At 40.6% G+C, this 576716-nt stretch overlaps 6 protein-coding genes across 16 annotated transcripts in view; 1 reads left to right on the top strand and 5 right to left on the bottom strand.

The window, feature by feature from the left end:
• The window catches only part of LOC311249615 (CBY1-interacting BAR domain-containing protein 2-like), a 10911-nt gene extending 7339 nt beyond the window's left edge, over window positions 1–3572 (bottom strand). For 2 of the 4 annotated variants that reach the window (XM_084340801.1, XM_084340802.1), the window contains exons 1-3: window positions 3228–3572; window positions 2817–3054; window positions 2622–2690 (exon numbers count right to left, since the gene is read on the bottom strand). In XM_084340801.1, coding sequence (XP_084196927.1) covers window positions 2622–2690; window positions 2817–3054; window positions 3228–3247 — 327 coding nt within the window. In that variant the 5' untranslated portion in view covers window positions 3248–3572. The remainder of the gene's footprint in view (window positions 1–2621; window positions 2691–2816; window positions 3055–3227) is intronic. The other 2 variants (XM_084340803.1, XM_084340804.1) reach the window with 2 other exon arrangements.
• Window positions 3573–31494: 27922 nt separating this feature from the next.
• LOC311249471 (E3 SUMO-protein ligase ZBED1-like) lies at window positions 31495–43496 on the bottom strand. 3 transcript variants are annotated; one of them, XM_084340535.1, is made up of 6 exons: window positions 43389–43496; window positions 42916–43000; window positions 42569–42647; window positions 38389–39215; window positions 32195–32818; window positions 31495–32106 (listed from the first exon to the last, which is right to left on the bottom strand). In XM_084340535.1, exons 4-6 carry the CDS (start codon window positions 38389–38391, stop codon window positions 31717–31719), a joined length of 1017 nt encoding a protein of 338 aa, XP_084196661.1. In that variant the 5' UTR covers window positions 38392–39215; window positions 42569–42647; window positions 42916–43000; window positions 43389–43496; the 3' UTR covers window positions 31495–31716. The 3 variants fall into 3 exon arrangements, with proteins under 3 accessions (XP_084196661.1, XP_084196662.1, XP_084196663.1); XM_084340536.1 differs by lacking the exon at window positions 42569–42647; XM_084340537.1 differs by lacking the exons at window positions 38389–39215; window positions 42569–42647; window positions 42916–43000; window positions 43389–43496 and adding an exon at window positions 33261–33517.
• Window positions 43497–56350: 12854 nt separating this feature from the next.
• Window positions 56351–123390, bottom strand: palmdb (palmdelphin b). Of its 3 annotated transcripts, none has more exons than XM_084341201.1 (8): window positions 123203–123349; window positions 112129–112179; window positions 109053–109133; window positions 108169–108299; window positions 99033–99147; window positions 60213–62475; window positions 60014–60105; window positions 56351–59680 (listed from the first exon to the last, which is right to left on the bottom strand). In XM_084341201.1, exons 2-8 carry the CDS (start codon window positions 112171–112173, stop codon window positions 59597–59599), a joined length of 2811 nt encoding a protein of 936 aa, XP_084197327.1. In that variant the 5' UTR covers window positions 112174–112179; window positions 123203–123349; the 3' UTR covers window positions 56351–59596. The 3 variants fall into 3 exon arrangements, with proteins under 3 accessions (XP_084197327.1, XP_084197328.1, XP_084197329.1); XM_084341203.1 differs by lacking the exons at window positions 56351–59680; window positions 60014–60105; window positions 60213–62475 and adding exons at window positions 87600–91193; window positions 91963–92073; window positions 94581–94605 and having other exon boundaries at window positions 123203–123390; XM_084341202.1 differs by lacking the exons at window positions 99033–99147; window positions 108169–108299; window positions 109053–109133; window positions 112129–112179; window positions 123203–123349 and adding an exon at window positions 83414–83475.
• An 83650-nt stretch (window positions 123391–207040) lies between these two features.
• Window positions 207041–266056, bottom strand: plppr4b (phospholipid phosphatase related 4b). The gene is made up of 7 exons (XM_084340366.1): window positions 265693–266056; window positions 241246–241431; window positions 226051–226180; window positions 221917–222112; window positions 217844–217901; window positions 214759–214932; window positions 207041–214486 (listed from the first exon to the last, which is right to left on the bottom strand). Exons 1-7 carry the CDS (start codon window positions 265762–265764, stop codon window positions 212792–212794), a joined length of 2511 nt encoding a protein of 836 aa, XP_084196492.1. The 5' UTR covers window positions 265765–266056; the 3' UTR covers window positions 207041–212791.
• A 4168-nt stretch (window positions 266057–270224) lies between these two features.
• plppr5b (phospholipid phosphatase related 5b) lies at window positions 270225–431782 on the top strand. 4 transcript variants are annotated; one of them, XR_014621183.1, is made up of 9 exons: window positions 270225–270537; window positions 280067–280157; window positions 328877–329065; window positions 361227–361359; window positions 403874–404124; window positions 413257–413433; window positions 418399–418533; window positions 427138–427275; window positions 427425–431782. XR_014621183.1 is itself a non-coding variant. In XM_084340504.1 (8 exons), the coding sequence occupies exons 2-8, from the start codon at window positions 280095–280097 to the stop codon at window positions 427165–427167; spliced, it is 978 nt and encodes a 325-aa protein (XP_084196630.1). In that variant the 5' UTR covers window positions 270225–270537; window positions 280067–280094; the 3' UTR covers window positions 427168–431782. The 4 variants fall into 4 exon arrangements, 3 of the variants coding, with proteins under 3 accessions (XP_084196630.1, XP_084196632.1, XP_084196631.1); XM_084340504.1 differs by having other exon boundaries at window positions 427138–431782; XM_084340506.1 differs by lacking the exon at window positions 328877–329065 and having other exon boundaries at window positions 427138–431782.
• Window positions 431783–490707: 58925 nt separating this feature from the next.
• Window positions 490708–551846, bottom strand: snx7 (sorting nexin 7). Its single transcript, XM_084340963.1, has 9 exons — window positions 551664–551846; window positions 541326–541514; window positions 539628–539738; window positions 537631–537789; window positions 536664–536862; window positions 536272–536471; window positions 533157–533243; window positions 524041–524193; window positions 490708–492501 (listed from the first exon to the last, which is right to left on the bottom strand). The coding sequence occupies exons 1-9, from the start codon at window positions 551745–551747 to the stop codon at window positions 492421–492423; spliced, it is 1263 nt and encodes a 420-aa protein (XP_084197089.1). The 5' UTR covers window positions 551748–551846; the 3' UTR covers window positions 490708–492420.
• Between the last annotated feature and the right edge of the window lie 24870 nt (window positions 551847–576716).

Below are 576716 nucleotides of genomic sequence, written 5' to 3'. Positions count from 1 at the left end.
ATACTTCTATTTTGCATTTGTTTTGAATGTAATCCTATTTATTTTTTTCATCACAAATGATATTATCTTGACAAAGCTTCTTTTGATATGACAGAATGTTTGGTTTTCCCAGTCTTCAATTCTCCCCCATAAATGTTGCATGTTGAGGTCAGGTGACTGTGGAAGAGGGTCCACACCAGTCAGGACTTCTTGGTCAACTTTGGTCTTCAAGTAGTTCTTGCAAAGCTTTGAGGTTTGTTTGTGGAACACGGTCAAATCATACTGTGATAACATGAGTCATCAGGTTTTGCACAAACTTGTGGAGTCCATGCCAGTTCAAGTGCCTGCTGTGATTAAGGCAAATGGAGGGACATACCAAATACTAAGATATTCTGACATTCATGGACATATTTTAAAGATTCAACTTTTCGTTGAAATTGTTAAAGTGATGTTATCAAATGTAATGAAAAAATAAATTATAACACATTAGAAAAAAATGCAAATTAGAATTATTTTGACTAGCGGTCTCAGATTTTTGGACCCTAATGTACATGTGCAATATGTTTGTGAATGCTTTTTTTTATACACTTTATTTCATATGTACTGACGTACTTTTTAAAGAAACATAAACTTACCTGTTTAACCTGGCTTTTATGTAGTGTTTTTATTTTGATTTGCATTTTTACCATTAATTATTATTTTATGATTAGTTTTATTTTATATAACTTATTTCATTATTTTAAATGTTTTTAATTAAACTCATGTTTAACTTTTTATGTGTAGCACTTGATGTATGACTTGTGCTATATGATTGAGGGAACTGACTGACAGACTGAATCTGAACCTTCTTCCCGAAACATATGTCCTGAAGAGGAGTCATACTGTAGTTCCCACCCACTCCAACCTAGTCCTGGGACACTAAGGATCACAAAGGACACATCTGCTGTGTCTTCCAAATTTGTGAAAAGAAGACTTTATTTGGAAATCTTTGAAGTAGGACAGCAGTGTTGACCTGTAGTGATATATTCAGTCTTAAAATGTGGACTTTGGAGGAAGCAGCAGCTGGGAGATAGCTGTGTTATTTATTGCAGTCCTTGTCCTCCCTCAGGTCTTATCTAATTACTCTCTCATTTCTGCATTCAGACAGACTGGAGTCCAGACACAGCATGTCATACACGTACTCCCCATATTCTGACTGGATACTTTTACTTTTAGTTTGGAAGGCTTAGCTTTGAGGTTTTGGCTCCTGAACTTGGAACTCACTTCCATTAGATTTAAGATTATGTGCACTTTGTGGGATAACTGTGTCTACAATGACCTTGTCCACAAATCTCAGTGATTGAATCAATGACTCAAATCTAAAAAATAGATACTTTTATATATGCTGACACAGGTTTGTGGAATGTAAAGTACATGCACTGTAGTTATGTACTGTGATTAAATGCAGTTTTGAGGTACCTGAACTTTTTTTCTGACCGCGATAGTGAGTAGTTACTCTTCAGCTTAACATCTTACCCTTACGTGGCTATAGGTTTGGAAAAACAATCATATACCATGCTGCCTGACAGTATCAATACCAAAAAAAAATTGTGTTCCAGCTCCAGGAAATATTCAGGATGTCTCGTGCATCATTTGGTATCTTTGGAAATGTAAGCATCTCTTCTAGAATTTAGAGTTCCCTTGGTTTGAGCTTGTACTGACGACCCATTGGTGGCTTGTAAAGGTTTAATAATTTAGTAAAACATATTTCTCATGAATGTGTAGTGATATCAGTAGGTGAAGGATACAATGCTCTGTCGATCTGCTGGGTTCCTCAGCCGAATTTTCTCCACTTTCTGCAACTCCTTCAGCTCTCTGTTCAGATCAGTGTTAAACTTCTTTAGATCTGCCTGAAGGGTAGATACAAAGGGTATCACCATTTTGATTCTACATGGAAAATCATAATTAGCATTCAGTTTCAATTATTGAAATCAAAAACAGGATTGGCAAGTCTCCCAGTATTTTTTTCCCCTCCACTCTTGCCTACTTATGCACGTTCACCACATGTCCAAGAAAAACACTTGTGTTAAGTGAGTCTGGAAAAAGTAGGTTTTGCAGGTAAGGAAAGTCATGCTGTTGTTTTAAGGTACCCTTCTGCCATCTAGTGACTATTCTTTTATTTTGTGTTTTTGTTGTATACATATTTTGTTTTGGCTATAGTGTGATTCATTCCAAAAACATGGCAGTTATCACACTTGATACCATGTGACCTATTTTTTAAAAAGTGTTTGAAAAGGGAAATGACAGTTGTAGCCTAACAGTGCCACAACTGTCAGTGCTGGGAAAAAAATCATGAATGAATCATAAATGTAATCAAACTGTGACCATACAATCACATCAAAATTGGATTTGGAGAATTGTGACACCACTTTTAGATACTCTGTCAACTCACACATCACAAAAAAGTTCAGTCAGTCTCCTGTAGTGTATCTGCGACACTGTCCTCAAAAGATAAAAGACAGCACTGGTTGCAGAAACAGATGGAATTGTGGAGTGTGTCATCTTAAAGTCAGGGTCATCTTCAGGCCAATATGGTAATCAGCTGTTATTAGCTTCTTGCAGATATATCAGTATCAGAAGCACACATCTGTATCTGAACTCACCCTTTTACTTTTGACTATATCTCCATAGGCTTTTAGAGGAGAAACAACTCTTGTCTCCAGTCTCTCTACCTGCAACAATAAAGCGTTCATCATGACAACTACTATATGTTTGAGAATTTGATGCAGGAAATGGAGCACATTGATGTATGAAAACCATTTTATACAGTCCATGATGATAACTACAATATCCCTGACCTGAGCCTGTCTGTAGTCCTGCACCATCGCCAGGTCTTCAGCTAGGTTTCTAAGGCCGATCTGAACCTCAGGGTCCTCAGTCCTGGAGAAGTCAAAGAGCTGAACCACCAGCAGGTCTGCCTTGTCTCTGAGCTTGGCTGTCTTCCTGGTGTAGGAGGCCAGCAGGGAGCAGATCTCACCCAGGTACTTCTCAGCATGTTTCACCGTCTGCTCCATGCTCTTCACCTGGACATCCCTGCTGGGACAAATCAAGAGAAACAATTTGCAAAAGGATATGTTTTATTGTAAAACACCGGCACTAAGAAAGCTTGTTAACATTATGGCCAAAAGCTCCTACAGAGGAGCTGATCAAACTGCCTCCATGTTAACGTCTTTCTGGATAATGTGAAACATGAAAGCAGTAACTCCTACCTGGACAAGAAGCTGTTCATGTTTGTTCTGTTGTCCTGCCCACAGCTCCTCTGCTCTGTTGTTTGCCTCGGCAGGTTCTCACCTGCACCACGTAACAGAAGACTGTTGCCATAGAAACACCAACAACAGATGGAGTGTATTAGCTGTGGTGGGTGTGTAAGGGATGCTCTTTGTCACATGATGGCAGCAGAGTATTACTATGGCCATCTACTGGACCTTCAGCGTGATGAGTCCCTCTCTCTCTCCCCTTAAGGATAATGAAAAATGCCTTCAGAATGCTTTGGAAAAAGTCAGTTGATCCTCTGCAGTGTAATTTTACAGCATCTTTCTATATCCTTACCACTGGGTAGTGATGTCATGAAACCTGATTATAAGCGACCCGTACGTACCCCACAGTTTGGCATGCATGTGAAACATGGATCAGGCTTCGTAAAACAATGCGGAGTTGGGGTGAAAAGAAAAGACAGATGCATGCTCTGTTTTTCTCTGCAGGTCAATGGCTTAGAAAGGAAGAAGGACTGATTTATGTCACAGTGAAGCATGGAAGGTGGACCAAAATGCATAAGACGAAAGCAGACAAGTAACTGAACGAAAGGCGAGCTTTAATAAAATAAAGTCCAAACCCATGATATTCAAAATCCAATACCTAATAGAAGAAACAAAGGCAGATAGCAAGAAATCCAAGAACAAAATAAAAAAACAAGTACAAACCAAAATGCAAAGTACAAAATAAAGGTGAAAAAAAAACCAAGAGAACACGAGGAATCAAAAACCAGAGAAACCAGAGGGAGACAGAACAGGGAGACACAGGAACAGACTCAACTGTAGGATAACAGACACACACAGATGACTCAACAATGACTGAACAAAAGACTGGAACTAAATACAAACTAAACTAATGAGGTGCAGGGAGAGTGGGGCAGAGAAACACAGGTGAGGGAGATTAATGGAAAAACAGTGTCTGGCAGGATTGATATGGGGAGCTGATATTGTTTTGTTGATATATATATATATTGATCAGGTCAGGATTAGACTGTGGTAGTATGGTAGGCCTATATGGACAGCCAAGACTATATCGTCAGAATTGGATGTTATCCATTCCAGAGCTTTGGGGATCTGCTTAGGGGCAGTGAGTAGTACTCTTCAAGTTGAGGCAGGAGAAATGCCACTTTGGATCTGTGGGAAACACCTAATGGCCAATAGCTGGGTTAACCTAAAGGGTCATAAAGAAAGTCACCCAACTAAGAGGGTCTTGAAAGAAAATTGGGAAAAAGGAATAGCACAGAAATCAAGCTTTGGAAGGTACAGTAGGAAAGAACATAGCAGAACAAATGAAAGTTGACAAAATAAACTCTGGACTGTGTTTTGGCCCATTAAACCAGTCTGGACTCTGCAAAAGACATACATGAATATGGAAATACTGAATAGTAAACACAAAAACAAATCAGCAGATCTAGTTCAGGAATATAATATATGTAGGAATATACATATATACATATATATATATATATATATATATATATATATATATATATATATATATATATATATATCAAAAGCAATAACAGGAATTATGTACAGATTTTCACAGATGGATCAAAGGACGTTTTTGACGACTAATAAAGAGAATATAGAACAACTGAAGATCCAGGGATAAATTGACCCAGAGGGAGGTGGTAATGCTACTCAGATGATGCCAATTGTCATAAAACACCAAAGAAGAAGAATGGAAAAACACTAGAAACAAGCTGTCTCAATTCAGGGGCTGCATCCTTCGAAAGCCGCGTCCACCGTTACAAGGCACGTTCGAGATGAACTGCGCCTCGCCTGGAAGGCGGACGAGACCAGGCGGCAGCAGCAGGGGGCAGTGGCAAAAAGCTGCAGTCAAGTCGGACAGTTTCCAGCCGCCGTCAAAGAATATACAGGAAGTCACAGAAATATTTACATCCTGTTAGAGTCATCTGTAGGCTATCTGTAGTTTGCACAACACGTTCGGATAGCTATGGCTGAAGAAACTGCGCATGCGTTCTTGATCGCTGATGAAATTGAAGCAGAGGAGATCCCCCTACTTTTCCACTTTGCACATAAATTACACTGTGTTAATCCTCTTAATGGGCAGATGGGATGTGGTGTGATTTTTAATATTTAATCTCACAAATGTAACAAATAGAAATACAAACTTTGAGGTCTTACAAAGTGGATTTTTCTAAAATGATAACTACTTTTCACTGTGGTCTAAATTTGTCAATCATAACTTTTTATTTGTTTAAGGATGCCACTGTTATGACTGAGGTGAGAGTCAGAACGACTGGGCAGATTTCAGTCCTTGGAAGTCATTTATTGAACAAGAATTGCCTACAAAGTAGATTTATATAAAGACACTGTCATTTATAAATCATACAATCCCTAAATTTAAGAAATTGAACTGCTGAATTAACAGTCCAAACGTTCTCACAGCTACTGTACATATATAGGCTACACATGGGGAGGACAAGCAGCAAAGGTTTCTTATAATCTTTATTCATTGATGTATTTATATTTGTAATTATATACAGTATATCAACCACACAAAATATGTCTGTTAACAGATTAAACCTTCATTGCACATGAGATTCATATAATCTAACATTAAATATAACCAATACACAGAAAATAAGAATTGTCGACTGAACGTAGTCCTAACTAAGAGCCAATCAGCTCTTTGATCAGGCGACAGCCAGGCGTTTCCCATCATGCCCTGAGGTCTTGCAGTCGGTGGAGAGCAACTGCGGCGCCTGGCTCTAAAGACTGCGGCCGCCTTGATCTCGCGAGGTTTTCGTTGCAGGCGCGTCAATGACGTCAGAGCAAGTCGGGATCAAGTCGGACACAAATTTAACCGGCATGCATTGTACGGTGGTCGTCGGTGATCGATTCTGCGCAGGCCTGGCTCATCTCGAACGAGCCTACAGCCATAGAGACGGGGCTGACAGGTTGGAAAAAGCTGGAAAAACACTGGACAGAGGGAAGGGCTAATGAGGGAGATGAAGTGCAGGTGTGGAACAGAACACTGGAAAAAGGGCAAAAGACACCACAAAACCCAGAAAACACATAAAACACACATACAACAAAACTAAAATGACAGAACCATGACATTTTAAAAGCCGTCACATTGTCCTCCAATGAGTGAAATTCCGTAGGCTTTGACTAAGGACATTTTCAGTGGTGTAACTGAGAAAGTGGCCATGCTTGTCAGAATTAGATCATAAGTTTGATGTTTATTAGCAGCACATATAGCAATATATAGCAAAATTATAGATACTAGTCAGTGTTAAAATCCCCCTGATGTAAATTAAATACTTCATCCTACATCTGTTTTGACAGTATCACACACTTGTCAAGTGTAGGCTAGAAAGAGGCTGGCTGTGCTTTGTTTGGATTTTTACAAATGAGGATTAGGGGCACTGTGATAAACTCATTTGAGTTCTAAATTTTCTCAGAATTATGACTTTATGTATAACCATGCCTCCAATTTATTTTTTGAGGAGGACAGTGGCGTGACACGAGGTGTCTATGTACATTTTCTTTTGGGACATGAGGGGGGCATATGTGGACAGCAGAAAAGTTGATTATGGTGCAACAGTGGTTAAAGTGGTTTTATTAGCCATTTTTTCCATATTGTAAATGGGTCACCATTGCAATTCATCTCACCAGACAGTCAAAAAGGCTGCAGGCTCCATCTTGTAGGAAACTAAAGCTTTAGATACAGTATATTCCTATAGGTCAGGTTTCCTAAAAGCCAGCTAACATAATACTATAATGTTATTGTACACAAGTATCCTGCTTTTCTGCCAAGCAGCCTTTAACAGCATATACATTTATCTGAAACTGTAGTCTAGCTTAGTGTTCTTCACATTAACCATAGATTTCTCTCAGTACAGGCATGTCAGAAAGGATCAGAATAGCAATACTTCCACCTGCTGGAACTTTACTAGTACTACTAAACAGGAAAATCTAATAAAGAATGAACACTCTTTTCTTTCTTATACATCATATGTGAAAAACAATGTGATGTTTTTTTAACATTTAGAATAGACTGTAAAGTTCAGTCCATTATAATCTCTTAGTCAGTCTGTATATGATATCAGTTGAGATAGGCCTGATGGCAGATACTGATTCCACTTCATCTGTGACCATGGATTATATGCTCTGGAAACAGTTGAACAATTCATCATAAAGTAAAAATAAACAGTACTCGGCTGTGGCTCAGGAGTGGGTCATCAAGTAATTGGAAGATCACTGGTTCGATTCACCGGCTCCCCCGGCTGTGTGTTGGAAGTATCCTTGAGCAAGATACTGAACCCCAAATTGCTCCTGATGAGCAGCTGGGCACCTTGCACGGATGCTTCTGCCATCAGTGTATGTGTGTGTGTGAATGGGTGAATGTGACAAGAGTTGTAAGCGCTTTGAGTGGTCATTTACCATTACTCCTGTAGGACTTAAAGCAAGAGATATTAAAATATGTATGATGAAATATTTGGCTGTTTTCTTCTGAGCCACAAAGATGACACAAAATCAAAGATAAGAAAAAAAAAGATAATGTATTTATTGGGACGAATCTGGTTAAACAAGATAACATTAATAATTTGCAAATCAGTGAAAAACAGGCAGTTCTTGTGTAGCTCCTTGATTCAGCTAAATCTAAATCTTCTACAAGAGAAACAAAAACAAGTTTCAAACTAGCACACCTGATGCAGAAAAGCATTACTTCTAATGCTGAACATAGACCAAAAATGGAGTACTTGTAACACAGGCAGGAACACGAAGGACGCATGAGACATGGGACTAAACAGACAAACTGAGTAAAAGAGTAAAGAGAAACACAGGCTTAAATAGACAGGACTGATTGACAAAAGATACACAGGTGAAGTGGAAAATGGCGGGAAAAGGACAGAAGCCCTATTCACACGGGACTAGTATTACCTGGGGACCTCATGTGATTTAGAAATTACTCCACCATGTCTGTGTTTCATGCGGCGCATTCGCACGGAATAAGCCAAGTCTGTGTTTTAACTCGAATTTACTGACACTTTTCCCCGGATATGATGTCAAGGCTCTGCGTAATCAACAACAACAGTAACCGTTTTCAACACAGAAAAATGGATAAATAATCAAAGGACAAGGCTGGGTCACAAAGCCTTTGAAAGGGATACGATCGCACCTGAGCCCTTGTTGGAGCAGCACAACCGTTAGATATGGATATTTTTAATATAATAATAACTGGTGAGCCTGTTGAAAGATAGAAAAATGTTCCTTACTGCATGCTGCCATGCATGTAATCCATCTAATCATCTTTCGAGATTTCGCTCTTCTGATGGATTTGAGCTTGCTCTTTCTGCGAATGGGTCTCCATGCCGTGTACCTAGATGAGCCTCCTGAGTTTGCACCCAAAATGCTGTCAAAACTTTCATTTATAATTGCCAACGCAGCATCCATAATTCTCGACCGGGAAATAGACAGAAAAAAGGTGCGGAAAACAAAAAACCGAATAGGGCTTGGAAGGAAATGAAAAGCAACACATGACACATGAGGACAGAACTGCAAAATAAAACAAACAAAACAAAACCAAAAGAAAATTAAATAATAAAAAATGAATTTATCACTCCCTAAACTTATTTCAAATATTACAGACTGGAGATATTTGAATTGAGTTGATCACTACACGCAAGTACTGGGAAGCTGAGGGACGATGTATTTCCTAGAACAGAACTCATATATATAATTTTCTACAAGGAAATACAAGACTGCAGACGCCCTGCCATCTGATCGCTAACATAACTTTCTGCATGTGAAAACAGAGACTTCAGCACTATGTGGGGGTAAGCCTGAATATTTTCATTTAGATGATTAGAACTTCTTAATGTCTCTTGCCGCTGTTTGACAACATAAATGTCACGTGTTAGAAGGTTTTTTATAGTACATGTAGTTTCACATGACAAAAGAGCCAAACTTGCTATATTCTACTATAACATTAACTTTTACCCAGGAGACAACCTCCTTTAAACTTCAACGACTCCAGTAACAGCACAGCCTTTAGTTGATAAGATACATTTCCCTCCAGCTCGACTGGGAATAATATCAGCATAGTGAAAAAGAGCCATCAAAAAATAAAGGATAATACGGTGATGCTGAACTAAATATCTGTTTTCTTCTTACACAGTAGAAAAGATATAGCCATATTGAGAATATCTTATTTGACAAAAAGAAGTCAGAACGACAAAAGTCAACAATTGTTATTAGTATTAACAACAACAACAACAACAATAACAACAACAACAATAATAATAATAATAATAATAATAATAATAATGATGATGATGATGATGATGATGATGATGATGATAATAGGAGCCAAGCAGGACCGCAACAGCAGGGCAAACAATGATCGAACCTGCGAGACGAGAGAGCACAGAGACTCAGGGGAATAAGTCAAATCAGTAACATGCATTAATGAGACATGAATATGTACAGATAAAGAGAGAGGAGCTCAGTGCATCATGGGAAATCCCCTGCCAGTCTATACTTATGGCAGCATAACTTAAAGCCTGTGCAGGCCCTAACTATGAGCTTTATCAGAAAGGAACGTTTTAAGTCTAGTACTTGATAGCTGACAGCTCTGCCTCCCATTCTACTATTGGAGACTCTAGGAAACACAAGTAACCCCTTCAGCCTGGGAGCGCAGTGTTCTAGTGGGGCAATATGGTAGGCTACTATGAGGTCCTTGAGATATGATAGTGCCTGGCCATTAAGGTCTGCCGATGAGGATTTCAAATTTAATTTTGAAGGAAGCACTTCCAGAGAGGCTCATATGAGAGAAATATGTTCTCTAATATTAGTTCTTGTCAGTTCACGTGCAGCAGATTTCTGGATCAGCTGGAGAGTCTAAAGAGACTTATTAGGGCAGCCTGATAAAAGGTAATTACAATAATCCAGCCTTGAAGTAACAAAAACATAGACTCATTTTTCTGTATCTTTTTGAGACAGGATGTTCCTGATGTTTGCAATGTTCCGTTGGTGGAAGAAGGCAGTCCTTGAAATGTAATTTTTGTGGGAGTTAAAGGACAAATCCTGATCAAAAATAACTACCAGATTCCTTATTGTGGTGCTGGAAGCCAGAGTAATGCTGTCAACAGTACAGTAGCTATATCATTAAAGGGTAACGCTGCCAATTCTCAACTTTGATCTCCATCTATTGGAATTAAGTTCATGCTGAAAGACACACTAGTGAGCCCCCCTCAATGCTGTGTCGCTAGGGGGTGCCGTGTGGGGGGCGTGAAAGATCAAAATAATACATACATGGGGGGCGTGTCAGCTTGCGCTCAAACTCCAAACATCCTGTCTCGCTTGTATGCAAATTAGCCATGTTTTCAAAAGCAAAAGTGTCCAGTAATAGAAATTAAAGTTATTAAGTAATGGACTGATGAAAGAGGGTTCTGTGGGAAACTATTAAAAGTTACATTTCAATGTCATACAGCATACCAGAACGAGTTCGAGGGTGTAGTTAAAACAGTGAGTGGGGTTATATACTGTACACACTGACTGAAGCCAATCAAATCTAATAATGAGGTAAATGTAGTACCAAGGCTATCATTATCAGTCTCCATATGGATATTATCTGTTTTAAGGACTAAACTTCCTAAAAAAACTAAAAAAAACTGAGAATTCAGATAAAATTCAGAATATGGACCAGGAGCGCAGTACACTATGACAAAAATGATTTGCTTTGTTGTTTTCCAGGACGGACGTGAAACACTAAGAATAAGACTTTCAAACTCATAGTTGAGTTTAGGTTTAGGATTGATTAATAGGCTTGAGTCAAATATTCGCTCCACCTCCTGGAGGAATGTGAGTATTACATATTCTTCATTACGCAGCCAGGTTTCAGTAAGGCAGAATAAATCAATATTAACATCTAATATTAAATAATTTCAACAGTTGTAGTGTTGAGTTTTATTTATTTATTCATTTATTTTAAATTCATTTATGTGGTCGTGGGACAGTCACAGTGTCTATTGGGTTTTTGAGCGGGTAACTGCTCCAATAGTGGGACTGCAACTGTGTCTCTTGGTCTCAACTCTGGTTTTTAATGGCTTAAGTCTATTAAATATGGTGCCCCTTAAGGGTCATGGTGAGATTTTTTGAGGACTACTTTTGCATTCCCACACAATACTTTTGCATTCCCTTGTAATATTTGTTTCTTTCAGTACTTTCTGAGCTGCATTATTATGGCTCAAGGACACCAACCTCTTTGGCCTTTCCCCTGATCTTCTGCTGCTCCTGTCAGGGTCACTCATCCTCTGGAGCTGCTCTTAACCCAACCTGTCTGCTTTATCTCAGGTACAGCTGCTGAGAGGAGATATGAGTTACTATCATAACCACCACAACTAGAACACACAAGCTGGAGTGATTTTGCAAATCTGTGTTTTCTTTTTTTGGCCTTTGTATGGCTTCATTGATAGGACAGCTTCAGAGATGACAGGAAACAGGGTGAGAGAAGGGGGGTGACATGCAGCAAAGGGCCTCAGGTCAGACTTGAACCCGGAGCCGCTGCAGCGAGGACGAAGCCTCTGCACATGGGACGCCCACTCTACCAACTGAGCTAATGGACACCCCACAAACCTGTATTTTCATTGTAATAGCAATTGCTCTGCTTGCAACATTACAATATTTTTCATATTGCTTTTTGATATCATGGCATATCATGGTGTTGTGTGTAGCCTTCTTCTTCGCTCTCTCTCCTCATGCGTGTATGGAGCGAAACACTTAACAGTAAATTGGCATAATGTCAAGGCTTGTTGCAGTTTATCAGGTCAGATAAAACCTATTATTGTCCATTTATTTTGAAGGCAGGGGGCAGAAATGGAAAATAGTTTTCTAATTGCATTGTATACTATAGCCTTGTGTTCTCGAGCACCTGTGAAATTATTGAAAATATCCCATGAACCACAATACTGTTATTAGTATTGCTACTGTTTATGAATTCATCTGAGTTGAGTTGTTATATATTACTGTTTGTTTTATTTTTTAAATAAATTTTTTTGAGCAATTTTTGGCCTCAAAATCCAATCTGGCAAAACTGGGGACCGGCCTGCTTAACAGTGTATGATACTATGAATGGTACTATAATGGCGAGCCGTTTTACAGTGATGTTAGAGCACAGAAAGAGGGATCAGTGTCCTCAGACCACCCAGGCTTTGTCATAGGTCCAGTGTGTCTGGAGACAAAACATTTGCAATACGCTGTAAATTAGTTTGTAAATATGGTGAATAAAGCTCTTGTTTGACACAAATTCCTTGATTATTAGCTCTTTTTATTCCATGGCATTTTCTTATCTGGAACAGCAACTGCCATTTATTCTGCTAACACTGTTCAAATGTTGTTCAAATGTTTTGCTGGGTCTGCATCAAATGGGAACAACGTCATGCAAAAGTTACAACAATAGTCATAATGGCGTTTGAGATACCAGCAACTATTGTTTTGACTTGTCAAAACTAAATTAGAGATATCTGTAATTGTATATTGAGATATCTTTATTTGTAAATTGACCCAGCAGATTTGGTCACATTTTCAGAAGACCTATAATAAATTCATTACTGAACCAAAGTGACAAAGTAGTATGTGTTCCACTCATTCCATCACAGAAAAATGAGAATTGTAGAAATCATTGGAACTCATGACTGCCATGATATACATGTTCTTTTCAGGTGTATGTAAACTTTTGACCACGACTGTACATGTAGCTCTAGCGAAAGTTCAAACAGGAAGACTACTCTTCAGGCTTCAGTTTAGTTCTCATTCATTCTGTCAAGCACTACTCATCACTAATCTCTCATTATTGAATGGGGCTGTTAATTCAGCTGTCAGCTGTTCTCACTAGCTGAACATCTCCTAGCCAATAGCAAAGCAACATACCTAAATCATTAGCCTATCATCCTGCTGCTACCCCTTTTAAATACACTCCATTCTCTGCCCTAGTTTCTCTCATGCAACTGCCATGCACACCCATCAACGCCCCATCACCACCCAGTCTTTGCAGATTCCTCAACTCATCATACCAGTAGCCTAACCAGTCATCAGCCTGAGCATTCATCAGCCAACACTACCACCAGTGTCTGGACTCCATGCAGGATTTTTTGCTGCTGCTCAGGACAGACATCCCTCAATTTCATAAATCTAAAGTGTATTCGCCAAAGATCTTCTGTCAAGACTAACCATGTCATATCATCTGTCATAATAAACACTGTTTGCTTCAATCACTTGTCTCCTCTGATTGAAATATATTTGGTCATATCTGCAATATCAACAAAAGAGTGGAAGGTAATACACAAGCATGCAGAAAAGCGTTTTGGATCTGTGTCCAACAGCAGCCTGAGTGGGCCGTATAGAGGTGCCGGAAACCAAGTTGGGAAATATTCTCGGCAGATGTTTTGCAGAACTTGACTGACAATGAGCAGTTTAAATGCCATTTTCCCAAGTCCTGTTGTACGTTTGAGTATGTGTTACAGCTGACTTAACCAGAACTAGCACCTGATTAGACGTCATCGGCACACCCACTCATATGCTGTAATTCTCTCTGGACAATTGCTTTATTCACATGTGTGGCTCACTCGGACTGAGGGCTAGGGAACTGGCAGGGTAGAGTCTGGGGCAAATAATAACGACATTTGTGTTCACATATATAGCTCCTTTGGGTAAACTCTGGATAAATCCAGAGTTACAGTGCATGTGTGAAAGGGGTTTATGAGTGTGCGTATAAATGGTTCGTGCTGATAAGAAGGTTGGCAAAATTAGAAAAGTACTGTATAATAGTGCCCATGACCGAAAGGCACTGGCTAAGATCTCCAGTTGGTCCCCAGACGCGAGGGTTAACCCACGCCCACTGCTCCCTCTGAATGGGTTAAATGCAGAGTACCAGTTTCACTATGTTGTACAAAGATTCTTTTTCTTCTTCTTCTATAAATGCAGCCTGTAGAGTAAGTCACAAACAAATTCCTTATTTTCTTCTCTCTACCTCTGATGGATATAACACAATCGTGATCCAGTCTTCATCAAGTATAAATAGTCCACCTCCCCCTCTCTCCTCTCTATTGCTACATTGAAGCATGATGTCGCGGCTGTGGTCCTAGTGGGGCCTTCATCCTGCCTTTCATATACAGGAGGGGATGGACCAAGGTACGTGTGTGTGTGTGTGTGTGTGTGTGTGTGTGTGTGTGTGTGCGCGCGCACGCTCGTACCCCCTCCACACTTGTCCACCTGTCCCTCCATCTGTCTAACTGGCTCTTGGCATCTACATCTTTTTCTGTGTGTTTCCATGACAGTCCCATACACACACATCTCCACAACAACGTATTGTGTCATCATGGCTGGTTGCTAGTTGGTGGATCTCAGACTGTATTGGGCGGCTGTTGCTGAGGAGGTAGAGGGGGTCATCCACTAATTGTAAGGTCACTGTAGTTCTGATTGGTTATTTAATATATTTATATAACATCAATTGGCTGGACAAGAAAAGTAAACAAAAATTGAAAACAATCATGTACAGCTTTCAACAAATAGTCAACTCACCCACAAAAATAACTAGAAATAGTAAAACCTTGATTGATCTCGTTTTCACTAATAGAGAGGAACGGATAACAAAAATATATAATTTAATAACGGGATTATCTGACCATAACATGACCTTGGCTGTAAGGAAACTATCAAAAAAATGCCTCCAGATATATCCCTGTAAAGTTTCAGAAAAAACAAAAATGGGAATCCCCAAGACTAAAATCATACAGATGGAGAAGGATATTAAAAACATTTACTAGGATAATACTCTGCAAATGGATGATTTAACCAGGGTGGTAGAGAAATACACTGTGAAAATGACACATTCACAGAGGAAGACTCGCCTACCCTGGTTAAACAGTGAGATCTTCCTACTTATGAAAAAAAGAGATCTCGCTCTCAAAACAGCTCTGTCAAGTGGATTGTCCACTGATCTGCTTACTTACAAAGGACTTAGAAATAAAGTGACAATGGTTTAAAGAAAGGCAAAAGCTTCCTATTTTTCTCAGTTAATAGAGGAGGCCAAAGGCAACTCTGCATCCCTTTGGAAGCATTTAAACAAACTAACAAATAAAGAACCCAAGCATAATAAGATAAGAGAGCCGAAGATCGGTGGACAACCCACAACAGATAGTACGCTTATTGCAGCCGAGTTTAATCGTTTTTTTTATTCAGTCAGTAGAGGAACTTGCTCAAAGTTTTGATCCTCTATTACTAAATAACATTGTAAGGGAAGACTTACCCAATTCATTTGACATCAGAGAGGTCAACGAAACTAAAATCAGCAAAATATTAGACAAATTAACTAGCTCAAAATCCCAAGATGTGTCTAACTTGGACACAGCTTTTATTAAGCAGCATAGTTCCTCTATCATAAAACCATTAACTCATCTAATAAATCTTTCTATAACGTCAGGTAGGTTTCCAGATCAAAAAAAAAAGTTGTGACAGAACAACTATTTGATTATTTAGAGTCAAACCAACTTTTATATCCTGAGCCGTTTGGGTTTAGACATAAACACTCCACAGAAACAGCATTTTGCTCTTTTGTCGAAAATCTGAAGTGTTTTATGGATGGGGGTAATGTCGTGGGTGCAGTGTTTCTTGACCTAAAGAAGGCGTTTGACACCGTCAACCATGACATCCTGCTATCAAAGTTGTCAAAATTAAAATTTTCCAAACAAGCTCTTAGTTGGTTTGCTTCCTATTTACATTTGTCACACGGCAGTTGGGACTGGGTTTATTGATTATTTATTAGTTTTATGCATGGTTTTATTCACCAGCGTGTTTTTAGTTTTTACTGCATGTTTAAGAAATGTCCCACTGCCTGTGAACGCACCATAAAATGACAAATGCACTGCACCTGGAAGTTCTGCCCTTGTCCCCAACAGGAACCGATCGACGGCGGAGGAACGGGGTTTGAACCGGAAAAGAGAAATGGACAAAAGCATAGAGTAAGAGTGGCAACGGGAGCATGTCCAGAGAAGACGGAGGGACCGGGAAGAGACAAGGCAGAGAGAGGAAGAGTTCGAGACGGCGACGGAAAATCCAGAGTGTTACAACGCGTCACAATCGCAGCGGCAGAGTTTAATGCTCTGCCTGGCGTGTGAGTATCCCTTCGGGCCATTAGTAACACTCTGGTGTATGCATCCTTATGTTAGGGCATTGTGCTTTACTGGACGTTTGTACTGGCAGTGATTTTGTGTCTCCAGGTGGCTTCCAGGACGCTGGAACAGCCGAGGCACCGGAGAAACCTGACGCCGCAGCAAGTCTCCTCTTCTGGACCTCCATGTGACGCAACTGTCCCGGTCTGACGATCTTTTAAGTCTTTTTCTTTTAAGACTTTTTCTTTTAAGGAACAAAGACTTCTCTTTTAATGGACATTAACGTAGTTATCTTTTTAACCCTCATTTAGAGAGTTTTTATCATTGTGTTGTTTACTCTTGTAAAAAACAACTTTGAATAAATCATTGTATGATCCGGCATCTGTCGCTTTGTCCTCTGTTTGTAAACGTCACCGACAGCGTGCTCTCCCCCGATATTACTCAGAACCTGCACCTATTCAATAATTACCTCCTTTCATTACTGTTTACACTCCCCACTCCTTACACATTCAAGAAAGCAATGTGTGAGAATTGAACAATAAAAGTCTGCTCCTCAACGAAATAAAATTGGCATTCCTCAAGGCTCAATCCTGGGGCCGTTGCTCTTTAGTCTCTACATTAACGACCTGCCTGAAAGCTGTCCAGGGGCTGGTTGTCTGCTTTATGCAGACGACACAGTCATATACGCGTCAGCTTAGACATCTAGTGAGGCAGCTGAGATATTATCTTCATTTTTGAGCAGGGAATGTCATTAGCTTTATGATAACAAGCTCACCCTAAATAAGAAAAAGACAGTTTCCATGTGGTTCTCCATCAAAAACATACCTCAATCAGAACATTTTTGCATAACATTGCAGGGAGAGGAAATTAAGATGGTAAAGGATTTTAAATATTTGGGTGTAGTTTCGGATTCCAGACTCAAATTTGACAAACAAGTCAAAAATATATCAAAAACAATCAAAAACAATTTAAATTGCTTCAAACTAATTAGACATCATATACCAATCAAAGCGGCACAGCTTTATATGCATGCCATGATTTTTTCTCATATGTCGTATTGTGTTACAGTGTGGAGTCAGGCCTCTCCGACTACAATTAAGTTAATTGCATCTCTGTATAATCAAACCTTAAAGGAGACATATTATGCTCATTTCTGCTTGTTGACATGGGTCCTTGATGTCTAAATGGACTGATAGTAACATGCTTTGGTCGAAAAAACCGAAGGATTGAGCACAGCAGGGTTGTTTACACACCAGTTTCACAGCCCTGCTCTCAGCGGCCGGATTCTGATTTTTTTCCATTATGTTAATGAGCTACTGCGTGCGCCGCCCACTTCTTCCTGCCGACCGGAAGACGTGAGGACGGCATCGCGGGACCATGGCAACGAGCGACACACAGCAACTTTCAATAAAGTTGAGAGAAAAAAAAACGAAAAAAAAAAAACAACAACAACAACAACGAGCAATACACAGGCCAGTTCCGGCAAGATGGCGGATCGGGTGCATCATAACTTCTGAGCGCTGTCTGCTTGTCCCACTTTTTCAATAACTTCACCGTCCAACTGCCTTTACCAGACCTTTTAAGCTTTGCACTTTCTTGACATTCATTGTTGACAAAGAACTGAGCCATGAAACAGTCTTCAACCCACCAAAATACGGCTGCTATCCACCACAACTACGCAGCAAAGATGGAAACATCGACCGAGAGCCTCAAAAGAAAAGACCCATTCTCTCCGGTAAAAAACCAACCAACTGCCAAAATGAGAGACTCGACCACTGACGAAGGTACGAAGGTCGTCCTAGACGCGATAAAAAAGCTCACTGATAAAGTGGATAGTCTCGGCACCCAAATAAAACAGAATTCAGTTATGCTAGCTAGCATGGCTAAAGCGGTCGAGTTCAACGTGGCGGAGATCAAGGACTGTAAAACTCAGCTACAAACCACGGAGCGGGAGATGTCGGTGATTAAAAAAGACAACGCCGAGTTAATGGAAAGAGTCTTGCAGATTGAACGGTACAAGCGCCGTTGGAACCTCAGAATCCGAGGGATAAAAGGAAACTGAAGGGGAAAATACACGAGAAGCGGTTGCTAACTTGCTAATGAAAATCTCCCCTCCATGGGCTCCGAACATCAACCACATCGTGGACTCAGCTCACCGTCTGGGGAGACGAGAGGAAAACAAGACCAGGCAGGTCATCGTCCAATTCACACAGAGAATACACCGGGACGCGCTATGGAAGATGACCAAGGATTCCTCCATCTGCAAAGAACTGGGGATCGGATTCATCGAAGACCTCTGCAAGGCGGACAGGGAGGCTCGAGCAGCGCTGTGGCCGAAGATACAACAAGCACGGGCGGCTGGAAAACGAGCTTACTACAGAGGAGGAGACGGATACATCGATGGACACAGAATTACTTAAATAAAAACACTTGAGGTATACTGGTAGTTTAAACCTATACAAACATAAGCATTAAACAGGGTCTTAATTTCCCCTGTGATAAAAGATTGGATGGTTAAGTTAATTTCTTTTTCTGATATTGAAGGGACACTGCCCACACTTATCTTTGCGGGCCTTTTCTCATTTTTGACTTCTCTTCACTCAGTTGGACTTCTCACTGTTCACTAGCGGTTGCTAGTTGTGGTTTAAAATGAATGTTGAACTTTCTTGTATTTCCTTGAATGCTAGGGGCTTAAGAGACATCACTAAGAGAAAATCTATTTTTTTATTTTGTAAGGGCGAGAAAGCAAACTTTATTTTATTACAAGAAACACACTCAAAACCGGATGATGAAAAATTCTGGATTAATCAATGGGGGGATAAAATCATTTTTGACCATGGCTCCACAAAATCAGCTGGGCTGGCCATTCTTTTCTGTAACTCTCCTGGTAAATTGGTGGCCTCTAAATCTAGTAATAATGGTCACTGGCTAATCTGTGTTTTGAATATTGATGAACAGTATAGTATTCTCGCTAATATCTATGGCTTTAACAACCCAGCTCAAAATATATTATTACTTACAGAGCTTTCTGATAATATCAAAAATCTAAAACTCACCTACCCACTTGCAAATGTAATTGTGGGAGGAGATTACAACATGGTTTATGATGAATATCTGGATAGATGCCCTTCTAAATGTCAACACAGCTCTCAGAACCCTGCCTTATCTCATTTCTGTGGCAATCATAACATAGTAGACCCCTGGCGCCATGTGTACCCTAACACTAAACAATACTCCTGGTTCAAACCTAATAATACATTAAAATCCAGAATCGACTTCTGGTTAATTTCTTCTTCAATGATGCATTCTGTCTCAGACTGCTGTATGTCAGCAGCTCCTCTATCTGATCACTCGGTTATTAAGTTGAGTTTTAAACCCCCTGGTGGCTGCTGCAGAAACAAGGGCTACTGGAAATTCAATTCATCCTTATTAAATTGTCAAGCGTATTGTGATGGTATAAAATCTCTAATTGCTGAAGTGATGGCTGACGACACTATAATATCCTATGTTTCAAGGTGGGAGTTTTTAAAATTCAAATTTCGAGAATTTTCCATTCATTTTGGGAAATCATTTCACAAAAATAACAAACTAGCAGAACTTAATTTAATTAAAGAAATAAACATTGTAGCCTACAGCTAACGCTACGGCTAACTCTACACACGTATTACATGTATACCAACACACAGAAACACGGTCAGAGGACAGTCTCCCAGAGCCATGACATCTGCCAAACTACAGCAGCTCCTCGTGCTGTCTCACAGTCAGCAGTGCATTCAGACAAGACCCGCTGCTAGAAGTTTGCTTACACACTGTCCTTTAGCACAACATGCTAATGAATTAACGTAGCTTACTGGCTGTGAATAACAGACCAGTTCATACCGTTTCCTCTGCGTGTTCACCGCGGAACAGCAGCTAAACGTCCGCGAACAACTGACACACACAACTGAGACGATGTCACACCGTCTCCTCTGTTTGTTCACCGCAGAGCAGCAGCTCACTGTCCGCGAACAACTGAGACATTTCACCCCGTCTCCTCCCCATGTTCATGGCCGAGCAGTGGTTCACCGGCTGGTTAGAAGCGATAAAATCTCAATATCCTAATTCATTTTCTCAATTCACTGTCATGTTTTACAAGAGTGCCGATATGACAAATTAACGCTTCGTATCATTAACATTATCATGAATCATACGGTCAGTAAGCCCAACGTTGATAACTTCACATGTAATGTTAGCTCAGCCTCATATTTACATCCACGGTTAGCGTTAGCTCATGTGCTAAATGGCCAAAGTAACACAAACTATACTGTTTTTTAAATACTTACAGTTCCATCACTGACAGCGGGTATGGATCCATCTTTTAAGGGACAATCTCGTTGCCAGTCCAGCGTTGTACTGACCCTGGTTGCTGAAACAGTCCGGCGTGAAGTGACTGGCACAGACCGTAACGCTTCTGCTCACTGAAGCTGGACCCTGATAAATAAAAAGTAGCCTCTTCGCTCTGATATCCTCTTTGGTAGGAGCGATGTAGCGAAACAGGAGGATCCGTGCATCCGACGACAGAGCAGCCGTGCTCGGCTTTCGGGTTGTACATGGTAGCGGTCAGGCTGTCGGTACAAGTTAGCGAGGGGAAAAAAATGGCGGATCCTCGTTCAGGTAGCTGGCGTAATGTGGGAGGAGATACGCAAAGAGTATGCAAATCACGCGGACTGTTACGTCACAATCCGGGTGAAATCCAAACGGCTCATTTAGAGACTCAATTCCTGACTCTGCCAGGTACAAAATATTGACTTAGTTGTCAAAACTCATGCTTAGGGGGTGGGGAGGCACTCCGGATACGCAAATATACATACTAAAGCAAGGAAAAAGTCAGTTTTGCATAATATGTCCCCTTTAAAAATAATGGCCAAGAAACAAATAAGGTGGCATCACTGTCACATTTGGAAGCAGTATAATTTGCTTAGTTTTGATAATTTCCTAAAATTTTCCTCTGTTAAACTGGTTTTTAAGTGTTTGCAGAACTTGGCACCAGATGTTTTGTGCAGTCTTTTTAGCAGACAAAATAGTGATAGGATCACCAGGGGTACAGCAAGTGGTAACTGTAAAATCTTGTGCCGTAAGACATCCTTTGGGCAATCAGCCTTTTCTATAAAGGGTTCCCAGATGTGGAACTCACTACCGACCGAAATAAAACTAACCCGAGACATTAGGATTTTTAATAAAAATGTTAAAGTCTGGCTGAAACAAAATCAGAGCTGTATGCATTTTTAATGGGTCATGACTTGGTATGATTTTAGATGTATTGTACATTTTATTGTATTGGTATGTAATTTTGATGTCTTTTTTCTTACCTTCTTTCTTTTACTAAAAGCCTAACTAGGGACGGGAGTTGGAAACTAGCATTAGCTATAATCTCTGTATGCAGAACATCAGTCACATTGACTTGTTTGTAACGAGTGGAAGTGTTACTATGTTAACCTGCATTGACCCTATCAAATAAATTAAATTAAATTAATTCAATCCCATTGCCACTATACTGGCAGTATAGTGAATGTAATCAAACAAAAAAGAATAGTACTTCCAGTAAACCCTGGTTTACCCCTAGTCTTCGGAAATCTCTGCTAGCTAAGAATAGGTTGTATAAAAAATGTATTAGTAATCCTTCTCCACTGAATACTGCTAATTATAAAACCTATCGAAACAAATACAATCATCTTATTAGAAATGCAAAGAAAAAATACTTTTCTGACAAATTTAATGAGGCCTCAAATAACACCAAATGTACATGGAGGGTCATCAATCAGCTCCTAAACAGGAAAAAGGTCTCAGCTACTCTTCCTTCTCAGTTTGTTGATGAAAATAGAAAATACTCTGACCCCTCTGATATTGCATGTGCTTTTAATAATTATTTTGGAAATATTGGCACAGTCCTATCTCAGAGGATTAATCATATTGCCGGGTCTCCATCAGAGTTCTTGAAAGGTTGCTATCCTTCTATTCTGAACTTTAAACCTCCTACTGAGAAAGAAATTATGGACATAATTATCGGTTTGAAAGATTCAGCTGCGGGTCATGATGAGATCAGGTCCAGCCTAATTATTAAAACTAGTTCCACCATTATCAAGCCATTGACTTATATCTTTGCTAAATCCCTTGAAACAGGAATAATTCCTAACCACCTCAAGATTGCTAAAGTAGTCCCTGTGTACAAATCTGGAGACCATTGTCTTTTTACTAATTATCGCCCAATTTCTGTCCTTCCATGTTTCTCGAAGATTTTAGAGAAATTGGTTTATAACAGAATGATGGAACATCTCCAGGAGTGCAATATTCTCTATGAACATCAATATGGGTTTAGGGAAAAGTATTCTACTGATATGGCTATGCTTGAACTGGTTGATAGAATTCATACTGCAATTGACAATAATGAATACAGTTTGGGGATTTTTCTTGACTTATCCAAAGCCTTTGATACTGTTAATTATGACATTCTACTCCAAAAGTTGTCTCATTATGGTTTTTCTGGAACAACTCTTATATGGTTTTATAATTATGTTTATAATCGACAACAGTTTGTTTCCATTAATGGCTTTGTATCAGAGCGAGTTAATTTAACCTGCGGTGTCCCACAGGGATCTATTTTAGGACCACTACTATTTCTTATTTATATTAATGACTTGGCAGCAGCGTGATCTTTTATGTTTCCTTTGATTTTTGCTGACGATACTAATTTATTTCTCTCACATACTGATTTATCTGTACTTATGGACAAAGCAAATAATGATCTAGATAATATTTCCAAATGGTTTAAATTAAATAAATTATCTCTCAATGTTAAAAAATAAAATTTTATTATATTTACTTCAAAAAATAAGAAATACTGTATTTCTAACACTTGTCTGTCCATAGGAAATAATCCAATTACTCAGGTTTCTTCAACAAACTTCCTTGGAGTTTTTATTGATGAACATTTAAGTTGGAAGAGTCATATTCACTTTGTCTGTAATAAAATATCGAAATCTATTGGAATCATTTGTAAATTTCGAAGTTTGGTTCATCAAAAATGTCTCCTAACTCTATATTATAGTTTAATCTATCCATATCTAACATATTGTAACATAATCTGGGGAGCTATATACCCTACCTATCTCCATAAACTTTATATATTACAAAAACGATTCTGCAGAATTGCTACTTGCAGTGACTGGTCTGCTCACTCAGCCCCCTTGTTCAAACAACTGAATATCTTATCAGTTTTTAACTTAAACAAATATCTAATTTGTGTATTTATTTTCAAAAATATATTTCAGCCTCAACAGTTTTCTTTGCCCTGTAAAGCATTTTTTAAGTTAAACAGTGACATACACAAACTCAATACAAGACAGGCTAATTGGTTACACCTCCCCAAGTTCCGTACTGAACTCTGTTGATTTTCTATAAGATACAGAGGGGCAGAACTATGGAACAGATATATTCATATTTCATCCCAGTCTACCTCTATAAATCAATTCAAATATAGGCTTAGGACATTCTTGATGAACCTGACTTGATTTACTGTACTTATGCTGAAGTTCACATGTTCTCATACATACACACATTTTTTTATTTTTTTTATTATCTTTTTTGTATATTGATTTTATGCTCTAAATTACTTTGGGGCTACTGGTTATTTTGTGGATTCATTATCATTGTTATTGTTTTATCATTATTTTTGTTATTATTATTATTACTATTGTTGTTGTTGTTATTATGGTTATTATTTCTATCATTATTATTTATGAGTTGACGTGGATTATTATTTTTAAGAAGGTGAGATTCATTTTATAAACCTCACCGGGTTTTCTGATCTCACCTGCACAATCTGCTTATTTGAGATGTTAATTATATTTGTTGTTTAGTGCAAATAAAATAAAAAAATAAATTAAAAAAATTAAATTAAATTAAAAAATAAAAAATAAAAAAAATGTTGGGGTACAAAGGTATGGCAGGTTTGGTTATTAGTAATCGATAATTACTAATAGTAATTACTAATTAATAATACAATTATTAATATAAATTAATCATTTCAGAGCACCACCCTGGAATCAGGGACCAATAACCAGACCGGAAAACAGTCTCAAAGGGCTGTCAATCGATTAAAATATTTCATAGTGATTAATCGCATGACTGTCCATAGTTAACTCCTGAATAATCACAAATTAATTGCACATTATTTATCTGTTCTAAATGTACCTTAAAGGGATATTTTTCAATATTCTTATCAACATGGGAGTTGACAAATATGCTTGCTTTACGCAAATGTATGTTTGTTATTGCAACAATCTAAAACAACAAATACTGTTCAGAATATTCTACAGGATAACCTCAAAGGTACTGCATGCTCAAAAAATATGCTGGAGTCAAGGCAAGTTTATTTGTATAGCACAATTCAGACACAAGGCGACTCAAAGTGCTTTACAGGGGCATAAAAGTGACATTAAAAGAAATTAAAAATTGCATTTAAAATACATTAAAAACAAGTAGGAAGACATCAAGAAACGACACATTAAAACAAGTTAAGAAAGTAGGCTAAAATAGAATAGGTTTAACAGAAAGGTCTTCAGCCTTGATTTAAAAGAGGTGAGAGTTGGAGCAGACCTGCAGTTTTCTGGGAGTTTGTTCCAGATATGTGGAGCATAATAACTGAACGCTGCTTCTCCATGTTTAGTTTTGACTCTAGGGACTGAAAGCAGACCTGTACCTGATGACCTCAGAGGTCTGGATGGTTCGTAACATGGCAGCAGATCAGAAATGCATTTTGGCCTGAAACCATTCAGTGCTTTATAAACCAGGTGTGCAGGTATGAGTAGTGTGAATCTGCCAGAGAGGAGGAGGTGGTGAGAGCGCTCATGGTGGAGCTCAGGGGAACTCAGGGCAAGGCTGTTGGCTGCAGAGGCGCTGAAGGCTGGGTAACTGGAAACACAGATGGTAGATGAAACAAGATGGAACACTGAAGGCAAAAGGGCAAAACCAAAGTTTTTCTAAAAACTGGAAGCTTAGGCTTAAGCTAGCTTAAGTTTACCTTCCATACAATAGCCTCATGCTCCTGTTTTGAGCTATCCTAACATCAGCATGCTAACATATTCTCACTGATAATGCTAACAAGCTGATGATTAGCGAGTACAATGTTTAATGTATTTTAGTGAATTAGGAACATCTTATATATAATATTCTGGGGCTTACTGCCTTTCTGTTTTCAAATATCATCCTCAGTTTATCCCAAAAGACAAAAAAATTTGTGTCCGCCTGACAAACTGTCATCAAAGGTGATCATTTTCAAGCATTTTACTATACATATCACTGCCTTACATGGATATGAAAAACTTCCCACATTTGTAAGCTTCAATTTAAGTTCAAGATGACCTTGAAAAAAACGGAACTTTCAGCATTACCCTTCCAAATGGGATTATGCATGTTTTCTTGCATATAAACAATATCTTAAACAAGAGTTGAGACTTGAGTTACGTACTGCTATACTTTCTGAAGTTAAATACATGAAAAGTGAATAATGTTACACCCCCAGGTGGACCAGGGTATCAGGGTGCAATATAAAAAAAATGCTAACCGATTTACACATACCAACACGTTAACCAACCGACACACTAACCAACCGACGCACTAACTAATCGACACACTAACCAACCAACCCTAACCCTGTTTCATGTCACATCCCACCTGAAGTTATTAAGCAAGGACTGTTTGGAGGTAAGTTGATCTAGTTTTCTGGCTATAGAAGGTGATTGAGTCTATTGAGAGATTGGTGTCTTGTACTTTTTGTATTTTTCTTCATGAAAGGTGGCAATACTACTTCTAGAGTGATAACATTAGCTATCAGCAGTTAGCTTGTAGATTGTGAGCTAGCATAGCCAGCCCAATGTTGCTAGCTAGTGAGAGCGGAAGTGGGAGACTAGGTAGTGAGAGCAGAAGTGGGAGAGAAATTATGATGCAAGTGCATGTGTGTGTGTGTGTGTGTGTGTGTGAGTGCGTGCGTGCGTGCGTGCGCTTACAATATTTCACTGTTGTAATGAATAATGATTTTCTGATGCTTGCAATGCTAAGGTATTGTAGTGAATGACCTTGTGGGGAGATTGAGGGAGTGAGTGCACGGGGATAATTGAAGAGTGACTGCACCTGTGGACGGGAGTGTTTTGGAGGAATAGGAGGATTGAAAAGGAAGAGAGTGAGCGGATGCTGGTGTCTCTGGGGAGCGGGGCTTGTTGAGCGTTACCGGGTGGAAGCCCAGCCGAGCATTTGTTGTGCACTCAGTGTCGGGGGGGTGGCCGTTCGCATTCTGTTTAGGGCTGCTGGCGGCGAAGAGAGGCAGCGGGTTTAGGGCGAGGTTCCGGGGTGAGGCAGGGCTGAGGTAGTGTCAGCGGGGAAATTTAGGAGTGCCTTTGTCCGTGTCATATGAGTGTGGTATCCAGGGGACTGTTTTGTGTATGCGCGCACTGACTGAGTTCATGTGTACCTATAACGGGAGCGAAAGTAGTTTCGGCTCGATTTTAAGTTACTGCTGGTGTGTGACACGAGAGCGAGTAATAAAGAGCGTCAACAAGAAGCAACATTGCCCGTTATTCTTTGTAAATAACTTACACATGGTGTCAGAAGTAAAGCGACTTGGATGTGGATCATGGCAAAGTTTAATCCTCCCGAGAAACTGGACTTTACTCGACCGGAGCAGTGGCCGGAGTGGCGGCAGCAGTTTCAAAGGTACCATATGGCTACAAAGCTAAACCTGGAAGATGGGGACGTGCAGGTTAGCACGCTGCTCTATGCACTTGGCAAAGAGGCTGAACAAGTGTTCAACACTTTTGTGTTCGCGGAGGATGAAGATGCTGACGAATATGAGACTGTGTTGGAAAAATTAAACACCTACTTTATACCTAAAGTGAGCGTTATCCACGAAAGTGCTCGTTTTTATCTCAGAGCGCAGAAGCACGGTGAATCGGCGGAGGAATATATCCACACCCTCTATGAGCTAGCTGAGACCTGCCAGTTCGGTCTGGCGAAAATAGAGAATATTCGGGATAGGCTGGTCATCGGGATTGTGGACAAGGAGTTATCGGAAAAACTACAGCTGACAGCGGACCTAACACTGGAAAGAGCAGTGGAGATTGTGAGAAAGTCGGAGCAGATAAAAGGGCAAATAAGCCAGCAGGCTAGAGCCAGCTCGACCGACGCTAGCTACCTCAGCGAAGTGGCGCGAACACATGCACGCGCAGCTCCTATCCCACAGCACAGAGGAAGGGAAAAAAAGCATGGCAGTTTCCACACCGCGAGCCCAGGACACCGCGGCGACAGGGGCAAGTGCTTCAGGTGCGGCAAGGATCACCCCAAACATGCAGCCTGTGCAGCCAGAAATGCTCAGTGCAGAAACTGCCATAAGACTGGACACTTCGTTGTTGTGTGTCGCTCTGCCAGAGTGAACGAGGTAACCACAGTGGGGCAGGAGGCTGACCACAGTGGCAGACATTTTCTAGGTGAGATCAAAACAAAGTAAACCTACATTGTAGACACTAACACACCATGGACTGTTAAACTAGCCATTAGAGACACTCCTGTGACTTTCAAGATTGATACGGGCGCTGATACCAGTGTGATATCAGATGAAACTTACCACAAGCTTAAACACCTGCCCCAGTTAACAAGCAATGACATGGACTTTGACAGCCCAGGGGGAAAACTTGATGGTCTAGGACAGTTCACAGCTTTAACAAGGTACAAAGGCCGGCAATACAAGTTCATCATACATGTGGTCAAAACAAACAGCTGCAGCAACCTCTTAGGCCGAGCTGTCGCAGTGGCCATGGGACTGGTGAAAAGAGTGGACGAAGTCCAAAGCACATTTGATACAGATGTGGGCCTCTTGAAGATAAAGCCTGTTAAAATATGCCTGCGAGACGATGCTGTACCGTACAGCGTGAACACTGCGAGGAGAGTATCTGCACCCAAGACGTACGTCTTACCTACTATAGATGACATACTGCCACGGCTGGCAGAGTCCCGAGTGTTCTCCCTGCTCGATGCGGCTAGTGGCTTCTGGCAAATCCCGCTGGAGAAGGAAACAGCCAAGCTGACCACGTTCATCACTCCAATGGGGAGGTACTTCTTCAAGCAGCTCCCGTTTGGGATCTCCAGTGCACCGGAGATTTTTCAGAGGGAGATGTCGATGCTGTTCAGAGGCCAGGAAGGGGTTGAGGTTTACCGCCCTCACCCCTCAAAAGTAAGTGCCATCACAGAGCTACAGCCACCAGATGACATGCCAGGCCTCCGGAGGTTCCTGGGTATGGTTCATTATTTGGGTAGATACCTGCCCAACCTGTCAGAAGTGATAAAACCCCTCAACGACCTGCTGAAAACTGACACGGTATGGACCTGGGACGCAGCACAAGTCGACGCTTTCAACAAGGTGAAACAACTCATTTCCACAGCACCCACACTCGCATTCTATGATGTAAACAAACCCACAATAGTGAGCGCAGATGCAAGTAGCTTCGGGCTGGGTGGCGTGCTGCTACAGCGCCATGTCGAGGGACTGAAACCAGTAGCTTTTTGCTCCAGAACATTGACTGATGCAGAACAGCGGTACACGCAGATAGAGAAAGAGTGTTTGGCGGTCGTTTGGGCCTGTGAGAGATTCTCCACCTACCTGTACGGATTAGACAGCTTCACAGTGCACACAGACCACAAACCACTAGCCCCACTGATCAATAACAAAGACCTTGACATGGTTCCCCTGAGGTGCCAACGCCTGCTCATGCGTCTGATGAGATACAACCCCACTGCAGAGTACGTGCCGGGAAAAACGCTGACAGTAGCTGACACACTGTCCAGACAGCCACTATCTGTAATACAGAGTGAAATATCAGAACTGACCTGTGATGTTTCAGTGTTCGAGGATGCAGCTCACGCAGCATGGCCAGTGTCGCCCTCCAAGCTGGAGCGGATCAAGCAAGAGACGAGCACTGACCGTGACCTGCAGATGGTGAGTAAACTGGTGACACATGGGTGGCCAAAGCATGTGGGCAGCGTAACAGTACAGGCCAAAGCATACCACCAATGGGGTAACAGCCTGTCAACCTCAAAGGGACTTCTGTTGTATGGAGATCGAATTGTTATCCCACACAGTATGAGAGGTGACATACTCCACCGTTTGCATGATGGGCACCAGGGCATCACTAAGTGTTGCGAGAGGGCACGAATGAGTGTGTGGTGGCCCGGACTAGAGAAGGAGATCCAAGAAATGGTGACAAAGTGCCCTGAATGCATGCAAATCAGACCGACACAGAGGAAGGAGCCTCTGATGACAACACTGCTACCTCAAAGGCCATGGCAGAAGGTCGGAGCCGACATCTGTGAGTATGAAAAGAGAAACTACCTGATTGTCATTGACTATTTCTCTCGCTATTTGGAAATAGCACACTTACCCGACATTACCAGTGGGACCACCTGTGCGCGACTGAAGAACATCTTCGCCAGGTGGGGGTGTCCAGATGAGCTACACACAGACAACGTACAACAGTTTTCTAGTAAGGAGTTTCAAAGCTTTTCTGCGGCCTATGACTTTAGACACATCACATCCGGCCCTTACTACCCTCAGTCCAACGGTGAGGCTGAGAGGGCAGTTCAGACGGCGAAAAAGATTCTTCGACAGGCCGACCCGTTCCTGGCTCTTATGAGCTACAGAGCCACACCGCTACAAGCCACGGGTGCCAGCCCTGCACAGCTCATGTTGGGCCGTCAGATTAAGACAACTGTGCCCACAGTTGACAAAGTCCTCGCTCCAAAGTGGCCTGACTTCACAAAGGTGCGTAAAGCTGACGCCAAGGCGAAGGAGAACTACAGACACACTTACAACAGGTGCCACGGTGTCAGAGCACTCCCACCTCTCAGAAAAGGGGAGAGAGTAGTGGTGAAACCCGACGGAGAGTCAAAATGGGGGACAGCAGGGACAGTCCAACAACCACACACAACACCAAGGTCCTACCTGATCCAGATGGACAGTGGAACACTGCGGAGGAACAGGCGCCACCTGCGCTCAACCTTCCTTCCTGTTCAACAGTCAGACGAGACAGAGAGCACGCAGGCGAGTGAACAACCAGCATCACCCCTGTGCTCACATCCAGATTCACCTGTCAGAGAGACTGTTCCAGCGGAGCAGAGGAAGAGTCATCCGTACACCTGACAAATTTAAAGACTTTGTATGTACTTAACACATAGCTTGCCAACAATGGAGCAGAATAATCTCCGGCAGCTATGGAGGTGAATGGGCAGTCTACACCATGACCTCAGGAAAATAATAGAGGAAGAATGAAAGAAGGGACTGAAAGCAGATGTACATTGTTAATGTTATTCTTCCTGTTGTGTTACAGCACTTTCTTGCCTTGTTATAAGTGGCTGACAAGTGAAACATGTTATTAAGTTACAGAGTGTTCCACTAACCCACACTGTAGGTTAATCATACTTAGGTTAATTGTTATTCTCTCTTATCATTACCTGCCTCGGTTGTATAATTCTTAGGAGAAGAGACTGCAGGTTTTCTTGGTTATTGTTTGCATACGTTTATGTCTATGACTCAAAAGAGGGGAGATGTCGTATGAGTGTGGTATCGAGGGGACTGTTTTGTGAATGCGCGCACTGATCTGAGTTCATGTGTACCTATAACGGGAGCGAAAGTCGTTCCGGCTCGAGTTGTAAGTTACTGCTGGTGTGTGACACGAGAGCGAGTAATAAAGGGCGTCAACAAGAAGCAACATTGCAAGTTATTCTTTGTAAATAACTTACACAGTCCGCTCTCCAGCTTGGTGGCGAGGCTCTCCTGCTGCACGTGGAGACGCCTCACTGCGCTGGACCGGCGGTCACCCCACAGCAGACTCTGACCGAAGCCGGCCGGCGCTAAAGCTCAGACCCTGGGGCAGGGTCTCGGATAGGGCTGAACGATTCGGGAAACTAATCTAATTGCGACTTTTTCCCCAAATATTGCAATTGAGATTTAATATGTGATTTTTTATTTATTTTTTATTTTATCCTCTTTTTTTCCCAACAAAACATAATGAATGATTTAAATATGAGCAACACAATATTAGATACATTTACTAAATGTCATTTAGTGTAAAATGTTCTTTCTCATAGGCTTTCTCATCGGCATAATATAGATCAACCTCACTTATCTAAAGTACACAACAATAACACACCACACAGACTAAAGTTCACTATGAGTATGGCACTGCCAGGCATAATGATCCAACAGTTTTGTTCTCAGTGGCTCACAGGTTTTTTGCTAAGAAAACCAGCATATTGACTTTTGCTGGCTTCAAGGATGAGCGAGTGCAAGTCACAATATTCCCTCCTGTGCTAAAAAGACGCTCTGAGGGAGCGCTTGTGGCAGGTACACAAAGATACTTGCGGGCCATGGTGCACAACTGTGGGTAGCTGATCTTGTACACCCTCCACCAAGCCAAGGGATCATCTTCTCCATCAATGGCAGGAGTCATCAGGTAATTGTTTACCTCTGCCTCTGCGACATCTTCAAGTTTTACGGGCAAAGAAGGAGAGGCTGCACTCTTGAAAAAACTGCCAAGAGACCTCTTCGCCTTTTCCCCCAAGGGCTGTGCACTTTGAGGCATCTGAACAGTTTCAGTGTGAGACCTCTTCTCCTATTAGATGAAAAAAAACAGCCATTAGTTTTCCAGTTAGATTTTACAGAAAAATTGTGTTTTTGTGAAATACATAATTATCATTTACCCAATGATATGTACGTTGTGCTAAGTCTACCATCTCTGTCTTCAGTCGGGCCTTGATAGCAGGGATGTTGTCAGTACTGATGTACTGTATTTTGAACCTAGGGTCCAGGAAACAGGCAATATCCAAAAGCTCCTGGATGTTTGGGTCTCCATATTTGTTATTGAGGTATGCTAGGACTTCGGTTTTTATTGATTTAGTCAGGTCAGTGTCCTCAGCATCTTTAGCCAGGACTGATGTGGCAAAAAGGTGGAGAACTGGCTTGAGGTAGGAGATGCTCACATACTCCTCTCCAGAAAGAGCATCAGTAAATTCCAGTAGAGGATGCAGTGCCTTGTGAATTGACTCCAACACGTCAATATCCTGCCAGGTTGGGATGAGGGAGCGTGCATATCGATCACCAGACAATACCTGAGAAATGGCTTTGGCCTGTTCAAGCACTCTGGAAATCATAATTTCTTTAGATCCCCATCTTGTTGGGCACTCAGTTATGAGGTTGTGCTCAGGGAGTTTGAGCTCCCTCTGTGCCTCCGTCAGTGCTGCCTTCTTCTTCCAACTGTCGGAAAGTGCCCCACCGGCTTCCTGCACAGTGCTGTTGCCCTTGACACACATCTTTGAGTGCATTTTCTGAAAGAAACAAAAAGTAGTGTATTACACACAATTTGAGTTTTGTGATACATGGCTATCACTATTACACACTCACATTCTCTGTAATTCTGAAATACAATAATCCCTCTCTCTCGCTCACACACAAACACACACACACACAACACATAAACAGTTTGTGTTTATTTCGAACATGTAAAAAACAAAAACAAACAAAAAAAGAAAATAAATGCAGGTGGGCATTCCACCACAGACAGACATATAAGCACATAAAATCAAAACATAATATTTCAATTTACATATTAGAAAAGGAGTGGGAGGAAGTATGAATTTATTTAATCCCATCCGCTTTCCACAACTCAACATAATTTATGTATTTGTATATTCAGCTTCCTGATTACTAATCAACGCATTTCTCTCTCTTTTGCACACACACACGCACACACACACCATGATAATTTACCAATGGCAAGATGTAATCTGTGCCCAAAACACTGGAGCCTCATCCATTCTTTAAGCCGTGCAGCCAGCACCATATTTGACGCGTTGTCCGTCGTGATGCAGACGTGTTTTTCCTCGTGGAGATCCCAGCTGGCAAGCCCCTCTTTTAGGCCGGCTGCAATATTTTCCCCTGTGTGGTCGTCTGGGAAGTAGGTAGTTTGTAGGCAGCGAGCTCTGAAGTTGAAATCTTCATCAATAAAATGGACTGTAAGACTCTGGTAAGGCTCAGCTGTGCGGCTTGACCACATATCAGTAGTGGTAGCAAAAAACTCCACCGTTTTAAGCTCCGCGGTGACTTTCTCTCTGCACTTTTTGTACAGGTCTGTTATGGCAGTCTGACTGAAGTATGTATGGGAGGGTATACTGTACCGTTTATCAAGCATATTTATCAATGCCATGAACCCAGGCTTGGTCACTGTGCTGAGAGGCATCATATCTTTAGCTATGAACTCGGCTATTGCCTGAGTGATTTCCCCGTGCCGTTTTGAATTACGTTCATATGGAGTGACACTTAAAAACATTTCGGTCAGTGATCCCTGTCTTGAGGTATTTGGCTTGTCTGGCGCACTGGTGCTCGGCATTTTGGCCATACAACTGTCATACATTGATTTGTGGTATTTTTTTAAGTGCTGGAACAAGTTTGTAGTGTTACCCTGTGAAATAGCAATCGGAGCACGGCATGCTCCCATTGCCTGTAAAGCACCTTGAGTTGCCTTGTGTCTGAATTGTGCTATACAAATAAACTTGCCTTGCCTTGCCCAAAGGTGGTGTAATTCCCTTGTGGTGCGGTCTATGTTGGCAGCGGCCATACACCTGTGTCTGGCCCATGAGTGGCACCAAGGGGAGTAGGCTATATGACTCACACTGTGTCCCATACTTGTGTAACAGTTGTCTGCGTTGTGTTGTTTATTTGATAGAAGGACCGACACTCTCTTAGCTTCAGGACCGGACTTTTATTGCCTGGACAATGATACGGAAATGACTGGTCAGCTCGCGGTCAAGCACAGCACTCGTTCGGCACAGCTTCATGGAGGAAAATTAGCAAGTTAGCTTAGCCTTCGAGCTAAGGTCGCTAGTTATAAACATTAAACAAAATAAACCCTCTGTAACACATTTAGTTACATGTAAAACTGTCACCAGCTTCCTGAACATAATATCATGATAACTGCATTATTACATGACATTGTTTACACAGTTTCAGTAGGCTATAACGCTGTGCTTCGTGTAACAAACCTACCATGGGCTCAATCCTCGCATACTGGCACTGTGTTTACGTCACAGCCCATATTTATGTGCTGAGGAGAGCCCTGCTAACCAGTGAGCGTCCGTGATACATGAATAAAGTTATATGTGATTGGCTGTCACTGTGTAAATGGAATCAACAGCAAAACTCTGTTACACTTGCGTGCTAAGCTATTTGCTGTAATTTATAAATTTGTGTTAATAAAGATCACTACTATCTGTACCTTTTGGGTTTCCTCCTCCTCAAATGTGTACACAGTAGAAATATTCTGTGTACGCGCTCTCTACATTTCTCACGTCAGAAAAAAGGTTTATTACAGTATAGTCAAGGTGCCAAACAGACGCCAGAGTGCTACAAAGAAGAAGAATCAGCCACTGCCCAAAGTCAATGAGAAAATTAGTCCGTTTCTGAGGTTAGACGTCAATTAAATGTGAAAAATTGTATCTCAATTAAGGGCTCAGTAGGCAGTAGAGGTGGAGCCGAACCCGAATACGGTATTCGGAAAAGCACAAATAACGTGTTTTTAACAAATACTTATTTCGAACAAATACTTTAAAAAATATTTGTATTCGGGAACAAGAAAAACATCATATCAAAAAGCTACGTTTCCTCATGAGACCGCAGTACATGCCCGGATGAGTGAGTGAGTGACGTTCAGGAGTCGGGGTGGGGGCGTCAAAACACCGCTGTTCCGACCCCCCCGCCCCCGCAGCTGTCCATGGTGCTGCTGAACCAGGTGACGTTGTTTACTCTCTGCGTTGTGGCTTGTCTGTGAAACGCGCGCTGCTCAGGGACTGGGCAGATCTGTCCCACTTGCTTTGTCCCTCACTCCGTTGGGAGATCTTCCACAGAGTAAAAGAAATACACATTGTTTCTCTCCCCCGCTCCGCTCGAGCGCGGCTGAACGCGGCTTGAGCCCACTTCACGGGCGCGAGGCTGCTGCAGCCGGCGACCCTGCTGACAGCAGACCGGGGGAGAGAAAAAATTCTTTGCTCGGTGCTTTGGTTGGGTTTTAGGCAATGAAGAGAGGAGTTGGTTAAGTTTAGTAAAAAGACCAGGTAGAGGCCAGAAGCATAATGACCGTTAGCTATAGGCTACTATGTCATATTATTTACAGATCAAGTTTAGTTCTTGGAGCTCTGTGCATTAGAAAGAACAGTTCTTTTAAGTATTATTTGTTTTTATTCTGTCTGTTCAACGTCCTCCAACAAGGACGGGTGGTGGTGGGGTTCATAATGTTCACAATCATATTTTATTAGTTGTTGGTTTAACCATGGATAAGGTAATGGCTGTTATGTTATTTTCTTTTCAATGACATTCCTTGTTACATGTTCATTGCTGGATTTATGGAAAAACATCAACCAATATTGCATATCCATAATTATTATAATGGATAATTAAAGAATACTTACACTATAATGAAAATTAGAAGTGTAACTAACTGTAAATATCGGCTGCTCTGCACACCCCTAGTAGGCAGGAATCCAAGAAAAAAGGTGATCGTTGCGTCTACACGGGTCTCATCTCCTCAGCTCTGACCCTATCGGCTAAAGTAACGTTAGCCGATAGGTCTGACATCAGGAGTTATTCAGTTATAACTTTGAGCAAATGAAGCCGTTCTTTATTTTTAAGACTAATGACAGGCTAATGTTTTGAAGCAATGTAGCACATTTTATTCAAACTATAGCATCGTTAGCTGCCTTGGCCAACAGCTCAAACTTTGTAGTAACGTTAGTCACTCAGTGTAAATAAAAATAGCCTCTTGCTAATGTTAGCGTCTAAGTTTTAGTGTCCGTTTGATCGGCATAGATAATCTGAAAACACATCAGGCTGAGTCTTGTTTGTCATAATGCAAAATTGTGTTACTTTACACTTGTTACATATATATATTCAGAGCAGCCCGGACCCGGACCCAGGTGACAAATATGTCCCAGAACAGCGGCCAGTGGCTCGATAGTTAAAATTATAGAAGGGAATTTACTGCCATTCTTAGCAAACTTGTAGGTATGTGAAGACGTTTGAGGTGGTATAGTTTGATTCGGGACTCTAACGTATCAACATAAACTTGATTTTGTATTAGCAGCAGTCGTATGTCTTTGGCTATGGTTAGCAGAAGGCTAATGTATTAGCAACTTCCGACAATGCGTTATCGGTAGCCGCTGTCACCTGGCTGTTTACATGGTAAATCAGCCCACACAACCTAACCACCATCACAGCAACTGTAGTTGTTAGAGGAAAAATAATTTAGCAGTTTACCTGTCCAAGAGAAGAACAGCGAGCTCCGAGTCCAACTTCAAACTGTGAGGGACCCAGCAGTCAACACAGGGACGCAGACTCAAAATGATCACAAATAAATTAAATGTATTTTCTTTTGTTGAACATAAGTCAAAAACTCAAACGGTTAACAAAAGATTTAGGGCCCTTTAAAGGTTAACTTAACAAAACCAAAAAGACACACCACAACCCAAACATACCCTCCACCTCTCTTCTGCCAAATGAAACAAAAAGAACTGCTTAAATACTACTTGACTAAACCAAAATAAATGACAGGGTAATTATCAAATCAATTAAGCTTACAAAAGAACCAACATTATGGAAAAGACAAGCTAAAGATTTCTACAGAAATAACCTATTTAAACTAATATTTACATATATACACAAAATTATCTAACCCAAATTAACCATAACAAAATCCCAACAAAATCTTAAATCCCCCCCCCCATGACTGGACAGCAGTTGGATCATGCTGAGCGGGTCTTAAACTGGCGGAAAAAGACTGCCCGTCTTTTGGCTGGTTTCCGCCCGGACCCCAATCGTTGCAGCACGCCCCACCACGACGCCGGAGTTGGCCAGACTCGGGACCCCCGCGGCGGGCATGGTAAATAAAACAGAACAGGACAGAAAGAATTAACAAATAAATAACAGCAAAACCATAGTCAACACAAATGTGTGCACTTGCAAATGTGTGACCATGACGTGCTTAAAGTAAATAAAGTCTGTATGATGTATGAAATCAAAAGACTATGTGTCCTGCATTTATTTGTTTACTCGCACTGCCCGTGTTGTGTTGTGTTGTTGTGCAATACTAATAATGATGATAATAATAATAATAATAATAATAATAATGTGCAGAAATAAACTTAAGTGTTTAAATGATCAAAACAGAAATGTGAGTGCGAGGGGTTACCGACAGTGTGCTCATGGTGTGGCTGCGTCTGCGGACATCACACAAACCAATGTTATCCCGAACTTCTCTCCATCTTTGAAACGCAACGCCGATATTGATATGCGTTTTATTGCGTTTGTTGTCAGACTGTTTTTTATACTCCCTTTTTGACAAATCCGTCTTCCTCTTCTTAGATTGTTTTGCACTGAAAGCGGGTGTTTCCAACCGTGGAATCGCAATCTTTCCTGTCCGGTCATCCGCCATTGCTGCAGACTGGGTTTCCACCGAAGAGACGTGAACGCGCATCTGCTTTAGTAGAACAGCCGATCACAGGGCTCGCTCTCTCAGCTGCTCTGTGAATGGTCAAAGTCTTCCGTCACGGGGCAGATTCTTTGCAGGCTGAAAACAGAGCCTGGAGGAGGCACAGAGGTCTGTTCTTCTCTCACATCACTTCATTTACATTATTCCCAAGGTTATTATGGAAGTTTTTGCCCAATATTGCCAAAAAATAAGCTGCCTACCGAGCCTTTAATGTCTATTGGCACATTGAATACATTATTTCATTGTATTAATAAATACATTCATTTTCAGATGGGTGCAATGCAACAGCATATCTGACAAGTTATCCTGTGGTTTACTCTGCTCAGCTTCTGCCCAAACTTGAAAAATGACCTGGCCAACCATAAAGGATTCAATGGGACAACTCCTTTCCTCTTCTCAATTTTATTTTCTTATTGGAGGAAATATTAGGTTGAAAACCTTCAAACAGAAACAGAAATGTACAACTATCATTACTTTCAAACAAACAAATGTCTTAAAGGTTTTAGTCATTTTTTAAAGTAATTTATTATTCAAATTATAATTATTATTAACTTTAACTTAACTGTTTTAATCTCTACAATATTTGATTACCATGTACATCCAATTTCTCAATCATCAAATATTATTTCTCAATTATCATTGACATTGAAGCATGAAATCAATTTGCAACAGCAAAGAGACAAACAAAACCCAGCAGGCTGCTTCACTGCTGCTCAACATGAATAGGCCTGCTGCTGTCTATCCCAATCATGCAAGAAACCAAACTACACCTTTTCTGTTTTCAGCAACAAAACAAACATTTTCTATCAATATCATTTTGGTTCATCCATACCAGTAGCTCCTTCATGGTTTGACCCAAGCTGAACAGCAGTCTCTCCTCTGTTGTTTGAATCCACACTGGAGTGCAGAGTGATCCTGCTGAAAGACTGCAGGAAGGTGCTCTCAGTCAGCTAATCAACTGGTGTTAGTTTGGGGATTTTCCTCTCCTCAACAGGGAGGCAATACACTGCTCCACTTGTCCTACAGGTGTCATGGTTTCTTTGACTTTTGACCCAACAATATCTAGAACAGTCAACATGTCAAAGGAACGACAAGATGATGAAGACTGGACAGCTTGCCAAAGTTCTTCAAAGAAGAATAGGAAGAGGAATCAGCCACCACCTCAGCCATCTCTGGAAAACTGCATCCTGCATGGTTGCAAGGGGACAGTAAATGATAAGTTCATACCTTTGTCTTCTAAGGCTGATCCACTGAGTGCATTTACTGCTATCCATGGTATGAAAAAGAAACTTCAGACACAAACGTTTGATTGAGGTGGTATGCAAGATGTTTGTGAATCAATTCCTGATTAATTGTCTTCTGATTGTGGGTATCATGAACACTGTCAACACATGTTTTTCCGCAATGCTAAACGTGCTTTAAGCAAGTGTCAAGCAGAAACTAGCTCCACTAGACTGAAATGTGAGCATATGGATTCTTCAGTTTTGTTTTGCAGTTATTGCATATTCTGCAGAAGCAGCACAGTGAAGAAAGTGTCCAGGAACAGATATAGCTTGCAGAAATTCCAATCAAATGCATAGAAAAATATAGAGAAAAAAGCAATGGAACTTGGTGGTGAAGACTTGTGCAAAATCAGAGGAGTTGATCTTTTTGCCAAGGAGGCACAGTTTCATAATTTGCTGTCGCAAGCAGTACTTAGTAAAGAGAGCACCCCAGCCTAACACTTAAGCTGCAGCGTCTGAAATAGCTACAAAGAAGGCACTGATCAGTAAAGCTTTGTCTCGGGTGCATGACCATATAAAAACGGAAGTTATCCAAAAGGGCCAGGCCATCAAACTTGCTCATCTCACAATCTTGTACAATGACACCTTGACAGAATTTGGAGAAGCAGCTGTTGCTGAGATCACAAGCCATAACCTGAGACAAAAAATAGAATGCTGCCCTGATCTCAAAGATTGTATTGACTTCTTATCTTGCCCATTCAAAGACACATTTTTGTTAAGTAAATCCCTAGAGTCCATGAAGGTGACAGTGCGTTCAGCTTAGGAGTTGGGAATTACTGATTGGAGAAAACAGCCTTCAAAAGCTCTGAACCACTACCTTGGCCTCCAAGGGCTCATGATCTCCACGATCCAAATGAGGAGATTCCTTCTGAGGTTTTACAATTTGTTTTAAACCTCATCTGTGGAGATAAAAAGCCCTCATGTCGGGAGGAATGTCTGGCATCATCCATTTCTCAAGACATCTGCAGAGCAGTTATGTCGGGTCAATGGAAGATGAAAAAACACATCTTGCTATGTATGTATGTATGTTGACCACCTGGGGGTGTAACATTATTCACTTTTCATGTATTTAACTTCAGAAAGTATAGCAGTACGTAACTCAAGTCTCAACTCTTGTTTAAGATATTGTTTATATGCAAGAAAACATGCTTAATCCCATTTGGAAGGGTAATGCTGAAGGTTCTGTTTTCTCCGATTTGAGGTACACTGGAGAACTTTGGTCATAGCAGGTGTAATCTTCTAAATAGAAAGGTCATCTTGGACTTAAATTGAAGCCTACAAATGTGGGAATTCTTTTTATATCCATGTAAGGCAGTGATATGTATAGTAAAATGCTTGAGAATGATCACCTTTGATGACAATTTGTCAGGCGGACACGCATTTTTTTGTCTTTTGGGATAAACTGAGGGTGATATTTGAAAATAGAAAGAGAGTAAGCCCCAGAATATTATTCTGACAGTTTCCCCTATGTGTCAGGATACACCATGCAAAATTTCAGACTTATCTGAACATTTATGCAGTTGTAGTATCCTAATATATGCAATTACATCATTTCGCCGGAAGCTTTTCCCAAAAAGGGATTTTTTTTTGGCCCCTGAGGCCAAATGGCCCTGAGTTGGGGGTGGAGGTTATCAACTTGTGATGGCCGAATGTATGGCATAACAGGAAATAATAGTGAAAAAAAGGTAGCAAAAAACATCCTGAGGGATGGACCTGGCTCCCAGCCTATTAGAGCAACTGTGGGCAAGGAAGGAACATAAAGTTATATTTTAGTGAGAGGCATGGTTGACCCCTGCCTGCCCTCTCTGTTTACATGGAGTTTGCCTTTGATAATTATCGATAAATATGATGTGATTTTCCTTTACCCCCGCTGAAAGAGTGAGAATGCAAGACGGGGAAAGAAGGGGGAGGGAAGGAGATTAAGAAAAAGAGTGCACAGGAAAAAACTGCCCTTCACCTGTTGTGTATTATCTCCATGTCTGTGACATAATCTACAGATACAGACATTACAACTGTCGTGAAACACTGGTAGGAAGTCAATATGACTGTCTACAGGTTGTTTTCAGGTTTATCTTTGCTGAGAATGACATACGTTTTGCGAGAAAAAAAAGGCAAGAATCTCTAGATGACGCACTGTTGCAACACATGTGAGAAGTGACAGTACATCAGAGGGAGTACTCTGCATTTAAATGATCAGTCCCCAGTGTTTTTAATGGCAACGTGCTATCTTCAACTCATAGGGCCCTAAATAGTTGACTCCCGCTCCAGGTTCTGCTCTAGAGGTCTCACTTACATCATGGATTGTCACAGTTGGCTGGCTCCTTGGCTTCTGTACATTAGAGGGTTTGCCCCCTTTAACTTTCAGGGACTTAGCTGGTATGTTCTGTTGACCCATTTTGGATGACAGCCTTTGCACATCAGCCTTTACACTTCCACGATCCTGGAGGTTGTAAGGGTTAAGAGTGTATCACTGCAGCCTTCCGTGTGAGGGTGGTGATGACGAGCCTGAGCAATAGCCTGCGCTTCTGAAGGATTCAATATTTATAGTGTTCAGACAGTTCAGTATGTCGAGTCAACAAATTGTCCGGTGCGATCTTCAGATCTGTGAATTCTTTCACACTATCATGCACCAACTTGGGAATTGTTGGCACCAGGACTAGCTGAGCAGTGAGTGGAGGCACAGCTGAGAACGGCTGAGGGACTGTTTAAACTGAAACAGCTGGCGGGAAAGCTAAGGAATATACAGTATGTAGCATACAGTGACTGGTAGGCTGATGGATCATATGTAGGATACAGTGGATGGTTTGAAATAGTTGGGGCTGAGAGTGCAGGGAAACTGAGCGCTGGTAGAAAGGGGGCTGAGCTGCAGTCATTTTAGCCTCATTTACTCATATGCTGCTAAATCACTGACAGTTCAGATCAGAGTGAAAAAACTACAGCAAAGCACATGTATAGGACCCCCAGTAGGCCCTCTTCCACTGTGGTTTTCCCTGGCTCTAGCGCCCCCCCCCCCCCCATAAAAAAAAAGAACACCATCATACAATAGAATGACAACATCTGAACTATCTGAACACTCACAACAGTTTTATTTGAATGACAACAATGAACTTTCAAGTCACTCTTTACAGCATGTGTTTCAACTAATTTACAAATAACAGCACATCAGGCAATAAACACATCTGAAGCATAAATTATGAATAACCATAGTATTGTTCAGTAATGTGACTGCAGCTGTAACATGCAATTACATAACTCACCTGCTTCAAGCTAACTTTCAGAGGTGGGTGGTGTGGTTGATGTGGTAGCGCGCTGCTGCATGACGCCTGATTTGTAGCTCTATTCAAACATAGAGTACATCCATACTGTTAAATTTGTTGTGTCATTCTACTTCATTTAATAAATTAATTAATAAGGTTCGATATAAAGTAGGTACTGTACAAATAAACTATATTTTATTTGCCTAAAACCTAAATTTACTGTAATTGCTAACAAGCTTGTACCATTCAGTCACAACAACAACAACAATAATGATAATAATAATCATAACAACAACAACAACAACATAGCAGTGCGTAAGAGACCACAAACAATTGGCTAAACTTACATGCTTCAGAGAGTGGTGTGGATGTTGCATCAGAAGGCCCCTCTCCAGCAGCTGTTAGGGGCGTCTGGAAATATTTTGAGCGCATCTAGACAGATAGAGTAGATCCACTTATTACTGTACAAACAAAACAAAACAAAAACTACAGCAGACAGAATAGGACAAACAACTGTTGCAGCTTGCAGCAGTTATTTGCATAAGTGGTGTGTTCAACATAACATGTATGATTACCTTATAATAAAAGATTCACTACTATTTCACAATAAACAACACAGAGTACAACCTGCACTGGTGGCGCATCTGGACGTGTTGGCCTCTACTGTGACTCATGAGTCATTTATCCTTCGTAGTAGCTATCAGTGTCATTGTCTAGCGTGTTAAGCCAGCGTTGCTTTATTTCAACCTAGCTAACAAGCTAATATAAATGAAACGTCTTCACACAAAACGGCATTTAAAAAAAGATGACATAATGTTACCTTTATATCGGTACTTCCCCTCTTTTCTTCTCTTTCGGTATCGCGCACCCGAGGGATTTGACGGCCGTTTCATCTCGCAAAATAAAAAAACAGAACCTGTCTGTCACTTGACGTGACACCTATCTGACCCTATGAGGTGCGCAGCCAATGACTACATGTCACGTGACTCAGCACCACAAGTGAGAAACATGTAATTGTTTATCTGTTTATTTATTTTGTTAATATTTATTGTTTTCAAGACAGAACACGAAGGGAGGGCGCCAATGGGCATTGAAAATTATTATTGTTTTTTTTTCTCCCTCGAGGGTGACTGGCAGTGCCCCTCCAGCAGATGGTGCTCTAGGCGACCGCCTATATCGCCTATCCCTGTACCCTGGGACTGAACACAGAAGAGAAGCACTGCTGTAAACAGGGCATCTTCTGTTTTTAGGCTACCCGAATGTTGTGACTTTAATTTCTGCTGTTATTGCGTTGGATCAGAGATGTGAGCACATCTCTAATGAGAACAACAAAATGCCAAGTGAATAATTTTTTTTCCTCACTAGGATCCAGTGTTCATTTTAAGGAAAAAATCTTAAATCATAGAAAATATTGGATGTGTTTTGCAGGTATTTGGTCATAAATTAAAGTATTGGACAACTAAAAAAAACAAAAAAAAAAAAAACTGATGGTGATGGTGCAAGATGACCACCACAGTTGTTACAATTATTCCTGAGGGGAACATTACTGTTTGTATCAAATTACATGGCAGTCTATACAACAGTTGTTGAGACATTTCATGCTAGAAAAAAAATCCTGATCAGATATTTTTATCCCATGACTGCAGTTTAGCTACTGTCCTCAGTTGATGCATTCCTGCTAAGTCGTCTGGCCTTCAGAATGTTTATTTCGTAGTCTTTAATGGTATTGTGGCAAGCACTTTTGTTTTTACGACTAATATCCTTGACTAGTTAGTCAGTAAATCAAACTTTATTTCTAAAGTGTTCCTGTAAATCAGCTTGAGCTTCACTTTGGTGTGTATGTGTGTGAATGACTCAGCTCTGTCAGTCAAATGCTGTTCAGTGGTGTGAGTAACACTGTGTTGAATCCATCCAAGAATTTGTTCATCCTGACTCAGCACAGAGGCTGTGCTTTTAGGACAGACACCAACAAAATCTGCAGTTTTTTACACAGGCTGACCTGTTTCATCCTAAAGATGACTAAAGTGTATTATTATGTACAGTACAGACCAAAAGTTTGGACACACCTTCTCATTCAATGAGTTCCCTTTCTTTTCATGACTATTGACATTGTAGATTCACACTGAAGGCATCAAAACTATGAATTAACACATGTGGAAATATGTACTTAACAAAAAAGTGTAAAACAACTGAAAATACGCCTTATATTCTAGTTTCTTCAAAGTAGCCACCTTTTGCTCTGATAACTGCTTTGCACACACTCTGCATTCTCTTGATGAGCTTCAAGAGGTAGTCACCTGAAATGGTTTTCACTTCACAGGTGTGCCCTGTCAGGTTTAATAAGTGGGATTTCTTGCCTTATAAATGGGGTTGGGACCATCAGTTGTGTTGTGCAGAAGTCAGGTGGATACACAGCTGATAGTCCTACTGAATAGACTGTTAGAATTTGTATTATGGCAAGAAAAAAGCAGCTAAGTAAAGAAAAACGAGTGGCCATCATCACTTTAAGAAATGAAGGTCAGTCAGTCCGAAAAATTGGGAAAACTTTGAAAGTGTCCCCAAGTGCAGTCGCAAAAACCATCAAGCGCTACAAAGAAACTGGCTCACATGAGGACCGCCCCAGGAAAGGAAGACCAAGAGTCACCTGTGCTGCGGAGGATAAGTTCATCCGAGTCACCAGCCTCAGAAATCGCAGGTTAACAGCAGCTCAGATTAGAGACCAGGTCAATGCCACACAGAGTTCTAGCAGCAGACACATCTCTAGAACAACTGTTAAGAGGAGACTGTGTGAATCAGGCCTTCATGGTAGAATAGCTGCTAGGAAACCACTGCTAAGGACAGGCAACAAGCAGAAGAGACTTGTTTGGGCTAAAGAACACAAGGAATGGACATTAGACCAGTGGAAATCTGTGCTTTGGTCTGATGAGTCCAAATTGGAGATCTTTGGTTCCAACCACCGTGTCTTTGTGCGACGCAGAAAAGGTGAACGGATGGACTCTACATGCCTGGTTCCCACCGTGAAGCATGGAGGAGGAGGTGTGATGGTGTGGGGGTGCTTTGCTGGTGACACTGTTGGGGATTTATTCAAAATTGAAGGCATACTGAACCAGCATGGCTACCACAGCATCTTGCAGCGGCATGCTATTCCATCCGGTTTGCGTTTAGTTGGACCATCATTTATTTTTCAACAGGACAAGACCATTTCAGGTGACTACCTCTTGAAGCTCATCAAAAGAATGCCAAGAGTGTGCGAAGCAGTAATCAAAGCAAAAGGTGGCTACTTTGAAGAACCTAGAATATAAGACATATTTTCAGTTGTTTCACACTTTTTTGTTAAGTATATAATTCCACATGTGTTAATTCATAGTTTTGATGCCTTCAGTGTGAATCTACAATTTTCATAGTCATGAAAATAAAGAAAACTCTTTGAATGAGAAGGTGTGTCCAAACTTTTGGTCTGTACTGTATATGTGGTGCTTCCTGTAATTGTGCTGGCTGGACTGAAGGCGGACATAGAAACAGAAAAGCAGCATGAATACAGACTTTCAAGACTCATAGTTAAAAAGGCATTTACAAAGCAGGGCAGCATCAAGTTGAATTCATGTTGGAGCTTTAAATATAGATTTCTGTGGGTGTAGTTTTGAGATATAAATGACATACATTATCTGACTGATTTGCACATTTTCTATGTTAAGAAATAGCAAGAAAGTACGGAGCAGGCAGAGGGTCGTAATGTGCGTGTGTGAATCGCATGTCAAAAAAATTGACGGCATTAAGAGGAATTTGCATTAAATGATAACTACCGTTTTTTACAACCTGGACCTTTTTTCTAGCAAAAGATATGGTCATTTACTCACCCAGATAACTTTGGTGTCATTTGGCGTCGTTCGGACGAAATTAGATCCAGTGTAGCGCCGATATATCCATATAATGCGAGTGACGGGGCATCGACACACAGCCTCTATATAACGCATTATCTGCCACGAAACTAGTTCATTTCACTAATATTTTGTTACGATATGCTAGTGCTATTCCCCTCTGAGTCCGGGCTCGTCCGTTATCAACATCCGGGGTCAAACTAGCAGTAGCAGCTACAGGTAAACAAGCCGGGCTGTCGCGGGTGCGAGCGCAGCTCAGAGGCGACATCTTCCAGGTCAGAGGTAGTAGATCAACCTACAGACCCCGGATGTTGACAATAGACGAGCCCGGACTCAGAGGGGAATAGCACTAGCATATTGTGACAAAATATTGGTGAAATGAACTAGTTTCGTGGCAGATAATGCTCATAGAGGCTGCGCTTCGGTGCCCCGTCACTCGATTTTTATATGGATATATCGGCGGTACACTGGATCTAATTTCGTCCGAACAACTTCAAATGACACCAAAGTTATCTGGGTGAGTAAATGACCATATATTTTGCTAGAAATAAGGTCCAGGTTGTAAAAACGGTAGTTATCCTTTAACGCGTTATTATCGCCTTAACTTTGACAGCCCTAGTTTGAACATGTAACACAAGTACTTTTTAGTCCAAACAGTTTAAGGGTCTGCAAATGTGCAGCTAGTGTCAAATTTGATGTATTTAAAGGAGCATTGCATCATAATTTGAATTGCACTAACTGGGGGAAGAGTTTTTGGACCAGTGATATAATGTGAGTAAAGGTGATTTATTTACTAATGTCAATCGAACATCAGGTCAGTGTGAATATGTTTATTACAGCAGTAACTGACTAGAGGGAAACTGTGTGTCTTACTGAAACTGTAAATGTTGCAAGCAATGGACTGTTGTTACCCTAATACGAACCGGAATGTCACATGGAGGACTAAAATGCATTGATAAATTTTTTTTTTTAATATGATTTGGGGCTGTTAAATAAAACCGCCAGAGAGGCAATTTGGAGTTTTCATTCAAATGAAAAAATTCAAAAAAATGTATTTGTCCCCGGGGGGCAATTCAAGGTAAGGCACGTGGAGCATTTGTACACAACACAACATTTAACAGATATACAGCACAACACAGAACAGTCAGCTAGTTAAAATAAAAAATAAAAAATAAATATACAAATGTAAAAAGGTATAAAATATAAAAGGTTATAAATAGAATAAGGAATATAAGCAGTATCTACATAAGTTGCAAGTTGGTACTGAGTAGATTGAATGTCCGTATAAATACTATAAATATGCAAAGATAAAGTGGGGATGTGTGTAGATTATTGTCCGTTAGCAGGATGGGGAAGGGGGGATGGGGGGATGGGGTCCAGGGTCCAGAGCAGGGAGGCAGCGGGGCAGGGTTGGTTGGGAGTTGAGGAGTTGAACAGCTCTGGGAACAAAGCTTGTTCTCCTCCTCTGTGTCCTGCAGCCCGGGCAGCGGAGCCGGCGTCCTGAGGGGAGCCACTCAAACACTGGGAACAGAGCGTGTGAGGGGTCCTGTAGGATCCTGAGCGCCGTCTCAGTGTTTGCTGCTCACACACGGTTGAGAGTGTTCTGACCGGAAGTCCGATGATTTTAGAGCAGACTTTGACAGTGCTCTGCAGGCGGGTCCTGTTTTGCAGGCTGGTGGAGTGAAACCAGCAGGTTATTGAGAATATGATTACACTCTCAATGAATGAGTAATATAATGTCCGGAGGATGTTTGTGTTGACCCCAAACGTGTTGAGTTTCCTCAGGAGATACTGCTGCTGCTGGCAGTCGAAGATTGTGCCCAGGTATTTGTACTCGTCCACCACCTCTACAGTCTTCCCATGTACTGTGCTGACAGCTGCTGCTGCCAGCTCCCTCTGCTTGCTGGAAAAGGTCACCACCATCTCTTTGGTCTTCTCCACATTTAACTCCAGGCAGGAGTTATCACACCACTCCACAAACTCATGAAGCGCTGAGCTGTGGTGATGTCAGGGGCCTGAGAGCAGCGACAGGAGAACTGTGTCATCCGCATACTTGACCAGATGACAGTCTGGATGGGTGGACCTGCAGGCATCGGTGTAGAGGATGAAGAGCAGAGGAGAGAGGACGCAGCCCTGAGGGGAGCCAGTAGAGGTGAAGGCGAGGTCAAAGAAGGTGTTGTTGACCAGAACCCTCTGTGACCTGTTGGTCAGGAAGTTTGTAATCCACAGGATCAGCTGGTCATCCAGGTGGAAGCGGGTGAAGAGTTTCTTTGCCAGGATGTGTGGCTGTAGGGTGTTGAATGCAGAGGAGAAGTCTGCAAACAGGAGTCTGGCTGTGGTGTTGGGGTGTTCTAGATGCTTATGTATAGTGTCCATGATGTATATTTTAGCATCATCAACCCCTCTGCCTGCGCAATAAGCGAACTGGAGAGGGTCCATCAGTGGGTCAGTGACCTTGATGATGTGGTTCTTGATGACCCTCTCCATAGCCTTCATCACGAGTGAGGTGAGAGCCACAGGCCTCAGGTCGTTCAGAGCCTTGACAGAGCTCTTCTTGGGGATGGGGACCACTGTGGAGTGCTTCCATAACTGGGGAACAGTGCCGCTGTCCATAGATCTTTGAAACAGTAGCTGAAACACGCCCCCCAGCTGCTCTGCACAGCACCGCAGGACCCGGCCACTGATGTTGTCTGGGCCAGGTGCTGTGCTCTCCTTGGTCCTCCTGAGGGCTCTCACCACCTCCTCCGTGTTGAAGGAGAGTTCAGCTTCTGCAGGTGTGAGGGAGGAGATAATGTCTTCTATCTGGGTGATGTTGTCCGTCTCGAATCTTGAAAAAAAGGAGTTAAGGTCGTTGGGGAGCAGAGTTCACAGCAGCCATGTTTTTGATTCCCTGCCAAGCTGAGCGGAGGCTCCCTTGTGTGAATTTTTCCTCCATTTTGTCCTTGTATTTCAGCTTGGCATTTTTTATGGCACGCTTCACCTCTCTGTTAACCTCCTTTTTTTCAGATTCGGTGCCAGTAAAGAATATTCTTTTCTTTTTGTTGAGGATTTCCTTTAGTTCTTTGGTTATCCAGGGTTTATTGTTTGGGTAGATGTCACGGTTATATGTGTGATGATGTTTGTATAAATAGGCTATAAAAGATGTATTAAAAATGACTGTATAGTTTAAAATCAGGTGAGAGAGCAAATTGCTAAAACCAAGAAACACCACAAAACTGGAGGAACACAAACACTGATATTTATTCACAGAATAAAATCAGGTTAAAACCACAGATAAAAGTCCATAAAAAGGGTAAGGCAGGGGAGCTGGTAAAAAGACGCTAAAAGGCTAAAAAGAGGGAAGCTAAAACTAAGGGGGGAGCGAAGGTCCAATAAAAACAGTTCAGAGTCTTATCTGTGGGGGGAGAGCTGTAGCACACGTGTCAATGCCGGCGGGGAGAGGCTCTTTACCCATGTGACATAGACAGTAACCTTTTTGGTGGGAATGACAAAAAGAGATGTATGAGGACACCGCGTCCACTTGCTCATTGATGTTGCTGGAGGGGCGAGAAGGTTATCCCAGTCTGTGGATTCGAAGCATCCCTGCAGAGTTGCAATGCTGTTGTTGGTCCACTGCTTGATGTTTTTGATAACCTTCTCTGTCCTCCTTATGACCGGGGTGTAGGCTGGTGCCAGCAGGATGGTGTTGTGGTCAGCAAAGCCAAGAGAGGGAAGAGAAATGGATCTGTATGCATCTGGAACAGATCCATAACATTTATCCAGAGTCTTTCCCTGGCGGGTGGTGCAGGTGACATATTGCTGATATCCTTTCAGTGACTTGTCAGCTTCACAGTGGTTGACGTCTCCCAGGATGAATTTGGATGAGTCTGGGGATATGAGTTCAAGTCTGTGTATGGTTTCCTTAATGTGCTCTATTGCTGTAGATGCATTTGCTCTGGGGTGAATGTAAACCAGGATGAGAAAGAGCTGTGGGAATTCTCTGGGAAGATAGAAAAGGTGGAGGGAGACAGCCAGAAGCTTGAATTTCGGTGTTGCACAGCTCCTCTCTGACGATTACCGTTGAGCACCAGCGTGTGTTTACGTAGAGACACACGCCGCCGCCATGTTTCTTACTGGAAAGCTCAGTGTCTCGGTCAAGTCTTAAAGGGGACCCAAAGCCATCTATGTGCAGCATGTCATCACTGTCTGTGTTTTTTAACCACGTTTCCATGAATGCAAGAATTGAGGCATTCCTGTATTCATGCATGTGGTTAACGTTAGCTTGCAGCTCGTCTGTTTTTTTGCGCAAAGAGCGCACGTTAGCCAGGATGACTGAGGGGAGCGCCCGGTGTTTACATTTCTCCCTCTTCAGTCTGGCCCTAAGTCCACCCTTTTTCTTACCTCTCCTGGTTACCTTCTTTTTATTGTAGGTCGAGTCTTCTTTATTTGAAGAATTGTCCCGTCGAATTTCCTCAGGTAATGAGTCCGTAGTAACGGCTTGATGGGGGTGGGGGGCGAGCTGCAGCAGAAAGGCTCTGGTGTAGGTGACTCGCTGCCCGTCGGGAAGATTGAGTTTGTTGTAATACGGCAAGATAAACTCCACAGACAGCCAGAAAAGCAGAGAAACCAGAGCCCAGAAAAGTCCCCTGGTCTCCATGCTGAGGTCGATGTAGTTTCCCTGGCAGCGGGAAGTAATCCAGCAGTAGTGTAAGTACTGGACTGGGAGCTGGCCGGCAGTGTAAACAAACAAAGAAAAACAGCTGAGCCGACGAAGACGTCACGCGAGGGAGAAAAGTTTTAAATAAAGTTAGAAAAAAAGCAGCCAGACGCCAATGACACGGACGGTTGGTGTCTAGCCAAAAGAGACAACATATATGTCCACGAGACTATGAAAAACGCACAAACAGAACATTAAATAAAGGAAATAGTGCAAAAATAACCGCTCCATGAACTAACCGGTCGACCACGAGCAGCCACCTGGAAACGAAAAAAAGTGAAACAGAACTCACCTCCTCCTCATTGTTCCTGCTTTTTTTTATTTGCCTTTGTATGGCTTCATTGATAGGACAGCTTCAGCTTTAGAGAGATGACAGGATACAGGGTGAGATGCCCCTGGGCCCCTGTGACATGCAGCAAGGGGCCTAGGCTGGACTTGAGCCCCGGGCCGCTGCAGCAAGCGCAGAGCCTCTGCACATGGGATGCCCGCTATACCAACTGAGCTAATGGGCGCCCTATTGTTCCCGCTTTTACCTGCTTTATACAGGTCAGATATTTGTTACTGTGGTCATTCCTGAGGCGTGTAACACATGCACACCCTGTACACCTGAATTGGGACAATAGTATTAAGCTCTTCTGACGTCGTATAGTGATTGAAAGGCACATGGTAGGTTGGCAGGCACGGTTTGAGCAGCATTTTCCAGAAACAGCTTATTGTAAAAGTTTGGGTCGTCATTATTTGGTCCATACAGATTAACCAGAATTAAATCTTGGGTCAGTAGCGAACCTTGTATAATGACAGCTTTTTGTATGCGAAGAGGAATGGATTTATGCACAAGCACGGTGACGCCCCTGGCATGCGATGAACAAGAACACGCTATTACTTATTTTCCTTAATCAAGCAGTTTCACTTGAGAGTAAATACATTTCTTGTATAAAGATGATTTTTGATTGGTACTGTTTTAGTCTGGTCGTTACTTGTTTGGTAAATTTCCTAAGGCCTCTAACATTCCATGAGACCAACTCCAGATTGAAATTCCTACTCATTTAACTCGCAACATCATCCTCTCTTAACCTGTCTATGTTAGTAGCAGATGTTTGTGAACATGCTGTCTGTTTCAACTTAGCATTGAACTAGAAGCCGCAATTCCCTAAAGGTTGTGCAATTTTACAAGTTGTTGCGTGAGGAGAAACTTAACAAACTCTGCAAAACAGCTTTGGCAAATTATAAAGTATCGGAGCCTTCCAGTAAATTTGGCCTTAAACGCAATACATCAAGTTGTTTCTGTGCTTATAACATCCCAACAGCTGTTGGAAAACTTGTTTAACTAATTTAATCACTTCCATTAAATATACTAGGGAAGACAACATTTCATTAACGGTAAAAATGTCACATTTTTACAAATTCAGAAAATGGTAACCAATAAAGGCTACATCTTTGACTCCCCAGAGTCCCTTAAAGAGTCACTCACTTATTATAATGTTGAGTTATGAGAAACTTGAGAAACTTTGTGAAACTAGCGTGACTCAGACACAGTTCAGGGTTTTTCTTAAAATCAAGGTTCACTTGCCAAACAGGGTCAGTACACAGGAAAGCCAAAAGATCAAGGGCTAGGCAAAAGGCAGAGTATCCAAAAATGGGGTCAAAAACACAAGAAGGCAAAAACACATGACAAAGAATGCTGGAACGCTTGCTACTAGAGACAAAGACAAACTAGCAATAACACAGGGGAGCATGCACAAAATATACACAAGGGAGGAAGGGATAAATGGACACAAGTGCAACACATCAGGTAGGGGAGGACAATCACAGTGGCAGGAAACACACAAGGACAGGAAGGGGATCTGAAACGAGAGGAGAGTTGGACACCACAATAAAACAGAGAAAAGACTGAAGAGAAAACACAAGAAAATGTGACCTTAACTTGACAAGACATTACAATGAAATACTGTCTTTTTAAGTATTTGGACTTTCTTGTTATTTCACCAAACATGCATGAAGATAGTTATTTCTTTGTGTAAATTAGCCTACATTGTATTTATTTATTCCGGTGATTTGCATGTTTACTTGCATATTGAGCGGGGACATGAGATTGGGTCACAGGTGGTCACACGAGATGCATGTGAATGCCAGGTGTTAACTAACAGACCTCAAGCTGTCCACTGGATCATTGATTGGATCAGTCAGAGCGCATGTTGATACCAAATATGAACAGACTCTCAGTGAAGTTTAACCAGACTTTAGAGCCCATTGTCACTAGAGCATGTCTCTGTGTGTGTGTGCAGGCTGAGAGAGCTGGTCCACACCTTGCACAGTGCACAGAAGACAGCCTCATGAGGAAGAGAGATCTTTCTTGTGGATTGACAGTAGTGAAAAAAACAGCAAATCGAGCATCGGCAGCAAAAACATTGAATCAATGTTTCCTAATCTGAGGTGGTGCACCGCTCCCTACTGTACATGCACAATGTTTCTGACCTGCAGTTCATAAACACTGTTACCCGTTTACATTTATTAAACGTAATAAATAACTTGTTGCAGATGCAAAATCACAGGACAAAGGGCTGAAAGTGGCTGGCAAATGTTGGGACCCACAGATCAAGTTGTTCATTGTGGATTTCAAAATGGACTCTGAACTGAACTCAGTTCCCCAGAATTCCCCGGTCTTCACACCTAGGGGCAAAGACTCCCAAGAGACCCAGCTTTGAGCTACTATTGGTCAGGGTGACAGACCCCCAACTCCTTCCTTTGTTCTGGCTCTTCTCCACATCTTTCCCCATGGGGCTGCCTGACCCAAAGTTCTCTTCTCCTGGATTCTTCTGGGCCCAACAGCTGCTGAAAGTTGCCAGCTGCACTTCCAGCAGGGCCAAAGAACTTCTCCTCACAGCAGCGACACAAAGTCCTGCTAGTATTCCAGCTGAGTTAGCACCAGCAGCTGCGAAGCTAGCCAGCTAACTCCACAATTCGAGGAACACAAAAGCAAATTAGCACCGAGCTGCTATCCCTGCAAAGGAAAGGAGCGACCAGTTTCCTCCATCCACTGTCTTTCATCAGCCAAAGAACCACCAGCACCTTTTCTTCAAAGACTGGTAATGTTGAACTGGGCCTAGATAGCACACAGCATAGCATAGCATGGCTAAGCACAGGACTTTTAACTCTGGTTGATGTAATGCACATGTGTTCAATCTATGTGTTTGTTCAATTTTTGGTTGTTATTGTGATCTCAGGTCAGGTAATTGGTAGTTTGCTTTGCTACACGGGTCTTTGCATCCAGCTAACTATCTTCTCTAACCTGGCACCATGTCACAGACACACACACACACACACACACACACACACACACACACACTTCACTTCGGCCTGGACCATATCAGTCCAACCCTTCGATCAGCCATCTTGTAGTCCCCTTTGATCGGCCATTTTGTTTATAGTCTTCGGTTTTCCATGCCAGGCAGCGTGTCACTTTGAACCTTAGCCACCATTTTGTTTTTGTTCTTCCAGACACACGCACACACACACACACACACACACACACACACACACACACACACACCTGTATATAGTACATGTTAGTTAGATTGTGTGTTTTTATTTTCTGTTAAATAAAAGACTTTTGAACCTTCATGCTGTCTATTTAATATTGTACAAGAGTGCATAGCCCATCCAAAATTTTAATTGAACCTTCTGAACACTTAAATCATAATTCATAGTTTCATTTTTTTTTTTTTTTTAAAAAAGGTTTAGTTATTTCCCAAAACAGCTGGCCACCGTAGTTTTTAGTGGAGTATTTTCAGTGGTGGATTAATCCACATTTTGTACTGTAGTGAGTTTTTTGGCCAGTGTGAAAGTGAAAGCAGGATTGATTCAAATCAAACTACAGCATGTGTGTTAATGTTAATGAAGGAACATGTCATCCAGTGCAACAGTGTGGCTCACTGATGTGTTATATAATAGTTTTTGCTCAACAATGGAGCTCTTTTGCACAAAGAAAGAAAAAATATCAGGCTTTGGATACATACACAATACTTGTTAGTATGACACTTTCATTGATGTTTTTGATCTGCACATGGGATGTTGACACTCTAATAGCAGTGTGTGTCTTCGTGGGTGCTACTCAGCACGTGCAGTTTTAACCCACCCCCTAATCTCCTGCAGTGCTGAATGGACCCCGACCTGTTGCTATTAATCAACTGCTGCAGACTCAGGAGAAGAGTACAATGTAACACTAAAAATTCTATAGCCTATAATATATCCTTTAATTTCCTCTCTGGTAAGCTGTGGGTTCATTCCTAATGCCCAGAGTAAATAGTTGGTATAATCTTGTGTTTTAATTAGCGATGAGTGCTGCTGCTGCCTGCAGTGACAAAATCAATAGTTCTCTTCCAACGCATTATGACTAAAGCCAAAAATGATTATGATGTGTGTGTGTATGTGTGTGTGTGTGTGTGTGTGTGCATGCGTGTTTTTTGTGTGTCAGAGATGGATGTATTCATGTGGGTGTGTGTGTGAGAATGCTAAATAGCTTGAAAATGTCAACTCTCTGTACTAGTCTTTAAATGACACACCTCATCTGAACTCCATCATTTCAGAGGACAGAGGAAGACTGTGTTCCTCTAGTATACAGTCATTTATAGGTCCTGAAATAGATTTATCTGAACTACCTTAAACCTCATGTGTTTTGTATATATCTATTCCCCACTCAACAAACATATCTGATGCATATGTATCCACAGGAAACAGCACCAGTGACTACAAAGAGAACATTTTCTTTGCTCCCTTACGCACATATAACACAAATCCTGCGTGTGAAGTGCATGACGGCTGTGTTGCTTAACAACTGCAGTTCAAATGTGAGTCTGTCCACGCAGGCAGCCTGCCCTATCTGTTTTCATGTAGTTTGCCTTTGATAATTATCAATAAAAATGATGACATGATTTTCCTTTACCCCCATTGAAGGAGCGAGATAATGTAAGGGGAAAAGGAGAGGGAGGGAGAGAAAAAAACAGCGTGCACAGAAACAAAACTGCCCTTCTGTTGTGTGTATTGTCTGTGACATAATCTACAGAAACAGACATTAAAACTGTAGTGAAACACTGGTATGATGTTGATATGACTACAGTAGATGTCAAACCTCAGGCTTAAATGTCATCTTTGAATACTCATCACTTTTAGAGCAAGTTCATGTATCCAAACAAATAAAGCTAGGAGACATTCTTCGTATACATCTTTTATTGTTGCACACACTAATCTCTTCAATACTTGCATGAAGAATACAAAGTGAAAAGCCCCCTCATATTCAGTCATAAAGAGCCAAATAAGCACCGGAACATCATGGCAGACAGGGCTTTTCACAGATGTTTAAACACAGGCAAGCAATCCTTGAGATTTGTAAGCTATACTTTAACATTGAAGCATACGAACATGAAATGTAAAACAATGCTGTTTAAGGTCAGTTGAATCTAAGATCAAGAAAGTACCAAGCTCTTAGAGGCTGCTTTTCAGAGAAGCTGGAAATGTCAAGGCTTTGTAGATAACGATAACATTTCTTTATTAAAATCTGCAGATACCAGTGTTAAAATTTAAGAAAATGTTTTGTATGTGGTCATGAAATTCACAATAAAGGGAACCACAAAGAAAAAAAAGCTTTAAAATAAAAACCAGCCTACAAATGTCCTGTTACCTAAAAATTGAAAGAATTGCTAAATGTCTGGGAGAGAAATCAGAATTTGATTGAACATCAACAGGACGTTTATGTTTGTACACTGTAGCTTCACTTGAAGTGAACATTCATTTATAGTATTGTATAAAGAATAAAATACTTTTTACACTACACTATTTTATTATTTGGAATTTCCACGGCACTGATGTGAGATTTCAGACATCCATGTCCACTTTCCACATAGTGTTATTGGTCCTGAAGTTTGGGCACTCTTCACAAATACCTGTTTTTATTGGATTGTCTTACTGTAGCTCATACAGAATAATGAGGATGAAGTTATGTGTCCTGAAGTTTCCCTCAGCGAGTGACAAAATGAAAGCCATCCATCAGCAATATAAGCTGAAGGATGCACCTAGAGAAAACCCACCAGGCACCAGGAGCACATGCAATCTCCACACAGAAAGGCCCCAGCCAGCCGGCAGGTTCCAATCCGCAACTGTTCTTGCTGTTAGGTGACAGTGCTGACAGCTTCACCACCGTGCAAAAAATGAAGTATTTATATTTATTCTCAGTAAAATCTTGACATTCACTGTGTGAGTTGTCTGAGTGAACTATATTTTTCAAGTGAAAGGTATGGGCATAATATATTTTGTATATTGTGCTGTTTTATCCCCATCCAGCTCACCCTGAAATTTCATTTGCAGCAAGAAAGCATAGTATGAAAATACAATTAATATACACTGAGCAATGTACCATTTGCTTTATCAAGACATACAATAACATCAAAATATGTTTTCAAATCTGATTTAGAGTTATAATGTCAAGAAAAGTGTAGCAAAGAGTGGAGTCAACAATACATGTGTCTAACGTTCAGGCATCTCAGCAAAAAGACCTGTCTCACAAATACTTTCAGTTTACTGTCAGTACATTATCAGTTTTTATATAATATAGATTTGTTCAAGTCTATCCACATGTCATAATTATGTTGAAAGATTATTGATCACTCTCTCTTCCAATCTGAAGAACCTTCTTGCTACACTGCAAGGATGAGATGCAAAACAACCCATTCCTTCTGTGTAAAGATGCATTGTAATGTTCAGCTGAAGCAAATATGAGGTTAGCTTCCTCCAGTCAGTGATCCTTGCTGAGCCATAGCAGGGGGGCATTTCTGATGTTCATTGTTGCGGACAGATTTGTTGTTGGTGTCTGTTTCCCCATCAATTTGTGGTTCCCCTGCACAAATCATTATTTTAATAATTACAAGTAATCAAGTGACTTTGAGTAATGTGAAAGTGACTCACTCAGTGATAAATCAACCCAACAGCCAGAATAAATGTTGGAAAAGTATGTTTCTGCAAAACCACAGATAAGTTTAAACTTTAAATTTCTTTATCTTGCAACTTTACATTACTGTACGTTGGTTCAAACATTTTTTTCTAGGGTTTCAAAAACATCACAACATCACGACTGCAGATTGCCTGACTTCCCATCAAAAATATCCAGTCGTGTTTGTGGCAACGGCGACTGTATACGCGGTCTCCTTACAAATATCGAGTATTTTTACACTTACAAATGTTGAAACGCAGACATGTGCTATGGTCACTGGCTTGGCAGCCTTGTTGCCTGTAACTCCACCACATTCACATCTCGATATGAAAGTCAAGTAATAAACTTGTACTATGAGCGTATTGTAGACATGTCAATATGTGTCATAGCCTATGACATGTACAAATTAAAACACATCTGTGGCTTTCAGAAACGTTAACTGCCTATATTTTATCCCGGCAGCTTCCATCAGCTGTATATGACATTTGAGGATCTATAAGCTCATGTTTTGTTTTATTCGGCCGGCAGCTTTACTGTTACTGTTAAGTTTCACTTTATGGCTTGTTTCTGCTGTCCCCAAGTGACCAAAAAAACCCCTTATATTAATGCATCGTTATTCTCAACCCAACCTTACCTTAACCCTAACCCAACAAGTCAGTACCCTCAACGCCCACTCGACTCACATTAGTTTCAGCTGAACTGAACTTTTTCAATCTACATACAGCATATGAGTAGTGTATTATGATACAGTGTTACTTCTGTCCTTATAAATAAGGCCAAAACAGTAATCAGAGAGTAATACTTTTAAAAATCATTATTCCTCCACTGGCAGTTTTTTGAGCTTCTGTGCTTCTGGATTGGACCTTTTTAAATAGTTCTTCAGTAGGCAAGGGATAATCCAGAAGGAGGCATGCAGTTATAGAAAATTATTGCATGACACATAAACTAATAACCTGGGTTTGCTTCTGTAAAGTGCATTATTTGTGATACCTGCAACAATCAGAAAGGATTTTTCCATTTATACCACCACTACTTGCCATATTTCAAAATACTAGTATTGTTTATTCATAATTTGGTTTAAATAGAAAGTGAGTGTTGGCACTGTCTTTGTCAATCTTGACATTATGAGAGCTGAAACCAGCAGCATTCCAACTATTAGTCTCGTTTCAGAAGTGAAAGGCCATTTCAGAGTTGGTATTTGAAAATAATGCCATCTAGCCAGAATCAAGTGTTATCTATGTTTATGGTACAGTATAATACTGTGTGTATTAGTTCTTTATGGATTTTGTCCAAACTACTGTGGCAACAAACATTCTCATCGTCTTGCTGGTTTCGCCAAAAGCATCACAGAAGCAGAGAGTTTAGGTTATTTCACAACATGAAACGAACAATTGCAACACTGCATCTAACTTGAATGAGTATAACATTGACAACTGATGCCCATATATGGCAAACCGTAGACTGGTTTCTTTTCATTCATTTTTTGTGAACTCGCCCGCCTCCCAGCGCAGAGCCATGGCACTCTTGCGTCTTCCTCCTGTGTAGACCTCTGGAAACTGAGAAAGACAGCTGATTGTTTACCTGCTTTCAAAGCTCTTCCTCCACCTCCTCATCCACCTCCACCTCTTTCACTTTCACCTTCTTTTACAGGTTATTAGACTGAAGGTGGGACAAGCAAAGATTTGCATTGAATATTGGTGTTCAGAGTTAGCAAGCTACATTTTGCAACAATCCTTAAAATCGAATAGATGCATAGAAATTTAAATGATAAATAAATGTGATGGTCATAGTTTTCATCAAGTATAATAAAAAATATATGCAACATTTTTTTTTGTTGATAACTGTTTCTGTAAAATAGGATTTTTAAAAATGCTTGAGCTGTAGCTTACTCTGTGATCACAGGATAAAGCAGAGCGATCCATCCTGTAGGCTGTTTTCATTGGGGATGATGGAGAGGACTTGCACTTCACTGGGACATCAACTAATAGCAAAGACCAAAGATCAACATTAGATTAAAGCTATACACACAAAGTGAACATAGTGTTATAAATAATGTATTGTTCTCTGGTCAGTATTTTGCTGACATACCTGAATTGTCAAATGCCAAAGTGTCCATGTGATTCGACAGCATCCTTTCTGCATTGAACCTGTCTTTGCCATACAGATTTGCCCTCTCTTTCCTCAACTCTTCCTCCCTCTGCTTAACCATCTTGATCTCTTCATCCACCAGTGATATTGAGCTTCTGGAACGCAACTTGAAAAAGGGGTTGTTCAGGAACATTTTTTCCTGGGGCTGCTCACAGGATTTGTTGAGGGAAAACTCTGAGGCACTGCGAATAATCAGATTGGATGTCTCTAAGATGATGACATTGGAGCTGTTGTCCTCAGAGTGCCAGTCACCAGCCAGAGCTGCAACGTTGTCCTTGCCATGTCGGGGGCTGGAGCTGAAATCAGTGCTGGGGTCGAGAATGATAACGTTGTTTGCTGACACTTCATGTTTCAGTGGTTCCTTAGTGGGTGAGGAGGTGATGATGAATGATGGCGTGAGTGGAGTGCTTATGGACCTGGGGATACTTCGTGACGGAGCACAATCAGTTGATTTGCCCATTCTGGAGAAGCCCCTCTCTCTCCTAAAGTTTTCCTCCCTCTCCATTGATAAGCGAATCTCCCTTTCAACTGGTGTTTCTGGGTCATCGTAAGGGGACCTGTAACTGGAATCATCCAGGCCGGAATCCTCTGAGCAAGGGCTGAATTGGGTTTGAGGATAATCCCCAACTAGATTCAAGTTCTCCAAAACATGGGCCTTTTTCTGGGGTCTTTCAATATTCCTGACTGGTGTGTACATGAAGCTGTGGCTGCCATGGAAGCTGGGCTGCTTGGTTGTAGGTAAAACAATCTTATTCATGGTTTGCTCCTCCATTTCCTTCCACTGTTTACGAGCCAGTTTGAAGTCAACATGCTCTGTGCTAACATTCTCGCTCCTGGTTTCCTGTATCACACAGAAGTCTTTAGGTAGCTTCTTGTTTTGATCTGCATTGATGTTCTGTTGGTGGGTGGTATGGTTGTGATTGGAATCTTTGCTATTTTCACCCTCATCTTCAGAGATTTTGGACAAACCTTGAAGGCCTAAAGGGTTATATTTAACCTCTTGTGGAGGTGTAGGAAAGGAAATTATATCCTCCGGTTGCTCCAGAACTTCTTCCACTTGTGGAACCTCAAAACAGACCTCTTCTAAATTGTTGTCTGGTTCTTCAAAGTCTGTCACCTCAACTTTCTGCACAAAGAGCTCCTGGGCACTCAGTTGAAGACTGTCTAAATATGAGTCATCATCTTCTTTATTTATAGACGAGGAGAATATTGTTCGCCATTTTTCGTCTGCCTCACTATCTGAAGAACCCGCTCCAATCTCAACTCTCAAGCACTCTTCTATTTCGTCAGGGTCGAGATCATGGTAGGACTCATTGGACACATCTGACATTGCCTCTTCTCTAATACGCTGCTCTAATATCGTCTCCTCTGTAATGGGTGGTTCAAATAGGATGTCATGGGCCTCTGGTTCTTCCTCTGTGTCTATTACAAGATTTTGATAGCCATCATTTTCAAGATTTAGTTCATTATCCTCAGCATTGGGCTCTGGCTCAGGGTATAACTCTAGCTCAGGGTTGTGGTCCAGTTCAGGGTACAGATCTGCTTCAGGGTCTTGTTCTGGCTCAGGGTAGTTATCCAGCTGAGGGTCTCCTTCTGGCTCAGGGTATTGATCTGGTTCACCATCTTGATCTGGCTCAAGGTATTTCTCTGGTTCAGGGTCCCGCTCTGGCTCAGGATACAGCTCTGGCTCAGGGACTTGCTCTTGCTCAGGATCTTGTTCTGGCGTGTCCTGCCTCTTACGATGGGCCTCATTCTCATAAACACTGTCAGCACTGGAGAGTGTGTCAGACACAGATGAGGTGATTGACTCATTCCTGTTGAGCTCTTCATGCCCTTGTTCTAATATCAAAGCTTCCTTCTGATCCTGACAAGGCATTTCAGTGCTAGAACTGGTCTCAGCGCAATCAGGCTTGTCAGTCTCAATTGTGTCAGTTGGCTGGTCGGTTAATAATTTGTCAAGCACTGTGTTTTCCCCTGGGGATTCTGATGTGTATGTTTCTGTACAAACTTGCTCATCATCTGCACTGAAATCCTTCCCCTGCTCAGGTGAATCAGCCACAGCTACCTCCACTTCATAGTCCATTGGCAGCTCTGATTGTTCAGTGGTTTCCATGGTGACAGAGAAAGAGTTGTGATTCTCAGTTGCAATGCAGCCTTCGTTCAGTTCTTTTCCATCTGCCTCTCCATCCACTGAGGTAGCTTTCTGAGAAAAGACAGAATAAGAAAAAGAGGGGGTTAGTTTGGGCCTTTGCTGAACGTATAGCTGAGCTGAGCACTACTGTGCATAGGAACAGCATTTTCACAGTGTCCTTACTTCACCCTGGAATTTTTTGCAGCATTTAATCTTGTTTTTTTCCAGTGTCTCCCTGCATTGAAAATGTCTTTTCATTTGCCTAATAACAAGTGTATTCTTTGAATCAGCCTGTGTGACACCTCCAAACCTGCCCGAAAAAAAAAACAAAAAGAAAGAAAAAAACAACATATAAGCCGATACAACTGTTAATGGTTAGACTGAGGATTTTATCTGTTGAGATAATTTTCTTCAATACAGAACTCATCACACTAATTCTTTCACACTGGACTAGCTCAATAACACTTCATGATGTTATTGTGAATGTAATCACACAAATGTGACAAATCCTCCTGTACAAGCCTTGAAGTGCAAAAAGCACACTGAAGTCGTCCATTGACAGCACTTAAATGTTGTGTGCCAGGCGAAAAAACACTTTCAGATGTAACAGATCCATGGAAGGACTAGGGTGATGACGAAGATCGTTGTGGCGTGTGTGTGTGTGTGTTTAGTTGGGGGGGTTGTCTGTTCTTGACGTTGCCGTGATGAGTGAATGTTTCTCTAAGTGGGTTATGTGCAGAACGAGAGGAAGCATCTAAAAGCAGCTGAATTAGATGGCATTATATCTGTACTTATGTAAGATTGCAGGGCTGGGTCTGCCTCCCACACACTGCTTGAGTGTCCCTGCACGATGAATAGCTGAACCCCACAATTGCTGTGTTCACACATGCACACACATACGCACTGACATCTCAATTACTATTACAAGTCACTGCAGGATCCATCACTAACTGCATAAATTCCTTGACTTTTTAAGACACAATCCTTAATGCCACTAACTGTTGCCAGTTCTCTGTGGGTAACTGTGGCTACAAAAAATGCTTCATCAATATCTATTTTAGTTAAACATTTTATCTAAGCCCACCTTCAGTTGTACTCCCCACTTAGCCCTATAAACCACCTGCAAATCATCAACAGTGAGATGGGTTGAAATTTGCAGCTTTGGAGGTGCTGCTACTATAATAGCATCAGAAAATGTGTCTTTAATAAAGGAGAATGTATTTGTATGTATTTGTAATTTGTCACGGCTCCAACAAAACAGTGTCACAGTTCCACTGAATTTACGGTGTCTGAAGGCAGTTTTGACAGTTTTGAGTGATACTTATCCCACAATAACCATGGAGGTCCGGAGGTATGGAGTAACACAAGTAAGAAAAAAAAAAAACAGAGGTAAAGTTGACATCTGCTGCTCTGTCATTCAAATCAAACTTGGGAAAAATAAATTAACATGCAAACGAGCAAACAGGCATTTTGTGAAATTGGTTATCGTTGATATTTTTTATATAATTTTGTGGATGTGGATTTTGGGTCTTACTGAAGATGAAACCTTTTTTCTTTCCTTTTCTCATTTTTTACGCAAATTTTCTAAAACACCTTGCCATTGTCGCATTACTCAAATTAGAGAAAGGCTTGCATTTGGGAGTAATTTCAGCAGTGGGGTTATCCACATTTGGTGCTCTAGTGAGTATTTCTGATAGCATTATGTGTATGTGGGATTGAGTCAAATAATCTACAGTATGTGTGTTCGTGGTAGTGATGGAACATGTCACTAGGTTGCCCCAGTGATGACATTTTCCCACTGTCTCATAAGCTTGTGACACTGTAAACCTTTTTTGTTTTACAAGAAAGGCAATCACTATCTGTAGAGCACTGTCTTAATTTACTGCTAATGAAAACTGGACATTACCTACAGCTGCCGCTGGCATTTAATTGTTGAAACACAAGTGGACTTTTAGTTTAAAGAAGGCTAATCACAGGAAATGCAATATGTTCAGTTAGCATCACTATCATTCATCAAAAATGTGTCAATAGAGTGAAACAACGCTTTTGTAAATATGTCAGGGAGTAGTTTTATTCATCCCGTGGGGGTAATGAAACAAGAAGGAGCTGTTAGATGAAGAGCTGCAGGTGGCAGGCGCACATCTATATCTTCTCAGTGAGGCGACCAACTACCGTCCCCTCATTAACATTACCAGGCTTTGTGTAACAACTGAGTTTAAATCCCAAATATTGCCAAATAGGCGCTTTTGCTTTATGCTGTGACAAGAAATCCTCTGCCATCGTCTTGTTGAACAACTGTCCTTATTCTTGTCACATTACAAGTGAGATGTTACAGCTGTTCCCAGTGCTGTGACTCTGCTGCTGGCCCCCAACACCGGGAATACGGACTACCCCGACAAGCTTACATATCAGCCAATGCAACATGTAGGCTGCATTGGCTCCATGTTAGTGTTATTGATTTGTTTTTAATTGTTTTTGGACAACAATGAAGTACTTTGACACAAAGTAATGAGCTATATCAGGCTGTGAATACGCACACAAGACTTGTGAGCATCAATGTTGGTTTCAGTCTTTCTATAGGTTTTTATTACAAGAAGAAAAAAAAGGTGTTTTTTTATTACCAAATTTTTCTGCGCTGACCAGTGAACTTCCCATAAAATCCCACATCTCCATTTTAACTCAGAGATTATTCATGCAATCAACTAACCACATTATAAAAATATTCAAGAAAGTAAAGAAGCAAGACTGCAAGGGAATTTTGAATGCATCAATCAGGTGCGCCACAAAGGCCACAGACAAGTACCTTCATTAAAAAAGGTTAAATACTGTGATTGCAGCATTGATATTTTGTATGTGATCATGAAGTAGTCAGTGTAGAAAGTTTATTCAAGATGGGTAAAAGAGGCTGTATTCTAACACATATTGTCCTGGACGGATACGAAGTGGACATGAATCTTTTGATGTGCAGCATGTGATGCCACCTTTACCAAAGGATAAGTGAAGTTCCTTTGTCCCTGATCAGAACACACTGTGATTTGGTGTCAAACACACTTTGGAGAAATAGAAAATGACATATATTAATAAAAAAAAAACATAATTCAAGGCGATACTTTGATTTCAATAAAACGACAGGAGGGGGTCTTCCTATAAAGTACACCTATCATGATCCAAGCACTGAGGTCCATGGCATCCTCTGTGAATGATAATGCCATTTTCCAGAGAATCTATTGGTCTCTAAGGCAGTGCTTTTAAATGTGTTGATTTGTTATCCTGAATGTTAGCTGCTGTGGAGCAGGTTAAGTGTGCAGCATAAGCAACCATGGCGATTTACCCCAGTAAGAAGTGAACCACCGTCGTAGTACTGAAACTCAAGGTTAACCCCGAAGCTTCCTTGTTAAGCACAAATCCTGCTTTTTAGTACAGGCCAAGGAGTGTGTAGGACTGTGTCTGATACTTTCTGTATGTCCAAGTTTGTAGATCAATGTGTGTTTACAACATCTTAACTTAAACATAGAAAATGTATCTAAATGTAGCCTATTCATCCAACCCCTCAGCTTCCTACAAATCAGGTTTGTATATGACTTAGAAACATTACAAGAGACTAAAAGGTCTTAAAATTTCCCCATTTACGTTGTGTTTTGTTTGAGGAAACAGGTTTTTGAGTGACTATTTTACTAAAAAAACAGCCTCAAAATCATTTTAATGTTACAGTGACTTGTAAATGAGTTTATGATGTCTGAGCCCCTCTGCCCCCCTATTGCTTCTCTCTTCACTATGTAACTTCGGTGAGCTGGTAGGATCACATTGTGTAACACTTTACAGCAGTGCATAACACACAGCACCAACTGTCAGTGATTCTGGTGAACATGGATCATATTTGACGGAAAATGGTTTCTGGTTTTCTCTCCAATGTCCTCCGGCTGCTCCGCCTCAACTCTCTGTGATTTACAGAGGTTCCTGAAAGCAACCTGTAGCTGTTGCGTACTGATGCTACAAGTTAGCTTTGCTAGCTGTCTCTGCTCGGAGCTCCGCCGGGGAGTGTTGGTGTTTACCAATTCAATCACAGCAGCTTTGGACCACAGGGAAGGAGGTTTTCAGGTCCAATGAGCCCCAGGTGCCAGAATGGGCACCAGAACCAGCTGGGCGAGCGGGTATGAAACTGGTCTCAGTAGCCTCAATGGACACCATAACCGAGGTCAAAAGACCAAAGAGGACGTCGACAGAGGAAAGAGAAGAGAAAAAGAACCAGTGACCAAGCGAGAGGCAAGAGACAAAGATTAATCTCAAATCTCAGCTTCTCTAAATAAAACGCTGCAATCAGAGAAGAGCTGGACTTGTTCTTGAATAGTTAGTGACATTAGCTGCTTGGTAAGTTAGATGTCTTGTGTTGTTGCACTTGCTTGATGTTTGGCTATTAGCAAAGCTGTAAACTTGCTACTTTTTTATTATTATAAGCCAAGTCAGAGCCCATTTAGACATAATTTTAGCTGGTTGCATGTTATAGCGAGGTGTTATTGTCTCTGGTTCAGGTTACGTTAGCTTGGCGTGATGTTATGTTCTGAGTTGTGTGCAGCACTTGTGTAAACTTTGGCTGCCACATAACAAAAATACTTGAGAATGCATGTTTAAGATGTACTATTTCCAGACATAATGTAATTTTGACTTTCTGGGTTTTGTTTGTAGTTAGCGCGTAGCATTATATTACATTTGACAAATTGTAGCCATTTGTGTAGCCATAGCCACAGAAATGTTTAATAATGCTATAGTCACTACGAGTGCATATTATATTATGAGATCTTAATATTTTGGCAGAAAACAGAAGAACATTTTAAGTATCATTATTTTTGAGGGACGTGTTGTTAACATTTCCCACAAAAAATTAAGCCAGCATTATGTTTCCTTCAAAAAGTATCTGCAGTCAAAAATTAGATGTATGTGATCATAATTTCTAGGAAACAGGGTAACTCAAAGTAGGTCAGTGAGAAGATGACAGTAAAAGTGTAAGAAATTGTCCTCCAGGTCCGCTTACATCACTGCTCATTATGAAAGTGAAATCCATATGTATCTGCTCAAATCTGTTTCTACACAAGTATCATCTTCTTAATATGAATATGTCGAATATGTTTTATAGAGTCCATATTGTTTTTTTGTTGTTTTTTTAATTTAAAAACAAGGAAATGTTATGTAATGTAATGTCTCTGATGTCAAAGTCCTGAGTTACCCACTGACTTAATTCAGTATGCGGAGATAGATAGTTAGAGAAAATACACCAAAGTTTGCATATTGTTAGGGTTATTTTATTTATATCATTTTGGTGACATTTGAGTACTGACTGACTGCACACTGAAGAGCCTGGTAAGTCCTGAAGGTTGGCACTAATTGCTTGGTCAAAGACTCAGACTTGAGCCTATACATACCAACCTGTGTTTTCTGCAGTCCTTCGAAGCATTGGTGCAAAGCCTCATAAATGGTTGCTATCCATGCACTGAAACATAGGTGCAGATTATGTGGGAGGTTGAAGGCTCAGACACCCATGGCTACCAATTGGGAAATCATGCTGAAGGCTGACCATATTTGGAGAGGTGTTACATCATGCAATGAATAGGATGATGGTCACAGTCTTAATGCAGTGAGCTTTAAACATGTACTCTTACTATTTCTATATCTAAATGTAAATATATAATATTTTGAACATTAATATAGCCACTCTTCGCAATGTTGAGACATAGTGATATAGCTGCCCATTCTCACACCAAAGACTGTAATAGATCTGCCAATCCACTGGAAGTCAGCGTGTGAGTGTCAAGGTTTGCGTTGCCTTAGTAGGAAAAGTACACACAACTATGAAGGTGCAGTACCAGCAGGGGGCGATAATGACAAGAGCAGAGGATGAATGTAGTAGCCCCAACAACATGAGGTTGGGGATGGTCAGGTAAGATGTTTATGGCCCTTTTCCACAGTAAAACCGAACTGCACTGATTTGCATTTCAATTGCCAGTTTCATCGTGCAGAGTTGAGCCAAGCCAAGGCCCAGGACAGGAAGGCCCTACAGCGGGTGATTAAAACCACCCAGAATATCAGTGGTACCAGCTATAGATCATGCATCAGTGACATCAGTGAAGTGAGGTGTCTGCACAGAGCCCAAAGGATACTAAACGAGGACACGAACCCCCTTGCTGCCATCTGACAACAGATACAGTATCTGCTGCTGTACCACCAGACTACAGAGCAGCTTCATTCGCCAGGCTGTGAGACTCCTGAACTCATCCTCAACACTGCATTGTCTAAAAAAGATGTAGCAGGACAAGGTTGTTTTTTTTTTTAACCCTTGTTTAAAAAATGACAATATATTTACCTTGTAAAAGTGTTGAAATGTTATAGTTTTGTAGCTTTTAATGAATCTTTGTGTGTTATCCTTTTCCTGCTCTGTGTCCAGAACAGGGGAACAGGGCAGATGTGTGTTTTCCTCCAGGGCCGGAGGTGTTTGTGCTTAAACCACTTTATTTTTACCAGCAGTAATGAGACAGCTCATGGGAGACTTCAGCTTGGTCTTGAGAGGCTGCAGCCTTTATTTATTGACAACTGTGGCCTTCACTGTACATTTATGTTACTGCTAAACTGCAAACTGCCCTCTTTCTCCAGCTGCTCTGCTGCAAACTCTCACACACTCACTGCTTGTTTACTCGCCTTACTCTACCACTTAAACCTTACATGTCGTGTTGTGCTACTGTTGGTGAAAATCCAACATTTCCTGATTTTGCTGCTTTATAATAAAAGTTAAAGTGGTTTCAGCCGCTCCTTTGACAACAATAGAACACAAGCGACATCAGTTGAAGACATACCTTCAAGCATGTAGCCCTGTTGTAATGCAATATCCCTGCTGTGCTGGTCTGGCGTGCTGAATCAAAGCGAGTAGAGCCAGACCCGGCAGATGTAATGGAAAAACACCAAGAGAACCTCAAACCCAGGCAACTAGAGTTTGAGTCATATGTGAAACCAACAGTCAACAGTGACTGTTTTATGACAGCAGTTAGCTTAAGCCAAACTACAATGTTTTTTCCAAACCAAACGAAGTAGTTCTAGTGACTTTACTTTGAAAGTGTAACTGGACAACTGCATATTTGCTATTGACCACTTGAATGAGACTATTGTTTTCACGGTTATGTGAGGACAAGCACATCAGTAACACTGTGAAAGGCTTGGTTTATTACGCATGCTTTGGAGTGAATCTGGTCAGCTATAGAGTAATGGCTTTCTGAACAATGGTGTCACACTTCCTGTGTGTGTGTTAAGATCCAGCACATGCATGTTGTTGCATGTTGGTGCATGTTGATGCATACAATGTTTCTGAAAACATTTTAAGTGAGATAAAGGGTATATCATATTTGATCAGCACTGCCTAATTCTTCAGTTGGATCTGTGAAATGTTAGCCTCTATTTCAAAGCATCACACAAAATGGCAGCAACGTTAGATGATCTTGTTTAAGAGCTTAAGAGTAAACTAACATATGGTTCTGAAAACATTTTAAGTGAAAATTAGGAAAATTAGGTCAATCAGCACTGCCTCAGACTTTTGTGAGCAGTGTGTTCAGATGCCACTTTTCTTTTTGAGTGAACTTAGTGCACATTTGTTTTGGTGGGAGATGCTGGTGGCAGAGAATGTCATATATTTCACTTTTAACTTTCTTGGTGTCATCTCACTGACCATCACTTAGGGGGATAGATGCTGATTATGGACTATACCTTTCCTGGTTCACATTGTGAACCAGCTGTGTGGCCTCCTTGTTTCTGGGAAAGACATGTAAAACACATGCTCAGTAACTTTCAAACCTAGGCTATTGCGTGATTTTTTTGTATTTATCATTTTCTTGGACTGTGGGAGATGGTATAGTTTGGTTATCCTTTCTTATTTGGTAAAGAGGGGATTGTTTTGGCTGATACACTGATCAACCTAATATTACATGGTGATGTGTGTGGGATTTTTTATATTGATACATGCTTTGGCACCCCAGGGAAAACGGCAACAGCCCCTGTGGTCAAAAACAAAAAACACTTGTTCACAGAGCCCATCATGTGCAAAACTGACTCTAGAGGGGTAGGTAGATTGTCATAGTTTGAACCTTAAGGCCACTGACCAAGCTGCTGTATTTGATGAGTTGGGAGTGAGAATGTGTTGGTATACCTTGTTCAATCAAGTATCAAAACACTTTAATGGAGAAAGAGCTAAGATATGTCCATTCTGATGATTTGCATTGTGAATACTACAGTGCACTCTGCAAATTGTATGGCAGATTCTGGATGAACTAGACAGATGTCTATATCCAGAATTGGGTACTGGTATTTTGTTCCCATGTTACTGCCCCATAGTTAGGGGAAAGCAGTTCTTTTCAGTGTACTGTATCATTAGAATGTACACATCATTAGAATGCCCCCTGTATCATTAGAATGTACATAATCGTCACATGTTTGTGACGATTATTTAAAGCTATGGTCTACGATTTGAAAGATTTATCATTATTATTATCATCATTTAGATGATGGTTATGGTCCAATAGTACGACCTGCACAATGTGAAGAGTAAAAGGAACCAAACAAATCCATTCTCTCTAGCGCCTGTAAAACTGAAAAGAAATTGACCAATAGGAGCCATCCGGTCCGCATGGCTCCTATTGGATCAATTTTCCGATCCAATCCTCGCTCACTCTCCTGCTCCTGCTCACGTCTGGTCCCGACCCACTTCCGCATTTGAAACTACAAGCGGACAAGAGGTTTGTTTTGCCCTGAGCAGTTCAGCTGCCTCTGCTCGCCCCACCGACAAAGAGTCAAAGAAAGAAAGTCTGTCACTGAAAAGACACAAAGCGGAGATGTGAAACAAAGAGGGCTCAAACCGAATAAACATCGGGTCATCATTTGAACGAGTGCAAAAGGTCCATGAAGATATGGACCCGGTGCTGATACAGCGGAGTTTCTGTTGAGCAGGTAATCTTTCTCTTTATTGTGGATGTTGTGACACAGATAACTTTCATGCCGATGCTGCTTATGACTGTGAAAGCTGCCGTTAGTTTGTTTCTGTGTTATTAGACGGTCGAGACAATTTCTGTCTCTGCAGTATTGTCAACACTTGTTTACTTGTTCGACGGAGACATTAGCCTCTATGCTAGCATTGTAAGCTAACAACAAGCTAACAATGCTATCATGTTTACACCAAATCAGCCTATGTATTTGCTCGTGGCAGCTAAATGAAGCAGCAAGTAATGCAAGTAAGATGAATTAATGATTCGCGTTGGGGTTTCGGATTTATTTCCGGATTTTAATTTTATTTGTCTGGATTTATTTCTCTATAACAACCTCTCGCCTGGTCACTACTCGGCTGTTTTGCTAACCCTCCTCCCGGTCTTGTCCGTTTGTTTTCAATGAAGCCTTTGCTAAATCAATATGATGGATTATCATATAGGCGTTACGATGTGTGTATTTGTGTCTTATCTGTCATTAACAAGAGATTGCGGTTTACGGACACGTTTGTGTCGCGGTCTGAGCTGGTCCGAGGCTCATGAAGGTTTATTTTTCAGCCACAATGTGGAAGCGATCGTTGTGATTAAAGCTGACGGCAGCATCTGTTAGTCTCTTGGCCCTCAATTACTTTTAGAAGTGGCTAACTTAGCTGTTGATAAATAGTAACTTATAACGTAGCTGTAACGTAACTTGGCTGTAGCATGCTAATGACGTTATGCTAGCTTGGCTGTGGAGCTTAGCTGTGGACATTGTAATGACTTACAAGATTTACGTTAGTTTCAACGTGCATTGTAATAACTTTACCTGTGAATCCGACATCGTTACTCCACATTCAAAGCTGGGCTGTATTTGGTTTCTGCCGGCCGGCTTGTTGCTCTTGGTGCTTGTTGCGGGAGGGGGTGTGTCGCGGGAGGCTCCGAGGGGAGAGCGATACGAGCTCGGAGGGGAGGGGTTAAGGAGCACAGAGGGGAGGGGTGTGTGTGGGGGGGGGGATGCTTTTTTCAAATCTTTCTCAGATCGTAGACCAGAGCTTTAATAAAATATTTGGTACTACTTCTGGGAGAAGGAGCGATGTGGGCTTGGGCGACTCAGTGACTGTCTCACTTAGGGCTCACTGTGTCAACATTCGGTGAACATACTGAACATGCAGTGTTCTCACAGTGAACTGAGAGAGGTACATTTGATCACAACTGACTGAGAGCTCAAATGAACTGACAGATGAATGGATTGTTTCCGGAGGTGATTCAGTTCAGTTCATTCACCCAGAAGTTTCTTTTTTCTTTTAAACAAAATGTTCACAGACACAACACGACATTGGTGCCCAACTCTGTGGAAGGCTCTGGTTTAATCCCCCTCACCCTGCATCTGATGTCATGTGCTCCTGCTGCCAAGTGTCAGGCCAGCAGCTCACCAGGGCCTGTGGGCTCTTTTCACTCCAAAGCTCAGAGTATTTAACAGGAAACCCACGGCTGCTGACTCCAAACATCAAATACTGGCAGTGCCCATCCACAGACAGACCAAGTTTCTAATCCTCTTTCTCCTCATCTCTCTTTGGAACAGTCACAGTAGGCACATTCCTTTCAGGAAGTCCGCTCCTGCATAATGTGACCAAGCAGAGTTTCACCAGAGACTGGCATCAGTGTTTTAGCTGCAGTGTCTGTTGTGACAATGGTTTAATCACCTGCAAATCAATATAGTCATCTTAGTATGTGAATTATTACAGCAGGATGAAACAGTACAGAATGTACTGCTCTTTGAACAGACTGAAACTTCACTGTTACCTAATTACATTGACTGGCAACCTCTCGTGTGTGCACAGTACACATAGAAGTTGCAGGGCGGTATTTCAAGAATTAAACTAATCAAAATGTTCTTTTTCACATCAGCCATTTGTCAAAAACAGGACTTGAACCAGTGGTTCCTAAACAAAGGGGCACATAACCAGAGGGCAATATCAAGGAACATATTAAAGAAGGAAGGGACATGATGTGACCAAATTCTGCATTGGTGATTTCAGTCTTGATATATTTTCAGCCCAACTTGATAACTGAACAACAAATTAGTGAATGCTTTTATCATAATAGGTCTAGCTGCCTCAGCGTCTCCATGGCCCTTACTTTCACCTCAAGTGTATCCAGAAACTGATTTTGGTTGATAAATGAACATGGCATTCATTCTGTACTGTAAACACATTCATCCAGCTTAGTTTTAATGATGACCACAGTATGGTGTGTTTATTGCTCACATTAAAGAAAGAGTTAAATTCATTTGTCCACCTCATTTTATCCACAACTGGGCACATGCACCTTTTTTGCCAGTGGAAGTTTTCAATACACACACCCACACACAAGAACATGTGCATGTGGCAGACTGTGCCATGGTAACCATCAACAGTCCTGGCACTTACTGCACTGCTCAGCTGTCACCTCCTCCACCTCCCCCTTGCCACCTCATCAGCAGACTGTTAAATGTGATGGGGAGCAGTGCTGTGTCCATGCTGCGTGGGGAAAATGCTGAATACAAACTTCCAACCAAAAAGACTTCACCTTGTCATTTTGAAAAAATCTCTTTGTGACACATGTTTAACACAGTGGAATGACCATATTTACTTTGCAAGCAGATGCGACTGTGAAAATAAAGATCATATCATAAGATTCTGTAAGGAGAGATTATTCCCACGTGTCCTTTTTGGTATTATCACAAGGACGCTGACAACAACTTTTCCACAAAAAAAAAACAGTGACTTCAAGTAATAATGACATGATATAATAACAATAATTACATCTACATTTTCCATTTAATTCTGTTACATAAGTTTAATATAAAGGGTCACATTTAATGCAACGTTTGATGTGGAGTCACTGTGTATAAATTAAAGCTGGAGTGTGTCAGTTATTTCTGGCGTCATTTGGTCAAAAATCAATAATAACCTTTCAGCATATTGTAATTCATAGTGTTATGACAGAACACTGCACATCTGTGTCTCCTCTTGGCTCTGTATTCAGGCTTTAAAAAATCAGTGCCGTGACGGCAGTGTTCAGCCAATGATAGTTCATTTTACAGAGCAAGCTGTTTTGGGCGTTGGTTGCTCGACCAAAGTCGATGCGCGTTCACCTTCCATCGGTGGTGAAGATGCAATGGCGGACGTCCCGGCAGGAAAAGCCGCTATCCCGGCATTATTAACAAAGACATACACGGCTAAGCAAGCCAACAAAAGGAAGACAGATGTAGAGAAACGAGAGTCTAAGAGGGAGCGTGACAATATACGGAATAAATCGCGTGTAAACACTGGACAAGCATATCCGAGGTGGAGAGAGCTGAGCGATAGCATCGGGCTGAAGTTGGATACTGAGCTTGCTGTTCTTCTCCTGGACAGGTGAGCCTCCAATACAAGTTTTACGTAGCTGATAATCTAAATGTGTGGTAGTAATTGGCTGTGTAGTTGAAATGACCGTGAATCTAATAAAGCAGGCGGTTTGTGGTCACAATTGATGAGTGATGTTGAGTTGATTAGCTTTATGCTAACCGTAGCCAAAGGCTCACCACAGCTACAAGCAAGTCAGAGCCAAAGTCAACGTCAAATGTATTGTCAGTAGCGTTATATATACACGACATACAGAGGACGTGCGTCATGTAGATATGGATGTGACAGTTATTATTTATTTTCAGGTTGCGGTCTGAATAAAGTGGTTGTCTCCGATAGTCCGTGCATGTGGGGGTAATTGTTGACTTTAGCGTTATATGTTTTATTATTATTAGCATTCACACCTCTTTCCCGTGATATATAAGTGTTGCTGTTGTCATTAGATTATGCTACATAAGTTTCACGTCAGTATGACAAACATCGTAGCTTTATCAGTGCCAGACATGTAGGCTATGTCATGCTGAGACGTTAGCAAGAAGTAATTGTCGTCGGTCTCTAAACAATGCAAAAGTAATGTTTGTTCGTTTGTGTTCAATTTGTTCACGAGAGAAAGGTAAAGTACTTTCTTACCTGTAATTCGGCCACGGCAAGTGTATGACAAAAAAGCTCCGACATGAATATTCCTAGTGCTAGCGCGTGTCCACGAGAGTGGAAAGTGAAAGCTACGGAGTCGAAACAGGGAGGGGAGGGGGGAGCGCAGTTGTTTCCATCCCAGTCTCGTGCGTTTTTCACATATTCTACAAACTCCAGCTTTAAATGACTAGTCGTGTGAATTATTACAGAAGACAGAATAACCAATTATACTTTCTATAAAATTTGAATAATAAACACTGAAAGAACACATTATGTATTTATGTATTAGTAATGATTTCAAAGATTTTCATGTAATTAAATATCTGTTACTATCTATCACCAAATGAGGTAACACCATGATTGAGCCTATGGCCCACTGATAAAAGATGTACACTAGGTGTCGGTGGCGACTTTCCCAGAAAATATCACAAGCGGTGCACACTTAGGGACGCATTCACCCAGCAGTGGTTGGTCGGCCAGAGAGAGTAGGTGATGTAATCAAATCACAACCATTTCACAACATTAATGACAATCCAAAAGTCTAATATGTCATAGCATGAACAAGCTGCCGTATTTGACAAGTTGGCAGTGAGGACGTGTTGTTTTAATCTTTTGCGTGGGTAACATACAATTTCAATATTTTTTTTGCCAAACACACAATAGTCCTGTAAGGTTTGATAGCCTCAGACTAATGAATATTATCAATAATTTATCTGCATTAAGACTTTCTGATGGCTAACGGAGCCAGGATTTTTTTTATATATATGTATATATATATATATATATATATATATTTTTTTTTTTTTTGCTTAAACTGAAGATAGTATGTGGCGGTATAGTAATAGAATCAACAATATATATGTACTGCACACAAACACACACACACACACACACACACACACACACACACACACACGCTCTCTCTCTCTCTCACACACACACACACACACCTGTACAAACTAGTACAGCTTTAACATCTCTTTGTGTACACATGCTTCACTGCAGCATTGAGTCATGGCTTTGTATAATTTTAAAATGTTTAAATATTAGAGAGAATGTTACATTAGTCTGAGTGATCTTGATCACCATTCTCTTTTTTGATGTCTATTTCATGCTACTCTAGAGGTTGATGAAAGAAAAAATGCTTAAAACGCATCACATGGAGCATCCTCTACAGACCACAGCCTCATCTCTTTAGAAAATGCATGTATATATACATTGATCAGCCACAACATTAAAACCACTGACAGGTGACGTGAATAACATTGATCATCTCATCACAATGCAATGTTCTGCTGGGTAACCTTGGGTGCTGGCATTCATGTGAATGCCACTTGACACGCACCACCCATCCAAACACTGTTGTGGACCAAGTACACCCCCTCATCACAACAACACTACCCGATGGCAGTGGCCCCCCAGCAGGACAGTGTGCCCTGACACACCGCAAACACTGCTCAGGAACAGCTCGAGGAACACAATAAAGGGCCCAAGGTGTTGACCGGGCCTCCAAATTCCCCAGATCCCAATCTGATCGAGCATCTGTAAGACGTGCTGGAGCAGGTCTGATCCATGGAGGCCCCACCCCCCAACATACAGGACCCAGAGGATCCACTATAAAACGCCCTGGTGCCAGACACCACAGGACACCCTCAGAGGTCTTAAGTCCATGTCTTGACAGGTCAGAGCTGTTTTGGCTGCACAAGGGGGACCTTTACAATATTAGGCAGGTGGTTATAATGTTATGCTTGATTGGTGTCTACCAGTGTTCTGATAGCACCCGACTGTAGCTGCCAGCATTAAATCTTTGAACAAGTGATTTGATAGCCTCAACCAACATCAGAGCAAATCCCCAAATTTTCCAAACTCAAAAAAAAAATTCATTACTATTTAAAAAGTGACATCACAGTTAAAGTTTCAAATGTTATTAAATAACCAGGACTTCTGGGTTCACTGGTAAATGACAGGAGTTTTTAATAGTATGTTCACTAAAAGATACATACTCAACGGTATATGTATGATTTCTCCTTCACTAAAAACATTTGGACTGCATGGACATTCAATAAGATATCTGTGTCATGAACATCTGTAGTTTCAAACCCTTCTATTCCATTTAATATTTAGTCTCAAATTCTTGATTTTAAAGGACAAGTGTCTGGTGATATTCTATATTTTTCTTTTTTTTTTATCAATAATTTAATCAAAGGACGCAACTCAACAATGATTCTATCCTACTAACAGGTATTGTGTGTGTATTCAAAGGCTGATAAGACCCATATTTACGTTTCTAGCAGCTGAAGTTATTATTACGGAAGCAAAGGAGGAAGTCAGATAAAGTAGTATAAGAAGCGAAAAGTCCCCACAGGGAAGAAGTCAGGAATGAATGGTCAGGTTAAACAAAACACAGGACTTACGTTCAGGAGACCGCTGTTTGTACCCAGTGTGAAAACACAACTCAACGGTGAGTTATCTGAACTTACTAACGTAGTTGAATTATGTTAAGTACATTGCATGACATAAGTTACTCAGGTAACGTAAGTACGTTTATAACGAAAGTTACATAAGCAACTTACTTATTTTTCCCCTTTGTTTTTCTAAACCAAACCAAGTAGTTTTAGTGCCTGAACCTAAACAAACTGCGACCATAAGACGAAGGTACAAGTGTTGCTGTTACCCTGCAACAGTCATGTTGTTTGACAACTGACGATCAACCTATTCAGTCATATAGGTATGAGGATGTGTTGTTCCATCATCGGGGAGAGTTAGGGTGCCCTGTAGTCACTAGCTACAATTTTCTGCCAATTATTTGACAACATAATAATACTATTTATCATACAGGTAAAAAACAAAAACAAAAAAAACCCTACCCTCTGGTATTTGTACTCAAATGTCAAATATGGTTAGAATAACCTAAATAGTCCTGACATTTGTGTCTGGAACAGTATGGAATTTTGTCATGGAAAATGTGTAGGAACCCTGAGTATTTAGAGACAGACGAGCACATCATTGGTTTTGGTGTTTTCTTGGCATTTGCTGAAAATAAGAAAAACATAAAATAACTACAGCCTATGATTAAATGTGTCCTTTTGACTTTTTTTAAACCTGATTTCAGTAGCCTGAAATCATATACAACATGCACCCCAGACATGATGAAGCTCCAGAGGAACCAAACTGGAGAAACAGCAATGAACTGGTTGATGCCCAGAACAATGAAACAGCTCAGAAATAATTTGTATTTGCTTTCCATATATTTATTTTTTAAACTATACCTTTCAAAGTTATAAGATTAGTCAGAGACCGTTTATTAATCTTAATTTTATAGCTGTAGATAAATTCCAAAGCCAAACTGATCTATCCCTTTCTCTCCTACCAAAAAGAGCTGAGCTATACCTACCGTCAACGTGTAGATCATCCACGCAGAAATCATATCAAGACAGCATCCAAATAAAACAGACAGATGGAACAAACTTCATAAACACGGCTACACAGTCCATACAGTGATGCTTTGTTAGAGTGGTAACTCAGTGAAACCAAACTCTGATGGTGTCGTGTGTGAACGGTGTTAAACTGACACAAACACACACACACTGAGTATTGGCAGAGCTGTCACTGAGATGAGGCTGAGAGTGGAGATGAAGCCTCCTCAGGCCATTTGCTAATGACAGACACAGTATGTGTCAGTGCCCATCAAAAGTGTGTGTCCCATCTATGCAGTGAAAACCATAACTAAACCTGAAAAAAATCACGCTACTGTTTAGACACAATCTAGTTAATGTCTGCACATGTAATGATTTTCAAAAGTAAGGGCTTACATGTCGTTTGTCTTGAGAAATGTTCATATGTAGCGTTTTCTCATCTGCCACCTGTAAACGTAGCTCTAGTTAGGTTTAGGAAGTGAAATGACTTGGTTAAGGTTACGGGAAGAGATTGCGAACAATTGAAATTGTTATAGATTTTCAAAAAATCTATTCAATGTTTTTATAGGGTGCTGCTGTCAATATTGGAATATATTTTTGCTACATCCAGTCCAGAGGACACCTCTCGTCCTCATGAGGCTGTCATCTGTGCAACAGGCAAAGAGCAGGGCAGCTGTTTCAGCCAGCGCACAGACACAGAGACCCTGCTCTGATGACAGTGACCTTAAAAGTCTGGTTAAACTTCACTTCAACTTCACTCTACTTCACACAGTAGATGTGGACAATGCTCGTTGCCACAAGTGCAAACAGTCTTTTGCATTTGAGGGCAAAAACACAAGCAATCCTTCCAAACATCTAGTGAGACTGCACCACATACAGACTGCCAAGCTCAGAGTTTGACTCTTGCTTCCCCATCCACCTCAGGTGTGTTGACTACACAAACATGGGTAAATGAATAAAAGTAATCATTGACCTGCCTTATCTATAAATATGGGTGCATTCAAGCCAGGCAGATCAAGCAAGACAGCAAGTCAGGCAGTGGAATGACTTGCAATGCTTTGGAATTTTCAAAATAAAGCACCCCACGCTGACTCAGGATTTACAGCACAACAAAGTTGTTAATATTAACAATAAACACACTTAAAACAGACAAATAACCAAACAATTTAACTACAAAGCCTACTTTACCCCAGTTGAAGCACAAAAATCAAGGAGAAACATAAAACGTAAACAATCTGCGCAAGTCCACTACATCAGGCGAGCACGACACTCCGTATGTAACAAAGGCGTGCCCAGTGGAACCAAGGGGTAAGTCAGCTAATAAGACTGCTAACATTAGCTGCAAGACTAAACAAGCAAGGAGTAACTACCTAATAGCAGCTAAACTCTTGCCAGACTTTGTGTTTGCAGTCATTGAATAAAGTTATGAACTCTGGTTTGTTCAAGCTTACGTAAGCGCATTTGACATTTAGTTTTACAGTGAGGAGACATCAGATACGAATAAATAGCATATGTTTGGCCCATATATTTCAACAGGTGCACACAGTGACCGTGGATGTGATCTAAAAAGGTTCATATGGAATAATGGAAGTTATGATTCCATCTGCATTGTTATGTTGGCCTAGTGACTGGCTGTCACAGGCCTGGTTACCTTAAATTTTAAGGTAGCAGTTTAGCAGTTTTTTGTTGATTTAAAACTGAGAGTGATACAGGGGTATCAAGTTGGATATTAGATTAGGCTTGATTGAATTCAAGGGGACTGCTGGGCCTGGGCAGAGCTTTCCATGGAGCTTTCTGGTGAATTAACACTTGGATTGAGTGTCCACTTCTCTGGAAATGATGAATCTGTGAGTTCAGTGAGGAGCAGTCGAGACGTTTAGCTCTTTATAAAATGTCACGTTGAGGTTGTGGGGTTGGACACGTGCCTGTATCATCGGTTTTTGTCTTCCACATGCAAGGTCTGATATCTTTATGAAAAGGGGAATAATTAGTTGAAATCCCGGAGAAAGAGGGACATTGAAATGAAGTGCCTCTTGAATCAGTGGTATGGAGTTTATGTAACAGCAGTGGAAGCTTGAAATGTGGAAAGGTTTCTTTCAGCCTTTGTGAAAGTCTTTCTCTAGTGATGTACAGGGAAAAACACTGTCCAGTCTGTGATCAATGTTATGCAAAAGGAATCAGAACAGCACTAATTTCTGCTCTGAATTTATTCCTTCGAGATTTAGGTGAGGCTATAGAAGGTAAAGGTAAATTGTATATAGCACCATTAAAAATTACGAATTGTGTTTGTGTTTACCCTCCATCAACCTGACAACATTAAACGAAAAGATAAGGGCTGTCAGGGTTTTCTTTTCTTTAAAGCAGCAGAAATACACACACACACACACACACACACACACACACACACACACACACACACACACACACTTCAATTTGAATTCACTTGTATGCAAAGCTTCAGTCTAACAGATGAGACAAATATGAAAGAGATATCAGTGGCAGTTGACTAGGAGGGATACAAATCTATCAAAGGGATACAGATGCTTTCTGTGTTTGTGTGTGTGTGTATGTTTGTTTGTGTGTGTGTGTGTGTGTGCACATTTAAGCTTTTGCTGAAGCTGCACACGGGCACCGACATGTGTTAGAGTTTTCATTTTCTGGCTGTGAAAGCCTTGACAACGCTGGCTCCATCTCTACACTAAGAATTAACATGCAATCATTGCAGCAGCCTGTGCAAGACAGTTACAGGCTAAACAGCAAATAATACCATCACTGTATACTGTCTATCAAGAAAAAGGGACTGTTGAAACAAGTAGAAAGCATTAATTTTTCTTCCATCGTTGTCCAAAAACTGTGAGAGACACTGTTGCATGGGGTTTCTTTACCATGAAAAAACACACTGTACTTTATTATGACTCAATCCAAAATACACTGACCTGCTGCCAAAAAAAATTAAAATGTAGATTTACCCGACATAGAAAATAGTTCCAACAAATACACTATTTTGCAGTCAGCTGTTTTAATGATTTACTATTCAACAAGAGCCAATGGGCTTGGTTCTTTGAGCCACAGCTAGAGAGTAGTGCCTTGATTCCAGTCGGTAGGTCTCCGTGAGCTTGTGTATGTCGTGGCTTGTTGAACCACAAGCATTGTCTAAAAGGGTCGTGACCAGCTTTAGTGTCCATGTCGGGGCCATAACGACACAGATGTGCCCAGTGGAATCTAGTGGTGATGGGAAACAGACCAGCACATTGTTGGTTTGGGCTCTTCCAATATGATTTACTGACATAAATCCTATTGATGCTTTTAATAATAAAAAATGATATTACATTAGCCTTTATAACTGGATAAAATTGATTGATTGACATGTTGTGGTGTCGATTATCAGGGTCGTCATTATCATGGACCACATGGAGGCCTCCACAGTGTCTATTAATTCCTGATTATGGACACCCCAAAGGGCATTATCCTGCTTATACCATGGTCACTTGCCAAAGAAAAAAAAATAGACTATTCATTTATTATTGTGTTTCCCTGACAACACCTGAGGGTTTGACTAACATCTGGAACTAACATTATAATCCCATAAGGTTTGGAGACATTATAGGGTGTACCTTAGATACGACTTGATGTCTAGTCCGCTCAGCTCATAAAAACCTTTGGCTCAACTACAGTATGAACCTGAAAGCTAACGTTATGCTAGCATGATTCCTGTCAAAAACTTTGGGTATAGTTGGCAAACAGTGAATCTGTTGTGACTGTAATCGTGAATCTTCAACTAATCCGGATTCTTTAACTTGTCTTTTTTCACATAGTGGAAGCCTTCAGTCACTGAACATTATCAACATTAGTGGTCATAAAACACATATATGCTGCTCTTCCTGAAATCTTTTGAATCTGGAAACCTCAATTGTTGAACTAAATGGAATATACTGGAAATATACTGGAGATGGAGTTTTGTTGGGTGCATAATACTGTATACATGCATAATCAAAATGTAACAAACCCAAAAGGCTCATTTCACAAATTCCAAAAAAATACATATTTTCCCAGAGACAGATATCTCCTGACCTGGACAAATCCAGCTATAGCTATCTGTATGGCTAGATACTCATAGGGAGATAAAATGTTCAAATTCAGATCAGCCGACCCTTTTTAAATATTACTGAATTAGCAAATTATATCTTGATTAAAAATTGAAGATATTTCTTCAAAATGTAAGCGTCTATCTACTCCATACAAGGACAGTTTAACCTCACCGCTTGTTCACACACTGTAAGCCCACACACACACACGCACACACACACACATACAGACGGACTACTGCAGCTAGTCTATACACAGCATATTATCAACCCAATAACTGTGCTCTGCTGGGAGGCTTGCAGCATCCCTCCATCCACATCAATACCAACACATGACGTGATTTCCATTTTAGCAGCCGCAGTAGATAATGCAGTGTGGATCTATACCCTGAAACAAAGGAAAATCTTTGTAAACTTTTGTTTGCGTGTGTGTGTGTGTGTACAGTATGTGTGTGTGTGTGTGTGTGTGTGTGTGTGTGTGTGTGTTTTAATAGACCTACCTGAGACAGTGTGGCGGGCTAATGCAGAGGGCTCTGCTCTGTTTCTGTGTGCAGCCTCACACTGGCAGCTCTGCTAGCTGCTGCTGCTTCTGATTGGACGGCTGGTGGAAGGGGGGTGTACTGAGGACAGCCAATACTTGAGCTTTCTCTGATGAACAGACACTCAGGCAGAGAGGAGCTCATCTCGTGCTCATGCAGGGATTCTATCCCACAGCGGGATTGATTTGAACCACCTGCTTATTTCTCTGCTTGCAGGAGGAACTTAAAAAGCCTGAATGTTCCTTTTTTTAAGTAAAACCTACTTTCACATATTTCATCAAAGATTTGGGGTTATAGATTAAATCAGTTTGTGTTTTTTCCTGCTGCTTGGAACAGAAAAAAATAGATTTTCTGTCTCATAAAAGAACCTGTATGAAACACCTGTTAATTTGGCAATGACTTTATTTTCCTGTAATGTGTTTTGAATTATCAACACACACTTTTTATACTGACTTCTCTTTATCGACATTGAGGCTCAGCACAACAGCTAATCTCACAACCAAAACACTTGATACACATCTAAAAATTTGGCTGTGTGGCTTTGTCACTCATTTTACAATGACCTAAAACAACACTAAAAAGAGGTAGAATTACAACACGTATCACTGTTAATAACAGAGTTTTAGTGGTGGTTGAGTTTGAGGTAGATTAATGCATTTTACATCAAAACAAAGAAAAGTGATCAACAGATCAGTCCACGTTGACTTCTGCTGCACTGACCTGGTTGACTGTACTGAAAAAGCGAACTCACTAGCGAGAAATGGGTTTGAAAAATTGTAAATGTTTAAATGCTTTTACTGGGAGACTTTTTAAAACTTAACATTTTTGTTCACTTGGGGGCAGTAACATCAACATATTTTGAAGCAGAAATATAAAAACTTTTCAACTTCCCCTCCTAGTGTTTCATTGTGGTATTACTGGTGGTGCGGCTGTCACAAACACAGCATTAGCAACATGGCTACCGCTAGCAGCCAGCTATTGACCTAAGCAAAAAACAACTGTAAAATCACCGATTTGACCTAGAAACCCTGATCTCAGGACTATGAAAAGGCAGAGGCATGGCAAGTTTTTCCTCACTTGAATCGAGGGTCACTGTACAGATTGTAAAGCCCACTAAGGCAATGTGATTGCAATTTTGGGCCATATAAATAAAATTGATTTGATTTTAATCAGGTCTTGTTATTTGCTGATATAGTGGAAAGAATGTCCTTTTTTAACCGTCTCGACTCCCACTGGTCAGGGGAAACACATAACAATGAGGGAACAGACTTTGACACAACACCAGAGCACTCTCCACTGACTGAATGTTTCTGTCACTCTCCCTCCTCTCCTTGCTTTCTCCATCAGTGGGGTTCTTTTGCTTTTGCAGTGTAGAGTTTCCAGTTATTCTGGTTGTTCCACTATTACCTGAGGATAGTGATAGTGACCAGGGAAAACAATGCCTCTTCCCGGTCTGATTGCGCAATGGCAGACACTTTTCCTTTGTGCTTTATAGATGAGAGCAAACTATCCAGGGACTCTGCCCTTGTGTCATGCCCCCATCACATTTTGGGTGAAAACAGCCCCTCTATTTTGACTGCTGCTAAATGCAAATTCCAACAGCTTTGCCAATATAATAGCATAAAATAGCTATTAGGAGCCCAAATGTTGTGGCCAGACAGGCAAGCAATCATGTTATGTTGTTGTCGATCTATGATCAGCATTATTAAAGAATAGGGGTTGATGAGCATCCAGGCAGGTCCAGTCTCCATCAAAGTGTACTAACCTGACACACACAACTGCCTTTTTAAATGTCAAGGTCATCTTTATGTCAATAATTTAGCAGTTTGATAATCCGTCCAATGTGATCTGTTTAGCCATTTGTGCTTATTATGCAACTGTTTACTACAAGCAGAGCCGAGTAGAAAATAGTTTTTCATGATAAAACTGTAGTTACAACTTTTAAATGGCTCTTTTTTGATTCACTTTGATCTACGGTAACATCATTAACTAACCTGTGATGAAGTGTTCCACACAGACGGACACGTAGTGACCATTTTCATCCTCTCTGTGGACGGCCTGAAGCCACAGATCTCTCCTTTCACTGTCCTTCGTTCTTTGGCAAAGTAAATCAAATCATAACCTTTAGGATTTTTTATTGTTTCACGTTAAAAAATGCTACAAAGCAGCTTTAAGGCATCCTGCTACTAGCTTTTTTCTGTTTGGCTCCGGCACTTTCACAGCATTTGTCTTCACCCGAAGGGGGGCTGGGTTGTTCTGGCGACAGTAAAGTGATGTATCGCTGCTTTCATCTATGCTGCCTTCATTTTTGCAGGATACATCTGTACAGATGAATCCATTTTAACTTCTACAACCACTAGAAAAAGCAGATGCACCATGTACAAGTTTCTAGCAACACGTCAGAGTGAGATCAGCCCGAGCCAAGTGTGTGGTCTTACTGTGTACAAAGCCCTATAGTTACTTCACTATTACAGAATGGGCACATCAGGCCATTTATACAGCAGTGTTGACACTGGCATAGAATGCACAGTCGTACCCCTTCTTCGGGCCTAGGTTGGTTCACAGGTTAAACAGTGCAAAAAAATTTACAAAACTGCAATAACATACGATGACGTTATGGGTTGTGGTTTTAGCAATGAAACAAACTTAGCATACACATACATAAATACCTTTTGCATCTACCTCAATTGCATTTAACCACTAATTTAATGCACTTCTGGGCAAGAAAACTGAGTACTGTATTTCAGATGAAACCTGTTGGTCAAAACAACAACATGTGAAGTGTGACCAACAGGTGGATGCTGGGTTTGGATAAAAGGCTAGTGGTCGTCCTTCTGCCTTCACCTTTCTGCTCTTTTTGACAATCCGTGTCACAGTTTTGACTGCTAATCCCAGCATAGAATAATTAAGCAAAAAAAGTCTGAACCTCGGGCAGATTCTTGCAGAATACCCTTCAACTAGGTAAGTATAGCAATACTATCGCATTAAACTTTACCTGTACCTGTTCCTTACTGACAGTCAACGTGAGTTTCTTTTTACTGTGACCACCTTAACCTAAACCAAGTAGTGATTTTAACCCAAACCAATTTCGATTGTCTGCCATGGTAATCCTTTCACTTGTTGTCAATTTTAAGTGTCAGTCTGTTTGACTTGCTGTATGTAGCCTATTAATGCATGTTGTGCGCAGACCTTTATATTTATTCTTAGCCATATTTGTGAATAGCATAAGTTCTGTCCTCTGTTTCCTATTACTGTTAGTAAGGCAATACTGTGGAAGACAGATGTGAGGACTGGACTAATCAGGCAGCAGAGCCAAAGCTCAGTGTTCCATTTCATTATTCTCTACAATTTATATATTATACAATTACTCAGTTATGTTCATCTTATTTATGAGATAGCCTCTTTACTTTGCTCTAAAAGTGTGCCAAATTGATGCATTTACCTTTGAAAAAATTCTTTCACCAATGAATTGTGTTATTTCTCAGTTAACAATGCATGTGCATTCCTGTCACAGGAGAAAAGTATTTTCACACAGTGGTTATGTACTCTCTTCGGGAAAATGGAAAGACAGACACACTGTGAATTGAACTTCAGTGACAGTAATAACAATGGATGGCCCTGAGTTTTCACTTTTCAGGTTTTTGTCTTGCATAAGAAATTGCTGTTATATAACTGTATCCTTTAAGCATGACGTCTAAGGTGCCACCATGTTTTTTTCCACCCTCCTCCATGTTTTCATAATGCCACAGAGAGAAGCAGAGAGGGAGAGAAAGCAACCAAGGACAACTGTTTTACATGAGGAACAGAACAACACTCAGTTCAGTCAGCTGTCAGTCCTTGTGTCCAGCTGATAAAAAGATTCAAAGCAAATCCTGCTGTCCTGGCTTTATACAGAACAGCTTAGCCATACTCACATACACCTCTTTATAAGCATATTCATCTGCCCTAGAAGTGTGATTAAATAATTCATTATTTTAACAAGACATACATTAAACACAATTAAAGTCATTTTTATGCTTATATTTAATGACTATCAAATTGACCTCAGTTTAAATGACAGTCAGCATTTAGTTATAGTCTTTACATGTACAAAAACAACACACCATTTGCTGATGAGAAAATCTTTTTAATGAGAGGGGAGGTAACATCACACAGGTCGGTTAGTTTACACTGTCACAGCAGAAATTCAAACAAACACCAAGTCTTCACTGCAGCATGATTTAAAAACCTTTATTTGAAATTAAAGGCACAACTTTAAAAACGCCATTCTTCAAGAATGTTTCTCAGTTGTAACAAATGACTATTAATGGTAAATAAATCATTTACTTACTATGTGGGCAGTGGGCACCTGAACATTCCTCTAACTGAGGAATGTTCATTCTGACAAGAAGATGTACATTCTGTACCAGAGTGCGGCTCGGGCTGTATGTTTTTCATCTGAACCTGACTGAGACTGAGAGAGTAGAAACTGAGCCCGCCTTAAACCTGGTATGTTTTCTGTTTCTATGTCCAAATTTGACTTGAGCCTCACAGTTAATGTAAGCTGCAGCGCTTTGTGTTACCCTGTCACACAGTTGTTACCATGGTTACAACTTGCCTGTGTACCCTGAGTAGAGACATGTACGGTTTTGATGACCATGAAAAGGCATTGTTCTACACACAGATATACAATAGAAAATACATAGATGTATTTCATATTTATGATTATGCATGCATTCATACGGAACTGGAGTTACATCCATAATAAGATGACTGAACCTGGATATCATTTCTAAATTTAATTTTAGCCCCGTTGCGACCTGGTATCCATGCTCTAATTCTTATATCAGTGTGGTAGTGGTTTCAGGCTTTCCACCATACTGGCTAGTGGGATTTTCCCCCCATTTAGCCACAAAAGCACTGGTGAGGCCAAACACTGATATTGGGTGAAAAGAACTGGCTCACAGTTGGCGCTCCAGTTCAACCCACAGGTTTTGGATGGTCTTGACTATGCACAGAGGCCATTGTCACGTTGAAACAGGAAAGAACAAAAACTGTCAACACAAAGTTAGAAGAACACTAGGTTACTATAATCATCATTTATCATTGGTAAATGTACGGTTAATTACATTTTAGTTAATAGTTAATTCATTGTTAATAAAGAATGAAATGCTTCAGTTGCAACTTTATAATGGCCACCAAATAATGTTTATAGATGAACTAACACAGTTTTATTAAACATTTACAGCGGATTATTAACATCAGTTGCAACTTTACAATAAACGTTTGCTTAATAAATGGTTTCTAAAACATGTCATTGTTTGTTAACATTAAAATAACTATTTACTCGATTAATTGACTATAAACTTAACATTTATTTATTGTGGTTATTATTAGTATAAACATACTGTATATATTATTATTACAAGTGTGACTGAACACTGTTTTATAAAATATTTAAAAAAATGCTCAGGTGATACCATTTTTTTTCTTTCTTTGACTAAACCAGGAAAAGCAGACCCAGACCAAAAAAAAAAGTAGGCCCACATCGGCCATACTATAAAGTTCAGTGATGAGGAATTAATAAAGATGTTTGGTTTGCCAGGTCAGTTGATTTACAGTATATCACCTTACAGCGTAACTATCTCTGTGCTGCAGTTGCACCAAAATCAATTTATTAACATTGACAGTGTCAGACTTGATGACCAGGTAGAAAGTGAGTCATTATTGATTGTGAGTTTAGCTACAAGGTTTGCAGTTGAAAGGTCCTGAGTCACTCACTTTATAATGAGCCATCAGGCATGTTATGTACTTCAAAAAGGCATTGATAAAGGCTTTGTCAACCACAATCATCCATTAATGTATGTGGTCTAGCTATTTTTTCGAGGGGTCTTCCTGATGTATTACAGAAATAAAGCAATTATACTGGAGGAGGTTAAATGGCAGCAACAAGGGACTCGATTTCTGGCAACCTTCAAGGTGTTCAAAATGGCTTAATACTAGCCTATAAAACATAATAGAGGCTTTATTTACCATTAATACATCTATTTTGTATTACATTTTACAGGGGTTTTAGAACTTCAAAACTGCACTGGTCAGGTTCTGACCATCTCAGTGTCCATGTTAATATGTGTGTAATGAAACTAATTTGCCAGGAGGTGGCATTAAAGCTTTCTGAATCACCAAGGCCATCACCAATGTTTGTGGCTGGGACCTGTTTCCATCAATCAGGGCAAGGCACAGAAATGTCTTTTTGCAACAAAAGGGGAGAAGTTGTTGCCTTTTTTTTGCATAAGAATTGCATCTGGAGCAAGCCTGAGAAGCACTATAGATTGGATTGTCAGCAGGTTAGGCATTCACACACAAGATATGTTCAAACCTATGAACCATGGAAATACAAGATGAAAGGACTCGGAAGAAAGAAAGCAGAAAGACAGAATCAGCTAATTAATTACCTAAATTCTATTCAAACATCTATTCAAACAACTTCTTCAATGACCCAGTTTCTCAGCAACAGGTGAGGTTCTCTCTTATCTTCCTGTTGAGCAGAGCTTCATCTCTTCCAAATTGATGCTGCCTGTGTTTTCAGACTCATCCGCCCCCTGTCCCTGGAGGCAGGGACTGTGCTTTCCAGGCTTGTGGATGAACGTTGGCTTGTGGAGCCCTAACTCATCCCAGTTTGTGTAGGCGTCTTCAATAATGTCTCTGCATCCTGTTACCTTGGCGATACTCACTTTTGGTTGAAAGACTTTGCTCTTGTATCCCTCAGGGTGGTATGAGAGACACTCCCCCACGTCACTTTCATTTTTAACATACAGGGCCTCATCGTCATCATTATCATCGCTGTTGCCTATGATCACCAGCTCAGCCTGGATGTCTTCTTCCTCCTCATCCTCAGCGTTTTCATAGCCCATGAAGATCATGGTGACGGGTTCTGATTGTAGCTCCTCTGGCAGAGTGTTGACAAGATTCAGAGTCTCTATTAAGGCATCAGGATCAACTTCAGACTTATGGCTAGCTAGTGAAGGACTCCGGCTTTCTACAGCTCTGTAGATCGGTTGTATGGGTGCTGGCATTCCTTCTGACCGAGCTTTGACTGAGACAAGAGCTGCTGGTTTTGGAGTGTTCACATCAGTCTTGCTGTTGGTGAGTCCATGTGGAGTTTTGGTACCAAAATGAGGCTGTGGAATTAGATGCCTGTCACTGTTGAATTGTCCTGGAATGTGGGAGTAAGGCAGCTTGGTTTCTTCTCCAGGTGTTTGGACTCTTGACATGGAGTCTTGTTGGTTAAAGTTAGGACTGGGTGTTTTGCTTGGGTTTTTCCATACCTCCAGATCTTGGCTTCCTTGGTTTTCCTCTCTGCAAGTTTGATTTCTGAGTGAGATATCTACCAGGAAGGGGCTGGGGCCTGGTGTTGGGGTTTGCCGTGGTGTTTTATTTGGTGTCCTGGGTGTTGAAGGCCTGCTGCTCCCTGCGTAGGATATAGAGTAGACAGGCTGATGGTACTGCACCTCAGTGGGAACATTCTTATCTGTGGCCTGAAGCAGCAGCTCCTCTACCTCTGTGGGTGTCATCTCACCAACTGCCCCATTGAGCATTTTGCCTCCGCCAGGGTTCAGTGCATATACAGACTTATGCCCATCATCATACACCTTCAGCCCCTTATCCTGGATGGTTTCTGGGGTGATGGTTGCTGTAGAGACCACCTGACTTTTGCCTGTTCTCTTATCATGCTCAACGCTAATCTCCATTGCAAACGTAGCTGGAATGAAGAAAAGACTTAAATGAAGGCCTTTGTACAGTACAAAGATGAGGAAATAAATACGGTTCAATGATGTTTCTTTTCAATTAAAATTTCTTGATGTTAGATTCTCATTTTATAAAAGGTAGAAATATGGCCTGCTTGGAAAACTGTCATAAGGCTGTCTTACTTAATACTTTGCTTATAAGTTATGTTTTAATTAATATCCTGGACATACTTTAGGTTGCGCTTTTAAGACAAATGCACACCTATTCTAGGTTGTGTAAATGTGTACGTATCTGCCTCGTCTTTTTTGCTTTGACTCAGATGAAGATAGTAGTGTCAAAATGGAAATCTGTTTGCACTATTGAAGGCTAGAAATCTCTCCAGTGCTCTAGCTTTTTTTCTCTCTGATGCAAACTTTGCTTTCTCTGAACAAAGTTCCAAAATGGCAGGCAGGCAAATGTTCTGTTCTCACAGTGAAATCTAATTGCTACATAATTTGCATCCTGGTGAAATCTGAAATTACAGCTTTTTAACTAGCATAATGGAACCGTTAGTCTTAAACAGACAGCTATGCCTCAGGAACACAAAATGGAAGTCTGCATAACCATGGAGCAGAGAGTCTGAGCTGTGAAATTGCTGGGGAGCATCCAAAATCTCCCCCCATTTTGAAATATCATTTTTTTTCTATCCTGTTGTCTTTCATATTTTCAACAGATTGTCCTGACAGTTCTATGATCAGTCAGCAAAGCAGGCACTGTTTATATGCTCTAGTTATGTGATGTACCTTTCTTTGGTTCTTCACTACCAGGCTCACATATAGGAGGGGTTTTTGCTGGTGACAGTGGGATGAATGACAGCATATCTGGGAAAGGCAGGGTCACATGATGTGTCAAATCTGAGGAGAAAATACACCATTCACTGTTTAAGGATCTTGTTATACCATGAGGTCAAATCATCATTATGGTATGGCTTATGATCCAGTTATAGTTTAATAACAAGATAACAAATTGTGCTTATGTTGTGTTTTTTAAGCCCACTATTCCAAGACAATATTTTCAAGGGAAAATTTAAGATTTTATTAGAAATAAGGCTTTTTGCTCTCTTTCTGAGCTTGAGATGATAAGATTAATATTGCTCCCATAACTAGCCCGTCCTCATCAGAAAAACCACCATATAGGTTAACAATGAAAGCAGGTTATTACCAACCATAATAACTTTTCTAATGTGCTCAGGCAGGAGGACAGAGACAGAGTTAAACAAGCACAGGACTTTCATCCACAAGACCACTGTTCATGTCCCATGTGAAACCAAAAGTTCATGGTGAGTGATGTGACGTGACGTGACATACACAATGTAAGTGAAGTTACGTACATATTGCAGGTTTGTTCGCAACTGAAATTATATTACATTTATTACGAGTAACATTTATTAACAACAATTATTTAAACCCAAACCCCAATTTTTTTCCAAACCTAACCAAGCTGTAAGCGTACAAGAATGCTGCAACAGTCATGTTGTTTTGGGAATGGTGATATATGTTGTTTTGGGAGTCATTAGCAATTGACCTCTTCAGTCATATAGGTATGAGGATGTGTTATCTTTACTGTGTTTAGGAAAGAGCTGGAGACAGGATGTGGTTAGCCTAGCTTAGCATAAATACTAGAAGCAGAGGGAACCAGCTGGGGTGGCTCTTTGAAAAGTTCACTTACAAACCCTCTAAAGCTCACTGAGGTACACGTATTTTGTCCATGAATACAGATTAAAACTGACAGTTTGTGCTGACAAATGTAATTACATTTTGGTTTGTATATAAATTAAACAAACATGATGCAACATGTGAATTAGTGAGCTGTAGAGATGTTGGATGTATTGTTAACTTTATACAGAACCAGGCTAGCCGTCTTCCCCTGCTTCCAGACTTTAGCTAGGCTAACCAAATCCTGACTCCAGCTACTTAACACACAGATATGAGATTTGATATCAGAGCTAAAGAAATATGGTTCCGAAATAAAACAGATGCTTGATGTTGAAATTGGCAGTCTATAATCACAAATGCAAATTTTGGAGGACAGGATCAATGCAAGCTCAGAGGGCGCAGCTGTAAGGCCTAATAATTGTGGCTGGAATGCCAGTGGAAGATGGCAAAAATATTCTTGCTAAAACTGAGCAGCTGCTTAAGGAAGGCCTAGGTAACAGGGCTCACATTGCAGATGCAGTATGACTAACCGGGAGAGGAGGTCAACCAGGGCAGGTGAAGATCGAGTGTGCATCCACAGAGGAAAAAAAATGTATTCTTTGCCAAAAGCATTAATTAAAAGAGCACTCTAGTTACCAAAAGGTATACAGTACCTAGGTTCAGCCAAATCACACAATGATTGGCTGATCGAGTTAAACTTTAAAACCCTGCTAAGAGAAGTCCCCACCTGTAAAGATTGCTTTGTCACAGGAAGTGGTTGGCTTACAAGATGGGGGAATATGGAAAAATGGACTGAAAGGAGAAATGATTGAGGCAACTGTGAAAGACAGGAGAGATGATCGCGACAGCCAGGAGAGACGAAAAGGACGGACCAAGAGAGAGGACCAAGGCAGGTGCGAGAGCCAAGACGAGTGCCCTGGGAATGCGAGATAAATGACGATGGGACAATGGGAGAGAGACTCAGGAGAGCTGTAACAGGAGAAATGAGAGACCTGGGAGAGATGACTATGAGGGGGAGACACATGAATAACCCCCACAGCCTACAGTTAAGATCTCAGCCTTTTCAGTCTTTCCAAATCAATCTTGGATCTGTGGGCTTCCGGAGACTTGGCTTATGTTGGATGAGCTTTTTTTAAAACAAAGGGGGTAGATAATGACTTGAATTTTTGAGCAAACTTATTTTTTATATTGCAATCATAACATATTGGGTCTGAATTATATTAAGACATTTACATTTATTTTGGCGTAACAGGCTGAAAAAACTATTTTTAACCACCAGATACTCATAATTTGATATTTCTTCTTTTTTTTTTTTATATACACACATATATACATTTATGCATGTACACATACACGTACATACACACATATGCCGACATAATAATTAATAATTTGATATTTCAAGAAATCTGGATTCTAGTAGGGACAATGGCCGGCAGAAAATACATTGCTAACATACGTTACATCATGATATCAAAAATAATGGGCCTATAAAACCAAGTTTTAATTTCAGCAATAAGGGTTAGAAAGGTTATTATAGCAACAATAGATTAAACTGACTATTTAAATTAGTAACAATTCTGTTTTTAGTCAATAAATCTTAAATAATATCAGATCTTTCAGTATGTTAATACAGTCTGGTTTAAAATATTGTATTAGTTTTCGTTAAAGAAAAAAAACAAACAAAATGCTACAAAAGTGATTACCTGCCTGGAACTCCGCGTTTAGCTCCTACATGTGAAGACAGAGTAGTCCAAGGTCAAAGTGGTGGGAGAGGCAGGAAGGCAACATCACAGCTGTGCTAATGTTGTTAACATCCGCAGTCACGGTTATTTCATTGTGTCTTTAAGTTTTAATACAGAAAGCAACCAGAGAGCATATGCATGCGTATTAGTCCTTGTACACTGCACACCCACCATGTGAGCAATCCATTTACCTGCCACCTTATTCACTCAACGCAGCCCATTGTGAACCAAAGCACACCCACACAGTCCTCACTGAGTGAATCTTGTTAGAAACAAGCAGAGATTAAAGGAAGAGCCACAGGCAGCATGAAGTGAGTAGAAAACAATGATATTTGAATTCAATATAGTATATTCATAGAAAGTGCTTCAACCTATCCACTAAGTTAAAATTCTACCTCTTATAACCTACACAATCCGACAATGATAACTTTCTGTAACCTTGAAGAACATTGAGAAACTGAAGCTACAATGTGCAGTAAGCAGTGCTGTGGCTATACATTAAGATGGTTATGGCTTAAGGTTATACACATGTACCTGAAGTGCCCAAAGAGAATTTTTCTATTTAAAAGACAGAATCAAAAGCGAGAGCTTTTACACCAACTACTCGTACACATCGATTTAAAGTTCACTTTTAGACTGATATTTGCAGTACTGGCTTTAAACTGAGAAAGCACAATGTCTTATTTTTCATTAATGTATAAAACTTCCCATTCAATGCTCTGGAAGCATCTTGTTGGCAGCTCACAGTCTATATGGTTGCATATCTAGACAATTATATATGAAACATTAAATGCGTTGAAAATAAGTCTTCATGTAGACCACACTCATCTACGAGTGCAATATGACTTTGGAGAAATTCACATCATTCACACTAATCACTATCTACTCTCCTTCAACCTACAGATGAACAAATGATCAAAATGATGACACAAGGTTGTGTTAGGTGCATGTTGACGTTGTAACCACATATTAACTGTTGAAAAGAGGGAAAAATGTTAAAAACTATCACCAGTTTTTTAAACTAGAAATCAGTGTTTAAATCCCGGTTGGCGCTCATGGGGTCATATCATACTGGGGTATAAACCACTAAAATTGTTGCAAACTACTAGTATTCATCATTTCCAGAATGAGTTTATTCTTATATGTGTGATTTAGTTGTGTGATATTCTTTGCAATTAGCTGTTGGTGGTAGGGTATAGGGTTTAGGGACTTCAGGAGGCGTCTGTCTTCAACTTTCTCATCACCGGAACCAGAGCATCACTTCTTGAAGTGTCCCTCTAGTGCTGTACTGTAGTCTAGAGAGCGTGAACATTTTCTGGACTTTTCCTCTGGAAACTGGCATTCGGATCTAATATGTGGCCAAGAGACAACGTTAATAACAGTCCAACAAGTGACCTTTTTGTCATCTTTATTTTGAAAGTGTCACCGGATGTGCATATTACATATTATTGCTAACTTGATCACAGAGCTATTCAAGTGCAAAACTGACACTAGAAGGGCAGGTAGAGTGCCATAGTTTGAAGCTTAATGCCACTGACCAAGCTGCTGTATTTGATGAGTTGGGAGTGAGAACATGTCTGTTCAACCTTCATCCTCTGTTAACCAAACTGACAGCCGTAGATTAGATTGTATTTCATAGTCTTTCAGTGTCTTGAAACAGCAACTGTACAGAAAGCCAACCATTCACTCACACATTCACACCTCCAAGCCTTTAAGTTGCCAGTTCACCTAACCCGCAAGCGGTGACTAGTAATGATAAAGAGTTAGTACTGCATCCCATTTACATGCACACTAGGGGTGGAGCCGAACCCGAATACGGTATTCAGAAAGGCACAAATAACGTGTTTTTTACAAATACTTATTTCGAACAAATACTTTAAAAAATATTTGTATTCGGGAACAAGAAAAACATCATATCAAAAAGCTACGTTTCCTCATGAGACCGCAGTACATGCCCGGATGACTGAGTGAGTGACGTTCAGGAGTCGGGGGGGGGGGTCGAAACACCGCTGTTCCGACCGCCCCCCCGCAGCTGTCCATGGTGCTGCTGAACCAGGTGACGTTGTTTACACTCTGCGTTGTGGCTTGTCTGTGAAACGCGCGCTGCTCAGGGACTGGGCAGATCTGTCCCACTTGCTTTGTCCCTCACTCCGTTGGGAGATCTTCCACAGAGTAAAAGAAATACACATTGTTTCTCTCCCCCGCTCCGCTCGAGCGCGGCTGAACGCGGCTTGAGCCCACTTCAGGGGCGCGAGACCGGGGGAGAAAAAAAATCTTTGCTCGGTGCTTTGGTTGGGTTTTAGGCAATGAAGAGAGGAGTTGGATAAGTTTAGTAAAAAGACCAGGTAGAGGCCAGAAGCATAATGACCGTTAGCTATAGGCTACTATGTCATATTATTTTCAGATCAAGTTTAGTTCTTGGAGCTCTGTGCATTAGAAAGAACATTTCTTTTAAGTATTATTTGTTTTTATTCTGTCTGTTCAACGTCCTCCAACAAGGACGGGTGGTGGTGGGGTTCATAATGTTCACAATGATATTTTATTAGTTGTTGTTTTAACCATGGATGAGGTAATGGCTGTTATGTTATTTTCTTTTCAATGACATTCCTTGTTACATGTTCATTGCTGGATTTATGGAAAAACATCAACCAATATTGCATATCCATAATTATTATAATGGATAATTAAAGAATACTTACACTATAACGAAAATTAGAAGTGTAACTCAAAAAAATAAATAAAAATTACGCCTATTTTGAATTTTACTCGAATACAAATACAAATACAAATACTTTTCCCCCCTCAACAAATACAAATACAGATAGAAATATCGGCTGCTCTGCACACCCCTAATGCACACTAATAAACCGATCATTATCTGATGGAGTTACCAGATTATTCAAGTGGTCATGTAAACAGCATTAAGGGATATGCTTTATCAGATAAAAGCTGTTATCAGATCATGAAAAATCCAATAAACACACCTAGTTTTATGCCCAATATTATGTTTTATTTGGCGCATGTACACAGTTAATCTGGTTTCTTTCATTCTTATACATCTGCACATGTGTAAAAACATAAAAGAAACCGGATGTTGTTAAAACGCAAGCGGACGCAGATGTGATCTGCCTATACTCTCAACAGCTACCGAGCTTGTACAATGCTATTGCTACTCGCATTTCTCTAGCAGCATGCACTGTCATCGTGCCATCCTTCATCAGGTCATACAGTTTGACAAATGCTGCTCCTAACACGCATCCAGCCAGTGAAAAAACACAGTTTTACGTCATGTACTTGGAAAGAAATCCAACTAATTGACTGAATCATGTAAACCTGTTTTTTTCCATTATTGCATTACTAAAGTGCATGTAAACAGATCAAATCAGATTATCATCACCTGATTATTCCTTGTTATCAGATTATTGTGATCATGTAAATGGGCTCAATGCAAAGTGGAAAGTTAAATCACACGAGGTCAACGAAAATGAGATTTTCAGAAGCTGCTAAAAGTTAAATACTAATGAGATTTAGAACATTAATGTAGCAGCAAACAAGTATTTGATATGTAAAGATATAATGGAGTAATGGAGTACTGAACAGAGAATGAGGTCACACTCTCTCTGTTTGTGTTGTACTCTCAGCTTCTCTTATTTTGGTCATGCTCGCATGTTAGTGCATGTGAGTCCCTCTCTGTCCTACCTGCATCCATTTTCATCATGGCAGCCTGAAGAAACTTTCTCATATTAAGCCGAACAATACACCAAAATATGATTCTAAAAACATTTGAAATGAGAAATAGTCAACAGTAATCTTGATTCATATTTGATCAGAACTGCCTTATTGTGCAGTTTAGTGTAAGTTTTGTGAGCAGTGTGGGTTCAGATGCCTTCTTCTTTTTTGAGTTTAATGACACGCATATTTATTTTTTCGTATGCTGGTTCCTTTTTTGCAATATCTCATGTCAAGGTTGTAAATTTCATGATAAAGTTACCATCAGATTTTATGTTTTGGTGATAAAATCAGCTTTTATAGAGAAATGTGCTCTACAGAGCAGGAGTGAGGCTGCACATTAAACTTAAAATTCTATTGTAAAAATGGATAATTATGAGATTTTTTTTTTTTCCATATGACTTAGGAACAAATAGTTGAAAGAGGGCAGCTTCAGTGCTTCATCAACACAGCTGTCAGGAGTAATATTTCAAATATACAGACCCATGTCTTGTTGGGCATTATTCTCACATCAGGAATCAGCTGATGATGTTTGTTAAAAGATAAGGATTATTAGATCTCATCATGCTTCATTGGCTTGAGGTGAAAAGCTGCATGTTGTATCAGAATTAATCAGTTTGCAACAAAGTGAAAGAGCCAGCAAAGCAAACACCATTTACAAGTAGCCAGTTTACTGGAGCCTACCTTGATAATGTCCTCAGCCGTCCTCTCCACCTCTTTTAACCGCTTCAGAACTACTTCTTCATTGGCAGAGATGTTGAGCTCTTCTGTTTCCAAGGCCTCAATCTCCTTCTCTATTCTGTACAAGACAGTAATGAACAGTGCTAATTAGTGGGATAAGCACTTAGCTGCAGTAGTTTCAGCATAACTTACTCTGCCTGTCTTGACTGTTTCTGTCATTGTCTTTTATTTTTATCATGTAAAGTGCCTTTGAGTACCTTTAAAGGCAGTACAATTAAAATTATAATTAGTATTATTATTTGCAGCAGCACCTAGAGACTCCTTGAATGGCTTTTTAATAAAGCAAGCACAACACATTTGCTTCAGGGTTTTTTTTTTTTTTCAAACAGCACAACAGTAGTACTGCCGTGTTTGCTTATATGGTATTCCCAATTTCCGGACGAGTTGAGGAGTCTCAAAGTGATAGTTCGGGTCTTTTGATGTGCTGTTTTATGAGTTACTTTTCCCTTGTCAGTGTGTTACGTGCAGTAGATGACATCATCTCACCAATGGTGTGGAGAATCTGTGTAAGCATATGCTATATTTGGCACTTAACGTTGCTGTTAAACAGCCTTTTCCTTTGGCACTACATTCCACCTGTGCATAGGAATACGACGTTGTACGTTTGAGGGAATGTAGTGCCAAAGGAAAAGGCTGTTTAACAGCAACGTTAAGTCCCAAAAATTTTAAAATATAATGACACTTAAACGGCTCCATGTATTTTAGGTAGGACTTAATTTAGATGGCTAAAATAAATCTTGCTGCTGGTAGGGTTTCAGCAATACCAAGCCCTACTTCCTGCCGGCGCTGCTTCTCCACCGGAGAGCTCAGGGTCATCTACTGCAGGTAACACACTGACTAGCGAGTAAGTACCTCATAAAACCCCTCATCAAAAGGCCTCTATGATGATTATTTATGATCATCTGGTAAATTGACATTGCTAAGTTTGTCATTCAAACTCGCAACTTCAAGGGTCAATGTGATTTATTTGACATCATACAACACAACGATGCATTGCAAAATGAAAGTTTGTAAACTCCTTTTTGCTGCACCAACATAAGAGAAATATACAGTTATTTACATATATACATAATCATGTTGTGCATTTATGACAAGTTATGACATTATGTGACAAGTTATGTCAGGATGAATGTAAACAGCAGCAACAAGATGTTGATGATAATATGGTCAGCATCTTCATATCAAAAGCTCAAAATCAGGGACTGTCCATCCACTGTGGCTGCATGTGAGCACCACACACCAATGATGAAAACACAGAGTCCACCTCTGTCGTACCGCCTGTCGAGTGCAACAGCTTGATCCGGGATGCTGTGGTGGAGACAGGTCTCTAATGATGTGGACACAACAGTCTCTAATTGTTTGACCATCCTGGGTCCCATTTGCCCATTTAATTTTCCTGTGACTGCACATTAGCCAGGAGCAGCATGAAATCCAGGCTGGATTAGCATGACTCTTAGTCTAACACTCTTCCCCCCTGTGGCTGATCAGGTTGAGTGGTTGAAAGATACCATGGGCAGTGATTGTCTAAAAGTCCACTGTTCTTAATTCAAAACCCGCCCTTACATCTTCACTGCTGATTAATGTATTAATTTCATTAGTAAATACTTTGTAGCAAACCTACCTCAGCAGGATTGCATTCCGCGACCAGGTCATTTTAGGTACATTCAAACAAACCTTTTCTTCCCCACTTGGCAGCCATAAAACTATCATTAATAATGCAATCCAGAAGGGAGAGGTTTTCCCACTTCCAAGGAAAAAACGTTTTTAACATTTATAAGCTAATTTACCATAGGGGTCTGGTAGGATTACCGAGGTCAAAAGGACAATTGACACCCCATTGTGAATTTCTATCTGCAACAGCCCTGACAAGGCAAATCATAGTTTGAGTTATCCACTCAAGGTTTTCATTGCATTTCTAACATGTTACCGTTTCAAACAATGAAACGAGTAGACTCCTGGTTGACCGACCGTAGCCACGTCCGTCTCCTATTTTCATAAAACCACCAGTAAACAACTCTTTCTTTGCTTCTTTAGCCGTAGGCTTTCAAGTTTCTATTTTAATTTGACAACCAAGTTTCGGCGCCAACTGAGTTTATGACTTTGCTACCAGTTTTATACAACCTTGCGTTTCTTCTCGAATGAAGCCAATAGAACTGAAGTAATATTTTGCCATCAACCAGCTCAGATCCAAATAGACAGCCCGTCTGTACTATAATCAATGGGCTGCTTCCAGTGAGACATCTGCTGTCGGACTTTCACCGCTGAACCACATTTGAGAAGAGACTTGGCAGAGCACTTAGACTGAACCACACTTCGTCTCTGGGACCACAACCCCCAGAGTTCGCCGTGAGGGGGTTCTGTCCATTGCATTCAGTGCTTTGGTTCTGACTGAGTTCTCAGCTCCGAACTGGCCTTTACATCCAAAAGTAGGCTAAACCACCCTCTCAACTGCTCATGACTTGGTTGATGTCAAAATAATATAATAATAATAAAAAATATTATTATTACTTATTTTCCTTCAGTATTAGTTACTAGAATCCATAGTAAACAGATTATTATTATTATCCTCCTATTATCCTCCACCATTCCCCATTTCCTCATTCAATTCACTATCATCACTTTGACTGCTTTTATATGGTTAATATTCATTCTGATCATCATTTCATTTTACTCATTTGTGTTAATATTTAGTTGATAAACAATTGTATTTAGACCCAGTCATTGTTCTGTGTATTCCTTTGAAGTGGAGAATGGAGATCTATTTAATCGAGAAGTCACACTTTGGATATTTGACTGATAACTTGAGAAATTATTGTATTGATTTCAATTTTCCTCTTTGGAGGTGGTGCCCCTAAAATGAGTGCAAAAGTATTGAGATTCTGCTACATGTTTCAGCAATAAAGTAAAAAAAAACAGCATCAATTAAAAAACAAAAATGGAGTCAAATTTGAAGCATTTACTGCCTGACATTATCCTTTTGGTAACAAGGAGCTTCCCATCCTGCATGACATCAGAGAAAATGGCCACTGTGTTGATACAGTCAATAGCTGCGGGATGGACAAAGGTCTCTCTAAAGATGTGGGCACAACAGTCTCTGATTTCCAGTTGCAGAGTTAGCATCCATTTTATTATTCTGTGACCGGACAGCCAGGAGTAGGCTGGGTAGTGAGATAGCTTTAGGTCCAAACCTATCCCGGCTCTCCTCCTGGGGCTGGGCAGGTGTTGTGGACAGTGATCGTCTCAAGATGTGCTTCAATTTCAAACAAAAATGTTACTGTAAAAATGTAAAAGATTGAGGTTTTAGGGAGTGATTAAGGAGATACTGACCGCCACATCTGCTGTCGGTACCATAGTAACAGATTTGGTAGTTTTGTCCCCAGTAACGCAATTCTTTCAAATTTAAATTGCATATTTAGTTATATTTTACTCTGTTTACATGTGTTTAAAACCTGTTATGAAACAAATAGGATTTTAAAAATTCATCTGTGGTTCATCTTCCCATTTCTGCCTGAGGCTATAGGTAGTTTTGCTGTCAGTCACAGAGGGGTCAGGGTTCTTTCAGAGTCCATCCTGTGTGATTATGGGTTGTTTGAGGCAGGGATTTTGTCCACAGATTGCCTGTGTGACTTGAGTCAGACAGCTTTGATCCAGCTAGACAGAGACAGAGCTCCCAGAAGCAACACTAAAGGGATGGCCAAACAGGGTCAGTTTAGTTCAATCCTGCTCATCAACACATATTAGTAAACCATTTGCTCCCCCTCAGAGAGCAGGTCGATTCAGACTGGGGAGTAGTTCTCGGCAGATGAGTAGCCTAAATATTTATCTGATATACTGTATGTGCTCCATATGAGCCAACTTAGATTGTGTCTATTTTAGTGACTGTTTATTCAAGCTTCACAAAGCCTGACAAAAAAATTAAATATAAAATCTAAATTCAGTGTCATCAGTACATAGAATTGTCATCAGTGATCAAAGCATGGAACTCCTGTTATATGATGACGTGGACATTTACGGGTTATATATGGGATATTGGAAACATTCCACACCTTGATGACAAAGAGAGCTCACCAGGCAAAGCTAAATGGACTTTAAAGAGGTCGTATTATGCCAATTTTCAGGGTTCATACTTTTATTTGGGGGTCCTAGTAGAATAGGTTTACATATTTTAATTTTCTAAAAACACATTGTTTTTCTCATATGGTGCATTGCTGCAGCACCCATTTACACACTCTGTCTTAAATGCTCCGTTTTAGCTACAGAGTGAGACATCTTGCTTCTATTCAATCTTGATGAGAGTTGCACATGCGCATTACTTAACAGGCAGGATGTAGCCAATCAGAGGCAGAATAGGGTGGGTCATGCCGAGCAAGGTAGTGTGAAGTACAGCTGGTAACCATAGCTGCAGTACAGCTGTATATATATATATATATATATATATATACCAGTGGCGAGCGGTGACCTTTTACTGTGGTCATGCTGAAGTGTCAATACCATGCGCGCCCGTAAGGGGGGTATTTATTTACTAATAAAAAATATAATATGGGTTTTAACTACTACAGTGGAAACCACTTATAGTGATCACGTTGGTCCAGAGTACATTTGATCACTATAAGCGGTTGATTACTAAAACCGAATTGTTATTATTTCACTTGTTTTTTTATGCAGAACATCATCTAAATGCCAGTTGTATAGTTTTTCAATGAGAAAAATGTAACGAAACGGTCGTCAGCGCGATCCTCTCGTCAGCTCCAAACTCACCCGTCTGCACCTCAATCACAGACCACAGCTGGTTTTCCACACAGCATTTACAGTAACTCACGTGACAATATGTCACTGTCAGACCGGATCGTTTGATGGGAGGGGGGGTCGGGCAGTTTTTGTGATATTTACTTCAGGAGTAGGCCGTCCACTTGAAATTATAGTTTTCTTTTCCTCAAAAGTTTGCGAAAACGGCACTGAACACAAAGACTGAATAGAATTAATATTTTCACTCATTTTGACCAGGCTTCCACGATGAAATGAACCACTGACATTTTCCCGCTGAACAATTCAAACAAGTCAGTTTTGCGCATGCGCGTTGGCAGATAAGCTGCTTCACTGACAGCTTTTTTGCCATTCAAAATGCTCATCTACAGTAAACACAGCCTCTAGCAGTAACTGTACTACTCGGTGTCACAGTGCGCATGCGCGAAACAAGCTGTCAGCTTTCCAGCTTTTCGCAAGCAAAACGGGACAGATTAGGCACGGATTTAAGACCAAAACAGTAGAACTAAGGTATTGTATAATTGAACACACTGCCAGATTAATATTTTCAATTATTTTTATTGAAGGGCTTGGGCATGCACTGCATTTATAGCTTATTATGACAGCTCGCCCATGATATATACCATACATATACAGTATATATACACTTCCAGTCAAAAGTTTGGACACACCTTCTCATTCAATTTTTTTTCTTTATCTGTATTATTTTCTACATTGTAGATCAATACTGAAGACATCCAAACTATAAAGGAACACATATGGAATTATGTAGTAAAGAAAAAAGTGTTAAACAAACCAGAATATGATTTGTATTTTATATTCTTCAAAGTAGCCACCTTTTGCTTTGATGACAGCTTTGGACGCTTCTGGTATTCTCTCAATCAGATTCATGAGGTAGTCACCTGGAATGGTTTTCAATTCCAGGTTGTCAAGAGTTAATTTGTGGAATTTCTTGCCTTCTTAATGTGTTTGAGACCATCAGTTGTGTTGTGCAGAGCTAGGGTTAGTACACAGTTCAATACAGTGAATAGCCCTATTGGACCACTGTTCTAATCCATATTATGGCAAGAACCACTCAGCTAAGTAAAGAGAAATAACAGTCCATCATTACTTTATACATGATGGTCAGTCAATCCGGAAAATATCAAGAACTTTGAATGTATCCTCAAGTGCAGTCGCTAAAACCATCAAACACATGATGAAACTGGCTCTCATGAGGACCACCCCAGGAAAAGAAGACCAAGAGTTACCTCTGCTGCAGAGGATAAGTTCAGTAGCAGACACATCTCAACATCAACTGTTCAGAGGAGACTGTGTGAATCAGGCCTTCATGGTCGAATTGCACACAGAAAAGGTGAGCGGATGGTTTCTACATGTGTGGTTCCCACCATGAAGCATGGCGGAGGAGGAGTGATGGTGTGGGGGTGCTTTGCTGATGACACTGTTGGTGATTTATTCAAAATTCAAGGCACACTTAACCAGCATGGCTACCACAGCATTTTGCAGCGACATGCCATCCCATCTTGTTTGTGCTTAGTGGGACCATCATTTGTTTTTCTACAGGACAATGACCCCAAACACACCTCCAGGCTTTGTAATGGCTATCTGACCAAGAAGGAGAGCGATGGAGGGCTGCGTCAGATGACCTGGCCTCCACAATCACCTAACCTAAACCCAATTGAGGTGGTTTGGGATGAGTTGGACCGCAGAATGAAGGCAAAGCAACCAACAAGTGCTCAGCACCTCTGGGAACTCCTTCAAGACTGTTGGAAAACCACTCCAGGTGACTACCTCATGAATCTGACTGAGAGAATGCCAAGAGTGTGCAAAGCTGTCATCAAAGCAAAAGGTGGCTACTTTGAAGAATATCAAATATAAATCATCATATATATCATCATAAATATCAAATATAAATCATATTCTAGTATATGCATATTCAAGTTTGTTTAACACTTTTTCTGTTTACTACATAATTCCATATGTGTTCCTTCATAGTTGTAGTAGTTCATAGATGTCTTCAGTATTGATCTACAATGTAGAAAATAATAAAAATAAAGAAAAACCATTGAATGAGAGGGTGTGTCCAAACTTTTGACTGGTAGTGTGTGTGTATATATGTATATATCTATCTATCTATCTATATATATATATATATATATATATATAGAGGGTATAAAATTAGATTTTTGACCAGGTAGGGTTTGAAATTTTACCGACCAAAATATGCTGTTCACAATCACGACCTTAACTAACAGATTTCCTGTAGGAAACACTGAACAGCATAAAGATAATTGTTAATTGCCCACTTATTGTTTTTTAGTAGGGAACTATATAAATGAAGGTTTCAGATACTGTTAAAAGAATCCTAACTTTAATTTCCAATATCTCATACATAAATCAGCATACATAAACAACACACATGCACTTGCCTACCTCAAACCATTGGTGGGTGCACCATTTAAATGTTAACTATATCATAACATACACAATCACCAAACAACATGTGAACTAAACAACACATTTTTTCCTGTCTCTCTGCCCATGTAGGAGGCACAACCATATGAGACCGTTACCGTTGACAGATGTTGCACTTCATGGTATTAGCACTGCCGTTGTACACCAACCACTCTCTCCTCACCCCCATATCATTGAACCGCCACTTTTCATTAAATTTTCTTTTTGGTTGTATTCCTCCACAGCTCTCCTCCTGCCGTCTCTTTTCGGGTGGTTTTACACCCGCAATGTGTTGCCACATCTTTAACCTTATCTCTAATCTCTTCGGTTTTAACCTCTTCTTCTTCCTCTACTTCTTCTTCTTCGTCGTCTTCTTTTTTTTCTCTTCTTCTTGTTCTTTTGACTGAGCATGGATGTATCCATATCCAAGACAACTTGATACATTTTCAAATGTTGAATGACGGTGGAGAGCGAGGGACAAATTTGAAATTCGAAACGCAATCAGTAGATCTGCTGTAGCTGTAAACTGTGTCTGTTTTACTGTTTGGCATTTATGTTGAAAGTTATATAGCAAAGTAAGCATATTTCAGCAGCCTGCCAATGGCGTGTGACCTATTTATTTTACTCGCCAAAACATATTTTTACACGCATTTGGCGAGTGGTTGGGGGCCAATTTTAAACCCTGTATATATATATATATATACTGTATATATACACATATACATATATATGTGTGTATACATACATATATATATGTATATATATTCAATTATATATATTCAATTTATACAACGTTTGTTACGGAAGTAAAGGCTCGACTCCGAACCAGCCGTTTCAGGCAGTGCTGGAGCAGTGTTGTCTGTGGGAGAGAGTCACTCCCTTTGGGGTGGACTTTGAGCTTTTTCACTTTGCACACCTAACAAAAGGCAAAACCCCAAAAAGCATAAAATGAAGTCTTTAAGATTTTTGGTAATTGTTTTTTCTTTTCCTGTTGCAGTATTGTGTGAAACTGGGACAACCCAAAGTATGAGTTTGAAAGTCTGTTGAATATTAGGTATTATACCTAAAGGGGTAGGTAGAGACAACGACACCCCTGCACTCTGAAACCTATTATTTCCACTAGCTTGCACAGCGCCACAGTGGTTTATTGCTGCACTGAACCCCCAACCCTGACCCTTCCTATATTAATGTCTGTGTAGAGAATGATCCCCACCAAACAAACAAAAACACATGCAAACAATAAACCCTGTCCTCCTGCTGATATAATAAAGCTTCTGATTGTAAAAGAACAGGCATTAACTATAAAATGAATGACAGTTGCACAGAAAAACTAATTCTAAGAGAAATACAGTCACGAATACACCAAGCAAAGAGAGACTATGAAGCTAAAGTGGGAGGTGTGGTACAGAATAAAGAACATTGGCCTAAAGTCACAGCAGGCCAACCCTGCACAAATGGTAGATTTTTCATGTTTTTCAAGGGGACGGGAGAGAGAGTGGCACACCACCATACAATATTAGAGGCAGTGCAGCGCACCCTTTCCAAAGTGAATTTTAGAAAATCCTTCACAATGCAGTCTGTGGCAGAGGAGCATACTGTTTATGTAGTTCATTCTCCACATCTGAGTTAAACCCGAGTGTCTTCAAAGTCTGTTACTATTTGCTTTTGCAGCAACCTATTTTCTCCACTGGGATGACTAGTTTCCCTTTTTTCACTCTGTCTTCACATGCCTCAATGCACATGAACTATACCTTCACCCACATGCTCCTGTAGTTCTGTCAGCTCTCTGTTGTCAGCCTGTTGTGTCCAGTGTGGGATGTACTGTGGAATTTATTGCAGTTTCCAGGTGCTTTCAGGTTACCTGACAATGTTGCTCTGCAGCTGATCACTCTGCTGCTGTTCGTCATGAGCCTGAAGCCTTAAGGCCTCCTGTTCCTCCTCCGACTGCTGACTCAGACCATCCATCAGCCACTGCTCCCTCAGGGATTTCTTCTGTCAATAAAACACACCAACACACAGCAACCACAGTTTCAGCTTTCAATAGTATTTAGAGTTCTATACATGTATCTTGAATCATGTTTATGCTGTGTCTTTCCTGTCATCCCTCAGCCTCAATATACAATGCAATATACACCTCCAGTAACTGCCACAGCAGTTACACATGCAGAAACACACGCTTGTTGGATCAACACCTCCTTGCTGTGAGTTAATATTGGATTCTTCCTGCTCCCTGCTGGTCATTTAACTGCTTAATGCAGCTTTAAAGACTTAGTTTGAAACATTTTAGTTCCTGTGGCCAATTTGGAGCATTTTACTGTCCCCTTTGTTCTTCTACTAAAAATATTCAGTTCAAATGTCTGTTTGTACTCAGAAACAAGGATTGCGGGCCAGAAGAAATTGCTTCAGAGTGAATAAAGCTGTTGGTAGAATTAGAAAAATATTAGATGTTATGTAACAATCCTGCAGGGGGATTCAAGTTATTATTTGTGATATTGAGATCTGATATTGTTCATAGATCGTGTTTGAGTTTGAAATACAGAAATGAAACAGAGATTGCTGTAGTGTTATTAGTTTTGTGAGAGTAAATTAAATCGCAAAACTCTCATCCCAGAGTTCTACCTGGGAGTCTTTCCTCACACATGTCTACTCTATAATGTTCTTCATCAGATGGAACAAGAATTTACCACTGCGCTTTGACACATCTTCTCCTGGATGTTAGTTTCCTGTTATTACAGTAAAAATTACCTTCATGTACTGGAGTTTTAGTTTCTCCTCTTCAATCTGTCTCCTTTTCATGGCAATGTTCTCCTGGATTCTTCTTTTGTCCTGAGGGGGGAAATCAAACACACATATGCATCATGTGCACATTTGACAGCATGGAAACTATTCCATCTGTTGTCTCCTTGTGCTGACACTTCAACCTTGAGCTGACAGCTGGACACCAACAGCCTCACATAGCTAAAAAGCAAGTCAACCTTCATGACCTCACCCAACCTACCTGTTGTTTGTGTGTGTGTGTGTGTGTGTGTGTGTGTGTGTGTGTGTGTGTTTGTGTGTGTGTGTGTGTGTGTGTGTGTGTGTGTGTGTGTGTGTGTGTGTGTGTGACCACCTGTTCACTACAACTATCCCTGCTTATAAGCACTTCCTGTAGAAAATATCATTTATCTTAAATGAAATTAGACAATGGGACATTTCAAGTAATTTCCTAATGAACACATACTGTGTGTATGTCCTGCCACAGACAAACACACTGCTCAGCTTTAATCTCAGCATCAAAACACAAGCATGTTGGTTCCTGGATTTCTCACTGACAGGGGTCACTATGAGCTAAAATTAGCCACTGGATCTTGGATTAGTGTGCACTAAGTCCCAGTGAAAGGGGATCGCCCTGGTGACGTCTGCTGGTATTTATAGTCCTGTCTCTGTCTGCGTCTGACTTAAACTCAGTGATATCACTGGCCTGAAATGTTTGAACCATGAAAACCATTTCACAGAGACAACTGGCGCCATGATAATTAGAGGCTTACCAATTAAATGACAATGTTACTCATCATCTTTTCTTTTCCACCCAATTATCAGATGGGTGTGATTTCATTTCATAAAATCATCAGTAATATTGCTCCCAGCCTCCTAGTGGTGGATGTGCATGCTTGACTTACAGCTGAGCTGGCACAGGCTGGTGGGATATATGAACAAACTTGCAAGGCTAACTGTATAACAAGCCAAGAGCAGACAATGGTTTGAAGAGCTGTTGAAAAACAAGGGCAATTTAGCATGCATACTGTCAAATGATGAAATTGGGAGGCAAGTTTTTAAGCAGTGCTTTAACGCTGACTCGCTAATTAGCTAGCCTGCACTTTTCCCTCAATGGATTCTTATCTGGTTTCTCATTCAGCATTAAGGTGACATCGTACATTATCCTTAAACGCCTATCCCAGTCTGAAAGGAAATTCAAAATTGTTGTTGAACCATTTGTACAGGTACAGGGATGGTTTTTGGCTCTTTTGAAAGGTTACAGTCTGAATATATTTCCCAAACAGCCAGAAACTGTGTAAGTGCTTCTGTCATTGATCTCTAGGAGTTTTGGACACGCTGAAAATTTTATTTTTTTACTCGCCTGAATTTTTTAATGCAAAAATAAGCCTGCAGATGAGCTGTAACTGCCCCTTTTAGCTGGAAAACACAATTGGTCCACAATATATAGTCTTTCATGGTCCAAGTTCAATTTTAATAATAATATCACTGAAAATGGACACTTAACACATGTTTCTTCTAATCAAATATTCTGAAATGCTTTTTTCTCAGCTGTTGATTGTACCTGGCTACCTGTTTCTGCATTACCTATTTCTCTCCTAAAATGTTTTTGGTGACATTTTGGTAAGTACTGAAGTACTTACCAAAATGTAAGTAGAAGGAAAAAACAATCAATTCAAAACAACATTTCATGGAGAATAGTACGGCATGGAATGTACTCAGTTTTCAGAAATATATACAAAATATTTTAGTGTACTGTTTAGATGTAATACTGTGAAAATACTGTTTCCTGTTTTAAAATGGACAGCCAAAACCAAGCCTAATTTATAGTACATCACATCAACTGGAGTGTTTATGGGTCCAGTGCTGCACAGTGATTGTTGCAGATTCTACCCCTTGAGCAAAAGTGCATACCACAGCCCCCTCTGGTCAATTTCAACATGTTTTGCGTCTTTCTACTGCATAGACAGTCCAGTTTTATGAAAAGTGGTCAAATACTTGGTCAAATGACCACCATTTTTCTTTATGTTCTTTTTTATCATTATATTATCGATAACAGCTGTGCTGCCTCCCTGCACTCTGAGGGGAACTGACCTGCTCATCTACTGCCAGAACTCTGAAGGTTTTCTTCCACAGCTCTGTCATCCTGCAACTACTCACCCACACTCTTTATTTTCAGACTCTGCTTGGAAATGACTCCTGTTTCAGTGCTGCATCATGCCATGTTGCTCAAACTTAATATTATAATACTGTGAAAGACATCCTCTGCAGAAGAGATTGCATGTTTCTCTGTGTCATTCTGCACAGGAACCACATTTGAGTTGGCTGTGTTCACTGCTGTTTGAAGGGTTTTCTAATGGTTCATACAGTTTTGTTTGTTTTTTTGTTTGTTTTTTTACAATTGATAACTCAGATTTCACTACACCAAGTTCATTATTAAAAACCCTTCACACAGCTCTCTTTATCGACATGCAGCGCAGCACATTCAGCATACACTGATTTGACCAAAACACTTGATACACATCCCAGATTGACATGACATTGTCCTGATGAGCTGTAAACCTCTCTGACTGGAAGGGAACTATGAACAAATTGTCCCATACAATTACAAAACAGTGTCAGAATTTCATGTAAGGTTTTGAATGTTTTGAACACCGTCAGATGCTCTGGGATGCCTCTCTCATTGGTTGTTGTGATTCGGCTCAGAAAGTATGGATGTAATCATCCAGATTTTACATTGTAAATATCAAACATGTTTGATATTATCGGGGCAGCCCTGAGTCTGTGAGCAGTTCAGGAGGCTTAAGGCTGGATCTGTAAGCCCCTCACATTACCAGATAATCTGTGCTGAACAGCATATTTTGAGCAGGCACTGCACTCGTTGAATGTTGATTTGAAAATGTTTAAGTGAAGTACACCCTCCCCCTAATAAGAGATACAATAATAAGATTAACAAATGACAAAGAGTAGTTCAAGTCGGAAAAGCAGCTCTCAACATGTGACACAGAAATGATTTGTATTCTAGCTTTCTCCATTTTACTCCTAAAAGCACCGGAATGGTCCTTACCGTGATGGCCTGGAGCCTCTCCTTCAGCAGGTCAGCCTCCTCCATGATGGCCTACAAGACAGACAGAGTGCATGACAGTGAATCAATAGATAGAGCAGGAAGTGAGAGGCAAAGACAAAATCCGAATATTATTTCAATAAAGCTCAAATCTCCAACCTCAGTAACAGAAGTCTATATTTTTTAAGACCTTTCATGCATAGCTGTGTAAATACAGAGACAAGTGAAAAACAATGATGTACGAATAAAGGAGCTGAGAGAGCACCATAATACATTAACAATACTAATAATCAAATCAAATCAAATCAAATTTTATTTGTATAGCCCAAATTCACAAATCACAGTTTGCCTCAGAGGGCTTTACAATCTGTACAGAGACGACACCCTCTGTCCTTCGACCCTCGATTCGAGTGAGGAAAAACTTGCCCCCCCAAAAAAAGGCCCTTTTAACAGGGAAAAAAAAATGCTGAAGAAACCTCAGGAAGAGCCACAGAGGAGGGATCCCTCTCCCAGGACGGACAGACGTGCAATAGATGTCGCATGTACAGAGCAGATCAACGAGATCACAATGTATACAATTATAATGGATGGTTGACAGGAATGAAAGTACATAAAGAGGTATTAAAATATTATATATATGTATATATGTATATATAATACACTATTCTTATTTGTCATTGTCAATAATTATCAAAATAATTTAAGTGTCTTTTTTTTGTAAGTAAACCAAGGACACTTTACATAAATGTAGGGGGTCTAGAAAAAAACATTATATTGTAGTATGTTGAGGAAATGTATTGCATCAGTGGTATCAGCTTGTTCCATTTTTTGTGTTTCATGTATATCTGTGTATATATGTGTGTGTGTGTGTGTGTGTGTGTTATTATTATTATTATTATTATTTTATAAATAAGTAGGAAAATATTCTTAAATTCAGATAATGCTAGTGCCATTGTCTTGAAATAAGGCTACATGTTTAGGAAGTATATCTGAAATTATACAGCTTCATTAAAAACAAGTACATTTGTCTAGATACAAAGTAAATATTTTAGAATGTCTTCATACCTTTATGCTAGTACATCCTGGATTAAGTTACTCAGAACATGTAATAAGATCTGACTAAAATGTTAAAATAGCTTAAAGACAATTCCTCTAACATAAAAACTGCCTCTGAAGAAGAAATACCTTATCATACAAAAAACAAGCACATATATTGCTTTGATTTAGGATAATTAGATTTAGCTGTAGAATATGCTTTAAGGATGTACGCCTAATGACTGATAAATTGTATCTGGGAACTTTGTTTTATAGAAAGTTTTAGAAACTTAATGTGAATATCTTCAATCTTTAGAATGACACAGTGTTTGACTGTAAAGTGACATTCTCTAATGTGACTGGAAACATACATCATGTCATGTACTGTAAAGGGTCAACTGCATAATGGGTGGAAGTTGAACTTGTGAACAGTGTCTGCCAACAATGATTTACTGCAGTACATTTTAACACACAACATGGAATTACATATATTAGCCTTGATAGGGAGAGAACAGGACAGAATAAGAAATAGCATGTCTGTGTTAGATATCAGATGGATGATTGAGCCAGGCTTGAGGAATGGCACAGTGACTGTAGGGAATGTACCATGGCTATGTTGGGGCTGCAGTATTTGTCACATATATTGCACAGCAGTAAATCAGAAGAGAACAGAATGATCACTGAAGGTTAAGATGCACCTGGCCCTCCACAGAGAAAGGACAGCAATATCTCACAGTGTTATTTGAAAAGAGTCCACGTGGTTCACGTCCACAGCAACGTGAGGGAGGACTCAGCAGGACTCATTCTGCACTAATGTTCTGTACAACTGAAGAAGGTAGAGTGAATGGGAGAGATAGCAAACAAAACATTCTGACTTGCAATAAACTTTTAAACATGTTTAAAGAACAGAAAAATGTAATGTGACACTGAAGAGAGTTCTATTATTTCCTGTGACCTTCTCCTGCAGCCAGTCTGCCATGAATTCATAGCTTGTTAATTAAGATGTGATTTAATGTTTCTGAGTTATTAATATTCTCCAGAGGGCTGACCATTTTCACTGGCCTGTTAACACATCAACAGCTAGCATACAGTTCAGCTCTAGTGCAACTAGTAGGGTACATGGGTACACTTCTTCAGTTTCAAGGCTGGTCAAATAAGAAACTGGTGTGTGGAGCCAGAACAGTGACACTGAGCCATGGCATCAAAAATAAAAACTGTCATTGAAAACAAAACCTGAACTCAACTAAGAGAAACATTACATTGAAAAAAAACAGACATTAAAAGTAAGTTATTTTGTAATATTTTGATATCTTAGGGGTAAATAGTGACAAACTAAAATAAACATGGGAGATTGAGTCTAAACACAATCACATGTACTTGAGTTTATTTATATGACTTGAATACTTAATTTGACAAACCATTTACACTCCTATATAACCACTTTTGTTTCAATAACCACATATCTTACATGGTCCTCATTCATGTGTTGGGAGGTTTAAAGGAGGCTAACCTTCAGCCCAGTCCCCCGGATAAAATGTTGGCAGTCAACGTTTCTACAACCACAGTCACACACAATAACTTATCTTTTAGACAATAACTTATATTTTATGTTAATCACCAGAACGTCAAGTTGGAAAGTGGGGGGAATGGTAGTAGCATTACATGCATGATGTACACAGGCAAGAAGACTGCCAAACCAGTTCAAAATGTGTAACAATATTTTTAAGTGCCAAACCATTGGATCTGAGACATGAGGACATTTTCCAGTCATGTTTGTGTCATGTTGTTTTTCACTAGAAGTCAAGATATTTCCATCATTTTCCCAGCCCTAATCTCTGCCTACAGCTAACCAGACAGTGTTGTCACAACATAAAACTGAGCCTAAAGAAACGTGAAACGCAAAATAAGAATCTGTGTCCGTCTGCAGAAAAGTTTATTGCCAACATTTATTCTGGCGATTACGCCGTAAAAATCACCTCCTTTGTTCACTGTTTGACCAAAATCATTGATTTTAATTTGTCACTATTTGTGGCATCATTTTTTATTTATTATTATTCACACTTGACAAAAAAACTTTCAATAAGGTCCTATCTATAGACCCTAAACAATATGTATGTATGACGTTTATATGACATTTTGTTTATATATTCCTTATATTAAGTAAATAATATTATATATATTCCTTATTCAATTAGATTAGATTTGAATGTGCTACCTGTTTTAATTAGAATTGAATTATGCTATTTGATGAGCAGATGCCAACAGATGTTGCAGGGAGGAACAGAGGCAGAGACAGCCACACAGAACTGTTAGATGGTAAATGATGGTAAAGCATGTATGGGCAGTTTAAAAAATATACATTGGTCATATTGGATAAGGCTTCACTGAATTAAAGAGGACTGGTGGGCCATTCTAGTTTGGTATGCATTAATAAGCACACCATCATCAAGACAAACAACTCCTGTACCTTGCCATGCCATCGTATGGAAAAACTTCTGTGCCTTGTCTGTAAGGCCTGAGTGGTTTCTCAGAGTTTCCCCACTTTTGTCATTTAAAGGCCTGTATACCCCTTACAACAAAGTCCAAACTGAGGAAGCTAGAGGAAAGGTTTTACTCCAAATAGCGAGGGAAACTCCAGACAGGCTACATGCTGTGGAGTGGAAAAGCTAGGATTAATATCACCTTAACTGCTGCTCTCACAATGAGTGTCTGTCCTTTACAATCCCTCCATCCATCCCTCCCTCCATTGGTCCATACTGTAATCTGTTTCAACAGTGTCATCCTGTGTAATTCTGCTGTCTTTCATTGGATCCACTACACATAACTCCACTTTAATACATTCTGCTATAAAAAGGTCATCGCTTATAGGAACTTTAGCTCAGTATAGCCTGAAGACTGGATCAGCTGACTCTGGCAGGCATACTGTAGGAGGTAAAATGATCCTCATTGATAAATAAGTGAGGACATGTTTATTTGTGTAGTGCTTGTGTTCACACTGCTAGTAGCACCTGAGCTGGCCAAATGTCATCTTGTCCATGTTCACTACTGCTTGCTCCCTCATTATATCAGAGGGGATACATGGGTTCATTTCCAGTACAACCAAAAGGCAATGGGGTTCATACTTGCTCCATCAAATGTGCTATGTATGGTCTTTTCAACATATCCCTGTCAAGGTAGTTGGATGGTTGGAAAATGGCAGCCTCTGTCCACAGCTGTGGTGTAGTTGGTGGGGATGTATACACAGAGAATAGATTTGTTTTTGGACAAAACGAGATGTGGGAAGTTGTTGTTGTATCAACTATTAAAATATCGACACATATCATTATAGTAAAATTAACTGATGAACCAAAGCTTTTACTGTTTTTACCTTTGCGTTTTTTTGGGTTTTGATTGATTTTGATTTTGAAACTTGTACAGTACAACAGCCTATAAACAAAATACAAAACCTGGATCCAACTGAACTTACATACAAACTAACTTCTTTCTATGCTCTTGGATCATCATAAGAATTTAGTAAGCATGCAGGATAAAGGCATTTGCGCACCCAGTCTGTTTCTTTGTGTGTGTTTCTTGAATCCATCATTTGATTCAGTTAAATTACGCACAGAAACCTCACACACTGAGTCCGATGACTTTATTATTGTGTTCGTCGTGAAAAATCACAATATTAGACAAAATGGAGTCGCCAAGCAGTAAACGTGATTTTGTGGTCCCCTCAAAAAGAAAATACTGGGTCCATCCAATCCCGAGAACCAGGAATGTTTCACCTGCTGCAGCACGATGGTCCACGGTTGTAAGAGCCTTTCTGTGAGGGGTTTGCATGTTCTCCCTCTGCTGGCGTGGATTTGCTCCACCATCAAGACTGACACTGGCTGAGATCTGGAGCTGGTCCTGGGGCACTGTGTTGCCCAGGCTCCTCGGGGAAGGGTTAAATGCAGAGAATTGTTCATTGCATGGTTGTATGTAATAAAATAACGATTCTTCTGATTTTTCTACAAGAGCTGTGGAACTAATTATCTGTGGAGGGAAAGTCCACTATATGACCCATCCAAGCACCCTAACCACTCCCTGACTTAGACTTGTCTCTGTCTTTAAAATACTGCTCTACATGGGCAATTCAAGAACTGAGGCTAGAGGAGTAACTAAAGCATCACACCCAGAAGCGCTTGACCCGTTAGGAGTGAGAACGGGTTGCACCAACAATGCTTTCTTGTTTCAATGTCACATACTTTGTTCATCCATTCACCACAGACTTTTGGAACTGCTAAATTAAAAATACATGCAGTTCCCCAAATGCAAAGTATATACAAAACATTAACTACGCACACTGTCGGACAAGGTCAATGCAAATGTTCCTGACATTTCACACTGTCCTTACTGTTGTGAGCTGAGAGGGAAGAGATCACATGACAACTGTCATGTCAGTACAATTCTGTTATAAATACCATATTGTATGTGAGTAGGCGCTTATAGCTCTACACATTCATGCTCAGCCCTCTTAGACACCCACACACATACTGACTAAAATCAGCTTTTCATCCAAACATGGCTAACCCAGCACAGCATTCATGTCACACAGCGAAGACAGGAGATATTCATTGCTCAGCTCGTAGATACTTCTCAGGTACAACTGTAGGGAATTATGTAGTTAGTACTTTTAATGAATCATTAAATAAAATAACAAAGTCATTTTTGGTCACAGCTGCTAAAACACTAGTACCATTGATGTTCATAACTGTGAGATTCATCACTGTGACATACTTTGCTGAACCAACAATTCACCCTGACCTCCTTCATGAGAAGTTTACAGTGTAAAGTGAGGAGCCATAAAAACCACTCAGGACAGAGTGTCTGCCTTCACTCCTGACAGAAAAGACTCATCATCCAAAGGCCATTAAAAAAACATCACCAGCCATTTGAACAATCAATGCAGTTTAAACCTATATACCTGCTCTTGTACTGCAACTTGCAAACTGCAAGCTTTTTTCATGCTCATCTTCTATGAAGAAACAATTATATCATTATTAAAGTATACCATTCTATTTATAACATGCAAATATGGTGCCCTGAGGAAAGCTCCAGTTTTAAATTAAAAATATCAAGTCAGTTTCCCACAGAAATGTGCAATAAACTCCAGCATGTACAGGTCTACAGTAAACACAGTCCTATTGATTGTGACAAAAATGATTCCCACTTGTAGTTCAGTTGCACCAGGCTCAAACAGTATGTGTTGCTTGTGTTACAGTGTTGAATAAATTAGCTCTGCTGTTTGGAAAATACAGTGTGGGAGGGGGGTGGGAACTGGAGGAATGCTGAGATTAAAAGAGAACACCAACAACTGTCAACTGTCTATGTCACAGAGCAGAACTTATCAACCAGCCAGAATTCATAACCGCATCAAACAAGATTGCTGTTATTTATTTCGAATACATCAACACAACCTGTGTGTGTGTTTAAAAAAGGTGCAATAGGCAATTATGGAGAGAGATAGTTGATTGTTGAGTTTTATTTCCAGGTTGTCAACTACTGGACTCTGACTCACCAGAAACTGTGGTTCTATCTGTTTTTATTCCAATTAGTCTCTCTTCTTTTCCTCTGCTGAGATTCATATAGCCCTCAGAAATGCACACATTTTTCACTCATGTTTAATTAACATCCTTGCTGTTCTGACTGGTAAACTGGCAAACATGCTTCAGTGTATGTTAGTGTATGCTCCCACACACTTCCACAAGCCTTCATTCCTCAATGTATTTTTAAGGAAAGGGTTTGTGTTATATGATCTTTTTAATATCAACATTGAGACTAACCACAATAAAGGGGTGTCTAAAATAAATATAATATTGCTTATGCTACTGAATTCCACTACCATCCTAAAAATATTAGAAACAGCTGAATGAGTCTAACCATTGCACTGACATGTTCTTTTGCAATTGACATGCCAAGTGAAGTAATTTTGCTTGTGTGTGTGTACGTTTTGGGCTGAACAATGACATAATTTGAGTGTAGCACTTGTGTTGGCAAAACCCAGTTCTGGGATTTAATAAAGGTTGAAATTTGAGTGACAAGGAACAAGGAAGGAGAAGGGGCTTCTAAATGTCAAGCTGCTGCCTTGCTCGTCCACCTGTTGACACTATGAAGGCCTGATCCAGCACTGCTGAAAATAGAGACAGTGTCTGGCTCACAGCTGGACCAACCTGACACTGTGTGCATGAAAGAGTCTGTCTGTGTGTATACAGCATTACATGAGAACTGATGGTGGGAAGAAAACCCTCAACACCTGTCAGTCACGTTGGATAAACACTCCGTCACACATGCACAATTTGAATATGGCTAAATAATGCCTGGTGTCAAGTTGAGTCAAACACAGCTGGATTTAGGCAATCTGGATGTGTTTGGTGGTTTGTTCTAAGCCAAAGCCAACTGACAGGGGCGAAAGAAAGGTGCGTATTCAAATGTATCTAATAGCAGTAAAAGTGAGAAACTTCCTCTGGACAAATGCAATGACTGGAGTCAGCAGGAATATCAGGGCGATGAGGATCAATAATGAATGCCATGGGCATGTCAATGCAGGACAAAGCAAAGGGAGCCAAACAGTCTGTTGGTGCCATTACAGAAGGTAGTTAAAGTAATTTTATTACACGGCCCTATTGAATGCTGCTCTCTGATTGGTCCATCGCTGCGTTCTACGGTCTGTTATTTCTGTGTAATGACCGTCGTCAAGTATAACAGACCGTTGCTAGGGACGGCGCTCTGATCCGCCCTGGCAACATATAGCAACATAAGCAAGACAGCTTATGTGAACACCTTTCTCCATAACAACCTCCGAACTATACATTATCCCTTACACAATGCTCTAGTTAGCCAAATATATTATTTGTGTATTTCAGACCTGTGTGTGTAACTGAAAAGAAAGAAGACAACAGAGTGAAAAAAAAATGCCTGAGAGTATTAATAAGTAGTTGTTTATCATGTGGTTTGTTCAAGTATGCTTTTGATGGGAAGTCAGGACATCTCCATCTGTGTTTGCGGTGACAAAACCAGGTGTTTTCTGTTTATTCTCACCTAGGAGACTTGAATGTTCCAATTGGGAATTGGAACATTTGTTATACTTTTAACTTTTATTATATATTTTTACTTGGTTAATTTATTATTTACCAGTTTTTCTAGTATTCTGTCAAGTTTGGTTACGTTTAGGCAACAAAAACACATATATGTTCTGGGTAAAAAGATGGTTTTGCTTCAAATAGAAACTTTCACAATGTTAAAAACATGTTAGAAAGGATAACTTTTCCCATGTGTATATATTACCAGGCTTTTTCCCAAGTCACAAAGCTATGACATTATAAAAACGTGATTGGTCAGTAGCAATGATGGCCCTGGAGCAACATTAATGATAATGTTCAAGGAACAACACCAACACAGTGATGTCAGATTGTGTTGCCTGTTGAAGCCAAAGAATTCTTCCAGTCTGCTCAGAATCAGATCCAAATCACAGTCTGTGACCTCATAGTTTCACACACTAAGTCAGCTTATTTTTTCCTACAAAAAGAGGTTGTAAGGACCCTCCATAAAGAGCTAGACTTGTTGACATCTGTCTCTTCATACCTTGTGTTTGATTACAGGTAGTTGGTGTGGTTGACATCTCCCCCCACCTCTGTGTTGTTTAGAGAAACGCTGAGATCGGCTTTTCAGGTGTCTTGTGTTAATGCTATTCAAAGGTCAATTGTCAGGTCTTTCCAAGTCTCTCTCACCATGAACCAAACAAAAACAGGAAAGGGCTTACGAGTTCTAATAAACAGCTCTTAAGATGAACCCACAGTAATACCCAACAGTGGGGATTCATGGCTTTTTCACATTTGAAGTCTTCCCCATTCATAGTGCTACTAACATATTCTTTTGCTTATAAAGTTTAGAGGGTAAAATCCCTTCAGGTCTCTCTTTCTTAGCTCTAACCATGATCCATGCCAGACTCTAGTCCCAGTGACATGACCCTGATACCTTCCTGTCTGTCTGGCCATTCAGCCAAGGTCCTCCTGATTTCTAATCCCTGCGTCTCCATCCTTAATCTGATCCCCGATGGATTAACAGCACATAGGCTAACAGCACATGCCTTTACCAGTCTACAGCATGGTCTGCTAAACACCAATTTATCAAGGTGATATTGGCCTTTAATTAACACTGATGTGGTTATCGGTTTCGGAGGGATAAGATACAGGTTGTTCCTTCATTCCATCCTGGAAAGACTTAATAATTCAGTAACTTTAACATATTACTACCTCTCACATGTCTTCTCCCATACCACAGGTGTCTTGAATTCAGCAATTTCAGGGTCATTAAAAAACAGTTGACTCTGGGAACCACAATGGATTGTTTCAATTATATCTGAATGTACTTTTTTTATTTGCTCAAGAATTTAAAGACATTTTTTGACATACGCATATTCACTTTCTTAAAGGGGGAAATTACAGCCCAGTCGCCAAGAAAAAATGTTAGCAGTTTACATTTCTGCAAACCACAGATATGCTGAAATGTGTCACAGGCTATACTACACTATACTATACTGTATTGACATTTCCACAAAACATGTCGTATCATGTTCACATTACATGTTTACAACCTGACTTTCATGTTGGGAGGCAGAGGGGACACTTGTGGATTTAAAGGCTGCCAACTGGTGACCGCAGTTTTAGACTGCGTTTAATCATTTGTAAACATGACCCCACTTGATATTTATAAGGAGACCTTGAGACCATTTCCAGATGAGTTTGTGGCAACAAAATATATATTTTTGATGGGAAGTGGGGCTAAACAAAGAGCAACATTGTCATTTATTTGAAATTTTGTTTGTTGCCACCTGCTGAAGTCCAATAGTCACTCTACTTTTGGCTCTGATTTGGTCCTGATCTATCCAACACCTCAGAATATTAGCTGGGCTTCTTGTCTGTTTGTGAGTACTGAGTAGTGAGGACAGGATTAGCTTATATTTTAGCATATAAACTGAAGGCACAGGGAAACACCTTGCCTGGCTCTGTAAGGGTTGATGCCAAGATTTGACCTTTCCCCAAAACCATAGAGTGCTATTTTTGTATTTGTTTGTGTACGGATTAAACAAACACATAAACCTCATTAGTGACATTAAGAGATGTTGGTAGGTGTACATTTTAACTTTGGACAGAGCCAAGAGATGGAATTGATATTCATCTGAACATCTAACCCATAGAAAAAACAGCCAACAAGCATATTTCCCCCAAAAAATCCTAGCTTATGATTCTGAAACTCTGATGCAAATTTGAACCTCTTTCTCTGTTAAAGAATAAGACAGTAGAGCATGTCTATGCTGGATGCACTTTATATGAAGATACTGTAAGTGCAGTGTGATTTCAAGTCCTGATAGGTGTGAAAATAAGCTCCCTTCTTCATTAGCGTCTTCCCTCCCCTGCTCTGCCACATGTGCTGAAATATTGTTCTCACTGGGATGAGTGGGAAGGAGAGGGCGCAGGTTGACTGGTTTCCTGTAGGCAGCCCAGAATTACATGCATGTATGTGGGAGTGCTTGTATGTGTGTGCATACATTTAATAGATGCAAATACATGCAGTTTTCAGCTGATAAGATGTTCATCTTTACATTTTAAATGTAATTTCTGAGTGGTATGACTCTATGGTGAGATATCATGTAGTGATTTCATAGGCTTCTCAGCTGATGTTTGTGTGCGTGTCCATCTGTGAGTAAAAGTATTTGTTAGTTGAAGCCAGACCCCTGCTGGAAGGCTGCAAGCAGCCAACAGCTTAAAGGAATTAAAAGATTATAGAATCAAAAGACCCCCGTGGCTCATTTGAGATTATGTAACAACAAGTTTACACTGGGTAACTGACTTATGGTAGAAACTACGTAGAGTAGTTGACAACTCTGTGATAATCTCACCATTGTAATCTCTAAGATTTGATGAGAGTATTTTCCCCATGAAAGCCCCCAGCTTCACGCAGATGCTCCACATTTGTGTGGCAGAGGAAAACAGTAACAGTGATACAGAGGTCTACTCACCAGGTGTGTGCTGTGTGTGTCCTCGAGCAGGTGATAGCGGAGCGCGTGTGGAAGGTAGAGCTCACTCTTGCAGTGTATCCAACATTACTGAGCCCGAGGTTGAGTCGGTAGATTGTGTAGGCTGAGAGAGATTCAGACTGACTGGGAAGACTCCCTCCCTCCCTCCTTCACTCTCTCTCTCTCTCTCTCTCTCTCTCTCTCTCTGTCTTTATCTGTTCCCTGTGAGTCTGTCAGAGAGCCCAACCATGTGCCCAAAATACCTCTGTCAAACAAATGCTTCACAAATGTGCGTGCACACACACACACACACACACACACACACACACACACACACACACACACACACACACACACAGGTACATGCTGCATGAATGCTGCAATACACAGCAATACAATGTCCTACTTTTTGCATCCATTTCTCATTCAGAGATAATTAATATTTTACTCACTCATCACCTTCAAGGAGCAACTTGTAAGATAGACCAGCATTTTAGTTTAAATCATTCAAAAAATGAACATTATCAGCAGTGTGAAGAAACAACAATGTTGTATGTCATGGTTTGGTTTGTGGTTTAGTTATTGTTTTCTCTTTTATTTTGTAAGGTTCATCCTCATGTGTGTTGGTACACTGGTAGGCTCAGGTTTGGTTAATATCAATGAATAATTACTAATAGTAATTCTTAAAAATAATAATTGTAATTAATATAAAATAATTTGAGCATCACCATGGAATCAGGGACAGGAAGAGGCAAGATGGATCATTTCATGCAAGAGTTCAAGATGGCGCACGTGGACATGTCATTGGGTACATCACACCAGGGGCTGGCCAGTGAGGGTGACCGCGAGACTTGAACAAGACAATGGTTGAAGAGTGCCCGCCGACCTAATGCATGCCTTTCATCCTGATGTGGTTTTGGACACAGCTTATGGAATACATGCTAACAATATCTAGCATCTGCCCAGAGACTATAGCCTCTTACTTGGGATTGCACTGGTGGTGACTAGCCAGTGTCCGTCAACCTCATTAAACCAGCTCATTGCGTCAGTGTGGATGAATGGCGTTGGCCGCTCCATGCAGCTATCCTCATGGTGCTAATGGTGGGTACCAAATTGAAGGCCAGCTAATACTGGTAAGCCGGGCTAACCCTTGTGGTCCAGAAACTGTTGACCAAGTCAACAATTGAAGAGAAACAGGTCCCTCTCACGCTGGCCAGTTCTTGATCCAAGTGGATCAGCGACAGGGAAAATGGGACCTGTGTGTTCAAGGAGGTGGCAGATGCCTAGTTGTCACCATTGGTTAAAGATTGGGGCAGCTCTACAGTGACAGGCACTCTCACTTCAAAATCAAGGAGGAAACGGTTGACCAGTGTCTCTAGCTATTGCCACGCCGTCATCTGAGTTGTGACGTGTGTCATGGTCTGGACAAGCAAATAGACTGAATGAGTGTTCAGCTCAAGAAAAGGGCAAAGGAAAGACCTGTGAGTTCTTGCTTGCCAGCCTGTGAGGGCTTTGTGCACACAGGTAGCACAGAAGGGTCAGACCTGGAATTAGTCTCTGAGCGTTAGCTTTGGTAGGGGTCCTATGGGCTCCTGGAAGAAAGCAACTTGTCCATCTGGGACTGGCAGACTGACATCAAGACTCAGGGTGCTGACATACTTCCATACAGTATCACTGCTGAGATGTGTAGGCGTGGGGCATTAACCTTGAGAACATGTGTGGCCAAGAAGATCAGGGGAGGAGACTGTGTGGAGCAAGGAGTGGCTATGTCAGGGATGGTCTTGGCCTTCCCTGGTCCCCTTCCCCAGCCCGCAGCCCACAGAACAAACTTTAGAAGAAGGAAATGATGCCTGACCTAGTCTGGCTGAGAAGGGACCAGTGTCAAGCCCCTTTAAGGCGTGCAACAGCGTAGGTGAGCGACTAGGCCCTTGAAGCTGCCCCGCTGCTTCAGTCAGACACCTCCACATTAACTCCCTCATTTCCGATCTCATTCCTTCCCCTCTGGAGTTCAGTTTGAATTGGGCCTGCCTTCTTGGACTGAAGGAGTTCTGCTGTCTTTGCCTTACCTGACGGGGTGATTTGAGCATTAACCCCCCTAGTTCTGTCACCCACTCTGCTGGCTGGGTGGTTGGCGTCCTTGGGGACCTGCTGTGGCAGCTGCCTTAGCACAAAGTATTTCATTGCCTTCCAGCGCTAGGTATTTGCTCACTGATGCTTGGACGTCCCGGACACACGCATATCTCCCATACCAATTGAGACAGTGGTTGAACTGTGCCTTCAGACCTAACGTGCCTTTAATCACGGTGTGGTATTGGACAGAGCTGAACTGTACTCTTCTGAAGTTGGTGTGTCAAGTTGTGTTACTTCCTGTCCGTCTTTTGTTTCTCAATGATTAGCCTCTCTTTCCTGCTCTCTTCAGTCAGCCAACTACATCTACATTTAGGGCATTTAGCAGATGCTTTTGTCCAAAGCAACCTACAGTAATTCAGACATTCATACACTGATGGCGGTGGCTGCCATGCAAGGTGCCAACCAGCACATCAGGAGCAGTTTGGGGTTCAGTATCTTGCCCAAGACATGCAGAACAGGGGAATGGAGACAGCGACCTTCCGATAACAAGACGCTGGCTCTACCCCCTGAGCCACAGCCGCCAACTAGTTATAGGAAGCTAGTTACTACAGCCAAATATTGCTACAGCAAAGTGTATGGAGAGCAGCTGTTACTCTGTTGATGTGCTGCCCCCTATATTTTTGGTGCTACCTTCGAATTCTGAAGCCTCAAAATGGTTGTCATGTGGCGTCACGAAGAAACTACAGAAAACAGAATCCTTTTTTGAGAGTGTTCATTGTGTACACAGCTACATTCGGTGCATAAATGTACAGGCACTGTACAATGTGCATGTAACCTGTATTGTTGACATACAGCATTACAACCAGACAACTACATCTTGCAGAAAGTGCAGCTTTTACAATTTCACATGTAAGAGTTGCTTAGCTAACGGCACCAGCATATCATTGTTGTGAGTTTAGCTTCACAATTTCTAATTCAGAAACAGTTGAACTCACAAAGAAGAGTCCTAGTAAATCTAATGTCCCCTTGACTGTGAGTTAGCTTTTTTTGACAAAACCCCCCTCTGAAGGAAGGTATTCACTCGCTCAGGGGACTCTCTATAACATTTCCTCGGCAGTACCAGTGCACACAAGGGGGCGGAGCTCACTTCCCTTTTGCTTCACGGACTTTAAAAATAATATTCAGTTGTCCTATACTTCAATTAACATCAAAATCAATTTCTTTCAATCATTTAAGAAAAAACAGTTTTTTTTCTGAATACATTTTCATCATCAGTCTCAGTTACATCATCCTCTGTGCTACCAGGGTTACACTTGCTACTCATGACTTTTGGACTGTCATTAACATCATCAATGGGTCGTGGTTTGGTTTGGTTTAGGAAGATATCACCCTGCCCCACCTGCTCTGCCCAGGCACCGCCCACAGACTTTAGAATGTGATGACATCATGCATCATACAGAACCATCCTCGTCCCTAGGAACATTTTACAAACATTAAACCTTAAGGGTATTTTCTTATTCAATACAAACATAACTTGCTGCATTAGTGAGGTAAGTACGTAACTCATGTAGTTGTCACTTACATTACATAAGCCACGTCACATTCGTATGTTATCTTACTTACGTATCATAACTCAAAAACAAATCACTCTTTACTTTTGGTCACAAATTGAACTGACATTCCTGCCTCAACCACATTAAAAGTTATTTTAATGTTTTACCTCATGAACTTCAATAATGTTTGTTAATTTGATGGCAAAACACCTTTCAAACAAGTTGGGACAGGGGACAACAAAAGACTAGATAAGTTGTGGAATGCTCCAAAAACACCTGACTGGAAAATTTCACAGGTTAACAGGTTCATTGGTAACAGGTGATAGTATAATGATGGGGTATGAAAGGGGCATCCTCAAAAGGCTCAGTCGTTCACAAGCAAGGATGGGGTGAGGTTCACATGCGTGTGAAAGATATGATTATATTGAGCAGCCATTCCCAAACTTAAGAATGGCATGGCTCTCTTAGAAACTGGAAAATCCATGCTCCGGTGTTGTGTCAAAGTCCGTTCTCCAGTCAATAATGTTCCCCTTCTGTTAGAGTTGAGTTTTCTGCAATGAAATCCAGTGGTGTAGGTAAAGGTCAGTAGATGGCACACTTATCAATGGGAAACAGGCTTAAACACAACACCAGATAAAAACAGGTCAGATAAATAAAGAACAAAATGTTATTTAACTCCCTTGTTTTATTACTTCTGATTAAATATTCACAATTTAAACTGTAATCGTAAATATGTTATGATAATTTAAAACTTAACACATTGAAAATTTAAAGTTTATGAATACAAGTATCAGTATATAAGCATGTTTTGCTTTTTTAAACTTAAAAATACAGTGTGTGTGTGTGTGTGTGTGTGTGTGTGTGTGTGTTCAGCTGTCCATGCCCATGATGGACATGCACAGCCATTAATCTTGACATGCAATTAGTGTACCACTCCTCTCCACATTTAGCTCCTAAGAGTGAGAGTAGTGAAGTGTGGATGGGCATGTATCTGTATATCTGCATGCCATTCTCTTTGATCTTTGTCTTTACTGCAGTTGAGTCACAAACACTCCTGCTGTAAGAATATAATGCACACTCATTGTGAGAATTCAGGCTGTCAGACAATCATACATGTTATAATACAGAAGACATCAGTCCGTCTGATACATCATGCCTCGTTCTTGAGTTCTCTTTGAAATACTGCTGTAGCTAAAAGCTTTAATTGGAGAGGTTGCTGTTGCCATAGCAACATTACCCACTCCAAATTTGTACACTGTTGGTAGAAAGACCAGAGAGAAGGAATGCCTCCCACAGGTCTGCTTTTCAGGCAGTGTGTCTTCCTAATAACAGAATGTTCATATAGGTTTGATGTTATTAACTGGCACCGGCAGTTGGTCCCCTTTTGGGGTTTTTCTGGCTTAAGGTTGATTGCATCATGCATACAATTAACTAAAATGGTTCCCACATATGTCATATTACCTTTTTTTTTTTTAAAGAAATTAGAAAAAAGTATTTAGTTCTCGGATACCAGATGCCAGGGACCTTTTGTTGTCTGTATATTCAACATGAGAAAACAAAGTGCTTATTCAGGATTTGTTCAGATGGACTTTGGCCCTGAAAAAAATAAACAAATCTCTACACTCTATTGATGCAGGAGGGGTGTCAATTTAGAGAGCTCACAATGCAAGCTACTTACATTTGTGCAAGCTCACGTTTCTGTTTTCTTTGTTGCATAAATGGAGGTATTCTATCGCTTACCTTGCTGTTGTGACATAAGATAAAATAATGACAGCAGTGGACACTTTACTGAATTAAACATCTGAGACAAAATTTCTTGCTATGACTTGGCTATCAGTACCATGCTGATTAAACAATGGACTGCTTGTTGGCCTGGCGTTTTTTTCATTAGAGATGTACTAAGGTGGTGGGAATAATGTTCAGTAGAAAGTTTGAGCGAGTGTGTATGCAGCGTGTGTGTGTGTGTGTGTGTGTGTGTGTGTGTGTGTGTGTGTGTGTGTGCAGTGTGGGACATTAAATTATCCCTTTTCACATCCTACCCCAAGGACTGCTCTTACAAGCATATTTGAAGACAATCTGTGTCTGACCCTTGTAGCCTCACTACAGAACACCTACAGGGTTCTGTTCTAAGTCCCCCATTCTTTTCTTTTAAAAGTACAATTCACTTGACATGGATATGTCCATCCTCATCCAAAGGGTGTGCAGATTCTAGAGCCCAGGCTCTTCTCATCTCATGTCAACACTACTGAAACTCACTCCTGGCTAGTGTGCCTGCATGTGCTATTTGATCCCTGCAGCTTATCCAGACTGCAGCAGCTCAGCGGATCTTGAACCTACCCAAGTTCTCCCACACTACATTGCTTCTTCAGAACCTGCACTGGTACCGTTGGCTGCTTAAATGTGATTCAAGCCGCTGATATTTGTCCACTGTGTTGTGAATGCCGATCAAACCATACACTCCAGCCCATCCAATACGCTCTGCTACTGCCAATTGGCATGCTACTACCTCACTACAAAGGAGGGCCATCTACCACTCAACAATGTCATGACTGCTTGCTGTCCTGGCTCCACGTTGGTGGAATGAGCTCCCTAATGACATCAGGACAGCAGAAACTATACACATCGTCCATCTCAGACTGAAAACGAATCTATTCAGATTGTACCTTGGCTAATAGAAACACCCTTTCCTCAGTCTTACTTATTCTCTTATTGTTCTAAATGTAGCAGTTGAAGCAATTGAGCATACTTGATGAAGTATCCACATAATGAAATGCACTTATTGCATGTTGCATTGGATAAAAGCATTTCATTAATTTTATTTTTATTTCTTAGAGACAATGCTATTTAACATACTTCCAGTACAGAGCATGAAACTGACATGCTGCACAGAGAGTTTATAGCTATTGCTAATTATCTTGTCCCTAGTTGTGCTTTTACATGTACGTTGTAATTCAAATGTACAGTGTAATCAAAATATAGTGTGATTAAAATAATGTTTTTTCATGATCAGCACAACCAAATCTAATGACACCATCAAAGCACTAGCAATGCAAAGAGCTAAGGACCCTGCTTTACTCATTCATAGCACAGTAATTGTCATCATTTCAACATTATCCTCATTCTCATCGTCTACCAGTACTACTCTAGTGCCGTTAGGCTGGCACTCCCGTCTCCATGGCAACCACTGAAGTGAAGTCGAGTATTTTAGCAGCTCCAGTCTAAAGATAGAGCCCTTATAAACACACCAGTTGGGCAGCCAAACCACAGTGATCATTTTCAACAAAGACAGATGAAAAGTGGCTATGGTAGAGAATGGACAACACTGAATGTTACAGGGCACACGCTGAGAATCAACTTGAAACACAAAAGGTCTGGGTTTTTTTCACTCCTACATGATCTCTGTGGGCTGTAAGGCAGATGGGAGAGTGGTTACCTCAGGCAGATTCCCCATTCAACTGTCCATATAATGATGTACATGATGATTCATAATATACTTTTAGCCATTACCTCACTCTTCTAAATCCAAAATATTATGCATAGCAAACTGAGTCACAAAGCGTAATTTATCTGAGATAGAATACTATCCGGCCCAATTTTTCTGTGTGCTACCTGAACACATATATTAAGGAATATGCAACAAAAACTGAAATAAAGTTATTCAAATTTTATTTATACAGGCTCAGTCAAGATTGAGGAATAAAGCAGGACCAACCTTGAGGTCATCATCATTTCATTTGCTATTCTTCAAACCAACATTAATTGATTTTACTAGCCAGTAGGGAGAAGCAGAACAAGCTGAAAAGTTGCTACTCATAGAGTTTCCTATTTACACATTTAGCGGAAACAGAGCAACATCAGTATTCATTTAGAGTTGTGTTTGTGCCCAAGTTTACTCTCATTTTGCTCTGTTTAGTGGCCTGAACTATGAAGCAAATTCAACATACTCAGGGTGATCTGGTTTCATTCATTCATTCATTATCTTCCGCTTTGTCCGGGGTCGGGTCTCCTCCGGGAGGATTGTTCCTCCTGAATCAGAGGTCCGACGATCGGACGGACCCTCCTTTCTAGCACCCTGGAATAAACTTTCCCAGGGAGGCTGAGCAGTGTGATACCCCGATAATTGGAACACACCCTCCGGTCCCCCTTTTTGAAAATGGGGACCACCACCCCGGTCTGCCACTCCAGAGGTACCGTCCCTGACCTCCACGCGACACTGAAAAGACGTGTCAGCCATGACAGCCCAACAATGTCCAGAGCCTTCAGCATCTCGGGATAAATCTCATCCACCCCTGGTGCCTTGCCACTGGGGAGCTTCTTGACTACCTCAGTGACCTCTGCCAGGGATATGGACGAGTCTTCCCCCGAGTCATCAGGCTCTGCCTCAGTTTCAGAGGACGTGTTAGCCGGGTTCAGGAGGTCTTCAAAGTGTTTCTTCCACCGCCCGACAATATCCCCAGTCCGGTTCAGCAGGTCCCCTCCCCGACTGAAAACAGTCTGGGCTGAGGCCCACTCCCCTTTTCTGAGTCGCCGGATGGCTTGCCAGAACTTTCTTGAGGCCGACCGAAAGTCCTTCTCCATAGCCTCACCAAGCTCCTCCCACACTCGGGTTTTTGCTTCAGTGCCCACCGAAGCTGCAGCCCTCCTGGCCTCCCGGTACCAGTCTGCTGTTTCAGGAGACCCCTGGGCCAGCCAAGCCCGAAAGGCCTCCTTCTTCAGCTTGACGGCTTCCTTCACTGCTGGTGTCCACCAGCGGGTCCTTCGGTTGCCACCCCGACTGGCACCAATGACCGTCTGACCACAGCTCTTAGCTTCCGCCTCTATAATGGAGGCTCTGAACATGGTCCATTCGGATTCCATGTCCCCAGTCTCCCCCAGGATGAGCCAAAAGTTCTTCCGGAGGTGGGAGTTGAAGACCTGATGGACCGGGGCCTCCGCCAGACGTTCCCAGTTCACCCTCACTACTCGTTTGGGTTTCCCAGGTCTGTCTGGCAGCCTCCCCCGCCACCTGATCCATCTTACCACCAGGTGGTGATCAGTTGACAACTCCGCTCCTCTCTTCACCTGAGTGTCCAAGATATACGACCGCAGGTCCGATGATACAACCACAAAGTCTATCTTAAACTTAAACTTTATTTATTTATATAGCACTTTTCGTACATTTAAAATGCAACACAAAGTGCTGTACAAGTTAAAAGAAACTGGAGCTAGAAGATAAAAAGAAAGCAGGATAAAATCAACATTAAAAGAAGTTAAAAGTAGTTAAGAATATTAAGAAAGAGACTAAAAGAAAAAAGCTAAGACACCATTCTTAAAACTGTATCCTAAAAGTTAATAAAAAAACAACCTAAGATCTGAGTAAAATACCATAAATGACAAGTTAAAAGGAGTTTAGAAGAAGGATAAGAAGAGAAGATCAATTAAAAGCCAAGTTAAAAAGGTGTTTCTTGAGCCTGCTTTTAAAAACATCAACAGTCTCTGTGGCTCTGAGGCTCTCCGGCAGGCCATTCCACAGACATGGGCCGTAGTAATAAAAGGATGCCTCACCATGGGTTTTTGTCCGAAACCTTGGGATGACTAAAAGGTTGGAGCCGGAGGACCTCAGGGTCCGCGAGGGATGGTAATGTAAAAGCAAATCCGATAGATAAGAAGGCCCAAGACCGTTAAGACACTTAAAAACTAATAAAAGAACCTTAAAATCGATCCTGAAATGCACAGGGAGCCAATGCAGCGATTTTAAAACAGGTGTAATGTGCTCCTGCCTTCTTGTCCTCGTCAGCACACGTGCGGCTGAATTTTGAAGTACCTGGAGTTTGGAAGTGCTCTTTATGGGAGGACCAGAAAGCAGGGCGTTGCAGTAATCTATATGACATGAGATAAAAGCATGCATCAGCACCTCCTTGTTTGACCGAGAGAGAAACGGGCGAATTCTGGCTATGTTCTTGAGATGATAAAACCCTATCTTTGTAGTATTTTTATTATGAGGAATAAAATCGAGCTCAGAATCAAAAATGACGCCCAGGTTCTTGACACATTGTGAGAGTTTAAAGTCTTGTAGTTTTGGTAAAAGTTTCTCTCTCTTGCCTTCAGGACCAATAATTAAAACTTCTGTTTTGTCCTGGTTGAGCTGCAGTAAATTCTCTGCCATCGATGATTTTACATCTAAAATGCAGTTTAGAAGAATATCAACTGGCCTTGTGTCTTCAGGCGACACGGCGATATGAAGCTGTGTGTCATCAGCATAACTATGAAAATTTACACCGTGTCTCCTGATGACGTCGCCAAGCGGAAGCATGTATAGATTAAAAAGTACTGGGCCTAAAATTGAGCCTTGGGGCACCCCACAGTTAATTTCATAGGTTTTTGAGGAACATGCATCCATACTTACAAAAAAATGTCTTTCATTAAGGTAGGATTTGAACCAGTTTAAAACAGTGCCAGAGAGGCCCACCAGGTTTTTAAGTCTGTTTATCAAGGTGTGGTGATCAACTGTATCGAAGGCAGCGCTAAGATCCAGTAGCACCAGGACTGAAAGTTTCTGAGAGTCCATGCTACACCTGATGTGATTAACAATTTTTAACAGGGCTGTCTCGGTGCTGTGGTTCGTCCTAAAACCCGACTGATACTTCTCTAAAATATTGTTGCTATTTAAAAATTCATTGAGTTGAATAAAAAACAGTTTTTCTAAAATTTTGCTTAAAAAAGGTAAGTTGGATACAGGTCTGTAGTTGTTAAGAGTGTTGGGATCTAAGTTACTCTTCTTCTATCATTGATCTTTGGCCTAAGGTGGCCTAGTACCAGGTACACTTATGAGCCACCCTATGCTCGAACATGGTGTTATGGCCAATCCATGACTAGCACAGAAGTCCAATAACAAAACCCCCTTCGGGTTCAGATCGGGAAGGAAGTTCCTCCCAATCACCCCCCTCCAAGTTTCCCCATCGTCACCCACGTGAGCGTTAAAGACCCCCAGAAGAACTATGGAGTCCCCAGGTGGAGCCCCTTCCAGGACACCACCCAAGGACTCCAAGACATCTGGGTATTCTGAGCTGCTGTTCAGTGCATATGCACAAACAACAGTCAGAGCCTTCCCCCCAGCGACCTGCAGTCGCATGGAGGCGACCCTCTCATCCCTCGGGGAGAACTCCAACGCTCAGCCGGGAGCTTGTGAGTATCCCCACACCCGCCCGGCGCCTCTCACCCTGGGCAACTCCGGAAAAGGAGAGAGTCCAGCCCCTCTCAAGGAGTTTGGTTCCAGAACCGGTGCTATGCGTGGAGGTGAGCCCAACTATATCTAGTTGGTACCGCTCTACCTCCCGCACCAGCTTCAGTTCCTTCCCCACCAGAGAGGTGACATTCCACGTACCAAGAGCTAGTCTACGAAGCCGGGGGTCAGGACGCCCAGGTCCCCCCCTTCGCCTGCTGCCCGATGTACATAGCACCCGACCCCATCGCTCTCCCCTGCGGGTGGTGAGTCCACAGGGGCGCGGCCCCACGTTGTTCTCTCGGGCTGAGCCCGACCGGGCCCCATGGGCCAAGGCCCGGCCACCAGACGCTCGCCGGCGAGCTCCACCCCCGGGTCTGGCTCTAGGGGAGGGCCCCGGTGTTTCACTGTAGTGGAATTTCAGTGAATTTGCACTTGTTTTGGGGGCACCACTTTCGAAGAGGAAAATTAATCATATCAATAATTCATCAAGTTATCAGTCAAATATCCAAAGGTGTGACTTCTTGATTAAATGTATCTCCATTCTCCACAGAAATAAACAGAACAACTACTGGGTCTAAAATGAAAATATTTTTTAATTGACTTAATACAAATAGTTAAAGAACACAAACAAAACAGATGATGATAATGAATTGGTACAATGAATGAGGAACTGTGGAAGAAATAAATACAGATTGAAATACAGACACCAATAACTGATGCTGAATGAGGATGAAAGGTTTTGACGTTGAATTACTATCAATATTACTATTAATATTATCATTATCATTACAATAATAATAATAATTATTATTATTATCATTTCGAAATCAACCCAGTCATGAGTTATAAAAGATGGATTGTGCTGACTTTGAGCTGCCAAGGCTGATGCAGGAGATGATTTCAGTTGGAACCTGCAGCGCTGCATGTGGTGGTCAGAAACCCTTCACGACAGACTCTGGGTGGTGTTTTCCCTAGCTTGACATGTGGTTGCTGGGTGACAAGTTTTACCTGGGTTCTCTTCTGCAGTTGTCTGGCAGAAATCCAAACAAGGGAAGTGGAGGCCTTCACAGATCAGTGCTGAGGACAATAACATCAAGTTCATGGGGGAAGATGTCAGAGGAGACAGTCTACCCTTCGACTGTGCAGTACACACTGAAGAAGACAGAAGCCTCAACAATGAGGTGTACAGAAAACCTACACACACAGTACTTGCTGTTTGACTCTCAGCACCCACTGGAACACAGGCTGTGGGTTATTAGAACCCTGACCCATCAGGCTGACACCGTGCCCACAAAGACAGAGGGGAAGGAGAAGAAACAGGAGCAGATCAAGGGGGCACTTAAAACCTGTGGCTACCCAAACTGGACCTTTGTCAAAACCTCTAAAAGATCCAGAGCAGACTGAGAGGAGGAGACAGAAAAACGTAACATTGTCATTCCTTATGTCGCAGGAATATCTGAGAAACTCAGGAGGATCTTTCATTCCTGGTTCACTTTAAACCCAGAACAGCCAGGACTGCACAGATTTGTACACTGGGGAGACAAAACAACCTCTCCATAAACGAATGGCACAACTCCAGGACTCACGAGTGGCGCTGACGACTCTGAAACTCAGAGTTCACACATGACCTTATCAACTCTGTAAGGACACTCCCACACAGAGTTTAAAAGCCTCTTGGATGAGAGGTGAAACATCTTCAAGAAACTGAAACAAGTCCAGTTAGCTACGATACAGCACTAAGAATTAACATGAACTGGATGACTGAGAATCTTCATCAACATTAACCCTTACCCCTCGATTGCACCAGATACGTGTCCGCTGCGTTACGGCTCTGCCATGGCAGCGGAGCTGATGGGTTTCACTCTAGTCTATGTGTTTACTTCCACCGGGTCCGCTGCACTGCATATCTGCTCCGTCCCAGCTCCGGCAGTCCGCAGCCCTGCGGAGCAGATATGCAGGACTGAGTAGTCAGACACGAAATAACAACATGACATCCGGTTCATTTTCAAAATAAAACACTCCATGTTGATGCCAGCACAAAAACCTCAAAAAAGCACTTCTCATCCTTAGGTTGGGAACACTTTGTGTTGTTGTGTTTAACACATACCTATAACTGCGGTCGCGGGTGATTATGTTATTATCGCGGGAACTCCTCAGTCTCATAACTCCAGCTGTTCGGTGGTGCTGCGCCGTGGCGGACTCAAAACGCGGCTTGTGGGGGACTACGGACAACAGAGCTAAACCGTACCGGAGCCGGAACGCAGCAGACATGTATCATCTAGATCATTAACACTAGCTAGCTAGATCACATGGTCATAAGTATTCAGACCCTTTGCTGTGACACTCATATTTAACTCACATGCTGTCCATTTCTTCTGATCCTCCTTGAGATGGTTCTACTCCTTCATTGGAGTCCAGCTGTGTTTAATTAAACTGATTGGACTTGATTAGGAAAGGCACACACCTGTCTATATAAGACCTTACAGCTCACAGTGCATGTCAGAGCAAATGAGAATCATGAGGTCGAAGGAACTGCCCAAGGAGCTCAGAGACAGAATTGTGGCAAGGCACAGATCTGGCCAAGGTTACAAAATAATTTCTGCAGCACTCAAGGTTCCTAAGAGCACAGTGGCCTCCATAATCCTTAAATGGAAGGAGTTAGGGACGACCAGAACTCTTCCTAGACCTGGCCGTCCAGCCAAACTGAGCAATTGTGGGAGAAGAGCCTTGGTGAGAGAGGTAAAGAAGAACCTAACGATCACTGTGGCTGAGCTCCAGAGATGCAGTAGGGAGATGGGAGAAAGTTCCACAAAGTCAACTATCACTGCAGCCCTCCACCAGTCGGGGCTTTACGGCAGAGTGGTCCGACGGAAGCCTCTCCTCAGTGCAAGACATATGAAAGGCCGCATAGAGTTCGCCAAAAAACACATGAAGGACTCCCAGACTATGAGAAATAAGATTCTCTGGTCTGATGAGACCAAGATTGAACTTTTTGGTGTTAATTCTAAGTGGTATGTGTGGAGAAAACCAGGCACTGCTCATCACCTGCCCAATACAATCCCAACAGTGAAACATGGTGGTGGCAGCATCATGCTACTGGGGTGTTTTTCAGCTGCAGGGACAGGACGACTGGTTGCAATTGAAGGAAAGATGAATGCGGCCAAGTACAGAGATATCCTGGAAGAAAACCTCTTCCAAAGTGCTCAGGACCTCAGACTGGGCCGAAGGTTCACCTTCCAACAAGACAATGACCCTAAGCACACAGCTAAAATAACAAAGGAGTGGCTTCGGAACAACTCTGTGATAGGGCTGGGCGATATGGACCAAAAGTCATATCCCGATATATTTAGGCTGAATATCGATATTCGATATATATCCCAATATTTTTTCCGCAAAGTGAGAGCAAATGTTCAGTCAAAGTCAAAGCCAAATATGACATGTCACATGTTTTATTGAAACCGGCTATTTCAGTGAACAGTTGCAAAATCAAATGAATAAATAATAAACAGGTTTCTTCACCTGGTTCATGAATAAATGCTCAGCTGTTCAAATAACAATATAATGTAAACATACTGTATAACAACAGGAGTACCTTTTTTGAAATCAAAGCTCCGTAAGGTGCACATTTAAATAAAAAAATATCTTAAATGAAAATAACCTATAAAATAAAATAGGCCAATCTTTTTCTGAAATAAATATATTTATATGAGAAAAGTACAATATCAACATTTATTTAGTTTGACAACTATAAATGGCTTATTAAAATCAAATTACAGATTTTCTTCTCCTCTCTAACAAATCCACAGATGCAAATAACGAACATTACAAACGAACATTACAAAAGAACACAATATGACAAACACTAGTAAGGGCAGCATTTATATATATTGGGCGCTGCTCCTGTGGTGACCGGCAGAAGGCGTTGGCGTGTGTGTGTGTGTGTGTGTGTGTGTGTGTGTGTGTGTGTGTGTGTGTTTTTAGTTGTTTATTAACTCAACAGTGTTTACTAACTTCCAAACCAGCTGCATCCTGTCTTTAATGCTCTTATGCGCACTTTTCGGAGAGTTTTGTAGCGCTTGAGTCGAAGATGGAGATAGTATTTTTACTTTTCCTGACGGCCACGCTGAATCTCACACTGGGACTGGTTGTGAATCCTCTTCACACAAGTAGGATTCAATACAGTCGTGACATCCTTTTCGGATTTCAATCGCATGGTCTCCCAGTGGATCTACTTGTGGACTTTTCCCCGTCCAGTGGCGAGTATGTTTTTAACTGCAACAATGACTTTATGCGCACCTCTACAAACACTCGGAGTGAGATGAGGAGGAGGAAGAGGGGAAAGAAAGGCGGTGTTCGACAGCGGCCAAGGAAGTTGACCCGGGCTAATCGTCTCCCCTTACCGTCTATAGTCCTGTCAAATGTCCAGTCTTTAAAAAACAAGTCTGATGAACTACAAGCTTGTGTGTCTTTCATACACGAGTTTAGGGATGTGTGTGCTCCGCAGAAGTTGTTGCTTCCTCCATGTTTGTTGAAGAGTGCCGGAGTGTGTGTTCCTGCCCCTCCACCCTCTGTGGTGAAAAAGGAGGGCCGGGGGGAGCAGTGCAGAGAGCTCCAGGTCAGCCGCTTGCCTGGAGCAAGGATCACAGCGCAAATTTGAACTATATCGATATATGCGATATGGTCTAATTCCATATCACATTTAAAAATATATCGATATATTTCTTATATCGATATATTGCCCAGCCCTACTCTGTGACCATTCTTGACTGGCCCAGCCAGAGCCCTGACCTAAACCCAATTGAGCATCTCTGGAGAGACCTGAAAATGGCTGTCCACCAACGTTCACCATCCAACCTGAGAGAACTGGAGAGGATCCCCAAATCCAGGTGTGAAAAACTTGTTGCATCATTCCCAAGAAGACTCATGGCTGTACTAGCTCAAAAGGGTGCTTCTACTCAATACTGAGCAAAGGGTCTGAATACTTATGACCATGTGATATTTCAGTTTTTCTTTTTTAATAAATTTGCAAAAATTTCTACATTTCTGTTTTTTTCTGTCAAGATGGGGTGCTGAGTGAACATCAATGAGAATTTAATGAACTTTTTTGATTTTAGCAAGTGGCTGCAATGAAACAAAGAGTGAAAAATTTAAAGGGGTCTGAATACTTTCCGTACCCACTGTAAGTTAAAATTTTGAATGACATGACATCTAAAACATTTTTTTGCTGGAATAGCTGGAATATGAAATGATGAACTTTTCGTCATGAAGATATTGCAAAATAACGACCTAACCGGGTCATTTTTGACCCACTTATGCATCTCAGGGTTAAATTAATGTGTTGCTTAGATGTCATATATTAGCATTTTTGCTTTCTTGTTTCAGCTGCAACCCATGAGGTGTTGAATGCACTTCGGAGCAAATAAAAAAATAAGAACTTTCAGATCTAATAACAAGTATAAGGCTTTATTGCTTAAATCAGTTCAGTGACTGTTCACAGTCTCCTACAGCATATATAGAAGCACCTGTATTTGCTGTGCCAAGAAAAGCACTGAGGCCCTGCTAAGCTGCTAAAAAGGCACTGCACACATTTTTTCACACCTGTAAACACACTTCAATGTGTAACATTGGTGGAGTTACTCTTTAACCGACACACAAACCCTTCTGCTTTTCATATGAGAGAAGATAACCTGGTCACATCAAAAGATTGTCAAAACAGAATATACTTCCTTTTTTTTGTAGTAGGAAAGAAAATCAATGCTTTCATTTGATTTGATTTTGAAATTATCACACTGTTCTAAAAGTATTCAGTAAGACACAAGAGTACTATAGAAAACAGCAATGAGACAAACTTAAAATCTCCTGAAATGTAGACAAACAGGAAGAGATGACTATACCAGCCAACCACATGCCTCCCCTGCCACATAACCACACCACATTCTCCACTGTGTCTCTAATGAATGGAAATGTATGGAGCTTCAGCACTGGCGTTCGTGGGCCTGATGTAAGGCTGTCTGTCTCTCTGAAGAGGCCTTCATAACACATCCACAGCCTCCCACCCACTCACATTCTGTCCTGGAGAGGAATTATGTGTGCAGCTATGAGCCACAACAAAGCAGAATGATCAAGATATTAAAAGGGAGAAAAACACAGAGCATGGCTTATAGTCATCAGACATGAAAATAATAGATTATTAAACATATGAATAGTTACTAAGGAAAGAGTGAGGAGCAATCCAATAATTAATCAATCATGACTGAGTAGTTCCTGAATAACTGATTTGAGGATTATATAGTAGATAATGATAAGTTACAAGAGTCCTCCCCTTCATGATTACTAAAAAATGGTAAGTAATGGCAAAGTAAACATGATGTCATAAGGGGCTACTTAGTAACTACTTACTATCATGTATCAGATTACTGACAGAGATAAAAGGGGGTAGCTAATAATTCAGCACTGAATGGGTTGTTACTAGTTGGTGCCACTCAGTGGCTGATTTACTGTTTATCTGGAAAAAATCATGGAGAAATTAGTTATGTTGATTCACAGATACTTGTGAACTATTCATAGCCTAATGATTTATTAATATAGTATCTCTCAGGCTGTTCTCTTCTGCTCTTTTCTTAACCCATCATTATCTACTAGCTCACATGTTACTGATAATTCAGCTCAGGGGACAACAGTGGCATGTTTGTTTGCAAGTCCTACTAATGTGAATATTAAGCCTTTTGCTCTTTTACAGACCCACAGTATGTAAACTGAAAACACATTTCTCTTCCCTAATCCTTGACATTCTTTCTACTGTGAATACAGATAGACTGATGTTTAATAAAAAAATCTCAATGTTCTGGTGCTTGACTATATCATATGGTCCTCAGCAGCAGAAGTTCACTCTGTTACCTTAAAATGTTAGACCTTGTCATCCACAATTACTTAAACCTGAGTCTTCAAAACATTAGTTGACAAAACTATCTAAACTCAAGGTGCACTTATTTGTGCAATTTTTGATCATGTTAGTTGAGGTGAGTTTGGCAAGTATGTTTTGATCATGTTAGTTGATCATGTTAGTCGAGGTGAGTTTGGCAAATATGTTTTGGCAAAATTTGATAATTCTTTGACTGACCTTGTGCTGGACGCAAAAGATCACTTTCTCTCTTTAGCCTTGGTACATGGGGTGCCCGATGAGCGCCCAAGGGTGTGGAGGCATAAAGGGAACTGGATAGTTTCAGAGGTGGAGCCACATTAATTCCTTTAAAAGCTGCACAGTGGCGCATGAAGCCAAAGAAGTTTGACTGCTGAATGGATCCAATTCTGTCAGTGAAATTAGTCATTTCATGGGGGTTATGGTGATTTAAAAATCTATCTTCTGCTTTAAAGCTGCTATGTAAGCTTATGGGAAAATGTCTTTGGGCCTTGTGCATCATGTGATGTTGTAATTCAAAGGTTTGGCCACTATGTAAAATTGGTTTCATAGCTTGGCGACCAAACCCTTCCAAATTTTGCAGTCTTGTTGATGTCATAAAAAATGGACACAGAGGATGGCTTGTCCATCTGGGGACAATATCTATGGGATATATCCCCAACTGGGAAAAGGCTGATCTGATCGGATTATGGTTAGGCCGTTTGGTTTCGGGGTTAGCAAATGAATGCAAGTCCCCAAAAGTGACATAAGTCAACCTGTGTTTGTATGTGTGTGTGTGTGCGTGCACGAGAGAGAGAGAGAGAGCTCACAGCTGTTCTGTGCAGTCTATGTGTACTAAGACCATACAAATAATTAGCAATTTGACCACTGCCTAGTAACATAGGTCAAATCTGAAAAGCCTCCACATCTGAAAATAATGGTAAATAATAAAATTCAAGGTTTGTAGAAACACTAGAGAAAATGTCATTCTTTAGTCATAAAGCTAACCACTGAGCTGGTTGATTTAGCAGGGCCCAGGTGGTGAATTAGAGAGAGAGAATGGTGTGGTCTGATCTATCTCACATTTCTTATGAAATCGTTGGTGTGTCAGCTTTAGATTTAGATGGCACAGGCACATCCGGGCATACCCATGGCTAAACGGCTAGTTTAGGCCCACTGTCACTGGTGTTTTAACTTCATGGTCAACATTTATGAAACATTTTTCCATTCAATGTGATATGATTAGAGAATGATTAAATGATTTGGTATCACATAGAAAAAATCCCATAACTATTATGTCTTTCTAGTAGGGGTGTAAGCATACACAGAGGTCATATTATCAAGATGTTATGTTTCTAAGTTATTGAAAAGCCACAGTGGACAGTAATGTTTGAAGCCCTGATTTAAATGAGCTGACAGTTGTAGCAGACCTCAGGTATTCAGGAAGCTTGTTCCACAGGTGGATATCATAGAAACTAAAAGCTGCGCCACCTTGCTTAGTAGGGCATTACACAGTGTCAATGTACACTCTTACATGAAATACAGGTCATGTAAACATGATATAAATGCTAATTATCCCGGAAATGTCTTTGGCCCACACAGCTCGCTTTTGGAGCCAACCCCAAGTAGCCAGTTTGAGGAACAGCAGGTTCAAACATTGGTGCAAACATAGTGAAAGAGTGTGTGTGTTGAGGAGCCATCACTGCCATGCAGACCTTCAGAAAGTCTCCCTGTTATGCATATGTATATGTTTGATGGATGGTGTCGCTCAGGCCTGTAGTTATTAGCCACAGCATATCTCACCTCACTGTCATCTTTTTTTTTTTTTTGCCTCTTATTTCCAGAGCCTTGTTTCACTGACTACAGTCACATCGCCAGCCAGTTGGCATCAGCTGACAGAAATAGCTCTAGTGTCATGCATTCTGTGCTGTGAACACATGTCTGCTGGTAAGATGGAGGTTCGGTGGAGACAGGTTCAACATTAGGCAGAAATGCTGCTTCACATACACATCCATCTTAGTAGCTTGTTTTAGCAATGATTAAACACACCACAGAGAAGAGAGTATGAGTATACTATACTATACTGACAATACTACACTATACAAATGCATCTCGTACTTTAATAATATATCAATAAATCCCTGACTTGGCTAACAGTTTAATTAGCTGGAACTAAACAACATTTCTTTGAAAAGAAGCATTTTATGGAGCATTTTAGTGGTTACGAAAATTTTAATACCAATGCCTCTATACTACCTACATAAGCCAGAGATTGGGGGCCTGTGTTGCCAAACCAAGTAACTTTCTCTGCATCTAAGCTTGGAGCATGTGGAGAGGGAGTCCATCATGTGTACACCCTGCCTGGCTGGTCTGCCTAACACAGAGACACAGCTGCAAGCTCACTTGGCTAGTGGAAGAGGATGGTATGTTCTCTGGGGAAGGTAAAACTGGCAATCCACTGTTTTACCACCACCGCTGACTATTTGTACTACAAACCAGCTGCCACAAAAACACAGACACAACCAGAGAATATTTGATCTGCGCAAGTGCAGTCAGATACAGTTATAATTCTCCATGCTGAAATCTCTGTTACAAACTTTTTAACCCTGCTCTGATTTGTTGTTTCACTCTGAGCTACTGATGAGGTAACAACCAACAGCAGCTGAGCACATAACAGTGTCCATCCCCCGTCCCTCCGTCCCAGCCATTCTAGAATCAACCTAAACATGTTTAGCTCTGCATAATAAGCTATCTAACGTTGGCTTGCTTGATCAGATTGTTGTGGCTGAATACTTTGTGAACGAGTGTGGCAAGCAAATGCTCATCTTTTCATAGTGCTGGCTTTGCTTTGACTGTAAAAATGGTCAGGTAACATAACAATCCATGGTCTGCTGCCACCATCTGCTGGCTAAGACGGTAAGTAGGACCTCAATACTTGCTCTTCATTGTAGCTGTATATTAATGTTACAAGGCAAAATAGAGCCGTGAACTCTAAAGGAAAGCTTTCATTGTATGTTTTTTTCATATTATTAATATTAATTATAATATTATATAATATTAATATTATATATTGAAATGCAATAAGCATGTTTAAAGGGATCACATACCAAAACGATTATGAACAATGTTGATACTGTATGCTAATAAATAAAGGAGTGACAAAAAGCAGTGCATGCTTTGAATTCCTTAGATATAGTTATGCAGTGTTCTAAGCAGACCATGCCACATACAGCAAATCAGAATCAGAATTCCTTTATTAGTCCCGCAAACAGGGAAATTTGTGATATAATAGATCATTCATTACAGCCATAAGAGACGTGCACCCCAGAGACTTGACTTGAGCTAAAATACATAAGACTCCAAAAAAAATACAGGTTCCCTGGTCTTTTATGAAGTATATCAGCTATACTTCATAAAAGAAGAGTGAACCCCAGTACTGCCAGTTTTATAAAAATGGCTTTTAAATTTGGGAAATAGAAGACTACATAAAACAAATGTTAAGAACTGTATTAGATTGCATCGTATCACATAGATTCTGAATCATCTTGTATTAAAAAATCTTGATGAACAAATTATTCAAGTTGAAATTCTTTACTGATGTACATTGTATAATTTGCTGTGAATAAAATTATGTAACAGCAGTCAATAGAAACCAAAATCATCAACCCATCGAGGGCTGGATTCAAAATCACACCGAAAATCTAAGTAAGAAATTGGAATCCCAGGCTGATCCAACTTGCTTGAATTTTTATCACGGCAACTCATAATGTGACTCAGAAGTGCATATGGCCCCCGCATACCTGTATGCACTCCCGACAACATCTTGGTATACTCCTGATGAGTTGGCAGATGGTGTCCTAGGAGATCTCCTCCCAGACCTGGATCAGGGCATCAGTGAGCTCCTGGACAGTCTGTGGCAGTACTTGGCATTGCCGGATGCACTGATACATAACAACCCATAGGTGCTCAATTGGATTTAAGTCAGGGGAATGAGAGGGCCAGTCAATGGCATCAATGCCTTTGTCATCCAGGAACTGCCTCCACACTCTGGCCACATGAGGCCAGGCCTTGTCCTGCACCAGGAGGAACCCAGGGCCCACTGCACCAGTGTAAGGTCTGACAATCGCTCTGAGGATTTTATCTCAGTACCTAACAGCAGTCAGGGTACCGTTGGCTATGACATGGAGGTCTGTGTGACCCTCCAAGGATATGCCTCCCAAGACCATCACTGACCCACTGTCAAACCGGTCATGCTCGATGATATTATTGTTCACCACGGCATCTCCAGACTCTTTCACGCCTGTCACATGTGCTCAGTGTGAACCTGCTTTCATCTGTAAAGAGAACAGGGCGCTAATGGTGGACCTGCCAATTCTAGTGTTCTCTTGCGAATGCCAATCAAATTGCATGGTGCTCGGCTGTGAACACAGGTCCCACTAGAGGATGTCTGGCCCTCATGCCACCCTCATGGACTCTGTTTCTGACAGTTTGGTCAGAAACATGCACATCCTCTAGTGGGACCTTGAGGTCATTTTGTAGGGCTCTGGCAGTGCTCCTCCTGTTTCTTCTCATGCAAAGGAGCAGACACTGTGACAACTGAGCGTTCCCTTACTTTTTTTGAGCAGTGTAGTTATTATAGTTAATCTTAATGCCTGTCACCAGGTTGGATTCCAATTTATCCAAGTTGGATAAGTCATAAAATTAAAATTATCTTTTATGGAGTCTCAAAACTCGAGGATAGAAGCTGCTCTGTCGTCTGGTGGTACTGCACGCAAACAAAGTTTGTTTGGCTTTTGACCACAGGGTCCGCAAGAATCATTAAAAAACTGAAGTTCCTTGTAGCAGCTTTAACTGACATACGAAGATGCTGAACAGTTGGTACATTTTGCAGTAGTAGTATTACCAACCTCAATTCTGAGATTTCTAAAAGTTGACATTTATATTTTGAATTTATTTGCCGTTTTTCCCACTTTGTACTGCAACTGCTGCTAAACAATTTCCTACAGGATCTTATCTTTGAGTGTCAAGGGTTTTCAAGATTCGACAGTGAACTCACCCATTCAAGCACCATTCATTCTATTGGCGGTGTTACCATGTATTAAACTCAGTAAGGTTTAATACGAAAAGAACTTCCCTCAGGGAGCTTTAAAGGATCAGGCAGAATATGTTTAACCTTTTGCCTCATCCTGGTCTAACAGCATAGTGGAGGGAAACACTGATGAACAGACGGACGAAGAGATGGACAAAGTGGTATGGATGGATGAATGGAAGAGTGGCAGATGGGTGATCTGTTCTCCAGCAGCACATAGCAACAGGACAGTTGAACACACAGCTCAATAACAAGCTGCTGCTGGCACCATACAAGCCCGGTTGTATTGATCAGAACAGTTCATTATTTTTAACTTAATATTCATATGTTTTCTGATTAATGTTTGTTAGGAGACTCGGTCTGATATTTATTATTTATTCAGTTATCAATAATATTCCACATTGTCTGGTTTGAGATCATTCAGTGTCATTCAGTATTTCTTTTTTCCCCCAAGCAGAACTTCTGTTTGACAGCTAGCAGCCATGGCACTCTCTGAGCCTCAGCAGCACATTGTTGGTCTTGTGCCTGTATGCAGAAAATCAGACCATTAGTCGGCCTGACACTTACCATTTTCTTATCAGCTGATTTCTGTTTGGGAGGGGTGGTTAATTCATTCTAGTAACTCCATGAAGAGAAAATACATTAAAGGATACAGCTTGTGATTGTCTTTATTTTTTTGAAACTGTTTGAATTGTTGAGACCTCACCACATGGTTTAGACAATAATGCAGCTTGCCTTTACGCACTAAAGCCTAAGAACAAAGGAAAGTGTGCCAAGCTCCATCAGTCAGCAATTCTCACTTATGTGTGAGATTTATCCAAATTCTTTAGTTTCCCATTGGCAGAGATGTGCCTGCACTCACTTTAATTGCAGCAGAGTTGCCATGACGTTACAGAGAGTATAACTGCTGCGCCATACCGCTCTGCATTGCTTTTCACCCAAGCGTTAGGATTTCAGTGGACCTAGGTCACAGTCTTTTAACTTGCTGGACAAGCCACAGACTTCTTCATGTTTGCTGAACACGTTTTAGATCTGGAGGAGAGTACTGCACAACCAGAATCCCTGCAGAAGTGAAGATTTTGTTCAGGAAGAAATGGACAACTGCTGAGCCCTGTTTTCTTTGCCAAAGACACTGCTGTTTCCTCTGCTACGATGCAGACAAAAGCCCACAGCCCAAGGAAACGAGCTGGGTCAAAAAGGGAAACAGACACATGCACAACAACCCCACTGTAAGACAGTTCACAGCTGTATACAAGTGTCTTCTGGTGAAGTTGCAAGTGAAGACTTCAAAAGGCAATTGCATCCTCTGTGTTGACACCAACATCTTGGAGGTGACACCTGCTGCAGCAAACACCTCATGCAGGTATGGCCCACTGAAGCCTGATGAGCAGAGTCAGAGCATGACTACCACCTATGGTCAAATGTTGATGCAGTTTCTCAGTAGTCAGGAAGCTTCTATCAACTACATCGCTGAGATAAAAGCAAATCAAAAAAAGAGTTTGTTGCTTTCAAAGAGTTTTAAGGGACTTTGAGGACAACCTCCCACAGGGACACAGCTTAACATCAGCCATCACAAATTAAGTCTTGGATTACAGTACAGGCAAGACGTTGTCCCCACATGTTTGAAACCACTCTTGGGGACAATCATGCTGGTGCCTTTAGAAGTGCATAGTAGCAATTTCACAGGATTGTGAATGATTTGAGACATTATTTAAGTATAACAAATGTGCATTAACTATGTTAGCTACTGTAGCTGCTGTAGGGTAATAGCTAGTACAGAATGAAACAGATTTTTCTTTCAAGTTCTTATTTAAGTCATTTTATTTCAAGGGGTGTGCATAAAACTGACTGATGCCTGTCATGAAGATGGAAGAGTCTTGAATGTTGTTGTTCATGTCATTATGTAATTTTTATCGGGTAGTGGTTAATTGACAAAACGATACTTCATGACAATAGTTGTACATTTTCATCAAGATTCCTTCATGACAGCTGTCACGTTATACATTAAATGACTCAGTGTACACTCCTTCAAATAAAATGCTACCTTTATTTATCACATATAAAGGATACAATCATAGGAAAATGTATAATTTCCAAAAGTTATGTATTTTCAGTTATCTGTTACATTAGCTCACAGCAGTTGGTTAGTAGCCACTTTGTGGTGTTGTAAATGAAGAAAACACTAGTGTCAATTGTAGGTTGTTCAGTTCAGAGGTTCTGAAGTTTGTTCTTTTCTCTCAACAGATCCTATAATGTTGCCATCATATAAAGCCACCCTTTTTGTATTTATATCAACAGAACAACCCAAGGGCACTTCTAAGAGCCATGTCTGTCTTGCTAACCTGTCCTTGCTGTGGTGTACCTGTTACCCCCATATTCCACTGGATACGGTACGGCTGCGTTACGGCTGCGTTACAGCTCCGGTACGGTTTTGCTCCGTCGTCGTCGTCCGGCAAACCCCACCAGTTGCGTTTTGAGTCCGCCACGGCGCAGCTCCGCCGATCAGCTGGAGTTGCGAGACCGAGGAGTTCTCGCGATAATTACGTAATCGCGCGCAGCCGCAGTTAAAGGTCCGTGTTTATAAACACAACAACACACAGAGAAACGTTTAGTTACCAACAAAGGAGTAGAGGAACGGTGGACCTGCTTTGATTTGTCTTTCTACCATGGGTAAGTAGCCTGTTTATATATAAATGCTTAATTTATTTACTGTTTCTGTTGGAAATGCTATCTGTTTAGAGAGTGCTCTGTTTTGTGCTAAGTTTACCTATTGTTGTTGTTGTCCTAGCCTACATTTGTACACAACACGTTTTGGTGACGTAGTTACGTAAAATATCATCCGGCGTCAACACGGAGTGTTTTATTTTGAAAGGTAACCGGATGTTTTAATGTTGTGTTTGTGTCTGACTTCCGGTTTCGCCATATTTGCTCTGTGCTGAATTGCTGCGTTGTGCTGCGGCGTCCGCAAAAATAGAAGTCCTGCGTATCTGCTCCGCAGGGCTGCGGACTGCCGGAGCTGGCACGCAGCAGACACGCAGCGCAGCGGACCTGGTGGAAATTAACACATAGACTAAAGTGTTACGGATCGGCGGAGCTGTAACGCAGCCGTACCGTATCCAGTGGAATATGGGGGTTAGTCTGTCCCTAGAAACAGGATAATGATGGAAACTTAATCCATGCTCGACCACAATCAAGCAGGAATCCATCAAATCATGGTCAATATTGTTTTTGTTTGCATTCATGATGTTTTAAAGATGAAGATTGTTTAGGCACTTGTAAGTGTATCATACCAGAACCAATAAATCTATTACTGATTTGCAAAATACATTGCGGACCCATGCAGTACATTTTAAATTTGAATAAAATGTTCTTGTTTGTGCTTTTGAATTTCTTGTAATATTTTAACAGAAGAGTTTCCACAAGATCTCCAGCACTCACTGAGCAATGCCACAGGTGATGAGCAGGAAGTACCAACTCCAAGAGCTTCATCAAACTGGTGCACACCAAAAACTCTTTTTTCAGAGAGGTGGAGGGCAGAGTGACCACGTCTGGTTAACACCACATTGGCACAAGAAAATGTGGAAACCCACAACTGCCAACAGTGTGGGAGCAATTCAGCTGTTGTCCGTTGTTGTGACTGCAGACCATGCCCCTTCATCTGTGCTGAATGTGATGTCAGCATGCACACCAGACAGGGGGGCAGCCTTGTCCCCCTGTGGTAAGTTCTTGTTTGTCATTAAACAAAATATATTTTATTCTTGGACTTTACCACCGACCCTTTTTAAAGGAATGTCCACATATTTTGCATACCCAAATAGAAAAGCTTGTAACAGAATAATTGTAATGTCAAAATGCAAGTGTGATACTTCATTTGAAAGGTAATAACTTCTCGTTTCTGGAAATATGCTTGTTTATGGCTACAACACAATCATCTATCAGTTCAAACATAGCTCTAAAACCTTTTTTTGTCCTCATCTATAATAAGTCATATTGAATAACAATAACTAGGACATGCTTAATGCCAGAGCTATGCCACATCAGTACATACCTTATATATATTGTTGGCTACACCTGTGTAAAATTTGGAATGTATGGACTTTTTAGTTGTTGTGTCACTGGCGCCATCAAATGGCCAAAATATGAGAATTACCTTTACTGACTTCTGTGACACTGGAAAACATACAGATGGTTTTCATATGTTAGTGCTGTCTGTGAGGATTAAGCCTTTTTTGGAAAAGTGAGAGGCAGATTCTTTTTGATGAAAAGAAGCTTCTCTGCATTATTAGCTGTGAGCCTGTTTCTGTTTTCATCTACAATATGTGACACTGAGCTAAACAGCCTTTCACTTGCCACACTACTGCATGGTGCTGAGAGGTATCTGTGTGACATTTGGGCGAGAGTGGGAAACTGCACTTTGTTAACCCCCCAGTACAGCAGTGGTTTGGCTACCTGAGAAGAGAAGAACCCAAGGTATGTCTCTAACTGAATGGCAGCACACACTGGTGCACTGCTCAGCGATGTTGATGCTTGATCATCTGCTATCTCATCAAACAGTGTCCAGACATCTGCTGGCCTGGGCCTTGCATAGCTTTCTGGCAGGTTGTTCCCCAAAGTTAAACAGTAAAATGTGTTATGTTGATCATAACAAGTTTTGTTTTTCATTCTACTCTCTTTCTCACATGCTCAGCAAACACACCCTGGCAGACACACACACACACACACACACACACACACACACACACACACACACACACACACACACAATGACTGACAGACAGACACACACACACTTTACCTTGGATTTGTACACTGTCAGAGTTACAGACCTTGTAAGGGTCAATTTAGACCCCCCTAAAGTAACCCAGAGTCCCTGGAATCCACTTTGAGAACCACTGTAATACAGAATTCAATCAAACAGTAACATGTAGCTATCTTTTGAAAGATGCTAGGTAAGAGGAAGAGACAGCAGAGAGATCTGCTGTCATTCTGGGCAGTGCCAGTGACAGCCCCCCCTTATGCACCCCCTGAAAATGAGACTGCAGAGGGCATAGAAGAGAATAAGGTAAGAATTATTCTGTACTCATGGGAATACCCATTGACGTAATCAACTTAATACTACACAAAAATACTTGAGAGTAATTAGGCTTCCTATGTACATTTTTCAAAGGTGACCGGTATGAGCAGATTTGGCAGGCTGTCTCGTATTGCCAAGTTGGTCTTGGTACTTCGTCATTCAAATGCTGATGCAGAACGAGTGTTCTCTGTGGTTGGACTGAACAAAACCAAAAAACTCTGCTGTCTCCTCTGTGTGTGCCTGTGTGTGTGTGTGTGTGTGTGTGTGTGTGCGTGTGTGTGTGTTAGGGGGGAGGGGGCGCAGGGGAAACAGGGGGAACAGGCAGGACAAACTATCCTACGTTAAATAACATATCAGAATATCTGTTTGACAACTTATTACGGAGCTGGGAACAAGCCCAAATAAGCAACTACACTTTAGAAACAAGCCCAAGAAAACTGCGACCCGCGACTACCAATATTTATAAGCAACTTCACAGAAAAAGAAGTCCAAAGTCGCTTATAATAAGTGGACTTGGCAACACTGACGAAGGGGCTTCTTGAGTGAAGTGTGCACTCTTTTTACCATATACTATCTTTGGGGTTACTTCCCAGCGTCAGCTGTGTTTCTCACTTTACACATGAACGCACACCGTGAAACAGGCCCAGGAAGTTTGTTTGTTGTTGTTTTTGTTTGTTTTCCCTTAGTTTGACACCACACATATAACTACATATGCTGCTACATATTGCAAATTTCGGTTTGTTATGCTTGGTTGTTTTATTCTTAACATAATTTAAAAGATAAATTATTTACTAAGATTTTGTTTTCTTAAGTGGTCAGTTACTAACTATGTCATTGTATTCTTACCGGGTGATTTATCGTGTCAAGCACATTGGATGAAGGTATGTAAAAACAATTGCAATTGTTGTGGGGAAAGTGGGCAAATGTTAGATTATTTCAGTTAGTTTATGGACCAGACAAAAAGTTATAATTATGGGGGCAGAGATTCTGGTCTTTCACTGAAAACATTGTCGTGACAGCCCAGTCTAAAATGTAGCAAAAGTAAGCCTGATGAGGCTGTCAGAAAAAAGAAAAACTTACCTGATTACCTGTGGACAAATTAACAGTATTTTCTCTAGATGAAACTGTCAGAATAAAAGCTAAATTTACCTGATTACCAGATTAAAGGTGGCCTAAGTTCAGTTTCTTTAAGTTCTTCAATTTCTTAGCCTCCTGTACAGTCATATGGTCCTGAACTCTCGTATGCATCAGAACAATGAGCTTCTACAATATCATCTGTAATATTCGACTGATCTATATATACGATCTTGTATAATTTGTGCTAAACAGAAGCCGAGCCCCTGACCATAAATTGGCATCACACTGAATCTCCAGCTGACTTCTGCCCTAACCTCCTCCAAAGAGACCACCCCTTTTGCTCCTCCATCGTGGTCTGAATGTACTTGGATCTAAACTCTGGCTTTTATTTTTAAATTTTGCAAGATTTGTACCTATGTTGCCCCTGAAGCAAATGGACTTTTTGAGGCACTACAGGTTAAGGCACGACCACAGCGAATTTCTTCCCTGTTTACATGCCGATTGCCCCTGCTCCTTCAAACCTGGAATACCCTCAAATCACATTTGTCAAGGAAACATCCAACTAACAAGTCAACACCAGAAGTGATTTGTTTCAATTGTGAACTTTGCAGTTCTAGTTTTTCAACTGAGAAGGATTTTTTCCAACATCTTGCAGTTCATCTCAGGAAAAATCAAACTGTGCACTGTGTCTTCAGAGAATGTGATTTTTATACAAATGTGTTTGGAACCTTTGCATCACACAGATCCCGAAAACACACAGCACATTCTTCAAATGACTTCCGGGCCGAAATCGTACACAAGTATATAGATCAGTCAAATATTACAGATGATATTGCTGAAGCACATTGCTCTGAGGCATATGAGTGTTCAAGAGCATATGAGTGTTCAGGAGAGTATGAACCTGAAGAATTGAAAGAAGAAGAAATTGAACTGAAGTTGGGCCACCTTTTATTGAAATTAGAGAGCATTTACAATGTGCCAGACAAGTGCATTACCGAAGTAGCAGCTGAGCTCCAGTTTTTATCCTCTGTGGTGTCAGGTCCTGGCATAAGAAAAACTGTGAACTCATGTTTAGGAAAACATAGCTGTGTGCTTGATGACTCAGTAGTCTCTGATTTAGTCAAACAGTTGAGTGAGTCAAACCCAATTAGCACAGCTTTAAGAGCTGATGGTCCTCTAGCTACAACTTTCAAAAGACAGGAGTTCTTTAAGAAGACATTTCATGTAGTTCAGCCTGTTGAATACATTCTAGACAAGAAGGAAGGTTGAACGTTCCAATATGTTCCCATTCTTCAGTCACTGTCCCAGATATTAAGCCTGAATGACATCCAGGAGAAGGCTTTCAATTCTTCATACACTACTCACGGGGGCAGATACGAGTCATTTCATGATAGAACACATTTTAAAGAAAATGCATTTTTTGCCACTGAAAACATAACTCTTCCTCTCCTTCTCTACGTTGACGATTTTGAGGTGTGCAATCCCCTGGGAACATCCTGCAAAAAGCATAAGATTACGGCATGTAATTGTATTGTGTATTGGGTGTTGGCAAATATTCCACCACAGTTTCGCACTACACTGAAGTCAATTTATTTAGCTGTGCTTTGCAAGGCTGTGGATGTCAGGAAATACGGTTATGAAGCAGTGCTTGAGCCACTGTTAAAAGACCTTGTCCAGTTGGAAGAAGAAGGGCTCTTTATTCCTGCGCTTGGGAAGAAAATCAAAGGCACAATAGTTAGTGTGGTAGCTGACAATTTAGGTGCCCATTCAATTCGTGGCTTTGTGGAAAGTTTTTCTGGATCTCATGTTTGCAGGTTTTGTTTGGGAGAGCTCTCTGAGATTAAGAAAAAAGAAGTAAGAACTGGATCCTTCCGAGCCAGAACAAAGCATGAATTTTCGCTTCATGTTCAAACAGCTTCAGAAAGTCCCACTCTCACTCACTGCTTTGGTGTGAAAAGGCAGTGTGCCTTAACTAATAAACTGCAGTATTTTCATGTTTTATCAGGGTACCCACCAGACCTGCTCCACGACCTGTTCGAGGGAATAGTACTTCTGGAGTTGGCTTTGTGCCTTAATGTTCTCATTAAGAAAAATTACTTCAGTTTATTTCAACTCAGTGATCTAATCAGACAGTTCCCCTACAAGTGGACTGACAAAGCTGACAGCCCACAGCCTGTCCCGCTGAACTTTGACACCCGAAAGAGCGTGGGTGGAAATGCTCATGAAAATTGGAGCCTGTTGCGTCTGCTTCCTCTTATCATTGGTTTCAAAGTGCCAGAGAGGGAACCAGCATGGCATCTCCTCATGGACCTGAAAGACATTGTTGAACTAGTGGTTTCTCCAATCCACACAGAGGACACAATTAGAGACCTTGACATTAAATATCAGAGCACAGGCATAGATACCTTCAGGTTTTCCCAGAAGCAAAACTTTGGGCCAAAACACCATTTTCTGGAACATTATCTAGAACTAATCGAGGCTTTTGGACCTCTTGTAGCTCTGTGGACGATGCGCTTCAAAGCAAAACATAGCTTTTTTAAGTGACTCGTTCGACATACCAGCTGTTCATCACCATCAGTTCATGCTGGCTTACCATTTGCATGGCACAGACATACTCAAACCTGCCCTCAGTGTCTCAATTCTGTCCACAGTGCCTGTGGATGTCCTCAAGGAAAACATACAGGAGGCAGTGCAAAGAAAATTTCCTGGAGAGACGTATATTCAGGTGGCCAATACAGTGACCTGCTATGGCACCACTTACTCTGTGGGAATGATCTTGCCATACGGATCAACTGGTGGGCTTCCAGACTTTGTTGAACTAAATCTAATCCTCATTGTGCGTGGCCAGCTTGCATTTGCTGCCAAGTGTCTTCATTCCTGGTACTGGGAGCACCTGAGAGCTTTTGAATTGGAATCCACCAGACAAGTGACAATCCTCGAGCAACAGGAATTAACAGACAGCATACGCTTTTGAACAAAGGCGATTTGTCACTTTGAAGCGTCACATTCCCATTCAAGATTAGGTAATTAAATACAGTATATATTGACATGTTTTCAGTTGTTCCTGATTCTTCAATTCACTGTCATTAGTTAGTATTTCAAATCATTTTCAATTGAGTGACACTCTGAGTGGACACTCAGCAGTGAGGGGCTAAATGTATAAAGATTCAGTCTGAAAATGTGATATAATAAAACAAAGTGGTGGTGGAGGTGGTGTTCTGGTGGGTGAGTGGTCTTAGAGCACATCCCATATGGACTCTGGCCCTTGTGCAGGAGATCACTGGTTTGACTCCTGACCATGACCATCATGTACTGCCTGTATGTTTTCCCCATTCTCTGCCCGAACATAATACGAGGGTTAAGATAGAAGCTTTAAGTCATCTCTTTGTTATAGGATGTAATTTTATTGTTTGTATGCCTAAATTCAACAGAACCTTTTTTTTCTTTTTTCTGTCTCATCTCTTTCCCCTTCCTATAGAGTAATCAACATGTCTGCCAGACTTCGAGTCATACTTGCAAGAGGAAATTCGCAAGCTTCCTTTGCCCTCAGGAATCCCACAGACTGTGGATGAATTAACGCATACTGTACAGAAGACGTTTGCAATTGAACAAGATTTTAGTTTGCAGTTCCAGGACCAGGATTTTGATGGTCAATTTTTTACTCTTCTTGAAATGAATGAAGTAAAGGACAAAGACACCATCAAGGTGGTTCTTACTGCACCAGTGATCACACTAACATTTGAAGATTCTTTGAATGCTAAAGGACTCCAGGAGAGCTTTGATAGCAGTTGCGCTGAGTCATCAGAAGATGTCTCTTCCAGTTACTCCCATCCATCCAATGATACCATACTTCTGTCTTCTCCAGAGACCATAATTCAGTCTTCTCCAGAGAGCACCTCCTCTCTTCGTTCTTCATCTTGGCCAGCTCAATTTAACATACCTACCTTGTGGTTGTTCTCATGAGGTAGTGATTTGTTGGAAATATGTGAAGTGAAGAGGTACCTTTAGGGAACAGTTACCTGGGGTCTCCAGTGCTACTCAGAAGCTTATATCTGAGCTGGAGTTCTGGGCTCCCAAGGAGGTAAGTCCATCACCCACTCAGTAAGACCAGGATGTTGTTGCATGTCCCTGAGTATTTGCACATATGCATATGGCTGTATGGTACTCAAGGTCTGCAATTTAACCCAATAGTTATTCTGTTGTTTCAAATCCAGTGTATATAACATTCTTAGATTCTCAAAACACAAAATGTAGAACTCTGGACTGAAAATGAACATTTATATTACATTATCTGTCAAGTATTACATTATCAGTTTTGAAAAAAAAAAAATGTTATTACAATATCAGTCAGATTATTTTATTACATTATTGGTGAAGTTATTACATTATTGGGTTTTATTACATTTTCAATTGAGTTAAGTGCAAATTTAATTACATTTTCAGGCGTTATTACATTTTCAGGAAATTATTAGATTATAGGGTGCTACAAGCCTGTCCCAGTCCATCACAGAACACTCACAGACAGACAGCAGTCAGGCTCACACTTCATTCACATCTCTGACTGTTAAGTCTTTGCTTACTTGTATGTTTTTGGACTGTGACAGGAAACTGAAGGTGCAAGCGACATACAGTAGATCATAACATCAGAACCCTGCAGTCCTCCATTGTGCCACTGACTGTATCCCTTGCATCCAATGGACTGATGTTGACAGCCTGGATCCTAAAAAGCTCCACTAATCTAAATGTTAACAGTGGATCAATAATGTCCCTGTGAAAGTTTTGCTCTGAGTGATAAACCCACAGAGAATTATCACCAGATCTGTTCCATTCACCTCTATAGAGATGTTTAGCCTCTTGTTGCTCTTTTCTCTGGTTTTCCACTCTCAAAGGGTTATTTCCAGCAGCTGCAGCTGTTGACAGTTCTAAAACCCCACTGTGAACTAGCTGTAGCACACCACACAGCAGACAGAGACTAGCTGCTAAACATACGTAGTTGAGCATTAAGCTTCTAAAAATGGGTATTTTTGGCAGAGACCAAAACAGAGTTAAACAGAAAAAAGGACAGTCAATATTGGACTTTAATTCACCAGGTGCTAACAAACACTACAAGTAGGTGCTGCTCTGCTATTGTAAAACAGTTATATGCATGCAAACTACTGTACTTGTTACAGAATTAGCTGAAATTAATTAGTGGTGATATTGTTCAATAAAAACAGCCACAACATACAGTATAGACAAGTTTGGCACTATTTTATTAGTGAATCGTTTTGTGATCAAGTGTTGCTAACTTCTGAAAATGGTATTCTTATCATACAGTATTCATCATGGTGGCTCTGTATCATTTTGCATTTCATCTGCATTATTCAGCAAGAATAACATACACACACCTCATGGGGGCAGCAGTGGTATACTTTGCAGTCCAGCTGTCTGGAACAGACACTGCCTTAGAAGAAGAGCTGAACTTAACTGAACACATTCATTCTAATATACATATGCTGTAAGCTATCTGGCAGATTCCCATGACTGTTACCAAGAACATTAATGCAAACCAAATAGAGACAGCTTTTAATATAGCGATTCTTCAAAATATTTCCTGCTTCTCTGATTCCCAACTAACAGCATACTTCTATTTGTTGTCTGATTTTGAACCCTCCAAATATCTTTGCAGTATTTCAAACAAACCTCTTGACAATGTAAACTCACAAATGTTAGCTTTCTGACATTTTGCCAGGATTTGAAGCTATTGTAACAGAATTGTGAGCCCTGGATGTTGGAATGTCAGTGCTGGAAGCCAGCAAAGCATAGAGAGACAAATTTGCATTTTCACCATTTTCTTTGAATTCCTCTGAGGCATGTTCCTCTGAAAAATGAGGATGTCACCAAAGCTCAACCCATATGGTATATGGTTTCCATCGAGTGTGTGTGTGTGTGTGTGTGTATGTGTGTGTGTGTTTATTCTCATGAAGGCATATACAAATAAATGGATGTAGAAATCGTCTAATGAATAGATGAATGAATGATGGCATTTGTAAATGGCTGGATGGAGCTGTGTTTTCATCAATAAATAATTCCTGAGTGATGTGTGATGCTGAACAGGCATTCAAGATTCATTCATGCATCCAACGACTCAAACTGGATAGAGACATTCATCTGCCTTGTTTTTCGGAACAACCCACTTTTAAAATCAAAAATGGCTGAAAAATAATTCCACAGTAGCAAACCAAACAGCACTGCATCACACCCGACAGATGAAAACAGTTGGACGAAGCCAACTGGACCAGGAGTGAGGCCTCAGATGAAAAGTTTTACAATGCTTGGCACTACATTTTTATACCCATACATTTAAAAAGAGAACCAGTTTGATGATTTGAATAAATTGTGTGTACAGTACAAATTGCAGGGAAAGGTGCCACGATCTGTTTCAGAGAGCAGTAACATTTTAGGGGAAACACTGATTTCACAATTTTAGCCAGGTCAGATTTAAACAACTGATTTGTCCCCATTAATACATCAATACATACAATACAATAATTCTACAACACTGTCACTGTTTTAAGTTTGATGGTTAACTTGTTTCAGAACCCAGCTCAGGGCTGGACAAAGATGTGGAGAAAATACACGAGCTGTAACTAATCATTTTATTTTACATTTAACAATTAACAAGCAGAACAAGCTGCTGAGCTGAGAGTTAAACGAGCCAGGAGGAATTGTCTCAGGCTTTATGTTATCTAATAAAGTTTATGAAACTTGCTTCAGTTGAGTAATTCATCTCTATCCATTTAATAGATGGTTAAATATATTCATGTTACTCATTCTCAACATATCAGTATTGAGCACCAGAAGAGGAGGTATTCCACTCACTGTCTCTTACACTCACACTCAAAATTAAAATGTACAATGACAATCGAGGGAAATAAAATGTGTTCAAATAATCCCTGATTCATCTCCAGATTATTCTTCCTCTCCTGTTATAAATGAAACTTTGCTTATTATCTGTTTGCAACTTGTCTCTCTGGACCCATCGAGTTAACTGTGGAGAAATGGAGCTCTTAGGCTGCCAAAGCAACACCATATGCTGTGGTTATTAATCTCACACATAAAAGGTACAAAGCAAAGCAGACACTGAAACACCATAACAAAGTACAGCTCTTGTCTCACCAACTCGTGCTAATGAAAAGCAGCCAAAATGTGCCATGTCAGCAAAAATGGAAAGTGAAAATGATGTTGATGTTTTAAATCATACCAGCAACACCTGTCACTACAGTTTCAATGTTCATGTCTGTAGAATATATCACAGACATGAAAAAATAGACTATAAACATCAGGTGAAGGGCAGTATTTTTCCTGGCAGTAGCCGAGCCACAGCAGGAATGCTTTTTGTGTGAACACACACGCCTGTGAGTCACAGCATTTCAGCGAGGTAGCTGTCACACACAGGTAGAGCTTATCAGGTGCCAAAGCAAATAACTTGCCATTTTACAACACAGGGTTTTTCCCCATTTTTATCTAAGAGCCTGGTCTTTTAATTTTAGAGCATGACTTAATGCTTCTCCTCTATACACTGAAAAAATACGAAGTGAAATTTACAGAGAATAAGTTCAATAACAATTTCCACACAGGAATTCTAAGTAAGTATCACACAGGTAATCCTCCAGTTCACTCTACTTGCAATTAAGAATTTTCTGTCTTTGTCTTCAGTTCTACACACTAATCCAAAGTGACTTTTGATTCACTACATTTTGCTAATTACAAATCTCTTCTAAGAACACACTGGTTTTAAAGTAATATTTTCATAACATTCCATCTCCTTTGAACACCGCTGCTCTACTATGCAGTTCAAAGCTGTCTTAAATAAGGCGACTACAAATCACGAAACAATTAATGCTTTTTACCATCAGCACCTTTATTATCTTTTCCAACATAGAGTACACTATGTGGTGCATTAACAGGCGAACACTTTACCTAAATCATGTTTCCAAATATACTTGTTGGAACAATTTCTTAAGAGGCTTAGTCTCAGTACAGGCAAACACATCTTTAAAATAACAAACTTGGCCCCTCTGCCTATTCTCAGAACAGTAGGCCTATTTAAAACATTCAAACAACATCAGTGCACCTCAGATAAATTGTGCAATGACATTTCGAAAGCATCGTTTTACAGTGTGGCAGCTTTTCAAGAAACTATAAGTGCTGTAATTCACTTATCACTTTTACATTTTATATTAGAGAAGGGTTACACCAAGAGTTCTATGGTGGCCCCAAGAGCTCAACGCACTGCAACTTAAAGGGGAACTCCGGTTTTTTGACACCTGAACCTTATTTATAGGTGAAATTATGCTCGTATACTCACACAGACAATTGTAGTGCAGCTTGGAGTCCTTCAGACGTTATTTAGATCCAACCGATCATGACCGCAGCGCACGGGGGCCCCGGCAATGGAGCTTCTACATAGGAATTATCTGCCGCGAAACTCACTCATTTCACCTACATTTTGTCATGAATGGCCAGTGTTATCATCATGTCAGCTCAGCTACCTTGTTGTCGTCACCCGGGGATTTTTTCAAACAAACTTTTGATGACGTCATAGACATGCGCCGCAAAAACTCAGCTGATTTAGTCCATGCTGTTTTACGCTCGGCTGCACTGCTACAAGCATGGTTCGCCATTGTGTATTTCCACTTTGTCCAAACAAAATAACTAGTTTGTCAAAGTTCAGCTTCCACAGGCTTCGTTTGGACTACCCAGAGTTACTAAAGCTCTGGCTTGTTGCGCTCAAAATGGATACAAATATTGAAGTGGAAGAATTGAGGCGGGCGAGTCATCGGGTCTGCAGTGCTCACTTCGCTCCAGAGGACTTTATTCCCACGAAGGCAAAAAAAAAAAGGCCAGCAACCTAAGCGTCAGAACCTCAAGAGGAATGCCATCCCAATTGTTTCGGAGGGGAAAACAGATGCAGCGGAGGTAATTCATTTCTTTTGAAGCTATAATGATATTATTATGCTATAACCAGTGCACATCGACCAGTGTATAAAATCTCAATGTACAAAACAGTACAATATCATTTGAATAATTATCTGCACATGTCTAAGCGGGAGTAGCCGGAATACAAACTCACTATAATTTACTGGAGTCCATGCTAGTTGTTGAAATGTTACTCTGCAGACAATAAAATGTGAATCTGGGTCCAGTAACTAGGGGTCTGCACTATTTCCCCACATTTACAAGTATTCATATGCTTACTCAAAAACTAATAGTCTGTTGTTTGGACCTGATTTAGTCCCTGTTCGTCACTCAGTTGTGCTTATATGACCATCTGAAAAATCAAAAATGTATAATAAACTGCACTGCAATTTTAATATTATTTATTAGAAATATGGGTACATTGGTACACTCAGTTGAGTAAGGTAAGGACTGCTTTAGTTATGATACTGTGTAACATTTTTTTTTTTTTTTTTTTTAGGGAAGTGCCAGTGGTGAGGTATATCTTCCAGAAGTTCAGTTTGAAGCACTCCCGCAATCCACTCCAATCAAAAGCCAACACAGAGCAGATAAGGAGCCAACAGGATTGTCTGGATATCATTTGGCCTCTGCACTGACTCTAGTGCTCACCAGTCCACCTCAGAAAACAACCAGCACAAAACGATCCTTATCTGGGAAATACTATGCTTTGGCTCCAACATGGTCACACTCAGTGGTGAGTAGAGCTGATTGTCATTTTATGTATATTAGCTGAGAATGTATTTTGCCCCAACACTATTACACTGACACAATGTGTGTTAACACTATCCCATCCACATCAACCCTCACTTCCAGCACCAGACACCCACCGATCTCTACATTAGCACCTATACCGCAAGTGAGTAGTCTTGTCTTTTATTATTTGTAAAAGGGCCAACATGTCTGCATAAAAACTTCTCATCAAAGCATTATTATGATAAAATTTGTTACTTTATCATATCTTTTGTTTGTAGAGTGAAGCGGAAGATGAAATGGATGCCGAAGTCCTTGATGTCACCACGAGTTTCAGGGACTTGAGTATGGATCCTGCTGACACCAGCTTTATACCCCCAAGTTCTGGCTCGGTTACGAGCACAGGGACTACATCCGAGTCAGCAAGTTCTACTGGAGACACTGCAACGGGATGGGCAGAAAAAAAGTGGCTGGTGAACGAGTCCCACCTCCTCCAACTTTTTAAAACCTGTCCCGAATGTAACAGGCTAATAACAGAGACAACAATAACCGTCAAAGGCAGCCAAATAAAAATTCAGTGGAACTGTTGGAAACACTCTGGTGACTGGCAATCATGTCCTGACCGAAGAGGCATGCCAGAAAATAACCTACAAATCTGTGCTGCAACATTTTTCACTGGATCCACCTTCACAGACATTGCAGACTGGGCTAGTCTACAAAACATTCCAATTCCACAAAAAACACAATTTTACAGTATTCAAAAGACCTATGTTCTACCCACCATACAGTGTGCATACCAGGATTACGTGACAAAATCATATCCCGGCTGCATGAAGAATCACAGTCTGGAAAGCAACACGAACTCTGTGGTGATGCCAGGTGTGATAGCCCAGGTAAATATTTGATTCTTACCAATATCAGTGTGATGGCCACAGCCACACATGGTAATATCTGCCCACACTCTCATTTCATTTAATCATTCTTTAAGTTGATTTGTTTCCAGTTAAACAAATAATTTGCAGCATTGGTTTTTGTAATTGTTTATTTTGCTTAATCTTACAATCATTTGGAGTACACACCTCAACACTGTGATTTAAACATTGTGTTACTTATTGGTTCTTCTCTTTGAGTTACCTGGCTGGAGGGTGGTGGCTCTCAGGGGAACAAAAGGCGTGGCCAAGGGCATGCAGCACCTTTATACAATCATCGGCTTAATGGGACCAAACCACCTGTTGTGATGTCAGGGGGTGTTTGGGGTTTAGTTATTGGTGTTTTGTATTAGTTTAGGGTGTTGCCTATTTTGTTCACCCCTTTGTGTTACATTTGGTTTACCCGAGTTAGTATATAAGATCCCCTTGTATCTCATTTGGGGAGGTCTGTTGTTTCAGTTGGTACTTTATGATTTGCCAGTTGATTTATAGTTATATTAAGTTGACCTCTTTTAGAGGCCCAAATCCTGAGTTGTAAGTTTGATTTTGTTGCTTTTTTGGGTAAAATAAAACCCACTTTGGTTTGAAATTGTACCTGTGTTCTTGTCCTTACTCCTTGGTTCCTGACAATCAGGCATACATCTCATACACCATCCATAAAACTCATTCCCCCAGCCACCCACTGAGTAAACGAACTGATCTTTTTTATTTTTAAGGATACAGTGCAAAGTACTCAACATACTCCTTCCAAGATGACGCCACGAAGGAAATTGTCCATTTTGAGTTGGTCCAGGCAATACTTTTTTTTTTTTTAAATAAAAAAGTCTCAAATGTGATACAGGGCATTTTTCATCAACACTAGGAAATGTAAAACTTTTGAATATCCATTATTTTCTAGGTGTCTGAAGCAACAAGCTCCGTTGCCATGGACGTAATCGGTTTCCAGAGGGGCCTCACGGAGTTGCTGGATTGTGGGGTAGATGTGGGCGTGATGACAACAGACCGATCACCTTCAATCCGGAAGCTCCTGAGAGAGGAATATCCCCAAATACGGGGATTGACCCCTGTTTGACCCCTGGCATGTTGTGAAGGGTAAATTATTTGAAGAAAGTCCACAAATTGTACTATCAAATACACAGCATAGAAGTGCATATTGCTTTATAGAAAGGCAGAGTACTTTACAATCCAATTCTTTGCATTTCTTTATATTTTAATTTTTACTAATTGGGTTATTTTGTTGGTGTGTGTGTGTGGATTTCCAGGTGTAAAGTAGAAAATTGTCGCTGCATCCAACAGAAAGGACAGCAAAGAGCTCCTGCCTTGGCTGAAAGCCATTACTAACCATCTCTATTGGTCCTGTGAATCCTCAAACGGAGATCAGGAGGTAAGAATGAAATGATTTAAAATGTCTAAAAATATGACTTATTTTTAGATGTGTTCAGGATCGGAGTAGGATTTTGATTGTGTCTACTGTTGAAAACCTAATGACCAAATATTTTAAAAATCTATGCTATAATCTACTACATACATACTGGATAGATAGTTTTACAGTTTTGTATTTCATGATTACATTTGAAGATACATTTTTTGCTGAAGGTCTATTTTCAATATTTCAGTTATGCATCCATCGATGGACCTCGGTGCTACATCACATCAGTGGCGTCCATCGATGGGAAGAAGATGGGGTTGATTACACCTACTCTCATCCTCCTTTGAGTGATGAGCAGCAAGAAAGGAAGAAGTGGATTGACCCTGCTTCACTTGCTTTCAAATCTCTCAAAGAGATTGTCACGAACAACAATCTTCTGCGGGATTTGAAGCAGATGTCACTGTTCAAACACACTGGTATGACCTTTTTACATAGTTGGAGTGTTAGTGTTACATATTTTGTCATTGTCTTTTGTCAGCTAGTCGCTTTTAGACTTTACCTTTATTCTAATAATGTTTTGCTCTTGTACAAAAAAATTACCCTCCAAATAATCTTATGTTTACAAAGTAATAGAACATTTACTAGTCAAATAAATACACATAATATTCTTTCTCATTTGTCAAAACAGGATCTCTGGAAGCATACCACGCCGTGGTCCTGAAATATGCTCCTAAGAGGTTACATTTTCGTTATGACTCCATGCGGGCACGCACACAGCTGGCAATCATGGACCACAATGAAAACGTGGGAAGACCTCAGGCTTCGACAAAAGAAGGTAAAGTGAGATCACCAGAAAATAAATATAGGGATAAATTTACCTAATTCTGATATTATTTTCTCAACAAGCAAGAATAAACAAAGTACCTATTCAAGGTTGTTGCATAAAGCAGCACAGATGCCAGAGGCACACACAGGAAATCAAAAAGGGATAGATATTCATGATGTAATGTAAAATTCTAAATACTGAGGGGCTACACATTTTTCAAGACCTGCTTTATGTTCTACTCCCACTTTGTGCTGCAATATACTTCCTGAAATTTAGAAAAATTATTCACATAATAGTAAGAATGTGACCCAATAATATGGTGAGCTATAATGAGAGACTGCTTTTGTTTTTTTTCCCAGGACAATTACGCTGGCGTTGTACCTTCTCCAAACAATCCCAAGAGTGGGTGACAAAGCCAATCTATGTTCGGACAGCGCAGACTTTCCGGGAAGACCTCATGGAGCGTGGATCTGCAAATGAGGGATGATCCCAATGTGATACCTCACAAGGAGAAGTCATCAAAGCGCAAAAGACTGCTGCAGAACATTGCTCCAGTCCTGAGACCAGACAAGAGCATTTTGGTGGCAAAACAGAGCAGTCGTTTTGGCCGATTCAGAGCTGCACCATATCAGCTTTAGAGAATTTCACAGCATGACAGTCATGTCAAGGGAATGTCACATTGTGTCCTATACAATATCTTTTTTTATATTACACTTGTGTCATGTCTGGACTCTGCTGTTCCTGTTATATCTTGCTGTTCGTGTTATATCTTACTGACTCTTATAATGAGAACAAATAAAACAGTTCGTTTTTATAAATTCGTGTATTGAAGAGTCACAAATTAGAAATCTCTGTATGAATTTAAAAAAATTTACAAAAACCAAATATATACAATAATATATGTACCGGTATTTGTGTATATAGGTTTACACATATACATAAAAATATATATATATATATATATATATATATATATATGAATAATAGCAATGATAAAGGAAATGTAACAGTCCTTTTCAAACTGTCCTACAGGAATAGAGTCATTTATGGGCTGTGCTTGATAATCAGATGATATTGAAAATATCTTGTGCCTCAGTGAATCCAACATAAATGCCTGTGGGGGAAGGGTATTTTCTTCTGATGGCAGACACAATGCAGCTAGGAATAATTCTTCTGTTGCCAGGTCCAAGGCGTTCCCCTGCAAGTGCCCACTCCAGGATGATGTGATAGGCCACCAGTCTGCACTGCCTATAGGACAGGGGATTAGCAAAAAGTAAATGGAGGAGTTAGAAAAGATATTCAGGAATGAATATCAAATGGATTTTGTAGAATGACCCGCACATTGAACTGAATTTCGTAAACGCCAACCTTACTTATAATATCTCTGAAACTGTCAACCCTGTTTCTCCTTTATTTCTCCTGCGTAATAGCTTCAGTCTGTGGTCTGTATTCTACACAAGCCATTACTATAAAGTACAGAAATCCAAATTCGCCAAGTTATTTACTTATAAAGCAAACAAATTCATGGAAAATAGACCCTTTATGCATGTATAGACTACTTACTCAATCGAAAGTTGGCCGCTCGGTCCTGCTGGCTTTGGCTGGGTCTTCCAATTTACTTTCGGGACACGGAAAAAAGTCTCTACCACAGCCCGGTTTATCATTGCCGAGAAATCCTCCAGAGTAGTCAGACATATATTTATGGAGACATCAATACGTGTATCCCCTGGTCTCAAGTCCCACTCTGAGCAGCAAATACATTCCTCTTCTGTTGCCATTGGTGAGCAGTGTCCACAAGAGCACCACCAGTTCGCAGCTATTCGTGGACGTGCAGCGGTTTCTTGTTCTTGGGCCAGCTGTTCGGCTCTCTGCCTCCGCGTCCTCCTTTCATGGAGCTCCTCGTCAGTGTATTCTGGCTCAAAACGGTCACCCATCATACTCAAAGTTGTCGTCCGACACCTTTACATGAGACAAATATTCTGCCATGTTGCACAGAAATAGCCGACCAAAACAAAGTAAAACAGCTGAGTTTTTGCGGCGCATGTCTATGACGTCATCAAAAGTTTGTTTGAAAAAATCCCCGGGTGATGACAACAAGGTAGCTGAGCTGACATGATGATAACACTGGCCATTCATGACAAAATGTAGGTGAAATGAGTGAGTTTCGCGGCAGATAATTCCTATGTAGAAGCTCCATTGCCGGGGCCCCTGGCGCTGCGGTCATGATCTAAATAACGTCCGAAGGACTCCAAGCTGCACTACAATTGTCTGTGTGAATATATGAGCATAATTACACCTATAAATAAGGTCCAGGTGTTAAAAAACCGGAGTTCCCCTTTAAGGAGTCACCGCATAAACAAAGCACAAGCAAATGAAGATAGCTTCTTCACCAATTTGACAAAACAGCAATACTGTTACATTGCCAGTTAAAACATATAGCGACAGATGCGCTAGCTTAATGCTAACTCGTATGAGAAATTACATTACGATGCTAGCGGTTAGCATATAAGATCTAAATACACATTTCAGCGGACCTGGGTTCATTAACAAAGGTTTGCATCACCAGTAACTTTAGTATTAAATGACAATACAGCTGTATCAAATCATACTTACAGGCAAACGTATTTTATGGCCACACAATATCATGTGAGATAACTTCACCATGCCTTTCATCAACTACTGAAGCACTGATGGTACAAATAAACATTGCGATGGAGTTACCACTAGATGTCGCTCCAGATAACAACAGGACGTCACAATCATAACAATACATAAAATGCAGTCGTACAAAGTGATCTCATGCTAAACGTTCGAAAGAGGACACTTAGTGCATTCATGTGCCTTTGGAATAATTGGAGGCAACCATGGATACAAGCAGCCCAGCACAGTTACTGGCAGTCCTATCTTTCTACATGGAGTTATAAATAATAAAAGGCCCTAATCCCCCTCTAATCTGCCTGGCCTCAGTCTATTCAAACGGACACTTCCAGACAGAGTAGAAAGACATGTTTGTTTCTCAAGTGTCTGTGTTTTTTTCCTGGAGTACTGATGCCGCGGTTTCTTGCAGTTTACACAGGAACAAACGGGTGCGACAGTTTTGATGAACATTACACACACTGTAACCAACGATGCATTGATAGGCAATGTACTGTGTTCCGAATAGGGAAGAACTTTGCCTTTCGCTCACCACAAGATAACGATATGGAGAGACGTTTCAGCTGCATCTGAAAAATAATGTTTTCACTAGTATCAAGCGAACTCCTCCCTAAAGCTTGATTTATGCTTCTGCGTCACGGCGACGGCGTAGCTACGTCGTCGACGCAGACCCCTACGCAGACCCTGCGCCGTAGCCTGACGTGCGCCTCCAAAAAATCCTGACTACGCGTCACGTCGACGCGTCGAGACGCGAACGGCAAGGACTGGGATTGGTCCGCTCAGACCGTCATTCCGGCAGTTGCTTTTCCGGTCAACAGTATAACAACACCGCCAGTTACTTCTGCTGCTTGCATGCTTGTCTCCTATTGCTTGTGAACTGCATGCTTTGTGAGATCCCAGCAGGGCAGGAGGAGTATTGGTGTTGTGCAGCATGTAGCTTGTAGCCCCACACTGTGACCAGAATGCTACACAGCATATCCGCTCTGACCGCAACTGCAGTGCAAGAGAGCAAGAACCCCCCCGAAACCAATCCCCCCCCCGCGGCTTGGCGGTGAATTGAACGCGTTCCCTCGACGCAGAACTTCGAATGCTCAATGACGGCGTAGGGTCGACGACGTAGCTCCGCCGTCGCCGCGACGCAGAAGCATAAACTAGGCTTTAGTGCCTACTGGTGACTGGTGAGTGTGTGATATGTCCAGCCGAGAGCCTCCATCCCCCCAATAAAAGACTTAAGGCCGTAAGGTGACCAGTCTGTAGCTCAGAAGATTATTTTACCTGCAAAGGGCCACAAAAAGTGGCGACATGACACATGCATGCAACTGGGTCAAGTCTGCTAGTTAGCAGGAAACAAAATAGCTAAGCAGATTGACTAATGTTACGTTAAACATACTCACATCCACTTGCATGAATATTGACATAAACTTAGTGTCCAAGCCCTCATCCAGCCATCCTGGTACAAGTCCTGGCCTGTTTTGCATTGACACTGGAGAGGTAACAAGCGCAAATTCTCCTCTGATGTTCCCAACTGCTGTACACACATTTAACTTAAGCAAGTACTGTACATTTAACTTGTTCTTAACAGGTTGTAGGGCCAATACATTACTTTAGTAAATATTATTACTTGGTGCTATAGTTAAACTTTACATATCAAAATTAGGATTCAAAATAACATACAAACACAAGTAACACATTTAATAGAAGGTCTTATTTTAAGTAAAAGCATCAAAATTGTTATTTCTTGTAGAATTTAAACATAAAACCAGGTTAGTATTCACAGGGCCAATGAATCAATTCTATGAGTTTACCCTGCTCTCACACCTTAAACAGTCCCTGCTTGCACTAACTCCAGAATTCCACTGGTTGTATGTGTGTTGCAGAACGGCTCCACTGCGGTTCTGCTCCGTGCTCCCTCGTCTGTCAATACCCACCTGCTACGTTTTGAGTGCAGCACAGCGCAGCACTGCCGCATAGTCGGAATGGTGTTCACGCAGTAATTACAGTATCATGCCTGATCGCAATTACACATGTATGTGTTATAAACACAACAACAGACAAAAGGTTAGTGTTCCCAACCGAAGGATTAGAAGAAGGGTGAACTTACTTGGATTTGTCTTTTCTGAGGTTGTTGACCTTTTACCATGGGTAAGTAGCCTATTCATAAATAAATGCTCTTAATTTTTGTACTGTTTCAGTTGGGTTTGCTATCTGTTTGGAAAATGCTATGTAGATGTCGTTTACCTAGCATACATTTTTTTGCTACAGCCTACAGACCTGAGATAAAACTGCACCAGAAAAAAAAAAACTATCTGTTTTATTCTGAAAATTAACCGGATCTTTTAATGCTGTGTCGGTATCTGACGTCTTGCCTCTCCCAATTTCCTCTGTGCTGAAATCGGCAGAATTGAGGCGCCGTGCTCTGGCACTCGGCAAAAATAGAAGCCTTGTGTTTCTGCTGCGGATTTCTGCTCTGAACTGTCAGGGCTGCAATGGACTAGATATGCAACGCAGTGGAGCCAGTGGAAGTACACACATAGACTGCAGTGAAACCTATCAACTTTGCTGCCGTGGCGGATCGGAGACAGACTGAACATGGATCTGGTGGAATTTGTGGTTAGATTTCTTGCCGTTCAAACTGTGTGCTTGCACTCATGTATTGTTGCTTGCAAACATTTCTTGCACTCCATCTTTAGCCCTTGTCCTCCCATCCAGGCTTAACCTTGACAAAATTTCCTAAGCAATGGAATAGGTGTAGTGTTGATGAATAAAATGACATGCAAACAGGCCCAATGGCAGTGGCCTCCCCAGTACGACTAATTTGATCAGGTTGGAACATGCCGGAGAAAATCTGATCCATGGAGGCCACACCGTGGATTCAGCTTGGGTCTGACACATCAAGGCATGGACTTAGGACTTCTGGGGCTGTTCTGTGGTGTATTGCAGCAGGGCATTGGCAGAAGATAATCTGAGTCCTTAGGGTTGTGAGGTGGGAACTCCATGGCTCGCATGTTTTCCGGCATGTCCCATGGATGCTCACTTGGACTGGAATCTGGGGTAGTTTGACCTCTTTGTCATATTCCTCTAACCATTCCTGAGCAGTTTTGGCAGTTTTGTATATTATGGACACTACATAGGCACCGCACTCCACCAGTATCACTGATGCTAGATAGATGGGTACTAATAATGCTTTGGGCGTTTTAATCTCGCACTGCAATGCCTCTGAGTCCCGGGCTGTTCACATCCCATTGGCATTTTAACATTAAAAATTTGACATCTTTGAATCATTGCCCATGCACTTTGACTGCTTTTGAGCACCAAACATCATTGATATAAACATAGAGTCCCTCGTCTTACCCTCATCTATGTTCTGTCAGAATACAGTCCACTAGTCAAGTGCAAAAGCTCTGTTTGTGATGCTGAGGTGGAACCAGGTCTCTGTAAAGATGTGGGTATAACCATCTCTGATTTCACATTGCTGTGTTTGCATGTCTGTTTTCATTCATCTTATTTTCCTGCAACCAGGTGTTAGCCAGGAGTAGATTCAATAGTGAAGTAGCCTAAGGTTATCTTATCTCTTGCTGTTGCGATGGTGTTTGGTCTGGCTGGATGGTCAGAAGATATATGGTGGCCAGTGTCTGTCTCATCCACTGCTCTTAATCCAATCTCTGTGCTTCCTTTTCCAATGTTGATGAATGTTTTTCTGTCATAGCTAATATGTGCTTTGTTAAGGGTGAAAGAAAACAAACAAATAAACATGCAAATCTTGCAAAGAGGGAGTTAATATATTTAATAGATCTAATAATACTATTAATATTGTGGTCAACCACATGTTTTACATTACACTTGACAAGTTAAACGATTATATGCTTTAATAAATGTTTTGTTTTAAGAATTAAATATTGAAATTCGATATTTTGCATACAGAAACATAATTGACTATCCCACTAAAGTCACAGATTACTGAAACCAAGGGTTGTATGTGAGAGAAAAATGAGACATCTCCCAGAAAGGACTGTGGGTAATCTCAGTGCTTCTCTTTTCTCTCTCAGTCGAAGAAAGTAGGACAAGGCCAGCAGCTTTACTGTAAAACCCACGGGGAAGTGGGGGAAGCATATTTTCTCTCCATTCCTTCTTAATTTGACCTGCTCTCTGATTAATATCTGGAAATGAAATACGGTTTTCTTTTGATTATTATAATGCTATTACCAAGTGGTCCACTGGTAATACCATCGTTTGACTTTCATTTACCACTATATCAATAGTTACAGGGGTGTTTCTTTTGAAGCACAAGTTCGGGTTACATAAATGAACTCAGTGTCACCCCTCCATGCTATTTTAGAGACAGGATGGTATATTTTCTGCAACAATTATTCCTGTTTGGTTGATCAAAGTGAAAATGATCACATCTGTGTGCTTCAAGCTCAAAGCACAGAGGTTTTGGTTTTTCATTTTAGAGACAATATACACTGAGACAAGGACCCTGTTGCCATGGCAACCTTGAAGAAGAAAGATGAAGATGTTACAGAGAAAAATAAATAGGACTAATTAAAACAGAGAATGAAAGGGAATGAATGACAGACATCGTTCGTTTTCAGGCTCTCTATCATCCGTCAGCTCAAACTTCAGTCTGATTCTATGACACGTATGATTAAACAGTTTCAAGGTCTGCAGAATAAAAACAACATTGCCAATGTGCCTGAGTGCTTTAGGGCAAACCAAGACTTACAGACCCACATGTTAGCAAACAAGTCTGCAAATAACTTAACAGCTTCTACACACACACACACACACACACACACACAAAAAAAACCCTAATCCCAAATATGTTATTAGTTATGGAGTACTGAAACTGCCAAAATCAGATACACGACTCAATGAAATGCATTGTTACCTTGACTAAAATGTTTTGCCATTTAGACATTTTAATGCAGAACTGTTACATATTATAGCTTTAAAGGTTTGCTACACTCGCAGACCTGAGTACAGCTTTTATTCCATTGCAGCTTGTAAGTCACCACCTTTGAGTGAGTCCATTGAGCACAGACACTAAATACAATGGAGAAAACAAATTGAGGCGTAACCTTTAGCTTCAGACAGCTGGGTGTGACACTGCTTTGAAAAATGCTGCCTATATTCTATTACAGCAGGTCATCCTGAGTCACTGTGACTCATCACAGAGATAAGACTGGTGTCTGGTCCAGTCATTTAGCACGACTAGAAGGTCACTGAACAAACCACAGTGGCAAATGTATAAGGCATGAGTAATGACTTGGTATTTTATACACTGTATTATTACATCAATAGCTGTAACTACATTTATTCAGATACATTACCATGTGTGTCAGGTTTACTGTTAGTGAAGGTTCATTGTCAATTTATCTATCATTTTACAGCACCAGGGTTGGAAAATGAAGTTTGAATTCCTTTATGCTGCATCACAGAAACATTGACAACAAAACAAACTATTTTTTAGAGTGGAATTGTTGATGATGAAATGAGGATCTCACAGCCTTAGGAATGAAGCTGCTCTGCAGTCTGGTGATACAGCAGTGGATACTTCTGTATCTTTTCCAGACGGCAGTAGGATGATAAGACTGTGGCTGGGGTGTGTAGCAAGATTTTATTTTTTATTTTTTCGGTGAAACTTTGTTTTCAATGTGAACCGGAATGCCACTCAGTAGTGCCATTTTAATCAAAGCAACAAACCTCATCTCATCTCATTTCATTTTCTTGACTGCTTTTCTGTATGGGTCGCGGAGATGTTACCGCTTTTATGTTGCGGGGTTACTGGAGCCAATCCCAGTTTCCATATGGGCGAAGGCCAGGGTATATCCCTGGACGAGTCGCCAGCTCGTCACAGGGCCCTTTCTGATGGCAGAGGCTGCCACACAGGGTGCCAACTGCAGGTTGCTCAAGGATGCTTCGGCATGCGGCTCGGTTCCGCCCAGGGGAGCTGGGGTTCGAGCTAGCGACCTTCCGGGCGCTGGTCACCCGCTCTACCCACTGAGCTACAGCTGCCCAGCAACAAACCTACACGGGCAAAAACATAACCTCTTTAGCAGAGGTAGTAATGGACCTTCAAGTGTGACTGATGAAGTTCAGCAAGTTCAACCAGTAAAGCTGACTATTTTGATGTTCAATTAACTAAATGATCTGTAAACTTATCTGTATACTTGGAATGGGCATAGCTTAAACCAGGGGTGGGTGGTGCTTAAACCGGAGATGGGTGGGACTGCCCCCAAATTGTTAATTGAAATATATGTCCCAGTGAAACATGTTAAGTGCCACATGTTCAGTCTAAATTGGTGCATGACCAGAACTGTTTACATACAGAGAAGACAATGGCTGCATCAAAGCTCCGACAGAAAAAGATGAGAAAAGATTGTTGGTACACATCATCTTTAAAGGTGTCTAGTTCTGATATATGTATTTTTTAATTACTCATCTTTTTTCAGTATGGTCATAGAATGAGTGAACATGTTGACGGCAACAATAGTGACCAGTGGGATAACGCAGTGGATCTAGGTATACAAATATTCATACATATACAGAATTTTTGCAAACATGTACCAATGGTTACATGTATCACATGGAGTCATGCAGTGGTTCCCACTCTCTCTACCCTGAGACTGGGTTGGGTCAAGGACCTAGTGTTGTTCTGTCTTGCAGAGCAAGCTCTGGGGCCTAAAGGGTGTACAGATAATCCCAACCAATGTTTAACACTGAAGAGAGAAGATTGCACTAGATGCATTTGCATTGCTTAACTTTCTACATACCAAAATCTGTATATGACAAGTACTGCAAGCAATACAGATTCAAATTTAAGCTGCCTGATGTCCTTTGCATTGCATACAATCGAGGCCATAGGAGGGGAACACTGACCTCATCTCATCTCATCTCATCTCATCAACTTCCGCTTTGTCCGGGGTCTGGTCGCGGTGGCAGCAGGCTCAGTAGGGAGCTCCAGACCTCCTTCTCCCCAGCAACACTCTCCAGCTCCTCCGGGAGGATCCCGAGGCGTTCCCAGCCAGATGAGATATGTAGTCTCTCCAGCGAGTTCTGGGTCTGCCCTGGGGTCTCCTCCCAGTTGGACGTGCCCGGAAAACCTCCATGGGGAGGCGCCCAGGAGGCAACCTGATCAGATGCCCGAACCACCTCAACTGGCTCCTCTCGACGCGAAGTTTTCGACATGTGTGTCTGCCAAATGCAACTGGTCACTTTCCAGAACCAGCTGAGGAGCCCAAATGGGTGATGAAGCTGACAAGAGAGTAGTGGATCTGGAAAAAACACAATAGTTACTACACATTTTATTTGACTGCAGGTCCTATGTATTTGACAGGCTGATTTCTGTATGTTCAAATCATTGCTCTAGGATCAGTGTATATCTAGAAAACAAAGTGGCTAGACTGTAAAAGCTGCCTTTTATACACTGAACATCATCATTACCTGTTCGGTGATGTTGGAGTCAGAATTCAGTACTAGTTCCCTTGATAAATTGACGCGAACATCCAGCTTCCTCAGATTGTCAAACTGGGTCAATCTTAATGTATTCAGCTGGATGATCAATAAGCTGTTGACAGAACAGAGGAGTAGGAAGAGGGTCAGATCCCAAATTCACAGAGGAAGACAGAGATTGTTAAGCTTAATATTTGACTGCACTGTAGTAATGGATGATGTTACTCCCTTTGGCAGACTCACAAACGACCACTGCTGTGATGACTCCTGAGTATGACAGGACTCGCATGAATACTCCAACTGGTTCTTCTGCAAGAGGGAACAGAAGCAAGAGGCAGGTTTTAGTTAACATGTGTGTAATTATTAAAAGACTGAAATACATTTAAAAATGATTTTAATTGAAGATAGCTGGAATATAGAGTAATGTCGTACTTTTTTGACTCTGTAGCAGAAGATGGCAGGTTTGCGTCTTCTGCCACGACTACAGGAGTCTGCAGTGTGGTTCTTTTTCTGGCCAACAAACATATGCCACCAGGTAATGGTTGGAGTGTCAGGGACCACAGGGAACTGTTTTGGGTCCTTCTCAACAATGACACTGGTAATTAAGAGAACTTATAGATATAATCATCTGTAAGTTGTGTAGGGGAGTCAAAATGCCATTGATCAATCAAAGTTGATTTGCCACTGTGGCAAAGTGTACTTCAGTACAAACTTATACTTGAGTAAGTACATTTTCTGTTACTTCATACAGTACATCCACTGAACTACATTTTAGAGGCACATGCTGTATTTTCACTCTGCTACATTTATTTGTTAACTTTAAGCCCTATTCACACAGGACTAGTCTAACCAGGGTGTTACACTTACGAGAGAAGGGGAGGACCCAATGCAGAAATAACTGGGAGACAGACAGGATTCAGGAACCAAGGGCAAGCTTTATTAAAGAAAAGCTGAATGATACTAAACCAAGAATCCAGGAAAACCAAAAATGTAGCAACAAAAGAGCATAAACAAAGTGCAAACAAAAGCAAAGTACAAATCAATGAAAACACAAGGAACAAAAATCAGACACATATCACGAGGAGACACTGGAGATAACATGGGTGGCATCACAGGAGAACACGGGACAAACTTACAAAAACAGGAGGGAGAACAACGACTATATACACACACATTAACGAGGGGATCAGGTGCAGGTGGAGTTAGGCGGGAACAGGACAGGTGAAGGAAAGGAACGGAAAAACACCGGAAGAAGGGAAAATCACAGGGAGGAATTGAAAAGCAACACATGAGGGCACAATTTTAAAATAAAACAGGAAATAAGAGAATTTGTGTTTCGTGGATAAATCTTTATTTTACTTGTATCAACAGACATTATCCCCAGTGATATGATATCAAGGCTCTGTATAACATCACAATAATAAATACACAATTGCATTTGCAGTTTATTTAGATCAAGTAACAGATGCTTTTAGCTTTACTTGCTGCAGAACAACAGATGTAAACAAATGGAGAATGTGGTGCAAGCTGTAGTAACATATTTTACTTTGCAGTGAGATCAAATGAAAGCAGAAGAAACAAGTCTGGATGAGAAAATGTTTGGGGAGACATGGGTTGTCCATTCTTCAGCGAGAACTGGAGGTGAGATCATAACTGTCAGCTTTAATATGCTAGCTAATGTTGGCCTGAAGGGCGAGGGTATTGTATTATTGCTCTGCAACACCATCAGCTGCTCCGGGATGTCTCCCTCTAATTGGCTGTTGTAAAAAAAGTACTGATATAATGATAAACGTGATCATCCTGATTTTGAATCCTAGATATCAAACACGTTTGAAATTTATTGGAACGCCCCCGAGGAGTCTGTGAGCACTTCATGAGGTTTAAGACTGGCTCTGCAAACCCCTCACATTTCCAAATAATCTGGGATGACCTTCGGGAACAACCAAGCTCTTGGATCAGATTTCCCCATTTCTCGGGCTGGACAATTTGGGATTAAATCTGCCTGTACTCCTTTAGTGTGATCCCGGCCGAAGGTGTCTAAAGGCTGCAGTTCCATCCTCTGTACTACTAACCCCTTCTCATGACTATTTGTCAATTGATTCAATGTTTATGTCAAAAATATTATGTAGGAGCGCCACAGTAGCTCAGTTCATAGAGCGCACACCTCATGTACAGAGGCTGTGTCCTCGCTGCAGTGGCCCAGGGTTCGACCTGTGGCCCCTTGCTGTATGTCATCTTCCCCCTCTTTCATCCCATTTCCTGTCCTGTCTCAAACTGTCCTATAACATTAAGTCATAAAAAGGCCCCAAAAATACTTAAAAAAAATAAACATATATATATTATGTAATACACATTTAATCAACACCTGGGATGAGTGATGAGTTTACAAAATTTAGATTCTAAGGCCATCATCTGCTAATAACAAAAAAACCTAACCTCCTTTCCCAGCTACAGCAGGAACAAATCTCTACAGACCCATTGCAGCACGCAGTGCAATGCACCTTTAAATAATTTATCAGGCTCTTCATCCTTTTGAATGAGACAACTTTAGACTTACCAGTGTGTATTTTTTAATTATTGATTACAGTTATTTGAATTATTCACTGTTAACTTGCCATGACTGTATGGTTTGAGAGCAGTCTGTATGGTAATGTCTTTTCTTTTCTAGTTTTATTTTCTCAGTGTATAAACTCTTGGTAAACCCAGCAGTGTGCAATCTCCTCACAGGCGAAAACATAAAAATACACAATGCTGTTGAGCACCTGTGAAAATGTTAACTTTTTAAATGGATGGATGGATTTTGCACTGTGTTTTTGTAAAAAAAAAAAAAAAAAAAAAAAAGACCAGTGAACATTGAGTGTGTTAGAAACATACAAACTCCATAAACTCCATAAAGCTACAAGACAGAATACATCATGACAGGTTGACATAGCTTAGGAGTTATATCAAAGAGGTATCATAATTGGCAAAATCAAGGTTTGTTTTTGAAAGAGCAAGTGCAAGACAAAGTCCTCTAGAAGAAGTTATTATAACGCTTGTATGCCGGGGGCAAAAGAGGTGCTATTATGGAGAGACAAAGTCTGCACAGGAAGAAGTCAGGGGGATGAATGGATCAACAAAAACACCAAAGTTTAATACTGTAGACCTGTATTTGTTTCCTCTTTCCTGCCAGCAATCATTATCCATAATCAGGTAGTTGTTATAATCACGAGGAAGAGGTTCTGTAGTAGGTACTTATTTTCACCCAAACTTTGATCACTGCCAAAACCTTTCTTGTGTGTAAACCTACCTAAATGTAAGGTGATCAAGCTTTCTTCAGTTTAATGTTGGACTAATGAACTTCTCCCCAGCCTGGTCCTGTATGGAACTCCCTCTGAGTCATAAAAAAGGCTCTACAAACACTCACAGAGGATATCAAAGAAGAATTAGTGACATTTTGCCAGTTCACCACAGGATGAACCTCCCAAGTCTGATAAACTGCCAAGCCCCCTGCCATGACATGGCATGGCCCAAATGTCCCAAATGTCCCAAGGAGCATGAATTTAGAGAAACAAAGAAAAGTAATATTTTTAGTTCAAAAACAGTAGGAACTATCCATTAAGCTAGAAATAATCTTTGTGTTAAATGCCATTGTTTCTGACCCTCAGAGTGCAGTCAGATATGTCTGTTTATGTTAGTCAACAACCTGGCATGGGGATTTTACCTTTCTAAATATACATACAAAAGACATACAATCATTTCTTTTTTTTTTTTCATTAAACAATTTAATTAATTAATTTTTTATTTTATACTCTTTATTTACCAATTATTGGAAAAGAAAAGAAACAAGCAAAACAGACAACAACCAAAGGGGAAAAAAATAGTTTATATAGGAGAAAATAAAGTAGAGAAAAAACATTTATACCTCTATATTATGTGTTAACATTTACAGCACCTGCTTAATGTGCCTCAAATAGTCATTTAAAGTAGGAAGAATCAACAAACAGAAGAGAAAAAAACAGACAAAGGACCAACATTAAAAACAACTAAAAAAACAGACAACATTTGTGTGTGTACTTGTGTTGGTACAAATGTCCACAGGGATTCATGCATGCATATCTTAATGTGCACGTCTACATACTTCTACCTTCTCTTCACTCATTGCCCTCAAACTGTTCATACCTCATCCTTTTCCAAGAACCTTTTCCATAACAACTCAAAAACATCACAACAATTCCTTATCCTATACGTTATTCTTTCCATGTTATAAATTTCCTTGATCATTTCCTTCCACTTAGTTATTTGTGGTACATCTGGTTTCAGCCAGTTTTTAGTTATTTGTTTAATTGCTGCTATTCTTAATATTCTATACATGTACCTTTTTGGTGTGAGCGATACCTCACTGGGAGTCCTTCCCAAGATTATGTGCTCCGGACCCAGGGGAAGACTACATTGCAATACCCTACTCATTTCCTCTCCCACCCTAGCCCAGAAATGTTTAAAAACTGGACATGTCCAAAATATATGTGCATGGTGAGCCCTATCTTCTCCACAGTTGTGCCAGCATCTTGCCGTGGTGTCTTTATTATATTTTGATTGGATAACCGTTGTTTTGAAATATCTTATTTGAATTTTCCAGGAGAATTCCTTCCAAAGTAGAGATCTTGTTGTTTTCCAGGTATTACTGCACATATTTGTCCAGTCTTCTTCTGTTATATTTATGTTCAGTTCGTTTTCCCAAATAGTCAGTACCTTCAGTCTCTCTCCCTCACCTCTCCCTTCAATGATTTTGTATATATGTCCAATTACATACTTTGAGTGTAATTTATCACATGTATTTGCTATATAATTAAGATGTGGATGTCATGTAAAGTTTTGTTATTGGCCATTGTTTTAATTAGATAGTTTCTTACTTGTAGATATTTATAGAACTGAGTCTTTGGCAGATTAAACCTTTTAGAAAGATTCTCAAAAGTTTCAATCCCCTTATTTGTCACCATCTGGATGAATCTTGTCAATCCCTTTCCTGCCCATATTTTGAATGTATCAGACTTGGTTTACAATTTCCATCTTTTGCAATCTCTTTCAAATAGATCCAATCTTTTGGAAGTTGGTCTGTTCGTACAATTTTCATCCAGGCTCTTATTGTATAATCAGAGATTTTTCCATTTGTAAGATTTCCATTTTTCTCCATTTTGCACTATGGTTATCATTCATCCACGCTAGGATTGCTTTTATTTGGGCAGCTATGTAATAATTCAGTAAATTTGGTAATGCTAATCCTCCAGATAGTTTTTTTTTTTTTTTTTAAGCGTCTTAAGTTTAATACAGGCTTTCCGCCCTCCCCAAATAAAATCTTTCAGTAGCTGGTCCCATTTGCTGAAATGTTTTGGAGAAATAAATATTGGTAAGTTTTGGAATAAAAATATGAATCTTGGCAAAATGTTCATTTTAATAGTTTCTAATCGTCCTGTTATAGTTAATGGTATCATTAACCATCTGTGTAAATTGTGTTCAAGGTTATTTTCTAAAAGTCCAAAGTTATATTCTAGTCATTTTTTGAAATCTTTGGTGATTATAACTCCTAGATATTTTATTTTATTTTGTTCCCATTTAAATTTCTATTTTAGTTAGACTTCTTGGGATATTGGTTGGCCAATTATCATTGCCTCTGATTTATTTGTACACCATTTGGGTAACCCTTTCTTTTACAGTCCCCTAATTACCAGGTATTTACCTGGTAAATTCATGGTCAAAAATCTACTTCTCACCACAGTATTGGGGACTCAGACTCAGACGTGCACTTGCTTCATTTAATGTTTTTACTACTCCTGTCTTTATAACTGTACTTTTACTGTGTTGTATTGATGTTTTTGTGATCTCTGTGTGCTACAGGGTGTCCTTGAAAAAGAGAGCTCGCTCTCAATGGATCTACCCTGTCAAAATAAAGGTTAAATAAAAATAAAAATAAAAATGGTAACACAGAAGTGTTACTACAGTAGGTAATTACCAATGGTAATAAGAAAGTAAATACAATGAAACTATGGCCAAAATACTGGGCATTTACCTGGTAACTATATGGTAAATTATAGTGTGCTATTGGGTAATTACTGCTGGTAATAAGAAGGTAAGTACAATTAAACTATGGCCAAAATACTGGGTATTTACCCAGTAAATTATAAAGCGTTATTAGTAATAACTACTGGTAATAAGTGGGTAAATACAGCAAATCTACGGCTGAAATACTAGGTATTTATCTGGTAAATTATATATTGGTTTTGGGTAATTCCCACTGTAAAAACTAGGTAAGTACAGAGAAAGTATACCTGAAATTCTAGGTATTTATCTGGTAAATTATATTGTGTTATTGGGAAATTACCACTGGTAATAAGCAGTTAAGTATTTCCCTGTTATATGTATGGTAAATTAAGATTATTTGCCATTGAATAAGCACAAACTTGCACCATGTAGGTTCAGATATATTACTATGCAATACATGATAATTTTCTCGGTAAGTAAACTAAAACTGTACTGTAAAAGAAAGCCTTGTTTGTTTCCATGTAATTACCATGTTCTTACATATATAATTTGTAATAGATAACTCACCTCACTGGTAATTAAACACAAACTTGTACCATGTAGGTTCTGCTATATTACTATGTAATACATGATAATTTACTCAATAAGTAAAGTAAAACTGTACTGTAAAAGGAAGCCTTTCTTGTTTCCATGCTATATGTTCTTACTAAATCATTTGTAATAGAATATTCCATTGTCTATGCAGTTAAATGAATTTGTACCATATAAGTTCCACAACATTACTAAGTAAAATGTGACAAATTACCCAGTTAGTAAGATGAAAATGCACTGTAAAAGGAAGGCTTGCTCGTTTCAATTCTATTAACAGGCTCTTGCCATATAATTTGTAATAGAGTATGCCCTTTTCCATGCAAAGAACACAAACTTGAACCTTAAAAGTTCCACAACATTACTAAGTAAAACATGTCAAATTACCCAGTGAGTAAGATGCAACTGTACCACACAAAAATGAATGTTTAATACCAATATATAACAAAGGTACAGTGTAAAGTAACAAGATGAACCATGAACATTAAGTAATATATACTTGTACTGTTCCCACTACGTGTTAGATACATCCAGTACGTTAATGCAGATAAACAGCCAGCCACACTCAGCTTTCATGAGCCAGGAAGCAAGCGCCTTGCTCCTTTATTTAGTTTCCATACTGACAGGTGAAAGACAGAACAAAAGAGAGAGAAAATATCTCTTATAGTGTAACAGGCGTGCATTGTCTTTAACAGTTCATATCAGGTTGGATGCACATCTGTTAATCCTTGTATGTTCTCCGTTGTGTTCTATGTTGTGCTGAATGAAGGAAGGATCTGGAACACGACTAGCTGCTGGTTGCTTTTTTAATGAAGGCCAAGCAGTGAATTTGTCTGTACAAATCAACAGAAAAACACATAAGGCTCTGTAACATGCAGTCTCCTCCACACAGCACACAGGTCTCAAGCTCCTGTTAGCAGATAAACATACAAAAAACCCTGTAGACTAGCATGTGGAAACATGTCTACTTTAAAGCTAGCAAAAAGTGCGTTTACCAGGTGTGAGAAATTAAATAGTTTTCCATTCAGTAAGAAATATACTGTAAACACCATATCAGGATGTGAGAACAAAAGGGGAGAAACCCCTTTTGCTGTAAGTGTCATAGAGTCAGACGAGAGACAATTGCCTCTCGTCTGAGGTGTTACAGGAAGATAGATGGTAGACGACATTTACATTCTAATGAAGTAGCAAAGGGTCACTGTCCTGGGAAAGAGACGATCCACCAAACATCAAGGGGTCATTGTTCTGGGAAGAAATGTTGTAACCCCCCACTCTGTTTTGTATTTAAGTCAGAAACATTTGGAAGACGGGAGAGAACACTTCAGGTCTTCTCTCCATGCTGCATGTATTAAAGAGATCTGATTCATCACGCTGAGTCTACAATTCTTCTGAGATTTAGCAACTCTCAACCTCACAAAGGAGAATTTCCCTTACAATTTGGCGACGAGGATGGGATGGACGCTCTGCTGATTGACGCCTGAGCCTGGACTGAAGGTTTAACTGTCGGCAGGAGTTTCAAGGAGACTCAGGGAAAGTTCCGCTCCGACAAACGGAGGACTGGATCCCACCTGAAGTCAGGCACGGGTGGCAGACAGCGGACGCTCCATCTAATAAGTGAGTACGGCGTTTTGAATCATTTGCTCAAATTGAAATCCTAGGTTGCTCACATAGGTAGTGATTTCACATGTGTAAGGGATCCTGGGGGTCGCCTTCTGCCATATAAGTCCCTGGGGGTATTGGCTATTTGTGTGTTTGTTGCCTTGTAAGTCCCTGGGGGTATTGGCTAATTGTGTATTTTGTTCCATGTAAGACCCTGGGGGTATTGGACTAGAAAAAGAGAAAAAAAAAAAAAAGAGAACTAAGGAAACTAAAGTAACAACACAGCAAGAGGCTGTTGTAATCTACTAAGTAAAGCTTGCAAAGAACTGATTATTATATATATATATTGTGATTTCAAGAGGCTAAAGGGTTTCTAGCTAATCCTTATAGGCAACTAAGAAATTGAATAGGAGTGTTTGGTGCAAACCTGATAACAGGCAATATAATAATATAATAATATAATAATAATATGATCCTATATGAAATACTGTAATATATGGTATGATACAGTATAGTATTATATGATAGGCCCCACTACAATAAAATGGGCGTATGAGTGAAGATATATATCCATGAAATAAGAATGTAAAGAATAAACTTTGTGGTGACATTCAGTGACTAGTATACAGTACAGCTTGTATGCTACAAGGGTGCGTTGCTCGGAACGAATGTGTCATACAAACCACCTGGCTGAATAAGTTGCCCAAAGTTAGTGTCTACTTGATGAGATCCAACCATACACTTGTATGGGAAGATCAGTATGATTGTGAAGTTTGTGTGAAAGATAAGCCCATTGGAAGTTTAAGCACATCTGTCCCAGTGAGTCAATTGAAAACAGGAGGAACAAAACTGGCAAATTAAAAGCTCTAGCTGAATGTCTTACAGGCTCTGCTGAAATAAGGGCAGACAAATGGGGAAATAATGTGGTTGAGGATGTTCAACTTTGGCACTATGTCACCCATGGGGTGTTTTCAGTGAAAGGCAAATTACAGAATGTTAAGATGGTGTAGAGTATGTTAGAAGAAAAGGTAAAAGGAATGTAGGAAAAGATAGACTGATGATTTTTTGCAAAATCAGGAGCAGGATTGATATAATGGGAAAAGAAAGTTTGAGTAAGAGGAAGAAGGAGAAACAAGAATGTAGGGCCAGAATTAGGAATGGGCCTCCTCAAAATACTGTCTCCACACCTACAGCACTTCCTTCAACGACACCTTCTCCACATGAGGTCAAGAACCCCAGGAAGACTCTGCAAGGGAGGGGGGAGAGGCACCAATACACCCTGACCTGTCAGCCCTCTCCCCATCTCCTAAAGAGACACAAAATAACCCTTCTTCTCCAAAAAAGACTTTTTCTCCAATAGCAGCTTCTGTTGACTACTGGTTGGGGAGTCAAGATCATAGAGGGGATGATGTTCCCTATGTCAGCCGAACAAATTCAAGGAGGTTGCAGGAACTACCTGGCACCCAAAAGACTGGAGATGGGTGGGCCACAGAGTCCTGGACAAAGATCAGTCTCAACAGAAACAGCAAGAGGAGAAGCAGACTGGGTTCACATCCAACGCGTCAAGGAGAGTGCAACAGAACTGACAAAAAGGCCGATGCTGCAGATTGGAAGGCTATGAGCATACAGCATATGATTGTGTTAACCCTGAGCTTAAACAACAAGAGGGACGAGATCCAGAAGAATCCTGGCCACATGCACCACCTAAAGGTGTCTGTTTCATTCTCCAGGATTCCCCGTGACAAAGGCAAAGGAGACAGTGGAGGAAGGTCAGAGCATTGAGCAACACATAGAGAAGAACATTTAGACACAAATAATGATGACACACACACACACACACACATAGACAGAGAGACAGAGAGAAACACTGATTGACTGCTAAAGACTAAGCATTGCTTCTAACAGTTTCTGGTAGCTTGAGGGCTCTAGTTTTTTGATTTTTGGGAATATAAAAGATGCAAATTATTATTATGATAATTATTGTCCAGTCGAAATCAACTTTTAGACTAGATAAAAAACAATATCCGCTCAGCCCTAAAGCTTTTTAAAGTCATTGCTTTTGTCATTTAGTCTATCATAATTCAAGGTGCCATTGTTGAATCCCTAAGTTCACCATGTAACTCCCCCATCTTGCCTGTTAAGAAACCAAATGGGGGGTGGAGACCAGTAAAACACTTAAGGTGTGAAGTTGTTGAGCATCCAGCAGACGTTGTAACACTAATGTCAAAATTTCTATCAGACGGTGGGGGTTCAGTAATTGATTTAACAAATGCAGATTTAGCATTCCTGTTCATCCTGACTCACAGTTCTGGTTTGTTTTCTCTTTCAATGGTAAGCTTTATTCTTGGATGAAGACCAGTCCAACTCTGTTTGCTATGGAGCTGAGAACGTGTTGCATTAGCAGCCATTGTGTGGTAGTGCTCTTGTTTAGTATATTGATAATTTGTGTTTTACGATACATGGATATTGTCAAGAACTGAAACAGTGTCTCCACTTTGTTTTCTGGCAGAAAACGGTCCTGAAGTTTTTTGAAGGACGAAGTTGCAACTTATTTCAAAAAATTTAATGCGCTATTATACTCCGGAGGGTCGAAAATTGGGTCCTGACCACATCCAGACAATCTTGGATGTTTCAAAACTGCGAACGAGAAAAACAAACGATTGCCTTATTGGATTTAGCAGGCTATTGTTGTCCATGGATTCTTAATTTTGTGGAGATCTCCCAACCCTTGTATGACATCACACATGGGTGAAAACATTTGACCAAGACTGACTTTGACTGACTTTTGAGGCAGAGACAGCCTCGACTGACTTAAATCAAGCTTGAAATTTTTTTGTTTTTGTTTTTTGTTTAGGCCTACCAAACCCTAGAAGTTGCGCAAGGATCACAAAATTAAAAAAAACAAAAAAAAAAAAAAAATACTACTCTTTCTGAATGTGGTGGTTTGTGAAAAAACCCTTACTGAGCCCATGGTGGCAAACAGGGCCTAATAGGTCATTAATCAGAATAACTTTACACCACAGAGAGAGCTATAATAAGATTGTGTAAGAGCTGTAGCTGTTGCTACCAAAGAAAGTTATGGCCACAGCTGATCACTATCTGTCCTCTAACTGTTCATGTTCTGCATGCTGTCTGCTTTTTTAACAATGTGAAAAACTACTCACCTAATCAAAGCATGAGTTTTGCACTAACAAATGTGCTACTAACAGTGTCTCATGTCACCCTAAAACATTGTACTGACCTTAACCCATCAACTTTGCTCCATACAGCTCAAGATGGAGGACCACATCCATGTCTGGGACAAAACCACAGGATGCATTATTTTGACACACCTCTTATTAACCCTAACTTTGTCTTTTTTGTAGATGGTTCTGCTATGAGAAATCCGACCGATGGATCCCCTTGTGTCTCATATGCAATATGTACTGAGAATGCCATAGTTGAAAATGCTAAACTTCCTGTCTGCTCGGGCAGCTGAATATTTTGCAATAACTCGTTTTTTGTTTTTTTGTTTGTTTTTTTTCGTTCTAGGAACAGGACAGAACGTCACAGTTTTACAATGACTTGAAATATGCAGTTAATGTGTGTCATAACTTACGTTTCCTTACTTCTACAGTGAACTTAAAGCACATAGAAGTCTCATCAGTAACCTCTTGTCTGCATTACTTCTACCTGTCTCTGTAGTGGTATGCAAATGTCAAGCTCATACAGGTTCTGTTTGTTCCGGTGTCAAAGGCAGCTGCTCTGTCACCTGCCTCCCCCACTCTACAGATGCTTTTGTCTGTCCAACACCCTTAATGATGTCTTTTTGTTTCAAACAGGAGCTGAGTTTAAAAAAAAAAAAAAAAAAAAAAAAAAAACCTCATCTAGCCTCATGAAGGCTGCATGAAGACACAGTACTGAAAAAAGCTATATTCCCTTTTTGGCAAATTTGACTCATGGTCTTGACCATGAGTCAAAAGGGGGGATGTTGGATATTGTAAATAGATTGTGGTATGCGCCAGGATTTTCAACTTTTGCTGTAAATTTTTGTAAAAATTGTGTAATTTGTGCAACTAATAATGTTGGCAGAGGTGTAGCAATGCCCCTGTCAGCCATCCTAAATCTGAAGGTCCCTTTGAGCATTTAATGATGGATTGTTGACATGTTTCCGAAATGGATTGAATGCTTCCAATGTAACCATGCTACAGTCGCTCCAGTTTGCTCTCAGTAACAAAAGCATTGTTGAGAGACGTAATTCCATGTTGAGAGCCTTCGATCTAAATTAACTAGCGATAATGGGTCTTATTTTATAAATAGTGTAATTCAAAGCTTCTCCGATAGCCTGTAGATAAACCTTAAAAAAAAAAAAGCATTGTGCCTACCATCCAGCTAGTGGAGGTGCAGTGGAATAGGCTAACCAGACCCTGAAAACAACCACTAAAAAATTAGTGACAGAAACAAATTTATTAATAGTTGAGGTTTTACCTTTTTAATGTTGCATTAATTAACCTGCATTAATGTTTATGAGAGACTGCCCACATAAGACAACTCGATTGTCTCCTTATGAGGTACTGACTGGCCGTCCTATGAGAATGATGAACAGCCTGTTTCCTCAAAACAGTTTAACTCTGACAGAAATGGATGATGACATGTTAAAATATTGTTGTGAGCTTAACTATGTCCTGAAGCTTTTCTTCCCTCAGGTAAAAGCTGCCCCATCTGAGCCTGACTCTACATCTAGCCAGGAGACCTGTGAATGACTTTAACTGTGTCTGGATAGCTGAGGGAGAAACGTGAATCCAGATCCAGGAATTCGAGTGTAAACCTTCTCCAGCGATTATTCTTCTGAGAAGAAGACAACTTAATCTGTGGGGAAAGTGATGAGGACTTCTGGTGGACGATCGTGGCTACAGTTTCATCATCGGGTTGGTCACCACAAGCGTTGTAGACCAATCCTGGTCTTCAGCCTAACAGCAAGATGAGAGCTGTTCCTGCAAATTCAGAAGCTTGCAACAACTGGACTCCAAACGTCCTCATATATTCATACCTATCACACCACCACTGATTCACTTGCAACCACCAATCAAACTGATGTCATTATACTGATACTTAGACACCCATCCATCACAGAAGGATGGCAATGGACTGTTAACAACGAGGGTCCAAAGAAGACACAGAGGACAAAAGTGACATTGGCATGCCGACTACACAGAATCAAGTGACCCCAGAGGAAGATGACATCAGAACAACCACAATAGCGCAGCTGATCATGGAATAATAATAATAATAATAATAATAAAAAACAGTTTAGTAGTTTGAACAAAATGGTTTTTGGAGTTCAATGCTGATGAACTAATTGATTTGCTTTAATGCTGTTGTTGTATTTTCTATGTACCATAACGAAGAGTCATAATTTTTTAGGTCAAATTAAGTGATTTTTTTGTTGTTGTTTTGTTATTGCTGTTTGCTGTCAATGGTTTTGTTTTATTTGAATTTTAAATTTAATTCCCAGAAATGTGTGTTGACACTTTGTGTCAAAAGGGAGGAATGTGAGAAATTAAATAGTTTTCCATTCAGTAAGAAATATACTGTAAACACCATATCAGGATGTGAGAACAAAAGGGGAGAAACCCCTTTTGCTGTAAGTGTCATAGAGTCAGACGAGAGACAATTGCCTCTCGTCTGAGGTGTTACAGGAAGATAGATGGTAGACGACATTTACATTCTAATGAAGTAGCAAAGGGTCACTGTCCTGGGAAAGAGACGATCCACCAAACATCAAGGGGTCATTGTTCTGGGAAGAAATGTTGTAACCCCCCACTCTGTTTTGTATTTAAGTCAGAAACATTTGGAAGACGGGAGAGAACACTTCAGGTCTTCTCTCCATGCTGCATGTATTAAAGAGATCTGATTCATCACGCTGAGTCTACAATTCTTCTGAGATTTAGCAACTCTCAACCTCACAAAGGAGAATTTCCCTTACACAGGTTTCTATTCAATTGACACATTAACTGCATCTTCACAACCTAGAGACTAACACTTATCATGCATAAAACAAAGTTTACATTGTCCAAAAACCGAAATAAATTGACGAGCAAAATAATACAATACCTCCAGCTTTTTTTTTTTTTTTTTTTTTTTGAGAAAAGGGTTCCAGTCGGATCTTTATGTGCAGCCAGTTGTGCATATCAGTCCAGAGTGCTTCAGAAAACATACGTTGAAAAAATAAATGATCAGAGGGTTTCAATATTATCACAAAATTCACATTTGTTTGTTTCAAAACCAAGTCTCTGTCGTAATAGTTCACCAGATGGGTACACACCATTTAAAATTTTAAAATGGATTTCTTTCGCTTTTGGATTTATGGGAAATTTTAAGTACTTAGTGCGTAAAGAATATATGATATCTTTGGGGAAGACTTGTTTAATGGAGTTTCGAAAAGACAATAAAGGGTTTGTGATGTCACCAAGCATCTTTCTAATTGTTTTATTAGGGATTTTAATACTCTCGAAATCACAGTTTCCAACTAGGAGATGTGGAAGATTAGGAGAAATGTGAGTCGAGTTCGAAACAATCCCTTGAATTAAATTTAAAGTAGGCTTAGGGATGGCTCTCATTATGGAAGCAAAAGAATTACGATCAACTGCTAGATCATATTTAAGACAAAAATGTCATATGTCATCACACGCCCATCATCGTCGGTCAAATGAATTAAGGACCAAATACCTTTATCCATCCAGTCCTTTTTATACAACGACTTGATTTTAACTGTAATGTATCTATTGTTCCATATTGGTGTGTTGTGTGGGGTGAAATTATGATTGTACAAAAGTTTCCAATATAAAAGGACTTGCTGATGAAACAAGGATAATTTGACCGGAAGCTTCTGAATATTGAAATCACATTTTAACAGAAAATCAAGCTTCTTGAAGATTTCTCTGGGGATATGATACCAGAAGCACTTATTGTTAAGGAAAAATTTCAACCAGTTAATTTTCAGTGTTCCATTGATGAAATCAAAATCTATAGCCTGTAGGCCCCCTTCTTTGTATTCTTTGGTCATTTCTGTTCTCTTAATATAGTGCATTTTTTTCTCCAGATATAATCCAAATTAATTTGGTTGACCTTCTTGATGGCTCTGTTAGGAATGGCCAATGAATACGCTGGATAGATACATCTCAATATGCTTTCCATCTTAGTAAGAAAGACTCGCCCCAGTAAACTGATGTCTCTCAATAACCAGGAGTTAAGTTTAGTTTGACATTCTCCGCACATTCAATTTTTCTCTTTCAGTTGGGTTTTTAGATATATGTATTCCTAAATATTTGACAACTGATCTTATAGGAATGTTGTATGCTTCTGTTAAATCACTTTGATGAATTGGCATCAACTCACATTTATTTAAATGAAGTTTAAGCCCAGAGGCATTGGAAAACGTATTAATTGCTTGTATTATCTTGGGGGTCTCAGTTAGGTGTTTCATAAAGATGGTCGTGTCGTCTGCAAGCTGGCTAATGACAACAGGTAGCCCCATAACATTTAAAGGAGCAATGTCTGAATTTTTTATAAAAATAGAAAGCATTTCTGTGGCAATTGGGTGGTTGACGTGACGCTCCATTTTTGTGTTCATGGTGACAAATATAAATAAAAATGCATAATATTTCACTTTCTGTTTTTATATACAGTTTAATCTTCCAGAACTAATACATCTGTAATTAATGAGCATTATAATTCAAATATGTAAATATTTTGTTTTAAACATGACATTTGTCCACTGGCGTGACTGTCCGGGCTAGCGTTGCTTATCTTAAAACTACTGTTATTAAATGAAAAAAAGTCTAAATACATTAAAATACTTGAATAGATGTTAGTGTTAACTTAACGAAACTAAAGATTATAAGTCGTAAGGTCCCCATCTAGAATAATTATGACACATTACATTCGTCCGCAAAACTGGTGTCCACCTGGTGTGACGCCATTCTGTAGATATAAAACGGGCATTAATTTGGGCACCCTATTACTGAGAGGGGCCCTTCTTCATCTAGGAAGTACAGTAGACCTCACTGGAGCACATGGACTGCACACAAGATGAGTACTGTCTCAAATATTTTCATAATATTGCTATTTCCGTGCACTGTTGGAAATGGGATCCATTATGCAGTCCTTTGGTGTGACGTAATTTAAATATTGATCTGAAAATGTTCATCAATTTATATTGATTGACTATTGAAAATAATGTAAACCTTAACACTGTTAGTCAGGATTGAAGACTATAGCTAGGCCGCAAACTGGCCTTGATCTTGAAAACTTCCACTGGTGTGACAGCACTGTCCTATAGTGTGACATGAAATCAGCGTCACACTGGTGGAAATGGCTGTCACACCAGTGGATGTAGGCTCTATCAAGGGGTACAAAACCATCACTGTCTCCCTCCTAACCTCCCTCCCTCCATCCTAACCTCCCTCCCTCCCCCTCCCATTCCTCCTAACCTCCCCCCAACCTCCCTCCTCCTCCTCACCTCCCCACAAACTCCCTCCTAACCTCCCGCCAACCTCCCTCCCTCCCCCTCCCATCCCTCCTAACCTCCCCCAACCTCCATCCATCTCACCTCCCAACCCACCTCCCTATCAATCTCCCCCCTTCCAACTTCCCTCCTTTCTTACCTCCCTCGCTCCTAACTTCCTCCCGCCTCCTAACCTCTCTGCTTCCTATCCCCTTCCTAACTTCCCTCCCAACCTTTAGTAGGTAATTGTAGTAGTGATGTTTGCATTTTCTTTTTTCAAGTTTTGCCTTTTTCTCTTACGTTCAGAATTGAAGGACACCACAAGTTAAACATTCCTACTCTGTTTTGTTATGGCTAGTTTGAGATCCACGTTGAAAGTGAGAGGTTGAGATGACAAGCAAGGAAAGGACCAGGAAGTATAGGGAGAGGCTGAATAAAGATCCTCAGAGGAGAGAGAACATCCTGAGAGAGAGATGCAGAAAGTAAATTTGACATGCTACCAAAAGTTATTTTAGCATAAGAATTGAAACGTTTCATGACATGATTAATGCTTCATCGTATCACAATAGTCATGGTTGGTTTCATAATTTTCCCCACAGATATCAGGAGAAGAAAGCATGCAAGAAAATTGTTCAGCTCAGTGTGAAGTCTGTGTCGCCACCTTTTTATTTTAGTGAATTTTGAAATAAATTTGAACAAGAAAAGTAATAAGCCAAGTCAATTTTGTTTACATGTTCATGTTATGTTGCTAAATGTTACGATGGCTCCCAAGTCTTTTTTTATGGGAATGTTGGTTGCTTCTTCTTTCTTCTAACTTTATTGTAGAAAAGCATTTGAACTTGAAGTTGTAACTTTATTTTAATTAATTTTTAAATGAATTTGAACAAGAAATAATAAATGTGACTTTGTACAAAACAGGGGCATACCGGTACTTTTTTCGTTGTCCAATGGTGTGACAAACTGAATTATTGTCAGGCCTGGGCTTAAAGGAGGACTCAGATGCAGAGGTTCAAAGAACAAACAAGCTTTTATTTTGAAAAATCGTCTTCTTTGCTCTTTAGACCGGGTGATAAATCAATAGGCTATGAAACCTTCTATAACTTGACTCTTGGCAAAACAGACAAAACACGGAAAAATAAAACAAACCAAGACTGAACAAAAAAATCACTCCAAAAGGGAGGATAAAATAATAGACTGATCTACTCTTCTCTACAGAGGGATAACTATGAAAATGTACAACAAAAAACGCTCCTAAAGGAGGGAAACAAAAGAGAGGCTACAAACTTAAACTGCACTACACGACTAGGCTAGAAAAAACTGTATGAAAACAAAGTCACTCCAAAAGGGAGGAAAAAACAAGGCTATGAAAAATACACTATATCTATAAAATAAACAGGAAAAACTTACAACAGAAAATCACTCTTCTAAAGAGGAAACAAGAGATATATCAAAATACAAACGTGATCGTAGTAACAAGACGAGGCTGTGGACGTGGGGCTTGAGGCGCATGGACAAACCGCACTCTGGCACAGGACAAAGGGAGACGCAGACTATAAGACACATGAGGTTGATGGGGAACAGGTGGAAACAATCAGGGATCAGGGGAGACGTCAGACCGGTGACACAGAGGAAGGGCAAGTGACCTGAAACGAGAGGAGAGTTACTTTTCAAAATAAAACATGAAATTCACAAGACAAAAAACCCATGACAAGACATCCCTCACCGCGGTGTGACAATTATGTTAGTGGAAAAGGCATTTTAATGCACAAATTCATGTAACAAGTGTTGAATAGTATAGTAATGATATCATCACTATGCACATATAAGGATGGAATGAAGCTTCATTAGGTTTTATACTAATTATAATGAATATAATCCAGACATTTGGGTAAAGTCCCTATGTGTACATCTTATAGTAGGATAATAACATGATTGTGAATTGTTATTGGTTACTTTTGATGTGGGAATATAATTAGGACAAATTGATAAGGATTGTGCATATTTGTCTTATCTGTCACACAATCTCTGAATTAAATATTAACATTAATAATGTTGTCACACCGGTGGATAATATTTGGGACTACCACACAAAAAAGTTAATAAAATGCAAAATAAATAAGGAATTAGAAAGGGACACGTTCAGTTTTGAGTTATTCACATATTAAGCGATATAATTATATGTCATTTGACATACATTTTAGAAATATATTTTTTTCCACTTTTGATTTGAGTTCACGTCAACCACCAAATTATAAAGAGGAATGGATAGATAGGGCAGCCTTGTTTGACCCCACGTTTGATAGCAAATCTTGGTGATGTACCTCCTGGTAGTGAAATGGAGCTATTTGCATTATCATAAAGAGACTCTTTGGTGGCTCGAAATTTGTTCCCAAATCCTAAAAGTTTTAAACACTGAAAAATAAAGGGGTTTTCGATAGAGTTAAAGGCTTTATAAAAATCAAGAAATAAAATAAAGCCATCATCATCTATTAAATGTTTATAATCTAGGAGATCGATCACCAAACGGATGTTATTGTGAATGGATCTATCTTTCATAAATCCAGATTGGGAGTCGCTTATAATTGTATCTAGTTTACTCTTTAATCTATTGGCATAAGCAAGGGTTACAATTTTATAATCAGTATTCAATAACGTGATAGGTCTAAGATTATCCAATATCTTGGAGTCTTTACCCGGTTTGGGGATTAAAGTAATTATACCTTGTTTCATAGTGGGAGGAAAAGACAAATTATCAGTTGCTTCCTTAAACATGAGAAAAAAAGGATTTTTTAATAGATCCCAAAAGTGGCGGTAGAAATTAGATGTAAGGCCATCACAGCCGGGAGATTTATTTAAAGACAGGTTGTCTACAGCTTTATCCAGCTCAAAAATAGTAATATCAGCTTCACATAACTCTGCAAATCATCATCAATACAGGGGATAAGTTCCTTGATATGGTTGAAAAAAGAGTCTGAATCAATTGCAGAGAAGGCAGACAAGTATAACTTACTGTAAAAGGAAGTCAATTCCTTCGAAATCAAGGTTGGATCTGTACATTGTTGGTTTTGAATCAATAAGGTTTTAATTGAATTTCTCTCTTGCCTTCTTTTTTCTAATTGACAGAAATAAGCTGTACTTCTTTCACCATCTTCGATCCATTTAGCTCTGGATCTTATGTAGGCCCCTTCTGCTTATTTGAGATAAATCTCATCAAGTTTTGTTTGCAGAGTTAGTAATTTCTGTTTATCATTGGCAGATGGTGATGCCTTATTACAATGAATGTTTATTTCTTTAATTAAATTAAGTTCTGCTAGTTTGTTATTTTTGTGAAATGATTTCCCAAAATGAATGGAAAATTCACGAAATTTGAATTTTAAAAACTCCCACTTTGAAACATAGGATATTATAGTGTCGTCAGCCATCACTTCAGCAATTAGAGATTTTATACCATCACAATACGCTTGACAATTTAATAAGGATGAATTGAATTTCCAGCAGCCCTTGTTTCTGCAGCAGCCACCAGGGGGTTTAAAACTCAACTTAATAACCGAGTGATCAGATAGAGGAGCTGCTGACATACAGCAGTCTGAGACAGAATGCATCATTGAAGCAGAAATTAACCAGAAGCCGATTCTGGATTTTAATGTAATATTAGGTCTGAACCAGGAGTATAGTGTTAGGGTCATAGATATATATATAAAGGCTAGATGTCTTACGGCGGAGCCTAGAACCATAGACATATATACGTAGACGCCTCGTTGACTGATGCTGCCTATTGGAGCGGACGTATCAGTGTGGCCGCCATCTTGGCTGGGTCTCCAATGCAACCCCAGTGCACTTCTACTGAGGAAGGTGTAAACCCTGACTGAATTAATCACAACTCTTCAACGATTTTTTTACCCGATTTTCACACGGTTTTGTTTGTTACAAACGGCAGAGATTCAGTTATGATACAGTATGCTGTCAAACATTAAAAATACATGCTTTCGTGCTGAAAGACTTTGTATTATACTCTTTAACAAAGACATATGATATGGCATATTTTAAAAATGTATAAATCAATTCATTTTATATTTTAATAAAGAAACAAGTTTGATTGTTCATTTGAATTTATTTTCTCTCTCTCTCTCTCTCTCTCTCACACACACACACACACACACACACACACACACACACACACACACACACACACATTGGTTTCAGAGAGTGAAAAAGAAAGAAAGGTCCACTGGTAGGCTCTCTTCAGCTTTCCTTGAAGTTTTTGTGCTCCTTGTCACTACAGGCTAAAATATAAGAAATGTTATACTTAAAAACAACTTCATCAAAAATCCCAGTGTATTGTAATACACATTACATCACTAATTCCTAAACATGCAGAAAGAACTAATGGTAAAAAACCCCCAAAAAAAACCAAACAAACAACCATGTTTAGCAAAGTGTGATATTAACTTTTGTTTTACATATGATTCATAGACATCTCTGTTAGCATGTAGAGTAAAAATACACCTACTCTGAGAAGATGAGATGGGAAGTTGAAGACAGATGGGGTCGCACCATCTCTAAGCCTGACAATCTGACCCATCCTGTCAAAATCATCAGGCTTGAAGTGCTCACTACAGAGCTTTGACGACTCGGTCGCAACAAAATCCTCCCATTTTATACCAACTGCCCATTGCCTCCTCAAGCCTGTATCACTGGGAAACCTTCAAAATGTGAAGAAACAACAAAACAAAACAGCAAGAGACAATGAGAGAGAGTATCAGTTCCTGCTGTAATAACGTTACACGTCAGTGACTTTAGTTACGATGACAAAATGTTATAAATGGTAAAATAGCCAAAATAATTGGTCAATCTTACTTGTGAAGGCAATCCCACGTGATCTGGTGTCAATACTACGCCGGTTATTGCAACCGTAAGCTGCATAAAATACCGGCATAGTTGCTCGCTCTCCGTTGACTCCGATTGACTCTGGTGCTAGCCTAGAGTGAGGAGACCCATCCAATATGGCGGCGACGCTGGGTTACGTTCCAGCACGTCATCACAGGTCGGCCATCTTGGTACAGGTTAGCTTTCTGGCTGGATCTGTGGAACCTGAGGTAAAGTCAGTGATCTGCACAAACTCTTATCTCGCTGACACCTTGACGGACTTACAAACAGTTCGGTTTTCTTACAAAGGTCATTAACATGTTTGAACATGTTGAAATCGCATCTTTTCTCTTTGAAGAAATCATCACAGTTTTAGTTTGAAGGATTTTTAGCTCGTCTTCTGGGTTTATAATGGGTGTGTATTGCGTGAGCTAGAGTGGGTGACATCATCGCTAGAGTGGAGAGCAGCTGCAAAAACTTTAGAAAAAACTCTCTTCAGCTTGATTTGGGTCCCACATCTTTTACTTCACATAGACAATATATACATAGAAATGTAGGAAATCTTGTTGGCTTTCAGATGATGGTCTTATCTCAGATGTAGGACTTATACTTTTTGCTGTAGAAGCCCTCGAGCAACAAGCACTCCAGCAACTCCCCCATTAGCCGCAGTGTTAACTTTGAGCCTAAATCTCTGGAGTGGAGCAGACGGTACCGGTTTTGTCTCTCGCTGTTGTGCCCTCATTTTTCACTCTACAGAAATAAAAAACACCCCACAGGTTCAGCAATGTCTCCTGTTACTCACTGTATACATATATTGGCCATAACCATTACACTTTTTTTCTAGACCTGCAGGTGTTTGGGAGGTGTTTTCTCATTCATCCTTATGGGGAAGTTTTCAAATTTCATTTTACTACTACTTCAGCATACGTTCAGCTATAGAAACCGTTCAACTATCAAAATGTTCAGCTTTTTAAGCTCTTTCAGCCTTGTACAGTTCAGCTTTTAAGCTTTTCAAGTTTTTCAAATATTAAGCTTTTTCAAAAATAATAGTAATGTGGAAGCAAATGTGAAAATCCTCAAATCCTCTTCAAAACTCATCCACTTTCAACCTCTTCTTGTGTTAAAATATTTTCATTCAAAATTGGAAATATGGACTTGTATGGTTAATTGTCTCAAGGCCTCAATTATTCATAAGTATGCAATGTCATAACTACATCTTTGACATTTATAACAAACCAAACAGTTTGAAAATCGGTTGAAAATTGAGCAAGTTATGGTTATTTAAAAAGTACATGTTTCATTACCAACACAATGTTATGGGTGAGCGAGCTACCTGTACCAAGATGGCCGACCTGTGCGGACCATGGATGGATTATTAGTGGATACCGGATTGGAAAATGGCCGCCGTTGATTTCAACGGAGTTGCTCGCCTGACGCATACGCCGAAAAAGTTTCTGACATCCGGGTTTACTTCCGCGTTATGGGGCCCATAGAGCACGCGCAGTTGAGTCACCCCCCATGATGCTCTGGGGCCTCCCATCATGCCTTGGGGCAATGAGAACGAGCAAATTGCGTTCTGGACAAGCGCTGCGCGCTCATGAGTGCTTGTGTATGAGTTTGAGCGGCAACGACAATCAAATGATGGATTTATAGGCACATCAACCGGTGATGTTCTCAAAGTCATGGTTATAGACTATACGTGGTTAATTTGTGTTGTTTTATTTTTTCTAAGTAAGGATAAAACGTTGTTCTCCGCTGACTGTGTCGCGGACTTACGGTGCCACAGAGATGTTTTTGGTTTTTTTCACCGAGACGAGAGAGCTGAGCCTGTGGCCAGAGCGACTGTCTGTTTAGTGTTTCATACTGTACACAATGACTCAACTAAATGCACACACTTATGGCACTATATTCTACACATGTGAACCACAGTAATTATGGCACATGTTCCACCAAATACTAACAAAGTGATACACCATGTCCAATCTCCCTCTAGTCAGGATCCTGACTATCTCCCTTTCAGGCGGAGCGGGTGTGATGTGTACACAATGTTGTGTGCGAATCCAATAAAGTGCAAATATCTCTACCGAAGTGCAAGTGCCATTATTCATATGTATTGTTGAGTTGATTGTGCATATATGTATAAAAAAATAATTGTAAAATATTTCCAAGGCTCAAACAAATCTGTCCCAAGTAAAAATTGTTCTATTTGTGATTACAGTCTGCAAAACTGAAAAAAATAGTTTGTAAGAGTCAAGTGAGAGTATAACATGTGTAACTGCATGTTGACTGTTGTTTCTTACTTTCTTTAAATAGAGAATGCTTTGACATTACGTAAGTAAAATGTGCATTTCTTAATTAATTTTATCTTATATTTTTCTATTTTATTCATCTTTATTATGTATTGCGTTGTAGTTTATACTTGCATCATCATCATCAGCTATGCTGCAGACTGCATGACTCCAGGCCATCAGACTGAGACGGTTCAAACCGTAATAAAAGGTCGTTATGACAGGATGAAAAGGATATTGAACATCAGTCAAGGTGAGACCGAGACCCTGGTGACGCACATCACCAAAACTATCACATGCATGGTAAATAACTTTTTGACTTTTCCACAGCAGTGGCACTGGCAGTAAGTGAACATGCGGTCATTAAGCGGGTAATTTAATGCCAAAATACCTTTAGAATTGCATTTAAAAATACATGCTATTAAAATATGAAACTTATATCACAACTCTATCTCGAAAAAAACTCACCCTGGAGTCATTTAATTCACTTTTCCGACCACATTTAGCCCCGTTCAGAGCTGTCATTAAGCCAACAGGCATCCTCGCTCCAGAGACAGAGCACGACCGCGCTTGGGAGTTCACGCACACAGCTGTGACGTCACCATGGAAATTGAGACCTTCGGGGGCCTTTTCTGGCCTTTACAAAACTTTTTGACTCTTTAAAAGTCCATGACTTAAAAATATGGAATACAAAGATTAGCAATTAACAGTGGTTACAGCTGGAGGTGTCCTGAGAACAGTTTTACAGGCTTCTCTTTTACTATTACGGTTTATGGGAAAAATGCTTTCTGGGCCCCATGGGATTTTTTGTTGCAATACCACGAGTGGCCACTGGAAAAAATTGGCGTGCCTGCTGAGAGGCGTCGTCATATCCAGGGCTGTGTCCGAAATCACTCACTTATTCCCTACTCCCTACTCACTATATAGGGAGTCCAACATAGTGGACTATATAGTGAGCTCATCGGCAGAAAGAAAAAAGCACTTTCGGACACTACTCAGGCGCCGTTAAAGGATAACTACAGTTTTTTACAACCTGGACCTTATTTCCAGCAAAATATATGGTCATTTACTCACCCAGATAACTTTGGTGTCATTCGGCATCGTTCGGACGAAATTAGATCCAGTGTAGCGCCGATATATCCATATAATGCGAGTAACGGGGCAGCGACACACAGCCTCTATATAACGCATTATCTACCACGAAACTAGTTCATTTCACCAATATTTTGTTACGATACGCTCGTGCTATTCCCCTCTGAGTCCGGGCTCGTCTGTTGTCAACATCCGGGGTCTGTAGGTTGATCTACTACCTCTGACCTGGAAGATGTCGTCTCTGAGCTGCGCTCGCACCCGCGACAGCCCGGCTTGTTTACCTGTAGCTGCTGCTGCTAGTTTGACCCCGGATGTTGATAACGGACGAGCCCGGACTCAGAGGGGAATAGCACTAGCATATCGTAACAAAATATTGGTGAAATGAACTAGTTTCGTGGCAGATAATGCGTTATAGAGGCTATGTGTCGCTGCCCCGTCACTCGCATTATATGGATATATCGGCGCTACGCTGGATCTAATTTCGTCCGAACGACTTCAAATGACACCAAAGTTATCTGGGTGAGTAAATGATCACATAGTTTGCTAGAAATAAGGTCCAGGTTGTTAAAAAACGGTAGTTATCCTTTAATTACGTCACTGCTGTCGCACAGTTGAAATGCAGCGAAATGCCAGAAGAAATTTTCTGGCAATGCATGATGGGATATCTTGCTTCGGTTAGTGACCATCGGATGTTCACTACATTTCGCGGTGCATTGTGGGACACAATGAGTGCACTATATCCTGATCACTATACATTCGGACACCACTACAAAATGGCGTAGTCACTATATAGTGCACTATATAGTGATTAGGGGGTGATTTCGGACACAGCCCAGGTCTTATTATAGATCCATGGTGTGGACGTTCGACTCCGTTGGCCAGCAACGCGGACAAGACATCTATGGTTAGGGTGACCTCCTCTCAGCTAGTCTGGCGCAGACTGAGAGAAGCACAGGAATGATGACACAAGGCCTGCGACCTCTTAAAGTGACAGTACAGGTATTAACACTTTGGTTTGAATACACCATTCAAACATAAATATAGGCAATAAAACACATCTTAAACATAAAGAAAACAATATTCATCAGGATTTGGTGACATTTCAAACGTAAAAATAAAGATTTAATTTCAACCCTGTTACATTAGCATAAAACCTGTTACTGAGTGACTAAAACACAGGTAGCGATACGTGCTAATGTCTACAAACAATCATAATTTACCATACATATAACAGGGAAATACTTACCTGCTTATTACCAGTGGTAATTTCCCAATAACACAATATAATTTACCAGATAAATACCTAGAATTTCAGGTATACTTTCTCTGTACTTACCTAGTTTTTACAGTGGGAATTACCCAAAACCAATATATAATTTACCAGATAAATTCCTAGTATTTCAGCCGTAGATTCTCTGTATTTACCCACTTATTACCAGCAGTTATTACCAATAACGCTTTATAATTTACTGGGTATATAAATACCCAGCATTTTGGCCATAGTTTCATTGTACTTACCTTCTTATTACAGTGGTTAATACCTAGTAACACATTTGGGGATTGTAAAAGAAAGGGTTACCACATTTTTTTGCCAGGTGCCTGAATATTCCCTAAAACATTTGTTAAGTGTTCATCTTCACTGATATTGTCATGTAATTTGAACTTGGACCATTTAAGACTATTTGATGTGGACCCATTGTGTATTCCAGCTCATAGTGGCTGTTACAGGTCATCAGCAGGCTTATTTTTGCATTTAAAAAAGAAGAAATAAATAATTTAATGTGTTCAAAATCTTATAGATCAATGCACTTACAGGGCTTAAAAGTCATGTTATCACCTTTCAAAAGAGCCTAAAATCATGTCACATCCAAATGGTTCAACAACAGCTTTGAATTTACTTTGGTCCTGACTAGGATAGGTGTTTTAGGATAATTTTACATAAAGTTCCAGGACAAAAGTTGGAAATTTCCTGGAAATGTATTAAAGAAATTACCAGCTATTCATGAACTGCATGTAAAATAGGAGAGTATTATTATTAAGTAATGTTGTTGGTAATATAGTGGTAATTTGGGGGTAATATTAAAGAAATTTCAAATATGTTACTTGGTAATTGCCAACTACTTACCATGAATTTTATGTAGTTGTAAAATAAATTATTCACAAAAATGTCATTTTGTGAGCTCAAAATACTGCTGCCTGATCGCACCTGGTGCAGAAACTCATTATAGTTCTATATTTCCTTATTTATACTTACTTTAACTCTATTTATTCGTCACCATTTAGTCATAGAATACTGTGTTTTGTACTGATTATACTACTGAAATGGATCCAGTGGATATTTGGGAATAAGATAAGAAGTTTGTTAGCTTGTTTGTTTGTTTGTTTGTTTGTTTGTTGATTGTACCTTCCTGAGTTGGTTTTATCTTGAAAGGGTTTGCATGAATAGAATCACGAGAATCTAAGCTTTCTAACAACGTATATCATGACTATACACTAAATGAAATTGGTCTTGTCTCTGTGCTAGTCTTGTTAGATCTTAGAGCAGCTTTTGACACTATTGACCATCACATCCTGTTACAAATACTGGATCATTGAATTGCTATCGAAGGAACTGCTTTGAGCTGGTTCAAGTCCTATTTATCAGACTGATCTCAGTTTGTACAAATAAACAATGAACCCTCATTGTATGCAAAAGTTAGTAGCGGGGTTCCACAAGGTTCTGTGCTCATGATATTCCTTAAGGGAATATCATGAGAAAAAAAAACTCTGCTAATCAATTAAACTTCAGGCATGTATTAAGGACATAAAAACCTGGATGACCTGCAATCTGCTTCTAAACAGAAGTTATTGTGCTGGGCCATAAACATCTTAGAGACACATTATCTAATTATATGACTACTGTGGACAGCATTACTCTGGCCTCCAGCACCACAATAAGGAATCTGGTAGTTTTTTTTGATCAGGATTTGTCCTTTAACTCCCACAAAAAATACATTTCAAGGACTGCCTTCTTCCACCAACAGAACATTGCAAACATCAGGAACATCCTGTCTCAAAAAGATACAGAAAAATTAGTCTATGTTTTTGTTACTTCAAGGCTGGATTATTGTAATGACCTTTTATCAGGCTGCCCTAATAAGTCTCTTTAGACTCTCCAGCTGATCCAGAAATCTGCTGCACGTGAACTGACAAGAACTAATATTAGAGAACACATTTCTCCCATATGAGCCTCTCTGCACTGGCTTCCTGTAAAATCATAAATTGATTAGATTAGATTAGATTAGAGTAGACTTAAAACTTTCCTTTCTGATAAAGCTTATACTGTAGTTAGGGCCTGCACAGGCTCTTAGCTATGCTGCCATAGGTTTAGACTGCCGGGGGATTTCCCATGATGCACTGAGCTCCTCTCTCTTTATCTGTATATATTCATGTCTCATTAATACATGTTATGGACTTGGCTTCTTCCTAAGAGTCTCTGTGCTCTCTCGTCTCGCAGGTTCCCATGGCCCTGTTGCTTTGGTCCTGCTTGACTTCTACCATCATCATCATCATCATTATTGTTATTATTATTATTATTATTATTATTATTATACTTTAAGGATTACAGTATTAATACTCATATCTAAATTAGTAAAGCTGTAATTAGTGCTGTGCCTGCTGTTTTCAAAGACCTACTTTAGACCAAATGATGATAACCACATATGGCAATGCTAACAAGTTTTGTTACATTTCTACAGACACAAACTAGCAGAGCATGGTGGGGCCATAAGACAAGATTTTGTGGAAAGAGTGAAAAAAACATGCCTAACTATGTGTGAAATTAATGCTGCATTATTAAGCTTTCATCTCAAAGGACACATCTGGGGCAGACATGGCGTAGACAGCACTGGGAATTTGCTCAGCAAAGCATTACTGTGCAATATATTTGCTGTATGAACGGATGAATCCGTTCACGGCATGCAAAAACTGTTTTTTAGGAGGCAAGAGATAAATGATTAAATTAACCTGACTTACCCACTCTTATGAACTGATGAGCTGTCTAAAACAAACTCAATAATAAGTCTTTCACTGAATGTGATGATCTGACCAGAGGTTTCTGCAACATGACAGATCCAACACAAAGCTTAGGTCTGCATGATCAAATGTAGATTTAAAGTTATAATCCTAAGGATTTTCATTAAATTAAATTCCATTTTTGATACAATGTATGCTCTACATTTTCTTCTGCAATTGCTATTTAACGTATTTACAGTCAGATTTAATTTCATTCTGTTTTCATTCTGCATGGAATTATTGTTGCCCCAACATGCAAGAGGGATTCACAGGAAAATATCCTTTAGCATTACTGTTTTTAATGACTTAACTTCTTTGTTATCAGAGTCCTCCCTTCTTCTATAAATTGTTCTCCTACTGCCATGTCAGAGCTGTATTAAGCTAGTGATAAGGCTAACTCTATATTTTATATTGCTTCTGTGGGCACATAGCTTTTATTGTGAATGCTGCCAATAGACATGCAATGGATTTGTCGAACACAGACACACACACACACACACACACACACACACACAGTGTAGAGTCAGTGGTTACAGAGATGAGTAGCTTTTAGCAGATTTTACTTTCAAGCTACTTATAGAACTGCAACTCTTGATTTCATCTGTTTTGATGTTCCAAAAATTGCTATATATTTGAATATTAATGAATCATTTCAAATTGCTAACAATTTCCTCTGTTTTAAGCTAAACCTGCTCCATTGAGCTGCATGAGACGATTGTTATTAACAGCTGCAGCCTGAATAGACTACAGCATTCAAGTACTACAAGAAGGTGCGATATTTCAAAAAATGTGACAAATGACGCCTACAATCACTCAGAGAACCCTTCGACTGAACCACACATCGCCTCCGGGACAAACACCACCCAGAGTTCACCGTGAAGGGGTTCCATCCACCAAATCCATTGCTGTGGTTCCAACTGAGCTCTCAACTCCAGCCCGGCGTTCACAGGTCAAAGTAGGCACTAACCAACTTCTCAAACTGCTCATGATTGGGTTGATGTCAAAATGCTATAATAATAATAATAATCTTATTGACAGTAATTCAACTTCCAAATTTTGCATCTTCCTTCAGTATTAGTTACTAGAATCCATATTGAATAGATACTTTCTTCCACCATCCCCCATTCATCATTCAATTTTGACTGCATGTATACAGTAAATATTCAGGTCAGATAATCATTTCATTTAAGTCATTGTATTAGTATTTACTCAGTTAATAAATTTTTTTCATTTAGACCCAGTTGTTGTTCTGTGTATTCCTTTGAAGTGGAGAACGGAGATCAATTTGATCGAGAAGTCACACTTTTAGATATTTGACTGATAACATAAGAAATTATTGATTTCATTTCATTTTTCCTCTTTCTCTCCTCATTTTTCCTCTCTCTTAAGGGTGGTGCCCTTTAAACAAGTGCACAATCATTGAGCCCCTTCTTGTCCATTACTCCCACAGACTGATTAAAACTTCTCCAAGACATATTTACAATTTACAATGCAAATGGCAAACAATGACAGCTGTTTTGCTCTGTAGACACATTTTAGATGAACGTCAGAAGCGCTATCTGACGACATTGCATTTCCTGTGATTAGTCTTCTTCAAAATTAAAGTCAACTCAGATTTTTCTTTTTAAAAGAAATAGAATTGTAGAATTGCAATTGCATATGAAGGTGTAATTTATATTAGTGTGAAATAACAAAAAAAATAATTCAATAAATTATGGATTATGTTTTTTGACATCAGGTCATGGGCCGGGTGGAGGGGGAGGGAGGGCTGGATGTCATACCCTATATCAAGGTAATCATGAACAAAAGTAGTCATGTTAGTGAAGTATACTGTACTTCAAATTACCCAATTCATGGTGGACTGAAGCACATGGAGAGAGTGGTAAGCAAACCAGAGCAAAATAATGATTATTGTCATGCTAAGTAAATGCATGTTTCTAAAGTTATCAGTCCTGTATCTTAAATAAAACAGATATGTCTTAGACATTATAACATGTTAATTTTAGTCAGTGTAAGCAACAAAACAAGGTCATAAACTGAGCAGAACTGTGGATCTTAGCCACTGTGTGAAACAGTTTTGTTACAATGGAGATTGTAAAATGTGCCCATGATATTGAGGCAAGTTGAGCCAATGGCTCATCTCACTCTCTCTCTCTCTCTCTCTCTCTCTCTCTCTCTCACACACACACACACACACACACACTCACACACACTGATGTTCAAGTTCATGTTGAAATATGACTGTTACAAGTCTTACAATGTTTATGTAATAAGTACCTTATTGTTGACTAATGGTAGGTTTAAGACACACACAAATATGTTGTACACATAAGCACATGTAGACATCCATTCTGTCTGTAGCTACCATACAAAGATTACAGTTGTATCTTTACTGAAAATGTTAATTGAGCATGTTTAACAGGCAGACACAAAACATATGGTTTGACTTAAAAGTATGAGTTTTTGCCTGTGTTAAATTGTAACAGTATATATATAACAGTATATAGTAACTTTTATTATAAACTAATACAATTTTATTTTGCAGTAAAATAATCAAATGTATAAAGTGGCTGATCTTACCCTTTTCTCCCCTAATGTTAAAGCTCTGTAGCGGTATCATTTTTTATATATATAAATGTGTCTATAAAAAATGTTGAATATGACCTTTAAATCAAATGTGTAGCATGCAATGGTGAAAACAAAAAACACAGATTACAGATATTTAGAAATGTAGGCATTTCATTCTTCCACACTCAGCTGATAAAAGGAGTTTTTTTAAATTAAAAATGTTCAATAATGTTTAATGAAGTCAATTGGCAACCTTTTTGCATTTTTGAGGAAGTCAGGTGACAAAACCATTTGTAAATTTTGCAGTGTAATGTTCAGCAAGGCTACACAGGTAAAACGCTCCTGAGTAAAACAAACTGTGAAGATGAAATGACAACAGTCTCATGGATGAGATTACATTGATTCAATAGCAAACATTTATTCCAATCATTTAGACAATGCACAATTTGTCATCTACCCTGATCAACGTGCTCTGAATACTTAGTGTGACTGCTAGATTCAACTGTATTTAAGCAATCAATACTTTGCTATTCTCACAGTTACACAAAAATGTAACTATTGAGACATTTTCTATTTTTGAAATTAACTAATGGTAAGTTTTGCAGTTTTTTTTCTTGCTGCATAGAATTCATACAGCTGATCACAGTATCAAAACAATTAGTCATCAAGGGACAACACAAGAGGCTATACATGCAGAGAGCATCCATTCACAGTTCTACCCATTGGATCTACATTTCTACTCATGTGTCACATTACACTCTTTGATTTCACAGGCCTTTGGGACAGACTCTAAATCAGATGAATCATTAAAAACAATGCAATAGAAATATCCACGTCATATATTCTTTCTTTATATCCAATTGATATGTTAGATATTTTACTCCTGGGGGGATTTCAGCCATCTCTATGTGCCATCCTAAAGGGACTATGGACAATATTAAGGCTGTTTTTGCACCTTCACGTCATGCAAGTTCAACTTTGTAAAGATAGCCATGAAAACATGATTTCATACAGGCTGGTTTCACATATATCATGTACTACATGTATAGAGTCAAAATGGCAGTTTTCTCTGATACAGTTTGTCCACTGTAAAGAGGCTCGTATAAAATGCTATGCTTGAATGTATGAGTATTGTATTGTTTCAGTGGGCAGGTTTATGTTTTCCACAGCATAAGAAATCATCAGCACAATGTAGTTCAGTCAGTAATTTAGTCCTATATTAGATTTTGTTAGCCAAAAAGATATCAATATAGTAGGCCAATTATTGATTTGCAATAGTCTGCAGGTTAGGTTTCGGTGTAAGAGAGCACAAGAGAACAATTAAGCATAAATCTGTGACACTTCTCTTAGAGTCATCAATCTTACATGCAGACCCAAACCAACAATGAATTTATCCTAATCAACAAGTACTGTGTATGTATCTAATATGTCTATGTGTGTATCTTCACACTGTTGTGTATTTTGACTAGACCCAATGATCATATAGGTTGACAGTTAACGCATTACGACTTATGTTTGTTTCTCTAGGGACCATAGTGATTAACACGACAACAGAGTTATTTGAACATGCTAACATAGTTAAATGATGTCACGTGCGTAACGCAACTTAAAGTGGACACAGACAACTTTCTCCCCCCTAGTGTTTCCAAGTTAGACTATTGTTGGCGCTGCTGCCCAAAGACAACCAGGTGGTTTCTTTTTTTCTCATAGTAACAACAACCAACAACACAGGACAAACGGTGAGTTTATTCAGTAATTACGTCTATAATGGAGACGTGATATCAGATAGAAATGGTGGCAGCCTGACTAGGTTGCCAGTCAGCCTCACTTTCCTGGGAGATTTGCCCGGTGACAGACAGAACTGCATAGTTAAAGCAAGGTTTTTTGGAAACTTATCCCTATGAGGATAAATGTAATTGTGGAAATTGCTGGCAATCAACCTATTCAGTCGTTTCAGTATGAGGATGTGTTGCAAAAGTGTATTTTTTCTTGACTTAAAAAATAGTCCCCATATTACAGAGCCTTTTTTAATGAAACTATATTTTTGAGCTGGTTTTCAGTAAGAAACAATGGGGTTGGGACTAAACACCATACAGAGAGTATGAACTCAGAGAGTAATCACAGAGGGACTAACACAGTCTTAGTTTTGGTGTTTTCATAGGATTTGTTGACAATAAGAAAATTATAGTCAAAAGAAAAATATAATAAAAATGTTGTATTTTCCCTTTGAAGTACCACATAATTGTCTTTATTCCTATCTTTGTAGCATTGCATTAAAAAAGATCATTTGGGAGAGGTTGTTTCTCCTAAAGAAACAGTAACTTTTACTCAGTTATATCATGGTTATACATTTGTGGTTGTGACTGTATAATGCAGGTATAAATTATATTATTATTATTATAAACTATGTGGTAGCCAGTCTAAGTGTCTATTTGATAGGAAAGCTGTCTCTCTCAAAGACAGCGAAGAATGCAACTAATGGCTTAGCTGGACAGCATGTCTAAAATGAAAAGACAGCATGATTCAACAATCCTAGCTAAAATTAAATCTTCTCTGGATGGGATCAAAACAATGTTTCTCTCATGTTTCATGTTTTGAAAAGTTAAGGGAGGTTGAAACTACTCTACCTATAAATATTGTGATAAAAGTGGCTACAAGAAATCATTCTGAGGTGCACTTAAAACTAAATCCAGTGACGTAAGTGCTTGAAGCACGGACACACTCGAAGCTTGACAGTTACACAAAAGACTGTATTTAAAATATTCAAACCACCTGGATTACTTCAAAAATAAATATTTTGTTTTTGAGAGATCGATTCAGCTGAATCCAAAACTCAGGTATTTTTTTTTTTTTACACGTTTGTTAAATTATGTACATGTTTGAAATGAATATGTTGCAGAGTGTGTGGCAGCTTCAGTTAAGTTAAAAAACACAACCAGCCTGTATGACATGAAGGGGCAACAGTACTTGGGTAAAAAAGATTGTCATATAACACTCACTATGAAACACTGAAATAAAGAACATAATATCGAACATTTCTGTAAATTCAAAATAAAAGCAAATTTCTGATAAAAATCTTGTGATATGCACTATATAAAAGTGACCATGCAAATGTTCATGGGGTATAGAAATATCATGTACAATATAATGCAAGCTTGCTATACAAATACTGAAAATTACATCTGATATTTCATATCTCTTCCAATGAAAAACTCTAGCTTTGGCAAATTTTCTCACAGTCATTCTGGCACAATATTTGTATTTGATGCCAAAACTTGAGTGTTTGTATTAAATTTAAATTATATATAGTGGGTGCTTATATAACCACTGATATTCTAATAATGGTATGCATCATAATGTAAACCACTATTAGCAAACTATTTTGCATTTCTCAACTGAGAAACTGCCACTAACCTCATGTACTCACTCAAGATAAATCATTTGAGACAACTTCTATCTCCATATACAATCCAGATGAATTCTGGGAGAACTGGCAGCCTCTACTGGCCTCTACATAGCATTTGACACACTGGGTTGGATTTGGTAGAAAGTCTGCTGGTTGCTATATGGCACAAAAGGAAATTACAGCACAAAGCTGGAAGAAGGTGCTGCTCTTCCAGTACATACTACAGATGATGGAGTGCTAATCCCAGCAAAAATCACCTGAAACAGGCTTATTCTGATCAGCAAAGCCAATGATGCCAAAAGGTTTACATCTGATGATGATAATTAGACTGAGGTATTAATTTAACAGCAATATTGTATATTTATGTTAAAAATGCTACATGTAGCACCTGTAAATGTATGCTACAACAAATCAAGTTTGATTTTTGCTACTATGGTGAGCACAGTGCTTTGCAGAGCATTCTGCTTAAAAGAACTAGGATAAAAAAATGTTTTAAGGTTTTGTTTTTGTTTTGTTTTTTAAGAAAAGGGTGATTAGAAAACACTGCAACATTTTGGGAAATACATTACTTTGCTAGCTGAACCAGAGTCAGAAGAGAAGATCCGTATCAGTCTTATCTCTGTGTATTCAGTCCAAAAATAGATCCATGATATGTTTAGCCTAGCTTAGCAGAAAGACAGGAAGGGGGAATAAGGTAGCCTATATAAAGTGGGGAAAAAATCCTCTCAACAACTTGTGTGTCATGACAAAGCAACATTTCTAAATTTGGACCAAAAACTCCTGGCAAAAACACTTGAGGCAGCTAGCTCTTTGTGCTAAGCTAGGCTAAACAAAACCCCAACCAACTATCTCTGTTGCAAACACATAGAGATAAAACGGATACAGAGTGGTGTATTCCATATGGCAAATTACTGTTTCCAAATGTTTAATCTGCTCAACATAGAAACATGGGAGGCAGTAGTGTGTAAAGTATATGTTTTGGACATCACTTCATTATTTCAACTTTGTTCTTTCTTTTGGTTTTATTATGGCAGTTGTTCATCTTTTAGTGATTTAACTGGGAGCATTTCACATCCAGTGTTGGGCAGTAACGCATTACTCAGTAATATATTACAGCAATATTATTACTTTACCTAGTAACGAGTTTTGTAAGGAATTAATTTCAAAATCGATTAAATTATTACAGTTACTATACTATAAATAATGCAGTGTTGCAAGAACGCAATTTGTTTTTTGTCCTAGGTAGGCTGTCTTATGAACAACAACATGTAAATTATTGAAGCATCTGATATAAACAGCTGTGTGAAACTTGTCAAAAAAACACAGGTGCTAACAGCGAGAAATCTACTGCCAGGGAAGCAGCATGCACTCCGGCTAACAACAGAAACTTGATTTCAGAGCAGGGCATGGTTGTGGAAGGCGCTAAGTGGACAAGATCTAAAGTAGCTCATTGCTGGGTAAGTTATATCATGGAGGAGATGTTATTTTTGTAAAAGTGATACAGAAATATAATGAACATAACTAATTACTTTTCATACCAAGTAATAAGTAAAGTAATTGTATTACTTTTTAATGCAGTAATAAGTAAAGAGGAACGTATTACACTTCCTGAGTAACTTGCCCAACACTGTCATATCCCATCCGAGCCTTGGAAGTGCCCTGACTGCCAGTCTACTTTTATTTTTTTTTTATTTCAGATCCCTAGTTGCCCCCCAAATAACTACCCCACTCTGTGACTCTGTTCGTGTTAGCATTTGGCTGTGGATTTGACAGCAGCAAGTATATTTCACAACATGTGTATCAGAAAGCTACAAAGAGAGCTTTTAAGCAAAATGAGACCTGCCAAATTAATTTGGGAAGCTTGAGGTCAAGTATTGCATTGAGTAAGGACAATGTACTAATTATGTTATGATATAAAGAAGCATAATAATCCACTGTTTTGCTGCTTTTTGTGCTGTAGATATGGGATGGACATCAAATGTAAGTACAGGATATAAAGATAAGGTCAGGGTTTACAGTATACAAGGTACAGTAAACGCATATTTCAGTGCAAGTCACAGCATATTTGACTTCATAGCTACAGAAGGAATGCTAAGCACACTTATGGTTCAAAACAGTATTCTGTTGAGTATGTGGTATCTGTACAGTAAGAGACAAAATAGAAAACATATCTCTGTCACATATTAATGTCATTGTTGTTCACTCTTTGTAAAATAATTCATTCTGTATCTATTCAAATTATACAATATGTTGTATCGTAAATAGTATTTTTCTGATGTAGCACCCTTTTCAAACATACACAGTATTTACAGTGCAGGGAAGTAAACAGTGGTTTTACAGCTATGATACAATTATTTTTGCTGTATTTGCTGCTTTTGCTACAGTTTGAATGCTACTGTGCAACTTTTTTCTTTTTTGTGATGATTTATATCAAAAACATACGGAACTGTTTAAAAAAGTTCTCCTTTTCCCCAAGCACTGGCACAGCATTGACATTACAATAGGTTTTCCTTAGAGTGACCACAAAAGTACACAATGATTATTTCTACAACACTTAAAAGGTTGTGATTTAGTGTAAACACGTACAAAAATGTCATGCTGATTAAAACCTTTTCTTTTAAAGTTATTATGATATATACAATGGCAGGTAATACTGACTGCTGTCACAGATATAGGGTTCTGAAAATCCAACTGTCTTTTATTATTAGTTACATCTTCTTCATATGTTTTTCGTCTTAATATGTTAGTCTTTGAAAACAGGGGTTATCGACGTTCCCTTGTAGAAAATGTTTCGGGCATTATCAGGACTGTTGGCTCTCTCTGGAATCAGGATGATGTTATTGCCTTTTCTCCGCAGTGTGGACTCGCGGCTGGAGGCAACTGAGGGGGTCTCTGAAGCAGTTTCTCCACCCCCTCCTCCGCCACCACCTCCACCGGATCCAGAACCACTACCATCCCCCGGAGTCACCCTTATGGTAGAGAGACCCTGGGGGTGGAGCCTCTGCTCTGACTGGCCGGTGCTCTGGGTGTGAACAGTAACTATAGGAGGGGTGCTAACAGTGGCAGTGGTGGTAACAATGTGATTGGCACGCTTCCTGTCGATGGACCCTTCACGTATTGAATCTGAGCTTTCAGAGTCTCTGTTTAAATCGTTGAGTTCAAAGGATTGCTTCAAACTTCCACCTCCCCCTCCTGGTCCACCAGTCCCTGTACCTCCACCAACTCCAGTGCCATGATCCAGGGACCGCCACCTCCAGGATCCGCTTCCATCTGTAGACGGAGCTTGTATCACCGGCCTGTTGTTTTCAGGGTGGGCCTCGACTCTGACAATTGCTCCGGTACTCCCTGAAATACTACCTGTGGTACTACCCAGTGAACTGGGACCCGTCGTGCTGGTGGGGTCTTGATCAGTTAGCGCTCTGTAGCGCGTAGAACCCTGGCAACTCCCAGTGGTGCTGCAGCCAATGCTGCTCTCATCTAAACTCTTGGAATGGGTCTGTAGTAGGCCCTGCTGTTTGGACATAGCAATCACTTGCATGATTCGTGGCTGGGTGTTCTGCCCATTATTGTTAGTCCTGCAGGCTGTTGTCTTCTCTGCTGCCCTTTGCCAATTAGCTTGAGCTGTGCTATTTAATGTCGTCATCCCCTCACTTCCTCCTACAACCCTCATCCTAGGGGAGTTGGTGGTGTAATTCTCTTGAGCTTCCTCTGGTATGTGGACCAGCTGCGAAGACCCAGGTCTAGATTGCATGGATATTCTGGCACCTCCGGTGATACCACTACAGTTACTGGGCAGGGTGGTACTTGCACCTGTGGCCAGTTTGGACATGTATGCATGACTATCAAAGCCTCCATTCAGACCCATAGCTGATGGCTCAGAGCTAGACCGGAGCTCCATGCTGCCGTGGTGGTGTGGATGCTGGGAGGACTGGCCAGATGACGAGTCTACAGAGGAGGAGAAGGAGTCTGGGACCTGCAGGGAGCATTTGTGGTTGCTGTTCTTACTTTTCCATTGAGACAGAAGCTGCTTGGAGCGGCTGGAGTCCATGGAGGCATGGTGGAGGGTGGCAGCGTGACGTCTGGCGGCTTCCTCATATGCTGCCATGGCCTGGGGGGTGTGGACCCGAGGTAGGGTGTGGCTAAAGGTCACCATGGCATCTTTGTTCACAGGGCTGCGGGGGGAGATCACCTCGACATCTGCACTAGAGCGCTTCAGACTGTCCTCAGGTCTCTGCTGTTGAAGGGCTCGATGGAGGAGGCCCTCAGAATGGGAGGTGGGCATTCCAGGCTCACCAGCCATGCTTGCTTTCATTTGCAGGTGGTGGAGTACGGCCTCCTGGCTTATGTGGGGCAAGGAGCAGGGGGGACGGTGTATCAGTGGAGGGGGGCTGGCGCTGGCCTCCTCACTTGGCTGAAAATTTCCGACTGCATACAAGCCCTGGCAACAGAGGAAACATTATGTATAGCACATTTTGTTTAATGCTGATATTACTACTACTACGACTACTACTTTTATGAGTTCTTTGTTGAACCATTTTAGAAAATCTGAGCTTATAGAATCATTCTTGGTTTTGCTCTGATATACCTTTAATTGTGTGTATGTGATTTTTAAAAGAAGCAGGGATTCAATTTTATTTCTAATTTTATACAATTAGGCTTCTGTTCAGAGAAACCATTGGGAAGGAAGCGTTTGTTGGGACTGGCTCCTACCAGGTAGACAGCGATAGCACCTCCTAGCAAGAAGCCAAGGTAGACGTCGATGGCATGGTTCTTGTATTGAATAATCCGGGTCAGACCACAAATGATGGCACAGATAGTGAAGGAGAAGACCAGCAAGGGCTTGAGCAGCTTGGATGAATCCGTCAGAGTGCTGTTGAAGTACATCTGTGGACACATGACAGTGTTATTCTCCATTTTCCTTGATTGACTACTGTTTTGTGTTATAGCAGTGTGCAGTACCATCACCCTTCAAAGGCAGCATTATTTAGCATTTATGTGGATACAAATCACAATAAGTAGTTATCTTCTCCGTAATGGCCGCCTTCTGTATTCTCTGATTACTGGCGACGTCCCACAAAGTGCGAGTCACTATCTCCTATCACTGTCGAGTTATTCTAAGCAACTCACCCAAAATCCAGAACTGTTAACAGTTCATGTCAGATGAAATGAGATATTTGCTGCTCATTTTATCCTGAGGAGAGCATTCGACCTGATCCACTCATCATCAACAATAATCCAGCCTTCCTCACTCAGTTTCAAACTGTAAGCATAATTTATCAAGTGAAATACTCCACCTATGTTTTTGAATTATCCCTTCCCAGTTTTTAAAATATGTTTTCCACACTATTATTCTATTAATTCTTAACAGCTGTTTGATCTCTGGCAACCTCCCCTGCAGTTATTAAACCAATTCTGAAAAACAATACAAATGTTATGAGTTATTTCAGCCCAGTTAACCAACAACAACATTTGTAGCAGTTTTCAGTCAGGTTTTAAGGCCCGCCATATTACAGAGACAGCCCTTGTTAAGATCTCTAATTATGTAATTTAAAAGATGATAGAGGTGAGAGTACTGCCCTTAAAGGTAGGGTGGATGATGTTTTCCTGGAGCATTTTTTAACCCTTTTTACCATATTGCCTAAAATCTCCTTCACACACAGATTGAAATCAATGAATTAAATGATATGACACATACACCAAAAAAAATTGCGCGTCCTCAGAGGCTTGGCTACTGGCTAGTTGGCTACATGTCACATAGCACGGGCTGCTCATAGGCCCTATTTCTACTTGATAGGTAAGATAACATTATGTCTTTATGATTTTTGAGAGTAGTCATTGGTTTCTGGCATTATGTTGTAATTTTAACGAGGGATGTCCCGGATCCGATCACGTAATTTTCTATGGATTGTAGTGTTGTAAACACTGCCAGGGATTACAGTTCTCCACCGCTACGTCGGATTTCCATCAATTGAAATGTCAGTTTCCAAATTTCAGTAAATAGTTAAAATGGTTTAGGAAGCAATCAGGCCACTGCATGACAGAGTCAAGTTGAAACGACACTTCTCTATCACCGCTGCACCGGATTACCTGCACCCTGTGATACAGAGAAGAAGATTAGCTAGCTAGTGTTAGCCTCTGTTTGCTGCTCCTCAAATGTCTCTGACTCTGGGGCATAAAATGTGATCGGGACATCCCTAATTTTAACAAATATCCATTCAGTTTGAGGATAAAACGAATTGGACGAATTGCAATGTTAGTAAATTGTTAGTAAATTGACGCGTGAACCCTCGGGAACAAGCGATGCGCGTTCCGGTACTCTGGAGGCGTGGCTTCGGGGGGGAAGGCTGAGGAAAGGGGTTTGGACTTTTGAATTGTTTTTTTTCTAAATACTGTGTGCTCGAACCGTTTTTCCAACATCATCCACCCTACCTTTAAACTGTTATGTTCATACCTGTCCAAAAGAACATTTTCAGTTATTATAGCAAATGCCAGTTTATGAAGTCCTGATTTTCACTGTGGTGTCCCTCAAGGGTCCATGCAGGGCCAACTATTGTTCTCTATATAGTACATGCTTCCTCGCAGTCAGATCATCCAGAAACATGGTGTTTCCAATCACTGCTATGTGGATGATACACAACTCTGTGTCCCTTTCAAATCTACTAACTCATACTCTTTAGATAATCTCCCTGCCTGCCGCCTCTGTGATATGAAATATCTGACATCCAAAAGCGTTCTAAAATTGATGGCCTGCCTCAATTTAAATAAAAGATTCATTACCCCCCTACGCGCCTGCCGTTCTCTAAGATCAGTGTATGCAACTCCGCTTGTTGCTCCAAGATCCCAGCTTGTGACGAATGGTGATCAGGCCTTTGCAGTGCCCCCAGACTGTGGAACTCTCTGCCTGTCGAAATCAGGCAGGCTACATCATCAGTATCTTTCAAAACTCTCAAAACCTTATTTTATAGGAAGGCATTCATGAATTCTTAAATATAAGTTACTGGGTTTCATCATTTACTCTTGCCATGTTACATTTTTTACTTTATTTTATTCTCTGGTCTTTAGTAAACCTTGTGTTGTTTTATTTAGTCTTTCTCTTATTTGCCGTTCTTCATCTTTGTTGGTTTTATTTTTTCCTTTTCTGTGCATCAGTTTGTAACCTTGTTCAGAAAAGTGCTGTATAAATAAAGTTTAGAATTATTATTAGTATTATAGAAGTTGTTGTATTTGTATTTCTTCAGTTTTACTCAAGTACCTCTTGTCAATTTCTTAAGCTTATCTGTATTTCTATTGTTTTTGTTGGTATTTATGTTAATTCTGTCTCTTGCCTTGTCATGTCTCATTTGTATTCTTGTTAATGACTTAATAACGTGTCTTGCATTATTAATAAATACCAAAAAAAGAATAAACAAACAAAACAGGCAGCATGTTGTTAACAGTGTAGTTGAAGAATAAAGACCATACCATTTAGCATCTAATCTGACTGGTGTTGATATGTGTAGGTGTTGTGTTCAATGTGCTACAGCTGACTGGCTAATTAGCTAGCTACTGTTTTCACCTATTTTAGCATTCAGTGTTTTATCTTTCTTCCTGAAAAGTTGACACTTTAGACATGAGTGGATTCTACACAGTGGAGCAAAATAGCATAGAGGAAAGAACCATGCAGAAATGTTACTGTTGGCCAATTCCATCATCCTCCTATAAATGTTTTGCTTTGTTAACTTCTCCCGTATAATTTGGTTCTTAATGGGAGGGTGAGCAGGGTTAAGTGTTTGCGTGGGCTCAAACCATTACTCACCGAAACATAGACAGCGGCGAAGGATGCAAGGGTAGCGTGCTGAGACGGGAAGGATTTTCTGCAAGAGATAAAAGAACAGAAATAGACACAGTGTGTTCACATCTGTATGTGTGAGTCAACAGAGGGTGGTGAGAGTGTTTAACCACAGCCAACATAACACAAGCATAATGATATATCTCACCGCCCTGCACACAAACTCGCTTGTTAAGGGCTGAATGTCTGAACCCAATTAGATGTACTATATCTTTTTGCTCTGTCTTTGGTATACATGTTAGAACTCCAAAAATAATTTCACCAATGAAGTGGAATTTTGAATTGTGGCGATATCTAGTGAAGGGTCATGGTTTTTAAACAGTCATTAAATTAGAAAAAAAATAGTTCATACGACCATGGTTTTGTCTGAAAAAAAGGAAAATGTAATAGTTTTTAAGGAATCGCATTATTACAGGCCTTGGTGAAATCGTGCTATTATAACCACGTTCTGGTAAAACGTATGTAGCACAGTCTTTTCCACATGAAGCCAGTATAGGCCTGTGCCACCATATGCTACAATACACACTACAAAACAGCAGATCTTCAAATATTCAAACAATCATCAGATCGCATTTTTGCTTGAAATGCCTATCACAATTGATATCTTAATCTGATGCTACTATGACAAAGTACCAATGACACATACACACAAAGTGTGAATGTCTGATCTACAGTCACAATCTCAGCAAGAGTTTGACTGTGTGCCTCAAAATGAAAGTAAACCTGTGGCCCTTTTCCCCACTGAGCTCCAGCCCAGTGACCTACTTCTGACAGCTCCTCCAAGAGCCCTCATCTTTACTCCTGACTCTGCATGTGTGTGTGTGTGTGTGTGTGTGTTTGTGCGTATGCATGTTACAGCTGTTTGCTCCTCCCTAAACCAGCATTGCAACATCTGTGGAGTCATAAAAATTTCATTTACATATGAAAACTGATCGCACTGCTTCTGAATGAACTGACCCACTTTTAGCACTGAAAATACCAACACGAAAATAGCTGTATATATTACTGTGCATCTGCTATACACACACATGATTATAAATGTATATTGTCATAAACACATTAGTTATGATTTCTAAAGACTATGCATAAATATATATGATAAATATATAAATACGTTTAAACATTAAAGCTCCCGTAAGTGATAACATTTTATCAAAATAAGTGTTAAAGGGGCACTATATAGTTTTGGAGAAGAAATTCAAACTCAGAATTGTAATATTTACAATATTAATGAGGTAATAATACAAACCACAAGTGAGTATACAAGCTGTTCTCAGAGGAAAACAAGGTCACCAGAAAACTGTTTGAAGCTGGAAAGGTGGCCAGGGTCCGCCAAATATAAACAAAGTAAAAATTGCATTGTCCATTATGGTCAGTCTGTTTATTCAGTCATGAAAAAGAAGAGAATTTTCTCAATTTTGTTTTTTTAAGGCATAGAAAAAACTCAGTTAAGATCTTTCTCTTCTGATTAACATTTCTTCCCCAAACTACATAGTGCACCTTTAAATAGCTCTATATTCCTATAGCAATCACTGTTATATAGTGTTTGGTCAGTAACCCACATCTCTCCTCCCCCCTCTCATGCAGTAAAAGAGAAAATACATTTTCTGGTATCTGAATAAAATCACAATCTCACTTCTGTTACCTCTGTTATGTTACGAAGTCAAAAGAACTTAGAGTTTAGCAATTTTAATGGTTTATACAGGGGTAGTAGGGGCGGCTGTAGCTCGGTGGGTAGAGCAGCAGGCTGGTTCGAAACCCTGGCTCCCCTGGGCGGAACTGAGCTACAGGCCGAAGTATCCTTGAGCAAGATACTGAACCCCGACATTGCTCCTGGCGTGCAGTTGGCACCCTGTGGGGCAGCCTCTGACGCCAGAAGGGCCCTGCGATGAGCCGGCGACCATCCAGGGATATACCCTAGCCTCCGCCCATTAGAATACTGGGATAGGCTCCAGCAACCTGCCCCCCAGCAGCAACATCTCCCGCGACGCACATCAGGATTAAGCGGCAAAAGATAATGAGATGAGATGGTTTATACACATCTGTTTACAATAACTATTGCTTAATAACTGGTTTATAAAGCATTTAATTGTTTGTTAACAGTAAATGAACTATTAACTAAAGTTATTATTATAAAGTTATATTATAGCATTTATTAAAGATGGTTATTATCAAGTCTTATCAAAGGTTTCTGGAAAAGAGGTACACTATTTTGTCTTAACAATGGTGGTTTGTTCTTAGTCAGTCGGTCCTTCTGCTTTTACTGTTATAATAGAGTAATACTCCCAGTGCACAACCACTGCAGCTACAACAGCTTTCCATGCTCCTCTGGAAACAAGACTGAAGCTTGAGCTGCCACAGAGAGGAAGGAAGACAGTGTTTATGCCAGGAGCAGAGGGTTATATTTAGACCCCCATAGTCTGCAGTCACATCTACATGTGTCCCAAATGCACGGGTCAAACCTAGCCTCATCCCCTCCGCCCACATCCCCATGCTGTCTACTGCCACAAGCATACACAAACTCACATGGAGACATAATTCTATTAAACTGCACAGAAACCAGTCTCCATTAACGTTCATGAGACTTTCTGGTTTAGGATGGAGAGGGGTGGAAACAGTGACACTCAATGTTGATTACTTAACCTGGTGTCAATCCAGACAAACTGTACTGGGCATCACTCAGTGTTGCATCTGTCTGTATTAAGTCCTGCCCTGGCTGTCTCAGAGGACTTAGAATGCGCTTGGACATGACATCAGTTACAATCACCCTTAAGTAATTCAACTCTTTTGGCTAAACACGGCTAAACACATTAAAATTATTTAACCAAATACTACTGCTTATTTGTTCAATAACACACGGTAGAGATAAATACCTTTGATAAGAAAATGTTCATGGCTTGAAAACCTTGAATTGTTATATGATGGTTTCCTGTGGAACTGGTACACCACCACAATCATAGGATCAACTGAATCAACTGTTCCTTCTCCATGCAATGCTGTCAACGCAAGCGACAGGAATAAATAGAAACCTGGTGTCCAACAAAAGTTCAGTTATTGAGCCTTCTTATTGTCATCACACACTTTGAGGTCATTGCTTACATATTTACATTTCCTCTGTTCTCAACAAACTTCAGCACAGACAAGAAAGCATCATAACGATCCTGTATTCTTCAGATTCCATGCATAATCAGAAACCTGCCAGCATTTGTCCCATTGACAAGAACATCAAAAGGCTATCCTCCTCTCACTGTTACCAAAATAACTGCTCTGGCTCAAACTTCTAGATCCCAAAAGCAAACAAAAAACTAAAATCAGCTAAATCTTTCTACAGGCATCAATGCGGCATGTGGTAATATGGTGAAACCAGCTAACTGCTGCTACTCATATTCTGTATTCTTAAAAAAATAGTAGGGTCAGTATGATGCAATTAATTAAATGGATGACTGCAGTTCATACTTGGTCACTTGCTCTTATTTTGATGTCATTGTCGCATAAATTACTCCATAATAAGACTCCGTATTAAGATGGCCTTTATGAAACATGAATGATGTCACAGATTGATACTGCTGATATTTTAACGATTTTTTTTTGTCCAAAGGTGCTAGCTAAGCAGTGGTTCAGCTGTGTCACATAGTCAATAAAATGATCGCCTCACAGTTAATGCCTCCACCAACCAGTCAAGCTGCAGTTATCATCCATGTCACACAGACTCATAATATACAGTATGTAGTGAAATCTTTGAAGGAATTTGGTAAAATGTATTAAGCACATGTTTGGGCCCTGTTAAGGAGGGTGGAATAACTTGTACAATAATATTTTACATTTTTCATTCATCGTAAAATGTTCACATCACTAATTCCAAAAGTACGGAAACAGTCATGTCATACTCACAACTCTACTGCTCTCTCTTACACAAATACTCATTCATCACTTACTTCCAGGTGCATTCTTTTGTTTAATACAAACTTTGATCCTCTCAACTGAAATACAACCAGTGTGGCTCCCTCTCTATCTTTCTCAATCGTCAGCTGCCTCCTCACCTGCCCTGGTTGATGGCTGCAGGGTCGGCCCCTGAGCAGATATCCTCCATGATGTAGGGGTTCTGCTCACAGCTGATGTTGAGCGTGGTGTAGTTGGGTTTACACACAGTGAGGAAGTAGGGTGTTGGGTAGCCTGTCATTAGCTGGAGGATGTCGGTGATGAGGGCTGTGGCGCAAAGACCGAACGCATGGACGCCTGAGGACAGAGGAGAATGTCATGTAAACAATGTTCACATGTAAATAAGCAGAATGTACTGATAGCATCACAAACATGATTATTGTTGGATAAAAGGACATTTATAAGCATTTATAAGACACTTGTTTATGGTCGTTCAAGAAAGTTAACAAAAATCTTATGAGTTCCTTAGAATAGCTTATAATAGCATTACAAACACATTTATTGGGTTTAACTAACTTACCCATTATGTGATTGTCAAACTGGCAATAGACAACGTCTTTGCCTTAACTTGTCATTCTCAAGAAAATACTGACTGCACAGTGTAATGGCTGTTGAAAAATGACAACATCCACGTATTGGATTTGTTCCTTATAAACCTACTTTCACATGCTATTTGACCTGCCACCAGGCTCGATTTCTCCCACAAAATTGAAGGCAGCATTACAGCACAAAGGAAACGAGTCTGCCATGGCACGACCAAAACAGGAAGAGGTATTGTTTTCCCTGGTCGATATCCCCAGCAGTGTTAATTTCGTTAACTAAGCAACCTTTTTTTTCCATGACTAGGACGAGACGATGATGAGCTACAAATAGATTTTTCACAATAAAGTTGACTAAAATGTAATGACTTTTCTTTGACTAAAACTGGACTAAAATGTTTTGAGTTGTCATCAACTACAACTAGAATTAAAATATGAAGGATAAAAATGACTAAAATGTGACTAAAACTAATAAGCATTTTCGTTTAAAGACTAAGATTATGACTAAATCTAAATGGCTGCCAAAATTAACACTGATCCCCAGGTAACGGTGGGGAAAACTCTACACTGCCAAAGAAAAAGAAAGGTGAAGGGGGGGAGTGATTAAAACGGAGGTAAAACAGGAGTGAACAGATGGACATACAGTCAGTGGAGAGCGCTACGCTGTTGTGGCAAAATCTATTCCCCTGTTGATTTATGATTTACCTTACCAGTGGGACTCGAGACGGTTCAAAACTGTCATTCTTTCTGCTCCATCAGGAGGGAACGAAACCTGTGTACTTATTGATACAAACAGATGTTTAACTGCTTTATCATAGCACTGAGATTGGGGTTTCTAGGTCATTTTGGGATTCTTATAGTAGTGTTTTGCTCTGGACAGTAGCCAGGCTGCTAGCGGTAGCCATGTTGCTATAGTTGTATTTGCAACACCAACAGTCCCTTTTTCCACCAGATCTGTGTTCAGTCTGTCTCTGATCCACCACGGCAGCGGAGCTGATAGGTGTCACTCTAGTCTCTGTGTTAACTTCCACTGGTTCCGCTAGTTTGTGTATCTGCTCCGTTGCAGCTCCGGCAGTCCGGACCCTTCTGTAGCAGATACGCAGGGCTTCTATTTCTGCCGAATGCCGGAGCACGGCCCAGCGATTCAGCTGAATTCAGGAAGTCAGACACCAAAACAACAACATAACATCCAGTTAATTTTGAATAATAAAACACTCAGTGTTGATGCCAGAACAAAAAAAAAAAAAAAAAAGACAAATCCAAGTAAGTCCACCCTTCTTCTGATCCTTCGGTTGGGAACATTAACCTTTTGTCTGTTTGTTGTTGTGTTTATACATATAACTGCGGTTGCGCATGATTCTGTAATAATCATGGGAAATCCTCAGTCTCGTAACTCCAGCTGTCCGGCAGTGCTGCATTATGCTGCATTCAAAATGCAGCTGGTGGGGGTTGATGGACGACGGAGCACAACCGTAGCGGAACCATTCTACAACGCACATGCAACCAGTTGAATTCCCAGGTGATACCACAGCGAAATGCTGGAAGTGGATGAAAGGCAAGAAGTTTTCTATTTCTGCTTTAAACATGTACTAAGCTTTTTTGTTGCTTTGTTGGGATTAAAACACATGTTATTATGCATTTATAGCAGATAACTATGCAATTATAAACAGTTAACTATGCTTTTTACAGCTTCTGGGTATAAAGCAATACTTCAATTGGATGTCTTACAGCCATTGTTTTTTCTGAACAGGCAGTTGGGTGGTTTGCAAACTCTCAGAACCCAAGCTGTTCAGTTAGAGGGTGCTGCTGCTGCCTCTGAGGTACTGTAGGTCCTCAGGCGGGTTCCATAAGGCTCAGTCCTGGGGCCTTTATTACTTACCTTGTATATAAATTACCTCAGACAGAACATTCCTAACATCGGCATTTCATTTGTATGCTGATGATACGGTAATTTACTGCTTTGAACCTACTCCTGCTTGGGCTTTTGCCTACCTTTAGCATACATCTGATAGAGTTCAAGAACAACATTGTCATGTGTGAAAAACAACAAGATCTGCATCTAATTATGCTATTTTTAACACTGGTATAGTCTTACTAATGTTAATAAGCAACTTATTATTACATATTAACTAATGCTTATTACAAGGACCTATATATAAAGCATCATCATTTTGCTGTACAGGGCCAATATATGTAGACAAGATAATATCTGGATTTAACATCAGCAGTCTAAAACAGCCACTTTGAAATGCAAGGTTTTTATAGTTGATAGACACAAACTGCAGTGTACATTTCACACAGACATGAGCAGTTAAACTGATAGTAGCACTTACTTTAGTGCCTGATGTCTCTTTCACATACAAACATATCAACATACATACACATTTAAAACAACACGATGGTCTGTTTGGGTTGAGAAATCTTGGCATAACATGAGTTAAATCAAAGTTAGTTCTTGCTCAGTGGAGAAGCTGAACAACAGATAAAGATCCCCTCAATATTGCTAAATAGGTCATTAGAAAGAGCAGGAAACAAGACTAGATTAAAGGTATAGTTGGTAATCCTGTTCAGAAACACTATTTGTTATACTGGGTGAAATGGTCTTCCCACCCTGAGAGTAGTCCATACATAATGTGTTCAGAAAAAGGAAGGAAATAAATCAGACCTCTGTGGCAGCTGCAGGCCTGTAAAAACTCTGACCAATCCCTCCCTCTCGGTCCGAGTTGAAAGAACCAATCAGATGCCTTCATGTCTCGTCCTGCCTGCACCCCCCTCTGTCCCCCCCTCCTCCCTGCGCGCACTCATCACGTGTCACTTGTTGCCGGATATATTCAGCACATTGCATATGGAGTTAGCAGGAGATCCACACTCCAGGTCAGAAGGTGGCGGTAATGCACACCTAACAGTTGTTTGCCAACAGCCATAAAACAACAGAAGAAGAAGAGTTAGCACAGTTAGCAGGAGAGAACAATGGCAGAGTAAATGCAGCCAAAAGTAGCACTTCCAGAAGTGATGCAGAGGTTGCTGTCTTTCTGTTGGACAGGTAATTAGTTGTTTTGCTTCGGGGGGATTTGTTATTTTCATGAAATATGTAATGTTAGCCAACGTAGCTACTTTTGTAGCTTGTATTAGCCCAATGCTAACGGCTCTCCTCTGCCCTGCTGACGGACTGTCTGATGCGCGTTCAAGTTTGTGGGGGCGGGGCTTTGGACGGAGCACTGACGGGAGGGGGAGAAGGGGGAGGAGCTTAGACGAGGTGCCACTTTCAAATCTTGCTAGCTCTCCAACATTACCAACTATACCTTTAAGACCTAGTATGTGTCCGGACAGTGTCTGGTCAAGGTGTGAAAATGTGGCCAATTCCGTACTGGGGTAGTCAGTGGTTTCCTTTTTAAATGTACTTCTCCTTTTATGTTTAGTTATGACCTGATTATTCCTAGTTGTGTAGTAAAATAATATTTTTTAATTTTAACTATTTGGACTGAATATCACCCGTACAGAGAATGCCCCACCATATTTAAATTCAGCGTAATAATGGTTACTTTTAATCATTCACTCATGTTTGTATAGTTAATTCCGTAATTGTTGAATACCCAAGGTGGATTAGTATGAGAGACAAACTCTAAGCTTGGCAGTCTGTGCATTTCTCCATTTCAGTTGCCATACTTTGTGTTAGAAAAAGAAATATCAGCGTACCAACGAAGCGGACGGCTCTGCGTATGAAGGAGTTGAAGTTGCAGCCAGCAGCGTTGATGTTAGCCTCCGCCCCAGCACCACTCTTCCTCCGAGACATGCAGCAGAATAGGATGGCCTCCCCAATCATTATCTGTTAACAAAACACAGAACACACCTGTCACATGTGCGTGGTTGACAGTGCATGATTTCCTTTCCAGAAGAGGGCAGGCGTGTCCCCTCACTTTTCAAAATCCTATTTTTGTCCCTCAAGTTTTACCATCATAGTTTCCATACCTGCTGTTTCTCAATGGGCATCTTATTCCTGCATACACTGGGTGAGAGGCAGACTACACCCTAGACTCCTGCTGGTCTAACCATTCTATTGTATTTTTGATTATTTGTGATATACATATTTCTATATGCGTTTTAATATTTTTACATCATGCTTGGAGACAGATGTAAAACAGTAATGAATGAGTCTCAGGACATTGTAACCCGCTGGGATTATCTGATTGATGTGGGTGGTGTTCCACAGCTCGATCGGCTGCGGTATATCTATGGCAGTACACGCTCTGGTTTGATCCAAGCGTGGCCTGTACGATAGGGTGAACCAGGGTTTATCTGTGAAATGTTTATCATATTTTTCTCAAGCATAAGACGGACATTTTGTCGTCATTTCTCTCTTTCTGGAATTAATATCAATTTGTTTCATTTACAGACAAGGGATTGGTATTGAGAACCCATCACAGTCGGTCATTTTTACTGTTTAATGGTGTTACGGCCTCCCTCAGTTCCGATCAACCTATAGCTCGAAAACCAGGGATTTGGTGGCGCAACATAGAATGGACTCCACACAGAGGATTCAGATTCAAAGCGAATGATTTTATTGAATTGATTAACATAAAAATAAACAAAAAGGGGCTGGAGGTCCCGGCAAAAAAGAACAAAAGGATGAAGAGACGGTGGACCAGCCGTGCAGTGGGCTGTCGCTCCCTGCGTCTCCCCCTTCACCTGCCTGCGTCGAAAATAAAACATAACAAAGAAAACCCGAAAACAGGACCACCGGCAACCTCCAACCCAAACCTAACAACATACACCACCCGCACAAAGCCCCCGCACCCAAGCGTGCGTGAAGGCTTAGGAATCAACCTTTACAAACAACAGGTTCAAACAAACTCCTCACCAGTGCGCTGCTGCTCGTGTGTGTGACAAGGCTCACCTGTCCCTGCGCCCTCTTATCCCTTCCCCCACTCCAGCCAAATCACCGATCACACTCAGGTGTGCTCAGGTAGAGAGGGAGGAGGGGGAGAGAGAGAGAGCGCGCAGAGCACACACACACCAGAGGCACACATAACAAATGGTCAGAGTGTATTCAGTGCAGTATATAAGCATTTTGACCACTCAACCTCTACATTACATGCCATACAGGGGAGAGAGTGGGAATAGTTTAACAAAGCACAACAGGTTGATCTGAGAGAAAATATAGCAGATAGTCAAAGAGATCAATATAACACAACACCACAGAAACCCTGCACATTTTCCTGAGTTGTTCTTCAACATTACCGAGTAGGGATGTAACAATACCAAAAACTCATGGTATGATATGGTCATGATAAATAGTCCAGGATACAATATTTATGATTCACGATATTAAAAAAGAAAAAGAAAAACATGACTTTGTTTTTGCTTGAGCTACCTCTGCTTTCCTTCTTTTTAAAATGTTTTTATTTATTTATTTTTTGGCCTTTATGGATTTATTTTCCAGGACAGCTCAGAGAGGTGAAGAGGAAATGGGAGAGAGGGGGGGAGGAGACGCAGCACACAGGTCGGACTCCAACCCTGGGCCGCTGCAGCGAGGACAGGGCCTCTGTACATGGGACACCTGCGCTACCAACTGAGCTAACCAGGACCCCTACCTCTGCTTTCCATCTCTAGTAAAATAAAAGTAACCGGTCATGACCTTTGCATGTACAAAAAGTAGCCATGAATTGTTTTTGCCAGTGAATGATTGGACTATGTATAATTGCAAAACAATACAGCAGCCAGCATCCAGTAACAATCCCTCCCCACCTCCGGTTGTACAGCAGGAGGGTCCCACTGATCTCCCTCCCTCTTGTTGTCCAGCAGACGACCAGGGCCACAAAATCTCTGTCAGCGTAACTGACATGTTATTATGTGTTAACTGTATGTTCAGTGGCTGTCTGGTGTTAATGGGTTGATGTTTTTCTCACGGTTGGTGTGTATAAACAAACAGCCATAGTTTCCCATCGCAGCTGCAGTTTCTTTGGGCTTGTTAGGTGAAGCAGATAGGCCGGGTGGTGGAGCAGTGACAGGACAGCCCAGCGGCCCGCCATGCTGACAGCTGGCCTGTTTGCTCCACCTAACGAGCCTAGAGTCACTCTTGCAGTGAAGAGTGGAGTATGAGTGATCCCGACAGTGGCAGCAGTAGACTGGGAGAGAGGCCGAAGAGGTCGGTGTGTTACCACATTTCAAACGAAAATGGACATTACCAGAGCTACTGTGTGAGTTAGTAGTTTGAGTCAAGCACAGAGGATGCAACCAATAAAGAAAACCACTCAGAGGTGGAGTAGGGCGGGTCTTATAGTAACTCAGATGGGAGCCATAATGAGGGGAGTCTTCTTGAGCAGAATGATTGCGCCATCTGCTGTCCAAACAGCAAACAATGACAAAGAGATAAAATGTATTTACACTGATTCCCCTTGTTAGATCCATGAACACTACGAGCAAAATAACCATGTGATATGTTAGTAGAAATAGCAGTTTTTAATTGCACGAAATCTGGTATATCGTTACATCCCTAGTACCCAGCCCACAACAGTTTTAAGAGTTAAAAAAGTCAAATGAGCAAAATCCACTGGTGTTGTTGAAAAAGTTGTTATTTATTAGGACCAGCACCTCTACTGTTCAAGGACATTTAAAACAAACCCATCCAAATCTAACTATAAAGCAAGGATTCGCTGTCCGTTCATCTGATCTAAGTCTGTTACTGAGGACCCAAGGATGTGCAGTCTCGAATTTGGTGTCATTTGGACATACGACCAATTCAATATTAATACATATTGAATAAACAGTGAACAGCGCTCTGTACAGCAGTGGAGGTGTGGCTTCAGTGCACTGGCTTCATGGCTCTGCACACTGAAGCCAGGCTCACACATGATCTCATGAGTAAGCAGACCGAAATAAAATGGAGATTAGCGTGGTGCACCGACTTGCTGTGGTTCTGAGTTGCAGTGAGAAAAAACAAACATAACGCCGCAAGTTAAACAATAAACTGCAGTTTTATGTGACAACACAACACGTTTTCAATCAATAAATGTACTTAAAGGGTTAATCCCACCCCTAACCCTAACCCTGCAGTTTTTGAGAAGAAATTCAAACTCAGAATTTTGATATTTACAACATTAGTGAGGTAATAATACAAACTTTTCCTTTTTTCCATGACTGAATAAACGAGCTGTTCTCAGAGGAAAATAAGGTCCCAGTACACTGTTTAAAGCTAGAGAGGTGGCAGGGTCCGCCACATATAAACAAAGTAAAACAGTATGAAATTGTGTTGTTCTTTAAGGTCAGTTTGTTTATTCAGTGAATAAATGAACAATGAAAAACGAACTACATAGTGCACCTTTAAGTATTTTAGCTAAGTACAGTTTGTAGGTGAAAGTACTTTGAGTTTGGAGTTACAGACACTGAGACTGCATCTGTGTACATTTTATTAATCTGAAGTAACCAGGCACCAGCAGTGACCAGTTGGTGGAGTCGTGGCTTCAAAGACCTCAGTGCAAAGACTGAGACAAATGAGAATGAAAAAGAGTAAATCATGTAAAATGAGACACAGAGTTTTTACAGTTTACAGATAACTTTAGATTTTATGTTAAACCCTTTCCTACTATATTTTCAAAGCAATAAAAAATAAATATTTTCATTTATTTCCTCAACATGTTAATGGTGATTTTACTATGCCACTAACAGCTAACAAATATGGATGATAATGAAGAGGAGAAACATCCTATTGATCTGTGATCAGTGATCTGTACCGGCCGATACCGCTTCCAGCGATCAGTGATCCGCCCCTAAAATCCTGATCGGAGCACCCTTAATACTTACTAATTTTAGAATGGAAAAAGTAACAGAAACAGCTATCATTCTTGCAAGGTGTGCTCATGTGAGTGTTTAGGTGTCTAATTGAATTTAACTAGCACCACCCCTACGTCTCAAACTGTTGGGCACCTCCCACTCTGCACGGTGATGTTCTCTCAGTTTTGATCACTAGCACAAATGTGACCATGTAAAATTTAAAGTCACACACTCAAAAAGTGGTAGCATATGCCACCGGAATACTACCAGTTTGGTCACAGTCTAGAGCTCGGCTCGAGGGCAGGCAGCAGCGCTAACACAGAGTGACAGTCAAAGCACTTGATCGCTCGGCAGCCCGTGAGAGGCATACAGATGTGAGGACAGGGAAGCCTCAGGTCTTCTTCTGCTACACAAGTTGCAGAGGTGCATCTCTGAGGAAGAATGTGTTGTCAGCTGATATGAGGAGTCAAATATATGTGAGGGTAAATAAATGAAAAAAAACAAAACATCTGATTGCTGCCAGAGGGAGCTTCGTGAGATGTGCATGACTTGGATCGATGTCAGAGAGTTGAGTTTTCCCATCTTGCTGGTGAGACACATGGCTACCTTGGCTTCAGATGGTGAGCTTCTGGGAAGACTCTTTGGGCCGGATCTACTAAGATCCCAAATTGCTTGTACTAATCTGCGTGGGCAATCTAGAAATTTGCGTGTGGGGTTGAGCCGCGGTTTGCGGGCAATTTACTAAGAGATTGCGTTAATGACAACAGGTGCAAACGCGTTGGAGACACGCCTATTTAAATGAGGGTTTAGCGTGTTTCATGGTTTTCAGCATGGCGAGTTTGAGAGAGCGAAAGCGCAAAGTGAAATTGGACCCTTTGGAATTAGAAGTGTTGGTAGAGGAAGTGAATAAACATTTCAATGAGCTGCAGCAAAGGAATCTGACGGTCGCGCAGAGGAACGCCGTGTGGGAGAAAATCGGTGAAAAAGTTAATGCTGTTGGAAAAAACAGGCGAACAGTGGATGAAGTGAAAAGGAGATACCAAGACATCAGAAGAAGAACAATGTCTTTGTCTTTGTTAATTCCAAATGGTGTCACCCAGGGCATGTTTCCATGAAAGCAAAAATATGCACGTCCGATATTGACCTGTTAGCTGTCGGACTGAGGCCATTCTATCTACCTCCCTCTACGTTCTCAGCTGGTATTGTCACTGTTTACACTGCATCGTCGGCAGTGGCAGTGCGCACTTCACGTGACATCATTCACTCCACCGTCACAGACTTGCACCTTCCAACACTGCTCTTGTAATAAATGAAGATTTTAACCATGTTAATATCTCAAAGTTGATTATTGCACCTGTATATAAAATACGTAAACTGTATTTATATCTCAGGAATTTTTTGCTTATTGCACATTTACATAAACACTGCATAAGCTGTATAAGCACACAGATCATTTATTGTATTATATTATCTATTTTGAGCCTTTTTTTATTTTAGTCCAATTCTACCCTCTTGAATTCCAATGCCTAGTTTTCAGGGAAGTGTTTTTTCCTGATTGATCTGGTATTCTGGATTTCCGACCTGAAAATATGACCCACACGAATCATGAAGATCCGCATAACAATACAACAGTATTTTCTGGCTGAAAACTTTACTAGCAAACTCACGTAACTAGCAGTGCTGTCTGCATCACACACTACATTGATCTGAATTCTGCTGCAGATCCACCATTCGGTATCCCCATTGGTATTCAGTGTAACAGCTTGATTACACCGGGCACGTCTTTATGACGATGTGTGTGTGTGGTGCAGACTTGTTCCATCCTCCATGCGGCTTCATACCCCACCAGGAGTGTTTCAGAAGCAAAGTGTTGTGCCTGCCTGATTGTGTTGACTTGCTCAAATTTTGTTTATTTTTCACAATTTCTTCTTTATTTTTCTGCTGCTACCACGAGCTACGTAGTTAGATGGTTTCTTTTTTGTATGCTTTAAGTGTGTTTGTTCAAGTGTGTATTGCTATTTTTTCTGACTCTGTTGTGCTGTTGTGACGAGTCTGCACAGGGTGTTTGAATTGGAAAATCTACCGTTAGCTCTATGCTGTTCCTCTAACTGACCTCCTGCCTGGCTCGATCTGCTCTGCATGAGCATCGCGTAGAACGACAGTGATCAACAATGCAATGCAGATGTGCCATGTCTAATCTGGGTTAAAGTCATCAGCTTTTCAAGTCTAAAATTAGCAAGTTAAATTATTTAAGAAACTGTATAATGGATGGATTTGATTTCAAAATGACCAGGTGCCAGATGTGCCTGATAACCAGGAGAACTATCCAACATCATCTGCATGTTTTAGGGAAAAAAGTTTAATCAAAGCTAAGGCAACATTGACCAAATTGTAGTGGTCAGTGTCTTGCAGTAATTCATTGAAATTGCAGAGATCTTTACTTTTATAGTGCGGGGCTTGAATTATGGTTAATTTATCTCCCAAACAAACCCAAAGCAATTTGCATAAAGAACAGAAAATAGACAAATGAAGTTTTTGTATTAGTTTTTGTGAAGTGCCCCTTTGAGGTCAACAAAGACTGTAGACAAGGGGGTTACAAAGTGGCCATTATGAACAAACAGAAGAAATGGAAACATTTGGAGACTGTTCGAGGAGAGTGAATGAGAACAGCGGCTGTGCTGTGTTGCTTCTCTAAGCTGTCAGAAACGCTCATCAGTTAGATGTATTTAAGTATTTAAAGCTTAGCCTGTTTTTTGTCAGCACAAAATGTTGTTGAGCAAGTGATTTTCTGACAAAAATCAGCTTACTGCAATCATACCCTGCAGTTTGAATAAGGAAAGGACTTATCGCTGTGCTTCAGAGGAGCTGCTGTAGTCCACATGAAGCATGACTAAAGTCTGCACAAGGAGAGTTCTTGGTGAGGAAGAGTCAGGTCTAATGAACATTGTGGTGAATGAAGAGGCTGGATTTATTACATCCTTTAGTATAATCTCAGTGTAAAGAAAATGATTCTTTCTTCTATACATGTTTTCATATCCTTGATCACTTTTATCAAGATGGAGATCGGCTTTCAAAGTCTGACTTCAAGCCCCACCTCACTGTATTCTGGCATTTCTATGACATTGAAATGTTTTTGCTGAGTAAGTAGACAGTGGTGACCAGCCACACTGTTTGCCAAATATTTTTTTAAATAAATAACTTAATTTTGTGCTTAAGTTCATAAAAACTCAACTGTTTCTGTAACAGGATGACGTATGACTACAGCAGAGGCTGCACCTCAGCGGCCACTACATCCTCCAAGCTGACGCAGGCGCACTCCTGTCGCTAAGCAGTCGCTCTCACTCCTTCTTCAGTGGGAATGTAACAGCTATATGCATGTTATCACTATCCATGCTGATGATGTTGACCTTGACACATAACCTAGAATGGGAATCTGGTTGCCATGGTAATGGATTATGTGTGACTATTAAAAGGTCCATTGTGTCAGATCTAGTAGTGTGGTTACAGACTGAATAAAAAACTGAATATCCCTCTTCTGTAGGGCACTGTTCTCTGTACCCTTTGTAGATATAAAAGGCTCAGTCTAAGGTAAGAAAACACAATAATTATTGGGTTAAGGTGATCATACTAATGAAAACATTATTAAACGTATCTTCCATTTCTGCCAATAGATCCCCCTAAATCCACACATGTTCACCCACACAGGTGTTTTTGCTTAGGTCGCCTGTTTACTCATGACTTGTGGGTTTGTACAAACTGAGTTTGATTGGCATTTCCTTGAACCTTCAGTAAGTTTTGGTGCACCTGTTAGGACAGGACAATGTAAAGTACATAATTATCAGTCTTTTTAGCATTAGCATGTAAAAGGACCTATATTTAGTGTTAGCTCATGCAGTTTCATGCAATGAAGCATTTGGAATGCACTGGTGTGCGTGTGTGTGTGTGTGTCTGTGGGTCCTCAAAATCCTCCAAGGCAATGATAACATAGTTGGCAAGCTCTACATGTGCATGCCAAGATAGACAGTCCACCCGAGGTGGACAGGATCATAGCTGATAATAGCGATCAATAGTCAGCAGGAGTCCGTGGCCTGGAGGGGCCTGTCCTGCTGACCTACAGCTCAACTCAGACCTTCCTTGTCTACAATGTGGGGACATCTGTTGTATTCTGTGGGGAACAAGGAGTCCATGCCAAAGGCAAGGGCTTTTCATTCTGTGTGTGGGTGTGTAGCTGTGTGAAAGAGTCAGTGTGTTTGAGGCCACTGGGTATTACTGTACTCCAGGTGAGGCTTCATGTACCCAGATGTGATAACTTGTTCTAGAATTGAGACACCAGGTGCAGAGCGTAAGATAGAAAAACAAGAAAAGACTATAAAGAACATAGCACCATGGCTCAGTGGTTAGCACTGTCACCTCACAGCAGGAAGGTCCTGGGCAGCATTGGGTAGTGTTACATTTGAAAGCGATATGTTACATTAAAAGATTACTGCCATATAACTTGCCATTAGGTAACTGAATAATATATATGCATAGTATATAAAGTAGTTAAAATGAGCTCAACCTTAAACAATTACAGTATAATGCAACATGCATATTGATACAGCAGTAATATTAATCGAGAACATCAGATATAATAGTAAAATACTGACAGGGAACACTATACTGCAGAATTAGTACTTTTTTCTTTTTACTTGTTACAGCCCAAGAGCCGTCAGTAGTTGTGTGTGTGTGTGTGTGTGTGTGTGTGTGTATGTGTGTGTATGGGTATGTGTGTGTATGGCTGCTCTCTTCAGTGCTTCTGTGTCCTCCAGGTGTTGCTGGAGCAGGTGATTGTGCATGGCTGTCTCCAGTTAGTAATCAGGGCAAGATATAAGCTGGGGCTGGAGTTGTGGCTGGAACCAGTGGGTCATCCAACAGGGTCCATGATGTGTGCTTCATGAAGAAGAGAGCAGTGTCAATGCTGGAGCCAGTGGGTCATCCAGCAGTGTCTATGCTGCGTGTGTGTTTCAAGAGTGGGAGCAGACTGAAGTTAGTTTTCTGTTTGCATTTTCACTTTGTGTGTTTAAAGGGTAAATCTTTGTTTTTTGGGTAACATAATAAAACCTGAAAACTGATTTGGGAGTTAAAGTGAAACTCTCGCCAAAAAGCAACCGAGGCTTTATTTATGATTGGGTATGAGTCAAACCTTCACGTACAAGCACACTCATGACCAAAGAGACACTTTTAAGATTTACCGTAGTTTCGTTTTGGGGCAAGCTCATTTTGAACGGGAGTACATAGGGCATACCACGACGGCATCAAAATGTCTATTTTTAGACCACTAAGAAGGCTCCACACATCATGAAACTTTACTGGTAGCATCACCAGGGTCTCTACTCATGACACGAGCAGTAAGAACATTGTTTGTGTACACAAAGTGTGTGAAAAAGACGGTTTTGAACTACTTACGCTTAGCTACTGGGACTCCGGCGCGCCGCCGCCATTCCAGGCAAAAAGTGTCGATCTCCGAGTGCGGCCATCATGACGGAGAGTAACGGTGGGACGCTCCTCGGGCTTATTTCCAGATGAATTCGCGGATAATTCGTTGTTCTGTCGTTAGTCAAAAGCAACACTGACGTCCATGTTGACAAGGGAGCCACATATTACAGAGCGTCCCACCGTTACTCTCCGTCATGATGGCCGCACTCGGAGATCGACACTTTTTGCCTGGAATGGCGGCGGCGCGCCGGAGTCCCAGTAGCTAAGCGTAAGTAGTTCAAAACCGTCTTTTTCACACACTTTGTGTACACAAACAATGTTCTTACTGCTCGTGTCATGAGTAGAGACCCTGGTGATGCTACCAGTAAAGTTTCATGATGTGTGGAGCCTTCTTAGTGGTCTAAAAATAGACATTTTGATGCCGTCGTGGTATGCCCTATGTACTCCCGTTCAAAATGAGCTTGCCCCAAAACGAAACTACGGTAAATCTTAAAAGTGCCTCTTTGGTCATGAGTGTGCTTGTACGTGAAGGTTTGACTCATACCCAATCATAAATAAAGCCTCGGTTGCTTTTTGGCGAGAGTTTCACTTTAAGCTTTCTTTTGTAATGTGTTACTCCCGACAGCCCCTAGACCTCCCTGGGGACGTAACATTACTTTACATTACTGCTGATTAGGGGTGGAGCCGAACCCGAATACGGTATTCAGAAAGGCACAAATAACGTGTTTTTTACAAATACTTATTTCGAACAAATACTTTAAAAAATATTTGTATTCGGGAACAAGAAAAACATCATATCAAAAAGCTACGTTTCCTCATGAGACCGCAGTACATGCCCGGATGAGTGAGTGAGTGACGTTCAGGAGTCGGGGGTGGGGGCGTCAAAACACCGCTGTTCCGACCCCCCCGCCCCCGCAGCTGTCCATGGTGCTGCTGAACCAGGTGACGTTGTTTGCACTCTGCGTTGTGGCTTGTCTGTGAAACGCGCGCTGCTCAGGGACTGGGCAGATCTGTCCCACTTGCTTTGTCCCTCACTCCGTTGGGAGATCTTCCACAGAGTAAAAGAAATACGCATTGTTTCTCTCCCCCGCTCCGCTCGAGCGCGGCTGAACGCGGCTTGAGCCCACTTCACGGGCGCGAGGCTGCTGCAGCCGGCGACCCTGCTGACAGCAGACCGGGGGAGAAAAAACATTCTTTGCTCGGTGCTATGGTTGGGTTTTAGGCAATGAAGAAAGGAGTTGGTTAAGTTTAGTAAAAAGACCAGGTAGAGGCCAGAAGCATCATGACCGTTAGCTATAGGCTACTATGTCATATTATTTACAGATCAAGTTTAGTTCTTGGAGCTCTGTGCATTAGAAAGAACAGTTCTTTTAAGTATTATTTGTTTTTATTCTGTCTGTTCAACGTCCTCCAACAAGGACGGGTGGTGGTGGGGTTCATAATGTTCACAATGATATTTTATTAGTTGTTGTTTAACCATGGATGAGGTAATGGCTGTTATGTTATTTTCTTTTCAATGACATTCCTTGTTACATGTTCATTGCTGGATTTATGGAAAAACATCAACCAATATTGCATATCCAGAATTATTATAATGGATAATTAAAGAATACTTACACTATAACGAAAATTAGAAGTGTAACTCAAAAAAAATATATATTTTTACGCCTATTTTGAATTTTACTCGAATACAAATACAAATACTTTCACCCCCTCAACAAATACAAATACAGATACAAATATCGGCTGCTCTGCACACCCCTACTGCTGATAGTACTTGCCCCTGCCTCTTTTGGGTACTGGGCAGGCTGCAAGTTGTCATGCATGCTGGGGTTTCTACTGCTGATGGACCTGGTGAACTTCAGGTGAAGCACTATCAGTCGTCAGCCTAGCATGCACAAAGTGAGGGGGCGCGAGAGCGTTTTCACCAGCCACTGAAGTCACTGCTGCATGTGTTGCACAGAGTTAGGCAGAGATTGGGAGGAGGGTTTGGCACGGTTGATGTTGGCAGCCAGGCATGTTACACAGGGAAGTACAGGCTCTAGCCCCAATGACTTGGTTTCTGCACATTCTGGGCATGGTCCCATAGCAGTCCAACATAAAAATTTGGAGTATATTAATGGGTTCAGGCATAGGCTGGATTTGGCAGGTGAGTTGGCAAGGGAGAATTTGGCTGCAGCTCAGATGAAGATCAAGCATGTCTGTGATAGGCAGGCTGAGCGGCACCAGTTCAGTTCTGGAGATGAAGTACTGGCTCTTTTGCCGGTTGTTGGGTCTTCCTTTCAGGCCAGGTTCACAGGTCGTCACACAGTGGGGGAGCTGATCTCAGAGGAGAGCTATTTAATTTCAGAATGCAGCTATGTCATTATAACCTGTTAAAGTCATACTACACTCGTGTGTAGAGTCACTTGTGTCAGATGTATGTAGTTCAGAGTGTGTCCAGTCTGCTGCTGTTGCAAACACTGTGGTGGACTCTCATGTTACTGAGCTAGCATTGTTGTGTAGTCGTCTAAAAAACAGTGAGGCTCTCATGTAACTTGTGAACATGTTGATGAACCTGTGTTGCCTTAATCTCCCTTTTCCTACATGCAGAGCACAATCAGGATCCTCTGCTCCAGAGCACTCCAGCCTTTTTCCTGCTTTTTCCTACCACACAGCACTTGACACTCTATTCTGCATGCACGCTACCACTACTGACAGAATTAAGTTATAAATAAGTACCTGTTTTCCTGCTTTAATTTGTTGTTATTTGTCATGGTGTAGAGCTAGTCAGAACACATACTTTTACTTAACGAAGGTTTGAATGCAGGACTTTCAATTGTTGAGTATTTTCACATTATGGTATTAGTAATAAGGTACAGGATCATGTACCACAACCTGTCTTCTGCTGGCAAACCATTAGAATAATTGTAGAAGGCGTCCTTATGATCCAAAATGTTGTTCTTTGCCATTAAAACCTGACACTGCTAGCTAGAATCTTTCACAGAGCTGTCACTTTCTGCCACCAGTTTGGCTCCACCCACAAAACACACCATTGCTGCATACAAGCACAAAACAGGTCTATATTGACCTGAGGAAGCATGTCTTCCTTTTAAATCCGTTGACTCTATCAATATTAGATAACATATTCTACGACCGCAAATCTGTAACTCTGCAGGCTAAAAACACAGACACATAACCCCCTTCACACCGCTTTAATAATCTTTTGTGTTTGATTACAAGTCGGTACAGGGGCGCCAATGATTTCATATCACTGTCAGGAACTGAAGGAACCTGACAGGTAGCAGCTGTGCAGTCTTATGGCTGCTGACGATCAGACAGCGATATTAAACCACACATACAGTTTTATCAGCTGCCTCTATGAAAACAAGAACACATGGTTTCTTATATCCTCCAGTAGATCATGTTTCAATATGAAACCAATGAATCACTTAAGAAGGTCAATTTTCTTTTTGCCATCTTGTTTACTGTGGCAACAAAAGGAACAGGGAAGTACAGTGAGATTATTAAAGTAACGGATGACTTATTTGAAGACAACTAAATAAAGGATTACTTGTTAATTATTATTATGTAAAAAAAAGTAATCTGAGTACTCTAAGATATTACTTTATAATGCATTACCCCCAACACTGGTTGTGGGTTTCGATTTCTTTGGGCAGAGCCTTTCTGTGTGTAGTTTGCTGTTCTCCATGTGCTGTCCTCTGGGTGCATGTAGCATTTGTTATACTGAACAAATGGCAACCAACATGTCATGTGAGCCAGCTACTTGAATTGTCACATACTTCAAACGAGGGCGTAGTGATCGCTAGCTAGGCTTTAGTAAGGTTAACACACGCTAACTTGGTTCCATTGACTTCTATGTTAATCAGCTATCAGACTAGCAAGCTAGCTGACTTTGTTGCTGAAGGTGTTGGTCTACGGTTAATCTATTAAAAGGGAATAAATTGGAATTACGCATACATTGACACCAACCTATGATTTTGCAGTACCAAAGTAAGCTAAATCTGTGCAGCGACTTTGGAAATATGACATTATAGCTGATATTATTAATTATGCAGTTCCTACAACTGTACTAGGGCTGAGTTACAGTAGGCTACAGTGTTGTGGTTATCATGCTTTTGCACACATTAAGCTATTTTATTTCTGTGGCAAATGTGGGTTACTAACAATATCATAAAGATAACCTCATCCCCTCTTACTGTCTGCTTCCAGAGTACACTCACTCCCAGCAATGCCACTGAACGCAAAGCATCACTAGTAAACTGGATCCCTACAGCAAAGGTAACATTATACTGAAATGAGCATGTAAATATGTGTTATGATGAGCGTCCTCTCATAAAAGGGGGCACTTAAAATTGAAACACTGTCGCGTTTGAAGGGCACATTAAATTTAGAGTTTAAGTGTAATGAACATCTTGGATAACAATATCTGTGAGAAGTGAAGCCTGGGATATTCGTCCTAAAGTTTGAAATACTCAAAAGCAGCATTTCATCCAGATAGAAAAGCAGGATTGGATTACCAAATCTGAATTTGAATGTTCAGGATCAGAAATCTTTGGATCTGCTTTGAAATACCCAATTTTCAGATCAGATCAGAATTGTTAAATACCAGCCCCTGGAGTTGGTCCTGGGGCAATACAGTGGCAGCTCTCTGCTCCTCAGGGATGGGTTTCATTACGTTGTACTGAGTGTAATTGTATGTGTCAATAAAAAATCTTCATCTTCTAAATATTGAATGACAACATACATGTAAGTACGACTAATGTACATACAAGTTAGATATGCTGGCTGGATATAACATGCAATTTTCTTTTACCAGGCAGTCTGACTTCCTTGCTTATTTTCCTCCACACCAGCTCCTTTTTTGCCCTTTCTTGGTACGAGAAGACATGTTGTTGTTGTAGGTGTCCGCAAACGGCCACGATTAGTGATAGCTATCCCCTCCTCCATCGGTGTTCATGAACGTACAGACGTTAACGTCATGATGTCAGTGTGAATGTCAACACCGATAGGCTTTCGCGACGCAGCATCACGGGAAGTCCTTGGTTGAGTTCAATATCTTCAACTCAATGACGCAAATTTCGCCTATTCACGTCTTTTCAATGACTTTGTACGTAATGCGAATAATTAACCTCGCTTTCGGTCTGAACGCACCATTCAACTGAATTCTGCATTCAGACTTTGCCAGTCAGCTAACTAGCTAGCTAGCTTAGACACTAGCTTAGCTGGCTAGCAAGCATGATCATCAGAATACAAAAATCAATTCAGTGTATCAAAAGGAGTGAAAAACAATGTGTACTCACTTCTGTTCAAAAAGCTGGTATGTTTAAATGCAAACTACTGTAATGTCAGCAGAGCAAAGCAGCTCCAATATGGCATGAAAATATTACAGCAGGATAAACAGTGTGATCAGGGAAACAAGCACAGCTGCTGCTGACTCACTTAAAACTGCAAGTCTGCAAAGGAAAAACATTTCAAATGTACAGGTTTAACACGTGTGGGATTATCAGCCACTCACTTTGTGTTTTATTCAACATGTTATTAATGATGTGTCATTCAGGTACTGTATGTAAATAACCAGAAGGTTAGCGTCATAGTTTTCTGTCTCATAGTTTTCTGTCTGCAGTGTTCATTTCTAATCCTTACTGTGATGGCTGGTCCGGCGAAAGCCAGGCTGAGCAGCATCAGAAGGGGGATGACCTCGTGGTTGGGGTCGATGTAGGGAAGGCTCAAGCTGCGGTCATGGCAGTTGAAGCCAGACTTCACCGGCTTAAACACATCTGTCCACTCCAGGAAGTACAGACTGACCACAGACGACACGAGGATTGGCAGCTGTCAATGGACACAACAGAAGACAGGAAGATATCAGAGAGTTTAAAGTCATAAACAGCTGAGGCAGGAGCAGCTCTAATAGATTCCCAATGAATAAATACATAGATAAACAGGCAGTGAATGCTGCAAATATCCCCATAACCCATGGTTCAATGACCATGCTAATTTGATTTGATAATGAGAACGAAGAAATGAAAATAGTTTTCATGACCTGAGGGGGGTGAGGATGGCGCTGAGGGTGATGAAAGCTGGCATGTGGAAGGAAACACGTTTATGATGCTCCCACTGAGCTCAGCTCTAAACTACCATATGAATTCTCCTCATCGCAGCAAACTAAATGAGAAACAGCTAGTCTATGTTTATTATAGCCAGCTTGAGCAATCACAAAAGACCAATTATAACGCAGCAGTTCAATCCAAACCATGAAATAAAGTTAAAGTAATAAAGCTGCGGTTGATCTCTCAGCTGAGCAAATCAAAGTGCTCTAGTGGTCTGTGGAAGATAGCCAGGGATAAACCCTGCACAGGGCTCTGCTGGTTATGCAAATGTCTGCTTTAGACATGCTGAATGGCTGGCTGCAGCGCTTTCACCACTGACCTGTCACAGTGTTACACTGTGTACTATGGGCTGGTGGCATTTTACCAGTGCATATCCAGTCCTGTCAGGAGCACTCAGAGAGCAGAGCTGTGCAGCTGAGAAGACAAACTGTTTACCAGAGACACCAACACTATCAGCCTGTTTTCACAGTTTTCACTTGGCCATGTAACAGCTACATATCACAAGTATATGGGAGGAAAAGATCCCGAGATGGCACGTTTTTTAAAAAAAAGCTGCTTACTCACTGCATACACAAAAAACAGTTTGCTCTCTCAATGGTTTAATTCTGTGTTTAGCAGCACAGGAAGTTTCTTTCTTCTGGTCTACCTCAGTCATTCTCACCAGAATCCCAACCAGAAGATTTCATCACAATCACTCCAATTCTGATCTCTCTCCACCGGCTCTCAATATCTGCCAGAGTGAATTCAAAGTACTCACCCTGACCTTTAAAGTAAAACACGGGCTGGTGCCTGGTTACCTCTCTACCTTATTGCCTTGTACAACATTCTTTTGATTTTGGGTACTTATCCATCCCCAGAATGTACAAAAATCAGCCAGTTTCAAAGCATTTTGATATCATGATCCTCCCACTGAATTTAGAATATCTCCTTGTTTGAAAGGCCAGATCCCCAAACTCACATCTTCTTTCTGTCATACATAAGTATATGACCTACAATATATACTGTATATACATACGAACTCCTGTTTTAGTTCACTCACCTGTGTTAGTTTTATCTCTTGCAGTGTGCCACACTTTTTTCTATCTTTACGTTTTTAATAAAGAAAAAAATAGAGACTTATATAAAGTTTTAACCATGCTTCTGTCTGCTCTTATAACCTGTCACTGCTGCTTTTTACTATCTGGTACAATTTTGTTATGTTCCTTCTTAGAAAGGGATTTTGTCTGATGACCATGAAATACAAAACTTTTTACTTTAAACTTTATAATGGAGGCCTCTGGAGGATTTTTTTTTTTTTTTATGTCTTCTGCAGTACCATAAATGGTTATTATCCATGAGGTAGGACTGTGTGTGTTATGAGTGAACCTGTGAGTAGAGTAACTATGAACCAGTCTTTGATACATTTGTGTATTGTGCACATATTTAGTGGGTTTGACAGACTGGTGTGGTTCTGAGCCTGTTAACTGTACATTGTGAATTGTAAATATTAATCTGTAAATACAAGCAACTTGTAGTAGCAGTCAGTAGGACTAATTGAATTCTTTTTTCTCATGTTTATTGGTTCGGACTTTAGGTTAGATGCTTGTCATTTATTTACATTTTCTTTTTTTTGGCCAGGGAAGTTTAGGGTTGCTTTGCAAACTAACGTTTTTGTTGTTTTGGGCGCTGCTTATCTATCTTATAAAGTCAATACTGGTACTGCTGCATTGAACATTAATTCAAACTGTGCTGCTGGCTTTTCTTTTCAGAGACGTAACAATAGTTCCAAGTGTATAGAACATTAAAAATCTGAGACAAAACCAACAGAAGGGCGGGACTGTGAGAAAAAAGCACAGTTACAAATACATCTGAGTCAGGCTGAGTTTTCTGAATAGCTTCAGACAAAAATAAAAATGTAAATGCATAAATAAATATATCTAAAATGAACAAATGAATAGATAAAATGGAAAAGTAAATGAGAAAGTACATAAGTAGGGGCATTATTACAAAGTTAAATAAATACAAAAGCTAAATAAAGCAGAAACATTCATTTATGTCACTTTAAATAAAGACTCTTTTATTAATTTCTTCATATTTGATTTTGGCAGTTTTACTCCATACGGGCTTAACACAGTAACATTCAACTAAACAAGCCCTCAGCCTCTGCACTCTCTCTGCTACTAGAGGTTGAAGAGTGGGGATGGCAGATTAATGAGGGCGATCCTATCCTAACCTCGCATGAGAAGCCTACATCATGTAACAGGTAGAGAGATGGATTGAAAGGGTACAACTAAGCCATGTAAATGAGACCTACAAGTCAATAAAAGGCTGGTAATAACACTGCATATCTCTTGGGGAAAATGGGACCACCTAAAATTGCTCTGAGACATTTCTCATTGAGCCTTAACAAGAAAGAGATGAAAACTCAAATACAGACAAGTCTGTTTTGCACACCAACACTCTGCAGCTCTGTCGCATTGGAATTCCTCCCCAAATGTTTTCTCACAGCCCTCCAGGCTCTGTGGTGTCCCATTAAAGAGTAGCACAGAGAAGTGAGGTGCATGTGTAGGCAGAAAGCGGACGTGTAATTGAAGGCGGTAAAGTGTCCACAGAGAACTGCAGTGAGATGCTCAGTGGGAGTTGAATGCGGCCTGCAGCATCATGGGCTTTATCATGCAGCTTAATACCCTGATTCACTGGTACACAGAGGCAGGCGCTCGCTCAGCTAATGCTAAGTAGAGCAGCGTGATGGAGGAGGGCCCCACTTGGAGCCCAACACAGGGAGATCTCTTCAAGTCAACCCACTCCTACTGGGAGCTGAGCCACACACACACACACACACACACACGCACGTTCACACGCACACACACACACACACACACACACACACACACACACACACACGCACACACACACACACACACGCACAAACACACACACACACACACACACACACACACACACGCACAAACACACACACACACACACACACGCACACAGAGGGCCTCTGTTTGCAGACTTCCTTCCCTTGTCTACCAGGGATTACTCACTAACAGTAGTTTTCTTGTCTTTCTGTCCAGCCTTTCTATCGTTCATTCACTCCTTTCCTTTCTTCCTTCCTTTAAAAGAGAGAGGATTCATCTAGCTATGAACCAATCAGCTTATTCAATATAAGTGGTAACCTCATTAGGGCATGTTGGGGAGACAAAGAAACTAAATCAAAACAGGTGAATAGAGGACAAGAGTTAGTAAACAATTGAATGAAGGAGGTGTTTCTTACAACACACATACAATCTCCTCAGCCATATTCACAATGTCAGAGGTCAGACAGCTCTGAACCTACAGGCCTGAACAAAAGCCCCAAAGGCCAGCCCTAGCTTCAGGAAGATTTACATTCAGAACAAGTACATAAAAGGTGTGGTTGATTCTATTGTTACATGCTGTCATTGTGCCACTGACAAAAAATCTCAGAAAACTTCTTTTACATTCAAAACATAATTCAAGGTTAAAGGATTGGAATAATTACAACTTATTATTCTGGCTATTGTCATAACTGATGTTCAATGTGTAGAATCTGAATAATGTTAGGATCTTCATCCATATCATCATCAGTAATATCTCAAACCCAACTACGAGTGTTATATTGTTGAATGTGCAATTCATTAAACTATTAGGCCTATACAATAAATGTACTCACTTTACTTGTGTATTTCCATTTTATACTTCTTTATGCTTCTACTCAACTACATCTCAGAGGCAAATATTTTACTTTAAACTGTCTGTCAGATGTACTTTTGTACATCTGACAGATTTAGTTACTAGTTACTTTTCAGATTACAATTTTTCCTCCCCTTCCTGTCTAGTGAAAACCATGAATCTCTAGATTTGTTCACTTTGAATGTTTCTAATAAACTGAAGAAAGAAGTGTTCCTTTATGTGTTGGCAATATCCTTCTTCAGATCTATAAAGCCTGTCTTTCTGACTTTTCACAGATAGTGGTTCTCACAGGACAGCCACGCTACAAACATAACATGGGTCTTACACAGTGTAGAACTTTCCAGCAGGTGTAACAATTGCTGTATGTATATGTATATGTATATATATGTGTATGTATGTATATGTATATATGTGTGTGTGTGTGTATGTGTGTATATGTGTTTATATATATATAAGTGATAGATGTTATGATCATGTTTGTGGGTATTTGAGGCAATACGTGCGTACATTTATCACCTTATCCCGAATGCACAGCCATATTTTTTGCTTATATTTCATATAAAATCACACCAGGTTACAGGTTTGTTCCGTTATAATTCCTGGTCGCCAGGCTGTGTGTGTGTGTGTGTGCATGAGCAATTAGGCACAAAGCGCAGGTGTCTCACTTTTTAGTTTCATTTTCATTCAATTGATGGTCAGGACTACTACGCCTTGCCGGTGAGTGTCTGTAAACTAGCATTGCTAGTGTTTCAAATCAAGAGTTAATGATGAGTGTATAGTTTCAGTGGTTAATTCTGGGTTTTGTCTTTGTGCTTACATTGCAGGTTTACAACCTAACTGATTAACGTCACTAACCGACTAATTAATAAGGTGACTGTCGGTAAGCTAGCGTAGCTGTAGCAGTCAGGCTACCTAGTGTGTGAGTGTTTATTGTGTGAGAGAAAATAAAATTCATAAAGTGACTCGAGTTGTATCCGCCGTTCTTGTCCTGACAACCCTTCCAGAGGGGAGTTATTGAGCTATAGCAGGTAGTTAATAAAAAACTGGACACACAGTGTGATGCATTGTTGTAGATTAAACTAGTCAACAAGATATTTTAGCCACATCCCTTGTTCTTCTTGGTTTAAGAACGTATGTTAACACTCTGGCTGGAGTGGGGCTTTAGTCTTCTTCCTCCATCATGTTGACAAAGCCGCTGGTCAAGGGGCATTATTTCTATAATAAATTAATCAAAATTAACCCATTATAATGACAGCCCTAGTTGAAATGTATCAAATCAGTCAATCTGCTGCAGTGTCCAGTCATTAACTGATGTCCAGTAAGGGGGGCGTGGTGGCTGGTAAAAAGACTTCCATGAAGGCTGCTCTCATGTGTCCTCGCTCATCGCTCCTCAGAGATCGCTCCTTGGCCCTGAGCTTTGGGTTTTCCTGCAAGATGGCAGACCAGAATGACTGCCCTTTCAAACGAGGATCGATGAGTGAGGGGATGTTGAAAAAGGGAAATATACTCCATGTAGGTTCTGGGAGGGCTGCACTAACGCGTTTAACCTGGTGCCATTCACATGCTCACATGATCTCTCGACCTGGAAAGTTGTTCTTCCAACATGTTTGATTTCATTAGCTTCAATAGCTCTCATTGTGGAAACATTACACCAGAAGAAGATGCGTTGTATTTAATTGCTTGGATCGGCGTAGCCTGACCTACCCAGAAATGTAACTGCACATCACAGTGACACGGGCTGCAACAAATGTGATTAGTTTGCTTGGAAGCATCGCTCCACCGCTGCTTAGCCTCTTTTCGCTCCTGGAGAGTCTTTCTCTCCTGGACGAGAGAGAGCGTACAGCAGGCCGCCTTGTGTTTCTTCATTCAAGCTGGGTTTGCATGGAGTCGTGGCCCTCCCTGCAGACACTCTGCCTGTCTGCACTCTCTAGTCCAGAGACACAACTGTGAGTTTTTATTATAACACCAGAAGCCATGCTTGGTGGACGCTTGGTGGACTGGAGTTTTGTACCGGAGTGAAGACAGATAACAGATTAAACTCAAGTGAATCACCATCACCTTTTATATTTTGATTCACCACTGAGTTAAAATGTGTCAGCAACAAAAGCACCACAAACAACTTTCTTCATTTATTAGAAACATTTTTCTTTCCATGGTCTGTTAAACACACGTGAGGCTGATCAGTCCTGAGTGTCGGCTTTGTTATGTTACATCATTGCAATTTTCCCTGAAGCTTGAAAATAGTTTCCAGCTTTCAAAAGACACCATCATCACATTCTGGCTTATTAAATGACGATTTCACAATCAGAATATCAATAAATACAAAGGCAGATAGTGAATCAATAATATGAACACATTTTTCCAGTCGAAATGGTTCCTGTGCCTCTGAGCAGGACACAGCACACAGTGTCAATACAGACCAGAGTGCAGGTGTTTGTTAAACAGGTAACAGACAGAAAATCACAGGCGCAGTTTGAGCTTTGCGTGTGAACAACAGAAGCTTTGTTTGCACAAAAATTAATAATCAGGATATCAGCAGGTGCATCACATTCCAACTGATATGTCCGATGACTGATTAAGATTGCGAGCTGAACTGGCACAAACAACAAAACCAGACAGAGCAGATGCAGATCCAGCTGTTAGTTTCTCCAGAGATGAGAAAAGCGCGAGCACTTCGCTCCACTACATCCGCTGGCCGGCTGGTACCACCATCACTGAGAGCAAACAAAGGTCACTCAGCGAAGTCACAACTCTTCTCTGTTCTGGCACCTCAGTGGTAGAACCAACTCCCGACCAATGTCAGGACAGCAGAGTCACTTCACCTCGACCCCGCATAGCATGACTCCCTCCCAACCCTGATTACACTTTAAACTGCAGACACACGTTTGCTTCTATCACGGTAGTGATGTGCAGATCACAGGTATATCCTTGGACATAAAACTGAACATTGTGATTAATATGAGATGGGCTGCTGGTGGCTGAAATAATACATCTCATTAAAGAGGAAAAAATCACATTACCTGCACTATGAGAAACAATATGAGTGTGTCTCTCCGTTAACACAGCTGTGCGCAGTTATGCACGAAGCATATCAGTCAAACATAATTTATTATTTAAATCTCTCAACAATTCTTAGTTCTGTGTTATTATTAAAAAGTTATGTATAGATAATGGGGTTTGGGCATGGGGTTGTGCCCAGACAAATTCATCAAAAGTCTCTACAGCTGTTAAAGCCAACTGACAGCTGATCCAGCTGTGATCAACTGCATCCGTCATCAGAAACAGACATCACATTAAGTGACGCTTCACAGGAAAGAAGAAACAAGAAAATACTTAATAAGAGAAATGAGATGTCCCATTTCTCTTATTAAGTATTTTCTTGTTTCCTCTCCCCTCCCATGATGTCCTCACACCTCTCCATGAGTCCTTGGTGGGAGGGGCCAAGACGCAAGGAAAAGACACAAGTAACAAAAAAGTGGACGCAACTCAGGTGAAATGGGATGAGATTCCATTGCTGTGTCTGTTAGAAAAAAAAGCCTTATTATAGAAGTATATGAGAACGATCTGGGCGATTTTCAACCCACTGAAGTCACAAAAAGGGACGTACATGGCTTGCTGCTGCAACTGAAGGTATTCAGAAACGGGACACACTGTCTTGAAAATACTATATAGTTTAAAACATTCTGATAATGATGATAATAATAATAAATCAGTTACTGTCTTTATTTGTGGCTCATGGAGGGCAGCGCCCTATCGCCCCCTCTATCCACATGATGTCAAAGAAGCACACCTTCTTCCATGGCTCTGTGGTCCAGCGCTGATGCTCACGGGCCCATTGAGGACAGGGGTCATCATGGGCACTCTGACCTGTCTGCAGCTAAGCAGCCCCATATGCAGCAAGCTACGATGCACTGGGGAGGCAACCGCCATTCCGACATAACGCCATTCCGACATTAGGCCCTAATTGTCGGAATGGCAACACTTAAACCTTTAATGAAACATCCCATCATTCCGACATTTTTTGCCTCCTAAGGTCGGAATGATGGTATTTATTTCTTTTTTAAATGTCTTGCCATTCCGACACATCTTTTAAAAGGGTTAGGGTTAGGGTTAGGGTTATGGGTTTGCGGATTATGGTGAAACTTTGTCGGAATGCCGGGACGTTCGCATGTCGGAATAGTGGTATGTCGGAATGGTGACATGTCGGAATGGCGGTATGTCAGACTTTTGGGATGTCGGAATGCCAGCATGTAACCGATGCACTGTGTGTTCTGACACCTTTCTATCAGAACAGGCATGAAGTTTTTCAGCAATTTGTGCTACAGTAGCTCTTTCTGTGGGATCAGACAACACGGGCTAGCCTTCACTCGCCACATACATCAATGAACTCAAAATAGCACATAATCAATCACAGTGTCTTCTTCTTTGTCAGTTTTAAATAGACAAACGGACCAAACAATAGGAAATCACAGACTGTTTTGCCCGCATCTTTACAGAGACCTGTCTTCACCACAACATCCAGGATCAAGCTGTTACAGGTGGAACACATTCCAACTGACAGAACACAGGACTAAAAAATAAATCACCTCATACCTTGAACTGTAACCTGTAGCCTGCACATTAATCCTTATCAAAGAACACAATGTGTGATCACTTTCTGCAACAGGACAGCAAAGAGATGTAACGAGGGATCTGAAGATTTCTTTTAAGATGAAATAAATCACTGTATTTTTCTTTTTTCTTTTAAGATGCTCATAGTGTAGTGACTTATGTATTGGATCTTGACTGTATGAATAAATGCATGAAGCTAGAATACATGCAGGAAGCATCCTGCTTGTGTGTTCCATATGAAACTGGCTCATACATCCCCCTCCCCCCCACTTCAGGTCTGTTTTCTTGGCTCACTGTCAGCCTCCCTCACCTCTCGTCCAGCATATGAGCTTGTGGAATGGAGAAATATAGGTCAGTGGCATCTGTTCCCCCACTGCTCATGCTCTGCAGAGGAAGCTGTTCTAAGAGGAATACTGTACTCTCTGCACTTCAAAGTAGATTTCTCCAGGATATTTTATGTCACATCCTGTTATTTTGAGAGTGCGGCGTGATTTGCTCGGGCCAGCAGCAGCTTATCATATTTTATATGCTCCATACATGCATATGATTCCTTTCATTTGTTGGTGAGTTAAATAGGTAATTTAAAGCTGGTCGTGGTAAGACTGTAGAAACCAGCAAAAGCAAGCTAAATTTTCCAACCGAAAAAATCCCACCTACTCCCTCCAGAGCCGCTCCTCCAAAACAAAAGCACCCGCACTGCCGGACTACACAGACATAGACTTCCTCGTTGCTCTTGCTGGTCAGCTGGGAAGTGTTTTCATGCAAACGCTCACTTTGCTTTTTAGACCAAAAAGTACAGAAACAAACAATTCTGTTAAATGCCGAATTTCACAATCATGTAAACACAAGCAAAACAGCAGCCAAAGTTAGCTGCCAAAGGTGGCTGTTGCTACCACCACAGCTCTGTTCAGCTCAGGGGCTGTGTGCTTAATGCTAACGTTAGCTGCTACAGGAGTGTGTTGCTGGTGCAGTGGCTCTTTTATTGGGCTCAGGGACTCTCTGCTTTGTGGTACTCAGTTAGCAGCTGAACGACAGTCTGTCACTGCGGCACACTTGTTCTTTGGGTCAGTGGCTGTGTGCTTAGTGCTACTGAGTTAGCAAGCTTTTGAAGAGCAGGCTCAGTGGCTGTGTACTGTGAGCACAGCACATTGTTGTCATCACTTACCATACCCAACTACTCATGTTTCACTTTCCCTGCTATTCATGTACCTCTAGCTCACTAACAGCTCAAGCAATACATCCGCCTAGGCCTGTGGAGGACCCTGGTCATTCGCAATTCATCAGACCGGCACAATTGCGAACTTTGGCTTTCAAAACATTCCCGGCCCCTTTTGGGGGAAAACAAACCACACTTGCCATTGATTTAAATGTTAAAAAGCAATATGAAACCAAACAAATAGAAAACCATCAGGGTTAAATCAGTTTACAAAATGAATGTGTCAAATTCATATATGTCCACTCTGCATAACGAAAAGATGCAGTTTGGTCAATCTTCAATCATGTCCATTCAGTCTCCCGGCATCAAGCTGGTGCTATAACCCTATCCATTGGCCAGAGTCTCCAGATACCAGCGCAGCATTTGACTTTTCAGGCCTGCTTTCTGAATAGAATGCTAGTTAATAGTAGCACCATGTTCTGACTGACCTAGCTATGGTCGTATGTTAGCCCGCCGTTCAGTCTAGCCTGAGATCCAAAAGACAAATGAGCATTGCAATTTTTCAATATGACATAATAGTAAAACAATAGATATTCCGGTGTTCTAGTGTGGGTGGTAGCAGGTGGGTGGTAATGATGGTAACTAGCATCTCCTCAGAATGAATAAAAATTGTCATATCAAAGTTGTTGAGTTACAGTGTACATTTTTTAACTAGCTACCTATCTGCTCATAGAATATAATTGTTAATCAGGCATAGCGTTAGCTAGGTTAGCCCTTCCCTGATATGAAATATTTTCTACACATATAGCCTACTGTAAGTGTGTGGAGATACAGCTGCCTGTATAGCTTGGGCCATTAAACATTTCTGTTAGGATCTTTTGAGATAATCGGGTAGAGTGCGCGCAGGCAAACTGGTATGTAAGAACATGCCAACAACAACATGAAACTATCAGCAAAGATTTCCCACATGGATAAACTATGAAAGAGCTCGACTCTTTCTTCTCTTATAGTGTCCTGGTATACAGAGTGTGACGTCAGTCGGTTTGTTGGTTGTTGTGTCTAACCAACACTTTGGTACAGAGCATGATACAGATAGCTTCTGACCAGATAGTAGTGGATTTGGTGTGGATGGTCCCTGAAGCAAGATTCATCATGATTCGCTGACCTCTTGACCTTTGGTCATGGACTCATTAAAAATCTCTGCAGGCGAAAGTCACCATGAAAACAAAACATCCCAAAACCCCATCTGCTCCAGAACAAGACATCTGTTAAACTTAAGGCATACCCTCATGGAGCCCAGGGTATGATTCCCACGTTCCTAATCATTCGGGGCTTCTGGGGCAAATATATGAACCTATTTAAGTTCAAGGATCAATTCATTCTGTCTAAAAAACAGTGCTCCCACCCAGGTCCAATTCAATACAATTGAGGACAGTTGTGTTTCCCTAAACCTGGTGTTCTCTTGACTTTGCCTGTTTCTACCATTTATATAACTTCATCCATTGATGTCTCTTGCTTTTGGGTCATCCTGACACTCCTGGCCCTGCTGCCATCCTAATCTATGGATGGTGATTACCAAAACACAGGAAATAAATACCCTTAAACTAAACCATAAATAAAAACTAGAATGAACGCATCGCGTTTGTATGCCTCCGCGCATCAGTCAAGTTGTTGTTCCTGAGCTGTGCTGTTGAATAATGTTCAGAACATCTTTTGTAGAATATCATGTCACTGTGAAGTTGACCTTTGACCTTTTGCATATAAAATGTCCTCACTTTATCATTTTATCTTATTTGACATTTGTGTAAAGAATTTTGTCAAACTAATCATATGAACTGTCATGGCCAAAATTAGTTTAGGAGGTCACAGTGACCGTGACATTTGACCTTTGAGTCCAAGTAGACAAACATTTATGGTGTTATTAGGTTTAACCATCACTGCTGCCTAGGGGGGCATTATTGTGATATTTGCCTTTTGTTTTGTGTTGATACTTGTATTGTTTTATTTCATAGTGCAACTGGAATGTGGATTTGATTTTCTGCTTTGTGGACGTACTTGTTTGAGTGTTTAAATTTTGATAAGTGTTCAGCTCTGTGCCATGCAACGCTCCTCCTGAAAGTTTTCCTGACAATAATCCCTCTCCTGGCTCCCATGTGTTCCTGGCTGGCCCTCGGTGATTACAGAGATGAGAGCACAGGAAAGAGACGGAGCAGTTTGAATAATAGATGTGTAAAAATGGAAAGCGGGCTCCAGTGGGCTTTGGCTGGCAGTTATTTTTGGTGGGTGCTGGGCCAACAGCACCAACACTCATGAAGCTTTCTCAGTGAGTTGAGGTGCCTGACTTTCAACAATACAGTCTCTCAGTAAGAAACTGAAGGTATTATAAAGTGAGCTAGGTCAACACTAGGAGATTTGGAGAAGGCTAAAGGAAATATGCCTCTTCTATTGCATTAAGAATATTTCATTGTAATATTGTATTATTAAAACTTCTGTGGGCAAACTGGTAAATCGAAGGCTGTTCCCAAATAGAAAGCTGGACACAGGAAAACACAGAATCAAGGGGAAATGCTGCAAGGAGATGTGCTTTTTTGTTCTGACTTAAAGTCTTTTCAACTGGAGGCATCCCAGAGTGCTCTAGGTGTCCAGGGCACATAAGTAGGGCAAAAAACACTTACTGCCCATGGAAAACAACTGGAAAAGACGCCTCTCACTTAAAAAATGTGTTCTCGAAGTCTTTGTGAACAGATAATGTTCCTGCTGCTGTGAGCAGCTGTGATCAGAGCCCTGCAGCAGGCAGCTGCCATCTTTAACATTACTTCCACAGGTGCTCCACATCACGTGAATGAATGAAATGTGGCCTCTTTTTCTCCCATGTCAAATCTGATCTTCTGATCTACATGGCTCTGATATTTTTTAACTCCAATAAAAAGCGAATTGTTGTCAGTCCTCATTGTTTTCTGAGCCACTTTACTTCCTCACGCTTTTTCAGATGTAATAACAATCCTTAAATGACTTTCAACTGTTCTGTTTTTAGAAATCAAACCTCATCTAAATCTTTTCATTTCAAGTCAGCATTGTGTCTCCACATTAGCATTAACACAGCGCTATTGGTTGAACTGGAAAACAATTCAACTACACCAAAGCAGTAGTATGTCTAACCTAGTGCTTTCCAGTTGTTTACAGATTTAAACAGCAAAAAATAATTATTATTATTGAATGTCTATTGTTATATTGTATTGGCTGTTATGAGTTTGGGATGGCTGTAACGTTGTCCTTCTACAGTTTCACACTTCAGTTAGAGTTTTATTTTAATACACATTTGAAACATAACTGCATATTGTCCCTGTTATTTTATTATTATTATTATTATTATTATTATTATTATTATTAGTAGTAGTAGTAGTAGTAGTAGTGGTAGTAGTAGGAGGAGGAGTAGTGGTAGTGGTAGTCTGACAGTAACATTCTTTAAATACAGGATACATACTGTAAATATACTGTCATTTACTGACAAAACTGTGAGCAGTACAGAGTGTGAATTAACAAGAATAAAGTAATTAACTGTATATCTATTTCTTACCATGCAGTTGAACTGCAACCAGTTAATCACTATAAATATACAATGAAATAATGACAATTATCTGTCCACTGCAGTGGAGACCATGCATGACAGGGTTAAAGAACTTAAAAAATGTAGATAGTTATATTCCACCAGGCTCCAATGAAATCCAGAGTTAAAAGACAACAGAAAAACAGTTTGATAGCATCTTACCTGCAGACAAACTGAATATTTGGTTGGACTTTCTCATGCACACAAAACATGCAGAGTAACTAATGAACATGAGCAGGTGCTGGACAGCATTCAGAGAGAGAACATGTATCAGCTCAGCGCTCTGTGTCAGGCACAAATGATGCATATCTGCCTTCTTTTCTGCAAATATTGAGTTTCTGACTGACTCTTGTCATTATTGGTTGACTATCTTATTGACTGATTGACTTCCTGATAAAGTAACTGGTTGATTTAAGTGGCAGTGATGAGTGAATCTTATGAAGGCTCATAGAGCAAACAGTATGGTGAGAAAGCAGGAAGAGCAGAGTGATAAAACAGAGAGCAGAATGTCTTAGTATTCCTTACGCTCTCTTTCTCTGAAAAGCCTCGGCTCCTCTGGGAGAGTTCAGCTCAGCAGAGATGCTCCATTGCCCTACATCTGCTAACACTCGCTGCCTGCCAGCTCTCTGTGTCTCATTCTCTTTGTCTCGCCTTCATTCCCTTAGTTTCTGTCCCACGCAAAGACAATATCTGTGTCACATATTGTACTGTTCTATCTCACTATCAGCATCTTTCATGCCGACCAGATCTCTGGCAATATCCTTCCACTTTTCCCTCTGTTTGTCTGCCAGCCCTGGGGTCATCTGATATGGGTTTTAGAAGCCTTATAATACTAAGAGGCTGAAAGTTTGGGATTGAAGCTGACAACAAGAAGCATTGCAAAAGCTGAGCTGCATCTTGCAGGTTTTCACCTTGAGATTTGATTCAGGGCAGTCATTATCAACATTCCTACTCTGATGCCACTCTGTGCTCTCTACCAAACAGATCAGCAAGTTCTCTAAATATGCACTCCCTTTGAGCTCATTGTTTACTAAATCTTCCAGTAAGGGCCCGTTTCCACACATTTTCTTTTCCAGAGCGCCAGTGTCTTTTTCAATTGTTTCTGATGGGGAGAGAGCGCCTGCTGCAGCATGCTGCTGCCTAGAGAAAAAGCGCTGCTCCCAGCGTCTTTTTCCAGAGCTCTCCACCGTTTTTGTGCTGCTGCATCAAGCACTTCAACCCAGTGCCCCCGAGCGCACCAGCAGCACTCCTCTGCCTAACAAAAATGCCATGTGGACACAGGCCCAAATGCAAGTTCAGCCTGTTATTTTTCAAACACCTGGAATGATTGTATGCACTGTTGATTAATGAGGGCCCTGGAGAGCCATGTCAGACACATACAGGACTAATCTCCACTCATAGAAGAGAGTGATCACTCACTTCATGCCTCACCAAACTCCAAAAGGTTTAAAGTAAACTAAAATAAAATTGGTTGTTTATCTGTCTTGAAATACTCTTATTAGCTTATTAGATTTTTGTTAAGTTTCAGGCAAAAATATTGAGGACCCAAATCCAAAAACACCCAGGAGGCAGAACAAAAAACACGTGCAAATACCAAAAAACAAAGTAGCAACACAAAAGCTAAACAAAGTACAAACCAGTAAAAACACGAGGAGCAAAGAACCAGGAACATACCACAATGAGACACTAGAAGACACAGGAACAGGCTCAGGTGAACAAAACAGGTGAATCACACAGGAGGAACTGACAAAGACATCAGCGAGCACACAGACTGTATACACACGAGCTGATTAACAAACAACACACAGGTGAACACAGAAAAAGGGCGGGAACACATGACACATGAGGGCAAAAATGTCAAAGTAAAAGAAACAGAAACATGACATCTTTTTCTGAACATTTCCAAACAATAGGGGTTATTGAAAATGCAAAAACATTTGATGTCACTAGTTGCAAATCAAAACTTAATATCTTAACATTCCCCTAGAATAATCTGTGATCCATTATCCGTTCTCTAATCCGGGAAATCTGTGAGGTTTGTGGTGAAACGGACAGCAAACATTGGTGATACACCATCAATGTCACTTTGTACTGTATAACCATTCTAGTTATGGGTCAGTACTTTGGATATGTTAATTAGCTAATGTGTTTGTGTTTTCAAGGTACATTTCATTTGATTTGTACTGTTGTTAATTCAATGGGTTATTTGCATTGCACATTGACGTTATGCTAGATTTATAGCAGTCTTCTGATTGAGGTTAATAACAGACTAAAGTTAGTAAGTGCGATAATCTGTGATAATACCTTAACTAAAGTATGTCTGAGCCCATTGGCTAAGATAACATAATCTACAGTTTTTGGATGGGTATTAGCCATGTGTTGATTTGATCATGGCATAGATTGCTTCATTTATTCATTCATAATTACAATGAATTATTTTCTAATGATCAAGTTTTTTGGTGAAAAATGTTCTACAGTTTCCAAGAGCCATAATGTACCTTTGTTGTAAACGTGATACTCCCATAAACACTAGCTACTATCAGCTCTGTCGACCATAGCGCAGCATGTGACTCAATTAAAAGAAAAAGAAAACGAATGAAGAGTACAGATTTTGTGACTTCAAGGGGCACTTCACTTTTAACTTTTTTTTTATGTACCTTGATGAGCATTTTAATTTGACTTGCTTAGTGTCCTGTGAAGTATGCCTTTAACGATGTTTGGATGCTTTTTGGAGACCACCAGCAAATAAACTAAGGTGGCCATTTGTAAATCAGTCATGAACCAATTGTTTGAAGTGTGCTCTTTCATTGTAAAGCCATTTCTTTATCAGAAGTCAGACAATGTATATACAGTATGTTGTCTGCTTGTTCATACATCTCTCATAGATTACTATAGAACTGGCACCAAGGATGTCATCTCCCTTCCTTGACTGAACTTGACTGAACCAAAATCTACAGGTAATTTTTTCATAAGAAACAGGACTTTTGACATGTTATTCTTTTTAAAGAAGAATTTAAACATGTAAATGACCGATAACAAAGCTGTCGATCTTCACAAAAGGCTCAATACTCCGACAAACAGCATGCTGCTGAGAAAGAGAATGTTTACATGTTAATCAAAAATTAAATCCAATCTTAACATTAAAATCAAAAGTCAAATTCTATTGTGGATTTGGACAATCGTGACAAACCTTGTTTCAAATACGCCGTACTGTCCTAACAGTATGAAACAGGCCTGAAGCTGTCAGTACAGGTATTACCTTTGGTGTAAAGCACAGCATGACATTCATTTTACTGTCAGTCACACTGACAAACAATCAGAAATCTGAGGTGAAAAGAAGCTCATTTACTGGCCAGAGTTTTGATAACCTGTCAGCCACTTGAATATCATAATGGCCTGATCCCAAAGACATGGAGCTTTGGAAATGACAATGACGTCGGACACAATAATTATTTATTCTGATCCTGTCAAAATAAATAAATGTAGGCAAAAGTAACAGGTTCTGTGTCTAGTAGACTACTCACAAGAGAAAAGACCAAAACACTAGCATGTCTGATTTGTTGCCTTTTTCCACTTGTCTTATCAGTCTACAACATGATATGTGACAGACCATAGTCAGGTCAATTTTATTTGTATAGCGCTGATTCTCATGTTCTGATTCTCAAAGTTTTCTCATGACACTTTCCAGTTGGAGCAGGTCTAGACCTTACTCTTTGATTTATTTATTTACAGAGACCCAACATTTACCCCATGAGCAAGCACTTGGAGACAGTGGCAAGAAAGAAATGCCTTTTAACAGGCAGAAACCTCAGAGCAGAACCAGAATCAATGTGGGCAGCCAGGCAGAGGGACAGGGGAGAGAGCTGCTGAAAACACTTCTAGTGCCAATCACCTTTTACAACATGCGGGTCATAAAACAAAAGCTATGGTGTATTGAGGTTCAACATCTAGTCTGAAATGTGGCTCTGACAAGTTGCAGCACAACCAAGATAACCTAATCTGGTTATCTGGAAAATAAGTCATATTACCACCAACATAAGAGCTCAGTGAGTAAGGACTTCTTAGGTGAGGAAGGCCCACAAACATACTAGGATGAATAGTTGTGGATGTGGGGCGGTCTCATAGAGAATGCCTATGTATGCTCCACCAATGTTAGCCTTCTCTGCAGGTAAACTGTACTCTTAATCCTTTTTCTGGGCTAATGGCCATGTCCCTCCCTACAGTTCTACATGTGATTTCATCTTTGTTTCCCCCAGTTTTAGATAACAGTGTTCAGCCCTCCTCATGCATCCATTTGTTCCACTTTGGAGGAAAAGCAGCCGGAGGCTTCGCAGTGGAGCCACTCTGCACTTCCCCACTCAGTCCAAACTAAAGTAGAGCAGCAGGCTTGTTACAGGGCAAACACAGATCATATCTGCTCCTCAGCTGCTACTCAGCGCCACATATGGAATTTCAGTCAAACATAACCAGTAATGGTATTACAGTAATATTACAGGTGCTTAGGTTAGTTCACTTTGCACTTAGATTACATACACACGGTCATAAAAGGGTGATGACAACTAATAATAATAATAATAATAATAATAATAATAATAATAATAATAATAATGAAGAAGAAGAAGATCTTATTATTATTATTAAGTGACATATTATCACTTTATCAGCTCATGAAGTTGAATCAGAGCCACACTGATATATGATATGGAACATTTATAACAGAGTGGATGTCATTTCCTGTGTTCTGGTGCCCGTTAACAGTTGGTTTGATTCTTTTGTCTGGATATACATGCATGAGAAAAATGATATATATTTTATATCATATATTAATGTTTCACTAGTGAAGTTTGTGATTGCCATCCATCTACAGAGCATCAGTGACATCAGTGAAGTGAGGTGTCTGCACAGAGCCCAAAGGACACTAAACAACGACACCCACCAAGCCACAGTCTGTTCACCCTGCTGCCATCTGGCATAAGATACAGAAGTATCTGCTGCTGTACCACCAGACTACAGAGCAGCTTCATTCTCCAGGCTGTGAGACTCCTCAATTCATCCTCAACACTCCACCATGTAAAATAGATTGATGGTTTTTTTCAATCAATATATATCAATATCAGAGATTTTAACTCCCTAATATTGGTATTGGCATCTGCCCCAAAAAATCACAATAGATTGGATTAGAAATGTCTTGAGTTGACTTTAATTACAGGAGTATTTGGGCCTAGCTTTGTTTCTATTTCTGGCTCGGTGGAGGAGGAGGGACTGAAGAAAGGATTGCACCCTTCAGTTTGAATTTGCCACCTATTGTGACAGGACTTCTGGCCAGCGATGCGAAAGCTGGGAAACTCACCAGAGATTGATATTAAAAAAACAGAGTGGTCAAAGTCAGTGCAGCAAAAGACAGCATATCTTAACCCTCACTTTCTGTCCATAACAAAGACAAGGCTTTCGATTAAACATCTAATAGTAGTCTCCAACGGATCAGCTGAGTTAACCCAGATGCCATCACTATGACATCATCAGGGTTATTTATTCAGACTTGACAAAGGTCCTCCAGAGCCACAAGCTTTTCACAGGCAAGTCGTACTCCTCTCAACTCATAAACAGATTTTTAGTCTGTATGTTGAATATTTAATCGAAAGAAAATTTTAAAAAATAACGACAAAAAGAAAAGTACAAAACATCAGTGGCATATGTACCTACTTTACTTTTTAACAGTCCCACTATGCAATTTAACATTTTTCACTTGCTTCAAAACATGGCTGCAGTTCGGGGGACACCATCTGAGCATATGTTAAAATGATTGTAAAGAATATGTAATACGGATGTGATAAAGCTCTGGCAACTATGATTTTTTCAAAGGGCAAAAGAGGGTGTGTACTAACTGAGAAAATAGAATTTGATTCTGTTATTGATGTGAATAATTCTCATACCTTGATATATTATTAACTTGGATAATCAGCTTTTCCTGTTTGTGCTTGTTTGTTGCAGTCTGTAAATCTGAATAAACTTGTTTTCCTCACCACTTTAGTTATTGACTCGTCACACAGTTAACAGCACTCGTTGTTTCACATCATTCAAAGAAATATGATGATTTAAGGTTTTTTTCTTTCTGTCAACATACAAGAAGCTGTACAGCGCTTCAGTCTCATCCACAATTGTTGCAAGTTTGTCGGCAGTGATGTAGCTACAGTTAGTTATGTAAGTGGGAGGAAAATATCCCCATTCTTAATCCCACCCAAAGCTTGAACATAGGAAACAGGGTTTCATCATACTGCTTTTATATGATATGAGTTATGACAACCAACTTTCAACTTGTAAATAGTCTTCACATTAATCCTATGAAAATGGGCGAGCCCAAACTGGCCGCAGAAGATCACTGTTTGCATGGTCCTGTTTAAATCAAGCTATAATATAAAAACTACAATAGCTAATCGCATCATATTGTACACTTGTGATGACTTCATCTTGTCATAATATGGTACTTTTTGTTACATACGGTGCAAAACATGGAGACAACACTTGGTGGTGCAAGAAAATTGGCCATGTTCGTTTTCAGTACGTTTAAATCGATCGAAAATAAAAAAAACATAACAGCTAGAGAATTGATTCTTTTTGTAGCAGAAAGCTAAGGCTTCTTTCTGTCATGTCATCATGTCGTACACTTATGATCCCATCATTACGTTGTGCAGTGCAAAATGTGCTGACACCGTACTCTGCTAGTGGGGTTGGGTACCGGTACGTTTTATAGTATATCCAAAACCTCGGTATGAAACCAACAGAATGTAAACTGCGTACTGTCTACGAGTAAATATTACAGTATGCAGTTTTTGATTCCCAAATACATTTTGTATAACAAGCACTCGATGCTAACACATAATGGGATCCCATTAACACACTAACAGGGGTTAGCATCACGGCAACGATAAAAGTATATTAGATCTGTTTTATCTTACACACTCTTTTCACACATAAAACGTGCTCTCATATTTACAGGCATATACAGTATCTAATATGTTCTGGAAACTGACCTATAACTGCTGACTTCACATTATTAACTCAATCTTCTACTGTGTAGCTTCAACACTGAAGAGCTACAGCAAGCTAAAGGGTCAAAACTCAAATCTCCCTGTCGGTTTTAATATGGCCACCACGGGTGGAGAGGTTGTGTGCCAGAGGAGGGCAGCATATACATATATCATGATGTTTTCTATTATATTTATTCTCATAGCACTAATACGATGAGCAGGAACCGCTAAATGTAATTTATTTCATAATGTATGTATTTTATTCATTATTTTGTACATTTTATTTTGCGCATTTATGAGGTCAAGTCAAAGGGTTAAAAAGGACAGTTTTTAAGTTCAATTGTATAAATGAAGGATGCTAATTTAAAGGCTCACATCTGTGCTGTGTGCAGTTTTCAGGGGCTCTATTTATTTAGGCCTAACAACTTATTGAATTTATTATTTTATTAATGCAACAGGAACAGCTAAATGAGGCAGTTTACTTCAGAAAGTGTCTTATTTATCAGATTTGTGTTTGTGTTGATGTAAACTGGTGCTGGAAAAATGATATATTGTCTCTAGAGTATGCTAATTTATATGCCAAAGCAAACTATGTGTAGGTCTGATGTGAGATTATGATCATTTCTGACTCTAAAGCTATCAGCAATAAGAACTCATATGATGGATGAAGAGTCTGACTTCTGATTGCAGAGAGAAGTCACTCCAGAGAGGAGGGACACATCATGACTGGCACACTTTGATCTCCTCTCCACGTCTATTGTGGGACATGGTGGTCACAGCTGACAGGAGATGGGCCACCACCTCAACTCTCTGAAAACCGGCCACACACACACACACACACACACACACACACACACACACACACACACACACACACACACAGATACACGCACGCATGCACACACACTAAGGGAATGAGCCTGAGCGGGCCTAATTATACACACAAGTGCTGTAGTTCACTGAGTAGAATTAACTTTCAGCACTGACCTAGTTTAAATGTTTCCTGCTGTTTGTAAAAAGCGAGGGCAAGAAATCCTTCAGTGAGCAGCAGCTTTGGCAATTTGAAAAGCTCCAGGCTGACGTTTCTTGTTCACTCTAATTGTAGTGAGAGTGCATTGAAATGTAAATGAAGGATTCCGACAACAAAACAAAATCAAGGGAATCCCCTGTACAAGTCACCGCTACCAGAGAAAACCATTGGAATGATGCAGTCATCCCAACAGCATCCATCATCCAGTATCAGAGGTACTCTATAATATATGATTGGAGAGCCACAGGCCAGTGGTGAACTGGGGCATGCATAAAGTGCACAGCAGGGGAACGAGTGACAGTCACCACAAGCTGCATGCAATCTGTAATTAATGCTTGAAATCATCAGTCCATTTCAATCATTTTACAATGAGCCTTTCAACAAGATATTCATAAAAAATTGTAAGAAATCTCTCCAGACACTGTTGCTACAAAGGAATGCACATCCATCATGGTTGCACTACCCCGTCACCTGACTCACATTTGACGTTATTTCTGAAACCCGATGCCTGAATGAATGTTGGCAAAGTACACAAACACAACTGGACATTGTCTCCAAGTGGTGTGACACTTACAAATGATGAAACACAGATTCGAACAGAGGTCACAGCCTTGTTGCCTGCTACCCCTCTACCTCCCAACATGAAAGTTATATTAGCAACATGAAGCCATGGCCATAGTCAGCTATGAGGTCACCGAGGTCCAGACCTCGGTAGTTAATTACTAAATATTAAAATAAAAAATCGACGCTATGTAACTGTATAATCAGGAGTTGAAATGTCTGCTCAGTCCTTTAAGTGTCTGTGTGGCAGCTCTACCTTATTTGTCTATTATTTTATAAATTAATATACAGTACATTAGGAGTTAGTCAGCTGGTCCCAGGTCTGCTGGCGCTCTGTTATTCTACCACAGCCACGCCTCCACCTGACTGTTCAAAGCAGCATCATGACAGAAGCTGCAGCAGGAGGATGGTTTTCAGATCGCACTGACCACTAATATTTATAGATCAGTTATAGTGCTCAGTGCAGCAGGCTGCAGCTGTGGAGTCATCAGAGCACTGCGCTGACACAGAGCAGTATGTGTAAGTTTAATGTATACACACTGTACATGCTTCAAAACTACTATTAATCCTGCTTTCTGCTGTAATGTACTGAAATATTCAAGCTACCATGTGCATTAATTAGTCACGCCCAGTAGTGTAGTCTGATGAAGAGGAAAGCAGAGACCAAATTATGCACATGACACAAAGACAAACTACTGATGTCATGTTTCTTCAGGTAAAAGTGAAGACATGAAGTCAGATGAGTCGTCTGATATGAGGCATTTTCATAAAGATAACAGACTGATGTAGCCACATCTCTTATCTTACTGTCTTCATGTGATTGGACAGGCCAGATGTGGGGTCATCTGTACTGGATTCATAGAAGTTTAAGGACATGGTAACATTTTGACACTCTTTATATTTATTTTTTTGGCATAACAGACACGATCTATTATGCACATACACACAATTTGCTAATTTATTTTCAGGATCATGACATAATATAGGAGACAACAAGCAAACAGATCCATCAGATTCACATCAAATAAAAGACAGTATTATTTATTAGTATTTTTGAAATTACTCACGACTCATTTTTAGTACTTTAATGTTCTCTACTTGAAGTAGCTATTTTGATCACTACCTCTATTTCTACTTGAGCAGGCCGACTTGTTTTTGTAAAGTAACAGTACTAATACTTGAGTACAGTTTCTGGCTACTCTGCTCCACTGTCTCTGCATATTAAACTGACAGCTCTCACTAAGACAGCTAACTGTGCAGGAGAGACTGAATGAAGGACGACTTGACTGTGGATTTTTTTTTCACTTAAGTATAAGACAACAGAGCCTTAACAGGGATTAACAGAGCAGCTCCATCAAAAAACAGCCTCTATTTAAAACAAAAGAAAATAAAGAAAAGATCAAAAGAATCTGGACCTCGGTGACCTGTATTGTAGACATATCACTATGGTAGGTAGCCTATGACACATACACATTTGAACACTTCTGTGGTTTAACTTATTAACTGCTAACATTTTGTCCTGGTAACTCCGACTGAAGTCTGCCATTGTGTTTGGGGAAATGTCCTCACCATGTTTTCCTTCCGCACAGCACTGTGTTAATCTACTTAGCCTGTGTGAAAAATCACTTTTGATGCTGCAGCTATTTTCAGCATGTCCACTGCATTGTAAATATGATATAAACCATCACTTGGTTTGTGTTTGAATCTGTGATTGAGGGGTCTTCTGCTGGATCTGTAGGGAAAGTTAACCAAATCTGGAATAACACAGAAAAAAAGAGTGTGTGCATGTGCATTTACTTCACTGTGTTCATGTTTCAGACAACAGACCTCTGTCCAGCTGAATATAAACAGTCTACAACTACTGTACTGTGCTGTCACATATGGACATGTGTAATAGATGAAAACAAAGAGGAAATACTAAAAGCAGCACTGCATTTCTTTATAATAGTGTAAATCCAGCCAGTTCCCTACATGATGAGTACAGGTGGCTTCATGCACGTTCAGAGGAATGATGTTATATATAGTATATACAGCCTATATACAGCTTCTATTGGAGGAGATTTACCTCGACGCGCTTTAATATACACGTTTCATCTGCGGAAAACATTGTACTGCGGTCTGACGTTGACATTATTCTCTTGCCCTACATACTGAAACAGTATCAGTCACATTCAGCTGGTCGTCATAGGAAGCGCATCTTCTCAGTAATGGACCTTTGGTGATACGACCAGACCAGACTCCATCCTCACTGTGCTGTAGGATTGTTAGACACAGAGCATGCAGCATCGACCCACCTCCACAAAATAGAAACAGGGCAGCAGGCTGACACTGTCTTTGGTCAGGATCCCCTTCTCTCGCGCAGACATGGTCAGGCCTCCAGATATCTAAACAAATTCCAAGATGTGACGACGAATAGAATGACTGAGCTCTCCAGCAGGCGTCCTGTCGTGATCAGACGCTCTCCATGGCGCGGTGTGTAGCGGGATGCTCGGGACAACAGGCGGTCTTATCCGGTCCAGGCTCCCGGTGCCCACACCTGCGCGGCCCTTTACCTCTGCTTGTGAGAAGCCCCGCACTTGGTTCTGTGCATGTCTTCCGATGAGCTGTCTGGTAGAGAACGGAGCCTCAGCGATCGAGGGAGGAGGGAGGAGGAGAGGGAGCGCAGGCGCACTGGGGAGGAGGGGAGACGACAGCATACAGGTTTGACTGCTGACACCGACGATGGATGGATCAGAATGACTGCCAGGATTCTGTCACTTTCACACATTTAAGAAAATAATCATTTCGCAGTAGGTCTACATCATGTCAGCGCATTTTGGAAAACATGCAGGTCCTGTATCATCACATCCTTCTGACATGCTCCATATCCACGCCTCTCACAACAGGTTATCTCATTTATATACCAGTAGCCGTTATTTGTGAGATTGCTGTGCGCAGAGATTAATACCAGCTGACACACACGTTCCCTTCTGCCTGCTCCTCATTCAACAGTGATGAACCATGGAGCCACAAATAGGCCAATTTACGCATTTGCTCACACAAGATAAATATTTTTCTGTCCCTCCCTCCACGCATCTTAGACCACACTACAGTTTTCATATATAGCCTACATACATATGATTTAATTGAATGTGTCTTCTGTAATGGAATGAATGGAACACACTACTTTGGAAATATACTGTCAATGACTGCCATGGACTTTCCTCCACGGTCACCTGACCTCAACACCACTGAATATTTATGAGGGACAGAAAAAGCTTTCCAGAGAAAACATAGCAGATGTTACCACCATCATGTGGAGGCATGGTCAGTGTCGGATCTCACCACATATATAGCTGGGTATCGAAAAGTGGTTCCCAAATTTTGATTCCAAATGAATCATTAGGACGTTTTAATTTTGATTCTTCTGATACTCAGTTCAAACTAATTTTACTCATTCAGGGTTTAAAACAGCGTACTGCAAACACCCACAGTACACATGTACCTGCCAGGCCCTGGCTTTCCATCTGTGTATCATGTGAATTGAATGCATGTTTCCCATTTCCTTTATCTTATTAAATCATGAGTGTAGCATTCTTCTCAGTTAACCTGTGCAGCCATTGCTGAGATGTTTAAATAGCAGGTGAATAGCACCTGCTATTAGCACTTAGCAGATGCTTTGCTAGAAAATGTTGTACTTGCAAGGATGGGATTGAAATCCTCTACCATACATTTGGGTAACTTTTGCTAAGTGTACCCTAAATATTTCAGAAACCAGAAAACCACCTGTCAGTTTTTTAAAAAAGGACCCAAATGCAAGACACCAAGCCAGGTTGAAAAACCAGCAGGCAAGCTGTATAAAATACAGGTGAAATTCAAAGAACAAAAACTAACAGGCAACAAAAACAGAAGAAACATTCTGGGGCAAATCCGATAACAACACAAAGAGAAATACAAAACCTTCACTGACAACAAACAGGAAAAGGCACAGGGAACAAAAGCAGGAACACTAATGAGACATGAGGAGAAAACACAGAACTGTAGAACAAATGTTGACGACCTGACAACTGAAATGGGGAAACACATACACAGGGCTAACTAATCAAACACAGGTGAAGAAGAAAACAGGCAGGAAAAATACAAAGACAGGAAGTGCAAAACAAAAGATGACAAACAAGGAGAGTCTTCTGAATTCATAGTCCACACTGACTGATATGTTGAAACTAGTTAGTGTGATACTCAAACTGTGTCATTGTTTGGTTGCACCACAGAGGTGTAAGGAACATTTGAACCACTCAGGTGTAATGTCCCAACTAACCAAAATGTTGTCACAGAAAATGATGTTTTCACTTCCTGTGTCCAATCAGTGAAAGGTCTAACAGCTGGAAAAAAAAAAAAAATCTGTTCACTATTGTTAATCAACAAGCATAATGATCAGGTGATAACTATGGCCTCCAACCTTAATCTACATAACAAAAGTGCCATCTATAGGTGAAACCATCAGCTACAACAGCCCTATTATGGGCAGATGAAGATCTAACAATATAACAAGCACATAATGAGGCTACACTTCAAACTGTTAAATTAAAGAACAACAACTACTAAGTAGCTAACTGTAGAAAGTTATCTAATCACATATATGTGCTTGCCAACACTGTAACGTTGCTCCTCCATAAGTTGTAACTTATGCCGATGTTGGAACTATTTCAGTAGGTGCAACCCTTACAATGTCAGTAGAAACTCCATCCTAAGTTAGAAATTACTTTCAGACTAGGCTACGTTTCAACGTACGCACAGCTGGTGCAACCCGGTGCTGGACCATGACACCACCATCACCATGGTTATCGAGCTAGCTCAGTGTCGTTTATCTGTGGTAGTTTTGTGACAGTGAACACGATACACAACTTTTCAATAACTATTGTGCTTATCTAGACACGTCACGGCAGACTAAAGGAACTTAAATACTTCTTATAGGATGAAGCACTTTACCTGAGTAGTAAAGTTCAAAAAACATTTGTTGGTATGCTAATTACCTCAGAGAAGCAGTCTTTTTTTTCAGTTAGTTTATTTGTCTGTTTGTCAGCAAGATTACTGAAAAAACTACTGACCTGATTTTCATGAAACTTGGGCCAAGGAAGCACCCATTCATTTTTGCAGCAGATCTGAATCACAAATTATTTTCACTTTAGTTAACATTGCGAGTTGGGCATTTGGCATTGGCCGAATAAATGCCATACATCCTCAAATCCAGTAGATGGTAGAAAAGTTCAATAGTGCCAAAGCATATTAACCAACTGTAGAAACATGATGACTCCATGTCGCAGTCCACACTCACAGGGACCAGTACTCTCTGGGGTAGCCTACATATGTAGCCTAGCCGGTCAAACTTCATACATAAAGCAGTGGTTATGAAGCACTCAGAGACAACATCACCACAATTGTAAAACTGCTTTTTTCTCAAACTAAGGTGTGGCCATGGAAACGTCACACTTATCATACTAACTGTACAAGGTAAAAAAATATTTTATTGTGAACATTTAGTGGTTTCACAAGAACTGTTTTTGATAACAGCTATCAGTTATTTCAGTCTAAGCATTTTGTATTTATTTTCATGTACTGTTCATATGTACAAAGTGTTTCAAATGTATGTTCAGTATGTGGAATATTTCCAGTTGAGAGGAACATATTACATACACAGCTGAGAACATGAAGATTCAGCTAGGCACAACCATCATTTTAGCATTACAAATACATTTGGAAATATTTCCAAACATATTGGTCAAACTTGCAGATTTGCATATTATAGGAGAGTGGCCTTGGCGGAGGTCACAGTGCTCTTCTAATTATTTTTAACTGTCAACACTTCAGTGTGAGACTTGTTGTGATAAAACAAGCTGCCATCACAGCCTGTGGTATAGTGTGAGGTTTAACATCTCAGCTTTTACACATTAACTGCTTGCCAATTGTCTTCCCAGTGCTGGCCTGGTAAAAGGACACCACATGCACAGTGAGTCAGTGCGTGTGCATGTGTGTGTGTGCGTGTGTGTGTGTGTGTGTGTGTGTGTGTGTGTGTGTGTGAATGAGACTCTTGTTACTGCTGCTGGAACAGACACAGATAGGGATAATGCTACCACTCTACGGTCCACTCTTAGCTCTGAACACAAAAGACAACCTGTAGCACATTAAAGATTAGGTCAGATACATGTGTCTGGGAGCTAAAACAGTACAATTAACAACTTTCTAAGGATTTCTTTTCAAATTAAAGATATAGCCTACTGTATGTAAGAAAGGAACAGTTATCATTAAAATGTGCCAAACGTCGGGTGAGCAAACATGTGGAAGTTTGTGTTAAATACATTCTATTCATTTATCAGTTTATTTGACCGGGACAATACATGTAGGCATTGTTACATCTAATTAAAATATAACCAATGCAGTGTACAGATAGGACTTCTAGCCATGGCTAACTTGCAGCCACTAAACTAAAACTAAAACAGTTATAGACAAGCAGCCGCTCCAGACAGTGATTATAACATTGACAAAGACCAATAATTAAGAACAACGGCTGAAACTAATGACTAAGAACAGACAAATACAAAAAAAAGGGTCAAACATGTACAGGCTATGTAATAGTTCTATAGTAGTTCAATTTTATTTAGAATGACCTTCATTTCTCCATTCTTTGTTTAATAATAATTTGAAAGTCAGCAAGTGTTGTTGTTGCTCTTCAAACACCATATTAATGCTTGTAAAGGCTAGAAAACTGATTCACCTCTCAAATGTTGAAACATAGACATTCTGATGGATTAAAATGTTTACATTTGAATTTATTTTAATGTATATTTGCTGTACCATTACTCTGTTTCACCTTATTTCCGATATGACTTGAAGGCAGCATCCACCTCAGCCCACCACAGAAGGACCCGAGCCGCGCATGCGTGTTCGCAGCGGAACCCCGTGCATGCAGCACAAGGATCCGGTAATTAAAATAACGAAGATGCGGAAAAGTGTGAGGATATAACAGGAAGCTACCCGAGCCGGTGGGACCGGTGATGTGACGGCTGCAGGCACCGGACATTGTTTCTGTCAACCTTAAACTGCTGTCATTTGCTGTCGTTTACCCGGTTGAGTCTCCGGCGAAACTCCTGGAACTGTCCAAGGTAGGAGTCTCTCCCCCCCGGTGTCCTTCAGCTGTACAGCCGCCTGTGTCCACCGCGGACCGGCTCACTCGAGCAGGAAGTGCAGCAGTGTGTCACACACTGTGGAGCAGTAACAGAGAGCTTGTCTGTGTCAGGTTGGCAGTTATCATCACAATGATAAGCAGCAGCTAAATTAAAACAAATGTGCATTTCATTTCTGTCACAATTTTCTAAACAAGGACGAACTATCTTTCTACAACTACAGTAGGCTAAACTGAGTTGATCCATCACGCGGTTCTCTCTCTCTTTTGCATCTCTGGTGATGTACAGTAGTTCAGACCGAATCACTATGTTTACAATAACTTCCGGGTAGAAAACCCCTGAATCACACTGAGGCTTACATACAATTGAATTTTCAGTTTTAATGATGCTATTTCAAAGTGTAGGCTTTACATCTGATGCATAGCTTGTAGAAAGGTGCAGTAAGTGCAAGTATCTCTTTTCCTTAAAAACATTATTATTGTGAATTAATAATTGTAACATTTTTGTCAGGTCCAAAATGATCGTTTAGTTAATCTCTGTGTAAGACTTCTGACAATTGGTTCCTTGCTTCTCGCAAGGTTTGTGAGCAGATAGTAAGGAGTGGTGTAGTCTGTAGTCCTAAAACCTAACATCAGTTAGCATTTATGCACTTCCGGTTCCCTCGTTTCAAAGTCTATGGGTTTATTGATTGGTTGTTGGTTAAATGCCAGAAATAAGGTTTGTGGTTACCACAGGCTTAAGAGATTTATACGTTTTGTTCGATGACAAAAATATATCATTAAATGCCCCACAATTTAACTATTAAACGCTTACGTGTCTTAAAAACAGCGGCTAACAAGGTTGTCGGGGACATTAAATGTGATCACAGCGAGACTCATCTACTCACCATCCGTCTTTACAGGATGACTTTAGTTACAAACTATTGTAACTCTAACTTTACAACTTGTACATTGATCAGTTTATAGAAAGCGTGTATAGTAATTTGTGGTGGTGACGTTTAAGTCATGCAACGGCAATGCAGTCTGTTTATAGCCTAACATTAACATCAACAGTTGACCACAAATGTTTCTCCAGAATGCAAATCAACACCCGTTTTAAGTAACTTTTGTTGTTACCACGACGTCACAGTGACTTGGTCTACAGTAGAAATGCACAGATATGGAAATTCTGAGCTGATACCAATGCCGATGTTTAAAATAACAATTCGGCCAATTACTGATACTGATATTTTGAAATCTGTGTTTTTGTTGTTATTCAATCACCCTTTTTTGTCAAGGAAACAAAGTAGTCCTCTTTTATAAATGAATAACTGAACTGTTTTAAGCCATTCAGCCCTTGATTACACTATCTGCATGACGGCACAGAGTCAATCATACAAATTTACAAAACAACCTTTAACATAAACTTTTTGAAAAATAACTCCTTCAAATTCTTTTTTATCCTGCAATAAAACTCAATGAAGAGAGTTTTTCAGGACTTTGCCCAATAAATACATTCTCTTTGTATAACAAATATTTAAATGAATGTGAAAGCAATTAGAAAAGCAAAAAGGATGCCTTGACACCCTCCTACTTGGCCTTTTCCTGTCCATTTCCCTCCAGAATTTCCAAAACATGTTATGCAGAGTGGACTGTGGCCTGTCCCTTCATGCCTTCTCATGCTGTTTTTCCACCAGCGCTTTTGGCCGCACAGTCAAACAGAGCTGCACTGATTTACTTTCCCATCAGCAGTTTTACTGTGCCGAGTTGAGCCGAGCCCAACCGCGATGGACCTGCTCCAGAGAAGGGCCAAGCCCGGCCTGCCCCGCCTCCAAGCGAGCTGCGGTGATGTCTCATGACTGCGGCCAGTCTGTAACAAGCACCCGTCTGTAACAAGCACCCAACTCCCCTCTAAAACAAATGTGTGTTGCAAATCGATACTCAACTCATGTCTGTGCAGGAAACCTGAGAGAAAGACGTCAGTGTGTTCAGCGCTCAGTACTTTCGTAGCTTCTTAACTGAATCTCTTCAGTTTCTCTCGTCCTGTTTGTACTTTCACATCTGCTGTTTTTCACTGTTTCATTGTGTTCACTTTCAGCTGTTTCAGGAGTCATGTTTAGCTGCTGAAAACAACATTTCCTTACTTCATAATAACAGCTTTTAAATGCACTAAATAATGGGGGCTTTTATTGTGAAGAATAGGAAGAACAGCTTACTCACCATGAACAGTAGGTTACTGACAAAACTATTGTATAACGTCTTCTGTGTCTCTGGAGAGCTTTGTCAAGTTTGAGGCGATTACCCTGATGAAGTCATGGTGATGTCATCAGGTGTGGGTTGGGGTCATCTTGAGCCTAGGGACCAGGCCACGAGTTTGTTTAAACTGAAAGGGTGTTATGGAGTTTGGAAGATATCAGACAGGTAGAGTCTAATGTACAGATGGTGTCTCCTGGGAAGTGCCAGATCAAGTGTTTTTGGAATCTGACTGATCTTAGGAACTAGGCCTTGTCCCAAAGTCATATTTCAGCCTCTTGAACCACAGGGAACGGCAACACGACAAACCAAGGATTCAGACAAGACAAAGTTAACGGTTAAAGAAAAATGCTTTAATGAGGATGAACTTAACTCACAACTTGGTCTACAAAATGTGGGGGAGGAAAGGAGGGAGGTGGAGTTCCAAAGCAATGAAATCAATAAAACAAAACAAGGCCTATACTAATCCTTATTCAAAACACAACACAAAAACCTCTGTCTTCTCTTAAAAAGGAGAGTTCAAAACAACTTTCAAAATGATACACAAGTGGCATCCATCCACTGCTAAACTCGGGTTTTTAGACAGAGTTTACTACATGATGAAATGTACAGGGCACCGCAACTTACCTAACTCCCTTCTCCCACCACATACCTTTAAAAATCCAAACCTAAACCAAGTCTGCCAGAGCATGTGTATTATGTGAGGACCAAATGCAAAATGAGAGAGAGTGAGCTCCTCAGCCAGACTCCCTCTTATTGGGCCTCCAGACAGGTGATTGGCCACGGCAGAAATTACTGCAACAGGGGGCGGTGGCTTCATGGTCTCTCAGGTGCTGCTCATCACCTTGTCAGCACCTGAAGGTAAACTAGGTGAGGGAGAGACAGAGGAGAGAGGGAGAAAGCAAACAAACCCTCTGCCCCTGCTGGCCACGTAACAGTTTTAACCAAGACCCTCAACTTCATGGAAGTGCAAAAACCTAAACCCTAGGGTACGTACTTTGAAGATGTGATATATAAGAACTGGGCACCTGTTGAAATCATTCTTAAAAAGCTGGGCTGGATCTAGGCACAGGTAGGCCTGTTCTTGGCGCGTGCCTAGGGCCTTCTCTCTTCTAACGAGTCGACAGTCTCGTGTTATCTAGGATTGTTCTGATTTAAACATTTTCAAACCGGTTTGATAGAAGGCCTGAGACTGGACTGGTAATACAGAATTTAATCACTAGATGTCCACGAGACTCCGCCACTCCCAATGGGAACATAATGAGAGCCCATGAACGAGAGTGTAGGAGCACTACAGGACAACTGCAACACATCGTGTTTTTATTTCTCACAGCAACTATTCAGCTCAAGTTGTCTTCTTCTAAAGTTTAACATCAAAATGATAAACAATATGAGACTAAAGCTGAAAGAAATGAAATAAAAGATGGTAGCAGCGACATTTCAAGGCCTACGGTCGAATAGCCACTTCCTAACCAGTTTTCCTTAACCCTGAAGGAAAATATCATGAGGTCAAGGAGAGGTGACTTCAAGGAGAGTTCAAGAGGATTTAGGAAAAGGTAACTCTGTGTTGAGAGAATCCGACTACACATTAAGCTATGTACATAAGTCATGTGATGGCGATTGTTACTGGTGTGGGTCTGCTGTGGTGAAACTACAATCTGAAGATAGACTACTAAAAGCACATCTTTGATAATTAACCTACACTGTAGTTGTGCTGTCTAATCAAGGCTTTATAAACATGACAACCAGGTGAAAAAAACTACTTGATTTGGGGTGCTGAGGGGCTGCAGCAACACATAAACAAGGCATTATAAAGACCATCAGCTGATTAAAACACAATGTGAAGCTGACTCGTAACAAATAGACTGATGGAGACGAGTGAGAGAGAGGGAGAGAATTATGGACAAAAGTGTCAACATGATAAAAAAAACCTTGATCATAAAGACAAATGTCATTTTTCAGTGAAGTGTATGGATATACTGCATACTGTCAACAGTGGCAGACATTGATCTGTGTACACTCATCCCCTCTTTTTAACATCGGCATCCTCACTGCGCTAAAGTATTATACTATATTAAATATTTGTATGCTCAGTGCGCTGTTATTGCATTTTTGCGTGTTACGTAAGCTTATGAGTTAACAGTTTGTTTCACTGTAAGCTACTGATTAGGTAACAACCAATTACAGCAGAGCGCACAGCATAGTATCCCTCTCCTGTCCCTCCGGCCCAGCAATTCTACCATCAACCATTCTACTCCCCCTCCCCCTCTCTTCTTCGTCTTCCTTGTGTTAGTGGTAGACAGCGAGCCAACCAATTGGCATAGTGCCACCTACGGTATCCGGGGGAATTATTGGATATCATTTCATTATAAGAATAATAAATAACAATTATTGTACATCCCTAATAATAACTTTGCCCTTTCTTTCTGAATATGATTGGTTATAAGACTATGGGCCGGATCTACTAAGATCCCAAATTGCTTGTACTAATCTGCGTGCGCAATCTAGAAATTTGCGTGTGGGGTCGAACCGCGGTTTGCGGGCGATTTGCTAAGAGTGATTGCATAAATGACAACAGGTGCAAACGTGTTGGAGACACGCCTATTTAAATGAGGGTTTAGCGTGTTTCATGGTTTTCAGCATGGCGAGTTTGAGAGAGTGAAAGCGCAAAGTGAAATTCGACCCTTTGGAATTAGAAGTGTTGGTAGAGGAAGCGAATAAACATTTCAGTGAGCTGCAGCAAAGGAATCTGACGGTCGCGCAGAGGACTGCGTGTGGGAGAAAATCGGTGAAAAAGTTAATGCTGTTGGAAAAAACAGGCGAACAGTGGATGAAGTGAAAAGGAGATACCAAGACATCAGAAGAAGAACAAAAGAAAAATTGGCGTATAATAAAAAGTCTGCAAATAAAACAGACTTCCATTGTTTTGGCGTCTCCTTCTTGCAACAATAACCGCAGCCATGTGTGCTCAATAACACATACAAACCGTTTGCACCTCCCTTTGAGACGTGTTGAATATAGACGCAGTTTCTATGAGCAAAATTGCTTTCCGGTTTGATAAATCACTTTGCGTGTGCTAAATTAATATATTTACATTTTCTCCACCCACAACACGCACAATTGCGTGTAAACGCCCCATGTTGCATATTCATTGCTGCAAACGTACTAACTGAATGCAGACGCGCTATTTTGCACCTTTGACAGACGCAACCCTTTTTGCACTGTTAGTAAATCAGTTTGTACAATTTTTTGCGTGTGCAAGGAGTTTGCACACGTTTTAATACACGCAAACCTTTAGTAGATCCGGCCCTATGTATATAATATCTTAAACGTACAATATGTAATTTATGCCACTAGGGGTCTCACTGTCAAAACAAAACAGACATCTGCATAGTGTTTTAGGAGAGGAGCCGCAACTCAGCTGCTCACTGGTTTAAGTCACATTATTGTAATGTTGACTTCTGACTGGAGCTGGATGGGAGATGTACTTTACGTCATGAACATAACATTACAGAGAGAGAATCACAGTGAGTGCCAAGTAGTGAAACCTGAATAAGTCACTTTTTCACACTTTTTCCAAAAATCAAGTTCGAACAAATTTGAAATGACACGCAATTTGATCAAATTAGTTACCCGCCCCTTTCTTTATTAACTTAACAACTTGTCTAACATCACAGTCTTCCCATTCTTCCAGCAATCAAATGTTAATTTGTCAGCTATATTTACTTATTGTGTACTACATGCCTGTCACTTCTACCTTGCCTTACCTCCTAGCTTGTCGGTGACGGTCTTTTAATAAGCTCTTGATGAAAGCAAGTGTGCCGAAGAGTATGCAGTCAAACGAGGTGGTACACCTGGTGCTGCTCTGCTTGTCGTAGGTGCCTCCTCTGCCTCAGTTAGGTGGCAAGCTAGCAGGTGAGTTCGCAGATGTGTAACTTTGCCTGCTACAGTGTAGAACCTAAAATACCTCCACACGCTGCCTCTCAGATCTTTGGCGTCGTTACTGTCTGCTCAGGACGGCTCTGCTTGCAACTGTTCTCCATTTTTGGAGCAAAACAACATAACATTAACTTAAGCTTGGTTTACTGCATGAGTAAGGCGAATAAACAAATGATCCTGCAGTCAGACTTTCTGTGCTGATGGTTAAGACACCATTTAACAGCCCCCATTGCTGAATAAAATCTATCTGACATGACTCAGTCACACATGTTCACAGAGAAGATAATGTTTTAAAATTATTTTTACCTTAAATTTAGTCTCGTTCACTGACTTCCCTAACCCGGAAGTAGCAATGGCGACCTAATGAAATGCACCATTACTTATATATAACTATACAGTGTTTCCCACAGAATACGACTTTAATTGTGGCGGTGGCTGTCCAGCTGGGGTGCCATAGAGCATGCGCAATCGAGACTTCCGCCGACCGAGTCGGCTAACTTCCGGTTTAGCGCCGAGCTAACTTGGATGGGGATAAAACGAATCAGGCGGCTCTTCTAGACTCTTCAAATTGTATTCGTTAAGACAGTGTCACAGCTGGCTCTAGGCCATGACAAAAAGAGAGACGAACCGTTTCAAAGGAATAACAAATATATGTATTTAACATTACCATAAGAATAAATCAGGCAAAACGATAACATGGGGTATGAATGTCAGTAAGATCAGTAGTCTAGGATGGGCATGCGTGGTGAGTGTAGGGTGTATAGGTGTTGTCAGGTGCATAAAAAGGAACAAAAGAGTAACTAAAACTAAGGCTGCTGCATCACCCGGGGAGACAGGCGTCCGTCTGGGAGGAGGGAGAGAGACACAATGAATGAGAAGCTGCTTAAATAGTAAACCAGATCACCGGGCCCAGGTGTCTTCAGGCTGGCCCAGCCCACTGCCAACCAGCAACCAACTCCAGACCCCACTGGCAAACACCAGCAGGGGTCGCCACAACATTAAAACGAGTCATTTTGTGGGGGTTGTGGGGCGTTTATTACCATTTTACAGATGCGTATTTCACAATGTTAGCTTTTGGGAAGAAGTCCCCAGTGCATCACATGACGATGTAATTACATGGCTTGGCCACAATAAAAACTGGCTTCAAGGCCTGGGGCTCTTTGCGGGGGCTTGATCTTGCAGTCTTCTTTGCAGAGGAAGTTACAGTCAAGCCAACTGCGTTAAATAGTCCTCCTCCTCTTCTTCGTTGATTTTACCGGCAGACTAAAAACCACGCTGCCATACACTGCATCGGAGCATAACATCATGCTATTCACTGACGGATGCGCTGTCTTGAGTGAGTGAGAACGGGATGCGCGGCTCCAAAAATAGAAAATCAATATGTGGCAGCCAATGTTGATATTGTGGCGGACCGCCACAAATAAATTAATGTGTGGGAAACACTGCCGTATATAACAGCGGCTTGAAGCAGACTACTCAACACAGTATCGACTTTTCAAAGCAGGAGTATTTCCAGCAGGATCTTTCATTGTCCTGCTACACCATGCCAAAAAATCATGACCATCCCAAACTTGGTCTTGCTACTTCACATTTGTATCAGAGAGGAGCCTCGCTGGTTTTGAATTCACATCAAGTTGAATTCATTATTTGCCTTTATCAATTCTCACACACTAGAAGTTCAAACTCCATCTACTTTCACACCTCAACACAACTGACTGTGGAATGAGAATGCCGTTGTGTGCTGATTTCACTTTGGAGATGGTGTCACTAACCTCCAGATATCATGATACAGTCGCCAGAGCTGATCACGGCTGTTCTAGACAAATGCTTGTGTTTCCACCGGCTGCGCCACGACACGTCTCACCAGCGAGAATTTGTGCCAAATCTATTTTTTACAAACAGTAACAAAGACGTGCCCAGTGGAATCAAGAGGTAAACCACACAGTGTTGTTGCATTCTGGTTTGTCACCAGCAGCGGCCCACATGGGGTTTGATAGATGTTAAAAATGCAACAGTGTTTGATTAGAATAACAGATTCACACAGTTTTCTTGATAGAGGTCGGCTTTCAGTGATTTTCTGGGGTGCTCTTTAATGAAGGCTGACAGAATCCTGCTCAGCTTGTTAAAGGTCACTAGAGTTCAAGCTGGATGTGCATGCTGTGCTGGTCGGTAAATACACTGTGTGTGTGTGTGTGTGTGTGTGTGTGTGTGTGTGTGTGTGTGTGTGTGTGTGTGTGTGGATACTCAGGGTGGATTGTAGGACTTGAATGTCATCTTGAACTCCTCCTGGGTGTCCACAGGTCCCTCTGATGTCTGAAATCATCACAGATTAACTGAAGACCATAAAGAGGCTTGAAAGGGTTTTGCATTTCATTAAATCAAAGCAGATGCTATTTGTCCCCAGGTGTCCGTAGCTAAAAATACTTTCACCCAGAGTGGAATTACCCTCAGACTCTTTACCTGTTATAATTACCGACAGCTCTCTGATTTTTCTGTCATTGTTAAAAAAAAAATCAGTCAATGAAGACAAATATTCAGTTAACGTGGCCTGTGGTTGTACGCAGCCAGAGCAGTTTTGTTGCTTAAACCTAACCAAAGTTTGACTGAAAACTAAAAGTAACTAAGTCAGCTAAGTATAAACTTAATAAGAAAAAGCTGATGTTTTTGCTTTTCAATCCCCAGTGGGTACCTCGGTTTGTGAAGACTTGGGTGTATGTGTTTGGCACTGGATTTGGATATTTTACATTTTTGTAATAAAAAAAAACATCTGTGTAAAAAAAAAAAGTAGAAAAGCAGATAATAAATAAAGAACACCCAAAAAGTTGTTGATTAAATTTGCAAAAGAACTACAACCATTAGATCTGGGAAAAATAATTAGTTAAGTTTTGATGCTCTCCGCAGTGATTGATTACATCTTTTGATTACATTTGGCTGAGCAGTTAAAACAGGCAGACTGCAGGTTTAAATTACTGTGCAAACGTTATAAGTTCAGCGGAGCAGACTCAATTGTTAGAAATGAAAATGAAAGTATGTCCTTTGATGCACATTATTGTAGTGAACATGGTCACTGACAAGGTCTGTCCAAAGGCAGTGCTTGTGTTCTGTATTGTACATAACACCAATACAAAATATGTACAGTATACTGATAATAATAGAATGTGTGAAGGACCTGCTGGTTTAATGTGTTTTCAGTGGACCGAGACACATCATGATGTCCAGGGTCTGAATTCAGTCCACAATCTTGCTGTTGTCCCTCATTTCTTTCCCTAATGATTCCTGTCTGTTACATTTGTCCACATTCTGTCTGTTCTAAGTTGTCTGTTATTTATTCTCTGCAGTTACTGCTGATGAGAAGAGCAAGATAACATGCCTGCAAAACGTCTTAGTAGAAAAGAGCGGAGGAAAATGTACACCTCACTGGCAGGAGAGGTAAGATTTATTCCATAAAGACAGTATAAGATGGTTTCCTACTTCCTTAAAATGTGTCCCTCTGTTTTCTGCTCTGAAGAGTGAGTAACTCTATAGATCAATTTCAGCAGGTCATCCTGTGATTGAAACAAAATCAGTGTTATTAATGTATTTATTGCAGGTGGTTGTTTAATGTACACATCAGAAACTGTCAACTGTAGTGATTTCTTAAAGAGCTTAAATGCTTTGTGAATGACCAAACAGTCCCAAAGTTAGGACTAACACAGCTCTTAGTTTTAGTAGTCTCTTCTAACTCAGCCAGTTCAGAGCTACATTTACCCTCTAGGATGGTTTGGGAATATGGCTTCAGCTGTAGTGCTTCTTCGAATCCTTAGGTGCATTTTACAAAAATAGTATTCAGTCACCATCTAGTGGCAAGAGAATTGCATCACACATCTCTGCAATGTTGTGAACCAAGTAGCAAGCCACATTCATCTTCCATTTCTTTACCATATTTACAACACAGGTTCCCAAAATACTGGGCACTGTGTTTAACATAATCATAAAGAATGTGATCATTTCCTAATCCCATTTGACATAAATTTATTTGAAAACAGTACAAATACTGTATAATATATTTAATATTTTACCTTATCAACTTCATTGATTTTTGAAAATATATGCTTATCCTGAATTTGATGGCATTCAAACAAGTTGGGACAGGGGGCGCCAAAAACACCTGTGTGGAACATTCCACAGGTAAACAGGTTCATTGGGAACCTGATGGTGATAGATCATGATTGGGTATAAAAGGGGCATCCTCGAAAGGCTCAGTTGTTTCAAAGCAAGGATGGGGCAGGGCTCAATACTTTGTTAAACACGTTACCTTGTAAAAGTTATACCTAATGGGGTCAGGAACACTTCGTAAAACAATTTTCAGTTGCAATAAGACCTTGATAACGCATCATACCCAAAATTGTGAGTTTACGTTGAGCAGTGTGGATGTTGCAGCGCAACAAATTTTGAGGTAACTGACACATACTTTATCCAATCTGCCCCAAATTTTATGTGCTTGGTAAGAGTCATGTCCCGAATCTGCATACTATATTGCAGGCATTGTTTCAGCGCCAAATAACTCCAAGAAGATTAACCAGTTTCATCTCAGATTTGGTCAGTAAAGACTGAAGAACTTAATGATGCTTCCGTCCAAACATTTTGAGTTTTCATCAAATGGCATTGCCATAGCGACAAACTATCGCCATGAAACAGGAAGGTGTTGCTGAGGGGCTAGCAATGCTTGAAACCTCACAGAACTTGGCACACATGTCAACAGTTGGAAAATGTGATATTTGATATGGGTTTAAGGAGTGCGTGATGAAAAATGGCTCAATAGTGCCCCCTACAAAATTTTGATGAGGTAGCCCTTGGCCTGAGGTTCATTGGGGTTTAAGAATTTTGGCAGACAGACAAATAGAATGCCTCAAGACTTTGAAAAAAGGTATCATGGAGTGCACAGGTAAACCGAGCAGGAATATGGCCATTTCAAATTTATTGCAAAAATTGAGTGCATTTTTGGCCATTTTCAGGACTCATACTTTAAGGAAGTTGAATTTTGTCATTTTGCCAAGAAACAGGAATTTGTTGTTACTTAAGTGTACATGGTCAAACCTTCCCCAAACTTCACATGTTTTATCAGAGTCCCAGCCTGAATGCCACGAGTGAGCAGAGTGAGCAGACTGGTCAAGACAGACACAGAGGCCATTTGTCCAATGTGATGTTTAATGTAAATGATGATGATGATGATGATACATTTTATCACTACAATTTTAGGTTTGGCAGAGTATTAATTAAAATGTGTCTATATACTGTGCTCTCCTAGGAAAAGAGAGAGGGACAGAAAGAGAAAGAGACAGGGGGGATACAGAGAGAGACATAATTAAATTTAAAAGAATTGAAGCAATTTTCTGAGCCACTTTGTATAGTCTACTTCAGATTCAGTGTTTACTGTAAACACTGACGGTGAACTGAAAAGTTACTCTGACTCATCCCTGGTGATATTTCTTCAGAAATGATACCAGACTTTTATTTAGTACATGAGCTCTAGAATATAAAGAAAATGACAGAATGAGGGAAAAATCTTCCTTTTTACTTCCCGCCCTTGTCACTGTCTCATTTTGAACATTACTCATTAATGCATAATACCCAAGAAATGAACTGCACAGTGTCTGAGAAAAGACAAACAGAGAAAGTCACAGAAAAGTACACCAAGTGAGACAAACAGCATGAAATGAGAAGTATAGAACCGGTCAGTATCAACTGTTTCTCAGGCTCCATCAACTCCTAAGAGTTTCACTTTAATCTTCAGTAGCTGTCCGTTTTAAGTGTGACAGTCACAGAGTCAGTGTTGTAGCCTCTGACTCTGCAGAGAGCTTTTTCAATGCTGTTACCTCTTTGACTTGTAATGAAGTGTAATATAAACTGAATATTTAAACGTACATACAATAGCAGCACTATGGGGCTCTCAATCAAAACAAAGGATGTTTGCAGAGTGTTGACTGTAGGGCTGGCAGATTAGTATTATTAGTAAATATTTTACTTAATGAACGTAACTTAACACAGAGGAGAGGGGAAAAAGAAGAGACAGAAGCAGAGTCTCTAGTGAGTAGGCTACACCCTCGGTGTGTGCTGTTGCTCGCTAATGTTAACTTATGGCTAGTGTACGGTAAAGTAAACTGGCTGTTTGGGGCAGATAAACACTGCATGAGTAACAGTAATAAACACAAAGGTTCCTGCCATCAGAATTTCTTCACTGTTGACTAGGGGTGTGACGAGATCTCGTGCCATGAGATCATGCGATATTAAAACGATGACGATGACGTGACGATATTTCTCACACAACAGAGGCAGAGCAACAGCCAGCATGACGGAGTCTGATGTTAAAGACGCATAGAAGATGCCCCCGCCACTTCAAATCGTGTGTGTGGCATAATTTTTTGGTTACCTGGTCAAAACAGGAAACGGTGACAGAGTGACAGACGAGACACAGACAATATGTAAGCACTGTAAGAAAATAGTGCCATACACCGCGGCTAACGCGAGCACTGTGCAAAGACACAGAGCCACCACAGCTCTCTACTAAAATCAACTGCGCCTGTGAAGAAAACACTGAAAGGCCAGACAACGCTGACAAATACCTGAGAAATGGTAAATGTTGTACTGCAGACTCGCCCACTTTTCGAGTCCCACACAGGGGCAGACATAACCAAAGTTTTACAAGCAGCTGTCACTGACTGGGAGCTTAAAAGGCCAAACCATGGCATCACTATTGTGGCTGACAAAGTGTGTAATAGCCGAGAATATCTTAGGCTGGGCAGTGTAGTTGTAGCCAGCTCTCAGCTATGTATCATGCTCGAAGAGAAATGTAATCAGTCTCTGTCTACACTTGAGGCAGTACTACTTTGATTATGGCTTGCACTTATTGTTTGCACTTAAGACTTACTGTTATTTATTTTTGTTATTTATACAGTTTTTATTTTGTACTTTCGATTTGTGAAAAGGAGTTCAGTCAGAAGGTCACACACAGCTTCAGTTAGAAGTTAGAAGCTCACATAGTTCATGCACAGTTATCAGGTCTGAAGAGACTCATGAGAAATCATACAGGAGGGAAGCCAGTCAGCTGAGTTTACACTGCTTACATATTGTGCATCTTTTACTGCATATGATAATTCATACTCAGTCAGAAAGTAGAACTGAAGCGACATTCATTACAAGATGACTAATTAAAACATTTCAAAATGGACCTGCATTGTTTTGCATTTTGTGACTGTGGATCGAGTAAAAGACTGTTTTTCCACTCATTTATTTCGTCATTGAAGTTTTCTTAAAAATAGTGTTAAAATATCGTCTCATCTCTTTCTCGTGAACCCAACATCGTGTCTCGTCTCATGAGTTGAGTGTATTGTCACACCCCTACTGTTGACATGTACACCATTAAACAACCAGCACTGCTGATGTAAATCTATCTGAGGTGACTCAGGCACAAATGTTCACAGATGAGGTAATGTTTAAAATCTTTATGCACCTTAAATTTAGTCTCGTTTGCCGAATTCCCTATAAGTAGCAGTGGCAACCTAAGGAAACACACCCCTACCTTGAGTAAACTTGTGGATTTCTCTGGGTTGGAACATTGTTGGAAACATTTGTTATAATCTAAATACACAACTCAACAAAATCTATACGACAAAGGACATTTGAATGCAGAATTCTTACATATTGTACTTTTAAAACAAGGTGAAAAGGGCATGTTTACAAAAGCAAATGAAAAATGCGAGGAGGCGTTGGACTTACAAATATCTTTATTCATATATTCATTCATCTATTGATTTATTTTTAAACCGATATGTTTGGGTGTTATTCTACATATTTGTTACTGTCAGGACATGATATGTGCTGACCCAAACCAACAGCAGGTTAGTCCGTCTCTCATTACTTTCTAACTCCCCCACTCTGTTTGTGGCTTTCAGCTCCAAGTCCATTAGTTCCTACTGAAGATTTAAGTCTTTAAATAGAGCTCACAAATGTTTAGTTGAATTATTTTTTGCCATACTGTGGCTGTATGGATGTTTGTTGAGTCCACCACGCTTGACAGAAATATCTTAACAATTATAGAATGGATTGCCACAATTGTAAAGACTTGTTTCCTCAACTATGCATCCTAATGACTTAGGTAACCCCTTAATATTTGCTAGTAATTAATCTTGGGATTTATTGACAAGAAAAATACATATCCTTTATTTGGATAATCAGTTAGTCTAGAAAATGGGGGAAATTGCAAATAATGGCAAATGACGGGCCTCAAGTGATGTCCTCATGTTAGTTTGATATGACCAACAGTGAAAACAACAAACAAATAACCTGGTGGACAATTTACAATAAAAATGGAATGCTAATTGTCTCACTGACACCTATTTATATTTAGAGCAAAGTAATGATAATTTGGGGTTAGAGTAAAAGATTGAGATTTATTTTTTATTGCTAACTGAATTGCAAACATTTAGTGAGAATTGTTTGTCCCTTTCTTCCTTCCTTATCTTCTCTCCTGTATTTTCTCTCATCCTTCTCTTCGCCCTTCCCAATCTCCCCATTAAATGTATTCCATCAAACCTAATCCTGAGTCATTCAGCTGACTCCTTGTAAAGAAAATAATTTTTAGTGTGTGCCGCTCTGTAAGCAGTCTAGAGAGACATGAGAAAACCGCTAACACACAGAGTGCTAACACATCCATTATCCTGCGCCTGTATTTGTTCGATTCAGAAAAGTCTTTTAAAAGTACTCCACAGATGGATGCCCTGGTAGCCCAGTTGGTAGACTGCATGTCTCATGTACAGAGGCATTATCCTTGCTGCAGCGGCCCAGGCTTCTCTAAGCTGTCCTGTCAATAAGGCCAAAATAATACTGCACAGATTTAGCATTGCACTTGCATAACTGTCGGACTCAGGGACACAAATTATCAAACAAAATGCAGCAGAACCAGATATATCGTGTTTTTCCACGCATTCTTTTATTTAAAACTTGGTGCCAAAATTACCCACAGGGCAACTTGACTTTTGCTAATAGCGGCTAATGTAGCCTCAAGCAGGGATTGGCGTGTGAGTGTGTGCTACAGAGATCTGGTAAGCTCACTTCTTTCCAACTGGACTAATGAACCAAGTTTCAGCAAAAACAACATTAAAACGTGATAGTAAATCATATTAGTCATCCTTGCAGTTTGTTATATTAAGTGCATGCATTATATTTACAGTTTCAGAACACTGTCTTAATTTAGACAAAAGTCTGCTTTTTCAGCTGCCATCTTTCTTTATCTATGATGGCCATACATGTATTTCTGTGTTGTGCCTGCCATGTTTAGATGATTTTTCTACAGTTACACTGATCCATAAAAGTCTGGTAATGCAGACATTCAGGTGTACCTACAGCAGCAACACTTATACTGTCCTTGCAATGAGTTGCTGTATTGAAAACTAGACAGTTAGCGAACAGTATGCAGTTCTCCAATAAAAACAAGGCAGAACTTCTCTCGCATTTAGTGAGAAATCACAATTTTACTTGTAAAACTGCAACAAAAGCACAAATGGCAAACAGAAAACAGAACATGAACAGAGCACATACTGTACAATAAGCACAATGTAAGGTACAGCTGGTAAAAACAGAAAATGTTGAGCAACTCTGCTAATCATTATATCAGAGGTATGCTAGCTATCAATTAACTAATTTTAAGTAAACCTAAACTATAGAGCTATATTCTTAGGATGTATCCTTTTATACGCAACCTTTACTATCAAAATAGCCATTTTTGCCCCCATCCCTGGCCAAAAAAATCTGTCTGGAGCCGTAAAACATATTTGTGTCTTATAATGAAGGTAACGCAGCCTAGAAAGTCTAAATTAGCCTATCAAGATTATTAATAGGCCTACAGTAAATGAGCATTAATTTATATTTTCACATCATGTGGCAACTCTGCAGTGGGCTACTTATGCTTACAGTATAAGGTACTTGAACTTTGCATTTCCATTTCAATGATGCCATGTTTTGGTGCATTTATGAAACAAAAGAACTAGCCTACAATAAATAGAAATAGAGTAGCAATACAGAAATATATGTGCAGACCTACTTAAGTCCTCCCTGTGTTTGTGAAAATGTACAAAATAAAAAGTAGCCTCACTTGAAAATAAATAAAACACATAGCAGCAGGCTGGATTTAAAAACAGTAAAAAATAAAAAAACACAGTAGAGTTTACATTTTATTTTAGTTCATTTCAGTGAGTTAATCCTTCTTTTTGTATCCTCAGCCACATACAGCGATCAACCCTCGGGCTTGAGCATAAAACACAATGATATTAACTCAGACTCATTCAATTAATCACAACTTGATAGAACAGATAGCATTCTGTGTGTAGGCTGCACATTTTTACTGTCGGAGAATGTAAGAATCACCGTAGGCCTAAAATAGTGATGAAAAGAAAAAACATTATTCATTTTCATGTAAAATGTCAAAGCCACAGGGAGCCACTACAGAGGGGCAAAAGAGCAGCAGGTTGCAGACCCCTGGTTTAAGGTAATTCATTTGAGGTTATACAACACAGGGTTGCATAATGTAATGAAAGTTTGTACAGTCCGACTGTAAACTTGACTGCGTGTGAGCACCAAGCAGGAGATAGTGTAGACAGGTGGGGACACATTTTTTTTCTTTTCCTTTTGAAAACCAGGAAAAAGTGTATTTTGCACAATATGTGAGCTTTAAACTGTAGTGTAGCGTATGCCAATCATATACAGGTGCATTCGTAAAGATGGGGATGAGCTGCAAAGACGAGGTCAATGACAGTTTCTGCTATAACCAACCAACCAACCAACCAACTAACCAAGTAAGGGATTAGAGCCCCCGCCATTTATGGGGGTTGCACACATATTTGTACGGACAAAATTTAACTATGTTAATAAAACAACTTAATTGCAGTTCCTACATGGTTAATTCACCTCAGTCTGTGACAACAGTGTAATGTGTTCTTTGGCTCTGAGACATCTGAGAAAATGACTCCCTGACAATGTCATAAGAGCTTTTCCATTTAGGCTTGGGGTTTCAGGTTTATAGCAGGGAGCCTGTCTTACAAACTGGTGGGTGTGGTACAGATGTGGGTGTTAACCAGGCATGGAGGCAATTAAGTTGCATTGTGGGAAGTGTAAGATTCAATAATTTTAGACCTTGAATCATACTATGGACTAAAAGTCAGGATATATTGGCATCTGTTTGGACTCATTTTTTACCTTTTTTTTTCTCTTTCATTTTTTTGTGAGTCACTTTTATGGAAGTACAACTAATCACTAAATCATTGGAATCTTGGAATCATCTTTAATGAAAGTCTGCCAGTTAATGAGAAACATTTTTCATGGCCATAATGTAAGGTTAATGATATGAATGAATGAATGAATGCTATTAAATGTGCTATTTTATGGCTTTTCTGTGACATCCTGGCATTATTTTTCACCAGAACAAGGGCATGGTCAGTTTATTTTTTGCTGTAAGCATCCCAACATCCCATCAAAGGAGTCGAACCTGAAATAAGACATATCAATACATCATAACACAATACACCACATGTTGTGTATTTGTAATGGAGAACCCACCCACTCCCAGCAACAGTTGTAGAGATTAGCAAGCAATGAGCATTGGTAGTCATCATCATTCAGTTTGTGTAATGTGTAAACTGATTTGAGGCTTCTGTGGGATTCTCTATGGCCAGCAGTGAAGGTGAGGGGGAATAATTGCGTTGTCCACAGTCCGTCATTTATTATCACAGACAATTGTGGCCTCATCAAATGTTGACAAAAGACGTTCAGCATGCAGATTTGGTTTGGTGCTCCATTATGTTTGTGTGTGCTGTATTGTTAATTGTGTTAAATAAAGGATTCAGTTACAATGAGTGTAAACTATTGTTGTTCATGGAATCACCACCAGAGGGCGCAGCTTGTACACTCAGTCTGAGGTAGGGATGGGATGAGGGTTATAAACACAGACTCATACAATACTGTTACACTGCACATTTGTGCTGGTATCAACCTGCACTGATACTAAATGCTAATACTAAACTACACTACGATTGGTTTTGTGACGTGCTTTGCCATGATGTACCAACATCCCTCGGTTTGTAAGATGGGCTGTTAAGATGTTATAAATCTTAAACTCCTAAACCTTTAAAACGGACTCTTATCAGGGTGATTTTCTCAGACTTGACAAAGCTCCTCCAGAGACACAGAAGACAGCATATGACTGTTTTCACAGGATGAGGACAACTAATTGTGATCAGTTGACCAATGTACAATTGGTGGAGTGCCCCTTTTAAAAATGCATATCAGCACACTTAAAACATTGTTCCATAAATGTAATCATATTTGTAGGTCTATCCACAAGTTTCTCCGGGAGGTTACTGGGAAGGTTACTGGGGTAACAATTATGGGTGATACTTACGTGCTCAGCAGGACTAGCGTAAATAACAAAGTATCATGTTGATGAAGGTTCTCAGTCATCCAGGTCATGGTAATTCTAAGTGCTGTATCAAAGGCAACTGGACTTGTGTCAGTTTCGTGAAGACGTTTCACCTCTCATCCAAGAGGCTTCTTCAGTTCTAACTAACTGGAGGGGAGTTGCAGGCTTTTAAACTCTGTGTGGGAGTGTCCTTACAGAGTTGTTAAGGACACGTATGAGCTCTGAGTTTCAGAGTCGTTAGGGCCACTTGTGGGTCGTTGACCCAACCGGCCTTCATGTGGGTTGCTAGGGCTAGGTGAGCCCAGGTGTGAATGGTTGTTAAGCTGTCTAGGGAGGAAACTCAGCACTGCATTGTAGGTGGCTGATAAGTAATGTCATAGGCCCCCTCCATCTGTCTTCTCTGGCCAAGAAGTTTACACTGTTGTCCTCAAAGGAATGATTTTTCTCCTTCAGATGTAAGTGGACAGCATAGTCTTGACCTGAGGAGTTGGACCTCCTGTGTTGTGCCATTCGTCTATGGAGTGGTTGTTTTGTCTACCAAATGTACAAATCTGTGCATTCCTGGCTGCATTGAACAGCATAAACTACATTACTCTTCTTATGCCTGGGTGTTTTGTCCTTAGGATGGACAAGTTTCTGCCTCAGCTTGTTGGTAGGTTTGAAGCGAACAAGGATATGACGTTCATTGAAGATCCTCCTTTTTGTACACCTTTGTCCACAGCATTTCTATGTTCTGTGAAGGCTTCCACTTCCCTTGTTCTGATTTCGACCCAGGTGTCATCCACAAACCTGAAACAGTGGCTAGGAGCAGTTCCTGTGAAGGAAATCAAGGCTCTGCTCTCAACTTCTTCCATGTAGAGGTTGGCCACTATTGGGGACATCGGTGAGCCCATGGCACAGTCGTTCCTCTGTCTGTAGAAACCTTCACTATAGTGGAAGCAGGTGGTCATCAGACAGAGGCACAAATGTGGTCTGGGGTGAAGTTGGTTCTGCTGGACAGAGTGCTGTCCTGTAGCAGGCATTTCTTCACCGTATTTACCACTTCTTGAGTGGGACCGCATGTAAAAAGTGATGTGACATCATAAGTAACCATTGTTTTGTCTGAGTCCAGTGTTATTTCTCTGACCTTGTTGGCAAAATCCTGTCAGTTTTTGATGTGGTGTTGAGTGTCACCGACCAAAGGAGCTAGGATACTGGCTAAGTGCTTGCATATGTTTTAGGTAACTGAGTTGATGATGGGTCTGAGTGGTGCTCCTTCCTTGTGTATCTTGGGGAGTCCATAGATACTTGGGATGGCTTCCCCGGGGTACAGTCTAATATAATGTTCTATCAATTAGGGATGTCACGATTACTCGATTTCACAATTAATTGCGGTATTAAGCGCTACGATTAATTGACCATAACGTTTCCTGAATACCGTCAGAAAATATTATGCCGGAACCATAGTTAAGGGCAACTCAAACGGAACGAAACCAAAGTTACGCAACACCCACGCGTTGCCGCGCCCGCGTGTGTTGCTTTGTTTTGGTCCCTGCAAGTTGCAGAAGAGAGGCATGCCTGTGGGGAAAGTGGCAGAAATTATTCCCCCCGACCAAACGTGTTACGTCAGCCGTGTCTGAATATTTTGGATACAGGAGGTCAAACTAGCAGTAGCAGCTACAGGTAAACAAGCCGGCTGTCGCGGGTGTGTGCGCGCAGCTCAGAGATGACATCTTCTAGGTCAGAGGTAGTAGGTCAACCTACAGACCCCGGATGTTGATAACAGACAAGCCCGGACTCAGAGGGGAGAAGCACTAGCGTATCACAACAAAATATTGGAGAAATGAACTAGTTTTGCGGCAGATAATGCTCATAGAGGCTGCGCTTCGGTGCCCGGATCACTCGCATTATATGGAAATACGCGGCGATCCACTGGATCTAATTTCGTCCGAACGACGGCAAATGACACCAAAGTTATCTGGGTGAGTAAATGATAATATATTTTGCTAGAAATAAGGTCCAGGTTGTCGTCAGTCTCAGTGTCAGTGTGCAGTGACCTGTAGAAGAAAACGCCACGTATTCAAGGTCCTCACTCAGTCAGTGAACATTTAGCATTACCTCCTTTTGCTTTCTCCCATCTGTGCGTAGACGTTGGGCTTGTGCTTCCAGCTAGATCCAGTGCTAGTACACTTGTGCTTCCAGTCTGTTTCATGTTTTACCAATTTGTTTATGTCATTGTAATTTAAGCATAAAATAAATTAACCAAAATAATAGATAAGCATATATGTGGCCACATAAAATTAGACAAATGATTAAAACGATTAAAATTAAACTTAAACATCTGGTATAGATGACAATTGTTGACTTAAATAATTTAAACAATTCTAATTTAAACAAATACAATATTGGGTCATATAATTAGTAATATAATTATATTTTGACAGTCAACATAAGTCATTACAGCCCAAACAAAGCTCTTGTTTGGTTACTTTACTTTGTTGCTATATATTTTTGTTATGTTGGCATCAAAAGATAGAAATAAAGGAAACTTTAAGACCTTCAAGGAGTGTTCATGTGATTTTACATATGAATAGAGTTGTGAAATCAATCAACGCATAATAATCGTGATTATCGTAATATCGTGATAAATTCTCTGACAATAATCGTACTAAGGAAAACTGTAATCGTGACATCCCTACTGTCAATGGTTTTGTCCTTTTCCAGTTTTTGCAGATATTCTATAACCTCCTTTTTGTAGCTACTGTTAGTGTCTCATTGGTGTTAGTATCATTAAGCAGACCAGTGACCTTGTTGTGGTAGTTGGCTGATTTTAGCACTACAGTGCATCTCCCTTTGTCTGCCGGCAAGATGGTGATGTTACGGTCTCTTTTGAGTGATGCCAGGGCCTTCCTCAGTTGTAAGGTTGGAGGGGGGTGCTTTTGCATTAGCAAGAGTGGCTGTTACCTTCAACTGTAGCTGCTCTGCCTCTGTGTCTGCCAACTTGTTGTTTCTGATGGCTGACTCTGTTGCTGTGATTAGGTCTACTACCAGTATCTGTTCTGGAGTTACTGCAAAGGTCAGTCCTTTGGTAAAGACATCCTTCTCTGGTTGGGTGAGCTCTCTGTTGGGCAAGTTTTTCACCCACTTCTCTTGTATGGCCGGATGTGCTGCATTGTTAATGTCCATATTTCTCCAGGTGAGAGCTTCTGTTCTATCTGAGTTGCTTTGACATGCCTGTAATGTTTGGAATTTTCGTGTCTGCCATTCCTTACCTAGTGTGTTTTGATACTTGTGCCTCCTTAACAAACTTGGGGACATTTTCCAGGACCTTGCTTGGTAGCAGTGATGTTAGTTCCTCAAATGTCTGGTCAGTCTTAGTGAGTACATCGATGTTGAAATTAATCTGTCACAATCTTTCATTGGGTAGCTGGTTTTGAGCCCTCTGAAAGATCCTTGTGGCCCTGTGTCCTTTCACAGTGGAACCGAAGTGTTAGATCTTAGGAATTATCATGTGTTGCCTGCATCTCAAGTTGAAGCACAGGTGGTTCCTGTAATCAGCCAGCTTTCTGGATGTTCTTTCATACTACCATACCAGTTGAAGGGTGGGGGCCACCATGGAAGAAGTTGAGAGCAGAGCTGTGATTACCTTCACAGGAACTGCTCCTAGCCACTGGTTCAGGTATGTGGACGACACCTAGGTCAAAATCAGAACAAGGGAAGTGGAAGCCTTCACAGAACATATAAATGCTGTGGACAATAACTTCAATTTCATGCGGGAAGATGTCCGAGGAGACAGTCTGCCCTTCTTGGACTGTGCAGTACACATTGAAGAAAACAGAAGCCTCATCATCGAGGTTTACAGAAAACCTACACACACAGATCAGTACTTGCTGTTTGACTCTCATCACCCACTGGAGCACAAGCTGGGGGTCATCAGAACCCTAAACCATCAGGCTGAGACCGTGCCCACAAAGACAGAGAAGGAACCGAAGCACATCAGGGGAGCACTTAAAACCTGTTGCTACCCAAACTGGACCTTTGTCAAAACCTCTAAAAGAACCAGAGCAAACAGAGAGGAGGAGACGGAAAAAACGGAACAACATCATCATTCCTTATGTTGCAGGAACATCTGAGAAACTCAGACGATTTTTGATAAACATCATATGCAGGTTCATGTCAAACCTACCAACACGCTAAGGCAGAAACTTGTCCATCCTAAGGATAAAGCACCCAGGCATAAGCAGAGTAATGACAACAATGTAAACATCTTGGCCCAGAGAAGACAGATGGCTTAAAGAGTAAAGTAAAAGAATCCATCTATGTCAAACTGGAACAACGGTCTTTGAACAGAGGAGGTGGCCTAAGACATTACTTATCACCCACTTACAATGCAGTTCTGAGTTCCCTCCCCATACAGCTTCTCAACCATTCACACCTGGACTCACCTAGCCCTAGCAACCCACATGAAGACCGGTTGGACCAACGACCCACAAGTGGCCCTAACAACTCTGAAACTCAGAGCTCACATGTGTCCTTAACGACTCTGTAAGGACACTCCCACACAGAGTTTAAAAGCCTGCAACTCCCCTCCAGTTAGTTAGAACTGAAGAAGCCTGTTGGATGAGAGGTGAAACGTCTTCAAGAAACTGAAACAAGTCCAGTTGCCTACGATACAGCACTTAGAATAACAAAGTATCATAATAACTAATGCACTGGCGCCACTTTCAAGTGTTTGCAAAATGGGCTAAGCCGTAATAATTGTGCTCTTAGTATTCAGTCAATAAAGTTGTAACCTAGATCTTCATGAATGAACTATAGTTTTGCCAAATGCTCTGAGAAAGAGGATTGGCATCCTGTTACCATGGGAAATACTGGTTCAAGTTAAGTGACAATCATGGGCCAGAAGTCATCCGGAAGCATTTACTATTATTTTTTCTGTTATCTTTATTTTTAAAAAGTGCAACAACTAAAAAGCAGATGAAAACAAATTCATAATCTATAAATTACATTGAAGTGGTACTGTGCCCAGTGTCTTTTTTCTGGTATTTATCTGATTTATTTGAACATCAAAGGAAGTGAATCATCCGTCAATTACCTGTCCCCATACTGTATCATTATTTAGGCTATTTGGACAGGAGTGTAAAATAAAACAGTTTTGATTAGCAGAATGTCATTCATTTCTGTCATCCCAGGTTGTCAGCTATGAAACATTAAGGTAAAGAAAGGCTGACATTATACAGCCTCTTGATTGGCTTTATGAATATCTGCTGATCTGATATCTCAGTACAAATTCATCATCCTGTCTTTGTCTCTGTTTATGTGTCTCTTTGTGTCTGTCTTCCATAGTTATACTAGGTATGGGAGAGATACAGACTGAAAGAGCATTTATCTTAGTGGTTGTTCTGCCATTGAGTTCACTGGGTAGAAGTGACAAAGCAATTTATCTTTATCTTTACAAATCATGTGTGCTTCACCTGTTCCCCCCAAACCACCTCAGTGTCTATTAGTGATTTCTGTTTGTCACCTCGAGCTTATTCAAACTAAATGTTTCTTAAAATACAAACTGAAGTCAGCATACAGTATGTGTGACTCGATGTGCTACACACACCCTCTACTGTGATGCCCGTCCCTCCCCCTCCTCTCTATCGTTTCCTGTGGGGCTTGTTGGATGTGAATGTGAATGTCTACAGATTGACTTGTTATTAACAAATGACTTTGTTTTTTTCCTGAGAGGGATGAGGAATCAATTAGTTTGGATTAGAAAGCTAATGCTATGATTAAATGAGAGAGGACGGAGCATGTGCTGGCCTGCTGCTACTTCCTTTCTAGAAATAGAATAGCAGACAGTCAACAGATTGTTGTTGTGTCATTCGCTATATAGTTAAGATGAAGGGCTGCAACTAACAATTAGTTTCATTAACAATTAATCTCACAGTTATTTTCACGATAAATCAATACATTGTTTAGTTTATAACTGTGTTTTTCAGTCATGTTCCTGGGGGCCCCCTGCCCTACATGTTTAAGATTTTTCCCTCTCACAACACACCTGATTCAAATGATCAGCTCGTTGTCATGCTCTGCTGAAGCCTGATAATGACCCATCAATTTGAATCTGAATTTGAAGTGAGTTGGGACAGGGAAACATCAAAACATGGATGGCACGGGGCCCTCAGGAACAGGATTCAAACATACTTGTCTGTAAATTGTCACACAAATGTGAAAAATGCTCACCACAATTTCCCAGAGCCCAAAGTAACCTCTTCAAATTGATTATTTTTGTCCGACTAACAGACCGAAATCCAAAGACGCAAATTCTCTCATTTAGAAGCTGGAACCAGCAAATGTTTGACATTTTTCCAGAAAAATGAATTAACGATTGAATGATTGAAGACCCAGGTACTGTATCGTGATATTGCGAGAGAACTAAAATTAACGGGGGTTAATGTTTTTTTTAGGGCTGGGACTTTAACGCGTTAATTAAGATTAATTGATTACACAAAAATGAATGCGTTTAAATAATTAACGCATTTTAATCGCACTTATTTTTGCACCGCGGAACGTTTCTCACTGGATGAGTTTCAGGCGTACCGATTATACTGGAGCACAAATATTTAACGAGTTTAAAAGCCGCCGACACTGATCACTGCCCATGGATCTATAAAGTTTTAATGTAGCCTGAACGCAGCTCAAACCGACCCGGTGCCTCAGCACTGCGACCAAGCTTTGATAAACACACCGGATTCGCGCTGGTTTACAGTATCCTCCCGTAGTTTAGCCGGTCGCTACTGGAGCTTAATTTTTAAAAAAAAATAATTTAAAGCGCTCGTCGCAGTGGAGCTGAGAACAGCGGAGTTTCCTCTGCTGCAGCGGAACAGCTGACATGTGGTCAAGACGTAGGTAGCCTACAGACCTGTCACTGTCTCACGGTGCATAAGACTTCAACCTCAGAGCTCTCTGTCTTCAGACTGTCCTGACCTGTCCCTGAACATCACACAGGGAAAACATAGAGCTGCCTGTGTTTTATTAATGTTTACATCAGGCTGAGTTCAACAAATCAGTTTATGCTACTGTGATTTAAGTAGTTAAATACAGTAATCATCATAGTGTAGTGGCAGGAAAGACCATTTACCAAATAACGTGTTACTTAAACATTTTTCATTGTGCTGTGCTCTAAAAATAAACAAAAAACAAACTAGTGTAGAGTCCTGTATAAGGAGTGTTCAGCTTAAATTTTCCCCTTAAATTTAGGTTCTCAGGAAAATCGCATCTTATCAGGTAATCGTTAATCGATCGATAAGGTTCATCAACTAACGATTAATGAATTAATCGATAATTTGAATCCCTAGTCTGTTGGTCTTGGTTAAGTACCACCTTGAAAAAAAAATAAACAATGTTTTGTTGCTTAAGCTTATGTATTCAGTCATTATTCAATGGTATACTTAAACCCATATGAAAAAAATTGCTTCTCACTGTTCTCAGGTCAAATATTTATATGCGATTAAAAATGCGATTAATTTCGATTAATTCATTACAAAGCCTCTAATTAATTAGATTATTTTTTTTAATCGAGTCCCGGCCCTAGTTCTTTTTAATGCACAGAGTAGAGTAAGGCAGGGTTGCTCTCTTTTTGAGCCTCTGCTTCATATCCTTCATATCCTGAAAGAACTCTGAGATGGCTGTACATCAACTATTAAGATTTAGGCATACACAGATGATGTATTTAATTGTCCAAGGGATATTGATATTTTGGGCGAGAATGTAGGTCTTTTAAATAAAATCTACTCTGCAAAGGTTAACTGAAAAAAAGTGACGCTGTGATGGTTGGGAAAAAATTATATTTGAAGAATCTCTATTAGAAAAGAACAAGAAGAATGCTTAAAAAGGGCCAGGTTAAAAAGAGGAGCAGGCTCAGCATTCATTGAGGCAAAGATTGGCTTGTGTTGATCCCCCTTGTAACTTGTTTCACAAATTAAAGATGTTTTAATTGAATTATTTTCGGATTAACTGCGTTGGATTTCTCAAGCTGTTCCTTTTTTCTCAAAGGGTGAAACAGACAAGGACTCATACATTTGGCCAGTAGATGTGCTGCTTTCCACCTTCAGTTTATCGAGAGACTGCAGTTTGGCCCTCAAGACGTGGTGTGGAGACCACTGGCACGTACAGTTCTGCAACATTTTAGTGGTGTCTGACCGCATGACTCACTGTTCCTGAGAGATCCAGAGACTTAAAGTTTTAGACTTTGCTTTTGTGCCACAGAGTTTTCATAGTGTGGAACATGTTGGTGAAGGAGTGAATAGTGCAAAGCGACTCTCCCGGCTGGGGCAGGGCCTTTCTGTACGGAGTTTGCATGTTCTCCCTGTGCCTGCGTGGGTTCTCTCCGGGTACTCAGGTGCTTCCTCCCACAGTCCAAAGACATGCAAATGACGTTAATCGTTCACTCTAAATTGTCCGTAGGTGTGAATGTGCACATGAATAGTTTTTTGTCTCTATATGTGAGCCCTGTGTTGAACTGGCGACTTGTCCAGGGTGTATCCCGCCGCTCGCCCAATGTCAGCTAAGATCGCCTCACCCATAAACACCTCATTCTCTGTGCCAGAAATATGTATTTTCTGCTTTCTTTCTTCGTCTTTCTCTTGTTATGGCCATAATTCACTATAAAGAACACTCATTTCCATGCATTCACATTCATAACCCCATTTGCATTGACCCTTTATTTTTGAATGTGGGTGTGGAGAGGGCGGGATATGAGGCGGATCCATGTGTGCGCATTTCCTAGTTGATTTGGGATTTATAAAAGGAAATTGTCCAATGTTGGGTGTACACCAGGTTTTATAAAACAGAATATTTTTTGCCATATGCACATTTCCTCATTTTTACTAACGCAATCATTTAGTGTGGATTTTCCGCAGAATTTTATAAAAGAGACCCCTGAATTGGACAATACAACAGCTGGCCATTTGGCATCTTACTGCAGCAGTTATAGGCTGTACAAAATCCATGAGTATGTCTGACACACTGACTGACAAACTGACAGATCGGCATGTTGTAGAAATTTTAAGATACAAGCATCTCCTCAGGTGTGGTGCAGCAAAATATCTTAAACAAGCCACTATGTCTAACTGTTTCTAATTTGCAAAAGGAAGTACATTTGACCTAGTATGAGCAGGTAAACGGCTTAAGCCTCGGAAGCAAGAAGGCTTTATTGGGATGTATAATTAATTGAAACACAAACAACCCTAGAGAGAGTCTCGATCTACTTTGTAATTATCTGCCCACCAGTTGCCAGGAAAGATGCTCCTCCAGAAAGACAGAGTGAAATAGAGAGAGAGAGAGAGACTTGGCAGCTCAGAGTAACTGTGTGCCATTATAAATGTAGATGCATGAGCAGCCATTGGCTCATGCAGCCCAACACAATTGGCCTGGTGTTCCTCTGAGTGTTGCCAATACACACAGTTAGTTTAATTTGTTAACATGTGAGTGTGGCTCAGGGGAGGAGGTTTCATCGACAGTGAGTTAAAATAATTTTAATGTTAGCACAACTGAAGTGACATTGTCATCTGTGTCATCTGTGTAACATCAATCAATGTATTTTTTCCAGGCCTTTATCAGCCACTGGCCTGAATGTTTTCATACTGATGAAGAAGGCCCCTCACCTTTTGTTGGCTTGAAAGTTGTGAGCCGTTGCTCTTTCACAGTGGACAACAGCTGTAGTCAGCCTGGAGTCAGAGCACTTAAAGTGGTGACCCTGAATCACAGACACAAAAAGTCAACAGAAATTGAGCAGATATTTGCTTCTTGTAAGTTTTTGGATAAAGCCAGGACTCTATGTGGATGTTACATACCAGAGGACAAGGACCTGAGACATCTCTGTATCATCTTGGCCTTTCATGGTCATGCATCCCAAATTTGGGACATACTGCAGAGCTACAGTCCCAATTTGATTTGGTTTTTCAATTCTATTTGATTTGTTTATTATCGATTTGGCTGGGGATATTTCAGTTACAATACCAATTTTGCTAAACTATATTCTTATGTAAACTGTACTGTCCAACCTGATGCAAAATAGTAATGTAATAATGCATAGTAATGCATGTAGCAATGCATAAATAATTGAACAAAAAAGTTATAGAGATGTATGCTTAAATTATGCCTATGAAGAAATAACTGGGATATTTATTCTGATTTTAGATTCTGATAATCAAAAATAATTGAAGGAAAATAAGAAAAAAAGATGAAGTAGAAAAGGTGAATAAGAAAAGAAGAAGATTTTTTACACAAGGTACATTTGAATGCACCATGAAGTCACTGTCCGTGGGCTTAGTTTGTGAAACTCTGACACAGACAGAGAGCAAAGGACCAGTAGCGGCTACATTTTTGTTCTTTTACTACGTTCTTTTCACCTTTTTGGCCCTCTCTAATGAAGCACACACTGCCTACCAAGGAGATACACCCATCATCATCAGAGAAAGTAGTGATCTTAACCAGTGGCATCTCCCAACTGGCCAGCCAGACCAGCTGGACAAGACGTCATCGAAACTGATGCAATCACCCCAGGAAGAGAGGAAAGAGCTAGGCTAGGCTGACCCGACTTGGACCTGGAACTCTTCCTCTACCAAGCTTTCTTCTGGCTAATGTTTGGTCGCTGGAACACAAAAGTGGATGAGGTGCAAATCAGACCAACTCAGCAGCAGGAAATCAGAGACTGCTGTGTGCACATCTTCATTGAAAAGTGGTTAACTCCTTGCATTTCTGATGAAGCTATTTCGCTGGATAGGCAGACCTTGTTCAGAGCCAACAGGACACAGGAATCTGTTAAGAGGAGAGGAGGTGGACTCTGTGTCTACATAAATAATGCTTGATGCTCAAATGCATTCGAAGTGGAGGAACAGTGTTCACTGAATTTTTGATGCTAAGATGTCTATCATATTATCTGCTCAGAGAATCTGTCAGTGTTTTTGTAGTTACTGTGTACATTCCCCCAGATGCAAACTTAAAAAATGCACCGCAGGACTAGTATGGTGTCATCAGCAGCAACATGACCAAACAACAAGATGGAATTGTTATTGTAGCTGGTGATTTTAATCAAACCTCAGAACTGCTTTACAGTACCTAAATTCCACCAGCATGTCCAGACCACATCAGAGGAAGAAATATCCTGAACCATGTGTATACAAATATTCCAGGCAGCTCATAGCCCTCCCACATCCTATCAGACTATATTTCACTGCTTCTTCCGCCTACGTACTCCCAGTTGATCAAGGTCAAACCATCAGAAAAAAACAAGTATGGATGGATGAAGCTAGAGCAGCAGTACAGTACTGTTTTAAGTGCACAGACAATGTTGTTGTCAATCTTGAGGAAAACACGTCTTCAGTAACATCATATATTGGAAAATGTGTTGATGGTGTGTTGATCACACGGACAGTAAGATCATTCCCCAACCAAATATTTACTTAATGGTTAGGTGTTGCGGAAAAATCCTTGCTGTACATAATGGGAAACTTTTAAGATGCAGACAGTATCTTTATCCAAATCAATTCTCTGTTCTTAGCTCACTAGTTTGCAAGCTGAAGTGAACGTTCAGCCTTGTTTCAGTTCAGTGACAGGGATTAGACACTCTGAGCCCCAGTCCAGCACTAAATGATCCAGTGAACAAGTCTTTTGTTGTGTGTAGAGGGCACACTGTCTTATACTGTAAGACATGTACCCGTTAGTAGTCCTGATTGACTGGCTATACACATGCATATTTTCATTGCGTAGCCAGTCAGTGGCCCTGCCAGTGACTATAGAACAAGAGTTACCATTTTGTAACCATTGTAATGTACTTCAACACGATGGTCACCAAATACTGACATTATTGACTAGTTTGCTGCTTGCTTTTTACTGTTTTAATTTTTTCAATATTCATTTTTGCAAAGATTTAAATAAATAATCTCCACTTGATCCCTGCTTGTACATACCAATTCCTGTAGCATCCCTTTTTCTTCTATACTCCTGTGGCAGCTTGACATTCTCTCCTCTCATCTTGCTGTTACTGTCCCCTGTGTGAACAATGGATGAGGAGAGGTTATTATCGAGGTGAATTGATGGCTGCATCATTTGCTCTGCTCTACAACTTTTTGATGCTTATGGGTTTTACATTGGATTCTGTTGAAATGTGCGTCTCATACTGACACTAAAGTGTACCTTGTGTGTCTGTATGAGATGCCAAAGGACATGACAGAGCGTCAGTATATGACAACCTGAGAATAAGAACAGGTTGGGCAGCCGGGAATGAACCATTAAGAGCAGTCTCATTTGAATGGGGTCAAATGTAAGTAGAATCCTTGTTTAGTAGAGCATGTCATGAGCTCATTAGTCCATCTTTCAATGCTTTTTGACTTCCCTACTCTGTCAGTTGCACTCAATCCTAAGATCCATTGGTTCCCACTGGAGACATACTGTACATCTTTAAAACATCTCACAAATAACAAATAGATTTTTTAGAAAGTTCAGTAATTTCCTAAAACACCTTGTCACTATAGTTCTTGGCAAAGTTAATAGCAAAACAAACAAAAGGATAGGGTACATTTGTTGGGGACTAATTTCTCATCTATAAAGCTCCGATTGTCTTGGTTGTTTTTACAACAGGGAAACAATGAGCATAGCAACAGATGTATTTGAATATAATAGTAAACATCATACCTGCCAAACAACAGTGTGTTATAAACCAAAAGATATTAAAAAACCCCACCCCAGCCACAGTTTGTTCACCCTGCTGCCACCTCGCAAGAGATACAGCAGTGTCTACTGCCATACCACCAGACTACAGAACAGCTTCAGCAGTGTTTCCCACAGAATCAGACTTTAATTGTGGCGGTGGCTGTCCAGCTGGGGTTCCATAGAGCATGCGCACTCGAGACCGAGTCGGCTAACTTCTGGTTTAGCGCTAAGCTAACTTGGATGGGGATAAAATGTAATCGGGCAGCTCTTCTAGACTCTCTAAATTTTATTGGACTGAATTGCCCAAATTATGACAGTAAAATGAGTCATTTCGCGGGGGTTGTGAGACTTTTATTATTGTTTTACAGATGTGTCTTTCACAATGTTGCATCACATGACAATGTAATTACATGGCTTGGCCACGACAAAAACTGGCTTCAAGGCCTGGGGCTCTTTGTGGGGACTTGATCTTGCCTTCTTCTTTGCAGAGGAAGTTACAGTCAAGCCAACTGCGTTAAATAGTCCTCCTCCTTTTCTTCGTTGGTTTTATCGGCGGACTAAAAACCACACTGCCATACACTGTATCGGAGCATAACATCATGCTATTCACTCACGGGTGCGCTGTCTTGAGTGAGTGAGAACGGGATGCACAGCTCCAGAAATAGAAAATCAATATGTGGCGGCCAATGTTGATATTGTGGCGGACCGCCACAAATAAATTAATGTGTGGGAAACACTGGCCTCACACCCCACCATAAACAAATAGTTGTGTTTTTTTTTTGTGAAGCGTAAAGGGAGTGTATTTTACATTTCGTTGTACAACCCTATTTTAAAATGACAATTAAATGATCCTTTTTGAGCATTGTCATTTTGAGCATGTTAGCATGCTGATTTCAGCAGCTCAAAGCACTGCTTTGCCATAACCTCATAGAGCTGCTAGCCTGGCTGTACATCAGTCAAGTTTGCATTGTGAATTATGAATTTCCTCTAAAATTTAGTCTGTCACAACAGATTAACTTGTATTTAACATGCAGACCATCTTAAAATCAACCACTGTAGCTAAGACCTAAACACAATATAATCTGCGTGCTCCTTGATGTGACCTGGTGACACCCATGTATATAGAGACCACAGAGCTGCACTGGCAGCTTCTGTGCAGAGCTGCCCCATCCTTCAATCTCCACTTCCTCCCATGCCAAAATTATTTTCATTCAAGAACATGGGCCTGCAGTAACCGCCTTCACATCAGCGGGTCGCGCGAAAGACACTGCATGAATTTCTTATGAAGTGTGACATGCCAGATAAGCCTGGGCTGCTTGAAGCATGTTACTTTGAAGTTTTTTCCTCTGCCGCTTTGCCTTTTAATAAGCCCTGTTTATTCACACGTGATGATGAAATCAAATCTTGTGTGCTACACTTGACTCGCCTGCAGAAATAAGGAAACCATATATTTTGGCCTGTATTTTTGATAATCAACACTTATTCAGCCAATTCTGATCATGCTTCTCTTATAGTCAATGCTTCATTATGCGTAAAAAATATCTCAGTGTGAAAAAAGACTGAGAAAGAGATTGATATGCATTTCAAAGTGATGTGTGTGCCTGTTAGCTAAGGTATTTTTGCATGCCTAGTCTTGTGATGTATTGACTGTATCTGGGTCGCTCTGCTGCCTTTGGCATAATGGTGTAATAAAACACAATGTAAGCATTTCCCATATCTCAACCACAACACGACTATTTATAGATTCTTAGTCAGTCAGACTAACGTTGTCTTTGCAGCGCATCAGTTCATTTTGAAAGGTGTCAGGCCTATTTGACATGTCACACAGGGAAACTGAGTGACTGAAGGCAGATTTTACTCAACAGTAAACAAAGAATTGTCTTTACTGTACATTATAGTCTTGTCACCCTGTGAAAGAGCCAAATTTACTAAAACTATCAAGCACTTGTTCTCTCCTGATAGCAGTCCCCATACTTAAATTCAGGGTTTGTATCTAATGCTGATCAGCTACCAGTGCTTCACTTTTTCCCATTTAAAAATCAGTAAATGTCTCTGTGTGGAGTGATCGGGATAAGTACAGTATTCTGTGTGCAGGGTAGGGTTTTTTTTTTTTTTTTTTAAGTCTAACACTCATTACAGATTAGGGGTGTTCCAACAAGGGTACCTCACGATTCGATTCGATTTCGATTATGGGAGCTTCGATTCGATTATTGGCCACGATTCTTCGATTATTGCAATTTTTAATGCTTTTTTCCATACAAGATTGATTTTGTCTTCATCTGTGGCTATATTTGTAAATAAATAGCCTATCAATTAACTCAGTTCCTCTAAAACTACACTCATAAAGTAAATAACAAGTTTTTTTGAACATTTGACTTGTATTTTTCAAAGACACAAAATATTTTATTTTATGACTACGTAAACATTTGCACTTTGACCTACTTAACTTTGACCAGGGAAAGCTCCACTTGCAGAAGAGCCCCCTCTATTGGCGGAAAACACTGAAAACAGTCAAGCCCTGGATTTAATGAGGCGTAAACATGTGACGTGACGTGGCGTGAAGCACGAAGTTGGGCAGTGATCAGTGACAACAAAGTTGTCTTCAAAATAAGAGCTTTACATTGCACCCCATTGGATTTTAGAACTGGGTTCTTAGCGGGGGGCTTTTAATTTGAAAGTAGCGACCGTTCGTAGCTTGCCGCTACACAACAGCTGACAGTCAGCAGCTACTAGCTGTTTGGTTGTGTCCGCTAGCTGTCAGCCACAGAGACCGAGGAGACGGTAGCATCTCCCGGATCTCAGCGGCTTTCCAGTTGCTCATCTTGACATCCGCGGGTGAAGTGATGAACTGACTGCTGTGATCAGCTGTTTCCTGGTTTTAAAACTCCCGGCTGCGGGTCGCACAACAGTGCACGTTATCGACACCTCCGCCCATGTCCCGCAATTGCCGGCACATTGACGCCTCGGATTTAGATAGCAATGGAGGCGGCAGTAAGTGTACCCTCAGAGGCGTCAAATTGGCGGACCAAAACGTTAATTAATCGATGCCGAATCGTCATCGCGATGCATCGCCACATCGATGAATTGCACCCACCTCTATTACAGATACTACTGGCTACTGTACCTGACTATGAATGGACAGAGGAGAGTGTCAGTGTTCCAGAAATATAAGAACCCTGGTGCCGGGAGAAAAAATATTTATAGTGCAACAGACACAGAAAGCCAATGTGAATGGATTTTTCACTCCTTTTATTATCCTTGGTCTAATTTCTATTTGAGGGATGGCCATGCTCTGAGTTTTGAAAGTTCCCATAATTCTTGGGGTTTGCGGGATGGAAACAGGAAGGATAATGTTGCCATGCGGTCAATTTATTAGCTGAGGGCTTTAATGCTGCTGTATGCTGCATTATCAGCAATTCCTGTTTGCTGTGTATCTTAATTCTGAAGAACTTGTCAAAAGGCCTTTTTTTTCCTTTTGTTTGTTGCATGTCTGTGTGTTCAGGTTTGACTGAGCTATGACGGAAAATTTCAGGGTTAAAGTAGGCCTTAAAGCTGTGTGTCACAGCCACTGCTGCTGACAGAGCTGATAAGCAGCCAACTCAGCAGCCAAACTCCAATAACAACCTTCCTCTTGGTTTTTGAACACCAGCATGCGCCTTTCCCTTTCACCTCATGCAGTATCTTTACCTCACATCTCTCCCTCCACTACCCACTGCAAGTCTCCTGGGCCCCACTTGGGGGGTGCCTCACAGTTTTAACACCTCTGGTGAAGGGAACATGAGGCTATAAGTAGACATCACCTATACATAACAGTATTTAATACAGCTGTCAGGTTTTATACACAATTCTGGTTCGTCAGTGGTAAAAAATTAAATATTCGATCTGTAGGTGTTTAAGACTCATAGTGCATAATAGAAGCACATGTGGCTCACCAACCACAAAGTTTAATTCAGAATCAGCAAGCTTAACAAATCATTTCTTTAAGTATTTGAAATAGCAAATGAATGAATGAATGGATGAATAAATGAATTAATCTTTAATCATTTCAATATGACTTCAAAGACAATAGATATAGTGCCTATAAAAAGTATTCATAGTATAAGTGCTTTTATAAATGGAATCATCCTCAATATACAAAAACATATACGAAAGAAAAAAAACTGTAATGTCAAAGTGAAAACAGATTTCTACAAAGTAATGTCAGTTAATTGAAAAATGTATAATGTAAAATAAGTGATTGCATAAGTATTCACCCCCTTCAAGTCAGTATTTAGTAGATGCACCTCTGGCTGCAATCACTCGGCATGTTCGACACAGGTTTCTTTATACTGCAATCACTTGAGACACATTCACTGCTCAGGTGATATCCATTTCAGTAGTTGTGAGACTACTAGCACCAATTGGCTGGACCTCTGTTGAATTAGGTCAGTTAATTTACAGGGGCTGAATACTTACGCAATAACTTTTTCTACATTATATATATATATATATATATATATATATATATATTTTTTTTTTTTTTACTTTTTCAAGTGACTCTGTAGAAATCTTTTCACTTAAAGAGTTTTTTGTTTTTGTGTAATTTTTTTGTTTTGTGTATTTTTTGTTGACCATGATTCCATTTATAAAAGTAATACAATGGGAAAACAATTAAGGGGGTGAATACTTTTTATAGGCACTGTACATGTACAGAATGAAATTAACTGCAGAAATCTATTTGACATTCTCTTTTCTATGTGTGTTGTCCCAGCCATTCAATACTTACTAATCCACAAAGAGCTTCCTCCATCTAATACAAGTCAGTTGTATAAAAAGAACAAAGAAAACAATGGGATGATTCATGAGTGCTTGGCTGAGTAGCTAATCAAGACTTCACTCAATAGAGGTTTTCCGTAGAACATACTGCCATTCTCAGACAAAAAAAAGATTGCTAAATATCCTTACATCCTGTTCAGTACACGTATCAGATCAAAAGATGTACATTGTCAAAGAGAGTGTCTCTAGAGTGTTTCTGTCTGAATTTAGAAACACTAAAAAGATCATTTTGGTTTATTACAGCGTTTGTTGTTCACTTCCTTCCACGTGTGCTTAAGTAACTAATTCCTGTCAGAAATAATAAGATTGTACCCACCAAGTTAGTATCTGGGAAGATAGTGAGATCACTAAAGAGACATCAGTTTGTTCAAGGAACAGGACCAGCACATCCTCATACCTGATCGAATGAATAGGTGGGACTGTCTGTGTCTCCCAAAACGACATATATCCCTGTTGCCATAAAGTCATGACTTTTGCATCTTAGCAACATCAGGTACAACTTTGGTTAGGTTTAGGCACTTTAACTACTTGGTTAGGTTTAGGAAAACATTTTGCTCTGGGTTAAAAACACAATGTTACTTCTGTAACGCCTGTTACAAACGTACCTATGTTACCTATTTTACTTAATGTTACCTTATAATGTTACCTTATGTATGTGATGTAACTTCACTCTGTTAGTAAGTTAAAATACCTCACTGTTGTAGGGGTGTAACAATACATGTATTCGTATTGAATTGTTTCGGTACAGGACGTTCGGTTCGGTACAGGGCTGTGCACGGGTGAGTTTCCAGAACGGAAGTTGCGTGTGTTTATTTTCTGCCTGCAGCTACACGTGCAGCCCGTTTACATCATGGCTAACGCTAGCGCGAAACCAGAGCGTGAAGACCCTCCCTTGTCGCTAGTCTCCTGCTTGGGAACACTTCGGCTTCCTGGTTAAATATTGCAACGGAGAAAGACGAGTCCGGCACGGCGCAGTTCGGCCGAACAGCTGGAGAAACGAAACCGAAACAATTCCCGTGATAATTACATAATCACACACGACTGCAGTTATACGTGTTATAAACATAACACGAAGTGTTTCCGACTGAAGGATTAGAGGAAGAGCGTGTATTTGTCTCTTTTTTGAGGTTTTTGTGCTTGTATCAACACGGAGTGTTTTATTTTGAAAATCAACTGGATGTATTGTTGTTGTTTCATGTCAGACTTCCTGTCTGCTCTGTGCTAAATTCGGCTGAATTTCTGCGTTGTGCCGTGGCACTTGAAACGGCACCACCCGAGTGTGAATATCAAATCAAATCAAATCAAATCAAATTTTATTTGTATAGCCCAAATTCACAAATCACAGTTTGCCTCAGAGGGCTTTACAATCTGTACAGAGACGACACCCTCTGTCCTTCGACCCTCGATTCGAGTGAGGAAAAACTTGCCCCCCCAAAAAAGGCCCTTTTAACAGGGAAAAAAATGCGGAAGAAACCTCAGGAAGAGCCACAGAGGAGGGATCCCTCTCCCAGGACGGACAGACGTGCAATAGATGTCGCATGTACAGAGCAGATCAACGAGATCACAATGTATACAATTATAAGCGATGGTTGACAGGAGTGAAAGTACATAAAGAGGTATTACAGCAATAATAATGAAATGCACATGGAAATGTGATTACTAGTGATAACAGTAGTAGTGAATATCACTGCTACAAGAAAAAAAAATGACCTTAGTGCAAACGCAGCTGACTTTGGCAATCAAGCAGCCTCTCCCTACAACTCAGCCGTATGAACAACACACCAGTGCAAACCTGGCAGAGGGACTTAAAGAGACAGTGAAAATTATTTATTTAACTTATTACCAGGCAGTACTTTACAACAGTATTCTATTTTTTTATTTTATTTTCATATTTTGTATAATGTTACAATAAATTGTTGGTTTACAAAAGTTCCGAATAAACAACAAGCAAATTTATGTTTTGCATTTTGTTCCCGTACTGTACCGAAAATGAACCGAACCGTGACCTCAAAACCGAGGTACGTATCGAACCGTGATTTTTGTGTATTGTTACACCCCTAGTCTGTTGACTTCTGGTTTCACACTGGACATGAACAGTGGTGTGGTGGGTGAAAGTCCTGTGCTTGTTTAACCCAGCCCTCCACCTCCGATCTCCTCCCTATAAGGCTTGTGGCTCTTTTACTAGCCGTCACCTCTTCCTTTGCTGCTGTAATAATTACTACAGTGCTTGAGGTTGCAGAATAACAACAAACGTAAATATGGATCATAATAAGCTGCTTTCATTTTGCTTTCATTTCAACCATTTAGGTTATATGATTGTTTTTCTGATGAGGACAGGCTGAACACAACAATTATGTATCCAAAATAGTAGTTTAGCTTAGAGGCCTGCTTTGTTTATAACCTTTCAGATGCTGCTTGTGTTTCTTGTCTTGTCAGACTTGGTTGAAACAATGCTGCAGTGTTCCTAGTGCTTAGCAGTGAAGTAAGTGATTACAACATTTCTTTACTGATAGAAAGCCTACCAATATAAGACAAAAGTATAATAACGAATACATCTTCCCTGCAGTATATTCTCCTCTCTCAGTCCTGTTCACTTCACTTGTTGGCAGTAAGGAAGTGTTTTTTGGCTTGTAAAAATCTAATCTGCATGCAGGGTGAAGTGACAAGACATTAACACCCTGATGAAATCATCACTTGCCCTGCTGTAACTGTTAGATGACACTGTTGACACCCTTTACCTGGGTGCCATGGTAATATTTCTTCAGGCTGATGCTTAAAAATGGCACATTGATCACACCCACATGATGCAGTAATAATTAAGTCTCATTTATTCAAACAAGAAAAGGAATCCAAAGCCTTTATTTCACAGAGAATGAACACCCTTTGTTGTTTACAGAGTAGCAGGGTTTAGGGCGAATCCTCAGGTCTACATCAGTGATCAAAATACTGCTTTGGTCTCTCTTTAACTAGTTAATGCGAAGTCTGAAAGGTTTTTGATTGTGCTCATGTTTCTACAAGTGTGTGTCTCAGGCTCTGAGTCTTTTCATGCTTTAATGCTGCTGCTGTGCAGTGACACACCCGTATTCACCAGACAACAGAGCTCATTAGTCACTCCCGCGGGAGAAGAGAGAACAATCTCCTGCTCCCTCTGAGAGGAAGAAGACAAAGAAAATATGCCTGTCAAGCTTTGCTCTGATGTCATATTTACTGTGGCAGCTTTTTGTATCATCCCAGATAATTCTACTGTGTATCAGAACAGTATTCTAGATCAGAGTACGTCATTTTATAATAATGTTATGACATTTTTGTTGACTCCAGCAAGGTTACGTTCTCACCTGTGTCCATTTGTTTGATTGTTGGTTTGTCAGCCAGATTGCACAAAAACTACTGAACGGATTTCATGAGACTTTGATGGAGGATGGGCCCAGAATAGACCCGATTAACCTTCAGATCTGGATAAACCCCGGAACTGGTTTCCCTGTCGTCAAAGTGGCTGCAGTTGGTTTTAGAGTTTGTGTTCGGTCCCGACGACAGCCGTGTTCACTTGGAGCCTGGTACAGTTAGCTGCTGTTAGCAACAAGTAAAGCCTTCTGTTCATCAGGAAACTCCACAAATCACTGAGGGTTCAGGTGGAGCAGCTGAAGGATGTAAGAGGGAAAACCAGAAAACACTGGGCCTAGTGCAAGAAGCAATATATGAACAAATGTTGTCTTATTTTTGTTTGTATCCATGATTTTCTCTTATTTTGTTAGTACCCATTGATTTCTGGGATTCACCAATGTTTTCTCATTTTTGCTCTTCTCTCTGGTAAGAGAAAATTGTAGTGGTTGAGAGCACTCTTACCAAGAAAAGAGAAAAACATCCCGTTTACACAGTCCACAATTTGCAACAACAATGCATAATATAATAAAATGTAGATTATCAGCCTATATGTTTTAGAGGAATTTTAATGATTGGATAGTTTAATACGTGGTTAGAAATACTATTGGTCAATTGATCCTAATTAAGACTATAAAAACCCTAACCCCCATTCAGCACTTGAATCATGGCTTACCTGCTGCTACGAGATGCTTTGGCAAACCAGGCCTTACTCAGAGCGCATTTTTAGAGATTGCACAGATCTGTTTGATGAGACAGATGAATGGCTGCTGAGTCATTTCAGATTGTCACAAGCACTGTTTATAGATTTGTGCAATTACTTGGAGCCTCAATTCAGGCGAACACGCCGGTCAAATCCCTACCTCCACACCTCCAAGTACTCAGCACACCCTGAGTTTTGGCCACAGGATAATTTCAGAGAGAAATAGGAGATGGGTCAGACATGTCACAGTCCTCTTTCAGCCGTGCACTTCTGAGAGTACTGAAAGCGATAATTCATACCCTAGTACATATCATTCCTGTACACTGCTGACCAGCAGGTAGAGATTAAGAACACTTTTTTTTTGCTGTAGCTGGATTGCCAAATATCAATGGTGCTGTAGATTGCACGCAAATACAGATCAAAGCACCCTCTCCAGATCCGTTCCCATTCCTCAACAGAAAGCTGTATCACTCTATTAATGTCCAAATAATATCAGATGCAAACTGCCACCTTCTGAATGTCCTAGTTCCGTGAGGATGCGTCTGGCTCATGGAGCTGGTGGAGATGGGTGGCTGATTGGTAAGTGATTTGTAATTCTAAAAACCACCATCCATTTGAACTTTTATAAAACTCAATTTTATAAAAATGTAACATAGGTGACCAAGGCTATGCCCTCACTCCGTGGCTGATGACCCCCCTGGCAAATCCCCAGACCAGACAGGAGGGCTCTTACAACTACTGGCATGTGCGCACCCGCTTTGTGGTAGAGTGCACCTTTGGGCTGAAGGCCAGGTGGATGTGCCTTGATACTGTGTTTTTGACATTCCTGTAATGCCAGTGCTGACGCTGTGGAAGATCACATGTTAGCGTTGTTTTATTTGTTTAACAATACCTAATCATTTTTGGTGGCATCTCTTCAGTCGCTGTGCCAGTGTCAGCTATTTGCACCCAGCACTACACCTGCCTTTAAATATGGTGTTTAGTGGGCATTACCTATGCTAATTACAAACAATTGGTCACGCGCCTCCAATTTACGATCAAGTGGGATTCATCATTCAGCACACCTGAGCTGGAACAGATATGGATGATCGTTTGGTGCATCTGGAGTTGACTTCTTTTATTTTTTCTCTTGACAAAAAAGTAATAAAACATGTAAGAGAAATTTAAGAGAATGTTGCTGCATGAGGCCCATGAGTCTCCATAAAATATAATCCACTTTGATGCAAATCAGTGAATAAGGTTATAAATACGTGTTTTTGTACAGTCATCAGTCATTTGCTCCAGTGGCGTCTTTCTGATATGAAATCTTAGCTCTGTGCTGCTAAAAGTTTAAGATTGAAACTGCTTGGTTCAAGCTTACCTAAGCACTCATGGCATTTTATTTTATTGGACAAAGACACGACTGGATTTTGATATAATAAAAAACAAAGAAATGTAATTGTAATTTTGGCATATATAGTTTAATAGGTACACAGTGTGACTGTGGATGTGATCTAAAATGGTTAAAGAGGCATTTTTCATTTCAGCTCGACTTTTACATTGTTTGTCTTTATATCAGCCTGTTATTCTTCCACTGTCATGGCACATATTTTGTAACTCATACCTGTTGTCAGTGCCTCCTAGTGGAAGAAGATGTGCACTTTTCTTTGCTCTCTACTGACACTTGCTGTAACTCCTTGATTGATCAACTGTGATCATGTATGGAAACGGGGGATTCCCCTTTGCAAATCAGTTGAAGCAAACTGGGGCTCCATCATTGGATTAAATGAAGTGGCCATAACTACAGCTCTGCAGCAAAATGTCTATTAGAGAATTATTGGGGATTTGTAGGTCAGGAGAACAAGTTTTACTTCTTTCATCACATAGAGCAGCTTGCAGTTAACAGTGGGTTTGAGCAAGCCAATGTGATTGGGTCTGTCTGATCCCCTGTTCCTTTCTGGTTTCTAGATTAACCCCTGCTTGGTCAGGTAGTCCTTCTCACTGATCTCTGGGAAAACTGGGTTTGGGATGTATGTGGTTAATCTTCAGATCTAACAGAGCATTGGTATGTCTGATAATTTGTCTGTTTTCACAGCTTAGCTATAGGCAATTTTGTGAGCGATGTGGTGGATTGAGGAAGTCAAACCCCCTAAAAGTGTCATCTGTTCAGATTGTGTGGCTGCCTTTTTGTCTTTGAGAGATGGTACATCAGCAGCCTGCCCCGACCTGCTTCAGGAGATTTTGTGCTGGTTGCTTCGGGTCGAGAATTTGGGCTGTCATGTTGAATTCTTGTGGATACCTGGGCACTCAGGGATCGAGGGGAATGAAATGTCTGATAAGCTGACATCTCTGTTAAGACAAACTATGGATCTAAAAGTCTTGTCGGGAAAAGGTGAATGCTTTAGCATTTGCAAAAAAAAAAAATTAAAGCTTCAGTGGCAAAAAGAATGGAGAGAGGAGCATAAGGACAGACACCATTTCTCTTTAAGTCATCTGTTAAAGAAAGAGGCTGCTGATAAAATGTGGGAGAATGGATGACATGGTTCTAACAAGGCTGAGACTGGGACATTGTTGTCTGGTCAGGTACTTGGAAGTTATTGGTAAACATCCAGATGGTGTTTGTCAGCAGTGCTGGCCCTGACCAATTTGGTGCCCTAGGCAAGATTTTAGCTGGCGCCCCCTTGCATCGCAGTCAATTTCACAATCAATTTTTGTTTTGATTGATTGATTGATACGCTCACACAGAAACTGCATGTATGTATTCAAGATTTTATTTCTTTTAAGTAAAAAATATCACACCAAATAAAAACTTGAGAAAGAAACAAGTGATAAATGGAAAATACAATATAAATAAGGTATTGCACAAACATATTAAAGAATATTGTCACTCTGCTGTGCTGAGGTAGAGGACAGGAGCACCTGATGCTGTGTCACTGGCGGTGGTGGTGAAATATTTTAAAAGTGCATCTGAAGAGAGAAGAGAAGTATATGTGACCACTGGATGTTACATTTTAATAAAAAAACAGATGCTTGGTGTGTGCTATACATAAGACTAATGACGGACGGCGCCCTTAGCATTCGCCTATACAGCCTATGCCAAGGGCCTGCTCTGATTGTCAGTGTGGAAATGTGGAAACAGTCTAATATCTTGTTTTTGTGTGAAGTGATGTTGCTACCGTAGCGTTGAAATCTGAAAGGACGCAGTGAACTCACTATCCATGCAGAGGATGCATCATATCCCTGATAATGCTACATTATGAGCGAAAAATGACAGAAAACAAAATCCGCTGCTCATCATTCCAGACCATCTCTGCACTGTGATATCTTATGATATCTTAATCATCGTGACACAATACTTTCTGCTGCAACAAGACCGATCTTTGACACAGATTTCAACAATCAAAGCTACAAACTTGGTATTGGTGAATAAACAATCCGGGCCACTGGGAGAATAATTAGCTCTGATTGATTCTGTATTCTCTCGTGATGATGATAACAGATGATTGCTGTTCAGGTTGAAACCATAGAAAAAAAACTCAACTTAGTTTATTTGAATATTGTAGACGGCTGTATCAGTATGATGTGATGGGGCTGTACCCGACACAGGATTTATCAGTTGAATCAGATTTTGCTGTTCAATATAAGGATTCAACTATTCGTCTTTGTTTTTCAGTTTAGCGGCACACTAAACTTCTCTATCAGCCTACATCAGTGTGTGTTTTATGCAGCCTCAGATTCGGTCAGGAGGGCCAGCTCTGTCCTGGACTGTCCACTGGACTCCATAGAGGTGGTGGGTGAGAGGAGGATGTTAGCCAAGCTGACGTCAATCATGGACAACACCTCTCACCCCCTGCAGCAGACTGTGGAAGCCTTGAGCAGCTCTTTCAGCTGCAGACTCTTACACCCACTGTGTAAGAAGGAGCGCTACCGCAGATCATTCATCCCCACAGCCATCAGACTGTTCAACTCAAGCACTACATGAACACTTTCCACCCACTTGTTTGCTTTTGTAAATATCTTATTGTTTTTTGTAAATAGCTTGTTTTTTTCTATTAATCTATCTAATTATTAATCTAATATTTAATATTTCTATCCATATTTTTCTGATTCTACTTGTACTATTGCACCTCGAGCTGTTGTAACATTTGAATGTCCCCGTTGTGGGATAAATAAAGACAATCTTTCTTTGTCATCTGTGATGTGAAAACATCAAGTCCCAGTGCACCATGGAGCATCACTCCTGTCAGGCTGCTGACAGCGCTGTCAGAGCAGGGCCGGCTCGAGACATTTTGGCACCCTAGTTTTTGGCAATTGGTCTTGGCAGATGGCTGCCCACCATTGAGTCCAGTTCTGCCCTGAGGTTTCTGCCTGATAAAAGGCAGTTTTTTCTCGCCACTGTCGTTAAATGCTTGCTCATGGGGGAAATGTTGGGTATCTGTAAATAAATCAATCAAGGAGCATGGTTTAGACCTGCTCAATTTGAAAAGTGTCTTGATGATGACTTTTTTGTGAATTGGCGCTATACAAATTGATTGATTGATTGATTGATTGATTGATTGACGGACAGTTGGACGGACGGACGGACGGACAGATGTACACAGTTATTCAGGGAGTTTCCAGATCTTGGACCTGGAAACGACGTTTCAACATGTTAGTTGGGCAGTTATATAATTTCTACACGCAACTGGCCTGTATAAGATATAAGTTAAATATGTACTCATAGACTGTGGAGGGCAGCTATACAGTGTATAGCCTGCCGGAAAATCATTAGAAGAAGAAGATCATATGGCTCAAAGGTCAGAGTCAAACCCGGAAGCTTCAGCATGGCTGCCACATGTGCTTCAGAAATACTGCTTTCTCCTTTTCCTACTCTGTACCTTGGAGAGTCATTGTTTGTTAGTTACTTAGTTTTGTGATTACTGTATACAAAGATACATCTTGTTAATTTACAAATCGCACCTTTACATTAAAAAAAGATGCATTTTATTAAAGGGAAACAATGGATATATACACTGAACTAGCCTGCATGTAGCTTTTGCTTGTTTGTGGAAAAACAGTTATGTTGAGATGTGATTTTTAAAGAGAAAAGAAGATTGAGTAAACTTCCTTCAACTCTATTCTGCATCTGATTTTCTACACTGCTGCTACACCTACTGAGTACATGATGTGTGCAAAACAATGGAGATTCCATCTGCATTGTTTTGTTGTGCTAGTGCTTGGCTGTTACAGATCTGGTGAGCTTAAATTATGGTTAAGCAGTTTTGGGTGGTTTCACATTTAGAGTGATAAAGGACTATTGAGTTTGATATTGGATTAGGTTTAATTGGATTAAATGAGACTGTTGGGCCTTGGCAGAGGTTAGGCACACTGATGAGTGCCATTCTAGTTCATGTTTTAAGAATATTAAACAATAAAGGTGCTTACAGACAGCCAGTGGCTGACGGCAGTGTGCAATTACACAGCCTTAGTTCCTTACTACCTCCAATTCTATCAGAATGTGCACAACAGGCTGCTGCTCATATTATCCAACTAGTGTAATCTCAACATGCAGTGAAGTAGATTGTAGCGTAAAATTCTGGAAGTCAATATGATGTGATTAATCTAGCAAGTTCTGCTGAACAGTATCATAAACAGATCAAATGATCAACTTTGATACTGATGTGGCTGATGTTTCTCGTATTGGATATGTCTGTTATCTGCTGGTGAAGAGGTGTGAGAGTCAAATACAAGTTAACTCTGCTCCCGTCTCCTTTGCTGCAGTTTCTGTGATTGCCAGGGTCACACAGCAAAGTGTGGAAGCAAATTGAAGAGGTTGGTCCATCATTAATTCAGACAGCAGTAACAAAGATTTCTGAGAGCGACAGCCATCCTCCCTCTCCTCACCAGCAAGTCTGCCACCGTGTTTACATTGAAAACACTCTCATAGCCCTGTATGATCAATAATTAATAATACTAATTAAAGTAGAGATGTTCTGATACAATTTTTTCCTTCCCAATACTGATACCTGGGCTTTGGGTATCGGCCAATACCGAGTACCGATCCAATACCAGTGCATGTTTAAATAAAAAAGACAGGAGAAGAAGATTTCTTTCTTCTTTTAACAGCTGTATATACTACCAACCCTGTATGGATGTTATATGAATGCCATCATTGTTGTTCAGGTTAAACCTTGAAGTGAATGATTACCATACAACATTCTTCTATTATCTATTTTGACAGTCAGTCATAACTGAAAAAGAACAAATAAAGAAATCTAGGAATAAATAACAAATCCTTTAAAGTTAAAGTGCAGCCACTGTTTAAACAGAACAGTTTATAATCAGTAGTGCAACAGCAACTTAAATAAATCTAGGAATAAATAATTCCCTTAAAGGATAACTACTGTTTTTTACAACCTGGACCTTATTTCTAGCATAAAATACGATGCTTTACTCACCCAGATAACTTTGGTGTCATTTGGCGTCGTTCGGACGAAATTAGATCCAGTGGAGCGCCGCGTATATCCATATAATGCAAGTGATCCGGGCACCAAAGCGCAGCCTCTATATAACGCATTATCTGCCACGAAACTAGTTCATTTCACCAATATTTTGTTTTGATACGCTAGTGCTATTCCCCTCTGAGTCCGGGCTCGTCTATTGTCAACATCCGGGGTCTGTAGGTTGATCTACTACCTCTGACCTGGATGATGTCATCTCTAAGCTGCGCGCGCACCCGCTTCAAATGCTTTATAAGGTTGCTGGTGTTAAAATTGGCAACACTTGTGCCACCCCTGGAAGTTACAGACTTGCATACTGAACATGTCGCTGTTTTACTGATTGGGTTTTCCAGAGTAAAATACTACCAAATAGCTGACATGTTGGTAACTCCGTCTGATTCACGTGAAATCAACTTCTTCTTTGCCACCCTAAAAACAGTAGTTGCAAGGGGCAGCACAGCACATCTTCCTGTGTTGGCTTTTAGAGCATCGAAGAAGAATTGATTTCTGGTGTGTAACGTTTAGCAGAGCTAACAAAGCCAACTGTGAAGTAGCAGGATCCATTTCTAAATTACGTGTTATTGGCTCGGTGCATAGAGGTCCATACAATAGAGGGAAATATATGGACGATGCCGTACATACATACAAATTTGTGGCAGCAGTGTTTCTTTTCCCGTGGGCTTCTCTCAGTCATTCTGTTTTTCTTAGTTTAGCTTTCTTGGCTAGTCGATAAACGTTGTTTTATACATCTGAGGCTGAACAAAGCTTAACTACGGACATGTGGTGCAAAGACAAGGACGCTTTTAAACCTGGCACAGGGATGTATGTCGGTGGTAACGGGAGACAGTTTCCTCTGCAGGGTGAGACAGTTCCCAACGGCGGGAAACAGCAGCGGCTACAGTGGTGAGCTACTATACAGCTGCTGCCTTACGACAACACTGAGGGGACACAATGCCTCAAATTCGTAGACAACGATGTCATCGTTCATCACAGTGTTTCACAGTAGACATCGTCATATGCCAATTTTTCAGACATCGCCCAACCCTATAAAACAAAACAAAGTATTTCCTTTGCTGCTTTTTCCTGCAGGATTCCCAAGATGTCAGTAGATTATCAGAGCTTTTGATTCTTCATGTTCCATCATTTTTTTTTTTTGTTCTAATACCTCAATTTTAATATGGTTCCATGGTATCTTTTACTCAACAAGGCAGGTCTCATTCATGAAGCCTGCTTAAAGGGGGATTCCAATGTTGTTAAACCTGGGACTTATATTATAAGTAATCTTTGGGACAACTCCGACTGTCAAAGTTACCTCCACCTTTACCAGTGACAGGCTGAGGTTGTTATTCTAAGTGTCCGACAAAGTTTCTGAAAACTTTTTATTGAAAAAGAAAAATTGAAAATTGTTGGAATCGTTTCCGCAATGTTGTCAGACACTTAGAATAACATTCTGTTCTTCATTCTGTCACTGGCAAAAAACAAGTACTGGGCATGACTTTGACAGTCAGACTTGCCCCAATGATTACATTGTAGCTATTTTAGCTACAATGGGAGTGCTCAAAAACTTGAAAAATAAAAATACTGCAATTCCCCTCGAAACGATAAAATCATATGTCTACCGAGTGATTATAAGGACCCTATAAGCATGTTTTGCATTACTAATAACCTCATAGTGGTCAGAAATTTAAAGGAATGTCTTAATCAAGGATCTGCTGATACCGATACCAAGTCTAACATGCTCCACCCTCTGGCTTGATCTTTGTGGAGAAGGATTCATACCAAAGCAGGATAATGAGCCCAAGCACACCTCAAAGCTTTGATAGAACTACTTGAAGACTAAAGCCCAAGGAGTCCTGACTGTCAAGGACTTTCCTCCACAGCAGTGCTGCCATATGGGAAATGTTCAGCTATCATACCACATGTTACTTAAAGGTGCCTTTCAAAGCACTCAAGGTCACCACACATAGCAACAACGATACATCAAAAAAGAAAATCAGAAAACATTTTAGTGCAATTGTGAAAGGTAGGTAAATAAATAAATAAATAAATATGGATGTGGGATTACATAGTGCAATAATAGAAAATAGGCAAGGGTGTGGTTGTATGATTAGTCTGATACAGAACAAGCCACTCGGAATAAGTGCGTTTTCAGGCGGGATTTAAAGGTGGAGACAGTGTCGGAAGTGCAAACGTCTGGTGGGAGAGAGTTCCAAAGGGTGGGGACAGATCAAACCCCATGGTGGTTAGGTTGGCAGATGGGGCAAAGAGCTGGATGGTAGAAGAGGATCAGAGAGTGCGGGGAGGTGTGTGGATATGGATAAGTTCTGAGAGATATGATGGTGCCAGGTTGTGAAGGATCTTGAAAGTCAGGAGTAGAATCTTAAAATCAATTTGATAGGGAGCCAATGGAGTTGCTGCAGGGCCGGAGTGATGTGCTCAGTGGAGGGAGTTCTGGTGATGATACGAGTAGCTGCGTTCTGGACAAGTTGGAGTTTATGGAGTGATTTCTAAGGAAGACCATGGAGGAGAGAGTTCAGTAGTCCAGACGGGATGTAATCAGGGTGTTTACGAGAATAGCAGTGCAGGTTGGTGTAAGTGAGGGACGGAGACGGTTGATGTTGCGTAGATGGAAGTATGCAGACCGGGTAACATTATTGATGTGGGCTTCAAAGGTTAAGGTGCCGTCCAGGATGACACCCAGGCTCTTTACCTGAGGTGATGGTGGGACAGTGGAATTGTCGATGGACATGGAGAAGGGGTTGTGTTTTGCTAGGGTGGTTCTGGTACCAATGAGGAGGACCTCGGTTTTGTCGCTGTTCAGTTTAAGGAAGTTGACTGAGAACCATGATTTAATTTCCAGTAGGCAGTTGGATAGAGCTGTCGGTGGTAGAGTGGAGGTAGGCTTGGTGGAAATATAGAGCTGGGTATCGTCAGCATAGCAGTGGAATTGAATATGAAATTTCCTGAGAATGTGTCCAAGGGGCAGAAGATAAATAGTGAACAGGAGGGGGCCAAGAACAGAGCCCTGGGGAACACCGCTGGAGACTGGAGAGGAGCCGGATCTTAAGTTCTTTAGTTGAACTAATTGGGTGGGACCAGTGAGGTAGGATTTCAGCCAAGCCAGAGGGATGTCAGCAGGGCCGTAGCCAGGATTTTTGAAATACCGAGGTCAACATTCGGCAGACTCCACATGCATCTCACTGGTTCCTTCTCCTGCTTTTTCTCTCTCCTCTCCTCCTGTCTCTGTCCCTTCAACCTCTTCATCTCTCTCTCCTGTCTCATCCTCTGTTGAATTTTTTAAATGAAAAGTCCAAGTATACTACTGAGTCATGATTACTATAATTTGACCTAATATTTTAATGCCATGTTTAGTCACATTATTACTTATCCATCCAAACATCCAAATAATATTATTGATGGATAATTCATACTGTGACTGAACATGGCCTTAAAATATTCTGATTCATTGCATGTCCTTTAATTTTTCAGCCTAGGCTACATTTACAGTAAGTTACAGTTTAGCATCTCTATTTGCCATCTTGTTGCATCTGTAGGCTCGTTCACTATTTTTCTCATTCTCTTAGCTTATTACAATTCTCACCTTTCCTCCTCTGTGCCTGATCATCCTCTGCCTTTCTTGCTGCAACAAATGATAACTTGGATTGATGCAGCCTCTTACCACTACGTTGCATCTTTGCTCCGATTCATTTAATTGCTGTTCTAAAAATAGACCTGCAGTCACACCACGACTGTGTTTACTTTCGGTTTTAATGAAACGAAACTTAAGGAATAAAATACAGAGGACATGACCTCGGTGTCCTCAATGGTGGCTACGGGCCAGGATGTCAGTGATTCCAATGGAGGCCAGTCTGTCTAGGAGGATGTCATGATCGGTGTCAAAGGCTGCGCTGAGGTCGAGGAGAACCAGGATGAAGAGTAAGCCAGAGTCGGATGCCATCAGGAGGTCGTTTGTGATTTTCACCAGGGCTGTCTCAGTGCTATGGAGGGGACGAAAGCCGGACTGAAATTGTTCAAAGAGGTTGTAGTGAGACAGATGTGTATTTAGCTGTGCTGCAACAGTACTTTCGAGTATTTTGGAGAGAAATGGCAGGTTAGAGATGGGACGAAAGTTGTTCAAGTCATTTGGGTCTGCACCAGGTTTCTTGATAGTTGGAGTGATTGCAGCAGTCTTTAGTGATGATGGAACAACACCAGACGTCAGTGAGGAATGTATGATGTCAGTTATGAGAGAGGGCAAGGCAGGCAGACAGCTTTTTACCAGGTAGGTAGGTAGGGGGTCTAGTTGGCAGGTGGATGATTTGGATTTAAGGATGAGTCCGGTTATTTCGGAGACAGTTGGTAGTTTGAAGCTGGCAAGTGGAGAGCTGATGGAAAATGTGGGCAGAGAGTGCAGAGAGGATGTAGAGTTATTTGAAGCAGTCAATGTCTGGTGGATGTTTTCAATTTTGGCATTGAAGAAGGTCATGAATTTATCACACTGTGTAGCTGTGAGCAAGTGACAGCTATGTCACTTACTCACATGATCAGTAGATATCCTGATCATGTCAGGAAATTAATTAAAACAGGAGCGGTAAATTAAATCAACTACGAATAGATGCATCACAAAATGGTCAAATTATTGTACATTATGGCATTTTTGGATGACTGATCATACTCTGCACAGAGGGCAAGATTATGATAACAATAAACATTGTACATCTGGCTGCTCCACACCACCTGATCAACCAACTGAACATTCATGGGGGCACTTGGAGACTGAAAAAGCCAAACATTCTGTGACATCACACTAAGCTTTGTGGAACACAAATCAGCTGGGATAACATGAGTCATCAGGTTTTAGACAAACTTGTGGAGTCTATGCCAGTTTAAGTGCATGCTGTCATTAAAGCAATGTCATACCAAATACTAAGATTCTGAAATTCATGGACATTTTTCAAAAACTATTGAACTGGTCATGTCAAGTTATTGTCTTATGACTTAGATGAGCTTAGCTGGGAGGTCCTGAATCCCGAAATTAACATTAAGTTATCTGCTGATCATTTTATTAGTGAAGATTCTTCACTGAATACTGTGTATTAAATAAATATGCCCAAAGTGTGCTGCAGATTGCAGTGTGTCATTGTGTGAGCGTGTGCTGCAGCAGTAGAACAGTGACTGTAGGACTCCTCATAGGCTGAGTGGGACAGTGACAGATGGACCTGTAGGTCTACAGAGGGCTCAACTGTGTTCATACACTCACCACTGCTTACAAGAACTGCTCTCTGATTGGCTGGATTTGGAGCCTCCTTTCTGCATGGTTGATCGTGTGTGTGTGTGTGTGTGTGTGTGTGTGTGTGTGTGTGTGTGTGTGTGTGTGTGTAGCAAACAGCATACACTGCATATGTGTAAAAAAAGTGCAAACAGCATGTGAAGGATTTCTGCTTGTCACCCTCTATGTCAGTATATGTAAGTCTATTCATATTAAAATCAAGACAGGAAATAATTACCATTGTCATTACCTTTTTTCAGTTGCACTAATACCAGCACAGCATGTGTGAGTTTATCACATTTTCTTTATACATGTAGCATATAATATATCATCTCATGTGTGAAATCATAAATGTCACATGTGCTCAGTGTTCCCACACCTCCAGTGCTCCCATTTTTAATGGAAGTTTGCAGGCATAGAAATGACAAATTTGACCCAAATGTTCTGGCAACAATGAGCTGTACTGGAAGCATGTGAAATGTGCAGCATGATTACCATCAGGTTGATGTATGAAGTGTCACAGGTGTCACAGGCTGCAAATGCCTTTTTGGCCAGCATCCCTGAAATGGCTGCAGCTGAATTTAAAGCTTTGTTTAGCTGCAATAAGACAGAAATTAATTTGACTATATGAGATTTTCACACGTATGACAATATTCTGATAATTCCTAAACAGTAGAAAAATTCTGAATGATTAAAATACTATGAGTCTATCACTCAAACCCTGGTTCCCCTTGAATGCCCGTCAAAAGCAATAATTAGAACATCCTGAAAATGTTCCCTTGTAAGGTATCATAATCATTTCGTCCTTTCTGATGACATTATTATGAGGTAAAAAATACATCATTAGATGTTTCTCTGGTGTTTTTGAGCATGAAGCAAGCAGCATATAGATTTGGCCTAGTTAGTATTAAAGTGGGGAGTGACACTGTAATGGCAGCCATTACTCAGAACTGTCAGCGTGTACCCACCTGACTCCACTCACCCTTTGCATCTCCATCTCTGTCTGCCTCTATGCCACCATCCATCTCTCTGTCTCCTCTGACAGCCTTCACTTATGGATTTCTGAGTGTCAGTGCACCAGATAAATGTGTTTCCGGTGTCGGAGAAAGACAGAGAGAGTGTGCAGTATGAAATAAGATGAGGCTTCAATGATCCATGTGGGGAAATGGGGTCGCTGCAGCAATAGAAGGAAACGAAACAAAGGAAAAGAAAATATAAATAACTACAGAGTGAGTGGTGAATATTTAACATATTTGTGATATGATATCATGTCACCATTCCAGCATATCAGGAAGTGGAATTGTACGAAGTGGTATGAAAGAATTAAGAAGTGTAAACGGCAGGAGAACACAGTGAGACAAAAATGTACCTTATTGAATGAAGGAGGAATTCTAAATAAGAGCTCGCAGGGTGTGAAGATAATGCTCTGTGTTTACTCCTATCTGAAACTCTCAGGTAGGGAATGTTATGTTCATCACTTAAATTAAATAAATTGTCAGCCTGATATTAGGAACTTTATATTACCAGCTATTTCTCCAGCCCATCCTCACCAGGAAAATATCCATATTGGTCGACTATGAAAGCAGCTTATTACAGCCCATATTTACGTTTCTTGTTAGGTGGTGGCTTCTAGTGGCCGTAGTAATTAGAAATTCAGGGGAAGTAGTATAAAGAATGACAAAGTCCACATAGGGAGGAGGTGGATGGTCAGGTAAAACAAGCACAGGACTTTCAGCCAGGAGGCCGCTGTTCGTGTTCAGTGTGACACCAATAGTAAACAATAACCAATAGAGTTATTTTAACTTACTAAGGCGGTGAAGTCTATGTTTGGAAGTGAAGTTACATGTAGTTATTTTAACTCAAACCACAATGTCCTAAAACAAAGGTCTGTCGCTGGTATTGATTGACCTATTTTGTCGTTTAGATATCAGCATCTGTTATCGCATCAGCTGAAAAAAATCCATATTGTGCACGTAGGCCGTTTATTTTGCATTCAGAATGATTGATGCCGTACAAGTGTCTTTTAAAATAATACTTATACTGAGAACAATTCATTGGAGATGGCAGTTTACATCTCCATTGTAGATAACCATTAGATGTGGTCGAAAGCTAGAGTAAAAGATAGCTAGTGGACCTTGAGTGAGCATTATTTTGTCAGACTACTATTCCTGAGGTCGAGAATTAGCTTTGATTCTCAAAGATGTTGTGCAGGAAGTTTAAAACAACTATACAGAGAATTATTGTCTCAAGTACAGCTTGTTCTAGATGGAGAGTTTTATCTCTCAGAAGGAAACTCACTTCCTATATTTGTCTTCCTTCATGTGGGTTTTTGGCCTCATTTGTTACTTCAGCAAAAGTTACTGCATAATTCAGTTGCCAAGCGTTCCCTACACAAACCCTAGCAAATAATCAAAACCTATTTTTTGTATGTCACTGTATCAAGAAGTAGATTGGGTCTTTTGGTGTGATTGTCTAAAGTCACACCACATTAAAATGCTTTGCCTTTTCACAGTCAACACTCTGTGGCTGTAGGGATGCTACTACTTCAGCAGTCTCCCAACCCAATCACCAGAATAAATGTTGGCATGTACATTTTTGCAAACCTCAGATATGTTGAAACTTCACATTTCTTTTTGTTCCAACTTTACATTCCTTTTAGTTCAGTGTTCAATTTTACCTTTGAACCACACTGTGTTTGTGGTCTGGTTAGGTTTAGGCACAAAAACACTTTATGTTTTGCTTTCCGTGGTTCTGTTGCCACAAACAGGGCTGGATAATGTCCAGACGATAGTGATATGTAAAGCTCTCCTTTTCAGTCCACTGAATCTCTGTCAGCTTATCAGGTTATTAAAAAGACATGTACAAAGATTTGTTCACCAAATCATTCATTGCTTGACCTAAACTTCAGTGAGTTCCACTCACTGAACTGACAAACGGCTGAACGTTCACATCAGCTTGCTAACTAATAAAATGAGAATGGAGAATTCAGTTGAATAAAGATACCATTTGCAAAACAAAAATCTGAAGTCCTACCCTATGTACATCACTATTGTACATCACATCTATTTAAGCAACACCTTATTATTAAGTAAAATATTTGCTACAACTTAGAAATTGTAGACTTAAAGACATGAGAGGAAGCGGGCTCACACTCACTGTGTAGTGCAGATCTGTTTTATCTCTAAACTACTACCAGCCCGGTTCAGTCAGTGCTCGTAGCTGGGCTCTTTTCAAAAACATTAATGTTTTGTATTTGTGTGTGTGTAACCGTGTGTGCATCTGGCACAGCTCCCAACCATTATGTTAGCCTATGTATATAATATGAATATATTTATAATATAAAATCATCAGAATGTCATACAGTATATCTGGATTGCAGTCCAAGACCAGTGTTGTTGAATCATTTCAGCTGCAACCTAAGCTGAGCTGTGTATTTGCTGTCTTGAACACACTCCATTTCTACTGAGGACAAATGTGGTGAATCACTGAGTGAGGGGACATCCCTGTATGCTCTCAAACTGAGAGAGAGCTCAGCTGATCTGAGTAATGAACAGATTGTTTAAGGAAATGATTCAGTTCAGTTTGTTCATCCAAAAATGGGTTATTTTGTATAGATTGTTCTTGAATGACGCAGCAATATCTGATTTTATTGTCACAGATACAGCTGGTAAATATCCAGAGTATCGGCGTCTTGTTGAAACTGTTCTGCAGTGTCGAGCTTACAAATGTTGAAACCCTGTCCAGAACAGTGGTCCCTGGCTTGGCAGCCTTCTTGCCTAGCTGTAACGCCACTGACACAGCTCAAGTACATGTAATGTGAAGGTGATATAACACGTATGTATATATGTTCATATGGTACATATAACACATTTAATGTGAACGTATCCATGGTTTGCAGAAACAAATTGCCAGCATTGTATTCTGGCAAGTCGGCTGTCGAACCTCGCGAGTATCTTAAAGACATCCTTTTTAGTATGAAATTCCCTTTGTGTGTTTTCTTGCTCAGCTGCAGTGGAGGGACAGTGACTCAAAGAGGTACTTTTGTAGAAAAGACTTCTGAAGATACCCACTTGGTTTGACTGACCCAGACTGCCCAAAGTTTATTGTACATGAGTGTGACATGCTTGAGTGCTGTGCCAGTGCTGGAGAGAGGTCTGTCCACCTTCATTCTGGTAGAGGGGAAAAAAACACTTTGACTTATTTGTATTTTGTTAAAACAATCACAATCCTCTTGGCTGGTGTTGAGCTAAGCGACAGTGCCCTTGAAAAATAGTGTGGGGGAATATTATATATATATTTTGGTGGAACATTTGCAAGTGGAGAAGCAACAAATGATATGCACATGAAACAGTAAAAGACACATTTGGACTATGTGATCACACTTTTACTGATAAAAAAGACAAACATAACTTCATCATTGGTGCCCCAGAGGTGAAGCCTGCCTATATTATAGCTCTGGAGGAGCTCAGTGGATCGGTTAAAAACAAAGACGATTTAACAGAAGCTCATGTTAAGTTGATCTGTTGAACAGATCGGTGCACACTGCTGGCAGTTAAAAATGTTCCAAATCAACTCATACTGTCGATGGTTGTCAGAAAACAGATCAAGCCTGAGTGTTTTGCTATACTACAATAGATGACCTTAGACATCTTGACAGATTCAGCATGTAGGTTGCTAGCTTGAAGGTGGTTGTCTTTCCAAATAGTGTGGGAAACTTTAAAATCAGTAACGTGCAGAGAAGGGGAGGAGAACTCTGATTGATTGATAGTTGGGTCAATGGCAGGCTTATAGCCACAGCCTGTGAGTCAGACTAAATGTATGTTAGCTTCAGATACATTTTTGCATGTATTTTTCAATGAGATGAGGACTGTGTACCAGAGGTGGAAATGAGATTTATATGCAATATGGTATGATTCACTATATGTTGCCCATGATAAGAGTATCAGGATACAGCGATTCTGTGATAATCACTACATTGCACTCACATTTGACATCATATCTGTCAAACTAAAGAATACAAAATACCACGAAAAAGGCAAAGAGCAGGAAATATGTATTAATGCACAACATAGTCATGTCAGTTTCACAGAATTGGCATTGAACTGAGACTCAACGATGTACAGAAAAGTTCATAGAGCCTTTTTGTCACACACACTGACTTCTCTCTGTGTCCGTGTGTGTCATCATTGCAATATAAAATACTTGCTGACCTGGCAAAAGACTGAACTGTCAGAAAGCAGAACATTTCTGGAGTTAAAATGTTTAAATGGATGATACAGCTACAGCTCACTAAATTCTATTTAATCTGTATAAATTAAGTTTACAGAAGTTTACACAACAAGGAGTTATGAAGTATTGACTCTGGTATGTCAAGCCGTCAAACAGAATCTGTTTAGAGCGCCTCCATCTTTGATGAAAAATATCAATATCTGGCACCAGTGAATTGATAATGTTATCCCAAAAGGAAGCGATACAACATATTTATATATCAGTCTTCTGTCCCGTCCCTACTGCGTACTTTCTTGACTTTATCAATGAGATTACATTCCACACAGTACTGTATGCAACTTGAATCCTTCTCATTTCTCTCTGATGAAATATGGGCTGAATGTAGAGTGGAGAGCTTCAGCTGCTGCCAGTGGTCGAGAAACATATGACGTCTAGCTCTCTCCCTCCCCCTCTTTCCAGCTCTCTTTTCATGTTCTTTCTCTTTTCTCCTTTCATTCTCTCCTTCTGCCGTTCTCCTGCCTGCTCCTAAATCTGTGAAACATGGCAGTCCATGTCTTGGTTCTATGTCCAGTTTATAAACACACACAAACAGGAGGCGCTCCTCCATTACATGCTTACATGTCCTCTAATCTGTCTCTTCTCACACAAGCACACACACACACACACACACACACACACACACACACACACACACACACACACACACACACACACAGATACATGCAAAGGGGGGTTAGCCCATCCTCCTCATCTCTTACATGCTTGCACATCCTCACAAACCGCGCTGTCTTTTCCTCCCTCTCTCTCTCTCGCTCTCTCTCTCACTCTCTCCCTCTCGCTCTCCTGCTCTCTCTCCTGCTCTCTCTCTCTCTCCCTCTCTGTCTCTCTCTCTCTCTCTCTCTCTCACACACACACACACACACACACACACACACACACAGAGTCTGTAGTCGCAGCAGCAGCAGCGAGCAGAGGTAGCCAGGGCGGTCGAGGCTCCACCACGATCAGAGAGCGGCTCATCGCGTGCAGCCCAGTCGTCATGAGGCAGTCAGCGGGAGTTGGTGCCGCCGGGGAGGAGGAGGAGGCTGGGTAGGAGAGAGAGAGAAAAAAGGCTTTGTTCTAATTAAATGTCTCTCGCTCTCCGTCTGCATCATGCTGTACTTCCAGCTGGTGATCATGGCCGGGACCGTCATGCTGGCCTACTACTTTGAGTACACCGACACCTTCAGCGTGCACGTGCAGGGCTTCTTCTGCTATGACACCACCTACACCAAACCCTACCTGGGATCGGAGGACAACAGTGCCATCCCGCCTGTCCTGCTGTATGCTGTGGTGGCTGGGCTGCCCACGCTGCTGGTGAGTGTACACTTCATCAGCAAACTTCACCCATCAACCTGCAGGTTCAGTGATCATTAAACAGATTAGAAACATTGTTTATCTCTGCCAACAAACTGCCAACAACTTGAATAACTGATGAATTATTTAGACTATTTGACAATCAAAAACACAGGAGCGGTCTGGTTGTAGATTTTCCAATGTGAGGCTTTGCTGCTTTTCTCCATTTGGACAAAATAAGACATTTGTAAATCTCACCATAGACTCTTGATGTGAAAATTCAAATTTTCAAACAATGATTCATAATGAATATGTTAGTCACTGCCATAGATTATTGTATATTAAAAAAAAAGCCACAAACATGCTAAGTCAAATTTTGCTGCTGACATTGGCCTGATCTTTGCTCCCCATTATAATGCAAGACAACATTTAAAATGTCATATCATGCACCAATATGAAAACCTACCTATTTATCTGTATCGATTTGATATCCAATAAGTGCACCAATGGGAGATGGCTGTTGGTCAGGCTGATGAATTATTAGCTGTCATCTTTGAGGGAATGTTCTCCCGAGCAGTTCTGTCAGGATTCAGCCTCCGTGTAGATCACTGCTGACTTTGGGCTGATCTTTGTTCCATTATACGTCAATGACATGATCAAATTTAAAATGGCATTTAGAGACTGAGTTGAGTCTCCATTGCTCAGTAAACATGATCACATGTTAAGCCTGTGACTGTACTGACTTGATTTCTCCACAGTGAAGAGGCAAATGATAAGTAATTATCAACCCGAAGAATTATGAGCTGCTGTCTCAGTGATTCCTGTTATGGTGATGTTTAAGATGCATAAATTGATTTTTTTGGCCACTTGGGGGCAGCACAGGAATCTGTAAACACCACATTAACATGTCATGACCTTATAGGTAAAGTTGATATTGCGAATGTGTTCACAAACAGTTGCCGACACATCCAGCAGACACAGAGTAACAGTGTTCATTTAGGGTTGTGTTTGTGTCCATACGATTAGGCCAATATCACCCTCATTTTGACTTTGGTTTTCGTTCTCTACCAAAGAATATATGGCTCTTCAGCTGCTTAATGCTGCTCTTTGTTTACCAGCTAGTTTGTAACTGCATTTGTCTGCTGTTTGGTGCTGAGCAATTAGTAGACACCAGGTTTATTGGAGCTTTTTTTAGTGAAAATGCTGCCTGCTGCTCTTGGAATCCACATTGATCAGAGCAGAGTTACAGGTCAGAGTTCCAAATAGATTATTGCAGCTTCAAGGGTGCAATGTGTACAAAATAGCCCAAATGATGGTTCAAACATTCAACAAACGAACATTACCAAAAGAATGTGAAGAAATAACAATTTTCACGTTATGTTAAATACTTTTTGCTACTGTATTGCAGAGGTATCTTCTGAAGTTAGCATGCTAACCAGCTAGCCATTCCTATCAGGTGTAATCAGTAATTTGCGTCGATAAGCAAATGTACAAAATATATATACAAAAAATGTTCATACCATGCACTAGCTTGAAAACGGTGTACCCCTGCAACCTTACTCATTAGGGCAACTTGTTACCTCAAGGGGGATAGTCTGAAAGTACTGCTCTCATAGTACTTTGGAGATAAGTAAGTAAGGTTATCAAGTATAAGCACGACAAAGTCTGCAGATTGAGACCACTGATTGTGCCACATGGGACTAACATGAAGATTCTGTAGCTGCCTGTCACTGGCTTCTAACAGTCATATACAGTATGCCAATTTGGGAGTGACTGGCAATTGACCTACTTAGTTGTTCAGGTGGAGGTTGTTTTGCAGAGTCAAAATCCTTGAAGCTGCCGAAAATCACCCTGGCACTGTTTTCCCTGCTGTCAAACTGAGCTAACTAGCTAACTACAGCTGGTAGTTATAGCATAGATAGCTATAGCAAAGAGTTTAGTGAGCAGCAGTTAGCATTGACTCTGTTGATAGGTTTGGAGTGACCTTCAACAATTGTGGCCAATTCTTACAAATTGCACCTTTTAAAACAGCTTTCTTGTAGATTAAATCTGACTTTTAACCGAGCTTAGTTCCATGATATGATGCTCACAATGTTGTGTAATAGCTCGGTCAAAAGGATCAAATGTGAAACCTCTTAGTGTATCTGTAATGATTGGATTTCCTAAAAGTTGTGCAATCCAAAATTATCATTGTTTTATGTCATCAGTCTGATGAGTTATTAGTCACCAGGCTGTCATCTCAGGGAGAATGAACCCTGATGGGATTATTTCAGTACAACGTCTGCAGATATTCCTGTGGCTCGCCTGATCTTTTCCATTACAATCAGAAAATAAACGGAATTAGATATAACAGGGACTGCAGAGACCTCCTTTACTTACCATAATATCTCCCTGGCCCCTGAAGAATGATGCTTGTGTTATGTTTCACAGCTCTTTCATTAGATCTGCCAATTATGAGCTGAATGTGGAATAAACTTATAAAATGCAGCCAACAGGGGTGCAGTGCACCTTGAATGTTAAGTGCAGTGATTACTGCTGCAGTAGCTGGTCGGTAGTTTACACACAGTGACCCTGCTCTTGCTACATGTAGGGCTGTCTGTACGCCTCTGTGTCTGTTTCAGCTGCTTGCCTGCCTGACTGTCTACAACCACACACACACACACACACACACACACACACACTCACTGTGAATAACTGAACACAGCCCAGGCATACTGGCACGTCTCACAGCACACAGTCTCAAAGCAGCAACATTACATTTAACCAGATTTAGCAGCACAAGTTTGCTTCTCTTTCCCCTGCTGCCCTGAGACTTTCTCTTTGATGGCAGTCTTCATTACACTGAATACTGATTTTGATGTAATTAAGTCAGGATGTTTTTATTAAGACCGACCGGGTGTTCAACATGTAGTGTAGAAGTGTGCAGCTTGGGTATGGACTAGTCTTAAGAGACTGAAATGGTTCAGAGTAGACAGCATGGTGACACTGTATTTGTTTTGCTTTTGAAAATCAACAACAAACAAGTATTTTGTTTAAATTTTGACTTTCTCAGACAACACAAAATTATAATTTTTTGTCATCCATAATTGTTAACGGTAAAATTGCCTGTATTTATATAGTGCTTTTCTAGTCCTACCAACGACTCAAAGTGCATTACAACACAGGTCAGCATTCACCCATTCACACACACACAATCACACACTGGTGACAGAGGCTACCATGCAAGGCACCACCTGCTCACCAGGAGCAATAACCACTCACACACTGATGGAAGAGCCATCGGGAGTAATTTGGGGCTCAGTATCTTGCCCAAGGATGCTTCCACATGTAGATTGCAGGGGCTGGGAATCAAGCCAAGACCCTCCGATTGGTGGACGACTACTCTAACTCCTGAGCAGCCACTCCATTAATGAATGCTGGTACTTTTGATTAATTAAAATTACTAGCATTCAAAGCACTTTTGTCTCTAACCTGTACTTAGCTGAAGTACTTCAGTGCATTTACTAATTGTAAACTTGTTATTAAATTAGACACTCCATAGAATTGGTAAGCATATAAACTGGGAACTGTCAAACATGCACTGATAGATTGCAACAAGTATGATGAAGAAAAGAGGGACTAAATATCAGGTCTAATTGATGGAAAATACAAAATTACATTGTGGAATCTGCTAGAAAAGACTTATGGAAAGTATGCTATCTTCTAATTAGTTATACAAAGGTAACAGGACTAAGAGTGTTTATGCCAAATCTACTACTACACTTCAGCCCAGTAGGTTTGCCAAACACCAATATAACTCAAAGAAGTAGTGAACCGGTTGGATTGTTACATTAACCTGTAGTTCATTGCAACAATTCATGTTCCTATGAACAGAAACCCTCAGTCCTGTTGTGTGTTTGGATGTTAGTGCTATTAGCTCTGTTGATCCGTTAACCAAACACACAGCAGGACTCACAGCTGCTCACCTGCTAATGGTTACCAGCTAGTAAGCTCTCCCCCTGCCAACAGATTCATTGCTCACATGTAACATTATCGAGGAATATCTACTCTGTCCCCCTTCGATTGAGTTTGATTTGTCTTTATGGATATTAGCACGTCATTTATGTCTCGCGCCGTGTAGCCAGTCAGTGATTGTAACTACCACTGATGCAGCACTGCAGAGAGATAGATAACATTAACCATGGTAACAGCATGAGAAGACGTGCTCCGTTGTAGTCAGTGGCTCAGTTCCCTTTTCCCTTTTCATCCTCGTGGCATCCCAGAGAAGAGCTGTTTGTCCCAATCCCATTTTCTGGTAGTGACACGTGCACAGGAGTAGTTCTTGGGTACATGGACTGTGTGAGTGTCTCCAAGTGTGCCTGCTGTTTTGAATAATTATCAGCAAAAGAGTTGGACAAAATGAAAAATGAAGGGTGTGGTGACTAACAAAAACCCTCCCAGCCAATCACATCAGTGCTCCCATCACTCTGAATCAGCTGAGCCAATCAGAGGAAAGCATGACAGCAAAAATATAATAGAATGATGCTTTTTCAGAAAATCATACTGTTATCTGGATGATGCAGTGGCATGATGTGAACACACAACAGCACAGATCTGCAGCCAGAGGTGGATAGTGTGGCTTTAACAGTTAATTACAGTACAATGAACATAGCAACAGATTATATTAAGTACTTGTTTGATGAAGCTATTTAAACAATCACATCAATTCAACACTAGTTCAGTTTAATTCCATTGTTGTCACATCTTAAATGGTCACATCATATTGTAAAATGTTACACAACAGTGTTTGAAAAGAGACAGTGACATACAGGATTAATGAGCTGCAGTAATCTCACTTCTCTTGCTTAAACAACAGACTTGTCTGATGTGTGTACAGCTGTGTGCGGTTATTCTGCAGCAGCCTGGTGTCAGTTGCACGTGATTTAATGAAGATAATCACAATGGACATCTGTGTGTAATGGCACTGAGCTCTGACACGGAAAATCAACTCAGATGCTGCAGATTTATCAATATATGTGTCCTGCTGCCTTCAGATGGCTGCAGGGATTTGATGAACTGAAGGAGGGACTTTTCATACATAAAGCAGCTGTGGACAACAGATACTGTAAGAATCACTCAAAGTCAGACTGTACAGTATATTGTTTCAGCATCAACATCAGAATGTGCACATACCTAATAATCACATCGCAGGATGTGCAATGTCAAGAAAGGCTTAAGAACTCAGCTCTTTGACATTTAGTGCTTTTTGTGTTTTGGTGGCATTGCAGCTGAACATTAAGATCGCAGCACTTGATAAATATTAACTGGTTGTAACCATGGTGACTTCCTACTACTGTGACGTCACATGTGTAGCCTCTATTAAGCTATTCAAGTTATCTGGTGAAAAATTCTCAGATCGCAATATATATTGCAGGAAACCAAAATATTGCAATGTCAATTTTCTTTCAACATTGTGTAGCCCTTACCATAACGTATAGATAAATGCAGAATATATTACTGACGCTCCAGCAACCACAAGTACTTACTTTGCTTTACCATTATCATAACATAAACCGTTAAACATTATCCAGAAACGATAAGGGGGGAAAAAATAGTGGACTACAGAATGCCAAAAAACAGATTTCATGTGTCTGCGTGCACGGATGGAAACATCTTTGAAAACGCTGCTAGAACTCGTTGCTCCGTCTCTCACACTAAGACATGACTTTGATAAGAATTTGATTTGTTGAATTAGCACCATTGGCCACTCATATAGTTCAGTGCCTCTCTCAAGGTTAAAAGGCAGAGTTTTGTTAATCTAATTTGCTTCTGCAGTCTCCCACGATATTCACCAGTTGTGTCTTCGTAGTTCTAATCTCTGCTGTTGAGAACATGTATATGCACCTCTTTCTGTCCTCTTTTCTCTGGCCCATTAGCCCTAGAAATGACATCCACATTGGACAATAATTTACCAGATGATTTATGTCCATGTTCAGTGCCAATGCAGGAGGTAGTGAGTACATGTATTGAAAGTGGAAAGGTGGAAAGTAAGGGTGTGGAGGTCTGGGTGGTGTGAAGATATGTAGTGTAGCTGACTTCATGTAGGAGAGCAGAGTTCTGTCACAGATCTGCAGGTAACATTTGTCTTTTATTAGCCCAAACAATGATCTTTTCTCTACTCTTAGTGTGCTTGCCATGCACAGATACTGTATGGTAGCCAGTGAGAATTTAAACATAACATAAAAATGTTGTCATTGAACACAGTTAGGGATGTCACGATTACAGTTTTCCTTAGTACGATTATTGTCAGAGAATTTATCACGATATTACGATAATCACGATTATTATGCGTTGATTGATTTCACAACTCTATTCATATGTAAAATCACATGAATCACATGACCTTGAAGGTCTTAAAGTTTCCTTTATGTCTATCTTTTGATGCCAACATAACAAAAATACAGTATATAGCAACAAAGTAAAGTAACCAAACAAGAGCTTTGTTTGGGCTGTAATGACTTATGTTGACTGTCAAAATATAATTATATTACTAATTATATGACTCAATATTGTATTTGTATATTTAAGTATCTATTTATATAGGACCAATCATTAATCCCCCAGGAGAATTGTTTAAATTATTTAAGTCAACAATTGTCATCTATACCAGATGTTTAAGTTTAATTTTAATCGTTTTAATCATTTGTCTAATTTTATGTGGCCACATATAAAACTTATCTATTATTTTGGTTAATTTATTTTATGCTTAAATTACAATGACATAAACAAATTAGAAAAACATGAAACAGACTGGAAGCACAAGTGTACTAGCACTGGATCTAGCTGGAAGCACAAGCCCAACGTCTACGCACAGATGGGAGAAAGCAAAAGGAGGTAATGCTAAATGTTCACTGACTGAGTGAGGACCTTGAATACGTGGCGTTTTCTTCTACAGGTCACTGCACACTGACACTGAGACTGACGACAACCTGGACCTTATTTCTAGCAAAATATATGGTCATTTACTCACCCAGATAACTTTGGCGTCATTTGGCGTCGTTCGGACGAAATTAGATCCAGTGTAGCGCCGATATATCCATATAATGCGAGTGATCCGGGCACCGAAGCGCAGCCTCTATGAGCATTATCTGCCGCGAAACTAGTTCATTTCACCAATATTTTGTTACGATATGCTAGCGCTATTCCCCTCTGAGTCCGGGCTCGTCTGCTGTCAACATCCAGGGTCTGTAGGTTGACCTACTACCTCTGACCTGGAAGATGTCGTCTCTGAGCTGCGCTCGCACCCGTGACAGCCCGGCTTGTTTACCTGTAGCTGCTACTGCTAGTTTGACCCCGGATGTTGATAACTGACGAGCCCGGACTCAGAGGGGAATAGCACTAGCATATCGTAACAAAATATTAGTGAAATGAACTAGTTTCGTGGCAGATAATGTGTTATATAGAGGCTGTGTGTCGATGCCCCGTCACTCGCATTATATGGATATATCGGCGCTACGCTGGATCTAATTTCGTCCGAACGACGCCAAATGACACCAAAGTTATCTGGGTGAGTAAATGATCATATATTTTGCTAGAAAAAAGGTCCAGGTTGTAAAAAACGGTAGTTATCCTTTAATACCGCAATTAATTGTGAAATCGAGTAATCGTGACATCCCTAAACACAGTCAGGGGTTTCGCGGAATTTTATGGCCCTTGTCATAGCTCACAACTTGACTGCTGCCTGATTTTTCTGTCAGTGATTGATAGACCGTAAGAATGGAGATATCATTATTCTGTGCCAGATCCAGGAGTGTGGTACACAATATTATGTGTTATTTTAAGTATTATCCTGAAAATAGCACCAGGCAAGCATGGCATGGACGCAGCTGTCAATCCTTGATTGACATAATGACAAACCTTAACTTTGTGTAGTAACTGCTAGGCATACTGCACTGGTGTTGGGTCCTCTAGCTCTGGTGTCTCTTGTCAATTAGCCATAGTGCTTCACAGTGTCTTCTTCTTTCTCTTCATTTATCGTGTCTTATAACATGGTCTGGGTGAATACTTGATTCTTATTGGCTAGAGGGTGTCAATTAACATTTGATATATGGACACCTCAACAAATGGTTCCAGTGAAACTGCCTGTTCACTGAGCTAAATAAATGTGCTGTAGCCTGTTGTGTGTGTGTGTGTGTGTTCTGTTCTCTCTCTCTCTCCCTGAGTCTCATTCCACCCTCCTCCCTCTCTACCTGAGCACACCTGAGTGTGATCAGTGATTGACTGGAGTGGGGGAGGTGATAAGAGGGTAGAGAGTGCAGGGATAGGAGAGCATGGAGACACACACACGAGCAGCAGCACACTTGTGAGGAGTGTTTTCTCCTCTCCTTTTTTTCCTCTCCTCAAACAGGTTGGTTTCTCAACCTCCATGCATGTTTAGGTGCTGGGATTTTGTTATTTTAGTTTATTGTGTTAGTTTGGGCTGGAGGTTACCGGTGATTCAGTTATTCGCTTTTGTGTCTGCTTTTCTTGTCAAAATCCGCGGTGTTGAAGGGTGGTCCGCTTCACTCACGTTTCATAAACCTTTGCTCGCCACAGTTTAAAAGATCATAACATTTATTTCACAACTTAAATCCGTTCCAAGCTGTGTGCTTAATTATTAAGACATCCAAAAGAAAACGAAAAAGTCTTTTATGGCAGCTGGCTGCAGACACCTCGACATTTGAAATAAATTAAATAAAAAAAAAAAACATCTGAATTTATTTACAACACAAAATGTAGTCCTGTAGCCCTTCATGCAACACCACAGGTGGCACTTGTAACAGACAAGCTACAAGATGAAGCCTACGCTCAGGGCTGTAGTAGATTAAAAAGTGGATAAGCTACGTGTTCGCTGGCTGAACTTGCCATAATAAGTAATGGGTAACTTATGAAAAGGTGAGTAAACCATGTTGGCTTTCTTTAAGCTGGTTAATGTGATCATATGTGTTTACTCCCCACTACAGCCTGCTACACTGTCCCTCTGAGCTGACTGTTCCTCCAGTGATCCTCCGACATGTCATAAGCTGTTCAACTCACTACTTCAGGCTGCAGCCGGACACTCATTTGTTCGTGAAAATTCTTTATTGATTTGAGGACAGTGACATGGCTAGTTAGCTAGCTTGTCTTGTTGTTTAACATGCTGTGAAATTATATTTACTGTTGAACTTATGCAATGTTATTTACTTTGAATCTTGCTAGCATAATGTTAGCTACCTGGCTAACAGCTGAGCCGAATGGTTGAATGAGCTGATCGGACTAGTTAATCTCCCGTTGCTAAATGGTAAATATACATTAATGATCTTAATGTTGTTTCTTTGGCATGAGACCATGGTATAATGCCCTAGGAGGTGTCTATTATCAGTAATTCAAAGACTTTGTGGAGGCAGTTCTTCTTCTTCTTCTTCTTCTTCTTCTTCTTCTTCTTCTTCTTCTTCTTCTTCTTCTTCTTCTTCTTCTTCTTCTTCTTCTTCTTCTTCTTCTTCTTCTTCTTCTTCTTCTTCTTCTTCTTCTTCTTCTGACAGTTACATGCATTTGTCATATCACTTCATGCACTGTACAGACTCGATTCGGGACGAATACATATACCGTTACACCCCTATTTACTATGTACCTTGCGTACAGGCTAATACATTGCCAATGCCACTACCAGCATTTGGTTGTACATCACCAAAAAACTTTAAACTGATAGCTTCCTTGCTAAGGTATTTTTTAATCTAGACACTGGTAAGTCACGTCATGAGGAGGATGGAGGCATCGCCTCTGATATTGTAGCGATAGAGGTTAACGTAAGCACAATGGAGTTGAGGCTGCATCTTGTTTACATGTGTGTTTAGGCCAGAAACTAAACAGAGACAGAAAAGTCTCTATGTGGGAGCAGATTGGCCGGACACTGAATGTTGCTGGTGACTGTTGACATGTTATAAGCTTGTTGTTAGCTCAGACAACAATGTTATTTTAGTGCTAAGTTAGCTACCTAGCTAATGTCAACCAAAGCCCACATTCATCACTGTGTTGTCTCACAGCACAAGCACTTCATCCAAGCTCTCCACCATGGTTACTATAGTAATGGGGACTGACAGTGGAGTGCTGTGAGGAAGAGAAATGAGAGAGATGATTGAGTGTGTGAATGTTAATTAATAGCATGTTTTGCTTCACACTGTGGAAGTGTGATTGATGTTTAAACTGGGATTGTTGTGAAGCAAATAAGTCAACACGTGAATGCAGTGTGATCTGACTGCATAGGCAAATAGGGGCGAGTGAATCGCTGTCATTTACAAATTAAATCGCACTGATGTATGAGTCTAGATCACAATTTCTTTTTTTACTATTAATCGTGCAATCCTACAGTGAACCAAAGCTACTCTCCATATTGACACAATTGACACACCCTTGTTCCTCTGCGTTCCCTTCTCAGCTCAGACTTCAAGTCTTTGACAGTCAGAGTATTTACTTTCAAAATCCCCATTTAGACGAGTAATAGCCCACACATGACTGGCAGCTTGAAAATCATGGAATATTCTGTCTAACCAGTAACATTGAAAAGATAGGGTGGAACTCAGTTGACTTGTTACAAGTCACTTGTCTGTTGTCCCAGCACAATTGTTAATTAAATGTCTGCAGTTTGAAGCCATGCCAGTCAGTGTAGCACAGAGGATGTTTTTCCCAGAGCGAATAGGACACTTTGATGTTTATCTGCAATCTGGTTAACATTGCTGTATGTGATGTTACACAGTCATGCTTTTAGAGAGATTTGTTCTAATGACTGATGGACTCAACCAGCCTTATTCACACAGAAATAATATCCAGGTATGTCAGAGGTGTTTTTTGTGTTCTAGATACTTTCTTCCACCTTCCTCCTAGCGTTAGCACCTCCCACTGCTAATGTGGCTATCGTCTATTGTAGCATGCTAGAGCAATGTTGCAGTATTTAGTATTAAGGGACAGTCAATAGAAACCGTGTGAATGTTGAGCCGATTAAATAACCACATTTTGCAACTGTTTTCATATTGCTCAATGTGCTAGCTCTGTTGTTAACGTTACAATGAAACTCCTTCAGCTCCGTGATCCTCGTCAGTGTGTCTGTTGCTGCTGTATGTAAATGATTTTAATAGACAAGCCCTGTGATACTGACCATAGTACTAACATTAATATTCTTGGTTTTTCCATAAATAACATTCACTAATTAACCTACATTTTCCTCCGAAAACACGTGGAGGCCTACACCTCATTTCTATTCCTATTTCAAGCCAATGAAGACAAGACCGTGAGATAATACCATCACCGTAAAAAACAAACACAAAGAGATACTGCGACATAAGTTTTAGTTCATATGGCCCACCCCTACAGTGACATAGCTGGTGGCCACCAGCAAAGTCCTGTTTTTAAGCCCATTTTGGTTTACATTTTGGCAGATTTCCTATTTGTAATGTACCCATGAATGTGCTAACACCTTTCACACAGCTTAAACTGATCCCTAAAAAAAGAAACAAAAAAAAAAACTGCTGATTGTCAGAAAGTTCTGAAAATATAAGGACCGTCTTTCTCTAGAAATAATGATGTCACTAGAAAGAGAGCTATGACTCAGAGAAAGAGGATGATTGTTGATGCACATTGCTGCTATTAGACACTAAAGGTTTTAAGTACCTTCTTTGCCTCAATGAGCACCTTCATGTGTCACTGCCACTGCAGCTACAGCAACTGCTGACCCTGTGAATAAATGAAATCAGCAGCCAAACTACAGTAACTAACTTCCAGTTGGTTTTAGAACACCAGTATGCACCTGTCTTGACCTCATATCTCTTCCTCTGCGCTCCATCTCTAAACTCCCCTGCATTCACTGGGGAACATCACATTGTTGCCATAGTGCTAGTTCTGAGCAGAGGAATACACAAGTGGACATAATGGACAAAAAATAAACCAAATATACAGATATTTTTTATGTGAGCATAATTTGTAGGAGGCAGGGTTTCCAAAGGATAATGTATGTCCCTGCCCAGATATAACCTGCTCCCTGGGGATTGACCAAGCAAACTTATGATTAAAACAGTTAGCTTACAGTACTGCTGGCAGTTAGCCTGCTCACCTCAGGTGAACTTCAGGTGCATCATCCCCCTGCTTTTCAAAACAACTGTTTCAGCAGCTTTCAGGACAAACTGAGTCCATAAACAATGTAGAAACAAACACACTGATTCATAATTACCCGCATCGTGCAGCATTTGAATGGTGTAGAAGACAACAGGGTGTCCATATAGTTTTTCATCTCCACTCTACACTGACAAAACAACAGAGCAAAGATGAAAGTGTGTTCCAGCACACTGTTCTCAGTAAACTTTTTTCTTTCCAAGAATAAAAGTGTCTGAAAGATGAATGTGCATCTGCACAGCAGAGGGTTTAGAAAGCATCAGCCTGCAGCACCCAGCCACTGAGAGGAAAAACATCTAAAACACAGCTTATCGCAGTATACACTGCATTCCTGCCCCTATTTTCTTTTCTTTATTTTGGCAATGATTTTTTCATTCTATGTGAATGTTTTCCTAGGCGAAGACATGGGCCCCATATAAGAATTTATATGAACAGATGTGTTCTTAGAAATGCTTACAGGGCACTTGCGAGTGATTTAAGTAAGTTTATGGCTTTTTGGCTCTCTCCTCACAGAGAGATAAAACAAGCGCACCTAGTTACGTACATCACATTCTGTCGTGCGTGCAACGTCACACGCCCGGCAGCATGTAGCAGCATGTTTTCACCATTCGATTTCCTATTATGCAGCTTATTTTACTATTTTTTTAAATTACCTGTGTGACATCCTGCACAAAGGTGCATGTATTTCTTTTAAAATATTCTAGTGGCTTTATGTACAAAATGTGCACTTTAATTTAGTGTTGTTTGAAATGTTATTAGTGTCATCATGCACAAAAAGGCACTTTATTTTATTTATTTGTTTAAATATTGTACTGGCATTATGTACAAAATGTGCACTTTAATTTAGTGTTATTTTGATACGTCATACTAGTTACATCATGCATTAAAGGCACTTTATTTGTTTTGAAATGACATGATGTTTGTGCCACTGCTTAATAACTATTTAATTTAAGTACAGTTTTGATAAATTTGTTTAGTTGTGATTTCACCCTTTTAGCATGAATGTTTAAAATCAGCATATACTGTATTAATGCAGTATGAACAAGAATGTTTTAATGTAGACACGTAGAATCATCATACTGGCATGATTGTATGCATTAAAGTGTTAATTCAAGGCTAAGGCAAAATATCGAGATATATATCGTGTATCGTGACATGGCCTAAAAATATTGGGATATTAGTAAAAGGCCATATCGCACAGCCCTAATTCAGGTATGTGTTCCATGGTAGGTTCAGGTAATTAATGTACATCAGTTTATTCCTGTGTTTGTTCTTCATTGAGGGGTCAGGCATGTGCTCCTTAGCAACAGGCTAATGAGAGAGCTAATGGATGGTCATGATGGAAGATTGGGTGATATGGAAATATTGTCAACGCTGTGACAGACAGCTTTGTTGGTCTCACTCTCAGTTCCAACATTGTGATTGTTATCTACAGTAAACTTAACTGTTGGTTGAACATGGCTCCTTGGAATCCAACATCCTGAATCCTTATCTTCATAATAGCATAACTCAACAGTTTCACCGTTACTTTGGCCAGACGTGTTGGTGGCCTATGGACGGGAAGGTTGAGGGAGCTTTTCTAATGATGACCCAAATATTTTGTCAAGTCATCTGCATACATTTATGCCTTTTCTAAAACATGTGGAAGGTCATTAGCAAAGACAGAAAATAGCAGCAGCCCTGGTAGTAGAAACACGGAATAGTATGACACTGACAAAAGAACTGTATCTAATAAGGATCAGTGATATCAATGTGAAATGAAACCTGTAACTCTGAAACATCATGAAATTTCATTGATGCTTCACTTCTAATACTAATACACAGTAGGACATTATGGTGCACTGAAAAGGCTTCCTCCATTTGCCTCAAAGGATGATTCTGGTTAATAACTTCTCAAGTTAAGGCTGAAACCTGGGAACATGATAAAATGACAAAAGACAAGCAGTCAGCCAGAAAATAATGAGCACTTTAAACCATCAGTAATCTCAACAAAATGAAAAAAAAAACAACTGGACAGGAGAAATGTGTCATATAGGAGGCAACCATACTCACTTCTCCACCCACAGACACTGCAATAGACTTGAGAATTGACTGAGCTGTGAGACAGGTTTTGTTGTTACTAAGTGTTTAAGGTCCTTGGCCACCAAAAAGGAAATCCACTGCAGTAAAAATAGACAAACAGGGTGGGAGAGACCATAAAGCAGAGTGAGTACAAGACTGACTCACACTGCACTGAACATGTAATGAAATCTAACAAATCTCAGAGTGGATTTGTTCTATACTGGAGGTATAATAGCTGTCAGCTAATAGACTGACAGTGTGCTCCACAGTGCTGTTAAAGAAACAAACTTAATTAAATTGGAACTGTGCTCTCCATAATGAGTTTGCTGAATTGATTTGAAAATGTTTACAAAATGTCCTTAATAAACAGATAATTCTTACAGCAGATCATTTTCCCTGTGCTGAAAAAACAGCGTGAGGTCTAATTATGGTGTTGCTCTCTTGATTACAGCGAAGGTGGTCTGAAATATCTTGTTTCATCTACTTCCTGTACATTTAGGAACACAGCTTTGGTTTTGTGAATATTAAAGACAGTTAAAGACAAGTCAAAGAAATGCAATCATGTCCTCAGAACAGAGTTCATTACTTCCATGAATGTCTTTATACTGGAGTGAAAAAAATTGTTTATTGACAATATCAAACCTTGGATTTGCATTGAATATTTCAATTGAAATGACAAAATGTGTCTCTTTGTCATGGCTCTGATCTAATCTGACGCCTCTATTGACAGGACACAATTTGCCTGTGCCTTCCAAAACTATTACAAATCACTGATGAAAAATGAAAAACAGTTTTATGATGTGACATAGGGTAAGGGAGAGAACATGCAAGAAAAAATCTGCAATGTTCTTGCTGTGTGATTTGATTTCTTCTGTAATGATCATTTGTTAACTGTGACTGTGGATACAAAGTACTGTGTTGCAGATTTTTCACCACTTCCTTATTTTACGCCACCACGGATGTTGATAACCCATCATCACCCGGGTCTTACATTTAGATCAAAGCTGAGCTGAGGTGATAAAAAACCTGTGTCTACTGCAGAGTCAGTTGACCCAGATGTAGATGCAGAGTTTACACATTCCCATTGCACACAAAAGCCCGATCTTAGCGGGTTTAAGTGGGATTTTTGACCAGTGGAAAAGGGGTATATGTCAAACGGGAACGACTGTCTTTGAAAAGAGGAGGTGGCTTACGACACAATCAGCCACCTACAATGCAGTACTGAGTTCTCTCCCCAGACAGCTTAACAAACATTCACACCTGGGCTCACCTTGCCCGAGCAACCCACATGAAGGCCAGTCAAGTGGCCCTAACAACTCTGAAACTCAGAGCTCACACGCGTCTTAACAACTCTGTAAGGACACTCCCATACAGAGTTTAAAAGGCTGCAACTCCCCTCCAGTTAGTTAGAACTGAAGAAGCCTCTTGGATGTGAGGTGAAACATCTTCAAGAAACTGAGACACGTCCAGTTGCCTACGATACCACACTTAGAATAAAGACCAAAACATTAGCAATACAGCTCAGTACAGTTGTGCTCATTTTACACAACAACTGAAGAAAGTTTACATTGGTATGATGGGAATGACATTTTCCATTGTGCTGGGATATTAAAGAGGGGGGGGGAGAGGGAATTTTAGATCATGGGCTAGCGATAGCATGACACTAGATAGATAATGTTTAAGTTTTGAGTTGATTTTTTGAAAAGACAAATATCATAACACCATACAGCCCAAACATTGCTTTGAGCAATATTAGGTTCAAACCAACTTTTTTTGCTTTTTTGCAGCTGTTGAAGCAGCAACAATTATTCTAAAATAATAACAATAATAATAATAATAATAACTTGAGAGAACCCTTGCAAAAATACACCATCTTGGATACTATGTGGAATGGATGCAATTTGGTTGGTACCCATAAGCTTAAAATATTGACTTTTAAGTGTATAATGTCTTTCTATCATGTTGAGTTAATGTGACTAAATTATTTAAATAAACTAAATTAATGCAGACTTATACATAAACCACATGTGTTTATTCAATAATTACATTTAAAGTTATGATGAACTCAAACATAAACATGTTTTTCAAGTATTTATTAAAGATGTTTTATACATAGAAGTAATGCATTTCAAAAAGGTTATTCTGTCTTATGTAATGAATCCCAAATCTAGTGTTGAATTAATTTACATTGACTCAACATGATATAGAAAAAACCCTTTGCATTAAATGTGACTCCATACATTGAACTTGCAAAATAGAATTAGATGGAAAATCTATATGAAATTTAAAAAAAAGTGAAAAATATTACAAAGTGGTTCAGTTATCTGGGAAGTCTATAGTCTGTATTATATACACAAGCTGCTTTATGACTTTGAAACAATGGATCGTGATGACATCAGTTATAATTTCCCATAAGCCCAGAGGTGCAGCTTGTGGTCAGGTCCCCTGACCCTTCAATTTCAGTGAACTTTCTTAACGTATGACCTCACATATGCAAATGAAACCATCTCTGATAACCACTGTAATTAGCATTCCAGTCCACACATTGGCTGTGGGGCTTTCTAAAATATTGCTGCATGGTGTTGTGCTTAAAAAGTCATGAGAGGAAGAGAATGAGGGAGGGGGGAGTTGGAGGCTAAGCTCAGAGCCAAGAGAGACGCATGCCACTCTAACCTCTGCATTATAATCTCACAGTAAAGAATTATCATCCTCATTTGTAATTGCCCAGTTAACCTCTCTGGAGAATCCAGCCATAGATCTCAATATGGCTGAGGAGATTGAAGCAGACTATATAAAAAATACTATAAATACTATATTTAAATAGGCAATGAATAACTTTATTTTGGTAGGAGGAAGTAGCAGATTTACACTCACTTCTGGATATCAAATTAACCTCCATCCAAGTTTCGTGGAAATCTGTTCAGTATTTTGTGTAATCCTGCTGACAAACCAACCAACAAATGACCTCAGGTGAAAACATAACCTCCTTGGCGGAAGTAAAGATGGGCTGCATGGTATCAAGTGTGACATAACTACCATAATTATTTTTTATATACTACACTTAGGGCATATGGTCAGTGACTAATTTCACAAGTAAATTTGGAAAAAGATGGAAGAGATGCACTGTTACCGACTATCCTGTGTTTACTAGATGGGTTTCTGTATCTGAAAGTTTGTCCTCCCAGAGTTGCCTTAAGGCAGAAGTCATTAGTGGATAACGTCTCTATGTTCTGTTTATTAGTTTTTTAATAAACCTAAATTGCTCTTGTCTGGAATGAGGTCTGTGTGTTCTGATTTTAATGAGTTACTGTATGTCTGAGACGATTGAGGCCCCAATTTGTGCCAGAAGCACAGAATATAAATCGAGACATAGAATTTTTTGCTTGTTCGCTTCACTGTGCTTTAAGTTGTTTCGGTTTGTTTTGGTTTGGTTTTGGAGTCTGAGTTTAGTGGTCATTTAAACTGCATCTTAAGGCCCTTGGCTTAATCTCTAAGCTGTAGTTGCTTCCCTGTTTGGTGTGCCATTGCTTTCCAAAATGCCTGCCATTTATTACTGCGGACTACAGAGGCTGGAGGCTTCATTCATGCGTCAGTGGCTGAAAATGAAATACTCTGCTTCCCCTCTGTCCCTGAAGTCTCTTTGTATTAGCTTGTTCAAAAGACCTATTCAGTTGTTGAGATGTCAGGCGCTGTCTCGATTTACTGTGCAAACTTGTTGCCACTGCAAGCCCAATTAACTTGTAAATGGAGACATATTGAGACATTGAGCTTTATTGTGAAAGCTGTATCTGGAGGCAGGCACACTGACCAGCAAAGCCTTGCTCAAATATTGGTTCAATGTCATTGTCTTTTCCTGTTGGCTGCACTCTGACATGCAATCGTGATGAAGATAGATTAGTGTCCTGAAATAGATTGGTGTGAAACTAAATAAGTGAGCCAGTCTAAGGAAGAGGTACAGAGGAAGAGAATGAGAGGAGTGAACAAGTTCAGCCCTGATCAGAGGAATAGTTGAGTAAATAAGCAGCGCAGGTCAATCTGGCTCTGTCATCATGACTTAGCCAACGGGAAAAGCTCTGGGGAGAGAGAGAGAGAGAGAGAGAGAGAGAGAGAGAGATGGCATGGAGGTAGTTAAGGGACTAAACAAGCAACACATTGCCACTGTGGCCCTGTCAGCTTGTGTTATAGCCAATGACGAAGTGGGACAAATGGCCTGTGGCTTTCAGAGGGCTGCTCAGGCTTTCTGAAAATCAGGCAGCCTTTCAGCCACTTCTTGCCATTCTCAGTGAAATCACAGGCAAAAATGTATGGCTGCTAATGTGCATGACCAACATGAGTATGGAAAAGTTTGGGGTCACACAAAACGTGTTTTTCATGAAAACTCACTCTTTAATTCATTAAATGAGTTGCCAAAATGAATGGAAAATATAGACAAGACACTGACAAGGTTAATAAAAGTGACTTTTACTTGAAATAATAACGTTGTCCTTTTTGTCAAAGAGTCCCCCATTTTCAGCAATTACAATCTTGCAGATCTTTGGCTTTCTACCTGTCAGTTTTTTCAGGTAATCTGAAAAACATGCCTCCTGAAGCACCTCCCATTGGTTTGATTGGCTTAATGGGCACTTCTTGTGTACCATACGATCCAGCTGCTCCCAACACAGTTCAGTATGTGCAACCTAACACCTCAAATTTAGATCTGTCTGTCCATAACACTTTTTTTCATCCTGTGTTTGTTTGCCCATCATAGTCTTTTCCTTTTATTGACAAGTCTCAGATATGGCTTTTTCTGTGCTACTCTGACTAGAAGGCCAGCATCCTTATTGTTGACGTTGAGACTGGTGTTTTGCAGCTCCCATTTAATGAAGCTGCTAGTTGTGGACCTGTGAGGCATCTGTTTCTCAAACTACAGAATCTGATGTGCTTCTTCCTCTTGCTCACTTGTGCCTTCCACTTCTCCTTCTATTCTGGTTAGAGCCAGTTTGTACTGTTCTTTGTAAGAGATCTTCAGTTTCTTAGCAGTTTCTTGCATTGAATAGCCTGCATCTCTCAGAACAAGAACAGACTGATAAAAACTACTAAACTAGCTGAAAGAAGGCTAATCTTATTGTTTCTTTAATCAATCACAACAGTTTTCAGCTGTGCTAAAATAATTGCACAAGGGTTCTCTAATGATCAGTTAGCCTTTTTACACTTAAAACTTGGATTAGCTAACACAATGTGCCATTGGACCACGGGAGTGATGATTGCTGAATATGGTGCTCTGTACACATGTGCAGAGGTGGACAGAGTACACAACTTCACTACTTGAGTAAAAGTACAGATACTCCTTGTCAAATATTACTCCAATACAAGTAAAAGTAGCTTAGTCAAAATATTACTTAAGTAAAAGTACTAAAGTATTTGTTTAAAAAATTACTTAAGTAAAAGTATTTAAAAAATATCTCAGGAAATACAGGAAAGGAAAGTAGCTTAATGTCATTATACAATACACTGATGCGATTCTGCTACAGACGTGTTTATAGCTCAAAAATAAACAAATAAAGGCAAGAAGCCTCAGAACACAGACTCGGCTGCATTCATCAATAAATGAAATATATTGCAGACAGCTGCGGTCAGTTCAGTATATTTTTGCATCTGACATCCATGCTTTCTCTACATAAAAAAGATGTAGATGCAGGCACTACAAGAACTGATATTGACATTTACAGATAAACAACTTATTGGCTAGTTTACTTTACTTATATCATACATCATAGCCAAAAATGAGCCGGATAACCCACATCAAAGACAGCCGCACCTCACTAACGCGTGCACACCCACTCTCTCTCTCTCTCACACACACACACACACACACAAACAGACACATGCGCGTGCGCGCGCGCACACACACACACACACACACACACACACACACACACTCTCTCTTTCACAAACATTAAGCTAGCTAACGTTAGTAGCTACTTTACATACCGCGACGTGCTTTTTCAGGTTGGAAGACGAGTCTTTGTGGTCCGTGATATAATTGGTCCGCGGTAAGCACAACCAACATTTAAACTGAAACGAATCAGTTTTTGTGACAAAAATCTCAAACATGGGTTTGAGATAAGGCCACGGGTGCTCATGACGTAGTACAGGTACGGCAATACGGCTAAGACAAACCATACGCGAATCAGCAGAAACAGTTTATTTTCTCTGAATTTTGCAAAAAAAAAAAATCATCAGCTGACGTAAGATCAAAAGTAGCGAGTAACGAGAGCATTAATAGAAATGTAGTGGAGTAAAAAGTACAATATTTGTCCTTCAAATGTAGTGGAGTGAAAGTAAAAGTATCCCCCCAAAATAATACTCAAGTAAAGTACAGATACTCAAAAACTGTACTTAAGTACAGTACTCAAGTAAATTTACTTCGTTACTGTCCACCACTGCACATGTGTAGATATTCCATTACAAATCAGCCATTTCCAGATAAAATAGTTATTTACCACATTAATAATGTCTAGGCTACATTTCTGATCAACTTAATGTTATTTTAAATGAAAAAAAAGCTTTTATTTAAACAAACAAATGTCTAAGTGACCACAAACGTTTGAGCAGTAGAGTAAAAATAGTACTTTTTAGAAATAGTGTGATAGTAACATCATAATGATAGCTATCCATGTGTTTCAGTGAGACTTTGTAGCATTTGCTGAACAGCAACCATTGTGGCCACTGATTTTATAATGACACAGTGAATTTCTATTTATTTCTTCTGAGTCACTTGCTTTAAAGACTAGCAAGAAAAAAAAAGCATGTCTCTTACAGAGGTATTGTTCCACTTTCTCTCTTTCTTTCTTTTTTAATTTTTGTCATAATACCATTGAAATGTCTTTCTGTGGCAGTGTGATAGTAGCACCCTACAAAGAATCACAGGGTGCTTTCAAACTTAACCCTTCTTATCTGAAACCCGCTTATCCTTTTCAGGGTCGGCTGGAGCCGATCCCAGCCAGGTCTCGAACCCTTCTTGCTGTGGGGCAACAGCGCTAACCACTGCGCTATCGTGCTGCCCCAAACTTAACCTGTTTGGTGCAAATGAACCCTGGTGCGTTGGCCCTTTTGGTTCAGTCTGTTTGCATTTAAAGGAGGCTATGCTTCGAAACAGATCCTGGTGCTGTTTGTGGTGTGAAAGTGTGATGGAACATCAGACAGATATGTCAATTTAGTAGGAATTCAAAAGATAAACTATCCATCTTGTGATCATGAACCTTTCACAAAAAATCTTCTAAATGATCTGCATAAATGATGCATATAGTCATGCAAGATAATTTGGTAACCATGACAACATATTCACATCACCATGGGAGAGTAGGGGTTTTCCCTGATCATCTGAAAGTGAAAAGCAGTAAAAACAGAGGTGTGTTGTTAAAAAATTGAGTGAAACCAAAGCAACTGCACAGTCAGTTTCTCTGTAAACAGTAGAAGATGCCTCTTTTGTCCCTTGTTTACTGATCCTGCAGAAAAGGTCCAAATGTAGTCTTGGCTAACAATGACCATAGATCAGTTGTGTCTTCCTCAGTTCTTTGTGATACCAGAGAAAGGGAATAAACATGCTCAGTAAAGAGCAGCATGACCATGCAGTCTTAGAATTGGATTTTCTTCTACAGGTCCATGAGGTGCTGATGATGCCAAATGAATGATTTACCCGTCATGTTTACACCCCCTGTTGTGCTCGTAATAAGTCAGTGTAAAAGAAACTTCTCTTCTGATCCATTTTGTGTCCTTGTCAGAGACCAAATTAACTGAACTACAAGTGTGAAATAGTCCATGAAGATCCATTAAATCCATCAGCAGTGCATGCTAGTTCCCAGTGCTCGGCGGAACTAGTAAGAGAGTATCACAATAACTAACACATCAGTGGCTTTAAAAGCATAAGCTAAGTGTGCTGAGCAATAGTGTTGGTAGCATTCACAATTGCTATTGTAGCGCTTCATGAGTGAATGATATGCCAATCTAATCGCTCTAAGAAAGAGGATCAGTGTCCTGTCACAATAGAGAACACCGGTTCTGTTTAGGGACAGGACACGCCGGAAGTTGCACTGAAAATTTGTGCAAGGTATCATGGGGGCTAGGAATCAGGTGGGTAGCTTGTGAAAGACCTGAGAATTAAGCAGATTTTTTGGTCGAAAAAAGTTACGCTCGACACGTTCCTTTTATGTCGAGCAACTGGAACATTTTGTTTTGCTGCTGACACCGCATTATTTCTGCACACTGTGAATCTGTTGTCACTTTAGCAGCTGATGATAGCATCTGGTTTACTGTGGAGATGATAGAAACCTTTTGCCAAAGCATAATTTGAAACTGATGCTGCCAAGTTCTCCATTCAAAACGTACCTAAGTAGACGCATGTAAGTATTATCAACAAAGTAAACTTAAAGTATGAAAAGTAAAAAAAGTCATTGTGTTTGACTACTGATTTTTAAAGCTCAGTTGCTAAGATCGTATTGTATATTTTTCTACTCTTTACAGTTACTATATTTTCATAGTCAATGAATAAGAGCATTAAGCTTTAAAACTCTACACAACATGCTATATTCAAAAGTCTGGACTAGATTTGTGTGTAATTTGCTTCTCACTATGTCTCCGAATTCACCTTTAACTATTCATTTGAATAGCAGACCTCTCTTTTTTGTGTTATTATGTTTGGTGGAGAAGATATGATGTAAAATACTTAATTCAGCCATGGGAAAATGAAATGGCCATTGTGGACACTGAGGCATATTGTATCTGTGGTGTCTCAATTTCTGAAAGTTTCAGAGCCCCAAACTATACAACTATACCAAGTTTCATGCTTTTATGAAAAACTGAAAATTTCACCTTAAATTTGGCACATAAATACTAAACTATGTGAGTTTTCTGATCTGCCTGATATAATTTAAGTTATGGGTTGTACTGAAACTACTTGAATAAGTTTAGAGATTAATCACTATCATTAAATGTTGGCCACAGAAAGAATGTGAATTAATTTCATCCAGTCAGATCTTAGATAGGCAAGATTGCTATTTGGGCAAAGCAGACAACTATCCCTGGCCCTTTACCTTGAGAGGCAGCTGGATTTGCAAGATCATGTGATTATGTGATCCTTTAAATCCATCTTACCAGGCTTCAAGCTAAGTGCTTGTAGCCGAAAAATACAGGTATTGAACCAATCAGCATCCTTTCAGGAGTACTGGCAGCGATGAGTGTGGCTTAGATGTGACTGCTGGCAGGGTAAGCGACTGTTCGTTTGAATACAACAATGGCAGCTCCTCAAAATGTGAGCGTAGCTGCTGCTATACAGTAGCATCGATTATACTAGAACTAGAGGCCATTTCAATCACTCTTCTCCCAGCTGGCTTCAGTAAGTTTGATTTATCAACTGGTTCCTCTAGTAGTAGTGCTCTCCTACTGTTGATCTGATTGGTTGAATCTAGGCCACGATGGTGGTGGAGCAGATGGTTCATCCAGTCACCCTCCTAGTATTTTTTGAAAGTGCTTGCCCTTTTCCAAGCTGTTTCTAGTGGCTCCTTTCCAGGTGGATTTGTGAAACAAACCATTTTGTGAAACAAACTAGCTGGCATGTCAGGTTACCCTGAAGACTGTAGTGGGGCTTTTCCATTGGAACTTTCGGTCACGCTCAAAATGTGCTGCGCTGATTTGCTTTTCCATTACAGTCCCAGGCAGACTGTGGTGACGTCTCGCTACCATCCCATTCCACTACCATCCCATGACCCCCTCAAACATCCCTGTGTTGTGACTCATGTCTGTGCAGGAGACCTGAGAGAAATACGTCTTTAAAAGTGTATGTGTTCAACTCTCAGTCCTTATGTAGCCTCTAAATTAATCTCTTTAATTTCTCTCCTGCTTTATTTAACTATTTCTTTATGTCTGCTTTCATCAGTTTCGGAATTTATGTAACTGCTGGTGAAAACCCAACATATCCTCATTCTGCTGCTTCATAATAAAAGCTTTTAAAGAAACAAAGTAAGCGGGACTTTAATTGAGAAGAATTTATGGGAAATTACATGTTTAATACTGAATTACTTTGTTCTGCTCCTTTGGCCACCATTCAAGACAAGCTCATCATTACTTGAAGACGCACCTTCAAGCAGATAGCCCTTTTGTATAGGAAAGGCTAATGTCAAACCGCGTCATGCTGAGCCATCACATGTGCATGGAAAAGCACCACAAGTTCACCATGAAGCAATAAATATAGGGTAATTTAGAGATATGAAAATGTGTTAATATTGTATGCACTACAAAAGCAAAGTATACTCTTTAAGGCAATATCTGCATTATTGGCTAATTTTGAGGCATCATCTTATAGAGGGCCCAAGGTAAAATCTTTTAATTTTTCTTATTTAATAACTTTATTATTTTAACACACATTGTGGTTGCGTGGTGCATTTCACTGAATACGAATGTTCCTAATCAAGTTGCTATAAAACTATAAACCAATAATTGCATAGACAGCAGACAGAGACACAGGGATATCAGTAGGTGCCCACCAGTTACTTTGCCTCTGCATCCTAGTGGGTTAACCTGGCCTTGGATGCTGGGATCTATAAATGTTCATGCTTTACCAGAAATAACACTGCATTTATTTGCACTCTCATGTTCCAGCAGGCAATTTCAGTTTTACATGATAGTATGACTGCTGTTGCAGAGACTTTACTTTTCAGAAAATAACTCAATTCTGGACAATGCTCCCAAATCTACATGTTTTCTCAACATGAAAAGCCCATTATGTATGTACAAGTTTGGTTGTACAAGTTATATATTTTTTTATTTTAACCTTCTTGTTTTCCACTATGTCGTCTGCCCTCTTCACCAGTTGGCCTGACTAAATCACTGTGGCAGTGCTTGAGTGCGTGGCAGCTCTGTGAGTTTTAGCTCTGGGCCTTGGTGCCAATTGTGACCACACACATCGACTGGCGCGTGTGCACAGTCATATGCACGCTTGGATGCACTGTGCTGTATTCACTGACAGGACTTTATGCATCTGGATGTTCAGCCAGGTGGAAACATTCAGAACGGGCAAGGTCAGGAGGTTGTCTGTACAAATCCCAGCAGGGGAAACCTGTAAATTTAAGATTAATCCCTCAGTGTAAAATCGGCCAAGTGCTGGAAGCACAACTGTGGGCTCAGAAGAAACGGGTGCATGGGGCATATCCTGGAGACAAGCAGCCACAATAGTATTTATCATGTCCTTTTGTGGGCCTCTGGTCATGGCAGCTTACTGAGAACACAATGAGCTTTAGCCAGTAGTGCCAACCCAGCCCTGCTGCCTGGCTGTTGCTGCTTTATCACTGTGAAAAAAGACCTGTGTGGCTCTGTTCCTGCAGAGAGCTGTTAGGAAATGGCCTGCTGACACAACTGCACAGGGGTTATCACCACCCTCTATAAGCTGTAACAATACTGTCTAGCCCTTTATTGGCTTGGTCAATTCACCATACCCACCATTTGATGATTAGGAGTTTCCAAAAAGCATTGCTGTTCCATTGGTGACTTGAAAAGAGATTCTCATTATGGCACCTAACATGCCTTTCTCCTCTAGACACAGCCACTTAGCTTGTCATGTCTTATTGAGCAAACCACTGTGGTTCCATTCTTTCACTGCTCTTCTATGCATATACCTTTCTGCAATATATTTTAGCTTTCAAACAGGTCCTGATTCTCCCAATTTGAACTGAAAGTCAGACTCTAAATTTACTTTCTTATATTATTATTTATTTCATTGTTAAAGATTGCTAAGATCTTTATCTGTTGAAATGTACCAGTTTAGTTTTAAAACAACATTCACTGTTTTTTCTTTTTTTTTTTTTTTTTTCATTTCGATTTTCATGGTTATGGTCAGCTGTGCTCAGCTGTGCTCAGCGGGGGCAATGGTAAAGATGTGTCCATTGTCTGACCCAAAACACAGATCATGTCATTCTATATCTAGTTGGGCATGTCACAAATTGATAAAAGTTCCACAAAGTTTTTGTCAAAGTGCAGTTATTTAAGTCACCAAGGATACTGTTGGGAGCATTGGGAGACAGAGACTGAAGTTTCTGCATCACTTGCAGAATCGTCTCTGTGGAGTCACTCTCATTAGCCTTTGGATGAATGTAAACAACTGTAACAACTGCGGGGACTCCCGGGACAATTAACGGAGAGGGGGTGACACTGTTAGCAGCTCCATATCCTTAGTGCACTGACTCTCCCTCACCAGAACAGCTTTACACCAATGTTCATTGATATAGAGACATACTCTGCCACCACGTGTTTTGCCTGTAGTTTGGGCATCTCAATCTGTGCATAAGGGTGCACCAAACCCGCCTATTGCCTGCTCGTGGTCCCTCTCACGGCCAGAATGCAAGCATCTCTAAATTCACGGTGGAAACGTACATGAGCTTGAGGTTCATCCATTTTGTTACAAAGAGACAGGCCATTTATTAGGATGATAGAGGGCAAGGGTATACAAGACAGGGATTGATATTTGATTCTTCCCAAACTCCAACCCTCCTTCCTTGCTTCCTCCCTTTCCTATGAAGCTCACTGAAAATGTCTTCTGACCACGATTATGGTAAAATGGATAAAGATCGAGGAGATTAGATCCAGAAGTGGGTTGCGAGAAACCTTCTGCTGTGCTGGATCTGAGTAGTGGGAGGACAATCATGCTAACTTTTGGCTAGGTGGAACACCAACCACAGCAAAACCCATCAGCTGTAGACCGTCTGAATTAATAAAAGACTATATTGACACTGATCAAATGACTTCATTGATTTACCTAATCATTGCATGCAGTGCTGTAACCACAGATTAAAGCACAAAAGGAGGACAACACAACAGAGAAGCACCTATCAGCCAGTTGCTGCAGGCGCCCTCCTTCAAATATTGAAGCCCAGTTGTCCTTGTTGAATCTGCGGCGGTCCCACTGGGACTGTGCAGAGTTTTGCTGTGCAGCCTCTCTAAAATGGTAATTTTTTTGTGACTTTTTACCCTTAAATTTCAATAATATTGTTTTTTTTCCAAAGTAGAACTCTGGGAAGAAAATGGTGACATTGGTTTTAGTACAGAGAGTTTGATTTTGGTGCAGTTGGCAAATGTGAGCAGATGGTAAACAATACTTTCATAGTAAAAGTTCCTGGCTAGCTTGGCCTACTTTTCTTTCTAAATTAGGCATCAGTCGGACTTGAGTCCTGCAAACATACAGTAGCATCATTCTTAACATTAAGTTATTATGGTACAGATAGTTTTCTGAGTTTTAATTACATGCCATACATATCAGTCCCTCGGGTATGTATGGAAGTGAAAGTATTTTGCCTCTGGTTTAATTTACCCTGCAAGAAAGAAAACATATTTATCTAGATGATATTTGCTGAACTATAAAGTACTATTTATTTCAACTGTGAAGTTGTTGTGTTTTTACTGCTGCAGCTATAGCTAGCATAGCCCCTCAGTCAGGAGCACCCACTGATCCTTCAATTCAAAATGAAAAATATATCAGGAGAGAGCAGTGACAAAATATGAAGAGTGACAAAGACACTCTGTTCCCACCTAACCGACTACCTAAAATGAGTTTTTAAGGTATTTTAAAGAGTTCGGCTTTGATAAGTAGATTCAAACTGATTCAGTTCCGATAAAGGCTATCAAATCCCATCCCTGCTTGGCAGCCATTTATTTGACTTTTTTCTGGGGTTCAATGAGCTTCACAATAATATCTATGAACTGAGCATGCAGACATAATAGTAGAATAATTCAGAACATGAACACTTTCCAGACAAATCTCACCTTGCCAAGGGTATATTGCCACTTTCCAGCCTTCATTCTATGAAGCATGACAAGAGTCAGCTTGGTAGACATACTAAGTGCAGTTTACTGTTATCAATTTGAAAGACTTCAGATTTTTCAAACTTACCTCATGCTTGTCTGTCTTTTGAAGCAGCCAATGTGTTGGATGAATGCAACTGGTCACATGTAGGTCAGATATTTGAAGGTGTTGTTAACTTGCAGTCAAACCTGAAACCCACCAAATCCAGAGAATACACTTTACTGCACAAGTATGTGTGCACATACAACAAGAACAGAACAAATATGTTGAAAAATGGTAAAGAATAAAGAATTATGAATGGTGCATGACTATACTGACGATAGTTTTGCTAAAAAATTAGACATATATATTAAATTCACCAATGGCCATAAAAGTTTCCACCAAGATTATACAGGTCAACTGTTCTCTGTGTTGTGACAGTAAAGTTAGTGCAAAAGAGAAAGAATAAATACTGGATAAATATGCCTACAGGTGGGGGATGGATTATGTACATCATGCATATGCAGATAGATAGATAGATAGATCCCAAGGACATTTTTAGACATTTCCCAAATATATATATTGATTTGACGTTACTATTTTAGATACTGTAGATACTGTTATCATGCCTTTGTTTTCTTTCCCTCTTATGTAACCTTGTTCTCATTTATCTTAGGCACACCACAGTGTTACATAAATGAAGATGTTATCATGTGCTGTTATTTCATCACTGCTTGAGCAGCAGAAGCTCAGCAGACATGCAGTAGATGCCTCCTCAGGCAGCATTATAGCTGTCCACAGAATTAACTCAGACCTATTTCATTATTATGTATTGATTCAGAGCTGCTTTGACCTTTTGTCTCACTGTCTTAACCTCTTGGCACAGTGGAGAATAAAGACAGAAAAACAAAACTCTCCTGCTTTTCCCTGTCAGTTTGTAGGTTTTCATGTAGTTTGAGATAAGGTTGACTGCAGGCTTGCTGTTTTAAGCATAAAACAGAATTTGAAGTTTATTCTCTAAGTATAGTTTTTTCTAAGAGTAATGAATGTCAGTTGTATTCTTACCGCAGGATATTTAGACTGTTTGATACTGACTTTGTGGAAGTCATTTGGATATCAGCTCTTTTTTTTTCGATTGGTTTACCAACTTTTGTGCAAATAAAAAGGCTAACTCGTCTCCTGCTATGAACTTAGCAATGGAAAAAAGTCAAAAGCCACTTTTTAGCAGGTTTACCCATGTTTCAAAGCCTGAATATACAGGCCAGTTATGTTGTAAAGGTAGTATAAGTGAGACCACACAGTGGTGACTACATTGTCCTGTGCTGATGATGGGTCTGCTGCGAGTTGAGATCCTTATTGGTATAATGTTAATACAAGCAATTATTTAAAGTAATATTAAACTAAATTAATGATAACTATTTTAATACTAATAAAATAATATTGATTGCATAATTAACATAGCTGCAGGCAGTAATTAGCAGGGTAAATGTCATCATTTTGCACTTGAATAGGCAGATAACCCCAAGATATGGACAAAACTGAAGCTAATAAGTTGACAACAACATAAATTATAAATATGAAAGTCACCAGAATAGACCGAAATAATATTTTTATGACTGAGTGAACCATAATGTTAGTCATTTCATTGCCTACTGACCTTTCATCGATCTAGTGATAGAAAAAATATAGATTAATTAACAATAATAATTGTTGCAAATGATTACATATATAACTTAAACAGTATATTTTAAAAGATAATGTAGTACTGGGAACAGCATGTTGAACAGCTAGTAAAGCCCGTTGAGGCAAATTTTGGATTCATCGCTCTTTAAATATAATAGACTTGCCTTGACTTAAAATTGTTGGTAGTCACAGAGATACTCTGGGCTCTGTGTTGGTGTTGGTGCACGGCAGGAACACAGCACTGAACAGGCAAACTGGCGTGTACTGGAGTACACTAACTTCCCCAACTTTACCAGATTGATATTTAGGTGTCTTGCCATGCATCACAGTGGAAGACGAGGTGCAGCAGAGGGGGTGATGAGGCCAGTCTTTTGGCACACAGCAGTGTTTGTCTCAAACCTGCTCAGAGCAGGTCAATACCTTGCTCCTTTATATTTTGGTCACTTTATTTGGTCAGACCTCTCTGAGGTCACACAAACCTCTTTATGTCTGTTTTTCTCATCTTTACACTTTCATTCTGTATGTTTGATGTGATCATGCCAGCAAGACAGCATTGAATTAATTTCATCTAAGATAGTTAGTAGTCAGCAGTAGTTTACTCCTGATGACTCCCTTTACAGATATCAGAAGGCAGCCATCTGCGATCTCTAATTAGAGTGATTATCACACTGTCAAGCCACAATTACTCAAGACAGATGCACTGGTTAGATTTTGTCCAACACTCCAGACTGTTGCAAAATAACCACAGAGAGGTCCGTGCTGATGTGGACATCAAACTTGTCAGTTTGATTAATTATTTTCTACTGAAAATCAATGGACGTGTTGGAGACAGACGCATTAAAAACAGTCCACAGTTTCATAGATCAATGACGATTTCTCTCTCTACTAATAACTCCCTCACAATCTGATCTTCCTCCCAGTCTTCAAACACTTCTCCATCCAAACCAGGGCAACAGCTGTGATTGTAATTGCTTTGAAGGAACAATTTGTAAAATGTGGCCAGAATTTTAGTTTAAAACTTTCAAATGTCAAAATGAACTAATATTATCAACAGATTTTGAAAATTCAACAGTGTTGACATTATGTCAACGACATCTTTGTTCTGTGCTGCAGAGATGTCTACTGCAGTTAGCATGCTAACTAGCTATCCCAGGCCTGTCCTGTCTCCTAATACCACTTTGTACTGCAAGAGGCTTGAATGCTGACTTGTGTTGTAAAACACTCTGAGTGGTCGTTAGGACAGGAAATACACTATATAAATACAGTTTATTCACCATTTACTTTGTATTATAATGAAATACACATTACTTAATTTGATGTTTTCATTTAAAATTCCCTGCTTTTATTGTTCACAGAATAAATGAAAATTAAAGTTATGTTTGTCAACCTTATTTTTTCTGATCTGTAAACTGATTCGATCTGTGATTTAAAACCACTGCACCCCTACAGAAAATGCTGCACTGGTGGCTGTCAGTATGTCTGAGGTGGCTGCAGTCTGATTGAGAACAGTAGCTGGTGTAATGGGCCTGGCAAACTATGGAGCATTTGGCAGCAAAGTGCAGCAGCTGTCACATATTGACATGGCACTGACTTTGGTAACATGCAAATAGATACATGATGAAGGTTTTAAAGCTCATTCTAATCATTGGGAGACTGAATTGTCCAATTGCTGATGTTGATTTTGCACAAAAGAGTGCCCCATTACCTTACAAAACCAACGACCCTTATGTTAGCTCAGTGTGAGACTGTCCGCCCAGTTAAAAGGACAACAACATTAATTTGCTTTAATGCTTAAATACAAGAAATATTTATGTTGACTGATTAGGAACTCTAGTGGCGTGTGAATTATCACTGATGTGACCTTACAGGATCAAAATCCTAAGTAGTGATATTGTGACATTATTATAAGTAGTTAGGTCATGCATGGATGAATCAACTAAGAGACCACTGTTCCCTGTTTTCAAGTTCAGTGAGTCATTGGCTCAATGAGACACACTGTTCCAGTAGGTGACATGTTTCTTTTTACCATGAATACACACAGAATAGTTTATTTTGACTCAGTCCCACACACACCGTCCTGCTGCACCATCCAGAAGTACTCACTAAAGCATTAAAAATATATTAATCCGCCCAACAAAGTCCCAACAAATACACTCTTTCCTGCTGTTTCAAAGGGGATAGATAGAACTTTGGACCAGATCCCATTTTTCATAAAAAATAAAACAAAAAAATAAACATAAACACACCTCTGCTCCTTCCCTCTCTGTAATGTGATCTGACTTCCTCTCTTCCATATGTTCCTGTGTATTCCACAGCTGTGTCTGTACAGATGGAGCCCACTGAGAAATCAGTCACACAAGCTCTGGGCTGTGTGTCAGAAAATGGCGCTGCCAACCAACGCAGACTCACAAATAAACCGTTACTCATTTCATCTGAATTGTCTTTCTGTGTCTCTGGCTTGCTTTCAATCAGATCACAATAACGGAGACAGTGCTGTTCCTGGTCCAGTACACATCCAAAGAATTTGACCGGTCAGAGAAGACGGTGGCCACAGGGGACTGCTGTTACCTTAACCCGCTGGTGCGCAGGACCTTCCGCTTCCTCGGTAAGTCTCAGGCTTATGGCTAGCTTTAGATTACTGCCAGTCCATACAGCTGATTTCCGTGAATGGCTATGGTCACAGACACAACCGTTCATCCACCGTTGTAAATGCTATGTGGTGCATTTTTCTGTCATTTCTCTCAGACAGTTTTCCTCCTAAAGTCCAGAGCATGGGCGAAAATTGGCCTCTCTATATTGGCTGAAGGGGAGATGCCATCCCCGTAATGGACTCGCAGTATTTCTGGGATACTGACCTTATGCACTTCAACAACAAGGAAGTGCTCTCAGATATTTATTTAATTTGTTTTACTTCCTGTCTACTCTGGAAGTGAGAATGTGTATGTAGATTGACAGTGGCCTTTATGCACTCGATATTTGTCTGATCCTGTTGGACACCTAGCAGGTTCACAATTATAAAGGCTATAATCTATCATATACATTTTCAAGTGTCAAAATTAGCATTGTCAAACCTGACCTGATTTGGTCAACTAAGAATTTCCTTAGCTGTCATGAAAGAGTCTAACCTGTCTGTGGTTGGATCAGGTGTGACATGCAGTACAACCTGCACAACAGAAGAAACCTGTGCTCAGTAGACTGGGCCTCCAGTCCACCTCAGAGGATTTTTCAAGGATCCTTAAATGCACCATTATTTGTTACATTTATTTCACATTTATTTATTATTTCTCACTATTTCATGTATTCTTGATTTATTGCTTTACTGTAAACTGAAACACAATGGGACTTAAGCAAGAACCCCATAAACACATCAACAGATTTCTTCTTAAATGGCATGTATGAGGGATTTGAGGGAACCTGACAATTCATCAGTTGTCTTATTTCGAGTTTTCTCACAGGACTGAAGCAAAATGACTGTCTTGTTCTCTTGACTGCATTTTAATCATGGACTTGCTTTAACAAGACGTTTTTGTAAACCTAACTTCATGTCAGACCACATCTGTTGCTGTTCGGCTCTGTAGTGTCACAGAGTTGACAGCTGTAGTATTATTTTCACATTTTGTCAGGTCCCCTAATATCACTTCTGACACTGCTGTACAAGCAAGCCTAACAGAAAAAACACAGAGGTTTAAGATAAGCATCTAAAAATGTTCCTGTGTGAGGTAGTCATATGACAGTTTCACACCCGAATGTCCTTGAAAGTGTTTAGTTTAACTCTCATTTTCTGTGTCTTTCATGTCTATAATGTCACAAACACAAACACATACTCATTTGAGTGTATACTGACTTCTTAAGCATGTATCTAGCTACACACTGATCTATCCATTCCACACAAATTCTACATGATGTATGAGGATATACCTGTACATGTCAGACTGAATCAGACACATTGAAATACACACACACACACACACACACACACACACACACACACACTTTGCAGCACAGTGTTGGCTTTTCCTCGGACTCTCATGCTTAAGTGAGAGCAGGAGATAAGGCTGCAGAAGAGGATTATTACTGAGATCCCTGAGGGGGAATCCACTTGGTGGCCTGGCTTTACCCTGGCATTTACACATCCAGCATGCCATTCATGCTGCTCGTTAATGTTAACAGGACTCTCATTCTCGGCTAAAGCTCCTTTCATCCAAAACAAACTCATTGGAATTGGTTATCATGTATTATACACTGGTACAGTGTTGTATCTGAATCAGGCTTATGTCTTAGTGTAAAATTGATGTCACTTCTAAAGACCGCTGTGCAATGACTTTTTCGTTAAAGTAATCTTTTCTCCACTCTAAGCAGAAGGAGGAGGATAAGTGGCTTGGCTTCTGCTGCCAAGTTTCCTTTGTGTCTTGTGTTTCTTCTGCAGTAACAGCTCACCACAGTTGGGATCCCACTGTCCCTGCTAGAGGAAACATTCATTAAAGAAATTAATGATCAACTAGTCTACAACGCAAACAGATACAGGTTTAAAATGAAAAATTATATAGTCACAATAGCAACATGAGAACTGTCTGAGAACTGTCTGAGAACTGTGCTATGTCCTTGAAGATTTTTTTCAAGGACAAAGTTTCCAGTTTTTCACGACATAAGTTTTCCCAGAGTTCACTTCCACTGACTGCTGGGGAGTGCTGGGTATTATAAGATCAGAATCATGTAAGGCAAGACCATGTTAACTACCATGTGAGTTGTGAAATTGTCTTATAGGTTTGGCTTTAGCTTGGGGTAGAGACCGAAAGAATGTAATTGCAGATAGAAGTAACCACTATGAGTTTGGTTTGATGGTCGGCTGGGCTTGCCCCTATTAGATTCTCTGCCAAGCACTTTGGTTGGATCATATGTTCAGACAGCACACAGAGCTGAGTGTCTGGACTATAAATTTCCATGTGATCAAATGCGATTTTTGGGTCCAGATATCACCAACATATCTGCATGGGTTGCTATGGTAACAACGTAGGCATCAGTTATGCCGTACCCTGGTGACCCGGCTTTCCAACATGGAAGCATGATCAGTCCTCTTGCTCTCCAAACAATCACACTGTCAAGTAGCAGTGCAGACAGTTTATTTCAGCGTGACTCCACGGACTGTTCTCTGCATTGTCTTCTGGTAGTAGCAGCCTGCATTCTGCTCAGCTGCATGGATGGACCTCCGTCTCTCTGGATTGGATGTCACTATTGTGTGTCACTCTGTGAGTGACACAAAAGACGCCTTGAAATCCCACATGAGTGGCCAAGAGTGTCCAAAAACCAATTTGATTCACATTTCAAACCACCTCCAAATGTGTTTGGATCTGACTTCTGAAACACGTTCCATGTGGCTTTTTGCTGTCCAGACCTCCTAAAATCAATGTGGATACAAAAAATGGCATAGGGGTGGTAGTGTGAACATAGCCTTGAAATGGGGTTGGAGCTCTCAGTAGAACACCTGGATGGTTTGGGAAACTGGGTGTCTCCTGGACACCCTGATCCAGGCACGCCCATTTGGAAGGAGACCCTGGGGCAGAGCCAGACCATACTAGAGGGATTACGTATGGAAATGTCTGGGTAGGATATCTGGACCACCTTATAAGAGTAGGTCACAGCAGAGTTCACCCACGTAAGTCCATGTGAAATAGGTGGTGCTAGAAGCTTGGTTAGGAGACATCTTTTTACAGAGCTAGTAGGTGAACGACTGTAGCTGGCAAGCTGATTTCATACATTATAATCAGCCAGGAGTGTGCAAGTGTTAGTCACAGTAGCTCCCTGACTTGTGTGCTTAATAACTTCTTTATTCAGGAGACATGTTTATGTAATTGACTCATAGCAGCCAGTGTGACTTGTGTGGAGCTCTTGCAAAGGAAGGTTAAGTAAGAAAGAATAGTGCAAAACAGCTTATTAGCAGCTATGGGGTTTGTGTCCAGGCATCTTGATGACCAACCTCAACCATATTTTCCTGTACAGTGAGGGATTGTTGGTAACATTTCCATGGGCACACACTCCAGTTGGTTTGTCTGTAACCTGCCTTACCATCTGTCTGCTTCTGTTTCCTCATTCTTGGAATTCTGTCGTAGCAATGCTGGGGATTACTTGGAGTAAAATGTTATCAAGTGACAGAAATGATGGACAAAACTACAAAAATAAGACTCAAGCTTTAAATCTGATTTGTTTCTTTAACAGTATTTTGAGAGGAAGGTGCTGATGGCGCACAGTACCTTTCCCATCTCTGGCACTTGATTTCAACTGAGAGAGTTGGTGCTGCATGCAGTGTTTGAGAGATGACGGCAGTTGTCTTTTAATGTTATGGGGATGGGTGCAGAAAAGTGCCTCTAACCTTTAACTAAATGCTTACTGCTCACTGAAGCAAACTGCATAAGAGGTGCAGCATTTTCTCCTCTTTAATGTACCAACATCAGCTAATGGGTTTTCTGGTGAGCTGTCAGTGCCTCTTTACATCAGCACTAGAAATAGCAGTTATCCCAGTTATTACAAAGGTCTATTTAACATACACAATCTGGAACTCCCATGACATACAGTATGTCTGCCTGTGTGTTATGGTGCATTTGATCCATGACTATTGATTAGTACTTTTGGCAGGCTTGTTGGCACAGAGAGAGCCCAATGAATGAATGAATCCAGGGAAAACTCTGCTGTGTTGTGTTGAGCGCTTGGGTCCCTCTGCACTCCCTTGTGAAGCTCAGCGCTGTTGCTCACCCGCCTCTCTCTGAGACTTGGAGCCAAAGGCCACCTGAGTTAATTTGACTTATGTGGAGGGATTTGTGCGTGAGAGATCAGAGGGCATTAGCTTTTAGAGCTGGAGGACAGTACAGTGACTGACCTGCCTTGTCGTGTTCAAACTGCAGTGCTTCCCTTGTACAGTAGAGGATTGATGATCTGAGGCTGTGATGTCAATATAAATGAAGGAATTTATTGGAAACCTGGTGTTTTGTTTCTTCAGGTCTCATTTCTTGAAACAGACACAGTGTGATGTCTAGTGAGGACTTTACAACCATGCAGTACAAATATATGATAACACAACAGCGTCTTATGATGGGATTTTCTACATGATACCAGCCTGGTAATTAAGGGCGTGAATCTTTGGCAAACTCACAATTTGATTTTGAATTTGTTTTCGATTCTTGGGTGTCCGATTCAGATTCCATTTTCGATTCTGGATTTTAAAATTGATTATTAATTGAATGAATCAATAATGTGTAGAGTGACTCTATAATGTGATTAAAGAAATGTAAAACAAATTAAATTATTACAACAACAACATAAAAAAATACAGTGGTATCACGTATGAGAATGCCGCAGACTGCAGCATGACTAGAGTACATACATACAAACATACATACATACATGGGTTAATAACCGTTACTATTAGGCCAGCTGAATATTTAGCTATGCGTTCATGAGTTCTGTCTGAATGGTGAAAGCATCATCCAAGCTGTCTTTCAGAAAATAGCTAAATTAGCAGCCTAATTGCTGGATGTAATTATACTAGAGGCTGAGCCTATCTGAAGGACAGTTTGGATGGTGCTTTCACCATGTCAGGAAGAATTCATGACATGATGCATAGCTAAACATTCAGCTGACTAATGGTTACTAATGGCTATCAACCCATGTCTGTATAATTTTATTAACTTTATGTGGGCTCCTGCTAACATAACATACCTGAGGTAGATGGGGAAACGGGAGAGGAACGATGAGCTAGGCTGTCAAAAACTGCATTTCTCCGTCTGTATGTGATGTACTTTCGCTAGATGTTTTGAAAGATTGCTCATGTTCCACCCTTATGTACATGCAAAAGACTTGTTGCACTGTGGCAATGAGCACTGTCTGCATAGATTGTCATGAAGTACAAGCACGCTTTTCAAAGTTTGGCTTTGTCTGCTATTGCTACAGCTCACTGTGTCTCTGTATGTGACCACCCCACCCCCTGCACAGGACAGGCTCCCACACAGATCTCTGTTCAGGGATGAAAATCCCTCATAGACGAATGCCTTCATTTTTCCAATACCATTTCCAGAACTGATAACGTCGGAGCTTATTAATTAGCACTGGGGCCCATTTAATACCGGGTTTAGTTACCCATCCCTAGTGCTGAACCATTAATTGGGGTCCTTAATCTGCTGAAATTCAATATAAAACACAGCTGGAAAATTAAGATAAATGATCTGCAGTTAACAGCATTAATTCATTCATTCATTCATTTGAAAGCAGGCATGCCTGTATGAGGGGTAAGGAGAGTTATTTTCTTCACCACAGAGTTTGTTTGAAACAACATGTTGAATGCTGCGGTGTGTTTGTTAGCTGTTGTCAGCCGGGCTTGTTTGTTACTACTGACCACTGTTCCGCTCTGTTAACGTTACCTCTTGGTAATGCCTGTTTAATGTTCGTCTTGTAAACGTGATTGTCCAGCCATTAGATAAATGAAGCACTGCCTTGTTTGAAGATGAACTTAAGGATAACTCTAGTGTGCACGCTGTAAATTATCTGGGTGCTACACTAACCTCACAGTTTAGTTCTGCCTTTTTGTTCCGTCAACATCATGCAAAACACCTTAACACAGTACATAATCCGACTCATTAATGCAATCATGGCTGCAGCGAATCATGATCCAACCAAGCCCCCAGCAGGAGTGCCAAGATTTGAGACCAGCTGACATTGTGGCCAAACTGCGTGATTACGTCATGAGACACAGGGGCCCAAAAATAGGTTTTCCTATAAGCTTACATTGTAAAAAACGCAGCTGTAAAACAGGGGCAAAAATGTTTGGGTTTGTCATAACCATTGCGAAATGACTCATTTGAATGACAGAATTTGATCCATTTGGTTCAATAACATTTGAGAAGTCTGGAAGAGCTGCATGGTTTAATCATTTTATTTCCATCAACTTAGCTGAGGGGTAAACTGGATCTTAGCCGCTAGACCAGCAGAAGTCTCAAGTATTCATGCTCTATGGACCCCACAATGCAGAGGATCTGTCGTAATTTTATACCCTGGCCTCAAACTTTTTTAGCTTCATGTACCATTGAGCAGCTTTCATCAGAATGAAAATGGGTCCGCCTACGAGGCTAAATCCACTTCTAATTGTACGTCCATGGGTCCAACATTAAGGGCCGGATCTACTAAAGGTTTGCTTGTATTAAAATGTGTGCAAACTCCTTGCACACTCAAAAAAATGTACAAACTGATTTACTAACAGTGCAAAAAGGGTTGCGTCTGTCAAAGGTGCAAAATAGCGCGTCTGCATTCAGTTAGTACGTTTGCAGCAATGAATATGCAACATGGGGCGTTTACACGCAATTGTGCGTGTTGTGGGTGGAGAAAATGTAAATATATTAATTTAGCACACGCAAAGTGATTCATCAAACCTGAAAGCAATTTTGCTTATAGAAACTGCGTCTATATTTACCACGTCTCAAAGGGAGGTGCAAACAGTTTGTATGCGTAATTGCGCACACATGGCTGCGGTTATTGTTGCAAGAAGGAGACGCCGAAACAATGGAAGGAGACGCCGAGAACGCATTTTTCACCCTCGTGTGAACATTTTTGGGATGAATGAGGAAACTATCATTAGAACATATCGCCTATCCAGTCTTGCCATTTTGGAGCTGTTGGAGGAACTCGGAGCGGATTTGGAGCCAGCTACGAGAAGAGTCACGCAATACCTGCAATAACAAAACTCCTTTTTTCAAGTTTACTATTATTATTATATTTATATTATTATACGCCAATTTTTCTTTTGTTCTTCTTCTGATGTCTTGGTATCTCCTTTTCACTTCATCCACTGTTCGCCTGTTTTTTCCAACAGCATTAACTTTTTCACCGATTTTCTCCCACACGGCGTTCCTTTGCGCGACCTTCAGATTCCTTTGCTGCGATTCCAAAGGGTCGAATTTCACTTTGCGCTTTCACTCTCTCAAACTCGCCATGCTGAAAACCATGAAACACACTAAACCCTCATTTAAATAGGCGTGTCTCCAACACGTTTGCACCTGTTGTCATTAATGCAATCACTCTTAGTAAATCGCCCGCAAACCGTGGTTCAACCCCACACGCAAATTTCTAGATTGCACACGCACATTAGTACAAGCAATTTGGGATCTTAGTAGATCCGGCCCTAAGTCTGTCAGGCTTTATAGATAAATAATTAATATAACAATAATTTATTGTATGATCACCTAATCTGACAGTTACCATCTCAAAGGACTTGTGTCATCTGATCCTGCCATCAGTACTTTGTTTTTTCATTGTGCTTCAGAGAGCAATGTCTAACATGAAACATAGTATGGCATAGGATTCACATCATTTTTACATTTAAAGAAATGTGGACCATTACTACAGTGCTTGGGTCCTTTCAGCTAGATGTGCTGATTAATTAGGACTTGTAAACAGTGCACCTTCATTCACCTATTAATGGAGAAGGAACTACAGTATATAGACCCTTGCAGAATGCTCTTCCAAACCAGTCTTCGTGTAGCCATTTCGCCCTGCAAGTGGAAGTAAATTAACCAAAAGAGATGAAGAATAAATGAATTGCAAAGAGAGAAGTGGAAACATTTGATCTGGCCTTGGAGGAGATTGCGCATTCTAATGAAAATTACAATTAGGCCCTCAGAGTCTGTTTGCTGCCTCAACACAACAGATAAGTGATTAGAGCCAAACATAGATATGTATCCTCTATATTTGTCTGTTTCTCTTTCTTTCTATGTGCCTCCTTCCTCCATGTTCTCCGAGTATGACATCATGGCACTAAAATGAGGCCAGATCGGATAGTTACATTCACCTACTGTATCACACGGTTGTTGATCAGCAAGCAGCTCCGTTGTGGGGGGTAACTGCCACATGTTGAATACACTTCAATGAGGCTTTCTTACTAGAATGAGTTTGAAGTGTAAAATATGTTGCAGTGTCTGAGAGTGCTCTGAATCTGATGAGAAATCAGCTAAGTCATGCTGACTCATAGGTCTACAGCTGTTACACATTCCTATAATCATGACTTACACTATAAAGATTGAAATTATTCTGCACAAAGCTACAGGCTGTTTTGTGGCATTTGTGCAGCCAGACAGAACCCCAGCACTGGCTAACAGTACCAGAGGCTCCTCTCCCCCAGCCTTCAGAAATGTGACGGGATTGGTCAAAGGTCTTAAAAGGTCGTAATATGAGCAGGTTTGCCTGTCCCTGGTTTCATTTTATGATCTTATAAATGATGCATGCAAAAAAAAAACCCAGCTATTTCAACTTTCAAATACAAGTCTTTGAAGAGGCTTGGGACCTGACTTGAAGTTCAAAATCATTATTCATATAGTGGCAACATCCTTTGTTGCATGGCATACCATTATTTATACTGTGTTGCTGTAATTGGGCAGACTGTATATAACGATAAATGCTCTGACTTTGATATCCAAAAATCTTGATTTGTTATAAAGCACAGGTGTAGATTAAACATTAACAACTGCAGATTTTGGTCTGTTGTGCCCTGTAGCAAGTTTTCCTGATTCAGATCTGCAGCCTGATCTGAAGTCTCCCAGTGAGCAAAAAGTGGTCTAGATCACGTCTTTTAGACATCATTTATGGACATGCAAGACGTCTAAAAGATGTCCTCTGGGGAGCCAGAATGACGTCCAGATCATAGCCAGTATGAACGTCTATTCTCAACTAATTCTGGATGTCAGTGGATGTCTAGATAATGGCCTGACTGGACGTCTTTTCTCAACGTCATTTATTGACTAATTCTGGCTGTCATGGACATCCAGATCATGGCCTGGCCCGACGGACATGATATCAACCTGTTTTGGACGTCCACAGATGTTGCCTGCTCAGTGGGCTGTTATTCATATTTTTCTTACTGTCATCAAATCTCATGAAAAGATCCAAAACCAGCAATGTGTTCTATGGCTCTACTCTATGGTTCTCCAGGTACATTGGTACCTACTGGAGATGTAAAACTTAAAACACACACACACACACACACACACACACACACACACACACACACACACACACACACACACACAAATACAGTCATAGAATAGCATAGAATCCTTTATTGTCACTGTCAACATTGTCACCAACATTTACTGTGAAAACACGTTTAGCAGCTCCACATGGCAGTAGGAAGGTGGAAAAAAATAAATAAAAACAATATATAAAAGATACACAGATAAACAGTATAAAAACAAGTCCCCATAAATATGGACATGTGCATTAAAGTGCAAGGTGGTGCAAAAGTGCAAACAAAGTGGGCTCGTAGTGCAAAGGAGGAGGAAGGAGGATGTATTGCACTTGGTAGTGTGTGTATGTATGTATTCAAATGTCAGTCCTTGCGTGAGATGGATAGGGGTGGGGTGATGGTTCTGGCAGCCTGGTGGAAAAAGCTGTTACTCAATCTTGCGGTTTTGGATTTGAGAGAGCGGTACCTCTTTCCAGAGGGGAGTGGGGAGAACAGGGCATGTCCATGGTGTGTGAGATCAGTGCTGATGTTTCTGGCCTTCTTGTGCAGTCGGCCAGAGTAGATATCTCTGAGGGGGGGCAGAGTGGTCCCAATGATCCTCTCTGCCGTCCTCACCACCCGCGGTAGGTCCTTCCTGTCCTTGGCAGTGCAGCTGGTGAACCATACAGTGCAGCAGTAGGTCAGGATGGACTGACCATCCAGGTCATGGTACTTCTAAGTGTTATCACCCACCTACAATGCAGTACTGAGTTGCCTCCCCAGACAGCTCCTCAACCATTCACACCTGGGCTCACCTAGCCCGAGCAACCCACATGAAGGCCAGTTGGGTCAACGACCCAAAAGTGGTCCTTACGACTCTGAAACTCAGAGCTCACACGCGTCTTAACAACTCTGTAAGGACACTCCCACACAGCATTTAAAAGCCTGCAACTCCCCTCCAGTTAGTAAGAACTGAAGAAGACTCTTGGATGAGAGGTGAAACGTCTACAAGAAACTGAAACTAGTCCAGTTGCCTAAGATAGAGTACTAAGAATGTGGTTTCTTACGTTACTCAAAGTGAATTTGTTGGCGACTATTTAGTGATGGATTAATCCACATTTAGTGTTCTAGTGAGTAATTCTGGCAGCGGGGGCTGTGTGTCGGATTGATTCAAATAATCTAGTGTGTGCTCATGGTACTGAAGAAACATGTAACTGAGTGCAACTGTCAAGTAAAAGTGGGGTTTTCTGGCTCCAGTAGCCATGTTAGCTCGCCAGACGCCACTGATTTGCATAAAGTAGCCAGAATTAAACGTAATGCAAATGAGGAGTGAGCAATGCAATGGCCTGTCTCTCGAAACACAACACACTGCTCCAGAATGCATTGTACAGCTTCCTACATAGATGATGAATGGGAAGCTTGAACAGGATGGATCCTGTTGACACGCACCTTTAAGTGGAAGCTCGGATCGATTATAGTGATTGTTAACTGCTTTTAAAGTTCACTCTGATCACAAACATGGTGAAATAATGGATGATGGAAACTGTTGATAGGAGTGAATGCTAATACTTTTAATTACAGATGCTTACAGCTACTATTACTTTACATGTGCTTGTTTGAAAAGATTGCACTTTAAAATGACTCTAAATAAATATGTTAAATATGTTTTGATAAATTTGCTTAAAGAATACGACAACAAATGTCAAAAATGCTTATTTTAAAATGCAGAGTGAAATTTTATTCAAGATATTCTGCTAAAAGTTGTTTCAGCAGTGGGCAGTATCTTTATTTGCATTCATGTGAGAAAATATGTAAATTTAGTGAAACAAGACATTGATGCTTGATGCTTTTTGATGTTGCTATTTACATTGGGTTGCAGTAATGTGTACATTTTTTCAAGGTTTTTTACCTAGTGGCCTCACAACTAAAGACTAATACCTCACACATGATGGCTAACAACTTACAACTAATGGCAAATAACTGATGACAAGTGGAACTGCACTGCTAAATCTACCAAAATAAAAGGAAAAAAAGGAAAATAACTGTTTTGCTATTGAGTGGAATCCAGTGTATAACTTTGGGTAGATGCATCAATCTCTTTCAAGTGGGAAAGATGTTGAAAACACAACTTGACAGCAACAGTGTGTCTCCTTGATTTGTTTTAATAGTTTGTTGACAACAATAAAGCTCTATGGCACCGAGTCATGAGATATATCATGATTTGGATACACACATCACTAGGCTGAATATCCTATTCTAAAATGTAAAATGTATCACTAGACTCTGTGAATATTGACAAGGTTCAGGGTTAATTTAATTGTCATTTTAATGACAAATTTTGCAGGGTTTTTTGTGCTACACAAGAAAAACATTTTTCACAGCCTGAGAAATAAAAGCTGCTCTGTAGTCTGGTGGTATGGCAGCGGATACTTCCATATATTTTTCTTGTTCTTTTCATGTCTATTGACTAATGAGTATAGGGGGGTTGATACTGACTTTTGTCATTGTTAGCAATGTTTTCAGTTTTTATGCTACAACATATCAGAGATATATGCATGAAAAGACACATCACAGGTCTGCAACATGAATCTAATCAGAGTAGAAGAAACATGTATGGAAAGCTGTAGCGCAGATATACCGCATTCTATGAAGTATTTCATGTTAATCTATAACAATGTTTCTTACGGAACTGAATAACTTTTATTCATGAAATGCTTCGTCTTTAATAAATCATACGCTGACTATACTGAAATGGCAGATGTATGTAATGACATTGATATAATGATAAATAATCAAGTGATTTACAGTGTGCTATTATTGGAGAGATTAGTGAACAGGCCTTATGATGATGATGTATTATTTAGTGCAGTTCATCTGAGGCCCAGATGGAGGAGACGGAAAGAGGAAGAGGAGGAGAAGAGGATGATGCTGCAGGCTCTAACTCTCCACATGACTCTCTGTTACATTTATTTTATTTGTGGTAGTCAGATGGATGGTGGGCACACACATGGAAGGAGTACTGAACATACCTACTGGGCAGAGGCCCAGGGGCCCAAGCAGCAAAAGGCAGGGATTTTTTGTCTTATATTTCTTTTGTTACTCTTTTTTACATTTTGATACGGCTGTTCGGGCATTATGGAATAAGAACTATGGACAATAGACTGTAAAAGTAGTAGAAAGGTCTGTTTTGCAGAAGTATCTAAGTAGCAGCCATGATAAAAGCTGGCGGAATTCTCTAAATACAAAGGAAAGGTGTTTCAATGCTTTTTTTCTTACCTTCTTTAGCCTGTGACCTTTGACCTCCTTTGCCCATCCTTTAGAAAAGGAAAGGCGATAATGCCATGCTTGTTTATTTTACCAGATATCTTCTATATTTTTGTATTTTTGACAAAAATATCAATAACATTACAAAAGTAGATTGTAAATTGTAAAAGTCAAATGTAAAATAACATGGAACGTCTGTAAGTATGACCATAAGAAATCCTTTTTTAACAGAACATTTAGTTTTTTCCTTATTAAAATAATTTGGCAAATGTGTCATAATTCCACAAATATTATGTTTTTTATCTAATAGATGTTATATTGAAGTTTAAAACTGTAATCAGTGTAATTCATTCTGCCGTTTTACATAGATTTGTTTGTTATTTGACAGATATCTTATATAATTATGGAAGTTTTCATCACAGAAACATTTAATAAATGTCAACTTTCCAGAAATGTGTCTCACAAACTAGTTAGCAACTTTACAGTGAAGTCAAAGCTTGACTGCTACGGATAGTGCTGAGAGGACTGAAGTCAACGACAGCCTACTGTTCCCATCATGCAATGTGCTGAGCAGTTTAAGTTTGCTGTTTTATGTTCCAATTTTGACATTGTTTTGTGTATCTGTTCACAACATCCTGACATATTGGTAACTGTCATTTTTGTGCTGGTTTGTAGTTTTTACTGAGTGAGGTGGGTGTTACATTTCTCGACATCAGCTGTAAATCAGTCATGGTTCACTGTCATGGTTTTGTATGTAATAGCAAGCCATCAACATAGCTGAGAAGTAGCACTTGTCCATAGCAGTGTGCTTTGCTAATGTTTTATGGGTGGTATAACATATTATGTTAAATACTGACTCAATATAAAAGGCTTTTTACATAAAATTAAATAGTGTAACCAGACTAATAACAGTACTCTTTTACAGTACAGCTTCGTTTCTCAAACACTGGGTTTCTCTCCAGGTTTTCTTTTCTTTCTCCTTGTCTCCGTCTCTCCTATTCTCTTCTCACCTCACTTATTTGTTCTGTCTTTCTCCCTCTGGTTATCATCGTCTTTCTCTTTCTCTTTCTCTTTCTCTTTCTTTTTTCCTCTCCTGTTTTCTATCTATTACTCTCCATCTGCTATTTACTCCTTTTTTTTTTTTTTTGCACCCTGTTTTTTCACCTTGTAGTTCCAGTGGCAGATCTGCCAGCACCTCTCTAAATACAGGGGAGAAAATAGAAAGATGCTCTGAGGAGAGACTAAGCGTATCAGCTCATATGTACACACAGTCACAGCTGTCTGGTGGCATTTCACCACAGAGATTTTAATAAAACATTAGAAGTATGGGCAGGAAATTTCAGAATAATTTTAAAAGTCAAACTAAAATAATGTAAGATTTGAGAAGAACATTTTGAGTGTGGGAAAAGTTTTTATCCTCATAATCATCTCTGAGACATGCAGTATGAGTGCAGTCTCGCTTCCTGACATAACATGTCAGTTTTTCCTCTCTGCAGCCATTTACACACTGACACAGCTTCTATGAGCAAAACATGCTACATTTTTACATCAGCTGTCAAACCAATGAGTTCTGTTCACCATCACTATTTCAACACATCAAGTTTAGCCTTTATTTGCATAACCTTCTATAGCAGTCTCCATAAAGCACAGGGGACCTGATGTTTCAGAGAGAGTTAAAAGGAGGGACATTTTATAAACTGCAACTGAACAGAATGATGATGGTGTGTTGCAGCATGCAACTTTACTGTAACACACAACCATGTAAAACATAATCAAAACACAAGCACAAACAGGCTCTTGTGCTTGGTAGATACTGATGCTGAAGTTCATTTTATGGATCCATAATTACTTTTTTTAGCAAATAGAAATCTTATTTCTCAAGGTTCAAGGTGATTTGTCATTATACAACACAGGGATGCATAACAAATTGAAAGTTTGCTTTCATGCTGTATACCCAGGAAATAATTCTGTGGTGCATTTTTGTGAATTTACGTTGGAATGAATGTAAACAGCAGCAACAAGATAGTGATGATAATATGGTCGGCATATTGACATTAAAAGTTCAACATCCAGTGAACACGATCCATCCTCAAGGTCCATGATGTAAGCACAGGGTCCACCTCTCCTTGTCCTGCTGTAGTCCTGTGCTCTGTTGGCTCAGAACACGGTCCACCTGGAGAGTGCAACAGCTTGATGTTTTTGTTCAGAATGTTGTGGTGGAGATGGGTCTCTGTAAAGATGTGGGCACAACAGTCTCTTATTTCCCGTGGCTTGGCCAGCCTGAGTCCCATTTGTCCACTTCATTTCCCTGCAAGCAGGCGTTAGACAGAAGCAGCCTTCAATCCAAGATGTATTAGCATGGCTCTTATTCTGTCTCTGCTCCTCCCCGAGGTTGGTCAGGTTGGATGGTCAAACGATGCTGTGGGCAGTGATCATGTAAAAGTAACCCAAAACTTGTGCTGATGCATGTATTTCTGTCCAAATTTGAAGAAGCTACCAGTCACTGTATGCACTGCCAGTTTCTGGAGGTCCGTAACTACAAACAACCCATTTTCAATAAGTCCCAAAAAGTAATCAACAAACAGGTTATTCCGGTACACAGACACATAGGCTCAATCTCAATACACCCCTTGCCTCTACTTAGTCATCCTACCCCTCTGTTTTGCACGTTCACACTGATGGGTAGGTTGTCAGGATACTTGTTGGGATAGAGGAGTAGGGTGAAATGTTACAGTGTTGGGGTTACATGGTCCTCCAAACAGAGGTTTTTTTAGAGGTACCTTTGAACTGTGGGTTTTAAGAACTCTCTGTCAACTCTATGTACAGTGCTGCTCTAATATCAGTATAGACTTGCAGGGTAGGAGGAGGATGTTACCATCAGCCTCAGCTGTACCTTGTGTTTGACACAATATCTAGCCAATAAATAGACAAAGGGTGATTCCAAAACAAAGGAACATAATGTTAAAGATTCCTGCTTGCCAAAGATGTATTATATGGTGAGTTGAGTCAGTAAAAATGACATATCACATCCAACCAGGTGTGGAGGCAGATGGGAAAAAGAACAGCTGTGCTTCATACATGCTCATCTCCACCCAGCTCGTCTCCACCCAACTTGAGCTGAGAGGATACCTCTCTGTGTTTGCTCTCATGAGATAATCATTTATTTTATTCACAAGACTTATCCCTCACATATTCATTTGATACTAAGTCTTACATTACTTCATGATCTTTGAACTTTTTATACTACAGTACGTACAGTTTAGGTTCAAGATTCAAGGATGTATAAATCACACACTAACCCTTTTCCTTTAGAAATCAATAATAATGTTGCTGGCTGCCCACTGTTCCTCCAGGCTGGGTTGAATGCAGAGAACCAATTAAGTTATTGCAGAGAACCAATTAAGTTATACACTGCTGCAAAAAAAATTGTCACAGTATAACACCAAGACAGTTAGACTTAAGGGATATCAATCTGTCCATTTAGGAAGCACAAGTGATTGTGAATCAATTTCACCTGCACCATTTGGTGCAAATGAAAGTGACAACAGGTGCAATGGAGAAGCTAAAGCAAGACAACCCCCAAAAAGGAAATGGTTTTGCACAAGGTGGCCACAGACAATTGCTCTCTCCTTATCCTTCCTGACTAATTCTTCTCTAGTTTTGTGTTCTACTAGTGGCTGGACAGGGCCGTAGAAGGGCATCAGGAAGACCAGCAGCAGAACTGCTTTCTGCTCATTTGTGCGAGGAGGAACCTGAGGAGCACTGCCAGAGCCCTACAAAATGACCTCCAGCAGGCTACTGGTGTGCATGTTTCTGGCCAAACTGTCACTCTCCATGAGAGTGGCATGATGGGCCGATGTCCTCTAGCAGGACCTTTGCTCACAGCCCACCACTGTGCAGTCATGGCCAACAGCACCATGACTGCTGTTAGGTACCAGGATGAAATCCTCAGAGCGATTGTCAGACCTGACGTTGGTGCAGCGGGCCCTGGGTTCCTCCTTGTGCAGGACAATGTCTGGCCTCATGTGGCCAGTGTGTAGGCAGTTCCTGGATGATGAAGGCATTGATGCCATTGACTGGCCCTGCTTGTTCCCCTGACCTAAATTCAATTGAGCACCTCTGGGATGCTACGTATCGGTGGAGGAGATCCCCCAGGATACCATCTGCTGACTCATCAGGAGCATGCCCAGACGGTGTCGGGAGTGCATACAGGCACGCGGGGGCCATACATACTACTGAGTCACATTATGAGTTGTCATGCAAGTTGGATCAGCCTGTGATTTGATTTTTTCACTTTGATTTTCAGAGTGATTTTAAATCCAGCCCTCAAAGGGTTGATGATTTTGGTTTCCATTGACCGATGTTACATCATGTTGTTCTCAACAAATTATCCAATGGACATCAGTACAATTACCTTCACCTAATTTTTGGGAGCAGTGTACATTGTATGATATGTGATAAAAAAATAAAGATTCTTCTACCACTGATGGTGTCAGCACTGGACTTGAACATATTCCAGTCAATTCACTCAGTACATCTGTTGGGTAGTCTGATAGGGCATCACCTGGCAGCTTCCTGAAGCACCCTTTGTTTTATATTTTGGTGTAACATGGTAGCATGATCTGACATCAGGAATGATGGGAGAGAGTTAGCCTTCCAACCCCTTTTGAGGGGAGAATAACAATTGTCCAGAGTCCTGCCACCTCTCATGGGACAGATACTGTGTTTATAGAAGTTTGGCATGTTATGGTCACTGATCACAAAAAGGGCAGCATCCAGGTAGTTGGTCCAGTCCCAGAACAGGACACTATGCAGATGCATCAATTCTGCATTGGTATCTGCCTGCAACACATACAACACACACAAACAAGTGAGGAAGAGAGTTGTAGCATCTGGGGATTACAGTAATTATTGACTTCCCCTCTCTCTGGCCTGCCAGGCACCTCTGTTCTGTCCACATTGAAAAAAGAAAAGGACTCTGCTAGTTGGACCAGGTGCTCTGCTGCTTTTCTTGTTTCTGGTTACCCCTGTGTACAATAGCAGTAATGTTTCCATTTCCATCCACATATCTAAAGATCTTGATCTGGGTAACATGCACATTTGTTTTGGAGTAAGTGAAAGAAGAAAGCAAATTTGTTTTAATCCATTTTTCTTTTTTAAACACAGCTGTTTGTGAGATGCATGGCAAGTCGAACTCTGTTTGAGGACTGTAACACCAGACTTGTTTGCTTATGTAGGTCATATGGAGGCATCAGTAAAGACTGCATCAAGTTCTTTGCAGTATGTTTGAGTATTAACATGTCATTTGCAAGTGTCTTCATTACTTTGAGTGTTAATTGTAAAAAAAAAAAAAAAAAGAAATACAGTACCATTATTTATTTATTTTTTTTAGCAGGAGAATGTCCCTTCAGTGGAAATGCTAATAACTCCAAAGACAATAAACCACTTGTTTAATCTGTAACGATTCCTTTTATTTTATAAGCTTACCATGTGTTTTTTATGTAAAATACTAATCTGTAAACCTGAGACTACAGCTTTCAAATAAATATGGTGTAGATATAAAACATGTCCTTCTGAAATTGAATAGAAGTATAAAGTAGCATCTGGATTGGTGAAAGCTCTCGCTCTTTCACCCATAATGCTCTGCTGTGTCCTGCAGCTGTCATGCAGATGCTGAATTCTTTCACCCTAGCTGCGCCTCTCTTTTGTGTTTTTTTCTTGCCTCTCTTGGCTAATGTCAGAGTGTTCACACGACAAGTTCCATGTGCGTGCTTGGGCAGTTTGTATGCGTTTCTATGTAAATATGTGTATTCATGTGCATCAGTTTGTATGCTTGCACATGCTTGTTGCCAGAATTTACATCTGCTGGAGAGCAGTGCAGCATCATGTGAGACCGGCCATCTCGCAGCTCCACAGCCCTCCCCTTTCACTCATGCCCAGCGTTGTTTTGCATAATGACTCACACGGCCGTGCTGTTTGGGAAAGATTAAATTTAGAACACCGCCGAGGGTCGTGGTGCTCTCGCACACTCAACTTCAGCATTTTTACCTTCATGCATTTTAAGGCTTTGCTTGTTGAACTTTAGATTTTGGAAGTTCATGATCAGCCCATGCAGTGACATTATGTAAAGGAGTCCACATAACATAAATATTTCAAACGATGTGAGGCTAGCCCTTTGGGTACTCAAGGTACTGATATTTTACACAGTTTTAGAATGCATCAGTACTTTTGGTAAAGACCTGTACAGTCTCTCTTAAACAGCAGTCCCTCTGTTTACATCCTTAAAAAGCTTTCAGAAGCTAGACATTTAGAGAGTGATACCAGTGTAGAAAATACTACAAGATATGTTGTCATTTGAGATAAATGGGTTATGTTCATTGAGCCATACATTGTTTCTCTGACTTGATGGATTACACATTGGACCCCAACCAAGTATATCTTGCCATTTTTCATAAAGATATCAGGGAGCAACTTCACTGTTCCACCTGACAGTATACACAATGAATGTTTCTGCATGTAATCAACAGTGAAGCTTGAACCATTAGAGGTGTGTGTGTGTGTGTGTGTGTGTGTGTGTGTGTGTGTGTGTGTGTGTGTGTGTGTGTGTGTGTGTGAGCGCGTGTGTGTGTGTGAGAGAGAGAGAGAGAGCAGCAGAGGGTGATATCACACCACAGCCCAGTATCCATAATAACACCCATAACAGACAAATGATGTACCTTACAGTTGACTCCCAGTGCCAACATTGAGTTTCAATGCAGTAACTAATGTGTAGGGGTGGAGCCGAACCCGAATACGGTATTCGGAAAGGCACAAATAACGTGTTTTTTACAAATACTTATTTCAAACAAATACTTTAAAAAATATTTGTATTCGGGAACAAGAAAAACATCATATCAAAAAGCTACGTTTCCTCATGAGACCGCAGTACATGCCCGGATGAGTGAGTGAGTGACGTTCAGGGGTCGGGGGTGGGGGCAGCAAAACACCACTGTTCCGACCCCCCCGCCTTCACGCCGGACTGTTTCAGCAACCAGGGTCAGTACAACGCTGGACTGGCAACGAGATTGTCCCTTTAAAGATGGATCCATACCCACTGTCAATGATGGAACTGTAAGTATTTAAAAAACAGTATAGTTTGTGTTACTTTGGCCGTTTAGCATATGAGCTAACGCTAACCGTGGATGTAAATATGAGGCTGAGCTAACATTACATGTGAAGTTATCAACGTTGGGCTTACTGGCCGTAGGATTCACGATAATGTTAATGATACGAAGCGTTAATTTGTCATATCAGCACTCACACTTTAAAACATGACGGTGAATTGAGAAAATGAATTAGTATATTGAGATTTTATCACTTCTAACCAGCCGGTGAACCACTGCTCGGCCGTGAACATGGGGAGGAGACGGGGTGAAATGTGTCAGTTGTTGGCGGACGTTTCGCTGCTGTTCCGCGGTGAACACGCAGAGGAAACGGTATGAACTGGTCTCTGTTATTCACGGCCAGTGAGCTACGTTCATTCATTAGCATGTTGTGCTAAAGGACAGTGTGTAAGCAAACTTCTAGAAGCGTGTCTTGTCTGAATGCACTGCTGACTGTGTGACAGCCCGAGGAGCTGCTGTAGTTTGGCAGATGTCATGGCTCTGGGAGACTGTCCTCTGACCGTTTTTCTGTGTGTTGGTATACATGTAATACCTGTGTAGCGTTAGCCGTAGCGTTAGCTGTAGGCTACAGCTAACAGTACAGCTAATATGGCGAGTGGATAGTGCCACGGTTACCCAGCCAAAGGAGACTGTCGTGTGGAATTGACGTCTGAACCCTTTGCAACACATACGCCGTCAGTGTAGGTCGTCGTTGATGAGTACGTCGCCTCACCTACGCCGTCGTCAGGGTCGTGTTGACAAGTACGTCGCCACATGTACGCCGTCGTGACTCTAATGTACTGCGATCTTTAGACGCTTGATGGCGCTGTTGAATTGTTTGTATTTCAATGTCAGCAATAAAGTTAATGAGAAAAAAAATTGAGTGTCATTTATTGAACCAAAGATACTGTATTTACCGTCTTTGATTGAATTTAGTCTATACGTTCAGCCACAAGGTGCAAATTGCTTCAAATATATATCAAATTTTGTTTTTAAAAAATCAAAATTATTTTCATTTTCTTTCACACAGACATTAAGTTGAGTTTATTAATTCGACTGTTGCTAATAGAACAGATGCATTTTCTTATACCTAATGCAAATTAGTGAAAACATGCATTAATGGATAACAAATAGGCTAGAATAAAACACACTTCTCATCTGAGGCATGAAATTCATTTTATTTATTCCAACATGCTATTTAAATTGGAATCTGTTTTTATGACATTAAAAACTTCACCATGACAATAATAAAAAAAACAATAAAAAAAAAGAAAAAAAGGAAGAGGCCATAATCACAGCGACATAAACATAGAATAATGACCGACCGAATTTTGCGATGGACTGGACAACCCTGAGGTGTGAATATCTCTGCCGTCATAAGATCCATTTGCAACAGTGCCTCACATAACCTCAAAACAGATTGTGGTGACAAAACAAAAGTGTTTTAACAGCAGGAGCTTGAAAGAGAAACAGGGGTAGTCGCTGAGAAGAGGGATGGTGGGAAAGGAGATTGAAAAAGCCCATTTAACAAAATAAATAAATAAATAAAAATAGTAATAAAAAGTGTGAAGTCAGTTTTGTTTATCAGATAAGATTGTTTGAAAAATAAGTCCTGAACAAGAAATGCATCTGAAACTAAAACACTACAAACACACATCTTTAACAAGGTGTAGCCTACCAGTCTGTAAACATTTTTTTTTTTCTGCTGTACAATTGAACATCTTAACATGGGACTCACTGTAGAAGCCAGAGTACATTAGTGTTACAACAGTTTCTGGTATTTCACTGTTGATATCTCTGAATCTTCAATCGCAACATGTTCTTTTCTTTTTTTTTTCTTATATTGAAAAATATTTATATATACAGAACACAGAGCAATAGATCAGCACACAAATAGAACATGGTATGCACACAGTATGCACATTAAACACAATGGATAACTGATATTCACTTTTGGTATTGCTCATACACATTTTCAGCAGTAATGCACATTCACGTGACAAAAAGTGATGTAACCATCAGTATTGCCCAGTGCCCACAAAGTGACAGGATTAATTGTAACATTCACTAGGCCTACATCTATGGTCACTATCTTATTCGCATGGCACTGAATGAAGTCAGCCAATGCTGCATAGTCTGGACAGTAATAGATCTCAGACTGGCTTCAACTTTGTTGGATATTCACAAATAGCCTACAAATTGATGATAACTGTGCAAGGATTACACTCCGTGTAGGCTAATAGTCATACACAAGGATGAAAAATATTACCTTGTGGTCAATTATGCTTAGCTTTATTGATTAACTTTACTGTTTCAATTTTAGGCCCTAATTGAAAAATTTCACGTCTTGGAAAATGTTGTCTTCATTGATGACTAAATAAACAAACTGATGCCGTCGTCACACGTTCTTTCAGTGCACTCACCGTGACGTCGCAGCCGGTCTCTCATCTGCTGTCCCATTCACTCTTTTTTTTTTTTTTTTTTTTTTGAACTTTATTTGGAAATGTACATATAAACACAGAACAGCAGACAGGTGCTCCAAAATATATGTATCATCAAATATAAATAAACACTGCAACAATCACCGTAAACTGAGGTTATTATTATTAATGTCAGTAAACTTAAAAGGGAAGGGAGGAAAATAAATAAATAAATAAAGAAAATAAGAACAATAATAAAAAAAAAAACAAACAACAACAAAAAAAAAAAAAAAAAAAAAGACAAGGAAGCAGAATGTCGGTACATTATTCTTCTTTAAAAAGCTTATCGTATATATCTGTGGATGTGGTGCTTTGTTTGGTGTCAATTAGTGTAAGGGATTTCATGTACTCTTTAAACTCATACAAGAAACTTCTGAAGTTGGGTGGAGTTTTGGAGTATTTGCATTTGTGTATGTAAAATTTGCCATACAAAATGAATAGGTTTGTAATAAAGGTGATGTCATTTTCTCCATGGACAAAATACATTATCACACTTCTACAGTCAATTATGATGTTTATCTTGATTTTACACACTATATATTGTTCAAGTTGAGTCCAGAAATTGATAGATTGGACACAGTGGTAGAATAAATGAGTTAAGGTTTCTGGTACCATATTGCAAAAGCTGCATTTGTTTTCAATATTTAAAAATTTAGAGAAATATAAATTTGTTGGGTATATAGTGTGTAAAATTTTGATGTGAACCTCTTTTATTTTATTGGAAATACAATACTTATAAGGCAATGTCCAGGCCTTCTTCCAGTCAGTGTCCATAAAGATGTTATCCCAAAATGCTTTCCCTCGTGGAGTTATTTTCCTCTTTTCATAAAACGTATTACGTATATGTTTGTTGTTGCACTTTGAATCCATTATATCAAGTCCATTTATCATTAGGAGGGGTTTTATTCTTAGTGTTTCTTGATACTGATAATGGCTTCTCATCAGAAGAGAAAGGCCATTAGGGATTGCTTTAGTTACATAATTATATTCTTTACTTGTAATGGGGAAGGATTTAAGACTAAGAAAACGTTCATAACTAGGCATTATACCATGACAGTCAAAAAGGTCACATACGAAGATAATGTTCTTATCAATCCACTTCTGTTTAAATAAGGATTTTCTCCTGACAGTAATATCTTCATTATTCCATATTATGGCTTTGTGAGGAGAAAAATTGTGGGAGTAGCACAGTTTCCATGCTAAGAGTGCCTGTTGGTAAAATTTTGATAATTTTAAAGGTAATTTGGTAACATTTAAGTTACAGGTGAGTAAAAAATGTAGACCACCTAATTTCTCAAAAATATTATTTGGAATAAAAAACCAGATTGAGTTTGGGTTTTTGAGACATTCCTTAATCCATTTTATTTTGAAAGTGTTATTTAAATCATTGAAATTTAATAAATCAAAGCCTCCTTGATTCCTGGATGCTGAGAGAATTTCATTCTTTAGATGGTGTTTCTTATTCTTCCAGGTAAAATTGCTAAGTATTTTATTAATTTCTTTGGATGATGAATCCTCGACAAATAATGATAGAGCAGGATAAACCAGTCTTGAGATACCTTCCGCTTTAGATAAAAGAATTCTACCAAAAATAGATAGGTCACGTTGAAGCCACATATTCATGATATTTTGTGTTTTTTTGAGTCTGGGGATGAAATTAAGTTGTTGTCTAGAGGACATATCTTTAGTGATATCTATGCCTAAGTATTTCACTGTTTTTTTAACTTGGATGTTACATATGTTTGTACACTCTGTATCATAAAGACACAAGATTTCGCATTTGTTAATATTGAGTTGTAAACCTGAAGCTTTAGAGAAGTCATTAATTAATTGTAATGCCGGCTCAACTTGATGCTCGTCCTTTAAAAGTAGAGCTGTATCATCAGCTAGTTGCATGATTTTAAGTTCCTTCTGAAATATGGTTAAGCCTTTTATACTGTCATTATTTTAAATTTTTTGGCAGAGTAGTTCTACTGCAATTAAAAATAAAAATGGAGAAATTGGGCATCCTTGACGGACAGAACGGCTGATTGGAAATCTTTTGGAGGTGTTAGGATATATCATTAAATTACTGTTGATGTCTTTGTATAACATTTTAACTACTGAGACAAAGTTTTCTCCAAATCCCATTAGTTTTAATGTATTAACAATAAAAGGGTGCTCCAACGTGTCGAAAGCTTTGTAGAAATCAAGAAATACAATAACTGCTTGTGACTCCACATGTTCTGAGTAGTCGAGTAAATCTAAGATTAATCTAATGTTATTACTAATGTGACGCTTAGACATAAATCCAGTTTGGCATTCATTTATTATATTTCCTAGATTAGATTTTAATCGTCTGGAATAGACAAATGCAAATAATTTATAATCCACATTCAGAAGTGTGATAGGTCTCCAATTATCTATACATAAAGGGTCTTTGTTTGGTTTTGGAATTAGGCTTATTAAACCTTGTTTCATAGTTGATGTCATTTCATTGTTTGTAATACAATCTTTATACATATTCAGAAGTGGAGTTTCAATAATATCCCAAAAAAATTTATAAAATTCAGCAGATAAACCGTCGATCCCTGGAGATTTCCCAGTTTTCATGTGTTTCAAAGCTTCAATGAGTTCCAGATTCAAGATTGGATTTTCACAATGTTGTTTAAATTCTTCTGAGATCATTGGGATAGAATTCTTAATACTGTCTAAGAATTTTTCACAGTGTTCAGGTTCATATTTAGATTTATACAGTTTTTCATAAAAAGTACAAATATGTTCTGCTATTTCTTTGGGATTAGTATTTAGATTATTGTTTATTCTCAGTGCCGAAATGTTAGATCTTTTTCGATTACGTTTTTCAAGAGCGAAAAAGTAACTCGAGTTTCTTTCACCATGTTCTAACCATTTTGCCCTAGAACGAATAAATGCGCCTTTAGCAGCTTCAGTATATAAATTATCGATTTCATTTTGGAGTTGCAATAATCTAATGTGTTCCTCTTCTGAAAGATTGTCATTATTTAGAAAAGTTTTTAATTCGTCCATAATTTCCTTTTCTTTTTTGTCTTTAGCTTTTTTGATATTTTTACTGCAGAGGATGGCTGTTTCTCTAACTTTAAATTTAAAGTATTCCCATTTCTGGATATTGTTCATATCATTTTTAGGAAAAATATCTAAAGCTATTAATTTAACTGAGTCTTGAAAAGTTTTATTTTTAAGCAGGTTATTATTTAGCTTCCAATATCCCCTTAGTTTCTTGTTACTTTCTTTAGAACCAGTTAAATGTATTGAGATAAGATTATGGTCAGATAAAGGAGCGTATGAGTGAATAATTTCTGAAATATATTGTAAACATGAAGCGGAGGTTAACCATAAATCAATCCTGGATTGTAATGTTCCTCTTGTATTAGACCAGGTAAACTCTTTACAATCTGGCCTAAAAAAACGCCATGCATCTATTACTGATAATTCTTGACTCATAAATTGTGTGGCTTTGAAAAGTGAATTTTGAGAAACTCTCCCTGGAATCCTCTCTATCATATCATTTGGAGCATCATTAAAGTCTCCTCCTATAATCAGGAATGCCTCTTTATTTTTATTTTGTAATTCCCTTATTTTGGACAAGATTTCTGTAAACATAGATCGGGCTTGTGTGGTTCCATTGTGGCCATATACATTACAAATTATGAAAAAAGCATTGTCCAGTTTGCATAACCCAATACGCCATCTACCACTATCAGAGTTGTAGATTTCTAGGATATCACCTGTAAATGAATTAAATAGTAGTGCAACACCTGCAGAATTACGTGTAGCATGACAAAAGTAAGCATGATCTCCCCATTGACTTTGAATTGAATTCTTGTAAGAGGATAATATTGGCATTTGTTTTCCGAAGAAAGAGGAACATTGCTTTTCTTTTTATATTGTTTCTTAATCCCCTAACATTATGTGAGACCATTTTCAATGAGTTAAACTTAAAATAATTCATTTTCAATGAAAAAACTAAAAATATAAGAGCACAATGTCTGGAGAACACAAAGAAATAAGATAATGAAAGCCTTAAAGAATAGGCTTGCTTGTGCAAATGCCTCGAGTTTGTTTTTTGTTTTTTTAAGTTTAGGCACCAGTAATCAATTCAAGTACTGTAACTATAACTGGAATGCATTGAGTAACATATTTGTCTAACAAGTGGTTTATAAACAATCTTTCCTTTTTTTTCCTTAATGGAAAAAGGAAAACATTCAGCTCTGAAGCTGGAGAGATAGGGACAAACCTATGGGTGTCTCAAAAGTTATCTTTCACTCTTTCATTGAGTCAGCGGTGATTCTCTTTCCTTCGATGATCACATCTGGACCACGCCATGCAGTCTTTCTTCCGTCTTTGCGGGCTTTCTCAACCAGTGGCCAAAGTTTGTTTCGGCATTGTCTTTCACCATATGTCAGATCCTCCGCAAGTCGAAGCTTTTTCTCCTTCATCACGGCGGCGGTCATTGAAGTTTTCCATATTTTCTGCCTGAAGGTGCGCATGGTGAATTGGATTATCACAGGACGAGGGCTCCTGTCATCTCTGGGGCGTCCAACTCGGTGAATTGTGTCGACGAGAAAGCCAAGCTTGTTTTTTTCATCTGGAGCCATTTGTCCAAAAATCTGAAAGATTTGTTTTCTTAGATCTTCCGTGGACTCATTGGCGGATTCCGGTAGGTTGAAAAGTTTCAGATTCCAGCGTCGGCTGTAACGCTCTGCTTCTTCAATTTTTCCATCCTGTTCGCTGATCCGGCGACTCATCACTTGCATCTTGTCATCGTTTGTCTTCACCATGTGTTCAATACCTTCGACGTTTTCTTTGATAGCCATAATCTCTTCAGTGTTTTGGCTTATCTTCTGTTCGAGAGATATGAACCTGCTCGTTAAGTGTTGGACAGCTTTTAGTATGTCTGCATTGGATACCTCGTCGTTATCTCTTGAGCATGATTTCTTGGAGTTAGGGCTTGAGAGAGGAGTATCAGGTAAAGGAGAGCATAAGCTGAGCAGAGAATCATCATTGCAGTCCATCAAAATGTTCCCCTTTTTTTCTTTCACTCGTTTTGTCATGTTGTTGTCTTAACGTTTGGCTAGTTAGCCCGTTTGCGTTAGCTCAAAGAAGAGGGAGAAGAGAAAGTCCGTGTATCTTTCCAGAATCGATAACAAGTTAGACTTTGGTTCTTATATTGTCCTTTTCCTCACATACCAGTTCTTGAAAGTGATGTTCCGTTAAGTTTACCTTAGTTTATAGAGCAAATGGTGCCCAAAACTTGGAGGAGTTCACAGCGAAGCGTGTGTGCTGGCTGCCATCTTGCCAACCAATCGCTGTCCCATTCACTCACATTCAAAAATCCACACGGTCTGACGGCGACGGGAGGGGAGGTTGCTCCTTCTCCTTCTCCTGGTAATCCTTGGTTTGGCACTATCCACTCGCCATACAGCTAATGCTACAGCCTGTAGCGTTAGCTGCTGGCATGAGAGACTAGACCTGAGAGTACCAAAACGTTATCTGCAGTAAAGCAGTCACTACTTTGTTTTGGAGCTGGAGACAGGGGCTACCTGCTACATGTCTGCTGTGCTACTATCAGTTTTATGCAGGCACGGACACTGAAAAGCTGCGTTGCGCTGTGTATTGCTCGTTGTTTTTTTTTTGGTTTTTTTTCTCAACTTTATTGAAAGTTGCTGTGTAGCGCTCGTTGCCATGGTCCCGGCGGGACCATGGCAACGAGCGGGAAGAAGTGGGCGGCGCACGCAGTAGCTCATTAGCATAAAAGGGAAAGTCACTGAATCCGGCCGCTGAGAGCAGGGCTGTGAAACTGGTGTGTAAACAACCCTGCTGTGCTCAATCCTTCGGTTTTTTCGACCAAAGCATGTTACTATCATTCCATTTAGACATCAAGGACCCATGTCAACAAGCAGAAATGAGCATAATATGTCACCTTTAATAGCTTTTTTTATTTTGTTGAAACAAAGTAAATCCTTTTATGTGGCTCTCTCTTATTCTGCATATCTATTATAAATATATCTTATATATCTATCTATTTATATATCTATATAAATTAAAAAACTAGTAAAAACCAATGTAGCAATACATTGGTTTTTAGTTTCTGTTGCTTCGGTGCCTTTGCCTGTATTGCTTGAGTGAACTCATGTTTTTGTTTATGTGCTGTATCAAATTTGTAGTACTAAATGCAGCTCTTTTGCTACCCCCTTACGAAATGGTCGTATTGCAGATGTTACATGTCGCCGTTGGACCGCTTTCGCTTTCTAATTTGAAATATTTCCACACCGCAGACATTTTATCCACAGGTTCTCCAGACCTGATGCGCGCGTCTGCATTCTGCCACAAATTGTGCTCCGTTGACGACTGCTGACGTAAAAATAATCGGGCTTGGGTCCACATTCAAAATTGCCGATCCCAATCAGTGAAAAAATGCCCATATCGGCCCCGATCCAGATCCCGCAGATCGGCTCGGAACATCCCTAGTTAAAGCTGAAGAATGGATCGATAGCCTGCTGGCTGCCTGTGACCCGACTTCAAACTCTAAACTTGCCATGTTTTATGTTGTTTTACTGTTTATTTTGTAGAATAGTTTGGTGAATTAGGCATTAGCATGTTGCTTGGCTAATGTGGCAAATCCCAGTATGTTGCGATGTTGGACTAATGTTATAATATTGCGAGACAGTCAAGAGAAACTTTGAACATTGTAGGTTTGATGCCTGTTTCAGTATATTCATATAGATTTGTGTGTGTTTTAAAATTACTGAAGCACTAGCTCAGTTCGCACAATATGCTTTGTTGTTATAAGAAGTCCATGTCACAGTTCATCATTGCCTCACCACTCTGCACCTACCTGCTTCAATCTGCCAATCAGACACACCCCTCTCATTAGGCCAACTCCACTCACCTGTGCTCTCTGCTCTGCTCTGGCTGCAATTAAGCCCCAGCTCCACACTCACTCATTGCCAGTTTGTTCTCGATGCTTGCACCAGACTCTCCAGCGTTACTCTGCCTGATCTCCCGGTTTCGACCCTGCTTGCCTCCGACTATCCTGCCTCATCGATCTCCTGGGCCCAGTATTTCAAAAGTGATCTGACAGGATTATCCTGGTCGGATTGGATTAAATCTAGATCTGATCTGAAAACTGGGTATTTCAACACAGATCCAGAGAATCCTGATCCTGAAGATCAGGATCCAGCTCTGGTAATCCAATCCTCCCTTTAATCCAGATAAAAGGCTGGTTTTGGGTATTTCAAAACACAAGGCAGATATCTGGATCAACTTGATACCAAAATTTCAGGATCATTTGAATCCCACCTCAGAGGTGGATTTGACTTGGATTGACAAAGTTTCAGCTCCACTTCTGCCAGATATTGTTACTCAAGATGTTCATTACACTTAATCTAAAGTGTCAGTGTTGTACTTTTAACAAATAATTAAAGTAATTGTAAGAAATTTAAAACATAGTAAAATATTTTAATTTTATTTAAATCACTGACCAAGGTATATACTATGAAAGCAATGCTATTACAATTTTGAGCAGTTTCAAGCACTTTATTCAAACTCCAATTACTTGAAAACCTTAAATGTATCAATGCAATTAAAGCATTTCCAAGGATTTCCAGCACTCGCCCTGTTGTAGCTGAGTGTCCATGACTGTGAGTGGACTCTGAAAGTAGAAGGTGTGTGAGTATCTTAATCCACAATCCCACATTGTGTTTATGTACACAACAACATGATATCATCACCAGCATTACTGTAGCACTCTGACACTTCTGAGCAAACCGTGTAGTTAATACTCATACTGTGTGGCGTCATGTTTTCTAAGTACTGCAGCAGGTCTGTGCACATGGAGCCTATTTATAAGTCTGCTGTGTTGCCAATGACGTGACACTAACGACAGCCCGCTAGCTGCTTAACACACAAGTCGCGGCTCAATTAGAGATCGCTACGGCCTGGTTTTAATAAGGTGACGATTCAAATAGTTGGCTTGCATGATATGTTGGTTGGCGTCCGTATGGTCTTTTAACCGCTGCACATTAGACGACGGTAAACTCAGACTTTTGACGTGAAAGTCGCGCTCTCAGCTGCTCCTTTTGCGGAGTAGTCCGCCATGTTTTCAGATCGCGGGGGCGGAGACTTGAGATCTGGAAATCCGTATCCGGCCAGGTCGGGATCACGCTGATCCACCCTGCCAGTGTTTTGAAATACTCAGATAAAGTCAGCAGGATCACCGTGATCCATGACTGAGAAAAGCAGGATTTCATTATCCGGATTACTCTGATCCAGATTACAAGTTTTGAAATACTGGGCCCTGGTGATTACCTGATTCAGCTCTACAGAGTGAGCTGAATCAGGTAACCGTCCGTCTCCTCTGTGGCTTCCTGCAGTTCTGTGACTCTGATTATTCCTTCACTGAGTGAGTACAAGACTGAGTTTCATGGACATTACTCACCAGTGTCCTGGTTTGGTTTGGCTGAGCCTAATCTCCAATCCCCACCAGAGACTGTTAAAGGCCAGCAGCCAGAAGACACTGTTTTGCCTACTGCCATTGTTTCCTGCACATGTGCTAATAAAGTTTGTTACCAACGATACCTGCCTGTCTTTGTGCTGCTATTGGGTCCAAACCAAACGTATTACAGTCCATTTTGCTCCAGGATCCTACTAGTATATTTGTGTTGCTGCTGTGTGTAAGTCTACTTGATGGACCTGCCCTGAAGAAAACTGTGTGGAAAAAGGTCAAACTGCAGGAATTAATTTGCTTGGCATCTGTGTGTAACTTAGCATCCAGCAGTTAGCTTGCTAACGCCATACAAAGACAGTTACAAAGCTGTAGCTTAGTGGTTCGCTGGGCAGTGAGGCTGATGTTATTACAGATCACGTTCCTTAACTAACGTGGTGGTGAAGTTCCTGGTTTAGAAGCGGTTCTTGACACTGAGCAGTGCTGGCTCAGGCCTGTGTGAGCTGACAATCAGAGCAGACTGGGCTTTTCGGGTGGAAGGCCTTAAGGAGGACTGAGCTAAATGGACAGTATGAGAAGAACAACGTGGTTTTTGAACAATAAAGCATGTTAACATGTTCTAGTAGACGCCTACAATAAAAGTTTGAACCTGAAATAAGGGCGCCCATCCAACTTGTATGGAATTTATTTGAACGACCTTCCAGAGGGACATGGTTGACAGTGATAAAACATCTATTCACTACTGCAGACCTGGGGTTCCACTAATATACCTTCAGATTGGGTGTGTTTCAATGAAGCTAACTGGCTGCTTTGTAAGTGGGAAGCCTTATTGTGTGTGTGTATATAGAATAAACAATAAGAATGAAAATAAAGACCACGACCACTCCAACAGATGAAGACGCAGCTATTTTGTAAGTGAATTTTAAATTGCAGCTGTGGTACACAGCTTCTAAAAATGTGGAGGCTGATCATAGATTGTTAGGTCTTACCAGGATGCCAAAGTATGCCACAGCCATCTCAGTAGTTTTATTTTTTATTTGTATGATTCATCAGAGGCACATGTATTTGAAACACACGGTAGACTGGAAGAGCAGGACAACTCACAGCAGCTCATTTGACCAAGAGCTGTCCTCCATAATCAACACTTACAGTGTTAGAGTACCACAGAACTGTCCTACCTTCCTTCATTTTCCCTTTCTCTACCTCGCAGCATTAACGTTTTATCTATGTCACACTCCTATCAGTAAGAGCAGCGTCTCCAGAGACTGCGGTGTTGCTGATGTTAAAGTGATTGTGGCTGCTGAATGCAGCAAAGCTCTGCTCTGACTGTGTGATTTCACTCAACACAGAAACATCGCTCTCTCTTCCTCTGGATGGGTTCGACCTCTCTCCCAAGGTTGCTCTGCACCATGAGCACTCTTTGAACATGTTCTAAAAATTATCTTTGAAAATGGTTATCCTCAGCCTCCTCAGTATGTTTCACATTGTTGTGTTTTTTGCACTCAACTCTAAGCCTGAGTTTGTGACTGTGGCAGTTTTTCGACATGTTCTTCCATTTATTGAATTCAAGAGTAACTCCATTAACCACATCACCTCCTGTGTTGTAACTACACATTACATTCTACATCAAATATCGAACCTAGGACCTGTTTATTTTTACACATATTAGAAATAAAACAGAACCATGAACACCTCACAGTGAATATTCAGGTACTGTAGGTCATTTGTCACTTTCCTGCTTTTCTTTGTTTAGAACAATATTTTAATAGATCCTACTGTAAGAAAAAAGAGGTTAGGGTTATGCACCTCCACCAAAATGGAGGACTCATGAGACACATTAATGCTGCGTTCATAAATCCCCATTTTAAGCTCCAGACACACACAAAGTGAATGGTTTGTCAACTCAGGGCGCTGTTTGAAAATTCCTTTTGGTTATTCAGAACACCATACTCTCAGAGTGGCGGAGCGCACTCTGACCACTCTGTCTAAGCAGAGAAGAGTGAGCTGTGGGGTCTGCGTTTCTAAAACCTATTTTCATAGGCATATTGTTACAGTAGTGTAGACTACCAGCCCAAATGAGTTTTTTGGCATATCCAGATTGTATCCAGATTGATTTTAGGAAGTCTGGACAGCAGAAAAACTACATGAAATGCAATTTTTGCAAATCAATTTAAATCACATTTGGAGGCGGTTTGAAATGAAATTCAGTTCAGATTTCTACAGATGCATCTCAGTTTGGTCGCTCTGGCCGCTCATATCAGATTTCAAAGAGACTTTTCTGTCACTCCCAATGCCACACAAAAGGACAACGTCAAGCACAGAGTGACAGAGCAGCTGAGCAGGATCCAGGCTGCAAATTGCACAGCGTCATAGAGAACAACACAGAGAACAACAGTCTGTGGACAGACATGCTGAAATAAACTGTCTGCTCGCGACTTGACAGAGTCAAGATGATGGCTCTCTATTTCTCAAACGTGTCACCAGCTTATGTATTACTAAGGTCCATGTCGTTACCGCAGCAACCCATGCAGGTAGATGGTGATGTGTGGACACAAACATCTGATGTGATCACTTGCAAATGATGGTGCAGACAGTCTGTCATAAAGACCTGATTTGAGAGAGAAGTTTTGCCTGCAGTCTGAACATAGCCTTAGTCAGAGGTAGATCTGTAGATCAGATTTTGGATCCCTATCACGCAAGTTTCAGGAAGCCATTTTCCCTGTGTTTTTTTTCCTTTAGTATGTAGTTGATGTATTTTATATGGATTAGTTTCGGTCATATCCTCAAATGAAATAATACAAATTAAGAAAGAGAGTTTTGCAGATATTGATGAACCAGATGCTGAGATATCCTGACCTGTAGTAGCTAAATATAGTAGCATTTAGTAAGCATGGGTTAAGCACATGATGCTACTGGACAGTGTCCTTCACACTCCATACCTCCAGCAAGGTGCCACTTTAAAATAGCAGTTGGTTGTGGATTTAAAGCATTTAAACATTGATTACTAATTAATTATTTTTTAATGTTGTCTGCATGTTTTTATAGTGCTGAGACATTTTCATCCTACTAATCGTATGTTCAGTGGCTGAAGCTCTTGTCTGTGTTTCCTCATTGTTGCCAGAGTCAGAGAATTCTGCACTGATTCATTCATATCACAACTGGAAGGCTAATTGCTGTAATGATGCCCATTGGCGAAGCTTATCAGCAGTTTGAATTTTAAAAGGGAAAATGGCTGTTCTCAAAATGGTGCAGCTGTAAAAACACAAACGGGCACACAACAAAAGAGAACAAAAAATAGAGCCTAAGTCCTCCGAGAGAGAGATTTTAGACCGTGTGCCATTTCATTTGCAGTTGAGCAAAACAACCTTGTTAAACATATTTAACAAGTTTGGATACTGACTTAATTGTGTGTACAATCTGATAACACCTGCAGCTGGTCAGAATGTGTGGATTAAAAGAAACAGTGTCTTTATTAAGCTTTATTAAGGACATCCTCATTCTGCCTGGCCTTAGGTCTGCTGTGTGATGATTTGCTTAAACAAAGTTTATTTAATTTAGGAACGTGAGATGAAACAAAAATAATGCAGGTCTTGAAAGTAGATTTTTTCACAACTGTAGTTTAGTTGGTCAAGAAGACCCAAATATAATAAATCTCTTGTTGCCTTAAAGTTCTGGTCCGGTTTGTCAGTGATCTCCTGAATCACATGCTGATGTGTATTTGTGTTACCATGGTTACCAGTGTTTGATAAGTTATAATTGCTTATTGGTTCTAATCAAGTCATTTTTTATTTGTATAGCACAAATTCACAACAACATTTATCTCATTGCACTTTTCAAATTGGAGCAGGTATCCACTAATTCACTCAGCCTCGCCTCCAACACAGCAAATACCCTACAATTATTCACTATCGCTAAAAGAGGCAGAGGAAAAGATGAACATCTGTAACACTGAGCAAGAGAGGGGAGGACAGGGAGAAGGAGGGAGAGGCCATCACTAGCTGCTAGGCTAATTAGTGGAGCTCGAGAGCATGTAACTTATCAACTGTGTAGCTAGTGATATAAGTCACTGAAAGAGGTATGGATATGAAAACTTGAATGTGTGAATATGTTTAAATGTATGACAGGTAATCAGTCCCTGTGATGCAGAAAGCAAGAAAGTTAGTGGTTATTAGCAGGAGCAGCAACATAAGCTACCAGTCATACAGACATATACATGTGGACGACGCGTTGACTGCTTTGACTAGTTGCTGCGATACATCAACGTTGCCGCTATATTGGACAGGGCAAGACTCGCCTGTAAACAAATGCAAGTGAACTGCGGAGCTGAATTTGGCTGATTTTCTCGGGTTGATAATAGTGGAGACATCCCGAACTGCTTATATTATATTATTTAATTGACATCAAATGTTTTTTTTTCATTCAGGAAAGTGAATGAAAAATGAAAATAAATAAATAACAAAGGTTAAATAATAAAACAAAAACAAATAGTGAGATACTGGCAGTGAGTCAGCTGTCTATATTTTCATAGCAGTGAGGACACAGATAAACTCAATGACAGATCATTACAGATAAAGACAATTATTAGATAATATAAGATAAGGCACGATGAGCCTTTATTCCTCAGTGGGGAAATTCAGGTATATATCTACATGATATGGTAAAATATAGCACAGTATAAATACTAAATGATAGTAATGATAGTGTCACAATATAGACATGATTAAAATATTTGTATTTGTTATGATATATTATGATATATATTAAATATTAGGGGTGTGACGATACTCTCAGCTCACGAGACGAGACGAGACACGATATTGTGTTCACGAGAACGAGACGAGACGAGATTTTAAGAAAACTACAATGACAAAATATATGACTGGACCAACAGACTTTTATTTAATCGAGTTGCACATGCATTTTGAAATGTTTTGGCCTGTTAGTGTTTTCTTTTAATTCTTAGTGTTTTCTTCACAGGTGCAGTTGTTGATTTGAGTACCGAGCTGTGGTGGTGCTGTATATGTCTCTGCATCGTGCAGTTAGCCTACTTGTAAAGGACACCAACATAGTGCATGTTGGTTTTTATTTACTATGTATTATTTTAGATATTTTAGTTTGACACTTCCTGTTAAACGGATGTATTTTATTTTGAAAGGGTTTGGTAAACGGAAAAGGAGCGAATGGACAGTAAATTGATTGAGAAAGGTAAACAAGCATCACATGGATATAAGGACATTCACAGATAAAGGAAAATAACTACGGTGTTGAACTAAACTACAAGAGTGATTTATTAGCCCAGCCCATACTTCAGACCACCTCCAGTAAAAGCTTCATTCATTTTAACTGGCGCCACACTACTATTTGCAACACACACGAGTGGTTAACAACACCGTCGGGGAAACTCGCGATTAGCAGTGACAGCAAGCGGGCGAAGAGGGATCGATTATCCGGCCACCCTGGCTTGCTTGAGGCACTGAATTAAATTGAACGTGTGAATCTGCAGTATTGTATGGTATAACACTGCCTCTTATGTATAAGATGTTACAGTATATATTCAAAATCAAAATGTGTACAGCATAATGATAATAATAACTTTATGGTATTGAACTTTTTAAAACGGCCAGTTGCAAAGTGCTCCAGATATATTATAAAGCAGGAACTGTTTATGCTGCTGGAAACAGCTGGGAAATATAGTAGAAGACTTATTATGTCAAAAATTCCGTACTTTAATGGACGATTCAACCCAATATGTTTCATTCCAGTGCAGGATGTTGCATTTTTGCCCTTTTTCTAGAACTAGACATCAAGTTGATTTTCTAAAATTCAGTAAACAGGTAGATGAACAGTGGCTCTAATTCAGTATACCGTTCAATTTAATTCAATTAATGTCCGCTCAAGAAGCAACAAGGGATTAAACTAAAAAATCATCAACATTTCTCAAGTGTCAAAAGAGCTGTAGGAAAACTGTAGATTATGGTATCTTGATGGTAAGGAATGCATTGATCACATCGGCACAGTTACGCACATTCACACTCAACAAGAGCAGCACAAATGGAATTTCAACATTGATTTCTAGTCGAAACCTGGGTGATACAACACCAACGTGTCATAAAACACAAATTTGGGTAATTATTTTCATTATTTTTTCACTAGTAGGTTGAAAGAGAGACTATGGTTAATATGAATGTATTTTTTTCCGAAGTCATATTGCACTTGCAAATTTGGTCCAGACAGACGTCATTTCAACGCATTTAATTTTTCATATAAAGTGTCATATATATGTAACTATATAGTCTGTGTACTGCCAACAGAAGGCTTCCAGGACATCGTAATGGGAGCAGTTTTATAAATTTATGTCAAATAAGACATTGCGCAAGTTCTTAGAGCATTACTGCTCTGCCACATGAGAGCGCCGTTGAGCCCTTTGCTTAGGGCACAAAAGCTTCTTCTTTGCTAGTAGCCTGGATCGGACGATCTGTACACATCTGTATCTGTAGTCTTTAAAATTCATTGCTGCATCCAATGGCGATACAAAAGTGACCCTCTTACATTGTTTATTAGTTTTGGTTTCTGTATTTTACATCGAGTGAGTAATTTCAGTGCTATTGCTCGTTAGCAAATGTAAACTAAAGTAGGCCTTCCAAGCCAACCAACCTCATGACGTCACATTCTACTGTATGCTGGGCCAAGATGGCGCCACACTTAAGATTAGCCAATAAATTAATCAATGTGTCATTGACACATACTGTTAATCTGTAAAGATGTTTAGAGTATAAATCCGTCTAGTAAATTATGCTAAATACATGTACTGTTTAATGTCCACTTTAAGCTAATTCCACTGAGCACCATAACTATCACCCATACTGTAATCGTTTCTCCAGTAACCTCCCCAAAGAAATTCATGGATAGATACCTGAAGATAAAAAGCATACAACAAACAGTTCCTCCAGTGTCTCTGGCTGTACAGTTTGTGAGCACATAGTTTGTTTTTGGTCTCAGACAGACGGTAATAATGGTACCAAACCTGACAAATTCACTGAGACAATAAGACTCCATACACAGTCACTGCAACCAGTCATTGTTTACCAAGAAATACATGTAACCATACATACTTAGATGTAACCCCCCCATGCTTCCGGTAGCTGGATAACCGCAGCAGATGCTGCTAACCATGCCCTCACTCAAGCTCTGTAAACTCTTGTATAAAGACAAATTTGGTGGCTGATTTATGCTTTGCACTGTCAAACACTGACAATTTGACGTTTGTAGTAGAGTTGAACTGATCAATTTACAGTAGCAGAAAGTGCAGAGAGGTTTGGGTTGATCAAGGTCGACCATCGCCTCCTGAATGTGAAAGTTATTCAGTACCTCAACACTAGTCTGAAATTACTTATGACACGAGTCATGAGTTTCTCAGATATTACTGCGACATAAGGAATGACGATGTAGTTACGTCTTTCCGTCTTTGTCATTCCTTGTGTCGCGGGAATATCTGAGAAACTCAGGAGGATCTTCAATAAACATCATATCCTGGTTCACTTCAAACCCAGCAACACACTGAGCCAGAAACTTGTCCATCCTATGGACAAAACATAAGACATTACTTATCAGCCACCTACAATGCAGTACTGAGTTTCCTCCCCAGACAGCTTAACTATCATTCACACCTGGGCTCACCTAGCCCTAGCAACCCACATGAAGGCCGGTCGGGTCAACGACCCACAAGTGGCCCTAACGACTCTGAAACTCAGAGCTCACACGTGTCCTTAACAACTCTGTAAGGACACTCCCACACAGAGTTTAAAAGCCTGCAACTCCCCTCCAGTTAGTTAGAACTGAAGAAGCCTCTTGGATGAGAGGTGAAACATCTTCAAGAAACTGAAACACGTCCAGTTGCCTACGATACAGCTCTTAGAGTTACCATGACCTGGATGACTGAGAACCTTCATCTACATATTTTAACATTGTATCTGGTTCTATGACATCAAGCTTATTCACATCTTCATATTCACCACTCAGCTCAGTATCCTGAGGTTTTTCCCAATGACGTGTGTGTCAAAGTGTTTGTGAGCTCACAAGGAGTCTGGAAAGTGTGATATCTTTAAGAATGACTGGATTGTGCATCACACTGCAGCATTGTGGAAGACGCTGGCACTGGATCAAAGAAGAGGTGCATTGCATTAACCTGGCTCACCCACCAACATACACACACACACACACACACATGCAAAGACAGAAGGATCTCATACAGCCAAGAGGCATCCATGCTTATACTCCAGAGCACATACGCGGCTACATAGTGACTCTGCAGCAGATCATGGTAGTGTTTGAAGCAGGCAAACTGAATTAGATTTATGCCCTAATAAGCAATTTTGGCTGTCCCTCTCTGTGTTTCCAAAGCCAGGCAGGATGATGGGGGTGGGGGGTGTAAGTCGTCCGTAAAAAACATAGCACCCACATTTCCTCGTTCGTGACGGAGAAAGTGGGACAGAGTGAGTGCTCAGCGAGTGAATCACAAGACACTTGACAAAACCTATTTGATGCTTGTTAAGAAATGGACCTGTCAGCATTTGGAGCCCTACACTGCTCCTTTGTCTGGCTGATGAGGAATGAGAGAGGTGAGGCAACGAGTTAGACAGCGACATTTAAAACAAGGACTTGTGAAAGAAGAAAAGAAGAAGGACATGCCTTGCACCTCACCCATTTTCATGAACATCTTCCAGCTAAATCAGAATTAGTTTGCAGTAGCAAACGTATGTGTGTGTTTGTGGTGTGGTAAACATCTCTCTCAGTGTGCCTGACTTAGTGCCTGTTTGGTAATTTAGAGTGGCAGAGGGCCGGGCTTTGTATGAGGGAAGCAATTACTTCAGTTAAAGCCCCTCAATCACTGAGACGTAAAGCCTGGCTGGTTTGGCTAAGAGCAGTATGAATGGACAGTGGCACCTGGGTGACTGTTACACCGTGTGTTTGTGTGTGTGTGTGTGTGTGTGTGTGTGTGTGTGTGTGTGTGTGTGTGTGTGTGTGTGTGTGTGTGTTTGGGTGTGTAGCAAGGGATTGTGTTCCTGGTATTGTGGTGTCCCTGCAGACAGCGACCTGTTTTATGCAGTGTCACGTGATTTGAGGAGCAGCAGGTCTCTTCTGTGGGATAAACAGGCTCCGTCTGGTGTTGGAGGGAGTCATTTGCAATGAAAATACACGTTGGTTGAATGATTGATGTCCCATCCTTGTTGTTTTACGCAGCACTGTGCTAGTGTCTCAACACGATGTGTATTTTTCAGGAGATTAGGGAGGGGAACCAGCAGAGCTACAGACCGAGGATACACTAACTCAGACATTTCTGTATAGAATGGAACAATTGCTGCTTCTGCATTATTATTAATTAACATAATATAACTTTGCAAACTTAGACAGAATAAAAACAGAATAGAGCAGGCTATTGTCTGGCAACAGTTGTACATGCACTCCAGTGGCACATGCTGCTCCTACCTAATGTCCAATCACAGGAAATTGAAATGGACAAATGAGACTCAGGCTGGCCAAGCAATGGGAAATCAGAAACTGTTGCGCCCACATCTTTATAGAGGCCTGTCTCCACCACAACAGCCAGGATCAAGTTGTTGCGCTACGAGAGGTGCACGCTTTACACCATTGATGCTTGGTGCTCAAACACAGTCAGAGCAGCTGGACAGTGTTTATGTCAAACTTGTACTATGAACATGCCGACCATATTATCATCACCATCTTGTTGCAGCTATTTAAATTCACCCTGTATATATGTTCTATGTTTGTGAAGCATGAAGGTGCTACAAACTGTCATTTCGTTATGTGATGCTGTGTTGTATAATGACAAATAAATCACTCTGAACCTTGAACCTTAACCTGGCAGTAATGGTCGATAATACCACTGATGGTGATGTGTGTTCACCTGTTTGCAGTGGTCCACATCACAGAGTTGGGTGTGGTCCTTATGTGGGTGTAGCTGTATGTTCATATGTAGCAGCTCTGGGATGCCCAGACAGGCAGCTGCTATAAAGATATTCAGACAATGAGTGGTTGCTGAACCTGCCTCCAGTGTTAACATGACAGCAGGTGCTGTGCCAGGAAGGAGAGAGACTTGGCTTCCGCTCTCATGAATGTGAACAGCTATTTCACACCGCTGACTGAGATGATTATGGAGTTACACCTTGCTGCTGTTGATTCAAAATACAGAACGCTGCTTGTGACCGAGCTGTAACTCTCGCTGTCTGAAAGGACCTCAAAATAATATCATGAGAAAAACAGTAGTGTCATAATTTGTCCCAGCTGTTTTGTTGCTGCTTCTTCTCTATAAGTGTACATTTATTTAGTCCATAAATCTGTTTCTTCCAAGAGCATCAGTGAACATTACTGAACGCACAATGCTTACCGTTATGCTTATGCTTATAACAGAAGTGGAACAGGTAAGCAGGGAAAACATCTTCCGAACAAGCAAACATTTGGGTGGAAGAAACTGTTTTACTAATCCCTCACTTACTAATACAGTGTGTGATTCTGCAGATGCATGCAGGTTGTTGGGTGAGACAACAGTGATTTGTTCATTTGTCCATTAGTCACATCATGGTTTTCTTGTTTTTTACATGAAATGAAAAAATAAAATAAAATTCCTCATAGTTCTCATTTTCATTGATTGCTCTTTATTTAGTTTGTCTTTTTTCAGGTTGAAAATAATTTTTCAAGGCCTATTGATCTCTTACTATTATTTGCTATTGTAAAAACGAGACTTATACTTATATTGTGAGGAAATCAAAGATCTTGCAAGAGTGGTGCACGGAGGACAACCTTCTGCTCTATGACGGTAAAACCAAGGAGCTGATTGATGATTTAAGGGAAAAGTAGGCAAAGACACACACCCCCGTCTACATCAGTGGAGCTGAGGTGGAGAGAGAGAATAATTTAAGGTTAAGGAATCAGCATCATAGAGAACCTATTACGGCCCTTACACATCTCCAGCCAGGTAAAGAAAGCTCAGAAACAGCTGTATTTCTTAAGGAAACGTAAGACGGCAAAATTCCCATGCCATAATCTACTTACACTTAATCCTGTTCAGTGTCTTTGTATATGTTCTATGTGTGTGGCATGAATCGGCTACAACTTCCATTCATTGTGAATCCCTCTGTTGTAAAATGACAAATAATATTTTGAATTTTTTGATATTTTTGTGTAGCTTGTCTGTGTCACACACTTACTCTCTCCTGTCAGACTTTGAAAGCAGTCAAAATGATTTCCTCAGACTCAAGCATTTTTCAGACTGCCTTTTTGAGCTCATCATTTCTACTCTGAGATGAAAATGTTGGAAGATGTCTTGTTTCTTCCAAAACCCATTCTAACAAAACTAATTTTGATAAAAAGACGCATTATAAAAAAACTTGAAGATTAGAAGGCTATAAACAGCTGTTAATGCACTCAGTATAGGAGCCAGTGTTACACCTGTACTCTCTCATAATTGTCTAGTCCTGTAATATAATCCATGGCCACTTCTTCAAAGGTATTTCTCAGAGAAAATATCATCTTGTATTCAGGTATATGGTATTCGTTTGTCTGCAAGTTGGTGGTGGTGAACTGAAATTTGACAGCTAAACTTCTGCATGTTAAGCTGTGATGAGGTGCATTGGTAGCTGAGGTGGCTGGTAGAGTGACAACCCCCACAGTGCATTTTTAATCAGCTCCACCTTTTCAGTCTAGAAAACATGATTTCTGTTAGTAGCTCCATCTGTCCCATGTGTGCTCCTTCTTAACATCTGTTTTCTTTGCAGGAGTCTATACCTTTGGCCTCTTCACCGTTGACATCTTTGTCAATGCTGGCCAGGTAGTGACAGGGAACCTGGCACCATACTTCCTGACGGTCTGTAAGCCCAACTACACTGCACTAGGCTGCCAACAGGCCCTGCGCTACATCAGCCACCAGGAGGCCTGCACAGGAAACCAGGACGATATCCTACGTGCCCGCAAGACCTTCCCATCGAAGGAGGCTGCACTTAGTGTCTACGCTGCACTCTACCTGGCTGTGAGTTACTCTGCTCCTCTTGTACCTTGTTCCTCTTAACCAAAATACTTGCAGTTTACATTTTTAAGTTTGAATTTCCAAACATCCCTATTTATTGAAGCTCTGTATCTGCTGCTATAGCTTTATAAAAGGAGAATCCAAGTTTGTTAAAACTTTATTTACAAAATGTATAGCACATTTTTTTGTTTCTTTGTTGAAGATTCTACTTGATTTTTCAACCTATTTGGTTGTTTTCCTGAGGACAAGCTTCGAATACAATGAGGTGTTTTTGGAGGAGTAGTCTGCCTGATAATGTAGGTTAATTAGTGAAGGTAATGTGATCAGAGTTAGACAAGTGGTAGGATTAGACATCTCAACAGCATTTATTTGTAGAAAACCCAAAGTATATTTATATAAGTACAATAGTTAGTGTACTACAGGGCTTGTCTGTCAAGTACATTTACATACAGCAGCAACAGACCAACATCCAAGTGAGGATCATAGAGATGAAGGAGCTGTTGTGTTACATTAACAACCGAGCCAGTTGAGCTGGCTAACCTACTACTACTCAACAGACTAACCTACAAAAAAAAGGGTAACCTACAGCAATAGCAAAACTTACAGCTTTGGAGCTTGGACTTAGTGACGATCCATCCTTGAGCTTGAGTTTCAAAGCACATCCTGCCATTTGTGTAACAGAAGTTGGCATTAGCAAAAAAACACAGTGGTCACTGGATGTAAGCAGTTCTATGAGCAAACATTTAGCTCTTGATGGTATTGCAAAATTTGTGTTGTAGCAGAATGTGACACCAGGTGACAGTGACAGAACCTGGATAGCGCCCATGCCTCACTTGGGTCTTATTGTTATAGTTTTTTGCATAATTTCTATCAGTAATATGATGATGGGTCAAGAAACATAAGCAGTCATAAGTTCAGACAGGTTAGAATCAGACCAACAATTTTGCCAAACTTGTGTGGAAGAAAAAGCAAAGGCTGACAGTAAGTGTGACCCAAACTGGTCCACCATAGTTTATAGACCCATTCTCACCGTCATCTTTCATCTATACTTGCTGTAGTTTTCCTCACATAGTTTTCCTATGCAATGAGGGATTACTTGTAAAATTTCAGCTTTGCGCACATTCAGTCTCCCAAAATGTTGAACTATTCCTTTAAACTTCCTTTCAAATGGGATAGGTTTTTTGTGCATAGTTGAAATGGGCTCTTTATAGCAATGTACATGTATTTATCACTTTTTTATTAGCTATACTGAGCAGATTGTAATGTGGCGTCATAAAGGAGACTTTCCCCATCTCTCTCAGTTGGTATACATGCCTGTGGCCGATTTGTTTAAGCTGTTTAATGCTGCTGGATTGGATTTCTTTGTGAAGGACTCAGGCCAAATTTTCCACGACAGTCCAAAGAATGTGACTTTATGCACGTTCTTGAGTGCCTCATTGCAGTGCCTCTCTCTGCTCCGTTAACAGAGAGCAACAGTAGCTAACGTAAAAATGGAGTCTGCTAGCATAAAGTCATGACCAGCTTCCAGCACAAAACAGAAGTTTCACAGAATTTCTTTAAGTGGGAAATATTTGAAAAAAAGATTGGGTGAATGTGAGCAGGAGCAAAATCACAGACTTGAAGGAGTGTGTAACGTTTATAATGGTGCTGAGAATGTCACTCAGATAATGGCACAAAAGCTGAGTAAAATGATCCCATGTTCAAGTGATTCAATTTTCTAGTTATTGCATGGCTGCCAAGTCAAATTATACAGTCAGACCAAGTTAGCATTTTCCAATCCCAGTTTTCTCTCATTGATGTTTTGTCTTTTCTGGAAGTGTAAGAATATGAGTAATACATTTAATGCAAATCATGTTCAGCCCAAATTGCTTTTGCACACAGAATGTTTAAACATCAATTGAGTCACCAGCCACAAACACAGTTTTTCACTCAGAGGAAGTAGGTAGAGGACATCCCAGGACATCCTTCAATTTCTATTCATTTTTACTTTATTTGCTATCAAAATCTGCTCAAATTTAAGTGGGAGTTTCAAAAATTTGGGGAAGTCAATGTGAAGAAAACAAACCCTTAACCTTGACCTAGATAGCAATGTAAGCTATTTTTCACATTGTTGAAGATATGATCACCAAAATGAGTTAGATGTTGAGGTCAAAATTAATTCTGAATTGGCTTTTTTCCTTCTTATTGTTATGTTAATATATGGATTGATAACTATCCACGCCTTTATGCATGTATTTGGATAGGATTTGGCAAGTCATGCATGAAAGTAGCCTGTGAGAGGCAGCTAATCAGGCGCTGGGGAAAAAAAGATGCAATTAAATATTAAATACAAACATTACATGCATAGAATCTGAGTGGTAGTAATTCATGTTGTACAGATGGTGTTAATCCTGCTAAGCACTACCGTCTGCCCTTCCGCTGGTGCCCATATTCTCTTAGCTGTATGGTCATCAGCCTGGAACCTGGAACATCTCCTGGTGGCATTGCAGTGAACACTGACAACTTCTTGACACAACCTGCAACTAGCCTGCTTTAAGAGTTGCTGGCTCCCCATCTCTTGTCCGTCTTCTCTGCCTCTGTCTCTAGGGGTGCCTCTCTGGTGGCCTTGTGCAGTCCTCTTCTCTTCCCAGAAAGCCTCTAGTGCTGACCTCCTGAGGCAACTTCAGCTGATTGCCCGACTCATGACACTCCCTCAGGTTGTCCTAGTGCCCCTGCCTCCCCTCTGCCACAGCCTTCACCTTGAACTCCCCTACCCCATTCTTGTGACTTCTGAGATATCAAGGTTCTTCCTCTCCTACTTGCTGGATCTGGACCACAAGCTGGGTAGATCACCCTATCCTACCCACCCTGTTTAGAGCCAGCCTGCACTCCTGGTGCTACAGTCTGCTCATCATCTTTTGCACTTGCGATTCAGCCCACAATTTCCTTGCTCTCACCACCTGCACACCACCACAACACCACATGCATGTCCTTCACTGTCTCATTGAAGAAGTCCCTCAGCTCCATCATCAGTCTTGCCTTTTCATGCCTGTACCCAAGAATGCTGGATTTGTCTACAGGCAGCCAGATTACTCACAACACCTGCCTTGCTGTCAATATGGCTTTGAATACTGCTACAAAATAATCCTCATTGCAATTTCTACCTCCAGTTGGTGGTGAACCTCTGCAGTGATAACCACATGGGTAAGTCCTGGAGGTTTCTCATCACCATGGCTAAGATGTTATCTGGGATACAGAAAAGTCCAGTGCAAAGACAATGAGCTGACCAATATGTATTGGGTTGATGTAGGCTAACATGCAGGACTTTTGTCTCCCTCTGAGCGGTCGGGATTTGTTCCCAATCATGTTGACATATTCTATGCAGCCCATGACCATGGACCCTGGCTCTCATGCATCTGGTAATGATATAGCCATTGTCCATCAAGTAGGTGGTCATTCTTCTCCCCATGACTGAGAGGAAAATATTACCCTTAATTTTAGGCTGGGCTATCCTTCTGAAATGGCCAATGATCTTGGAGATCTGTTCTGTGAGAATGAAGACTGCCATGGCCCTTTGCCCTGCTGAAGGGATGATCAGTGTGATTCCAAGCATCTCTCATCAGGGTCCATAGAACTTTCAGCATTGTTGGGAAGTTCTTATACAGCTTGTACAGTATGCCATTTAACCCCAGTGCTGATCACATCCAAAGGATCGCCTGTCTGACCTTATTGAGTTTGGGAAGTAACATACTGAACAGGGCTGATGGCTGTGTGGGCTTTGACACGTAACCTGGTGTAGCAGTAGCAGTTATACCTCATTAATCTATCAGCCTTTGGTCAGCAGTCCAACATGCTTGAAAGTTTTAAACCACAGAGAGCAGTGCAGCTGTAGATTTGTGCCCTGTGTGATTCACTGTGGATTTATCCTTTATGCACGAATCAAACATTTCCAGAAAGGCTCTGATTTTTGCTGATGGTCTGATTGCTTTGAATTTCTGTGTCAGAGAGCCAGTATCTGCCCGAGTGCCCATGAGCGTTGGATACAAGGCTTTAGACCGTCAGTGACCCCTTTCATGATGGGGAGAGCAGATTGCCTATGTTATCTAGGTCATTTAGCAAAGGCCATTGTGTGTGTGCAGTTTGGTGTTGAGAACATGCATGCGGTTTGCACACACAGACACTTAAACACAATAGCAGAAGGGCACACACAGAACCCTGCAGCTCTGAGGACATGATGATTCCTCCTCTTTAGCCTCTTATTGTCAAGGCCATTATAGCAATACTACCCAAGCACAGCCATCCAGCATCAGCTGAACCTGAGGATTTATCGAAACAAGGCCGTAATTACCCCATAATTAATGGTAATGTGGAGACTCAGTTATGCCTATCGTAATGTTTTAGCCTGAATCTTCAAAAGGTTGTGTCATTTTTAGCTGCAAGTATGAAGCAAGTTTTAAGCTCCCTAATTCTTATTATTTTATCAGTGTGGCTCATTCCTTTTTTGTTATGAAAAGATTTTACTCATTAGCATCATTTTGAGAGCATGAAAGTGGGTGTTTTCTGACCATAAATGATGATGGTTGCCAAGCAACCAAGCTGCATCTCCAAACATGAGAAAAAATCAAGTCAGTCACTTTAAAAGCAGCAAATCTGTGCATGGTATATATAGGTAAAAATTATCACATTTCCTTTACCTTTTGTATAATTGATATAAAAAAAGTTTTAAATGAAAATACTTGAAGACACTTAAAGAAAAGTCAGGTACCAGAAGCATTGTCATTTTTAATTCATCAAAGCACATCATACATTTGAAAAAGGTCAAAAGGACTGTCATGGCTGTTCTAGTGTTAACGTGTAGATTTAATAATTTTGTGACCAATAGGGCCATGTAGCCCTAACACTTCACCCTTCCCCTCTATCCCAACAAGAATCATAACAACGTACCCCAAGGTGTACAGATGCAAAACAGAGGGGTTGGGCTCCCCTACAGGCCTCCACTCCCCCAGAGAGCCCAAACATAAAGATAAAAAGGAGAATGTATCAGGGGTGTGGGTCTGGACCCAAATAGGCATCTATCTGGCACGCAAAGTTATTATTATTATTTTTGACAAGAAATCTAAATAGGCACAGAGTGGTCTCAGAGTGGCAAACGTGCACATCATGCAGCAAAAGACAGAAACAAACTGATAGCTTTGTTCAAAACTCAGGAAAAGTTGACACTAAAAATTGAGTGTTCAAAGATAAGTGGACACAGAATAAGCCTTTATTACATATAATTATAATACTAATTTACATATAGATAGATAGTAAAACATCAGTGAAGAGTATGGATCCAGGAGGATGTTGAGTAGCTTATGGATTTTGGATGTTGCATGGAGCAATCTGTAAGGACTCAACTCGGAAAGTGGAGGGTGGCAGTCCAGAGGACCAACAAAAAAAAAAACAGCAAAAATCTACTAACTCAGAAGTGTGTTGTGTCATAACGGCAGCAGAAATAAGAAATAAACTGGAGACAATAAAGGTATTTAAATCATTAAGCTAAACAATAAAGAGTCTCAAAAACTATTTTGCAGGCAACAGGAATAGTATCCACAGGCTGACAGGCACTGAATCCACTGCCTGACTCACTGCTGGTACACACTCATACATAAATGAATCTTGTGAGCCATGAACCTCAACCTCTGTCTCATCTGTTTACTTCAGTGTACGACCTGCAGAACTGCATGTATGGGAAGTGTCAAAAGCACCTTGCACATACAGGAGCTGGTATCAGCAGCAATCAAGTCATGTCGAGTATAGGGGTTTGTAGCGCTCAACGGTCTCAACATTGAAAGCATATAGCTACAGTAGGCCCCGAGGAGAAAACATGTGTCATTCAGACAATACCTGCACCGTTGAAACCAAGCTAAACATTGTGACATAGTACTCAAATTAGTTTATAAGGCAGTTTAAGGTTGCAGTGCTTCATTTTGATTGCTAGTAGTTAGTCTGATCATAAGATAAGAAAGATATGGGGAAATTTGCATTATTACAGCAGCAAAGGAGATAGCAAAAATAGAGAGCATCAAAATAAACAGTTGTAATAAATGAGTGAAAAATATAAGTAAAAAAGCAGTAAGAACACTACAAACAATATAAATAAAAAACAAAACTCAGCAAAAGTATTTACCCCATTGCACAATGACATGCTGAAATTGTCCATCGTAGACCGGAAAAAACGAGAGCCTTCGTCGGTGCTGGACCGTCTGTTTCCCAAAGCAGTAATGTACGTACCAGTGCAGGTCTGGTATGTACCAGCCTCAAAAAGAAATGGGACAGAAATTCACAATTTTTTTTTCACTCAAAATACAACCACTTCTCTATGTGGTACTAATAGTTGTTTTATTAAAGATTAATCATTGAAATACTCTTGTTTAGTGTCAATATATGTTTCCTAGTAACAGCTGGTACAGTTTTGCAAATATGTCATCAGAATAAATACATTTTGACAATGACTAAAATTACATAGCACTTTTGTCCATGCATTACAAGGTTTTTGCCATTCAAGCACACACTGCTTGCGGGACCATAGGGAGCAAAGTGGGGTTCATCTTGCCACTTGGACATGTGGACAGGAGGAGGTGAGGATTGAACCGCCAACCCTGTGATCAGTGACTCCACAGCTCTGTCTGTGTGTCTCTGACTGAGCAGCTCTTCCTCAGTAATACCACAGGAACCCATGTGAACATGGCAAGAAAGAGATTGATGCTGAGCGGAGGAAGAGCAGTTCAGCCTCGTCTCCCCAGGTTGAATTTTTCATTTTGCAGCACTCTCCGTTTAGCTGACAAGCCTCTGATATAGTGACCATGCCAACAGCTGCTAATGTCCGACATTAAATAGGAAATATTGGTTGGAGCCTGCACCTAGCTGTGAAAAGCTTGCAAAGGCTGTTAGGACAAATCAAGTTGACTTGAGGAGTCTCAAGTCAAATGAGGTCTTACTGTGAAACTGAACAACTGAAGACACACACACACATAGATAAATAGATACATACATATATACAGTATATATATATATATATATATATATATAAACACACACGCACACACACACACATAGTGTGTGTGTGTGTGTGTGTGTGTGTGTGTATGTGTGTTTTGTAAAGGTCAACTGGCAGGTGTGTCTGTGTATCATCAAGTATAAAATTGATACTATATGACAGCTCATACAAGCCACAACTCACAGGGAGAATTCCCTTGACCCAGTGAAGGACAGGCCAACACACACACACACACACACACACACACACACACACACACACACACCACGGTGCAACCTGATAATATCTGTCAATGTGACATGAATTATGACTGCAGAGCAGGGACATGATATGTTGAGGGGCAGTGGCAACTGATACACAATGAAATTTCTCCTAGAAATGATGATTGTATATTACTTGTTTTTACAATTATGTTATGCTGAACAATGTAATTGTTGTAACTGTAACTGTCTGGATTATGTTCAAAGACAATGTTTCTCTGAGTGACTAACATGTACTATGCTGCAGTCGCAGCAGGTGGCCGGGGTGGATGGTAGGTTAACTGCAGGACTGTCACACCAGAGCCCAGCAACAGCACACACTAGATTTATCTAGCTCATCTTCAAACAAGGCAGTGGTTGCAAGCATTTCGTTTATTTAATGACTGGTTCATCAATCACCTTTGCAAGACGAACATTAAGCAGGCCACATGTTTGTTATCACTTTTTATGCCTTACGAGACATTACGTTGTAGCGTTAATGGAACGGAGCAGCAGTCAGAAGTAACAATCAAGACCAGCTGACAACCACTAACAAGCTAACAAACACACACCGCAGCATTCAACATGTTAAACAAACTGAAGAAAATAACTCTGCTCAGTCTGTTTTACCTCAAAAACTCTGTGTCTGCTCAGTGTCTTGTACAACAATGGAGCTAACACTGCAGCAGAGACTTATAACGTTATTAACACAGCAAAGCACACCCCATTATTTTGTTATCCACATACACACATGCATGCTTTCAAATTAATTCATTCATTAATTGGTGCTGTTCACATTTTAAAACATTTAAATATTTCTATGGATCATTTAACTTAATTTCCAGTTGTTTCTCATATTCTATTTCAGCAGATTACAGATCCCAATTAATGGTTTAGCACACAAAAATCTGGAGCAAAAGGCTGAAAATAGTGCCCCCTTTTCCGTCATTCATCAATAATCAACTTTGAATCAAAAATCGTTTTGAATTGAAAATCGATTTCTGAATTGGAGTGGACATGAGTTTGCCAAAGATTCACACCCCTATTTCCTACAAATAACCATAAAAACGTTGAATAATGCTGTGGTGGTTGAGGTTATTGAGAGGAAAGTGTATTGCAAGATTGCCTATTTTGGAAAACAAATGAAATTACATCGGCAGTGAACATTTTACTGATATGTTTAGATTTTCCAGGTGGAAACATCTTTACCTCCGGCGTTTCCAAATGATATTACTGCCCTGGATCGTTTCTGTTTTCCTCAGAGTAACAAGTACTAACAACACAGGACAAAACGTGCGTTTATCATTAATTTACTCTACAATGAAAATGTGAAAGCACATAGTTATGATGCCAGGCTCCCAGTCTTACTGAATCACAAGTCAGCCTTCATTTTCCCAGGAGATTTTGTGCCCGGTGGTAGATATAATAGTATTATGAGAGTGAGGTTTATGGAGAATTGATCTAAATGCTGATGGTGTCGTTATTCTATAGCCAGTACATTGTGCAATCAACATGCTTCATAATGATGCGTTATAGCAAAATACTAAAAAACATTTCTTCATTATGTTAAAATTGCTCATAAAGACAATAACTTGTCAGCGTTACAGTTCCCTCAAAACGTTTTTGCTCTTACAGATTAGTTGTTTAGAACCATAATTTGTAGGAGACAGAGCTGCCGACCACATAACCAAACACAGGTATCACCTCCATCAGGGCACTCTGCAGGGTTCACAACAGTTTTAGTTGAGTAGGTGCAGATGGACTGAAGCAGGTGAATAAGGTGTTAAAGTTTCTTTTTGCTTGCTTACAGAACTAGTGATTTTTCAAGATGTTTAAAAGTTCAGATGATCTAATCCTTGCATCCCTCTTCCCTGGCAGATGTATGTGACGTGCACGGTGCAGGCGAAGGGCACTCGTCTGGCCAAGCCGGTGCTGTCTCTCGGGCTCATGTGTCTGGCATTTCTCACCGGTCTGAACCGTGTGGCTGAATACCGCAACCACTGGTCAGACGTCATTGCAGGCTTCATCATTGGCACTGCCATCGCCACTTTCCTGGTGAGACTCACTGTGTGTTTATGTAGGACAGAGGTATTTAGATCTGTGGAGTGAGTAGGAGACATACATACAGTTTTTCCAGCTGTGATGGTTCTATATTTCACTTTCATGTACTTCCTATGCTATGCACACATCCAGAAAGAGGTAGCGAAATGTCTCAGTTGACCAGGTAGTTATTTACCTCAAATCCTTCTGTTGCCTTTTGATAGAGATGGAGGAAAAAATCGATTACATAAAAATCTTATTTTCATCTTCTATGATTTCAAATAATTCACAGATTGCAGTTGTTTGTTATTGTAAGTGTTAGTAATATAATGTTGGTGGAATGGAGAAGATATATAATGAAAAAAAACAAAAACAAAGAAATAAAGTGAAAAGCAATCTACAATCTAATGTGCACATTTTATTGTATTATCTTGTCTTTGATAACTGAACAATATATTTTTACCTCCACAAAGGAGTTTATGGTTTTTCAGATTTTCAGATTTCCATGAAATTTGGATGGAGGATGGGTCACAGCCCAGAATATAGACCCCATTTACTGTTTGTGTGGATCCAGGAATTTTTCCTCACTTTCTTTAACATTCAATTTATTTCTCTGGGAATAATGCATAGGTCTTGATGAAAAAAAATCAGGTGTATTAAGATGGCTGATATCTGTGAGTGGGAGCAATTTAATAGAGATCTAAATAAAAATCTTGATCAAGTGGATTTATATGTTTTATTTGATATTTGAAGGGGACTGTTGGGCCATGGCGGAGGTATGCACTCTACTACTTCTGTCCTCTTCTAATTCTAGTTTTCATTGCGACATGAATTCTCAAGCCACATAAAATCTGCAGCGTGGAACTTTTGTCTCCTCCTTCTGGCAGTGAAAGTAATTACACAAACGCTGTCGACAGCTGAAGCCATGGCTCCACCATACTTTGCTGTAGCCTGGTGTAATTCCAGTGTTTTAAGTGCAGGATATGTTGCCTCAGGAACAACACATATCCTGAGGCTGTCCGTGACTTGAACTCCGATGCACAAGCACTTGTAGCTGCAGAACAGACATTTGCTAACAATTCAATTCAACTCAAAGGAGCTTTATTGGCATGAAAGTTTAACAACAATGTTGCCAAAGCATCTGTCCGAACACTCGGACAGAACACAACAAATAACAACACAAACACAACACCAAGATTGATTTACATTAATTATATATACAGTATAAACAGTGTGTGTGTGTGTGTGTGTGTGTGTGTGTGTGTGTGTGTGTGTGTGTGTGTGTGTGCGCGTGTGTATGTGTGTCGGTCACTCACTGTCCCTCAGGTTGTGGCATGTTGACACATATTGGGCAGCAAGATATGCCCTGTCTCCTTCTCCCAGGAGTATTTTTAATTTTGATATGTTGTTCAGCTCTTTGAACTCTGAGGTTACCGAACATTAACAATATTACTTCTGCCTGAGTGTTTAACTGTTTCTGTTGCTCTCATTATACTGTATGTATCTGTGTGTTGTCTCTCCTATGTTTCTAAGAGCTGCACAGAGTTGTGTTCACTCAACTGGGTTGACAACACAATAAAGTATTGTATTTAATTTAAATAATTAGCACTAAACACAAAGTGCAGCAGAGGCTCATGGGAATGTCATTGGTATTGCAGGTATTTGGTCAAAAAGCAAATTATTGGGCAAATGAGAAATTTGTCCTGATTATGAAGCTAGACAAAAAGTCAGAGATCATCAAAGTGATTATAGTCCGTCATGTGGGGAACACAAAGGTTGTAATCTAATTAGATTGCAACTCATCCAACAGTTGCATTGTAAATGAAAACGGTACTTCTGAGAGAAAACAGGAGCAGCAGAGTGATTAGCATGGCATGACTTTTATACTGTTGCACATCAGTTAGTTCTGTGGGAATGTAAATTATCCTGAATACTCGAACCACATTGTAAATGTGGGCTATTACAGTACAGAACAGGTAGTCTCCCCCTCCTGAACGTGGCTTTTATCAGTTATTGGCCTTCATTAATGCTGACCACACCCCTCCTTGCTGCATGTTGGAGATTATTGTTCTATGTCATTATATGAATTCTAGCTTTTATCTGGAGAAATGACATTTATCATCCTTTTCGGTTAAAGAAAAGTTCAACATTAGCCATAGATGAAGAAAGACCCGGTGGTATCAGAGAGTTGACCTGTACAACATCCAGCAGGGTCACAGAGTTTAGCTGCACACAGCACCACCATGTTTCTGCTGTACACATGTCTTTTATAGAAGGCTTTTCTGTGCTGCACAGTATCATGAAACACAAAGTGCTGATGAGTGGGCCCCAGATACAGCATGTTTCCTAGCAGCAGCAGAAAGAAGGGAGCAGCAAAAGAACATCATCTCCCCTTTTTTTCCCTTTTCATCCGAGTTTGTTCTTCTTATGTTCAACGGAGAAAGGCCAGTACATTCTGTGCTGTTAGAGTTAGAGTGCTTGGAAAGACAGAGGCTCTGTAATAAGGCCTCACTCAGCTTCCTTACACAGAGCTCCATTAATATTGGCCCTGATAAAAAAAAGTGCTATTAGTGATGGACAGAGAAAGGAAAAACATAAAGACAACACGTCTTTGTGATTTTTCTTTCTTGTAATACGAGAGAAACTGACTGACCTGCCCTCCTCTCCTTTGTTCCTCCCCTTCCCACTCCTTTCCTTTCCTTATCTTATCTTTTATCTCCTCCCCTCATCTCCTTTACCCTCCTCACATCTCCTTCATCCCTCTCCTCTCCTCTTGTCTTCTCTAATCTCCTCTCCTCCTCTCATTTCCTCTCCCCCCTCTCTGGTTCTCCCGCTCTCTCCTCTCCTCTCTTATCGCTGTATTTTCTCCTCTCTCATATTCCTTTACTCTCGTCTCTCCCCACATCTTTTCTTCTCGTCCTCCTCACTCTCCTCCTACTAATAAAACAATAGCTCTCATTATCAGAGAGAACAGTGAATCAAAGAGCAGATTAGCCCACTCCTGCCCTTGCAGGGATGCTATCTTATATCTGCAAATTATCTTCATAAAACACAGCTGAGATATTGGGAGCAGTAAAGATTTTAAAACGCCCTGCAGATGGGTTGTGGCACACAACAATAATATGGTCTTGAGATGTAAACTCGTAAATGCATCTTATAAAAAAAAAGAGATGGATCAACATTAGGATACAAACCAACATTTAGGAACCACAGAAATAGAGCTAAAAATGCCCCTCTGTGTGTTACCAGGGTTGTTAGTCACTTTAACAAGTCTACTTAAATAATGTTTTTTGATTTATCTCATTGGATCTTTGTTTGTACAATCTGTCTTGTGTTATTGTCTTCTGTGATGCAATGGCATCTTTGGTCAAATAAAATTAGGATTATTAAAACTTAAAGCAACATTACGATGTAATTTGTATTGTGTGTGATTTGTGGTGAACACGAATGCCAGTTTTCTGTAGGATGTAATGTAACGTAAAGTGTGAAAACAAAACTCTGCATGTCATAACAATGTTATATCTGGAAATCTTACGTCTTGAGGAAAACATAATGTTCAGGTATTTTTGTCATGTGGCAGCCAAAGTTAACACTGGTGCTGTACACATCTCTGAACAGTAACAGCACGCCAAGCTAACGCAGCCTGAAGACAGACAGTAACACCTGGTCATGCTACCATCTAAACCTCTGTCCAAATGGGCTGATTTGGCTTATGATAAAAAAATTGTTGACAGCTTTGCTAACAGCCAAACATCAAGCAAGTGCAACAACGCAAGACATCTAACAGAGCAAGCAGCTAATGCCACTAACTATTCAGGAACAAGTCCAGCTCTCCTCTGTCTGCAGCCTTTTATTTAGCAAAGTTATCGCTAACAACTAAAAGCCAATCTGAGATTTCCTCTCCGGCCTCTTTTTCTCTTCTTAGCTTCTTCCATCATCTCTTCACCTCTGTTACGGTGTCTGTAGAGGTTGCTGAGCTCTGGTCCTGGTGCCCATTCTAGCCCTGGACCTGAAAACCTCCTTCTCTGTGGACCAAAGCTGCTGAGAAAGCGTTGTAAACACCAACACCTCCCCGGTGGTGCTCAGAGTCAGCTAACAAGGCTAACTTGTAGCTACAGTAGACAGCAGTTACAGGTTACTTTCACAAAACTCCTTAAATCAAAGTTGAGGCAACTCCTCCAGTGTGCTCCAACAATGTATCAAGTAATATGTGTTAGTTACAAATGTACACTAGCACTAGCACCCCTCTACATCTGGGCCTGATAAGCATTGTATATAAGCTTAGGGACAGAGCTCCTAATTCTAAATGACCAGAATTAATTGTTTTAAGTTCCTGCTGGGTAAAATGTCTGTAAATTGTAACGATGACTCTAAATTAGTGTAAAGAGCTTCTTGTTTCAAATACTGCAGCAGACGGAATGGCATCAAGCTTCCATCCCAGTTCAGGTGGTGTGTGACTCCCTGTTTGGCCCGTAGCTAATGGATTGGTTGTTTATGGCTGATGACTTTTCTTAAGTTAGCTAGTAAGCTTTGTGAGCCTCCATACAAAGTTTCCAGGTTGCACTGCTCTGTGTGATATAATGGGCTGCACAAGACTTAACAGTGCTCAGGCACCCAGAGGTCAGTGTATCTCTTCTCTGCTCAGCAGTTCAAATAGGTTATTTCAATACGAACCTCAAAACCACCTTTTCTCTCTTTATGAGAGGAGCTCATGCACCACCCACATCCATCATAACTACAGTATACCCCCAGGAAGAAGTCAATACACACATATGTGACCTACATACTCGGGTTACTCTGTTAATACAACCAACCACTCAGGAATCAGTCCTGAAATTCAGTTACACACACATCTGTGTCCTCTGCTGGGAGACTTCCGTGTCTGTGTGTGCATGTGTGTGTGTATCACTTGCCGTCATTTTCATCCACGTATGTAACAAATTTGATGTGTGTGTGTGTGTGTGTGTGTGTGTTCTGTAGGTGGTGTGTGTGGTCCACAACTTCAAAGGCAAGTTACTGCTGAGCGAAGAGTCACCAGCGGAGCAGCGACCCAACACAGCCATTCTGAACATGGGCCGAATGGAGAGTCCTCTGGAGAAATACATCGCTTCACAGGTTAGTGCAGTACAACACAACACAACACATCTGCACTCAAATATGCTCCTCTGTATCCCCTGAATAACGTCTGAACATCTGTCCACGTTCAAATACTGTAAACTCTGACTGAAGTAAACTCATAACATCAGCTTTAGACCAATATGGTTCCTTGAACACTCTCGAGGTTAGTAATGGTAATGGAGCTGATGGTAGATGTTAGCCTCACTAATTATTTATTTGTATGATTTATATGATTTATAATGTGACAATTTTAATGCAAAAGTTACAGTTGTGTTTCGTTACTCATAAAGGTCTAGTAATTTATTCAAAATGTTAGTAGCTGAGTTTCAGTCCTCTGAATGGTGGCCCACATCGTCAGTGATTCAAATAGCTTCAGAGCTTATTGAAAGCTGAATTGGACACCTGCACCAAACTTTTAGGGCAAGGTAAAGGGTCATAATGTCATATTCATGTGCCAGAGCCTGCCTGTGCCAAACAAAAATAGAGACAAGTGTGGAGGAGATCAACATGGCTGTTGAACTTACAAACGTACTCCAATTCATAGTGCATGTTCAGACTGAGCAAGAGCTCCTTTTTGAGGTCTTTGCATGCAAAGTGAATGAAAGGACCAGCATTTGCATGAGTGAAACATTTTGAGCAAACTAGTGAGACTATAAGTCCAGTAAGAGGCAGAACTGAACAAACAAACAGAACCAGTCCTACAAACACGGTCAGGGCATCCTTTGCTAACTAGCTTTCAGCTAATTCACAGTTGGCTGTTCGAGATAAACAAGGTCAAATTTGACTTAAATGACTGAATGACCCAAAAATTGCTTGATTTCAGTCTGAGCACATTTAAGTCAATATGCTTATTTGATTTTCACAACATTCAGCTTACTGCTCCTAGGAAAAGCCACCACAGTTTCTGTATCAACAGGGCTCCAGACCACCTTTATCTGCTAGTAGCACTGGTGGTGCTACAGTAAATGTTTGGAGCACCAGCACAAAATTTAGGAGCAACATTCATATTTTTAGCATCTTAGCCATATTACTTATACATCTATTGGTAATAAGTAGACAATTTACAGCAATAACAATGTTCTGTGTTATTTCAAAGGAAAAAGTCACAGGAGTAGTGCTTTGGGGCTTTAAGGGAGGCTACAGCGCCTCCTAAAACCAGATATTATAAAAACCACCAATGGATAACGAATAGTTTAAAGTGTCTTTAAATAGTGTTAAAACTATATTGTTTTCCCCTTTATTATTGGGTTACAGGTTAAAACAAGGATTTGCTTTTATTCCTGTATTACCATATGCATAGTTCATTATTAGATATCTTGTGATGCTGACTATCACACAAAAAACAAGGTGTCTATTTTTATTATTCCTATTAGCTCACTAACCTTGTTAGTGTTTGTTAGAAACCATGTTGCACCGGCATGTTTGTACAGTAGCCCAGAAGGGACAAACATTACACTGGCTCTAGAGAGGGACTGTTCTACACAGAAAATATCTAACATGAGCATGATGTCACACTGAATAAACAATTGAAAACAAAGTGGCCATTCAACCTGTGAAATACGAACATTTTGTGCATTTACAGGTAATTTGCACAAGCAAACACGTTTTCTAAGGGGCATTATGCTGCCCAGCTTAGTTATTTTGTTTTGGAGATGGTTCAGTTCTCATCATGGGACCTAGATATGGAAGTTCACACGTTATCATATTGTCAAGTGTCTGAAGTTACAGACACTTGACAGGTAGGTTGTGGTAGGATGTGAACCCAATCTCCATCGTTAAAGCACTGACCTTTGGAAAGAAAGTGAATGAACATAAGCCAGGCAGCAAATATTAGTCTTACAAACCCTATTTGGCAAAGCCAGCTGGTAGGATTTTTGGTAGGTTTTGCAGGACACAGGGTTACGCAGGAAAATAAAATATCCACTGACATCCAAATTCCTGACATTTGATGATTTGGCAGCACACCTGGAAAGGTTAAGTCATATTAAATGTAGAGTGACAGGTGTCTCCTACAATCAGTCAGCAGGATATGACACGTGATGCTGGTGTCAGTGTTGTCAGTGTTATATTTATTGTTGGTGGTTTCACCTGCTGAATAAAATCATACCACTATGTATCCCTGTCCATTTAGTCTGAAAGAATTGGTTACATTAATCAATCAGTTGATAGACATATAGAGGTCTGGTTTGAAGTGCAATTAATCAGTGAAACTATTATAAATCCTTGTTTGATTGTTTACAATGAAATATATAAAAATGCTGAATATATGCTGCTTCCAGCTTCACAGATTTGGGAATTTGCTGCTTTTTTCTGGTTCAATGTCAAATAAAAACCTTTGAATTTATACTGCCTGGTCAGAAAAACTGAGCAACTTTGAGACATCACTAATCATCACATCACTTATTAATAAAAACAAATTATAGATAACTCAAGAATTGAATCAGTTGTTCGTTGTTACTGTGTTCCCATCATATCATAAGTGGGAGCTAATGACTAACCAATAAGATAATTAATAAAAAGCCATTGTTGCCTTGATATAAGTTGAGAAAACATCCATATTGGTCCAACCCTTTTAGAGCTGATCAGACTGTTTTACAGCACATTTACATTTAGTGTTTCTGAAAGTTACCATTTACTCTTACTACATGACTGACAGCAGGGTCATCTTCAGTTCTTGTTGTTTTCTGACACAATTTCACCCATTAGTCCTAATTAAGGATACATGTAGCTGTGTCGACATTTTAATGACACTCCTACACACACACTGCTGCTGTAGGAGACGGATGATGAAGAAGAAGAGTGTGGCTACATTAAGGAGCGCCTCCTGGCCTTCCTACGCTGGCTGCAGAGCTTCGACTGGTTCCAGCGACTCAGAAACAAAAGGCAACAAACTATGAAATGGTTTAAAGCCTGAGCTCTGCCAAATCTCTGCACACATCTCAGCTGTACATTTATTTTTATTCCACATTTGAATTAAACTGATACTACTGGCTGATATTGCTCTGCAGATCTGACTTAAATCCAGATCATCCATCCCATGTGTTTATTTTTAAAAAATGACAACACTGAACATGAATTAGTGAACATCAACAAGACGAACACTGGTAGTTTTAGTATTGAATATGAATGTCTCTCTGAGGTCATTTGATTGAAAACAGCACTGATCTGGTGTGTTGAATCCTACATACAACTATATGGAGATGTACTTATTAATACTGCATACATTCAGTGACAGACATGTTCTAACATACAACACAATATCAGCCGGTGGTTTCACATGTAAAAATATGTCTCTTGGTATGTAAGGATGATTCTGGTTTATAAGTTGGGTCTCATTTTTGTCGGTTAAGCCATTAGTTCTGTTGTCTACTAACACTGTATCATCACTTAGCCGAGATGAATACTTGGTCAGACAAAGACAACAGCTATATGTCTATTTAAAGCTGTCGTCCATCATTCCTATCAGCTCAGAAAACACTGCAATCACCAAGTTAATTAGAAACATGGTGACATCACTAAAGGACACAGGGAGGACAAGAAACACAAGAGGTTCAATAACCCATCACAGCTTAAACTTCCTGTAGCTACTGTACTTACTGCAGTTGGTCACAAAGTTCATTAATATGCCTTTCAACCTTTAGTTATACAGAGTATGAACATCAAGACAGAGATATTAACATATAAATAACAGATAAGAATCCAAATGGTAAAGAGGATGAAAGAAGGACATCAAACCAGCAGTAAATCAATCTGACTTCAACAGCATGGGAGGGGCCATGATCCACAATGTCCCGGTAAAATTTAGATGGGGACCTGTTGTTGCATGTTATTCCAGATCTCTCTCCCCTAATATCATTACTGTCAACATCTCTAACAACTCACAAAAAACAATATGGGATGAAATTCTGCTGAGATCTAACCACTGCAGGCACATGAATTATCAGAGATGAGAAATAAAGCGATTCAGTTTTGAATGTGAGAACCTCCAGTTCAAGACAATCCTCAGATCATAGGTGGCTTACTGATGTACTGCAGAGAAGATAAATAAGATAAGTGGGCTGTTTTTAGGCTACATCCACACTACTACTTGTTCGTTTCAAAACCATACACCATCTCTGTCCAGACGAGTGTTTTAGCACCATTTAGGTCTATTCTCTGACACGCTTGAAAACGCATATCACTCAACCATTCATGTACAGTGGGCATGCATGCGCCGCTGGAAACAGTAGGCAGATTGATTACTCTTGATTGCTTAGTTGCAGAAAATATACAAACAGTTGTTACTTTTACTTCTTTTTATTTACTTATCTTATTTTTAATTTCTAATATATGTTACAGGTACCAGGGTACTGAGGCAACAGATATCAGGACAAAAATGGTGATGCAGTGAAACGTGACAGCTCTTCATGAAATCCTCCCAGATTATGCTATTTTTCTTAAACTAAATATCATAACATAAATTACTTCACGTTTGTCACTGACATACAGATGTAGTCTTTCCCTGAGGTTGATGGGGGCCCACCAGGACATTCAAAACTTCATTAATACAATTTTCCCACGAGTGCCCAAATCTGGCACTCCATGTTGAGCTGACCTTATTGTTGATACTAGCATCTGTGTGTAGTTCTGCATTTTTTTTATGCTACTTCTGCCTACATTTGCACTTGCTGGACTGTAGTAGCATTAACAAATGCACAACTGCATACAGATGCTAGTATCAACAAGTTCAAAAATCGTTATTCTCTTATGGTAAATGGCAACATGTCAGGGGTGTGACGAATCAGAAAAGGGCACACACAGTGGCAATCAAGAGGCGAACATGGAAGTTGGCATCATCATTTCCAGTAGTCTCCATTTCTGCCTGTCTTCATTAAAACACACATTAAAACCGTGGAGTTTTCAAACTAAAATGAGGTCCAGAAGCGGTTCCAATACTCTCCATTTTAGATGTCCCAAAACACCGGAGTAGTGTGGATGTCAGGCATAAATGTAACAAAACTTGTGTGCAGTGCAGCAGTGTACAAGTCTAGTCACAAGTCACAGTGATGATGGGTCCTAAAGCCATTAACTGATATGAATCTCAGTGCACTATGACACAAAACATGTAATGACTGAAGTGTAGATGTCGAGATGGAGGAGCAAAAAACATCACCTTTGTTAAATGCAGAGAAGAACTAACTGTCTCTGAACACGTTTTGAAAAGCCTTGGTTTGAATTTCCTGTACAAAAGGGTTTCAAATAAAGTGTCTTAGATAATCAAAAACTGCCGGGTTACAATGATCGTGTGTCAGACATTTTTTTAGTGATGTCAACATGTCCCGAGATCTCGGCTACTACTTTGGTGAGTACAGTGTTTTCATGATTTATAGAAAAAAGTCAAGGTATAACCAAGTTCAATTTCCTTTGAGCAAATCTGCTGTATGTATACTGATCAAGTGCTGGTCCATTGGACCAATGAACTGCCCATGTGTTGGGCTAGTAGCCAAAGTCCACATTGACAAACCAGTTTGTATCCAATTCAGCCAAAGAGAGGTTGAGGCTAATTCAGCCTAAAGTAACGTGTCCAGAGTATTTTGCACATGTGGTTGAAGTGCTTTTTTCTGCTCTCTCTTTGAATCTGAGTGAATTCTCTGTTTTTTACATCTTCAGAATTCATCTTGCCTGATGTAACAGCAGCATGTTTGTGTTTACTCTAGCCTGCTGTGCTCTCTTTAGCTTTCGCTAACAAGTTACACATTTAGCAGTGAAACATTGAAAATACACAGCTCCTACTGTATCTGATGATTCAATTCACAGCCTCCTGCTGAGAGCGCCTGCGCTCAGTTGTCTGCCAAAGAGCAGCGACTCTCACCTCGGCTACGACAGGCTTGGTGGAAAATTGCCTGCTCTAAAAATAACCCAGCCTAAAGATGGCTGGAAGCTAAACAAGCCACAGTGAACAAACTGCCAGGGCAGGAAAGAACATCTGAGCAGCAAAAATGAATTACACGCTTTTATTTTGCTATTTTTCTTCTTTGGTGGGGTGGAATGATTTCACCTGACTCTACCACATGCTGAAGCTAACATGAAGAGACCATACCCATACATTTATCACTGGCTGAGTATGATTTCCCTGAAAGATAAATGAACATAGCTGTTTGATCAGATTGTTGCACCAAATCTGCTCTGTAGAAAATTGAACAGATTACTCGCTGGCTTTAATTAAACGCTCAGAAGGAAATAACACTTCCTCATTTGTGGGGGTGAATTATAGTTCATTTTATGACCACATGTTGGGGATATTTCCTCCAATATAAATGCTAATATTTCTCCTTAGTCAAATCAAAAACTTTAAAGGATGAAAAGGGAGAGAAACCATTGGCTTAAACACGAAACATGTACAGTCTGCTAGATGGGATTATTTTAACATAACTGTCAATCCTAATCAAAATCAGGGACTGTGACTTTCAAAATAAGAGGTCCATTATTCGATGCTGTTTGACCTCTCATGTACACAAGATGTAACTGCAACATATTCTGGTTGCATCCCATCTACATCATAGTTTAGATGTGCTCATTCACAAGTGGAGCATCTTCAAGTAAAGAAGTGTGTTGGTCAGATAAAAGTACAGCACCGCTGAGATAAATGGAGATTGATTGTCAGCCACAAGTCATGTGACGATTCTGAGTGTGTTAACTGGCTTGTGTCACTTATTAATGATATGTCGCTGTCATATACAGTATCTCTGTCGACTGTCATAGTGGTGGTGTGCCATTCATGCTTTTGTACCATATGCTGATTCTTAGTAGTACGCCAAGATGACAAATGTATGTTGATGCTGCTTTATTTATTATTCTATTTAATGGTGCAAAATGACAAGCCAGTTAAAAAACACACCCATGACTAATCAGCAGCCTAAACACAACCCCTTTGCACCTTGCGCCTCCCCCAGATTGTCGGCAGTTTAGCATAAAAATGTAGTTGGATATGCCCCAAAACGCATTTTGGACCATGTGCAATCAATTGTTTAAATAGGGCCTATTGAGTGAGAGGCTCTGCACACACATCTGCAGGAAGTTAATATAGTTAATTAGTTAGCGTGTGTACAGACAGTATAATGTGCTGTCACTTTTAGAGTTGACAATGTCATGTTTTACCTAGGGGTCTGCTGCCATTGATTCTATTGTCAGCTGTTATACTGTATTTATAGAGCCTGTCAGAATATTTCATACACTGTTTAACTCAAATAAACTCAACCCAATCACCAGAATAAATGTTGGCAATGTATGTTTTACTGCAAACGACGGATTTGCCAAAACGTTATGTTTCACTTGGTACAATTTTAAAAAAAAAAAATCAAATCATGGTGAAACCACAATGACTGTTGGTAGGAGAGAGGATGTGAGCCGTGTCCAGTGTTAAAGCCATATGAGGTGTACATATACTTGTTCCACCACTTGTCAAGAAACCATAAACAGATATTTAAACAACCAGTGCTGTCATTTTCTTTGGCAGGGACAGTCTCAACAGGACATCATGTCCTTGCTCTCTTTGCTGTGTAGCTTCTTGAGGACGAAGGGAGAAAAGGGCTCTCATCTTTTACCCCAATCCTCCTCCTCCTCCTCTCATGCTACACAGCCAAACACCCTCTGAAGTTGGATTAGAAAATCAAAGCATCTTGTGTCTATGAACAACCCTCTCCTGCTTCTGCCTCTCACTGGCATTGTTTTAAATGCTGTAATAGTTGCTTGATGGTGGAGACAAGGCTCAGTCTCTGTCCATTTGAAAAAAAAAAAAAACGTTTAGGAGTTCATGAGAATGACTGGAGTGCTGCGAAGGTGTGTTTGGGAGTTATGGAGGTTCTTAGCCTAGGAGAAAATCCAGGTATACCTTCTCAAATGTGGTCATTGTGACTCTGTAGTTGTTCTAGCTCTTCAAGTACCATCTCTGTTGTAACAATTTTAAGAAATAAGGACCCAATAACAACACTTAATATTGAAACTTCACATAATTTTCACAAGAATCACTTCAAATTCTTGTCTTAGTGTCTGACCCAAAGTAACCGCCTGGAACAGCTATTACAGCTAACAGTGTAGGAATGTACATTTGGGTCAACAAGTGCCAGTTGTTTCCCCAAATCTCTACAACTGAGGTGGCAAATGCAAAGTTAGCGTGACCTATAGAGTCACAATGGCCACATTTATGGGAAATACAGCAGATTGAAATATGCTGGAAGTAGTAGCATAATGCTGGAATTTCCTTGAAACCTCCCCCTATTTGAAACTTCTTTCTTTCTCATTTTTTTTTTTTTCTGCTGTGAAAGCTACCTTAATTTATTCTTTTATTTGGAGCTTTTCCCCAGAGATATGTTTGTGGCTGAACTCTAAAAGTCACATGTGACTCCAGGAGGCATTATGAGATCATTCTAGATTCCTTTGGCTGATGGTGTTTGGAATTTTCATTAAAAAGGAAAACAAAAAAACTACAACCGTAAAAAGAGCCTATAACCAAGAGCAGCTTCAAATTACTTTCAAGGGATTCATCCAAATAAAATGTTCCTGTCCTGAATTCCTTCTTTCCATTTTCCTGATTTCCTTTTGTGTTTCCCTTCTACCCTGCAGAATCACATCGCCTTCGCTGAGGTCACATGACGTGGAGTCGGCCGTGTGGCAGACCCATTGGACATCCACGCTCTTCACCGTCCAATCCAATTAACCAGAGCGCACCGTTAAACCCATTCTGTGTGTGTCTGGTCTGTGGTATGTTGTTCTATGTTGTCTTTATCAGGCCCCTGTTGTCATTTGCAGCTTCTTGTATTCAAGGAAAAAAAAAGACAGAAGTGTCAGTATCTCAGCGGGACAGGCTGCTTCTGCTTCTCCACCTATGCACTTATTCTGAATCCTGTCAGACTCTCGCCTTCCAGATGAAGCTTGTTGTTCGGCAAACCCCGGAGCTGACTTGTTGCACACTGTGGGACACTAGAGGAACAAGTGAAGAACTGGATTGCACCATCTCACCTCTGCCTAGGTCAAATATTTTCACATGGGTTGGTTATTTTGTGTGTGAACCAGCATTGTTCCAATAAAATGTCTGGAAGGAAAGCCGTTCAGTAAGTAAGTAAGTGAAAGTGTCCGAACAGTGAGCAAACCCTCTCTTGTTATGTTGCAAAAGTTGATCTGCACCTTCAGAGTTTGTTAGTGCTGTTATCACATCAAACCCATAACATCCATAGGACTACTGTGAATATCAGATTGTGACACTGTCTGCTGGGCCCATATTTATTTTGAACAAATTTACTCAGACACTATCTTTCAATTAAAAATGCTCCTACATTTTTAGAGAGCTCCAAAGGCTCCTTTTGTTGCTTATGAGTTTTATCCTAGGGTCCATCTTAGGGTCCTAGATGGGTGTGGTACAGAGACAGAGGACTGTTTTGTAAGTTATATTCATAATAGGTCAAAATAATTAAGCAGCCCAAAAGTTTTAGAACAAGACTCAAATCTGTCCATGCCAGTATAAAACTAGATGTGATGTGGCGATGCAGATTTGGAGGAGATTGTGAAGTGTGAGAACGTGACGAGCTTGCTTTAAATCGTAGGGTTTTGGAATTGGACCACTTAAATTGTCTTTCTTGGGACTCTGATAAATATGGGCTCAGGTCAAAGTAGCAAATTACGAAAACTGCAAAACTCTCTGTCATTATGTATTCATGTGTCATTGAGCTGTCCAGACATCTCTTTGAGGGTTCAGGGTGTGTGTACATGAGTGTATGTGTGCATCCACTGAATCTTCAACTGCAACCAATGAAAACACCATACACTCTGTATTCTAACAAAACTGTCAAGGGTTACTTAGCGGCATCAGACAATCACCAACTCCCTCTCTCTTTCTTTGTTATCTATCTTTGTCTTTTTCTTGTACTTAAAATATCTAATGGTTGTGTGGTAGCAGGTATATTCTGACACTGTACATGAGGAATGGACGTGGTGAAAAGAGCACACAGCCTCTGCAACCCATGGTCAAAAGAGGGCAACATGCTTTGTTTTTATATGTCAAAGCTAACAAACACAAAGGTCAGTCTGACTCACAGGCCAAAACTGAGATTTTATTGTATGCATTGAGTAGTCAGATATAGTTCTGTTTGTCTCCCATCTGATGTTTTCTGCCATGTCAAATCAGGTTAAAGTGATGTAAGAAAACCTACAGTTGAGGTTAGTTCTAGTACCTGTTTTCAGTTTCAAGAGACATGCAGACACACTGGGCTGCCTTCACACTGGGAGAAGGCCGTCTCTGTTGTTCCATCTCACTGCCAGCTTCCTTGATCATTTAATTTAGTTTAAGTTTGGTTGTTGCACTATTTAAATTCTCTTTGTCGTTCCATTTATACATCAATTACTATCCCTCATAATGGATACAATGCAATTTCTTTTAATGTATGAATACTATTTTAGAATTGAAGTCAGTCATATTCCTATTATACTAGATGTTTATTCTAAGACCTGAAACAATTACAAGTCCTACAGACTTTTTCAGCTTCACAAATGTCCACTTTGTTGGACATGAAACAGAACATTTCTGCTTTTGATCTTGTCTGCTGTCTTCCCCAGATTCAAATGAGAAAACGTATTTCACTTTTATCTCTGTGTGTACGGTACTACAATTGGTACAGGATGTACTTAGTCTATCTTAATACAATAACTGAACTCATAACTGTTCACTTTTTTACTCTTTTAGATACTGTGTAGTCACACACCCAAGATACATGCAAACTCAAGCACTGTTTAACTTGCAAAAATACTTTTATTTGCAATGTTTTGGTACGAGACCTTCATCAGGCAAGATAAAGTTCTAGAACTGAAAACATTACAAATAAGCTTAATTTCTATATCTGCATTACAGATAAGTTAAAACTAGGGCTGTCAAGCGATTAAAAAAACAGTCTAATTAATTACAAACTTTGTGATTAATTAATGAAAATTAATCGCACGAACGAGTATTTATTGTAAGCCTTTTAACTTATTTCAATTGGTAGATGAGTGAATCAATGAATAAATGGACACTCTCCAGTTTAAAAGGAGGTGATTTTTCAACCTTGAAGCTTTCCCATGTCATGAAAATTCCTTGCTGCATCAAACACTCCTGCCAACAGTTCTATCTATCTATCTATTTTAATGTGTAGGTTCTCTCTGTACTGGCCACAGACGTGATATGTATTCTTATGTTACTCTGAGCAATACAGCAAACAAACATATTTCCCAAAATACTGGAGCACATTACAATTACTCACATTGGACATGCTGAAACAGTCCATTTTTTGCCGGTTATAAATGACTTAAACCTGCATTAATTACTATTTTTGGCTAGTAGCCCCAGTTTGTGACTATTGTGTTCTTCAAATACATTACAGTTACAAAGCGAACATTATTTTCATCAGCACTAGAGACGAACAGCTCATCATCTTCCCAGGGACAATAGGACATGTGTTTGGGAAGAACAGAGATCCTGCCAGGCGACTTTGAGGCAGAAGGGATGTGTTGTTGCTATTACTGGCTGGCTACTCAGCACAAGACCAACACACGCTCATACTTAAACGACTGAATAGGTTAATTATCATCATCTCCCAAAACAACTTGACCGTTGCAGTATACCAGCATCAGGCGTACTGAAACTTTGGTTACGTTTAGGCAAGAAAACTACTTGGTTTAGGAAAACATTGTGGTTTGATTTTAAATAACTACGTTATTTCATTTACAAACGTACCTATGTTATGTAGATAACTTGCGTTACATTAACGGAGCTAACAGCTTACAGCTAACTAAGCTAAACACACAGCAGAGGACTGAGTTTCTAGTTCAGAGGAACATGAAGCGTTAAACAGTGAACTGCAGTGTAATGTGACAACAAATCATGTTTACAGTAAATAAATGTACTGATGTACTGTACTGAGCACAGTTTGGGGTTAAAAATGAATTAATGCAGCTTTAACTGGTCCATCAATTCATGAATTGCCGTCCTTAGAGTACCTTATTGTTTTAAACAGTGACAAACATTAAAACTGATCAATGATACGTATTGTATATTTCCGTTGTATCAAGGTGCCACCCCTCGTTTGAATTAAATCATTCTCCTTTGTAGCAATAACAAGTCAGGCTTTCTTTCCCATTAGGAGAGAGGATATGAGTGAATTGAAGGTCTAATTCTGTTGCCCCTTCAAATCTCTATTTTTGTAATAATCACTGAAGCACTTATGAATAAGGACTCCAGGTAGGAACATGCAAAAAGCAGCACTTTAAATCAATCTGTCAGGGGCCTATCACAAAGAGACATAACGCTAGGAAAGCCAGCAAATCAATGGCTTTCCTGGAGGGCACTCTCCTGCGATGTGTGTTGCATTTTTTGAGCAGTTTTTAGAAGTTGAAATATGTTCAACTTTACTGCACAAGTGCGTGAGTCGCACTGCATTAATTACATATGATGGTTTGTCCAAAACATGCTTTCCAAGGCGTTTGCAAAGCAACCGCACCTGTAGCGACGAGTCTCTGTGTGGTCGGCTCCTAACTCTTCTCATTGCTGATGAAATGGCATTGCAGACTGCTTGAAAACAGACATCACACAGAATATTCAGGACTCGAAAAAAAAATCTGCTCAAATGTGCATTGCGAGAGCTACACTACCCTAGTCTAGTATATATAAAGGAAAAGAGAACTGATATAAATATATATAGTATATATATATATCCTTTTGGTCATATTCTACATTACTACTATTTTCTTATGACTGTGCACTGTGTGAGTGTTCACGATAAATGTTTCTTTTTCTCCTCAGAACTGTTATTGCTTCTTCATGTCATTTGAATAAGATGAGGTATATTTCATGTTATTGATTGAATTACAGTTACATTTTTATACCCTGTTTTGTGAATAGTAACATTCATGTTCTTCGTGTTAATATTTATGTTCCTTACCCTGCTGTGTATTCCAATTCTTTCCTCAATTGAGCTTGTTCTGAGACATAGGTTATAAACTTTTCTAAACTTGGTGTTTTTTATCTTTTTTCTCCCCACACAGTCATGTGCTTTCTTTGCTTCTAGTGGACCATTTTGTATGGATGTTGTTGCTCTTCTTCTATTCAAATTCTTTTTATATTATGCATATTTTTATTCAAATTTCCTTTCTTTTCAACTTTAGTTCAAATTGTGACCTTTTACACTGTAGAAAAAAAGAAATTTACAGCCTTTGAATAAAAAACATTAAAAGGGATCAAACATTTGGCTCCAAAAGTTGCCTCTTTGTTCTGTTTTAAAAGCAATGTAACATGTATGATGTTGGTTCTGCCCACCCATCCTCACTCCCAAGTTATGTTTTGTCACGCCCCTCCTTGTCTGCCAGATAGCCATTCTGCCAGAAGGCCTATTTAGCACATGGTTAATGAGAAATGTTGCAGTTTGGTTAGTTTAGGCACCAAAACTACTTGGTTAGGGAAAGATCACTTTGTTGTACAAGTGTAAGATTTATGGCAGGAGCACTGCTGAGAGTGAAGACACATTTGTAAGTGACCATTTCTACTGAGTCAGTGGAAGTGAAACGATGATGGTCTCCAGATACCATATACTCTTTACTGATAAATCCTCAGAACTTTTGGGGGAAAGCAATCACATAGTTCTTATTGTGCATGTACTGTATTTGTTACATTCCACAGCTGTAGGAGGACTAGGAAGTCTGTTGGAATTTGATGCTAATTTAAGCTCTAAAATGTTTGGGTTTTTTTATTAAAAAGGACACTGTCAAACAGGTACATAACATAACACAGATAACATAACCCATCTGATAACTACACAACACAAAGACAGTGATTCAAACATGCAGGCTATGTAGTTTCACAGAGTCCATAGCAACCAGCATAGCAACAATAGAAAATGTTGCATTTTAACAATTTTCTGGCATAAACTCTTCGTAATAACTAAAACACTAAAATTCATACACATTTACTGAGTGAAGATTCTGAAAATGAAATATACATTAAATTTTTTGCTAAAAAATATAATCAAAATACACTTAAATGCAGAAACTCAAAATATTGCATTTTTCTAATAATGAAAGAAATGTCCACCATTTTTTTTTCTTTTTTTTTTGTCTGTTTAGCGGACTTAAACTTGACAGTCATGTGACATGGATGCAGGACAATAGAAAAAAATAAGTAGAATAAAAAGTTTGTCACAATTTTAGAGGCATTATTGTGAAACTACTACTTTTTGCACTGTGGACCTCAGTAGCTATTAGACATTTTGATGTGACTGGGTTACCACCACTGGTCCCCTCCACCTCTTGATGTGAAAGTCAGCTAATAAGCATATAATGAGGCCGTGATATGCCACATTTGGTACAAATGTCTACCTTGGACAGATCTATGGTTTAAAGAAACATTAACTGCTAACATTATATATGGGTATATACTGGGCTGACAGCTGTCATGTAAACATCAATACCACTGGAAAACTTTATTTCTGAAAAGCTCCAAAATATCCACGGCTTGTTAATAATAACAAAGCGCCTGAAAACTAAACAAAGGTTAATTCTACGCAGTCAGGAGGACAGAATTAAAGATTCTGTGACATTTACAGATTGACATCTACTAATGGATTTGTGTATTGTTTGCTTCCTCTTTTCGTGGACTTCCCATCATATTTCCTGCGGCTACTTGTGAGTGCTGTCACTTGAACGGAAACAGATGTGGTTTGGGGGCACTTGCTGAAACGACTAATGCTGTCATTCTTTTTGGGAGGACAGTCCCCGGTGTAAACTGGACATACTGACTTCCCCGTAAGACACGTATCTACCACACAGCGAGGTCTGTGACCATTTTGTCCCATGGAAGGACAAACCAACAGACAACTCGACTCTTGTGATGGATGCTTTAGTAACATTAGTATCTGCCTATCTGTGATATAAAGACAGGGAGATGTAGATGCAGAATGTGCTTTCTCTTTCTTGGGAGATTTTCAAAAGCATATCTAAACCAAAAGAAAACAGAAACCCATAATATTCACATATTATTATTGTACCCGCAAATTACGTATGCATATCCATATCCTTTTTTTAAATTATAGTTGGTGTAAACTACAGTACATATAGAAAAAGCATCCCTGACAGGTTAATGGAGAGCAAGTCTTTGTAGTTCTCTTTCTTTTTAGCTGCACATCCAGACAATGTGCTTTTGCAACACACTCTTATTGAAAAACCAGTATTGTTACATGGCTATAATTATCTTAAAATTGTCATGCAGTGGATCATGTCTCTGAGGATTAAACTGCACTAATGTGCTCTCGTTGGTCTCTTCACCAATGACAGTGGAGATGTCCTTGCATCACAGCCAGTCTGTTAATCGTTATTTAAAAGCAGCAGTGGCACGGCCTTGTGAGTTCTGCTCGTTGCTCATAGCATCTGTTTGACACTGGTTTTGCGCCCATCTGTAAATAGAATCACGTTAATTATCATTATAGCAATGTAATGTATTGTGTAAGCCATATATAAGTGCATTACATTTAGCACAGTAATAATATATATTTCTACAATTTCTAACAATTTAGAAAATACTTTGGGGTGTACTATCACAGTAATGACTGCGACTGTAGACATTTCAGCATTAACCCCAAACCATCGAACACCTTAAGATCCGTACTGGTACACCTGAGAGACAGGACACCCAAGGAGTGGTGTACGACATCATCATGCTCATCATGATCAAACTGGACAAGAGACTGAGTAAACCCCTGAAACAACATCATCTGTTGGTGAACACCAGACCAAAACCACTGTCAGCATCCACTGTGAAGAGGCCAAAGGCCACATGAGGAGTCAGTGGTCAACTGGAGAAAGATAAAGGAGGACATTCACCATCTTTGAACAGAGACAGAGTTTACTATCTCTATTCTTATACATGTTATCATGTAAGTGGTCATGTGATGACAACAGAACCATCTCCATAACGTCTAAGTTAACTCCATCTCATGAGGAAGGGTCTCACCAAAACCGTGCAATTTCAGGCAGATGGCCGTGGTTTTGCAGGACATAGCAGTGCACGCTTCAGTGAACTCTGTGACCATCTCAGTCAGTGCTCCTTTTTTACTTAAATCAAAATTGTATTATTTACAAGGCATGTACAACAATCAGCACCAGTAAATAAGTATACCAGCAAGACAGTAAACTGTATATTCCCCAACCCTTCCCTCCTGCCCCTTATCCCTAAGTAAAAACAAACAAACAAGAAGACCTTTTGCCCTGAGTGTAAGTTGTTTTTTTGCTTGGCCTCACATCTATGTGCATAGGAAGTGAAAGTCTGCCTCGCAAGACTGTTTGGGTGGTTATATGGGAGGTTTTCTGCCAGAAAAGCCTGTGGGAAATCAGGTGGTACAGTATATAGATGGTCAGGCTGAAAAATTCAGCCTGACCATCAGGTTTCAGTTGCAGTTTCGTTTGGTTTTAACAAAACTACCTGGTTAGGTTTAGGAAGATCATGGTTTAGGTTAAAATAATAAGTCAACGTTCACTTATGGTTTCACATGGGACACAAACAGCGACAATCACAAAAAGTAAAAATTATCTAAGTGATGCACATGCACATGAAAAACTGAAAGATCTGGAAAAACTCAGCAAGTGGACTTTGTGTTAAGAATTTTGTGTCAATCATGACACATTCTTTACACCTTATCGTTTGAACAGATGGTAGATGTGTTTGATGAGAATGAAAGAATAAGAGAGAGTTCAGGGATCTACTGTGGTCAAGTGGTGACAAAGCCTTCTCCTGAGACTCTCTGCTGCAGATCTATCACACTGGAAGAGATATGGACTTTGATAGTTGATCCTTGAAGTGTTACAGAGTACCACTGAGCTGCCTCTTCATCATCATCCTCATCTGCATGCATGCTGATATTAAGGGACTTCTCAGTGTGAGTGACTGGATGCTGCACGCTGGCAGAGACAGTGGGCCTGAGCTCAGTAAAGCCTATGAAGCAAAGACATGGAGGTGGGGGTGCTTGGGGATGTGCCTTGCCTCAGCTCCGGGGTGTGGACACAGCAGGGGTTGATGGAGGAGAACTGAACTGCAGTCATGCAGTCATAGCAGCTGCAGTGTGGCCACCGAGCCACCATAATCCTTAATTCCAAACATCCACATTTTTGATTTGAGATCCTGCCTCAGCCAGTGGCGTGTGTGAAATTCATTATCATCATGTGAGGAGATCAGAGGGGGAGAGAGGCAGGGAGAAAGGGAAAGAATGCATTCATATATAGAGTGTGAAATGAATGACTTTAATCTGGTCCTGCTACTTATCTGTGGGTGTGAGCGCTGGATCGCCGCAGATGAAATAGCTTCATTGCATCAAACAGCATGTAAGATGAAGTGGATCATTTACCCAGAGAAAATGCTGTCATTATGAAGTTAATGACTCGTAGAGCTCATAACCATAGTATAGGAAAACATGGTAGTGCTCTGCTACTGTATCTGCACACACTGGCCCATATTTTCAAGTATCACAGTGTACAAGTTAAATCAGTTTGGCCTTTTAATCGTAATTATTCAATCATTTGTGGTAGCTGTTTTTCATAATGTACATGAATGCAGCTCTGATATTTCAGTCCATGGTGACTCTGTGCAAGACACCAATGGCAATAATAGGAAAGACAGTAGAAAGCAAGACACATTTCTGACTAATTTCAAAAGAAGCAAAAAGCATTTATCAGAGTCATCACTACTATAGCCACAAAAAAACTAAAGGAGAAATTCACAAAATTGAAAATGTTTAGTCAAAAACGTAGTCAACCCCATGCCAATGGAAAGTTGGGTGAAGTTTCTTAATCAACCCTGTTGCTAGTTGTGATACATTGTTTTAAATAGTGTGATTGGTCGATAAAAAAAACGTATAAAAATGCACTCTAAGTGATATTAGGTAAGAAATTGACAGTGACATAAATAGGCCTAATCACTGAATTAGTCTCCATTAAGATAAGATATAAGACATAGTCTCATAATGAATATGATTTTATTTAATTAAGACATACTCTAAAGAAGCCTAAAAAGTGTTTGAAAATACAGACCTACACCTGCATACTGACATACTGTTAGTTGTTTGTTTATATGTAAACCAGTAAGGGGTGTGATATAAGAAGAGGGAGACTAAGAATGAACTGTAATGTTCTGTGTGATCACTTTATTGATTAAAGTCAGAACTTCAGTCAGCTTATCAACAAATCAAAAACCAAATCCAATAATACTGGAAGTTGGTTTACAACTCAGCACCACTGAGACACTCGACAAATGCAATTTGCTGCACTGATGAATTTGCAACTTCCGTAACAATTGTGTCAGAATCTTTGTGAAACCAAAAACAGGCTCTTAAGAACCCATGGTGTTTGATAAGTTTGATCAAACAATCAACAACTGAAACAAATTAATAACTTCATGCTCATCACTAGTTTACCTGCTAAAATTGTGCTATATGAAGAATCAAACCGTCAACATTCAGATGACAAAACAATCTCACCATAAGATCCTTCTGGAGTCTTCAATAATATCATAATAAATGATCATCATCAGTTGTCATGGACGTGCAGGTGTTTAAATGTAAATATTTCTACACTTGACACCTTTCACACTGCACATGATCCTCTGTGATTTCAAAAATTCCACATTCAGTTCATGAAAAAAGAAAAATGGGAGGTAAGTTTGGAGGCATTGAGGAGTGTAATCTTTTTCAATGATCTGTGGTGGTTGAAATGTTTGATAAAGTGAAGCCCTCTGTTCGTCCTTCAGACCATTTCCTTTTTATCTGTAACTGATGTCTCATTGGTTTATGGTTTAGAATATAATCCCGCTCTAGTATTCTTTTCCACAGGACATTCCCCACAAGAAGAAAGTTAAGATGACATTTCAGGGAGCTTTTACAAAACAACTGGAAGTGACCTCACATGTTCAGTATTAGTTATCCTTGACCAAGTATGAAATGAATTCACTCTACAATGGTGGACTCTAGAGAAAGCCCAGGTAGTCAGGAATAAAACTGTTTAGGCAACTGTTGTCATCAGACGAAGGTGATCTTTGTGGGTTTTCTCTCTTCCTCTGCACTCTGAGCAGTGAGCTGTCTCACCATATTTCTCAGTTAGATAAGCTTGTCTATGAGCCGGGGCTCCTCAGAGCCAGAGCTCTCCATCAGAACTGGCTCTATAAACATCAGCACAGCTTCTACCTTGACCCAGACTCTGATGGATGACTGTACTCAGCCTCGAATCTGACACTGTGGGCGCTTCTGACTCACCGCCTACGGTGTCTAACTGTAAGAAGGAAAATATTCACACCACCAACAGTAAGACTGATACTCAACAATCATTATAATAATGCAGCTTGATTATATGTTCATTGTATAATTGATCTGCAGTGGACTGTTTTTCAACATAAAGACCTTAAAGGGATATTCCCTCCATCTTCTTCTTCACTGCAGACCCTCTGTGTTTTACTTTTAGGTGTAAGTGAAGCAGGGAAAAAAAACAAAAATAAAGACGCTTGCTCATTATAGCACTTGGCTACGTCTCAAAAACTATTTATTTATATGATCTATCTATTTATTAAAACTGACATTATGATATTTAGGTTTCTGCAATGTTTATTGTGATATGAAAAAAAAATGAATTTCTTCCAGATAACTTGAACAGTTCTATCTGGACAGAATTAATCAATCTAGAGTATTTGGGGTGATTTTGTAAATAAATTGATCAAGAATGATTTTGATTTGCTGTGCATGCAGAGCCTTCGTGTCACTTACAAGCAACAGACTCCTGATGTATCCATGAACCATTAAACCAGACTAAATTCTGTAATATTAGACAGACATGTCTTTTAGTCAGGATTATGGAAAATGAGAACTGGTAAGTTTTCCTCCTGTATCAAGCAGAAAAAAGTTGTAGCATGGCGTGTTTTGAGTGAATTGGCCATTGCACATCCTGCAATGTGACTATGTGACTAAACGATATATTGTGCAGCCCTAAGAATTGATTTTCATTAATTAATAAATTATCAATTTGTGTGGTGTTGCAGCTTTAGTTGAGGAAGTGGCAACAGTATTATCAAACTACTGCTGAGGCTTAGCATTCAATGATATCAGTGGTTTCCTTTTTATCATTACTGATTATGACCACCAAGGAACACAGCTAACAGTTCAATCAGAAGAGACAGTGTGGATTAAAATACAATTCAAATGAATAAACCCAGTCAGCCTAGAACCTCACCAAAATTCAAAACCAACAAATCCACAGAGATTGCTATATCCACTGCCCTCCACTCAGTCTTCACACACCTTGAAAATAACAACAGCTGCATCAGAATGTTGTTGTTTTTTTTTCAGTTCAGCAACCAATACAATCTCCCCCAAGAATCTTGGCAGTTCGGGTTGGCAGTCCCACATCCTCTACATTAGTGGTCAACACTGGAGCCCCCCAGGGCTGTGTACTCAGCTGCCTCCTAATCAAGTTCAGCCATAACTGCATTCCAAGACATCAAGAGAACACTATTGTGAAGTTTGCAGATGGCGTTAACATCATCAGCCGGATGACAAGGAATGATGAAATCAACAATCTTGCAGAGCGGTGCACAGAGAGCAATCTACTGCTCAACATCAGCAAACCCAAGGAGCATATTGTTGATTTTAGAAAAAAGGAGGTAAAGACACATCCCCCTGTCTTCATCAGTGGAGCTGAGGTGAAGCAGGTGAACAGTTTTAGGTTACATCACAGATAACCTAACATAGTCATTATCACATATCCCCACCCTGGTAAAAATAAATAAATAAATAAATTTAAAAAAGGCTTTACCTGACCTACAATCCCAAAGCGTCAGTATTTGACAAGTTGAGATTAAGACTCAAAACACAACTTTTGTAAAAAAAAAAAAAAAAAAAAAAAAAAATTGGACCTTTAGTGAAAATTTAGATGGTTAATTAAAAGCTTGTGAACAGCCCAGGACAGGAAGGCTCTAAAGTGGGTGATTAAAACTGCCCAGAACATCACTGGTACCATTTACAGAGCATCAGTGACATTGGTGAAGTCTGCACAGGCTAAAAGACAACACCCATCCAGTCACAGTCTGTTCACCCTGCTACCATCTGACAAAAGATACAGAAGTATCTGCAACTGTATCACCAGACACCAGACAAACTAATTTATTATTACTCATCTGTTTTAGTGGCATAAGTGGACTACAAACTACATTTCGTCACACAACCTTGAGTTGTAAACAGCAAACTGCAAAACAAAATTCAGTGATTCACTCATGTGTCTTCTCCTTCGATTTAATACTGGAAATCTGTTACAAAATTAGCTATCTCTAAGCCACAAGTCTTTAATTAAAAGCTAGTATTCAAATAACATAAAGGAAGCGTAAAACCCATCGAAGATGATAGTATTGACCTGTACTTCTTAATAAATCACTTGGTGAATTTAACATACCATAATGTACATTTCAATGGTACTATTTTCACTTGTACACCAACAGCTGTTTCATGGAGGGTAGCAGTATCAGAAAAACAACAAAATGAAAGTGACTTGAACACCTATTTGGGAATTTACATTGTTTCATTAAGAGCTTGTAGAATAAATACCACAGAAACAAACTAGAATGCCACTCAGTAGAATGCATACCTCTGCCAAGGCCCAACAGTTTAATTCAAAAAGGCCAATCCAATATCAAACTTGATAACCTTGTATCACTCTAAATTTTAAACCACCCATAAGCGCTTAACAATAAATTGATCTAACCAGATCAAGAATCTGCATCAAGTTGTTCTCACCCATAGACAGCAGCCACCTTAATACAAGAGATTGTTTTCATCAAGATCAATGCATTATTCCCTGAGAAGTCAACAAAAATGTTGAAATGTTAAAAAAGTGAGAAAAAATGCCTGTATCCGTCCCTCAAGCTGAATCAGCACCAAGCTAATGGGGTCTGCTCATCCAAGTTTTTCAGTTCAGTTCAGTTCAGTAGTTTTTGTGTAATTTTGCTGACAAACCAACCAACCAACCAACCAACCAACATTACCTCCTTGGCGGGGGTAAAAAAAAACTTTTCCATGATTAAAATTCTTCGTACTCTAGAGAGCACTCAGAAAACTCCCTTTTTAAAAAGTGCTCATTTTTCTGTGTTGCAGCAGCCTGAGGGTGGAACTCGCAAAATTAGGATTAATTTCTAGGGACCAATAATAGCTACATGTAATGTCAGGGAAGTCTGTCCAGTAGTTTTATAAGATAGTTTTTCATAGATCATGGAAGTTTGAAACTGGAGTCATATTTAGACAAAAAGTCAGTGGGTCAACAAATGTATTAACCATCCTCTGGGGACATGAAAATTCCAATGTGAATTTCATGGTAATCTGGCCAAGAGATCAGACTGTGTTGAAAAGTGACTTCATACTGTTCATTCAGAGAGAATGCATTAAAGCTTTTGTACTTTGGATTCTCCACTTATTAACAATATGAGCCTAAATATAGCATCAGCTGTGTCTGTCAAACAGCCTGCTGCTCATTCAGAACAGGACTCGTCTGTCCTCCCAGCTCTCATAATGGAAGGTCTCTGGATCCATTACCATCATTTAGCCCTTTGGCAGTGCTCACACTTGCTAAACAATTACAGCCTGTCCTGCTAAGGCTGGACATGGACCAACACATGTGGACATGCACAAACACACACACACACACACACACACACACACACACACACACACACACACACAGTAAACATGAATACTATATGGATCACATCATGCTGTAATCTAAAGCGTTTCACCACACATGATGTTACACTACACTGTGGTTTTAGCCATTCATGCTGCTAGTCTGATCACCATCTTATGTGATTGGCCACTGCAAAGTGACGTCAGGCTGCATTTCTCCTAAAGTTGCATTTCTCCAGCGCTGTTTTAACTGGATGATTTTGAATGTTGCACCTGTGTGATGGATCTAACAGACGTTGGTGCTAAAATTGAACTTTTGGTCAAAGCTACAGTACATAGTGAAGCACTCGTTCTTGCGACGAGGAAAGAACTAAGGGGCCCTTCTTGAAGGATCTATTGCACTTTGACGGAGGAGCAAATTACCACAGCATTGGTGAAGACCTCCGCTAACATTAAATCAATTTTGAACCTCAAAGCACAACATAAATGTTATGCCTCAATAATACTAAAAGGCTAAATAAAAGCCAAAATAGTTAAAGAAAGTGAGACATGATACTTTACCATTTCAATGACAAACAGCTGCTGTGGGTCCTCTTTAAAGACCGAAGAATGGAGAGTAAATAAGGAAATTACAAAAATGTAAAGAATGATCAATTCCTTTCCACAACCTGATCAATACTTAAAGGATAAGTACCGTTTTTTACAACCTGGACCTTATTTCTGGCAAAAGATATGGTCATTTACTCACCCAGATAACTTTGGTGTCATTCGGCGTCGTTCGGACGAAATTAGATCCAGTGTAGCGCCGATATATCCATATAATGGGAGAGACGGGGCAGCGACACACAGCCTCTATATAACGCATTATCTGCCACGAAACTAGTTAATTTCATCAATATTTTGTTACGATATGCTAGTGCTATTAGCCTCTGAGTCCGGGCTCGTCCGTTATCAACATCCGGGGTCAAACTAGCAGCAGCAGCTACAGGTAAACAAGGCGCGCTGTCGCGGGTGCGCGCGCAGCTCAGAGACGACATCTTCCAGGTCAGAGGTAGTAGATCAACCTACAGACCCCGGATGTTGACAATAGACGAGCCCGGACTCAGAGGCTAATAGCGCTAGCATATCGTAACAAAATATTGATGAAATGAACTAGTTTCGTGGCAGATAATGTGTTATATAGAGGCTGTGTGTCGATGCCCCGTTACTCCCATTATATGGATATATCGCCGCTACACTGGATCTAATTTCGTCCGAACGACGCCGAATGACACCAAAGTTATCTGGGTGAGTAAATGACCATATATTTTGCCAGAAATAAGGTCCAGGTTGTAAAAAACGGTACTTATCCTTTAAGTTGATGATACCAATATTAGAAAGTAAAAATTCCAATTATGAAATATTGGCCAATATGCAGGTTTTTGGCAATGATCCCTCAAATGTGGTTATCAAACACTTGTGACAAAGATATGTAACATAGCCAGGATATTTTACAGTTTAACAATAAACTGTGTCATCTAAAATGAAGTGCACTGAAAAAATACAATTAATAAGGAATTTAATAATTATAAATTATCCCAAGCATATTTTTCTGCATTATATTATAATGTGGAAAATTACAAATATAATTATATAAGAAACTGAAAATTATCATATCAATTCATATCAAGCAATATACACACCAATACCTATCTCTGATAGTATAATATCGGACAATAATATTGGCCAGCACATTTATCAGTCAGGCTAATTCTTTCCATGAAAAAAAAAAATCAGTTGACTTCTCCTGAGTCAAAAGAAGCTTGGTGATTGAGAAGGAGCACAACATACCCCTTATTTTCTCCTCTGTCTTGGAGGTGTTGACTTCTCCTTGACAGTGCTTGTAGGAGTCTTGTTGAGGTTAATGACCATTTCCTATAGAATCAAAGACACACAAATAAAAATATGACAAAGAAAAGTAGTCATCAAAATAATTACTTGAGTACAAAAGTATTTACTGAATTAAGGACTCGTGCAGCAAGTGACTTAAATTAAAAACAGGCTAAAAGAAGAAACACAGGCACACTTCCGTCTTTTATTTAATATGGATATGACTAGAATTGGGGGCAACGACAACAATGTTGAAATGGTGGGGCAAGTAAGATAATTCAACATTAATGACTTCATAACCTCACTTTATCAACTTCCAAACATTTTCAAACACATTAGATGAATTGACTGTTGGTCCTAACGGGACTTTAACAATGCCATGAACTGTTGGCTAATGAATAACCTTGAGCTAACGCTAACACTTAGTTTTAGCTTTGTTGGCTAATTATACCCCTTTTCCACTGGTCAAAAATCCAACTTAAACCTGCTAAGATCAGGCTTTTTTGTGCAATGGGAATGTGTAAACCTTTGCATTTACACCGGGGTCTATTGACTCTGCAATAGACTAAGGTATTTGGACTGTTGGAGGTGGAGGTGGAGCCCTGTTCATTCCTATAAAAACTGCTCAATGTTGTTCAAAGCCAAAAAAGCTTGACTTCCCAGCTATGAAAATACCTGGATCACCGACCGAGTTGGCTAACTTCCGGTTTAGCGCCCGGCTAACTTGAAGGGGGATACAATCATTTAAAGGTGTGACTCCTTTTCAAATGTTATGGGACTGAATGGCTCAAATTATGATAGTGAAACAAGTCATTTTGCGGGGGTTGTGCTGTCAAAAGAATGTATCCACCGTTTTACAGACGCTTCCTTCACAATGACTCTACTGTTTTTTTCTTTTCTGTTACTACTGTTTCCGGTGCATTCGTGACATGAAACATGCCGTAAGTGACATACAACATAATGCTTCAGATAAAAATCACAGACGGGCTTCCTTGCATGCGGGCAGTGGGAATGGGGTCAATAGGCGATTTTAAGCTGGTTGACCCATGTTTAAAACCCCTGTGTAGACCTGCTAATTTTGGTGGAAAAGCGGTATTAGTTAACCAGCTTACCTCTCTGAAGTCAACGGAAGCGCCGGCGCATCCAAATCAAATGACCGATTTAAGATGACGTAGCAGCAAGACGCAGACAGCGATATCAAGCAGCTAGCAACAGCGAGTTTTGAGATATGAGAGCTTTGTGACATTTAGCGGGTTTGGAGTGTATAGTTAGTGTGTAGTGTGTAGTGTAGTGTGTTTAATGTGTAGTGCAGTCGTTTTTTTGTTTTTTGTGTCAAAACAATGAGGCAACCACCATAGGCAGCGCTGTTAAGAGGCTAGGGGAAGCTTAGCTTCCCCAAAATTGTCACAGAAAAAAAAATCCCCAAATAAAATCATGATTTTTATTTTATGTTTCCAAGTCCATTATGGCCACCCTTGCTGAGTTTTCTGTGCCCCAATACCGCAGATTTACAGAGACTTCCGGTTTGCTTCACAGCGTGGGAAAACTGGAATTCTGTGTGTGTTTGATTGTGTTCTCCCATGCACTGCGCATCATCCATGTCGCATCTCAGGCCCTTCAGAAAACAGACACAACACTTGCTCAAGCTTCCAGTGTTCTGCAGGCCAGCATCCAAGGGCTTCAGGAAATGAGAAAAAACTGGGAGGAGATGTGGAGGGAGATACTTACTTTTTGTGAGTCTGGTGATATTTCTGTCACAGAGCAGGAGCCCCGACACAAGCGCCCTGCATGAATGACAGCCACGTTAACTTCTGCACTTGTGGGGAGCACGCTGGGGCAAAGGGAGCTGGATACCTCCCTATCAAAGAGCCCCAAGGACAAATGGGCTAAACATCTCTTATATCGTGTCATTGACACACTTGTTGGAGCCTGTAACAAACGCTTCTCAGAGGAAGCAATGCAAATTGCAAAAAGTGTAGACGCTGTGTTGAAGTGTGATGCTGATGGAGCTGCCGGACTGATAAAGCAATATTCTTCAACCCTCTCCATCAATGCTGATCTTGCCCACGCCAAAATGGTCATGGTGAAAATGAGTTTGCGTGATGTCACCCTGGAAAAACTCAGAGCCGCTGCCTTGATTTACCCAAACTTCACAAAAGTGCTTAAATTGGCACTGTCTCTTCCAGTTGGGACGGCGACATGTGAGCGTTCATTCTCAGCCATGCGCCGGGTCCACAACTGGATGAGGACAGCTATGGCCCAGCAGAGACTGTCCTTTTCGCTTCTCTACATCGAGAGTGACATTACTAAGAGGATTAAACCTGAGGAAATTGTTGACAAATACGACACAAAGGCCCCGCGGCGACTGTTGCTTCATTGAGGTAAGAAAATTAATTGATTAGGCTACTTATTAATAATTACTTCTGGGCTACAACAGCAAAATGAGTAGAGAATTAATGGAATTATTCTGCCACGACATCTCAGTTTGATGAACATAATAATAATATAGGCCTATGTATCTGCCTGACTGAGGTTAAAGTTTTTTGGGTTTTTTTTTTGTCCTGTAGCTTCCCCATATGTCCTGCCCTAGCGCCGCCTATGGCGACTACTGAAAGTGGAGCCAGTCTGAGCCAGAGAGTGAGGACTTTGACGATGAAGTGGGTGATCCATCTTTTGTTTTGGTGATACCCTGGAAGTGTCAGGCCTGTGATGTGCCTCTCTGTCTTGTGGTGGACAGATACTGTTTTTTGGAGTTGCACAAATAATTTGTGTGGCATCTTATTGTGACACCTGGTTGTTTTGTAAATGGTTGTAGTTGTACAAAAAACGCCTGAGGCATTGCATGCATTTTAATGTAAATAGTTGTATATAACTTTGTAAATTTCAAAAACTCATGTACAAATTTAGCAAAAAACAAGCATTCTAAGTTATAAAAATAGTTAGTTAAACGCGTTTGTGGTTTTCACAGTAAAAAATCTAACTTTTAAAAAAGTAGTCAAAAATGTCCAATTATACTCTGGACCTCAGAGGGTTAAAATGTACATAATGTTACATATTACATAAGATGGAAAATTACAGTTGAAGTGCACTGCAGCAGTGCAGCCACCTTGTGGTGGAAAATGGTATAACAGTGATTGGCAACGTGGTTTGTAATCAGCTGACAGTAATACCGTATACCGTGGGTAAAATTTGGGGAAGGTTTAACAGTATCAAAAGTTGGATACCGTCCAACCGATGCCTGCCACAGTGTGCATGAATGAAAGGCTGCCAGGCTGAGTGGGGGGTTGATTACTTACTCCTGTGTCAGTAATTTACCTCCTGAGACTGCTGCTTTCATTCTTTTTTCTTCCCTGAGAATAAGGAGAGAGTGAATGAGACAGACACAGGTAGATTGGCAGGGAGCTACAGCGATAGGGAATTGGGGTTTAGAAGTGTGCATTCCCATTACCATAAGATAGATCCCCTGCACTGTCAATTACACTGAAAGCAGTGTCTGCAGGGGGTTAGGCTGAATGTAACAGGTGGAGATGATTGACATTCAGCCCCACAGGAATGATTTTAATGAGGCAAATGTTTTGTTGCTCTTGTCAAATGATGACGTTGAGAATTGTGGTGTCATACATAGAGAATCAAGTATTCTATCAAAAGCCCGTCTTCTCAGAGAAGACAGACAAGTGATGACAATACACACTGTGGAATTATCTGAAGACACTTACACAGCTGGCTAAATCCTTTCTAAATCTTCCATTGTTCACTGATGTTGGTGACCTAAATGAATGCCAGTCTAGTAAATATGATTCATGTGCAAGGGGGATTTTCTAAAAATATGATTTTATTTGTAAGGATTCAACCATAGTTGTACAAGAACATGGTTTATGACGGTTTAGTTTTGACAGTATTAAGTGCCATTTTTATTGAATGATGTACCCAGTTTTTCTCCTCTGTGTGGCTATGGTTTACTCATTGCCTAACCACAAAGGAATGCTTCAACATTTTGAAATACACGTATTTGGTTTCTTTCAGAGATGAGGTAAGAAGAAGAAAATATGTCTCTGTGTTAAGGATGGTTGTGGTTAGCCTAGCTTAGCATAACAACTTGAAGCAGGGGTAAACAGCCTCTCTCTATCCAAAAATACATTTACGAACACTTGTTTGTTTAATAAATGCTAAATCATAAATGTAAAAATGGAAGGTAATCAGTTACTGGAAGGTTGCCTGATGGAGGTATTAACAAATGAAGCTCAGCACAAGTTCAATCAGGAAGACTATCTTTACATTCACCTCTCTCCCTGCTCCTTCCATTCACCTGACATGGGCGTTTCTCAGTTGTCAGTTCTCAACATTGTCAGTATCAAAGTCAACAAATAACAGAGAATGTGTTCAAAACTGAACAAAAAATAAACCATCACATCATCAAATGAATATTTAGTAGTCCTGCCATTAGCACGCAGTAGAGCTCTGATCCTGGCTGGCATGTTCCCCACGAGCCTTTCACACTGTTGAGGGGTAATCTTGTCCCATTCTTCTTCTAAATTCTTGGGTTTACGCTTTGAAACAGACCTTTTGATAATCCACCACAGATTTTCAATGGGGCTCATGTCCAGGGATTGAGCTGGCCACTCTAAGACCTGGATACTGTGCTCCTGCAGCCAAGTTCTACTGGCCCTGGATGTGTGGCAAGGGGCATTATCCTGTTGAAACATTCAGTTTTGACCTTGGCGGAACAGTGCACATGCAGAAGGGAGCATGTGGGTTTCGAGAATGGCACAATACTTGGCAGAGTTCAATGTGCCATCACAGGCAGTGAGATGACCAACACCAGCAGCAATCATGCATCCCCAAACCATGATACTGCTTCCACCATGCTTGACAGTAGGTACTGTACATGCTGGAGATAATGCTTTGCCTGGCCTTCTGCGTACCCTCACATTAGCAGGAGGAAGATTAAGCTGGAAACTGGACTCATCTGACCACAGAATCTTCTTCCAATTCCTGACTGTCCAGTTCTTGTGTGCTTGGGCCCAACAACGCCGGGCCAACCTCTGTCTCTCATTGATCAGGGGCTTCTTGACAGCCTTGTAGGACCCTTAAGCCATCTTTCTGTTGGTTACATGCTGCTATTCCGACATGCTGCTATTTAGACAGTGACCTGTAATTGTCGGAATAGCGGCATTAAAGTTATTTTTAAAGCGTCCCACTATTTCAACATTGTTTTTTGTCATTGTCGGAGACATGTCGGAATAGCGGCATGTCTAAATAGAGACATGTCGGAATAGCGGGATGTCGGAATAGCGGGCGGACCCCATTTCGGTTTGGTCTTGACCTTTTATTTATTTGTTCACATTCATGGTCTTCATGACCTCACACATCATTCAAGATGTATGCACTTTATTCGTTTGTCATTGTCCCAAATTTTGTTTGGTTGCATGACCTTCAGGCAGGTCCTCGCCAGCCTTTAATCATGCTGATCATGTCTTAAGCATGAGGTCATGAGTTCATAAGCATTAAGTTCTATGCACGGGGGCAGATTATAATATTTACATCTTTCTTCCAGCAGTTCTTTCTCTATCTAATACTGTTATGCTTCTTCTGCTAGAAATATGTAAGGTAAGTATCGATACCCATCAAAAAATGTGTTCCTGTCGTTCTTTTCTATTCTTCACTTTTCTTTGGGGGGTTTCCTATTCTACGCACAGCTTCATCACCTCCCCAAAAATATTCTTCATCACAATAGAAATCTAACCACCAAAGACTTTCTCATTCTCTTTGTACACATGGCAATACATCTTCTTGTTCACTCAAAGAAATAACGAGTCTCTCCTGATGAAATAACAGTATGTCTGTACAGCACATGGCTGTATCCAGGAAAACTGAATACTGCTTTCCAAGATGGGACAGGCCAATTAAAATTGTTTAGATTACCTTTGCAAGTGTAAAGTTGTACACTACATTGTGTTAGTATTACTAAGGAATGTTACATTCAGGTCAATATGCCCATCTGTTGTTTTTCGTTGGGCTTGAGTTGCCATGTTATGTTTTCAGCATATTTTTTGAGCATGCAGTACCTCTGCGGTTATTCTGGAGAATATTCTGAACAGTATTTGACATTGTTTTGTATTGTTGCAATAATAATAAACATACTTTTGCATGAAGCAAGCACATTTGTTCACGCCCTTGTTGATAAGAGTATTAAAAACTTGAAAAGTTAACTATGGACAATAAATAATATATTTTAATCCTAAATCCTGCATTATTTTAGGTGCTACATGAGACCTTGCTACCACAAATAACACTTGTACTTTCTCTTTATTTTGTCAAGGCCAGCATGAGGAGGAGGTGCCAGGCTGTTGTGTCTGTGTATGGTTCTTCCACACACTACTGAGGCTCCTGTTCGTTAAATTAATAAACTGTTAAATTGCCAATATGTCTTGTTTCTTCAGAGTTCAATCATCCAATCCACCGAACAACACCAAATAAGAGTCAATAGCAGGATAAGCTGTTTGACAGAGAAGATTTGGCACATTTTTCATGGGCGCAACCCACATACTCAGCTCTGCTGCTCATCCCGCAAATGCATGTTCCTTACAAATGTGGCCCCATTTAAAAGGGAAATAAACAGTATAAGATTCATTGCCAAGAAACATTGTTACAACAAAGAAATAATCTACCATTTTCCACAAATTTCCTTACTTTTTGTCCTACGTTTAGTTCAAATTGTTAATGTATTTTGTACACTCTGTGGGTCTCATGGTTTTGCAACAGCATACTGTATGTACATGTGTCTCATCGGGTCCTATTATTTTTAATTACATAGTTCAAGTGAGACCACCAAGCAATCAACCACAAGTCAGCCTACCATTACTATTACCCTTCAGTTGACCCAAAAGTATTCCAAAGATGGAGAAGATGCCAAACGACTTGACAGGGCAGTAGCAGAATGTATTTGTCCGGATGAGATACCTCTACATACTGCGGAAAAAAACTGGCTTCAGGAGTCTGGTGCATGAGTTGGACAAAAGGTATGACACGCCAGGAAGATACTTCTTTATGTACACTGAAATACCAAAGCTCTACCAAGAAACCAGAAGTATTCTTGCTGCACAACTGGCAGACAAACCATTCTAGGCATGCACAACAGATCTATGGACAAGCAGAGCTGTACCCCTACATGGCTGCTCCCATCCAGTTTATCAGCTCATCATGGGAGATGCAATCTTGGTGTTTAGGCTGTACAGCATTGTATTCTGACCACACTGCAGAGAGTCTGACTGAAGCCTCAGAAGAAATGGTTACTGATGGTGGACAGGTTCTGTGAGCAGCAGCAAGCTGTCTGTGCAGTCCTGGCGGGGAACTGCAAAAACTATCACCTCATGCCCAGAGACACAGACATCACTATGTTGGAAACCGAGAGGGGTGTTCTAGCTCCTCTGAGTGCCTTCACAGGTGCTTTGAGTGGAGAAAAAGATCCAACTCTCTCCTCTGTCCTGCCTCTACTATGGAAGATATATTCCTGTCTAGAAGACAAAGATTCTGACACTACACTAACATGTGACATTAAAAGAAAGATAAGAGATGACATAAAGAGGAGATACAAAGATCCTAGGCTACAACTTATGCTCAACACGGCAACATATCTTGATCCAAGGTTTAAGATGACATTTGTAGCAATGGAAAAGGAGGTGAAGGATGAGCTCCTTCAGGGGACTCTCACAGCTGACCTCCCTAGAGGAGAATATGGAGCAGAGCATGATCAGGAGGACCAAGAAGATTCAGTGGTACAAACAACCAATGGAGAAAAAGAAAACAACAAACCTGAAAAGATTTCTGTTCAGCATAATGTTGGAAAAGAGGGGGACAGCAGTACAATTGTTACGGTTCGTGTAGGTGATCAATCATCCAGGAGCACTCCTCCGGACCGTAACCCTCCCAATCAACGAGGAAGACCAACGTCGGACATCCAGGATTTTGTTGACAGTGAACACTGGAAGGTTGTCGATGAGTCCAGTGGGTGGAGGGAGGTCGGCCGGAGGGCTGAGGTTACTGGATGAAACCGGTTTTAACTGAGATACATTGAAGGTCGTTCTGTTACAGTTTGCGTTGGTGATCGTTGAACCCAAAAGCATAGACCAAGGCAGGGGAAAGGTTCAAAGGATTTTATTGTAGGAACACAGCAAGTAGAAGGAGCAGAGGCTGGCGTGTGGCTGGGCTGAAGACTTAGCTGGGGATCCAGGTGTAGGTTGGGTAAAGCTCAGGTGAAGCTCAGGTGAGCGTGTGGCAAGGAGGGGAATCCGTGAGGTGGCTTGGCTGGTGGCTGAGTCAAGAGAGGCCGGGCGTCTGAGTGGCGGAGAAAGAACAAGGTAAATCTCAAATAAGTTTGCTAGTGGAAGCCCAAACAGTGAAGCCATCAATAATATTATGTGGAGAGATTAACTATCTGGCAGCCAGGGAAGAGATGGCCAGCTCTTTTGTGCTGCCGCTGATGAGGAGAAACATTTTATTACAGAAAGATACTGTATTCTGTTCTTAAAATGTATATAATAAATATATTTCATACATATTTTTTCATTTCAAAAGGAGACTAACCAGGTCCTCATTTCCTGTATAGATGTAGAGGTATAATGTGTCTATTATTTTCTTTACCATTGAAATTGAGGAAAATATCGGACCTCCCCTTACAAGTTGAAGGTGTTCTGAACCTTTTGGCACTAAATTTGTTGTTTTTCTGACTTGAAGATCCAGCAAAAAACAAGTTTGTTTGAGACTTGTCTAGCAATCTCGCAGTGTTGCAAGGTTGTTAATAAACTGTGAATTTTAATGTGATCAACCCTTGTGGATATTCTGTTTCTGATCTGTTAGGTATCAAGTACCTAATCAGTATCATTTCAGTTTCAATTATCGTTTTGGTATCGAGTATTGTGATACTAAACTTGGTATTGGTTTCAGAGTTAAAATTTTGGTATTGTAACAACACTATGTAGGAAGGTGGGAGATAACCTCAGGCACATTACTGGACCACTCTCTAATTTCAAAGTCCCCACTGGCAAGGACTGCTCTCAGCAGCAGGCGCTACAGGTGGTCCCAAAGGGCAGCACAAGCCACTCGTAGAGATGGGGGCTGTACTCTTTCTCCCCATCATGCCTGATGACCAGCAACTGCTGGCCAGACCTGACCAGTCCTGGCGATCCTGTAGAGGCAGGATCAACAGACTGCATCAGCAAAGCAGGAGGAGCAGGTTGTGTCGTTGTAGCAGGAGATGCAGAAGCTGTAGGCTGTGTCAACAATACAGGAGACAGAATCCACTGACTGCGTTGGTGAAGCAGGAGGAGCAGGTTTAATCAGTGTAGCAGGGGACATTACACAAACATAATCGTGGTCAACTTACAGGAATTAACTAGTCTGTTCATTAATTAGCTAATAGGACCAATGGTATAGCAAACACCAGCTCCAGGCCAATTGTGCTAACTAGCTACAGCCAACAATAGCTAGCAAAGAGTATAGTGAGCAGCAGTTAGTGGTTACTTTGGTGATGGGCGCCTTATATTATTGGAACTACCTTCAAATTCTGGCCATATCTTTAATTTTGCACTTTTAAGGAGGACTGGGTTTGTAATGTTGCAGACATTTTACATGCACAAAAAAGCCATATAACACTAGAGAAAGGAAACATTCAAAAAGCATAATGCAGCCTCTTTAATAAAGGTTCGGAGTGAGGAAGTTTATTCAGCATGTTGGGGATTGTGGCTCTAGGAAGACAGTGTATGATTGCATTTATGAAAATGGAATCCCCAATATTTAATGTTTTGGACAGGGGAGAGCGGATGGGTAGAAGGTGTGCGTGGGCTGCCCAGACAGGACAGTGGATGTTCAGTTTCCTCTTGCCTCCTTGGTCAAAGAGTAATCCAATAATCTGAAAAAAAGAAGAGCATTAAAAAATATTATATGTTATATTTGGCAGTAGAGAGCGGCAGCCAAGATGGGAATCATGACGACAACCACCTAACAATTTCCCTAAAATAAAATTTGTAGGTCTGATGTCTTAAATCTTTAGCCAATTAAAGAACAGAAGTATAAAACAGTCAGGACCAAAAGATGCTTGAAACTGGATAAATGCAAGGACAGAGCTTCTGTCAAACACAGGCCACGCTAGGGCACGCACAACAGAATTGTAAATCACACATTGTGGTTATATTTATCTTAGCTCATGTCACTCTCAGAAAGAAAGCAGATAAGCATCTTTCACAAAATGTTGAACTATTCCTTTAAATGAACACCGGTTTACAAAAAATTTTTTTTATCTTTTACATGGACAACAAACATGGTATGAAGAAAGCTAGCAGCAGAAAGAAAATCATATACTGTAATTTGCTCTTTTTATTAGCTTTTCTTTATGGCTTATGCCATTGCATTGTGTATTTGAGTCATCTTCTAAACCTGATAAAGGATAAGGCAGATTATGTTTTAATATAACTGCTCCAACAGGGCCATAAGTTGTCCAATGTCATTATGTCGAGGATTGATAAATCCTCTTCTCTTCTTTCCACTCATCCAGATTCTCAGTGAGGCCTTTTTGCCCTCAGAGCTCTGTGGCTAATGAGTCACTGCACAGTAATGCGACTGTATATCGATCTCACTGAGTAGCACTTGCAGTCATCCTCATGCAATTACACACACTCACGAGTCCTGTTAAATGGCAAGGCTTTCAGACTGAGGATTTGTGCCGTGCTAAGAAGGACACAAATCTACAAAGTGAAGGAAGGATTTCTTCCCGCAGTAACTGCTGAGGACGGAGGGTTCATTTCAGCTACTGGAAGGACAAACTCCACACAACAAATCACTCTAACACATGAACAGTATTCATCATAAACAGGGTTGGGCCGGCTGATGAAATGAAAACAAGACTATAACATAGCGAAGCAGTGATGCCTGTGCAGCGTCAGGAGTGGGCCGCAGTCATTAAGTCGTATTATGTCATTGTGACTGTGAGTCTGGATCTCCAGATGCCTCAGGGCTCACTGTGTGGGACGCAGTGCTCACATGATGTCAGAAATAGAAAGAGCAGACCGGGCCATCAGTGCTCCCAGGATGAAATATCGTAGGAGAATGTGGTGATTCATTTTTAAGAACACATTCTGTGGTCAGAGAAGGACAAGATGGCAGTGAAGGAATTATACAATGTTCCTTCTGTTAATTTCAACAGGCCTCGGGGCAAATGTATTGTTTCAGAGTCTAAGTTCTAAAGCATATTCATAACTGTTATAATAATCATTGCTTTTACTTATAAAAGATATTGAAACAATGGCTTAAAAGACCAGATGATGAAAACGTGAACATGAGGAACAACAGTTAAAGGATAATTTCACTTTATCACAGCTTAGGGCTTTTTCATTTCTTTTAATTTTTTCATTGTTTTGGCCAGCATTTCTATCAGTTATGACTAGGGTTGGGTACCTTCACATCTGAACCAATACCAGCACCGGTACCGAATTCAAGGTGTTTTTTGAGTACTTCACTCTCTCTGTAATAACAAAAATGTCATTTCAGTTGTAAAAAATAAGTCACCAAATATGACTGGCACAATGGAGGAAGCTGTTCAAAGACCTTGAAGCAGCGGGAGAAACTGAGTGCTTTAGTCAACCTGGATAACTGGACTCAAATGTAGAAACTGGTGGGATATCATCATTCAGGGTGAATTGGACAAAAATCTCTTTTTTTCAGGCTGACTGGTCTAGCATGAGTGTAGAAGTATCAGATTACACTGTACATTTTTAAAGTTGAGTTTACTTAAAAAAAACAATCAAGGAGACGGAATACCACAGAATTACCAAGTAAAATTAACTATTAAACTTAAGTTATATGAGCTAAAACGTTCTAACAACTTAAAATTATTAGTCTACTTTATTGGTAATTTTTAGGCAATCAGTTTCCTCAATTTTTTTTAATTAAAGTCACTTAATCAGATTTCACAGTGTAAGTCCATAGCAGTTTGAGACACTTCAATTCTTTGTGGGGGGAGTTAAGTTGTTTTCCATGGCCTTTTAATATAATCTTTTAAGTTTCTTTTAAGCTTAAACAGGCCTATTTTTAACTATTTGGGCTATTAATGTACAAAGCATGTACAGAAAGAGTCAGGGAGTCACTGTCTGCGTTACATAGCCTTTATCTTGTGTATGAAACGTCTGTATCATCACTGTGTTTTTATATATTTTTATCAACACATCTGCACGTGTGCTACAGCACTACTTTCATTCCTCTCAGACTTTGCCATCACAGCGCTTGCAACATACAGACCAATGTCACACTGTAGACCAATTTATAGACTGATTAAAACAGAGTGGAGGCACTGTGTCTCCCTCAATGTTGCAAGAGAACTTGTAAGTGAGTGAGGCGGAGCAGTACAGAGAGAAATGCACACCGGCATCGCTTTATGGAAGATAGGTGTTTTTAGTCAAGTGCAGCTTCACCCAATATTGATATAAACAGTATTGCCTAACACTATATCTCACTTGAAAATATATCCATATATTTTAAATAGCCGTATGGCCCAACCCTATTTGCCCCATATTGGAATGTATAAAAAAATATAAATAACTGTCAAAAGGAACATTAATAACAAAGAGTAAAGGGGCAGCCCATCAGCAGTGCTTGTATACTGTAATGCTGCAGGGGACCTGGCTTTCAGGCTGTCAAACACGGTGCTTTCTTCATCTTTTAGATATATTTGATGTTTGGCCAGGTGTTTCCTCAGGTTAGACATGTTGCCCTGGTCATCTTTGTATTTTACATAACAAGCATTGCAGCAAGTGTTGCCCTGACTGTCTGTGACTTGTTTCAGGGGTGACGTCTCGCTCTGTCTTTCTCCCTATAAAGTTACTCTGAAGGTGTGCTCTCAGGTACCTCAATTTGGCACCGGTTGATTCTATGTGAATCAGTACTTGGTAGTACTACTGTTTTTCGCACAGTACCCCTGAAAGTGCCGAGTTCTATACCCAACCCTAGTTAGAACATGATTTGATGTGAAAGTGTGTCCAACAAATTCTGGTGAGTCAACAAACAAAGGCAGTCAGAGAGGACCATGTTACCATGTTATTAGGAGGTCAAACTGAAAATGAGTCTACCTGATAAGTAGATAATAATCCCTCATCATAAAGAAAAACTGTGTGAACAACTACAGTCACCACAGTAGGTCAAAGATGAAGCAGGGTCTATAAACCGGATGTCAGTTTACAGTTGACTGCCTGTTTTTGATGCACCTGACTATTTTAGGATCTGTTTCATGTTCTCACTGGTTTATTACAAACAAACCAAAGGTAACATGGAGTGTTATGGACTGATAGCAAACTCACTGATTTGACTGTTTTCTTGGTACCATCCTGCAGTTATCTACGTCATGCAGACCCACATAAGGAAATTAAATTCTGGTGACATTATTGCTCCCATTTTTATTTTCTCTGGTGACACAAAGAAAAAACTGATTAGGGTTATTAGTCAAGACTTTACCTGGCCATCATGTCATAAGAAACGACATAGAGGTAGAAACAGGATATTATGGGATTACTGGGGGATCATACTCCTGTTTATACATTATGAGGAACTGGAAAACCCCCTGCACCTATGTACTAACATTCTTGCATGAATATACATACAGTCGTGGTCAAAAGTTTACATACAGTTGAAAATAACATTTTCCTGATGGAATGAGTGGAACACATATTACTTTGTTACAAAAACATTCATGAAGTTTGGTTCAGTAATGAATTTATTATAGGTCTTCTGAAAATGTGACCAAATCTGCTGGATCAACAGTAACTTGAACGATCAATTTTGGTGATTACAGAAAGTTGTGTGAATCAAATGTTCTTGTAGCATGGCCTCTTAACTTCTTCTGAGTGATTCTGATTGATGACAGCTGATGACTTTTCTGGGCCCATTTTAATAGGACTTGTTTGATACACCCATTAGACTCAGCCACAAACACTACAATGGGAAAGTCTAAGGAGATCAGCATTGATCTGAAAGAGCACATTATTGATTTGAACAAGTCAGGAAAGTCACTTGAGCCATTTCAAAGCAGTTACAGGTCCCAAGATCAACTGTACAAACAACTGTTTGTAAGTATAAAGTGCATGGCACAGTTGAGTCATTGCCATGATCAGGAAGAAAACACAAACTATCACCTGCTGCTGAGAGAAAACTGGTCAGGATGGTCAAGAGTCAACCAAAAAACACCAAAAAACAAGTCTGCAATGAATTAGAAGCTGCTGGAAGACAGGTGTCAGTGTCCACAGTCAAGTGTGTTTTACATCAACATGAGCTGAGAGGCTGCTGTGGAAGAAAGAAGCTCTTGATCCAGACGTGGCACCTTAAAGCTCGACTGAAGTTTGCTGCTGATCACATGGACAAAGCTTCTGGAGGAAAACTCTGTGGTCAGATGAAACAAAAACTGAGCTGTTTGGCCACAGCGAGCAGCAATATGTCTGGAAGAGAGAAAGTGAGGCCTTTAACCCCAAGAACACCATACCTACTGACAGACATGGTGCTGGTAGTATTATGCTGTGGGGCTGTTCTGCGGCCAGTGGATCTGCTGCTCTGAAGAAAGTAAATGTAATAATGAAGGAGGAGGATTGTCTCCAAATTCTGCAGGAAAACCTAAAATCATCAGCAGAAGATTGGCTCTTGGGTGCAGTCGGGTGTTCTAACAAGGCAATGATCCCAAAAGCCCCACCAGAAGTGGTAAAGGAATGGATTTTTTTGGACATTTTTTTAGAAGATCTATTGGTTCTTATTGAACCAAACTTCATGAATGTTTTTGTAACAAAGTAGTATGTGTTCCACTTATTCCATCACAGAAACATGAGAGCTGTAGAAATCATTGTAACTGAAGACTGCCATGATATACATTTTACAAGTATATGTAAACTTTTGACCATGACTGTATATGCCACCCGCTTCTTTGCCCTCTTCAAATCCCTTCTCCTCTCACTCTGTGAGAATATTAGGTTAGGATTTGGCCCCAATAAGGTCTTTGGTAATTTGATTAAACAGAAATTGATTTAGGAATATACAACATGCAAGAACAAGATTGACATAATGAAGCTCATAATGGAAGGAAACATAAAAAACACATTGTCACACTCCATATGCCTTGCCCATACTGGCGACAGGCAGAGAAGAAGTAGGGCATGCATGGTTAAATACATTAATAATGTGAGTGTGCATGTGTGTGTGGTGGTCACATACGGACATGTACACATACACATGTACTTGCTGACTTGCACAGAGACTCTGCCTGCAGGGCGTCTGGAAGACCCTCAATGCTGCTATACTTGGTTTGACTTCCTCACACCGCGCATGTCAAATAGTAGCAGCATACTCGGTTTTAGTTCATCTAGATCACTCATTCTCTGCCAGGCCAACACTGTAGCCATGAAGTATTTTCTTCCTTGGTGAATTATGAATCCTCTCTCCACCTGAGGGATACTCCATTAGTCCATATGTGCTGTCCAAGGGCCCCAAGTAATGAGGCAAGAGAGGAACATACCAGCCTTGTTGCTTGTAGAAGAGCCAGCATTTTAACAGAGAAGATACATTATTCATTTGCTTGTTCAGTGAGGGAGTGTCCTACAGAGTGCAGTAAAGACTGTTTGAAGTGTGTGAAACACTGAAGAAGCCAGATGAACAAACAGGCTTCTTGGTCATTTGGATATTTACTTCTGATGTTTCATGTGAACAATAGATTGATAGTAAATTAGTAGTTATAGCCGTAATGAAATGTACTATTATGCAATATTTCATTGGAGCACTGATTGCTATCATTTATTTCTCAAATTATATTTTTGTCGAACAATTTATCTAAGCAAGCTGGAGCCGGAGCAATTTGGAACTTCTGATAAAGGAAGTTTACATTCATGAGACAATGAAAGAATCTGTTGGCTTCTTCATTAGGGTCAAAAGAGTAAGCACCTCATAGGAGGACTAATGCTGCATTCCAGATACTTGGAACTTAAAAATTTCCAGCCTCCTACAAGAAAAAGTACAATGGAACGCCATTCAAAGTTGGGAGTAAACTCTCCAGATGAAACAAGTAAACCTTTATCTGATGAAATAAATATTTCCTACAAAGCTCTGATGGAGCTCAGGATTTATCAGGATGGCTGCTTTACTCCAGATTTCACTGTACAAACCTGTGACGTTTTGATGCGTAAATGAACACAGAACATTATTAACATTGGATCCACAAGCTTCTCTCTTTGTGTAAGAAGATTTACATAATCAATGAGGTTATGCTGCCAAGCTTTATGTGTAAATGCGCACATGGGCACTGTTGCCAACTCCTCAGTAAGGAATGTCGCTATTGGCTGTCCTAAAAGTCGCTAGAAGTCGCTAAATGACGCCATCACCTAATTTGCATAACCGGCCATGTGCATTTAATTGTAATGGACGCTGTAGGAGAGAGGAATAACGTCGTGGGAGAGATAAAAAACAACCTTAATGTGTTTAGAACTACAAAATAACTTATTTTAGTGCAGTGATTTATTTTGGACAAAGAAAATTTTACATTTACATCCAGCCCTGACTGTAACCCAGGGTGGGATCAGCCAGTGGCAGCTTCGCACATGCGCGACTCACAGTCTAGACGCGAGGGGTGAACGTCTCCTGCTGTGACTGCAGCGGGGAAGGACTGTTGCGCGAGGACTGGGCCGCCTGTGAGTGCTTTGGGACGGTCCCACGGCAGCACCTGCTGCTCGTTGAACGATACAGGCTTTCATGTCAGAGTCTCCACAAGTCTCCAAAAACACCAGAAAAAGTCGCTAGATTTGTAGCTAGTCGCTTTTTTGAAAAAGAGTCGCTAGAGGGGTCTGAAAACTCACTAAATATAGCGACAAAGTCGCTAAGTTGGCAACAGTGCACATGGGTCTCTTTTAATAGAGAGATGCACTTATTGTTTTTCGCTGCTGGGGATCATTATTAATATTTTCCACATTCAGGATTTACTGTATAATGTCAACCACCTGCATCCTGTATTACACAGAGTGATGCACAAGCAGCACTCCTTCTCAGTCAAATATTGGTGCATTTGCTCATGTGCAGTCAAACAGAGTTGTTGATGTGACAGAGGATTGGCAGTGGAGACAAAGTGTCCCCTGCCAAGGACCACATAGCTGTCCCTCAGCAAAGACGAGTGCTGCTTTTTAAATAGCAATGCGTCAGGTGCAGGTGCACCTGGCTCTTTACGGGAATGGGAGATAACAATCTGATTGGCTTGATTCACGTTACACCCAAAACACACCCATGATAAATTAAGAGTGTAAATTAAACCCCTTTGCACCCAGATTATGTGCCATTTAACTAGCAAAAAGGGTTGGACACACTATAAATGCACTTGCACAATGGACTATAGACCATGTGCTTACCTTATTTAAATGTTGTTAAATGTGTTTCAGTGACAAATAAGTAATATTAACATTACAGTACCTTTGACAGCAATAACTCTGTATGAGGGATTTGTTGTTGAGATAAAATAAACCATCCATTTCAGGTGGGGACTGTTTACAGACTGACAACCTTTATTCACTTTTGGTTCATTGTCCCTGATATTTTATCCTCTGAAAGACAACATCACAAATCGAATCATAACCCACCATCATCAGTGGAATAATACCACCACACTGAAAAATATTCTCTTGTATCCAAAACGGTATGAGTTAAAACCTGCAAATAGTAGTTGGTGTTCCACAGTCTCCTTTATAAGAAGAGTTCTGAAACAAGAACAAGATTGTGAATACCTAGGCAGAGGTTTTCCACTCTGATTTTCTGGTTGTAATCCTCAGTGCAGCATCAGGTTAATGCATATCAGAAATCATACATCAGAACATTATATAGTCATTTATTCGTCACAACAGGGTGAATTCATTGATTGCAGTCAGTTACAGTAAAATTTAATCCTACGCAGCAGTGCTGCCATTTAGCAGCTTCAGAGGTGTATTGTTCTGACACTGTGTTGCATCAGGTGTTAGCATAAAAAATATATTCAACTCATAATTCATTCATTATAATACGGTGAAATAATAATCACAGAAATAAAATAAACATGTTTGCTCTTCACTGAAAGATAGACTGGGACATGTTAACATGTGTGGCTGATGCTCAGCCTCACTTTACATCTGTCAACACAGTGAATGATTCACAACACTATACATACATAAGGTGATTTTGCTTCAGACATCTCTTTCCCCTCTGGCTCTCTTTCAAAATAAAGGTGTTGTGGAGCAGTGAAAGTAATGCTGATGTCAGAGTGACTGCAACAAATCACTTTTAGTGGACATGACAGTGTGTTCAGGATGATATATGCTGTTGAATATGGAGTCTACAGTTAAATCAGGCCTATCATTAAGTCATAATGATGCAACATTTCATATAAATGGCTTAGCAAATTAATTAACACACCATTATGCACTAGAAATGTTGGTGCAATATGCAAATCTTTAGAATAGCTATTGAAATGGTGCAACAGTTATTCATGCAATTAAATTATTTTTAGACACGTATGGCTAATATGCAGCAATTTTTAATGTTATAACTTTAAATTACAGCTATTTTGTGAGTGAGAATGGATGGAATATTGATACAACACCAAGGTGTTGATTTTATTTTTTAGTTTTGGTGCTCTAGTGAGTATTTCTGGCAGGTGTATGTGGGTTTGAGCCCAAATGAACTGCGTGTGTGTTCATGGTAAAAAGGGAACATGTCATGCAGTGCAACAGCGTGGCTCATTGAGTTTTGAACTGCTTATGGACAACAACACAACTCTATAGCACAAAGGGAGAAGACGTATCAGGATCTGGATCCACACACACAATACTTGTTGGTGCATTGGGTCTTTTCATGGGACTTATTGTCATTAAGAAACATACAGAATGTCACCAGACATTTTGTGCCTTTATCTTTCAGCTAATTACAAGGACACATTTAAAATGTCATGTACCAATGAAAACATTTGAATAATCTTGCTCTCTACAGGGACCTCCATGCAGGGCACAACAGTCATCAGTACATTTAAGATCAGTGTAGAGCTCTGCTGTACATATATGAATACATTTTCTCTCCTTCCCCCTTCTCTATCTTTTCCCTCACTTGTATTCCCCTCTGCATTAGGAAAAAAACGCTTCTGTAGGACCTAATTTTCAAGGCACTGCTTTATTTAAAGAACCCTCTTGAATTTTTAATGTGATTAAGTGTGTAGGATAACCTACTTAGTGGTAGCATGTACAGCTACAGTACTCAGCATGCAGGGAGAGAGGAATATACAAAATGTGAATGTCATTTTTCCTTAATGGTAAAAGCAAAGCTGAAAAGGTGGTTTCCACTTGAATATTGATATTGTATAGTATGTTAACCACGCACCTTTTGAGAGCAATTGTGTCCAAATATTTTTGGTTAGTAATTCTAACTACTGCTTCTATGCATATGGTTTTACTGGTATGGGTTTATGAAGACAGCGCTAACTAAAATCTATTTTTGATGAGACCATCTTAGCATTCTACATTGCAAAATTAATTTGACCAATTTTTTTTTTATACTAATGATGCATCAAATGACTACTTGTTATGTAAGTCCACTAGTTCTAAGTGCTATATTGTATGCAACCAGACTTGTTTAAGAAAATGAAAAGTCCAGTTGCCTACAATATGGCACCTGGATGACTAACAACCTATCATCAACACGTAAGGCTATGTTGAAACTTCACATTTCTTTAATTTTCAACTTTAACATTTCTTTATATTTCAGTTTTCTTTTTTGTGTTGTGACAATGCTATTCTTATGGTCTGGTTAGATCTAGGCACAAAACCTACTTGGTTGGGGTTATACAAACATCATGTTTTGGCTTAAAATACCCTGCCTTGCTGCCACAAACCAACTGGAAAATGGCCCACTGCCTGTTCAAAATACTCAATTTGTTGCCACAAAGATGGCTGCAAAATGTCCTTACAGTTGCTAAAATGACCCAGTTTTGTTGCTTTAAATGAGAAGAGAACATTGGTCTTGAAGTGGTCTGGAACAGTAGTCTCAGGGTTAATATTTAGACTCTTAATCAGGTGTGTTTTGGGCGTAACATAAGTTAAACCAATCAGGTTGTCATCTCCCATTCCCTTTAAGAGCCAGGTGCTGTTGTATAACAGTGATGTGCAGATCAGACCAGACGGGCCATATTAATAATTATTCTGATAAGTAGAATGCAGGTGGGTGAAATAAGTCTTTAATAAACTAAATATTAACTACATAACCTACAGCGATCTTCCAGCTGCAGAAACTGTAAGTGCATCTCTCCATTAAAAGAGCCAGCATTACATACGAAATGCAGCAGCTTAGCATCATTGATTATTTGAATCTCCCGACACGTCAATAGGATTGGTCAGGATCTAATGTTAATTAAAACTGCAAGCAGTGATGAACGGGCCCTCGACCCACATACGTCGGGCTGTGGCGCCGTCGGAGGGCGTACGTATCCGACCTAAATAGGATACGTGTCACCCAAAACACAACAGTGAAATTTGCAGTGACTTCCTGTGTCCAGTGGGTGGCGCTATGGATATGAGACAGTATTGATGCAAAGTCGTATTCAGGGCGAAACCCTGTACATCTGTGATGAATTTGGTGTAGATGTGAAATTGTACGATGGAAAAAAGAAAATGGCCGCACGCAACCCAAGATGGCCGACTTCCTGTTGGGGCGAGAAATTCCACAAAATGTATTCCTGTCTAAATCGATGAGACCTGTAAGTCCTCCAAATTTCATGAAGATCGAGAAAGTTGTTATTCACATGACCCGGCGTTATAGATATGACACAGTATTGATGCATAGACGTATTCAAGGTGAACCCCTCTACATGTGTGAGCAATGTGGTGTAGATGGCAAATTGTATGTTGAAGTTTCCTGGTTATGGCGAAGCATCAAAATGGACGGCACCGCCACCCCCACCAGGTATAACAGAGGCGAAAGCTTTTGATGATGTTTCATGTTCAAGGTCTGAGGATGATCCTGAGTGATTGTGAAGTCTGGGTGTTAAATCTGTAGGACGAGTTTGTTGTGTACAAGGCGGGAAATGGGTCAAAACGGCGGCGAAATCTCAACTTCGAATCAAAATGGCGGACTTCCTGTTGGACTGAGGGTATGGGTGTTGATTCTTGTTTTGTGCGTCTGGTACATGTGTATGATACATATGCATACCGAATTTCGTTCATGTATGTGCATGTAGGAGGCCGGGCTTCAAGGTTAAGCGCCCTTTCCAATCCTCAGGGGGGCGCTGTGGTGCCATCTTTGCACTTAAAATGGCTAGACCCTCAGCAGATATCAATGGTCGTGACTGGTGATGCATGTGCAAAATTTGGTGTTTGTAGGAGTTTGTCTGTACGTACCAAATGGGAAAAGGCATTAGGCTTTAATGCTACTGAGCTGTTGTGCCGCACCTGAGGGCAGTTGTGGCATCACGTTAAAGTTTGAACCTACGTGTCGAATTTGGTGAGTCTGCGAACATCCTAAAGTCCTCTAAACAGTGTTGGAAAAATGAAAACCGCTGCACGCCATTCAAGATGGCCGACTTCTGGCAAAAATTCCAACAAAACGAATTCCTGGCTACATCGATGAGACCTATGAGTCCTGTGAATTTCATGACGATCAAAAATGATTTGCGGGAACATTTTTCGACATTATGTGGTGCTATGGAGTCCCCTGGCCACACCCACCCCGATCGTGTTGAAATAGCGGCCCACAAATGTGACGTATTTTCCGAGTTTGGTGAGTTTTGGGGTATGTTCAGGCTGCCAAATATGCAATCGTTTTGAAGGAAAAAAATGATCCTTACAGATACAATAGGTCCTCGCACTCGTCAGTGCTCGGGCCCTAATATTGATAAATTAATTAATAATGAACAATTAATAATGAACAACTAATCATTAAGGTTTTTTCTTGCATGTTACAATAAATGAAAACAAAGATCATGTCAGACACAATGAGTGGCAGGTGCTCTTAATCCTGACAAGGTGTGTATGAAACTGTGAAGATTGATGTAATGCAGCCCTGACATGTCTACTTTTCAGGCCTGCCATTGGCTGATTCAGTGCTTGAGGAAGGGCACTGTGGGTAGACATGACTGTAGTCCTTATCTTTCAACACTGCAGTCAGCACAGAGTTGCCAAGAATCTCTCCTTGTTCATAGTTGTTAGTTTTCTACTCATATCATACCGCTTTTCCAAATCCAATTTACTGCACACAGTTTACTGCTGGCACTGCGAATCTGCTGGTGTCTGTCTCGAGAAGAAAAAAACTTCTCTCCTATGCCACTAGGGGGTACTAACAGACCATAGCAACTGAGAGGAGTAGCTGTTGCAAATTAGTCTTGCCTGTCTGATGACTTTTTGACTGTCATCAGGTGACTTTTCATAATAACTAGGCCTGTAACGATACACCAAAGTCACGATTCGATTCGTATCTCGATTTCTGACCCACGATTCGATACACGATTCGATTCAATTTGAATTTTATTAAGGTTAAAAAAAAGAAGAGATTTTGGTAGCAAAAACTGGAATATTTATTATAACAACAATAAATAACAATAACAATTATAACAATGATAAATTAAAAACAAAGAAACTTTCTCAAACAAAATACTGTTAAAAAATAAACAGAACTTAACTCCATTGTGGAGACTATTTGAGTTTAGGAAACAAACTGGCCAGCTGTGCCATACTATAAACCAGAAAATAACAGTATTTCTCAAACAAAATACTGTTAAAAAATAAACAGAACTTAACTCCATTGTGGAGACTATTTAAGTTTAGGAAACAAACTTCCTGCTGTGCCATAAACCACAAATATGTAAACATTAACCACAAACCTCAAAGTAAGTGAACAAATTAACAACTCTTTTTTTTAAGAGAGCCAAACTTCTTGCATTGCAGAGCTGATTCAAGACAGTTGCAAATTCTTCTTTAGAAACACCATCATGTCCACATTGTCTGGTGAGAGGCTAGCTCTCTGTGCCGTGACTATGTCCCCTGCAGTAGAAAACACTCTCTCACTGGGAACAGACGTGGCTGGGATTCCTAGGTACCTTTGAGCCAATTTAGCTAAACGAGGAAACTGCTTCTGGTTTTCCTTCCACCAGTCAAGTGGATTTGCCTACACTGAGAGGCTCTGCACTGCTCTGTACTGCTGTACCTCCTCGTCCACCACTTGAGACAAAGGCTTGGATGATGATGCCTGGTCCACTGGAAATAACTCTCCAAACAGTTCAGTCATTGGTGCTCTTTTGGGTGGAGGAGGACCATCACTGCTGCTGGAAGCCACCTCTGTTTGCTCCTCTGTCTCCTCCCTGGATGTCTGAGCCTAACAGACAAAACACATAACACAATTGCAACATATTGTTAAATTAAATTCATTACAATCAAGTTTAAAAATATAAAATCCAGGAAAATAACATGAGTGAAACTGGTTTACAGTTAACCCTAATATCTGAAGGGGGTGCACTTTCTCCAATTTTACACTGGAGATTCATCAATTATTCATTAAAAAAATCCCTTGAATGCTAATGTGAACACTTGAAGTGCCAATTTTAACATTTTAGGTGGTAGGTATCAGATATGAGGGTTAAACATTATTTTCTGACTATTTTTAATGCTGAATGTAAAAACACAATATCATAACTGATTAACACAGCACTTAAACTATCAAATAGACTTACCTGAACAGTCTCTGAGTCTTCCAGAATACTCTCAGTCAGAGTCTTGAAGATTGCGTCACTGCTGGTGCTCTCATCCAGGAAAGGCATGGATTTGAAGCGGGGGTCCAGTGCAGTGCTCAGATGGAGAAACTGGATCAGTTCGTGATCTGTATCAGGGTACCTGTCCTTGAAGTCACGTGAAATGGCAGTTTTGACCTCTTTCACTACTGCTGAGTCAGAGTCTCCGTGCTTCATGGAGGCCAGGATTCTGTGTTTCAGTGGGATGATCATTGAAACAGTTGGAATCTGATCAGTGCTCATGATGGTCGTCACAGTTTTCAGAGGTTTAAGAACCTGGATCACTGACTCAGCTAGTTTTATGTCATTATCTGAAAGGGTGACGAGATCTTTAAGGTTCTTCTTAACCCGCTTGTCAGTTAATGCAGAGAAAACAGCAGCCTGCTGCTCCAGGTAGCGTTCCAGCATGTCATGGGACGAGTTCCACCTGGTAACCACATCCTGAATCAGCTTGTGTGAGGGCAGCTGGAGCAGCTCCTGTTTCTCCGTCAACACTTCTGCAGCTGTTGTGCTGCGGTGGAAAAACGTGACTACCTTTCTCACTCAGCCAAGGAGTCGCGACACCTGCTGCACGCCCAGCCCTTTCTGTGCAGCCAGGTTAACAATGTGCACAAAGCATCGCACGTGCGGTTTAAATCCGGCCGCTTCCACAGCATTTGTGATGTTTTTTGCATTGTCAGTTGTCACAGGAATTGGGACGTTTGACTTGCTGATTTTCCACTCTGCCACGGCCGCTTCCAGTAATTCTGCCAAATGCTAGGCCGTGTGGCTCTCGTACACTGCGCGTGTTTGGAGGACGGGGTTCTCAATTTGCCAATTGTCTGTGATAAAGTGTGCGGTTACCGTCATGTAGCTGTGCGTAGCACGGGACGTCCATCCATCGGTTGTGATGGCGATGTATTCAGCAGCACTTAACTCTTTCACAACCTTGGCCTTTGCCAAGCCGGGCACATTTCTCCCAAAATGTGCTCCCTAAACTCTTCGAGGAAGCAGCGTGTAGCGTGGCTCCAGCACATTAATCATGTGCTTAAACCCTTCATTCTCGACCACTGCAAATGGGCTCATGCCCAGCGACATGAAAACTCCAATGCCTCTCGTAATTTTTTGAGCCCGGTCAGAGTTGGCTGGCAACTTCATTTGAAATAAATTAGGCAGAGTGGACTGTCCCTGTGGTGTTTTTTTCCGTGCCCCACTTAAAGTAATTTCGGGATGGTGTCTTTGCTTGTGCATCAACATGTTCGACGTGTTGCCCGTCACTTGGGGAAGTTTTTTGAAACACTTAAGGCAGATAGTGTGCGTCTTGTCGACAACGCGATTGCCATCTCTGTTTTCCACCGGGTAGCCGAAGTGCTCCCATACTACCGACCTAAATGAACTTGGAGGGTCCGCAATTTCAATTTGAGGGTTACTAGTAGCCATGTTTCCTCCTCTCCTCGGCTCCACTCTCCTCAAATGTGTGTGTCGCGGTTCTGCTGTTTCACTGGCGACACAGGTTCGTGACTTGGATTGTCGCGCTTTCGGTTTCTTAGTGTATCGTTACAGGCCTAATAATAACTGACCTGAACTACCCAGGATACGCAGAGCTATCCACTCCTAAGCAGCCAAGGACAGGCCGTCTCTGTTGTAATAAGTCCATCTGGCCTGAGTGGCGATAGTGAGTCACTGTAGCCTCTCTAGACTCTCAAGCTGTCCCTTCTTGTAATAATACCTCCCGGCTTGAGGGGTGATAGTGAGTCACTGTAGCATCTACTGCGACAGGAGAGGATAAAGAAGTTGAGCCGGCAGGTGGGAACTACCATAGAGAAGTTAACAGCCTCAGTAGGTAAGACCTGTGTGCCAGCTTTACTCAAATGTAGGTTACAGTGGTTGTTTAGTATGCCTGCTTACACAGACCTCTGCTTGTTTCACCTATAGAATGAGTTGTTCTCAGAATTTAGTATCAATGTATACCTCTAAAAGTTTTATTTAGCACTTACTGTGTAACAAAAGAATGCAACTGAGCAATGGTGATTATATGGGTACATAAATACACATAAAGTGGTAATTATTTTGGTCTTTACAATTTCAAAAACATGCAATAATGAATATGCAAAGAAGGAGTCCTCATGAGTTTGCTGCCAGCACTTTTCTGTCAGAATAAAACGCTATGGACAGAGGGCCTAAGGCAGAGCGAGATGCACTCACATTAGCCAACACATTTATTTAAAGTAATAATCTTGAAGATTTTCATGTAAATAAATATCTGTTAAGTCACTATCGTCAAATGAGGTAACACAATGATGATCGAGCCTATGGCCCACTGATGAAAGCCCTTGCATTTGCTGTAATACCAAAGATGTACACTGGGTGTCGGTGGCGACTTTCCCAGCAAATATCACAAGTGGCGCACAGTTAGTGACCATTCACCTAGCAGTGGTTGGTCGGCCAGAGGGAGTAGGTGGTTCGCATCATAATGACCAGAATAAGTTAGCCTCATGTTAGACGAATAAGTATGTACTAGGGTTGGCCCAATGAACGATCGTCGAAAGAACGTTCATCCCTGACCATTGTAACATTGTGATTCAAAAGGCTCCCCACCAGAGAGCTCAATTAAGTGGTGTGCCCCCTCAGAGTTGCCTTAGGGCAAGAGTTGTTGTTGATTGTGATATGTGGAGAGGAAATGAAAAGAAGTATGTTGCTGCTCAGTGCACTAACATTACGTCTCCATGTCCCATTTATTACTTTCTTATTAAACCAGCTCAGTTAAGAGAACCAAGACACTCAGTTAAATTTGTGGCAGCAGCGTTTCCCTTCCCAAGGGTTTCTCTCAGTCGTGCCGATTTTACACACAGTTTTCTTAGCTTAGCTTCCTTGGCTAGTCATCCAATGTTGTTTTGTGCATATGAGGCTGAACAAAGCTAAGTAACGGACATGTGGGGCAGAGACAAGGGGGCTTTTAAACCTGGCACAGGGGTGTATGTTGGTGGTAAAGGGAGATAGTTTCCTCTGCAGGGTGAGATTCACGTCAGAGCAATGGTGGGCACAGCGGCGGCTACAGTGGTGAGCTAATACGCAACTGCTGCCTGAGGACAACGCTGAGGAGACCCTCTGCCTTAAATTCATAAACAACGATGTCACCGTCCATCACGATGTTTCACTGTAGACATCGTCATATGCCAATTCGGCAGACATCGCCAAACCCTAATATATACAAAACGTTGCTTTTATAGCAACCACTTTTAATTCAGTAAATAGTAAGTGTTATAACTACTGTCTCAGAAGACAACATTCTCTTTTTGCTTTCATGTGGTGTTGTTATGGAAGTGTGGCAAAGCTGACAACTGACTGACGCCACACAGGCGTCACTGGATCTCCGGGAAGCAGTGAGGTCCAAAAATACACCTGCAATTGCCGCCTCCGGAAAGAGAGATTGCCACTTTAAAAAAATTATTAATAATATGAATAGAAATTGTAGCATTTGAAAAGTATACAATTTTTACTACTTGAATTATATTTGACACTCAATTTTTTTTCCAACAGCCCTAGTAAAAACATTCCTGATCAAAAAACAATTCAAACGCAAAATTAATTCTACAAAGCTGAAGATTCCATCATTTCTGATATATTATTGAGGGCCTGAGTCAAACCCATAGAGGTCTGGGACAACAGCTGTAATGGCGGGTCCAGCCAACTGAGAGTACATTCTCTTCTTATTCTTTTGAAATGGTTGTTTGGGAAGTAAGCTGCCCCATGTACTTGTATTTGTTTGTGTTTGCCTGGTCAAATATGGCAGCGATGTTGACATATGACCCAGCGGCCAATGAGGCATCTAAGTGTATCTATGGTTTTGTGTATTGTTACAGGCCTCGTGTTATGTTAATATTATGTTTGTTTGCCTGCTTGTGCTTTTATTTTTGTCCAGGCCCTCTCACTTCCTGGTGCTGATTGCGGTCACCTGGCCCCCTGCTTAAAAGAGCAGGCCACACCTCCTTCTCGCTCTCTCACACTCCCACCGACAGCAGGCCAGGCTGCAGCATCCCTGGATGCTCATCCCTTTGTTCTGTTTTCTGTTGTTTTCTTGCATTAATAAACCGCCTTGCACTTAGTTTTGTCCCCCTTGTTTCATTGTGTTGCTTCCCGGGAGCCGGGGATGTAACATAATGGGGGCTCGTCCATTTTTGATCGTTTTCCCCTAGATTTTTGTTGGTTTCTTGGTGTTCCTTTGTTGCTTGGTGGAGTGTGGTGGTTGTGTGCTTCTCTCCTTTTTGGTTGGTTTTGGTTTGGTGAGTATTGTTGTCATTTGTGGGTCATATATTTCAGTGCTAGAGCTCCCTGGTTATGTAGGGTTGAGTGTTCCAGCTGGACTTTGGTCCTTCCATTGGTTCACTCTTTTGTTATTTTTCCTTTTTTGTTTTCAAGGGTATCCTGGGTAGGGGCACGCTTCAGGTTTCTGCAGCTGGCTGTGTTTTGGCTTTCTGCGGGGCTTTGGTTTCTGCGTTTAAAGCCGCCTCAAGCCTGGTAACCTCAGAAGATATTTAGGTACAGTTTGGTTAGGCAGGTGCCCAGGGTTGCTCCACTATGCTCTGTGTTGCACTGGTTTTGTGGTTTGCACTTGACAGCATGCTTCCTGTTTGTTTGTCTGGAGGGAGGGAAGAGAGAGAGCATTTGTGTTAAGTTAGGTGAGTTGTGCCTGGAGTGGCACCATGTTGGGTCCATGATCCTAACTTTAGTGAGTTCAGTGGCTTCTGTGTAGGTGACCTTCACCCTGTGTGTGTTTTGTGCCTTTGGGCATAACCGTGATTACTAGTAGGCTTAGTCGTGTGCCTGTGTGGGGCAAGTAATCTTTTGTGCTGCTTTGGTGGCTTTAAGGGTGAGAGTTGTCTATTTTGGTAGATGATGGTGTAGCCATCTTGTGTAGTTTTGCCACTTTGTGTCAGCTGTGTGCTGTGTTGGACCCGCTTTGTGTTCTGTGCTGTATGCATAGTTAACAGGCAGTGGTGGTTGCTTTGTGAGAAGCCCTATTTGTGTTTTGACTTGTTTGGTTTGTTTTCTAAGCCAGTGGTAAAGTGTTACCTTGCTTGTTAAACGATGGCATTTCTAGACGATTTCATTGCGCAGCCATGCGAAGAGCTGCTCGAGGAGTTCACAAAAGAACAGCTCATTGCGTCTAGTTATGGTATTGACATTTCTGCCAAAGACAGGAAGCTGAAAAAAAATATTAAAGATGCCATTAGGAAGGAGCTCATGAGTAGTGGTGTGTTGAAGCCGTCTCCTCCAGTGGCTGAGTTTGTATTGCCCATATCCCCTGTTGCATCAGAGACTGCAATCCAGCTACGTCATAGGGAGTTAGCTTCAAAGGAGAAAGAGCTGGAGGAAAGGCGAGACCAGCTCAGACTAGAGGAAAAGAAAATGCTTTTAAAGCATGAACGGTTGTTGAAAGAGATTGAATTGAAACATGTCTCTTTGCCAACCAGACCTGCGTTTAACGTGGCCAGCCAGATTAAACTTGTTCCCTCTTTCCAGGAAAGGGATGTTGAAAGATTCTCCCCCACTTTCAACGTGTGGCAGCTACCTCAGAGTGGCCAAAAAAGTCGTGGACGCTGCTTCTGCAGAGTGTCCTGGTTGGCAAGGCGCAGGAAGCTTATTCCTCCTTGGGAATTGATCAAAGCTTGGACTATGATCTGGTTAAGGAAGCCATCTTGAAGGTGTATGAGCTGGTTCCAGAGGCATATCGACAGCCTTTCAGAGGTTATATTAAGCAGGATAAGCAAACCTATGTGGAGTTTGCGCGGGAGAAAGAAGGCCTATTCGATAGGTGGTGTTCTTCCCAGAAGGCTGAGTCCAGAGAGCAGCTTCGGCAGCTCATGTTGCTAGAGGAATTCAAGAACTGTGTGCCAGCGCCTGTGTGTGTATTTGAATGAGCAGAGGGTGACAACATTGAACCAAGCTGCTGTGTGTGTGCGGATGAGTTTGTCCTCACACATAAGGCTGGTTTTCCAGGACACCATTCTCCTGGCAGGGGGAGGAGGGTACCCTTTAAAGGCAGTAAACCAACTTCTCCGCCTGGAGGGCCCTCTCTCACTCCCCCATCAGACTGGCTCTGTTTCTATTGCAAGAAGCCTGGACATGTTGCTGATTGCAGTGTGCTAGCTAAAAAACAGAGGTCTGCCAAGCCAGTAGCCTTTGTAAAGGTGGAGAATGCACCTTTGGCGCCACCTGGTGACCTCTCTGAAAAGGTGCTGGCAGGTTCCTCCTCATTCTTAATGGATGGTTTTGTGCCTTTAACTTCTGCCCCTGAGATGAAATATCCTGTTAAAATATGGTGAGACACTGGAGCTTTTCAGACTGTGGTGATCCAGGATGCCCTCCCCTTTACTGAGAGTTCTTTTCTTGGAACTTGTGCTTTGGTGAAGGGGTTTGGTGACAGGTTTTTGAGCCTTCCTCTACACAAACTAACTCTTGACTCAGAGTTGGTATCCAGTGAGATTGTCGTTGCTCTCTCCCAGCAGCTTCCGATTGACAGTGTCTGACAGCTTCTAGGAAACGATCTTGCTGGTGGCAAAGTTTGCGCTGCTCCTAAAGTGACCTCTAATCCTCATTTAGACAGTGTTCCTGATGATTTACAGCAAGTTTATCCGGGTATTTTTCCTGCTTGTGTCATCACACGTGCCATGTCCAGGCAAGGGAAAGGTGAAGCCACTGTGTCTGACCCATTCGATCTTTCAGATACATTTATGGCAAAAGGTGATTTGGATTTGACTGGGTTTGGTAAAACAATGCCCTCTCATGCTCAGTTGGTGTCGGAACAGAAGGCAGATCCCACTCTGTGCAGTCTTCTTTAAAGAAGCTGTAACAGAGAATGACCTTACTGATGAGGATTGTGGTGACTTCCGCAGTAACGGGGTTTTGATGAGCAAGTGGACTTCCCCTAAGGTTTCAAGTCAAGACGACTGGAGCAGTGTATTTCAGATTGTTGTTCCGACCTGTTTCAGGACTGAGATACTGCGTTTGGCTCATGATCATTGCCTTTGTGGTCACCTTGGTGTTGGGAAAACTTGTGATCGTGTACTAAGGCATTTCTATTGGCCTGGTATTAAAACTGATATTTCCCTGTATTGTAAATCATGTCATGTGTGCCAAATGGTTGGTAAACCAAACCAAAAGATCCCCGCAGCTCCTCTTCACCCTATCCCTGCTGTTGGGGAGCTCTTTGAATACGTTTTGATCGATTGTGTTGGACCTCTGCTGCGCTGCAAATCTGGCAACCAATATCTTTTGACCATTATGTGTGCTGTAACCCGGTTTCCAGAGGCAGTTCCTCTGAGGAAGATTACAGCACCAGTTATTTCTAAGGCCTTGGTTAAGTTTTTTACCTTGTTTGGCTTTCCAAAAATTGTTCAATCAGATCAAGGCTCAAACTTTGTGAGTTGGACCTTTTCTCAGGTTCTCAAACAGTTGTCCGTCCAACATTGTACCTCCTCTGCGTATCACCCAGAGTCTCAGGGTGCCCTAGAGGGGTTCCATCAGACTCTCAAAACCATGTTGAAAGCTTACTGTTTGGAGTTTGCGAAAGATTGGGATGAGGGGATACCCCTACTGTTGTCTGCTATTAGAGAGGTTGCCCAAGAGTCTACGGGGTTCAGTCCTGCAGAACTTGTGTTTGGGCATACTGTGAGGGGCCCTTTGAAGCTCCTGAAGGAGAGATGGCTGGGTAACGACTCTAGCCCCACCAACAATCTGCTTGACTATGTTAGTGACCTTAGGTTCAAGCTTACTAGAGCTTGTGAGCTTGCCAAGTCAAACTTATGTGTTGCTCAGGGAAAGATGAAGAAGTGGTTTGACAGTAAGGCTAGACATCGAGTTTTCTCTCCTGGTGACCCAGTCCTTGTGTTGCTTCCCCTACCTGGGTCGGCCTTGCAAGCTCAGTACAGCGTTCCCTACGTAATAGAGCGACAAGTCTGGTCATGTGACTATCTGGATAAAACTCCAGATCGTAGGCATAAAACTCGTCTGTGTCACGTAAACCTTCTGAAACCATATTTTGCTCGCAGCTCGACTGTTTCACCCGTGGTAAAGTCTGTGTGCTAAACTTTCCCCCTGCACTGAGTGTTGCTCCCCCTGACCCAGCTCGACCTGCTGTTGATGAGTTCACCAACTCAGGTCAGGGTTTTCAGATCCAGCTGCCAAACTCAAAGGTCCTGGCTGGTCTGAACAATCATTTTCTCTACCTACCTCATCTGGATGACTGCATTGACCATGTTGGTTTGGCCCGATTCGTGACGAAGCTGGATCTCTTGCTAGTGATGCAGGCGCTGGGGCTGTCCTGCTACAGGATGATGCCCATGGGGTGGAGCATCCTCTGTGCTACTTCTCCAAGAAGTTTGATGTCCACCAGAAGCACTACTCAACTATTGAAAAAGAAGCTTTTGCGTTAATCCTTGCTTTAAGACATATTGATGTCTATGTTTCAGGTGCCCCCCTGTTGGTGTACACCGATCATAATCCCCTGGTGTTTCTCATGAGTGGCACCAATCAACGACTCATGCGGTGGAGCCTTTTTCTTCAGGGGTATGACCTCAAGATTTGCCATGTTCGTGGCCGGGACAATGTCCTGGCTGACGCCCTCTCAAGGTCCTGAGGGTCTTTTGCCTTATTTCTGTTGTTATTTTTAGGTTGTCCCTGGGCAACCACATTAACTTGGCCTCCAGCACCACTGTCAGGAATCTGGGAGTTATCTTTGATCAAGATATGTCCTTCAACTCCCACATAAAACAAATTTCAAGGTCTGCATTTTTTCATCTACGTAACATTGCAAAAATCAGGCCCATCCTGTCTCAAAAAGACGCAGAAAAGCTAGACCATGCATTTGTTACTTCCAGGCTGGACTATTGTAATTCTCTATTATCAGGCTGCCCTAACAAGTCTCTAAAGAGTCTCCAGCTGGTCCAGAATGCTGCAGCACGTGTACTGACAGGAACTAAGAAAAGAGATCATATTACTCCTGTATTGGCCTCTCTGCACTGGCTCCCTGTAAAATCAAGAATAGAGTTTAAAATCCTTCTCCTCACTTACAAAGCTGTTAATGGTCAGGCACCATCATATCTCCAGGAGCTCATACTACCCTATTACCCAACTAGAGCATTACGCTCCCAGAATGCAGGATTACTTATAGTTCCTAAAGTCTCCAAAAGCAGAATGGGAGCCAGAGCCTTCAGTTATCAAGCTCCTCTTCTGTGGAACCATCTTCCTGTTTTGGTCTGGGAGGCGGACACCCTCTCTACCTTTAAGAGTAGACTTAAGACCTTCCTTTTGATATAGCTTATAGTTAGGGCTGGCCCAGGCCTGTCTTGGACCAGCTCTTACTTATGCTGCTATAGGCCCAGTCCGGGGGACAAATGATACACTGAGCCCGGGTCGGGTCGTGGATCGTGGATGCGCCTACTGCCATGGCCCTGCCTGACACCCACCACTACTGTTGCTTATATTAGTCATATCTCTGTTACATACGTTTCACTACTATTATTGTAATGCATTACTACATACTATCCTTACCGTTAACCACTACTACTGTTATTACTAGTAGCCACATTTCCATTATGTGCATTTCATTATTATTGCTGTAATACCTCTTTATGTACTTTCATTCCTGTCAACCATCTATTATAATTGTATACATTGTGATCTCGTTGAGCTGCTCTGTACATGCGACATCTATTGCACGTCTGTCGTTCCTGGGAGAGGGATCCCTCCTCTGTGGCTCTTCCTGAGGTTTCTTCCGCATTTTTTCCCTGTTAAAAGGGTTTTTTTCAGGGCAAGTTTTTCCTCACTCGAATCGAGTGTCGAAGGACAGAGGGTGTCGTCTCTGTACAGATTGTAAAGCCCTCTGAGGCAAACTGTGATTTGTGAATTTGGGCTATACAAATAAAATTTGATTTGATTTGATTTGTTACAGGCCTCGTGTTATGTTCATATTATGTTTGTTTGCCTGCTTGTGCTTTTGTTTTTGTCCAGGCCCTCTCACTTCCTGGTGCTGATTGCGGTCACCTGGCCCCCTGCTTAAAGGATAAGTACCGTTTTTTACAACCTGGACCTTATTTCTGGCAAAAGATATGGTCATTTACTCACCCAGATAACTTTGGTGTCATTCGGCGTCGTTCGGACGAAATTAGATCCAGTGTAGCGGCGATATATCCATATAATGGGAGAGACGGGGCAGCGACACACAGCCTCTATATAACGTATTATCTGCCACGAAACTAGTTAATTTCATCAATATTTTGTTACGATATGCTAGCGCTATTAGCCTCTGAGTCCGGGCTCGTCCGTTATCAACATCCGGGGTCAAACTAGCAGTAGCAGCTACAGGTAAACAAGGCGCGCTGTCGCGGGTGCGCGCGCAGCTCAGAGACGACATCTTCCAGGTCAGAGGTAGTAGATCAGCCTACAGACCCCGGATGTTGACAATAGACGAGCCCGGACTCAGAGGCTAATAGCGCTAGCATTTCATAACAAAATATTGATGAAATGAACTAGTTTCGTGGCAGATAATGTGTTATATAGAGGCTGTGTGTCGATGCCCCGTTACTCCCATTATATGGATATATCGCCGCTACACTGGATCTAATTCCGTCCGAACGACGCCGAATGACACCAAAGTTATCTGGGTGAGTAAATGACCATATCTTTTGCCAGAAATAAGGTCCAGGTTGTAAAAAACGGTACTTATCCTTTAAAAGAGCAGGCCACACCTCCTTCTCGCTCTCTCACACTCCCACCGACAGCAGGCCAGGCTGCAGCATCCCTGGCTGCTCATCCCTTTGTTCTGTTTTCTGTTGTTTTCTTGCATTAATAAACCGCCTTGCACTTAGTTTTGTCTCCCTTGTTTCATTGTGTTGCTTTCCAGGAGCCGGGGATGTAACAGTATGTTATTTCACCATGAAATTCACTTTCCAGATTTGTTTAAGCTCAACTGTGTAGATTTCGAATATGGACAGTTTTACACATATTAATGGTGAACTGTCGATGAGCTCCAATGTGTGCCTGGCAGTAGCTAGTTAGACGGCTGCCCAGGCACGCTCACAGACACATTATAGGAGCTTGTCTTATAAACTTCCCACAATCTCAGTCAGGCTATTCAAGTGAACAGACACAGAGAGATCGATAGAGCCTACATAAATAGTTAAGTTTCCACTACTGAGAGCAACAAACGAACAGAGAGATGGGCGGCTTAAGGATTTATGTACTCCGCAAGCAGCACAAGGCTGCTATGTCAAGGAGGGAACCTCCATAGACTGGAACATCAGCAGTCTTTTAGCGCAAAGAAGTCTGTTACTGTGCCCAAAAATCATATTCTCAAAAGGCAACATGAGGATGTTCAACAGAAGAGCAAAATACCTGTACTGCAGCACAAGGCTGCTATGTCAAGGAGGGAACCTCCACAGACTGTGGAACATCAGCAGTCTTTTAGCGCCAAGAAGTCTGTTACTGTGCCCAAAAATCGCATTCCTCAAAAGGCAACCTGAGGATGCTCAACAGAAGAGCAAAATACCTGTACTGCAGCAAGCGGGTCCAGGCCCTGTCCAGAGCAAACCACCACCATACTGCAACTCTGAGATACATTCAGGTGAGGTTAAGGACACTGATTTTAAAAGGGGCCCAGTCCAAAACAAAAAGCTTTGGACAGCACCAGCCCCTACAACCCCCAGCATACAAAACCAAACCATGCTGGCAAGATCAAGTCCTATAATGGGGTCAGGGCTTCACCCAAGCAGGCCACAATTCCCGGGCCTGGGCTCCAGGTTCAGCAGCCTGGGACCAGTAAGACAGAGCAGACCATGATCTGCATCTCTGAGCGAGATTTTCAGCAGCTCACAAACAGAATGGCAGAGTGCATGGCCAAGCTTCAGAGCAAGAATGCAGCTTTAGAAACTCAGATGCAGGTGTTAAAGGAAACACTCACGAGAAACAAGGCTGTCCATGATGAAGCTGAGATGGAGAGGAAGAAGAGGAAGAGGAGAGGAAGAGGACCTGGAGTTTCAGCTGTTAGAGAAGAAGGCGACTGAAGCTGAAATGCTCTCTAAAGTACAGCAGCTTGAGGAGGCTCTTCAGCAGCAAAAAGAGAGCCAGAATGACCTCGACAAGTGTGTGGTCATTCTGGCCCAGATGAACGAGGAAAGCAACGTACTGAAGGCTGCACTCACCCAGACAGAGAGTGAGTTGGAGAGTTGTCAGCTGGAGAGGCAGGACGAAGGGGCCAATCTCATCCAGTCCTTCAATGCCATCCAACACTGCCTGGAGGTTGAGGAGAAAACTCAGGAGACAAGATTGAATTATATGGGAGAGTGGGTCCGCATCCCAGCGGAGAAAAAGGAGATGCCGAAAAAATCTTCTGTGTGGAAAAGATTCAAAGGGTTATTCAAGAGATCCTGATTTGCTGGCCTACATCATACACAACCAAGTCATCCTGCAACTATCTTGTTAACCCCAACTCCCTCCATTCTACCGAGATAGCAACACAGTCAAAAAACTGGAACTGGCCCAAGTTTCTGCTCCATTTTTGCTATCTGGGGTTTTCCCTGAGCTTCTATGGGTTTTCTCCGGGTGCTCCGGTTAACCTACTTTCAGTGAAGAAGAAATTCTTCAATGAATTAAAAAAAGTTGAATTGGTTCAGGCTGCATAACAATGTGAACATTGTTGCAGCCCAGATCTGGCCTACACCATCTATGTTCATCCAGCCCACATACCACCTTTAATGATGGCACTTGGACAGTCCACTCCTGCCAGATCTGAGCCACAAGCAGGCCATATGAAGGACTGCTTCTTGTGTGTAGAATGCACAAATGCGCATACACACCCAGCCATCTGAGGAGAGGGGGATCTCTCTTTGAATTGCCTTTCCTGAGGTTTCTTCCCGTGTCCTTTCAAGATTGTTCTTAGGTTCACAGGGAGTTGTTCCTCGTCTTCTTAGAGAGCTTGGGCTGGGTACCTGTTCCTGATCCTGGTCTGCAAGGCCTACTGGAACACCATCAGCAACAAAAATAATACTATCATTAAGTCGGCATTACAAAAATAGCATGCAATAAAAGTAAATAAAAAATTCGCAAAATTGAAAAAAATGTCATGTTTGTCCATCAGATGCTGAGAACTTAAAGACTGTTTTAAGGCTTTAACCACACACATAAGTCATTTGACAGCAGAACGTGTGCTTTATGTTTGAAACTTGAAGTACCTTCAGCTGATTATACATTTACTTCATCAAGGTTTTGAATGCAGGACTTTTACTTGTAATAACGTGTTATGTTGTTGTATGTATTTGTACATGTATGAAGTATCTGACTACTTCCTCCACCACTCATCTACAACTGACTACTCACTATTGATATGTGAAATTACATATCAATTATATAAATCAATGCTTGTTTTAGGATTTCAACAGTAATTGTCCTTTGCCACTAAAATGTTGAGCTTTGAAGGCTCATGTAACCACCATGATCCAACAGTATTCTCATCCTTCATGTTTAATTCACAAATCTGACCATGTTTGACATCTTCAATCAAATAAATATTGTGCAAATGATGATTTAAGTGTGTTCTGATGTTCCTTTAATTTAAAGATTTTACTGTTATAACCGCCACGCCCACCAGGTATATCGGAGGCGAAAGCTTTTGACAAGGTGTCATCATCAAGGTCTGAGGATGACACTTACCCGCAGATTCCACTGGATACGGTACAGCTACGGTACGGCTGCGTTACGGCCCCGGTACGATTGTGCTCCGTCGTCCTCGTCCGGCAACCCCCACCAGTTGCGTTTTGAGTCCGCCATGGCGCAGCTCCGCCGATCAGCTGGAGAAACGAAACCGAGGAATTCCCGCGATAATTACATTATCACACACGAACGCAGTTATATGTATGTGCTATAAACACAACAACACGAAGTGTTCCCGACCGACGGATTAGAAGAAGAGCTTGTATTTGTCTCTTTTTTGAGGTTTTTGTGTTTGTATCAACACGGAGTGTTTTATTTTGAAAATCAACCGGATTTCTTGTTGTTGTTTCGTGTCTGACTTCCTGTCTGCTCTGTGCTAAATTCGGCTGAATTGCTGCGTTGTGTTGCGGCGTCCGCCAGAATAGAAGTCCTGCGTATCTGCTCCGCAGGGCTGCGGACTGCCGGAGCTGGCACGCAGCAGACACGCAGCGCAGCGGACCTGGTGGAAGTTAACACATAGACTAAAGTGCTACGGATCAGCTCCGCCGCCGTGGCGGAGCCGTAACGCAGCCGTACCGTATCCAGTGGAATCTGCGGGTTAGTGTATGTGAAGTCTGTGGCGTGAAATCTGTAGGACAAGCTAAATAGTAGTAGTAAAAAGTATGAGGCACAGAAATGAAAAAAACTAAATGGGAAAAGCCATAAGGGGGGGCGTTAGGGGGCACTACTGACCTGTTGTGCCACGCATGAGGGCAGTTGTGGTATCGAATTAACGTACTCATGAGTTAGAAGCTACGGGCCAAATTTGGTGAGTCTGTGAACATCCTAAAGTCCAGAAAACAGCGTGGGAAAAATTTAAATCGCAGCACGCCATTCAAGATGGCCGACTTCCTGTTGCGGCAAAAATTCCAACAAAAATAATTCCTGGCTAAATCCTTGAGACCCATAAGTCCTGTAAATTTCATGACGATCCAAGAATGTTTTTGCGCGGACAAAACAACGTTAGGTGGTGCTATGGAGTCCCCTGGCGATCCCCCCCCAATCATTTTGAATTATCACATTTTCACCACATGTGACATTGCACTGTCAGTGCTCGGGCCCTAATTAATGTTCTGCCTTCTACACATGAAAAGGTCACACAGATCAGATTTGTATTGTAAAATTTTTGAGCAAAGCAGCTGTTTTCCTGATAGATCCTGAGCTCCATCAGAGCTGTGTAAAATATTTATTTCAGTAGCTAGAAGTTCAATTCTGACTTTCCTCTGTGCTGTCAAGTTTATGACTGGGTTTTGCTAGTTAAATGTGCCATGATATTTGCTGCAGTGACATTGACATTACTGCATGCATGGGAACATTTAGAATGACAGAAAGCAGCTCTCTTAGCATAAAAGCAGAGTTTAGGTGCATTGTAAACCTGCTTCTGTAGACACATCTTACAATGTGACAGTGGGCTCTGTCACCGAACACGGCAGCTTCCCCCTCATAACACACCCGTAATCTCCCCTCTGTTTGTTAGCTGCAGCAGTGAGTGCACGCACCGTTTAGCAGCTAATTGCTAACCCTTTCAGAAAACACACACACATAACCCACGTAACCCTCCGTGAAATAAAATGACGAGAGCAGTAAGTCAATCATACATGGTTTATTGGTTGAAACTAAGTACAGCAATTATGCAGATTTGATGGGTACTTATCGTGTTAGACCGGCAGACGCGGGACTGGACTTCTATGTTTGGTCGCGTTTCCGTGGTTGCACTTCCGGGGTACGGGTGCTGCATCGGGACAAACCGGACTAGCACTCTAGTGAGGCTTTTTAAGCGAAGTAGTTCCGGGGAAATGGTAATTTAGGTGAGCTCACGGGGAGGGGGAGATAACTGAGGTAATAAACTGGCCCAGAGCATATGTGAAGAATGAAGATGTGAAATTTAGGTGGTTTTCAGGCATTTGCTAAAGAGACTGTTTTTCATGTTGTGTGATCGCTGTTTTAATATCATATGCATATGCTTACCTGGTAACTCACTAATGTCTGCTGATATGACATCCCTGCATTTTTGGTTTGGACCATGGGGGCTGTGGTTACTGGGCTTAAAGCCGGCTGAGGAAACCTGGTAAGATGAGTTGAGGCTGGGTCCTAAAGGGAGTAGGATCGCTGAGCCTGAGAGAGACGTTTTGTATAATACTAATTTTGGTTTCTCATCATTTTGTGCACACATGTGGATCCATTGTGGCTTCTTTTCTTTTTGTCACTGTTTTGCACGGCTAAAATAAATACACCTTTGCACTGAAGTGCTATTGTGGTTGGACCATCATTTTTGTTTTAAAGGGGTTATTGAACCTTAAAGCGCCTTGAAGCGGCCTTTTCCTGACATACAACCTAAAAAATGTGCCCTTTAAATAGCAGGAAAATATTGTGCCATTGACTTTAGACCAGGATTTTGTTGGTCTATGACACTGTTGCTTTCTCTGTTATCAATGTACCTGACCCCACCTCACTCTAAGACCAACACACCTAGGGGCGCACAGTAGGGCACAAGCGCTACAATGTGGGCCCTCGACATGAAAATAACAACTGTGTTGATCAGAAACTAGCAAGGAGACTTTAGCTGCTTTGCACCATGCGTAAGATAGCGCCCCAGGTCTTGGTGTTCAATTTGGTGGATGTAGTAATACAAAACTGTTCCATATCAGCTTTTTCAACTTTTTCTTCTGCCACCAAGTGGTCAAAAGCACAGCTACTGTAGCTTTGATTAAACTATTGAGCATCAAACACAACAAAACAAAGAAACAAACAAATCTCTCAAGCACTCTGACCTTTGATATCTATTTCAGACATGTAGCCCACACGGAAAGAACCTATATGAGGATATATGCGCATATATGAAACCTATATGCAGCTTATCTGCGCATATATGCCGCTTATATACAGCATATGTGCGCATATATGAAACGTACTACGGTAAGCGTGTTGCGTCATTGCGTCATTGCCTGTTGTTGTGTTACTGACTGATAGCTGTGCTGCTCCGGCTCGTCCGAGCAGATTATTGTTGTATTCCTTTCTGCAGCGACCGAGATCCCGCTTGTGATCGGGCACTTGCTGGTCCACTAAGGCATTCAACAATACTCTGTGTTTATAGCTTGGTCGCCGGGCTTGCTGCTGTTTGTAGCTCTCCTAGCTCTGCTGGCTAATCTATCGTGTCCTAGCTTAGCCACTATCAGCTAGCGATGGCTTCTCTCTCTCCCTCTCGCTCTCCTCTTTTCTCTTGCTCAGTGTGCCAGATGTTCAGTTACACCTCTGCCTCCCTTAGTGATACTGGTACATGTATTAAGTGTAGTTTATTTGTAGCGTTGGAGGCGAGGCTCAGTGAGTTGGAGGCTCGGCTCTGCAGCATGGAAACTCCGACTGTAACTGCTGCAGTTAGCCACTTAGCTAGTGCGGACCGAGCAACCGTAGCTTCAGCTAGCCGTCCCTCGGCAACTCCCGAGCAGCCGGGACAGCAGGGCGGCTGGGTGACTGAACGAAGGAAGCATAATACCAAGCCAAAGCACACGTTACACCACCTGCCACTTCACGTTTCAAACAAATTTTCCCCACTCAGCGACACACCCGCTGAGAAACCTACTCTGGTCATTGGCAGCTCCATAGTACGAAACGTGAAATTAGCGGCACCAGCGACCATAGTGAAATGCATCCCAGGGGCCAGAGCGGGCGACATCGAATCAAATTTGAAACTGCTGGCTAAAGCTAAACGTAAATATAGTAAGATCATAGTACATGTCGGCGGTAATGACTCCCGGCTACGCCAGTCGGAAGTCACTAAGATTAATGTTGAGTCAGTGTGTAACTATGCCAAAACAATGTCGGACTCCGTAGTTTTCTCTGGGCCCCTGCCAAACCTAACCAGTGATGACATGTTCAGCCGCATGTCATCATTCAACCGCTGGCTGTCAAGGTGGTGTCCAGCAAACGATGTGGGCTTTGTTGATAATTGGTGGACTTTCTGGGGAAAACCTGGTCTCATTAGGAGAGACGGCATCCATCCCACTTTGGACGGAGCGGCTCTCATCTCTAGAAATTTAACCCATTTCATTAGCCAACAACCAGCCTGACAACCCAGAGTTGAGACCAGGAGGCAGAGCTGCAGTCTTACACGCTTCTCTGAGCTTCCATTAGATCAGTTGCACACCCAAAACTTCATTGAGACTGTGTCTGCCCCCCAACCACCTAAATTAATTAAATTAATCAAATCAAAAGTCCACAGAAGAGGAGTTGTGCATGAAAATCTAATAAAAATTAACAGCAACTCTGCAATCTCAAAACAAGACAAGAGAATTAAATGCGGACTCCTAAATATCAGATCCCTGTCATCGAAAGCTGTACTAGTAAATGACTTAATTTCAGACTGTAATATTGATTTATTCTGTCTTACTGAAACTTGGCTGCATCCTGAAGAATATGTCAGCCTGAATGAATCCACTCCACCCAGTCACATTAATACTCACATTCCTCGAGGCTCCGGCCGAGGAGGTGGTGTTGCAGCTATTTATGACTTAAGTCTGTCAATCATTCCTAAACCTAAATTAAATTATAACTCATCTGAAAGCCTTGTTCTGAGTCTTTCACATCCAACGTGGAAAACTTTACAGCCAGTTCTATTTGTTGTAGTGTATCGAGCACCTGGTCCTTACTCAGAATTTTTATCTGAATTCTCTGAGTTTTTATCAAGTCTAGTCCTCAAATCAGATAAAGTAATTATTGTAGGTGATTTTAATATTCATGTGGATGTCATTAATGATAGCCTTAGTACTGCATTTATCTCATTATTAGACTCTATTGGCTTCTCTCAGTGTGTACATAAACCAACTCACTGTTTTGACCACACCCTTGATCTTGTTCTAGCTTATGGTATCGAGATTGAAAATCTAACAGTTTCTCCACAGAATCCTCTTTTATCAGACCATCACTTAATAACTTTTGAAGTTCTATTACTGGACTACACACCATTAGGCAAAAACTCCTTCACTAGATGTCTATCTGATAGTGCTGTAGCTAAATTTAAGGAAATTATACCGCTGGCACTAAATTCAATGCCATGTCCTAATATAATAGAGGACTCCTCCGCTAACCTCAGTTCCTCACAAATCGATCATCTTGTTGATAGCACTGCAGGCTCATTGCGAACAACACTGGACTCTATTGCCCCCCTGAAAAGGAAACCTATAAAACAGAGGAGGTTAGCACCCTGGTATAACTCGGATACCCGCAAATTGAAGCAAACATCACGGAAATTTGAAAGGAAATGGCGTTCCACCAACTTGGAAGAATCCCACTTAGCCTGGAAAGATAGCCTTAAAATATATAGGAAGGCCCTCCGCAATGCCAGAGCAAGCTATTACTCGTCATTAATAGAGGAAAACAAAAACAACACCAGGTTTCTTTTCAGCACTGTAGCCAGGCTGACAGAAAGTCACAGCTCTACTGAACCATGTATTCCTACAACGCTCAGTAGTAATGACTTCATGAGCTTCTTTAATGATAAAATTTTAACTATTAGAGACAAAATCCATCATCGCTTGCCCTCAACTGGCACTATTGTATCTTTAAACACAGGAACCTCAGAAACAGTTGTAAATTCTGACTTATATTTAGACTGCTTCTCTCCCATCGACCTCCACCAACTAACTTCGATGGTTTCTTCATCTAGACCAACAACTTGTCTCCTAGACCCCATCCCAACTAGGTTGCTGAAAGAAACTTTACCTTTAATTAGCACATCTCTACTAGAAATGATCAACCTGTCTCTATTAACAGGATACGTACCACAATCCTTTAAACTAGCTGTAATTAGACCGCTTCTTAAAAAGCCTAATCTTGATCCAGAAGCTTTAGCCAACTATAGACCTATATCCAACCTCCCTTTCCTCTCCAAGATCCTTGAGAAAGCAGTCGCCAACCAGCTATGTGACTTTCTTCATAAAAATAGTTTATATGAGGATTTTCAATCAGGTTTTAGAGCACATCATAGCACAGAGACGGCACTGGTGAAAGTTACAAATGACCTCCTAATCGCTTCTGACAAAGGACTTGTCTCTGTCCTGGTCTTACTAGATCTTAGTGCTGCATTTGATACCATTGATCATCACATTCTACTACAGAGACTGGAACACTTAATTGGCATTAAAGGACCCACATTAAACTGGTTTAAGTCCTATTTATCGGATCGATTTCAGTTTGTACATGTTAATGATGAGTCATCCCTGTATACCAAGGTTAGTCATGGTGTTCCTCAAGGCTCCGTGCTTGGACCCATACTATTCACCTTATATATGCTCCCTCTAGGAAATATAATTCGGAAACACTCCATAAACTTTCATTGTTATGCAGATGATACAAAGTTATACCTATCAATAAAGCCAAATGAAACTAATCAGCTTACTAAACTCCATGCATGTCTCAAGGACATTAAGACCTGGATGACCTGCAATTTTCTGCTGTTAAACTCAGATAAAACCGAAGTTATAGTACTTGGTCCTAAACACCTTAGAGATGTATTATCTAATGATATAGCGAGTTTGGATGGCATTAACTTGGCCTCCAGCACCACCGTCAGGAATCTGGGAGTTATCTTTGATCAAGATATGTCCTTCAACTCCCACATAAAACAAATTTCAAGGTCTGCATTTTTTCAGCTACGTAACATTGCAAAAATCAGGCCCATCCTGTCTCAAAAAGACGCAGAAAAGCTAGTCCATGCATTTGTTAATTCCAGGCTGGACTATTGTAATTCTCTATTATCAGGCTGCCCTAACAAGTCTCTAAAGAGTCTCCAGCTGGTCCAGAATGCTGCAGCACGTGTACTGACAGGAACTAAGAAAAGAGATCATATTACTCCTGTATTGGCCTCTCTGCACTGGCTCCCTGTAAAATCAAGAATAGAGTTTAAAATCCTTCTCCTCACTTACAAAGCTGTTAATGGTCAGGCACCATCATATCTCCAGGAGCTCATACTACCCTATCACCCAACTAGAGCATTACGCTCCCAGAACGCAGGATTACTTGTAGTTCCTAAAGTCTCCAAAAGTAGAATGGGAGCCAGAGCCTTCAGCTATCAAGCTCCTCTTCTGTGGAACCATCTTCCTGTTTTGGTCCGGGAGGCGGACACCCTCTCTACCTTTAAGAGTAGACTTAAGACCTTCCTCTTCGATAGAGCTTATAGTTAGGGCTGGCCCAGGCCTGTCTTGGACCAGCTCTTAGTTATGCTGCTATAGGCCTAGTCCGGGGGACAATGACACACTGAGCTTCTCTCTCCTCCCCTCTCCTCTCCTCTCCTCTCCATCTGTATACATTATGCCTGTATACATGCCCCATCTCTGCTTGTCACTGACTTACTTCTTCCCCGGAGTCCTTGTGCTTTGGCCCTGCCTGATCGTGGATGCGCCCACTGCTATGGCCCTGCCTGATCGTGGATGCGCCTACTGCTATGGCCCTGCCGGATCGTGGATGCGCCTACTGCCATGACCCTGCCTGACACCCACCACTACTGTCGCTAATATTAGTCACATCTCTGTTACATACGTTCCACTACTATTATTGTAATGCATTACTACGTACTATCCTTACCATTAATCACTACTACTGTTATCACTAGTAATCACATTTCCATGTGCATTTCATTATTATTGCTGTAATACATCTTTATGTACTTTCACTCCTGTCAACCATCGCCTATAATTGAATACATTGTGATCTCGTTGATCTGCTCTGTACATGCGACATCTATTGCACGCCTGTCCGTCCTGGGAGAGGGATCCCTCCTCTGTGGCTGTCCCTGAGGTTTCTTCCGCATTTTTCCCTGTTAAAAGGGCCTTTTTTTTGGGGGGCAAGTTTTTCCTCACTCGAATCGAGGGTCAAAGGACAGAGGGTGTCGTCTCTGTACAGATTGTAAAGCCCTCTGAGGCAAACTGTGATTTGTGAATTTGGGCTATACAAATAAAATTTGATTTGATTTGATATGCAGCTCATCTGCACATATATGAAACCTATATGCAGCTTATCTGCGCATATATGAAACCTATATGCAGCTTATCTGCGCATATATACAGCATATATGAAACCTATATGCAGCTCATCTGCGCATATATGAAACCTTTATGCAGCTTATCTGCGCATATATGAAACCTATAATGCAGCTTATCTGTGCATATATGCCGCATATATACAGCATTTATACAGCATGTATGTGGATATATGCCGCATATATACAGCATATATGCGTATATATGCCACAGATATGCCGCATGAAGGCCGCAAATAGGCCAAATTCAGGTGCATATATGTGCATATACAGGGCATATAGGTCTCCTATATCGCTTCTTTATATCCACATATAAGCCCTATAAGTACATAAAAGGTATGTCTCCTATATAGCTCATATACCCAGTGTCAGGTTCTGTTTGTCATACCTATTGTATAGCTCATAGCTCATATTTTCATTCTCAAGGTAATAACTGCATATTTGTCCAAAGTCCCTTACAGGAAAAAAATAATAATAATTTCACGCAATAACTTATTAATCGCATGTGAACCCGTGAAATTGGCATCACATTTGATCCCAAATACATGTTGACATGTGACAACGGCATGTTATGTGGAAACCAGTCATTATTAACTATGGCAAGTGAGAGGAGACAAAAAGCTATGATGTCAACACAAATATCTAATACTATCTGCTATATTTTATTCCTGAAACATTAACAAGGTCATCAATTCTTTCTTGTATGAAGATTGTGGAAGAGAAGGAAATGTATAACAAAATGGTTTGATGATGTTTATATCGTCAATTAAGCCTTTTTTCCAAGTTTAAGTCACTGCCAGATTCACATCATTACAGCTCATACACATCCACAAAAAAGTGGAAAGTCACGATCAGAATAAGTGTTTACATGGACGTGATTCGGAATAACGATCGGCATAAACCACCCCTCTCGATCCAAACAGAATTTCTTTCGGTTTGAGCTGAATCCGATCAGTATCTTCCAATTGACGTGTTTACATGACGCATTTTTATTATGTTCAGCCCATTATTCTGAATATTTGTGTCCATGTAAACACAGCTACTGGCAGACAGACAGCCGTGTCACTTTGGGTTCCAGATGAAGCGCTATATTATTATTATTATTATTATTATTATCATTATTATTATTATACTGTCTTCTCATTATTTTTGTCTTCTCTGTAGATACTACACTGATGAAGTGGCCGGCAGCCACGCGAGGGCAGATCGGCACATCCATTAATGCCAAGCTCACCAAGCTTAGAAGAGCATATATGTACATATATGAAAAGGGCCAATTTTATGTATGTCGCATATATTCAAAACCTATATTAAAACCTATATTAAACATTTTTGTTTTTTCTATTCATTTTTTTATTTTTATTATTTGTGTTCTTGTTTTATTTGATTGTTTTAATTTGAATAAATTATGTAAAGTTCTACATTTTGGGTTTTTATTTGTTTGTGTAGGCTATGTAGCTATAAAATCTTTAATGTATAATTTTTAATAATGTACATGCAATTACATGTAAAGACACTTATACATCACATATAGGTACGTATATAGGTGAAAATATAGGTGCATATATAGGTACTTATATAGGTGAACATATAGGTGCATATATAGGTACTTATATAGGTGAACATATAGGTGCATATATAGGTGAACATATAGGTGCATATATAGGTGAACATTTGGTGCATATATGGGTACATATAGGTACATATACAAGTGAACAAATATGTACATATATAAAATTGGCCGTTTTCATATATTATATGTACATATATGTACATATATGAAAACGGCCAATTTTACGTATGTCGCATATATTCAAAACCTATATTAGAGGAATAATGACTGGCGAAGTGTTTAATATAGCTGCTACATTCAGGATTAGCCCTGCCAAGTAGCAGAACTTTGTAAGACACTTTGACACTGGGGAAGACAAAATATTCTTGTTCCAGATAAATAGCCTGCAAAAAACTGATATGTGTGAGTCACCGAGTCTGAATACCTGGGAGAGACATTCAGCAATTTTGCTTTTGTCATTACAGTCTATAAACAGAAGCCAACACAGTTTATAGTGTTAGATCGTCTTTATTATTATGCCAACATTTCAATATCAATCTTATTCAGACTTTTTTTTTCACTCAATAATAATAAAAGAAAAAAAGAAAAAAAGATTATATTAGTATAAAAAGGTTACTTAAGCATTCTGTTATAAAGACACTGCAGATACGGTAGTATTCATCAGACATGTAAACGTGAAATCTCTATCGGCAAAAACTTCCAAACATTCTTGAGAGAATTTCACAAAGCATTTAAGGCTTCTCTGCTCAAAGTTTAACAGGAGATCGATAGCAGTGTGTGTTATTCATACCATTCTGATCGTACATGTTAGCTTGAAAAGAAAACTCTTCAGATGGATGTAGATATCAGCTCAGTGTGATGTTTTTTCAGCTATTTTTTAGTTAAATGTTATACTTTTCTTTTTTGGTGTGCATAAATCTGGCTGATATGTCCTCAGTTAGTGAGAAAATGCATTATAGACACAAAACTTGAACTTGCTTTCAGTCTAAGGCAGCATATTAATTGATATTTTGATCATTTGCCAACAAGGATCAGACTACACAATATTCTAGATGCTCACTCTGTCATGGGATAAGAAACTCTTGCTGTAACTTAGCTGAGGACATGGCAGACTTCCAACTACTCATGAATGACTTGAGGAACATGGCAAAGAACTCAAGGTGTCGTCCTGCCTCCAAAATTCTCCATATCTTTATATGATCGATCGTGTGTGGGACATCGCAGAACAAGTCCAATCCACGGAGGCCTCACCATGGATCAGTCCTGTGGTGTGTGGCACCAAGACATTGGCAGCAGACCCTTTGAGTCCTGTGGGTTGTGAGGTGGGGCCTCCAGGGATCAGAATTGTTCTGGCACCAATCAGTGGTTTTAAAGTTGTGGCTGATCAGTGTGATCAGTACCAAAATCAAAATGTTTCTGTACGTTATCAGGATTGTATGAATACCAGTAAACCTGGAAACACCAGCCCACTTCTGTTTAGTCGGACTATCATTGGCTGATATTTTGTAGTCTAATCTCAGCAAAACTAACACCAGGTCTTAAAGTGGAAGTACAACTTGCTGTTGAGGATACTGTCTAAAAAACAGTCAAGAGACAAGCTTTTAACAAAAAAAATCTTAAATCACAGTCCACTTAGTAGCTTTTCCCAGAACCATCAACCTCTATGTGTAAAAAGCTGGTAAGTGGACCTTGGGTAAGATTGTTCATTACTACCACTACTACTCTGACCGAGATTAAAAATAGACTGTCACATTTATAAAGTTCTTAGAATCATGTCACACACTGAGTTCCATGAAAGTAATTTGGTCAAGATCTGGTGAAGAAAAGGTGGTTTACAGAGAACAGTTAATGTATCTATATACAATAATGTTCCATATAACAGCAGATTAGGTCCAGAAGAGCCAGAAGTCTTCTTTTAACTTTTGGCATAGCACACAGTGGTATGTTAACACTGTTATGTGGATATTTGGATCACAGTGTTGGTTTAAGTGATGCACAATCATCACTGGAATGGTGAGACTGAGATTAACTTCTTTGGCCAGACAGAAAGAAAAAGAGACAGACAGAGTGTGTTTTAGTCGTACAAGATGTATGTTTGCATAGGTTGACAATGATTCAAAGTCCATATGTTGAGATGTGTTGGACAGACAACAGACGATGGTGTGCTTTATGCGGTTTTGACAAAGGAGGCGATCTCCACCTAAGAGGTGTCTTCCCCATCTCTCTGCTCGCTGGGCTCCACTCTCTGAGACAGGAGGAATGACTCCCACACAGCCAGACACTGAAAGAGAAGGCACACCACGGTCATCATTTTTATCAGAATATTGGTTTGTTTTCCTTCAGTGTTTACGTCCTCTGTATTCGTCGGATCAAGTGCCTTTTGGTCTGAAAATCACAACCACTACATGGCAATTAGCCAAGGCTTTTTCCCCTTAACATACAGCCTATATGCAACCTGCTTGTGGCATTCTGAGGCCTTTACACTTACCAAGTAGTAAAAACCTTTGAAGCAGCAACCACAACAGCTGCCAACAGAAAGAGTGTCATAAGCTGCACTTCTTCTACTGGCTTTTAAATTCTGAAGAGGCTCTCTCCTCACTTCCCTCTTCATAAGTCATAAATACATAATTTCAATAACCAATTCTTAGTGCTGTATCGTAGGCAACTGGACTTGTTTCAGTTTCTTGAAGATGTTTCACCTCTCATCCAAGAGGCTTCTTCAGTTCTAACTAACTGGAGGGGAGTTGCAGGCTTGTAAACTCTGTGTGGGAGTGTCCTTACAAAGTCGTTAAGGACACGTGTGAACTCTGAGTTTCAGAGTCGTTAGGGCCACTTGTGGGTCGTTGGTCCAACCGGTCTTCATGTGGGTTGCTAGGGCTAGGTGAGCCTAGGTGTGAATAGCAGCATTGTAGGTGGGTGCTAAGTAATGTCTTAGGCCACCTCCTCTGTTCACAGACTGTCGTTCCAGTTTGACATAGATGGATATTTTACTCCGCAATCCGGTCTGCATTGAACAGCATAAACTACATTACTCTGTTTATGCCTGGGTGTTTTGTACTTAGGATGGACAAGTGTCTGCCTCAGCGTGTTGATAGGTTTGAAGCAAACTGGGATATGATGTTTATTAAAGATCCTCCTGAGTTTCTCAGATATTCCTGCCACATAGGGAATGACGATGTTGTTACGTTTTTCTGTCTCCTCCTCTTTGTCTGCTCTGGATCTTTTAGAGGTTTTGACAAAGGTCCAGTTTGGGTAGCAACAGGTTTTAAGTGCTGTCCTGATGTGCTTCTGTCCCTTCTCTTTCCCCTCCGTCTTTGTGGCCACGGTGTCAGCCTGATGGTTTCAGGTTCTGATGACTCCCAGCTTGTGCTCCAGTGGTGAGAGTCAAACAGCAAGTACTGTGTGTGTAGGTTTTCTGTACACCTCATTGTTGAGGCTTCTGTCTTCTTCAATGTGTTCTGCACAGTCCAAGAAGGGCAGACTGTCTCTTCTGACATCTCCCCATGTGACCTTGATGTTATTATCCACAGAATTTCTATGTTCTGTGAAGGCTTCCACTTGACCCAGGTGTCATCCACAAACCTGAACCAGTAGCTAGGAGCAGTCCCTGTGAAGGTAATCACAGCCTGCTCTCAACTTCTTCCATGTAGAGGTTGGCCACTATTGGGGACATCGGTGAGCCCATGGCACAGTCGTGCTTCTGTCATTAGAAACCTTCACTGTGCTGGAAGTAGGTGGTCATCAGACAGAGGTCAAGTAAGGCATAAATGTGGTCTGGGGTGAAGTTGGTTCTGCCGGACAGAGTGCTGTCCTGTAACAGGCGTTTCTTCACTGTAATTACCTCTTCTATAGTGGGAATGCATGTAACATCATAAGAAACCATTGTTTAGTCTGTGTCCAGTGATTTTTCTCTGACCTTGTTGGCGAAATCCTGTGAATTTTTGATGTGGTGCTGAGCGTTACTTGATCAAAGGAGCTAGGATGCTGGCCAGGTGCTTGGATATGTTATAGGTAACCGAGTTGATGCTACTGATAGTAGTAGACTGATCTCTCTCTCTCTCACTCTCTCGTAAGAAGCTACAAATAATGTGCAGCTTTAAAAAAGCCTGGAAGACCGATAGTTAACATGAAAATACAGAGTCGTTGCAACTGTAATGATGCACTGTCTCATATAGTCGTATTGGTGTGAACTGGCAGGTTTTCAGAACATTGCAGATTGCAAGAATTTGCAAGTTTAAACTTGTCACCGCAAATCTTTGGTCTGAACAGGGCTATATTGGGGAAACTGGACTTGCATGAGTTTCTTGAAGACATTTCACCTCTCATCCAAGAGGCTTTTTCAGTTCTAACTAACTAATGGTGAGTCGCAGGCTTTAAACCCTGTGTGGGCATTAACCCTTACAGAGTCAATGAGGTCACATGTGAATTCCCAGTTTCAGTGTAGTTAAGGTCACATGACAATGTTGTTGACACACCCAGACATCATGTGAGTTTTTGGCATCATCAGGGTTCAGGTGTGAATGGATGTTAAGCTGCCTAGAGCTTAGTGGCTGATAAGTGGTGTTGGAGGCACCCTCCTCTGTTTAACGATGGTCGTTCCAGTTTGGTCCAGTTCCAATACAGTAGTTTTATGAATTTTGTCATTTTCAGCCGTAACTTTAACAATTAAAGATGGATAGTTACAGACAATGTACTGTGTTACTTTGCTGGCATCTTTGATAAACCAAATCCACCCAACAGACTAACTGCTCGTTTTGACTAAACTCAAGCTGTAAGTTTTTGCAGTCTGTGGCTACATGGGTTTGTGAAAGTGTTGTAATTATGGGAAAGCATCAAACATGCATTTTAGATAAATGTGATGTATGCACTTTGAAATAACATCATAAAAGAGAGAGAGCCTGATAAAAAACCTCTATATTCTATGTACTGAATCAATTTGGAATAGAGCAAATGTTAATGTCCCTGTGGAGCCATTTGCTTTACAGACAGTAGTCAAACCCAAAATGATAATACATCAAACACATACACAAGACAAGATCCATATCAGTGACACTGCCACCATAGATCATGGAGGTTATATTTTGCTTAAAAAGCCAATTGCTGATGGATTAAAAGGCAGTCTTTGTCTGTTTGTGCTGCCCTGAAACAGACTAAACCTCCGCCCTGTGGAAGCATCTGGAACTCAACATATAAAGGATGTTAAGAGGCTAAAACAATCACATTTGCCTTACAGCACTGCTGAATGATTTCGCAGACTACTTCTGCCAGTCGCTTCCTGTGTGCAGCGCACTCCTCCATTCCATTGGAGATCAAAATTTTAATGATGAAGCACGACATCATGAAAAGAAATCAGATCCAATGGTGAGATTCCAGAGACTCCAACTCCTACCAACACTGGCTCTTGGTGCCATGATTACCACAGTTAGCTATGGTGGTTGCTACTTGCTAGTCCTCCCTCAGATCTAATAAAAAAGCCCTTCAGTCAAATTTGGTATTTCTATTAGCTAGAGTAAATGTTAAGGTAATAACAAGCAATAAACCCACTCACTCATCACAAATATGGGTGACATCACACACACACACACACACACACACACACACACACACACACACACACACACACACACACACACACTCTCCATCCAACAGGTGGCTGATTACTGATGTTGACTTTGTTCATATTTATTTGAGGCATGTTTTGCATTTACCAGACAACATTTTAGGTTGGAGATGAAAAACAAGCGTTGTTCATTTTCACATAGGTAACAATATTCATTATTATTATTAACAACATAATAACTGTCTTCACCACTGTTCCACTTTTAGCATTGTCGTCAGCACTATCAGATATAAAAATGTTCTTTCAGAGCTTTCCCAAATGTCTATCCTAGCACTTTTCTCCCTTTTCTCTTTTGATCCGTCTCTCTCTTCTGTTTTTCTCCAACTCCCTTGCCATCTCATCAGTGAAGGCACATTATTGCATCGACAGAGGCACTGAGAGAGTCCCACTGTAGATGAGTGTGTGTGTGTGTGTATCGCAGAGGACTTGACAAAGCGAATCACACTTTTATGGCATAAAAGCAGTTATCTAGATAGCAGGAGAGGCAGGAAGCCATGCAACCAGAAAGTGAAAATGACAAGCACACACCAACAGACACACTCAAAAGCCAATCTGTGAACTTGGGTTCCACTCTGTCAGCATGCATCAATACAGCGCAGTCAGTTTTTCCAAGGTAATAGCAGTTTGTTTTGAGGTGGCAATAAGTCAGAGCCTTGGCCTGTCAACTCTCCATTTAACAGCCAATTTCTCTCAATAGCACCCAAAGCACCTCTGTAGCATCGCGGCAGTGCAGGCTGGACTTTTTGTCATAGAAATGATTTTAGGAGGCAGACATGTCATTGGTCAAGCTGAACCACAACAGGAGGAGCCAAACAGCCCAGGGAAAAACTGAGACAGAAGGAAGGTAATGCTAATCCATGCCAATAAAATGAGTTATTTATTAAGTTACTTATTTCGTCAATTTAATAAAATTGGCATACGATGAAGGTTTTTTTTCGTGTCCTCCAATCCTTCAACATTATTAACAACAGCTAAAACACTTGACAGTTCGACATCCACATTTCTGTCAACAGTAGATCATCCTGTGGCCAAATGCATAATTAAAGTTATACAGTGCTTACTGAGGACTTTAGCTGTATGTAGCTGTTATAAAAGCTGATGGCAGAGAGGAAATAGGTCTGACAATGTCAGTTATTGATTGTTTGCTTGAAAATATGCCTTAAAGCCCCACTCCAGTGTATTTTGGCATTATTATGATTTTTCATATTTTAAATTTCCTTCCATGATAGTGTTGACAAATAACTTAATTTTGTGCTCAAAGTTAAATCAATTAGGCTGGTTCATGCAGAGGATCTCATACCTCAGATCCCACATTACCTTCCAACAAGACAGTAGGGCTGCGCATTTAGTTCATTTTTCGATTAGTCGATCAAAAGATAATTAGTTGCCAACTCTTTTGGTAATTATTTAATTGTTTCAGGCTTTTTAAAAGCAAAAACATTAGCTGGCTCCAGCGTTCAACAGTGAGAATCCAGAGACTCCCACGTCTACCAATCTTTGGTGTCATGATTATCTCAGTTAGCTTAGGTGGTTGCTACTTGCTAGTCCTCCCTCAGACCCAATAAAGTTTTCTTCCCTTCAGTCAAATGTGAAATTTCTTTAGCTCTAGTAAATGCGGAGGTAATATTGAGCATCCTTGTGATTTTTAAAACATTCTTCCTAACAGGAAATGCTGAAAAATGTCCAAATCATTATTTTTAAAGACACATTTTGCAGAATGGTTAGCTAAATGCACTAGCACTGTAAATATATGCCAGAAAAACATTTTTTGTAAGACATTACTTATTGTAATGTAAGGTAAGCTCATATTTTTCCCCACATGGCTGAATGTAGCAGAAACAATCTATATATATATATATATATTTAACATTTTAATGCAGAATATTTACATATTATATCTTTAAATTAGGGATGGGCATTTCGAGTAATTTTCTAACCGAGTACCCGAACCTGGTCCTAATCGAGTAACCGAGTAATAAAATATATGACTCATAAATGCGCTCTGTCCATCAGACAGCGCATTGCTGACACACAGCATCGTCAGACAAAATATCAGGTGGTTAATAAGAGTAGATTGGAGTTTAAGATGCACATATTAGTTTATGACTGGGAAAAAAAAAAGTTTCCCCTCTGGACGGAGCGCATTTATACCCCGGGGTTTTTTTTTGTTTTTTTTTCAGTAATTAGCGGTGCTTATGCTTTCGTGTTTCTTGAACCTTAAGTGGTTTCGCATCGAACTCGTTGAGTGGTTGTAAGCCAGTTTAAGGTTACAAATGCGGTTACATGCTGCTATTCCGACATGCCGCTATTTAGACAGTGACCTGTAATTGTCGGAATAGCGGCATTAAAGTTATTTTTCAAGCGTCCCACTATTTCGACATTGTTTTTTGCCATTGTCGGAGACTTGTCGGAATAGCGGCATGTCTAAAGAGAGACATGTCGGAATAGCAGGCGGACCCCGAAATATTGCATACATGTTAATTTACGCATTATTTATTAGGATTTACGGGAGATTTCCTGATAGTAGTGATCACACACGGCAACAGAGCAACCATCTTGATGTAAATAAACGATCTTTGGCAGATCATGTTTTCCCACTGGATTTTAGCCCGTCATGTGACGGCACACGAGTCCCTATTGGACAGGCTTGACTGCTCGGCTTCTGGGTAAGCTAACGTTACAAACACACCGGTGGGGTCGGTGTAAAGGCTGAAATAGACGAGAAACAGAGCGACTATACACCCGGCATCGCCGACAATGAAATAATCCTAGGTTAACCGGTTAATAATTCGTAACCGATTAGCAGATTGTCTACTCGGGTACCCGAGTATCCGAGTAACCGTGCACATCCCTACTTTAAATGCTTTAACGTTTTTATCTACAAAGACATGTGATTGGAGTTAATACCAAATGTTGTCTTTGCAGTATACTTGTCAAAGAACTGGTGCTTCTTGCTCCAGAGGCAGCTATGACACCAGGCTATAACAAGCAGATTCAGATGTTCCACTGGAGCACTAAATCTGTCCAAGGAGCCTGGATTTTTAACAGGCTGTCTACTCAGCACAGCTTTGCTTAAAGGATAACTACCGTTTTTTACAACCTGGACCTTATTTCTAGCAAACTATATGGTCATTTACTCACCCAGATAACTTTGGTGTCATTTGAAGTCGTTCGGACGAAATTAGATCCAGCGTAGCGCCGATATATCCATATAATGCGAGTAACAGGGCAGCGACACACAGCCTCTATAACGCATCATCTGCCACGAAACTAGTTCATTTCACCAATATTTTGTTACGATATGCTAGTGCTATTCCCCTCTGAGTCCGGGCTCGTCCGTTATCAACATCCGGGGTCAAACTAGCAGTAGCAGCTACAGGTAAACAAGCTGGGCTGTTGCGGGCATAGACATATATACATAGACGCCTCATTGAGCGCTGGACCGTACGTCGACGTCGCCGCCATATTGGAGGAGGCAGATCTGCCCCGTGAACTAATACATGTGAATGGAGTGAACTTTATAAAGCTCCTTCTGCAAAGTGCTGTAAGTTGATGCCTCTCATTTACACATTCACACACGTACGAATATATTCAGGAAACAGATAGGAACCAAAAACAACGTCTGTAACGTTCTCTGATGATTATAAACGTTATCTAATCCTTACATGTTCAGTATACAGGTAGGCACCAAACCACCGGATGTATTTTTATAATGTTTTTATGAGTGTTTACAGCTGCCAACGTATGTAACTCTGTTACTGTGATGTTAAATGACAGTTAAATATTGAATCTGTGTCTATAATAACCAGATCCTGACATGTAAATGTGACATCTGTCTACCATACTGTCACCTTATGGACTACTGACTGCATAATATAGCCTATTAATCAGAATCAGAAATACTTCATTAATCCCCGACGGGAAATTGCTTGCGTTACAGCTGGGAGCAGCTGTAATTCAAAGTCAAGAATATGTAGAAAAATAGTAATAACAACAATAATAATAATACAAACTATAGCCTATATAGGCCTATAGTGTATATTTATAAAAGTAGCCCACTGCAACTTTACTTTTTTTTTTTTACCATGTAATGTTTTATACAGTATCATATTTTATAATGTTCTGTCATGGAGTTTATCACTTCACTGCTAAACGAAAAGAAAGCAGGCTCACTGCCAGTTGCAGTTTCTTATCTTGATTTGCGGACTTTTCAATTTTTTGTCTCCATGATTGTTATTATTATTACTTAGATTATCAGAAATCACTGTGTAAAAACGACGTTGGTGCTGTTTATTCCCACAGATGTCACATTTACGTGTCAGGATCTGGTTATTATAGACACAGATTCAATATTTAACTGTCATTTAACATCACAGTAGCAGAGTTACATACGTTGGCAGTGTAAAAACATTATAAAAATACATCCCGTGGTTTGGTGCCTACCTGTATACTGAACATGTAAGGATTAGATAACGTTTATAATCATCAGAGAACGTTACAGACGTTGTTTTTGGTTCCTATCTGTTTCCTGAATATATTCGTATGTGTGTGAATGTGTAAATGAGAGACATTAACTTACAGCACTTTGCAGAAGGAGCTTTATAAAGTTCACTCCATTCACTTGTATTAGTTCACGGGGCAGATCTGCCTCCTCCAATATGGCGGCGACGTCGACGTATCGCAGCAGCGGGCCAACCCCGATTTCTTTCAGCTCTCTGGAAAAACAAGTAAAAACAAGTGCTGTCTTTTTGAGGCCTTCTGAGCCTTTGAAAATATTTTTCAATATTCTAATTTAAGCGGACCACAACAAATAAATCAATGTACAGGAAGCACTGGAGCAGATATACAGTTTGGTATAAATAAACGCATGGATGTACTGTCTAATACACAGGAACAGACATATTAGCATAACATTCATGCTCCCATTAATTAAACACACACATACACAGACACATACACACAAACCCAGTGCTAAAGCTCTAATTACAGGGTTCATTAAGAAAGCAGAGGCCTGATTAGCCAACAGCTAACCTCCATGCTCCATTGGTGCTGAACAGGTAAACACAGACAACCAGGACGACACACACAGATGGCAGGGGGAAATATTGTGACCTATCTTATACACAAAATAGTGAAGCAAAATTCCATTTGCCTCGAGAACAGATGTAGTGCCTCTTGTTTAGATCCTCTACTTTAAATCAAGGCCTAGCATGCAAAGATGAATATTTTCTAATCACTTCTAAAGTCAAAATGTTTCTACTTGTTCTGCATAGCTGTGGTGAAAAGCTTGCTATCACTGCCTCCTGTTTGCATCCAACTACCTCCCTGATCTCTCGAACAACTCTGTGTCTACTGTATGTGTCTTATATTTCTCTCATGCAGGACAAAAAACATCTGGCTTTTATCTTTAATGTGAATGGGCACAAAAACTAGATTTTCAATTTTAGTCTAGTTGTCATTTGTTTTAGTGCGCAATGATTGTGTAAATGTGGCATCCTGTGATTTTCCATCTCACATGCCCACAATTCTGAGAGATACTTGATCTAAATACTCATTTTGGAATATACTGGCACATCTGTTGGCACATTTGGTCCCAAAATACCCACACTGTTCTTCAACAGCTAGTCCAATTTGACAATAAAAAAAATCTGACATAATTGTTGACCTGCAATATAAGCAACATCCTTGTATCTATGTCAGTCCCAGTCTCTGTTGCTATGAGGTAACCATGGCAATGCTGACAAGGCTCTGCCTTTGCCATCCATGGTGAATGCAGAACACTGAGATCATCACATATCAGCATTTGAACAAATAAACAAATCTCTAGGATAAATGTCTGCAATGTACAATTCTGCACAACCACAGACAAGTTAAAAATGTACGTTCCTTCATGCTGCAACCTCACGTTTCTTTATGTTACATTTTAAACTTTTTCATTGAAGTAATGCTGTGCTTATGTCTTGGTTAGGTTTGGGCCCAAAAAACACTTGGTTAGGAAAACATGGTTTGTCTTAGAATATCTGTTTTGGTCACCACAAACACAGCTGGAGAAGGCCTGACTTCTCGTCAAAAATATTTTTTTTGTCCCCACAAACATGGCTGATGTCATGTTTCCAAATGTTGAAACGCTGTGTTCCCCCATCAAATATACCCAATGGTTTCAAACTTACAAATGCTGAAACACAGACTCAAACCGTGGTGACTGGCTCGGCAGCCTTGTCATCTGTAACCCCAGGTTACAAATTTGGTTTCTGTAAGAATTTGTCAGATGTAATGTTACCTTATGTGCCAACTACTCAGCACGTCATAACATCTTATGTCTGTATGAAGTAAACATGCATGCTCAGGAAGTTTTGCCATGAAGCAGAGCTGCAGTCTAAGTTTGCACAAGTGCTGCACACAACTCAGAACAGATAAAGCAAATCAAGCTAATGTGACCTGAACCAGAGAAAACCTCCTTCTCCCTGTGGTCCAAAGCTGCTGTAGCGGTGAAAACACCAATACTCGTTAGTGCTCTAAACAGAGTCAGCCAGCAGAGCTAACTTGTAGCATCAGTACGCAGCAGCTACAGGTTGTTTTGAAGAAACTCCAGATTTCAGTGAGTTGGAAAACCAGAAAACATTTTTCTGTCAAATATGATGCAGGCTGTGTCTCAATTCAGGGGCTGCATCCTTCGAAGGACGCGGCCTTTGCGGGGGTACCTTCGAAAGCCGCGTCCACCGTCGTTAAATGGGACGGTCTAGCCTTCGGAGCATTTCCTGGTTGCGTCACCAGATGTTCCCGCCCCTTACCCTTAGATCACGATTTCTGCTGCCCAGGCCCGCGAAAGTGACGATCTACACCACTTGATGTCGCAATTTTCTTTCTTTCTTTCTTTCTTTTTCGGGCGCGCAAAGACTCTTGGGATATGGGAGGCCGCGAAGGATAGTAGCGGTGCATCCTCCAAAAAGAGGGAAAAGAAGGCCGCATTTGTGGGCTGCATTTGGAGGAGCCTTCGAATTGGGACGCCCTTCGCGAGGCGCTGTGACGTAATTGGCCTTCAAATGCGCCCTTCGAAGGATACAGCCCCTGAATTGACACAGCCATAGTTTCACCAAAATCACTGATAGTTGGTGGTGAGTGATGTACTGCTGTAAAGTGTTAAACACTGTGATCCTAGAAGCTCACTGAAGTTATATAGCACAGAAATAAGTGTTAAAAAAATTATTTTTTAAGCTGTTTTTTTAATCATTGATACCAGATTTTTGATTGCTATAAATGTAAACTTTACACTGAGTGGGCTGAACATTTGCCTGAGATGCACTGTTTATTGTTGTAATGTTTAGTCACATGTATTAAAATGTTTAAAATGTTTTGAAAGCCTTGAATGGTCAGGCTCCTGCCTATATCTGTGATCTGCTAACTCCCTATGAGCTAACTCCCTCCAGCAGGGCCCTACTACTGGTTGCAAAATCATGACTTGTACTAAAGGTGACCGGTCCTTAGCTGTGGAACTCCCTGCCTGGGGATCTCAGGCAAGCAAACTAAGAGCAACACAGACGGGCAGCAAATCACACGCATCACAACACATTCGCCTATTGTTCTTTTATGCAAGGCCACACCGGCACACTGACACTCTCAAACCTTCGGGAACAGTATATGCCTCTGAAAGGTAGATAGTGGACCTTTAAACTTTCTAAGATCCCAGCCCCATCTCACAGTCTTCACCAGCAAATAAAGAGTCATCACATGATTAAAGTGTGGATCTTTGGTCATGCAATAATAGGAGATTGAATAGAGGGAGAGATGGCAATTCCTGTCTCTGTTATTGGTCTCTAGGATCAGATGTTGGGATTGGTGTGATGAAGTTTGCATAAAGTTTCTTCTATGTGGCGTTACCAGATATCACGTGGGATAGAAGTTGTTGTCAGGGTGATCTGATCAAAATGTTCCATTGACAAGTTGAGGGACCTCATGGCTGTTATTGCTTCATTTCACAGGTGCACACGTGCAGTGGTTCAGAGCCAAGGCAACAACAACACCTAAGAAAAAGGTCATGTAAGGTGAGGATAAATTTGTCCTGTCATCTAGTTCACACCCGTCCACCCCTGCGCCTGCTCCTCTGTCAGTTTGTTTTAATGGTGCATGCATGTCATATGGGAATACATTTCAGGATTTCACTTGATGGTTAAAATGATGACTTAATGGTGGTCAAGCAAAATTTGTAAATCACTCAAGATGTCATTATTACAGTAAAGTTATTTATTACAAGTGTTGCAAATAACCATTTTCATTATCCAATACTGTCTTGATTACTCTATGAAATTGCCATCACAATGTCCCTGATCCTCAGATTTGCCAAACTCGAACAAGTAAATGGTTGACAGATGTTTCATTTGTCATTACTAAGTGCCCATGCCCTTGTTTGAGTCCATTGTTCTCTCATTTCTATGTCGAAATCCTCCTACTTTCCATCTTATTTCTTCCTGTTGCTCCTTGCATCTTTGAGTCTCTTTATACCTCTTAAGTCTCCCCCAACCTCCCCAACCCTCACCAATTATCCCCTCTTTGTGCTCTTTATGTCTCCTCCAATCTGACCTGCCAGATGATGTGTTACACATAACCATCTTGAAAGGTGCTGAAAGAAGTCGTTTGGAAAAGGGCAGGCATTTTCAAAAAATACTTGGCAGCTGATTGGATGAGCCATCTGTCTATCACGATGTACCAGGGCTAACTTCAACCAATCAAATCAACAGCTGGAGAGCACTACTACCAGCAGAGTCAGTTGGTAAATCAAACTCCTAATGAAAGCAGTTGAGAGAAGGGCGGAAAACATATGCTCCATCAAGGAAATCATTCAGTGCCTTTCTTTGCTCTTCTTGAAATTAAATTTACTAATAAAATTGATGCTAGCAGCAGGTAGGCTAAGCTCTTGAGAAGCTGCCATTGATGTTTTCAAACTAACAGTGACTCCTCTCACTGCTTGTCATACCTAAACCACCAACTACCTCTTCAATGACAACTAAGCCTGGATGAGATGAAAAAGCAATAATCAGGGAGATATAATTCTAAAAGAAGTTTGAAATTCACCAGAGAGAAAATCGATCCACAACAGAGTAAAATAGTCAATGAAACCCACATTATGAGCCCTACAAGAAGACTGAAGCCAGTTGTGAAGGCTCAGGATTCTGCTGCAATGACCGGCACTTTGGCCAAGTATGGAAATGGGACTGGAGATAAAAACAGACTTGCCATTTTGATTTAGAAGGCGATTCTGATCAGATACGACTGTTAATGGACTGGGTTATTTGTTCCCACATATTGGGAGGTTAGATGTGAAGGAAATAAATCATGGAGCTTTTCCGGATTGACAGGGGCTTTGGTACCAGGGTGACAGTGTGAGGCTGCGTTGAAGAAACATACACTCCTGATTATGGAATGCCACCTACCATTGCAGTTGAGTAGAAGAGCGAATAAAGGAATGGATCAAGTGCTGAAAGGACAAAAAGCACAGTGACCACAGTCTGCAGCAACCGCACCAGTTCAAGCTCACCGACCTCCAGGTCAGATGGTGACAGGACCACATCAGACAGTATCTTGTATCAGTTTGAGAGAACTAGGCGTGTTTGTAGTCCAGCTTCTTCTGAGTCTCTCTTATCCCCACAAACCACCAGCGGATGGTTTGACTGGTGTGGAACCCAGAATAGGTAGCATGTTTGACGCATGCATCATCTGGCCTGGTTGGGGCAGCCACTGATGTTCAGGTTGCATCCAGGTCTATGATTTCTGCAGCAGTGGCACTGGAAACGGCATTAACGAATGCTATCCATGAAAGGATAGCAGCAGAAGCTGAAATCAAGGCTTTTGATATTTGAGAGGAGGGTCGCCCGACGCCAAGAGGTAGGAAATATGCCTTGCCTGGGCAAAAGCAACTGATAAAAAAAACCTTTGATCATCCTGTCCTTTTCCCTGTTGTTTGTGAGTATGCACGCTCAAGGTCCAACGAGTGTTGGTGTTTTCACCGCTATCACAGCAGCTTTGGACCACAGGGAGGAGGAGGTTTTCAGGTGCGGGGCTGGAATGGGCACCAGAGCCCAGAGCCGGACGAGTGGATAACAGAACTGAACTATACATCTTTTGTTGTTGCATTTGCTTGATGTTTGGCTGCATAGCAAAGTTGTTGACTCGCCTGTGTTTAATCATAAGGCAAGTAAGACCATTTCCACAGAGGTTTAGCATGTTACAGCCATTTGTTGTTGTCTCTGGTTCAGAAAGCCATGATTGTTGTACCAACCTTTACAGTTTTAAAAGTTTTGTCCTTGGGCTGTTGCAGTGGTGATGGGAGCAGGCTCAGGCAAACAATCTGATAACTACAACCTTTTGTTACATCCAGGTAAAATGCAGCGGATCTAAAAAGGTGTATCATTAAATTATGATTTAAAACTGGAAGAAGAAAGGCTAAGATGTCAAAACACCAAGCATTAATATTTGGTTACACCCTCATTTATCCTCCCCCTCCATTGCCCAGTCTTTCCACACAACCAACCTAGGTGTCACAAAACCCTCCCAGGTGCAGGTGTCTTATTATTTTCTTATAGGCCGTCTCTCTGTATTCCACTCCAATAAATCATTCACAGGCCCTGTGGCTACACTTTCCCACATCTGCACCTGAATAACAATATCCGCAAATGGCAAGAGAGTGATGTCATCCTTTGGGATCACTCATTAGAAAATGATTTGCTCACTGTCTGCTATGGAATGTAAAAAAAAAGAACAAGAGCTCAACTTACCAGTTCTGCCAAACAAGTCACGGAGATTAAATCAATTTGATATGGCTATCCTGCATTTGAATAAAAAAAAAAAAAAAAAGTCTAAAGCCTCATTTGGACATAAGCAAATTCTAAACTGAAGTGCGACTGAAAAAATATTAATACACCAATCAGAGTCGCGACTTCCGGTCTAGCTGGTGGTGTGATGGCAGCATAGTGAACAGGTTTTCGACAGCAACAATTTACATTTACATTTAGGGCATTTAGCACTTTTGTCAAAAGTGACTTATAGTAATTCATACATTCATACACTGGCGGTGGCTGCCATGCCATCAGGAGCAGTTTGGGGTTCAGTGTCTTGCCCAAGGACACTTCAACATGCAGACCAGGGGAATCGAACCAGCGACCTTCCGATAACAACAATTTATTAAAAGAAATGTCAAAGCAAGTTTAGCTACAGCGGACGAGTGACTATGCCCAGCAGAAAGGGGAAGAACAGTCTTGCACAAAGTAAGAAACACAACGACAAAGAAGAAGGTCAACTGCCACAAGCTAGTAGCATTAGGTCAATATGCAGCCGGACGGCGATTTGGGGCCAACCCGGGAGGCTTACTTGGACTTAATATTGAAAGAGCTAAGAGAATTCAGGGAGGACACCAGTCAGCAACTAAATGGCATACGAGAGGCTATCGGTAGAATCTACGGAAGAGTGGAAGAAGCAGAGGAACGAATCAACGCAGCCGAGATGTGAATTCAGTAATCGGAAGGATGTTTTGTCGGAGCTGGTGAAGCTTCAGATACAAACTGAGGCTAATTTGACTGATTTGGAGGGGCGCTTCCATCATGACAATGTCAGAATACATGGGGTAAAAGGAACTGAGGAAAGCATGGCATCAGTGATTACTTTCGTGGAAGGCTTGCTGTTGAAAGGCTTGGCGCTCCCTTCTTCTATAGCGCTAAATATAGAAAGAGCGCACCTGGCACTCGCCCCGAAACCTCTGACTGAAGCCCCGCCAAGATCAATCTTGGTCAAGTTCTCAATCTAAAGAATGAAGGAGGAGGTAATTATAATAGCCTGGCAGAAGAAGGGATTCGACTCCCTGGGCAAAAGGATACATCTGGACCATGACTACGCACTGAGCTGCTGCGGAAACGGAAGGAGTGTGCAGAGGTGAAAGTTTTGCTGAAGGAAAGAAATATATAGTTTCAGACTCCATTCCCGGCCAGACAGAGTGTTTTACAATGAAGGTACAGTGATTTTCAACTCAGCAGAAGATGCAACGGCGGACATGGCAGAGAGGGGGATACCGGTGACAGTTCTGAAAAAAACATCTTCCCTTTTGGACCAGATTGCTCAGCTGACTTGTCGGTCAGGTAGAAAACGACGAAGCCGGGAAAGGACAAGCTCCAGCCGAGGCTTCAAGGAATGGCTCCAGGATTTCCGTCGCCGGGACACTTGATAAGTAACCTTAATATACTTTTGCTGTGACAGAACTAGCCTACATATTGTTATAACATCCTCTAGTTATCTTTAACATTGCTGTGAATAATGTTATTGGACAGATCCTATTATCAAACATATCCCATCAGAGTCAGTAGGCCATTAAAGAGGCCTCAATATTGGAAGTCAGTGTTGTTATTTGTCATCAAATTCACAGTTTTATTACTGTGTTACAGGTTAATGATTTTGGTTTTTTTGTCGTTTACATTTAGGGCATTGAGCAACCATTTTTTCCCAAAGCGACTTACAATAAGTACATTAAGCTTTCAGTGCACATATGAAAACTAACCCTCTTCGTCTCTCTAACTTTCACACATACGGCAAGGTGGTAGATTGGCGCATGATTCCCGCCTTGAATCATGTCACTGACAAAATAAAGTCAATTGCTACATTCCCATAATTTTCAAAAATGTAACAATTCCCATGATGCTCTGGGGAGTGTACAAAGGAAGTACAATCTTGCCATAAAGTCAGTGAGCTGGCTCAGGGCTACACCTTGAGCCCCATTTTTTTAACCTATACTTGTTTATATTGATTCTTACAAAGCAACACAGTTATGTTTACATGCATTTTTTCACAACAAAATACATTATGTGTATTTTTGACCAACAAATCTGTTGAATGCATTTCCCTCCTCATAAAAGCACAGTGGTCAGTCACCAATGTTGCCTCACAGCAAGAAAGTCCTGGGTTTGAACCTACCGTTCTCTTTGTGTGTGGTCTTTGCATGATCTCCCCTCGTCTGAGCAAGTTCCCTCTGGTTGCTCAGGTTTGTATGTGGTTCTATTTTTATTACAAACAACGGTGCCTGCATGGTTCATACTGTGCCGTTGGCATGGAGTGTACTGTCTAAGCTGCACATGGATGTCCATGAGAAGTCCAGGGATGTTCCTGGAACCCCCCAACCCCCACCCTGTATGAGCTGTGATAGGCTCCAGGACCTGAAAAACCAGGTATGTATAGATTTCAAAATCAACAATGATGTGATGTGTGATGAATTTATTTTTTTTATTTGTTAGCTATTGAGGTCAATAACATTTTATTCATTAGTCTGGCTGTAAAGGATTCTGTGTTTTTCATCACAATCCAAAAAGGACTGTCTGTCGTTGCCAATATATATCTATTAGATTATCAACAATATTTTTTTTTATTACACCCCACACAACTGAAACTAGATACTGGAGCATAAAACTGTAAAATCAATAAAAGGAACTGCAGCCTTTCACACACAAAGCTTCTGAGTATATAAAGAAACACAAGCTATTATCCAGATGGAATAAATTCTCTGAGGGTCAACAATTGTGCCAAAAAACAGCAGGTATTTGGCGCGATAATTAACACTGGGGGGAAGGGGTTGGAAAATCCTACACAAACAAGGTCTGTTGGGATTGACTTCATTGAGTATGCAATATTAAAATCATCCTGCCAGCCACACAGAAACATTTCCTGTCCAAATAGTCCTTGGAATTTGAACAAAATTATAATAAATAAAAAGCAAAATAGCATAGATTTTATTTTATTCACAATGGAACGACACCACAGTAAAGGATTCTCCTACTGGACAAAGTCTATTTATGTATTCATCTGGAATAACCCTGCTTTGAAAAGGTATGAAATCTTCCAAGTACCGATTTTATGCTTCACCAGAATAATTTGCATTGCAACAAGGACTTGGCTTAGCAGGCATGTACTATTTTAGCACTGCCCTGAATTGCACATATTCATAGCAGACACGTCCCTAGCAGAACCACCAGGCCCATGGACTAAATCGGACAGGTTAGGAGTTACAGGTCTACTATTCCTTTCTTATGGCTTGAACACACTGCACAACTTAAAAAGTAATCAGACTTCTGGTTATTCACACTACACACCGTTCTGCCTTGTAGTCATTAGTTTTACGGTCATTGTGGTTTTCACACTACATGACTGATCAGTGACAGTGGGTCATGCTAGGGTTGGACGGTATCCAATTTTTAATACCGTTAAACCTACGCCATAGTATACAGTTGAAGGAGCGCCAATCCCCGCTATGCCGTTTTATCCACCACAAGGTGGCAGCCCTGTTGCAGTGCACTTCAACTGTAATTTTCCATCTTATGTCACATTAACTTTTTACACATGACATTATGACAAAGTATTCGTTAGTATAAGAACATTCATCCTTGCAGTATTTAGCGAGTGATTAATTCTGATGGGCACGTAGATTTTAGAGTATTACCATCTGACTGTCAGCTTCTTCATGCAAATCTTGCACACAACCTCGTCACGATTTGCTGGCTTTCCCTTGTCATTCAGTCAGAACCAAAAATGCTGCATAATTGTATCGGTTGCATTTTTTTGGGGGGACCACCTTGCATGCGTTTGCCTATGCCTTAATGAGCATTTATACATGTGTGCTGGTGTACGCGTGAAGCTGGCGGCGGTGAGCAGATTGCCAGCTGTACTTTCTTGTGTGTCTGTGCAGGGAGGGCTGCCCCTCCATACACAAGGAGCTAGAGCGACTTGGTTTCGGCAAGGCGGGAGTTTGCCATCAGCAGCCTGCCCTTCGGACATCCAGCTTGTCCGCTCTCTCTAGCCTTGAGACACTGTGACAGAAGAGTAGGGGAAGAGTAGAAGCCTGCCACCCAGGAAGGACTGTGACAGCCGAAGAAGGCACAAGTCACATACATGTCAGGTTAAAAAGTGCTACTGAAATCACAGAAGTTGTGATTTTTTTAATGTATTTTTTTTTTTTGCAGATGTATACATTTGTATTAAAACATTTACAAGGAGTTAAGTATACATTTTTTCTTTTTAGAAAAACAACAGAAAGAAAAAGTGGTCACTGAGGTATTGCTGCATGCCTGAACAACTTATATAACACTAGAACAACCGCAATGAAGAAAATTAAATACAAAAAGGACAAAAACAAAACAAAACAAAACAAAAAAAAAAGCAAAAAAAGAAATGAGAAACACAGGCACATCAGTCAGGTAATAGTAACCTGCAATAGAGAAAGCAACAGACATCCCAAGTCAAAGTAGCGGCATATAACCCTCATCACAGCAGAAATAACATATCCACCTCTCCAAGCTGCTTCAGTCGTGTCAGTCAGGGGTGAGTAGAATCTGTCTTCTTAACAAATTGAAGGAATGGGCCCCATAATTTCCCAAAATTACTGGAGCAGCCAGTTAAAGACAGTCTCATTTTCTCCAATTTAAGAAAATAAAGGGTGTCTCTAATCTAGCGGGCATGGCAGGGCGTTATTGTTGATCTCCAATTAATTACAATTAATCTTCTGGCCAGCAGGGTAGCAAAAGCAAGTACATCCTTTTTGGACTTAGTGAGGGAAGGGGGGGCAACCCCAAATAGTGCACTCGGAGCATATGGCCTTATTTTTTCCCCAACTACCTCCGACAGGGTATTAAAAATCTCAGTCCAGTAATTATATAGAGATGGACAATGCCAGAGTGTGTGTATTAAGTTCGCAGGAGATTGCTGACACCTATCACAAGTTGGAGTTACACCCTCATAAATCTTAGCCAGTCGAGCCTTAGTATAATAGGTACGGTGTACAACTTTGCACTGAATAAGACTGTGTCTTGCACAAATAGAAGATTTATATACCCGTCTCAAAATCTCTGTCCAGACTTCCTCTGATATCGCCACCCCCAGGTCCTCCTCCCAGAGAGACTTTATTAAGCCTAAGGGCTCTGAACGTAAAAGATTAATTTGGTTATAGATATATGAGATAGGGCCTTTAAGAGTGGTGATTGGTATCAAGAAACTATCCAAAGCTGAGTCTGAGGGTAAATTAGGAAAGCTAGGAAAAGTGTCATGAACAAAGCTTCAGACTTATCCAATAGAAATGTTGCTTAGGAAGTGAGAATTCATCTGAAATTTGCTGGAATGAAGTGAAGACATTATTAATATACAGATCTTTAAGGTTATGAATGCCAAAATTTGTCCACCTTAAGAAAACACCGTCTATTAGGGAAGGAGGAAATGCATGGTTAGCTACTAGTGGTGCGTAAATAGAGAATGTCTGTAGTCCAAAGTAGCGCTTAAACTGAACCCAGATCCTGAGTGAGGTCTTAACAATCACATTTTTGGTGTAGGGAAAAGTGGAGGAGTGGATAGGGGAGTGCACTAAAGCTTTCAGGGAGACTGGCTTTGCTGAACTTGCCTCCATAACCAGCCATGCTGGGGGAGGTTTGAAAGCCTTATATTGAAGCCAGTATTTAAGAATCCTAATATTGGTAGCCCAATAACAGAACCTAAAATTTGGCAGGGCCAGCCCTCCCAGTGGCTTCGGTCTTTGCAAATATTGTTTGGGTGTCATTAGCATAACAGTGATAAGAGAATCCATGTGATGTGATTGCAGAGCCTAGTGATGTAGTGAAAACAGAAGCTGTCCGAGTACTGAGCCTTGAGGGACACCAGTTTCCAGGGAGCAGGGTTTGGACAAGGAGCCATTCCACATGACCTGGAAGCTGCGTTCTGTGAGGTATGATGTGAACCAGGTTAAAGCAGAGCCAGCAATGCCAAGTTTAGCCAGAGTGGAGAGGAGTAGTTGGTGGTTGACTGTGTCAAACGCAGAGAATAAGTCGAGGAGGATGAGGACTGAAGAGCGGGATGAGGCTCTGGTGGCCCGGAGCGACTCAGTCACTGTGAGGAGGGCCGTCTCAGTGGAGTGAGCAGTCCTGAAGCCTGACTGATTAGGGTCAAGGAGGTCGTTTTGCAAAAGGTAAGCAGCCAGTTGGTTGAAGACAGCACGTTCCAGGGTTTTAGAGAGGAACGAAAGAAGAGATACAAGTCTGTAGTTTTGAATGTCAGCTGAGTCTAGAGTGGGTAACTTTAGGGGTGGCTTTACTGTAGCTGTCTTGAAAGGAGCTGGAATTCGGCCTGAAGTGAGGGAGGAGTTGATCACGGTGGTGAGGTAAGGCAAGATGTCATGTGAGATGCTTTGGAGAAGAGAGGAGGGAATCGGGTCGAGGGAACAGGTGGTGGCACGGTTAGACGTCACTAGTGTGTGAACATCTTCAGAGGAGAGAGGGCTGAAGCAGGTAAGGCTGTCATAGGTGAGGGTTGGGGGAGGTGCTTTCTGGTAGGGCATCAGCGTAAATGAAGAGCTGATGTCTCTTACTTTCTTCGTGAAGTAAGTTGCAAAGTCATCAGCAGTGAGGGAGGATGGAGGGAGAGCGGTAGGAGGGGTGAGGAGAGAAGAGAATATGGAGAATAGTTTCCTGGGGTTGGAGGCCGAGGAGTTGATCTTTGACAGATAGAAGGCAGATTTGGCTGCTGAAACAGTTGATGAGAAGTCAGACAGGAGGTGGAAGTAGTGTGCAAGGTCATCTCCATTTTCTCTCTGCCGTTTGTAACACCGATCTGTTGTTTTGTAGCTGTTCAGACAGCCAGGGAGGAGGGGGAGATGAACGAGCTGGTCGGGAGGTGAGGGGACAGAGTGTTTAAAGAGGATGAGAGGGCGGACAAGAGAACGGAGGAGGCTTCCTCAGTGGACAGCAGAGAGAACTGTTCTGTGGATGGTGAGGAGAGAGTGGAGGGAGAGAGAGATTTTAGGTTGCGGTGGGTGGTGACCATGCGAGGTGTAGGGGCGAGGACAGCAGTGGACTTCAACCCACATGGACTTCAGCAGAAGCATCCCCCCAAACAGGATGCGCGCAATGTACCCCCTAAACAAACAATCTGTCACACTTCTTATAGCTCTGAAGAGAGCCTATACTAAAAAACTGAAGAACTACAACTAATTAGGCGTTGGAACTGTGACATGGAGTTAAGTCAATGAAATTACACTGTAATAAATGTACTTATAACTAAGCCGGGTAACCAAAGCTGACTAATAAATCAATACATAAAACAATCTTATTGAACAATAATACGAACAATAAGCAATAAAGAACACTTGCAGCATCTCACAATCAATTGTGTCATAACAGTAAGGCACCTATAGTGCTATAGTTTTTGCCCGAGGTATTCTGCATTCAAGTGGTCACCATGAGCCATGTTGGAGAAAATCAAGACTGACAGGAGTAAACAAGAAAACAAAATCGGTGTCATATCAGAACTGTTGTTCACTGAACACATTAAGAAAACAAGACATCAAGGATGAATGGCAAATGTAGTCCTCGGGACTAGTAACAGAATCAGCCCAATAGCAAGTAAACATGTTTGCTAAATAGTGTCAGGAGTGACTCGCCTTTTAATGTTCTTCTCAATGAAATGTAAAGCCAATGTCGGATCCTCAAACCTGTGGGTCTGCCCGCCGGGCAGAGTGATGCGTAGCGTTGCTAGGTAAAGAAGACCAAATTTGTTGTTTGGGCAGGAGTGGAGCTCCCCTTTTACTGTGGCAAAGGCGGCCCACTTCTTAGGCACCGCCGGGGTGAAGTCGGGGTAGATCGAGATCCTCCTGCCCATGTAGGAAAGCGGGGAAGCTTCTCCGGCTCGACACAGAATTTGGTTCCGGACTTGAAATAGGTTTACCCGAATAACGAGTGGACGAGGGGGCTCACCATCCTTGGGTTTGGTGCGTAGAGTGCGATGGGCCCGGTCCAGCATAGGTTTGTTATCAAGACCAAGTATGTCTTGTAGGAGCTGGGCAGCAAACTCGGTGGGACGAGGACCCTCTGTGCCCTCAGGCAGGCCAACTAGGCGAACATTATTCCATCTTGAACGACCCTCCAGGTCCTCGCATTTCTTTGACAGGGAGTCAACAGTGGCGGTTAGCTTGCTAACGTTAGCTCGGAGGTCGGATAGCTCCGTGTCGTGGGCATTGGCCATTAGGTCCGCGATCGATACGCCATATGAAGCAAGTCTGTTCTCAAAGGGCTCCAAAGCCGCCACAATCTCTCTTTTAACTGCTGCTGAGATGGTGGTTTCAAACTTACTGAGGATGTCCGAGCGCATTTCGTCCATCATCTCCCTCATGTTCAGCAACAGGGTGGCATTAGCATTAGCATCTGGCTTGATGGCTGGGGCCTGCCATGGTCTGTTTTAGAAGCATCGTTTCTCCCTCGGCCTGCCATCATAGAGTGCCCGCGAACAAAAAAATAAGTTCATATACAGTAAAAGGCTGCAGTATTAGGGCTTAACGCCAGCTGAAAGAATACAAAAGTGTTATATAAAAGTGTAAAAAAGGCACATTCCAGCGGATCTTACATCGTCCTCGTTCCGCCCACACTCCTTAATGTATTTTTAACATTTTTCTATTTTCTCCATTCTCCATTATTTAAAATAACAAAAAAGTCTTGGAGATACATCAGACATGTTATGTTAGCCTCCACAACTAAATGGGCAGGCCATTGTAAGTATTTGATTGATAGCCGGCAGGGGCATTGAGAGCCTTTGTAAACACATTTGTGCCATTTAACAAGCCAAGGACAGAAAACAAAGGATCCCCTGAACACACATGCACACTCAAAGTAGCAACTTTTCTCTTGTCTCTACAAGAGACCTGGTCACTTGTTAAAAGTTCCATTCATATAAATATATCAATAAATAAACAACAAAAGACTTCAATAAAAGAATGCTATCTAAAGCCCCTTTCACAAATGAACTTTGGACAATATCCAGGGAATCAGATCAGGATATCGTCCACATTTGTTTATTTAGACATTCAGCACACATCAATAGACTGTCCGTGTCAGATGTGTTCACACATGTTTGAAATACTACATATGGTTTGGGCGAGGGGCAGTGCCTGGGTAGGAGGCTACAGACATTTTGAGTTGATAAAAACTTGCATTTGGACGTATCCACAATATCAACAAAAGAGTGGAAAATAATATATAAGCAAGCAGAGAACAGCGTGAGGCACCACCGCTTTGACGAGCAGTTTAAATGTCATTTTCGGATGTCCCGGTGTACGTCTGAGTATTTGTTGCTAATTAAACCAGCAATAACACCGAAGGTCACTGATTGCTTGTCTGCTCTATTCACAGATGTAGCTCACCCGGACTTAGGACAAGGGAGCTGGCAGGATAAACTCTGGATAAATCCAATTTCAAACCAACAGTGAAACATAGAGGAGGTAATATTCAAGTCTTGGGGCTGCTATGTCTTCTCTGGAGTTGGACTCCTGCACAGAATTGACTCCACCCTGACCAAGACGAATCCCCGCCCCTTTTTTTGGAGACATGCTCCACCCTCTGGTTTGATCTTTGTGGAGGAGGATTCATACTGCAGCAGGATAATGAGGCCAAGCATACCTCAAAGCTTTGACACAACTACTTAAGACCAAAGAAGACCAAAGAGTCCTGACTCTCATGGACTGTCCTCCACATTCACCTGACCTCAACCCAACAGATCATTTATGGAGGCCCTTGAAGACTGAGAACGTCAAGCATTCTGTGACATCACAAGAACAAGTCATTAGGTTTTGCAGTGTTGGGACCCACAGATAAAGTCGTTCATTGTAGATTTCAAAATGGACTCAGAAATCAGTTCCCCAGAATTCCTTCACACCTAGGTGCAAAGACTGCCAAGAGACCCAGCTTTGAGCCATTACTGGTCAGGGTGACAGACCCCCCACTGACCAGACAGTCAAAACTCCAGCTACTTCCTTTGTTCTCTCTCTTCTTCTCCACCTCTTTGCCCACTGGGCTGCCTGTCCCCAATTTCTCTTCTGTTGGATTCTTCTGGGCCCAACGGCTGCTAAAAGCTGCCAGCTGCAGTTCCAGCAGGCCCAAAGAACTTCTCCCCACATCAGCGATGCTGACCATTAATTAATTAACCATTAATTATTATTGATAGCCAAATGCAACCCTAATTCCCAATAATGTTGCATTAAGCACTACGGCAGAAAACTTTGTGTTCTGACCCAGAAGGACGCAACACCTCCTCTTCATTCCTTGTTATCCTCAAACTTCATCAGACATGCCAATGCCATGCAGGTATAACTAACTTTCCCAGGGTTGAATACGGTTGATGGTATACAGGTTTAATAAGCATAGCCTACATTAGGATGAACTAAATTCAAACTAGGATTTCCCAGTAACTATGATGACCAATGGAGTCAAACACTTTCAGTTTTACTCTCAATACTCTCAGTTGATTGAATGATGGCATCAATGTTTTAAGGTTCCTCCATTCAGAGTTCTGTTGTGTTGCTAAACACAGCTCCACTTAGGCTACATTTACCTCCACACCACTTTGTTATTTGTTCATTGTAGTTAGTGTTCACTGTTGTCTTATGTTTTGTTTGGAGTATAGTTATAAATGTTTGACTCTAAAGTCGTTGTTTTCATGGTTCTGTACATTTTACAGTCCAATCACTGAATGCATTCCTATTGTGCTTTTGCTTTCCTTGAATAATCGTTTTCCCCTAAATCAATATGTGTGTTAATAGACACAGTCTTGACTGCAGCAAGAGGTTACACAATTTTATTGCGCTGACTATGAGGTCATATCACTGATCAAGTGATTAACAGTAGCCTGTATAATAACTTTTTATTTATTTTATTATATATTTCATGATAAAGGCTCAATATTTTGAATTTTAATTTGACATACTGGTGTAGACTGTCAGTAGACAAATCTAAATGTGGATCCTGCACCAAATACTAAAGACATAATACTAAGACTTAAGACTCAACTTTGCACTTAAATTGTTGCTGATAAAGTTGATATTATCATTGGTAATGAAAAAATAACTATTTAATTTAAAACAAAGGCAAAATGGAAGTATATTGACGAGTGGTCTTTTTGGATCCAACTGTACATAAATTATTGCAATTGAATTTCTGTCTTTTTCCAGTGACAGAGCATTTCTCTCAGAGAGGCCTCTGCTGCTTAATAAATTTCATGATACGGTCACTGCAATGCAAGTGAGTGGCTGAGCTACTGTATGTCAAGCTGATGTAATGACTTGGCAGTAAAGACACTTAATGTTCCGAGTCATGGAACATGCGTCACAAAGCACAATTGATCTGTGTTCCCTCAACTAGCCTTCGGACAAGAAACCATTTCTTTTGGATGAAGAAAAAACTTAAAAAGAAAGACAAAAATAAAGACAAAATAAAAAAATTGTTGATGGGTTTAATTTGCCATCCATATAGCAGATAATGTTTGTCTGTCTGTACTTTGTGGTTTTCTTTTTTTTCTAAAGGCTGGATTGAGCAGGCTACACTGGTTGGCAGAAACAAGAGGAGTGATACAAGACTTAGAAAGACAAGAGTCTGGTTTCCAAGAAGCTGTCAGGTAAGGATCAGTGAATACTGAATTTACCACTCGCGCTCGCTGCCATGGCAACCGCAGCACATACAGATGTGATGGCCTGTAGCTCCTTCAAACTTTGCTACATTTTGTTTTAATCAGGTTTTTTTGTATGACCTATGACAGAAACACTCATCAGCATTGTAGAAGGAAGTGCTGGGATTTTGGTAGGGATGTTATGATCCATTGATCTTAATTTAGATATTGATTCAATGAACAACAATCCAATACCATCAATGCAAAGTGAAAACATGGATACATATTATTATCTTAATGATATGACTTTATTTCGAAATTCCCATGGCACGTCTTTGCCACCTTGTCTGTCCATGAGCACCTCCTTCCTAAACATTCAAACAGTGCAAGCGCCAGGAGAATGAGAAGACATGTTGAATGTTTGTGTGTTGTTACAGGTATGTAATAAAATCAATTTTATTTTTCATCTCATATTTCATCCTATTGTATTCTAAATTCATGTATTTGCATGTTGTAGGTGTTTGCAGCATAAAGGGACAACACACTTTGATTGAATTGAGCAACCCTGTGTTATCCATGCACAAATAAATCACCTTGAACTTATAACATGGGCATGTTGGCATGCAACTGTGCACATATTGAACTATTAAACTGAAACCATTTTCAGTTCCTTTTGGCTTCAAGACTACTCTGTTTTAGTTAAGCCTCACCATCCCACCATATTTTTCAGGAGTTGGTAGAGACCAAAACAGAACTTAAAGGAGAGAGAATATTAGACTTACATCCATCAGGAAGACACAAATGCAACTGTAAATGAATCGTAATTTTACTAGATGTGTACAGCTGTTTGCTAACAACTTCCACATAACAACTTTTTGAGGTATTATCAAGTCACAATATGAAAATAACAGGGTGAGGTGCTATAAGTAACAATGAGGCAGTCTGACAGTCTTTTTTTTTTGTTTAACCTGTCTGTCCCCGAAAGCAGCTACAAGTCACCTAAGTATAAAAGTAAAAATAGCTTGTAATAAGCTGCTTCTGCAGTCGACCTACATGGTTATTTTGTTCTACGTAAAGCTGTTTGTAAGTGGAAAACATATGTGGACAAGCAACAGAGATGTTAGATTTATGCCTTATTGTTTGTGTTTTTGAACAGAATGTTTCACTTAACAAGCGAAAGGCTTTTAGCATGTGGACTAACTGCTGTGGTTTGGGACTGCTGGTGTGAAAATGTACCCTAATCCAGCAGTGGATGTGTTATTTATGACGAGGGCTTTTTCCAATGTCACTTTTGAACCCCGTACTGTAGTCAGCTAACAATATGTGAACTCTTGGGAAGAGACATTAAGTAAGCTCATTTGCCATGCATGCTAATGTTATATGCAAGCAAACGTTTTTTTATATATTTTCGCTGCTGTGTCTAAACCATCCAAACTCTACATATTTAGTATTTATTTACTACATCCCCAAGCATATTACTTTAACGTGTAGAAATCCAAGGCTTCTCCTAAGCATCTCCATGTACTGTCGTGGTTGAATGTCTTCAAATAGTTTTTCTGTTTATTTTTCATGAACTAATCAGAAAAAGGGAAGCTATTCATGGAGCATGAACACACAGTTATGTTCTTAACTTCTGAGTGCTCAAATTAAGTAGCTTTGAGAATCATTAATATTTCATTTCGAAATGTTCCAACATCAGAGCTAAATTCATGTGTGGTTTAACTCATAAATACTATTGTATTGTTGTGCACCTCCATGGATGTATCCATTGATCAGGTACAATCAATGCCTGAAAGCTCACTTTCAAACAATTTTTTCACTGGCTTTTTAAGAAATGCCTTCACATTCAGGTGCCGAGTGCTCTTTGGCTGCTCCTTCTACATACACATTTTCACACCCACGCTCAGACATGTGCACACACACAACAGTAATCATTTGTTGTATTGCATTTGCTTGCCAGGGGCAAATGTGCTGGGTGATGAGTGTTTTTGTTAGAGCTGCTGCAGGGAGAGGATTGTCTCTGCAGAGAGAGACACTGGAGAGAAAACCAAAATAATGACACACACACACACACACACACACACACACACACACACACACACACACACACACACACACACACACACACACACACACACACACACACACACACACACACACACACACACACACACACACACTATTATTAAACTGCTGGTTAAAAAAAGGTCTATCCAAAAACACCACACTCTTCTTATGTGTTAGCAGTACCAGAAACTGAGAAACAAAACAGGCTGACTGAACAAATATCATGCTGCTTTTTAGCAACGCCAACTAATATTCAGGACTATGTACAAGCCAGTCAACTTCTGCCACACCAAACAGTCTACAGTCATCAAATCAGTTAACATATTAACCACTCCAGTCATTTTTAAGAAAAATGCCCAAATATCAACATCTCAAATCCCAACATCAGCTTGTATTCTTGGTCTTGTATGATAACAAACCGATTATCTTTGGGTTTTGGACTGTTGGTTGGACAAAAGAAGAAAGGTCTGTCTCAGTGAGTTTGTCTCAGTTAATGATGCCAAAAACACTGTAGTCTGTTGCAAACTTTGTGCAGGCAACAATACGCTTTCATCTGCAACTGAGTAACTGTCCCGACACTGATTGTATCATCAAAGCAGTGCCATTTAACTGAAATGCCCCTAGTTTGGTTGTGGCTTGAGACACTCTCTTACACCCTTTATTTTCTATCTGTATCTCTACTGTCACTGTTAGATAAAGGCAAAATGCAAAAAAAAATTTCACAATAAAGTATTCAGTTTCTTATAATATGTGCTTGTTTAGCTGCCAACCATCTACCAATGACAAGCAAATGGTCCAACTGCTGCAGTCTTTTAAGGAAAACAGCAATGGAGCATACATTAAAGACGAATGGGAAACAGAACGCATGAGGTGATTTTGACAATCAGCATGCTCTAAAGGGCCTTTAACTGTTGAAGAAAAGCTTCCACAGGAAATACAAGAGCTGACAACCCTTCCACAGGCCAGCTGTTTGAGGAGAAAGAAATCTAAAGCAGCACTACCCTCTGCTGGCAGAGATCCAGTCTCCAGGAACAAAATACATCCAAGCCAAATGGAAGCATATGTCTGTCCTTGCTGCAAGCTTCAACTCCACCGTGACCAACAAAATCTATAGAAGAGTCAATGATTGTTACCGTAACAGCTTCATTGACTCATTCTCCTCCTGCTGTAATGCTCGCTCCTCCAACTAGCTCCATTGTTCTTTTTCAACATCTAATTCCCTGCTGTCTCTGCTAAGCTGCCTGCTCCTTAATCTGGATACAGGATTGTCCCTTCCACATTGCAACTTCTGTCTCTTCTCTTTTTTTCTCTCTCCTACTCGCCTCCATCAATATCTCCACCCTCTTCTCTCAGGTTAAATCCATTTCACGTGAAATATCTGAAAAGACATGAAAGCAGCTGGATCTTTGGTACCAGTATTTTGGGCTGATTCTCAGAATAACTAGCAGTCAGTTCTCAAACAAATGTATATCATTTGCTGGGTATAAAAGCATCTGTAAGAGGACCTGGGTTAATTAGTCCCAATGCTGCCACTGGGACATACTATAAACACAATATCACTTCTCCAGGTGGTTGTGAAAAAGAATATTAAACAAGGTCGCATTTCCAAGAGCATTTCACATTTGCAGAGTGTTTAGTATTTCCATGCAGTCCTGCTGAATAAAACCACATCTCCTGCAGCTTTCATAAAACAGAATAATATTGGCCATAATTAACAAATAATTTCAGGTTGACGCTAGTTTATCAACCAAAATACAAATTGGGTGATGCAGTGAACACATTTTTTTAATCTAAGCTGATGGAGCGAGTACTTGTAGTCAGATTATTGTCAGTAGCTGGAGGTAAATATTGGTTTCTCTGGAGGGCCAGGGATCTTACTGGTAAAGGCAATATTCATATTTTTAACCAGCCCCAGCTTTCCGTCTGACTACAGTTTTTACAACGGTCGCTGCAACTCTTTTTCCAGAACATACCGGCTGGGGCTGCTTGATATGGTCAAAAAATCATATTGCAATTATTATGACAGATATTGCAAATGCGATATTATTCACTTGATTTCACATGATAATTTTTGCAACATAATTTTAATATTCACTGAAACTTGAAGATGAAGATGTTGATGAAGGTTCTCAGTCATCCAGGTCATGGTAATTCTAAGTGTTGTATTGTAACTGGCCTTCATGTGGGTTGCTCGGGCTAGGTGAGCCCAGGTGTGAACGGTTGTTAAGCTGTCTGGGGAGGGAACTTAGTACAGCGTTGTACAGCAGGTGGGTGATAAGTAATGTCGTAGGCCACCTCCTCTGTTCAAAGACGGTCGTTCCAGTTTGACATAGATGGATCTTTTACTCCTCTTTCAAACCACCTGTCTTCTCTGGCCAAGATGTTTACATTGTTGTCCTCAAAGGAATGATTTTTCTCCTTCAGATGTAAGTGGACAACCTCTCCATAAATTAATGGCACAACACAGGAGGGCCAACTCCTCAGGTCAAGACTCTTCTGTCCAGACAGCTTAACAACCATTCACACCTGGGCTCACCTAGCCCTAGCAACCCACATGAAGGCCCGTTGGGTCAACGACCCACAAGTGGCCCTAACAAATCTGAAACTCAGAGCTCACACGTGTCCTTAATGACTCTGTAAGGACACTCCCACACAGAGTTTAAAAGCCTGCAACTCCCCTCCAGTCAGTTAGAACTGAAGAAGCCTCTTGGATGAGAGGTGAAACGTCTTCAAGAAACTGAAACACATCCAGTTACCTACAATACAGCACTTGGTAAAATCATGAAGATGTGACATTTGTTGGGGTCTGTACCAAACTAAAGATTTATAGACCAGGACATCTCTGCAGCACTAATGTCCTTCATTATAATGCTCTTCTGTCATACATTTTACACTCATCAAAAAATTGCAGCTCCAGCAATTTGGATATTGCTCTTAGCCATACTGCAATTTTGATAATATTTTGACTAAAAGCACATTTTTACACATTTTTTAACAAACGCTTATTTTTTTACTTGGCACATGTAGGTTAGAGTGCAGCTCAGGCCTGAACTTGATTGAGTTGAAGACAGTAGTAGCCTGACTCGAGTCCCGATGCAGCCCGTTCAGATCAATGATCTGCGACGAGACAGGTTGAAACTTGCACCTATTTACAATGTGCTGGTCTTCAACGTTCTAAAAACCTGCCAGTTTACACCAATAAGACAAGACAAGATGGTGTATCTCAATTGCAACGTCTCTCTGTACTTCCGTGCCAACTTGTCAGGCGTTTCATAGCTGGATATAATTTGTAGCGTCTTAAAATATGAATGAGCACAGTGACAGTAAGTTACTTGCTACAGTTGCATTCCTAGTATTGATGAAGGTGAATGTGGCAGAGCAGAAGAAAAACAGTTAAGGTTGCGCAGTTGATGCCACATTGTTCGGGTTCAGGTCAGATATCAATGCTCTACTGCAGGTTACAGAGGGTATGCTTATGTATGTTGAATAACTTCAATTAACTGAGTTTTTACTGAAGTTTATGCAATTGTGCCCTTTCATACATTATATCTGCAGTAGTTTGCTAATAAACTGTAAACAGTTAAGGATTTTTTTTCATATTGCTTAATCAACACACTGTTGGCTTCATAAACCCTGGTCCACCCTGACAGAAATATCTGTTCTAAATTCAAGGAGAGATTTAAAGTTCTGTGCTCTCACCTTCTCGTAGTACTCCATGTTCTTCTCAGCAGTGGATATAAAGGCTGATTTGAGGTCAGTTCTCATGCTGTTCTGCCAGCGGGACCAGTCTCCCTTCAAGGCGTTGTTGGCCAGCTCCACCCGATCTGCTAGACCATCCACCTCCTCCTGCAGCTGCAAGTCAAAACACACAAACCAATGACCAAACACTTCCAGCGAACAAGCATCACCATCTGACCAACACATTCTCTGTCTTTTAAAACAAATACTATACAAATGTGCCTGTAAACAGCATGGTTTCAAAGTCAGAAAGAAAGTCTGAGTTCAATGGGTACTCCACCGTCAAAGCAGAGATGTTATGTTATCTTAAGGGAGGAGACAAACCACTCAAAGCATTTTGAATAGAACGGTCTGCTTTGTAACAGCCAAACAGGGAAACGTATCAGCCAATAGTTGAGTTGCACTGACGTGAGTGCACAGATGATATTCACAATGACTTCAAGTGATTTAGTGTGGCTGTCAAATAAGCATGGGAGAGGAGGATATCAAATTATGCACAGGTTTAACAAAAAAGGTGAGGTTACTCAAACATTAGACATTAAACTCTTACAGTTGTTTAAGTGGTTTGGTGCAATGAGCTGACAGCCTCACATTATGGCACTCTGGATGGATTTGTAGAAGAAATTGGTGTTGTGAAACTGTGCACTAGCACAGAAGAAGTATAAAGTGTGGGGGAGTAAAACAACATAGGACAAAACGTTAGTTTTTTAATTCATTTAGTCTATAATGGAAACATGAAAGCAGATAGAAATGATGTCTGGCTGCCAGTCAGCCTTCATTTTCCTGGGAGATTTCATACCCAGGATTTCATGGCAGATTTTCATGGTAGATCCCTCTTGTGTTTGTGTGTCGCTCGGTCGCTCACAGCAGGATGTAAATACCGGTGTGTATCTATCGCGAGTTCTCGTTCATCTTGTCCGGCGCGGTTTCCGTAGTGCAATCGGCTGTGAGGGAGACTCGAGTGAATGCGGGATCGGCCTCCAGGCAAATATAGCATAGTGACTGTTTAGGCTAGAAAAATGTACTAAATGACGTTGTTTCGAGTAAACTCTGGATGTCGCCACTTCAGGACACTTGGATTGCAGCGGACGAGCAGTATGGAGGAATATTACAAAGTTTTTGTTTAGTTTTATGGACCTTTTCGTCTCGGACACCATTTACGCTCGTTATATAGATTATTGCTGCTGGAGGGTACCCCCGCGGGTCTCCAGCTGCACTTTGAGGAATAAGAAACTACACTGGACTTCTCATCAGCATGAGGGTGAGTCGATAATGACTGAATTTCGTTCTAGAGTGAACTATTCCTTTAAGAATGTTGCTGAAGTAGCCTTTTGCTCTGAGAGAAGTAATACATTTGACAAACTCAGACAACAGGGTGAGAGCAAATGTTACATATTTAATGTGTAGCGGGAGTATTGCCACGTACCACAACATTTACAGCCTAAGATTGTGTACTATGACTGTTCTTAGATTAGCCTTTATATAAAAAGACACACAACAAGAGAACACATGCAGGACAAAACAAAGTACACAGTTCAATAAAAATACCGTCACATGAATGAAAAGCACCCGACTCTCATAACTACTACTACTACTATAAATCAAATGATGATGTGTGAAGTGAAAGCCACCACCACTTAAAATGAATGCTAATGTTGCTCTGTGTTTGCTAGATGTCGAAATAAGCAACTGTTTGTTAACACGTTCCAGCATCAACTTTGTATGGCTATATCATGTCAGTGATGTGAATACAGCTTGTTCAGCTGCCCTTTAAGGGCTATAAAAATATATTATTTTCCTTTACCTCTCTAAGACCTAGAACAATTTTGGGGGCACCTCTCTCCTCTGATATCCAGTATTTAGTTTGTTTTTACTACCCTATTGTAGCAGTCAGCATCAAGTGCCAGACATAATAATTCAGTAGAACCTTAAAAGGTGCTATAAGGGATATTTGTTATTAAAATAATTGTTAAAAGGTCCTATTATTTGTAAGAAAGGTTGATTTTTGAGTCTCACTCCCAACTCGTGAAACACTGTGGCTTTGGGATGGTAGCGTCAGTATTTGACATGTTGGGAATGAGACTCGAAATCACATTTTCTTACAAATGGGCCCTTTAAAGAACTCAATATTTTAACAGTAATCAGTTATAGAATGTTTGGTTAGTAACATGTCTCTCCTCCCCCTGTAATGGCAAAAGGTTACCGCAGAAATGTTGCTCCTGGTGTTTGACACGATGATGTTGATTATATAAAAAACACACAGGGGGCATATTTGATCATCAAATCACACAGGTACTCCTCTTTAGAAAAAATGGTCGCACTGTCTCCAAAAATGGTCACAAAATGTGACTAAATGGTCACAGTCTGGAGCCCTGGTTTTTGACATAACGTCAGCTGCTGCTGTTCTCTTCACATTCTGTTGATAATGTTTTAAACTACAGATCTGGCCATATCTTCAATATTTTTTTTAATAAATGACTCCTTTAAATGTGAAGATGATGGAATGTATTACATTTGCAGCATGACAGGCTCCAATTAGTCTAATTGTATGAAATTTCCTTTTGTAAACCTACTTACCATTTTTTTAAAAAAGATTCATTGAGTGTGGTTATTCTCCTCCTCTACACATAAAGTTACTACACTGTAGCCCAATCTTGGGAGGGAGTTGGGGAGTTACAAACAAGTGCACATTATGTTTTATAGCACAGTGTTAGTTAGTGGCATCTAAACCATTAGAGCAGCATTACATAACCATTTGAGAATTACGGGAGACACTGAACAAACATCCAAGGCATCAAATAGCCTTCGTTTCAGAGACTGAGTTAGTGTCACAATGAACCAGGTGTTGTTATATACAATACCTATTATGATCATTATGTGTATTTCAGCAATAAAAATGAACAGTAAATGTAGTCTGAGACTATGGAGAGCCTAAAGCACACATGATGTTAGCTCTCCTCACAGTGCAGATAATCAGATGTTATCATGCTGCTGGATTCACTGAGCCTGAGCACGGATTAGTGGTCTGACATTTAGACTGACAATGGCATTTAGTCAAGTTCAATAAACAAAGCATGCTTAACATGGGCTTAACCACAACGCACGTGCCCACATGCACACACACACACACACACACCTACAGGGACGTCAGTGGCCCGCTTGTTACTGCAGTGATATCGATCCAGCCACCTTGTCAAGGCTGCGATTGAATAGCATCTATCATCTGTGTGTGTGTGTGTGTGTGTGTGTGTGTGTGTGTGTGTGTGTGTGTGTGTGTGTGCATGTGTGCGTGTGCATGTGTGTACCATTATTTGTCTCCCCTACAAAAGTTTCCAGTAGTAACATAATATCCAAGGCGAGTTTAGATATGAAGCAGTAAGTGTGTATAGGATATCTTACAGTAGATATAAATGTATTCAGTATGTAGTAAATCACTCTAGGAATTTGAAAAGGAAATGTTTTATCTTGTTTTATACGTCCTTTCTGTAGGTTCTTATGTGAAATACTTCAGCATTGTATTTAAAAGTAAAATTGAGTTATAGCAGTCTAATGTCAACATGTGTTTACATTTGTAGTTTTTATTATTATAGGGTAGGATAAAGGTCATGCTCCCTTTGGTCCCAGTAGGCTGGAGGCACTTGTTGGTATCCATGTTTGTTGGACAGCAGTGGGCGGGCTTGCAGAGTAAACGCAGCAAACAAACACAGTAAAGAAACTTGTGCTGGAGCCTACAAGTCCGAGGCTGATCAGGCCTCGGACTGGAGGCTGTTGTTGGTGGTAATAAGGAGGAAAGAAGACACCAACATCCAACCGGACCCAAATGACATTGGCAGGTATGTTTACATGCTATTTAATGTGTTGCAGCTGAACAACTTATTAATTATCTACTCAACAGTGGGAGAGCTTTCCTGCACAGGCATAGTTTGTGTTGGTTCAGTGGCTCACTGAACCTACTAGTGGCTGAAACCAGCAATGCATTTTCTATAATAACACAGCACTAATAAAATCTATAACAGTATAAGGTAATAATAAAGTGTAAACTAATGATGTGACTGTGATAGAGAAAACTTTCCAGAGGAACCAGAATTATACTTTTAGCTTCTGAAATTAATATTTTGAAGACAGCTCTGATGGAGGTCTGTATTTATTAGAGGATGGGCTGATACTGAAACCGATTATTTGTAAACAAGAAGAGAGATAACCCATATTTGGAACCAATATACATTTGCAGTAAAAATAAAAATCTTAGTGTCAAAGTTGAGAATAACCAGGAAATGTAACTAACAAACATTTTATCAATTAATGTACTCAAGTACAATTTTGAGGTACTTGAGTATTTCCATTTTCTGCTACTCAATATTTCCACTCAACAACATGTATTTGACAACTTTAGTTTCTAGTTACTTTGCAGACTCACATTACTCAGTGTTGACAGACTATCACTTGTGACGTGTAACCAATCAGATAGTGTTGTGGGACATTGAGTGAGACCACAGAGTTGTGACTACAGATAGAGGTAGGATGCAGCATCAGAGCCAGAGCAGAGAATTTTTAAATCAATTTATTTTACCGGCAATCGGACACAAAAATCGAAGATACCAATTATCTGAAACATGCTGAATATCGGCCCCGATAATTGGCCACGCTGACAATTGGTCAACCCCTACTCAAAACAATCTCACCATATGAATCTGGAATTCATTAGTGACCCTTTGGATGTGTAGAAGAACACTTTAGAATAACACTAACATTATTCACAGAACGCTATTCAGAATGTTTTTTTTACATTTTTTTAACATTCTGTTATGTCCATTCTGTTGATTATCCACATTGCTAGTGGATATAGTTGTGATCAGTGCATCACTAACATGCAAATAGCAAATTATATGTCTTTGTTTGCAGTTTATAGTGTAAATCAGTAAAGCTATTTATGTGATTAAATTTGTCGGCAATACTATTTAGGCCTATACTTGGAAATTAGATTGTAATCAATATGACTTAAGCATGGGTTAATTTGTCCTCATGAGTAGGGAAAGACCGATAATCAGACCCATTTTTCCTTATATCAGTATCAGTTATTTTTCTGTCAGATTGCTGATAAAATAAACCAAATTAAAAATGTGCAACTTTGGCTCTGATGCAGCATTCTCTCACACAATGCCCCGCCCACAACTATATCTGACTGGTAACAGGTCACAGCTACTAGCCTATAAACTGGATAATCTGAATCTGCACAGTAACTAGTAACTAAATTTATCAAATAAATGTAGTGGAGTGGAAATATAAAGTAGCAGAAAATGGAAATAATCAAGTAAAGTACCTCAAAATTGTAGTTAAGAACAGTACCTGAGTGAATTATACTTTCAACACTGGTTGTTTGAAATGTCAACACAAAGATTTTCATTTTTACTGCAAATCAATATCGGTCCCAAATATCAGTTTTCAGTCTCCTTGATTTCTAATAATCTGACCTCTACTTATGACTCTGTATTATTTTACCTGCCGTCTGTGCCCTTTACCCTTTTGTTAAACCTGCTTAAATATCTTTAAAAAGAGGACAGTGGTGAGTGTTTGGTGGATGATCAGGCTCATCTCTAGAGAAACTCTAATGGGATCTGTGACTGGTTTATTGTCGGGTTTAGTGTGAATTTGATTGTAGTGGTAATTCTTGCAATATTGCATCAATCATTGCACATATTAGTCAGGATATGATGCACCATCTAGTCCTAATTGTTTATTGTCATCCAAGATGTTTCTTTTATACACATTAAAGTTCCTCTAGATTTTTTTTGTAACCTTAAAAGTACAAACTGCGCCTATGCTTTTCCGCAGTGAATGTTTATCTGGTGGCTCGTTCAACAAGCTGTGGTGCAGGAAAATCATTTGTTTCTATTTAGGTCATAAAAGTACCAACAACATAACATGATTCAATTAAAAGTCTTGCATTACAAATGATGCAAAGTAAAACTACAAAAGTAGTCCTGGTGTTTTAACTTTTTTGACAGAACTAAACAATAATGGAACATGCTTTGGTGAATCACACCTCGTTCCTTAGTGTGAGTTTAAATTAGAGCGACACTGCCCCCTGCTGGCTGTGTTGTGTCATGGAATCATATTCAGTCTGGCTCTGGAAAGGTTGACTCATTAAAAAGTTCATAATAAAAGGTCACATAAATGTTGACGGAAGGGAATAAATTAATTCTGCTCTGTTTGAAGTTCAGAAAGATCCTCATCATATTGGTCAGGCCAGTTGTGAACCCCTGCTCACAGATGGCATTTCTGGAGGACTGTTCATATCTTTCCCAGTCTGCAGTCCAGATATGGTAGGGTTAAGAAGTGACTGCAGTGTTATGAAGACACATACTGATACAAACAAAGTGATAATAACTAAAGACGTCATGCAAGCTTTGTATTTCAGACAGCTCAGTCATGGAGTGTGCTTTCCAGTTATGATTGAATAGATGCAACAAACCAATCCGATCAGCTTTGCTCTGCTGTGTGTCAGTGCATCACTGTGCTGACAATGCCTCAGCCAAACTGACTTTTGGACCACATCTAGAAATACAAGTCCATTCAGCTATTTGTTGGTCAGAAATTCAAGGAAATCCTTGAACGACAAGGAGCAACTGTGGCAGGCTGCCGCCCTTGATGGCGCAGGAAGTCTACTCAAATAATAAACCTTTATTGCAAAATGAAAATAAAACCCAAACTCACAACTCCTCTCAGAACCTTATCATTGCTGTGTGCCTTAGCTGCCAAGTTTAATGTTTTCTTTCATAAAGTGAAGCCACACTAGCACGTCATGCACATATGTAGCCTTTGTTTGCAGTGATACAGGGTTTTTCAGCTTTTTCAGCAACCAAAGCAGATCCAAAATTCAATTTTTCTTATGGATGCCTGACTCTTGGAATATCGGTTCCCAACGCTACTGTACTGTAGTGTGATTATACCTTGTTTACAACAAAATATGGTATAGTACTCTTAGAACCGGACATAACTCATAATCAATATACCTAAACATGAGATCTGTTTTGTGTTTTTCATGGCGGACAGTATTCTTAAATATAGGCTGCTTGTTACTGGCCAGGCTTATGAGATAACCGCTTTCACTTTCTCAGCTGTTGGATACAACAGAGGAGACTGTCTTAACTCTTAATGAGCCACTGCATTTATTAGCTACATTACTGCCAGATTAACAACATAAACAAACTGATGACCGTTTATTCCTCTGCTCTGCTTGGATTCACGTCTCTTTTCTGACGCTCTCTTGCTCCACCACACACTCCCTACCCACAGCTCACACAACACACACACATGTTGTGTACTTTCTTATGTTTGTGGTTGTTTATTACAACAGGGAAAAAGGCTTTGCTTGAGAAAAGGCTGCAGGCAGCAAGACAGAAGACTGCTGAAAAAACAGCTTGGGAGATCCATCAGAGCGCAGAGGACGAGAAGATAATGATAATGGAAACGTTAAAATACCGGAACTGAACTGGACTGCGAGGTGTTTAATGCCATGTATACATAACATGTACAGTATTACTGACTGATGGAATGACTGAGTAACCACATTCATCCTATAGATACAGAAACAATAATATGGCTGCAGCATTAAGACTTGTAGAACTGAAGTTACTACAGAGAAACCTCAGGGTAAAAAGGTTCAAACTACAGTAGAGCCCAAACATACTTTGGGGCCAATGACTAGTGAGTTAAACATTCTGATACATTGGCAGATGTACACACATTTTTTGCAATGTTTCCTCAAATGTGGTTATCACTTATGATATAGATATGTAATAGAGGCAGGATGTTTTACAGTTGAGTAATCAATTTTATTGCTCAAAATGACACCAGTGCACTGAATCAGTAAACTTCACTGGGAATTTAGTAATTATACATTCCCCTGATCTTTATCTACATTATGATCTCTTTAAGAACGTTTTTGCATTGGCCCATATTGGACAGCATATATGCTCATACCAGTATAATATCGGCCAACTGATATATTGGTCAGGATCCAGCTAAACCATTTCTATTAACCTTTACCACAAGCCCCGTTCTTTATCCAGAAACACAGGTGGTCCGCCTGATTCCTTAAATGACAACTTCTTACAAATCAACATTTTCTCCAGATAAGAAATAAATTAATGAAATCAAAGTGAGCTCCTTCAGATGAAGCTGAATGAAAGCTGCTGTGTTTCCTGGGCTCTCATTAAACTCAGTGTGTGGCCACGTTGTTGGAAGCAGTAACAAAGGCTTCTGTTTGACATTTCCCTTCTCATTAGTTCAGATCTGTTAAAGGCAGAAGCAGACTGAAATACATTAAAAGCTGGAGGACTGAATTAAAGCCTCTCCATTCACACACACACACACACACACACACACACACACACACACACAGACACACACACACACACACACACACACACACACACACACACACACACACACACACACACACACACACACACACACACACACACACACACACACGTAGTTAAAGCAGCAATACAATACTGTGGGGGTAAAATCTCAGTCCTGCTTCTTCATTAAAATCTCACAGATGGATTCTGACATCAGTGGGGTGAGGGGGATGCACAGCTGCACATCCCCCCACACACACGCAAACATCTCAAGTAAAGTGTCTAAAAATAGCTTTGTCCTTTGCTTTTACGAACTTTCCTCCTTCATCCTTTGTCTCCAGACATTTAGAAGCCAGTCATCATATAAAGAGGATATGGGAATTTTCATTACAACGCGATTAGCTGCTGGGCTTACAGTGTGAAATAATATTGACAGCTCTTACTCCCACTGAGCTGAGGACTGACTTCCAACTGACAAGCCTGGATATCTAGATAATCCTCCCAGGAAGCTCCTTTCCCCCCCAATATGAGCTGAGGGTGGCCCTGTGGGAGAGGCCCATCTCTGTGCTTCACTTTATTAAAGCTAATCTTGGGGAAGATGACTAGAGGACACACAAACACATCAGTTGGCTCAGAGGGATGCAGGGAGGGAGGATGGTAGGAGTCTGTCTGGTTTCCTGTCAGTATGTGTGGATGTAAAATCGCACTTACTGCATCTTGGTCAGCTTTTCTGGATGCCAGGGCCTCACTCTTGGCTTCGAACTCAGCCTGGATGTTGTCCCTCCGTCTCATCACAGCCTGAGACAGACCAACAAAGACTTACTTTTAATAAAACTTGTGAAAAAGTGAATGTTTTGAAGTGTGATTCTACACATTTTACAAACATTTTTACAAAGCATCCTAACATCTGTGGTCACTGCTGTAGAGAAATCAATTTAAAGAAATGATGCTGACTGAACTGCGGAGCCTTCCTATCTTGGATGCTTCCAGTCAGGGTGCTTTCTAATTGAGAAAGGTAAACAAGCATCACATGGATATAAGGAAATTCACTGATAAAGGAAAATAACTACGGTGTTGAACTAAACTACAAGAGTGATTTATTAGCCCAGTTGAAAGTGGCAACAATGTAAAGGCTTATGGTAGATTTATGTTTGTGTTGAAATTAAAGTTTGTTTAATGTAAAGTAAAGCTAAATGCCACAGGCTAATTATAGATGTAGCTATGGACTAATGGCTTTTTATTTGTTTTTATTTTAGCTCTTACGTTGTTGTTGTTGGTCATAAAGAATTGCTTCGAGGAATAAAATACTTCAGACCACCACCAGTAAAAGCTTCATTCATTTTAACTGGCGCTACACTACTATTTGCAACACACACCCACAGTAACTTTGACGAGTGGTTAACAACACCGTTGGGTAAACTCAACGTCTTAATTTTACCTTTTCAATGCTGTTTGCATTGGCTGAGATCTATAGGGATGCAGGCGCCCTGGCTTGCTTGAGGCACTGAATTGAATTGAACGTGCGCAGCATTTGGCTAGGAGGGGCAGGTGGGCGAGGGTGTTAAAGCAACACTAGGTAGCTTTTCGACCTTAAAATAATATTTCTAAACCCAGTTAAGTGGTAGAATAACGGTTAATAGGATGAACGGTGACGCCCCTGCAGCCTGAGGGGGGTCGCGCCGGCAGAAACCGCACTGTGTAACTTCCCAGAGCGGGTAGGGACATACCTGACGTAAAGAAGTCTAGTGCGACCTGCTTTACGGCACGTTTATTCGTCGGTGGATTTAGCCAGCAACTACTTGGATTTTTTGTAAACCAACGCCATGGCCAAGCCAGCTAAAAAAAACCAAGAAGGTATTGTCTGAGGAGGCGAAGAAAAGAAAAAGAGAAAGTGATATAACATGAGCCGGACATGGATAAATATTGGACCAGCTTACGCTCGGTGGTGCGAGCTGAAAGAACTTACGGTGACCTAGCCTAGATGCTACTGGATTTGTAAGTCATATATTACATATATACATATTTATTATCTTACCGACTTTTACTTTGAGTTGATTTGTTGTTATGTGGTGTTCATTGGGGCACTATTTGTCCACAGTTTATAACCGTAATAAAGCCGGGAGATAAGCTAATGCTGTCCGTTTCGATAGCTTGCACGTTTTCATGTAGTGACTGTAAACGATGACTAACTTACTAAAACACTATGAACGTCTTGTCTTGTAAAGTTGCAGATTTCTTAGTTCATGCTGATAATCAACATAATAGTTGAACAGTGTGGTCGGGAGGTAACGTCAGGCTATTGTTGTTACCGGTAACGTTAGCATGCTACTTAGCTACTGTTGCCGTCCGAGTTGGTTGTAGTTATTACGCCGAACACAACGTCAGCTTGCAAGTTTTCATGTAGTGACTGTAAACGATGAGTAACTTACTAAAACACTGTGAATGTCTTGTCTTGAAAAGTTGCGGATTCCTTAGTTCATGCAGATAATCAACGTAATTGTTGAACAGTGTGATCGGGAGGTAACGTTAGCATGCTACTTACTGTTGTCATACCGAGTTGGTTGTAGTTATTACACCGAACACAACGTCAACTTGCGATTGTACTTAGTAACTCCCGAAAACGTAGTTATATCTTCAGATGTTACTAAACACATTCAAGCCCAAGTGTTGTGTTTTGGAAGTAACTTAGTCGGTGCAATCACTACAAACAACTCGGTATGAGAATAATTCTAGCATGCTAATGTGCTGTGCAGCCTATATGCTAACAAACTACCAGCTGCTATCTCTGAATCCAGCTTGTTGTTGGCACTCGTTTGACGTTTTTTCAGACGATTTCGTCATTTGCTGGCTCTGTCAACAAATTCACGTGTATTCATTTTGCCCAGGGATGCTCATACAGGGACAGTATTTACGACTCTCGTAACAGATAATTGCGCTTCTCAACCAGCCGGGGGTAGTAATGAGTCCAAACTACCTAGTGTTGCTTTAAAATGTAGCGCTCTGATTGGCCAAAAGCTTTTCACTCCACTTACACGCAGATTGTTGTGACTCAGCGGCAGAATCAACTTCATAGATTGAACTTGCACAGAAACTGAAACCGGCGAACTGCGAGATGCAACAAAATGCGTACGTGGTGAGCAGCAATTCGTACAAGCGTACTTAAGGGTCAAAATGCGTGCCGAGTACGAAAAATGCGTACATGTTGGCAGGTCTGCAACAGTTAGGCGCACTGAAACGTTGCCCTCTTCATTTCGGTGCACATTTGAACCAATTGAGCTGTTCGGTGCCCTGGAGCTCCCGACTCGCAATCTACAGTGATCGTTTTGGCATCTGTTAAATGTAGTCTGTGTGCCACGAGTTTATCAGGCAAGAAAACACTATTTCTAATAGATCATCACTGCCGTTTGTGATTACCTTTTTACATAGATCTATTTATTCCTCAGAGGAGAGCTCACACACAGACAGAAAAGTTGAAACCTGTCCCTGCAGATCGTCACACACATAACACTTCTAAATTAATTGTTGCAGCAGAAGAAAGGTCCTGCTTTTCCAGGAACACATAAAAGTCTCCATGTGATAAATTAATCTGGTCATTATAGAGAATATGAGAGAATATGTGTGAGTGGAAAAGAGCAGTGGAGCAGAACTGAGCAGAGGAATGCACTTCAGCCAGGCTACCTGGTCACCTCTCGCCAACATACACTGAGTTGATTAAACCTGCTTTCTGGAACCGGCCCCAGCTGAACATATGGATGAGCAGAGATGTCTCCTCCTATTTTCTGTCATGAAGAGGGGGTTAGATGTGAGCAGTGTGGTCTGGGCTCACCTTCAGGGTCTCAGCACACAGGACATACTCATGCAGGGCGGGTACAAGGACTTCAGACAGATGGTAGATCTGCTCTTCTGTTTCCTTACTGCACCGCTCCACACAGCTGGCAACACCGTTCAGTGACTCCGCCAGCTCCTCCTCTGACCCCGCCCACTGGGTGTAGGTGGGGCTGTACAGCTTCAACTCATCCACATATTCTGAAAGCACAGAGGAAAAAAATTAAACATGAACAACACAGATGGATTCAACGGTCACAATGATCAAGGATATATTGGCAGAAAGGGAATATAATATTCATCATTATGTTTTCATTAGCCAGTAGTTATTATCGTAAATTATATGTATGTATAATCCCCTGAAACTAACAATAATGGTGTGGTTCAGGGTACCTCTCTGCTCCTTGATGATCCTCTGGGTGACTTTGTCCACAGAGCAGATCTTGTTACTGAAGTCTTCCACATACTCCTGCATCAGTGTGAACTCCTCCGGCCGGCTCCTCAGGCCTCGTACCGAGTTGGCTACCGCTCTCACTGTCTCCCCCATTCTGCTCAGGAAGCCTGGACCCTGTTTCCTGTGAGACGACAACTCCTGCCAGAGTCAATAAAGTTTTTGTTAAATGTTTACACTGGTCTAAATGTATTACATACAACATGAATTTAGACAATAAATAAGATGTCTGATTAGGGAATTAACCTGAATAAATCTGTGATGAGCAGCAACTATTTGGCTTCATGACATCAAATAGCTAATACAGCAAGCTTCATTCAACAGTGTAAGCATTAAAGCATGAAGTGTGTGTGTGTGAGTGTGAGAGAGAGTGTGAGTGTGAGAGAGTGAGAGAGTGAGAGTGAGAGTGAGAGTAAGTGTGAGAGTGAGAGTAAGTGTGAGTGTGAGTGTGAGAGTGAGAGTGAGAGTGAGAGTGAGTGTGAGTGAGTGTGAGTGTGAGTGTGAGTGTGAGTGTGAGTGTGAGTGTGAGTGTGAGTGTGAGAGTGAGAGTGAGAGTGAGAGTGAGAGTGAGTGTGAGTGTGAGAATGAGAATGAGAATGAGAATGAGAGTGAGAGTGAGAGTGAGAGTGAGAGTGAGAGTGAGTGAGTGTGAGTGTGAGTGTGAGAGTGAGAGTGAGAGTGAGAGTGAGAGTGAGAGTGAGTGTGAGTGTGAGTGTGAGTGTGAGTGTGAGAGTGAGAGTGAGAGTGAGAATGAGAATGAGAGTGAGAGTGAGAGTGAGAGTGAGTGTGAGAATGAGAATGAGAATGAGAGTGAGAGTGAGAGTGAGAGTGAGAGTGAGTGTGAGTGTGAGTGTGAGTGAGTGTGAGTGTGAGTGTGAGTGTGAGAGTGAGAGTAAGAGTGAGAGAGACCTCTGCTGTGAGGAAGACTTTTAAGTGCTGGTTGTAGGAAAGTATGGGATGTTCAGATATCTTGTTGAGGAAGCGGTGCAGAGCTTTCCTCCTGGTCTCAATGAAGTCATCGTTGAAGCGCTCCACCATGCCTTTCATCACAAACTTCTCTGGGAGAGGCTGAGGACACAGGGAGACAAGGCAAGGTGCAAGGCAGATACAGACAACCAACAGAAGATTACAGTTTATTGTTTTTACAACCTAATAGTTGGTTTCTCTGATGTACTTTCATATACAGTACTATGCGAGAGTTTTAGGCAGGTGTGAAAAAATGCTGTAAACTAAGAATGCTTTCAAAAGTGGAAGTTAATAGTTAGTTAATAGTTTATTTTCATCAATTAACAAAATGCAGTGAATGAACAGAAGAGAAATCTAAATCAAATCAGTATTTGGTGTGACCACCCTTTGCCTTCAAAACAGCATCAATTCTTCTAGGCACACTTGCACAGAGTTTTTGAAGGAACTCGGCTGGCAGGTTGTTCCAAACATCTTGGAGAACTAACCACAGATCTTCTGTGGATGTAGGCTTCCTCAAATCCTTCAGTCTCTTCATGTAATCCCAGACAGACTCCATGATGTTGAGATTAGGGCTCTGTGGGGGCCATACCATCACTTCCAGGACTTCTTGTTCTTCTTTAAGCTGAAGATAGTTCTTAATGACATCGGCGTACAAACTGCCTTCTGCTACAGCCAAATATTTCAGATTTTGACTCATCAGTCCAGAGCACCTGCTGCCATTTTTCTGCACCCCAGTTCCTATGTTTTCATGCATAGTTGAGTAGCTTGGCCTTGTTTGGATGTCGGAGGTATGGCTTTTTGGCTGCAACTCTCCCATGAAGACCAATTCTGGCCAGACTTCTCCGGACAGTAGATGGGTGTACCTGGGTCCCACTGGTTTCTGCCAGTTCTGAGCTGATGGCACTGCTGGACATCTTCCGATTTCGAAGGGAAATAAGCTTGATGTGTTTTTCATCTGCTGCACTAAGTTTCCTTGGCCGACCACTGCGTCTACGATATTCAACATTGCCTTGTTTCTTTGTGCTTCTTCAAAAGAGCTTGAACAGCACATCTTGAAACCCCAGTCTGCTTTGAAGTCTTTGTCTGGGAGAGACCTTGCTGATGCAGTATAACTACCTTGTGTCTTGTTGCTGTGCTCAGTCTTGCCATGGTGTATGACCTGTGAAATGAAACTGTCTTCCACAACTTCACCTTGGTAGCAGAGTTTGGCTGTTCCCCACCCAGTTTTAAGCCTCCTACACAGCTGTTTGTTTCAGTTAATGACTGTGTTTCAACCTACATGTGAAATTGATGATCATTAGCACCTATTTGGTATAATTGGTTGATCATACACCAGACTACAACCCTACAAAATCCTTGACTTTGTGCAGGTGCACCTATAAGAATTGATGCTGGTTTGAAGGCAAAGGGTAGCAACACCAAATATTGATTTGATTTAGATTTTTCTTTTGTTTGCTCACTTTGCATTTTGTTAATTGATAAAAATAAGCAATTATTATTTATATTTTTGAAAGCATTCTTAGTTTACAGCATTTTTTCACACCTGCCTAAAACTTTTGCACAGTACTGTATGTTAGACTGCTTTGTGGGTCTTTACAAATACAGACCAACAGCAGAGGCGTCACTACTGAATTCAATTTCTTTTAATTGAATCGAATAATGACCTTAAAATTAAAAGACAATTTGAATCGTGAATGTGCATATACTGTACAATAAATGTATTCCAATTCAGATAAGTTGCTGTAACCTGTCCTAATGACTCAGAAGATATCAAAGTTAAATAAAAAAAATGTCATGTCTCTTCATGTTGATTCTCATACAGTGTAAAAATGAATGAATATTTAGTGTGTGTGACGTGTGATGTGGTAATCATCCAAAACTGGTCCAAGTGGCAGCAGCACAGAAGTGTTCAGCAGATGATGTTGTAAGCTGATACATACATGGACAATTAGTGTTGGGTGGTTTTCTTCCAGTCTGCTTCGGAGCCACAGGAAGTCCTGGTAGCGCCTCCGTACCTCGTACTCACTGGAGTCAAACTCGCTCCGTGTGGTCTGGAGAGAATAGTTGCAAATCATTACCAAGACACCATTAAGCTTTATCCCTGGTATGTCAGGTGGTGGTAGTGTTGTCATGACAAACATACATGAGCCCATATTTATCAAGCGTATTGGGATTTGTCCTAGGAATTGCACTGAAAGTTAAACTAATGTACGACTAAAACACTCCTGAGCCTAAGAGGATGAAGAAACATGTACATAGCAAAGCTCTGAACTCCTTTCTACAAAATGTTTCATCCCCCCTCTCCCCATTTCCATCACAGTTAGATTTACTGTTAGGTCATTTTGAAACAAGACTAGCTTTGTAAAGCCTTACAGCTGGCCAGACTGTTTTTCTGCTGCTTTGTGTACAGTGAAGCAGAAACATAAATCTGTTGCTTCACCTGACAACATGGTAAATTGTAAATGGACTGTATATCTGGCTTTTTTAGTCTAAGTGACCATTCAAGTGCTTTTAAACACAGGTCAGCATTCACAGACACATTCATGCATTGGTGGCAGAGGCTACCATGCAAGTCACCAACTGCTTATCAGGAGCGATAACCATTCATACACACTCACACACCGATGGAATAGTCACTGGGAGCAAATTGGGGTTCAGTATCTTTCCCAAGGACATTTTCTCATGTAGACTGCAGAGGCCGGGGATCGGACCACCGACCCTCCAATTGGTGGATGACTGTTCCACCTCCTGAGCCACAGCCACCCCCACATGAGGTTTGAAGCAGGAGATCCTCAACTAATGATCAGAATCATTAATGTTTAAGGGGCAGTTCTATTAACTACCTTCTCTTGGTTATATTGAAGGTGCAAGGTATTATTTATTTTACAACAAAGGGCTGTACAATGAATGCAATGCAAGTTGTCTTTTAGTATCCTTTGGGCTCTGTGCCGAGATCTCACTTCACTAATGTCACTGATGCTCTGAAGATGGTTACCAATGATCTTCTGGGCAGTTTTAATCATCACTCGCTGAAGGGTGGGTAGAGAGTAATGTGTGTAGCTGTAGAGTGGGTAGAGAGTAATGTGTGTAATAGTATGATGCAAAAAATATGCAATTTGAATACTTGTCAGCAATTTGTGACTGTAAAATTATCGCCTAACAAAGCTGTGTAGCATTGTTTTTTCCAGGACTTCACAGAGTGGTTGTGAATCAACTGAATCTGCATGATATCTAAAGCCAGAACTATTGTTTGTGAATGAATCATCACTTCTGCAAAGCTTCAACTTCCTTGTTACGAAATCACTGAGACTGAGGATCTTGGTTTTAGCAGAGACGGCATGTGTTTTACTTGTTAATGGTCTGATTGCAACAAGGCCTGTCACAAATATTACATTTCTGCCTTTGTGGCATCTTTTAATAAGAACATGGTCATTAAGCATTAATGAAAAAAACATCTCTCTTCCGAAGAAAAGTTCTTTCTGACCATGATCTTCTGCAGCCCCTAACAGATTAGCACTACTCTGCAGCTCTCCAAGATATCAGCAGAGCTAGAAATAATTTCCTGAGTTAAGAAAGCTGATAAAATGCCTTTATTCTTAGGCCTCTGCATACAGACATGTACAATACAATATCCTCACCTTGGTCACAACTCTGTACATGATAAAGGTTTCAATGGCAGTGACATGGCTCTCTGGGTTATCGACGGCGATGAAGAGGTCTTTGGTGTTGGCATCCAGCTGCTCCTCCCCATCCTCCTCCAGTCTGTACTGGTTGACCATGGAGCTAGGAGAGTTGGGCATGGGACTCCCATCTGCCAGGGATGTGTTCTGAACCAATGAGAGGATGCTACTGTTAGCCAACAGTGATGTCCACAGCAAACACAACTTCCTTAAGCCCTGTCACTTTTAATGTGTGAACAACAGAGTGCATAACCATGAAAGTCTTTGAACGGAGACGGTCTTAAAGTGGGCACAATTATCCCCATTTGTATAATTCATTGAATCACCTCTACACAAACAGGTTTACAAGTTTCAAGTTGGCCAAAAAGAAATCAGGTATCAGACTGGTACTCTGTGTGAACTCTGTTTGGATCTGTTGGAGCAAATTGTACAATCAAGTGACATTCTTTGCAGTTTGCTTTGACAGTCGTACATGGGGGCTTGACCTGATTATAGTAAAAACCATCATAGCAACCTCTACCAGACTTCTAGAACCTTTTGACTGCAGTGTCACGGAAAACCGTATGTCCTTCCTACCAAAATTTGATTCACGCCATTGCACCCAACAAATCCACTCAAGTCTGAGATTTGAATTTCAAGTCAGCCCTACAACCTGCCAAGAACAATAAGCCTATGTTTTATCAAATGTAAAGTAGGCTGGCTACTGATAAACAGTAATTATTAACTCTATATCGCATTTACTTGAAAGGCCTCCAATTTATCACACACAGTGGGTCACACTATCATAAAGTCCTGTATCCTTTTTTCCACAGACCCAACCAGCAGTGTAGCCAAATTTGCGCTAAAGCTAAAAGCACCCATCAATAACATGGAATTCAATAAAAGGTGTCAGGGCAATGCTATCAGTGCTCTGATCATTTTAGGGCTCCTTGGTTACACTGAATTAAAGTAATAATTACATTTATTTGCTTACCAATAGAAGTCAGATGAGAAGATTGATACTATCCTCATGTCTATCTTAACGTAAAAATCTTCAGCATCTGCCATCTGCCAGCACCTGTCAAACTCAGATATTGACAGATTTTACATTGTTTGTTTAATCCATACAAAAATCCAAGTATAAAAACAACAACCCAGCATTTTATTGGGGGCTGTTTTGTTAATTTCTTGGCTGGAATAATAACCTCCCACAGTTTCCACTGGTTGGCTACAGAAGAAATGAAAAATGGAGTCAAGGCCTGACTTGGTTAGACTTCATCAACCCAGCCCAGCAGAGATTTGAATACCATTACAGCAGGGCTACCTGTACATCAGTGTCCTGCCCGCCTCTTCGTGTGCATAGTATGTCATATGGTATAAGGTTGGAGTCAGGGCGGGGCAATATAGCATTAAAGAAGACTATATTCAGACACTATATGTGGATGTTTTAAAATCTCCTCGAAAGCACTTCATAAATGCAAGGACTATGCCTCAATATCAATCAGTCAATACTGCAACAATATTTTGGGATGACTATTGGACTTAAATGAGAATTTCCAACAAATCATCATCAGTAATGGGGAAAAACAAGTATGAGAACAAGTAGAAGAGTCTGGAAAAATTATAAAAATGACATCACTTTACTGTTATACATCCTTTTAAACTAGAAATACAGCATCACTGTTGTATGCCTCTGCTTACCAGTCAAATTATTGTTCCAGAGCTGTGGTGCTGAATAATGGCCAGAACATTTTTTGCAGAATATTGTGATGTCACAGTGCATTTAACCTCTGACCTTTTGGATATCAAATGTCATAACTTCATCATTTCATCCTATTAGACATTCGTCTTTCAAATGTTATCGTAATTATCGTGTGAATTTCTGAGTTATGGCCAAAAAGGTGTTTTCTGAGGTCACAGCGATCTTGACCTCTGACCTTTGGCAAATAATTCAAATCACTTCATCCTTGAGCCATAGTGGACAATTTTACCAAACTTAAAGAAATTCTCATTTTTCAATGTGTTTCTGCGATATTGGGTTCATGAGAAAATGGCGCCATGAGGTCATAATTACTTTGGCCTTTGGCCACCAAAGTCTAATCAGTTCATCCTCGGGTCCAAGTGGCAGGGACAAATGGACAGCGAACCCTAAAACATAATACCTCTTTGCCAAGGCGGTGAAATGACAACACTTAGACATATCACAATATAACAATAACCAAAATCCAACATGATATATTGCCTCATATCACTATAACGATACAACATTGATATATTGCCCAACCCAACGGATCTCTCCAGTAATGAAAACTTTACAGAATAGTCACCTAAAAATGATATACAGTAGAGTGTATTAATTGTTCAGCCGTACAGTATTAGTATATTTTAACTGAGAAATAACAACTTTCTGAACAGAAATGCAGAGACTGTATGTTTACGGTCATTAAGATCAAATATATTACACACTACAGTTATACTATAATCTTTGCTTCCAAAATGTGTCTTTCATTGCATGGAAAGACACATTTTAAGGAGCTAATAATTATCATTTTAGAAGACTTCCTTCTATTACTTTCAGAAGTAAGGAATTTTAACAGTGATACACCCAGTTTATCTTTGATTACTAACTCTGGGAGCCATCTGGGGCCTGTGGGCACATTTTCAATTTGCAGACCTATCCAGATGGTGTGTGGGGTAAGAATTTAACAGTCTAAATATGCTCAGTAAAATTTGGACTGGATTAATCCCCAATTAGTCCATTCCCTCTCTTTCACACAGTGTGCTGTACATTCAGCAATAAAGAATAAAACTGTTCTCTATTTTCTAACCCAGAGCAATTTACAGCAGTATGATCAACAGTAAAATAAGATTTGATTCCAAGATTATAGATTAACATTCCAAGCAGCTGAGAGTAGAAAGACCAGCAGTGATAGCACAGATTTCACTAGAAGAAGAGTTAGGCGTTACAAAGAGGAGAGGAAGAGAGAGAACCAGAGTTTCTGGTGAGTGCTGAGTTTAGTAAGAGGTTGAAGGGGTTCTACAGCTCTGAAATGATTCAAGTAATATATTCACTGACTTCAGTGAACTTTCCCCCAGAAAACAGCATCCCTCTCCACGAGTGAGAGAGTCAGACAGCGTCCTGTTTACTGATGGTGATAATGTTATTATGTAATTTAGAGCAGAAAACGTAACCTTGTCACTTTCCAGGATGTTTGGTGGGTCAGGATCTCAATCACAACACATGATAACAGCATCCATATGATTATAAACAGTCAGCGGGTACATGTTTAGATTAACAGGTGGACACCGGGGAAAACACGTTGAACAAAACACACAGACGTCATCATCATGACGTGTACCGTCACGCCTCTTTTGGATTCACAGTGCCGGCTTGCTGTGTGAATTACACACTGGTTTGTCTTTACGCCAGAGCTGCTTGGCTCTGTATAACAAACAACAGCGGAGAATTGGCGACCGCCGCTGCAGCGATAATGCAGCGACTGTGTGTGAAAATGGCAAGTGATTCAGGCACATGGTCATGCTCACAGACTAGGTGATGTTTTAAAGTTTTACAGATTTCAATCCTGAAACTCTGACCCTCTCCTGAGAATTATAACGACAGGCAACCAAGTACATTACTCAAAAAACGGCCTAGTTTTTAACATATAATATTGTTTACTGCCATTCCTCTAATTGTTTCACAAGCCATTAATCCTAAAAATTCAGTGAAAAATTGGTGGCCAAGAGATTTTTAAAACTTTTTTTCACTGGAAGTTTGTTATAGGTGCAGGTATTTATTTAAACGATAAATAGTAATGACACTGAACAAATCACTAACTCTGGGGTTATAATGGCAACAAAACAGGTTGCCAACTAATAATAAAGGGGCCTTAAGATACTATGTATTATCAAATGATGACATCTGTCTGACTCATTTGTAAGCACTGGCCTTTTCACAGTGGATTTGACACATTCAAATGATAGTTTATGCAGCTTTAAACTTTAAACAGCAGTGAACCATAAGTGTGCTGCCTGCAGGTCTGTGTTCTGTAACACAGCTGAGATGCTGCTGTGGTCAGCAGACAACGCAGAGCCCCACTCCCTTACACTGCTCCACACTAAAAGGATGACGACAAACACGACAATTTCTCTCCCCCAGTTAGTCTTGTTATTATTCGACCATACATCTGCAGCAGGGAGCCCTCACCCTGTTTCTTTTTCTGGGAAGTCCAGACACAGCTCAGTCTGTTGATGGATACATGGCAGCCCATGGTCTATTTCTAATTTCTACTGAAACCAACTTAAGTTTATTAAAACCAAATAATATGGAGAAACGAGTAGCTACAACTAACATCTATTTCTTTGTGATGAACTGGTTGCTATGGTAATAGCCGAGGAGAGGATGAAGCAGTGATTTCTACCTCTGTTTCCAGGCACCACAAATTTCATAGTGTGGCAGAGGGAGTCTGAGCTGGTGAAAAAGTTGTGATAGCGCCATATGGCTTTTTGCTGCGCATATATTATATTTAAAACATGTTCAACTACCTGAGCCAAATGTATCCACACAATTAAAAATAACTGTATTCACATCAGTGCTTCAGCTTTGTCAGTAGTGGATCAGTTGTTATAGTGACAGTGTTAATGAGTTTCAGTATAATTGGAGCCCTATAGCAACATTTATGTAAATCATATCCATTACATACAGTGCATTCAGAATGTATTCAGTAAAATTGTTTAAATCAATTTTTTTTCCTTGTCAATCTACACTCAATACACCATAATGACAAGGCGGAAACAGAATTTCAGAAATTTCTGCAAATTTATCAAAAAGGAAAAACGGAAATATCACATTGACATAAGTATTCAGACCCTTTACAATGACACTTGAAATTTAGCTCAGGTGCCTCCCATTTCGCTTGATCATCTTTGAGATGTTTCTCCACCTTGACTGGAGTCCACCTGTGGTAAATTCAATTGATTGGACATGATTCGGAAAGGCACACACCTGTCTACATAAGGTCTCACAGCTGACAGTGCACACCAGAGCAAAAACCAGACCAAGAACCCGATGGTCACTCTGAGCTCCAGAAATCCTGTGTGGAGATGGGAGAAACTTCCAAAAGGACAACCATCACTGCAACACTCCACAGATCTGGGCTTTATGGTGGAGTGGCCAGACGGAAGCCTCTCCTGAGTGAAAGTTTGCAAAAAAGCACCTAAAGGACACTCAGACTGTGAGAAACAAGATTCTCTGGTCTGATGAACCAAGATTGAACTGTTTGGCCTCAATTCTAAGAGTCATGTCTGGAGGAAATTAGGCACCGCTCATTGCCTACTAGGGTTGTCACGATACTAAAATTTTCAACTCGATACCGATACTCAGGAAAATATTAGCTACTCGATACCATTTTCGATACCACAAGGATAAAAAAAAAAAAAGACCCCAAAATTTAAAAGAAATACTTTTATTAACGAAAAATGCAAAAATAACCTCTGTTACAGCATGTAACAATTAACAGAACCACACGTTAAATATTCTGGGGACTTGGCATCATATTTTCGTTGTTGGTCAAACACAGATAGGTCACACACAGGTAGCGTCGGCTGTGTGTGTTGCTGTTTGGTTGCAGGCCGACTTTTCTCTGCTTCATTCTGGGACTTTAACAGAGAAAATAACACTTTTCAGTCACCAACATCTATGTAAACTTAGTATACTGACACTGTGTCTATTAACGTAATATGGGCATGCCTGATTTATTTATTTTTTTACGTTGTTTATAATCATTAACGTGACGTCAGCCTTTAATCGCTAGCTGCGGCTAATGGCTAATAATAACACGGCCAACAACAATGCGGGCCACCGGCCACGATAACATCAGTAATAAGTTTGAAACGAAAGACACTAACTTGTCGAAATTCACTGTAAAGGCCAGGGTGTCGGTCCTTAAGATGTTTCGCGAAGTTGGAAGTATTACTTGACTTGGTCGCCACCGCCTTGTAGCAGTGTTTGCACACAGGCTTATCCACGTCCTTCGGCTTTCCGTGCTCGTTAGACTCGAAGTCAAAATACCTCCAAACACTTTTCCCTCTTTCATTTTCAACCAAAACTGGTTGATTTGGCCCTCCTGCAGCAGCACTGGCCATGCTCTGTTGTTATTGTGCACGTCACGGTGAGGGGGAGGGTGTCTCCTGTTGTGTGTGAAGGCAGAGAGGGAGAAGGACGCAGCGTCGGCGGCTCGGCGTCGGGGAGGGGGGGGTGGTATCGATACTTTTGAAAATGAGTATCGTATCCGGATACAACATTTTAGTATCGATATTTTTTTGAATTTCGATACTTTTGACAACCCTATTGCCTACCCAATACCATCCAAATGGGGAAGCATGGTGGTGGCAGCATCATGCTTTTGGGGTGTTTTTCAGCAGCAGGGACTGGGCGACTGTACAGATTTACAAAGTACAGATTTATCCTTAATGAAAACCTGGTCCAGAGCGTTCAGGACGTCAAACAGGACAATGACCATAAGCACATAGCCAAGACAAAGCAGGAGTGGCTTTAGGACAACTCGTGAATGTCCTTGAGAGGCGCAGCCGGAGCCCCGACTTGAACCCAATAGAACATCTCTGGAGAGACCTGAAAATGGCTGTCCACTGACGGAAAATCCCCAAATCAAGGTATGCAAAGCTTGTCACGTCATACCCAAGAAGACTGAATGCTATAATTGCTGCCAAAGGTGCTTCAACTAAGTACTGAGTAAAGGGTCTGAATACTTATGTCAATGTGATATTTCAGTTTTTCCAATCTAAAAAATGTTGCTAAAATATTTAAAATTCTGTTTCCGCGTTGTCATAATGGTTTATTGAGTGTAGATTGATGAGGAAAAATTACAATTTAAATGATTTTAGCATAAGGCTGCAACATAGCAATATGTAAAAAAAAAAGTGAAGGGGTCTGAATACTTTCTGAATGCACTGTATATTCATATTTACTAGAACTGAATAACTGTAAACCCAACCTCACTGACATCAGTAGTCACTCAGCAACATTATTCATCTTATTTGGGGGCTTTCAGAGACAACTTTCAATCCAACTTTGTAGTATTATCTTTTCTCAGTAACTGTGTGAAGATTTGCACTAAATGTCGTGCTGGCTGTGGTTTCTTTTAAAATGTATTACAATGCTTAATAAAGTATTCATTTTTGGTCAGATAACTACATATATGATAGCTCATAATATCAGCTGTCCAAGGTCATAAAATCTATCAATTCAAAACTAATTTGTGACCTGTGATCTGGAGAGCAACAGCACACATGTGCCTTGGACTGGTCACAATAAAAGGCCAGCCTAACCCCCTGATTACACCGGGCCCATCTCGGTTAGAATGCCACAATGTTTAGTGGTTGCATTGCCTAAAAACAACTGTTATTTAAATAGCAGGAAAACAGAGGTTTGTGGACACCATCACTCCTATGTTCAGCCCGTTGTCATTTTAGCTGGTAGCATAAACATTTGTTTAGCTATCCAAATGCTGACATTTGTACTGAAACTTGTGGGTGTGTTTTGTCTGTGACGTCTGTGACAGGTGGATACCCTGCACCGTGCTACACACCTGACGGGCAGCTATGAGGAGCTGTCGGGCAGCGGCCTCTACATCCCTCATCGCCCGGATGTGAGTGCTCCTTTTGTGGTGTAGGTGATGAATACAAAATGCTCTGCTGTTTACTTGAAATTAATGTAGCAGAACCCACAGCCATAGTTGGACATTTCCCGTAAAATGTCAAACTAGGATGGTGATTGTCATATGCTGTACAGACGGAAAAACTCCTCAATCAGGTGTGTGATATTGGGCTGTATAAAGAAAATGATTGTGCTCGCTTTTGTTTCTTTCCTTTCTCAAAAACCAGCAAGCACTGATTCGGTCTTTTCATGTCCAGACAAATTTCATCAGTTTTTTTACGTTACTCATAAAAATTGTTTGAATATTTTAATGATTGTAATTCAATCTGATGAAACTGTAACTGCACTTTGAAATACTGTCATTGAAAAGCTGTTGAAAAATAGTTTAATGTAACCTAGATGTCCAAAAAACATGGTCATATTAATTTTAACGAAAATGTAGGGCCCTCACCAAATCAATGCTCCCTGGGATGTTACAAACCGTTTTCTTGCTGGGATAGTATTTCAAAAGAGAATTTAATTTCAGGAATGTCTTACTTGAGGCTGAAATAACAGTGTGATTACATGCACAGTAACCACACTACAGTGGGCCTTCTCCAGTAAGCCGATTTCTTAACCATCAAAAAAACAAGAAACCGGGTTTAGAGGATGAGCATATACTGATTTTCCCAACTAGATTTTTCCCTAAGAAAGCAAATTTCTCTTCTTTATGTTACGTATGCACATAGTAAAGTAGTAAAGTAATGAAAAGTAACATCTGAGCGTCACAGTTGTTCTAGACAATGATCGTGTTTCCACAGGCTGTGCCACAGCACATTTCAGCAATGAAATGAGATGTGCATTGAGAATCGTTTTGTGAAGTGTGTGTGTGAATGTTTACTGATGGCGATTATGTGATATACTTTCGAGCAAAAAAAACGTATCACTTTCCATGATGGGTCAGGATCTCAATCAAAATACATTATAACAGCATCTATATGATTGTAAACAGTTTGCTGAGACATTTTTAGATCTACAGGTGGAAACCCGGTGGTAACATGCTAAACCCCCCTCCCAGATCTCAACGTCATGACGTTTACCATCACGCCTCGCTTGGTTACGCAAGGCCGTGCTGTATGAAATGACACAGTGGAGCGGCTTTATGCCGAGGCTGGCTGGTTCAGTGTGAACAAACAAAGGCAGTGTAGAGGCCAGCCTTCGTTGCGGGGCTATTGCAGAGTCTGAATTATAAGACTGTGAAAATACATCATCAGAAAGACTACAGAGCCACCAGTCGCATTAGTAACGTCGTCTCGTTAAACAGTCACCAAAATCCATAACTTAAACATTGCAGAGCTGCTCCTGTATATTAGCAGCTCACAGAACTGACCAACTCTCCTTTCACATAACTGCAGTTGTCAATATGAGCAGATTTACTGTGATTTTCATTTTTTTAGTCCCTTATCTGAGCTGAGGCCACGGCCTTGTTTGTGTTAGTGACGTGTTGAGCGAGACAATGTAGTTCACTGAGCGGTTTAACACAAACTAAACAGTATTTTACTTTAATTGCGACAAAATGTGACTTTATGGACTTTAAAAATGATCTTTTAAACACCATATGTTTGATTCATGACACGATTCAAATGGTATAAAAAATGTAGTTGTCTCTCCCTATTGACTGCCGTACAATTTTTTTTCGAAAATACTTCTCACGAGGTCCACTGGAAGGACTTCGGCTCTCTATACTGACTGCAGCCCTGTACCTGAATATGGAGCCTGACTCTTGATTTGCAACTAAATAGACCGGAGCTGCAGCTGTTTCAGAGTGAGACTGTTTGAGACCCGTTGTTCACATTCTGACCTGAATTAAGGCCAGCACTAAAACACACACAAAAAACTAAACACACAATAAAGTCTTTCTAACCATGATCCTCCAATTTTCTTGGTGATGATGTACCCTGAGTACACCTTTGACAATATCACATTAGAGTAAATGCTCTACATGTGGACATGTATAATTTGGCTAGCAGTTATAGGATGATGAAAAAGAATCCACCATAAAAATTAGTTACAGCCTACAATAAATATGACCCGCCCTAATACATGCGACTTCCCTGCATGCAGAATGTCGCACCAAATCACATATAGAATGCAATCTATGGTTATTGTGTGCATAAACACAACTCCTAAAACATAACTCTGGGACTTTATCAAATCTTCTAAAGGATTCAATTCAAAACAGTTTTCAACCTGAATGGTTCGGTCAGGTTTAAAGACATTTGCTTGATTAACAGGTGAATCTAGATAATGGACTTATAGGTGTGTTTCATCTGGTGCAAAATGCTGCAGTTAAGCAAAGAGACATTATCTGAAGCTGTAGGGAGTTTGGCAGACGGGTCCTAAGGTCAGCTCATCAGCTGATGCAGGACATTTACTAAGTTCCTTCCTGAGGTGACAGTGTGTGGTCACGATGTGCACCGCAGACTCTGACTACACTCTGCACGGACAGGAGAAAACACATGAGCTTTCTATTCTTCCACCAGTTCCAGTTAAAGCGGGTCTGTCAGTGCCAGGGTCAGATCCACGTAGCGACGGAGGCACAGGGACGGACTGAAGCCGAGCGTCCGAAGCTGTCGCCTTGTTTTCGGCAGTTTTTTCCTTACCTTGCTGAAAACCTCCAGGTCGTCGTCCTCGTCCAGGTCCAACATGTTTCCTGAGAAGTCCGCGGGGACAGACTGTCCACTCATCTCTCTCTCAAACTTTGTGAAAGAGCCGAGCTCATGAGACAGACCTGAGAGGTAAACTTTAACCACAACTTCAGAGCAGCACAGAGACACTGAGGGCGGCCCAACGGCACTTCCTCTCGGAGTTTTCAAAATAAAAGCAGTGCGTCTACAATGGCCTATTTTGATCATGTTAAAATCATGCTTGTGATCAGAGCTGTTGTGTAAGCTGCAGATGCTTCACAGATTAAAAAAAAGGTATTTCTGAAAGCTTGTACTGTTTGTTTTGAACGTGTGTGTGAGTGGAGTCTTCTCTTTGGCCTCCCGATTTAATATTTAGGTTTTTCATACTGTGGTATAGGACTAATTCTAAATGTATTGATTGTGACACGGGTCGTAATATAGTGTGATTCTACTATGCTTCATCTAAATATCAAAATGTCCATTTTTGTATGAGTTCTGGATCCTTGGAAATATGATAGGATTAACTTAAATTCATTTTTGAATTCATTTAGCAATTTCTCCTGTGCTATCTATTTATTTATCATTCAAACTAATTCATCAAAATATTCCTTACACATGTACTGTGTTTATTGTTCGGCCAGTATGTCACAAACATTGGTTGGGCCTGAGAAAAGATCATTTTTGCAAAAGCAAGTCCTTTAAAATAGATTTATGTTGCTGAAAAAAACAGGCACTTCCGGAACAGTGCTGGCCAGCTTTACTGTTGACGCAGCTGAAATGTTGAGAGCGCAGATACGGAAGTATCAGAGCAGAAATCACTCCCTGCATCATTCAGCTGGGAGGAGGAGGAGGAGGAGGAGCCAGAGCAGGTCTGGTTAGGAATTTTTCCACGAGACTCGAACCAGTGGAAATAAAACCTGAAACAAAATGCTGGAGATATCTTCTACTGTAACATCACCTTCAGTAAAAAACAAAAGAAAATTTTAAAAAAATATGATTAGTGTGAAACAAAAAAGAGAAAATATCTGTGGTGTGCCAAGAATGGCATGCAGGCCACATTTCTGCCCTTATGGAGTAGAGTAGCCTGAAAACTGCCCTACTGCTGCAGTTAATGAATCAAAATATACTTAAAAAACTGACATGAGTTAATGTGTGCATTTAAAAAGAGGAAAAAAATATGTGTATCTACACTACATACGCATAATGAACAAGACATGACTTACGTATACACATTTTTTTTTTTAAATCAAGACACATCGTTCCTGTATCTAAAAAGTTTGCTGTGTCTTAATGACTGCTGCCCTGTGGCTCTCACCCCCACCCTGATGAAGTGTTTTGAGAAACTGGTTCTCCAGCACATCAAATATAACATCCCTGCCAGCCTGACCCTCACCAGTATGCCTTCAGAACCAACAGTTTCACACAGGATGCCATATCCACTGCCCTCCACTTAGTCTTCACACACCTGGACAGCAAGAACAGCTGCATCAGGATGCTGTTTGTTGACTTCAGCTCAGCATTCAACACAATCTCACCCATGAAGCTCTTTGGAAAACTAAATGCTCTCGGCTTGAGTACTGCAAACTTCACTGACTGGCTGAGTCACTGACTTCACCGACACCCATTGCCCCTGCTTGAAATTGTTCTATAAATTATAATATTACTTTAACAAGTCCCCATGGGGAAGTGAATCATCTGTATTAAATCCATCCAAATACAAACACACAGCCATAAACTGGAGAGAACTGAGGACACAATGGCAGGATCTTACATCTGATCTTGATGATGACAACCCTCCAGTTGTCATTTTGTCTGATTTCTGTGCAATCCAGTGAGGAATTCAAACTGGCTAACTTGGAGCCACTAGTCAGCCCAATTTGCCCACCTGTTCTTACTACCAGCCCACCCTAATACAGCAAGCTAGAACTGGCCCTGCTTTAAAGTAGCTTTTTGTTGGTCTATGCCGCAGTCCCTTTTTGCCGCCTAAAGATCACAATTTGCCATCACTGCACCTGACCACACCTCATTTTAAGACCAACAAGCCCAGGAGTGCACGGTACATTTAGTACATTTGCTATTTACAGATCATGGGTGCTGGGCATGAAAATGAAAAACGTGTCAGTGTCTGAAACTAGAAATGACACTTGCACTTGCACTGTCCCACTTTGTGCCAGGTGTAAGATGGATCCCTTGGTATCAACATCCATCTTGAGTGATCTGAGCACAAGTGGACAGAAGTACAGGTGTGACCGTCCCCAAGACACAGTGAGGACACATTGGAGATCCAATCACTCAGACCACATTTAGAGGTGGTCTGGGCCACATGTGACCATATTCTTTTAGCAGTGTGTACATACATGTGTCCTGGGCTCCACTGAAGGACTCGCCTTCTCAATAGAAATCCTCTTTAAACAAGAAGAAGAGGAAGCCACACCCACATGCAGAATGATTTCCATGTAGTTCACTGTAATGTAAATCACATGTTTAGGCTCTCTTAACCTGTCAATGTTGAAACACAGTGACTGTTTCAACTAACCATTGAACTACACTGCTCAAAAAATTAAGGGAACACTTAATCGTCACAGTATAACACCAAGTCAGTTAAACTTCAGGGATATCAATCTGTCCATTTAGGATGCACAAGTGATTGTGAATCAGTTTCACCTGCTTTGGTGCAAATGAAAGTGACAACAGGTGCAATGGAGAAGCTCATGCAAGACAATCCCCAAAAAGGGAATGGTTTTGCACAAAGTGGCCACAGACAATTGCTCTCTCCTTATCCTTCCTGACTGATTCTTCTCTAGTTTTGTGTTCTACTAGTGGCCTTGTCACCACTGGTAGCATGAGGCGGTACCTGCAGCCCAATCAGGTTGCACAGGTAGTCCAGCTCCTTCAGGATGGCACAAGAGGAGAGTTGGCAGAGCCCTACAAAATGGCCTCCAGCAGGCCACTGGTGTGAATGTTTCTGACCAAACTATCAGAAACAGACTCCAAGAGGGTGGTATGAGGGCCAGACGTCCTCTGTCACAGCCCAGCACAGTGCAGCTCAATTGGCATTAGTGTGAGAACACCAGAATTGGCAGGTCCGCCATTGGTGCCCGTTCTCTTCACAGATGAGAGCAGGTTCAGGCTGAGCTCGTGACAGCCGTGAAAGAGTCTTGAGATTCCGTGGTGAACGTTATGCTGCCTGTGACATCATTTACCATGACTGGTTTGGTGGTGGGTCAGTGATGGTCTGGTGAGGCATACCCTTGGAGGGTCACACAGACCTCCATGTCATAGCCAACGGTACCCTGACTGCTGTTAGATAGCCCACTGGTGCAGTGGGCTTGACAATGCACAGCCTCATGTGGCCAGAGTGTGGAGGCAGTTCCTGGATTACAAAGGCATTGATGCCATTGACTGGCCCTCTCATTCCCCTGACCTAAATCCAATTAAGCACCTATGGAATGTTATGTATCGGTGCATCCAACGCCGCCAAGTACCACCACAGACTGTCCAGGAGCTCACTGATGCCCTCATGCAGGTCCGGGAGGAGATCCCCCAGGACACCATCCGCCAACTCATCAGGAGTATGCCCAGATGTTGTCGGGAGTGCATGCAGGCACCATACACTCTACTGAGTCACATTATGAGTTGCTGTAAAAAAAAAAAAAGACTTTTGGTGATTTTGAATCCAGCCCTCAATGGGTTGATGATTTTGGTTTCCATTGACCGTTGTTACATCATTTTGTTCTCAACAAATTATATAATGTACATCAGTAAAGAATTTCAACTTGAATAATTTGTTGGCCATAATTCGATCAAATGTGTGATTAAAGTGTTCCCTTAATCATATGATTTTAAGAGTTAGTTGCATGAGGAGAAAGTTAAATTTTGTGAACTGGTTGAATGACAAATTCTAAATCAGTTGTGCCTTCTTGTAGATTCGGCATTAAATGCAATACATGAACTTGTTTCTTTCCTTGTAAAAAGTGTCAATTTGTTGCTGCATTGCTGTACGAGCCTGTCTGCCTCTGTGTCTGATCGGTCTGCGTCTTACCTGGAAACAGGCGGCTGTTTGAACACACCGTTTCAACTGACTTCATAATTTACATTAAAGTTATGAAATAAGCCAACATTTTATTGATGGTAAACATGTCAAATTTAAAAAATGCATTAAACAGCAACTAATATGGGCTACTTCTCAATTTTGAGAGTTGTTGCATTTATGAACTTTATGACTGCTTACTTTATGCGGTCTACAACACATTCATGATTAATTCTGCCTTCTTATTAATTCAGCAAATGTTATACATGAAGATATTTATGTAAAAAAGGTATCTGTTCCAGTGATGTACGTGTATATTTGCATGTAGAGTGGTGTGTGAGATCTGGTCACAGCATGTCAATACGTGGGAAACTGACAGGCTTAAAGCTGTCCACTTGTGATTGGATCACTCAGAACAATAGTTTTATGTGAGACATTCAAGACTATGAGTGGCTGTAGATCAGTGGGTAGAGCAGGTGACCAGTGATCAGAAGGTTGCTGGTTTGAATCCCCGCTTCCCTGGTGGAACTGAGCTACATGTCAAGTATCCTTCAGCAAGATACTGAACCCCAAAATTGCTCCTGATGTGCAGATGGCACCTCGTGTGGCAGTCTTGCCATCAGCTGGCAACTCGTCCAGGGGGTACCCTGGCCCATATAGAAACTGGGATTGGCTCCAGTAACCGCCTCAACCCCCTAAAAAAGGGTATAAACATAAACATCCCTGCAACCCTCACGGAAAAAGTGGTAGATAATGAGATGAGATTCTAGACTATAAGGATTTCATAGAAAAGGATAATTACATTCTATTTCTAGACTTTATGAAAGGCTTGCTATTTAAAGTGTTTAGGTGAGGGCTAAAAAACAAACAAACAAACAAAAAACCTTCTTCTTCTTCAGGGTATCAAGATGTTTGAAAAAGAATGAATCATTAGCCAATAAGTGGATGATACAACATTTTGGCCAGTGCCAAAGTGCTTGTGTTTTTCTCTCCCCCCTCCCCTGTGTGTCACTCCAGTTGTCAACGATCAAATTGGGTTACACCTGAGCAGTTCGGCAATGCTGCTCATAGGTTCATCAGAGGTGGAGCTAGCCAATCACCATCCAGGCCTTCCAATCAAAGGAGCCCAGCTTCAGAGTTCACTCCAGATGCTATAGTGGACTTGACATTACTGGAAAAGAAGAACAATGACAAAGAGCTTATTCTCAGTTCACATACTGTACAGACGTATATTGACAGTTGCAATCAGTGCATCAAAGATTTTAGACAGTAAATTAGGAGATCACAGAATTAGGATCACTGGAGGGTTATCAGTTTACACAGGAGAACTGCTTGTTATATTACTGGCAGTAAAGTGGATAGAGGACACAAGACCACTGAGAACCATTATTTGCTCAGACTCAAGTTCATGATTGACCAGTTTAAAATACAGTCATTCAGACAGCAGAACGGCCATTTTAAAAGAGATACAGCAAACAATATGCATAATTCAAATGATGGGTAATAAATGGTAATATGTTTATGGATACCAGCTCACAACAATGTCAATGGACATGAGAGCTGACATTGATTTGGAAGACAGCTTCAGCAAGACCGAAACAAAGAGCATTATCAAACAGAGACTGAAGAAAAGGTGGCAAAAACAGTGGGAAGAAGAGGTAAAAGGACGCTGGTTCCACAGAGTGCAAATGCAAGTAGGAGAAATGAGGTGTACAAGAAAGAAGAGACCGTCCTGTCCTGTCCTTAGATTTGGACACACTGGACTGAACAGTTCACTATACAAAGTAGGAAAACATAGCACAGACAGATGTGATAACTGTGGCCAAGAAGAAACAGTAGAACATGTGGTGGTACACTGTCCCAAATGAAAATAAAAGTACACTTTAACCTCATAGACATGCTACAACAGAACTCAAGAGGTGAGTGTTATCAGATCCTTTTTCAATACATCAAAGCAAACAACATAACTGAGAGAATATAAGTTTACTTTTTTCCCTTTTTTTTATATTGCACATACTAGACCTTCTGATCCACAATCCATACCAGTAGGTGGTGTAATGTGCCAATTTGTTGTTTGCCAACCGCCAATAAAACGCAAAAAAGAAGTTCACTCTCTCTGTTATGTTCTACCCTGCTCAAGCCGTGCTGTTTTGTTTGAGCCGTTTGTTAGGAATAGTAGAAAAGCCCTGAGATTTGTTTGACTTAAGAAAACTTCAGTTCAGATTACTAGAGTGGCTTGTGGTGGGAGGCTGAGGATAGGTAAGGTTTACATTTTTCACTCACATAGTTTATTTGTTGTTAAGAAACACTACATTATTGTTTGGTGCTTCTTTTGTACTAGTTTTTGAAAGTTCTTTTTTTTAATACAGTGAGGTCTTTTTTGTGTTTTTTGTTTTCAAAGATGGGGTTTCATCAGGTTTTGTTTTGTTCCATCCTACATTTAAAAAAGTTGATTCATGTCGAGAAGAGGATTTATTGTGTATTGCAGCACACTTTAACATTTCTCTGCAGATATATGGTGTTTGAGAGAAATCAAAATAAGCTATTGGAAAGGTTGATTAGGTTGAAAGTCCCTGTCCAGCCTTGGGCTGAGGTTTCTGCTGAACCATGTGCTTCAGTTCAAGACAGCAACAGGAGCAGGCTGCACAGGCCACACCTCCAGAGGGTGTGATTGAATGTAAGGCTCCTCCTGCAACTCTGCCTTGTTTTGAGCCATTCTCCCCAGGGGCCCGAGGGTCCAGTGTGGATGCTAGGCAGAAGGTTTGATTGGCATGTCTTTAGCGAGAGGCACTGGAGAAGGAGATGGTTTCTAAAACAGATTATGATCTCTGGAGAGAATCTGTGTTTTGGATTGTTAAAAAAGTACTGAGAGCTGAACACACTGACTTTTAAAAACGTCTTTCTCTCAGATTTCCTGCACAGACATGAGTTGAGTATTGTTTTGAGGGGAAGATGGGTGTTTATTACAGGTTGGCTGCAGTTGCGTGATGACATTGCGGCCCGCTTGGAGGCGGGGCAGGCACAGCTTGGCCCTACTCCAGAGCAGGTCCATCGCCAGCACGGCGCGACACGGCTCGGCTCAATTAGGCGTAGTAAAACTGGTGATGGAAAGCAAATGAGTTTGATTTGACTCGGAGCAGCCAAAAGTGCTAGTAGAAAAACAGCATTTAACTCCATCCATTCTTGATTGATGTCTTACTGTCGCTGTTTGGAATTTTTCATAACAATATCCCTACTAATATACTAATAGTTCATGTTTTTCTAAAGCTTCTGGATTGTTAATTTTAAAAAATGTGAACTTTTATGAGTTAAAAATTGTATCCAAAAAACAAATTAAAATATAAAACAAAGGTGAAATACTTAGGACTATATCTAACCAAAAATCTAAATGTAAGAAACTACCTATTAAGTTATCCAGCATCACCAGCTAGTCCTCTTATGGCGAATGTTGTACAAACATAATTTTATTCCTCACTTAACAACACTTTGGAACAACGGATACATTCTTTACAAAGATAAATCTTTGTTTTACAGAGAATGAACAGAAATATCTATCAGTTGATCTTCTAGACATAAATGGAAACTTGTGAACATATAATGTTTTTTTGTTTTTGTTTCTGTCACCCTAACACTTTGTCAGCCTCACTAATTCAATCTCAAGACCAGTCTTGATTTTGACTAAAAGAGTAGTCTTGCCTACCAATTAAGTATCAACATAGCCAAATCTGTATACTGGAGAACTCCCAACATTGACATTAGACATTGACTCATGACTTCTATCCAGACCAGTTCAACAGAGTACTTGCTTTTAGAGATATGGATCCTGCCAAAGCACTAAGATTAAAAACAGAATACTTACATTATCCCATATTACCCAACGTTAAAGGCATTCATTTTAAAATTAATGATATACAGTATATCCTTCCAGCAAATTCCTTATTAGGATTCAATTTTGAAAGTAATGTATGTTCATTTTGCAATTTAGATATCAGAGCCACAGAGCATATTTTCTTTGCTTGCCATCACTCCTAACAATTTTAGAACAATTAGGCTGTAATCTTGATCCTTGAAATGTATGAATTTAAAATCTGCCAAAGAATTGCATGAAATGTGCACAATTTTAAACTGAATAGACCCTGAATGTGTTGACCTTTTAATTCACATTGAAGACATCTTTGTATTTAATTAATGTTTTTTATTATTATTATTTATTTATATCATATTATAGACATAAAGGGTTAATTTACAAAACATAAAAACATTCCTAAAATGACTGATATTACTTCAACTTCACAAAATAAAGGTTTTGTATGAAAAGTAAAAATATCTGGTATATTTTATTGAAACAACCTAATAACAGCTTCATTATATGGATAGTTTCAATAGATTAATTATATGGTGTTTTGTTTAATTTGTATCTCTCATTCCTTTGTATGTTTTTCTTCTACTCAGCTCATGCCCAAGCTTTTTTTATATACCATGTTTAACGTGCCTTGTTTGTAATTCTATTGTTCAATAAAAAATTTAAATAAAAAAATAACTGTGTCTGCCCTCATTCAAGAATTCTATATAAAAAAGAAAGGGACAGGATGTCGTCATTCAAACATTCTTGATGCCAGTTCTATTGTAGTCAGACCATAGGCAAATGGGCACATCAGTTTATTTGTTGTTTTATTAGTTGGTCTCCAAATAGTATCCAAACATAGTTATAGGCATACTTTACAGGATTGACAATCGATACGAGTTAATTGAAAATCCTCACCATGGTAAATAGCAAACTAGCCTAAGATTAATGTAACTTGCATGCAAATAAATTATTCAATTAACATACAAATTAAACTAAATTGAAAACACTTGAAAAGTTGGCTAGATAACAACACACCAGTACTGGTGCCTTCATCACCCAGATGATAAGCTGTGAAACTGAGAGGGGAGAGATGACGGAGTGGTCTGTCCATTCTTATCGGCGATAACTGTGCCAAAGTTACTTATTTACAACAGCAACAGCAAATAAATTGATGTGCCCATTGTTTAAAAAAAAAAATCAGTCATTAGCCTATTGTCGGAAGTGTGCTCTTCACATTGAGACATTTCTTTATTAAAGGTCATACAGTGTCCATGTTGGGTTTTTAGTTTGATTGTCCATGCATCTCCCAATGATGACAATAGAACTGGCACCAAACTGTCCATCCCTTTATAAGTTCCTTGCCCTCCATCTGCAGTTTGCACGATAGAATGAAATGATGCAACATCATATGCAAACAAGCCATTACATTTCCATAATATGTGTCATATCACGTTCACGACATGCTGCCAAGCCAGTGACCCCAGTTTGAGACGTTTTTCAATTTTTGTAGTGAAACCACTGAATGCTTTTAACGAGACGTGAAGACATTTTCAGCCAAGTTCATGGGGACAAAACCAAGTATTATAAGCCAACACATGATGTTTCCTAAAACCTAACCAGGCCATTCACAAAGTGTTGTCGCAACACAAAATTGAAAATTGAACCTTAAGAAGAGTAAAGTTGCAACATAAAGAAAAGTTTCAACATATCAATGATTTCAAAAACATACATTGCCAATATTGATTCTGGCAATCGGGTTGAGCATTAAGATTTTTCTTCATAAGAACTATAGGTCAGACTCCATCAGCCAATATCAGCTGAATTCCAAAAAAATCCATCTGGTTTGACATTATGCTTGTGTGCATTACTTAAAAAGTAGTGCACTAGCTTATGTGTCAAGTGTAGAGAAGATTAAACCTCCAAGAAACTACAAGTCTCAACCTGTGAACATAAAATTTTTTTTGGCTGCTTCAGCTCACTTCTGAAAGCTCATTTCATGCTCAGCCAGCACACAGCACCTGAAACTATAATATATTCCTGTGTATTTGTCAGAGCAAGACTTCCTATCACCTTCAGCCGCTTGTCAACACATGGCTGCACAGTCAAACTCTCTGTAGCCTCGAGGACTCAAATAACTGTCACAACACAAAGAGAGAGTGCCGGCTAACACAAGGGAGCGGTGTACAGATGGAACAGTCATTTGCATAATGTGATCATAATCTCTATTTACTGTAATGTGGCTGGCCGGCAGGCTGTACTGACGGACAGCCTCAGCTCCACCAGCAGAGGATGAACCAAAAGATGTCACTGTTGCACAAGCCATGCTGTGTGTCACGCTGCAGTCTGTCCCCGATGCTTCCTGGCCATCGATCACAGGCTCCACTTCCCTCTCTGTGTTCATCAGCACAGCTGCTGCCGCACATATTCATCATTCCTTCACCCCACAGCAAACATTGTTCCTGAAAGAAGAAAACACTGATTCTCCCAGCCAGATTCTCTCTCTCTCTTTTTTTTTTTTTTTTCAATTCTTACGTTTTCCTCAAATAAGATTTGCTTCTCTGGGCTGAAGGAGCCAGAGATTCTTCACTTCTTCATTTATTCCTTCAAAAAAAAAAGTCTCCTGCAAAGGAAGATATATTTTTTGTTTGTTTTTTTTATTCAAATTTTATTACTTTTTGTATAATCTTTCTCAACAACATGATATCACATAGCCATACATTCATGTGTTACCCAACCCCATTCCCACTGGAGATATTCTCTAAACCTCCCACCCTGTCCTCACCCCTACACCATAACTTCATAGAGTAGAAATCTTGGAGATTATAGAGAAAAAGGAAAGAAAATCTAATAAAACAAAAATGGAATACATAAATAAAACAATGTTATATTAAACTATCAACCTGCAGCTCAAACTATCAACCTGCAGCTCAAAACCCATTTCATCCTATTGCATGCACATTTATAGAGGTATATTTAAAAAAGAAAAAACATTTCTGCAGACATTCCAACTCATCAGCTACAGCAATCCACATGCTGTATATGTTGTGTTGTTCAGTGTCATGAATTCTACTTTCCTTTAATATTTCTGTTTCCATACAACACACAAAAAGATGTACATCAAATATTTGCTGTACATGATGTGGCATAATTGGCACGAGTAATATATACCAAGCATGCCGTATATTATTTGCTTTATATACAGAACAATCAGGCTATACACTCGATTTAACATTATCGGTCCGTAGGGATATGACATGTGCATGTTATGCACTGGCATTAAGGTACGTACTCTTAATTGAATTCCAGAAAAAGTAGTAAGTTCCCGCACAACTTTTACAGCACAGCTATGTGGAGGTATGTCCTCAATCACATGGAACAGCTCACCAAATAAGTCCAGTCACAGGATAAAGCATTTCTAAGTATGTAACCACTGGATATGTTTAAGGAGACCTTGGGACAAGTTCCAGTCATGTTTGTGATGTCAGAAAAAACTATGTTTGGCCATCTGCTTTGCATTGCCCTTTTTTATTACATGGTGTTTGATTTTTGGGGGATTTGATTGCTGACACCATAGAAAGAGCTAAAGCGAGTGGTGTGCATTTGACTTCGACTCATCATATACTTGTAATTGCCCTTTGACTCATGTAATCTTTATCTGACAGGACCTAAAGGTGGTAGATGAAGAGAGAGATACGCTATTGTTGGTTTGGTTTTAGTAAGATGTTTCCAGGAAAATTGGAGTGGAAGGCACGTGTGTCCAAAACCTTGATATATAGTTTGTATATTACATAATGATATGTAATTCTATGTCTCAAATCTATCAATTCATATTTATTGTTTTTAGTGTTTTTCAGGTTGGTCCAAACAGTACATCAATCAATTTCTGTCATGGCACATCCAAACATTAGGGGAGAAAGAAAGACAATCTCTATTCAGGAGAGAGAGTCTGTATTCCTAAATTATTTCAAGGTTTTATTTTAACAAAGACACAGAAATGGAAGGTATGAGAGGATACCAGTTAACAACATATAGGATGTTAAAACATAGAGATAAACTGTAGCTGTGCATGGAGAAGATGTGCTATGTATGGTTGTTGTCGGGACACAATGGTGCAAAATCAATTTGGGCATTAAAGTACAACTGGGCTTAAATGCACGTAAGCATCTGTTTTGAGTCCTATTCTGTCCTGTCCTTTTTTTGATCCTGTTTGGGATTTACATGAAAACCCTGATTATTCATATCTTTGTTTGCATGATCAACAGTATCCAGGTTTCTGATCGCCTGTGTGCGAGTGGGTCTTGATCTGTCATTATCTCAACCACTGTTCTGTATGTTCAGAAACCAGGATAAGGATGTTGATGTGTCTCAGTATCCTGGCTTCTATTGGATCTATCAAATATACAACTTCTGAGAAAGAAATCTATATCAAGGAAGATTTAGTTAGGAAATGTAAATGCATTTAATTGGCAGCAGTTCCAGTTCTTAAGCATTCTCAAATTGAACATTTCTCAAATTTCAGAGGGTTTTTCATGTTGAAAAAAAGAAGAAGAAAATCGTTGTTATTTGATTCATAAGGGGGAAATTCCCAACAGTGCATCTCCACTTATACCGACTGATCCCAATAAAGCAAAGCTGTGGATGATCAAGTTGTGACACATCAACTAAACTGACTGAAATTATGGATTTTCTTTGGAATCGATGATGTTTTAGTCCCTATTCACTTGTGTCGATGTGTCATCACATCACGTGCTCAAACATCACCAATTATTCTTAATGGACAGAAGATAATCAATACATATTGATTCATTCTCTCCTCTACAGTAACAATTACTGCTCGTCTTCCACTTGCCTGGGCCAGATTGTTCAGTCTGCACTCAGCGCACGTACACACTCGCATATGCACACACACAGCACCGCACATAATTATCTATTCAAACACTCCACAGGATTTTTTTTCTGTATTTCCTCTAAATGCACAGTGCCAATGGCATTACAAACAATGTGTCGTTCCACTTTTGGCATTTTGCAATTCAAAACGATGCAAGCGCTGCCTGAGTGGAATACTGAGGAGCAGAGAGAGGCGTTCCAGCCAGCAGCATTTACATACAGGAAGCCATTATCACATCTGGCCTTTGCAGCCAACAGGAAGGCTGCTCACTGTGTGTGTGTGTTTGTTTGTGTGTGTGTGTGTGTGTGTGTGTTCGCATGCGCGCTTCAGTGTGACTGCATGTTTGTACCATGTGTCTGTGTTAATTGTTGTCATGCATGCATGTATGTGCGCACATGTAAATATGTTCATCTTACAAGGGTGCATGCTGTGTGTGTGTGTGTGTCTTTATCTGTACATATGCATGAGATAGATGCAGTACATGCTTGTGTGTGGTGTTTTTGCCTGTGCAAATTAGGTGTGTGTGTGTGTGTGTGTGGGTGTGTGTGTGTGTTTGCATGTCTCCCTGTCCCCCACCTTTCAGATTAGAGGCCTCTGTAATGGTTCTACAAAGGTCAGGGTTTTTCAGTGGTTGGGATGTAGCGGCAGGCTGTGTTTAAAGGTCACCACGCCACACCATTGCATTATCTCCCTGCCATTTCATACCAGTTTGTCTGTCTGATTGATTTTTAAAAATGAAACTTCACCTTCTCCAAGGCTCAGTGTGGCTGTTTCTTTCTTTCACTGTGAAAGCAGGGAGAATGGAGGGGGATGGTGTGCTGCTAAAGCTTTGTGAGTGTTCTACAGGAAGAGAGACGTCTAGTTTCCTCGCCTCTGATGGTGACGATGACGAGAGGTTGTTGCCGTACAGGTGGCTGGGAGAAAAATTAAAGTTGTAGAAATCATTGCAACTCAAGACTGCCATGCCACACACACGCACACACACACATGCACGCACACATACACACATACACTCACACACACATGCCAGCGCCCTGGCATGCACCTGAGCTGGCACAGACCCAAGCACCTCCACAAATGCCTAATGGGGCCGAGGCAAAGCAACCGTGGAGGGAACCCCGACAGCCAGGAGTACTAAAGTAACTAGCAAAAAGTAATCTTACACTTAAACACTTAAACCAGACTTGAATTATTTTGTTCACATGTACACAGCTTAATCTAAAATCAATAATTTGTCATCTATATATACTGTAGTATGTCTTGTTCATCTGAGAACATACAAGTTATTCATATGGTCAATACAGACTGGGCCTTTAAGACAGGATGAGGCATGTTTTATTACACGTTTGTGTGATAAAATCCTGCCCCAGCAAAATGATAAAATTGATTGATCTAACATAGATATAACAAGAAAAATAAACATATTGACTACATGTCAATATGAGAGAGGAACCTTATCATGTAAGAGGTAGACTGGATCACAGCTGATCCTTAATAAATAACCATTATTGACAAATGGATTTATTGGTGTAACCCTGCTAAAACAGACTCCCCGTGTTCTCCACTCGCCAGATAATTGGCATAGTATCAGGATCCATGCACAGCCACTAGCAGCATAATAATCAGATCAACCAATCCCCAGGCCTCCTTCTACAATGGCTTACGTAGATCACTGCTGTCAAACTGCTTTTACACACTGTCATGGCCATTAGCCCGCACAGGCCTGAGTGGCTTCTAGCTAAGACAGAAGGAAAAAAATCAAAGCCAATGGAAAACATCCACTGTGACTGTTTGCCCTGTACCACGTCCAAAATGACTAAAGTAGAAAAGCATTACTCACAATTATGGCACAACTCTTGTGTTTGTCAGTTTCCAATGTTTTTTTTCTCCCCCTTCTCTCCATCTCTCTCTGTCTAATGCTGAATGAATTGCTCTTGTTCAGGAAATTGCTGCTAACAGTGGCAGGCAGATCCAAACATGCTCCACTTAAAGAGAGGGAGAGAGACAGACACAGAGAGAGATTAAATGGGGGAACTTGGCCACCTGGATGAATGCAGGGACTGAACAATTAAAAATCAATTTACCGTCAAAAAGCTTTGCCTTCTAATTAGGACCGCATGCAGGCCAGAGGGGCTTTTCTGTTGAAGGGCACTGCTTTTTTTTCTCTGCACACATTGTTTCATATTTGTGTTAATGTTTCCCCCCCTAACTATCCCATTGTTTTTCATCCTCTGCTTACATGCCCACATAATGATAATGCAGCAGTAAATAGTGTATTATTCTGACACAGACAAGTACAATAGGCCTAAATGTATCTGCCAAAATGGAGAGATGTTTGTTTTGATTCTCAGCAGGTGTGCAGTGTTTGGACCAGTCTTTATTCTGATGGAGATGACAATACAGCATGAAGCCCTACAGTGTCTCAAACAGCATGAAGCTCAGAGAACATATACTGTACCAATGAATGTTGCAGGAAAAACTCAACAAATATAAAATAAAATAAAAACTCTTTTGTCTTTCTGATCCAGCACTCTCAGTCTTTATGAGAGGAACTGAGGCTTTCTCTCTTTGTCTGGTAGTTGTTTTTCAGCCATGTTTTTGATCCTGTCACAGTGATGTAATGCATTGTTGTGACTGGTTTAACCAATGCTTTCTATATTCAAAAGAAGTGACAAAGAGGAATACACAGTCAAAAACATGATATTTGAGACACTTGGGTGTTTTGGATTAAGAGCAGCAGACTTTAAGACACTCACTGTCATCATCATATGGCATCTTTTGCCCATCCATCCTGACCAACTGAACCGCCCCAGTAAGTAAGACCCATGCTAATCCAGCTTGGTTTTAAGGCTGCTCCTGGTTAATGTCCCATAACAGGAAAAGGGAATGGACAAAAGGGACTCAGGCTAGCTAAACAATGGGAAATCAGAGACAGGTCATATGTCCACATGGACTCAGATGTCAAACATTTGACGTGAAACTGCCAGTGTTTCTCATATAGATGCTGAAGGCTACCTTATGCATCTTGTTGAAGAAATCATTCAAGTCCTGTTGAGTAGTTTGCTGTGATGATGTGTTTAATCAGAGTCTACCGGTAAACTGGTGAACCAACAGGCACGGAGTGGATCTGAGCCGGTGAGTGAACCCAGAGCAAATGAAACAGTAGCATTTTATACAGCAAGAACAAAGAAGACAAATGGCAGGTTCAAACAATAGGTAAGCAAAAGACATGCAAAGGGAGGGGGGGTCTGCTCTTAGGAGAGTGTGAACAGCAGGGGGTGGGGGAGTGGGGGGGCACATATTTAACATAGTGATCAAACCGGGACTAGATGTCCGTTGATTAACTGGTGTTACGCAAATGTGTACCTACAGGGTTTAGGAGACAGACAGGAATCAACATTTATGTCTGGAGGTCAGAGGGTCCTTCTCAGACGTCACTCTAAATGTGTATTTTCTTCCTCATCTGAATAAGACACTGAGGGCCAGACAAACCTCTCAGGTCTCTGGGACTTGAGGTTCTCTGTGTAGTATTCTGAGCATGTCTGTTCCCAGTGAGCAAAGAGTGGTCTAGACCACTCTTTGCTCACTGGGTTGTAACCACCGTGCATTGTGATGACGTAAAAGGAGATGTGCCAGAGTGTTGGAGTAGTAAGACAGACAATAAAGATGGAGGCACACGTTCGCCCCAGTGAGACCAACATAGACTGTTCTGTTTATTTGGACAATAAACTGTCAATAACACAGGAACAATAAATGGTGTCAGATAAAAACTGTGTGCATTGACCTGCCGATGGAAGATGGAGAGTACAGGTGTCCCCACGCCACGAATGGATTGGGATTCGTCTAACCTTCCCGATACCTGGCGAAAGTTTCGCCAGCACGTGGAGATGATGTTTTCCGGTCCCTTACACACTAAAGAAGAGGAGGAGAAGTGCAGCTATTTGCTACTTTGGATTGGTGAGAAGGGCCGCACCGTATTTAACACATGGACTCTTACAACGGCTGAAAGGAAACTGCTGAAGATGTAATACGACAGGTTTGAAGCCTATGTGACGCCAGAAGCAAACCCCATTGTTGCACATTATAAGTTTCACGAGAAGACACAAGGGGAAAATGACAGTTTTGACCTGTTTGTAACTGAGCTAAGGCTGCTAGTGAAAGACTGCAATTACCCCAATAGCGATGAGATGATTAGAGACCGTGTTGTCTTTGCCATAAACTCACCAAGAGTGCGTGAAAAGCTACTTTGCCACGGTCCAGACCTCAAGCTAGAGAAAGCTATTGACATTGCTCGTTTACATGAGCTATCGCAGCAACAACTAAAGACAATGGTTAGCCCTGTTGCTAACATGGCCAGTCAGTCCATACATGCAGTTAGCAGGAGGACAACCAAAACAGAGCAAGCACGCCATGAACGTAAAACGCCCATCGGGACAGACGGTGACAGTGCCGTTAGGAGCAGAGAGTGTGGTGCATGTGGGTGAGAGCACAGCCGCACAGAGGACTGTCCAGCAAAAGGACGCCAATGTAATAAATGCAAGAAATTTAACCATTTTGCTAAGGTTTGTAGGACACAAACACCACAGAGGCAGGCAAATTTAAGCCCAAAAAAGTGCATGCTGTCTCAGACTGCACAGAGCAGACATCACCTGAGCTTTATATTGACACTATAACAAAACTACATGCAAACACAGCCAGAGAACAGGCATTTGCAGAAGTAGAGATAGGCAAAGCGAAGCACAAATTAATGTTCAAGGCTGACACAGGTGCCCAAGCTAATGTGATACCAGTAGACACATTCTACAAAACGTTTGGAAGTGTAATGCTAGGCCCACCTGACAGTCACATCTCAGAATATGGAGGACAGAGGCTCAAAGTTAAAGGAGCTTGCAAGCTAACATGCAGATACAAAAATGAAACAGCCATGTTAGATTTTGACAAAGTATATGTTAAAAATGCTCCCCCGTCTTGGGTCTGAGAGCATGTCTAGACCTTAAATGTGAAGATGGCACCGCGTGAGTGGCAGCCTGTTACAGCAGCTCTCGCTCACCTTTGAGCTTTTTCTTCTTTTTATATTACTTTTCGTACTTTTTAACTTTTTTAAGTTACTTCTTTTTGGAGCTCTTTCTCCGGGCAGTATGGAGACCAGAGTTGTTTTTATCGCTCTGGTCATAATACTGCTTTTTTCGCTGTTTTCCGCCATGTCCGGGGAGCCTGTACGCGGCCCTATTGTTTACAGTAGGGATCAGCTGTTGGCCCTCAGTAGTGCTGCGGCACCGCCGCTCGAGCAGCCCAATGTCCCCCGCGAGCTGAAGAGGAGGAGATGTGGGTGTCGTGCCTGAGCTGCTCGCGATAGAAGGAGGAGACGCTACAGACCCCTCCTCCCGTCTGTCATCAAGGGGAATGTGAGATCTCTCCACAACAAGATGGACGAGGTAACGGCGCTGACCCGGCACCAGAGGGACTGCCGTGAGAGCAGCATCATGGTGTTCACTGAGACATGGCTAATGGCGCTGACCCCGGACACGGACACTAACATGGACGGTTTTCAAATGCGGCGAGCGGACAGGACGGCAGAAAGCGGTAAGAGGAAAGGAGGAGGGCTGGCTGTGTTTGTTAATGACAGATGGTGTAACTCTGGGCACATCACTGTTAAAGAACAGGTTTGCAGTAAGGACATTGAACTTTCAGCAGTTAGCATGAGGCCGTACTACCTCCCGAGGGAGTTTACACAGGTGATCATGATCGCTGTGTATATCCCCCCCCCTGCTAACGCTGATGCAGCTTGTGACCTTCTCCACTCAGTCACAAGCTCACTGCAGACACAGCACCCATAGGCCCTCTTCCTCATCTCTGGGGATTTCAATCATGCCTCTCTGCCCACCCTGCCCACATTCACACAGTATGTCACTTGTCACACCAGAGACAATTAAACACTGGACTTATTTTATGCCAACAGCAAGGAGGCATACAACTCATCCCCCCTCCCTCTCCTGGGTGGATCTGACCACAACCTGGTTCATCTCCTGCCTGTTTACAAGCCCCTTGTTAACAGGCAACCAGTGGAAACCCACACAGTTAAGACATGGACTGAGGAGTCTGAAGTGGCTCTGAGGGACTGCTTTGACTCAACTGTGTGGAAGGAACTGTGTGTTTCTCATGGGGAGGACATCGGCAGTTTAACAGGCTGCATAACGGACTACATAAACTTCTGTGGTGAAAACACTGTACCCACCAGGACTGTGCAGTGTTTTTCTATCAGCAAACCCTGGATAAACCCTGACATAAAGGCTCTCCTTAAGGAGAAAAAGAGGGCCTTTAGGTCAGGAAACAAGGAGGAGCTGAAGGCTGTGCAGAGGGAGCTGAGGAAGAAGATCAGAGAGGGGAAGAACAGCTACAGGAGCAAGATGGAGGACCAGCTGCAGCAGAGTAACATCAGTGGAGTCTGGAAAAGCCTTAAAACCATCTCAGGGCAGAGGACGCCAGACTCCCTGGCTGCCGGGGATCAGACGTGGGTGAACGACCTGAACCTATTCTTCAACAGGTTTGACCAGACACCCATCCCTCCCCCGTCATCTCTGCTGCCCCCCACCACCTCTTCCATCCCCTGTTTCCTGCCCCACTCTCACCTCTACCTCCCTTTCTTCTGCATTCAGCTTGCAGACACCCCCGACTGCCCCCCCCCCTGACATTCACCCAGCCCCCCTGCTCCAACCTGTCCCTCTCCACTATCCAGGTGAGGAACGAACTGAGGAAGATGAAGGTGAAGAAGGCCACGGGTCCAGACGGGATTAGCTCCAGGCTCCTCAAGTCCTGTGCAGACCAGCTGTGCAGGATTGTGGAGTACCTCTTCAACATGAGCCTGAAGCTGGGAAAAGTGCCACTGCTCTGGAAAACCTCCTGCGTGGTACCAGTACCAAAGATCCCTCACCCCAGTTTGCGTACCAGCCTGGCATTGGAGTGGACGACGCCATCATCTTCCTCCTGGACAGATCACTGTCTCACCTGGAAAAGCCTGGAAGCACTGTGAGGATCATGTTCTTTGATTTCTCCAGTGCTTTCAACACCATACAGCCTGTACTTTTGGGGGACAAGCTGGAGCTCACGGGGGTGGACCAACACCTCACGACCTGGATCCTCGATTACCTCACCAACCGGCCACAGTATGTGAGAAATCGGGACTGTGTGTCGGTAACAGTTGTCTGCAGTACGGGGGCCCCACAGGGAACGGTCCTGGCCCCTTTCCTGTTCACCCTGTACACTGCAGACTTCTCCCACCAATATCCCCACAGCCATCTAAAAAAGTTCTCTGACGACTCTGCTATCATCGGCCTCATCAGGGACGGGGACGACAGAGCCTACAGAGAACTAATTCAGGACTTCGTAGACTGGTGCCAGCGGAACCACCACCAGCTCAACGCCACGAAGACCAAAGAGCTGGTGGTGGATTTCCGCAGGCGCAAATAACCCTGCACACAGGTGAACATCCAGGGAACGGACATTGAGACGGTGACGTCTTACAAGTACCTTGGAGTTCACCTGAACAATAAACTGGACTGGACTAATCACACTGCAGCAGCATACAAGAAAGGTCAGAGTAGACTCCATCTGCTGAGGAAGCTCAGGTCCTTTGGAGTGCAGGGGGCACTCCTGACAACTTTCTATGACTCTGTGGTGGCATCGGCCATTTTCTATGGTGTAGTCTGCTGGAGCAGCAGCATCTCGGCAGCAGATAGGAAGAGACTTGATAAACTTATCAAGAAGGCCAGCTCCATCCTGGGATGCCCTCTTGACCCAGTACAGATGGTGGAAGACAGCAGGATGATGGACAAGCTGTCATCACTGCTGGTGAAGGAGTCCCGCCCCCTGCAGGTCACTATCACCGTGCTGGTCAGCTCCTTCGGCGACAGGCGATACACCCCAAGTGTGTGAAAGAGAGGTATCGCAGGTCCTTCCTTCCTGCTGCTGTTAGACTGTACAACCAGCACTGCTCCCAGTAGACCTCACATGTGCACTGTGCAATAAAAAAAAATTTTTAATACCCATATTTATTTTTTATTATTTGTAACTAACAATACCAAACTGTTAATACTTACACTTCATATTATAAATACCTTGTCATATTGTAATACTATGTATATACGAGTTAATTCTAATTCTTATCTTCTTATTATATTGTTTATTTTTTACTTTTTATTATTGTTTAGTGTAATACTGTCCTTTGGCTGCTGTGACAAAGACATTTCCCCATTTGCGGGACGAATAAAGGAATTCTGATTCTGATTCTGATAACATAGTTAAACTGGTACACACAGTCGAAGTACAGCCAGGAACACACACAAGCATCACAACAGAGTTTGCTGATGTGTTCAAGGGCATTGGACTATTTCCTGGAGAATGTGTCCTTCACCTCAAGCCTTTAGCTACACCAGTAGTGTGTCCGCCTCGCCGCATCCCATATGCTCTCCGCGACAGGCTCAAGGACGAACTGGATGAAATGGAGAAAATGGACATTATCCGAAAAGTGACAGAGCCGACTGAGTGGGTAAACGCTTTAGTGGCAGTGGAAAAGCCTAAAACTGGAAGGCTTAGGGTATGTCTTGACCCTCGCCCCCTAAACAAAGCCATACAGAGACCACACTATCCGCTTCCCACTCTAGATGACATGACACCGAGACTAGCTGGAGCACAATACTTCATCGTGCTAGATGCCAGATCCGGCTGCTGGGCACTCAAACTAAGCCATGAATCATCCATGCTGACCACCTTCAACACCATCTACGGCAGATGCAGGTTCATGCAACTCCCTTTCGGAATCATTTCTGCACAGGATGAGTTTCAAAGAAGGGTGGATGAGGCTTACGAAGGGCTTCAGGGCGTGGCAGCCATCGTGGACAATATCCTGGTATATGGCCGCACTAAGGAGGAGCACGACGCAAATATGTGTGACTGAGGTGAGCTATTTTGGTCACAGACTGACACGTGAAGGCATCCGGCCTGACCCTAACAAGGTCAAGGCGATCAGAGAAATGGCTCCCCCACACAGCAAGTCAGAGCTGGAGACCATACTGGGCATGGACACCTACCTTTCCAGGTTTGCCCCCAGACTCTACGAGGCAACGGCTTCCCTCAGACAACTATTAAAAGAAAACAATGAGTTTGTGTTTGACTCAAATCATCATTGCTCTTCAACAAGTGAAAGACCTGTTGACACAGGAACCTGGCCCTGTACTCACATACTTTGACCACACAAGGGATGTTTAGCTGCAGGTCGACGCATCCAAATGTGGATTAGGAGCCGTGCTACTCCAAGGAGAGAAACCAGTCGTGTACGCATCCGAAGCACTGACTGAGACTGAAGAAAACTATGCTAAGATAGCAAAGGAGCTGTATGCAGTGCTTTATGGATGCAAACGCTTTCATCAGTACCTTTACACCTTTAAGGTGGGTGTCGAGTCAGACCACAAACCGCTGGAGTCAATCATGCGAAAGCCTCTGGCAGTGGCTCCCCCGCGACTGCAAAGAATGATACTGCAACTACAGCGGTAAGACATCACCATTACACACAAGCCTGTAAAACAAATACCAGTTGCAGAGGCGGGTCATCACCTCAGGGTGTCCCGAGTCGCACAAGAAATGTCCACTTGCAATTTCAGCGTACTGGAATCACAGGGACTAGATATCAGAAGCAAACGGCATCCTGCTAAAAGGAGAAAAAATCATCGTGCCCCACTCACTCAGAGCAGAAATGCTTTCACGCATTCACACAGGACACTTAGGGATCGAGAAATGTAAGCAATGAGCAAGAGATGTACTCTTCTGGCCTGGAATGGGCAAACAAATAGAGGCGTTGGTAGAATCCTGCAACATCTGCCTGGAGCGATGCAACTCTGTCCAAAAGGAGCCGATGATATTGCACCCTATTCCAGAGCGACCTTGGCAAGTGATCGCCACAGATCTGTTGATGTGGAACAACACCGACTACATCGTAGCTGTCGACTACTACAGCAGATACTTTGAGGTGGAAAAAAAACACCAGCCTCACATTCAACACAGTCATAAAGAAGCTCAAGGCCATGTTTGCTAGGTTTGGAGCACCACAGACACTAATCAGCGATAATGGACCCTGTTATAGCTCACAGGAGTTCAAAGACTTTGCTCATGCATGGGACTTTGAGCACATCACAAGTAGCCCACTGTACCCACAGAGCAATGGGTTAGCTGAAAGGACTGTCCAAACAGCCAAACCCCTCATGGACAAAGCGCACGCACAGTGGACAGACCTCTACCTGAGTCTATCGGAATATAGAAACACCCCGGTTGATGAACTGAAATCGCCAGCTCAGCTGTTGATGAGCAGGCATCACCGTTAAATCCTCCCAACCACTGACAAACAACTTGAGCCAGAGGTTGTCTGCCGCAGCACAGTTCGCAGCAGGAGGGACATCTGCCAGAAACGACAGAAACTGTACTACGATAAGACTGCAAAGACACGGCCTGACCTGCCAGCAGGAGCCACAATCCGTTTCCAGCTGCCAAGTGGAAAGTGGGAGCCTGCAACAGTTATAGATTCAGCAGGCACACAGAGGTCATACAGCATCCTCACAGGTGAAGGTCATGTGCTCAGACGCAACAAACGTCACCTCCTAAGGACTGAGAACAGCACAGATCGAGAAGCACCAACTCATGACCCTGATCCTGATGCTGAGCCAATGACTATACAGCAGGGCACCGAAGGTCAATCAGGCCTCAAAGAACCCCTGAATGTTACCACCACTAAGTCATATCACATAGTGAAACCAAGAGACAGACTAGACCTGTAAAAAAAAAAAAAAGTTGAAATGTGACAGTATATCACGTTGTTGATGTTGGGAGTGTTTAGTTTGATGCTGCAGTTGAGAAATGCCAGGGTTAACGGTGCAAATGTGATATGTGGTATTGCTAATGTTTACAGCAATGTTAAAACCCCCCCCCCAAAAAAAACAACTGAATTTTCTACTGGCACATTCTGTTTCAGTTTTATCTTACCTATACACATTGATACGAATAATTGCCTTGAAGTAGCTGAACTAAGTTTAAAATGTTTGAAGTAATGTTGCTATGATATTGTTGGCCGCTATAGCTACTTGCATTCACTGTCATTTTTTTTTAAAAGAAAGGGGATGTAGTATTCTGAGCATGTCTGTTGTAACCACCGTGCATTGTGATGACGTAAGCGAGATGCGCCCGAGTGTTGGAGTAGTAAGAGACAATAAAGATGGAGGCACATGTTCGCCCCAGTGAGACCAACATAGACTGTTCTGTTTATTTAGACAATTAACCGTCAATAACACAGGAGCAATATACTCCGCTTTGGCTCCATGGCAGGGCATTTCCCTGGCCTGCTCCTCCTGCTTTCATTTGTTCTACTATTTTGCTCCCATCCCTTAATCAATTACCCATACCCTAACCACACATCTTTACAGTAGCTAATCACAAATGCAGCCTTCTATATCCTGAACCCTAACTACATCCCTGGCCCGATAACCGACCCAAACCTCCTCCTGATCCCTCTGCACGACTCCAATCTGTATTAATCATCCATCCGAGCAGTTACTCACAAGCATTGAAACAAGACTTGTTAAAAACCTTAGCAGACAGAGTTGAACCTTTCATAGCCTGGAGGGGAGTATGCATGAAAAATTGAGTATGATGGGATCATTGTTTTATTCCCAAACTCTTAACCAGCATGTTTTGAATATTGTATTAATTATTTTTATTCAATGTTTTGATTGTATGATGTATTGGATCTTATACCCATGCACCAGACATCCATTTAAAATAACCAAAAACCACCCTCTTTCAAATGGATTAACCTTTTTGATTTTGTAACCCCATGACCTTTCCTGCAGGATTTTCAGCTTTAAATGTTTGCTCCATCTTTCAAATAATATGATGAATATTGCAGTCTTTGTAGGCTACAACAGAGCTTTTTGCCTTGATTATTCAATTCATGATAATTTATGATGTGTGGTCTATTTCTTTCATTTGTTTTCAGTGAAACACACAGCCACTTTTTTTTTTGGTACTTCTGCTCTGCCCACCGCAATGTGACTTTGACAGATAGACTTCTGTCTGTTGAGTTGTCTCTCAGACAACACAGAGACTTTCTGAGCTGCCAGTGTGGCCACCCACCTGCTGCATGTTCAAAAGTAGTGGGGGCATGGAATAGATTTGCACAAATTGAAATAATTTGCTCACCTGAAATCCTGTTTTTTAATCAGG

This window comes from Pagrus pagrus, assembly GCF_965226575.1.
Source record: "Pagrus pagrus genome assembly, chromosome: 20".
In the NCBI taxonomy this organism is placed as follows: Eukaryota; Metazoa; Chordata; class Actinopteri; order Spariformes; family Sparidae; genus Pagrus; species Pagrus pagrus.
The sequence above is the reverse complement of the archived record's forward strand: the minus strand, read 5'-3'. Positions and strand labels throughout refer to the sequence as shown.

Coding starts and splice junctions, on each gene's coding strand:
- LOC311249471 (XM_084340535.1), bottom strand. Junction 32,107..32,194: donor CACAACGTACATATCATTGG/GTAAATGATAAT, acceptor TTCATCTAATAG/GAGAAGAGGTCTCACACTGA.
- plppr5b (XM_084340504.1), top strand. CDS start 280,095: ATGCCTGCAAAACGTCTTAGTAGAAAAGAGCGGAGGAAAATGTACACC. Junction 329,066..361,226: donor CTGGGCTGCCCACGCTGCTG/GTGAGTGTACAC, acceptor GCTTTCAATCAG/ATCACAATAACGGAGACAGT. Junction 404,125..413,256: donor ACGCTGCACTCTACCTGGCT/GTGAGTTACTCT, acceptor CTTCCCTGGCAG/ATGTATGTGACGTGCACGGT.
- palmdb (XM_084341201.1), bottom strand. CDS start 112,173: ATGGAGGAGGCTGACCTGCTGAAGGAGAGGCTCCAGGCCATCACG. Junction 62,476..99,032: donor CGGCTGAGGACATTATCAAG/GTAGGCTCCAGT, acceptor GTCTTTTCTCAG/AAAGCTACCTCAGTGGATGG. Junction 60,106..60,212: donor TTTGGCATTTGACAATTCAG/GTATGTCAGCAA, acceptor CTTTGCTATTAG/TTGATGTCCCAGTGAAGTGC.
- plppr4b (XM_084340366.1), bottom strand. CDS start 265,764: ATGTCTGCGCGAGAGAAGGGGATCCTGACCAAAGACAGTGTCAGCCTG. Junction 214,933..217,843: donor TCGCCGCTGTCTATGTTTCG/GTGAGTAATGGT, acceptor ATGTGTCCACAG/ATGTACTTCAACAGCACTCT. Junction 214,487..214,758: donor GTGCTATCGCTGTCTACCTG/GTAGGAGCCAGT, acceptor CTCTGTTGCCAG/GGCTTGTATGCAGTCGGAAA.
- snx7 (XM_084340963.1), bottom strand. CDS start 551,747: ATGAGTGGACAGTCTGTCCCCGCGGACTTCTCAGGAAACATGTTGGAC. Junction 537,790..539,627: donor ACCCAACACTAATTGTCCAT/GTATGTATCAGC, acceptor CTGTGTCCTCAG/CCTCTCCCAGAGAAGTTTGT. Junction 533,244..536,271: donor TGTGTGCTGAGACCCTGAAG/GTGAGCCCAGAC, acceptor GGTCTGTCTCAG/GCTGTGATGAGACGGAGGGA.